The following is a 576,716-nucleotide window of genomic DNA, read 5'->3' on the forward strand; positions in this document are numbered from 1 at the left end:
GAATGCATTATTTGTCCCCAACAATGGCACTAAACTATTTTTTTTTTCTGTCTCTTCTCCAAAGAGATCCATCAAAGGAGAAAAAGAAGACATCTTGGGTGCTCCAAAATAAGACACCATTTTGAAAACCTTTAGGAAAAAAAACAGCAATAAATAAATACAAATGAAGTAGAAAATGTCATAATATTTAGGAAGATGGATTTGGAAGCACAATTAAAAGGGAGAGAGAGACGAGTCTTCCTGGGCACACCAATTACTATTCCTTATTTTTAGATACCCCATGCATTTAACAATATAGGTCTGATGGACTCCCACAAAAGGCAGGAATTATGGTCGCTGCTCCTATGTGCATCCCAGTGGCTATCCTGCTTACTCAGCATGGGCTACAAGATCTCTCTTTCACTTGGGATCTGATTCTCAATCTCAAGAGCATCTCTGGGATCCTACTAGGAATCAGAGACAGAGCAATTGTTCAGGCAGATTCAGCATCTCAACAAAATAGGTGATTTCCTGGATACTTGAGTAAAGTGGCACATAGTGTTTCTAAAAGAGGCTTTCCATAGCTACTCTCATCTTTTAAAATAGCAAAAGTGCAAGTCCTAGTTTACCACTGGCACACATTACTCACATGGGCACAACTGGGGTGGACATGTTGGACACCTATTACTTAGGGGTAAGGGTGGTATCCCTGGAGCCAAACTATCTGGGTTTACTTCTAGGGTCACCAGTTTTCAGTTGAATCTTACACACATTAGATAAGTTCTTTGTTTCACGATTTTCTTATTATACTATGGTAATGAGGATGGTAATAATAATCTGCTTCATAAGGCTGTTGAGAGGATTAAATTAGGACTCTCAAATAAATGTTGACCATTATCATTGGGATAAGTGGTTCAAATTTTAGCAACACACATTTTAAATAAAGGTTTGAGACCATTATCTGCTCCAAAATAAGAACAAGACATTGTGAGGGAAATCAGTCTACTTTAATCTCGGAGTTCTGAAAAATACTGGATTGAGAAATTTTACCAACACTGAAAGAAAGTACATTGTGAGAAAAGACCCTGATGATCAGAAATAGATGCCTCAGAGCTTGGTGGAGTGCTCACCCTGTTTTCACACGAAAGAGGAAGTTCTGAAGCACACGCTGACAGCAGCAAAATTAGTTTTGTATAAGCTTAGGTAATAAGGATGTCTCTTGGTCATGTGATTTATCTGATTCTGAGTTTCACTGGTGAAATTCTCTCAGGATAAAAACAGAAAAAGCAGAAATCTTCTTGTTTTAATTGTTAGAGGATTTCACTACTGAAACTCGGAATCAGATAAAGCACATGATCAAAGGCTTGGATTTTTTTTCTTTTCTTTTCTTTTTTTTTTTTTTGAGACGGAGGAGTCTCGCTCTGTCGCCTAGGCTGGAGTGCAGTGGCGCGATCTCCGCTCACTGCAAGCTCCGCCTCCCGGGTTTGAGTGATTCTCCTGCCTCAGCCTTACGAGTAGCTGGGACTACTCACCATGCCCGGCTAAATTTTTGTATTTTTGGTAGAGACGGAGTTTCACTGTGTTAGCCAGGGTGGTCTCGATCTCTTGACCTTGTGATCCACCTGCCTCGGCCTCCCAAAGTGCTGGGATTATAGGTGTGAGCCAACGCGCCCGGCCCAAGGCTTGGAATTTTTAATTGCTAGGAACAGTCACAAAAGCAGATGATGGGCTGGGCGCAATGACTCATGGCTGTAATCCCAGCACTTTGGAAGGTTGATGCGGGAGGATCGTTAGAGCCCAGGAGTTCAAGGCCAGCCTGGACAAAAATGGTGAAACCCCATGTCTACTATATACATATATATTAGCTGGGCATGGTGGCTTGTGCTTATAGTGCCATCTACTCAGGAGGCTGAGGCAGGAGAATCATTTGAGCCTGGGAGGCAGAGGTTGCAGTGAGCTGAGATGGTGCCATTGCACTCCAGCCTGGGCAACACCAGACCCTGTCTCAAAAAAAAAAAAAAAAAAAAAAAAAAAAAAGCAGATGATGTTGTGTCCTATTTATATTGCCGTTGCAATTGCTAATAGGTTCCTGAGACAGTCTTCAACAAACACTCAAGGTAACATTAATTGACTTTTTGATTGTTCACAGCAATTAAAAACTCCAAGCCCTGGGCTGTCTTCCCCTGTCTCCCTACTCTTGTTTCTTGTCTACTCTTACCCTCTCACCTGGATGCCCAGGAAGTGTGTGTTCAAGGAGACTACACTATAGTTCAGTCAGGTTCAATTCAACTCAAATGATTTTTAAGCACCTATTATGTGCAAAGGACAGTATCAGATGCTAAGGACTAAGAAGAAAAAATCGAGGAACAAAAATACAGAGGCAAATATAATCATTGTGGAAGTTCATTTCCTGATGGTTTCTAATTGCTTATTAAAATGAAAAGCAAGGCCATTACTTGAGAATGAAGAAAATTGAAGTGGTATTAGAAATGTGAGGTGAATAAAAGTATAAAATAATCGACTAGGACAGTAGGAGAGTGAATTAAGAAGGGAAATAAAATTGGATTGCTAGAAAGTTCTAAGGACTCACTTGTTTGGTGGTCAAGGATTTAAAGAGTGACAAACATAGTTGTGTTTTGTCCAGCCACGCAAGATACAAGTCAATGTGGGAACTTAGAGATTTATTCATTATTGTGGTTTTGTAAGGCATAAACAAGGGAAGGTGAGACAGAGAAGAGAGTTGTGGTTTATACGGAAGAGTGGTTATTATCATGGGCCATAGCCTTCTGGGTGGGAATGTCAGTGGGCAGCGAAGACATGAGGAGGGGAGTTTTGGCTTAAAGGTGGTGGCCAATGGAGTGTCAAAGTAGGCCCTAAGAATTTTGGAAGAAGGTCTAGTAAAGGAAGTAGAGTGCTTGAAATTGACATTATGGAGGACTGCAGATAATGCTAAGCGCTAGTGTATTAGGTTGGTGCAAAAGTAATTGCGGTTTTTGACATTAAAAGACCACAATTACTTTTGCACCAACCTAAAATAACCATGGGAGTGGACGAATGAAGTAAAATAGAGTATGTGATATCTGGAGCATGGAAGATTAGGAACAAAGAATCCAGTGTAGAGAGGATTATGTACCTCTGCAATTCTCAATCCTGCCTGCTCATTAAAATTACCTGGAAAGCTTTTCATAAAAAGATACCAGAGTCTCGGCACCATGTCAGACAAATTAAAACAGAATTTCTGAGAGTGGGATCTATAATCACTTTTTAAAAGCTCCTTATGAGATTCAATTTGCCATGAAGGTTGATAACCACTGATAGATATGGATAGAAAATCATGATGGGGAAAGAGAAAGTGAACCAGGAGCTAAATAATCTTTAAAAAATGGGGTAGGGGAGGTGATTTCTAGGGTGTCTGTAAATGAGACCGTTGTGTATATTTGTAAAATAGTAATAAGACATAAATGTGAAGTGTCTTGATTTGGTCTACTTGAATGCTTGAGGAGTGTTTAGACTCTCAGGCCCCTGGAAATATCTAGTTTTTGAAATGAAGAAAGAGTCTGCATCCTTGGTTTGTCTTACAGAATCTTTCTGGTACTCTGGTATTTCTTTTGCAAGTATCATCTATGAAAATTCTGCATTGTGTCGCTTCAGACACCAATGTTTTCTATAAAACACATAAAAAAGGAAAGAACAGTGAAAATTAAAATAAACAGATATTTCTAATAGAGGATTTAAATGTTCAGGAAGACCCTTGCTTCCAACAAAACCTAGATTCGTTTACATTATAAACAGATCCAGTAGTTAACACTCACCTTGTATACTCTACTTTAATTATGCAGAATGTTCAGCTGGTGTTATGGCCTGCTAAGGCAGAGTGTCCCACAAGTTTTATATTAAAAGATGTTAAATCATTCTTTACTGGGTTGAAATTTACATTTTATTTTGCCGTTGCTATCTCTCTTGAATCAATTTTGCGATTTTCAGCAAAGACTAGTGTTGCTGCCAGAACTTTTTACAAATTATTATCATGGGTATTTTATCCAGTCCCTGGTCTTACATCATATGTTGAAAGGTAGAGGATAAACCTATCCTCTGCTTGTCTGTCTTCATGATTGTGCCTTGTTATTGTATATACATTTTTAAGGGCATTGAATGAAATCATGCATCTTTATAAAACAGCATAGAAGTAAACTTTTTTTATATATGTGTGTGTGTGTGTCTCTGTGTGTGTGTGTGTGTGTATATGTAAAACTGTGGTGGACAGGGATGAGAGTTATGAAGACAGTTGTCCTATTTTACCTTCACAGTCTAGGGAAGCTGGGCACTGGCCATGCAGTTGCATTCCACAATTCCTGCTAAGTACAATAGGAAGGGTCGGCTTTATGAGTAAGCAGGAAGGCAGAGCTCTGTACTGTATAAGGGCCTTGTCGTGTTTTTGTCACACTGCCAGGAAGCTACATTCTACATAAAAATTTTGGGTTTTGAATTTTTTTTTAAGTGCTCCCAATTCAAATGCCAGTAACATTAGGAATCCATATCACATGACTCTGGAGTGGGGAATGCCTTATTTAGACAAATACAAAGATGTACAGAAAGAAGATATAGTCTCTTTCTGGTAGGAAGTCAGAGCCAATGGGGGATGCAGAAGGGGAAAATGGAGAAAAATCAAGTAGGAGCACAGAAAAGGAGTGATGCTTGCCCTACCATTATTGTGGAGTTCTACCTTTTGCCACACTTGCCCATAGGCCCAGTGGCAGCATGGTGCAGAGTGAAGGACTCAGAAGACCATATTTATTTGCTAAGTTTTTATGTGTGTTCAGGTGTGGGTGCTGATGTGGGGCCATGAGTTCATATAATAAACAAATTTCTACAAAGAAATGTCTGATATGAAGAACTCAGTGAGTCATCGAGAAGCAAAATTAGTTTCTTTTTAATAAAATGTCAAATGCAGGTGAAATTACCAAAGATGGAATGTTATAAGAATCTGAAACCTTTTTCAAAATCAATCTTTAATAAAATAGAATCTCAATAATGAATAAGAACTTCACTTTAGAAGTGATTTAACAAAGAGACATCAGGAAAGGTTGATAATAAACCTTTCCTGGCAGTCATACTCTTGGAATTCTACTTTATATGCTTATACTGTAGTGGAGAAAAATGAAGAAAGTAAAGAACTATAATATGAGATCTTTTGACCTCTGTTTTAATTTAATGGATTCTTACTGGCAGAAATGCATCCTAGTGCCTACATTATTGTAATGGAACCACTACTTAATATTTTCATGCTTATTTGGAATTTTAGCATTAGTTTATTCATTTCTCCACAGGACAATTTTATTTATAAAATATGAATATGATATTTCAAAATAAAAAACAAGAATCTGATCTTACACATATACACATATGTGTGCACATACATACTCTATCTGTATACACAAATACATATATATATGTATATAGACACATGTATGCACACACACACAATCAGGGAGCTTAAAGCTTGAGGAGAGATTAGGCATGTGAGATCCTGTAAACAATCCCTTACCCTCAAGATAATTCCTTGAGTGAGCTGAATGCATAGAGACTTTTGTTCATTTCACTGAAGGTAGAGGAAGGATTCTGATGCAAGGGCAACTGGGTCAGAGAAAAAGAATGGAGGAGAAAAGAATATTGGAGGAATAACATGGTGGCTTCATATTGGGTTAGGTAAGTGGAAACTGTATTTCCCAGAATTCCCTTCCTGTATGGTTCAGAGTTAGACTTGGACACAAGAGAAATTTGAGAGCGACATGGAAGTTGGTGGTAAATCAGTGGCTACTACATTCTAAAAGTTGGTGTAAGACAACAGGTGCCTTGTTCACATATTTTGGGGGCCGTCTGCTGCTCCACCTTAGAGCCTCAGCAGAGGCTGTGGTTCTTCTGGCTCTTCAGGGGCTGCTCCTTCAGCTTCTCCAAGTCCTGGGTCAAGTGCCCGTGCATATCAGGGATGAAGGGTGCCAACTTCTGCAGACCACCAATGCCATCAAGATTAGAGACAGTGGCAGACACAGAACTCAGTCTGTCTTTGTGTATTCTTGTGGGTTCCAGTTTGTCACGACTCTTCCACACTTAACATTCACTTTTTCTCCCAACTGCCAGTCAGGCCCACCCATACAACTTCAGGCCCGACACCAGATGTGGAATCAACTGTGTTAATGTGCCTAAAGAAGGCAACACTTTGGGTGACCAAGTAGCTGCTAGCATAGACCACTTAGGAAAAAAATAAGGAATATGATGGAATTTCACTGGTTGCTTTTAAGTGCACTGGAGAACTTGTGGAAAGAAAATTTATGAGCTTAAGCTTTTAAATTCCCAGCTCAAAGTGGGTTAGAGACCAGAACACTTCCATGACTTCCTTAAAAGAAACTTTTGTAGTGTACAGGTGTGATGTATGTGTCTGTTGTGTATATGTATTGTTGCTATGTTACTGAGTTTTCTGAAAATCAAGTTGAAAGTCTAATTAAAAGTTGTTCTATAATGCAAATTAGATTCCTAAACTTGGACCAGGTGTGGTGGCTCACGCCTGTAATCCCAGCACTTTGGAAGGCTGAGGTGAGTGGATCACCTGAGGTCAGGAGTTTGAGACCAGCCTGACCAACATCGTGAAACCATGTGTCTACTAAAAATACAAAAATTAGCCGGACATGGTGGTACATGCCTGTAATCCCAGCTACTCAGGAGGCTGAGGCAGGAGAATCACTTGAACCTTGGAGGTAGAGGTTGCAGTGAGCCGAGATCGCACCACTGCATGCCAGCCTGGGCAACAGAGCGAGACTCTGTCTCAAAAAAATAAAATAAAATAAAATAAAATAATAAATAAATAAATAAATAAATTCCTAAACTTGAAAGCTCTTTTATGTAAAAGTTAGAGCATTGTTTGGGAAGGAGTGTGATCCTGAAAACTGGGATAAAGACATAGATAGATTCTGAGAAAGCTGAAGACCTTGAACCATGTATTCCATCAAGCCGCTTTGTTAGTAGAAGCAGCCCTTCTTCCCCTGTCTGAAGAGATTAGTCTCCTCTTTCTTTTCTTTTCCCTCCCTCCCCTCTCTCTCTCTCTCTCTCTCTCTCTCTCTCTTTCTTTCTTTCTTTCTTTCTTTCTTTCTTTCTTTCTTTCTTTCTTTCTTTCTTTCTTTCTTTCTTTCTTTCTTTCTTTCTTTCTTTCTTTCTTTCTTTCTTTTCTTTGATGGAGTCTTGCTCTGTTGCCCAGGCGAAAGTACAGTGGTGCAATCTTGGCTCACTGCAACCTCCGCCTCCCAAGTTCAAGCAACTCTCCTGCCTCAGCCTCCTGAGTAGCTGGGATTATAGGCGGGTGCCACGACACCCAGCTAATTTTTGTATTTTTTGTAGAGATGCAGTTTCACCATGTTGGCCAGGCTGCTCTCGAACTCCTGACCTCAAGTAATCTGCCCACCTTGGCCTCCCAAAGTGTTGAGATTATAGGCATGAGCCACTGTGCCTGTCCTCTTTCTTTTTTTTTTTAAATTTATTTTTATACATTTAGTTGGTACAAATGCAGGATTCTTACATGCATATATTGCACAGCCGTGAAGCCTGGGCTTTTAGTGTACTCATCACCCAAATAGTGAACACTGTACCCAATAGATAGTTTTTCAGCCCTCTCCCCCACCATCTCTTTGTAGTCACAGTGTCTATTATTCCAGTCTCTATGTCCGTGTTTATCCATTGTTTAGCTTCCACTTGCAAGTGAGAACATGTGGTATTTGCTTTTCTGTTTCTGAGTTATCTCACCAAGTCTCCTCTTTCTTGAAGTACTTGTAACAGCCTTCCCTGGGGTAGCTACTTTGTGGGAGATTGCTGATCCTCCTCAAGACCTCTCCTTGACATCTGTTATGCTTCTAGAACTATACCCAGATTTAAGTTTCAAAAGACCCCAGGGGTAAGGCATAGCATGTGAACCATGAGCAGTTAAACATACATGAAAAGAATTGCAAAATTTTGCCAATTTGTAATGATGATGGAAATTTGGAGAATATATATCAAAACATATTTTCAGGAATTATGTCAGTATTGATTTCATTCATGTTGATGCATTGAGCAGAGATTTGGATTCAACGTGTTAATGTGAGCAGCTGAGAGTGACTGTAACAGTGTTTTAAAAATTATAATTGGTTCACTGAAGCCTGAATCCAAGATGCCCTACACTAAACGAAGTTAAAATATCAGAACTTCTGTGGAATACTGAAGAGAAAGGTATTCGAAGGCTTAGAAAAATTGGAATGCTAGAGTGAATTTATCATGTAAGACATACTTACCCGTCCCCTAATTATGTTCAGACAGTCCAGAGGACACTGACTTTACCAAGGTTGTGAGAAATCCTTTCATGAAGGACCCCTCAGCATCACGGTGGAAGGGCTCTGTGGTCTATTCTCTACAGGTCAAAAATGACAGTGCTAACTGCTGCCATCAGAATGAGCTCCCTTGTTCAATGAGACAATGGGGTTTTAGGTGGCAGGGACTAAGTGTGGCATTTAATCAGCAGAGGCAATCGAGATATTGTTACTGTAAAGCACAAAGAAGCCAAATAGTTACCAGAATAGTCTGATTTTCAGATAAATTTAGACTTCACTAATTGATCATGGAGTCCTTAGAATGAAAATAAATGGTATTCTCCCTCACTTTCCCACAAACTGCTGTGGTCCTTTGACCTAAAATTGGCCCTCTGAGGGCTTACTGCTGTTAACAGCTTCACTAGAGCTGGAAAGTGGTGTGTAAGTGTGTGTGTCTGTTGTGTGTATATGCGTGCATGTCTCTTGTGACTATGTTGCTGAGTTTTTGAAAATGAAACTCAAAGTTTAGTTATAGATTGTTTTATAATGCAAATTGAAATCCTAAGCTTGGAGATTTTTCATGAGCCTTCATGGAAACGACAGAGCAGGGCTATTGCTCACCCGGGACACTGTGACGGCAGGGAAAGGCCTGAGGGACCTCTCTGAAGTTGTTGGTGGGGAGGAGACCCTCACTATAGTGAATATAAAGGCCCTGACAGTGATATCTTTTGTCTTTAATGTTGAGCATGGTTCCTTTATTGAGTATTTTCACACTCCACAATTATTTCTTCCACCTTCTTTTTCTAATAATCATCTGAAAGGCTCAAATGCATCACCAGAAAGTGCTTGGTAAGAGAGGAAAATAGATAGTAAAGTGAATAAAAATTTACTTTCATGTAATTTATATCAGTTGATTCTACTTTGGACTTTTGAAGAATTTGAGACTAGATCTAATCCTCTCTCACAAGTTTTCCCTGAGAAACAGCATTGCTGCTTCCTCAGCAGTTCCTCATATGGCCTGATAAACAGACCTTTCCCCTGTCTGGCTGCCTCATTAGGAATTTCCCCTGGTGGTGTGTAATGGATTTCATGGTGCCCCACCCCCTCCTCAAAATCAGACGGTGACATCCTAAGCCCCACTATTTCATAATGTGAACTTATTTGGAATTAAGGGTTTTTACAGAGGTAATCAATCAAGTTAAAGTGAGGTCATCAGATTAGGCCCTAATCCAGTATGACTGGTGTCTTCATAAAAAGGGAAAATTTGGAGACAGAGACACATGCAGGGAAGACGATGTGAAGAGATATGGGGAAAAGATGGCTGTCTAAAGCCAAGGAGGGAGGCCTGGAGCAGATTCTCCCTCACAGGCCTCAAAAAGAACCAACTCTGAGAATACCTTGATTTTAGACTTCCAGCCTCTGGAAATGTGAGAGAAATTTCTGTTGTTTAAGCCACCCAATCTGTGGTACTTGGTTATTGTAGCCCTGGCAAACTAATCAGAGATTGACCTCTGTATTGGACTCAACATTACATGAGAGTGGTGTATGGAAAGAAAACTAAAATTAGGTTAAAAAGGCTTGCTTATTTATGTATTTGTTTTTCCACTTTCCAATTAGATGACTTTTGTCAAGTCCTCTACCCTTGCAGATGAAGTATTTCCTCATTTTTGCAATCCTTTGTTCTCTCTCTTTTTTTTTTTAGAGATGGAATCTCACTCTGTCACCCAGGCTGGAGTGCAGTGGCATGATCTCTGCTCACTGCAAGCTCTGCCTCCCAGGTTCAAGCGATTCTCCTGCCTCAGCCTCCCGAATAGCTGGGACTACAGGCACGTGCCACCACACCTGGCTAATTTTTTGTACTTTTAGTAGAGACGGTGTTTCACTGTGTTAGCCAGGATGGTCTCGATCTCCTGACCTCGTTATCTGCCCGCCTCCGCCTCCCAATGTGTTGGTATTACAGGTGTGAGCCACCACACCCAGCCAATCCTTTGTTCTTAGGAACTGGTGACTAGTGTTCTAGTCAGCTCTAATCAAAATGCTTGTGGGTGATACTATTGGCCTTCTATCAGTAGGATGACCATAAGTCCCAAGGTGAGTGAGACAGTACCTGTTTATGTCTATTATAGTGGTAGAATTCTTAATAGGGCACTTTTTAAAATTTTTGTTTAAAAAATTTTTTATTGCCATGGGATTTTGGGGAACAGGTGGTATTTGGTTACATGAGTAAGTTCTTTAGTGGTGATTTATGAGATTGTGGTGCAACCATCATCCAAGCAGTATACACTAAATCTAATTTGTAGTCTTTTATCCCTTACCCCCTTCCCACCCTTTCCCACTGAGTCCCCAAAGTCCATTGTGTCATTCTCATGCCTTTGCATCCTCATATCTTAGCTCCCACTTACAAGTGAGAACATACGATGTTTGGTTTTCCATTCCTGAGTTACTTAACTTAGAGTAATAGTCTCCAATCCCATCTAAGTTGCTGCAAATGCCATTAATTCATTCCTTTTTATGGCTGAGCAGTATTCCATTGTATATATTGATACCGCAGTTTCTTTATCCACTCATTGATTGATGGACACTTGGGTTGGTTTTACATTTTTGCAATTATGAATTGTGCTGCTATAAACATGCATGAGCAAGTATCTTTTTCATATAGTGACTTCTCTCATTCTTAGTCGTGTTCCAGTTGAACGATAAATTAGATATATGGTCTCCTTATCCTTTGCCATCTCCTTAATGCCAACTTTGCCCAGGTATTCCTCAGCTTTAGGAGTGGGTCCTGATTAGGGAATGGCAATTATGTTAATTTCACTCTTGTTTGAAATTGGTTCAGCAACAGTTGCTCAAGTCAATTAGAGCATAGGATTCCTGGATTGTGATTGGTCCAGGAGTGAGTAAAGGTCCTAATCTGGCCAAATGAGATTAAAAAGCAGGACAATGACTAAAAGGATAGTTTTTTTTTTTTTTTTTTTTTTTTTTTTTTTTTTTTTTTTTTTTTTTTTTTCAGTGAATGACATAATCTATTGTCCCACTGTTACTGGTAGTCATCTGATGAGCCTTACACAAGCAAGCTCAGGAATACAATTGCACACAGAGTGGGCATAACACAGAGAATTGGAAAGAAACTCGAATCTTCATTGTACCACACCTAAACCAGCCTTAACTCCACACTTCTTGATATGTGAAAAGAGACATTTTCTTATTGCTTCAGTAGATTTGAGTCCAGGGTTTTTATTACTTTCAGCTAAATGCGTCCTAAATGAGATAATGTTTATTCATTTGCTGTGGTTGCTGGAACAACTTATCACACTTATCACAACTTGGTGGCTTAAAAGAACAAAAATTTATTCTCTGATGGTTCTGGAGTCCAGAAGTCTGCAATCAGTTTCACTGGGCTAAAGTCACGATGTTGGCCAGGCTAGCTCCTTCTGGAGGCTCTAGGGGAGATGCATTTTCTTGCATTTTCTAGGTTCTGAAGGGCTCCTGCATTTCTTGGCTCAGGGTCCCTTCCTTGAACTCCTCTAATCTCTTGCTTCTGTTTTGACATCTCCTACTTCTAAAATCTAATATTCACCCCTGCCTCTCTCTTATAATGATATTTGTGATTACATTTAAGACTCACCAGATAATGCAAGATGAGCTTCCCATCTCAGGGTCCTCAATTCAGTCACATTTGCAAAGTCCCTTTTGTCATTTAAGGTAACATATTCATGGTTTCTGAAGATTAGGCTGTGGATATCTTTAGTGATTATTTTTCAGTCTACTACACAATGCTTTTGACTTTAATGCAGAATGACAAAGATTGTATAATGGTAAGATAGGTGATATAGGATGTAGACTGGAACTTTTTTCTAATGTCTTAGAATGTGAACTGAGTCATAAACCTGAGAATTGTAGGCGGTAAGTACACATATATTATAAAGAAAGACGTTAAACATATTTATGGCCGAATTACAGAGAGAGAGAAGAATCTCTCTAGGGACTATTAATCCAACTACCAATTTATATTTTATATAAGAACAGGTACTTTAAAGTGTGATTGGAGAGAGAATAGTTATAATAGGTGTGTCTCTGTTGTAATTAAGAGTACCGTGGAAATTCTCCCCAACCAAGGGAGTAGAGACTGAGATGCCAACAGTCATCTCAAGTCATTTGATGGGTCTCCAAGAATTTAAGTTTTAAAATCTGGAGATGCCAGGAAAGGAGAATAAACTGGAATCTTGTTTTCTGACTGGATGATTATGTAGCTACAGAAATGTTTAAGCTTGCCTAATCTCACCAGAAGGGGGTTTTGTGGGAAAATTCTTTAGAGGCCTTGATAAATCCAGTAGAGCAGAGACATACATAAACGCACTGATGCCTGCTTCCTGCCTGTTTCTAGTAGGGAGAATTTTTTTTTTTTTGATATATAGTCTTGCTCTGCCACCCAGGCTGGAGTGCAGTGGCGCAATCTCGGCTCACTGCAACCTCCACCTCCTGGGTTCAAGTGATTTTTGTGTCTTAACCCCTTGAGTAGCTGGGATTACAGGTGCCCGCCACCATGCCTGGCTAATTTTTGTATTTTTAGTAGAGGTGAGGCTTCACCATGTTGGCTTGGCTGGTCTTGAACTCCTGGACTCAAGTGATCCATCCACCTCTGCCTCTGGAAGTGCTAGTGTGAGCCACAGGTGTGAACCACCATGCCCAACCTTTAGTATGGAGAATTCTCAAACCATGAAGCTGACTGGAACAACCTGCAATGGCAGGACAAGAAAAGGGCAAAGGGGAACCACCAAAGAGTACACAATGTGACCTATGAGAGAACTAACATTTGGGCATCTGCATTTGGGCATCTGCTATGGCAAATTATAATACATCTGTCATATAAGATGTCCCTATTTTCCTAATCTACCCTATTTGCTATCTTGACTCTGGGAAAACTTGTAGCAAAGGTAATGTAGATGGAGAAAGGAAGGTGAGAAACAGACTAAGGCTACTTCATTATTGCAGCTATTGCATCCAAAGATCAAGTTTCAGTCCTGGGGAAGAGTGAATATTTGGAATGGAAGTTAGATTGAACTTCTAATTTAGTCTGGATTTTTTTTTAATTTTTTAGCATCTGTGAGTGAATTATAGTTACTGAAATGAAATTGTTCTTGTCACTGAAAGAGACCAAAAGGGCATGGGATACGGCTGAAATATTATTTTAGAATAGCAAAAGAAGTTTGCAACACAGAGTATATTAGAAAGGCTGGAGAAAAAAGTGAAGAAGTTTACTTCTTTTGCTAAACTCCCATATAGGTAAGAATGTGTTAAAGAATAGAGAAGAATAAAAGTGTGAATATGGCAGCAATATAAAGTAGTAGATGTATAGCTAAGTATTAATATATTTTAGAGCTAAGAAAGTACCCAATATTAGAACTAATCTTTAGGTCTCTTAAAAAATGAAGCATAACAATAACAACAACAAAATAAACCAAACTACGACCTATTTGACCAAATGTTATTTTTCATTGAAAATAGAATAACTTAGTTACTGACAATTTATAGTTTCAAGTTTTCCAAAATTGCATTGCTTTTTTCATTTTGATTATTTTGCAATTATTCTTCAAATATAAGATGACATTTCTGATTTGAGATAAGTAAAGTATCCTATTCTACTCTTTTTTCTTTACCTCAATACATGACTCACATGAAGAGGAGGCACTCATGGAAACAAGAGAAGGAATACTGAAAGAATACTGTACATGGTATTTTTCTGTTCATTTTATCTAATAGAAATTTTAAAATAAATCTTTCATGTGACAGATTAGGTAACAGCAAGCGTGAAGATCTTTCTTCACAGCTTGCTTTTACTGTGCCATTTCCTTTCATTTCCTGTAAGTGTGTTTGGCCCACAGACCTCCCATTAGTTTTAAAGGGATTCAGTGTCCAAATATACACTAGGACATGAAAATCTGTCCTAGTAAGGAAAAACCTCTATTGTCTAATGCAATAGTGCTCCAGGGGAATCCTTCTGAAAGATTAGATTAATTCTACTTCCTGCCACTGCCAATGATTAGACAAGGAAATAAGGTGACTTTAAAATGAACCAACTGCACAGAGGACATTCATTAAACCAACAGCTGTAGAAAATAATGTAATTTTTTTTTAAATCTAAGTGTGAAGGATCAAAGTGCAGGAGGAGGCTTTGTTGAAATGTCTAGATAAAGCAGAGTCAGTCTTTAAATGCTAAAGACTTTACATTTGTTAAAAATATGAATGTGTATATTAACTGATTCAGCTGATAATTTTTGAGCTCCAAATATTTGCAAGCCACAGTTGTAGATGCTGGGAATACAATAATAAGCAAAATATACAAAACATCATGTATTCGTGCAGTTTACATTCTAGAGTGCAGAAATAGGTAGTAAATATAACAAATTTTATGTATTTGTATTGATGTGCATTGTATATATATGTACATCTATATATGTACAAATGGACATAACCATCTCTATATATTTATCTATATTCATATTCATATAGTGATAAGTTCTATAAAGCTCTTATCTCCAAGGAAGTGGAAGAAAGGAAGAGGAAGTCATTTTAAATAGAGTGGTCCTGGAATCCCTCATTAGTTAAGCCACTGAGTAAATATCTGAAGAAAGTGAGAGAGTTAGACATACTAATTTCTGGTGAAAGAGGTTTCTAGGTAAAGGAAGAAGCAAGTGCACATTATGCTTGGTGAATAGAAAAGAGGTCAGAGCTGGGTGCGATGTTCTATGCTTGTAGTCCCAGCTACTCAGGAGGCTGAGGCAGGAGGATTGCTTGAGTCCAGGAGTTCAAGGCTAGCCTGGGCTACATAGTGAGACTTCACTTCTAAAAAAAAAAAAAAAAGAAAGAAAAGAAAAGAGGCAAGTATGACATGGCTGAGAGAGAGGGAGAGAGGACAATGGTGATAGATGAGGACAGAGAGGTCACAGTGATGCAGATGCATACATGGAACCTCATAGGTCATGGTAAGGCATGAGGCTTTTTCTCTGAGAGGGATAAAGCCATTGAGGGGTTTGAGTAGAGAGTGATAAGAGCTTGATCATAGTTTGGAAGGGTCACTTTGGTTTCTGAGTTGAGAATAAATTGCCTAAGTGACAGAAAACTGGCTAGGAGTCCATGGCATTATAATAATCTGGGGAAAAGATGATGATGGTTCTGAGCAGGGTGGGAGTGGTTGGGGTGGTGAGAACTGGGTATATTTTGAAGAAAGCTCTAATAAGATTTTCTAATTAATTGGACATGGAATATGAGAAAAAGAGAAGATTCAAGAATGGCTCCAAGGTTTTTGGTCTGAGGAATTGGCAGGATGGAAGAAGTATTCTTTACTGAAATGTGGTAGGGAGTGGGAGGGGCAGGCTAAAAGGAAGTTCTGCCTTGAACGTGTTAAGTTTAAGTAGTCTTTTAGAAAATCATGTGGATAAATCTAAATAAAATCTAGAAAGTGAGCATGGATAAAGATTGCATCCTAAGAGAGTCTATTTAGACTTGGGAAGTGTGCATGAGGCAGCAAAGAAGATACGAAATGGACAGTGAATCTGGAGGAAAATCAAGACAGTGTATTATTTAGAAATTAAATGAGGGGTGTTTTCCAAGGGACCATGGCTGACCGGTCAACTCCTGGACCGCTAAGCCATGCTTCCTTGGAAAACTTCCCTCAATGAGTTGGCAAGTGATTTGGTCAAAGAGGCGTTCATTGGTATCCTTGATAAGAGGAGTTTTAAGTGAAATGGTGATGGAGAATGAAAGCCTTATTATATTACAGAGAGCTTAAGAAAATATGAGGATAAGTTGGAGGTAGTCATTTTAAAGGAGCTTTGCAACAAAAAGGAGCAGATATGTGGAGGATAACTGGAAGGGGATATGAGGTCAAGGAGAGGTTTTTTCATGTTTTGTAGATGGTAGAAATTGTAGCAGTTTTTATTTGTACACTGATGGGAATGTCACACTGCAAAGTGGAAAATTAATAACGGAAGATAGATGACAGAATAACTTAACTGATGTGTTTGTGTAGGCAAGAGACAATGGGATTTAGTGCACAAGAGGGATTGCCTTTAGACAGGAGCAGGTACAATCCATCTGAAGTAATTGGTGGGAAGGCAGACTATGTGGGTGCAGATGCTAGTTTGTGAATGAATGTAGTGTGGGCACCACTGGAAATTCTTTTGTTATTTTCTGAAATGGAAATACATTATTCGGCTGAGAGTGAGGATGTGGGGAAAGATATTGGAGATTAGAGGAGGGAGATAGCTTTTTAAGAGGCTTCAAAAGTTAGCGAACTAGTAAAACATAGAAGGATAACTGGTCTGCACTAAGGGCAAATTACTTGCTTATTGTTTCCTAACCTGTTACCTGTAAGTCCTGTTTTACCATTTCTATTAGATAACTTATAGTACTCCAGCTTACATTAAGTACCTGGGAACAGACATGGCATAGGCAAAAATATGGCTATTATCAGTTTTTCTGAAGTTTGGGGTCTTGCCAATTAAGTGTGATGAAGTGAGAGAGGAATGAGAGAGAAGTATAAGAGAGCGTGTATAAGCGAGTGAGGCTACAATGATGGGCTACTGAATTTAAGAAGGGCAAGTAGGGAAGTGAGGACAGGAAGGTGAGGGGCAGTACAAGATGTATTTGATTCATGAATTTTAGATCTTGGTGAAATCAGCAATTGTTGGAGTGAGAGCACTAGAGGAAATATAGGCATGATGGTCTAAGATTATCTTGGATGCTTAGTACTGGCTATGACAAGGTATAGACTGTAAGCGGGACAGTGGGAGAGAATGACTGAGCTAGGAAGATATGGTCATCATAGGAGAGGAGGATGGAGGAACTGAGAAGCAGTTACATAATTTTCAGCTTTTTTTTCTCTTCTTATGCCAGTACCTATTATCTTAATAACTGTACCTTTATAATAAAACCTAATATTCAGTGGGGCAAATTCTTTTGTTTTATTTATTTATTTATTTATTTTTATTTATTTTTATTTTTTGAGATTGAGTCTTGCTCTGTCGCCCAGGCTGGAGTGCACTGGTGCGATCTCGGCTCTCTACAAGCTCCGCCTCCCGGGTTCATGCCATTCTCCTGTCTCAGCCTCCGGAGTAGCTGGGACTACAGGCGCCCACCACCACGCCCCGCTAATTTTTGTACTTTTAGTAGAGACGGGGTTTCACCGTGTTAGCCAGGATGGTCAGGATCTCCTAACCTCGTGATCCACCCGCCTCTGCCTCCCAAAGTGCTGGGATTACAAGGCGTCAGCCACCGCGCGGACCAAAGTTGCTAACTTAATATATTTTCAAGTTTTATCTGTATGGTTTTGGTTTTCTACATATGCAAACATATTTTCTGTGAGTGACCGTTTTCCCCCATTCCTTTCCAGATATTATATAGTCATCCCTCAGTATATGCTGGGAATTGGTTGGTTCCAGGACCAAAATTCTCGTGTACTTAAAGTTCTGCAGCGTCCATCCTTAACGTGAGTTTCGCATGCTGTAAGTACTGTATTTTCCCTCTGTGTCTGCTGGAAAAAATCCACCTAGAAGGGAATCCTTGCAGTTAAAACCCATGTTGTTCAAGGGTAAACTGTGTGCTTTATTTCTTTATTTTTCCTTATTGAAAAGTCTAGACCGGGCGCGGTGGCTCACGCCTGTAATCCAGCACTTTGGGAGGCCGAGGTGGGCAGATCACGAGGTCAGGAGATAGAGACCATCCTGGCTAACACGGTGAACCCTGTCTCTACTAAGAATACAAAAAAAATTAGCCAGGCGTGGTGGCGGGCGCCTGTAGTCCCAGCTACTCGGGAAGCTGAGTCAGGAGAATGGAGTGAACCCAGGAGGCCACTGCACTCCAGCCTGGGCAACAGAGCGAGACTCCGTCTCAAAAAAAAAAAAAGAAAGAAAAGAAAAGTCTAGGATCTTCTTTCGTATATTTTGATAGACCTGGTATTAATGGGACTCTTTATCTCATTTTGAACTCTATGGAAGCTTGCAACATATCAATATTAAATAAGGTTTGATGTAGATTTTTTTTTCAATAGTCTGTTGGATTAAGCATTCTCAAGGAAGGATTACTTCTTTTTGTCCCTAGTGTGTAGGATATTTTTTCATGAATGGGTATTAAATACTATGAAATATTTTTCCTGCATTTGTTGAAATCATCATCATATAGTCTTCCTTTATTCTCTTAATGTAATGAAGTATGTCATTAATTTTCAAATGTTAACACAAGCTTGTATTCCTGAGGAATAACCCAAATTAATGATTTTGCATAATCTTTTTTGTATAAAAATGGATTTGTTGACTAATTTTTTGCTTAGCATTTTCTAATCTGTGTCCACGAGTGAGATTGGCTTATACTTTTCCTTATCATCACATTGCTTTATTTTAGTAATAAGGTTATGTTGGCTCCCAAAAGAAAACTGCAGACATTCCTCTTTGTGCTAGTCATCTAATCCTGTGCAACAACAAAATTTAGTGTTTTAAAACAATATTTATAATCTCATGGTTTCTGTGGGTCAGGAAAGGCTTAGTTGGATCTTTTGGCTTTCACAAGTCTGCAGTCATCTCAAGGCTCCAGTAAGATCCCCCTCAGCCTCACTCACAAGGTTGTTGGTGATGCGCAGTTTGTCAGTGGCCTTTAGATTAAGACCTCAGTGTCTCATGAGCTGTTGGCACAAGGACAATCTCGGTTCCTGGCCCTGTGAGCTGCTCCTTAGGGCAGTTTACAACAAGAGAGCTTGCTTTATCTAAGTGAGTGAGGAGAGAAAGCCTGCTCGCACGACAGAAGTCATGGTCTTTTGCAACTTAATCTTGGAATTGATCTCCCGTCATTTTGCTGTCTTTTATTCATTAGAATCAAGTCACCAGGTCCAGTCCACACTCAAGGAGAGGGGGTTACACAATAGCATCAATCCCAGGAGGTGGGGATCATTGAGAGTCACTTCGGAAGCTTCCAAACAAACCTCTTTTTCCATTCTCTGGAACATTTTGTGCAATATTGGTGCTATTTCTTCCTATGTATTTCAAGTTATCTGGTACAAGATAATTTAATTCAAAATTTTTAAAATCATAACAAGATTTTTGACTCCATTTCTTAGTAGTGAAAGAAATACTATGGTCGAGTGCGGTGGCTCATGCCTGTAATCCCAGCACTTTGGGAGGCCGAGGCGCATGGATGACTTGTCAGGGGTTTGAGACTAGCCTGAACAACAAGGTGAAGCCCCATCAAAATAAAAAAATTAGCCGGGCATGGTGGTGTGCACCAGTAATCCCAGCTACTCGGGAAGCTCAGGCAGGAGAATTGCTTGAACCCATGAGGCGGAAGTTGCAGTGAGCCGAGATCGCGCCATTGCACTACAGCCCGGGCGACAGTGCAAGATTCCATCTTAAAAAAAAAAAAAAAAGAAATATTAGATTTCTTCTTTGGTCAGTATTGTTAAATGCTGCTTTTCAAAGATCTTGACATTTCCATCTACAGGTTTGAATCTATTAGCCTACAGCTGTTTATAATATATTCTTTTGATACTGATTGCCAGATATGTAGTGATGTCCACTTTTTTATTTCTGACACTGATTATTCATGCTTTCTTTCATTTTTCCTTAATCAATCCTGCCAAAAGTTTATGAGTTTTATTATTCTTTTCTAAGAATCAGTTATTGGCTACATTGGTCTTTAGTTTCATTTTTAAATTTTCTTTTTAAATTTGTGCCTTTTTGGTATTTGTATAAAATATCTTTTTTTAAATCCTTTTACGTTTCAAGCTCCTATATAATTATGTTTTAGATATATCTTTTGCAAAGTTTAGATTTACTTTATTTTAATATTTGAGACGAGTTCTCACTCTGGTTGTCCAGGCTGGAGTGCGGTGGTGTGGTTATGGCTCTCTGCAGCTTCACCTTCCCAAACTCAGGTGATTCTCCCACATTAACCTCCCAGGTAGCTGGGACTACAGGCACTGTGCCACCATACCCAGCATAGTTTTTTGTATTTTTTTTTTTTTTTACTAGAAATGGAGTTTTGCCACGTGGCTCAGGCTGGTAAAAGTTTAGGTTTAAATATACAACTTATTAATTTCTGACTCGTGCTGTTTTTACTTGCCTTTGTTTGGTATGAAATATTTTTTAAGTCAGGTTTAAAGAGACCTAAGCTGTATATGACAAAATTATATAACTTAATGTATAATTTGGTGCATTTTTAGAAATAAATATATTCATGTAACCACCACGACTACCATAACTATGACATAAAACATTTCCATTGCCCCTAAGATACTCCTTGTGCCCCAATGGAGTCAATCCCTTTTCAGTCCCCCAGACTGTGGTAATGTTTGCCTGATTTCTGTCCCTAAGACTTTGTATTTTTCTGAACTCCATATAAAGGGAAACTGTAGTATGTAGGTTTTTCATTCTGGCTTCCTTCATTTACCATAATGCTTTCAAACATGTTATTTTTTACAAGAGCAAGTTTTTTTTTTTTTTGGTTTGTTTTTGAGTAGTATTAGATTGTATGAACACACCACCAGATTTTTATCATTTCTCCAATTGACGGATGTTTGGCTACTTTTCAGTTTGGGCTATTATGAATATAGCTGCCGTAACATTAGCATACAGGTCTTTTGTTGGCACGTGTTTTAATTAATCCTAGGTGAATACCCATGAGCAGGGCTTTTGCATCATTTAATAAAGATAGATTTAATTCCAAAAGTAACTGTCAAACTGTTTTCCAAAAACAATAGCATTCTGTACTCCTACCAGCAGTGTGCGAGAATTCTAGTTCCTTTGCATTCTTGGTGCCATTTGATATTGATGAGAATTTTAAAATTTTTTAAATTTTCATCAATCTAGTAGGGGTAGAGTGGTATCTCATTGTGGTTTAAATTTGTATTTCTCTAGTCCAAGAACCTTTCACAGTGAATTCCCTTGAAAAGGGAACAGTGCCTGGTGAGTGTGACTAGTCTTCACTGTTTACCACTTAGCTGTGCTATGCAGCTAATCACCACAGAGCCCCAGGATGATAAGATGGGACCTCAGACATGCAGGAGGATGCCTACAGGAGCTCCCGGAGCTAGAATAATGGGGACACAGACAACACTACTATGTCTGTATTATTTCATTTAATTCTTCAATGAGATAAGTATCTCTATATTACAGTTGAGGAAATCGAGGCTTAGCATGTTTATGTAATTTTCCCCAACCCACACAGCTGGTAAGCAGAGGTGCCAGAATTTAAGTTTAAGTTTTTGTGATTCCAAAGGAGTTTACTCTGAAATTTACCACTGACAAAAATGCTCTCAGGATCCTTTTTTACAGACTGAATAACATTTTCTTTCTCTCTCTCTCTCTCACACACACCCTCTTCCCTCTCTCCCACCCTCTCTCCCTCTCTCCCTCTCTCTCTCCCCTCTCTCTCCTCTCTCTCTTCTTTCTTTCTTTCTCTCCCTTCCCTTCCCTTCCCTTCCCTTCCCTTCCCTTCCCTTCCCTTCCCTTCCCTTCCCTTCCCCTCCCTCCCCTCCCCTCCCCTCCCCTCCCCTCCCCTCCCCCCCTCCCCTCCCCTCCCCTCCCCTCCCCTCCCCTCCCCTCCCCTCCCCTCCTTCTTGATGAAGTTTCGCTTTGTGACCCAGGCTGGAATGCAGTGGCAGGATCTCAGCTCACAGCAACCTCCCCCTCCCGGGTTCACGCCCTTCTCTGCCTCAGCCTCCCGAGTAGCTGGGATTACAGGTGCCCACCACCAAGCCCAGTTAAGTTTTTGTATTTTTAGTAGAGACAGGGTTTCATCATCTTGGCCAGGCTGATCTTGAACTCCTGACCTCGTGATCCACCTGCCTCAGCTTCCCAAAGTGGTGGGATTACAGGCGTGAGCCACAGTGCCTGGCCCATTTCTTTTTAAATCCTTATTTTCCAAGCCTTTGATGAATTTGTGGGTTTCCTGATTCTTCTCCCACCCTAACCCCCACCTTCTGTGCTCCTTGTTTCTATATATAGTATTGAATAAAGAAATCCAAATTTGCTCCATAGTGACAATTACTGTCACCATTATGTCAAGCTATTCTGATTGGGCCTATTGACTGAGTAAATGGAACATGAGACTGGTGGTTGTATCAGCACAGACTGTTATGATGTAGCTTAATGCACCCTGAGGATTCATGGATGGGTAAACTGCCCTGAAGTAGGCCAACTACATTTTATGGCCAGTCTCTTCCAAAGGAGATGAGGAAAGTGCTTTACTTCAATAATGCATATTCTGTAATAATTTAACATTTAGCAGTCACACATTGCCATTCAACCTTCAGCATTCTAAACAAACATGACTCGGGTTTGAGGTTGTTATTATATAATAAATGTAGTTAATCAAGGCTACTGTAAATTAATAGTGGTGGTCAATATATGGTGATGTTCACTGCTCATTACAATTTACTCTTGCGTTTTAGCTTACATGACAGATTTGGGAATTTTGTACTGTTTCTTTTTGAGTTATTATTATAAGCAATTAGACTTACTTCTTTTAGCAAAAGTTTAATTATCATAGTATATGATAATCTGTTGAGATCTTTTGCTATTCTTTGATAACTTATTTTGAATAGGTCCTTTAACAAAACATTTAATTATACTGAGACAATATTTTGGGAAAAAAGCAAGAGGTAATTTCTAATATATGCAATGATGAAGTTGCAGTTTGCTAAATTTTAAACTGGAGGGCATGTTACACAAATGTTAAACTGGGTAGGGCAGAAAAATTTGGACACAATGTTGATTATTTGGTCAGCTCTTAATATGTAGAGAGAAAAACTGGGACTATAAATGAAAGAGAGCAACTTTTAACATTTCTAATGTGTTATTCTCTTTTACCTTCCCACGATCTGTGACTCAATTTATCTAGGAATCTAACTACCTGGAGGATTGGGGTGTGTAGGTGGGCAAAGATTATAATATGTTCAAGAAGGAAGACCAAGAATAGACAAAGAAAATATTTAGGCTCCATGATTCCATCATCAGATCGTGTAACAGGATCATAGTGCTAGGATTCTGTCTTGAGAGAGACTTTTCCAATTTACTTGATCTCCTTCTTCAGCATACCCACAACCAAGGGCAGAGAGCGTAACTTATTGGGCTCTCCTATGGCATAGAGGAGACGTAGCAGTCTGCCATTAAGGACTGGCTGGAGTCCAGAAGAGGTTATCTGTAAGAAAGAAAAACTTTTCCCTTTTCTATCTCAAGACATTTGTGAGCAAGAAAAGAAAAAGAGTTAACATATTGAAGACCTTCTCCACATTATGACTTAGGTGTACACAAGTACATATGAGTACTTGTATGTATCAGCTCATTCAGTCCTCACAAAGACACTGTGAGTTATTTTATTCTTATTTTACAGTTGAGGAAACTGGGACACAGAGCCCCTAAATGACTCATTGGAGATCATGCATCTAATGAACAGCAGAGCTGAATTAGGTTGTTTAGCTCGACCAGCTCTAAAAAAGATGAGTTAGTGAGGATAACGTGGATGGCAAAGAGAGCAGGCAGCTTTTCTCCCTGTTACCTATTCAGGATTAAGAAATCCTCTCTGAGCCTCATCTGGCACCAGCCTCAGGCACAGCCGTAGCAACGTAGCTGTACAGTGAGGTCAGAAGAGGGCGATCTTACAGGATGACTTTCTTGAGCTGCTTGCAGGGGCCTCCAGTGAGAAGCTAGATCTGGAAGAGTGGGCCCACCTGGTGATGTTCCCGGGCCTGGAGTGAGGGTTGGTGGACCCCCGCAGGCCCACGGACTGAAAGGAGGTTTTAGTTGTTATTCAGAGATCTGTGGCTAGTAGGAACAGGAATGAGCCAGAGTTAACCAGGATATACTATCAACGGCTGACAAAGCCAAGAGACACCAACACATGAGTGCCACTGACATAGAGTGAAGCTATGCAGCCTAGCAGCAGGGCAAACAGCTCCCAGGAGCCATGGGCGTTGTCATGGAGACCTGGGGAAACAGAGTACATTGCACTGAAAGCTGGCTCTTTCGTTTTCCCCGGGGACTCAAAAGCCTCATTTCCACCCCTTACCACAAGGCACCATATGCCACCTTAGGGAGAAGTGCAGTGCAGGGGAGCAAGGGTAGCTTTGGGACGAAATGGTTTTTTTTTTTTTTTTTTTTGAGAGACAAAGTCAGCACTATTGGATGAGATTTAAAAACTTCATATATTTATTTTCCAGTTAACTAGTGGGGATGAGACTAAGACAGAGGGACAGATTGAGTACATAACTATAAAGAACTTTCATTTTCTCTTTATATCTGAGTTATAATGGGAGTTAAATTTTATAAACCTGTTACAAAATATGGCTAATCAGAAGAAAAAAAAGCACGAGCAAAAAAAAAAAAAAAAAAAAAAAAAAAAGTTGCCAACCATCAACCGTGTAGGCAATGAAAAAAAGGGACACATGAAATAACCCGAACATTTAAGGGAGGAGATAGAATTACTGAAAGAGGACAGCAGGATAATAATAACCTTATTGATGGTAGCCAATTACATTAGAATCGAATTTAACAAAGAATCGAATTTAACAAAGAAGAATTTACAAGGCATTTAATGTCAGTGTTCCCTAGCTGTTACAGAAATGTATATGGTAGTAAAAAACAAAACAAATACATAAATACTGTGACTAGGATAGAAATAATGAAAATTACAGAGAAATAATAACAATTTCAGTATCTCAGTAGGTTGTTCCAGGGCCACCCACACCTTTGTTTGTTAGACTGTACTGTTTCTCCTCCTCATTGCACTTCTGGGTCTGGGTCAGAGATTGGTGGGTGGAGGGAGAATAGTCTCTGGTTGCATTCTCCTCCTCAGCTCTCAACTACCCAATCACATTTCACCCTGGCCTGTCTGCACTCACTGCCTAACTTCGTTCAGGCCTTCATTTGCTCTTACTCGAGTCATTGTGAAGGCTTCCTAACTGATCTTGCCTCCTACAATCTCTCCCTACTCTAATATATTCTATACTACTTTTCCAGATTCATTTTACTGAAGCATGGCTTTCATTGCATCAGTCTCCTGCACGGAATCTACAGAAATTCCTTCAAATGGCTCTCTTTTAGCTACTGAATTGGGTAAAAACCTTCTCACTGATATGCAGCATGCTTCACAATGAAGCAATAGCAACTCTGCTACTGAAGGTCACAGTATTTTACTTTTAGAAGCTTTGCAGTTACTATAGGGCTTGTTTCTTTTCTCCCAGAGCATCTACAGTTTTGATCATTCAATAATCATAGGCATATAGATAATCAAATAAATAGAAGAAAATAAAACGGAAGAAAGTAACCATGTGAAAAGGTTACGTGGAAGCAAGTGAGACCTCAGAAGAAGAATCATCTTATTAGAGAAGATGTCTCTTGGGGTTTCTCAAAGAGGCCCAATAGGTAACTCCAGCTCATCTGAAGGGTCACAGAAAAACACGAGGAGCTAGTGAAATGGAGGATATCCTCTTGGGTCTCAACTTCTGGTGATACAAATGAGAATATTGGGTTATAAGAGCTGCAAACTCACACCTCCCACACCTCTGATATACTTGATCACCATTTTTTTGTGGCCATACCAGGGAATGATTGATCTCAATATTTCTTCTCTCTCTTCCTCTTAATATTAGAGGAATAGTACAATGAGTTTAACAAATGTATTCAACCGTGTACCCACCAGCACAAACATGGCAGAATATTTAAATCAACCCCCAAATAGCTGTCCTGTGCCTTTGTAGCTAACCTCAACTCTGATCCCTCTCCTGCAAGGACTAATCTGCCTTCTATCATTCTAGTTTTGCCTTTTCTAGAATTATATATGTAGAATCATGCTGTATACATTTATTTATGTTTGGCTTCTTTAACTTAGCATAATTCATTTGAGATCATGGAACATGTTTTTTACATAAGTTAGTAGCAGCTGGAACTAGGGCTGTTAAAGAACAGGGGAACTAGGCGTAAAAAGCAATGAATTTGATTTTCAGATTTGTCACTATCTGTGTAGCTATGGGCAACTTTGAGCATTGATCTCTTAGCCATTAAAATGGGGACAAAAATATTGACTTCAGAAGGTTATGAATATCAACTAAATAAGTAAAAAGCTGAGTGACTGCTATATAACTGACACATTTTTTGGCCTTGAAACACAGTAGCCGGTATTATTAACAGTGGCAGACTGGTTGTTATACTTTAGTATCTGCTTTCCCCAGGGTGACCTTATGTTCCAGTTTTCATATGTCATCCTGGACTAATTATTGATGGTGCTCTCTGATAACTCAATAGTGTCTTAATTTGGAAGATAAATTACATGGTCACCCTCTCCTCCCCTTGTTATTCAACAATGGAATAACATTACTCAATAATGGAATAAGCCTAACTATGGATTAGGCTTGTGGCCAACCAGACTAAAGACTCTTCTGTAACTTCTTTGCAGCCAGATGTTCATTTTGTCCAGTAAGATGTAAAAGAAACTGTTGGGAACTTTGGGGAATATTATTGTCTTGGTTCATTTTCTGCTGCTGTAGCAGAATACCACAGACTGGGTAAATTATAAACAATAGAAATTTATTTGGCTCCTGATTTCAGAGGCTGGGAAGTCCAAGAGGATGGCACTGGTATCTGGTGAGGGTCGTCTGATGGTGGAAGGCAGAAAGGGCAAGTGAGCACACAAGACAGAGAAAACTGGGCCAAACTTCGTCCTTTTATCAGGAGCCCACTCATGTGATAACTGCCCACATCCATGACAATGACATTCATCCATAAATTAGAGCAAAGACTAAGCATCCCACCTTTTATTAGACCCCATCTCCCAACACTGTTGTATTAGGGATTAAGTTCCAATACATGAACTTTTAGAGCACACATTCAAACCATAGTATTCCTCCTCTGCACCCCCAAATTTACCTCCTTCTCACAATGCAAAATACATTGATTTCATCCCAATGGTTCCAAAACCTTAACTCCCTCAGCATCAACTCAAAAGTCCAAAGTCCGAAGTCTCATCTAAATAGGATGTGGGTGAGACTCTAAGGCATGATTCACCTTGAGGCAAATACCTTCCAACTGTGAGTCTGTGAAATTAAACAAGTTATCTATTTCCAAAATACAGTGGTAGGACAGGCATGGGGTAAGCATTTTCATTCCAAAAGAGAAAGGAGTTAAAAGCCTCAAGTCCAAAACCTAACAGTGAAAAAACAACATTAAGTCTTAAAGCTGGAGAGTAATCTTTGACTCCACGTACTGCACCCTGGGCACACTAGGCCAGAAGTTGGTCCCCCAAGACCTCAAGTAACTCGGCTTTCATGGCATTGCTGGGCTCAGCCCATGCTTTAGATCTTCCAGGTTAGTGTCTTGTGCCTGCATCTCTCTCAGGCTAGCATTGCACACTGGTAGCTCTACAGTTCTGAGGTCTCAGGGATGGCCTTGTTCCCATGGCTCCACTAGGCATTGCCTCAGTGGGGGTTCTCTGTGGCAACTCTGACTCCACATTTCTGTTTGGCATTGCCCTCGTGGGGACCCTCTGCTGTGAGGACCCTCTGCTGTTAGACTTCGCCCCTGCAGCAAATCTCTGCTTGGGCCCCAAGGCTATCTGCAACATGGACATTGGTTTGAAATCTATGTGGACGCCACCACATGGTTACAGCTAGGTATGTTAAGCTAGGTATGTTAAACTATACCTGGTTACAGCTAGGTATGTTAAGCTACACCTGGAGTTGTTCGAGCCATGGCTGGGGTGGCTGAGGAGTGCTGTACTATCATGCAGGGGGCAGAATCTCGAGGTAGCTCTGGGAAGTGAGCCTTTGGAGGGTGCCCTGGCCCACCCCATGAAACCATTTGCCCTGCTGGAGCTCTAGGGCTGTAAGGGGAGGGGCAGCCTGGAATAACTCTGAAATGCCTTCCGGGTCTTTCTCCTGTTGTCTTGGTGAATAGCACCTGACTCCCTCCTAGCCATGTGAATCTTTTTAGCAAATGGTTGCAAAGCCATCCATCCTCTTAGTATTTTCTCCCATGCGTTTTGGTTCCTTACATGGCCAGGGTACCAATTTTCCAAACATTTCTGCTCTACTTTCCTTTTAATTATAAATTCCATCTTTAATTCATTCCTTTGTTGTTGGGTCTCAACATATGCAGTTGGAAGTAACCACACAGCAGCCTGAATGCTTTGCTGCTTAGATATTATATTTCCTCTGCAAGATATCCTAGTTCATCACTCCTAAGTTCCACATTCCATAAAGTCCTAGGACACAAACACGATTCAGGCAGCCTTTGCTACTTTATAATAAAGATGGCCTTTACTCTAGTTTCTAATACCTTGTTACTAATTTCTGTCTGAGTCCTCATCAGAATGACCTCTAATGTCCATATTTCTATCAACAATCGGGTTATGACCACTTAAGTAATCTCTAAGAAGTTCCAGACTTTCCCTTTCTCTGAGTCCTCATAAGAATCATCCTTGGCTGGCTGGGCGCGGTGGCTCACGCCTGTAATCCCAGCACTTTGGGAGGCCGAGGTGGGTGGATCACAAGGTCAGGAGATTGAGACCATCCTGGCTAACATGGTGAAATCTTGTCTCTACTAAAAATACAAAAATTAGCCGGGTGTGGTGGCAGGCACCTATAGTTCCAGCTACTCGGGAGGCTGAGGCAGAAGAATGGTGTGAACCTGGGAGGCGGAGCTTGCAGTAAGCTGATATTGTGCCACTGCACTCCAGCCTGGGTGACAGAGAGAGACTCCATCTCAAAAAAAAAAAGAAAAAAAAAAAATCATCCTTAACACTTAATTTATGGCAATACAGGCTGTTTCTAGCCCAATCTTCAAAAGTCTTCCATCCTCTACCCATTACCCAGTTCCAAAGTGTCTTCCACATTATCACATATTTGTTATAGTAACAACCCCATTTCTCAGTATAAATGTTCTGCTTTAGTCTGATTTCTGCTGCTATAACAGAATACCACAGACTGGGTAAATTATAAACAATAGAAGTTTATTCAGCTCACAGTTCTGGAGAGTGGAAAGTCCAAGATCATGGCACTGGCACCTGTCAAGGGTCGTACCATGGTGGGAGGTGGAAGTGAATAGTAAAACTTTGTTCAACAAGTTATGAAGGCTCACTAAGAATCTTGCCCATGTCTTCCTGGGCCTTGAAGCATGACAAGATAACAAAAGAATGCTCACGCTCCTCATACCAGGACCCATTGAAGATTAAACAAGTTTTATTCTGAAGACAGAAAGAAGAAATCAAGACAAACTTTTTCTTTTTATTAGGAGCCCACTCCTGTCATAACAAACCCCCCTCCTGTGATAACAGCACACATGCATTCATGAGGGCAGAGGTCATGTAATCTAGTTGTGGCAGGCCAGGTCTCACAAAAGCTGAACAGGCAGGCCTCCATAACAACTGTTTCACACTGACTAAATAGTTAGGTTAAATATTAAAGGCTGAGAGAACCAGTGCCCTTACACAAGGCTGGAACGAGCGATAAGAGCCCACCAAGAGTTTTGCCCAGGCCTTCCTGAGCCTTGAAGCATGACAAGATAACAAAGGAATGCTCACACTCCTCATACCAGGACCCATTTAGGATTAAACAAAGTTTATTAGGGGTTGAAAGGAACTCCCAAACCTTCATAACTTAGCAGAAGATAAGATAAGGGTAATCGCCTTTGGCATCTGGACCCATCTAGTTTAAGTAAATTTACTGAGGCTTTGGAGGAAGTTTCCCAAGACTCAGACCTTAGTTACAGATTATAAGGAATTAATCACTTACATCTTTAGATGAGGGCACACTTACACGTAGACATACAGCTTAGATGGTATATAAGCCCTGAAGAACTTCATAATTTTGAGTTGGTCTGGCGATAATTTCTCAGACTTTTCCCTGTACCTGGTTATAGAAATAAACCCTTTTGTTTCTCAGTTCATCTGCATCTCATTATTGGACCATGAGAATAAGCAACCTGACCCTTGGTTCAGTCCGGGAACATAGTCACCTCTTAAAGATCCCAACTCTTATTAGGCCCTGCCTCTTCACTTTGTTGCATTGGGTAATTATGTTTCCAACACATAAACTTTTTTGGAGACATTCAAATCATAGCAGTCTTTGTGGGTAGGGATATATATTTTACCTTCTTTTTTCTTACCCTGCTGGCTGGATTGGGGACTTGCTGGCTGGAGCTGGAGTAGCGATCTTGGACCATGAGGTAAATTTGACAGTGGAAACCATGCCAGGTGGGCCATAAAACAGAAGGATTCTATTGGATTTTACCTGAGAGAGAAATAACCTTCGATTTGTTTTTAAAGTTAATATTTTTAAATTTTTTTTGTCATTCACAGACAAACATATGTATAATTAATATATTAATCCTTTATTACATGACCCTCTCAAGCCTTGAAGCCCTAACTTGCCAAGGGAAAAGTGCTCCCAAATTAAGTGCTAGTGGAAGATAATCCCCTTTTATTGTCTGTGAAATATAGTCAAAGGTAAATAACATTTATCGTATTTAGGCTTTTCATCTAGGGGACATGTTTATATTCTGTTTACATTTTATGAATAACTGAGGATATGTCTAGGCTAATGAGTTTGTAATTTGAAGGCTTGAGAAACTTGGTCATAAAATAAAGCGAGATAAACTATTCTTCTCATATAAATGCTTTTAACACACAGCTAATTCTTTATCTACATCTGTAGATAAAAGTTCCTTCATGTATTCTAAGAGATGTTCTGAGATCCCTTGATATAAGGAAAGTACCCCAACAAAGCCATATTTTTTGAACCTTAGAAAGAAGATGGTTCACATTTGGTTCAGGTGTTCGTTTACTAGGGTAGGAGGTTCTTCTTGTTTTTTGTTAGTATTGGAATCTTTTTTTTCAAACTCTTGCTGTCCCTCATCAGGAAAATAATACCAGTATTAAAGGTATAATAGGTCAGCTTTACTGATTCTTGATTTGGAGCAGCCAAAGGAGTTGGTCGTGCAGTGTTCTATAAGCTACTCAACTTGTGTGCCTTACCACTGACTCTTAAGCCAAGTCACCTTTCCAAACACTACTTTCATCCATCTTAATCCATTCACTGTACATGTCTTCTTTCATCCATAAATGAGAACTATACACATAGACTATATTAAAAATCACTAAGGAATTCCATAAGACCTTCCAGTGTTTTGAGTGTTTGACTATGTGACTTGAAGCTTAATCCTTGTCCTTGGTTCATCTGAACTTTATGCCTTTTACTCTCTCTTAATATTTAAACCATTACTTCCTTTATGCATTTTTGTACATCTCTTAGCTTTACCCAAGACTTCATATAAGAGCTCTCTACCTTAGACTTGCCCTAAAAAATAAATCCCCACCCCTAGTGGCTAGGAGGTCATTGGTCTTGAAAGGATCTGATCACCCAGTGAATGATTGAACCAGATAAAATCTGTAAGCTATTATGAGAGTTTCTTTGAGACATTCAGTCCCTTTTTCTTCTGTAACATATACTTTTTTTCAGTTTCACCTCTGCAGTCACAATACCAAGCCAATCAAATCCTGTGGTATATGCTTGCCTGTCTCAATGGTTCTGCATATGCTTAATATCTTATAATAATTTTCTCTCTATGTAAGGGGAGAGTACAAGATTTGCCTTAAATAGTGTGTCTTAGTCTGTTCAGGTTTTCATAACAAAAATACCATCCGCTGGGTAGCTTATAAATAACAGAAGTTTACTTCTCAGTTTCTGGAGGCTAGGAAATCCAAGATCAAGGTACACACAAATGAATGTCTAGTGACAGCCTGCTCTCTGGTTCCTAGTTGGCTGTCTTCTCATTGTCTTCACTTGGTGGAAAGGAAAAGAAAGCTCTCTCAGGTTTCTTTTATAGAGGTGCTAATCTCATTTATGATAGCTCTGCACTCACAACCTAATCACTTTCTAAAGTCCCCCACACTCAAATACATTAGGGATGAGGTTTTAAGATACGAGTTTTGGGGTGGGGGGAATGACCATTCAGTCTAACAGGGAGAAATCAAAAGATGCATATCTATGTGGATGAGAATCTTATGTAAATATTTCAGCGGCCCTTTCCTGAATCTGTAGCCTATGGTTTTTGCATTATTTCTGCTTTCCCTTCTTACTGTTTTGGAATCAGATGAGCTTCTTTGAGGAACTTTCTTTTATTTAGTATGTGCTTCTTTTCTCTTCAGTGTCGATCAACTGAATTTCTACCTCTCTCTACATTCCTTCTGATGTTTTTTAATGTCCTGTGCTCTTTCCTGAACATTTCTGCTCTTAGAGGGCTTTTAGTAATTTACAAGCCTTTGCCCATCTATTCTCAATAGAATTTGGGTTATTTTTATAACTACCTTACCCATTATAGTTTTTTGATGCATAATTTATTTCCCAGATTTGGGCAATTATATTCATATCTGTGGGATCCACCTGGTTGAATTAATAAGCAAGAAGACTCCAAAAACCTTTTGACACTCAGAGAAATCATCTAATGAGGAGATTGGGATTGAATAGTGAGGATCTTTTCACTAAGGAAGCCTCAGAGCCAATTTGTCTTCTTTTATTTGCACAATTGCTCTCTCATATTTTTGGCTGACCATCCAGTTTTTTGGCCAAGGTTATTGTCTCTCAAACATAAGGTTATTTTCCCTCTTTATGTTCTATTTACCAAAGGCTGTATTGTAAGGATCAGTATGTTTATTTTGATATCTTTGGGCCTTAGACTTTTAGAGCTAGATGTTGGCAGTCATCTGGATCAAAGACTTATTGCACACATGCTTTGTATTTCCTTTTTTGCTATTTCTTACAACCAAAGATTCTTCATGCCTGTAATAACTGGTCAGTTTGGCACAAGATAGCTAAAAAAAATTGTTTTAATGATCAAACTATGATTTACAAAAAAGTAAATAGTAAGTAGAAAAAATAATTAAGAGCATTATAAAAGTGAAACCTTCATTCAGAAGATACTTCATCAACATGCTCCTCTAAAGTTAGTGATGAGTCAAGTATAATCTGATAATTGGGGAGGTACAGTGATTGAATATATAGTTTGCATTTAATTATAGAGGACACATTAATCTCTATCAAAATAAGTGTTTAAGCTTCATAAACATGCAGAGAAAGAAACTCTTTCCCAATGGCCCATAACTATAATTTTAAATATAAATGCCTACCTTCTTGTATGCAGGCAGGTTCTCACTCTTTATAAAATGTAAGTAGTATAATTAAAAGATCAGAATTGTGTAACAGAGACACAGCCTCCCAAGCATTTATATGCTCACAGAAAAGTATTCATTCATTAATTCAAATAATGTTCATAAGGATTTTGAATTTGCTGTCTTTTCCCAGGCCAAATAGAGATACTCTCCTGATTTTCTCACCTGTCAGAGACTGAGATCGAGAATGAATTGTTGCTTTTTTCTTTCTCTTTTCTGAGAAAGGTCTCACTATGTTGCCCAGGTTCATCTTGAACTTCTGGCCTCAAGCAATCTTCACACCTCAAGCTCTTGAGTAGCTAGAACTACAGGAGCCTGCCACTGTGTGCCTCACTTATGGCTACAATTTTAAACCAGTTGGAATTTCATAGTCGAAGAGGTTGTTTTTGTATAGTTTTGAGAGAGTCCATTAAGTAATGGCCCTTTTTATTAGTTTCAACTAATTCAGAAGGGTTGATGAATTAGAAGCAGGAATGAAAGAAAGGAATAAAGACTGTTTTTCATATTAGATTGGTGCAGAAGTAACTGTGGTTTTTGCAACACCTAAAAAAATAGCAAAAACCACAATTACTTGTGCACCAACCGAATACTAACATCTACTGATTTTACCATGAAAACTGGTCTTTCCAAATTAAAGGACCTTTAGAAAAACATTTCTAGCAACTGCATGCTTTATTTATTCTGTCTCTTAGAATTGATGTTTGTCTTTAAGATGCGTGTGTGTGTGTTTACTTATGCTCATTTTAAGTTCAAATTGATTTTTATTGAAAATGCATAGAATAAGCAGTCCCTATAACTTGTGGTGCTGGAATATCAGGAAGGAAAGTAGATTTAAATTGTCCATAGCATTCTTTGACCACCATTTTCCAGAATTTGGAATGTCAAAGGATAAAATTCCATCTTATGGAAGCACCTGCTCCCACCCCCCTGGGTGTTAATCTGAGCCTGTCGTTCTTAAACTTGTGAATATGCATCAAAATCACCTAGAAGGGCTGGGCGCGGTGGCTCACGCCTGTAATCCCAGCACTTTGGGAGGCCGAGGCGGGCGGATCACAAGGTCAGGAGATCGAGACCACGGTGAAACCCCGTCTCTACTAAAAATACAAAAAAAAAAAAAAAAAAAATTAGCCGGGCGCGGTTGTGGGCGCCTGTAGTCCCAGCTACTCGGGAGGCTGAGGCAGGAGAATGGCGTGAACCCGGGAGGCGGAGCTTGCAGTGAGCCGAGATCGCGCCACTGCACTCCAGCCTGGGCGACAGAGCGAGACTCCGTCTCAAAAAAAAAAAAAAAAAAAAAAAAAAAAAAAAAAAAAAAAAAATCACCTAGAAATCTTGTTACACAAATTACTTGGATCTCCTTCCAGAGAAGTTCCCAGGTGATGCTGATACTGCTTGTGTGGGGATCACACATTGAGAACCACTGATCTTGCCTAAATAATTCACATATGATGAAATGATTTGCTAGAGAGAGAGAAAGCTCTATTCTAAGAAAAAAAAATCCCTCTTGATAGTGGAAAAGACTTTCTGAAAGACAGCTGGATGTTTTAAAAATGTATCATGTAAGTCAGAGGTCCCAACACCCTGGCTGCTGACCGGCACCTGTCCATGGCCTGTGAAGAACTGGGCTGCACATCAGGAAGTGAGTGGTGGGTGAACAAACATTAATGCCTGAGCTCCACCTTCTGTCAGATCAGAGGTGCATTAGATTCTCACTGGAACATGAACCCTGTTGTGAACTGTGCATGCAAGGGGTTTAGATTGCGTGTTTCTTATGAGAATGTAATGCCTGGTGATCAGAGGTAGAACAGTTTCATCCCACTGCCATCTAGCACCCCCCAAGCATGGAAGAATAGTCTTTCACAAAACTGGTCCCAGGTGCCAAAAGATTGGGAGCCGCTGATCTAAGCAACTGTTTAATTCTATGGTTGAAGTTTCAGAAGGGTTGCGTGACTTTTTTTTTTTTCTTTCTTTTTTCTTTTTTTCTTTTGAGATGGAGTCTCGTTTTGTCACCCAGGCTGGAGTGCAGTGGCGCAATTATTGGCTCACCACAACCTCTGCCTCCCGAGTTAAAGCGATTCTCCTGCCTCAGCCTCCTGAGTAGCTGGGACTACTGACGCCTGCCACCACACCCGGCTAATTTTTTTTTTTTTTTTTTTTTTTTTTTGTATTTTTAGTAGAGACGGAGTTTCACCGTGTTAGCCAGGATGATCTCGATCTCCTGACCTCATGATCTGCCCATCTTGGCCTCCCAAAGTGCTGGGATTACAGGCGTGAGCCACCGTGCCTGGCCCGGTGGCATGACTTTCTATGTCGTCCTAAATAAACATACTGGAGAAGTTATTCATTCTCGAAGGACAGAGTTTGACAAAAGGACATTTATATGATTCTAGATTTTTATGCTTGAACATAATGACACAGGATAGGCAGTGTAGATCTGTTGCTCTGCTGTTGGAGACTCAGATGCTGATTTGACCAGCACTATCAGATATAGCCTGGTGAGATTAAAAAAAAAAAAAAATAGAGATCGTGTCTTTGTCTGTTCAGGCTGCTATAACAAAATACCATTGAACTAGGTGGTGTGTAAACAACATAAATTTATTTCTTACCATTCTGGAGGCTAATAAATCCAAGTCCCAGCAGATTCTGTGACTAGTGAGGGCCTGTTTCTGGTTCATAGATCTGAACTTTCTAGATGTGTCTTCACATAGTGGAAGGGACAAATGAGCTCTTTGGGGACTTTTTTTTTTTAATAGGGACACTAATCCCATTCATGAGGGACTTGTCCTTATGACTTAATCACCTCTCAAAGGCCCCACCTCCTATATCATTACCTTGGGGTTTTAGATTATAAATTTTGGGGGGAACATAAATATTCATTTCATTACAGATGGCCAGGCTTTATTCCCAGTTATTCTAACTCAGTATGTTTGGAATGGAGCCAAATCAGTTGTTTAAAAGATTCTTAGATGATTTTGATGAACAGAACTGTAAAGTACTGAATTAGTGTAACCTCCCACTCCGTGTATCCAAACTCATCCAAATATCATCTACATGGGGGGAAAATCTACAAACTCATCTACATGGCGGGAAAATAAGTTCTCTCTAGGATCATCTGTTTTATTATTGGAATAGCTGTAATTCCCAGAAGTTCATAGTTATATTGAATCAAATTTTAAACTTAAGGCTGATATTCTTATGACCATCTTTTGGTTCTAGTCTAGCTTTCTATGTAGTAAAGTAAAATAAATCCATGTATTCTTCTTCATGGTAATTCTTTGTCATTTCTCCTAGACTTTTTTCTGAAGGATGCCTATCCATCGTGTAGTCATGTGTTCATTTAAAACATGATTTACAGACCATTCATGTCATACTCCAATTTGTCAAAGATTCATTTTAAATCTGGAATTTAGAATTAAAAATGGTAATCTATTTCAGTTTATAAATCTAACCATTGGTTATTTTTAAATACAAACTGAGATTGTATTAGCCTTTTAAAAATACATATCATAGGGCCGGGCACGGTGGCTCATGCCTGTAATTCCAGCACTTTGGGAGGCTGAGGTGGGCGGATCACAAGGTTAGGAGATTGAAACCATCCTGGCTAACGTGGTGAAACCCCGTCTCTATTAAAAATACAAAAAATTAGCTGGACATGGTGGCGGGCGCCTGTAGTCCCAGCTACTTGGGAGGCTGATGCAGGAGAATGGCGTGAACCCGGGAGGCAGAGCTTGCAGGGAGCCGAGATCGTGCCATTGTACTCCAGCCTGGGCAACAGAGAGAGATTCTGTCTCAAAAAAAATATATATTTTTTTATATTAAAAATATATATTTTATATATAATATATATATTTTATATATAATATATATATTTTATATATAATATATATATTTTATATATATGTAAAGAGAGAGTCTCTCTGTTGCCCAATTTATGTGTGTGTGTGTGTGTGTATATATATATATATTTTTTTTTTTTTTTGAGAAGGATTCTCTCTCTATTACCCAGGCTGGAGTGCAGTGATATTATATATCATACAATACATATTATATATAACATTATATATAATGTTATATAACATATATAATATATATGTATCATACTGTTGAATCATACAAAACTTTTAATTAACTTATTTTCCCAAATCCCTTGTGTGTGTGTGTGTGTGTGTGTGTGTATGTGTGTGTGTGCCAGTAAGGCAAGGCAAGTTGCCCCCAATTTCCCAGGGAAAGGTATAATGAGACTTGCTTTTCCTCTGTGGCTAAATACAGCATCTGCTCCCAATATCCTTGGTATGTATAGCTCTGTAGAGGAGTTTTAAAAATTTGCATGAGGACCAAGAAGCCACCTGGAGAGCAAAGGGATGATCTTTTTTTTTTTTTTTGAAACGGGGTCTCGTTCTGTCCTCCAGGCTGGAGTGCAGTGGTGCTATCCCGGCTCACTGCAAGCTCCGCTTCCCAGGTCCACGCCATCCTCCTGCCTCAGCCTCCCAAGTAGCTGGGACTACAGGCGCCCGCCACCACACCCGGCTAATTTTTTTGTATTTTTAGTAGAGATGGGGTTTCACCATGTTAGCCAGGATGGTCTCGATCTCCTGACCTCGTGATCCACCCGCCTCGGCCTCCCAAAGTGGTGGGATTACAGGCATGAGCCACCGTTCCTGGCCGAGATGAAGCTCTTAATCCCTTTCTTTCATGGTTAAAAAATTAAGAAAATATCCAGTGGAAGAAATAGTTCTGATTGAAGTTTATTGATAAAAATAGTCATTGAGAGTACCTAAAGAGATATGAACAGTATTTCCAGATTGCTAAATCCACCGGTGAGTTCTCAGTACAATTTGTGAAATTTATGCACCTCACCTGATTCTTATGGCTCCACTGTCAACACTAAGCCTTGGCGGCTCCCTTAATGGAGAGCCCTAGCTATTTCTGCTTATGTTTTAACACCACTGGTAGTCTTCTCATTCCCTAGACCAAAGTCTGGATTCTTCATGGTCTCCATTGTGTCCATCGTGGTAAGAAGCATAGTATTTCCTGTGTCCAGGTATGTCCTGGATAGAACCACAGAAGGGCTGCATGCTATGTCTAAACTCAGATGAAGTGCTACCTAATGGTACTTGGGGCCAGGTAAAAACTAGGTAGTTCCGGGGAATCAGTGCCCTCTGGGGCAAACTTTGATCAATGAGAGAGAAGAGATAGAAAGGAGCCAGCAGATACATTCCTCCTCTTAACTTATATAGCAATGAACTCTTTGAAAGGTACTAACTCCATATGCTGTCTTCAGACATCCCTTATGATTGAGCAATGGCCATGCAAAGTTCTGTTAGGCTCAGTTATGCACCACCTTATCGTGTGTTCTCTACTCCCATTGTCACATTCTTTCTCACTTTTGATGCCTTGGTTTTGTACCCCTCAACAGAGAATTTGCCTCATAGTCCATTTTCCAGGGAACCTGACAAATGTCAGTATCATTTTACAGAGGGGATCACTCTTCTTCAAAACACATTATTTGCTTGGCTTTCAAAACCAATACTCCACATTTTTTCCTATATCACTGCTTTTCAGTCCATTGCTAGTTCTCTATCAACTTGACCTTTTAATGTTGCAAGAACCAAGAGTTCAGTCCTTTGACCTTTATTCTTGGGTTTTTTTGTTTGTTTGTTTGTTTGTTTGTTTTTTGAGCTGGAGTCTCGCCCTATCACCCAGGCTGGAGTGCAATGGCTTGATCTTGGCTCACTGCAACCTCCACCTCCTGGGTTCAAGGGATTCTCCTGCCTCAGCCTTCCAAGTAGCTGGGATTCCAGGTGCGCGCCACCACACCTGGCTAATTTTTTTGTATCTTTAGTAGAGATGGGGTTTCACCATGTTGGCCAGGCTGGTCTCGAACTCCTGACCTCATGATCCGCCCACCTCAGCCTTCCAAAGTTCTGGGATTACAGGCGTGAGCCACCGCGCCTGGCCTCTTTATTCTATCTGTATACACGTACGTGCACATTTTCTAGGTGTTTTCATCCATTTCAAGCATTAATTATCAACTGTTTACTGAAAATCTCAAATTTATATCAGACCAAATTTAACTCACCTTCCACATTGGAAGTTTCCTGAATTTAACATAACTTTTTTCTCCTATTTTTAAAATGTTGGCTTTCTTTTATATGGAAAGAAAGTGAAAAGAAAATACACTCTCAGGGTGTATGAAATAAATCTGAAGAGAAAGCAAGTAAAAAGTTACAACTGTATAACCTATAACCATGAATTTAGGAGACAGGAAAGAAAATAAGATAGTTTTCACTGTTTGAGAGGAGTCTTTGTTTTGTACAGAAATTTTGTCATTCAGATTAAAATGTTAGTGCTCACAAAGCATTAAGGAGAAATGTGGGGCCTGCCAAAGAAGAGAAGACGACGGGGGATGGTGGCTGTGATGAGTTTCCTTTCTGTTCTGTACCAAATACACTCAGTGAAGAAGATCTGACTTTTCAACTTGTCAGAATAAATTCGTGGTGTTTTATCCGTAAGGGAAAATCTGTCATAAATAAGAATATGTGGTGGATAAAGTCACATAAATGTAGTGTAAACATTACGTGAATGACCATCTTGCCCAGCTCCAGTGGAAGCAGTGGGAGTCCAGTGTCCTGGCCAAGGCCAGAAAGTAGAGTCAATTACTTGTAATTCCATTACCAATAAATTTTACTGAGAACCTTACGTACCAGTTCTCTATCATCACTTCATTGCACCCTTCATGTTTATTTTCTGTATTCTTTTCAGACACAAGCATATTTTAGTATGTGTTATTTTTCTTTTATCATATCACCATAAGGAATAGTTTCTTTTAGGGATTCCAAATATATATAAGCACAAATTATTCCTTCTCTGTGTAAGTCAACTATTCTGGTGTTTTGTGGGCTTCATGTTTGTTGTTTGAAGTTGGGTGTTGGTACCACTTAAAAAGAAAGAAGCAAATCAACAAATAAGGTGTATACACCATTTACACTTGTTGAAATGCCTTGTGAATTAATTTAAAGAGGTAATATTGTATAGTGGAAAGACTGATAACCCTAGAGTCAGAAAGAGCTGGTTAATATTTTAACTTCCCATTTAATAGCTTGTGACATTGGGCAAGTTTAATTTCTGAATTGCACTTGTTTTGATGCACTGTTGTGAAAAATTAAATAAGTATACTTAGTGTAGAGAAGGCACTGAGTAATATATAGTTATCTTTAAAGTCCATGTCGTTAACACATGTAACATGTGTAACAGTAACACATGTAACACTTTTCCTGTGTGACTTCCCCAGGGGGTATCAACCTAGAGTGTAATTGAAAGGATGTTTACATGCTTATACATGTTTCCAGCACTTATGTATTTATATTCACATGTGTATGTATTCTTCATTTATTTGCCAAGGCATAACTTGAAATTTTTGTTAGAAAAGTGACATTTTCTATTTCTTTATGGTCTTGCCATTATGTGTTACATGATGTTGTTATTACAGCGGCACTTAATGTTTTCCACTTATTGAATTCTAAATAAATTCGTTGAATCTATGATGCTGGCGATGTCTTTATAGCCTCAACTTCACATTAGAATAAAGACATTCTACGTGGAGTTTTGCTTCAGACTTTTTTTCTTCAATCTGCCCTGTCCTCTACAATTTGTAGAGTAGATTTGGGGTAGATTGTGGAAAGCTGAGACTTCTTCCAGGCTGTTTGTTTGTGCCTTCCTAACTGCACCCATCTTCTTGCTTTCTGCTTGCGTCATGCTTCTTACTCTATTGGCTGCTATTTTTAATGTCGAAATGTTCTTAAAAAGATTTTTGAATAAGTTTTTATTAAGACCCTTAGTATTATTAATTTTTAATCTCTTTCAGCCTTAACTGTTAACTTCAGGGTCTAAAAGTAACTTCTGAGCTTATTAAACTATTAAATCCTTTGCTAGAAAGTAAATCTTACTGCGCTAGTTGTTACAGCAACCATAGATTTAGAAAATGTTCTTTCTTTTACAAAGCCATTGTCTTTGGCCAAAGTTCCTTCCCAGATATTTTTATCTACATTTCTGATTTATTACTTATAATTTTGTATTCCTGCCTAAAATTTCCTCAATTGCTCTTTTTTGGTGAGGGCTTTCCTGTTGATGAAGTCTACAGTGTTATTCATGTGGCAACTAGAGCTGCTCAAAATCTGTTGCAGAGAAATATGGAACAATGTTAATTCAGGAGAAATAAGACAGGAGTGTTACCAATCAGAGGAAGCACAGAGCTTATATGAGCAGAGCTGTTGATGCCCTTTGTTATCTCAGTTGTGGCTGTAATTACAGCAAGGCAGCCTTTGATTTTAGGCAAAGCCCTAATTCAAACCCTCTCCTCTTGAGCTGGGAGTATCTGCAGGAGTTTGTTTATTTATGTTGGTACCTGCTTCAAAGGATTTGGGACTATATAGAGCTTAATAAAATCTGATATTAAAACCATAGGAAAATAAGGTTGAATGCAACCTGATGATTTTGTATGTGAAAAGCCAGAAGAATAGCTCCATGCTGGGCTCTTTTATTCCATGAATCAGTGCAGTAATGGGAGAATGACAAGTAGCTTTCAAAACTCCCCACTCTGTAAACCCTCTTTACACATGTAAAAAGGCACAGTTGCCTCAATTACTTGTTTGTGTTGCAGTCAAAAACAAATTGTAATAATTTAATTCTTTTGGGGAACATCTTTCATCCTGGAGTATTAGATCATGGAGTGAAAACTAAAGAGAGGTGTGTGTGGTGGTTGCCTACAAGATATCTATAATTTATTTTGATTAAAATGAGGAAAACGATACTGAGACATTTATCATTTATTCATACTATTTATTTATTTATTTTTATTTTTTTGAGACGGAGTCTCTCTCTGTCACCCAAGATGGGGTGTAGTGGTGTGATCTTGGCTCACTGCAACCTCTGCCTCCTGGGTTCAAGTGATTCTTCTGCCTCCATCTCTTGAGTAGCTGGGATTACAGGTGTGTGCCACCACACCTGACTAGTTTTTGTATTTTTTGTAGAGGCGAGGTTTCACCACGTTGGCCAGGCTGGCCTTGAACTCCTGATCTCAGGTGATCTGCCAGCCTCGACCTCCCAAAGTGTTGGAATTACAGGCGTGAGCCACTGCACCTGGCCCATACCATATAATCTATATGAAAATTGGTGATTAATATCTCTTGAGAAAGCTCTAGTAATGTGAAATGTAAATGACGTTAAAAAGATCTGAAAGGGTGGGAAATTTACCTTACAGCTTTAACATAAGCTGTTGTACTGAGCAAATGACCCTGGCTGGGAGTGTACTGCAGTGGACTCATCTGAGTTGGAGGCAGCAGCATAGTGAGAAGGGGGAGTGACTTGCTATAACCTAGTCCCAATTTTATCACTGTCCAGCTATGTGATCTTAGGCACAACACTTATATCTATGTGTCTCAAGGTTTGAATTATAAAATAATGTCTGTAGGTTTAGATTATACCTAACCTAACTTCTTTCATAGAGATAGTGTTGTAGGAGGAAGTTGCCAAATGCAGATACCCTACCTAAAATAGAAGCTGGATTAAAGAGAGTACTTCAGAAAATTCACAGGGATTTCCCAGTTTTTATACTAATAAAGAGATGCACCACCTTTGACTGGGAAAAAAAACACCCAAAAACTGATGTGGACCACATCCAGCTCATATCAAAGATTTGAAGGTTGATTAGAAAGGATGATATTCTTCCAGCCACTAACAGACTAACTTAAAGTATGCCTTAAATAACAATTTCATAAATTCAAAAGAAAGCTGTGATGACTCAGTCTGCACTTATAATGTACTGGAATTGTGGGCAGAAGGATTAGACTGTAGAGATATCATAAATGGAAGAGAGTGTAGGGCATGAATTCAACTATGGTTGTTAATTATTAATGTGTTTCTTACTTAGCCTAAATCAACCTATTGATGGATTCACTCAATACAAATGTTATTAAGCACCTACTATGAGTCAGGCACTTACATTGTTTTGGTTTTCGAGCCAAGAACATGTCTCTATTTCATATCTTCTCATGACTAGTTTTATATGTTGTATTTTCATTTGTAAATGTGTTGTATCCTTTCTAAGACTTCAACTGTAAAATGAATACCCTTTTCCTAGTGAGCAGGTGGTTCTTTATAGGCATCTTTGGCAGATTTTCTAGTTCTTCAGTTGTTTTGTTTATTAAAGCTCTGTCCAGTCCCATAGCACATACCTCGATTCAGACTTCCCCCCTCCCATGTTTGTTGCAGCACTGTTCACAATAATCAATATTTGGAAGCAACCTAAGTGTCCCTCAACAGATGAATGGATAAAGAAAATGTGGTACATATACACAATGGAGTAATATTTGGCCATAAAAAAGAATGAGATCCTGTCATTTGCAACAATATGGATGGAACTGAGGTCATTATGCTAAATGAAATAAGCCAGACACAGAAACACAAACATCACAGGTTCTCACTTATTTGTAGGATCTGAAAATTGAAACAATTGAACTCGTGGACATAGGATGGTTACCAGAGGCTGGGAAGGGTAGTGGGAGAGTGGTGGGGAGGTAGGGGGTGGTCGCTGGGTACAATAAAATAGTTAAAGAATGAAAAAGACCCAATATTTGATAGCATAACAAAGTGACTATAGTCAATAATAATTTAATTGTGTAATTTAAAATATCTAAAAGACAATAATTGGATTGCTTGTAAAACAAAAGAAAAATACTTAAGGGGATGGATACCCCATTTTACATGATGTGTTTATTAGGCATTACATGCCTGTATCAAAATATCTCATGTACCCCATAAATTTATACACCTACTATGTACCCACAAACATTAAAATTAATTTTCTTTTAAAGTAAACTTCTGTACTTCTGCCCCTTTTAGGCTTCCTGTATTGTGCTGGAGTGGGAGGAAGAGAGAGGAAGCAGGCAAAGTATCTTGTTATTCAGCTTCCGTAGCTTGCACACTTCTCCTGGTTGGTTGTCAGTATTCCTATGATTAACACTGTCCAAGCTTCAGTGCCTTTGGTGGGGCAAGGATTCAAAGGCGGGCTCACTCATGGGAATAGGTGTGGGCTTTTGGAGGATCCTGCAGGTTTTTTCCTATGCACAGTTCCTGGGGAATCCAATTCTAGTCAACCTCTTCCATCCTGTCTTAATTCCTGGTGTCAACGGTCCACCCTAAGCCTCTTTCTGCTGAGGTCACCTCCCTGCGTAGGGAGACATCTTGGGCAAAGAACCAGCAAGACTTTTTATGATGGGCTACTTTTTTCAGAATAGAGATGGTGGTGTCGCAGGCTGCTCTGATGTTGCCTTGCTCTGCAACTATCCTTTCTTTTGCTGGGGTAGATTCAGGGACAGATCAGTGAGTCTTAGTACCTTTGCAGATAGCCAACAGAGGAATGAGATGACAATTTTACTCTAATGGATCACTCACAGTCTTTACAGTTTTGGCTTTAGGGAGGAGAAGATAATTCTCAGGGAAGGAAGGGAATTGTTTCTCACCATGCAACAGAATTTGCAGGCCTCTGTGGATCCCAACACACTTTTCTCTTTTCCGGCCCTCTGGTTTTATAGACCTGAGTGTGGAGGGCTCAGATGTTGGGTAATCATACTCAGCAGTTTGCTACCACTTAGAAAGCCCTGAGGGGAGTTCCCTAGTCCCCCTTTTTGATGGTTCTCTTTAGAAAATATATGTAGTACCTATATATTTTCAGTACTAGGACTTGGCTGCAATTCAAGGACAAAATGGAAAAGTTCCAGTCTACATCCTGCTACAACAGTTGTATTAAAACAATCCAGCTACATTTAGGGTGGGTTTCTTCAGATGTTTACAGTGCATATAGAATGTCACTCAGAATATAGTTTTTGCTGTCAAAGATATGCGCACGCTAGTAGTATGGAGCACATTACTTTCTTCTTAGAAACTTTAAGTTGATACCTTAGAGTTATTTTACATCTTTGGTCTCTATGGTACTTTGAAGCTTTCCATACTATATGTCATGGAGAAAGAAAGAATACATTGTCATTTTGTTAGAGTATTTAAAAATAAATGTTGTATTGTAGATTCATGTAATTCGTATGTGTTTAGAAGAAAACAGTCTCCTATTAAAAATTATTTCAATAGCTTTAGGAGTACGAGTGGTTTTTGGTTGCATGGATGAATTGTATAGTGGTGAAGTTTGGGCTTTTAGTGCAACTATCACTTGAGTAGAGGACATTATACCCAATAAGTAATTTTCCATCCTGACCCCCATCCCACCCTCCTTGTTTTGAAATCTCCAATGTTCATATACCACTCTGTGTGCCTTTCTGTACACATAGCTTAAGTCCTGCTTATAAGCAAGAAAATGCGGTATTTGGTTTTCCATTCCTGAGTTACTTCACTTAGGATAATGGCCTACAATTCCATCCAAGTTGCTGCAAAAGACATTATTTTGTTCTTTTTTATGGCTGAGTAGCGTTCCATGATATGTATATGCCATGTTTTCTTTATTCACTCATCAGTTGATGTGTACTTAGGTTGATTACATAACTTTGCAATTGTGAATTTTGCTGGGATAAATATGTGCATGCAATTTGATATAGTGACCACTTTTCCTTTGGGTATATACCCAGTACTGAGATTGTTGGATTGAATGGTAGGCCTGTTTTTAATTCTTTGAAAAATCTCCATACTGTTTTCCATAGAGGTTGAACTAATTTACATCCCCACCAGCAGTGTATAAGCACTCCCTTTTCACCACATCCCACACCAACATCTATTGTTTTTTGACTTTTTAGTAATGGCCATTATGGCTGGGGTAAAATGGTATCAAAATCATCCCACACACTCTATATCCATTTCTCTGTTTTATTTTGTTTTGTTAGAAATTATTACAGTCTAGAATACTATATCTTTTACTTATGTATCTTGTTATTTTCTGTCTTTACCAGCTAGAATGTAGGCTTCATAAGGCCAGGGAATCTCTCTGTTTTGTTGACTGCTATACCCTATACTTAGACTAGTGTATGGCATTTAAAAGAGATTAAAAAGTATTTATTAATTAAGACATGAGTGAATGAATAATATATTTTTTAGAAATCCACAATTCTACATGTCCACAAACATACCTATGTTCTTATTGTCAAATCCAAGAGGCACATCAGAGCATTTTAGCCAAAAGACTGTGTTAGATTATTTTAAAAATAGAATACTTTGGATTATTTTAAAAATAGAATACTTTGATATCAGAAAAAAAATGTAAATGTGGGATTTCACCATTGTTTTTCTGTGCTTATAATCTAGGCCTTTAAACATCTTCCAGAGTTTCATGGAAACTGAGACAGGAATTAAATAGCTTGCCTTTCAGTTCTTAATGATGTCAGCAGTGAAGGTGAAAGTATGAAACTGTTTCATTGAAAAGAGGCTGTATCCTTGGTGTTTCCAGAGGCAGGAACAGTGTGGTATTGTCTAAATCATCATTTTCTGGCACTCAGGAATCTGAGCTAAGAGACATGAAGAGAGTCTGAAAGTTAGTGGGGTGCTGGCCTGTGCAGCCATAATAGGGCATGTATACTGAAATGATCTGAGAATCAGCCAAGTGAGGGGGCAGAGGAAGCTGACCACTAGCTAGAGGGAACCAGGGCAGAAGTGCAGCCTGAAGCAAAGACCTCAGTGAAGGGTCCACAGGTCAGGGATAGTTTGAGGTTTTGTGAGATCTGAAGTAGATTAACTTTAGAGCCCTCTCAAGAATATGAAAATACCTTATGCAAATCTTTGAAAAATATACAATGATGGGAACATACTGCTGGTGCCCTTCCCTAGGTTTTATAAGAGCTCGTGTAACTGAGAGGCACTGTAGTTTAAATGTCATTAGCTTTTTAGTAAGGATTTATCTGCATCTAGTGGCATTGGAGTGGGGGCACAGAGAAAGAGAGAGATTGAGAAAGAGAGAATGCCATTCAGCCAAGAGCCATCTTGCTTCCTGGAGGATTTTGGTATCTACATGTTTCCCTACAATAATACCCTATGTTCATAAAATCACCAGATTATTTTTCTTTTCCATGCTAATACACATATTCTGACTATTTTTATATGAGAGATGTCGCCAAATATCATCACAGCATAGCAGTTAAGAGAGTACTTTTGGAGTCAAAATGGTTGTTTTGACATTGAGCTGTGTTTATTTATGGGCTTTGTGTCCCTGATCATAATGCTAACTTCTCTGTGTTTCTTTGTCTGTAAAATGAGAATAATATAAATAGTCTACCTCGTACATTTAATGATTAAATGAATAGAAAAAGAACTTGAAATTGCTTCCAGCCCATAAGAATCATCTAAATGTCAGCAATTACTGTTATCACTGCCCTACCTCCCATGTTGTTAATACCATGTGACAGTCCTAGGCAAATTATGGGGATAAATGAGAAACAAAATCTGCCTTATAGGGAGGGAAGAGTGGGACTAGCATCTATGATACCTCACATACCTTTATGAGATGCTTTAGACCAAGTATGAGGAGAAGCAGAAATGCTTCTTTTTGTTCTAGCAACTCTGTTTAGATCAAGTCTATGCAACCTAAAAACAATACTGTATTTGGATGAGAGTCAATGTATTGGGCTCAGCAACATCTTCATTTAAAAAACCCCAAAGATAACCTAGAAAATACCATTTTGGACATTGGTCTTGGCAAAGAATTTATGACTAGGTCCCAAAAAGCAATTGAAACAAAAACAAAAATTGACAAGTGGGACCTAATTAAACCAAAGAGCTTCTGCACGGTGAAACTATCGACAGAGTAAGCAGATAACCTAGAGAATGGGAGAAAAGATTCACAAACTATGACTCCAACAAAGATCTAATATCCAGAATCTATAAAGAACTTAAACAATTCGATGAACAGAAAACAAATAATTATATTAAAAAATGGGCACTTCTCCAAAGAAGACACACATGTGGCCAACAAATATATGAAAAAATTATCATCATCACTAATCAGTAGAGAAGTGCAAATCAAAACCACAATGAGATATCATCTCACACCAGTCAGAACGGCTATTATTATAAAGTAAAAAAACAACAGATGTTGGTGAGGTTGTGGCGAAATGGGAATGCTTATACACTGCTGATAGGAATGTAAATTAGTTCAGCCACTATGAAAAAGAGTGTAGAGATTCCTCAAAGAATTTAAAACAGAAATACCATTTGCCTCAGCAATGCCATTACTGGGTATATATACAAGGAATATGAATTTTTCTACCATAAAGACACATGAACTTGTATGTTCATTATGGTACTATTCACAATAGCAAAGACACGGAATCAACTAGATGTCCATCAATAGTGCACTGGATAAAGACAATGTGGTACCATGGAATACTATGCAGCCATAAAAAAGAATGAAATCACATCTTTGCAGCAACATGGATGCAGCTGAAGGCCATTATCCTAAGCAAATTAAGGCAGGAACAGGAAACCAAATATCACATGTTCTCACCTATAAGCAGGAGCTAACCACTGAATACACATAGACATGAAGATGGGAAAAAAAACACTAGAGACTCCTGGAGGGGGTGGGTTAGAAGGAAGACATGGGTTAAAAACCAACCTATTGGGTACTATGCTCACTACCTGCGTGATGGGATCACTCATACATCAAACCTCAGTGATAGGCACACAGTTTACCTGTGTAACAAACTGGCACATGTAGCCCCTGAACCTAAAATAAGTCAAGAGAAAAAAAATACAGGAGAAGAACAATTGATTATGTTCAGTGATATTGACTGGGGAGAATTCTTATTTTTTTAGTAATTGTTATTTGGTAACTGATCATGGCCATTTCTGAATCCTGATAGAGAGTGAAATGCTGGTAGCTGTTATAATTTTTTTTTTTTTTTTTTTTTTTTACTGGATGACATTGCTTTCTCTGCTCTTAGGAATAGTTCTTCAGCACTGCAACACCTAATCTTGATTTCTATACTCACAACGTACGATTAACAAAATCTGGAGTTGCACTATTCAGAAATTCAGCATCAACTACTGGTTGTTCTGTAGTTCTCAGTTATTGATTGTTTATATACAGATTACAGTCAATGAATGATAGTTTGTGGATGGTAAAGTGTTCTTGTATTGGGATTCCTGATGACCCAGGCACAACAAGAAAGAATTTAACTCGATAGAGACTTGCGCCCATGTGTTGCTAAAAGAATAGTACACTTTCCTTTATATTGCAGCTTTTGTGTAAACACTTCTGAATCAGAAAAATTATACATCAAAATACCATTATGTGAATGGGGACATATTCAATTTACCTAAATAATCCTTCTTTCTCTAATTCGGTCACTCTTGGCTTGCTTACTTCTAATTTGTTCTGTTTGTTGTTTTCACATATTTTCAGATTCTAGTTGCCTGGAGTTTACTTGTGTTTGAGACTGAGTAAAAAATGTATATAACCGTTTTCCATTCCCTGTCTGAAAGGTGAAATCATAGAGTCATTAAGGTCTTTCCTGTGCCTCCTCACCTCTTCCCTCATTGTCTGCTCAGCCGGCCCTTTGACTCAGTCCCAGAGAACCACTTAGGGTTTGGTCTCCAGGGGATAAAAGCCTATTATTTTTTAAAACTTGAAGAGAGTTTCCTCCACTTGTTTTATATCTGATTAGTTATAGAATTATGATTAATAAGAAAAAAATCACATAAAGACTTGGTATTTTACTATTCCCTTAAGGATAATATAATGGAATCTTTATAAAATTTTTATTTCTGTGGTTGGCAGGATGAATTGGTACATTGGATATGAGGGTTAGAATTAGAAATAACTGAGTTTTAATCTTGGGTGTACTTCTTACTAGCTTTCTAGGTTGCTTCACTGTTCTAAGCCCTAGTTTCCTCATCTGAAAAACAAGTGCTGTCAGTTACTTAAGAGTGTGGGCTCTGACCTCGGATTCAATGACCTGCATTCATATCCCAGCTTTGCCACTTAGCTGAACAACACTGGGCAAGTTACTTAGTTTTTCTGTGATGCAGTTTTATTAGTTGTAAAATGGGATGATAATAATAGAACTACTGCATAGAGTTGTGGAAACTAAATGACTGTTAAATGACTTAATGACTACAAGCACGTAAAACAGTCACATGGCAGCCCGGCGCGGTGGCTCACGCCTGTAATCCCAGCATTTTGGGAGGCTGAGGTGGGCGGATCACGAGGTCAGGAGATCAAGACCATCCTGGCTAACACGGTGAAACCCCTTCTCTACTAAAAATGCAAAAGAATTTGCCAGGCGTGGTGGCGGGTGCCTGTAGTCCCAGCTACGCCGGAAGCTGAGGCAGGAGAACGGCATGAATCCTGGAGGCGGAGCTTGCAGCCAGCAGAGGTTGTGCCACTGCACTCCAGTCTGGGCTACAGAGCTATACTCCATCTCAAAAACAAAACAACACAACACAACACAAAACAAACAAACAAAAGCGGTCACACGGCATATAGTAAGCTCCCAGTAAATGTTAGCTATTTTTACTCATAAGACAAATGCAAGGATTAAATGAGATAATTTGCATGAAATTCCTGAAGGTATTTAACAATCATCAGTTCTTTTTCTTCATTTTTTAATGCTTATCACAATATTTTCTGCATTTAAATCTTTTCCCCCCTTTTAGTGCAGATACTTGCTAGCTTTATTTCTATATCATAAGCTATTGGCACCTACAATTTGGTCTATACTCGACTCGTAACTGTTATACTATGGCAACATTCTTACTATGGTATTCCAGAGTTGGATGGCTGACTTTTGCAGAGAGTAAATTTTTCTTTTATTGCCACTAAATGGCATGCATTGTAATAAAACCTAAAATGTCCTAAGCAGTCTGTGCCCTCAAGAGCTTTCTCTTTATTTAAGTAATTACACATTGAGCAGTGCTGACCTACTGTTTGGTGAGCAGCAAAACTCAGAAAGAGAAAGAAACTAAAAAATGAATTGACTGGAAGACAAATGGACAAGGGAAACAAAAGAGAGCTCAGAGAGGTAAAAATTTAGTTTAAGGATGGCAAATATGTTACTGTAGCCCTTCCCCCCAGTCCATGGCAATCACTTCTAGGCCCAGATACACCCTAATAATCCTTTCCAACCCAATTCTCTATGTATCTACAACCATCACTTGGCATTCCAAGTTTCCACACATGTGTTAGTTGGAGATAAAATGGTAAAGTCAGTTTTGCTCATCTGGATTTGATGAATGTCACCTTTGGGAACAATGATTAGCTCTTTAAGTATCCCCAGTTCTTTCTGAACATGGGAAAAACCTGATGATTTTATTTTCAAATCCCAATGATGATGTTTTTAGATTGAAGGCTTACTTTCTCTAGGAAAATTTTAAAGATTTTGTGTACATGCAAAAGAATGATTTAGGCAAATGATATGTCACAAATGAGTCAATAAACTCATTATACCTGTATGTTCTGTTGCCATAAAAAGCTATCAAATAATCTTGTTTTTATTTATTTTATTTAGAAATAAATGATTTTACCATTATTTTCAGATAATTTTGTTTTAGAAACTTGGAGTGGATAGCCATCATGGACACGATGGAGTTATTTTCTGCTTTATAACCCATCTTACTATTTTTGCCAAAGATTTGGCAGGACAAAAGTTACATGTAATCGTTGAATTGTGTTTTCAAAATTTTATTATATTTTAAGTCTTTTCCTAAGAAATCTTTCTAGGTTTAATGTCACCTCTGTGCCAATGTTCCATTGGTAACCTGGGGGAAGAAAAGACAGATTGCTCTACTTACCACCAAGCACACAAAGGTCATCTAGAGTTCTAGGTGTCCCTTGACTTGGATGGCTTTGTCTATCAATTACTTTCATTTTAGACAATTTAGGAGTTGCTGGCCAGAGAATAAGCACAAATGTAATGGGAGGCTTGCATACAAATGCAGGAACTGACATAGGTAGAAGCTGAGGTATAAGGAATGTCATAGGAGAGACTATTTCATGCAAGTGTCAGAGTTAAGCAGTTCGTTCCCAGTGCAAGTTCTGTCTGTATTATTGTACTGTGGGGCTATCTAGCCTTGCACTTTCTAACAGTCACTACAGACAATGTACTGTCCAGAAACTTTTCTTTTAGAAAACTGAGTTAAATTATTCTTTAACTTTGTACTTCTATCATTCACCTGTTCCCTACCCCCACTACTCTTACCATAACCACTCCCAGCATTTCAGAAAATAATATTTTTACAGAGAAACTTGACACACATGACCAAAAATTAAGGCTTAATCCAACCTTCACATACTAGACTCACCATCTTCAGATCCCTCAATGTAGTCTGCTCTCTCTGGTCTTTGCACATCCCATGTCCACTGTCTACAATTCAGTTTTCTCTTTATTTGCTTGGCAGACTCCTGATCATCTTCAAGATTCAACTCATGGCACCTCCTTTAACAATCCTTCCCTAAACTTCCGTTCATACCCTGGGAGAAATAAGTTCCATGATTTTGGCTGCTAAAGTAACTTCTGCATAATACAACTGTTTTCTGGTAGACAAATAAAGGTCTATCTCCCTCACTGGATGCAAAGTCACCTTTGCAATCCTAGAACTAGGCAATGTTTAGTACAAAGTTCTTTCTAAATTAAATTTGTTGAGTGGATATTATTTACATAACTGCCAACTCTACATGGAAATACAAACACTTTTCTAGAGACATGAGGGAGACAGGGTTGTAAAGTCAACTGTTGTAGAATTGCACACTGCAATAACTGATAAACTTGCTTTGGGAAGCATCAACCCTTCTGCTTTGTTATAGTAATATCTTTGTAGTTTGCCCTGTATTTCCTACCATAGTGCTCTTGGTAATAACATTGGCATAATGCTGCAGGCAGGTGTGGTTGGTAATGGAAAGCATTGGATTTGGAGCTGTCTCAAAGATTTACTTCAGATCCTCTCTGGCGCTTCAAGCTCTTAATTTTGGCAAACCTGTCATTTGCTAGTTGTCAAATGGGTTGAGTCATTTGTCTGGCCTTTTCATCTGGGAACCTCAAATGATTGATATGTCCCTGTTACACTCCCCATTGGGATGACTAAGTGTCCACTCAGCTCTACCTACCTAGTTTTATAAAAAGTAAAAACAATTATGCCATTACTATGTCTATCTGTGAAAGCAGCCAGCTGGGAAAAGGTAGTTGAACAAGATGTTTACCCTCTAATATTTACTTCCTAAATAGGGAAAAGTTCCTGCTGGCAAAATCAAACCTTGCAATTCTTGTCTGGCTAACAAAAGAATCTCTTCCATTTGTCTGCTCTGCATCATGGTTTTTGTATACATTTTCCTTTCCTCTTCACAACAACCCTATGGAGTAGAATGGGTTATTATCTTAATTTTGCAGTAAATATTATAAAACTGAGAAATTATTTTAGGGTCATATTCAGTTCCTCTAGTATATTAATCTCCTTCCATCCCATGCTATCAGACATCCTGTTTTACAAAAGGATGTTTGAATATTGTATCTACCTCCGTGTCATTCTCCCATCCAGGATCTGTATCTGAAATATATATGTGTGCCAAAATATGGGGATCTCTTAGTGAAACTATAGGGAAGGGAAGAAGGCAAGACTGGGCCATCCCAACCCAGAGTAGAGAGCTTGTCTCCAAAGTGGTGCAACCCACAGCAGTCTAAATTGCAGAGTCACATGGAAAGCAATAACTCAATCCCAGAATTGATGAGAAATCTGTGAGACATTCCCCGTTTGTCTGTGCAAATGGTTCCTTTCAAAGGCAAGGTGCTTATTGTCTTCAATATAATGTGGCTTTTGGATGTTATCCAGTCAGCAAAGTAGAAACTCATATTTGGCAGGGCAAACCCAGCCGTGGTTTCCTGATGTGCTGAATCAATAGGAAATGACTTTGGAAAAACACAGCAACAACAGCAACAAATGGCTTTGAACTTTTTCAACCAAATACCATATAATAAGAATTGCCAAGAGTTTCCTGCGTGATATCCCTTTTTAGATGATGACATACAACTTCAGACTTTTGCTCCTTATATACTATATGCCCTTCATTCTTCCTATTTGATTGGACTAAAATTCTTTCTGGAGCTGAGTGTTTGTGCCTACATGGACCTTTAATTTTCTCTATTTTTGCATGACCAGGTCCCTTCTCCCTAAGATGTGGACAACTTCTCAGCTCCTATCCCCATCATTATCTCTTCTCAATGATTCTGTTTGTTTTTCTTTCTTCCTTTTCTGTTTTAAATATAGAGGTAAATCTCAAAAGCTAGTTACCATATCATTCCTCACTCATATGGACAGCCAGACTCTCAGGGAGGAGGAGTGGGTGGGATGGTGGGAGGATGAATGACTGATGGAACAGACTCTAAAGCATCAGCATTTGGGGGAAATGGTGTGTGAAATGGAGAGCTGACCAGGAGGAACTGTGGGGGCTGGAACATCATTCTGTGGAAATTGATGGTAGGGAAGAGAAGCAGTCAATTTATTGTTGTTGTTGGTTTCCTTTTCCATTTGTTTTATATTTCATGCTTTTATGACTATATAAAACACCTTGAATTTGAAAAAATAGACAATTCTTAGCAATGTGCTGGAATTTGCTCTCATGCACATGCAAACTGGTATTACTAAGTATCAGCTTTCGTCTTGTTTAGTGTTGTTTGGACGCTTCTAGACAATTCTAGAAGAGGCCTCTATGGCACAAACAAACTGATGGGCTCCATTTTGTTTTTAGATGATAAAGGTTAAGGTGTCAGCCAAAATGATAAAGTAGATAAATCAAGATCTAGATACTCTCATACTTTCTCTCCTTTTGTCTCCTCTATCAGCAAAATTAATATGAGTATTTTAAACATAGACTAGATTCAGCTAAATATGAGTAACATCAAAGTGTCTCACCAATAAAGATTTTCTCAATGTTGATGATGATCATGATGACAGGGAATATTGAGAACTTACTATCTGGCAAGTGCAAAGGCAGTCTATTTCACACATGTATTATATACATTATTTAATTTACTGCTTTCAACAATCTGGGGGATAATGATTACTTCCAAGTTAAAGATGAAAACTTAAAATTTAGAAAGATTAATCTGCTTAAAATGGTGCTCAGCAATTTGTCAGTGGAGTTAGGATTTGGGCATTGGCTTGTCATTTCAAAACTCATAGTCCTATTCTGTGTGCTATATTACATGACATGTTTTCTCTATTGATTTTTTTTCCTGAGGGAGTTACCAGTAAAATTATGTTCAACAAAAAAGAAAATTATAAATTCATTGAGCAGTTGTATACAAACTGTAGGCTGGGCAGCTGAAAGTGTGCAAAGCAGGTCTTCTAGAGTTGAGATTATGGTCCATTTCTATGCAAGCCTTAAATAAATACTTCAATTACCAAATATAATCTAGTCTAACCTTTGTGCCTTTTATTTTATTTCAAGGTTGCCCATTTCAGCTAATTTGGATGTTCATAATTGCACATCCGTAACTATTAATATGCTTTATTTGCCTATTTGGATGGTTTAGAAATGAGGCCCAGAAGGTCCATGATCAATTCTTGATATCTGAAAGAATCAGAACAAAAACAGTATCACATACTGAGCATCTGCTATACCAGATACTGCACTGATTGCTTTACATACCAGATCACTTGAGTCCTTATTGAGAAGCTATAGAGTGGATGCTATTATTTTAATTTTACCCATAAAGGAATAGAGGCTCAGAGAAGTTGAGTACCTTGACAAGGCCTTGGGCAAGTTGCTGAGTCAGGTGGTTTAGAACAAGATCAATCAATACAACTAATTTCAGGTCAATCTCATAAATGTTCATTGAGCACCAGGCTCTGTGCCAGGCACTGTGATGTGAATGGGGATTCAGCAGGGCACAAGGCAAACATGGCTTCATGGTTCTAAACAGTCAGGATGGTTCAGCTCTCCTGTGTACTGAACACCTATGGCAATGAGGACAAACCACTGTATATTGGTATATGTGCATATACCATATACTGATCAGCAAACTTGTTCTTGAAAAGTATATTTCTATTCCTTGAACATCAACAGAAAAAGATCGTAAGTCAGGTAATTGCTCTAATGGGCAGGAAATGCTATGAAAATTCCACTTTGACCTCCTGTGAGGCTGTCATTTTAAATTGCTGTTTTTGTTACATACTTCTATCCATTTCTAAACTTTAGCTTAAATTCTAGTCCAATAAACTGCTAGTTTTATCACATGATAAAGTCCTAAACCCTGAAAAAAAAATCTGAAGATTTCTGGTACTGTAAGCATTGAGATACACTTCAAATTCTGGATATTTTTGTTTCTCTAAAATGATTCTGTTCATTTAGTCACCCCATGTGTACTCCTCATTTTATGTGTTTTTTTCTAAATCAGACTCCTTGTAGTTTTTTGTTATTGATTGAAATGAATATAGATTGTTCTTATGAAATTAAGCATAAACCTGCTGAATGAACTCACTTAAGAAAAATTTTAAGCAGGCCTATGCATTTATAATAACCTCTGCAATTTGGGACTCAAATGAACACTGATTATAATGCAGGGAAATACACTTAAACCAATTTTAGCTATCTTTAATGATATTATCAAAATGACTGCTACTTACTATACCATGTGTCAACCACCATTAAGTTGCTAAATGCTTCCCATATTTCGCCTTCTAATAATGCCCACCACAGTCTGTACATCATCTCTATTTATGCCCCAGTTTACAGAAAAGGTGACTATCTTGACACACAAATTTTAATGTCAAAGTGAGAATGAAAGGACAGATTTATCTAATTCCAGAACCTGAGCTAGCCTTCTTCTGTTAACAATGTTCAACCATTATTTACTGAGCATTTACTATGTATAAGATGGTGAGAAGATACACTAGGAATAATAACTCCATACTAGAGCTCTTAGAGCATACAGATAACCTGGGGAAGAGGGGATCATGTGAATAGAATAACAAAGAGTGATGGGTACTATGTAAGGATGTAGCACCGGCAGCCACTGAACTTCATGAAAAGACTGCTCATGGCAGATAGACAAGTGTCAGGAAAGGCTCCCCAGAGGCTACTGTTTGAGACCAAAACAATTAGTAGAAGTTGGCCAGAAAATGGAAGTATTAGGAAACAGAGTGAGAAGGGAAAATCCAAGCAGAAATCAGAAGAAGCACAGAGACACAGACATAAGAGAAATGCAGGGGGCTTTGTGTGGCTGGGGCTGAAGAGGACCAGTGGGGTCTACATCAAGAAGACCTTCACTTGCTCTGCTGAGGAGTCAGGGCAACCTTGAGGTCAAGGAAGATTTTCCTGGCTACCAAGTGGCCTTTGTGCCTGTATTACTGGGATCATTTGCATCACTGGATCTCCTCATCCTCCCAATTAATAGAATTGCCCAAGAAAAGGCTAATGCTCCATCCTCCATTTAAAAACATTGACTTTTAGTTGCTGTCCTTCTGCCCCTTGCTTGCGCTACTTTTTGTCATCATGTGCTTCTCTTGGTTATCACCTGTTTGTTACAAGAGCTAAAAATGGGAACAATTGACCCTGAGAACCTTTAATGCCCAATATTAGTGCTTCTTGAGTGTCAATATCAGTGTTAACAGCGATGTAAAGTCTTGGCACTGCCCTCTTGTACACTTTTCAGTGCCTGCTTCTACCCCCTGCCACCATTGTCTAATTACACATTTTATGAAAACTCAGGAAACATGATGAAATATAGGCTGTTAAGGAAATCACTAAACAAGATCTAGTTGAATTATATTGCTTAATTGCCATGATGCCTGGTGGCTATTCAAATAAGTACAGTTTTCTTCACAATGTTTGCTTTTTAGCAGATGGGACCCACTCGTTTCAATATAATTTATATTTTTAAGAGGCATACTCGATTTTCGCCTAGGAGAATCTGCAAAAAAGAGAAAAGCAGTTACTTTAAGCATTAGTAGCTACAGGTAGAAAGGATCAAGTTTACCAATGAGAGGAGAACAAAAATACATAATTTTTTCATGTTGCTTGCTTGTGGTGGTATTCTTCGATATACGGATGATAACTTTTTAATATGCAACACATTTAACCCCAGAGAGCACTGGGAATTCTGTCAGACTTTTATTCCACCACCATTTGCCTATGTTTTGAAATAAGCATTTATAGCACCATCTTCATCAATCTGTTCAATAGTTGGCCAGGAATGCAAGAATTATTATTCCCATTTTATAGTAGGGAAAACAAAAAACAGAAGGCAAGTAACTTGTTATAAATACTTAAGTAAGATATTAGGCCTTAAGATTTCCAGTTTATTAGTAAGCTTATTGAATTTTCCTATTGACTGAGTTTTACTGTCTCTAAATAAGCATACCAAATTCTGAAACAGCAGTTTAGAGTTTCAGTTACAATATTTCTGCCATAGATCATCCAATCCCAGTAAAGCCCTCTATTTGCAAGCTTTGTTTATTTTGGTTTTTACTTTTATTGGAGATTATATTCTAGGGGATGGAAAAGAGTATGATACCTCTGACTCTACTTTCCTTATCTTAAATAAGTGAGGAGAGATAACTCCTTTTCTTCTGCTTTTACAAATTATAAAAATGAACAAACCAACAAACATGACTCATTTAAAGGCTATTCATTACAGGGGAACAAAATGAAAAATACCTAATGTTCTTGCTATAGAAGTTCTAGTGTTGCAAGATATACAAATAACTACCTATTAATATAATACTAGCAGCAATAACAATAGCTTACACTTATTGAGTTCCCACTACATTTCAGGCACTTTACATACATTATTTCATTTAATTCTCACAATAGTCCCTTGAGGAAGGTAATATTTTCACCCCCACCATGTATATGAGAAGAGCAAGATTTAAGGAGGTTAAACAATTTTTCAGAAGCCATAACCAGGAAGGCAGAGTCACCTCTTAAAATCTTATGGTCTGACTGTCAAACACGTGAGTCCTCCTTACTTGCTCTTCCTTTTCAAGGACATTTATTCTTCACCAAAATTCCAGAATCAATTTATGAATTTGTACAAAATATCCAGCTGGAATTTTGATTTGCAATGCAATGCCTTACAGATTAATTTGAGTAATATGATATCTTAACAACAATGTTTCTTCTTAGATTAAGGGAGTAGCTCTTCATTTATGTAGATGTCCTTTTATATTGCTTAATAATGATATTTGCTTTTTCTTCGTAAAAGTCATATGTATTCTTTACCAGGTTAAATTTCTGGTTAGTTTATACTTTTTGCTATTTGAATGGTGTTTCATTCTGGTTTTATTTTCTGTTTTCTTATTGGTGGTGTAAAATACATTGGTTTTAACATTTGACGTGTATACCTAATAAGCTTATTGATCAATATGAACTACATATAGTAGACTCTGCTGTCTGTGGTAGATGATTATATAATCTGCAAATAGTGACAGTGTTTTCTCTTGTTTCCCAATTTAAATACTTCTTTTTACTTTTTCTCTATACCAATATTGAACGGTAGAGGTAATAGTAAACATTCGTATCTTGTGTTCTGATCTTAAAGAAAATAAATCTAGAAGAGATATTTTATGTAATTTTTTCATACAGGATTAATCAAGTTAAGGATCTATTCCCAGTTTTATATATTTGTTTTTTTTTTGAAATAATAACATTTCTGACTTATTAAGTTAATTATATATATTTTATCTTTTTGGAGATGTAACGACTCCACTAATATATTTTCTGTTGTTAAATTATATTTACATATGACTTATTATGTAGATGGAAATGAAGGGGTTTGGGATAAACCCAATTTGATGAAAGAACTTTTTCTTGAATTTGGACATGTGTAGATAATATTTTATCTAGAAATGTTAATATCAATGTTAATAAGTGATTTGGATTATATTTCTTTTCTTATATAGGCTCTCTATAGAATCAGGGTTGAACTAGCCTTGCAAATGAATGGGCAGGGTTTTTTTTTTCTTTTCCTGTTTCTTGGAACAACTTGGATGGGAATGCTCTAGTTCCTTCTTGAATTCTTCGAAATATCACCAGAAAATCTGTTTGTTTGAACTTACTGCCGCAAGAGAGAATGCCATTTTCACAGAGACTTAGTGTCAGAAGGAGAAGTCAGAAGTAGGATATTTATAGGCCCCCAGGGTCTGGGCTAGAGTGGTTTAAGATTGGTCATTCAGTGAGGGAAACTGATAGGGACTGGGCTGGTTTGTAATATAGTTTAGGTTTGGTGGATACAGCAAAGCAAGGATCTTGAAGTGACTCTTGATAAGTAAACTGTTGTCTGATGAACAAATTATTTATTCAGGTGGGTACAATGTTTTTTTTTGTTTTTTTTCCCAGATGGAGTCTTGCACTGTTGCCCAGGCTGGAGTGCAGTGGCTTGATCTCAGCTCACTGCAATCTCCACCTCCCGGATTCATGCCATTCTCCAGCCTCAGCCTCCCAAGTAGCTGGGACTACAGGCGCCTGCCACCACGCCAGGCTAATTTTTTTGTATTTTTTTAGAGATGGGGTTTCACCATGTTAACCAGGATGGTCTCGATCTCCTGACCTTGTGATCCACCTGCTTTGGCCTCCCAAAGTGCTGGGATTACAGGCATGAGCCACCACGCCCAGCTGGTGAGTGCAATGTTTATTCCAATAAATTGACCCATAGGAATTTCCTGAAGCAAACTGCACTCACGGATATATGGAATTTGAGCAAACACCAGAAGAAAGTAAAAATGAGTGAATGTCTAGTAGAAAATTATTTCTGGCAGAGGGAACAGCAGGTGCAAAGGCCCTGAGGCAGAAGGGGTATGTATAGAATAGCAGGAGGCCAGTGTGGTAATAGTCAATACCAGAGGAGAAATTGGAGACTGAATTAGAGAGAACATTTTAAGAATTTTGGGGTTTACTCTCAGAGATGTAGGAACCCATTGGAAAGTTTTGATGAAAAGAGTCACATAATCTAACTTAAATTTTATAAGGCTTCAGTGGCTATTGTGATGAGAATAGATTGTAAGGAATCACTTAGGATGCTATTTCAATACTTTAGTTGAGAAGTGATAGGATGGTTTCTTGGATGGGGGTGGGAGTCATTAAAGTAGTAAATGTGGGTGGATTCAGTATATATTTTGAAGGAAAGGCAAACCATTTTTTGCTGATATATTGAATGAGTGTTTGAGGGAAAGAGAAGGGTTAAGGAAGCGAGAAAGAGTTTTGGCCTGAACAATGGAAGAATAGAATTGATATTTACTGGGAAGGAAAAGAATCTTGGAGAATCAGATGTTGTAGCTGTAAGTCAGGAGTTTGATTTTGGGCATGTTAATGTGAGGTACGTTTTAGATATGCAAGTATAGATGTCATATAGGAATTCAGATACATGAGCCTGGAGCTCCAGGAAGATATCTGAGGTAGAAATAGGAATTTGAAGATTTTAGCAAGTCGGTGGTATTTAAAGTCATGAAACTAGTGTGAATAGGGTTAGTGGTGTCTTGGAAGCCAGGTGACATAATTGTTTCAAGGGGGAAAGAGTGATCAACTTTGGCCAAATATGAAAATTCACAATGGATCACCTACCTTAGCACTGTGGAAGTAATTGGGGCCCTTTTGAAAAACAGTCTTGGTAGAATGCTGGAGGTGAAAACCTGATTGGAGAGGGTTCAAGAGAGAAGAAAAGAAGAGGATGGGAGGCAGAGAATATAGACCACCCTTTTGAGGACGTTTGCTGTAAATGGGAGAAGAGAGGAGAGGTAACTAAAGCAGGAAAATGGCATCAAAAAACAGTTTTAATGTGAATGATTCAGTAGCCAGAAAATAAATAATTTATTTATTTATTTATTTATTTATTTATTATTTATTGAGATGGAGTCTCACTCTGTGCCCCAGGATGGACTGCAGTGGCAGAGTCTTGGCTGACTGCAGCCTCCACCTCCTGGGTTCAAGTGATTCTCATGCCTCAGCCTCGGGAGTAGCTGGGATTATAGGTGCTTGCCACCATGCCTGGCTAATTTTTGTATTTTTAGTAGAGATGGGGTTTCTTTATGTTGGCCAAGTGGGTCTTGAACTCCTGACCTGAAGTGATCTGCCTGCCTTGGCCTCCCAAAGTGCTGGGATTACAGGCTGAGCCACTGTGCCTGGCAGTAAATTATAAGGTTAGAAAGAGGATGCAAGGATTGATGTTGATTAGTCTGTTTTTTCTCATAATTCTGTCTGCTTTTGCTCTATTTTATACATGCACACACACATGTCTATAACCATTTTATACTTTTCTATCTATATATGAGTCTGCTTATGTTACTATAAAGGAATACCTGAGCCCGGATAATTTGTAAAGAAGAGATTTAGTTGGCTTACAGTCCTACAGGGTATAAAGGAAGTGTACGGTCAACCTCTGCTTCTGGTGAGGGCCTACAGAAGCTTACAATCATGGTGGAAGGCGAAGGGGAAGCAGGAACATCACATGGTGAGTGTGGGAGCAAGAGAGCAGGGTTGGGCGAGGTCCCAAACTCCTGAGCAACCAACTCTTGTGTGGACTAACTTAAGTGAGAATTCACTTATTACCAATGGGATGGTGCTATGCCATTCATGAGGGGTCTTCCACCTCCCACAAGGCCCCACTTCCAACATTGGAATCACATTTCAACATGAGATTTGGAAGGCACAAACATTCAAAGTATATCATTTTGCCCCTGGCCTCTTAAATCTCATGTCCTTCTCACATAGCAAAATACAATAGTCACCTGCCAATAGACTGCAGCATTTTGACTTATTCCAGCATCAAGTCTAAAGTCCTAACTCTCATCTGAGACTTATCTCCTTTCACCTGTGAGCCTGTAGAATCAAAACAAGTTATTTACTTCCAAGATACAATGGTAGTACAGGCATTAGGTAAACATTACCATTCCAAAAGGGAGAAATTGACCAGAAGGAAGAGGCAATAGGCCCCGTGCGTGTCTGAAATACATCAGGGCAGCTATTAAATCTTAAAGCTCCAAAATAATCTCCTTTAACTCCATGTCCTGCATCTAGGGCACACTGGTGCAAGGGGTGAGCTCCCAAGGCCTTGGTAGCTCCATCCTTGTGCCTTTGTAGGATCCAGGCCTCATGGCTACTGTCATAGGTTGCAGTTGCCTGTTTGCAACTTTTTCAGGAAAAGGGTGCAAGCTTCTGGTAACTTTATCTTTCTCAGATCTGGAGGGTAGCAGATCCATTCTCACAGCACCATTAAGCAGTGCCACTGTGAGAACTTTGTGTGGAGGTTCCAATGCCACATTTCCCCTTGGCATTGTCCTAGTAGAGTTTCTCTGTGGCGGCTCTGCCCCCATGGTAGTCTTCTGCCTGGGCACTCAGTCTTTCTCATACATCTTTTGGAATCTAGGTGGGAGCTGCCAAGCCTCCTTAAATCTTGCATTCTGAGCATATGCAGACTTAATGCCACATGGAAGCTGCCAAGGCTTATGGTATGTGCTCTCTTGGGTGGTGGTGTGAGCTGTTCCTGGGCCCCTCTGATCTGAGACTGTAACTGGAGAAGCAAGGATGTGAGAAACAGTTTCCTGGGATGGCACAAGTCAGGGAGATCTGGGCTTGGCTCCCTAAACCATTCTTTTCTCCTAGGTCTCCAGGCCTGTGCTGAGAGGAGCTGCCACATAGATCTCTGAAATGGCTTCAAGGCCTTTTCCCCATTGTCTTGGATATCAGTACTTGGCTCCCAGTTAGTTGTGGAAATCTCTGTAGCAAGTGGTTGCTCTGTAGCCCTCTTGGATTCTTCCCCTGCAAAAGGGTTTTTCTTTTCTACCACATGGCTAGCTGCAAAATTTCCAAACTTTTATGCTCTCCTTCCCTTTTAAATGTAAGTTCCAAATTTAAGTCATTTATCTGCTTTTGCATCTGAGCATAGACTGTTAGAAGCAGCCAAGCTACATTTGGAATGCTTTGCTTCACAATAGCAAAGACTTGAAACCAACCCAAATGTCTATCAATGACAGACTGGATTAAGAAAACGTGGCACATATACACGATGGAATACTATGCAGCCATAAAAGAGGATGAGTTCATGTCCGTTTGTAGGGACATGGATGCAGCTGGAAACCATCATTCTCAGCAAAATATCACAAGAACAGAAAACCAAACACTGCATGTTTGAAGAAGTCAAATTGTCCCTGTTTGCAGATGACATGATTGTATATTTAGAAAACCCCATCACCTCAACCCAAAATCTCTTTAAGCTGATAAGCAACTTCAACAAAGTCTCAGGATACAAAATCAATGTGCAAAAATCACAAGCATTCTTATACACCAGTAACAGACAAACAGAGAGCCAAATCATGAATGAACTCTCATTCACAATTGCTTCAAAGAGAATAAAATACCTAGGAATCCAACTTACAAGGGATGTAAAGGACCTCTTCAAGGAGAACTACAAACCACTGCTCAGTGACATAAAAGAGGACACACAACAAATGGAAGAACATACCATGCTCATGGATAGGAAGAATCAATATTGTGAAAATGGCCATACTGCCCAAGGTAATTTATAGATTCAATGCCATCCTCTTTAAGCTACCAATGACTTTTTTCACAGAATTGGAAAAAGCTGCTTTAAAGTTCATATGGAACCACAAAAGAGCCTGCTTTGCCAAGACAATGCTAAGCCAAAAGAACAAAGCTGGAGGTATCACGCTACCGGACTTCAAACTACACTACAAGGCTACAGTAACCAAAACAGCATGGTATGGGTACCAAAACAGAGATATAGACCAATGGAACAGAACAGAGTCCTCAGAAATAATACCACACATCTACAGCCATCTGATCTATGACAAACCTGACAAAAAAAAAGAAATGGGGAAAGGATTCCCTATTTAATAAATGGTGCTGGGAAAATTGGCTAGTCATAAGTAGAAAGCTGAAACTGGATCCTTTCCTTACTCCTTACATGAAAATTAATTCAAGATGGATTAGAGACTTAAATGTTAGACTTAAAACCATAAAAACCCTAGAAGAAAACCTAGGTAATACCATTTGGGACATAGGCATGGGCAAGGACTTCATGTCTAAAACACCAAAAGCAATGGCAACAAAGGTCAAAATTGACAAATGGGATCTAATTAAACTAAAGAGCTTCTGCACAGCAAAAGAAACTACCATCAGAGTGAACAGGCAACCTACAGAATGGGAGAAAATTTTTGCAATCTACTCATCAGACAAAGGGCTAATATCTAGAACCTACAAAGAACTCAAACAAATTTACAAGAAAAAAACAAACAACCCCATCAAAAAGTGGGCAAAGAATATGAACAGATAGTTCTCAAAAGAAGACATTCATACAGCCCACAGATGGATGAAAATGTGCTCATCATCACTCGCCATCAGAGAAATGCACATCAAAACCACAATGAGATACCATCTCACACCAGTTAGAATGGCAATCATTAAAAAATCAGGAAACAACAGGTTCTGGAGAGGATGTGGAGAAATAGGAACACCTTTACAATGTTGGCGGGACTGTAAACTAGTTCAACCATTGTGGAAAACAGTGTGGCGATTCCTCAAGGATCTAGAACTAGAAATACCATTTGACCCAGCCATCCCATTACTGGGGATATACCCAAAGGATTATAAGTCATGCTGCTATAAAGACACATGCACACATGTTTATTGCAGCACTATTCACAATAGCAAAGACTTGGAATCAACCCAAATGTCCATCAGTGACAGACTGGATTAAGAAAATGTGGCACATATACACCATGGAATACTATGCAGCCATTAAAAAGGATGAGTTCGTGTCCTTTGTAGGGACATGGGTGCAGCTGGAAACCATCATTCTCAGCAAACTATCGCAAGAACAGAAAACCAAACACCACATGTTCTCACTCATAGGTGGGAATTGAACAATGAGATCACTTGGACACAGGAAGGGGAACATCACACATCGGGACCTACTGTGGGGAGAGAGTAGGGGGGAGGGATTGCATTAGAAGATATACCTAATGTAAATGACGAGTTGATGGGTGCAGCACACCAACATGGCACATGTATACATATGTAACAAACCTGCACGTTATGCACATGTACCCTAGAACTTAAAGTATTAAAAAAAAAAAAAAAGAACATTTATCACAACCAAGTAGGATTTATCCTTGGGATGCAAGGAAGGTTTAACATATGCAGATCAATCAATGTGATGCATCATATCAATAGAATGAAGGGCAAAAACCATACAATCATTTCATTTGATGCAAAAAAATTGCGAATATTCAACATCCCTTCATGATAAAAACCCTAAAAAAACTGGATATTGAAGGAGCATATCTTAACACATTAAAGCCATATATGATAGATCCAATAGTTAGTATCACACTGAATAGGGAAAAACTAAAATCCTTTCCTCTAAGATCTGGAACATGACAAGGTTGCCAACTTTCACCACTCTTACTCAGCATAATACTGAAAGTCTTAGGTAGAACAATCAGATAAAAGAAAGAAGTAAAGGCATCCAAATTGGAAAGGAAGAAGCCAAATTATCTTTGTTTGCATATAATTTTATATTTAGAAAAATCTAAAGACCACTGAAAAGCTATTAGAATTTATAAACAAATTCAGTAAAGTTGCGGTATACAAAATCAACTTACAAAAAGCAGTGGCACCTTCATATGCCAACAGTGAAAAATCTGAAAAAGGAGTAAGGAATGTAATCCCATTTACAATCGCTACAAATAAAGTAAAATTCCTAGTAATTAACCAAAGAAGAGAAAGATCTCTACAATGAAAACTAGAAAACATTGATGCAGGAAATTGAAGAGGACACACAAAAAAACTGGAAATATGTTCCACCTTGTGGACTGGAAGAATTAATATTGTTAAAATGTCCATGCTACTCCAATAAATCTACAGATTCAGTGCCATCCCTATCAAAATATCAATGATATACTTCACAGAAATAGAAAAAAAATCTGCAAATTCATATGGAACCACACAAGACCCAGAATAGTCAAACTATCCTGAGCAAAAAGAAAAAAAACTGAATTAATCATATTACCTAAATTCAAGTTACACTACAGAGCTTTATTAACTAAAACAGCATGGTACTGGCATAAAAACAGACAAATAGACTAATGAAACAGAATAGAGAATCTAGAAACAAATCTATACATCTACAGTGAACTCATTTTGAGAAAGGTGCCAAGACCAGACATTGAGGAAAAGACAGTCTCTTCAATAAACGGTACTGGGAAAACTGGATATCCATATGCAGAAGAATGAAACTGGATCTCTATCTCTTGCCATATATAAAAATCAAATCAAAATGGATTAAATTCTTAAATATAAGATCTCTCACTATGAAACTGCTAAAAGACAACATTGGGGAAAATCTCCAGGACATTATTCTTGCCAAAAATTTCTTGAGTAATATCCCAGAAGCACAGGCAATCAAAGCAAAAAATGGACAAATGGGATCATTTCAAGTTTAAAAGCTTCTGAACAACAAGGGAAACAATCAACAAAGTGAAGAGGCAACCCATATAATGGGAGGAAATATTTGCAAACTGCACATCTGGCAAGGGATTAATGAGCAGAATATATAAGGGTTTCAAACAACTCATCAGGAAAAAAAAAATCGAACCATCTGATTTCAATATGGACAAAAGATCTGAATAGGCATGTCTCAAAAGAAGATGTGCAAATGGTAAAGAGGTATGTGAAAAGATGGTCAACATCATTGATTATCACAGACATGCAAATTGAAACGAAAATGAGATATCATCTCACCCTAGTTAAAATGGTTTTAATCCAAAAGACAGGCAGTAACAAATGCTGATAAGGATGTGAAGAAAATGGAACACTCATACACTATTGGTGGGAATGTAATTTAGTACAATCACTACAGGTAACTTTTTGAAAGTTCCTCAAAATACTAAAAATAGAACTACTATATGATCCAGTAATCCTGCTGCTGGGTATATGCCCCAAAGAAAGGAGATGAGTACATCAAATACATATCTGAAGTCTCATGTTTATTGCAGTAGTATTCATAATAGCCAATAGTTTCCAAGATCTGGAAGCAAACTACGTGTCCATAGTCAGATGAATGGATAAAGGAAATGTGGTACATACACACAACAGAATACTATTCAACCATTAAAAAGAATGAGATCCAGTCATTTGCAACAACATGGATGGAAGTGGAGGTCATTATACTAAGTGAAATAAGCTAAGCACAGAAAGACAAACTTCTTATATTCTCACTTATTTGTGGTAAAAATTAAAACAATTAAACCCATGAAGATAGAGATAGAATGATGGCTATCAAAGGCTGGGAAGGGTAGTGGGTGGGGGCTGGGGAGTGAGGATGGTTAATGCATACAATAAAATAGAAAGAATAAGATCTAGTATTTGACAGTGCAACAGTGTGACTATAGTCAACAATAATTTATTATACATTTAAAAATAGCTAAAAGAGTATAACTGGATTCTTTATAACACAAAGGATAAATACCCAAGGTGATGGATAGTCCATTTACTCTGATGTGATTATTATGCATTGTATGTCTGTATCAAAATATCTCATGTACTGCATAAATATGTACAGGTACTTTGTACCCACATAAATGAAAAATTTTAAAAAGTTAAAAAATAATTAAATGCTGATCAGCCTCCCCTGAGTTGTATAATGTAATGGATTGTGCAGCATTGTAATTCCCTCTTTTCCTGTCTCCCTAGGTATTTGTGGAGAGAAGAGGATATTTTTTGTTGTTAGAGTATCACATAGCACAATGACTGACACCCAGGGGCTCAATAAACACTTGTGTAATGTTGCATGAGCAAGAATCAAGAAAGTAAGATGAATATAGAATTCTTGCAGATGATAGAATACAGTGAATATTTGGACAGTATAGATAAAATAGTCATTTTCTTATGGAACAATAGATCAGTGTTTCAATGTATAAGAGATGACAGTTGTCCAGACTCCAAGCCCTAAAGCCACCTGTCACCAGGAAATAAGAAGGAGCCACAGCTTAATAGCAATGTCAAGTTCAGTTGATTCTGATTTGAAATGGGAGGCTGTCAAGTCACAGTGGAACATTTTGCTTCCGGTTGAATGAATCTTTGAAAAGAAAATATCTTTTTTTTTCAAGGTATTTTAATTTGTTTTCTTTTCTAGACCAAAGTTAGGAATAAAATTAGAGAGTGATTGGAAAGTCACCTAAAGAAGTTTTCATCTTTTGGGTTATGACAAAGCCATAAGGGAATCATTTATGACTATGAAAAATAAAGCAATGATTTAGGTTACAGCAAAATACAATATGGTACTGATATGTCTTTTCACATTTTATATGTTTAGTAAGCATTTTATATATAAATAGAGAATGAGTTACAATAGTGTTTGCAATAGCAAAGCAAATGAGTGTGTGTGTGTGTGTGTGTGTGTGTGTGTGGTTGTCAAAGCTAATGAGCTATGGAATCACAAGATTCCTTCTGGGAGAGTAGAAGAGAGCTGAACTTAGGATTTAGGTTGACATTTCTCTCACTTATGATTTACCACGTATTTCTTTGCAGGCAATTTTTCATATGATCACTTGGAAAAAAAGATATCTAAAATTCGGATTGTGTAATTAATATAAAAGGCAGGTGACTTTTGTTGTTGTTATTCTATGGATTGTTTTCTCAGTGGTTAAGTCATTCCATGGTTGTTACAACTCACTTTCCTCTTTGCCCAGTACTGCATCTGCTGATGCATGCTCCATGTCTGTGGCATACCCTGGAGTTGTTTTTCTACTGAGTGGAAGGTTTTTATGCATCTGCTCGTACCCTCTCATCTGGTCATCATTGTTTTCTGGGAAAGCATTTTTTATTTAGCAAGCTATAGCTATAGAATAGAAGGAGGACATCTGATCCCAACATAGATTAGACTTGATTTCTAATCTTGATTTCATTAACTGGATGCTCTCGACAATTGAGACATGAGAGGAATAGGTGAAGTCATATCCTTAGGTTTTGATGATATAAACTTTGCTTGTGAGTGAAGCCTGGGAGTAGCCGGGGATAAGAACATAAGTGATAGTGTTTTGGTATGGTCTCCAGCAATCCTGAAGATAGATATTGAGACTGGGAAGGCATTGGCTTCAGGTTTCCTTAAGTAATAGGCAATTCCCCAAAATAGCACCACAGAAGAAAGAGAGAGAAAACTCCAAGGTAATTAATCTACCAGAGCAATTTTTAAAAATTGCTTATGATTGTACTGTTTTACTCATCTAAATAGCCTATCTTTCTATCTAAGTCATTTACAGCTTTATGGAATTTAAAGAAAATAAATCTACTTATACTGTAGGAACACTGTTTAATGTCACACTGAGGAGAAACAAGTGCTCAGGATTAGACATGTTAGAGTAGTAAGGCAGCATTTATTGTATAATTTTATTCTTCCTATTCCTTCATACACTTTTTTCCTTTTCTTTGCTAAAATAAATAAGGCTTTTCTTACAATCTGACCCTACCTGTCAGTTGTATAAAATAAGACTTTGCATCAAATTTAGCTCTCTGGCAGTTAAGTCAAATAAAGGCTGGAACATGGCATGTCCTGCTATCCTACACATAGTAGGAAATCTTCTGCATTAGTAATGTTGGGAGCTTAACAAAATAAAATACATATTTTCCCTTTGTTTTAATAGAATACAGTAGTAATCTGTGAGTTGGAATGAATACATCAAACTGCTGAGCTATAAAAAAATAATCTAAAGAAGAATTCTAGATTTCTGAAACCAATTTAAGAAAGTTTTGGCCACTAGCCTGATTTAGTGTGACAGAGATGGACAAGAGAACAGTTTCTCTCCTGAACTTGGCAATGCACAAGACATTCTCTTCTTATGGGGGCAGCATTATTGAGAGATCCAAGTGTGTCCTGAGGATGTTAGCTGAGATTGACTCTGGCAGGCAGCCCCAGAAAACTTAGGCAGAATGCTGTCATTCAGAAAGGACCTTAAAGCATTTGTGACATGGGTGGAATGTTAAACTCCGTCATAGACGAGGAGATCTGGTAGTAGTGACTATTTAAAACCTTCACAGTCACACTCAGGTAGATGCCTTTCTAGATCGGGTAATTTCAATTCTCCTGACAGGTGTGAAGTGGTACTGGCCACTCTCAGAATGGCACTGACATCCTACTTTAAACCAGGGAGCCATTTATGGACTCATTTTAATTCAGTTTTGTGATTACTTTGCTCTAATATATTTAAATCCATACATTTTGATAGTGAAAGAGTTAAGGTGTAGGTGCAAAGAAGCCTGAACATAATAGGTTAATGACACCAGCTCTGAGGTACAAAATCAGTTGCTTGAGAGTGCAAGTCTTTAAACCATTAATTCTAATTCTGCAGTCCATTCTAATTCTACAGTCAACCATTCTACAGACCATTCTACAGAATTCTACAGAAACCATTCTAATTCTACAGTCAACCTTGGGAGCTGCTGTGAGGCTCTTTGGGTAAAGCCAATCACTTTTTCAATCACCAAAAGGATTTTTCAGGTACCTTGATAGGTTTGGTGTTCTGCATGAATGGTAAAACTAATTTTTTAAATGTGATTTAAAAGAAAAAAAAATGGCCCTTTAGTGAAATACTCTTAGAGGTATGTCATAGCTGAGAGATTTCCTTTATTGAGTTCCGAGCAATTTCTGCTAAGTACCTTTAGGAATCCATTCACTTTGAGCCCTTCTCTTTGGTCTTGGCAGTTGTCCGCATAGGTATGTTAAAAATTATGTTACCTGGCCGGGCGCTGTGGCTCAATGCCTGTAATCCTAGCCCTTTGGGAGGCCGAGGCTGGTGGATCACGAGGTCAGGAGATCAAGTACATCCTGGCTAACACGGTGAAACTCTGTCTCTACTAAAAATGCAAAAAATTAGCCGGGTGTGGTGGTGGGCACCTATAGTCCCAGCTACTCAGGAGGCTGAGGCAGAAGAATCGCTTGAACTGGGGAGGCGGAGGTTACAGTGAGCTGAGATCGCGCCACTGCACTCCAGCCTGGGCAACAGAGCAAGACTCCATCTAAAAAAACAAAACAAAACAAAACAAATCAAAAACAAAAAGACAAAAACAAAAAAACAAATTTGTGTTGGCTATTCTGGGTCTTTTGACTCTCCATATGAACTTCAGAATAAATTTGTTGATATCTACAAAAGAACTTGCTAAAATTTTGATTGGGCTAGCATTGAATCTATAGATCCAGCGGGAAGAACTAACATCTTGACAATATTGAATCTGCCTACCCATGTATGTGGAATATCTCTCCATTAATTTAGTTATTTGATTTTGTTCATGAGGGTTTTGTAGTTTTCCTTATACAGATCTTGTACACAGTTTGTTAGATTTATGCCTGTTTGATAATGTAACCAGTATTTTTACTTAATTTTTAGTTTTTAATAATTATTTGATTTTTAATTTTGTTTGTTGTTGTTTCTTGTGGTTGTACATCTATGTCTTAGTGCTGAAAGATAACTTATTCCATTCTTCGCTGTCTGGCTTGTTTTGTTTTGTATTGGTTATGTTTGTTTAGAGAGTCTTCATAATTTCCTGTTGAACTTCTTGTATTTTTTTCCACTGGGTTACTGTCTGCTTTCCAGCATTGCATTGAGCCTAAAGTCCAGATTTGCCTCACCTCTAGCAAACACAGTGCTGACTATCCAGAATCGGGGAGGTCCCAAAGGGGATATACTGGCAGTGTGGAACGACTGTCCAGGGGTTCCTGGCCAGGTGCACTGTGGAATGTACCTCCTAAGATGTGGTGCTTCCGAACAGCCACTCTGATTTGGTGTCTCCTTTGGTTGAGTTACAGACAAGAGTTTTCAGGGCTGGGGATGATAGTCCCACCTTCCATCTCTGTTTCTGGCTGTCCTCAGGGTTATGTTTCCCTTTAGGCACTCGTAATATTTCCTGTGGGTATGAGCATGCACAGGTCTTCTGCCAAAGAACCCAAGATGGTGGGAAAACTGGTTGTCTACCTTGATCTCACTTTTTGCAGTGTAGAAGCTGAGTTGAAGGAAATTTTCTGTATGCTTGGTGCCAGGGGGATTGGACAGAGGGGCATCACAGATATGAAAATCCCATTCTCTTATCATCTGCTTAGAGGTTTTTTTTTAATTCTCTGTGGCCCTGGGAACTGACTCATCATATTTGAGTTGTGGAGGTATTGCCAGTGATAATCTCAGTGCTGTATATTTATTTTCTGTGAGGGGGAATGAAGCCTGCTTGTTTCTACAGTGCCATTTTGGAAGTGGAAGTCAATACGTCAGTATTGTATTTTTAACTTCAAATTCCACTTGTTCGTTGCTGGTATATAAGAAAGTGATTTACTTTTGTATGTTAACTTTGTATGCTGCAAACTTGCTACAATCATTTATGAGTTCCAGGAGATTTTTGTTGAATATTTCAAGAAAGTTTTATTTCTTTTTTCCTAATCTGTTTACCTTTTCTTTCCTTTCCTGTCTTATCGCATTGGCTAGGACTTCTAGTACAATGTTGAAAAACAGTGATGAAAGGGAATATTTTTGCTATGTTCCTCATCTTAGTGGAAACACTTCACGTTTGTCACTATTAAGTATGGTGTTAGCTGTAGGATTTTTTATAGATGCTCTTTATCAAATTGGAGAAGTTCTCTTTATTCCTAGTTTACTGAAAGTTTTGAAAACATTTGAAAAATTCTCACACTTGTCAGCCCTGAGCGTCCAGCAATTTGTCAATTACTCAATGAGTGACTTTGTTAGTTAGAACATGATTTCTGTGTTTTTTTTTCATGGTGGCATTCTCTATCAAAACTTTGTTGCATTGAATCACAGAAATTCATTTCAGAATGACTTAAATACAAATTAAATAAAAGCAACACTCTTATAGTAGTTTATGGAATACAAAGAAATATTGAAATATAAGGCCACAGTAATATTTCATTAGTCCAAGGATGCTCTTGGATTTTCATTCTAATACTGGGCTCATCTCCCAATTCCCAACTTTAAAATGCTGTCTCATTTTAAAGATCTAAACAGATTCCCACTGGCTTCTGACAAGCCAATAAATTATCTCTTTGGTCAGGTTATAACTTGGTCCAGTAATATATGACCAGAGATGGAGCAGAGTCGTACAGTACAAACATGCATAACTTAAGCAACCGCTGTCTGTGGGAGAGCAAACCTTCTCATGATAAATATGTGGCAAGGAGGAGTACCTTATATTTGTGGCAAGCTGACATTGCTGCCTTGTGACTGTAACTAGGGCCCACTTAGCCTGACATGAATACATCCTGATTCAGTATGCCTACAATAGAGTAGCTGCTTTCATTAGCTCTTACTATCACTTGTGCATTAGGGACTTAGTTTGGAGACAGCATTCTCCAAAAAAAAAAAAAAAAAATCACATTATTAAAGAGGTTTGATATTTATACTGGGTAACTGGCAAACACTCATTGTTAGCAGATGAAAGTTCTTTTTAACTGATGTGCTTGCTTTCTGTATCAGATAGGAAAATTAGTGGCCTTAGACTTCTCTTTCAAATTTAATATACAGAGTGCTTGATGTATGGAACAAGTTCTTATTTTCCACAAGCAAAAGCCTGTATTTTATGTAAAACCTCATTTTAAATGAGGTTCTGCAATCAGTGGTGAAATGTCTTGTTGTAGTTCATGTTCAATTAATGTTGTTACAGAAGCACTCTAGAACATATAAATGAGGGAAAAAGACTTCGTGATTCAAATTGGATTGAAGAGATGTCACCCCTACAGAAGAAATGACCAGAGCTTGAGAGGTATTGTAAGGAACCACACTTTCTTCTCCCTTATTCAAAGACTAGATTCTAAATCATCATATTAATTTATCATGTAAGCAGGATATTTTAGCACACTTTCAGCTTTAACCAGCATTGTAATTCCTGTCACCGTTATGATGTGGTTCTCTATGATGTATAGAAATGGATATCAAATAGGAACACAGAGCGAATGGTTTCAACCTATGCTGACTGGATTACATAACTCTGTTGAGGGAGAGGACCAGGTTGTTGGCTTAGTTGAAAGGCCCTGGAGGGCCTGATGTCAGTAAGACCAGATTCTAGAGTGTAAAGCAAATACATCTTACGAGAAATACCTTTCCTAACAACGAGATAGATTATTTTCCAGAGCAGTGAGGGAAGTGTGTTCTACCACGAGTCCAAATGTATTTCCTCTCCTAACTTTTCCCTTCTGCTTCTCTGTCTTCCTTGCTATAGCTTGTCACAAATATTAAGAGCCAAAAGTCAACTTTTAAAGTGTGAGGACTTTTGGATCACGGTAGCAGCTGAAGATCCTCACAGAAATTTACTTTGTGTGGCTTTCTTCTGAAATATATAGCCTTAGTTATTACCCTATGTCATATATCATGGCTTTTAAGGACTAAATGATTTGTCCTTTCAGTACTTTTCTGACATTTCTACTCTCTCCCTCACTCACCCCACTTCAAGCATGTTCATCAAACATCTCAAGTACATTCCCAACTCAGGGCCAGTGGACTTACTATTTCCTGGCCTAGAAAGTTCTTCATGTAATTGAAAGACTTGGCCCCTCATTCTGTTCAGCTTTTTAGCATCCTGCCAAGACCACAATATATAAAATGGCAGCCCTGTCATTTCTATTCTCTTCCTCTGGTTGTTTTTCTTTATTTTTTATTTCAAGAACATTTTAAATTTATTTTTTATTTTGTGGAGCAGCATCTTGCTCTGTAATCAGGCTGAAGTGCAGTGGGGTGATCAAAGCTCACTGTAATCTCAAACTCTTGGCCTCAAGTGATCCTCTCACCTCAGCCTCCCAAGTACCTGGGACTGTGGGTGTGTGCAATCATGCCCAGCTAATTAAATATTTTTTTTGTAGAGATGGAGTCTCACTGTGTTGACCAGACTGGTCTCAAATTCCTGGCCTCAAGCTATCTTTCTGCCATGGCCTTCTAAAGTGCTGGGAATAAAAGTGTAAGCCACTGTGCCTGGCCCATAAAGTTATTAAATATTTATTTTTGTAGTTGTCTATCTCCCATTAGGAAAATATAAGGACCTATAAGGGCAAAGGATTTGTCAGTTTGGTCCAGTATTACATGCCCAGTCCTAGAACAATGCCTGGCACATGGTAGCTTCTCAATAAATACACATTGAATAAATGAATACATAGGCAAAATAAAATTATGAACATATTTTCACTTGTATCAGAAAATGCATTACATTTTCATTAGGTAGTGTAAGACATTACCTGTGTAATAAATTTTATTCACAGGTGTAAGATACTAGATTGTACCGCATTTAAATGGAATTACTTAATGAGTAGAGTAACTTAATGTTGTCCTTCATTAGGTATCTATTTGCAAAATCTGCCAATATTATTTTCTGCAATTTTTCACTTTGGATTGTAGCAAGGATTCCAAACTCAATATATCACCTTATTCTATGAATGTATCACAATTTTTATTTTGTTTTCAGGTCATTAATTAAGTAAACAAAAGAGGAGGGGACAAAGTACATTCTGTTCTCACATGCAAAGTTGCAATTTTATTTGAAACCAATGATAAGGACATTTTACTTTTCAATTTAGAGTCCCCTTAAAAATGATAGAGAACACAAAGTAGTTCTATATAAGCCACTCTCAGAAAATTATACTTTAAGCACTTGAATTTAAAACAGATGATGAGTGTGAATGATTTGCTATAGAAGAAAAATTAGTGAGAAATGTGAAGTAGGCATGGTTGTCTTTATGACTGTCCCTATATTTAGGTTTTTCCCATGTGTAGGACGCCACATTTCTGATGGTTTATTTCTCGATGTTTACAGTTGCCACATCACTCCCATACCCACCTTTTTTGATATTTCCTTTCGCTGGAACTTCATTCTTTTAGAATCTAGAGAACTTATAATAATAAAATACAAGTACTGACATTAATAACATTGTAAAAATAATTCAGATAATTATTAACTCATATCTGTTCAGATAGTTCAGATGATTAATAATTACTTTGATAAACCTTTTTTTTTTTTTGCTGCTAAACTAATGTACTAATGAGACAAGACTTAAAGTCTGCAATCTAGTTCTGCTGGTGGTCTGTCTTTGCATTACTGGTACTCAGAAGTATTTACTGAGTGATTAATAATGACTATTGTGGCATTAGCTATCCAGTCATAGTAAGGATGTAATCATAACATACACCTAAGGAGGCTTTGGTCAGGTAATAGATATTGGGAAGAATTAGGACTTATGAAACCAGTAGGAAGGCACCATATGACAGATCAAATAACATTTCTACTTCTTTCAAATGAAAAATGATCATTTACTGTGTTACCATGCATTCTTTTTCAGAAAGGAAATCAATTTATTATTGTCTGGCATAGAATCGAGTTTAGGTAAGGGGATAGTTTTCAGTTCTGATTCATCAATATTCAGGGGAAAAGTTGAACAATAGCAGTGATAATTTTTATAGAGCTTTTAGCTTTACATCAATATTCATCTCTGTACTGTCTTAAGTCTCAAGGATTTTAGCTGAGGAGTAACTGTATCCACTGCTGATGTCCAGATGGAGCTAATGAATAGAAAGGGCAGCTACTAGAATAAATTTACACATAGGGCAAAATTGCCCCATTAGTGAAGTAGTATATGATTGTCATTAATGTTTGTCTCCTTGTTCAGTCTTCCTATGGCTATGACTAAGTCCAACAAGAGCTAGCTTCATATCTTCTGCTGATTCAGAATACATACTTGGACATTGATTTTATTTCTGAACTTCTTCTTGCTTCTTACTCCTCAAGATAAAGGTAGTATCTTTTTGGTATATTTTAGCCTTCTTCTGAAGAAATAAAAATTAAGTAGCATAATGATCAAAACAAGGGTAATTTGATTAAAAATTTAAATTCACAGATAAATTTAAGTCATATATTATTACATAGAATGGGAAAATCCTTTTATAAATAGTGTAGTTAGTTGACATGATCTAAATGTGTTTTTATGTCATTTTAGAAGTAGAAAACAAACATGGATTTTACATACACTAGTGTGGGATATTAAGTATCCCTAACATCAAATTGATGTGTTAGCAGTGCTATGGTTAGAAATCATAATCCAATTCTATTGCACTGGCTCCATAGTTTGTAGAATTTTAACAGTGGAAGATGATGATATGGGAGATCTGTAATGTATTACATCAAGATGCTCAACTGGGACAGCCCCTAAAACAGTGATTGATGACAATAAGGGTTTTGTAATATTAGTTTAAAAAACTTTTTATTATAATTAATATTTCAATGTTTTTCATCATTCTTTCAACCATAATTTTCAGTGTGAATAATAATCTATCAATTAGATGCCCATTTATTTACTAAACACTCTTCTTTTAAGAAATATTAAGTTCCTGCCAACATTTTAAATCTATCTTATTGGTACATTTGCCCATTTCCTATTAGATTTGGGAGCAGTTGCTTATATTTTAAAGATGTTAATAACTCTGTGTCACATTGTAAATGCACTTTCAGTTTTAATTGTTCACAAAAGTTTTTGCCTTTAATCTTTATGTAGTTAAATGTATCCTCTTTCGTTTTCTTTCTTCTTTATAAATTTAGGGTTTGACAATATGATTTTTAAAAGTCTTTTCCATCTCAATATATTTTTAAAAAGTTTAAATTTATTTTTTATTCCTTTTTAAACATTGAAATATTTTTATTTGGGTTAGCAATCATATTATTATTTTGAACTCCATGTATGTAAAATAAGCCATTTTCCATATATTAACTTTTCTGATATTAACATTATATTTTATTTTTTTCTGATATTGATATGACAGCAAGGATTTTGGTTTTTTTCTCTGACAAACTTCTTTTGTAGTTTTTACTCATTCTACTAATTATTTCTAGGGTTTGTTTAAAATGAACTTTCTGGTATATGTTCTTTATTTTCATGTTTATTTTGAGCCAACTTAATGTCTTTGACATTAAGAAAGCTATCTGGCAAGTTAATACGAATTTTTGTAACTATTTAGTCTTACCATTTTTATGTTGTTATATGCTTTCTGTTTTGGGGAGGTTAGCTGTCACCGTTTTTTTTATTCTGTATATTTATATTAATATATTTTCTCTGTACTTTTTCTTCTTTAGTGTTTGGATATGTATTCCCTATTTTTAATTCCGTTGGTGCTGACTGATGGCGCATATGTGCCAGACTGATGGCACATCGCTCAATCTGTTATGCAAACACATTTGGTTTGGATTCCACATACTGACTTGCAGAAAACTTTAATTCATGGTTAGATTAAGAGCTTTAACATCCAAAATCTAAACTTATTAATTCTCAAGAAATTGGAAAGATGACAAAACTGGGCCTGCATCCTGCACATCAGCAATCCACGGGAGCTGATCCCATGCTCTGAGCATATACACTTTCCACATTGTCAAGGTTTTAACAACTCTTCATTGTCACTGTGGTTAAGTCAATTGCCATGTACCATCACACTCGGACTGTTCCTTTTCTTGCTTATTTCACCCATTTCAGTTATTGTCCTGGCCCGTTGAGGTATTTAAATTGATGATGCCTAGACTAGAAGTTTATGTTTTCAATCTTTATTCCTCTATTTATCAGAGTCCAAAGTAAAGCATTATCTTCTTATGCCTAAGTCTTTGGGACAAAACGAGTAATAGAAGCTATTATTTTTGGATGCAAATATGACCCAGTGCATGTACTCCTATGTGTTTCACAGCAGCTTCCCAGCAAGCTTATCGTTCTTTTATTTTTCATATGAAGCATTGAGGTGTAATGCATCTTTAAGATTTATTCATTTAAGTGTACAGTTTGATGATGACTGTTAAATGTATACAATCACATAACTGTCACAATCAAGGTATAGACAATTCTACCTTCTAAAAAAGTTATCTAATGCCCCTATGGAGTCAATCTGTTCTGCCTACCCCTAGTCAATGGCAACTATTGATGTGCTTTCTGTTCCTTTAGTTTTGCTTTTTCTAGAAGGTCATATAATCCCAATATGATAGTGCATATTTTTGTTTGTCTTTCATCATTTAGCATTGTGTGACTCATCCATGTTGTTACATGTATCAGCGGTTTATTCCTTTTTACTGCTGAATAGCATTCCATTGTATGAAACAAACACTTAGTTTATCCCTTCATCAGAGGAACATTTGGATTGTTTTGAATTTTGACCATTAGGAATTAAACTGCTCTGAACATTCATATAGCAATCTTTGTGTGGACGTATGTTCTCATTTTTCTTAGGCAAATATCTAAGAACAAAATTGCTGGGTCATAGCTTTATAGGAAATTGTAAAAATGTGTTTTTTAAAGTGGCTTATCATGTTGCATTCTTATCAACAGTTTATGAGATTTTTCATTGCTCTAGTGGGTATGAAGTGGTGTCTCATGGTGATTTTTATTGGCATTACCCTGATGACTAATGATAATGAGCACTCTTTGATGTGGGAATTGGTCATCTGCATATCTTTTTTGGTGAAGAGTGTTCATTTTTATTATGGGTTTTTTGTTAATGCTCTTGCTATGTATTTTGTAAATACTTTCTCCCCCTCAGTCTGTCACTTATCTTTTCATTTTCTAAGACAGTGTCTTTTGCAGAGAAGAAGTTCTAATGAAGTCCAATTCATCGATGTTTCTCTTTTATGATTTTTGCTTATCGTGCTCTAAGAAGTTTATGATTACCCCAAGAAACCAAAGACGTTTTATATTTCCTTCTAGAAGTTTTGTAGATTTAGCTTTTATAATTAGCACTATGTTTTATTTCACATTAATATTTGTTTGTATTATGAAGTAGGATTGAAATCCATTTCCTTTTCATATGGGTATTTGGATTTTCCTGCATAATTATTAAAGAGAATGTATTTTTCTCTACTAAATGCTTGGCATCATTGTCAAATACTGATTGTACTAGTCACAGTTCTCCACAGGGACAGAACCAATGGGATATATGTATATATTAAAGGGAGATTATTAGTGAGAATTGGCTCATGTGATTACAAGGCGAAGTCCCATAATTGACTGTCTGCAAGTTGGGGAAAGAAAAGAGTGGCTCACTCCAAGTCCAAATGCCTCAAAACCAGGGAAGCCAACAGCACAACCTTTAGTCTGCTGCTGAAGGCCCAAGAGCCTAGGGAAGCCACCAGTGCAAGTCGCAGAGTCCAAAGACTGAAGAACCTGGAGTCTGATGTTCAAGGGCAGGAGAAGTGGAAGCAAGCATCCACCATGGGAAAAGGAAGGAAGCCAGGAGACTTGGCAAGCAATACTATCCCATCTTCTTCCACCTGCTCTGTTCTAGCTGGCTGGCGACCCATTGGATGATGCCCACCCACGTTGAGGGTGGGTCTTCTTCTCCCAGTCCACCACCTCAAATGTCAATATTCTCTGGCAATGGTCTCACAGACACACCCAGAAACAACACATTGCCAACCATCTAGGCATCCCTCAGTTCAATCAAGTTGACACTTAATATTAAACATCACACCAATTTACCTGATATTTGTAAGCCTACTTTTTGGAATACTTATTTTGTTCTCTTGAGCTATGTAATTATTTTTAAGCCAACACCTCATTATTTTGATATCTGAAACTTTATAGTAAATAAAATCAGTTAATATAAGGCCTGATATCTTTGTTTTCTTTTTGAAATATCATATCATTTTGGCTATTCCAGGTTGTTTGCTTTTCTAAATTAATTTTTAGATTTAGCTTTTCAACTTTTATTTATTCAGAAACTGCTACTTTCTTGATGAGGATGACTTTGAATCTGCAGATAAATTTTGGAGAATTGGCATATTAACAATATTGAATCTCTTGACCATAAACGTGATTATATCTCCATTATTTTAGGTCTTTCTTAACTTTTTTCAGCTTATTTTATAGTTTTTAGTATTCTATGGCGGTTTCGTAAAGGCTATATTATCTTGTGCTCATTCGAATACTTATCTAATATTACTCTCCACTTACAGTCAATATTTTCCAAAGAAAACACTGTTTCTCTGATTCTTTTAAATATTGTGATTTTTTGGGGGGGTCCATGGGAAGGAGTTAACACCCCTATGGGCAGGGGATGGTGATGAGAAAAGGCATGATGTAGAAGACATGTTGAAAATAGTGCTGATAAGATTTAGTGATGGATAGGGTCTATAAATTAGCAAAGAATAAAGATTTTGTTTTAAGGAACTGTTCATTGTTTACTGAGATGGATGCCTTTTATATGCCAGTCAGGCTGTTGTAACAGATAAACTTTTCTAGCTATTTTAAAACATGAACTGATTTGAAACGGGGAAGTGGGTGCTTGTGGGCTGCAGGCTAAGCTTTGGGGATTGACTCTTTTGAACTCTGTGCTACAGCAGGAATTAGAGAAGCCACTGTCCCCACTGCTGGCTCTGTTTTCAGGATTACCCCACCTTAGCTTAATCTGAATGTCAGAAAATTTGTGCCAAAACTGTCAACTCTGGGGACATACTGTGCCTGCTAGATTTGCACCAACAAAACGTGAGAAGTCTGCCATAGCCTTTTCCCCTGGTTAACTCAGTTTTCAATTCATGACTTGTGCAAGAATTACTGAGTGTCACTACTTATACCACTCCCAGAACCCTATCTCAGGGCAGTCTGGGAAATGCAGCTTTTAACTTAAAAACTTTTGCACTATAAGCTTACATATTACACTGTCTTCAAAAGAGATTTAGCTGGTGTCTTAGTCTGTTTGTGTGGCTATAAAGGAGTACCTGAGGCTGAGTAACTTACAAAGAAAAGAGCTTTATTCGGCTCATGGTTCTGCAGGCTGTACAGGAAGCATAGGACCAACATCTGCTTCTGATGAGGGTCTGAAGCTACTTCCACTCATAGTAGAAGGCGAAGGGGACCAGTGTGTGGAGATCACATTGGGAGAGAAGCAGCAGAGAGGGTGGGTGAGGTGCCAGGCTGTTTTTAACAACCATCTCTCACAGGAGCTAATAGAGCGAGAACGTACTCTTTACTGCAAGGATGGCAGGATGCCATTCGTGAGAGATCCAAGACCCCCATGACCCAAAAATCTCCCATTAGGCCCCACCTTCAACACTGAGGATCACATTTTAAAATGAGATTTTGGGGGATCAAAAAAACCATATCCAAACTGCACAGCAGCTGGGCTCCAAGTGGGAGAAGTCAGTATGCATAGAATTTGCTAAACTGCTTCACATCAACTTTGATACCAGAAAAATTCTTCACTGATATGTGAAGACAGTTTGTCTAGTAGCAGAATTCCTGGAAATAAAATGCCATTGAATTTTTTGAGTGTAATCCCATCCTCCAAATACCTAGTTATTGCAGAGAGCTCTTCTGGATCAAGAAAATGAGATTAATGTGGTGTCCCAGTTGGTATTGACTCATTTACTAAGCTTAGTGAAGTTTAACTCACCTGGGGCAAATGTCAAGGCCATTTCATTTGAGAAGCCTTTTGAAAGGCCTTTTGAGTTGAGGGAATTATATTTTTTTCAGAAATGAGCTGTTTATTATTCCAAATCTGTCAATACAATGGATCCTATGAATTACTATTAGAACATGCCCATTTCTTATTTCTTGCTAAACTTATAAGAAATTTTTCAACATTCACACCTTTCAAAATTACTGCTTTTTAAATGGACAATGGATGCTTTTTCTATTCTTTTAAATCTTTCAGTTCTGCCATGATCTAGGTGTTTATGTTTGGGAAAGTTATTTTTTCTCTTTCAGTCTTGTTTTCCTCATGGAAGAAGCACCATCCATCTCATAGGATAATTGCAAGAACTAAGTGAGATGTTATATAAACAATGTACACAATAAGTGTTTGTTTCCTATTCCTTTCTCTCTCCATTTCTTGCTTTTCCTCTCCTCCCGACTTCTTCTATAAATTTTGATCAGGCTTTTCCTGTATCTGCTAGTGCTATCTTTCCTCTTTAGAATCAGGAGGAATGGGATTTCTTATACTGAGTCCAGACAGCATCTTTTCTCCTTTCTTAAAGGATAGAGAAGGTGCCCTGCTCCCTAATATCTGATTTAAGATGCTGATCTGCAAAGAAACTCTGAAAAAGCAATTTCAATTTCTTATGCTGAGTTTCAGAGGTTGGTTGCATGCCTATTTTTGTTAGTTTGTAAAAGGAGGTAAGACTCTGAACAGATTGAGAATTAGAGGTTCTGAAGGCTTTAAAAAGGAAAAAAACTCTTATTTTTGTAGGGGAGTTAAAAGCTGATTTTAAAACTTAAAATAAGCCTCATATTTCTGGGGGCTCATTCTGCATCTTTTGATGACCAATATGTGCAGTCTTAAAGTGTGTGCCACATTTATCTCAGCCTTTGTGTTCTCACAGCTATCAGTGGCACTGTGTGTGGGCTGATCTGTGGGCATGATGCTCTCGGGTAGGCACTGTCTGTGCCCTTAAATGCAGGTGGCACTCAGGGGATGAAGCAGGCACTTGCTGTTTCTCTTTCTTCCCACCCTTCCCTCTAATAAAAATTCATTCTCAGTATCTACAACATCATGGGAAGGTTAATTATACTGTGCCTCCATTCTCTTCCTTTACAAAGAAAATAAACATTTATATGGAGGTGATGCGAGTAAATAATTTAGAGTCACAAACCATGCAGGAAAGGAAGCTTGATGAAGTACACAAACCTGGAATGAATTGAAGCTTGAAAAATCATTGGTAAAGAAGAATGGAAATGCCTCTGAAAGGCCTTTTGAAGAGCAAATTCACAATCCTGGATGTTTTCTAATGCAGACTTTATTTGAGAGTTGTTTCTATGGTTTGAATGTCCCCTTCAAAACTCACATAGAAATTTAATTGCCATTGTAACATTGTTGAGAACTGGAGCCTTTTAGAGCTGATTAGGTCATGAGGGCTCCACCCTCATGAATGTATTAATGTCATTATGGAGGGACTGTGTTAGCTATAGCAGGAGTGGGCTTTTGATTATTAGTTCGTTCTCTCCATAGTTAACATTCACTTAGACTTTCAGCATTATTTTATCTCCCAGGGAGATGAGCCAGAATTACATTGATTTATATATTTGTTGGTAGCAGTTTAGGTCCTTCAGGAAGTGAACACCATGATGGCATTAGAAGTGAAAGAGACTTATTGGAGGACACACCTGTGAATGACAATGGGTGGGGGGAGCAGGGACAGGCAAGGAGAGGCTTTACATTGCAGTGCATGTCTCACACCTGTGGAAAGAGAGGGAGACAGAAGACTGATTTGGTTTGAAGAGCTGAAGACTGCAGTGTTCCTTGGGAAAGACTTGGTGAAGCTAATGGGATGTTCAAAGCAAAGGTTGTCTATTGAAGGAATCCTGCATTGGGCAGGCATGGCCTGGCTCCAGTACCCACTCTGTGCTCAGGTGTTGGCCAGGGGAAGTCCGGGAACAGTGCTGAAGTTGATCTTGAAGATGGTGGATCTGGAACTGTTGGCTCACCACGCTCTGTAGCAGGTCCTCTCTTGGCCAAGCTGGGCAGTGCACATCTGTGGCTACCACACTATTATTATATGTTGGCCACTGTGTTAGTTAAGCTGCTATAACAAAAACTGGGTAGTTTATAAACAACAGAAGTCTATTTCTCATAGCCGTATAGGCTGAGAAGTGCAAGATCAAGGCTGATTCAGTGTCTGGTGAGGGCCTACTTTTTGGCTCTTAGACAATGCCTGCTTGCTGTGTCCTCACCTGTCGGAAGGAACAAAGGATGTCTCTCGGGCTGCTTTTATAAGGGCACTGATCCATTCATGAAGGCTCTCCCCACATGACCTAATCACCTTCCCCAAACTTAGCCTCCTAAACCATCACTTGGGGGTTAGGAGTCTAACATATAATGTCTGGGGAGGACACAAATATTCAGATCACAGCAACCACTATTTGAATTCTGGCAACGTTGTCCCTTTCTTAAGCATTTTCGAAGTAGTCTTTTTGTTCCTGTATCAAGGTCTGGAAGTTTTAGAAAATATTTCTTAAACCGCATGCATTTATTGCTCTGTAACTGGCGTCTATATTCAGATGACTCTGCTCATTTGGGCTGACTGTTTCCATGAGATGTGGGACTTAAAGAAATTTGTCTGAGAGTCGTGACTGATCTCTGTTCTATGGCTGAGTCTGTGCAAAATATGTACTATTTCTGATACTTTTTCGCTAGTGTTTTTCTTTTTTCTTTTCTTTTTTTGTTTGAGATGGAGTCTCACTCTGTCGCCCAGGCTGGAGCGTAGTGGTGCGATATTGGCTCACTGCAAGTCCCTTCCCAGGTTCACACCATTCTCCTGCCTCAGCCTCCCGAGTAGCTGGGACTACAGGTACCTGCCACCACGCCTGGCTAATTTTTTTGTAATTTTAGTAGAGACAGGGTTTCACCATGTTAGCCAGGATGGTCTCCATCTCTTGACCTCATGATCTGCCCGCCTCGGCCTCCCAAAGTGCTGGGATTACAGGTGTGAGCCACTGCGCCTGGCCTTGCTAGCGATTTCTTAAACGTCTTCCTCAAAATGTGTCACACATGGTTCATCAAGTTTATCCTTTTCCCTAAGGTAAAGGCAAGTTGTTAGGAAGTGCACCCTCTATCTACCTTGAGCCTATTTGGGAGGAGGTGTACTGGGGCAAGGAGGGAATGTTGGCTATGAGTGGAAGGAAGATCGATGGTTTTTCTATTTACAAGCCCAGTCACCTCCCCAAGATGATGATAGCAGCATTACAGTTCTAACATAATTCCATTGGGAAGAAGTGTCTAAAACCTTACAGACACAGCTCTAAATCCAAGCACCCATCGGGCCTGCATGTCTGAGGGAGATGCTTAACCTGCAGACAATTATAGCATTTCACCAGCTTCTAAAATACAATCCATCAGTCAATCCAGACAGCAAGGCAGAAACAAGTTGCCCTGGAGTAACTCTGGGGCTTTGCTTACTTCTTCTTCCAAGGACTCATCAGAACAGGATATTTTCACTCTGAGGGGGAAGAACTGTGAAGAAGCTTTAGGAAGGCAATTGTTAACATTGACATGATACGTTTCTGGATTAAAAATAAGATATGTACTGTGGGTAGTTGGAAGAAAAGGAATTAGAGAAACTGACTTTGGTGTGACTGCTTTTAAGGAGCTCCCCCTGAGCCCAACGTTTAGGATTTAGTCTCATATCTCATCCATACTTATCCCAGAGTCAAATCTGACTGTGCTTATTTGTGTGGACCTTTTGCTAAGGGTTTTCAACAAATGACTTGACCATTCCCTTCTGCAGAGGTAAGGATGCTTTCCAAAGATGAAAATGCTTGGGTTAAAATAAATCACTGTGAGCCTCAGGATGACTCGTGTCCTTACAATTGGTATTCGGAAGGAGTACTGCTAATAAAAAATACTGATTCCAAAATGCTGTTTCAGAATGCAGAATCAGAAAATTAGTTGCTGCCACTACCAGTTTTTATCCATATTATTCCTTAAATTAGGCAACCACTGAGTCTATTAGGCAGGAGTCATACTGAAAACTACTTGTCAAAGAATTGTGTCAGGTTGGTGCCCAGGGCAAATGTTTACTGTTGTAACAATTCTGTCAAGAGCAAATTTGGGGCTGGACAGCACATTCGCCGAAAAATTGTTGGTGCTCGATACTGGGCTGTGAGTATGGGTCTGTGTACTTAGGTTTACTCAGACATTCAGCTAATAGGAAGAAACTCGATGTAGTGCTATTTTCATCAGTGGCAGTGCTTGGGAGTTCATGTTCTGGTTATGATCCCAGGCAGTCACTTAGCCTGCTTCTTAGTTGTCCATTTGGCATTGAAAATACACTACATCTATTATTTAACAAGGGAGATTCTTTTTAAAATTTTTTTAAATTAAATTAATTAATTAATTAATTAATTTTGAGATGGAGTCTCGCTCTGTCACCCAGGCTGGAGTGCAGTGGCATGATCTCGGCTCACTGCAACCTCTGCCTCCCAGGTTCAAGCAATTCTCTGCCTCAGCCTCCAGAGTAGCTGGGATTACAGGCGCCCACAACCATGTCCAGCTAATTTTTGTATTTTTAGTAGAGACGGGGTTTCACTATCTTCCCCAGCGTGGTCTTGAACTCCTGATCTTGTGATCCACCCGCCTCTGCCTCCCAAAGTGCTGGGATTACAGACATGTAATCTGTAATCTGTAACCGTGCCTGGCTGGGGAGATTATTTAGTGGAAAAGATTGAATATTTTTGGCACTCAGTAGCTTTGACACCAGAAGTATTTAAATTGTATTAATTGTTCAATAGATCTAGGTAAATATAGGATTTACTTGAAATTATATTCCCTAATAAAGTTAAAGAAATTATAATGCTTGAGAAATTAAGTTGATTCTTTGCTCTAGGATGTATAAAAGTAAGTAGGTCTTCTTGTTACTTTCTTACCAAATTTCTAAACTGGGGCCATATTTTTTTTTTGTTTAGTTTGCTATTCTCCTTTTGGCACTTTGGTGGAATAGTACATATTTAAAGACTGGTATTTTGGAACTGTGCAAACCACATAAGTGTTTTTGCTAGGAGAAGTTATTTCTGCTAGTTGCCTTCTTTCCTTGCAAGTTGACTGTAAATGTCATGAAGTTTATGCCCTATATAAATTGCTTTAATTATGTTAGGTTTATGTAACTTCTTCGTGTTTGTATAGGCTAAATGTACGCACAAAATTTTTCTATAAACTCTAAAAGCTTGTTGAATATCATAGTAAATAAATACAACCATATTTAAATGAAAGTGTTTATTCTTACTGGTTTTACTTAAGTCTAGATCACCAAGACCATTGTCTTTGCATCATGATATTTGATTTTGGTAATTAAGTGGGAAGAACAGGCCAGTATTCTTGTCAAAACAATCCCAGATGGCAAGTGTAATTCTTAGACTTCCAGTTTACCAACATAAGAATACTTCCTACCCTCTCCTCTGTCCTACAGAAACAAACATGGCCCAGATGCCGCGATAAATGTGTGGGATTCATCCTATATTCTTGCAGAAACATTTGTCATGGCCAACTCTAATTTAAGACCAAGAAATGCTTTCAGCTGTTTCTATCCAGTTGCTAAATCAAAAGACAGTACCAGAAAGAAATTTGAGGAATTTTGAAATAACTGAAAAGCTAATATATAATGAAAGTTCCTGCAGAAAATAAAAATGCCAACATAATACCTGTAACACATATTTTGGTTTGCCCACTACTCTGCAGTCAAATATGACTTTGTTAAATAAAATATAACAAAACGTTAAGGCAGTTAAAATATCTAACCACAGCCCATGTTAACTGCATTGATTTATGTCTGGTCGACTGATAAGGCAGTTGCACACAGTGTTTAAGCACCTTCTGGATAGTCTCCTTTTGATATGTATCTCAATGTCCTTTCTGTTTTAATTCTCTTCCACGTTACCTGTCTTAATCATTCACAGTACATTGAATATAAATATAAAAGAAATGTCATAATCTGCTCTCCTTATTTACGTATCTTCCAGGGTTCTAATAATGTTGTCGTGGTGAAACTCCAAAAAATCTTATGCTACTATATGATATCTAATTCTTGGTTTGTCAAGGACTAGATTTATTTTGATAAACATTTATAGAGTATTCAGAAAGTGGCCTGGTTGGCGATAGAAGGAACATTGGGTTCATGAGTAGATAACAAAATAAGTGAAGTATTGAGGAGATGAGAATTAATTGGAAAACAAATAACTTCTTAGTGTAATCCCACCCTGAACTATGCTTTCTGTTCATTTGCATACTTAAATGTACTGAGTTCTTATTTTTATGCCTACTATATGCAAAACTTTGGTTTGGGTGGGTGAAAAAAATCTTATGACCAGTTATCTAGGAAAGATTTCCATGTTACAGATACATAATTAATTTCTTAAGCAAATAATATGACTAATGGTTATAATTGTCTTTAACAATAGTTCAGATATTTCCTAGGGCTGCCATAACAAAGTGGCTTAAAACAACAGACTTTGTCTTTCATGGTTCTGGGAGCTAGAAGTCTGAGGTGTTTCCAAGGCCATGCTGTTTGTGGACCCTTTTGAGGGGATCCTTTCCTGGTTTCTAACTTCTGGTGTTTTGTTAGCAATCCTTGTGTATTAGTCCGTTTTCATGCTACTGATAAAGTCACACCTGAGACTGGGCAATTTACAAAAGATACCATCTCACGCCAGTTAGAATGGCGATCATTAAAAAGTCAGGAAACAACAGGTGCTGGAGAGGATGTGGAGAAATAGGAACACTTTTACACTGTTGGTGGGATTGTAAACTAGTTCAACCATTATGGAAAACAGTATGGCCATTCCTCAAGGATCTAGAACTAGATGTACCATATGACCCAGCCATCCCATTACTGGGTATATACCCAAAGGATTATAAATTATGCTGCTATAAAGACACATGCACACGTATGTTTATTGCAGCACTATTCACAATAGCAAAGACTTGGAATCAACCCAAATGTCCATCAGTGACAGATTGGATTAAGAAAATGTGGCACATATACACCATGGAATACTATGCAGCCATCAAAAAGGATGAGTTTGTGTCCTTTGTAGGGACATGGATGCAGCTGGAAACCATCATTCTTAGCAAACTATCACAAGAACAGAAAACCAAACACCGCATGTTCTCACTCATAGGTGGGAACTGAACAATGAGATCACTTGGACTCAGGAAGGGGAACATCACACACCGGTGCCTATCATGGGGAGGGGGGAGGGGGGGGCGGGGGGGAGGGATTGCATTGGGAGTTATACCTGATGTAAATGACGAGTTGATGGGTGCAGCACACCAACATGGCACAAGTATACATATGTAACAAACCTGCACGTTATGCACATGTACCCTACAACTTAAAGTATAATAATAAAAAAAAAAGAGATCAGCAATGATGACTAATAATAAAATGTATGAACCCAGAAAAAAAAAAAAAAAAAGAAAGAAGTTTAATGGACTCACAGTTCCATGTGGCTGGGAAGGCCTCACAATCATGATGGAAGGCAGGTCTCATATGGTGGCAGACAAGAGAAGAGAACTTATGTAGGGAAACTCCCCTTTATAAAACCATTGGATCTTGTGAGACTTATTCACTATCGTGAGAACAGCATGAGAAAAACCCATCCCCATGATTCAATTACCTTCTACTGGGTCCCTCCCGTGACATGTGGGAATTGTGGGAGCTTCAATTCAAGATAAACTTTGGATGAGGACACAGAAAACCATATCACCTCAGCTTTTGGCTTATGCAGCACTTCAATGACACTCTTTCCTCTATGTTTGGGCTTCACATGGCATTCTCCTCCCTGTGTTCCTCTCCCTCTTCTTCCTATAAGGACCCCAGTCATATTGGATTAAGGGCCCACTCTACTCCAGTGTGACCTCATCTTATGCTGGTTATGTCTGCAGAGACTTTGTTTCCAAAAAGAAGGTTACATTCACAGGTACTGGGGATTAGGACTTTGGCTATCTTTTTTAGGGGACACAATTCAACTCATAACATATATGTTTTGATTTCTCATTGGTCATTTTAGTTTGGTACCATAGACATTATCTTGGCTATAAGAACAGAAACAACCCTGGCTATCTTAGCCAAAGGAAATTTGTCATGACGATATTTGGGGTTGACATAATAGATGGGATTCTGGAGGATGGAATTAGGAGATTAGATGAGAACAAGGGATCCTCTGGGGCATGGGCAGGCAAAATTGACCCCCATTCTGACTTCTATTCTGACTTCCACCTCATGATTAATCTGCTCTCAACTGTTGAATCAGCATCCCAGGAATGAGTGTCTCATTGATTGAGTTTAGGAATCTACATGTGCCAAGGGTGGGTGGAAGAAGAATCTGCCACCCTTGGCTTGATACAGTGGGAGTCCGTCAGCTGGAATTCCTTTCTTGTCAAAACTATTAATCAATGACAAATTTGTCAAAATCATGATGGCAATGCCACTAGGAAAGGCAAGAGGGATTCAGACAGTGGGTGGCCAAATATGACAAATGTCTGCTGCAGGAAGATAATGTCTATGGCATCAAACTAAAATGACCAATTTCTCTGGGTTTAAGAATATTCTCAAGTTCATAAATAAGTTAGATTGGGCTTTGCCATCTTCTTAGTTAATCATTGGTCACCAGTACTAGAAGGCATACCAGTAACAAACACTTAATATTTTGAACCTGTTTCTATATCGATAAAGCCATCCATCTAAGATTATTGTGAAGATAAGGATATATAAAGTAGCTTTTACAATGACTGTGAAAAAAGAAGACAACCTCCAAGTGATAGTTATTAGTTGTTTCAAAGCAGGATGGTATTTCACTTTTACACAGAGAATTTTAATTTGTGTAGTTCTTGAAAAAATAATTGAAGTTTTCCAAAATGAATGACAGAGCAAATTTGGCTTTAAAATATAGAATTCAGGCATAATAAATTACCTCAACTGTAAATGAATGGTAGATTATTTTAGTAGAATGTTTTTTATTTTGGATAGGAATGAATGTTTTTATGCCCACCAGAAAAATCTAGATAACTCAGAGAATTTGTTGAAACAAAAAGTGGAGCAAATGATATCGTTGGTTTTCTGGAAAAGGATGTCCAAAATGCCAAAGTTTCAGCCTACCTCCCAACTATTTTGTATGCAGATAAGAGGCTTGTCCAAAAGACAGTGTGAACAGTATGCTCCAGAAGTTCTAAACTTTAGGTTTTCTTGTTCAAGTTGCTTTTCTTTTTTTCCATGTTGCTTTTTTTAATGGAGAAGTGCAACGATAAAGAATTTAAAAATTAAACATTTCCAGTTTTATTACCTAACCTAATTATTATTTCTTTGTTTTTCCAATTCATGTTACCATGACTATATATTTCTATATAGCTATTAAAATGTTCACTATATAATGTTGTGTTGTATTTCACACATTGAATTATAAACACTTTTCTACATAGACCGCATAATAATAAGGTGACATTGAGTACACCGTTCCCTCACTCTTTAAACTTTCCTCATTTTCCTTTTCCCAGCATTTATCATTGCCTGACATTATAGTATATAATGTCTTTAATGGTTATTTCTCTCACTAGAATAAATTCAGTGTAGAAAGGCAAATAGAGTGCCTAGCACATAGTGAGCACTCAAAAAACATTTGTTGAATAAATGGATTAACAGATGGTTAAAGCCCTGTTATTAGATGTTTAGATGGGTTTTGCTCTTCTACTATTATAGTTAATGCACTTATGAACATCTTACGGGATGTATGCTTTTACTTCTTTTGAATTTTTTCTTTATGATTATACTGATAAAGAGAATATATATTTCTGTTCACTCTTTTTATTTAGCCATCTATTTACTCACTTATTCACTGATTTACCAAGTATGTAAGCATCTGTGTTAGCCATTGTTTTATGTCTGGAGACAAAGTGGTGAAAATGGTGAATGAAGTTCTTGTCTTTATTGAGTTTTTATTCTAGTGAGGGAGACCTACAAGAAATAAACAAATTTTTTTTGAATCTAAAACAACATATCTAGCCATTTTTAAATTTTACTTTAAGTTTTGGGATACGTGTGCAGAATGTGCAGGCTTGCTACATAGGTATACACGTGCCATAGTGATTTGCAAAGGATATGAACAGACACTTCTCAAAAGAAGACATTTATGCAGTCAACAAACATATGAACAAAAGCCCATCATCACAATTAAATTTATAATAGATGATCAGATAGTAATAGATGCTATGGAGAAAAATTAAAAGGTGAGAGAAAGGTACACTATTTTAGATAGGGATGTCAGGGGAGGCCTTTTGGAGAAGATAACTCTTGAGAGAATTTTTAAATGAAGTAAGGAGTTGAGGCATATGAATAGATGAAGTAGACAGAACAGCAAGAGCAAAATTATGTTGCAATAAATATTTTCTGTATGTTGCCATATTATGTCCCAATGGAATTGTATCTCATTCATTTTATTTGCACTTGTTTGAAACTTTCATTTTTCTGCTAATTTATTAAGTGCAAATTCTATGTTAGGTTAGCTTTAATTGTGTCACAAATGAAGATAGACATTTGTTTCATGTACTTGTTCACTTCTTATATTTCTTCTTAAAGAAACATTGTTTCCTGTCCTTTGGGAATTTACCACTGGAATCTTTTTTTTTTTCTTATAAATTTGAACATGATCCTTATATGTTAGAAGTGCAAATATGTCTCTCAATGTGCCATTACCATTTTAATTTTGAGTTTGCTACTTTTTATTATATAGCTTTTCTTTGTGGTTTTGTATGCATTTTAATGGATGAACTAACATCAAGAAGTGTCTGTGTTTGATTGCATTGAGATCTGAATTTTCACCCCTCCCTGTATCCACATCCTTTGCCATGTGCTTTTTTATTCTCTCCCACACTGAATGTGGGTCAGCCATGTGACTTATTTTGGGTGGTGACATGTCCAAAATCAATATGACAACTGTAGAGCCTGGAAAATTACTTGTGCAATTGCCATGCCTCTATTGTTCTTTGTAGTCGCCAAGAGACTGTGCCTGGGCTCCACTGCTGGTAGAAGGGGGACACATTGTGCAGAGCCAGGTTGTAAAGCCCTGGCCCAGGCCATCCTAGATCAGCACAGCTAGCTGACTACCAGTAATATCAGCAAAATCATGCCCTTTCCCCTGCAGATATCAGCCCATGGTACTCAGTGACAATCAAGTAACTAGTCTCATTTCAGGAAGAGCTTAATGGCTGGGCATGGTGGCTCATGCCTGTAATCCCAGCACTTTGGGAGGTTGAGGTGGGGGGATCACCTGAGGTCAGGAGTTTAAGACCAGCCTGACCAACATCATGAAACTTTGTCTCTACTAAAAATACAAAAATTAGCTGGGCGTGGTGGCGGGTGCCTGTAATCCTGGATACTCAGGAGGCTGAGGCGCAAGAATCACTTGAACCTGGGAGGCGAGGGTTGTAGTGAGCTGGCATCGTGCCACGGCACTCCAGCCTGGGTGAGAGAGTGAGGCTTTGTCTCAAAAAAAAAAAAAAAAAAAAAAAAAAAAGAGCTTAATTCCAGCTGTCCATGGTTTCTTAATCAAACCTGTAATGGCCCCCTGATCTTAAGAAAAACTTGGTATCTAGTGCTGAGGTAAATAAAATGGATTAGAAGACTATATTACATTTCTTGAATGGACTATCACACTCCAAAAGATAAGATTCTGCTTGAAGTACTTAGTGACAGGAATGCTTTACTGCTCAGACTCATAGTCTAGGAAGGAAGTAAAATAGACTTCAGCAAATGATATTATTACTCAAACTAATTAGGGCCACCCATTAGTGTTCAATTAGTCATTTTTTTTCCTTGGCAGATCCACTATATTTTAAAACTGAGAATGTTATAATACAGCCACAAACTTGATAAATGTTTCATTTGGTGTCAGGTTTTCTAAAATTTGTTTTACTGTGACCTGGACCCTCAAAGCATGGTTTAAGTCAGATTATAAGGTTATTAATAATGAGGGTCTAAACATATTTTAAGAGGAAATAATCATACTCATCACAGTCTAAAATTTTTATGTCAAGAACAGAGCAAACAAAAAAGAACCCATCAATGAATAATTTAATAATGATGCCTTGATTACAGATGAAAGTGAAATTCTTCCTGAACTTGTGATTTGCTATTTTTAGATTTTGATGAAAAATGAGTTTAATGAAGGTCATTTGATTTGATGAAATATCCTTAGAAAAATGACTTAAGCAGAATCTAGATTCCACAACTAGGTAGTCAATGAATAAAATTTTAGTTCTACCTGTGGTAATACAGTACTAGCATTTAAATTTTCCACTTAAGGTGTAAGCTATTACATACATTATGTAAAGTTCAAGAGGATTTCAAATTGATTATGAACATCTGAATAATTTGATGAATATTGTCTTAGATTGATATGAAATTTGTACTTAGGAGGAATAAGTTATTTACTTTATGAATCAGGTAACCCAGAAGATAACCTGATAACATGTATTCATTTAATAAACATCAAGTAAGCATCTGTTTTGGTGGAAGTGCCTGAAATAAGAATTGAGTAGCAGGGTAAAAAGATTGGAAATTTTAGATAACAAAAACGTTATCAGATAAAATTCTAATCAGTGAAAATCTGAGTTAAATTTACTATAGTGGTATGACTCAGTGTGCCAGTCAGAGTTCCGTCAAGGAAACAGAAACCACTGTAGATATTTTAATCAAAATGGAACTTAATAAAGTGAATTAAGAGTTTATGAAATCTTTTAAAGACCTAGAGGAGTTGGTTCAGGTTAATACTAGCAGCTAAGATCCAGAGGTCAGGAAGCAGCTGCGGCCATTGCCACCATCAATGCCATTACAACTGCCTTAAACCCATGAAACTGGTGACAAGATGCTCAAATGTGGATTTCATTGGCTACAGGCACCAACCTGGGTCTGACCTAGCCAGCTACTGTGGCAGTGGGGAGGTGCTCCCTGTCTCACCTCCATTTTTCATATCTCCCATAAGACTATCTCATGGGTGGGCTGTGTACCATATTGAACCCTTACCTGCTGGAGAGCCTCAGAAATGGATACATTATCCTTTTAGCCCCTTTAATACAAGGGGTTTCATAGAAGGGGGTGGAAATGGATTCTGAGTCCGCATCCAGAAGACAGTCTATTTTGGAGACCCATGATAGCCTCCTGCCTATTTTTAGAGAGATGAACAAAAATATCAGAAAACCTTCCTCCAAATACTGTACATCCAGCAGGCCACTTCATAAATGGTCAAAGTTTAACTTTTTTAGACATATAGTCCAAAATTAATTTTCAAATACAATTTGAAAATTTTAGTATCTATGTTTAGTACAAAGATAAATATTATCACCTCAATTGTAAAGTCCCTGATAACACTGAATCTGGCTTTACCTAATTGTTCATTGTATTTTAAGATATGCAGTGAGTAATAATGATGACGTTGAAATAATAGTAATCCAGTGTTGACTGAGCATTAGCCATGTTTCAGGTATTTCATCAGCATTACTTGTTTTATCTTCACAACTACCCGATGAAACTGCACTATTATTAGATCCATTTTGCTCATGAGCAAATGGAGAATCAAATTAATTGACTTGGCCAATGTCATACAACTCACCCAGGCTTACTATCCTTTATTCTCCATTGTAGTAAATGATGCCATCATCCACCAAATTGATTAAGTCAAGAAATTCAACCATTATCCATACTCTTTTTTCTTACCCCTACATCAAACCTATCAGCAAGTCCTGTTGACTATATTACCAAAATATGTTTAAAATATACTTCCTCTCTCTATAATTTCTTATATCACTTTGGTCCAACCTGCCATTATCTCTCGAATACCACACTTGTTCCTGACTGGTCACTTGCCCCTACTCCTGACTCTACAATCCATTCTCCATTCTACAACAAGTTTTATTTTTTCTGGTTAAAACCAGTCAATGGTTTCTCACTGGTCCTAGAAAAATATCCAAACTTCTTACAAAACGTTGCTATTACTCACCATTCTAAACTCATTTCATCTGTCATTCTAATCCACTACATTCCAGTCACATTCGTTGTAGTGGTTTGCTAGGGCTGCCATAACAATAACAGAGTCGTGCAAACTGGATGCCTTAAACAACAGAAGTTAATTTTCTCAGTTCTGAAGACTAGAAATCGGATACCAAGATGTCAGCAGTGTTAGTTTCCTCTGAGGGTCTTGAGGAAAAGATCTGTTTGAGACCTTTCTTCTTGGCTCGTAGACGGCCATGATCTGCCTGTGTTTTCACATCACCTTTTCTCGGTATGTGCCCATGTCCAAATTTCCTTTTCTTATAAAAACACCAGTCATGTTATGTTAGGATGCACCGGAATAATGCCACATTGACTTATGTCCCTCTTTAAAGGCCCTGTCTCCAAATATGGCCACATTCTGAGGTACTATGGGTTAGGACGTCAACATGAATTTTTCAGGAGACACAATTCAGACCATAAAATTGATTTTTCAGTTTGCAGAAAATGTTCAGCTCATTTCCCACCTTGTAGCCTTTGCACTAGCTGTATCCTCTAACTTTCCTCCAACTTTAATGCTATTCTCACTTCTCATGGTTGCTGGTATCTCAGATAGATGTCTCTCCTTCTTCTTTTTTTTTTTTTAGATGGAGTCTCACTCTGTCATCCAGACTGGAGTGCAGTAGAGTGATCCCAGCTCACTGCAACCTCCGCCTCCCAGGTTCAAGCAATTCTCTGCCTCAGCCTCCCGAGTAGCTGGGTTACAGGTGCCCACCACCACACCCAGCTAACTTTTATATTTTTAGTAGGGACGGGGTTTCACCATTTTGGCCAGCCTGGTCTTGAGCTCCTGACCTTGTGATCCACCCAGCTCTGCCTCCCAAAGTGCTGGGATTACAGGTGTGCATCACATGCCTGGCTAATTTTTGCATTTTTGTGGAGACAGCCTTGGCCAATGTTGGCCAGGCTCCTGACCTCAAGTGATCTGCCTGCCTCATCCTCCCAAAGTGCTAGGATTATAAGCATGAGCCACTGCACCCAGTCAGATGTCTCTTCTTAAAGAGATCTTCTCTGGTCACCTAAACTGAAGTAGCCACTGAATTACTTTCTTTCTTGTCAATAAATTTTACATTTTTGAATAGCACTTATCATTTTCTGATATTTTCTATTTGTTCCTTTGTATGTTGCTTATTATCTATTCTTCCTGAACTTCACTAGAATATAAGCTATGTGAGGGCAGATATATTGACTGTCTTGTTCACTGTTTTTTTTTTTTTTCCCCCAGCACCTAAAACAGTGCCTGACGTGGCACAGGGGAAGGAAAATGAGATAATTAACGACATAGAGAGAGGAGGAGATGGAGGGAGGGCAGGAGGGAAGAGAGATTCAAATCTAGATCTACCTCCTACATTTTCACCAGTGGGCTCCTGCCAAAAAATAAAAATAAAAAATGTGCTCCAAGTATTAAATAGAACTTAAAGCACCACTTTATCAGGGACGTAATCAGTGATTTAAAATTCAGAAAGTAAAATTTGATTTTCTGGAGTTTTTTGTTGTTTTCTTGATATCATTGCTACTAGTGTTAGATTTCATGATGAGTCTTCATAATTTTGAGAAGAACCCCAACTTAGCAAATGTAATGCAGCCTGCCAAGTTCAAGAAAGTCATACAAAGAGCTTATTATTTGAGCCATTTATTTTAGGGTTGGTTTGTGTGATGGTTAATATTGGGTGTCAACTTGATTGGATTGAAGGATGCAAAGTATTGATCCTGGGTGTGTCTGTGAGGGTGTTGCCAAAGGAGATTAACATTTGAGTCAGTGGACTGGGAAAGGGAGACCCACCCTCAATCTGGGTGAGCACAATCTACTCAGCTGCCAGCATGGCCAGAATAAAAGCAGGCAGAAAAACGTAGAAAGATTAGACTGGTTTAGTCTTCTGGCCCTCATCTTTTTGTATGCTGTATGCTACCTGCCCTCAAACATCGGACTCCAAGTTCTTGAGCTCTGGGACTTGGACTGACTTCCTTGCTCCTCAGCTTGCAGATGGCCTAATGTGGGACCTCACCTTGCGATCTTGTGAGTCAACACTCCTTAATAAATTCCTCTTTACATATACATCTATTCTGTTAGTTCTGTCCCTCTAGAGAACCCTGACTAATACAATTTGTTTGTGTTTTCAGAGACAGAGTGTTGCTCTGTCACTCAGGCTGGAGTGCAGTGGCACAATCATAGCTGACTATGGCCTCAAACTCCTGGGCTCAAGGGATCTTCCAGCCTCAGCCTATCAAGTAGCTGAAACTACAGGCATTTGCCACCATACCTGGCTAAATTTTAAAAAAGATTATAGAGATAGGGTCTAGCTATCATGGCCAGACGGGTCTTGAACTCCTGGCCTCAAGCAATTCTCCTGCCTCAGCCTCATAAAGTGCTGGGATTATATGCATAAGCCACCACACGTGGCCTAAAGCAATTTATTTTTTGTTTCTTCTTTTTTTCCTTCCTTCCTTCCTTCCTTCCTTCCTTCCTTCCTTCCTTTCTTTCTTTCTTTCTTTCTTTCTTTCTTTCTTTCTTTCTTTCTTTCTTTCTTTCTTTCTTTCTTTCTTTCTTTCTTTCTCTTTCTTTCTTTCTTTCTCTTTCTTTTCTTTTCTTCTTTCTTTCTTTCTTTCTTTTCTTTCTTTCTTTTCTTTTCTTCTTTCTTCCTTCTTCTTTCTTTCTTTCTTCCTTTCCTTCTTTCTCTTTCTTTCTTCCTTCCTTCCTTCCTTCCTTCCTTCCTTCCTTCCTTCCTTCCTCTCTTTCCGTATCTTCTTTTTTTTCTTTCTTCTCTTCATTTCTTCTTTCTTCCTTTCTTCTTCTTGCTTGTCAAAAAGAGATCTATGCTGAGCAAGTTGTGGTGTCGAAGAAAACCACTTAGCTCAACACAAATGGAAAAGCAGATGCAGGTAGAAATACAACCAGAAAATACTGGAGGAGATATGCCAAATTACAGTACTGAAAAATAGCAAAGGATTAAAGAGTATTCACATTTCTTGGTAAACACTGTAAGAAACTAAGTTGATTGGTAGTATGGAGAGGGCATTATGAAGATCTCAAAGAAAGGTGCCTGCCTTCTCTTAGCAATATTTTCATTAACATGTAAAAATAAGATCTGTGGCCAGGCATGGTGGCTCACGCCAGTAATCACACACTTTGGGAGGACAAGGCGGGCGGATCACAAGGTCCGAGACCATCCTGGCTAATACGGTGAAACCCTGTCTCTACTAAAAATACAAAAAAAGCTGGGCGTGATGGCGGGCATCTGTAGTCCCAGCTACTCGGGAGACTGAGGCAGGAATATCGTTTGAACCTGGTTTTTGGAGGTTGCAGTGAGCCGAGATAGCGCCACTGAACTCCAGCATGGGCGACAGAGGGAGACTCCGTCTCAAAAAAAAAAAAAAAAAAAAAAAAAAAAAGATCTGTGTGGGAAGGTCCCACTGGTACCTAGAACCTATTTTCAAAAGGTTGTAATATAAAATTTAAGTGTTTTATAGTAAAATAGGCAAAATTCTGAGGTGGCACTCATGATTCATGCTCCCTGGTATTTATCCCCTTGTACACTCTCTCCCTTGGGTGTGGGTGGGACCTTTGTCTTGCTTCTAGATGACAGAGTATCTAGGGATTTTTCAGATGTAATTAAGGTTCCAAATTAGTTGATTCTAGAATAATAAAAAGGAATATAACTGTGGGCAGGCCTGGGCCTCTTCCTGTGAGTTTCATGAAGTAAGCAGCCATACTGAGCAGCCTACATGGGTGGGAGGTAATTCCACAAGGTCTCTAGGACCTGAGGATGGTTTCAAGCCAGGAAAAACCTGGAACCCTCAGTCCTAAGGCCACATAAAAAAATAAATTCTGTCAACCCGAATAAGCTTGAAAGATGGTTATTCCCCAGTTGAGCTACCAGATGAAAATCTAGCCAGGTCAACACCCTGATTGCAGCCTGTGAAACCCTGGGCAGAGGATCTGCATAAGCCATGCCCAGACACATGACCCATGGTACTTTGAGATAGTAAATGTGTAACATTAAGCTGCTAACTTTGTGACAATTTTTTTGTGCAGCATAGAAAACTAATATGCATAGCTTCAAAATTAAGAGGCCTTGTACTTGGACAATTGATTCTTATCTGGTTTGCTACATCCTCTCCACTTCGTTTTGCCTAGTGCAGCTGGAGTGTTCATTTTTTAAGAATGCAAATATGACATATGCTTTCCTTAAAACTCATTTATTATTTCCAGAGAAAACAGAATCGTCAATACTGCCCTGCATCGTTTGTCCTTACACTCTATGTTTCCCTTTGCTTTCTGTGCTCTAGTCATACCAGGCTTATTTTAGGTTCTCAGATGTTCTTTATTTTCTTCTGCCACAAGGCCTTGGTACTTGCTGTTCTCTCTGCCTGCAACATTCTTTTCTATGCCTTCGCTCAATTAATTATCATTTAATCTTCTCATCCTTTCTTCATACCTCATCTCCACTGTCTTTTCCTCAGGAGATTATTATCCTGAATTTCCTAATTAGGTCAATCCCCACTTCCATAACTCTCACAGCACCATGTACTCTTCTTCATGGCTATTCATACAACTAAAATTTTACATTCATTATTGTGCTTATTGTTTTTCATATTCCCATGAAAGCAAGCAACTGTTTCTATTTTGGTTTACCATTTTATTCCTGTACCCCTAGCACCTAGTGTTTTGCCCTGCAATGATTAATAAAATATTCAAATAGTTATGGTAATAAATGGCATTCATTGAGAACCATATCAACCCACTTTAATCACATAAAATCTATAAGAAAGATAGAGATTAATATACTATTAATATTTGGAGTTTAGAAACTGGAATAGAAAGAGAATAAGTCAATTTTCTTTTTAATTTATTATTATTGTACTTTAAGTTCTAGGGTACATATGCATAATGTGCAGGTTTGTAACATATGCATACTTGTGCCATGTTGGTGTGCTGCACCCATCAACTCGTCAGCACCCATCAACTCGTCATTTACATCAGGTATCACTCCCAATGCAGTCCCTCCCCCCGACCGCCTCCCCATAATAGGCCCCGGTGTGTAATGTTCCCCTTTCTGAGTCCAAGTGATCTCATTGTTCAGTTCCCACCTATGAGTGAGAACATGCAGTGTTTAGTTTTCTGTTCTTGTGATAGTTTGCTGAGGATGATGGTTTCCAGCTGCATCCATGTCCCTACAAAGGACAGGTACTCATCCTTCTTTATGGCTGCATAGTATTCCATGGTGTATATGTGCCACATTTTCTTAATCCAGTCTGTCACTGATGGACATTTGGGTTGATTCTAAGTCTTTGCTATTGTGAATAGTGCAGCAATGAACATATGTGTGCATGTGTCTTTATAGCAGCATGATTTATAATCCTTTGGGTATATACCCAGCAATGGGATGGCTGGGTCATATGCTACTTCTAGTTCTAGATCCTTGAGGAATCACCATACTGTTTTCCATAATGGTTGAACTAGTTTACAATCCCACCAACAGTGTAAAAGTGTTCCTATTTCTCCACATCCTCTCCAGCACCTGTTGTTTCCTGACTTTTTAATGATTGCCATTCTAACTGATGTGAGATGGTATCTCATTGTGGTTTTGATTTGCATTTCTCTGATGGCCAGTGATGACGAGCATTTTTTCATGTGTCTGTAGGCTGTATGCATGTCTTCTTTTGAGAAACGTCTGTTCATATCCTTTGCCGACTTTTTGATGGGGTTGTTTGGTTTTTTCTTGTAAATTTGATTGAATTCTTTGTAGGTTCTGGATAGTAGCCCTTTGTCAGATGAGTAGATTGCAAAAATTTTCTCCCATTCTGTAGGTTGCCTGTTCACTCTGATAGTAGTTTCTTTTGCTGTGCAGAAGCTCTTTAGTTTAATTAGATCCCATTTGTCAATTTTGGCTTTTGTTGCCATTGCTTTTGGTGTTTTAGACATGAAGTCAGAAAGTTAACAAGGATATCCAGAAATTGAACTCATCTCTGCACCAAGCGGACCTAATACACAGCTACAGAACTCTTCACCCCAAATCAACAGAATATACATTCTTCTCAGCACCACATCACACTTATTCCAAAATTGAGCACATAACTGGAAATAAAGAACTCCTCAGCAAATGTACAAGAACAGAAATTATAACTGTCTCTCAGACACAGTGCAATCAAACTAGAACTCAGGACTAAGAAACTCACTTAAAACCACTCAACTACATGGAAATTGAACAACCTGCTCCTGAATGACTACTGGGTACATAACAAAATGAAGGCAGAAAGAAAGATGTTCTTTGAAACCAATGAGAACAAACACACAACATACCAGAATCTCTGGGACACATTTAAAGCAGTGTGTAGAGCGAAATTTATAGCACTAAATGCCTGCAAGAGAGAGCTGGAAAGATCTAAAATTGACACCCTAACATCACAATTAAAAGAACTAGAGGAGCAAGAGCAAACACATTCAAAAGCTAGCAGAAGGCAAGAAATAACTAAGGTCAGAGCAGAACTGAAGGAGATAGAGACACAAAAACTTTCAAAAAATCCATCAATCCAGGAGCTGGTGTTTTGGAAAGATCAACAAAATTGATAGACCGCTAGCATGACTAATAAAGAAGAAAAGAGAGAAGAATCAAATAGACGCAATAAAAAATGACACAGGGGATATCACCAACGACCCCACAGAAATACAAACTACCATCAGAGACTACTATAAACACCTCTATGCAAATTAACTAGAAAATTTAGAAGAAATGGATAAATTCCTGGACACATACACTCTTCCAAGACTAAACCAGGAAGAAGTTGAATCCCTGAATAGACCAATAGCAGGCTCTGAAATTGAGGCTATAATTAATAGCCTACCAACCAAAAAAAATGTCCAGGACTAGACGGATTCACAGCCAAATTCTACCAGAGGTACAAGGAGGAGCTGGTACCATTCCTTCTGAAACTATTTCAATGAATAGAAAAAGAGAGAATTCTCCCTAACTCATTTTATGAGCCCAACATCATCCTGATACCAAAGCCTGTCAGAGACACAACAAAAAAGAGAATTTTAGACCAATATCCCTGATGAACATCGATGTAAAAATCCTCAATAAAATACTGGCAAACCGAATCCAGCAGCACATCAAAAAGCTTATACACCATGATGAAGTGGGCTTCATCCCTGGGATGCAAGGTGGTTCAACAGATGCAAATCAATAAACGTAATCCAGCATATAAACAGAACCAAAGACAAAAACCACATGATTATCTCAATAGATGCAGAAAAGGCCTTTGACAAAATTCAACAGCCCTTCATGCTAAAAACTCTCAATAAATTCGATATTGATGGAACATATCTCAAAATAGTAAGAGTTATTTATGACAAACCCACAGCCAATATCATACTGAATGGGCAAAAACTGGAAGCATTCCCTTTGAAAACTGGCACAAGACAGGGATGCCCTCTCTCCCCACTCCTATTCAACATAGTGTTGGAAGTTCTGGCTAGGGCAATCAGGCAAGAGAAAGAAATAAAGGGTATTTAGTTAGGAAAAGAAGAAGTCATATTGTCCCTGTTTGCAGATGACATGATTGTATATTTAGAAAACCCCATCACCTCAGCCCAAAATCTCATTAAGCTGATAAGCAACTTCAGCAAAGTCTCAGGATGCAAAATTAATGTGCAAAAATCACAAGCATTCTTATACACCAGTAACAGACAAGCAGAGAGCCAAATCATGAATGAAATCCCATTCACAATTGCTTCAAAGAGAATAAAATACCTAGGAATCCAACTTACAAGGTATGTAAAGGACCTCTTCAAGGAGAACTACAAACCACTGCTCAGTGAAATAAAAGAGGACACAAACAAATGGAAGAACATACCATGTTCATGGATAGGAAGAATCAATATTGTGAAAATGGCCATACTGCCCAAGGTAATTTATAGATTCAATGCCATTCCCATCAAGCTACCAATGACTTTCTTCACTGAATTGGAAAAAACTGCTTTAAAGTTCATATGGAACCAAAAAAGAGCCTGCATTGCCAAGACAATCCTAAGTCAAAAGAACAAAGTTGGAGGTATCACGCTACCTGACTTCAAACTATACTACAAAGCTACAGTAACCAAAACAGCATGGTACTGTTACCAAAACAGAGATATAGACCAATGGAACACAACAGAGTCCTCAGAAATAATACCACACATCTACAGCCATTGGATCTTTGACAAACCTGAGAAAAACAAGAAATGAGGAAAAGATTCCCTATTTAATAAATAGTGCTGGGAAAATTGGCTAGCCATAAGTAGAAAGCTGAAACTGGATCCTTTCCTTACTCCTTATATGAAAGTTAATTCAAGATGGATTAGAGAGTTAAATGTTAGACCAAATACCATAAAAACCCTAGAAGAAAACCTAGGTAATACCATTCAGGACATAGCATGGGCAAGGACTTCATGTCTAAAACACGAGAATAAGTCAATTTTCTAAGGTCACACAACCAGTAAGTATTAGAGTTGGGATCTGAGTGCAGGCATTTGCAGCTCACATCATTAAACATGTTAACTAAGGATTTAGCAGTACTGCATGCTTTCTCCTATGGAAGGTGATCCATACATATATATTAAGTGGAAATGAATGCACGGTGTGTTCATGGAGGTGATTTGTTGTCTGTTTACTTCCATGGCAACTTGATGAGCACAGTTGCCTGAGACATGTGGACGTTACCCTTCTATTGAGTGGAAGAATGTATTATATGTAGATATATAGTTTGTATTAATATATTTATATATATATTTATTGGAAGTTCACTTTTATATATGTTTACAATAAATGTAAATAATAGAAGTAGCACCATTGTTCCTAGAAATAAACATGTTCTGTATATATTATTCTCTCTCTATATCCTATAGAGTACTATCTATATCTCTCTTTTTTCTAGGACCAGTGGTGTTACTTCCATCATTTTTCATGGTTTTAACTGTTTTTCAAATAAATGTTCTGCCATATTCCAAATAAGGTTGCTCTTTCTTCCGTTCTCATTTTAGAGGCTAAAATTTCACAAATGTTGTCTTTTCTGGCTGCAGAAGTGGCTTGTTTTCAGGAAAGCATAATGCTTGCATATATGTTACCTTTTTCAAAAAGGTGAGGAAGCAGATAGTTTTTATAGTCATAGATGGATTGTTTGCCATTTTTTGGCATGGTTCTTTATGTTAAACACAAAGAGATCACCCATGATTAATATTCAAATGTGAAGGTGTACAAATATCTCTGTCAAGGTAACACAGTTTATAGAAGCTAGAGTGAGAAGCACAAATGGAGATCATAAGTAAGGTTCTTATGCCCTTCCATGTCACTGTTAATGGCAGGTCATCTGCCAGGATTCCCCTAGTTAGCTGATGCAGAAGATCTGGTAGGTACAGGAAATGACTTGCCACATCTGAATTACTGAACACCTCATTTTACATTATGACAAATGCCAATGTCTTGCAAGAGAGCTCAGGGGTCCCTAGCAGATACTTTCATTTTAGTGCCAGGCTGAATGCCAAGACATCAGTTCACACTTCCCTGAATCCCTCATCTTTCTTTTGCTTGAACGAAGACAAGAGAAAACACTAGGGGCAACACTGAGGCACCTTTATCATCATTCATATGACATGTCCATCCCCATCTTAGAAAATGAAAGAGACCATCTTTCAGAAATTGTTGGTTGATTTGACAATGGAGAATACCTCTCTCTGAGGGTCACCTATTGCTATAAAGGGCAAAAAGGCAGTCTGAACAAAGCAACTATGACACCAGATTCCATGGAGTGGGAAATTGCTTCAGTGTTTGATGAACACTGGAAGAACATTGTGTTCTACATTTCAGTGTAGAGCATTTCTTCATGGTCTCACACCAAGTTTGAGTGGAACCAAGCTTGATGTTGAAGACATAATAAAAGGATCGTATAGCAGAAATTATAGCGTTTTATCTAGAAACATGTTTACTAATTGATTTGTTTGAAGATAAAAGATACCTATCAGCTTCATTTTATTGAGAGAACCTAACCTTAATATTTGCAAAATTCAGAACTTAATCTTTACTTTATGTTAACCAGGTGCAAATCTTGAATGCCAAATAAATGTCATGCATGCCACCATTCCTCCCACCCTCCACACTATTATCCATGGCAGACATCACTAGTTGATCATGACACAGATTCCCACTGAACCCACTGCATTTCGACACATCATCCCAGTCACCCCTCAGCCAGTCTTTCTTTTCTCACTCAGTGGAAAATGAGGCCAACTTACATATATGTAAAATGTAAGCCAGTGTTTATCAAACTTAATGGGTTTATTTCAGGATTATTTCATTTTCAATACTTTGATACACATATAATATGCTATTTATAATGAAATAAAATACTTAGTACTTCAATAACCCACATGATCACAGAATCTCATTTTAATACAATACTGGCCACCCACTGTGCCCATGAATTCCTTGGAACACAACTTGGAAGATATTGCTAGAATACCTTACCAGTCCTGGAGTTATCTACTTGTGGCTTCTGATGTTTATTGGTGATCCAGGTGGTCATTCAATATTTTGTAATCATTATTTTTTTTTGTAATGGTATAGATTTGAATCAAATGCTGTAAGGCTATGTATAAGAGCCACTCAGAAAACAAGCCAGCTTAAAATGTCCCACCGTACTAACATTTCAAAGAGGATTACTTCTTTTTTTATTTTATTTATTTATTTATTTTTTTTTTACCATTTTTAAAAATTATACTTTAAGTTCTAGGGTACATGTGCATAACGTGCAGGTTTGTTACATATGTATACTTGTGCCATGTTGGTGTGCTGCACCCATCAACTCGTCAGCACCCATCAACTCATCATTTACATCAGGCATAACACCCAGTGCAATCCCTCCTCCCTACCCCCTCCGCATAATAGGCCCCGGTGTGTGATGTTCCCCTTCCTGAGTCCAAGTGATCTCATTGTTCAATTCCCACCTATGAGTGAGAACATGCAGTGTTTGGTTTTCTGTTCTTGCGATAGTTTGCTGAGGATAATGGTTTCCAGCTGCATCCATGTCCCTACAAAGGACAGGTACTCATCCTTCTTTATGGCTGCATAGTATTCCATGGTGTATATGTGCCACATTTTCTTAATCCAGTCTGTCACTGATGGACATTTGGGTTGATTCCAAGTCTTTGCTATTGTGAATAGTGCAGCAATAAACATATGTGTGCATGTGTCTTTATAGCAGCATGATTTATAATCCTTTGGGTATATACCCAGTAATGGGATGGCTGGGTCATATGGTATTTCTAGTTCCAGATCCTTAAGGAATCACTATAGTGTTTTCCACAATGGTTGAACCAGCTTACAATCCCACCAACAGTGTAAAAGTGTTCCTATTTCTCCACATCCTCTCCAGCACCTGTTGTTTCCTGACTTTTTAATGATTGCCATTCTAACTGGTGTGAGATGGTATCTCACTGTGGTTTTGATTTGCATTTCTCTGATGGCCAGTGATGATGAGCATTTTTTGCGTGTGTCGGCTGTATGAATGTCTTCTTTTGAGAAATGTCTGTTCATATCCTTTGCCCACTTTTGGATGGGGTTGTTTGCTTTTTCCGTGTAAATTTGTATGAGTTCTTTGTAGGTTCTGGATAGTAGCCCTTTGTCAGATGAGTAGATTGCAAAAATTTTCTCCCATTCTGTAGGTTGCCGGTTCACTCTGATGGTAGTTTCTTTTGCTGTGCAGAAGCTCTTTAGTTTAATTAGATCCCATTTGTCAATTCTGGCTTTTGTTGCCGTTGCTTTTGGTGTTTTAGACATGAAGTCCTTACCCATGCCTAGGTCCTGAATGGTATTACCTAGGTTTTCTTCTAGGGTTTTTATGGCTTTAGGTCTAATATTTAAGTCTCTAATGCATCTTGAATTAATTTTCATATAAAGAGTAAGGAAAGGATCCAGTTTCAGCTTTCTACTTATGGCTAGCCAATTTTCCCAGCACCATTTATTAAATAGGGAATCCTTTCCTCATTTCTTGTTTTTCTCTCAGGTTTGTCAAAGATCAGATGGCTGTAGATGTGTGGTATTATTTCTGAGGACTCTGTTGTGTTCCATTGGTCTATATCTCTGTTTTGGTACCAGTACCATGCTGTTTTGGTTCCTGTAGCTTTGTAGTATAGTTTGAAGTCAGGTAGTGTGATGCCTCCAACTTTGTTCTTTTGACTTAGGATTGTCTTGGCAATGCAGGCTCTTTTTGTGGTGCCATATGAACTTTAAAGCAGTTTTTTTTTTTTTTTTTAAATTCTGTGAAGAAAGTCATTGGTAGCTTGGTGGGAATGGCATTGAATCTATAAATTACCTTGGGCAGTATGGCCATTTTCACGATATTGATTCTTCCTACTGTTCTTCCATTTGTTTGTGTCCTCTTTTATTTCACTGAGCAGTGGTTTGTAGTTCTCCTTGAAGAGGTCCTTTACATACCTTGTAAGTCGGATTTCTAGGTATTTTATTCTCTTTGAAGTAATTATGAATGGGATTTCATTCATGATTTGGCTCTCTGTTTGTCCTTACTGGTGTATAGGAAAGCTTGTGATTTTTGCACATTAATTTTGTATCCTGAGACTTTGCTGAAGTTGCTTATCAGCTTAATGAGATTTTGGGCTGAGGTGATGGGGTTTTCTAAATATACAATCATGTCATCTGCAAACAGGGACAATTTGACTTCTTCTTTTCCTAACTGAATACCCTTTATTTCTTTCTCTTGCCTGATTGCCCTAGCCAGAACTTCCAACACTATGTTGAATAGGAGTGGGGAGAAAGGGCATCCCTGTCTTGTGCCAGTTTTCAAAGGGAATGCTTCCAGTTTTTGCCCATTCAGTATGATATTGGCTGTGGGTTTGTCATAAATAGCTCTTACTATTTTGAGATATGTTCCATCAATATCGAATTTATTGAGAGTTTTTAGCATGAAGGGCTGTTGAATTTTGTCAAAGGCCTTTTCTGCATCTATTGAGATAATCATGTGGTTTTTGTCTTTGGTTCTGTTTATATGCTGGATTACGTTTATTGATTCACGTCTGTTGAACCAGCCTTGCATCCCAGGGATGAAACTCACTTGATCATGGTGGATAAGCTTTTTGATGTGCTGCTGGATTCGGTTTGCCAGTATTTTATTGAGGATTTTTGCATTGATGTTCATCAGGGATATTGGTCTAAAATTCTCTTTTTTGTTGTGTCTCTGCCAGGCTTTGGTATCAGGATGATGTTGGGCTCATAAAATGAGTTAGGGAGGATTCCCTCTTTTTCTATTGATTCGAATAATTTTAGAAGGATTGGTAACAGCTCCTCCTTGTACCTCCAGTAGAATTCGGCTGTGAATCCGTCTGGTCCTGGACTTTTTTTGGTTGGTAGGCTATTAATTATTGTCTCAATTTGAGAGCCTGCTATTGGTCTATTAAGGGATTCAAATTCTTCCTGGCTTTAGTGTTGGGAGACTGTAAGTGTCCAGGAAATTATCCATTTCTTCTAGGTTTTCTAGTTTATTTGAATAGAGGTGTTCATTGTATTCTCTGATGGTAGTTTGTATTTCTGTGGGGTCAGTGGTGATATCCCTTGTATCATTTTTTATTGCATCTATTTGATTCTTCTCTCTTTTCTTCTTTATTAGTCATGCTAGCGGTCTATCAATTTTGTTGATCTTTTCAGAAAACCAGATCCTGGATTCATTGATTTTTTTGGAGAGTTTTTTGTGTCTCTATCTCCTTCAGTTCTGCTCTGACCTTAGTTATTTCTTGCCTTCTGCTAGCTTTTGAATGTGTTTGCTCTTGCTTCTCTAGTTCTTTTAATTGTAATGTTAGGGTGTCAATTTTAGATCGTTCCTGCTTTCTCTTGCGTACATTTAGTGCTATAAATTTCCCTCTACACACTGCTTTAAATGTGTCCCAGAGATTCTGGTATTTTGTGTCTTTGTTCTCATTGGTTTCAAAGAACATCTTTCTTTCTGCCTTCATTTCATTATGTACCCAGTAGCCATTCAGGAGCAGGTTGTTCAGTTTCCATGTAGTTGAGTGGTTTTGATTGATTTTCTTAGTGTTGAGTTCTAGTTTGATTGCACTGTGGTCTGAGAGGCGGTTTGTTATAATTTCTGCTCTTGTACATTTGCTGAGGAGTGCTTTACTTCCAACTATGTGGTCAATTTTGGAATAAGTGCAATGTGGTGTTGAGAAGAATGTATATTCTGTTTATTTGGGGTGGAGAGTTCTGTAGATGTCTATTAGGTCTGCTTGGTGCAGAGTTGAGTTCAATTCCTGGATATTCTTGTTAAGTTTCTGTCTTGTGATCTGTGTAATGTTGACAGTGGGGTGTTGAAGTTTCCCATTATTATTGTATGGGAGTCTATGTCTCTTTGTAAGTCTCTAAGGACTTGCTTTATGAATCTGGGTGCTCCTGTATTGGGCGCATATATATTTAGGATAGTTAGCTCTTCCTGATGAAATAATCCCTTTACCATTATGTAATGGCCTTCTTTGTCTCTTTTGATCTTTGACTTTGTTTACCTCCTTAAGCCTCAGCAATGGTGGGTGCCCCTCCCCTAGCCTTGCTGCCACCTTGCAGTTAGATCTCAGACTGCTGTGGTAGCAATGAGGGAGGCTCTGTGGGCATGGGACCCTCTGGGCCAGGTGTGGGATATAATATCCTGGTGTGCCATTTGTAAGACACTTGGTAAAGCACAGTATTAGGGTGGGAGTTACCCGATTTTCCAGGTGTTGTGTGTCTCAGTTTCCCTTGGCTAGGAAAAGGGACTCCTTTCCCCCTTGTGCTTCGCAGGTGAGGTGGTGTCTCGCCCTGCTTCAGCTCTCACTGTTCAGGCTGCACCAGCTGACCAGCACTGATTGTCCGGCACTCCCCAGTGAGATGAACCTGGTACCTCAGTTGAAAATGCAGAAATCACCCGTCCTCTGTGTCACTCGCACTGGGAGCTGGAGGCTGGAGCTGTTCCTATTCGGCCATTTTGCTCCCGACTTCGAGGATTATTTCTTGCAAACTATCTTCCTTGACCATTTACGCTAAGCCAAAGTTCTAAGAACTTACATCACATTTAAGTAGAGTGATCAGGCATCTCTGTTTATGCCTGAGGCAGTTCCAGTTTATGCCTGGTTTTTCATTGTAATCATTAATAGTACTCCATTTTATGATCCGAAGTGTCCTCCTTGGATGATAAATTAATTACATGTCCTCCCTACCTTTAACTCTCAAACAATTTGTACCAATGTTGGTATTATTACTCCCATTTTATCAATGATAAAATAGGGCTCAGGATATGGAAAAACTCTTTGTTCACACAGCTAGTGCATAGCTGAGACAAGATTCAAACTAGCTTGGTTTTACTTCAAAGTTCATGCTCTTGAATGTAGTAGTACACTGCTCATTTAAACACATAATGTCACTAAATACCCACAAAATTATGTAAGGAACATTATCATCTGCATTGTGAAGATGAGAATATTGATGAAATGATACACTATCATTTATAAATTTGAGGTCTAAGGTATTGAGAATCTTACCCTTTGCGTTCTTTTATGTGGTTGCCCTATTTTTAAGATTGAACTCCACAAAATAAGCAGGCTAACAAGTATAGCTGGTAGGTATAGCTACAGAGAAGGCTGTGAATAGGGGCTCATATCAGCTTTGTGCTAATCAGCTGGGATTCACTAAATTAGGCTTATGATGCAGAGCTCTCTTCTAAATATTTGTCCTTTAGAAAAGCAGTATGAAGTGAAAATTCAGGTAAGTCCCAGTTATTAAAATCAGACACCCTGAGCATTAGAGAAAACAAGAAGGAACTCAGATGAGCAAATACTTTGTGCACAAATAGAATATAATGACTCAGATTACAAGGCCATTGTCATGAAAAAATACAGAGTAGTCTCATTTTCTAAAAATTAGAGGTTCCATTGACAGAATACTTGTAATGTTGATTCATGAAAATATATTAGACTCATCCATTTTTTGAATACTGTTTTTAGTGATCCATTTAAGCTTAAGCCATATGCACTTCAGAATAATGACGTTTACTTATTCTATCATAGGGGTTTCTACCTTCAGAAAATTCTGTATAAAGTTAACTGATTTTATTTTAGCAACATAGCTTTAAGGATGAGTCCCATTTTACTTTATAGTCTAAATCAAGGTTTCCCAGTCTCAAAACTCTTGACAGTTTGGACTGGATAACTCTTTTTCTTGCATATTATAGGATGTTTATCAGCATTCCTGGTCTATACATACTAGATGCCAGAAGCACCTCTTCCTCAGTCATGAAAATAATAAATGTCTCCAGATATTGCCAAATGTCCGGAGCAGCCTAATTATCTCACTTAAGAATCTACCAGTTTAAATGCTTCCTCTTTGTTTTCCTAGAAAATTGACTAGGTAGAAAATAAGCAAGTTAATATTCAAAATAAAACTCTTTTGATAACATTCAATACCATTTCAAACTTCTCTAGAACTCAGAGTGCTGGTAAATTTAATAACCTAAGGAAGGGGATGGCTCTTGGCTTAAGTTAGGAGTAATGGCTTGGGAATATATTTAATTTGAAGAAGGGATGATGAAAAAGATAAGATATACAAACTCTGAAAATTCAGTTCAAAATCTTCAGAAGATTTTGCATTTGGGCCTTTCCTTTCTGGCAGTGGCTATGGCTCTTTTAGAAATGCTCCAAATCTCCAAGGAAATGTCTTATTTCTTTTTCTTATCTTTGGATGGGACAGCCCACAGAAATGGAGGCTTAGTGGGTGAAAGGACATACCAGTTCTTGAAAGGTTGGATGTAAAACTATGGACTGAATTTCCAAATATCATAATTAAAAGCATTTTTTTTGTTAGGGATTAATCAAGCTACTATATTATTTTTTAAAACTTGTGCTTATTTTGAGAATGTTAACAGTCATAAGAAACCCATGACAAGTGTTTCGTAACATGGCTTTAAATATATATTCATGTCACTGTTTAGAAGCTAGAAAAAAATCAATTGTGTTTACTATATGAGCCCTATACAGTGATATTAATCAAGTTTATTTATTTTAAACAATTTTTGGTAGACTTCCCCCTTTAAGCCGGTAAGCAGAAAAATTTATTGGCCAATACTCCACCTGATCTTAGCCAAAAGGTCGAGAAGTGATTTTATTGGCTAATTCTCATAAATTTACTTTAAAAACTCAGACATAGCTTTAAACATTCAATTTATTTGTGGCATTTGTACATGAAAATTATAGTATGATAAAATTGCGTTGTATTCTAAGCCAGTAAATTGTTTCTAAGAAATAGGTTGATAAAATTGCAAGTCTTAATACAAAGGTAGGTTGTGAAAATGTATATTAATTTGAGATAAGAAAAGTTTTCAAATAATAATGTTTTCAGGGTTACATGTAAATAGACACTAAGTAAGACAAGTTTCTGCAAACATGATGTCAGAACTCTGAATGTGAGAAATTCAGAAAATGAACCAGCTACTTAAAAAGCAAAAATGTGCTCAGTAAATTTGCATTTTCATGGTTATTCTAAGGAAAGGAGGAATAATCTGTTGAGGTTAGTGCCCTCAAGCAGACCCCATAACTTTGCTACACAGCATTTAACTTCTCTGTGCTGTTTTCTTTTAATTTTCAAAATGGAAATTAGCTGCTTCAGTGGTAAAGCGCATTGTAAAATGCAAGAATTTTCACGTAATGCAATTACTCTATGGTATTGTGTTTTAATATTAATATACCCATATGAAGCAGGTATAATGCCAATAAATTCTGCCAATAACAAATTCTGAAACCTGAAGGTTTGTTTCTGCTTTCATAGTATGGATTTGCTCTAAAGAGAGCAGGCAATCCAAATGCAAGCTTGCTTCACCCTGAAAGCAAAATGTCCATAGATTCTTGAGTTTCATTATAATAACCTGGAAATGAGATAATAGGAAATGTATTAGTGAATAATAGCTCATCAATTTAAATTGTTTAGTTGGCATTAAATCACCCCTATACATAAATCTTTCTACAGAGCAATAACCTTTAGCTTGAAAAATACATGTTAATCCTTTCAGGAAAAGACAATGAATATTTAAAGAATTCTGTTTTTTAGACAAATGATTCCTTTAAGTCCCTAACAACGCTGCTTTAGGTTTTCTAAAAAATATACATAGCTAATATTTTACCTTCTTCAATGATCTTTCTTGCAACAGAAACCAAATTCCTTTTCAACTTGGGGCTGAGCAGGAAGCTGAAAAAAAAAAGATACACAGCTAGCATTTCTCAATTTGTCTCTATTTTAAGGTTGAACAAAGAAATATGACAAAGTTATAGTTGCCTTTCACAGCCATGGAAAAACAGCTTTGCAGAGACAACTGGCAAGACAATCTTCCATTTTAAAAGGAAACAGAATCATTGTAAAGTTCAATTGCACCCAAGTCCTTGAATTCAAATTTTCTTTCCATTTTGAAGGAGAACAGTTTAAGCATTGGGAATGTGCATTCTTTTCCTCTTATTCAAAATCTTCTTTCCAAAATATATGCCATGTTTGTGTAGTCCTTCAGCTCTTATAGAAGAATCTTTGGTTGATATTTTCATGAGCCCTAAGGCCATAGTGCACCCCACAATTTTGCTACATTCGAATGAGTTTAATGAGTCTATAGTATATATATTATATAGTGTATACATATATACACATACACACAGCTTGGTGGTGGGCTACAGAAGAATACAGAATGCAAATACTTCAATTAGTTTTTAAGGGTGAATGATTTTATGATTACTTATGACTTATTTGAAATATACAAGGAGCTTAAAGGGTTATTAAACTTTGGAAAATTGAAATTCATTAGAAGAACTTAGCAAAGACTCTAATTTAGGATTTTAGCAAGAAATCCAGCTGCTACATGACCCTTGGTAGCAGTGCAAGTGTGTTACATCATATATGCAGATAATTGGAATAACGTTATTTTTATGAAGAAAAACTGTAGTCAGGACATTATCAGTGTTGTCTTGAATTGGTCTTGGTTTTCCGTTGCTGCTGTCTTTGCTTAGTGTCATCATTAGCTTCTCGTTAGCAGTTTATTTTCAGTTAACTCTAGGATGTGAAGTAATGCATATTTAAATCAATAATATTTGGGGGCTATATTTTCCCTACTAACGTCCTAGTGTTTAAGGACTATATACATTGTGATTCAAACACAGTAGACTCACTATATTTCTATTGTTAAAACACATGTATTGATAATTCCTCTAAGATGTTTTTGGTCTGTACATGTTGAATTTAGCCACACTTTAGCCTCAGTGGCTTTTTCCTTTGAGTTCCCTCTTTGTTTTTTTCCAAATAATTTCCTTAAATTACTGCTCATAGATTTTGTATACAAAGGCACACCTGACCTATTTTGTTCATATTTGTTAGAATGTTTAAAAGCACAGACAGGATAGAAGGCTCTCGTGTTCTTTTTTAACCAAGTTATTTCTTTGCATTTTATAGAAATCAAAATAAATACAACCTACCTTATTGCTGAAGGGTATGTTATGAAACATATTTTCATTGTGGACAGTTTCTTTACCTAGAAATACAAACTTAGTTATTACCTCTTTCTTCATTCACAAATTCGATGATTCATTTATTCAGTACTTCTTAAAAATGATTTCTACAAAGGTAGGATATGGGTGAAAAGAAGAATTACTAGAAAGATAAAAGGGGGATATTGAAAATGCACCCTTGGCATGTGCTGTTAATTTATCCTGCCCATGTGGATTGACTTGGGTAGGATACTGAGGACCCCCAGGAGTCACTTGAGTTTAGAAACAATCTTTCCAACATCTCCACTTGATTACTCCTTCCTTTTCTTTTCCACGTTCACCAGGATTGGCCAATTACAAAACACACTTCCATGAAAACCTGCGCCTTCTACTCCCTGTTCTCCTAGACTACTGCTCCTCCTGACTTTATCACTGGTATTCCATTTCTCATCCCAGCCACAGGGCTCAGTTCTATGTCTTTTTCATTCTCACAGTCAGTGCTTTGGTCCAGGCTGTGGACAGTTGCTTCTAGAATATTCAATAGCTCCCTAGCTGACCTCTAGCTCCTCCTTCCTCTCCCAGTATTCAGCACACAATCCCCCCATCACATGGAAATGAATGGAAATGAGTTACTCTTTCAAGTGTTTCTCAAATTTCATTTGCTTTATCAATAACTCCCAAGTATCAAGCATGAGATTCCATTTACATATATCATTATCAGTCTTTATAGCAATTCCCCATGGTATGATGCTTATCTACATTTTGCATATGAGAAAACCGAGGCCCACAGAGCTTAAGTGACTTGCCATAGGTCACAATTAGTAAGTTAGGAACAGCAGGATCAATCAAGAATTCCAAACTCACGGTCCTTTTATTATGTTGTGATGCCTTCAGTGTTTCTATTTTATAGTCGCTTCACATTTATTTTGGATGTCAAGTCTTTTTGCATATAAATACAAAATCTATGTGTATTTTTACACTGACTTGCCTTTACACTGACATTAGGTTTACATTAATATTGAAATTGATTTACTCTGTACTTTGTTTTAGTCTTCGATCCTTCAATAAATACCAAGCACTTACCAACTGGATGGTGCACAATGGTGAGTTTATCTAGAAGACAAAAAAAAAAAAAAAAAAAAAAAAAAGCATGTTCTACTGAGTTTTTTCAATATTTATCTTAAATTTTTTCTCGCTTCTTTTTTCATTGTTGGACTACTTCTTGTCTTTGAGGTCGCCATGAAATCTCACAATCTGATCTAAAAATATCAACCCCAAATTTCTCTACCTCCAGCCACTGTGAGTGAAACCATGCCTTTTATTAGTTTTGTCCTTTTCTCTCCCAACCTTTGTCTCAAGGTATTATGATTTTAGATATGTTTGATATTAACACAAGCTTGCTGCCCTGCCTTGATATTCCCCTAGCTTGAGCTACTTCATTCTTTTTTGAAATCAACTTTATTCAGGAATAATTACATACAATTCAACTATTTATAAGGAAAGAGGTTCATGATTTTTGAGAAATATATGTGGCCATGTACTCACCAACTTAATTAGGATAGAGACCATTTTTATCTCCATAATTTATTCCCTAATTCCCCCTTATGTCAATCTTCACTCAAATATTACTCATGGCAACCCCTGATCTGATTTTGTTGCAGTAGGTAGCTAGCCAGGCATGAGTGAGGCAGGAGAGGGCTCCACATCACCCACCAGGAATGTCAGGCGACCATCAGGTGATAGTTCGGCAGTTATCATACTGCCTTTCTAAAAATGATAATTGGCAGCCTGTGCCAGGGAGAGACAATTTGCTGATGGTCCAGAGTTGTCTCACTAAAGTGGGGAGGCAATTTGCTGATGGTCCAGAGTTGTCTCACTAAAGTCCAGAGTTGTCTCATCACAGATGCCAGGCAGAGGCAATTTCCCAATCAGATAAAAACACTTGAAATTGGTAATTAACTTCCAATAAATTCTCAGGAATTAGGTGAGTGAGCTCCAGCATGCACATTAAGACACAATATGGTGGAGTATGACCTTCCAGGGGCATTACACTGGAAAAGAAAAGAAAGCCTCAGGTGGGGATGCATACAACTTTCTGAACACACTGCGCATGCTCACCTCCCACATGTAAGGAGGACACCGTGCATGTGGGCAGCTCAATCTTAGGGAAGAATGAAGGGAAATGTGTGCAAGACGCTGGAAGTTGGCCAGCATATAAAGTCTTAGGATCAAGGTTAAACAGGGAACTTGCCTGCTTTGGTCTGTTTCAAGTGTACTTTTCTTTCCTTCCTCCTCTAAAGCTTTTTAATAAACTTCCACTCCTGCTCTGAAACTTGCCTCAGTCTCTTTTTCTGCCTTATGCCCCTCTGTCAAACTCTTTCTTCTGAGGAGACAAGAATTGAGGTTGCTGCAGACCTGTATGGATTTGCTGCTGGTAACCTGGATATTCACCACCCCTAACAATTTCTACTTCTATAATTTTGTCTAGATTAGTTTTATCTAGAATTCCAGATAGATGGAATACCACAGCATGTAGTATTCCTTTGTGTCTGATTCCCTTGTGTCTGATCCATCCTTTTTGTCTGTTATCTTTCACTCAGTATGTGTAATGTTTGTGAGATTCATTTATATTATTGTTACAATAGTAAGTATTCCTTTTTATTGCTAAATAGTATTCCACAGTATAAATGTATCACAGTATAATCATGTATTCTTCTATTGGACATTTGCATATGTTGTAATAACACCATTTAATTGTTTCCAGTTTGGATATTATGAATGAAACTGCCATGAACTTTTGTGAAAAAGTCTTCGTGTGAACACAGGCATTTATTTGTTTTGGAAAAAAACCTGGAATGGAATGACTAGATCATATGGTAAGTGCATATTTGACTTCTCCACAGTTATCACTGCACTTTATATTCCCATAAGCAATGCATACAATGCATATCCAGTTCCACATCCTAACTGACAGCCTTCTGAAATGGTAATTCATTATACTTTTTGTGTATTGGTATATCATTGTAGTTGAATTTGTTTTTGCTAATGGTTAATGATATTTAGCATCTTTTCACATGCTTATGGGCCATTTGTTTTCATAAACTAAGACGTGGGTACTAGATGTGCTCTTTGGTGCTGGGCTGTCACTGCCTCTAGGTCCTCTTAGCTGAAAGAGTTAAAGAAATATACATACTTGTACACACAACCATATTTCTGTATCTATCTCTCTGTAATTATTTGTTATACTTTTACTTCCAATTCCAGTGCAATACCATAACAGTCATTCTAGCCCTTCTTCTTTCCTTAATTATAACTGATTTCTCAGACAATAAAAAACCTGGCTCTCATTATCCATAATACATTTTTTTTTTGCCTATATTCCATTTTGCCTCCTATCTCTGCCTTGTCTTCATTTACTGAATATGCAAAATATTAACAAAGTTCTAAAAGTGAGAATTGTACAAAGAGGTATACTCAGAGGAGTGTGGAATGTTATTTTTTGAGTCAATTTTGGCAAGTTTTTTTTCAAGTAATTTGTCCTTTTTGGTCTAAGTTGTTAAATGTATTGGCAGAAAGTTAATTATATATTTTCTTAGCATTTTTTTTTTTTTTTTTTTTTTTTTTTTTGAGATGGAGTCTTGCTCTGCCAACCAGGCTGGAGTGCAGTGGAGCAATCTTGGCTCACTGCAACCTCCACCTCCTAGGTCCAAGCGATTCTCTGGCCTCAGCCTCTGGAGTAGCTGGGATTACAGGCGCATGCCACCGTGCCTTGCTAATTTTTTGTATTTTTAGTAGAGACAGGGTTTCATCATGTTGGCCAGGCTGGTCTTGAACTCTTGACCTCAGGTGATCCACCTGCCTCGGCCTCCCAAAGTGCTGGGATCACAAGCATGAGCCACCGTACCCGGCCAGAGCCACCACACCAGGCCCTTAGTATCTTTTTAATGTCTGTAGGATCTGTTGTAGTAACCCAATTTAATTTCTAATTTAGGTATCTTGTTGTCTTTTTTTTTTCCTTTATCGTTCTTCCCATGGGCTTATCAAATTTATTTATGTTTTCAAACAACTCGCTTTTGATTTTATTTTCTTTTTGTTTATCTCTTTCCTTTTTTACTGATTTCTGATCTTAATTATTTCTCTCTTCTTACCTCTTTTTCAAGGTTTGCTTTTCATTTTCTATTTTTCTAAAGTGGAAACTTAAATCATTGACTTCAAGCTTTTTGTTATTTTCTATATAATACTTATAGTAATACATTTCCCTTTAGTTAACTGTTAACTACATACTTGTTTTACCTGCATTCTACAAATTTTGATATTTTTTTTTCATTACTATTCAGGTTGAAATACTTTCTTATGATTTCTTATTTGACCCTCATATTATTTTGAATGTTATATTTAATTCCTAAATATATTGGGAGATGTTCTAGATATATAATTCCTAACTGATTTCTAATTTACTTCTGTTGTGATAAGAGAATATAAGATTCTAAAAGACTGAAATCTTTTAGAGAATATACTCTGAAGATTTCAGTCTTTAGAAGTTTACTGAAACTTTTTTGATCATCTAGCCTATGTTTCATCTTGGTGAACCTCCATGTATACCTTTAATAAATATGTATTCTGACTTAAAATTTTTTTTTTGTAAATGTCAATTGGGTCAAGTTAGCTGATAGTGTTGTTTAGGTCTTCTGTATCTTTACTGATTTTTGTCTATTTGTTCTATGAATTAGTAAGAAAGAAGTGAAAACATCTCCGAGTACTGTCAGATTTTGCTTCAGGAGTTTTAGTGAAATTCAAATATATAATATAAAATTACTTTATATTATGCAGATATTTAGAATTGCTCTATCTTTCTAGTGAACTGCCTTTTTATCTGTATGTAATATCCTTGTTTATCTTTTGTAATACTCTGTGTTTTGAAATGTATCTTGTGTTATGTTGATATATCCATGCCAGCTTTCTTATGCTTATGATTATTACTATTGTCATAGTAACATTTTACCATACTTTACTTTCAAACTATTTGTGTTTTATATCTAAAACACATGTCTTTTAGACAGCATAATATTGGATATTGCTTTCGTTTCCAGTCTGAAAATGTCTGCTTTTAAAAAGAAGCAATTAATTCAGTCACCTTTAACATAATTATGATATGGCTTAGTTAAATACTACCATCTTGTTCTTGGTTCTTCACTTATCCATTTTGTTTATATTCCTCTTTTTGTACTTTCCTGCTTTATTTTTGGTGAATCAAACAGTTTTTTTAAAAAAATCTATTTTATTTCCTCTATGGGTTTCCTAAGTGAACTTCTTATCTATTTTTTAAACTGATTTCTTTCTATTTTTAAAATAAAATATGCACCTTTAACTTAGATTTTGAGACAGTAGTATACCCCTTAGTACTTCATGCCTTATAGTTGACACATCATACTTCTTACTTTACCCTCTCCACTTCCTACTTTATAACTGAATCTTTACACTTCACCACATAACAATTTTGGAAACACATAATTCTATTTATCTGCCTCCATTGTCCTTTGCATGATTGTTTTCATATTTCCTTCTCCATATTATAGAACTTCTAACTTAAGTTTTATTATTTTTGCTTTAAACAGTTGTCTTTGAAGTAATTTATGAGAAAAAAAGGAAAACATAATATTTTATATTTACCTCCTTTCTATAATTTTCAGTATTCTTTTTCCCACAGATTCCCTTGGTGAGAATCTGAGTTTGTTTGTTAACATCCCTTCACCTTGTATGATATTTTTAAGCATTTATTCTACTGTAATTTTGCTGTGAATTATCTCATTTCATTTATCTTAAATGTCTTTATTTTATCACGTTTTTGAGGTATATTTCCTCTGGATTTAGAATTCTAAGTGGTCATTTTTTAGGACTTTAAAGATGTTATTGTCTTGTCGTCAATCCTCCATTGTTTCTAATAACAAATTATTGAATTTTTTTTTCCTTTATATGTAATGTGTGTTTCCTCTGGCTGCTTTCAAGAATTTCTTTTTACCTTGGCTTAAAGTAGCTTGAAAATAAATCGCCTGGAAGTCCTTCTTTTAACAATTATGCTAATTTTAATTTTTAAAAGTTTTTTCAACAATATGCAAGTGGTTTGCATTAAATTTGGCAAGGTTTTGGTCATCATTTTTTAAACAATGTTTTGCCTCTTTTCACTCTTTTCTCCTTCTGGGTTCTAATTACATGCATTTTAAAATGCATTATATTGTCCTAAATGCTGCTGGGACTCTGTTCATTTTTGAAGTCTTTTTATCTCTCTAAAAATCAAATTAGATAATTTCTATTGGTCTGTCTTAATTTTGTTTACTAACTCTTAATTTGTCAACTCCAATTTGATAATAAGTTCATCTGATTAATTTTTATTTATTTTATTGTACTTTTACTTTCTATGCTTTCTACTTGGTTCTTTTATATGGTTTCATTTTTTTTTTCCTGCTGAGATTCCCTATTTATTCCCTCCTTAAAACCACATTTTTCACTAATTCAGTGTTTATAAGAGGTGCTTTAAAGTCTGTTTGCTAAGATCAACAACATCTAACATCTCAGGTTCCGTCTATAGTTTCTTTTTCTTCATTAAGATGACAGTTTCCTGTTTCTTTGTATGTCTTCTTTTTTTAATTGAACACTGGACATGATAGATAATGTGTTGTATATTCCAGATTCTAGAATATTCTTCGGATGACAGTATGTTCTCATTTTAGTAGGCAGCTCAATTACTGGCAAGAACTTGTATAGACTTAATTTTATTCTTTTTCACTGTGGGCTTTTTGTGCCCAAGGTGTTTTCTTTTTAAGGTCCTGAGTTTGTAGATTCAGTCAGCCTACAAACTCTGTCTCCAGTATAGATCTTCTTGGGGCTTGGTTTGAGATTTTGCTAGGGCATATCCAGAGTAGATCTTACTCTAAATCCTGGTCCTTACTCATTACACCTTTTGGGTGTCACAGCAGAATGTCAGATATTTTAAAGAGGTGTTAAGATCTCCCTAATTTGACAGTGCCAGAACTTAAAAATTCCCAGGCTGGCTTTTCCTCAACTCTGCTCAACCTTTAGTGTCTCTCTTTTGCTCTCAATGCCCCAGAAGTTGCTGTCTTGCATGCCTTGACTGTCTTGCTTTGCACAGGTACAGCTCATCTCTCAGCCACAGACTTGTGGAGTGCTTCCCATGGACCTCTTAGGCTACCTCTCTACACAGTCACCTGCTCTCAATGGACCCACCACACACATTCTAGTAGCTTCAGCTGCCCTGAACTAGGATCTCTGCCTTCTCAGTTCAACAGAACTTCTTTGCTTTGCTCAGAGTGTAGTCAGGAAATATTCCTTTGGCAGAGAACTGGGCCATAATAAGAGGCACCTCATGAGTAATGCTTGTCTCTAGAATTATTCATAGTCTTTGGCTACCTATTGTCTGCCTCCTAATATCACTTGCTTCATATATTTGCTCAGTAATAGTGTCTTGTGCAATAGAAAGATTTGTGTAGTATTATTTATTCCAGTGTGACTGAAAGGAGAACTAATTGATTCATAATTAAGGCACCGATAATTAAGAGCATTGATTTTGAATTAAACAGAAATGGTTTCTCACTTCTTATGTGTGTCGCTTTAACTTTTTAGTTTAACAGGGCCTCAGTTTCCTTATTTGTAAATCGGAAATATTGCTCACCTCATAAAGTTATTGTAAGAAACAATAATGTATGGGAGATAATAAATGTTAGCTTTTTAATGCTCCTTGATAAAATTATTTGTATGACTTGTAATTTTATAAATCGTTAAAATTTTAATCTTATTCATATTAGAATGGAGGTGTCTGTCACCTATAAGATGGCCCTGTCTTTATGACCTTAATTATTTTAGAAAGCATATTTGTGTTTTACAAACATTTTAAGGTGCTTAAAGAATTCGCTCTAGAAAAATACATAACTCTATAATATGAAGAGAAATGAATTTCAACATGAAGGACTAGCTAAAAGCTATGTAATATTAATGAAAATGGAAGAGATGGAAGCTTTCACACTCTTTTAGTGGCCGCTAGTTTTTAATTATCTGTGCAGGGGTAGAGTCTTGGGGAAACAGTGGTCAGATAGTGATAACACAATTTATTTTTAATTTTTGAATGTGTTGTTTATTTAGCAAAATTTTATCATCTTAATAATGTTTGGCTTAACATAGAGTATTCCCTCCCCTAACCTCCACTGCTAGAGCAACTTTTAATTATTAGAAATTTTAAAATGATACACACATTGACAATTGTGAGAACTCACTGTATTAATATTTTAACTTATTCAAAAGTATGTCTCTTTAATCATTTGATTTCTTTTTTTTTTTCTTTTTTTTTTTTTTTTTTTTTTTTGAGATGGAGTCTTGCTCTGTCACCCAGGCTGGAATGTAATGGTGTGATCTTGGCTCACTGCAACCTCTGTGCCTCCCGGGGGGTTCAAGCAATTCTCCTGCCTCAGCATCCCGAGTAGTTGGGATTACAGGCATGCACTGCCATGGCTGGCTAATTTTTATATTTTTAGTAGAGACAGGGTTTCACCATTTGGCCAGGCTGGTCTTGAACTCCTATCCTCAAGTGATCCACCCACCTCGGCCTCCCAAAGTGCTGAGATTACAGGTGTGAGCCACCACACCCGGCCTTGATTTCTTGTATAATGGATTATTAAAAAATTGAACAGAGTTGTCCTATTTGCAACTTACATAGACATCAAAAGAAAGAGAGTAACAAGCATTTATTATATTTATAGCATAAAAAATACTTATAGTCTCTGGTTCATTATGAACTTTCATTATGAACCAGAGAATATGATAAGTATTTTTTATGTTAACTCACACAAGCACTCTCAGATGCATATGTAATTATAGATGTGTATTTTGCAGACAAGGAATTTCACTACCAGAGATTAAGACCCTCTCTAGGTTAGACAGCTGGGAATTGTTGAGGTTTCGATTTGAACTCAGGCCCATTCATCTCCACAGTCCCTGAATTTTCAACTTAATCACTCTATTATTTTTGAATAGCAGGCGAATCTTACTTACTATAGACATTTTCTTCTTCTGGTCTTTTTCCAATAATGCAATCTCGTAGTTGTCGTAACTTCTCCTTAATGTAGAAACAACCAGGGCATAGTTATGATTTTCAAATTTTTATGGATCAAGATGAAAACATCAACTACTATTAGCAATACCAATGCCGCTACTTGATATTATTTGCTACTTATGATGTCTCAATTGCCATCCTTGATACTTTCCATGTGTTATCTTACTTATTTCTCACAGCTTAATGAAGTGGATGTAAAATGTCGTCATTCCATTTTGTAGATATGGAAACTGAGGTACAGAGAGGTATAGTAACTTTCCCAAATCATAATTCTAAGTAGTAGAGTCAAGATTGGATCCTAGAGTGCAATTCTTTGGGAAGCTGTTTTCTCAACCCAGTGCTTGTGGGGTCTATATTTGCTATTTGTTGTCCAAAAGCAGAAGGGTTACACAGTGATGGTTTGCTGCTGCCTGAGCCCATCTCCAGCCCCTGTATGGCACATTGCTTCCCAGTGTTCTAATTCTAAAAATCAGAGACTTAAAAGCAGATGAACATACATCTGTGATCTTTCTTTAATTCCAAATATTGAACATTATCTTTTTTTTTTTTTTTTTTTTTTTTTTTTTTTTGAGACGGAGTCTCGCTCTGCCTCCCAGGCTGGAGTGCTGTGGCCGGATCTCAGCTCACTGCAAGCTCCGCCTCCCGGGTTCCCGCCATTCTCCTGCCTCAGCCTCCCGAGTAGCTGGGACTACAGGCGCCCGCCACCTCGCCCGGCTAGTTTTTTGTATTTTTTAGTAGAGACGGGGTTTCACCGTGTTAGCCAGGATGGTCTCGATCTCCTGACCTCGTGATCCACCCGTCTCGGCCTCCCAAAGTGCTGGGATTACAGGCTTGAGCCACCGCGCCCGGCCTGAACATTATCTTTTTAAGCAAAATGTAAAACAAGCTAACATTTAATAATCTTGTTTTAGAACAGAACTTGAGAGTAGCACTCTTTCCTTAGGATTTTCCTGGAAACTTAGAAACCACTTTTCCTATTTAGTTGTTTCCATTGCCTTACAGATCTCTCCTACCAGTGGTGCCAAACTCTTCTTCAGGCACTCCGTGACTGTGAGTAGGAGTGAGGAGAGTGAAGGGCAAGGTTTTCCCTTCTCCACCATTTCATCTTCAATGCCAGGGATTCAACATGATTCTTAGTTATTCTGGAAACCAGTTTCCACTATTAACTCCATGTTTGTGCCATTTTCTTTCTTAGTTTCCTAGGATAATTCCTTCATCAGTAATAATATGATTTCAGTTACCTCTGATAACTTCATTTATATTCATAGGATACAAACAAATACTTTTGCAAGCTGCAAGAAAAATATTGAAAAGTACATAGGAATGCATATTTGTTTGCATGTGTGTGTGTTGAATAAACAGGAGGAATATTCATCTTTTTGTTGTTTGGATTTTGGCCAAGTCCCTTATGTTAAGCACTGACTGATTCCTCTGACAGAATTCAGACCAAGTCATTAAACTTTGTTGCTTATGGAAAATAATCTTAGTATCTTTCAGCCTTTATTTTAAAAATATTTTTTGGCCGGGCGCGGTGGCTCAAGCCTGTAATCCCAGCACTTTGGGAGGCCGAGACGGGCGGATCACGAGGTCAGGAGATCGAGACCATCCTGGCTAACACGGTGAAACCCCGTCTCTACTAAAAAATACAAAAAACTAGCCGGGCGCGGTGGCGGGCGCCTGTAGTCCCAACTACTCGGGAGGCTGAGGCAGGAGAATGGTGTGAACCCGGGAGGCGGAGCTTGCAGTGAGCTGAGATCCGGCCACAGCACTCCAGCCTGGGCGGCAGAGCGAGACTCCGTCTCAAAAAAAAAAAAAAAAATATATATATTTTAAATAAACATGAACAATATTCATTATCCCACTATCACCTTATTATTAGGTGAGTCAGATCAATCTCTAAGTAGTGAGTATGAAGCACCTTAAATTCTTCCTAAAACAAGATTAAGTATAAATATACAATAAATATAAAAATAAGAATAACCAGAGTTTAATGAAACAACTAATGAAATATTTCCAAAATGATATTTAAGTTGGATAACTCTAAATGGAAAACGTTATTATTTAAGAGTGTCAGGAGGATGAAATACAATTGACTTAATTCAACAAAATCTATACAATCTAACATTGCTAGGAATGTGATTTGTAGGTCTGCACCTAAACACGTGTGTATTGGTGATGACATTGACATGATTGAGAAGCAATATTGTAATTCTAATCATGAACAATGAAGACTTGTAGAACTCTACAATCAGTATTCTTTAGCATTTATTTGGCAAAATAATTGCCTTTGCTTAGTGTCACAAAATCTGGATGAGGTTCAGCCAAAAACCCACAACCATAACTGCCCTTAGAGACAGCTGGTTCCTAACAAGGCACAATCTCAGATGCACTGGGAAAGTCCCCTGGCCTATATACTGTATTGTTTGAAATTTCTCTATTTTGATTCTTTTTTATTGTTTAAAAATGTTTTCCTAAGCAATGTCTTTTAAATAAAAATTATCTCTTGGGAAAGTTACAATATTAAGCTATTATCAATTATTTATACTTTGGCCTAAATTTGCTTATTAAATGTGTTTAATCAAACAGCTATCTAGAACTGGGTTTTGAAGGAATGGGATTTCCTTGATAAGAAGAAAAAATTGTTAAAATATTTTTGGAGTAAAAAGGGATGGAATATGGGACTATGACTGTGTTATCTCTCACTGAATGTGTGGTATATTTTGTTTTCATGCTCATCTCAGAACCATGTCCTCCAATCCCATCTCAGGAGGTAAATCATATTTACAGAAGACAAGCTTATTTGAACTTAATATTCTTGGTATTTCTCTACAAACTGTGACTTACACTCTTCAGTGTAAAGATGCTTTAACTTAATTTCAGCAACGAGATTCAAAAAACACTCACTATACTAAAGACAGGTATTATAAGCTGATTAGGTATTAGCTTTGGTATACTGGGTTAGAGGATTGACTTCATCAATGGCTGGTGAACATAATATCTGGATATTTTCAAACATTTAATTGATTTCTTGAAGTATTTTTCTTAGTGGCTAGTTAAAAATAAAAGAACAGTTACCTGCATTCCTTGTGAAAGTTAAACAGTAACAAACTAGGGGCTCCACAAGTTATGGAATGTCCCAGAAAACATTGGGGCCAATATTACCTGCTGAATCATTTCCAGGCCACTTTTCCCCATCTGCCAGTGTTTAAATTTCTCCAGAGCTTCATCCATAGACATTTTCCCATTCTTGACTTTCTCTTGCAGGAGGATGAGTTCTTCCTGACCATCAGTTAGACAGCCCCTGAGAGTAGAAGAGGCTGGACTCTCTATCCGAGCTCTGTCTAAAATACAAAGGGAGGGTGCATTAATAGAAACTCCGGGTGTAGACAACTGGGAACAAAAGCACTCTACAAATAAGTAATTGGAGTAGCTTCTTCTTAACTCTCTATGAGCAGCTAAAGAATAAACCAGTATATTTTTAATGAGTTTATTTCTAAGGATGGAGGTGCCTGGAACCTAGTCTTAAGGGTTACAAAATTGTGTCTCATTACTGAGAAACAGAAAGGGACAAGGAGAGAAAGGACAGTAGCAAAAGTTATATACTTTGCTAGTTGAGGGCAGTGCCAATTTTGTCTTCTTTTTCTGAGGATTATCAGAGATCATGTGCACAAAATACTTAGCATAGTGCTTGCCACACAGTAAGCTAAATAAATGTTAACATTAATATTAACAATAAATATCTTTAGAATAAACAGTCTTCCGAACTTTGGGAAAAGAGATGTCAACCAACATCCAAATGTCACAAAAGGCTTCACATCCTTTGAAAAGTTATTTCTGAAAGATTTAAAATAAATAATCAGTTATTTGGTAGTGAGATGCTTCCTTTTCTAAAGAGTTTATTTTGGAGCATGCCATGTATTATTTGCTTAGCGCAAAAGGAATAGTAGATGGCCTAGCTCGAAGCACAGTGGTAGCAAATTGGCAGACCGTGGGTGAATTCAGTGTTTCCCTTGTCCACCATGGTGTTTAAAGACATAAATGGGCCTGCATGACTTTAAGGATGCTATGTGCTCTCTAGGTTACTGCAATCCTTGCCACACCTTAGAGTTACTGGATGACTACACACGTCTGCTACCTGCCTACCTGCTGGAACTCATTTGAGTTTGTACCTTCTCATTTACATATTTCCATTAAGTGCAACATACTTTTTGTATTATTTCAGGAGGGGTAGGTAACATGTCTTAATATACTATCAAATCTAAACATGCCCACAGAGTCTGAAAGGAGAGAATAGCCAGTCCTGCCTAACTGTATACCAGTGAGCTGTCCTTGGAGGGATCTGCCCGTTTCTGGGAGTGCTTCTTCAAGAAAGAAACAGATGAATTTGACTATCCAGACAATATTAACAAGGATTTGGGAAATGAGGAGGACATTCAAATTCTATAGTAATAATAATTTGTTGATATAATTAGGATTGGTTGTTCTGGAAAAGAGGTTTCAAGTATTTGATAGCAAATGTTATATGTTTAAAGAGGACTTGAGCCTTGGGGTTGTTCTGGAATGACCTCTAACGTTTCTCTCAGTTTCGAGAAGGACTATAATAGTGAATCTTGAAACACGGACACACAGACGGTTTCTTTCCAAAAAGATTCATGTGCACATCAGATTTCTCTATGGTCAATAATTCTGATTCCCACATGTGCTTTCTTTCTTTCCTTCCCTCTCCTCTCCTCTCCTCTCCTCTCTCACTCTCTCCCTCCTCCTCCTTCTCCTTCCTTCCTTCCTTCCTTCCTTCCTTCCTTCCTTCTTTCTTTCTTTCTTTCTTTCTTTCTTTCTTTCTTTCTTTCTTTCTTTCTTTCTTTCTTTCTTTCTTTCTTTCTTTCTTCTTTCTTTCTCTCTCTCTCTTTCTTTCTCTTTCTTTCTTCTTTCTTTTCTTTCTTCCCTCCCTCCCTCTTTTCCTTCCTTTCTTCCTTCCTTCTCTCTCTCTCTCCCTCCTCCCTCTCTCTCTCTTTCTTTCTTTCTTTCTTTCTTTCTTTCTTTCTTTCTTTCTTTCTTTCTCTTTCTTTCTCTCTCTCTCTCTTTCTTTCTTTCTTTCTTTCTTTCTCTTCTTCTCTTTCTTTTCTCTTCTCTTCTTTCTTTCTTTCTTTCTTTCTTTCTTTCTTTCTTTCTTTCTTTCTCTCTCTCTTTCTCTCTCTCTCTCTCTCTCTCTCTCTCTCTCTCTCCACCCCCTTTCTTTTCTTTTCCTCTTTCTTTCTTTTTCTTTTTTTTTTTTTAACTTTTTCCCTTCTCACCATTTCCATTCAACACAGGGGCTTTCTTGACTTGTCTTTTCTTGTCTTTTCTCTTCAGAACCTATTCCTCCAGAACTAAGATGTCAACAGATTCTATACTCCAAATCTTCCTCTAAGGATGATGGAGCATGAAATCCCAGAGGAACTGGAGAAGCACAAGTTAGCCAGAGCGCTAACTTGCTCAGCAGCAAAAAGTACAGATAACAATTGAGATCTTGCTTCTTATACTGTTTGCTTTTTATAGGCCTCCACACTAAAATAGAGTTCATGAAATGCAGTTAGCAGTAGAATTCTATGTGCCATCCCTGCCAGAGGAGAGAGGTTGAGCATCACCATTTAACAGCTATGCCATTTAATTATCACCTCACTTCTGTCATCCTTTTGCCTAAGTGTGAATCCATTTTTATCTCAAGTAACCCAGGCAGCTGGATTTTCTGCTGTTCTGGAAGTTAGCTCAAGAAAAGTTTTCCCAGAAAACCGTACCAGTTTTAGTTTTGCTATATGTACAAGTTTAACTTAACAAATACTAACTCCTTTTAATAATATTTATTTCAGTTACCCTTTCTTTTTTTCTCAATCTAGCTATTAAAATATAAGTAAGATGACTTTTTGGGGGGTATGGTGTTCAGTTGTATGATTGTGCAGAAAGAACAAAAGAACAAGCTAGGAGCAGCAGAGGTCTTAGATATTGTTTTGAGAGTGAGTTGTTTACAACTAAACTAATTTTACATAAATCTGCTTTTACTTTTTTTTAAGAGTAAAGAGATTAAAGCATTTGTCTTGATAAATTAGGATTAGACATGACAAGTTACAAAGAAAAATGATTTAGGCATCTCACTACCTTTTATTCTAAGGGTATACAAGTCAAACCAAAACATGCAACCTGTAATTTTTGGTAGAGTTTATAAGATTACTTTATTGCATTTAGATAACAATTTGATGAGGAAAAGGAGGTAATGAAAGGTTTTCCGTCTTCCTAATTTTGTATTTTTTTTGGTTTACCTTCAGAAGAATTAGTATGAATTTAATATAATTTTCATTAAAAAACATTTGTCAGACAGCTAACTGTATATATGGTAGACTCCTGTCTCTTAGTGTAAAAGCTTCAAGGTAAACTACAGTTTTTACAAGTTAATTCCTTTTAAATAAATTTCTCTTTATAAGTATTTCCATTTGATCAAATATTGGTCATATAAACATCAACCAACCCATTGTAGTAAGTATATAAATATACAGATTAGGTACGAATGTAAATTGGGATTTTCATTAAAATTATTTACTAGGTGACTGGCTGAAAGGACTTTATTGAAAATTTGAAAGAAAACAACTTGATTGCCCAACAAAAAGTAATTTAAAATAGAAAATATTTACTTAATAAAAATATGTAGTCATTAAAAAAATAAAGATTGTGTCAACATAGAAAGTGCTTATTATATTATAACAAGTACAAAAGCAGGATACAAACTTATACACACATTAAAAATTTTAAGTGTCAAAGTTAAAATATACATATACATAATAAAGCATGAAAAGAAAATTTAAAAGATAATATACGTTGTTCTATTGTGATGCCATATTACATATGTAATTATTTTCTTATGATCTCCATCTTTCTATAATAATACTATATTGCTTTTACAATATAAAAAATTTCTGCCACTTTATTAATAGGCTTTCCCATGGAATGCATACCATTTCAATCCATGCCAGATATACCATGCTGTAAGTACCATGTCATACTATAAATATCATGTGATGTCACACCATACTGTACCATCATACCAAATTAGTTTGTGGCACTTGGAAAGAACTTCTCATAATAGGACTTAAATAAATAGGGTCCAGGTGCAGTGGCTGACACCTGTAATCCCGGCACTTTGGGAGGCTGAAGCAGGTGGATTAGTTGAGCCCAGGAGTTCCAGACCAGCCTGGGTAACACGGAGAGATCCCATCTCTATAAAAACCAGCCTGTAGTCCCAGCTACTCGGGAGGCTGAGGTGGGAGGATTGCTTGAGCCTGAAAGATCAAGGCTGTAGTGAGCTGAGATCGCCACTGCCTTCCAGCCTGGGTGACACAGCACACCCTGGCTTAAGAAAAAAAAAGAGAGAGAGAGAAAGAGAGAGAAAAAAAAGAGAGAGAGAGAGAAACAGAGAGAGAGAAAGAGAAAGAGAGAGAGAGAAAGGCAGACCGAGAGAGCGAGAGAACGAGAACTAGTGACCAAGATTTAAATCTTAAGTTATTTTTTGTTACTTAGTTTGGGAATTGGTAGGTATATAAGCTCAGGTCCATATGGGCAAGTCAGGATATGTTTGGTCTATTGATTTATTTGTAAGTTCCAAGTAAGGCCTCTGCATCCCCTTAATTTTAGAGTTGCATATATTCTTTGAGATTTGTTTGTTTGTTTTGTTTTGTTTCATTTTGTTTTTGTTTTCGTTTTGAGGCAGTCTCCTTCTGTTGCCCTGGCTGAAGTGCAGTGGCACCACCTTGGTTCACTGCAGTCTTCGCCTTCTGAGTTCAAGTGATTCTCCTGTCTCAACCTCTTGAGTAGCTGGGATTACAGGCACGTGCCACCACAACTGGCTAGTTTTTGTATTTTTAGTAAAGATGGGGTCTCGCAATATTGACCAGGCTGGTCTTGAACACCTGGTCTCAAGTGATCTGCCTGCCTTGCCCTCCCAAAGTGCTGGGATTACAGGTGTGGGCCACCACATCTGGCATTTGATGTTTTATTTTAATGATTGTGATTTTAGAACATGATTTTTTCCCCCACCACTTAGAAGATACAGAAGAGTACTGAAAACTGAAATAACTGCCACTCATTATTATATTCTTCAGAAACAGGTACCATAAACATCTTGGTGGTCCTTCTTAAGTATCCACTTCTTTCCTTTTTTCTGATTAGGGTTACACTGACATAGTTCCTGTTTTTTTCTCTTAGTCATGTAGCCTAAGAATCTTTCCACGACATTAAATATTCTTTGAAAAATGGTTTTTAATGGGAGCATTATATTCCAAAGTTTGTATATGCAATAAAGTATTTAATCATTCTCTTACTAAGGGATTTTTTATTGTTTCCATTTTTCTCCACAATTATATGTTTTTGGAGCTTATAAGTCTTTCATATGAATCACTGGCTGCATTATTTATTTGGTTGGCATAGACTCATAAAAATATAATTTTTGAGTGTGACCACCTTTAAAGCTATTGATGTATACTTAGTGCCAATCTCCTTTCCTGGAACGTGTTGTCGTATACACTCTCACCAGTAGGATGAGGGAGTGTTTGTACTGTTTCACTTTTGATAGTATTTTGCATTATCCAATTCAAAGAAGTACACAAACTTTATAATAATTTTATAGTCTAAAGCTTTCTTTCATTGCCAGTGATTCTTGTGTCATTATAACTCTGAGTGTGGTAGCTTAAAGCATTGAATAAGTAACAGACTTTAATATCACATATGGCCACTAGCCCGGCCTCAATTTTTTTTTCCCAAGGGATTACCTTTCACCTCTTTTTAATTATCTTCTCTATCAATTTAGAAACATTCTTTCAAACTGTCATTTCTCTCTTCCTAAAGGAAAAGTATCCTATCAAAATGATTGGGATTCCCTCACATGTATAAGTTATTATAGAAAGAGTTGAGAATATTTAATCTCCCATTAGGAAAATAGCATTATTCTATCTGTTTAATAGGTACTTTTTGTGTATGTTTTGAATTTACAGTGAATAATTTCTTTTCTTTCATGATGTTGCCAAACAAATAATTCTGGTATATAAAAAAGTGAATTATTTATTAATTATATCCAGCTAGTTAAAATAATTTTTAAGAGTCTTATAGTTGATGTTTTCAAGTCTTCTGGCATGTATGTATATCATCTAAAAATAATGGAGAAAGTATCTCCTTCCCAATAATTACACGTTTTATTTTAGATGCATGTTACTGCAGTTGCTAGAAACTTCCAGGATAATGGTAAGTAAAAATGTTAATAGCGGGTATCCTTATCTTTTCCTGTTCCTAACAGGAATACCTCTACTTCTGAACTAATCAGATATTTCTGATAATGTTAAGAAATTATTCTGTTTCTTATTGTACAAGATTTTTAAAAAATTATGAATACTTGAACAATAATTTTGTGTTTTTCATCAACTGAAATCATCATGTTTTTTAAAATAAAATAACTAGTACATTAATATTTCTACTCCATGAGATGGTTCATATAATATAAAAATTCTCTTTTCTTTAAATTTGAAATAACTTACTGGCAAAACTTATTCTGGTTAACTATTGAGTTAAAATGTATACAAACATGCCTTGGTCATTAGTCTAGTGATATTTTAAATTTTTATTTATCACTTGACATAATTTTATTAATGAGTATTTCCTTGGTGTTTTGGGGGATGTATCTTTTTAAAGCAGAGCATAGTTTTGGCTTGAGGAAGTTAAAAATATAGCACTCTGGCACATCAACTATTTAAACTGAAAAACAGCAGGTGTAAGAAAGATCATTCTGACCTTTCAGTTGTTTCCCAAAAGCAGAAGACTAAATTCCTACGGTAAAGACACTCACACTATACAAGAAGGAAAAGCAATATCCTTAGCTTCAAAGAGGAGAAGTTGAGACTACAAGGATTCTGTAGATACCTTGTTAGAATAACTCTTGTCTTTTAAGCCTCTCATTTTCTTTTTTTTTTTTTTAATTTTTTTAAATATTTATTTATTTATTTCTTTTTCAGAATTAAGAAGACTTTATTCAATTTAATAAGGAAAAAGTCACCAATCTCCATCCCAATAAGTGGGAAAGGCTTATAAATAGGTGAAAATAGGAAGGGCCAACAAGCATGAAACGGTACCTACCTCAGTAATAATCAGTGACATACACATTAAAGCAACCTAAAATACCATTTTGCACATAGCGGGTTGGCAAACAATCTACAATTTACAAATAGGGCAATGCAAATACTGCTAAGTATTCGGAGACATGAGAACTTGCATTTACTCTGATTGGGTATGTAAATATGAAGAAACATTTGAAAATTTTTAATAAACTTGAAGATGACTTGCTTGGGATTTAGCAATTCCATTAGAGAAATCCTCACACATGTGCAAAAGAAGGCATGCATTATCCATTCCAGCTTTTTATAAAAGTGAAAAACTAGAAACAACCCAATGCTCATAAATAAGATGCTGGATATACATAATTATGTTGTAGTCATATAATGGAATTCAGTAGTGTAAACAAGCATGCTAGTGTTACATAAATCAACATGAATACATTGCTGAAACATTCAGTAAAAATGTACATTGCAGAAGTACATATGGAGCAAGATATTACAATATTTACTTTTTTTTTTTTTTTTTTGAGATGGAGTGTTGCTCTTGTCACCCAGGCTGGAGTACAGTGGCACCATCTTGGCTCACTGCAACCTCTGCCTTCCGGGTTCAAGCAATCCTCCTGCCTCAGCCTCCTGAGTAGCTTGGATTACAAATGCCTGCCACCATGCCCGGCTATTTTTTGTACTTTTAGTAGAGATGGGGTTTTGCCATGTTTTCCAGGCTAGTCTCAAACTCCTGACCTCAGGTGATCCACCCAGCTCAGCCTCCCAAAGTGCTGGGATTACAGGCGTGAGTCACCATGCCCGGCCTACATAAATTTTTTTAACACCTGAAAAATCATGCTGTATTTTGTGTGGACATATTCAAATGTTTACACTATGGGAATAGACGCTTAGATGAGGATGATAAACACAAAATCTAGTATTCTGTGGAGAAAGGATTTAAGATGGAGAAGGTATCACAGAGTTTCAATGATATAGTATGTAATTTCATAGAACTTCATGATGAGTTGAAGGCTGTTCATCACAATGTTTATTCTAGTTTTCTCTATGTCTGAAATATCCCAAACTAAAATTTTTTTTTGTTTGTTTTTATTTTTATTTTTTTTATTATTATTATACTTTGAGTTCTAGGGTACATGTGCATAACGTGCAGGTTTGTTACATATGTATACTTGTGCCATGTTGGTGTGCTGCAACCATCAACTCATCAGCACCCATCAACTCGTCATTTACATCAGGTATAACTCCCAATGCAATCCCTCCCCCCTCCCCACTCCCTATGATAGGCCCCGGTGTGTGATGTTCCCCTTCCCGAGTCCAAGTGATCTCATTGTTCAGTTCCCACCTATGAGTGAGAACATGCGGTGTTTGGTTTTCTGTTCTTGTGATAGTTTGCTAAGAATGATGGTTTCCAGCTGCATCCATGTCCTTACAAAGGACACAAACTCATCCTTTTTTATGGCTGCATAGTATTCCATGGTGTATATGTGCCACATTTTCTTAATCCAGTCTGTCACTGATGGACATTTGGGTTGATTCCAAGTCTTTGCTATTGTGAATAGTGCCGCAATAAACATACGTGTGCATGTGTCTTTATAGCAGCATGATTTATAATCCTTTGGGTATATACCCAGTAATGGGACGGCTGGGTCATATGATACTTCTAGTTCTAGATCCTTGAGGAATCGCTATACTGTTTTCCATAATGGTTGAACTAGTTTACAATCCCACCAACAGTGTAAAAGTGTTCCTATTTCTCCACATCCTCTCCAGCACCTGTTGTTTCCTGACTTTTCAATGATCGCCATTCTAACTGGTGTGAGATGGTATCTCATTGTGGTTTTGATTTGCATTTCTCTGATGGCCAGTGATGCTGAGCATTTTTTCATGTGTCTATTGGCTGTATGAATGTCTTCTTTTGAGAAATGTCTGTTCATATCCTTTGCCCACTTTTTGATGGGGTTGTTTGTTTTTTTCTTGTAAATTTGTTTGAGTTCTTTGTAGGTTCTGGATATTAGCTCTTTGTCAGATGAGTAGATTGCAAAAATTTTCTCCCATTCTGTAGGTTGCCTGTTCACTCTGATGGTAGTTTCTTTTGCTGTGCAGAAGCTCTTTAGTTTAATTAGATCCCATTTGTCAATTCTGGCTTTTGCTACTGTTGCTTTTGGTGTTTTAGACATGAAGTCTTTGCCCATGCCTATGTCCTGAATGGTACTACCTAGGTTTTCCTCTAGGATTTTTATGGCATTAGGTCTAACATTTAAGTCTCTAATTCATCTTGAATTAATTTTCATATAAGGAGTAAGGAAAGGATCCAGTTTCAGCTTTCTACTTATGGCTAGCCAATTTTCCCAGCACCATTTATTAAATAGGGAATCCTTTCCCCATTTCCTGTTTCTCTCAGGTTTGTCAAAGATCAGATGGCTGTAGATATGTGGTATTATTTCTGAGGACTCTGTTCTGTTCCATTGGTCTATATCTCTGTTTTGGTACCAGTACCATGCTGTTTTGGTTACTGTAGCCTTGTAGTATAGTTTGAAGTCAGGTAGCGTGATGCCTCTAGCTTTGTTCTTTTGACTTAGGATTGTCTTGGAGATGCGGGCTCTTTTTTTTTGGTTCCATATGAACTTTAAAGCAGTTTTTTCCAATTCTGTGAAGAAACTCATTGGTAGCTTGATGGGGATGGCATTGAATCTATAAATTACCTTGGGCAGTATGGCCATTTTCACGATATTGATTCTTCCTATCCATGAGCATGGTATGTTCTTCCATTTGTTTGTGTCCTCTTTTATTTCACTGAGCAGTGGTTTGTAGTTCTCCTTGAAGAGGTCCTTTACATCCCTTGTAAGTTGGATTCCTACGTATTTTATTCTCTTTGAAGCAATTGTGAATGGAAGTTCATTCATGATTTGGCTCTCTGTTTGTCTGTTACTGGTGTATAAGAATGCTTGTATTTTTGCACATTGATTTTGTATCCTGAGACTTTGCTGAAGTTGCTTATCAGCTTAAGGAGATTTTGGGCTAAGACAATGGGGTTTTCTAAATATACAATCATGTCATCTGCAAAGAGGGACAATTTGACTTCTTCTTTCCCTAACTAAAGAACCTTTATTTCTTTCTCTTGCTGATTGCCCTAGCCAGAACTTCCAACACTATGTTGAATAGGAGTGGTGAGAGAGGGCATCCCTGTCTTGTGCCAGTTTTCAAAGGGAATTTTTCCAGTTTTTGCCCATTCAGTATGATATTGGCTGTGGGTTTGTCATAAATAGCTCTTATTATTTTGAGGTACGTTCCATCAATACCGAATTTATTGAGCGTTTTTAGCATGAAGGGCTGTTGAATTTTGTCAAAAGCCTTTTCTGCATCTATTGAGATAATCATGTGGTTCTTGTCTTTGGTTCTGTTTATATGCTGGATTATGTTTATTGATTTGTGAATGTTGAACCAGCCTTGCATCCCAGGGATGAAGCCCACTTGATCATGGTGGATAAGCTTTTTGATGTGTTGCTGAATCCGGTTTGCCAGTATTTTATTGAGGATTTTTGCATCGATGTTCATCAGGGATTGGTCTAAAATTCTCTTTTTTTGTTGTGTCTCTGCCAGGCTTTGGTATCAGGATGATGTTGGCCTCATAAAATGAGTTAGGGAGGATTCCCTCTTTTTCTATTGATTGGAATAGTTTCAGAAGGAATGGTACCAGCTCCTCCTTGTACCTCTGGTAGAATTTAGCTGTGAATTCATCTGGTCCTGGACTTTTTTTGGTTGGTAGGCTATTAATTATTGTGTCAATTTCAGAGTCTGCTATTGGTCTATTCAGGGATTCAACTTCTTCCTGGTTTAGTCTTGGAAGAGTGTAAGTATCCAGGAAATTATCCATTTCTTCTAGATTTTCCAGTTTATTTGCATAGAGGTGTTTATAGTATTCTCTGATGGTAGTTTGTATTTCTGTGGGGTCGGTGGTGATATCCCCTTTATCATTTTTTATTGCGTCAATTTGATTCTTCTCTCTTTTCTTCTTTATTAGTCTTGCTAGCGGTCTGTGAATTTTGTTGATCTTTTCAAAAAACCAACTCCTGGATTCATTGATTTTTTGGAGGGTTTTTTGTGTCTCTATCTCCTTCAGTTCTGCTCTGATCTTAGTTATATTTCTTGCCTTCTGCTAGCTTTTGAATGTGTTTGCTCTCGCTTCTCTAGTTCTTTTAATTGCAATGTTAGAGTGTCAATTTTAGATCTTTCCTGCTTTCTCTTGTGGGCATTTAGTGCTATAAATTTCCCTCTACACACTGCTATAAATGTGTCCCAGAGATTCTGGTATGTTGTATCTTTGTTCTCATTGGTTTCAAAGAACATCTTTATTTCTGCCTTCATTTCGTTATGTACCCAGTAGTCATTCAGGAGCAGGTTGTTCAGTTTCCATGTAGTTGAGCGGTTTTGATTGAGGTTCTTAGTCCTGAGTTCTAGTTTGATTGCACTGTGGTCTGAGAGACAGTTTGTTATAATTTCTGTTCTTGTACATTTGCTGAGGAGTGCTTTACTTCCAATTACATGGTCAATTTTGGAGTAAGTACGATGTGGTGCTGAGAAGAATGTATATTCTGTTGATTTTGGGTGGAGAGTTCTATAGATGTCTATTAGGTCTGCTTGCTGCAGAGATGAGTTCAATTCCTGGATATCCTTGTTAACTTTCTGTCTCGTTGATCTGTCTAATGTTGACAGTGGAGTGTTGAAGTCTCCCATTATTTTTGTATGGGAGTCTATGTCTCTTTGTAAGTCTCTAAGGACTTGCTTTATGAATCTGGGTGCTCCTGTATTGGGTGCATATATATTTAGGATAGTTAGCTCTTCCTGTTGAATTGATCCCTTTACCATTATGTAATGGCCTTCTTTGTCTCTTTTGATCTTTGATGGTTTAAAGTCTGTTTTATCAGAGACTAGTATAGCAACCCCTGCTTTTTTTTTTTCTCCATTTGCTTGGTACATTTTCCTCCATCCCTTTATTTTGAGCCTATGTATGTCTCTGCATGTGAGATGTGTCTCCTGAATACAGCAGACTGATGGGTCTTGACTCTTTATCCAGTTTTCCAGTCTGTGTCTTTTAATTGGAGCATTTAGTCCATTTACATTTAAGGTTAATATTGTTATGTGTGAACTTGATCCTGCCATTATGATATTAACTGGTTATTTTGCTCGTTAGTTGATGCAGTTTCTTCCTAGCCTCGATGGTCTTTACATTTTGGCATGTTTTTGCAATGGCTGGTACCGGCTGTTCCTTTCCACGTTTAGTGCTTCCTTCAGGGTTTCTTGTAAGGCAGGCCTAGTGGTGACAAAATCTCTAAGCATTTGCTTATCTGTAAAGGATTTTATTTCTCCTTCACTTATGAAACTTAGTTTGGCTGGATATGAAATTCTGGGTTTAAAATTCTTTTCTTTAAGAATGTTGAATATTGGACCCCACTCTCTTCTGGCTTGGAGAGTTTCTGCCGAGAGATCTGCTGTTAGTCTGATGGGCTTCCCTTTGTGGGTAACCCGACCTTTCTCTCTGGCTGCCCTTAAGATTTTTTCCTTCATTTCAACTTTGGTGAATCTGGCAATTATGTGTCTTGGAGTTGCTCTTCTTGAGGAGTATCTTTGTGGCGTTCTCTGTATTTCCTGAATTTGAATGTTGGCCTGCCCTACTAGGTTGGGGAAGTTCTCCTGGATGATATCCTGAAGAGTGTTTTCCAACTTGGTTCCATCTTCCCCCTCACTTTCAGGTACCCAATCAGACGTAGATTTGGTCTTTTTTCATAATCCCATACTTCTTGCAGGCTTTGTTCATTTCTTTTTCTTCTTTTTTCTTTTGGTTTCTCTTCTTGCTTCATTTCATTCATTTGATCCTCAATCGCAGATACTCTTTCTTCCAGTTGATCGAGTCGGTTACTGAAGCTTGTGCATTTGTCACATATTTCTGGTGTCATGGTTTTCATCTCTTTCATTTCGTTTATGACCTTCTCTGCATTAATTACTCTAGCCATGAAAAATTCTTCCACTTTTTTTTCAAGATTTTTAGTTTCTTTGCGCTGGGTACGTAATTCCTCCTTTAGCTCTGAGAAGTTTGATGGACTGAAGCCTTCTTCTCTCATCTCGTCAAAGTCATTCTCCGTCCAGCTTTGATCCGTTGCTGGCGATGAGCTGCGCTCCTTTGCCGGGGGAGATGCGCTCTTATTTTTTGAATTTCCAGCTTTTCTGCCCTGCTTTTTCCCCATCTTTGTGGTTTTATCTGCCTCTGGTCTTTGATGATGGTGATGTACTGATGGGGTTTTGGTGTAGGTGTCCTTCCTGTTTGATAGTTTTCCTTCTAACAGTCAGGACCCTCAGCTGTAGGTCTGTTGGAGATTGCTTGAGGTCCACTCCAGACCCTGTTTGTCTGGGTATCAGCAGCAGAGGCTGCAGAAGATAGAATATTGCTGAACAGTGAGTGTACCTGTCTGATTTTGCTTTGGAGGCTTCTTCTCAGGGGGTACTCCACCCTGTGAGGTGTGGGGTGTCAGACTGCCCCTAGTGGGAGATGTCTCCCAGTTAGGCTACTCAGGGGTCAGGGACCCACTTGAGCAGGCAGTCTGTCCCTTCTCAGATCTCAACCTCTGTGTTGGGAGATCCACTGCTCTCTTCAAAGCTGTCAGACAGAGTCATTTGCGTCTGCAGAGGTTTCTGCTGCGTTTGTTATTGTTTACTGTGCCCTGTCCCCAGAGGTGGAGTCTACAGAGACAGGCAAGTTTCCTTGAGCTGCTGTGAGCTCCACCCAGTTTGAGCTTCCCAGCAGCTTTGTTTACCTACTTAAGCCTCAGCAATGGCGGGCGCCCCTCCCCCAGCCTCGCTGCTGCCTTGCCGGTAGATCACAGACTGCTGTGCTAGCAATGAGGGAAGCTCCGTGGGCGTGGGACCCTCCCGGCCAGGTGTGGGATATAATCTCCTGGTGTGCCTGTTTGCTTAAAGCGCAGTATTGGGGTGGGAGTTACCCAATTTTCCAGGTGTTGTGTGTCTCAGTTCCCCTGGCTAGGAAAAGGGATTCCCTTCCCCCTTGCGCTTCCCAGGTGAGGCGATGCCTCGCCCTGCTTCAGCTCTCGCTGGTCGGGCTGCAGCAGCTGACCAGCACTGATTGTCTGGCACTCCCCAGTGAGATGAACCCAGTACCTCAGTTGAAAATGCAGAAATCACCGGCCTTCTGTGTCGCTCGTGCTGGGAGTTGGAGACTGGAGCTGTTCCTATTCGGCCATCTTGCTCCACCCCAGGTGGGGGGGGGGGGGGGGGGGGGGGGGGGGGGGGGGGTGGGAGGGGGGGGGTGGGGGGGGGGGGGGGGGGGGGGGGGGGGGGGGTGGGGGGGGGGGGGGGGGGGGCCCCCCCAAGCCTCTCATTTTCACAGTTTACTATTCTTTGTCTAATTCAGTAGCTAAGTAACTGGCTAACTGCTTTTTTGAGTCTTCATTTTCTTTGAGGGCTCCAGTGCCATGTGAAACTATTAAGCTTTTCTCTTGTTAATCTATTTTACATCAATTTAATTCTCAGTCCTGGCTTGTACCCTAAGAAGATGGAGGTGGAGTGTTTTTGCCACTACAGTCTTTTGCCCACATTTCAGTGTGTATCTTTTTATGAGGGAGATTATATAACATGGTATTTGGAGCCAGGTAGATGAGGGCTTAAAGCTCTTTCTCATTTCATTTTTGTAAACTCCAGTTTCTTTGTCTATAAATGAAGGTAAATAATCCCCTTGTAACAGAGTTGTTGCAAGAGTTGAAGGAGCTAATATGTGTAATGTGCTTTGTTGTGTTTCAGGCTTCTGTTAAAGCTCAGGAAAGTTGTAGTGAGAGTTGTTAAAATGATTACCTGAAATAGTACAGAAGGTGATTACAAGTTCGGCCTCCAGAGTATAACAGAATTGAGTTCAAATTTCACCTCTACCATTTCTTAGCTCTGTGTCCTTGGTTACAAATAATCAATCCATTTTAGAAAGGAAAATAATATCTATCTCATATCTTTGAGGTTTTAATGAACGATTGCTATGCAGATGATTAACACATTTGTCCTCAATGACTGTTCCTGCTCTGTGAGAATGTTTTAACTGATATGAATTTATTGTGATGACTGCTGTTATACATAATCTTGTTTTGTATGTGGTTATAAAGACTATACATATATATGTATTTGTATATACATATATATGAAGGAATTTGAAAGCAGTTACTTTTTAAAATGCAGATTTTAAAATCTTTTTTTATTAATAAAGTAATGAATGAAAAAACATTTTCTTTCTAGTTCCTAGGTATTTTTATATTTTTTGGTCATTGTAACCAGATTATTGCTACTCAATTAGCAATAATTATGTTACATTACATATTTTTTATCACCAATACTTTACATTCATATCTTATAAAGAAATTTACAATAATTATTTAAGTTTACTTCAGTAGTTTTAATACTGTAATTTCTTTTTAAGCTTTTTATTTTGTTTAATTCCTCATTAGTTAGCATATGTTTTGGTTGATACTTTCATAATGACAGAATGGCTATCTTTTCTAAAATTTTGGATATCCAAAAATTATTTTATATTCTTCTTACATGAACAAAATACCTGACTAAATATAAACTTCTTAAGTTGCAGTTTTTTTTCTCAAATAGACTTGGTATTCCATTATCTCAAGTTTCTGTAACACAGATTCTCTAATTTTTTAATGGATTTTGTTAATTTAGTAGAAAATCTAAGTTAAAATACTTGCTCAATACTTTAAGATTGTTTCTTTTTCCTTAGAATCAAAAAGATTTGCTAGGGTGCTTTTAAACACAAACAACGCTCCTGACTTTTTCGTGTCTCATAGTGAGCCCACTCGATCTGCATTATTCATCCTCCAACTTCCCACTTCTCCAAAGATTAGCTTAATAAAGTCATTGATTGTATTTTCTATTCTAGTTTTAAAAAACCTGTCATACTTGAGTTGTATCTCTGTTCTCCACATCTTATTAGTTTTCAGTCTTTCCATGTACTGAGAACAAATCCTTCTTTAATATGTTCTCTAATTCACTGATTTATTTTCATCTAGTGTGAGTCCCTTTTGTTGTGACCGATGTGGATTTTAATTTGCTGTTGAAACTTTAGCTTCTTATTTTATTTTATTTTTATCATACTTCCTCTTGTCAATACCTTTTCTTCATGTCACATGTTTAATCTCATTCTGGTATCTCATCTCAAATGTCTTTCACATATTTTGCTTTCATCTCAGTCTAACCTTGGCCCTTGACTTTCTGCTGCTATTTCCTCTCCATATTTTCCATTTTTTTAATGAGTTCAAACTTTCCTGACATTTTCTTTTTTGGCCCTTGCATTTTGTCACCAACTGCCTAGTACTGAACCTGAAAGTGGGATATTTCAGTTGAAATTAACACATACTGCCTTAGAACTTTTGAAAAAGTTAAAATATTTATAAAAAGCTTCATATTTAAGCAGTTATGCATTGGTAGCTGAAAAGTGCTGTGTGTGTGTGTGTGTGTTTGTGTGTGTGTGTATTTCCCATTTTTTCCATGTTGATAGCTTGGTGCTTTTGATACGATATCTGACAACCTTCCTCATTAATAAATAAATCACTAACAGAAGTATAATTATTCTGAGTCTTTACAAAAAAAAATTATCCTTCCTTTCTTCTGGAGTAGTTTTAGTTGATGAACTTTTTGTTTGTTCTCATCTTTAATACTTCTGGCGTGGTGGCTCATGCCTGTAATCCCAGCATTTTGGGAGGCCAAGGTAGGTGGATCACGAGGTCAAGAGATCAAGACTATCCTGGCCAACATGGTGAAACTCTGTCTCTACTAAAAATACAAAAATTAGCTGGGCATGGTGGTGCACGCCTGTAGTCCTAGCTACTCAGGAGGCTGAGGCAGGAGAATCGGATGAACCCGGAGGCAAAGCCTGCAGTGAGCCGAGATCATGCCACTCTACTCCAGCCTGGCGACAAAGCGAGACTCTGTCAAAAAAAAAAAAACCCAAAAAACCAAAAAAACAAAAACACATCTATGGAATCATTGTTCACCAAGGCTCTTGGTGTTTATATGTCCTTTGGTTCTTTCCCTGTGTTCAGGGATGGACTGCAGAAATCTTTAATAGGTGCAGTTCACAACTCAAGATCCCAGGAGTTAGCAGGTTTTTGTCTAATGCAGCTGCCACGATAGAGGTGGGACATGATTCCCTGGCACTATGTATCTAAGTCTGTGCATAAATTTCTAACAGACTTCTTCACCTTCCCATCCCTCCATTGTAGAGCTTTACTTTAGAGTCCCAGGACCAGCCAAGTGTAGCATTACCCTCCTACACCCCACTTTCAACTGGAAGGAATATTTTATGCATGTACATGGAAAGATCAGAGCTGGGACACAGAGTACTTGTAAAAATTAACATTTATGTAGCAGAGAGGTAGCTGGGGTCAGGAGGTAAGGGAGGGATTAAATATCTTTCCACCTTCTATTATGAGCAAAGGACTGATTTGTTTCATAGACAGTAGGGGTAGACTACTGATTTTTAAATTTGTCTCAATTAACTTTTCTCAACCTTAGAATTAATTGGAATTAGTTCTAGATGCCAGTAAGCTTATTTTCCAGTCTTTGTTCTCCCTGTTATTAAGAATTTCATCTTTTTTGTGTGTGCTTTGACTACATTTCTGAGATACAACACTGTGAGTTGCTAACATATTGCTATTTCAGACAAAACTGAGCTATTACACAAAATTTTCAAGGTATGACTTTAACAACAACAAAAAACTTTTGTGAGCAATATGACAAATGGAAATGTAAGTATACTGGAAAAGAGAAAAGAGGCCATTATTCTTTTATGGAGTACAAATGACCACATTTTGACAATTTTCCCTCTTTTCTGTTTAATATATCCAGTACTGGCAAAAACAGCCCGATGAAAATACCTCAGAGATCAGCATTCTCTTTTTCCCATGTAAGGGTAATATCTTCCCCATTTCTCCAGGTCTCCTGCTTCTAGACAATTTTATTATTTAACATTTATCAAAGCGCTACAGCAACATACACTTATAGAACACAGAAAGGATATGTTGCCTGACTACCTCTTTCCCATCAGTATGCACACTCCTGCCCTACAAAAGACCAGCCAATAATGGTTTTGTAGTCTGGAGTGAGGACTTGGTGCGCAGGGACTATACTAGGGATTACAAGCTCATAAGTCTATAGGGACCATGCAGATAAAATTACTGAGCAAATAAGATTTAGTACTTACTTGTTAAATACATTTGAATAGTTTTCATTAGCAAAAATAAATATGTTCCTTCATTTTTTTCATAAACTGACTCTCTTGATATCTCTTTTATTTTCTCACTTTTGATAGAATTATGACTTTAGAGAAATGTGTTCCAAATATAAGAAGACAACACGGAAAGCATGATAACAAATGATAATAGTCATTTGTTGCAATTCGTACATTTATATAATAGGGAGTGGTTGGAAATTTGAATATTTCAGGAAACATGGTCTTAAATGCTGGCAAAAGTTTTAAATTATATTGTGTGGGTTATTGTTAAAATATAATTTACTTAGGGGCTAAGTTTGACCACACGTAGTCTCTGAAACATAGTTTCTTTTGGTGGGAATTTTTTAATGTTGATTTTGAGATTTTTGCTGATTACTATCTCATCTATTCGACTTTTAGTTCATATCTAAGGTAGGGCTAGGCAACCAAAGTTTAAAAGCTCTGCAAATAATTCTTATGCTCATCTGAGTTGGAAGTGACTGGTATAGGCAGTTGGTTAGGGTGGATGTGCTCCTTCTACCCACAGAACCTTACCCTTCAAAGAAATGGGTTTTTTTAGCAGCAGCCAATCCGTACAGATTGGCAGCAACCTGATTCTTGCGTGTTTGGAGGCAAGAATTCGGCTGAGGGGCATAAGGCACAGGAGAGACCAAGGCAAGTTTTAGATAGAGTAGTATTGAAAGTTTATTAAAAGGTTTTAGAGCAGGAATGAAAGGAAGTAAGGTACACTTGAAAGAGGGCCAAGTGGGCAACCTGAGAGATCCAAGTGCCCTTGACATGGGGTTTTAAACATTGGTATGGTTCTGGGGTTAGTGTCTCTCCTCCTTTGATTTTTCCTTGGGGCAGGCTATCTGCAAACGCAGTGCCCTGCCAGCACCTGGGAGGAGCCGCATGTGCAGTATGTTTACTGAAGTTGTGCATATGCTCATTTAGGTGTTTTTCCCTTACCAGTTGAGCGTTCCTAGAGAAAAGTCATATGCCAGTTAAACCCCACCATTTTGCCTCTTAGTGCACATGCTTGCGCCCACTTGTCCAACTCCTGAGATCTTATTGGGAAGCTGCTGATCTCCAGCTTCAGGTGTTTTCTGTCTATTGAGAGACTGCCTTTCGCTGGCACTGGCTGTGACCAATTATGGTTTTAGAGAGACAGTTTAACAACTACCTAACCATAACCTGGTGGTCGTATGATATTCCTGGGTGGGTAGCCCTCTTCTGCCGTGCTCGTGTCTGCCTAGCTGCCTACACTAACAGTTTGCCCTCTAAGAGTGAGAGCAACAACACACCCTTGATAAGGTTCATTTGCCTATATGGCTGAGGACATCTGTGGATGTAATCCATGATCACAGGGAGGCAGCTTGTTCAGAATGCTTGAACCTCGTCAGTTGCCACATGTCATATCCAAGGTAAGACTATGCTAGTAAGATGGGGATGATCTTGACATAGATAGAAAAGGCCCTTCTGTACAGTCCAAGATGTGAACAAACTTGACCCTAGACTATATATGATTTTGTAAAATAAGGAAAATAGGCCAGATATTTCCATCTTTGAACAAGGAGCCCTTAAATTCTTTCAACATTTTTGACTTGATCATGTTCACTTAGAAATCTTCTAATGACTAAGTATATTTTATAGAAACTTTATTATCTGGCAGAGACCAAATAATGCAAGCAATCTAGTCACTGGAAAGCCATCTTCCTTTATTATAGGTTTAATGACTGGAATTGGGGGTATGAATCAGTCTTCTGTGAGCTTCGATAACATAACCCAGACTTCAAGATCCTGATCAGCTCCAAAGACACTGGCAAAATGCAGTTCTCTGTCTTCCAGCATTGAAGAACAAACCCTTGATGGCTCTATAAAGCTCAGTTTTGGGAAGGAGGATGGAAGTGCGCTTGTTCATCTATGATAGCACTCCTTAGCATTTTCTAATTTCAAATCCAAATTGGGAAAATTGACTTTTAAACTGTTTTGATGGAAAATTTTATCTGTGATCCAAAGTCTTCAGCATTTTTCCTTACATTTTTTCAAGATGTGAAAACTGAGTTGAAGAAATCTGTTGAGTTTCCATGGAAATGGTGCCAATTAATTATTTTTTTCTTCCTTAGGAAAATTCCTTGACTTAGCAATAATGTAACTTCCTGGCAATCCCTTGCCAGTCTTAAACTTAGTGCACTTGAAATGCTTATACTTTCAATGGGAAAATAGTTGAATCTCATAATCCCTTTTCCCTCCAGCATATAGAGGAAGAATTAAATAATAATTCCTGTTTACCTTCTTTAGAGAACTTGTCTAGTCCCTTTAGAAAATCTTGCCTCTGAAAAACATTATATAAAAGGCCCTTTTTATTGTTTTCTACCAAATAAAGAGATTATCACTAGTGAAGTATGTACTGCTTTTCCTAGTACACCATGAAATCCCAGGATATTTGAAGAATATTCATTAATTAGGTAATAAGCAGTTTTCATTGCCTAGTATGTTACATGGACTGAATGGTCATAATATCTGCAACAGTTTAGAGAAATACGGTTGGATGAAATCAGCCTTTTTAGGTATTTAAGTACTTAATTCTTTTATTTCTAAATATTCCAAAGTATTCCTAATTATCTTTTTTTCATGCTAACTGCTGATTTCCTGTACACTATAGTCATCAGGGAGGTTTTTAGAGAAACATTTGGTAAGGATTGATGTTCCCTTAGTCCTTACAAATAAAACAATATTCTGTTCAATTCTGGTACATTACTGATATCCAGAAATAAAGGAATGTAAGGAAACTGCTCTAAGATGACTAATCAAAAATATCATCAATAAGTTGGACTTAAGTATGTACAGAGAAAAAATATTACAGATAAAATATGATTAAAATGTTAGTATCTGAGTCCCCACAGAATTTAAAAAAATCTAGTGGTAATTGACCTTGATTATGCAAATTAGGTAACAAGATATAGACAGACAGTAATCAATACAATATTCCATAATTAGGTCCTCGTTTCCCTTTGCCACACTCTCCTCCCCTTTTTCTGTGTGCAGATGGGTACTAGTTGTCTATACAAGGTAGAATAATGATAGGGCTGTACTAAGCTTAACAGATACTAGCAGCCCTTCCAGGCATTGCTCTCTGTGGGATGGCCAGAAGGATAATTGATATAATCAAACATTCAAAGGATCTCTTCATTACACTTGATACTCGTCACTTCCCTTCATCTCCTGTGGCCCTCTTCGCATTTTCCCCTTACTTCTAACATAATTTAATTAAAAATATGGTAATTGAATAACTTATAAGAAAAACACTTCAGGGATTTTTCTCCCAAAAAGCTCAAAGCATCTCCTCTCTTCATTCTTTCCAAAGCTCTGTGAGGTACGTAGGGGAAGCCAGGTAGAAATAATCTCATCTACTTCGTTTAATTCTTTAGTAGCTCTTCTGATCCTAATTGTACAATGATCTCACATGGAGCTTTGCATTTATTTCTTGAGAGAGCTGAAGGCACAGTGGGATGATAATAGTAGACTTAAAAAGGATCTATCTTCCTCCTTAAATATGAAATCACTAAAAATGGAAAACTGTCAAATAAAGAGTTTTTCGCATGTAAATTTACAAGCAGTGTATTCAAGTGTTTCATGAGAGAATAAAAGTTCAGCTTCATCATGTGTTGCAATCAAACACCATGTATTAATTGGAAGAATGATCTAAGTACCACCTTGCTGTTGTAAAATAATGCCACTTGAAGTGATGGGTGAGGATTACCCATTTAAGAATGAACCTTTGTTTGAAGGATGATTCATAATGCCCTAGGAGCAGGTCCATTGAGGGTCTGTATTTAATAGTTCAGTGGGTGTTAGAATTTGGTGCAATCCATTCCCAGCCATCTTTACAATTGCAAAAAAGGAGCCTGACTTAGTAGTTGCTGTGAAATAATTTCCTGGTTTTATTCCAGTGTCCCTCTCAACAATTTAGTGGCACCAATTTCAAGGAAATATTAATTTGGACTGAAGTTATTTCAAAGATGGGCCTGTATATACGCATTCGTTATCATAGGCAGCTAATGTTACCCCCTACCTCTGCCACCTTTAATGTTTTTCATTTTTGAACGTTGAATAAAGCCTTATTGTCAGATTAAAAAAATCATAATAAAAATTCTGCTAGAGTCTCTCTTTTCAGTAGAAGACAAACATTTCAGGGAAAACTGGAGGCAGAAAATATTCTGTCTGTGGAAGATGTTTCTGTGGCTATAGTTTTCAGCTTTTCTCTGCATAACAAATAATTGTTCAACAAATGTTAGATCAAGTGCTGAAGGCAAGAGAACAGTTGAAAAGGATGCAATGTTTGGTTGGCATTCAGTGCAAACCATAGAAAAGTCACGCTAACCCCTTTCTTTGGAGGAATCAAATCATTTGCCACTCCTACCAAGTTAGGTTCCAGAGGGTTCCCTTACAGGTCTATGAAAACATGGCCTCTGATGCATCTTAGAGAAGTTTTCTTACTTGATCTTCCTGGAACCCTCATGATAACATTGACAACACTACCACAAACATTCTGACAAGGCCATTTCATGCCTTTGTTAATTAAAATAATTTTCTTGTATTAACTGTATTATGGCAAAATTATATTGTGTGAGATTAAGAGTAAAATTTATAAAGCACACAATTACATACTTCTGTCCTAGGAGGCTTTATTCAGTATTCATATGATTTCTTGATATTTTACTTAGAGATTACTAAATAGACTGAAGTTAGAGTTAGTGTTAGTACCTTGTTTCTTAGGAAGACCACGGAACTTGTCATCATCAGATTGTCTTCTGGCTGTCTTTTGTTGAAACACTGTAAAAAATAAAGAACATATTATTTACTGAACATAAATGTTCAAAATATCCATACTGTAGAAGTCTCCAGGAAGCCAGAATGCAATATGTCATTTTCCTGAGTATCAGTTCCTGCATTGTATTATTTTTGAGTAGGAAGATTATCAAATTTACAATTCTCTCATTTGTGCAGCTTATCAGTCATTTCAGAAAGCATTTTCATTGAGTAGAGTAGTATAATGCTGATGGAATGCCTCATTGAACTATTTAAATCAAGATATGATTCCATTTTGATATCAGGTAAGAATAAAAGCTGCATTATGTTAAAAGCGATAAATGTTAAAATCATATGAAAAATTTCATTTGCACAGAAATTACCCATGCTGACTTTTTGATGATATGCAAGGATAATGACTGTTTTTCTTAAACAGGTAAAAAGACTCTTGTATTTCACAGATGTAATAATAAAAAAGATACTTTATTCTTGCCTCATCTATCTAGACCACAGACCTATTAAAACAGCTTATTTGAATTACTTCATTATCTGAAAAGTGCTTTGTTCTCATTTATTATTTCTCACACGAAATTCTGGGAGACAAGTCAGCATTACTCACCCCATTTTGCAGATGAAAGATAAAATTGATTGTTTAATACTTATTGAGCACCCACAAAGTTCCATATAGCTTCTGGCATTTGTTAATAAAAAAGTCCAGACTCTTTACAACTTTACTTTAGAAAATGAACATCTCAGAGTTACATTTATTTTTTGTGGGCAGTGTGAATTACAGGGTTTGGGAACTGGAAAAAGCTCTGGAGATTTAGTCCAACCTCATATGTTTATAGATGAGGGAGATGGAAGTAACTAGCTTGTAAAAAGGCTAAGCAATTTTGCAATGATCTCAGAGTAGCAGAGATGTGATTTAAACCCACAAGCCTTGAACTTCCATCTATTGCTTGGTTCCTTATAGCACTGCAGCCTCTTCCCTTCCATAACTATTCTCTTATAAAGATAAATAAGGAGATAGAGGGAGAGGATTAAAAGGGAACTCAGAACATTTCCAACACAGTTGTATCTCTTGTTCCTTTTAGCAGTTCTACAGAATTTCCTGGGGTAATTGAACTGAGGCCTGTGGGAGTGAATGTGTTTTGGCTGGATGGTGCTGGACCACTGTGATTGGCAGAAACATCCCAACAGTTACCCTAGATTTCTGTCTTTGGTTTTCATATTCTTTTTTTTTTTTTTTTTTTGCTGATCTATTTATTTATTTATTTATTATTAATATACTTTAAGTTCTAGGGTACATGTGCATAACGTGCAGGTTTGTTACATATGTATACTTGTGCCATGTTGGTGTGCTGCACCCATCAACTCGTCAGCACCCATCAACTCGTCATTTACATCAGGTATCACTCCCAATGCAATCCCTCCCCCCTCCCCCCTCCCCATGATAGGCCCCGGTGTGTGATGTTCCCCTTCCCGAGTCCAAGTGATCTCATTGTTCAGTTCCCACCTATGAGTGAGAACATGCGGTGTTTGGTTTTGTGTTCTTGTGATAGTTTGCTAAGAATGATGGTTTCCAGCTGCATCCATGTCCCTACAAAGGACACAAACTCATCCTTTTTAATGGCTGCATAGTATTCCATGGTGTATATGTGCCACTTTTTCTTAATCCAATCTGTCACTGATGGACATTTGGGTTGATTCCAAGTCTTTGCTATTGTGAATAGTGCCGCAATAAACATACGTGTGCATGTGTCTTTATAGCAGCATGATTTATAATCCTTTGGGTATATATCCAGTAATGGGATGGCTGGGTCATATGGTACATCTAGTTCTAGATCCTTGAGGAATCGCCATACTGTTTTCCATAATGGTTGAACTAGTTTACAATCCCACCAACAGTGTAAAAGTGTTCCTATTTCTCCACATCCTCTCCAGCACCTGTTGTTTCCTGACTTTTTAATGATCGCCATTCTAACTGGTGTGAGATGGTATCTCATTGTGGTTTTGATTTGCATTTCTCTGATGGCCAGTGATGATGAGCATTTTTTCATGTGTCTGTTAGCTGTATGAATGTCTTCTTTTGAGAAATGTCTGTTCATATCCTTTGCCCACTTTTTGATGGGGTTGTTTGTTTTTTTCTTGTAAACTTGTTTGAGTTCTTTGTAGGTTCTGGATATTAGCCCTTTGTCAGATGAGTAGATTGCAAAAATTTTCTCCCATTCTGTAGGTTGCCTGTTCGCTCTGATGGTAGTTTCTTTTGTTGTGCAGAAGCTCTTTAGCTTAATTAGATCCCATTTGTCAATTTTGGCTTTTGCTGCCGTTGCTTTTGGTGTTTTAGACATGAAGTCTTTGCCCATGCCTATGTCCTGAATGGTACTACCTAGGTTTTCCTCTAGGATTTTTATGGTATTAGGTCTAACATTTAAGTCTCTAATCCATCTTGAATTAATTTTTGTATAAGGAGTAAGGAAAGGATCCAGTTTCAGCTTTCTACTTATGGCTAGCCAATTTTCCCAGCACCATATATTAAATAGGGAATCCTTTCCCCATTTCTTGTTTCTCTCAGGTTTGTCAAAGATCAGTTGGCTGTAGATGTGTGGTATTATTTCTGAGGACTCTGTTCTGTTCCATTGGTCTATATCTCTGTTTTGGTACCAGTACCATGCTGTTTTGGTTACTGTAGCCTTGTAGTATAGTTTGAAGTCAGGTAGCGTGATGCCTCCAGCTTCGTTCTTTTGACTTAGGATTGTCTTGGAGATGCGGGCTCTTTTTTGGTTCCATATGAACTTTAAAGCAGTTTTTTCCAATTCTGTGAAGAAACTCATTGGTAGCTTGATGGGGATGGCATTGAATCTATAAATTACCTTGGGCAGTATGGCCATTTTCACGATATTGATTCTTCCTATCCATGAGCATGGTATATTCTTCCATTTATTTGTGTCCTCTTTTATTTCACTGAGCAGTGGTTTGTAGTTCTCCTTGAAGAGGTCCTTTACATCCCTTGTAAGTTGGATTCCTACGTATTTTATTCTCTTTGAAGCAATTGTGAATGGAAGTTCATTCATGATTTGGCTCTCTGTTTGTCTGTTACTGGTGTATAAGAATGCTTGTGATTTTTGCACATTAATTTTGTATCCTGAGACTTTGCTGAAGTTGCTTATCAGCTTAAGGAGATTTTGGGCTGAGACAATGGGGTTTTCTAAATATACAATCATGTCATCTGCAAACAGGGACAATTTGATTTCTTCTTTTCCTAACTGAATACCCTTGATTTCTTTCTCTTGCCTAATTGCCCTAGCCAGAACTTCCAATACTATGTTGAATAGGAGTGGTGAGAGAGGGCATCCCTGTCTTGTGCCAGTTTTCAAAGGGAATTTTTCCAGTTTTTGCCCATTCAGTATGATATTGGCTGTGGGTTTGTCATAAATAGCTCTTATTATTTTGAGGTACGTTCCATCAATACCGAATTTATTGAGCGTTTTTAGCATGAAGGGCTGTTGAATTTTGTCAAAAGCCTTTTCTGCATCTATTGAGATAATCATGTGGTTCTTGTCTTTGGTTCTGTTTATATGCTGGATGATGTTTATTGATTTGCGAATGTTGAACCAGCCTTGCATCCCAGGGATGAAGCCCACTTGATCATGGTGGATAAGCTTTTTGATGTGTTGCTGAATCCGGTTTGCCAGTATTTTATTGAGGATTTTTGCATCGATGTTCATCAGGGATATTGGTCTAAAATTCTCTTTTTTGGTTGTGTCTCTGCCAGGCTTTGGTATCAGGATGATGTTGGCCTCATAAAATGAGTTAGGGAGGATTCCCTCTTTTTCTATTGATTGGAATAGTTTCAGAAGGAATGGTACCAACTCCTCCTTGTACCTCTGGTAGAATTTAGCTGTGACTCCATCTGGTCCTGGACTTTTTTTGGTTGGTAGGATATTAATTATTGCCTCAATTTCAGAGCCTGCTATTGGTCTATTCAGGGATTCAACTTCTTCCTGGTTTAGTCTTGGAAGAGTGTAAGTGTCCAGGAAATTATCCATTTCTTCTAGATTTTCCAGTTTATTTGCATAGAGGTGTTTATAGTATTCTCTGATGGTAGTTTGTATTTCTGTGGGGTCGGTGGTGATATCCCCTTTATCATTTTTAATTGCGTCGATTTGATTCTTCTCTCTTTTCTTCTTTATTAGTCTTGCTAATGGTCTATCAATTTTGTTGATCTTTTCAAAAAACCAACTCCTGGATTCATTGATTTTTTGGAGGGTTTTTTGTGTCTCTATCTCCTTCAGTTCTGCTCTGATCTTAGTTATATTTCTTGCCGTCTGCTAGCTTTCGAATGTGTTTGCTCTCGCTTCTCTAGTTCTTTTAATTGCGATGTTAGAGTGTCAATTTTAGATCTTTCCTGCTTTCTCTTGTGGGCATTTAGTGCTATAAATTTCCCTCTACACACTGCTTTAAATGTGTCCCAGAGATTCTGGTATGTTGTATCTTTGTTCTCATTGGTTTCAAAGAACATCTTTATTTCTGCCTTCATTTCGTTATGTACCCAGTAGTCATTCAGGAGCAGGTTGTTCAGTTTCCATGTAGTTGAGCGGTTTTGATTGAGGTTCTTAGTCCTGAGTTCTAGTTTGATTGCACTGTGGTCTGAGAGACAGTTTGTTATAATTTCTGTTCTTGTACATTTGCTGAGGAGTGCTTTACTTCCAATTACATGGTCAATTTTGGAGTAAGTACGATGTGGTGCTGAGAAGAATGTATATTCTGTTGATTTTGGGTGGAGAGTTCTATAGATGTCTATTAGGTCTGCTTGTTGCAGAGATGAGTTCAATTCCTGGATATCCTTGTTAATTTCTGTCTCGTTGATCTGTCTAATGTTGACAGTGGAGTGTTGAAGTCTCCCATTATTTTTGTATGGGAGTCTAAGTCTCTTTGTAAGTCTCTAAGGACTTGCTTTATGAATCTGGGTGCTCCTGTATTGGGTGCATATATATTTAGGATAGTTAGCTCTTCCTGTTGAATTGATCCCTTTACCATTATGTAATGGCCTTCTTTGTCTCTTTTGATCTTTGATGGTTTAAAGTCTGTTTTATCAGAGACTAGTATTGCAACCCCTGCTTTTTTTTGTTCTCCAATTGCTTGGTAAATCTTCCTCCATCCCTTTATTTTGAGCCTATGTATGTCTCTGCGTGTGAGATGGGTCTCCTGAATACAGCAGACTGATGGGTCTTGACTCTTTATCCAGTTTTCCAGTCTGTGTCTTTTAATTGGAGCATTTAGTCCATTTACATTTAAGGTTAATATTGTTATGTGTGAACTTGATCCTGCCATTATGATATTAACTGGTTATTTTGCTCGTTAGTTGATGCAGTTTCTTCATAGCCTCGATGGTCTTTACATTTTGGCATGTTTTTGCAATGGCTGGTACCGGTTGTTCCTTTCCATGTTTAGTGCTTCCTTCAGGGTCTCTTGTAAGGCAGGCCTAGTGGTGACAAAATCTCTAAGCATTTGCTTATCTGTAAAGGAATTTATTTCTCCTTCACTTATGAAACTTAGTTTGGCTGGATATGAAATTCTGGGTTTAAAATTCTTTTCTTTAAGAATGTTGAATATTGGCCCCCACTCTCTTCTGGCTTGTAGAGTTTCTGCCGAGAGATCTGCTGTTAGTCTGATGGGCTTCCCTTTGTGGGTAACCCGACCTTTCTCTCTGGCTGCCCTTAAGATGTTTTCCTTCATTTCAACTTTGGTGAATCTGGCAATTATGTGTCTTGGAGTTGCTCTTCTCGAGGAGTATCTTTGTGGCGTTCTCTGTATTTCCTGGATTTGAATGTTGGCCTGCCCTACTAGGTTGGGGAAGTTCTCCTGGATGATATCCTGAAGAGTGTTTTCTAACTTGGTTCCATCTTCCCCCTCACTTTCAGGTACCCCAATCAGACGTAGATTTGGTCTTTTTACATAATCCCATACTTCCTGCAGGCTTTGTTCATTTCTTTTTCTTCTTTTTTCTTTTGGTTTCTCTTCTCGCTTCATTTCATTCATTTGATCCTCAATCCCTGATACTCTTTCTTCCAGTTGATCGAGTCGGTTACTGAAGCTTGTGCATTTGTCACGTATTTCTGGTGTCATGGTTTTCATCTCTTTCATTTCGTTTATGACCTTCTCTGCATTAATTACTCTAGCCATCAATTCTTCCACTTTTTTTTCAAGATTTTTAGTTTCTTTGCGCTGGGTACGTAATTCCTCCTTTAGCTCTGAGAAGTTTGATGGACTGAAGCCTTCTTCTCTCATCTCGTCAAAGTCATTCTCCGTCCAGCTTTGATCCGTTGCTGGCGATGAGCTGCACTCCTTTGCCGGGGGAGATGTGCTCTTATTTTTTGAATTTCCAGCTTTTCTGCCCTGCTTTTTCCCCATCTTTGTGGTTTTATCTGCCTCTGGTCTTTGATGATGGTGATGTACTGATGGGGTTTTGGTGTAGGTGTCCTTCCTGTTTGATAGTTTTTCTTCTAACAGTCAGGACCCTCAGCTGTAGGTCTGTTGGAGATTGCTTGAGGTCCACTCCAGACCCTGTTTGCCTCAGTTGAAAATGCAGAAATCACAGGTCTTCTGTGTCGCTCGCGCTGGGAGTTGGAGACTGGAGCTGTTCCTATTCGGCCATCTTGCTCCGCCCCCCCGGTTTTCATATTCTTTAAACCAATATAAGATCAAAGACATACCTGTGATTAACCCCAGAGACTTTTTTTTAAATGAAATTTCCCCCTCATCTGATCAACAATTAGTTGTTAAACACGTATAATTTGCCAGATGCTGTCAAGACAAAGAGTACTCCCTTCAACTGTGCTCTTTTAAACAGAAGAGACAAAATATGTTTCAAAGTTTAATGTGTTTGAGAAAAAGTATACACATAAAATAATGTTTTTGGTTGAAAATCAGTTTTCTACTCCAAGTTAGTACATGGAAAACATGCTAAATATAACTAACTGGCAAGTTCTGGGTTTGCGGCTTACCTACATTTTTCCTAAAATAAAATATAGTGAGGAATATATAGCATATGAATATATGTTAGGATATTAAAATAAGTGTTATAAGAGGTACTTGATTTTTCTATTTGCTAGTTTTAAAAGTCTTTAAAATGCAATGCTTTAAAAATTTTAATAACATGCAGTTTCTGTGCCTTTCTGCCAATATTGTTAAGATATAACTGAGAATGTTTAAGACGAAAAAGCTGGCATCATTAATATGGGAAATGACCTGAATCCAAAGATCCATGCAGACAATAAATTCTTCAAATAAAAATTACATTAGTTGATAAGTTTTTAAAATTCTGCTGAGGTTTGAAGCTACAAAGTACTTGGAAATGAAATTATTTTTTCAGCTTTTTGGCATTAATTTGTTACAAATCACTTTACACCCTATATGTTACTGGAATCCTTTTTGCTGATAACAAATGCTCAGCTTGTGTGAAACAACAGTAAATGTTAAACAAATAAATGCTCTCTTTCAGTTACTAGATTAAGAAGTTACAAGGAGTGTATGTTTTATCGTTGCGATTTCACCAGGGCTTATATTCGGAACAGCTGGGTACAAGGGCAGAATATTGGGATGAGACAGCAGGATACTTTCTACTGAGTGGGGTGATTGTGAAAATGCTGATAATAGGACTCTTTAAAAGCAGACGTGTAGTAGGTCATGCCCACAGTTTAAAGGTTCCCTCTACCTGTTTTACCCACCTCTGAGTTCTCTTTTAATTCACCTGCAGCTGCACCCATACCTCCAGGTTCCCTTTCTCCCACCTACAGATGAGTCTCACTTTCTAAAAAGAAAACAACTAGCAATTAGCATATTGCCAAACACACTGTCTTCCCATCGCTTTCAGTTGGGGAGGTATTTTTAAATATGAGGCAACCTTGGGAAAAGACCTATTCTGTCTTATTTTCTGAAGAAAGCAGTAGCCCATCAAAATTATCACTGAAGCAAACACACCTGTCAAGGACACATATTCCATTAGCCTTATGAAAATAATAGATACAGGTAAAATTTCAGAATCTGTTCATCTCTCTATTTTTACAGTTCCTAATAACTGAAACACTTAAAATTGCTTCAACTAGCAAAACCTTTGTTCTAAAAAACTTTATGTACTTTATATTTACCATGTTCAGCCACCCCACACCACCTTTACAAGAGGTAGATATAAAATCCATAACAGGGTGAGAACTGAGTGTAGGGTTATAGGTCACTCCAATTTATATACAAAAGTACATTATTTTGTAAAGCAAGAGTTGTGGTGAGTTAGACAAGAATTTGTTTTAAACGTATTGTAACCAAAAAGTTGTATACCAGAACACTAGCCAATTTGGCACAGAAGATGGGCTATGGTTTTCTCTTCGTATCAACCACATGAGTGACATGGAAAAAAGGCATTTCCCTCTTTCTCCCCAACTCCCTTCCGGCCTTTATTTTCTTGTCAATAAAGTTAGGGCTTAGATGTGATGATCTCTAATGTTTCACTCAGCTCTAATATTCTGAGATGTTACCATCTTGTTTCCCAAGACACTCCAGGTCCAATGATGCTGGAAAAAATTATTAAGTGAGTATGAATTTAAGTAGAATGCTATGTTTTGAGGAAAACATTATTTATAACCTGGGGGCATAGACTAACATAAAGACGAGGGAGTTTTAAATCACAGGCCAGTGCTAATGTTTTATCATATATTGAGACAATCCTTTCCCTGTGTGTTTGAATTCTTAAAAAATTTACCTCATAAATGTTCAAAACATGCTATCAAAGTAATTACGATATATGTCAACTTTGCTGACTCTCTCCCCAGTGAAATCTTATTTTTCTCCTCCTACCTAAAACTGAAATTTGAGAAGAAAGAAATATGAATGCATTATTAGTTGTTGACACTACCTTTAAACATAAAAAGTCCAGACAAAACAAAACAATTTTTGAGGTTGAAAATAATCCCAAAGAATACAAATTTCCCAAATAACACCCTTTTTTATTTTAAATATTGGTGGAATGACTTCTGTAAAATTTTCTCTAGGATATGACATTGAATGGAAAAAATTAGCATATCATTAAATATTCAAAATGTTAAGCAAAGCAGAACTAGCAGAAGAGCAGAGGAGGAGGAGAAGGTGAAATTTAATGAGTTCACTTGCACTATTCATCTTTCCAGGCTGCATCTGCGAGAATATTCTTCATGTCAACCTCATTTGTGGTCTATTTCAAGAAAAGGGACCCTTCCATAGCTGCCCTTCTTAGAAAATCTGATAATGCTTATTTTGAATTATTTCATAAGTGGCTATAGTGATTAAAACCTGTGCAATTAACAACAGCATTCATTTTGTGAATGATAAACCACAAACCCCTTGATGGTTGTCTATTAGATGTGAAAAGTGAAATGTTATTTAGAGCTGTACAGCTATTATTGATGATAATGCTTGAAACTAGAGATTTTATATAAAATAAAATACGTAGATATGTGTTGTGCTCTGGGCTTTCAGGGAATGATACAGTACAGGGTGGTAGCAGTGTGTTTATTTTTCACCAAAACACCTTTCATTAGGTTGCTAACTACACAGCCAAGTCCTGAGGGTGCAAAGGTAAATAAGACACAGTCATAGTTTTCATATTGTCCTCTATTTTGGTGTATTCATTTAAGTAAAGGTCAAATGTGCCATTAGTGCCTAATGATAAGAGGGAATAGGGATGAGGAACCATCAGGAAGGGCCAGAATCGTAACTCAATCCTTGTAACTTTCTATTCTCCCTGACTTGTTTCCCCAATTTCCCAATTTATACTGTTTAAATCTGATCACAAAAGACACAATAAAGTAAAAAACAAACAATCAAGCAACCACAGTGTAAACAACCCCTTTGTCTAGCCAGCAAATACAGGAAACAGAATGTTTTTACCCTATAAGCAGTCACATTGACTAATCTGAAGCTTAGAGGAAAGATGTGTGTGGGTAGCCTCTTTGCAAATCAGCAAGAGAGACTGAGTGCTCCAGTCAGTTCAAAGCCACCATTTAATTGTGCTAGCAGTATTTATAGGTTATTAACTTGAGAAACCTTATCAAATACAGGCCATTACACTTCAATGGGTACATTCAAGAAGGTGTGGACACAAATAGACAGCCACATCAGCCACATAGTATAAAAATCTTTTACCTGAAAGTAGTTTACCGCATGGCAGACATATGTAGGTGGAGTTGTGGCATTATTTTTTTAAGAAGAAACTGTAAATGGTCAGCCAGAATATATGAGATCACTGACATGGGTTACAGTTTACTATTCAGATAAGCAGAGATGGAAAGTTGGAAAACACATTGCCGCATGAAGGAAAGTGGCGTAAAAATTATAATTCGGTGGTGGTATTAATAAATGCTTTAGTTTCCAAAGGAGAAAACATTAATTTTCCTTTCAAGTTGTAACAAAAACTTTGTTTGATAGAAGTGTTATCATTGAAAACTTCTCCTGAAGGAAGATTTGGGAAATCCCACTATAATTTTTTTTCTACTACTAAGGGACCTAATTTTTACCAGAGTAGAACACAAATTGTTCTCATTTGCATATGTCATCTTTCAATACAAACACAAATATTTACATTCTAGAAATGTTTATAATCCAGGAAGGTGAGTCATTCTGAGCAATGACAATTGGTTTGTGGACCTTGTTCTAATTATAGCTTGAGATCATGGCAATGAGTTTCTTAGTGAAGCCTCCAGTCACCACTGGGTGGGCAGTCTTCCTCCCTCCTGTTAGCAGGAGGCGGCATGTATTGAACAACTATTGCTTGTATAGCACTGAACTGGGGGTTAGTCTCTTCCCATGAGACTTCATTTGGGATCATCTGTTTAATTCTCTTGCTACCTGTTTGTATTCAATAAGGAAATGGTATCAGTATGGACATAACTCTAGTAACATTTCCAGCAATTTTCTTTTGTTTCAAAGAGAAGTAGTTTGGGCAGCCAGTGGAAGACTCTGCAAACTATAATGAGTTTACTTTTTGGTACATGCTCAGTGATTATCAAAAGTAACTTCCCTTCCTCTCCCCTTAATCAAGAAATGTTGCTATCCCAAGAAGCAGCAGTGGGATCATGATTTGCACTGTTATATTTCACAGGATGATAAGACTTGGTACTCTAATATTTTTTTCTCCCCTAAATTTAAAGATAAGCTATTTGATTATGCTCACTTTGAACAAACATTAGAGTTTAATTCTGCTAACAAAACTCAAATTATATAAATGCAGATTGAAAATTCCAAAAGGATAGGGCTGGCCCCTTTGTTCTAGATAGTATTCAATAGTGGAAGTTAATAAATACTTTGAAAAAGACATGCAAGATGAAATGTTAGCATATGAAACCTATGCAAAAGGCATCTTAACTGGGGTGATATGCCAGGTCTACCTCCACCTCTGCATCTACAGAATACCTTCCATCACAGGAACTACCATTTCCTACATGCTACCCTGTGCAGGCCACTGTACATATACAATTTTAGTTCTCATGAAAACCCTGTGAAATAGATATTAACATTTCTTTAAAACCAAAACCAAAACCAAGTGAAGCAAGGTTATGTAATTTGCACAAAGTTACACAACTTTAAGTGTCAGTCTTAAGTCAAATTCCATTCCATCTGGCTTCATAATCCTCATGAATTTCACTACACCGTGCTGCTGGTCCATTAGGGAAGACTCTTTTCGATTGTCCAACCTCAGGAAGCATCTTATTTTTCTCAAATAGCTACTTATTTAGATTACAAAGAATCACATGTTAAAAGTCCTGGTGGAAAATATTGTGAATTCAAGAAATCTAAAGTGACTAAAAAGACAGTAGTAGGTGTGGATAGCTGTCTAATATGGTTGTTTGATGCACCTGTGATTTCATATTTAAATAATCATTCCCTAAAGTATTTGTTTACTCTGGCTTAACAATGGAAATAATCCAGGTAAGAGTCTCTTAACAGTGTTACTGTTGACACTTTAGACTGGATAATTCTTTGTTATGTGGCTATCCAGTGCATTGTAGGAGGTTTAGCAGCATTCTTGGTCTCTGCCTAGTAGATGTCACTAGTACTGTTCTTAGTCTTGACAACCAAAATGTCTCCAGACATTGCTAAATGTCTTATGAGAAGCAAATCACTACCAGTTAAGAACTACTTTTATAGGTCAATTAAACTTCTTCCTACAGATGCTTTTAACAAATAGTTTAGTAACATCATATGTTAAGTGGAAAAAGACCAGAATTTATTCTGCTGTCGAATGAAAATCTAAGTGCTTGATAATATTTGCGTTCATTGTCTTGTGTAATGAAAATCTTTTAATGTCAGTTCACACTAGAGCTGATTATTGCCTCCTTTCCACTTCACTAATATAAAGGAATTGAATTCTTGGAAGATGAGGCTGGAAAAGTTCATCATCATTATGTCAACATGCTAACAGATGGTCTGCAAAGCACTTCTCAGGTTTCATTCAGTATTTCTGTGAAGAAGCCAGGGGATCATGATGTTCCACTGTGAGAATGACAGAAAGAGCAAACAAGAACACCTGCATTACACAGGCTGACTTGCTCCTCTTCAATGGACAGTATGAATACAGGTCAGAACAATTTCTCCTTTGCAGAGCTACACCAGCACTCTCTCATGGAAAAGAATGAGGCAGAGAGTCAAGGAGGAAAACAGGAACACGAGGCTTACAAATAATGATACATACGTCACTATTCTGAGAGCACCTGTGATATACATACTATGTCCTTAAGCTAAATGGTTTGGACAAGGTCACCTAGTCAGGGAGTAGGATCCAAGGCACTTGATCTAAGACCTACTTCAATCCACTTGACCATATTTTACAAATGAGGACTGAGAACATTATTCTCTGTCACATTTACAAGGATATGAATAAATTTCCCTAACAGTTTCTACTAGGTCTTTTTTCTCTTTTTGCATGTCAATTGCATTGTGTGTGATCAATTTCAAGTACAAGTGAATTGCAAGTGGAAAATTTCTGAGAGCAACTGAGTTGCACTTGACATTTTGGGGTCCCTGTAGCTGAGTAGCTCTCAAAAAGGTCATATACAACTTTGTTGCACTGCAAAATGCCAAGGGCAACTCAGTAGCAATTGGAAATTGAAAGGGAAATTATATTCTACCCGAAATCAGTCACATGGATTCTGAAGAAGGATCTTTGTTCTATTAATTGTGTGACAGGAAAATAGAAAATTGCCCATTGATGCTGAAAAATTTTACCCAATAGGCATTCATCTCTTTGTATGATTTATGGACGTAGTTTTACTACCAATGTGTCTATGCCATGCCAAGAGCTCATTTTCTTTCCCTGATTTGACTTAAATCAAGAATTCTGTCACTAAAGACTATAAATCTGTGTTAATTCCTCTGTATTCTTCAAGCTTAATGAACCTGATCCTCTTCAATATTACAGGGATAAAAAAAAGTAGAGGAAAATATATCTGAAAACAGGAGGACTTCAAAAAATTTTACTTATGAAAAATGAGTTATTCCTGTGATTGCTAACCTAAGATAGGTTTAGTACAACAGCAATGTGATAAAAAATCAGAAACATATCTCTTGATAAAATGAATCAACATGGGTTCAGTTTTGCATTAATAAGTTATGTCTCTGGGGTAAGGGGATTGATGATGGTGAAACAGAGCTTCAATGTCACATGTTTTAAGCTTTGTGAAAGCAGTTAGAGTGCTTAGCTGTATATGAATAACACAGAGCTTTGTCCAATTCTATGTGGGCTCTTCCCTTCAAATGGTAGTGTTTTGGACATAAGATGGTTTAAAGCAGGAAAAATTTAGGAATTAGAGACTGATGTAGTCTTCTGATTACCTTCCAGAGTGTTAATAAAGTCTTCTGTTCTAGCCACATTGATATGGATCTTGTCATTTCTATCATTTCATTCAGTTAATATTCACCAATTATTCATAGTTTCTACAGTGAATTCAGCACTGATCTTGGCACCAGAGATACAATGGGGAAAAAAGATTAGTTTGGTCTCTTCCTTCATGGATCTTATAGGTTAGAAGGAAGAAATAAATATTAACAAACAATCCAGGAATACATATATCAGTGATGGAAATTTGTGGTGCCATGTGCTCAGGCATTAGATCCAGATAAATCTGGGTCCAAATCCCTCCTCTTCCTCTTCCTGATTTTATCACCTTGGGCAAGACACTGACACTTACTGAGCATTAGTTTCTTTATCTCTAAAATGAGGTTATTAATGCCAACTATGCAGGGTTATTGCATGAATCAGAAATTATCATGAAAGCTGCCTAATAATAATTATTATAAGAAGATGACTAAGCCAACTTGTTCTGTTAGAATACGGGGTCTTCCTTCCCTGACACATTCCAACACTATTGTTTTCCCTAACTTCTGATTCCACCAGAATCCAAGAAACAGACACTAAACTGAGAAAATTAAAAGTAGAATTGTTTTAATTATAATGCACTGAACATATACCACATATCAACTATTGTGTTGGGTATTTTCTAATTTTATCTCATTTAGAGATTAACAGTCTTTGAAATATATATCATTTGTATCCCCAGCTTACGGTGAGGAAATTCAGTCTCAGAAATGTGAATTTGCTTGCTTGGGTAACATCAGCTAAATTTGAATACAAGTCTTTCTGCAAAGCCAGCATGATTTTCCTTTGCCTAGTTCCTTTGCCATTACTTCTTCAGTGTCTGAAATAGTAAGCTGGGATTCTGCATTCCTGTATTTTTCCTCTATCTCCTATTCCAAATCCTTCAATTCTGGCTATGTTAACACACCCTGAAGATACCAATATACTGATACCATTTTTGGACTCTGGCAAGCAATGGGGCTAGAAATTAATCTTCTAATTGAGTGGATGGTTTTCTGGGAAATGGTGGCAATTTGACTTAATAGATCTGCCCAAGCTAGGGGGAAAAAAAAGGAAAGATGTGAGAAAAGGCTCTTACTCTGTGAAATGCAAAGAACATCAAGAATGAATTAGCTGATGAGGTAATCTCTTTCTAATGTGGGAACACAATGATCAACAATCAATTGCATAAAAGAAAAAGGCAGGCAAGTATATCCCAGTGAAAGAGAAAAGGAATAAAAAATGGAAGAGGATTTTGGTGACCTTATTTGTAGTCCAGTTTTTGCTACTTATTTGGGATACAGTAAATAACCATACCTATTTTATATACTTAATTGCAAAAAAAAAAAAAATTATAGCACTAGTTTTCATCTCCATGTAATACAAATATAATGAGAGTAAATTATATTGTATTAGGACTAGAAAGACATCTTATAAATATTGAAGGGTGCCAGTCTTGGGATGGGTGAGATAAGTAACCTTTAAAATTTATTAGAAACTCAAGATATTTAAGATTCTTTAATGTTTCTATGTGTGCACATACCTACAGGACAAATTGCAACACTGCACGTTCAGAATTTACATACTTAGTACACAGATTTTATCATTGGCACTCAATCAATGTTTATGTAACTGATAAATAAATCAATGAGAGGAAAACCATCCAAATGCACTTATTTAACTTGGGGATGGGTTGAAAGCCTAAACCAGTCATAGCCCCAAATTCTTTCTCCAGTCCTGTAAAATGAAGCACTCATCCCTAATAGGAGGTTTCTTCATTAGAGGAATTGAACAGAAGTAGCTCTGGACATGGGACACAAGGCACACTGGGTGGCAGGAATTACAAACTAGACTGAAAACAGGGAGAACAAGTTAAATTGTGCATTCTGAATGGTGAAATTTCCCAGTCTTCTTCTGGCATTCTAATCTCAGCGTTCTGGGAACTGGATATGTAAATGCAGACTACAGTTAGTTGAAGGGTATTCTAGAAAAAGTTAAAAGCATAGGCAAATAGAGTCACATAAATAATATTCTGGGGCCATCCAATGAAAAAGCTGGTTACCTACTTCCTAATTACCCTACAATGCCGTCCATAAGTTAACAACTAGAGTTTCCAGTGAGGCATTTGGTGCTTCATTCTTTTTTTTTTGATGGAGTCTTGCTCTGTTGCTCAGGCTGGAGTGGAGTGGCACGATCTTGGCTCACTACAACCTCCGACTCCTGGGTTCAAGCGATTCTCCTGCCTCAGCCTCCCGAGTAGCTGGGATTACAGGCACCTGCCACCATGCCCGGATAACTTTTTTTGTGTTTTTAGTAGAGATGGGGTTTCACCATGTTGGCCAGGCTGGTCTCGAACTCCTGGCCTCAGGTGATCCACCCGCCTTGGCCTCCCAAAGTGTTGGGATTACAGACACGACCCACCGCGCCAGCCGGTGCTTCATTGTTAAACATTAAAACGTAGTTAAGAATAGCCATATTTGATGGAAGTATCAAATGCTACAGGCAGAACAAACAACAAGTAAAGACAACAGAGAAAATATGAGAGCAGAAGGAAAAAAGTAAGAACAAAAGAAATTTAAAAACAAATCAAAACAAAATGAAACAAAATCAGTAACAAAGATATTGAATTATATCTCTATGTATCCATGCCACCTAAAAGAGAAAGTAATCCTGTAAAAAAGAACAACAGAGAACAAGAAAGAGATCTTGAAAAACAAGAATATAACCACCAATAGAAGGATGGGAAGATAATGGCCAAACAGTACACGAACACAACATGGGATTCCATTCTTGTCTGGAGAAACTCCCTCAGCATTGGAGTATAGAAGATGAGGTATCTCTTCAAAAATTTCTAGAGTACAACTAACTTTTTGTATCAAGCTATATCTACTTTCTCTTTTAAAAGTATTTACTGGTATTTAGCAACTATGTCAAGGAGATAGTAATACCCTAGAGATACTAAACTATGAGAGACAACCTGAGAATTTCTAACAGACGTTCATTCCTTGACTTTGTAATCTAGACAACTGTTACAATTCATGTTTTATTTCAGCTGAAACAGTTGATTAATTTGCTACAGTTTCCTAATTTGTTATAGTTTCTTGAACAATATCAAGAGTAGATCATCATTAAATAAGTGTGTTTTATACTGATAAATACTTCATACATGCTTGCTAATTTTCTTATATGAATCTCTCAATATATACATGAAGCGTAAGGAATAGAATGGTTTCTTTTGAAAATGTTAAGTATGTATGAGTAATTATGTTTCTCTTAGGTAGATCTGTAGTATATATTTAAATGTTTTTGTGTTGCATATTATTTATAGGAGTTGAGCTTCTCTCTTATAGAATTAGGAAGGAAGTATCAAGGAGAATTTCTACATATATGCTATGGTTTCATGTTCCCTGAAAGACTTGTCATTATCCTTCTTAATGAGGAAGTAGAAACCAGAACCCAATCCATCATTCTTATTTTCTTTACTTACTATCTTTCTAAATTTAAAAATGAGCCAGTACATAGGCAAAGACTTCATGTGTAAAACACCAAAAGCAATGGCAACAAAAGACAAAATTGACAAATGGGATCTAATTAAACTAAAGAGCTTCTGCACAGCAAAAGAAACTATCATCAGAGTGAATAGGCAACAGAATGGCAGAAAATTTTGGCAACCTATCCATCTGACAAAGGGTTAATATCCAGAATCTACAAAGAACTTAAACAAATTTACAAGAAGAAAATAATCCCATCAAAAAAGTGGGCAAAGGATATAAACAGACTCTTCTCAAAAGAAGACATTTATGCAGCCAATAGACACATGAAAAAGTGCTCATCATCACTGGTCATTAGAGAAATGCAAATCAAAATCACAGTGAGATACCATCACATACCAGTTAGAATGGCAACCATTAAAAAGTCAGGAAACAACAGATGCTGGTGAGGATGTGGAGAAACAGGGATGCTTTTACACTGTTGGTGGGAGTGTAAATTAGTCAATCATTGTGGAAGACAGTGTGGCGATTCCTCAAGGATCTAGAACTAGAAATACCATTTGACCCAGCAATCCCATTACTGGGTATATACCCAGAGGATTATAAATCATTCTACTATAAAGACACATGCACATGTACATTTACTGAGACACTATTCACAATAGCAAAGACTTGGAACCAACCCAAATGTCCATCAATAGTAGACTGGATAAAGAAAATGTGGCACATACACACCATGGAATACTATGCAGTCATAAAAAAGGATGAGTTCATGTCCTTTGCAGGGACATGGATGAAGTTGGAAACCATCATTCTCAGCAAACTATCACAAGAACAGAAAACCAAACACCGCATGTTCTCACTCATAAGTGGGAGTTGAACGATGAGAACACATGGACACAGGGAGGGGAATATCATACACTGGGGCCTGTTGTGGGGTGGAGGGCTAGGGGAGGAATAACATTAGGAGAAATACCTAATGTAGGTGACGGGCTGATGGGTACAGTAAACCACCATGGCACGTGTATACCTATGCAACAAAACTGCATGTTCTGCACATGTATCCCAGAACTTAAAGTATAATAATAATAATAGAAAAACTCTTAGTGAAAAAAAATGAGCCAGTATAGCTTACCTGTGACTTGAAAAAAAAATGTTTAATCTTTGCAGTTTTAGAGCACTAATTGCATCACCTTATCCCCTCCTCCCATCCTCAAAATTTTGTACAAAAAAAATTAACAAGTAAACAACCAACAATGATAAAACATTACCTTGAGCTATGTAAGGTGTAGTTTCCTCTTTTGGAGGTATATTTGTGGGTCGGGGTGTGGGGGCAGGAGGTCTGTTTATAATGAAAGACCGACTCCCAGTTTTTTTCTTTATACTCAGATTGGCCAATATCATGTCATATTCACTGTCATCAATCTCAGCGAAAGTATATGGGTCTTCCTCCTCCTCTTCCTGCTCTTTTTCATCTTCTTTCTTATCTTTTTCTCCTTTGAGCTCATCTCCTTTTTCTTGTCTAACACCAGGATCACCCCAGTTTTGACTTCTTTCCATCTGGACTTCCACCATTGTCCCTGTTTATGAAATATTTACATTGTGTTTATTCTTCTGTTATATGCAATATTATTGGTGTCCATCTGTCACGTCTTTGAGCTTCCCAAGGTGGCTTAGTCAAGTGCCATAGGAAACAATATTAGAGAAGAGCTCCTGACTCCAGGAGAATAATTTATATGTTACCCCCTAAATGCAGAAAAAGTGAGCTGTGTAACTTACTAATAAATCATCCTGCAGTTTGTAATTTAAATTGTATTAAGGAAAACACTTTGCTTAAGGCATGGATTTTTAAAAAAACATTTAAATGCTTTTCATATTATTCTGTGTAGAGAGATATATATATATATGAAATATTTAATGTATAAAATATAATTATATGTTATATATTATATATTAAATACACATTTACATATTATTTTATATATTATATATACTTTTACATAAAAGAATGATTTCATATCATGAAATTGAGTTATAAATCTATGTCTCAAACTCCACAACTTTGAAAACTTGTGTTTTTCAAGCATAATACTCTTAGATTTTTTTTTTTCATTTGAAGTCGTTTCATGTTTCATATTGCTTGCACTGGATATTTCACCTAAAATTTAATTTCTCTGAAAATGACAGGGAGAAATAGCCAAAGGCACCATTAGTTGGTTTCATAGCAGTCGGTCTTTGACTATGACAAACTGACCTTCAAAAATGCAGCTCTTGTTTTCTACAAGTCAACAGACCTTATTCATAGATAAAGGACTCTGACCAGGCTCGGTGGCTTCTGTGCCTAATCACAATGCTTTGGGAGGCTGAGGTGAGAGGATAGCTGGAGGCCAGGAATTTGAGAGCAGCGTAGTGAGACCTAGTATCTACAAAAATAAAAGAATTAGCCAGGCGGCCAATACTCCTAGCTACTCCAGAAACTGAGGAGAGAGGATTGCTTTAGCCCAAGAGTTGGAGGCTATAGTGAGCTATAAGCATGCCATTGCACTCCAGGCTGAGCAATAGAGCGAGATCCTGCCTCAAAAATAAAACCAAAAAAAAAAATAAACAAATAAAAAACATAGATGACAGACACTGAAAGTAGAGTTCATGACATAAAAGACAGCATGGATGATCAATGGTGTGAGAATGAATTCACATGAAAAGAATAAAATTATAGGTTTCAGAGTTTTTGATGGTTTTTACATTCAGTAATATCTTGACATATTTTTATAAGAATATGTTAAAATATTTTTGTAGCAGTTATTAATAAGACAAAGATATAATATGCTTTGATTGCTTTGATTAACAAGTAAATTAAAAAGAATTTTAATGGCTCTCTACCAGGCCAATGAGGGCTTTTTCTTTCATTTCCATTCTTTTTTGAATTTGCCCTTTGTTTGGTGAGAACCTGATACTCCCCAAATTAGTTTACTTATGAAGATTTTAGTGGAAAAACTTAAAAGGGGAAAGACAAGTAGCAGAGCAGAATAAAAGAATATTATTATAGAAAGATTCAGCAATTGTCTTGGGCAGGTTTATGAGGCGAGATTAAGATAATCTCCCAACAGAGTCTTAACTCTCATAGTTTCATTTAGTTTAACTTAAGAAGTATTACCAATGTGCCTAGCGCTAACTTTCAATTCACCACGACTTGCCTTTTATCCTTTGAATAATCAGTTTTAAGATTTTGATTTTATGACTTCTGGTTCACTGACAGCAACACAGGTGAAACCGGATTAAGTGTGTGGGAACCACTTTTTCAGTGTTTCATTTTTAGCGGAATGTGTCAACCATCTTACGTTTATGAACCAATTTCCTGAGCTCTTAACTCTCTTTGTTTCCCCACCCACCTCTCTTCCCAACTATTTCTAAAGTTGGGCTTGTACTAGAAATAATACATTTTACTTTTTACTTTCCAAAGTATCAGATTATCCTTTTCAGTTAAGAGTGAGACCTAAGCTTTCTCAATTCAGGTGGTATATATCAATAAAGATGAAAACAAATCACTTCTATAATTCCAACTTTTGAAGTAATTGGGGCAAGACTGTATAAAGAACAGAAAAATCCTACTAGCCTAGGAGACCTGTTAATAGAAGTAACTGACACATTCTAATTATAGCACTGCTTGGAACTGAGTCAAGGAGGGATCTGAGGATTCTTGGGAAGTTAAAAAGAAACAATGGGTTCTTTATAAACTGTAAAGTGCTCTATAGTATTATATGTTATTAGTTTCTCTAATGAAGAAGTTCCTAAATCCATCGTGAGGAATTTGATGCCTACAGCACTGAGGAGATGGCTTTTTTTTTTTTTTCCTTCAGAAAGTTGATGGTAGATGGAAGCTACTCAGAAAGAACAACTCCTGAAGGTATAACTAGCCAAAGTCAAAGACATACAAAGTCTCTGGCAAAAAAAATAAGTGATAGTGTACAGCCTTGCATTTAAAGATGAATAAAAAAATTTTAAGAAAAAATACCGGCATTTTATTATCCACTTCTAACATCAGTGCTATGAAAAGATAAGATAAAAGTAACACTGAATATAAAATGTAAAAACAGAGCTTTTAAACTAAATAAGTGAGTTTTTGTTTTATTTTGCTTTTTATATTTGCTAGTTTTCAGGAGATATATTAGCCAAGATTACATTTCTGATCTTAGATATCTCATTAAGACCCTGGGTAGAGTCGTTTTAGACCTGCTAACCAACAGACGATATATAGAAATTTACATTAGGAAAAATATGATTTAATATTAGCACTTTTAAGAGAAATAATCTGACACAAGACAAGTTTGTCTTCTTGACAATTAATTTTGTTATAACAAATTATTAAGATCTGAAAAATGAGAAAAATATGCAAGAATTTTATAGTCAGTGTATTACCAACTTATGATGTTTTCTCCCCTCACCATTAAATATTAATAGATCTACTTCATGGATAAATGTTAGGGGTCCACAAGAGCTTGAAATACAGTAGGTAATAAATATCTGTTGAATGAATGAATGAATCAGAGCAATATCCATTAGGCTTCAGAGCTTTCAATTAAGTAGTATTTTCCACCTCTAAACACAGTGCATAAGCTTAATAAAGCTTATGTTGGTAAACTGGGGTCTTCATAGAGAGCCTTCAAGGACACAAATGCTAAATTCCTTTTTTTTTTTTTTTTTTTTGAGATGGAGTTTCGCTCTTGTTGTCCAGGCTGGGCTACAGTGGCATGATCTTGGCTCACTGCAACCTCCACCTCCCGGGCTCAAGTGATTCTCCTGCCTCAGCCTCCCCAGTAGCTGGGATTACAGGCGCAAGCACAGCTAACTTTTGTATTTTTAGTAGAGATGGGGTTTCACCATGTTGGCCAGGCTGGTCTCAAACTCCTGACCTCAGGTGATCCGCCTACCTCAGCCTCCCAAAGTGTTGGGATTATAGGCGTGAGCCACTGCGCCCAGCCCAAATACTAAATTTCATTGCTTAAAAATTTACTTTTTGAAACAAGGCCATGTTTTTATACTTTATAGCCTTCTAGGATCCAACAACTAAATTGTAGTGAAAATGGGGTTTTGATAAGGATATTTTTTTAACTAAATTGCCTTCTTAAGAACATTGTATTTGGAAAATAAATATAAATTTGGGAAGTACATATGAAATAATGATCAAAAAGTAGATGATAATTTGTGACTGTAAGAGTGAGCCTGGAGCTGGGAGTTTGTCAGGCTGTTGAACACTCCAGGCAGATAAACCTAATGTGGAAGCTCCTCTTCATGCCCTCCACAAGGACAGATTCCCCACACCCACTTTCCACACCCCAATTCCTGCATCTGGGAACAAATGCCAGTGACAGCTACGTTGACTCTTCTTCCACTTGGATAGTGTATAGAGTGTTTCTTTGGTGTCAGTGCAGTGTGCGACAAACCCTTTAACACTTCATTCTCCCACAGCTACCAAGTGACTGAAGTGCCCAAGTTCATCTGAAAATTGTGGATCATCAGCATTTCACTTTTTTTTTCTGAAGACTGAGAGCATGTTTTAAAAGCAATGTTGTATTTCCTTTTCCACAAAATGCCTGAGGTTCATTTTACATGAAGAACTATAGACTCCTTCCAAGTTTTATTTTCTTAAAGCTTTGTAATGAGACAGGGAAGAAGGAAAGAGAGAGAGAAAAAGTGAGAGAAGGAAGGAAGAAAGCAAAGGAGGGAGGGTGGAAAGAGGAAGAAAGGAAGGAAGGAAGGAAGGAAGGAAGGAAGGAAGGAAAAAAGAAAGAAAAGAACGAGGTAGAGGTAGTTATCTCTTGCCTCATTTCCCAGGCCTTAGTTTTTAAAGAATAGGAGGAATGCTGCTCTTGGTTTCAGAAGCTGATCTGCTCTGTATAGATTTGCCATTGCACTATTTGCTATGTAAGCCTGTCAAAGGTTTGTCTTTGTTTTGCTTTGTTTTTTCTAACCTTAAACTTACCTGGTAAGGTGAAGTGAGGTCTTTCCAGTTGGAAGGCAGTAGCTATGGGTCGCGGAGGAGGGAGAGGAGGTCTGCTGCTCATGAGTGGCTCTTGTGAATTATTTTCTGGATCGGCACCAGGAATGAACACATACAAGTCATCATACTGGTCCTCAGAACTCTCACTGCCAACCTCTAGTGGGCTGTGCTTGGCCTCCATGTCTGATCCATTCTCTTTTCCTTCCCCTTCCATTTCACTTGCCTCAGCAACATCTGCACTCTGCCTGTAGGTCTTCCTGCTTTCATGATGACATGCTGGGTTCTGTGTGGCTGTTTACAATGAAGATTGCATTATTTCATTTAATCACACCATCTGGAGGCATTTCATATTTTGTAAATTTGTACAGAAATAGTAGTACTGCTAATAAAACTTTTATGACCTGATATAGTGAAAAGCTGTCAAATGTATAACTTTTAGTGAACAGTCATTTATTTCTGGGCTTTTAAAATACTTACCAAATGAACAGTCAAAGCTCCATTATGTCTTGCTATCTGTGTATATGACACACTCATGCAGATAATGATATTCTGATTCTTTAGAGTTGTTGTTTTAACAAGTTCATATATTTGATAGCATCCTTGCATTTTTATTAGAAAACAATATAACTGACCCAATAAAATAATAAATGATGGAAAAGGTAAAGAAAAGGGAAAAGACACAAACCTTTACTTGCTTGTAAATAATAAATACAAATGAATCTGTGACTCTTATTTAGTTATTTAATATATATTGATCTTTACAGATAACTATAATATTTTATAATTCCTTATAATAAATCATTTACAGATACTATATTAATTTTGGAACTATTACTTGGTAAAAGTTAATTTTTTTTGGTGGGGAAGGCATGTAAATCACCAACAGTAGGTAAATCTTTCTGAGGATCAGTTCTTCACCTATAAATGCATTCTACCCTGAAATTTAACCAAATGATCCAAATTCCCTCTACTCTGACAACCATACCATTATTTGTTTTTATGTTATATACAGTAAGTGCTCTTTAAATACTCAGGAAGAAAACAGAAAAAAAGAAATTATAATACAATGACTTTAAATCTTCAGAAAAAAACTTTTATCAAATTTTCTTTATAAAAATCTTCTCTAAATAAAGGATTCGAAAAATTTAAAACAGTCTTTTGGAATTTCTAAACAGACTTTGGAACCTCTGTAACAGACCTTTGAATTTGTGAATTCTTGTCCTTGTCAAGGCAAGAAATTGCTGTATTAAAATGTTGTTAAGCTAAAATATAGCTTAAAATCCCAAACAGCAGAATGTAGAGAAGAAAGACTCCTTTAAAATGAAGAATTACACCATAGAAATTTTTCTCCCATGGAGAAAAATTAGTCATGTAGAAAAATCATGCCCATGATGGTAGCCCATATTACTCTATGGAATTTTCTTTTTTGTTTTTCTATTCTTTCATGTGAGAAAGAAGAAAGATACAGTTTCCAATATTAGAACTAAACCAAGATTCTTTAATTACCAGCCTGGGCAGAGTGGATAGTTATTTGTTTCTGTATGATCTATCTGCACAGATCTCATTCATCTTTTTATCCTTAACACAAAACACTAAGCCTGAAATAAAGTAGTCTCTAGAAATGCTGATGGAGTAGATGATGGAATGGATGGAAAACAATTATTGCTCAGGCTAGCAAAGGGACTTTATTATTTCTATATGGGCAAATCAGTCATCAGCTCAGAATTACATTCATGCTATAGGAAATTACTCTTAGCCACATTTCTGTTTATATATTCAGTGTTTCTTAATACCGAATAAGCAACAGAATCTGTATGGTACTTGTCATCAAATATGCCGAAACTTGAGTTTCAGCCCTGGAAAGTCAGATTTAACGAGTTAGTGTGTTTTAGCATGCTTTGTTGTAATGGTAATACCAATGGGAACCCGCTGAGCTAGAGTTCTGTGCTTCCCCCTCTCACTCATGAAAGAGACTGGCTTGAGCCCAGTCACACGCAGTTTCATATACAAGAGAGTTTGTAGTTCCAAACTGCAAAAGTGAAATTTTTCTTTATAAATAATTGAAATAATATTTTATTATTACAGTCAATTCTTCTGAAAATTAAATGTCATGATAAACATATGGTAATTTTCAATGGTGGCCTGATTATAAATCACTTTTATTATAATTTAAATGATAAGATATATAACTTCAAAGCTTGGTGCATTAATCCATTAATTTAATATTTAGCATTTTTTGTGTCCTGCAATAATTTGAAGAGTTTACTAATTTTGCCAAAGTATGCTAGTGAAGGCATTTAATTGCATTTAACTTTATTTGATTTGCAGTTCCCCATCATTTGAAAAACTTTTGGTCAATAATGTGTCATTGGGTATAGACTATGTTCTGTTACAGGTACTGGGGATACAATAAAAACAGTGAATAAGAAGCCCTAATCCCTTTGAGCATGTGTTTTAGAAAGAGAATACAGGCAATAAACAACAACCAGATAAATGATATATTATGTTAAGTGTTGATAAATGCAATGAAGAAAAGGAGCAGGTAAAGTGAAATGAAGAGGAGGGTGTCATAATACAAAGAAAGAAGTGATGGAGCAAGCCTTGGGCATATAAGGAGAAAGTGTACAGAAGGAATAGAAAGTGCAAATGCCCTGAGGCAGGAGCATTATTGGTATGTGAACAAGCAAGAGAATGGTGAGAGATGGGAACACAAAGATTAGGGTCTTGTAGGGGATGAGAAAGATTATGAGTACAATAGGGAAGTATTGGAGGATTTGGTGAAGAAAAGTGTTTAATCCTTCATGAAAGGTGTTTAGTCTTTCCATGAAGCGAAGAATATCAGAGGCAGCAAATGTGAAAGTTGCAATGAAGGCTTTCTATACATTATTTAGTAGCATTCCTTCTATCTCTACCCAATAAATACCAGTAGTAATCCTCCCTCCTGAGTCATAACAATAGAAACATTTCTGTTCATTGCCAAACTTGCAATATGGGAAGTGACATTGGCCCTCCATTTCTCCACTGTGTTACTGCAGTAAACAAAGGGAGAACTGATGATGGTGTGGACTAGGATAATGAAAGGGGAGAGAAATGGCTGAATGCTGGGAATATTTTGAAGGTAGAGTCAACAGTATTGTATAACTGATTGCGTATGGGATAGGAGAGAAAGTAAAAATGCCAAGGATGACTTTCAAGGATTTTTTAACTGACTTGAACAAAGGAGGGAAGGAGTTTTCACTTACTGAGATAGGGAAGTCATCAGATGGAGAGGTTTGGCAATGGCAGGAATCAGAATTTTCAAAAATGTTGGGTGTGAGATTCCTATCCAACATGCTGGTGAAGCCGTTGAGCTGTATGCCAATAAAACCTGGCATAATGGGTAGAGTTTACATACACATATAAACATGTATATATACATGTGTGTATATCTATATATACACATATATATAAGTGTGTATATAAATTTATACGTTTATATACATGTAGGAACATCATGAATTATTTCTTCAGACTTTAGAATGTAGAATCACAGATATAGAGCCAGGGAGGACCTTAGAGAGTATTCTAGTTCAATGTTCTCATTTCATAACTGAGAAAACTAAGGTCTGCAAAGAACGTGGTTTTGTGTTTTTAAAAAACTTTAAAAATGTAGTTACCAAATAGTCCAAATAGTCATAACAGAGTTATTTGTGTATTCCCTCTGGGTAGGAAAAATCAGTATTTGATTACTAAAACTTGAACGTATTAAAAGCATTTAAATTAGCAATATGATGTAGTAGTGTCTCTATTACAAATTAAAAGCCAGTTAATTAAATACCTTGCCACATTCTCTTCAGTCTTGCTTTTTCAGTTACATCTTCCATAAGTCACATATATATGTGGTATATATATGGATATGACATATGTATATATAAAACATAGAAAAACTTACAAGGAATATATGTGGAAAATGAGGCAATATCCTCTTCATAATCATTTTCTTGCTCATTATTTGTGTCAATTTCTTGGATCTGTAAAAATAAATGTAATTTTTAATAATATGCATTAATCTTAATAAATATGCACTGGATGCCTCTGCAAATAAGAAACAGCTTTTGCTGGGTTCCAAGATGGCTGAAAAGGAACAGCTCCAGTCTATAGCTTCCAGCGTGAGCAACGCAGAAGACGGCTGACTTCTGCATTTCCAACTGAGGTACCGGGTTCATCTTACTGGTCCGTGTCAGACAGTGGGTGCAGGACAGTGGGTGGAGCCCACCAAGACAGAACCAAAGCAGGGCAAGGCATCGCCTCACCTGGGAAGCAAACGTGGTCAGGGAATTCCCTTTCCTAGCCAAGGGAAGCCATGACAGACATCACCTGGAAAATTGGGTCACTCCCACCCTAAGACTGAGCTTTTCCAAGAGTCTTAGCAAATGGCACACCAGGAGACTATATCCCGCACCTGGCTTGGAGGGTCCCACAGCCACAGAGCCTCGCTCATTGCTAGCACAGCAGTCTGAGATGGAACTGCAGGGTGACAGTGAGGCTGGAGGAGGGACGCCCACCATTGCTGAGGCTTGAGTAGGTAAACAAAGCAGGTGGGAAGTTCAAACTGGGTGGAGCCCACTGCAGCTCAAGGAGGCCTGCCTGCCTTTGTGGACTCCACCTCTGGGGGCAAGGCATAGCTGAACAAAAGGCAGCAGAAACTTCTGCAGATTTAAATGTCCCTGTCTGATAGCTTTGAAGAGAGTAGTGGTTCTCCCATCAGAGTTTGAGATCTGAGAACGGACAGACTGCCTCCTCAAGTGGGTCCCTGACCCCTGAGTAGCCTAACTGGGAGGCACACTCCAGTAGGGGCAGACTGACACCTCACATGGCCAGGTACCCCTCTGAGACGAAGCTTCCAGAGGAACGATCAGGCAGCAACATTTACTGTTCAACAATATTCACTGTTCCGCAGCCTCTGCTGCTGATACCCAGGAAAACAGGTCTGGAGTGGATCTCCAGTAAACTCCAAAAGACCTGCAGCTGAGGGTCCTGATTGTTAGAAGGAAAACTAACATAGAGAAAGGACATCCACACCAAAACCCCATCTGTACGTCACCATCATCAAAGACCAAAGGTAGATAAAACCACAAAGATGGAGAGAAACAAAGGAGAAAAGCTGAAAATTCTAAAAATTAGAGTGCCTCTTCTCCTCCAAAGGAACGCAGCTCCTTGCCAGCAATGGAACAAAGCTAGAAGGAGAGTGACTTTGACAAGTTGAGAGAAGAAGGCTTCAGACGATCAAACTTCTCCGAGCTAAAGGAGGAAGTGTGAACCCATCACAAAGAAGCTAAAAACCTTGCAAAAAGATTAGATGAATGGATAACTAGAATAACCAGGGTAGAGAAGTCCTTAAATGACCTGATGGAGTTGAAAACCATGGCATGAGAACTATGTGACACATGAACAAGGTTCAGTAACCAATTCAATCAACTGGAAGAAAGGGTACCAGTGATTAAAGATCAAATGAATGAAATGAAGCGAGAAGAGAAGTTTAGAGAAAAGAGTAAAAATAAATGAACAAAGCCTCCAAGAAATACGGGACTATGTGAAAAGACCAAATCCACATCTGACTGGTGTACCTGAAAGTGACATGGAGAATGGAACCAAGTTTGGAAATATTCTGCAGGATATTATCTAGGAGAACTTACTCAACCTAGCAAGGCAGGCTGACATTCAAATTCAGGAAAACCAGAGAACGCCACAGAGATACTCCTTCGGAAGAGTAACCCCAAGACAAACAACTGTCAGATTCACCAAGGTTGAAATGAAGGAAAAAATGTAAAGGGCAGCCAGAGAGAAAGATCGGGTTACCCACAAAAGGAAGCCCATCCGACTAACAGTGGATCTCTCAGCAGAAACTCTACATGCTAGAAGAGAGTGGGGGCCAATATTCAACATTCTTAAAGTAAAGAATTTTCAACCCAGAATTTCATATCCAGACAAACTAAGTTTCATAAGTCAAGGAGAAATAAAATCCTTTACAGACAAGCAAATGCTTAGAGATTTTGTCACCACCAGGCCTGCCCGACAAGAGCTCCTGAAGGAAGCCCTAAACATGGAAAGGAACAACCAGTACCAGCCACTGCAAAAACATGCCAAAATGGAAAGACCATAGATGCTAGGAAGAAACTGCATCAACTAATGAGCAAACAGCCAGCTAACATCATAATGACAGGATCAAATTCACACATAACAATATTAACCTTAAATGTAAATGGGCTAAATGGTCCAATTAAAAGACAAAGACTGGCAAATTGGATAAAGAGTCAAGACCCATCAGTGTGCTGTATTCAGGAGACCCATCTCAAGTGCAGAGATACACATAGGCTGAAAATAAAGGGATGGAGGAAGATCTACCAAGCAAATGGAAAACAAAAAAAGGCAGGGGTTTCAATCCTAGTCTCTGATAAAACAGACTTTAAACCAACAAAGATCAAAAGAGACAAAGAAGGCCATTACATAATGGTAAAGGGATCAATTCAACAAGAAGAGCTAACTATCCTAAATATATATGCACCCAATACAGGAAAACCCAGATTCATAAAGCACGTCCTTAGAGACTTACAAAGAGACTTAGACTCCCACACAATAGTAATGGGAGACTTCAACACTCCACTGTCAACATTAGACAGATCAACGAGACAGAAAGTTAACAAGGACATGCAGGAATTGAACTCAGCTCTGCACCAAGCAGACCTAATAGACATCTACATAACTCTCCACCCCAAATCAACAGAATAAACATTCTTCTCAGCACCACATCGCACTTATTCCACAATTGACCACATAGTTGGAAGTAAAGCACTCCTCAGCAAATGTACAAGAACAGAAATTATAACAAACTGTCTCTCAGACCACAGTGCAATCAAACTAGAACTCAGGACTAAGAAACTCAGTCAAAACCACTCAACTACATGGAAACTGAACAACCTGCTCCTGAATGACTACTGGGTACACAACGAAATGAGGACAGAAAGAAAGATGTTCTTTGAAACCAATGAGAACATAGATACAACTTACCAGAATCTCTGGGACACATTTAAAGCAGTGTGTAGAGGGAAATTTATAGCACTGAATGCCCACAAGAGAAAGCAGGAAATATCTAAAATTGACACCCTAACATCACAATTAAAAGAACTAGAGAAGCAAGAGCAAACACATTCAAAAGCTAGCAGAAGGCAAGAAACAACTAAGATGGAAGCAAACTGAAGGAGATAGGGACACAAAAATCCTTTCAAAAAAATCCATGAATCCAGGAGCTGGTGTTTTGAAAAGATCAACAAAATTGATAGAACGCTAGCAAAACTAGAAAGAGGAAAAGAGAGAAGAATCAAATAGGTGCAATAAAACACGATAAAAAGGATATCACCAATGACCCCAAAGAAATGCAAACTACGATCAGAGAATACTATAAACACCTCTATGCAAATAAACTAGAAAATCTAGAAGAAATGGATAAATTCCTGGTAACATACACTCTCCCAAGACTAAATCAGGAAGAAGTTGAATCCCTGAATAGACCAATAACAGGTTCTGAAATTGAGGCAATAATTAATAGCCTACCAACCAAAAACAGTCCAGGACCAGACGGATTCACAGTCGAATTCTACCAGAGGTACAAGGAGGAGCTGGCACCATTCCTTCTGAAACTATTCCAATCAATAGAAAAAGAGGGAATCCACCCTAACTCATTTATGAGGCCAGCATAATCCTGATACCAAAGCCTGGCAGAGACACAACAAAAAAACAGAATTTTAGACCAATATCCCTGATGAACATCGATGCAAAAATCCTCAATAAAATAATGGCAAACCAAATCCAGCAGCACATCAAAAAGCTTATCCACCATGACAAAGTGGGTTTTATCCCTGGGAAGCAAGGCTGGTTCAACATATGCAAATCAATAAACGTAATCCAGCATATAACGAGAACCAAAGACAAAAACCACATGATTATCTCAATAGATGCAGAAAAGGCTTTTGACAAAATTCAACAGCCCTTCATGCTAAAAACTCTCAATAAATTTGGTATTGATGGGACGTATCTCAAAATAATAAGAGCTATTTATGACAAACACACAGCCAATATCATACTGAATGGGCAACAAGTGGAAGCATTCCCTTTGAAAACTGGCACAAGACAGGGATGCCCTCTCTCACCACTCCTATTCAACATAGTGTTGGAAGTTCTGGCTAGGGCAATCAGGCAAGAGAAAGAAATAAAGGGTATTCAATTAGGAAATGAAGAAGTCAAATTGTCCCTGTTTGCAGATGACATGATTGTATATTTTGAAAACCCCATAGTCTCAGCCCAAAATCTCCTTAAGCTGATAAGCAAATTCAGCAAAGTCTCAGTATACAAAATCAATGTGCAAAAATCACAAGCATTCTTATACACCAGTAACAGACAAACAGAGAGCCAAATCATGAGTGAACTCCATTCACAATTGCTTCAAAGAGAATAAAATACCTAGGAGAATCTAACTTACAAGGGTTGTGAAGGACCTCTTCAAGGAGAACTGCAAACCACTGCTCAATGAAATAAAAGAGGACATCAACAAATGGAAAAACATTTCTTGCTCATGGATCGGAAGAATCAATGTCGTGAAAATGGCCATACTGCCCAAGGTAATTTGTAGATTCGATGCCATCCCCATCAAGCTACCAATGACTTCTTCACAGAATTGGAAAAAACTACTTTAAAGTTCTTATGGAACCAAAAAAGAGCCCGCACAGCCGAGAAAATCCTTAGCTAAAAGAATAAAGCTGGAGGCATCACGCTACCTGACTTCAAACTATACTACAAGGGTACAGGAACCAAAACAGCATGGTACTGGTACCAAAAAAGAGATATAGACCAATGGTCTCTGTTGGTCTATATCAGAACAGAGCCCTCAGAAATAATCCCACACATCTACAGCCATCTGATCTTTGACAAACCTGACAAAAACAAGAAATGGGGAAAGATTTCCCTATTTAATAAATGGTGCTGGGAAAACTGGCTAGCCATATGTAGAAAGCTGAAACTGGATCCCTTCCTTACACCTTATACAAAAATTAATTCAAGATGGATTAAAGACTTAAATGTTAGACCTAAAACCATAAAAACCCTAGAAGAAAACCTAGGTAATATTATTTAGGACATAGGTATGGGCAACGACTTCATGTCTAAAACACCAAAAGCAATGGCAACAAAAGCCAAAATTGACAAATGGGATCTAATTAAACAAAAGAGCTTCTGCACAGCAAAATAAACTACCATCAGAGTGAACAGGCAACCTACAGAATGGGAGAACATTTTTGCAATCTACTCATCTGACAAAGGGCTAACACCCAGAACCTATAAAGAACTCAAACAAATTTACAAGAAAAAACCAAACAACCCCATCAAAAAGTGGGCAAAGGATATGAACAGACACTTCTCAAAGGAAGACATTTATGCAGCCAACAGACACATGAAAAATGCTCATCATCACTCGCCATCAGAGAAACGCACATCAAAACCACAATGAGATACCATCTCACACCAGTTAGAATGGCAATCATTAAAAAGTCAGAAAAAAACAGGTGCTGGAGAGGATGTGGAGAAATAGGAACACTTTTACACTGTTGGTGGGACTGTAAACTAATTCAACCATTGTGGAAAACAGTGTGGCGATTCCTCAAGGATCTAGAACTAGAAATACCATTTGACCCAGCCATCCCATTACTGGGGATATACCCAAAGGATTATAAATCATGCTGCTATAAAGACACATGCACACGTATGTTTGTTGCGGCTCTATTCACAATAGCAAAGACTTGGAATCATCCCAAATGTCCATCAGTGGCACACTGGATTAAGAAAATGTGGCACATACACACGATGGAATACTATGCAGCTATAAAAAAGGATGAGTTCGTGTCCTTTGTAGGGACATGGATGCAGCTGGAAACCATCATTCTCAACAAACTATCGCAAGAACAGAAAACCAAACACCGCATATTCTCACTCATAGGTGAGAATTGAACAATGAGATCACTTGGACACAGCAAGGGGAACATCACACATCGGGGCCTGTTTTGGGGGGTATTGGGTGGAGGGATAGCATTAGGAGATATACCTAATGTAAATGACGAGTTAATGGGTGCAGCACACCAACATGGCACATGTGTACATATGTAACAAACCTGCACGTTGTGCACATGTACTCTAGAACTTAAAGTATAATAAAAAAATAAAATAAAAATAAAAATAAAAATCCATAGTACTCCCAAAACCATTTCAAGGATTTTCTTTACTAATTTTTTAGTAGTAATGGTTTACAAAGATTTTGGGGATTATGCAAAAATGTCAATATATTTTTCAGAAGCTAGGGCATTATGAGCTCAAAATCACTGTGAATTAATAAACTGACATTAGGCACGTATGTGGATGGATGTGTATGTACTGAGGTTGAAACCTAATGGAATTGTTTTTTGTGTCATAACTGAAGGCATGTGACATTTGTACAAAAAGCCAAACACCCTGAACCCAATAATGTCTCAAAAGAATCTACCTCTAAATTAAAAAAAATCTAGGTTGATTTGAAAACTTTCATAAATAATATGTACAATTGATATTTTATATAATCAGACTATGCACGGAGTAATTGTTTTCTCCAGAATAAAATGCTCTGCAGAAATATTTATGCTAAAAACCCAATGCTTCTTACTTGGGTTCCCTACACTTACAATCGTATTTATTTTGAAAAACATGCTGGATCTAATAATATATTAATAATTCTTCAATAAAATCAATGACGGCTTCAGAGTTGAGTCTCATGGCATTCTGACATCTAATACTTTAATCCTTGGCTGTGTGGTGGAGTAGACAGAACATAGACTATGGAGTCAATTTAAGTACAAATCACATCTCTATCATATACTACCTGTGCGACATTAGGCCAGACACTTAACTCTAAGCCTCAATATTATATCCTGCAAAATGTGGATAGTAATATCTATGCCATCAGTTTGATGGGAGAATTAAATCAGAATAATGTAAGCAAGACACATATCACATCTACCACATAGTAACTGCTGAGTAAATGTAATCTGCATATTTGATCTTCCTTCATCTAAGATATACATCTACTTTTAAGCAAGCATGGTTTCCTTCATTCATTTGTCAAATATTTTTGTAGGCCTACTATCTGCTAAATACTCTGTTAACTACTGGGGAAGGTAAGTTGAAAATAGAAAAAGTGATATATTTCCCATTTTAAAAAATAACCACATTTGTAATGGAAGAGGAAGACAAACAAAAAGTTATTAGAATACAATATTTTATTTATTTCACAACAACAAACTCAGTCCTTAGAGTTGAAATAGAGTATTAAGAAATAGATGATCAAAGCAGGCTGGGCACGGTGGATTACCTGAGGTCAAGAGTTCAAGACCAGCCTGGCCAACATGGTGGAATCCTGTCTCTACTAAACATACAAAAAGTAGCCGGGCCTGGTGGCACACCCCTGTAATCCCAGCTACTTGGGAGGCTGAGGCAGGAGAACTGCTTGAGCCCAGGACGCAGAGGTTGCAGTGAGCCGAGATGGTGCCACTGCACTCCAGCCTGGCCAACGGAGTGAGACTCTGTCAAAAGAAAAGAAAAGAAAAGAAAAGAAAAGAAAAGAAAAGAAAAGAAAAGAAAAGAAAAGAAAAGAAAAGAGAAGAAAAGAAAAGAAAAGAAAAGAAAAGAAAGAAAGAAAGGGAAAGGAAGGAAGGAAGGAAGGGAAAGAAAGAAAGAAGGAAAGAAAAGAAAGAAAAGAAAGAAAGAAAGAAAAGAAAGAAAGAAAAGAAAGAAAGGGAGAGAGAAAGAAAGAAGAAAGAAAGGAAGGAAGGAAAGAAAGAGATGATCAAAGCAAAAGTTTTATTCATTTGCTTTTGGGTTTGGAGATTGGATTAAAAAATTATCTTGACAGTTACATTGATTCCCACTTCTCTAAATGAAAGATTAAATGAGAGAATCTATTCGTTGAACATGCTTAATGTAATATTCCAACCCACAGATAGTCCTTGTAGAACAGAATGTTTAATGTAATAAAATTAAAATCATTCATTATCAAAGATAAACTAAAAAGAGAATGTCTTGTTGACTGAGGTATATGAGGCTCCACATGGCTTTGACATCTGGTCCTGTACAAATTGATCATAATATTCTGATTTTGAGGAAGTGAATAAAAACAATCTTCATAGGACAGTTGGTTTCCAAATCATTTTATGAGATTCTGAAGATATTGTAATTGCCTCAACTCTTGCACAACTTTCCACAGTGTTGATTATGAGTGATTTTTACCAGGTTTTATAAAGCACATCACAGCCCATGGGATAACTACAATTATGAATATCAGACTTGAGGACCTGCCCTTTTAAAAGATATTCTAGCCCTATTTTAATACTCTGTTTCAAACCCACCATAGTTGTGGCTGTATCTGTGAGGTGTCAGCACCTTTATTGGGTCAAATGCCTGATTTGCCTCTGACCATCTCTGTCACTAAAATGGAATAAAATTAAAATCCAGTTCTTTGTTAAGACTGTAACTATAAATATGAAAAATAACTATCTTCATTTAAAATGATGGAACCCCAAGTCTGAAAAGAACCTGTAGATAACAACTCATTTATTCTGTTTTTCATACACTGATAGAATATTAAAACAATGTGTCACACTAACACTTGTAATAATTTGAGTATTTTCCCAGGAAAAAGTTGTTTTTAAATGTAGTCTATGGTCTGCACTGGCCAACTATCTTCATAAATTTCCTTTTCCTGGGTTCATCTTTGTCCCCCTCTTTATACAGAATGCACTCTCCCTGTATCCATTCTTATCCACAGTGGATAAGAGTCATCTTATCCACTCTGCTGCCCTTAATTTATATCTCTATCCTTATTATTCGTGGGCATGTCTTTAGCTCCAAGCTTTTCTGAGGTCTAGATTCTAGGATCCAGAAAAGGATATTAGAAGAAAACAGTTACATAAGCAAAGGGAAAAACCTGAAGAGAGATATGTCTGAAAAATCAGAAGAGAGGGTTTTAAGTAAATCACAAATGTTAAATGCATCAACAAGTGTGAAAAAGAAAAGTCCTGAAAATAGTTAATCAGGTGTTCCAGTCCAAGTCACTGGTGACCCTGGTGATGGAAATTACAATGGAATTGGGTGAATTCATACTGGATTGATGAAGCTTAAAAACGTTAAATGAGGGTGCTAAATCCAATGCATCATGTATAGAGTGTCTTTTCAGGAGCCGTATGTGAAGAGGGGATATAGGACAATTTTGCTTCAGATTTGATTTTTCAAAAATGAATAAAAAATGTTGGAGAGCGCTTCATTACAAGTAAGGGCTATGGAGATGGAAGGTGATAACATCCGGAGTTCACATGCACAAAACACTATATCAGGAAATACAGGATACCTAAATATGAAGGTTTCATGATCCCCAACTTCCAATATTTTATAATTAGCGGGAAAGACAAATAATACAGATTAGTTAGGCAAAATGAAACATACATTTAAAATATGCATATGCTTGCAAAATACTGTAAGATAGAAACATGCAACCATTTCCAGTGAGTGGGCGGGATAGAAAATTTCACAGAATAGATGATATTAATTCTGAGTCTTAAAATATAAGTGAGTTTTACTCTGCAAAGAAAAGGATGAAATATTAGTGGCCAATGGGAGACCATGAACAAAACAGCAAGAAGACTTGGTGGATGGTTTCAGTTGGTTTGGTTAAGTTTCATGGAAGGATATATTTGAGTGTGAAGATGTGTTGGTGCATTAAGGTTTTATTTTATGAAGTTTGAACGACTTTGGAGTATGTAATTGTTTCTTAAGAAGTGGAAAGTAGCATGTTCCTGCCTGTATTTTAGAATAATAATTCTAGTAACAGTGGGTAATAGGGAGAAGGGCTATACTGATAGTCAAAGCAAAGGGTAATGAGGATTAGTGGAAGAAAATATTTACTGGAGAACGCAAATATAAGAAATATCCAGGAGAGAGTATGCACACGATTTTTCACAGCTTCGATGCCAAAGGCTGGAGGAAAGGGGTCAAACATGGCATGTAAGTTTCTGCTCAGTTCACTGTCTGGTAACCAGTACTAATGTTAATAAATGTCTTTTCCAGGACACTCCTCCAAAGAACTTTTGTTATTTAGAGATAAAGACACTGATTAAAATCACATTTTCTATGTAATTTGAGATGAGAATTTTGAGGTCAATTTAATCTACATGTTAAGTCTTCTTTGCATTGCTTTCTGGAATATTTGAAATTAAATTTGGAGCGGGAATGTAACTATAAAATGGTGACTCTTTCAATTTCTTTATGAAGTTATGGTACTTACCAATTTGGAAGGCAGAAGGTAGGTAGTTGTACAGTGATCAAGTAAACTATTAATTTCATCAGTAAGAATTAAATTGCAGAATAACGAAGTACAAAGTCAAAATTAAGTCAAAAAGACACCAAGAAATTGCATAGATAGAAGCTACTGAATTTCAATCTATAAATTATATTTATTCAAATATGACTATATTCCTTTATAAAAATTAAAAAAATTTAAGTAAGCCTGCCATGGAATTAAACTAATTAATTGGGTATTAGACACTCCTAAACAATACACTAAAATCAAACAAAAGCCACATAGTTATGTCTACCATTTAGAAATGAAGTTGGATGGTGAGAAGATAGGAAAAAGAAGGAATTTAGTAAAAAAGAAAACAAGAAATGCAGAAAAATGTCAGAGATAGTCAGAAAGATAATATAATTATATAAGTCAAAGGTCAAAGCTAAAAGACAGGCTCATCCTGAATTTGCCTTCCTTGATTTCAGAATGGTATTCAGAACTCAGATAAAACACCTGGAATAAGATATTAAGAATGAATTTCTGGTGCAGATAGCTTTACCAAAACATGCAAAAACTGAGCCCCGGGAAATTCTTAGTATGTACTTCAGACATGCCATCTAACATTTTTAGGCATGAGAACACCAATGCTGCTAAATTAGTCAAAAATACCTTGTAAATGTTTTCTGTGTGTATAATACTATAATACTAGGCAAGTTTCCAGGGATATACAAGAGATGTGAAATACTCCCAGGATGCTGAATATTTAGCTGGGAAAATCAAAGTGACAACCATGAAGTAATTATAGTCCTTTAATTTTAACTAAATTTGACTAGTTTTACAATAGAGAGTAAAGTTGTAATAATTCTACTTGGAATAATTAGGCCTGAGTTTAGAAGGATGAGTAGAATCTAAGAGATAAATTTTGAATATGGTTCCAGTAGCTAATGCATGTTTATTTTTCTAATGGATGAATAGACAGTACATGAGTTGGTGGAGGAGGGAACGATGTGGGTTTTCTTGGTAAGGAGAATGGAGCAAGCAAAAGCAAAGTTGAGCAGGACATATGCAAAAGGCAAAGAACAAAGTTACCTAATCAAAGAAGCAGGTAGATTTTGGGAGAAGATGTACATTTTGACAGGAAGAGTGAAGTCAACATTTTTTACTATACCCTAGTTATGGAGTATTAGACGTATCTCAATTATGATGATGATGATAATCATAACTGATACTGCTATTAAATATCCCATTTAAACATCTTTAGGTTATACAGGTTAAGAGTTTGAGATTAGGGATATTGTCAGACAGATTTGGATTCAAATCTTACTCTTTGCCCTATTAATTACATGAACTTAAGGACATTCTTCTCTCTTCGTCTCTCTGGATGTGAAAATCACCATAAATGTACCTTATCTCACAGATTTTTTGTGAAAATTAAATAGGACATACCAAGTGCTTAGCACAGAGCTTGGTACATAGAAAGCACTAGAAAATTATCTCTATTATCTGCCTTAAAATTCTCATTTTGCTAACAAATAATTTTTATGTTGCCCTTTTTTTAGTATTACCAAATTGTGTTTATGTAAAATTTTGTATTCAATTATAATGTTAAGATCAGATGTGTTCAAATTGGAATATAAAGATTAAAAATGAAGACCTCCAAATCTTAAAAAGATTAAAAATAAAGACCTCCTCCTTTTCATAGCTTACTATGATTTTTTTTTTTTTTTAAATCTCTATTTTCAGGTGTGAGAAATCACATGACAGATGTGATGACAGGTCAATAGTGGACCATTTGAACTAGTAGAAATTAAGCAGGGAAGTACATGGAAATTTTCCTGGGGCCACCATTCCTACAGACTATGACATGAAAGGTACTCTAAGAGCTGAACATCAGCAGGGTTGGGGACAGAAGACTCTCACATGATTCTACAAGGGGTTTAAACCCCAAATAGCTTACATTTGATTTTATAATGTTGATATTATAACAAGAAATTCTTTAGGCTAACATTAAGACTAGTTTGCCTTCTCTCAGCATAAACTGATGTAAGAGACGACCAGTGCTGACTCAGAAGGGTGTTTCATTCCAGGAGCACCAAGCATAGGGAAAAAGAAATTGGGTATGGATGAGTTACAGAGTATACAAGAGAAGAGCGAATAATTGATTAAGGAACTTGGCTCAATACACGAATCCACAATTGCTGCATTCAGAACGTAACTCAGGTTTTCTATTCCTACAACAACAGGGTATATCAGACAGTAGCAAAAAACTTTGCTTTTGAGCATTCTAAAATCTTGAAATCAGTTTTAGTTTCAAAATCACATGTTAATAAAAGTCTGTAGAGGAAATACAAAGTAACACTATGTCCACAGTACAAATCATCTTGCTACTTTGAATATCTCAATATAATTGTTCAAAAAGTTGCTTTAATTTGGAAAAAAAAAAAAAAAAAAAAACTACATAGAAACTAAATAATGAATGAATTTACGTGTTTCCAGGTTGGCAGATTGAAGTTAGTGAAGAGGAACCCAGGTTTACATTTATGTTGACTATTACTAAGAGGCAACTTTTCTTGGTTCTTTCTTCCAAATCTTTGATAATTTGAGTACGGGTCAAAGAAAACCAAATCATAAAACAAACAAACAAAAACAAGCTGAGTAATAAAAGACTAGAATTGTCATCGTCACAAGTTGTTGGACATTGCATTTATCTAAACACAGAGGAGCAAGTGACTTCTAAAATCCAAGCTAGCAGCAAACATATAACACTACTTGAACACCTAGCAATTTCCCACACAGATTATACTCTTTAGTTGTTAGATAAGTGTTATTTGACAAATGAAACCAAAGACCTTTTAAGTTTCTATTATTACTATCAGAAAATAAGTGTTATTTGACAAATTAAACAGAGTCTTAAAGTTTATATTGTTGCAAATCTATTTCCAGTAGGTGTTCCTATGCCTGGAATAATCCCTCCCTTCCAAGTACAGAATTAAGACAGTTGATTTTTTATTGACCAAAGTGTTTAAAACATAAAAGACCTAAAAATGGAAAATGTGAATTGTAAATTCAATGAAAACATGGTGGGAAAATAAAATTTTTAGCCTGAAGCCTTCAACTTAAGGGCCAGTAATATCCAGCGGAGGTTGTTCCTGTGGAGTAAGTTAAGATAGATAAAAGTATGCAAATGTACCTTCACAAGGGTATTCAATATTATATTTGATACAATGCAACACACCATAGTACCCTAAGTATTTCTTTTCCCTTTACAATTTTACATTTAAATTATGAAATTTAACTTGTAAGAATGCATGTATCATTGAGCAGAGAAGTGTCTCATGTTTAAAAAAATAAAGAAAACTAGAAGACACACATACATATCCTTAATGAATAATTTTCCTTATTAAAAGCCATCATATTCATCTCTTCTCAGTTTGCCAGATTCCATTCATATCAGTTATCAGAAGGCCTTTATGTTTCACTGAACTTTGATGAGTTTATCAGCAGGAAGTACACAATTAGATCTTACCTAAATACAGACCTATTAAAAATTTATTTCTAGACAAGAAACACATTTCATGAACCCAAACCAGCAAAAATCTATAGTAGAATAAATGTGATAAGTTGATAAAAAATGAACCTCTTAAAATATAAATTTGCAGTATATTTAAGGTGAAATAAAATGGAAAATTTTTCTGGTAGAAGAAACAATATTGTTATTAAAGAAACATATTTCCCCCCACACCTGCATGTAAAATCAAAATAGAAGGGAATCAATAAAATTAACAAGCTCACGTTGGAAGGTAAACTTCCTTTTCTCCATCCCAGAAATCCAAAAGTTTTTAATCTATGATATGAAATTTTATTTTGTGAGGCCCTACCCAAGGCACGAGGGGTGTTGCTGTTCATATTCTATCAGTGCTGCACAATGAGCCTCATCTGACTTCATTCTGTCCCTGAGAACTGCATTCCACTATCAGGGGAACCAGCCCCCAATATTTCAACATAGGTTCTTTTTTATTTTCCCTAAGTGTCAGCTGGTCTGAGAAATAAAGAGAAAGAGTATAAAAGAGAGAAACTTTACAGCTGGGTCTCTGGGGGTGACATCACCTAGTGGTAGGTTCTGTGATGCCCCCGAGCCACAAAACCAGCAAGTTTTTATTAGGGATTTCAAAAGGGGAGGAGTGTACGAATAGGGAGTGGGTCACAGAGATTACATGCTTCAAATGGCAATAAAAGATCACAAGGGCAGAAGGGCAGAGTAAGGTCACAAGGCCAGGGCGAAATTAGAATTACTAATGAGGTTCCATGTCCCACTGTGCACACATTGTCATTGGTAAACATCTTAACAGGAAACAGGGTTCAAGAGCAGAGAACCGGTCTGACTACAATTTGCCAGGCTGGAATTTCCTAATCCTAGCAAGCCTGAGGGTGCTGCAGGAGACCAGGGTGCATTTCACCCCTTATCTTCAACTGCATAAGGCAGACACCCTCAGAGCAGCTGTCCATAGTCTCCCCCTGGGAATGCATTCCCTTCCCAGGGTAATTCCTTACTGGGAAAATAATTCAGCCATATTTCTCTTACTCTTTTTCTGCAATAAGAAAAATATGGCTCTGTTTTGCCTGGCTCTGCAGGCAGTCAGACCTTATGGTTACCTCCCTTGTTCCCTGAACCTCGCTGTTATTCTGTTCTTTTTCAGGGTGCCTAGATTTCATCTTGTTCAAACACACATGTTTTACAAACAATTTGTGCAGTTAACGCAATCATCACAGGGTCCTGAGGTGACATACATCCTCAGCTTACAAAGATGATGGGATTAAGAGATTAAAGCAAAGACAGGCATAGGAAACTATAAGAATATTGATTGGGGAAGTGATAAATGTCCATGAAATCTTCACAATTTATGTTCAGAGATTGCAGTAAAGACAGGAGTAAGAAATCACAAAATTATTAATTTGGGGAACTAATAAATGTCCATGAAATTTTCACAGTTTATATTCTGCCGTGGCTTCAGCCGGTCCCTCTGTTTGGGGTCCCTGACTTCCCGCAATATACCTCCTTATTGTGAAGTGATAGCTTAGCATTTAAAACTTCAAGTGATTTACTAGGTAGATTTCAGTCACTTGTGAAAAAATAATTTCTAATCTTCATAGCCATTGCCTAAAAGAAATCAGGACTAGTCAAATTGAAATCAGGGAGTGTCTAATATTAATTTTAATTTAGAAGCAACTCCTGTGAATGCCTTAAGCAAAGTTTGAATAAATCTGTTTACTACAGTATACCTTCAGCTTTAGCGTTACATATCTTTGGGGGGATTTTCCTTGTTCCAAATGTAGAAAGCTATTCATTTCCAGAAGGTAAGGTGGAGGCATTGGATGGAAGGATGATTTCATAGTAAGATATGTGTAAGTTTAAAACAATTTCTTTAAATTAAAAACAAAACTCCTAAGAGAGGATTTCATGCTATTTATTTTGTTTGAAAGTGCTTCTGAAACTATTTAAGGTAAAATTGCACATATAAACATAATATTGAAACTCTGAGTTCTCTAGTTTCTTATCATGCTCTATTAACATTTTGTTTAGATATTTGAACAATTTTACATTGTTACAAATCATGTAATTAAAACAGTAAAGATTTAGTTACTTTATCTGGAATTTGCATTTATTAACTAAGTGAATGAATAACGTGAATTAAGTGATAAACTAAGTGAATGAATAAAAAAGTAATTATTATGCCCCGTATTTGTAGACATATTGGTTTTATAATGATTTGTTTTACACTAAAAAGTTGCTAGGCATGTTGGCTCATGCCTGTAATCCCAGCACTTTGGGAGGCCAAGGTGGGTGGATCACCTGAGGTCAGGAGTTCGAGACCAGCCTGGCCAATGTGGTGAAACCCCGTCTCTACTAAAAACACAAAAATTAGCCAGGCATGATGGCGGGCACCTTTAATCTCAGCTACTGGGGCGGCTGAGGCAGGAGAATTGCTGGAACCCAGGAGGCGGAGGTTGCAGTGAGCCCAGATGGCGCCATTGCACTCCAGCCTGGCTGACAAAAGCAAAACTCCATTCCAAAAAAAAAAAAAAAAAAAAAAAAAGAAATTCATCCAGCTAAAGCAATGTCAACTTTGTTCAGGCAAAGCTCAATCTCTTGAGAATTGAAGGAATGGAAAAAGAACAATTGGTTTGTTTGTTTGTTTTTGAGACAGAGTCTTGCTCTGTTGCCCAGGCTGGAGCGCAGAGGTGCGATCTAGGCTCACTGCAAGCTTCATCTCCCAGGTTCACGCCATTCTCCTGCCTCAGCCTCCTGAGTAGCTGGGACTACAGTCACCCACCACCATGCCTGGCTAATTTTTTGTATTTTTAGTAGAGACGGGGTTTCACTGTGTTAGCCAGGATGGTCTAGATCTCCTGACTTCGTGATCCACCTGCCTGGCCTCCCAAAGTGCTGGGATTACAGGGGTGAGCCACCGTGCCCAGTCAAGGACTTCAATTTTTAATTTACTTATTCAAAAGCATTTATTCAGAATCTACTAAATATCAGAGAGTAGGTTAGGCAAATGAGAATATAAGGAAGGATAAGTTAAGTTTCTCTTAGAAAACACAGACATGCACATCCATATGTATAATTCATATGATATACATAATAATATTATAAAAACAATAACTCACATAACATTTACTGTATACCAGTCACTGGTCTAAGTTCTGTACTTATACTAACATTTAATTTTAAAACAATTTTATGAGGTAGGTTTACTATTTTTAATCCTCATTTAATGAATGAAAAAAAAGGCACAATGGGGTTAAATCACTTTTCCAAGGTTACACAACTAGTATCTTTCAGTGGAGTGGCCAAACAATAAGGAAAATAAGTAAGCAAGCATTTACAAGGAGGAATGTGGCAAGTCATCTAACAGTTAGTATAAATCAAGAATCATGTTCATAAGAGAGACAGCTGACAACATTTTGCAAGAATGTGCAAGCCTCAGGGTGGCAGCATTTGAGACATCTTTGAAAGACAATAAAATATTCAAAAGTATAAGTAGAGGCAGAGGCAGGGCATCTGGGCAGTCAAAGCAACATAATTAAAATAATCAAGGTGTGGATATGGGAGAGTATAGGCCATGCCCAGTTGGGAAACAAGTCGGCCACATTGACTAGAGGGTAGGGGAAACAGATACCTGCCAGTGGGGCACGGCAAAAGCCCAGTTGTATAGTTCTTTCCTCACCACTTTCCAACACCCAAGTCAGGCAGCAGGAGCCAGGCTGTCTGTCAAAGCTGCCCACGCAGCACCCATGGGGATAAGTACGGCATTGACTGTTGTCTGAATTATGAAAAAAACAGAAGGCCTTCTCTCAATCCCCAAAGAAGAGATGGGCAACAGCAATACTGGCATTTGAAAGCACAAGTAAGATGTTATAAAACCATATCATATGGATGCCAATAGAGGAGTGCTGATGGAGGTACTGGAGCCAGGGGCCAGATTAAACAGGTGAACTTTAGGGAACATGACTTCAGGCATCCCTGTTCATTTTTCTCTGCTGAACCTGCCTGCTCAGGAGCTACGTGTTTTTTGAGAGACAGGAGACAGCTACATTTTGACATCTGGCTTGGATACAAATGTGGTAAAAGTATCTCAGAAATGTTTCTTTTGTTCTGAGAAATAAAAAATGGGGTGAATGGAGACATATTATAATCAGAGAATGTTGCTTTAGGCCCAGTCTTTCAAAAAAAATGTTGTAAGCTGAAAATGTTACAAGTAAGAAAATATAAGTTTCACAGTAATATAGTTTGATAACTTAATGGGCTGTTTCTCCTTGGTAGGATAGAACTAAAATGTGTCTGGCTATTCCTTCTAAATCTACCTGAAGCAATATTACCTTTTACTATACTCATATCACAAATGGGATGACAGAGAAATGATTTGTTCATGGTCACTAGATGAACTGAGTTTCTTGTAATTACAATTTTATTTACAACTCCTTTCTAAGATATATGTGATACCCAGCTAGCAACAGTACTCTCTGTTTTGCTTTTAAATAAGGAGAGATGCAGATTCATGATGTAAGACCTTGTTACAGTTCTGTTAATTTATAAAACAATTCATGTTTTTCAAAGGAGTTTCATCTATATCGTGATCCTCATAGGAATCCAGCAAGGCAGGCACGGAGGGTCCTACAGGTGAAGCCATTAAGATGAAGAGATGTTGGCTTGTCTATAGTTTACAGCATGTAAAGCAGAGATTCGAATCTAGGATAATTTAGGGCATTGGGATTCACATGTCTCTAATCTAAGTCCACGTCTCTTTGTATGACAACATGGTGCTATCTTTCCCTGTCAAAACCATCTGCACTGTGGGCAGATGACACATAAGAGACATAAAAGATAATAGATATTGGGAAACGAAACTTCTTACTCAATGAAGAAATCATATTTGACTACAGTTTAAAGTTCTTCTACTCTATAAATGAAAATGAAAGTTTAAAAATTTATGTTGGTGGTAAAAGTGTATTTGAAATTCATACCCTCTAGCTTTGACTAATAGTGTTATATTCTACAGAGTTGGAATAAGTGAGAAAATTATGGAATTAATTCAACAAAATTTAGTAATCATTTAAAATCATGTGATACAGTTCAGGATGAAGGATGACCACTATGACTTCAAGGACATTAAAATATGATTCTGAATATTCCTGATCAATAGAAATACAGAAAAGTCTTTATATCACTGTCTTTATTTATAGCAGTTGCATTTTCTAGAACATGTTACCCTTTTCAGAGGAGAAACATTTTTCGTCAGGTAGATTTTAGCTATTTTCTTACAGATGTACTAAAAAGGGAAAAGTAAAATTCCACACATTAGTTTTACATTTGTCTAAGTTTTGTGACAGAAAAGTTAAAACTCATTTTAATTTGTGGCTTCAGATTACCTTGTTTCCCTGGCCCCCCATTACCACAGCAAATTTTATATCCTTGTTTTCTTTCTTATTTTCTGAATTTTTAGCCAACATTTCAAAAATGGCCAAAGAACTTAGACTTCTAGCACTGATTTGTCTCTTGAACATAATACCCAATTGCTGTTTGACAAACTTTTGTAATCAGTATAACTCTTCTAGCACAAAGCCTACTAATGCTCATTTGCTAAAACAGAGTTGTTGATCTGTGCTTGTTTTATCTAATTCTTTTTACCTCATCAAAAAAAAGCTGCCCAGGTATGCATTTTCATTTTTTTTAGGTACCGACCACATTGTGATCCAGATGTCAGGAATTCTATTTTAGGGACTCTATCTCTCTCTCTATATATATACACACATATATACCATTAAAATAGTATTATTTTTCAGACTTGCCCACTAGCTAAATGTTTCCTTTCTTTTTCTTTTACTTTTAAAAAGAAATAAATACAGGCCACAGAAAAGATGTTCTTTTGCATAACAAGTTGACAAATCTTCATTGCCATCCAGACTGTAGATTAATGAGACACATGTGGCGTGATTCAGGTGACCCCTATGTTATGCTTTTGTGAATCAGAACTGCACTAGCTAAACAAGTGTGGGCAGGTTTACTAAAGATAAAATTACAGTAACGGCCATCAAATTAAATAGATCATATCTTGTGAAAGATTGTCTGTCATGAAGGTGAGAAAAAAATGGAATTAAAAATTATGAAATCCTACCCAGAACTATCTAATTGTTTGTGAATGCGTAAAGAAAGCCATTTCACATTTAACATCCATGCCTTGTGTCTTAAAACCCATATAAGAAAACATGTAAGGTTTCCAATCACATAAGTTTCCTGTTCATACCTTATGCCATCCTGGAAAGAATAATCTAGATTGTGGTGTTTTAGGAGGCTGATACCAAAGACAATTTTAAGATGAGGAACAGCATCAGACAGTGTAGTGGTTCTTTGCCCTGAATGCACATTAAATTTGTGTGGGGAGATTTTATGAACTACCTATTCCCAAGCCCCACTCAAAACCAATTAAGTTAGAATCTCTAGAGGTGAGACGCATTCAATGGCATTTATTAATAGTCTGCTGGGAATTCTATTGTGCATCCATGAGGGAGAAACATGAGAACAGAGATTAAAAATAAAGACTTAGTTAGAGATCCTAAATTCAAAGTGGCTCCTGATGATTGATGATGAACAAGTTATTTAACCTTTCTCGGAACTAGTTTTCATCTGCTTCTTTGGTTGTTTCAAGGATTAGATGAACTAGTTCTTGGCATAGATTAGACATAATTAGCATTATACAATGAGGGAAAAGCCATTTCATGTCCAGGTAAAGTGTAGTAGTGTATGCCAATCTCTGAAACTGCATTGTAGCTCTTGTGCCCCAATACCTGATGGCATTCCAGATTTCCATTATTATATTCTCGATTAAAACTTACATTTTTTCTTTATAGGCAATGTTGTGCTTTTTTGAAGAAATACAAGTGTGGTTGAGAGAATGAATTCTGGAGCCAATAGCCAAGTTTAATTCCTGACTGCGCCATTGTTTAATTCTGTGACACTGGGCAAACACTTACATTTTCTGTCCCTCAGTTTGCTTATCTGTAAAATGGGGTATTAACAGTACCTGCCTCAAAAGAATGTTTTGATGAGTAAATGCATTAATATATATAAAGCACTTAATATGTTCCTTGCTCATTGTAAATGCTCAATAAATATTTTCTATCATAATGCAAATAATAATAACGGTGTTAGTGAACTCATTTACTGACGTTTCAACCAAAGATGTCTATTTTCCACGAATGAAAAAAACTAACAATGTGCTAACCAGTTCTTTCCATCCTTCTTAGCTATTCTCTCACACCAGGCCCACTAGAACCAGCTGCGAAGTATAAAGTTTTCAAGGGCAAGGTTTACATCTCTCTTATCTGCTACTTCACAGAACTTTTGGAATTAATGATTCATATCCATAACCACTTCTTAAAAATGGATTGAAAAATCAAGTCCTATTGATGGTTAACAAGTAGCATCTTCTTTGTTCATGCATTTATTACATAATTTTTAAATCATTTATCATATGCTTATATGTGATCACAGATGGATGTTGATAACAGAAAAAAATTTAGAGAATTCATAGATTATTGTCATGTTGCAATTCTTATACAAAAGCTTCTTTTCAAGACTTCAATGGAAATATACTTGGCTGGGCGCAGTGGCTCACGCCTTTAATCCCAGCACTTTCGGAGGCCGAAGACGGGCGGATCCCGAGTTCAGGAGATAGTGACCATCCTGGCTAACACGGTGAAACCCGTCTCTACTAAAAATACAAAAAATTAGCCTGGTGTGGTGGTGGGCATCTGAAGTCCCAGCTACTCCGGGAGGCTGAGGAGGGGGATTGGTGTGAACCCGGGAGGCAGAGCTTGCAGTGAGCCGAGCCGCGATCGCGCCACTGAACTCCAGCCAGAGCGACAGAGCGAGACTCTGTCTCAAAAAAAAAAAAAAAGAAATATTCTTGATAACATTTTAATTATAGAGAAGTTTGTTTTTCCCCAGATGGCATCGAATATCTATTTTAGCATTTAATATTATTCTTTTGTCTTCTGTAATCAAAAGTTAAGATTTTTAAAATGCCGTACCACAGAAACATTGTGTAATTCATGACTTTTCTAATTTTTGTACTCCCACTCTAGCTATTAGGTAGTGTTTTATCAGAGCCAAAATGATGTCTATGGAGGAGATCACATATTAGTGTCAAGCATCTGACTGAATATTACACTTAGTATTCAATATAAGGTGTTTACAACTAAAGCAGTGGAGGTACTTGTCATAGGGATTCATATAATATATCTCATACCTGACAAAAGGCACATAATAATCTTTGATTGCTTTCTATGCTTTGAGGGCTTTAATTTTCTAAAACCACACAAGGTCTTTTCTCATGATTTTTACTTGACCCTTAACGTGCCAAAAGATATTCGTGAGTAACAACTCTCATACTTTCTGAAATAAATGCTTTTATGAGCTACTGAAACCACCTTAAGGCAAAGCAGGCAACTTATTAACTATGACTTTATGAGGCTTCACAGATTCCGTCTTGTGAAAGGCAAATAAAATCCTTACATCTGGCACTGAGTTTTTCATAATACTTCACAGCTGCCATCCAAAAATTCTCTCTGCCAAAGATTCTAGCAAAGGCTGGTCGATGAAAACATAAATAAACTGCAGAAGTAAAGTGGTTACAGAAGTTACATTTTTGATGTGATTGGAAATGCAGGTGTCAGGAGTCTCAATGACATTCATTGTCATCTGCAAATTGTGCTATGTATGGAAGAGAGTGTCATGAACCCCTCATTTACCTGATGCCTCAGAGTCTAGCCTGAGAGCCAGCATTTATGCTGGTGAATTTATAGTCCTAGATATTATAGGTTGTATCTATTCACGCATGCATTCATTCATTCAACAAATAAATTGGGCACCTACTATGTGCCAGGCCATGCTCTGGGTAATAAGGATATAGCAGTATATAAAATATGATGAAGTTCCTGCCTCTGTGGTAATTCATTCTAGTGCAGGTCAGATAGATGATTAACAAATAAATATATAATAGGCCAGGTGATTATAGTCGCTGTGGGAAAAAAAAAAAGGAACAGGCAGTGCCAGACTGGGGTTGTCATTTTACATAGCTCAAATAGGTTATATATACATACATGTACATACATATGTATATGTACATATATGTATACATACATATATACATACATATACATATGTGAACATGAAATATATTTAAATATGAAATAGGCACATATAAATACAGAAGTAAATATATATGCAAGTGAAATATATATTTACATATTTATATCTGTGTGTATGCATATTTATATCTGTGTGTGTGCATATGTATATTTCCCATCCCCTCTACTTCTCCTTCCACATGCTCTTCCAGAGCCTTGCTACTTCCCACCAATAGCAAATATTTATGTTCTCTCTCCTTGAGAAGGCGTGGACCTTTGTGATCACCTTGACTAAACACAAAGGGCACGATTGTCTCTATATGACTTCTGCAACTAAGTCATAGAAATGATACAATTTTGGCTGCTCTCCCTCTCTCTGAATGTTCACCCTTAGAACCCAGCCACCATGCTGTGAGGTAGTCCAGGAAACATGTATAGCCTCACCACATGGAGAGAAACAGAGTCCCCAGTTCATAGTCCCAGCTGAGCTCAGCCCAGACCTCCAATTGCCAGAAATGAGAATAATCCATTTTTAAAGTGTAATCCTCCAATTCTCTTTTGAGCTGACCTAACTGAAGTCATCTGGAGCAAAGATGAGCCTCCCTTGCTAAGCCCTGCTCAAATTGCATGATTATGAGTAAAAATCAATCACTGTCATGATTTTAATCCACTGAGTTTTAGGATGGCTTTTTACACAACAATATATAGCCTGGGCAATACATATAACTAGGCATAACTGGTTTGGTTAGACCTCTACTGAGCGTATGCCTTCCAATATTCAGGATGAGATGACAAATAAACAACTTGAAACTAACTTGGGTGTCTTGAAAAAGGGACCACTGTGCTGCCAACCTTAGCTACTAAGAACACCAGCAGGCTGGGCATGGTAGCTCATGCCTGTAATCCCAGCACTTTGGGAGGCTGAGGTGGGCGGATCACTTGAGGTCAGGAGTTCGGGACCAGTGTGGTCCCCATCTCTACAAAAAATACCAAAATTAGCCGGGCATGGTGGCACATGCCTATAATCCCAGCTACTTGGGAAGTTGGACACGAGAATCACTTGAACCTAGGAGGCAGAGGCTGCAGTTAGCCAAGACTGCACCACTGCACTCTAGTATAGCCCATTTTACTAGAGTTACATGCTTTGATGGCTCTATCAGATTGAATCCTGACAGATGGTCTGAATAGCTTTCCTGAATTTGAGTTCTCTGTCCAGGTTTGTCCAGTGAGACACTGACTCTGAGGCCAAAAGCTGTGTATTGAAGCTCTGTGAGTTACAGATGTACATCTTGAGCAAGTCATTTTACCTTCAAAAGTCTTTTTTATATGAGTAGGTATATATATGTGTATGTGTGTGTATTTGTTTTTTTTTTTTTCCTATTTTATTTTATTTTATTTTTATTTTTTTAAAAATTTATTTATTATTATTATACTTTAAGTTGTAGGGTACATGTGCATAACGTGCAGGTTTGTTACATATGTATACTTGTGCCATGTTGGTGTGCTGCACCCATCAACTCGTCATTTACATCAGGTATAACTCCCAGTGCAATCCCTCCCCCCTCCCCCCTCCCCATGATAGGCCCCGGTGTGTGATGTTCCCCTTCCTGAGTCCAAGTGATCTCATTGTTCAGTTCCCACCTATGAGTGAGAACATGCGGTGTTTGGTTTTCTGTTCTTGTGATAGTTTGCTAAGAATGATGGTTTCCAGCTGCATCCATGTCCCTACAAAGGACACAAACTCATCCTTTTTGATGGCTGCATAGTATTCCATGGTGTATATGTGCCACATTTTCTTAATCCAATCTGTCACTGATGGACATTTGGGTTGATTCCAAGTCTTTGCTATTGTGAATAGTGCCGCAATAAACATACGTGTGCATGTGTCTTTATAGCAGCATAATTTATAATCCTTTGGGTATATACCCAGTAATGGGATGGCTGGGTCATATGGTACATCTAGTTCTAGATCCTTGAGGAATGGCCATACTGTTTTCCATAATGGTTGAACTAGTTTACAATCCCACCAACAGTGTAAAAGTGTTCCTATTTCTCCACATCCTCTCCAGCACCTGTTGTTTCCTGACTTTTTAATGATCGCCATTCTAACTGGTGTGAGATGGTATCTCACTGTGGTTTTGATTTGCATTTCTCTGATGGCCAGTGATGATGAGCATTTTTTCATGTGTCGGCTGTATGAATGTCTTCTTTTGAGAAATGTCTGTTCATATCCTTTGCCCACTTTTGGATGGGGTTGTTTGCTTTTTCCGTGTAAATTTGTATGAGTTCTTTGTAGGTTCTGGATATTAGCCCTTTGTCAGATGAGTAGATTGCAAAACTTTTCTCCCATTCTGTAGGTTGCCGGTTCACTCTGATGGTAGTTTCTTTTGCTGTGCAGAAGCTCTTTAGTTTAATTAGATCCCATTTGTCAATTCTGGCTTTTGTTGCCGTTGCTTTTGGTGTTTTAGACATGAAGTCCTTGCCCATGCCTATGTCCTGAATGGTATTACCTAGGTTTTCCTCTAGGATTTTTATGGTATTAGGTCTAACATTTAAGTCTCTAATCCATCTTGAATTAATTTTCGTATAAGGAGTAAGGAAAGGATCCATTTTCAGCTTTCTACTTATGGCTAGCCAATTTTCCCAGCACCATTTATTAAATAGGGAATCCTTTCCCCATTTCTTGTTTCTCTTAGGTTTGTCAAAGATCAGATGGCTGTAGATGTGTGGCATTATTTCTGAGGACTCTGTTCTGTTCCATTGGTCTATATCTCTGTTTTGGTACCAGTACCATGCTGTTTTGGTTACTGTACCCTTGTAGTATAGTTTGAAGTCAGGTAGCATGATGCCTCCAGCTTTGTTCTTTTGACATAGGATTGTCTTGGAGATGCAGGCTCTTTTTTTTTGGTTCCATATGAACTTTAAAGCAGTTTTTTCCAATTCTGTGAAGAAACTCATTGGTAGCTTGATGGGGATGGCATTGAATGTATAAATAACCTTGGGCAGTATGGCCATTTTCACGATATTGATTCTTCCTATCCATGAGCATGGTATGTTCTTCCATTTGTTTGTGTCCTCTTTTATTTCACTGAGCAGTGGTTTGTAGTTCTCCTTGAAGAGGTCCTTTACATCCCTTCTAAGTTGGATTCCTAGGTATTTTATTCTCTTTGAAGCAATTGTGAATGGAAGTTCATTCATGATTTGGCTCTCTGTTTGTCTGTTACTGGTGTATAAGAATGCTTGTGATTTTTGCACATTAATTTTGTATCCTGAGACTTTGCTGAAGTTGCTTATCAGCTTAAGGAGGTTTTGGGCTGAGACAATGGGGTTTTCTAAATATATAATCATGTCATCTGCAAACAGGGACAATTTGACTTCTTCTTTTCCTAACTGAATACCCTTGATTTCTTTCTCTTGCCTAATTGCCCTAGCCAGAACTTCCAACCCTATGTTGAATAGGAGTGGTGAGAGAGGGCATCCCTGTCTTGTGCCAGTTTTCAAAGGGAATTTTTCCAGTTTTTGCCCATTCAGTATGATATTGGCTGTGGGTTTGTCATAAATAGTTCTTATTATTTTGAGGTACGTTCCATCAATACCGAATTTATTGAGCGTTTTTAGCATGAAGGGCTGTTGAATTTTGTCAAAAGCCTTTTCTGCATCTATTGAGATAATCATGTGGTTCTTGTCTTTGGTTCTGTTTATATGCTGGATGATGTTTATTGATTTGCGAATGTTGAACCAGCCTTGCATCCCAGGGATGAAGCCCACTTGATCATGGTGGATAAGCTTTTTGATGTGTTGCTGAATCCGGTTTGCCAGTATTTTATTGAGGATTTTTGCATCGATGCTCATCAGGGATATTGGTCTAAAATTCTCTTTTTTTGTTGTCTCTCTGCCAGGCTTTGGTATCAGGATGATGTTGGCCTCATAAAATGAGTTAGGGAGGATTCCCTCTTTTTCTATTGATTGGAATAGTTTCAGAAGGAATGGTACCAACTCCTCCTTGTACCTCTGGTAGAATTCAGCTGTGAATCCATCTGGTCCTGGACTTTTTTTGGTTGGTAGGCTATTAATTATTGCCTCAATTTCAGAGCCTGCTATTGGTCTATTCAGGGATTCAACTTCTTCCTGGTTTAGTCTTGGAAGAGTGTAAGTGTCCAGGAAATTATCCATTTCTTCCAGATTTTCCAGTTTATTTGCATAGAGGTGTTTATAGTATTCTCTGATGGTAGTTTGTATTTCTGTGGGGTCGGTGGTGATATCCCCTTTATCATTTTTAATTGCGTCAATTTGATTCTTCTCTCTTTTCTTCTTTATTAGTCTTGCTAGTGTATTTGTATTAATATTGTCTGCCATAATAGTTGTGAGGCTTAATAATAGTAATAATAATGATTACTAATATTTTGGAGTGCAAAATATGTGGTAGGCACTGCACTATGTGCTTTTCACACGTTTTTTTTTCTTCAAAACGACACACTTTCTTCGGTACTATTGTTACCTCTTTTTTTTTTTTTTTTTCCACAAAGGAAGAAATTGACTTACAAAGAGATTGAGTAACTTGCCCAAGATGAGACATGAAATATTGGAGTGGGATTCAAAAACGAAGTCTTTCTGCTAGCAGAGGCAGGTCTCATAACCACTATGTCTCACATCCAATAAGATCATATGTGTGAAAGAGGTAAAGTGCTGAAAACATGGAAACAGACAAGGCAGCAGGATAAGATGGTACGTATAGGAGGAGCAGTCGTGTTACAGGAAATGAAGTGAGAATTTGGAAAGGCTGGGTGCTGCAGGCACTGCCAGTACTACGTTTATATGGCATGAAGCCAAAACCATGGAGGTGTTGGGAGACAGTCTGCCCCAATGCAGTCTTCTTGCTCTGAAGAGTAGGGATTCAGAGATGAGTTGGAGAACAAACAAAGAATGAAGTGCAGCGTTCCTATCTTGGTTTTACCACACCATATGAATTACTTAAGTAACAATGTTAAGCTTCCGAATTCTGTTTCCTTGGCTTTGGGCTGGTATCAGCCTGTGGCACCCTATCACCTAGACTGATTTCACGATGAATGCTGCCCAGTTTTTTTGTCCCTGCTGGCTCCTATTTTACCCCTGCAGGTCCTGGCTTCTGAGGCAATCTGGCCACAATTCTCTGTTTATGATTTTTAACTCTGTATTGTCTGCCCCAACCTCATTGGAGGCTCATGATGACCATCTGTGGTTGACTGTGCCTTTCACTCTAATTTTTAATTTTTTTTCATTGTTAAGGTTTCTTGAAACTTGTTCTGTTATCTACACCTCTATATTATCTGTGCCAGGCTGGAGTGCAGTGGCACGATCTCAGCTCATTGCAACCTCCACCTCCTGGGTTCAAGCGATTTTCCCGAGCAGCTGGAATTACAGGTGTGTGCCACCATGCCCAGTTAATTTTTGTATTCTTAGTAGAGATGGGGTTTCACCATGTTGACCAGGATGGTCTAGATCCATGACCTTGTGATCTGCCCGTCTCAGCCTCCCAAAGTGCTGGGATTACAGGTGTGGGCCACTGCACCCAGCCCAGGGGTCTTTAACTTTTAAGAGAGGAAGTGGTAACAGAATAAAACACTTTGGGCTTTCTTAAGGGACTTCAGTATAAGTTGTCTAAGATTTTGCTCAAATTACCTGAAGTGCCTTTATGCCAGATAAATGAATGTACAGCTTTTATTCACATAGACTTCAGTGTTGCTCCTTTGATATTCTAGAAACCCGCCTGTGACCACACATGCTGCTGCTGCTGCTGCATGCCCTTATTTTTAGTGTTCTTTATGGGCTTTGCAGTCCACTAATTGGATTTGGTCTTTGTCTTTCCCATTCTAGCACTGACTGTAGCCATTCACTGTGACAGCTCAGATCATTTAGAGCTTAGTTTTATACTTTACTTTGGAACAACAACAGAAAAAACTCCACTACCCTGGCCCTCAAAAAACCTATAAATAAAACACAGTGTAGGTCACTTATAAGCAACATCATCAGGGGATGCTCCATTGTGTGTTGGATCCTATAGTCCAATCAATTTGCACAAGGTGAAAACATGGACACTGTGCTTGGTGTTTGCAACTTAGTTCTTCACTATACTCAATCAGCACATCTTATTAATTCTATTTCCTAAATATGTATAGAGTTCATCAACTTTTTGCCACCTCCATTACTACATTGCTAGTTTAGAAGAAGCCTAATTGCTTACTGAATTATTGCAACACATGTATCTCTTTCCTTTTCTCTTTTTCTCCTTTTGCATACCCACTTCCCAACCTGCAAGCAATCCATACCAGAGCAAGAATAATCTTTGTTAAATGAATGTCTAACTATGTCACCTTCCCACCCTCTTGCTGAAGATCTTTCCATCTTCCTCAGTGTCTTCAACAGGATAAAGAAAAGATTTACATGGTTTATAAGCAGGGTGGTCATATGTCTTGGCTTGCCTAGGAGAGTCCCAATTTGTTTACCTATGTGACAATTATTAATATCATCTCTTTCACTTTTTTTTTATTTTGAAACAGAGTTTCGCTTTGTCACCCAGGCTAGAGTGCAATGGCATAATGTTGGCTCACTGCAACCTCTGCTTCCCAGGTTCAAGTGATTCTACTACCTCAGCCTCCTGAGTAGCTGGGATTACAGGCGTGAGCCACCAAGCCTAGCTAATTTTGTAATTTTAGTAGTGACGGGCGTTCACCATGTTGGTCAGGCTAGTCTCGAACTCCTGACCTCAGATGACCCACCTGCCTTCGCCTCCCAAAGTGCTGGGATTACAGGCATGAGCCTCTGTGTCCAGGTATCTCTTTCATTTTCAAAAGTGTATAGGTTAGGTAGTACATTCTATGGTCACCCAATTTATAAGGTCCTTCATTACTTTGCCTCCCCAGACTCATCTCTATCTGTACTTGTCTAAGTCTCAGAGATTACATGAGTAATTTCTCTGAAAATACTGTACATTCTTTCACTTCAGGGTCTTTGCACATGCTATACCGATAGCTTTTCCTGTTCTTTGTTTGGATGAGTCCTACTTATTCTTCAGGTGTCCCAGGTCACTTAGAAATCTTCTTTTTCCCCCCAAGACTGAGCTATTTCCTTTGTTTTGCATTCTATACTTAGCTCTACAGAAGTATTCGTTATATATGGCAAGTTCTTGTATATTGGTTTGTTTCACCTATTTGACTGTAAGCTGCTTTAAAAGTTCAAACAATGTCATGCTCACTATTATATTCCAGTGCCTACGGCAGTCCCTAAGGCAAAGTAGTTTCTTAGAAAATGTTTTTTAAATGATTGAGTGATGAGTAAATGAATAAATCTAAACTCTAGTAGAGAAGAGAGGTATTCTGGAAGACTAGATATACATCTAGGGAGTTTAAAACTATTTGCTGATGCATCAATGCTTTATTGACATCCATTTTCATTGAAAGAAGGAGACCTCACTTAATATTAGTACTAGGGCAGAAGCAGAGAGAAATTTGGAAGTGCTACAATGCTAGCTTTGAAGGTGGAGAAAAACGAAAAAGCCAAAGAATGGAGGAGTAGAGGCAGCTTCTAGAAGTTGGAAAAGGCAAGGAATTTTCACAAAATAATTCATCAAAATATGCCCAAACTGGATGGCATGAGCTTTAATATTGAGAGTATTCAACTGAGTGTCCAGTAAAAGTGACTTGTAAAGATACAAACCACAGCATTTCACAGTGAAATCTGGAAGACCACTGGAAGGTAGAAGACAATGGGGAAAATGTCACAAAATTTCTAGGCGAAAAAGATTTCCAAACTAGATTTTTATGTTCAGCCAAACTATCAAGCAAGGATGAGCTCAGAATGTAGTTATTTTCAGTCCTATGTTTTTCAGAATATTCTATGTTTTTTGCGTCCTTTATCAGGATGTTAACAAAGAATGCGGACATCCAAATACAAAAGTACACTAGGAAGCAGTAGTACATGGGACCCAGGAAACAGAGAATTCAAACACCAGAGAGATAACTAATAATCAAAGGCCAATGGTATAAAATATTTACCACTGTGAAAGCAAAGAGCAAAAGAACAGCTAAAGAATTGAATGTGCGTGCTTTTTTGGCATCACAATATAAGTAAACAGTAGACAAAGAGAGGATTCTCTGATAAAACAGACTTTAGACCAACAAAGATCAAAAAAGACAAAGAAGGGCACTACATAATGGTAAAGGAATCAATGCAACAAGAAGAACTAACTATCCTAAATATACACGCACCCACTACAGGAGCACCCAGATACATAAAACAAGTTCTTAGAGACCTACAAAGACACTTAAATTCCCACACAAAAATAGTGGGAAACTTTAATACTCCACTGTCAATATTAGACAGATCAATGAGACAGAAAATTAACAAGGATATTCAGGACTTGAGGGCTCTGGACCAAGCAGAACTAATAGACATCTACAGAACTCTCCACCAGAAATCAATAGAATATACATTCTTCTCAGCACCACATCACACTTATTCTAAAATTGACCACATAATTGGAAGTAAAAAACTTCTCAGCAAATGAAAAAGAACAGAAATCATAACAAACTGTCTCTCAGAAAATAGTGCAGTCAAATTAGAACTCAGGATTAAGAAACTCACTCAAAACCGCAAAACTACATGGAAACTGAACAACCTGCTCCTGAATGACTACTGGGTAAATAACAAAATTAAGGCATAAATAAATGAATTATTTGAAACCAATAGGAACAAAGACACAATGTAGCAGAATCTCTGGGACACAGGTAAAGCAGTGTTTAGAGGGACATTTATAGCACTAAAGGCCCACAGGAGAAAGTGGGAAAGATCTAAAATTGACACCCTTACATCACAATTAACAGAACTAGAGAAGCAAGAGCAAACAAATTCAAAAGCTAGCAGAAGGCAATAACCAAGATCAGAGCAGAAATGAAGGAGATAGAGGCACAAAAAAACTTTCAAAAAATCAGTGAATCCAGGAGATGGTTTTTTGAAAAAATTAACAAAATAGACTGCTAGCCAGAATAATTAAGAAGAAAAGAGAGAAGAATCAAATAGACACAATAAAAAAGACAAAGGGGATATTACCACTGATCCCAAAGAAATACAAACTACCATCAGAGAATACTATAAACACCTCTATGCAAATAAGCTAGAAAATCTAGAAGAAATTGATAAATTCCTGGACACATACACCATCCCAAGACTAAACCAGGAAAAAGTAGAATCCCTGAATAGATCAATAACAAGTTCTGAAATTGAGGCAGTAATTAATAGCCTAACAACCAAAAAAAGCCTAGAACCAGATGGATTCACAGCTAAATTCTACCAGAGATGCAAAGAGGAGCTGGTACCATTCCTTCTGAAACTATTACAAACAATAGAAAAAGAGGGAGTCCTCCCTAACTCATTTTATGAGGCCAACATCATCCTGATACCAAAACCTGGCAGAGACACAACAAAACAAGAAAATTTCAGGCCAATATCCCTGATGAACATCAATGCGAGAATTCTCAATAAAATACTGGCAAACTGAATTCAGCAGTACATCAAAAAGCTTATCCACCACAAACAAGTCAGCTTCATCACTGGGATGCAAGGCTGGTTCAATATACGTAAATCAATAAATGTAATCCATCACACAGACAGAACCAATGACAAAAAACACTTGATTATCTCAATAGATGCAGAAAAGACCTTCAACAAAATTCAACACCCTTTTACGGTTAAAACTATCTAAAAACTAGGTATTGACGGAAAGTATCTCAAAATAATAAGAGCTATTTATGACAAACACACAGCCATTATCATACTGAATGGGCAAAAGCTGAAAGCATTCCTTTGAAAACAGGCACAAGACAAGGATGCCCTCTCTCACCACTCCTATTCAATATAGTATTGGAAGTTCTGGCCAGGGCAATCAGGTAAGAGAAAGAAATAAAGGGTATTCAAATAGGAAAAGAGGAAGTCAAATTGTCTCTGTTTGCAGATGACATGATTGTACATTTAGAAAACTCCATTGTCTCAGCCCAGAATTTCCTTAAGCTGATAAGCAACTTTAGCAAAGTCTCAGGATACAAAATCAATGTGCAGAAATCACAAGCATTCCCATACACCAAGAACAAACAGAGAGCCAAATCATGAGTGAATTCCCATTCACAATTGCTACAGAGAGAATAAAATACCTAGGAATACAACTTACAAGGGATGTGAAGGACCTCTCTTCAAGGAGAACTACAAAACACTGCTCAAGGAAATAAGGGAGGACACAAACAAATGGAAAAACATTCCACGCTCATAGATAGGAAGAATCAATATCATGAAGATGACCATACTGCCAAAAGTAATTTATAGATCCAATGCTATCCCTATCAAGCTACCACTGACTTTCTTTACAGAATTAGAAAAACACTAATTTAAATTTCATGTGAAATCAAAAAAGAGCCCATATAGCCAAGATAATCCTAAGCAAAAAGAACAAAGCTGGAGGCATCATGCTACCTGACTTCAAAGTATAGTACAAGACTACAGTAACCAAAACAGCATGGTACTGGTACCAAAACAGATATATAGACCAATGGAACAAAACAGAGGCCTCAGAAATAACGCCACACATCTACAACCATCTGATCTTTGACAAACCTCAAAAAAATAAGCAATGGGGAAAGGATTTCCTGTTTAATAAATGGTGTTGGGAAAACTGGCTAGCCATATGCAGAAAACTGAAACTGGACCCTTTCCTTACATCTTATACAAAAATTAAATCAAGATGGATTAAGGACTTAAATGTAAGACCTAAAACCATAAAAACCCCAGAAGAAAGCCTAGGCAATACCATTCAGGATATAGGCATGGGCGAAGACTTCATGACTGAAACACCAAAAGCAATGGCAACAAAAGCCAAAATTGACAAATGGGATCTAATTAAACTAAAGATCCAATTAAACTAAACTTCTGCACAGCAAAAAAACTATCATTAGAGTGAACAGGCAACCTACAGAATGGGAGAAAATTTTCGTAATCTATCCATCGGACAAAGGGCTAATATCCAGAATCTACAAAGAACTTAAACAAATTTACAAGAATGAAACAAACAACCACATCAAAAAGTAGGTGAAGGATATGAACAGACACTTCACAATAGAAGGCATTTATGTGGCCAACAAACATGTAAAAAAACTCATCATCACTGCTCATTAGAGAAATGTAAACCAAAACCACAATTAGATACCATCTCATGCCAGTTAGAATCACCATCATTAAAAAATCAGGAAACAACAGATGCTGGTGAGGATGTGGAGAAATAAGAACACCTTTACACTGTTGGTGGGAATGTAAATTAGTTCAACCTTTGTGAAAAACAGTGTGATGATCCCTCAAGGATCTAGAACCAGAAGTAGCATTTGACCCAGCAATCCCATTACTGGGTATATACCCAAAGGATTATAAATCATTCTACTATAAAGACACATACACATGTATGTTTATTGCAGCACTATTTACAATAGCAAAGATTTGGAACCAACCCGAATGACCATTAATGACAGACTGGATAAAGAAAATGTGACACATATGTAACATGGAATACTATGCAGCCATAAAAAAGAATAGTTTATGTCCTTTGCAGGAACATGGATGAAGCTGGAAACCATCATTCTCAGCAAACTAACATAGGAAGATAAAACCAAATAACACATGTTCTCACTCATAAGAGGGAGCTGAATCAGAATACATGGACACAGAGAGGGGAACATCACACACCAGGGCCTGTTGGGGGGTGGGAGGCTAGGGGAGGGATAGCATTAGGAGAAATATCTAATGTAGATGATGGGTTGATGGGTGCAGCAATCCACTATGGCACATGTATAGCTATGTAACAAACCTGCATGTTCTGCACATGTTTTCCAGAACTTAAAGTATAATTTTAAAAAAGAGGCAATATAAAAATGTAAATTATGACAATAAAAATTCAAAAGTTGGTATACAAAGATGAGACAACTGTTTTTGTTGTTACAAACCTTGTAAAATGATTGGCTTCTCAGCTGTGACCCCATGAAACTTCTCTGTGCAATAAAGTGATTTTTCTAGCTTCACTCTCATTTTGAAATTGAAGAATTTTAAATATTACAAGAAATGTACTACCATGAATGAGAAAGATATGATAGGAACCAAAAGATACAGGTTTCCTGCTTTGCTAATAATGAGATGAGTGTTTTTCCTCATCTACAAAATGAGGGAGTTGGAATAATTGAACTCTAAGGCCCCTGTCAGCCCTAACACACTGTTTCTCTGATTCCGTTTTCATGCACCATGTACAACAGCATGTAGCCACATCCTTTTTCTGAAATTGACATGATGCAATTATTTTTTTAAAAAACAGATTCTATCAATTAATTAGGAAAACAAATAATTGCTAACATTAGACAGATGGTGAAACTCTCTCAAAGTAGGGCAGACAAAATAATGTACGACCCTGTCCAAAAGCAAAAGGGTCATTTATGAGTGAATCCTCGCCTTTGCAGAAATCCTCCAGATGTTTTCTTTCCACCAGGAATAGTCTGTGAACACAATAAGCATTTCTGCAGCATCCATCACAATAGCTCCTGGGCTCTACATACTGTACGCTGCAAACTGAAGACTGGATCAAATAACTCATTCTTTAGTTGGAATTTAACAAAACTTCGAAATATTCCTTTTGTTAAAATCTCTGAAAAAAATACCTCATACTTATTTTTCCTCAACTTTTAATCCAAAATGAATCATAAAATATTAAGCCTGGAGGAGACCTTAGTCCAAATGCTCCATCTAAAGAAACAGAAGCCCAATGTGATGAGGTGCTATGCCCAGAGTCACAGACTGAAGGATTAGCAGTACTGCCAGGGTCAGGGCCTAGGCCTCTGACTGTATGGCACCATGTAGACAAAGACAACAATACTTAATATAGCTAGTGTGAGCTTGTTATTAAAGTAAAAATAAATCAGGAGAAGCCAGGCAAATATAAAAATGGTAGGATAAGTTTAAACTGCAAATTCTTGGTAGATCTTTTGGAAAATGGAATCTGGAAGGCATTTAACCAAAAGCTTTACATCATCTACTGTGTTGTGCCAGCTTTTTAATTTGGCAGAAATAGAGGAATATTCTCTGTAATCAAACACCCTGTCCAGGATTCTGGGCTATAATAAATTAATGAAGTGAGTTTCTCCTCTCTATTAGATTATCAGTGGCTACCATTTTTCAAGACAGAGATAATAAAATATCATACCATAAAGTGCTCTATCAGCATGCATTTCTTCGGTGCCAAGTAATTATTAATGCTGGAAAGGAAATACGCTTGGTCAGCTTTGGCAATGTATTTTAAAACGTCAGGCCCTGAATGTCTGTATACCTCCATGCCCCAGTTTACCACATTTAGTCCCTCAGCTATACTTCCCTCTTGCTATTGCTTTCTGTAACAGAGCATTCTAGAATCAGAAAAATGAACGGGTTTCATAGAGAGTCACTAGGCTAGTAGTTCGGGAGAGAAGAAAGTAAATTGCCTGAAAAAAAAGCTACTGATCATTGCTACAGCTGGTGAAAGCCTAACCAGAAAGTATTAGAAAACTATGTACAGCTCTTTCCAGTTGTTTTAGGCCTCCTGTTTCAGAATTACTTCCCATTTCTTTCAAAACCAGAGCATGCAGACATGCATACTTATAGTCACTCATTTAGACAGATCCAGTACAGAATCAATGACTAGATTCACAGTTAATAGATTTCTTAAAATTCTGACCCAGAAAGGTGGAAAATAACTTACGGTCTCCATGAGAACCAACTGTGCTGTTAAGAGTGGTCTGGATTAGCTGTCCAGAGGATCAACAACAGTTCCTGCGGGGCTTGTGAACCTACACATTTAGGATGACTGTAGGGTGATCAACCTGAGACTGTCTAAATTTTAGCTCTGAAAGTCCTGAATCCTAGGAAACCCCTCAGTTCTGGGTGACAGGGACAGTTGGTTCACCACTGTGGTGGTGGTGCTTCTTAAGTACCTTTTTAGATATCCGAGTATTTGAGGAATCATATGATATTTTGACACAAAATAAAAACATGCTTGAAGCTTAAGTAATAGATATTTACTTCCATTATCTTTTGATATTTAGCAGATCATCTAGTATATGTTATGAACTTTGGGAAATGTATCATCTCGTTCTTTATTTGCAATTTAAATGAAGCCAGGTGGGGAGAAGTAATGTGCAGAATTAGTCACACTCCAAAGAGATATGTAAAAAGAAAAGTCCTGAATAATGCTTCTATGTGCTTTTCTAATACGGTTTCTATGAACTGCTGCACACATCACGCTTATGTCTAAACACAAGCTGTACAAAAAGACTGATAAGATAATGGTAAAAAAATTTTTGAATTTAAACTTATGTAATCCAAGATATTCTTAACTGAACAAAAAGATATTATTGTGCCCATATTTCCTATGCCATCATTTTGTGATTTTGGTTGGGAGGATTTACTTACAAATATCACATTATTTTGTAGCCCTTCTTTTAAAAATTATATTAATAGTTGATTTTTTTGAGAAATCCATTGGTCATCAACACATGATTTCACAAACTTTCTTGTTGATTTATAGTTTTAAAAGTCATTGCTCTTTGTTTTTCCCATTGAACTAAAATGGCAACATGGTTCAGCATGACAATCTACCAGCCAAATAATTTTTAACAAGCCTCTAAACATCCCTGAGCCTCCTATTTTTTATCTGCAAATTGAAGGGTTTCCATAACATGGGTTGAAAGCATTTCCTATATCCTACATACCTACATGAACCAAAAGGCAGTGGTTCATTTGCTCTCAGGCTTCAGACAGAATTTTACGTGTTCATAGGTGGTGGTGAGTATTTTATTCTGTATATCCCTTAAAGACTAGGTCTGCGATGAGAAAGAGATGATCCAACCAGACATGCACATATATGTGCAAATACACACATATGTGTACACACACAAACATACACATAGACAAATGTATAGTTTCTGTTCATCTTTGAAAAGTCCTACCTACTGGTTCTTCCCTGCTCCCACTGCCCCCAGATTTACATAGAATTGGTTTGTGTAAGGCACGTGTGGAATGCTTGGAAAGGGTGACAGGGCCTTATGGCATGAGGTTTGTATGAATTAGATACAGTTCCACAAGGTCACTTGCCCATAGGTTAATTAAGCCATTTCCTGGGTTCATTTTTAAAGTCAGAGTGTCAAAAAAAAAAAAAAGATAATCCTATGGAATGTAGCAGAATACATTTTCACCTTCTCTCTATATCTTTTTAACCCTTGCACAATTAAATCTACTCATGTAAAAAATAAAAAACAAACAAAACAAAAATAAAAACAACTTATCCACCCAGGAATATAAAGAGCTTATTTGAGACAGTGTGCGCAAACTTGCTAGTAGTATTTGTCTTGCAAGTTATTCATACTTTCAGTTGTAATCCACTACAGTTTTAAAAGCTACTGTAATCAACTCTAGGTTTGTTTCCTTTGAAGACGCTAATGAGAAGGGTTCTTATGGGTTCACACCCTAAGGAAGGCAAGTATAGCATAGGGCTTAAGAGGATTGACTTTGGAATCTCAGAGAACAGGATTCAAATCCCAACTCAGTCCCTCACCAGCTGTGTGGGGTTTGACGAGTTACATGACTATTCTAAGCCTTCATTTTCTCATAGACGAAACAGGGATAATACTTTTTAACTAATGGTTGTAATAACAATAAATAGCCTAATATATGAAAACTCCCAGCATGGTACCTTACATTGAGGAAGTCTTTAATATATGGAAGCTATTATTAGAGACAGCATTTTTAGTTAATTTTATTGAATACCTACTGCATGCCACATACTGTTAAAGCACTTTACGTGATTTAATTCATCATCCTCACAAAACGGTATGAGTTAAATGCCATCATCATCTCAATTTTATGTATGAAAAAATGGAGGCAAAGATAAAAAACTTGCCTAAATTTTCTTGCATAAAGAACTTATATTTTGATGATGTTGAATGTTTCAAAATATATTGCATTCTGTAGTCTACTTTGTAAAGGCTGATAGAGGTGTAACAGCAGTTTGTAGGAAGTAAGGCCAAGATGCAAACGTGGGATGTTAGGGTACATACCTTCCTTGCTTTACCACAGGTAGACTGCTTCTGCAGCTCCTAAAATTCTCCTAAGGAAAAGATTTATATGGAAAAATGTATTCCATCTTTCACATGTCAAAACAGTTTGCAAATGACAATTCGTTTTCCAGAAAGTTTGCAAATGAAAATGCTTGTTCTGTGAAGAATACATGGCAGTAAGTTTTAACATAAACACAGTGAAAATTAAGGGAGGTATCTTGGAAGTCAGAGGCGAAAGGCTTCTTGTTTATTAGATTTGCAGAGTAACCACAGAATGCAATATATTTTGAAGCATTTAGGGACATCAAAACAAAAATTCTTTACACGAGAAAAATGTATAATCATGAAGTCATTCATGCTAATTCACAGTTAGAGCCAAAAAGTATTGCTTTTGGTTGCTGTTTTGCTTGTTTTGTTTTTTATGAGCTGAACAAGGAAAATAATTAGATTTGTCTTGTATATGCAAATAGTACCTCGTATGCTTTTTGATTATATGCCAGTATTCTCTAAAGTCATAGTCAAACATTTTGCTTTTTCACTAATGCAGTCATTAATTATTATAGTCTGGGGCTAAAGAGTATATGGATCTGTTGTGGAAACTTTCCTAAGGATGTGTTATTACAAAACCCTGTAGATAGAACTTTAGGAAAGTGGTAAGTAGGGGTGTCATGCCTTTGGATCCTCTGCTGGTTTTGCCAATTAAAGCAATCAGTCTGTGGATGGAGTTAATTTGGAGGAGGCAGGATGAGGATGGAGCGTTCAGTCAATAACCACATTATACTAAAATCTGATAATAATTTGTTTAGCCACGTTCCTTGCGCCCCTCTCTGCCTGTCCCTCATCTTCATCTCTGAAATTTCATTTGCAAACTGTATCTTCCTATCTTCTTTCAACTCTTTTCCTCTGTCTGGGCTGAACTTTAACCTCATTTAAATGTCTAATCCCTCAACTATCCTTTCTTCTCCATCCATTTTATCACTTATGATGATTTATCTCACAAACATCAAACAATCCAGATCTCAGAGCCAATGACTTCTGCCTGCCTTTCTCAGCACTCTCAAAGGAGGTCTCCTTTTGTTCCCCTGTGCCTAGGCAGCCATTTGGCCATTTACTGCCAATCTGATCATTTGCCCTTGCCGACTTTGGCAGATCATGTCTTTACTGTAGGTGAAGGCGAACCTCCAGGTGTAAACCCAGAGATGAAACTCTTCTTAAACAAGTTATGTCATGGAGGAAGACATCTGGTGAAGTCACCTGCCTCCATTTCCAAAATTGGCCTATCAACATTAAACTGAGATGATATGTCTTGATCTACTTCTAATGCTTGTACAGATTAGATGTGACACCTAGTTCTGGATTAACCTGTGCCCTACCAAACACACACACTCTTAATCGTGTTTTTGTTTTTCCAGTAAAATTTTTGCATCCTACCCATGTGCTCTCAGAAGTTAACCTTATTCCACCTAAGATTTTAACTTCTCACACATCTTAATTCACAGCCTAAAGTCATCTTGCTCCCATTAAATTAAATAGGATGGCTTCGCATAGATGGATCATCACTCAAAGGAAAACTGAATAAATGTGGGAATGTGAGAATCAGTGGCTACATATGTGAGACAGACTTTAGGCAGGTCTGAAGCCTGTGTTTGCTAAGGGATGTTGTGCCTATGAAATTTACCTTTGATTCATCCAATCTCACAATTAAAAACTCAGAGATGTACTGGGGTTGCTTTACTGTAGGGCATATGCAGGAATTTAACCAGTCTTCCCAATGGCCAATTACAATTAGATGGAGGACTGGGTAAGAAGTCACTGAAACTCCATGGCAAATATGGAAAAGACGAACTTCTTTAACTTGTAGAATCCTTAGTCTGTGTAGGTGTTTTCATCAGCAAGTTTTGTTCTTATGAGGATGTGGAGAATTGGTTACTATCTCATTGTCTCCTATTTGTGTAAATTTTATGTTCAAGTTTCCACATCATTTTTATTAAATAAATTATATAGCTTTCCTTGTGTTTCTGGTATTCTTCGGTCCATCCCATCACCATTCTGTTTTGTTGCAAGCACACAACATATTTTTAGATTCCAAACTGAGAAGTTCAAAGCTTCAGAACACTTTGTTTTTAAGATGAAGTCTCACTCTGTTGCCCAGGCGTGATCTTGGCTCACTGCAACCTCTGCCTCCTGGGTTCAAGCGATTCTCCTGCCTCAGCCTCCTGAGTAGCTGGGATTACAGGCACACACCACCATTCCTGGCTAATTTTTGTATTTTTAGTAGAGACGGGTTTCACCATGTTAGCCAGGCTGGTCTCAAACTCCTGACCTCGTGATCCACCCACCTCAGCCTCCCAAAGTGCTGGGTTTACAGGCATGAACCACTGCACCCGGCCACTTTTTTTTTTTTTTAAACTATTGTTGGCTCCATCTTCCACTGCCACTACTGTCAGCTCCCTGATGTCTCCTAGCTCTGCTCTTTAATAGTCTGGATAACTCTAATTTGCCTTTATTATTACATTATATTAGTGGGTTTTGTTTATGTGTCTGTTCTATTAGAAGATGGCTTATCAAGAGAGAGCCTTACTTTGCTTAGCCTTCTCACTCTAGAGCCTAGTGTATAATTAAATGTGTAATACATTGTTGAGTGTTTCATTCAATCTTCCTGTTTGCATTAGGCCTATTTTGCATAGCAAAATACCATAGACTGCATGCCATCTTAAACAACACACCCGCATGTCTCACAGTTCTGGAAGCTGGGACGTCTAAAATGGAGGTGCCAGCAGATCTGGTTTCTGGAGAGGTCTCCCTCCCTGGCTTGCAGATGGTCATCTTCTTGCTGTCGCTTCACATAGTGGAGAGAGAGAGCGCCCTTGTATTTCTTTCTCTTCTTATAAGGACACAGATCCCATCGTGCAGGCCCCACCCTCATGACCCCACCTTCATAACTAAACCTAATTACTTCCCAAAGGCCTCAGCTCCAAATATCATCACATCGGAGGTTAGGACTTCAACGTATAAATTTAGGGTGGGGGACATAACATTCATTCAGTTTATAGAATTATTTTAATGCTATCTATTTAGTAGTTTTGGAAAGTAATTCATCATATATATAGATATCATATATATAGCTTTGTCATTTGTAGGACTTCAACAGAATCACATAAGTCATATTTAGTAGACAGTAAATTAGCATCATATGTAATTAGTGGAGTCACACGCTATGTTCAGAAGACTTTCTATACATAACATAGCTAACAAACATGGTCAAAGATGCAGAGTGATGGCATGCAAATCACATCGAGCTTGAAATCAGAGGATCATGTTCCAGTCCAGTTCACAGGTTGTATAACTTCAGCAAAGAGTCATTTTAATTACCTGTGCCTCAGCTTCCCTATCTGCAAAATAAGGGAATGCTCCGTTGCTTCTAATTCCGTTAATGTTCTGATTTGCTCATACTCACAGAAAATGCTCTTTGTACTGCATTTCTTCTAGTTCCACAATTTCCCTTCCCAGTGCAAACACCAAATCCTGATCACTTACCCCATGTGCTATTATCAGTCTTTATTCTGAACCAATTTTGAAAGCCATCTGTATTAGTCAGTTTGGGCTGCTATAACACAATACTTAAGACTGGATAATTTAAAAACAACAGAAATTTATTGCTCACGGTTCTTAAGTCTGGGAAGTCCAAGACCAACGCCTAGCACATTCAATGTCTGGTGAAGGCTTGGCTTTCTTCTTCAAAGATGGCAACTTCTATGCACCCTCACAGGGTGGAAGGGACAGACAGCCTCCTTCAGGTCTTTATTATATGGGAATGAATCCCATTCATGATGGTAGAGCCCTGATGACCTAATCACCATCTAAAGGAATCTTTAAGGGAGGGCAAGTTATATATATCTGAACTCTTCTTATGTATTTCAAATATCTCCTGCTAATCACAATTTTATTAAAAGCGTCGATGCTTGATGAGTTAATTACGTTTGATTTTTGAATTGTATAATTTAATTTCTAGACAATGAAGTTAACCAAATTTTGTTATCCATAAAAATTCATAGGTTTCTCATGTGAATAGAATTGCTAATTTTCTTTTTTTAAGATGGGCTAAGTAGTCTTGCATCAGTATTTAAGTTTCCAAAATAATCCAGAATGTAAAATATCAAATTTTACTTGCCTACAAACTTAGTGTCTCCAACCTCCATTGAGTTAGAAAAAAATTCTTTCACTGCTAAAATGTATGTACAAAATTCATGATAATTTTAGTTTTTTCTGCCACCATCTTATTCTGGCTATGTATCTATATAAAACACTTATAGTCTGTCCAGGATTCAGCTTCCTTATCTTTAAAAAGGGGGGAAAGTTTTAACTCACATGGGAGCTAGGAGGATTAAGCAAGATATTAAGTATGAGAGTGCTATATAAAACACTAAGCAGGAAGTAAATATAATTCATTATTAGTTTTAAATATTTAAGTCAAAACTTTCACATTTTAATACTTTTTTAGCTCAAAATAATATGTTAAGACATAGTTACTAAAATGGAATTATTTAGAGGAAGAAGGCAGGCAAATTTTAGTCACTGTGCTCAAAATCCACTCGCTGTTTTATTCCCTTATTAATTAGGCAGAGTGAGCTTTAAGCTCAGGATCTCACATGAAGACTAATACAATTGTCAACTCCTCCATCCGTCTCCCACTCCTTGCCCATGATGCTGAGTACAAGAGAGTGCTCCAGCCCATTCTGGTCCCTGTAGGCATTCTTCGACATCATGCTTCCTGGCTGCAAAGCACATGACTTTTCTTCTTGTCAGACTGTATTCTAGCTGCAGTCAGCTTAAGTGCCATTAATTGCTCATTTTCTGAGGGGTGTGAGATCACTGCTCTGGCCTCTGTGAACCTTGGATTGAGCTCAGTCACACTCAGGTTATCCAAGTATAAAATCTGAATCTTTCATCTTGCACTGCCAAATGTATATTGGATTCTAAGTGATTCCGCTTTCAAGGTACTTTCTTTAAATTATTCAAGAATTGAAGATTGGTTTGAGACCAAGTATGTACTGCTTTAGTAGAAAAGGAAAATCTAAGGAAAACAGTATTTAAGTAGATACAAGGAATTTACAGTGAATTTCTGCATCGCACAGCATGTAATTCTATAATTACATGCTGTAATTACATTCATGTAATTCCTTCATGTAATTCTGTTTGTTAATGAAATAAGTAGAATTATATGTAATTCTAAATTTATTCTGAAAGCTTTAAGGTCCAGAATGGAACAAAATACAATGATACCTTCTTTCATTCTTTACTATATGGCTGCTTTTGGGAATGGGATATATTTAGGACCAAAATTTTAAGAAGGTATTAAATGTGTCCTTTGGCAAAATTACCCAGGACAACTTTTCGAAGAACATATTAATGTAGACTTTTCCTATGAAATGGAGTCTTTTATTCAGACTAAGTCATTATTCTGAAAAATACAAAATGGGTTGGAGAATTAATACTGGGCATCCATCAGCTTAATTAGTGTCTCTCTAATTTTCTACTATCACCACTTCACATGATATTTGGGAAGGAGGGAAAAAAAGAAAGGTGGGAGAGAAGGCATGTGAAACCATTTAAAAATATCTTTGGTTGAATAAGAACAACTCTGTAGTGGAGAAATCTAGAAGACAGTATGTTGTTTTACTGATCAAAGTTCACATCAACAGTAATGAGATATAACAACATCATGTCTCTTGATATAACACACTTAGAAAGGCACAACATCACTTCTCTGGCATTCCTATAAAAAATACATAACCTGGATTTAATCATGAGGAAAATGTCAGACAGCCCCAAATGGAGAGGCTCTCTATACAGAGCGACTATTTTCAAAAGTGTCAGTCATGAGGAAAAAAAAAAAAGCTGTCTAGATGAAAGGAAACTCAGGAGACACGACAGCTAAATGTATTCTGTCCAGTTTGAATCTTGGCCCCCCAAAAGTATATTAGTAGGAATTGACAAAATTGAAATAAGTTCTTTGGATTAATTAATAATAGTGTATCAATATTACTTTTCTGTTTTTTAAATTTAAGAAAAGGTTTTTTTGTTTTTTGTTTTTTGTTTTTTTTTTTGAGATGGAGTCTTGCTCTTGTCCCCCAGGCTGGAGTGCAATGGCACGATCTCGGCTCACTACAACCTCCGCCTCCTGGGTTCAAGCGATTCTCCTGCCTCAGCCTCTTGAGTAGCTGGGATTACAGGCACTCACCACATTTTTGTATTTTTAGTAAAGATGGGGTTTTGCCATGTTGACCAGGCTGGTCGCGAACTCCTGACCCTGTAGTCTGCCCACCTCGACCTCCCAAATTGCTGGGATTACAGGCATGAGCCACAGTGCCTGGCCAAGAAAAGCTTTATGAGAAACAGGGGGTTCTTGCTATGTTGGCCCAGGCTGGCTCAAGCAGTCCTTCTGCCTCAGTCTCCTGGACAGCTGGAACTTCAGGTGGGTGCCATTGTGGCCAGCTACTTTCTTGGTTTTGGAAACTGTAGGGATGTTATATAAGATGTTAACCTTTCAGTAAAGCTAGGTGAGGGTATATGGTAATTTCTTAGTATAGTTTTGTAACTTTCTGTAAGTCAGAAATGTAAGATGCTTCCTTAATAAAATGTTACATAATTTTCAAAGCCAAATATTAATATGTTGGATCAGTTCTGGCTTTGAATTTATGTACCATGCTGTTTCCTTCTGTGAGTTTGAATAATCAAGGGCTTGATCATTATAATAATGAAATTCAGGAATAATCCAAGCTAGAATGATTCAAAGACTAATACAGTCCTTGGAAAAGTTTCCTAAGGACTTGTCAAAATACAGTTATTTAGAGACTGTGATGAACACATACACATATTAGCTGTAACCTCTATACTGAACAGCTAGTATAATAGTGGAAAGGAAATGTTGTAGTTGAAAACTTAATGAAGAGTTGTATTAAAATATTTTCAAAAATACTTTGTTGAGGCACCCTATGTCCAGTAGTCTACAAACAAAAGAGAAGAGTGAACAAAACATTCACAACAACTCAAAGCAACAATAACAAAAACAGAACATTAATGACACCTACCATATGTGTAATTATGAATAACTTCAAATTTCTCAGGGAGCATCCATACAAGTGAAATTATAGTCAATTTCAGCGCTAATTAGAACTCTAAAAGCTCTTTTAACACCTAGGAAATGTTTCGTGCTTTACATTAATAGACAACATATGTTGTGAAAACTCACAAAGCATAAAATTTGAGTCAAGCAATACCATGGGATTTGAGAACTATTCTAAAATTAAACTATTTTTGTTAAACATAAACCATATAAAGGATCTCTAATGACAACTGATCCTTGAAAGACACAGAAACAGCTCAGTTTTGGTAGCAACCACAAATATCTCAGGGGCTTAACTCAAGAAGTATTTATTCCTTGCTCACTCAATGTGTCACTATGATGTGCCACCAGGCCTCTACTCTTCATGGTTAATCTGGAACTCAGGCTTTAGATCAACCAGTGCTTCTATGATCACTTCTGCAGTCGGAAGGGGCCGTGAAGAATCTTGCACTGGCTTTTCATGAGTTCTCCCACAGGCAACGCACATGACTGCTATGCACATTTCATTGCCCAAACCAACCCTGGTGCCCATACCAACATCAGGATGCAGGAGGTACAATGAAACCATAGGCTCAGAAAGAGGATTGGACATTTTTGATAAAGATATCTAATGACTCCCACAAACCTGTATCAGATGCAAATGAAACTAAGATAACAGGGGTAGAATATTATTTCTGCTCTGTTTTTAGTATTTGTCATGAACAGAGGAGCTTCTTTGCACTTAGAAAGTTCTGAGAATTACTTGAACAAGTGGCATGGACTGATCATACAAAGATACACTCATGCCAAGGTTGTTGAGGAAGAACAATTCCCAATGAGATAAGCTTAACTGGTAATTGGTATGGAATATTTTAGTATTTATATACTTTAAATGAGTGTATCAAAAGATATGAAAAATAAGAGGGAGTATAAGGGGTGGTTAAAACCATCAAGGCTGGGTTTGAATCCTGGTTCTGCCACTCATTATCAGGAAGACCTTGAAAAAGTAAAATAACCTCTCTGTGACTCAGTTTCCTTACTTATAAATGAGGGTATGGTATTAATGTCCACCTCACTTATGAGATTCTTTGAAGATTGAATGAGTACACACATAAAACAGTTAGTAATCCCTAGTAAATATTATAATAAGTGTTTTCTGTAATTAATTGGACTGATTACCCATTTGGCTAATTCCTTACAAGGACTGGGAAAGTGAAGGACTGAGGATAAATTTTGTTTGTAAAGATAAGCAGCCAGCTTTCCTAAGAGACAACAGCATGTATACTAAGCATCAGGAAGCCCAGCTCCAGCCTCACACTTCTGTCTCTAATTGGTTGGGCAACTTTTGGTAGATCACAATATTTTCTTGACATAGCTTTTCTTTCCTTTTTTTTTTCTTTCTTTCTTTCTAGACTAGTTGGGGTTACTTAACTTAAAAAACATATTTACAGGCAAGCCTACTATATATAATTTAAAACATTCCTATGTAGCAGAGGATCAATCATATTAGAAGAAAGAGTGAGAAATAAGTTTGACATGAAATATAGACTTCAAAAGCAGAAATAGTTTTATTAGGTGGTTAGTGATAGGGTAGCCCAGTTCAGAGTATGGCATGAGAGCATCTAAATAATAATAATAACTACCAATTACTGAATGCTTAAAAATGCCAAGTACATTTGTTCTTACAATTTCTTGTCATCGAAAAATTCAGAGAGATAAGTTATCATCCACATTTTTAAAGTAAGGAAATGGAAGCTCAGCAAGATCCATGTAATTTGAATCCTATTTTGTCTGACCCCAGAAGGCAGTGAGTTTTTTCATTTATGTTACTTTATGAAGAGGGAGTAAAGTAAGGAGTAAGACAGAAACAGTGAGCAACCTGGTTTGCTTGAGTCATTTGGTATCTAGGGAGTTAGCAGGAATGTAATTAAGAAGGTCTATTCTATGCATTAAATCTATATGTTTCTGTTGTCTAATACTTAAGCTCTATTTTAAGAATGTGTGTGTCTTGAATGCCTAAAATACCTGTCTCAAAGGTCCCATAGCACTTTATATGCACATTTATTGGTGTCTTTCTCACATACCTTAGCCCTTACACAAATATTTATTGGAGCACTTTAAATTACTTGTTTATGTATCAGTAAGAGAGTTTTGAGTTTCTCCAAAGGAAGAACTATGCTTTATTCACCTTCATATCCCTAAGATCCCATTACAATGATTGGTAGACATTAAATAAAAATTTTCTGAATGGAGTAAGTGAATTAATGCTTTCAGAATGCAGTTCTCTTTTATCCTTAAATGTTTCTTTGACTCTTAGCTTACTAAGGACTCTCTCAAATTCTTTGAAATCTGACAAAATATAAATCTTCAATAAATACATAAAGTTTACAAAGACTCATTTTGCTAGAGGTAGATGTTATTTATAATTAATGTCAGAAATCTGACACTGGAAATCTGTTAGATGTTGAATGTAGATTTTTATTTTTTAAAATTTCATGTTATTTTCATTTTGGAAGAATTTTTACACTGATTATAATAGACATAAATGGAAACACATGATTGAACATGCAATATTTTTACATGCATCAATTTGAAAAATGTATTTGAGGTATAAAGCAAGTCAATGAATACTGCAGCAATTAAATAGTAACATTAGCAAGTAGCACTCATTTCCAGATCACAAGTTAAAATTTAACACCGTTTATCCAATATTATGAAATCCTACTATGGGGATTTAATAACTATTAAGTAGTAATACATTTTGAAAACTAAATTAAAAAAAAAAAAACAGATTTGGTGATTGTTAATTTTATGTATCAACTTGCCTAAGCTACATGGTGCCCAGATAGTTGGTTAACATTATTTCTGGATGTATCTGTGAGGACGTTTTTGGATGAAATTAACATTTGAATTGGTAAACTGAGTAAAGCAAATTACCCTCCTCCAATGTGTGTGAATCACATCCAATCTGTTGAGACCTGAATAGAATAAAAGGCTGAACAAGAAAGTATTCTTTCTCTCGCCTGTCTGTTTCTGATCAGGGATGTTGATCTTCTCTTTAAACTTGGATTCAAATTGGAACTTACACCATTGGCTCTTCTGATTCTCAGACCTTCAGATTTGGACTGGAACTATACTAGCAACTCTCCTGGGTCTCTAGCTTGCTGACTGCATCCTTCATAATAATGTGAGCCAATTCCTCATAGTAAATCAATCTCTCTCGCTCTCTCTTTTTGAAATCTCCTATTGGTTCTGTTTGTCTGGAGAACCTAATCTAATACAGATTGTATACATGGTTAAATATCCTGCTCCACTCTTCATAGAATCAATGATTGTTATAGGCTTTTATCTTTTCCTAGTAGTTATCACTTCAGGTCGCATTCATGATTACATTATCTCAGAACTGCTAAAAAGACTCAAAGGATTTTGTTCTACCCGTCCCCTTTTCCTTATGCAGATAGCTATTTTAAATAACCAAGAATGATGGTTTTCTTTTTGTTTTGAAGGGTCTCTGAGAATGAAGACGGCATTTATTCCTCCCCATAGAATCTCATTTTCACATTTATCACAGTGATAATCAGCAAGTTTGTTCTTGGACCTAATTGAAATTCTGTCTTTAATTAAGTTGGTTCCCTAAGAATTACTGTTATTCTATAACACTATCAATGACAGCAGTGATAATATCCCTTAGTGCTTTTACTTCAAAACTACTTAGCACTTTTATTGCCAATTGCGTGTTATGTGTATAATAATTCTGAGAGATCAATGGTAAATGAGATAATATCCTTATTTTCTGTATAGAAAATCTTCATCAAAATAAAAAGCTTTTCCTGGTAAGTTAGTGGTCTTAAAGCTGAAGCTAGCTATCTTTTCTATAAAGAGAATAACTAGTTAGTGCTATTTTCACAAAATCGCACCATATTCTAAAAGGGAGGATGATATTGATCTTGGCTTCTACTTTTTAGGTTAACTACCCTAATCCTTAACTTTCTTCCTAGGGCTTCTTTACTAAAGGTTTCTTAACTTTTCATTCCTCTTTTTCAAGCTTTCTTAGGTCTGTTATGTCCTTTTGGAAGTGTGGTAACTTAAGTCTTACACAGTATTTTAGTAAAATTACGACTAATAAATGCTTAGTTTTTTGTAATATGAATGAAATTCTCTGCTCATCTACACTAGATGCATTTCATATCTGATATCAGCATGTCTTGAGCTAGTTATACATTCCCCTCTCTTATCTATGTGATTTAATACAGTGAGAACATCTTATGATTGGCTCTGGAACTTTTTTTCTCATGCACTTCAGGCTTTTATATTATCCTTTGAGAACTATTCTTTGCTATTATGCCTTTACCAAAACATTAATGCTGCCCAATATGTTATTTGGATTACTTTTTGACAAATTAATTAAAATAATATTGAAAGTAAATAAGCTAATTTGGGGAGGCTTTGAAGCACTGACAAATCTAATGCTTTCGGCTAAATAATTTTGCTCTGTGTTAAATATCTGGAACATCTTTTCTCCCTTCTTCCAAAAACTTCTTTGTGATGAGAAATCTTTAATCAGGTCCATTTATTTCTTTTAATCTTATGGTTAGCTTTTAAATATCTCTGAAGACTATGCTACATTTCAAATAGGTCAGTTATTCATAATCTGGTCTTCCAACAGTTTTCTGAAGGCGCTGTACTGAAATTATAATGGCTACCAGGCATTGTTGTAAGAACTTTATTATATTAACTCACTTTATCCTCACAACAGTTTGTTTTGAACAAATTGTGGAAGAGGCTATTTTATGGACGAGGAAATTAAGGAGCAGAATTTTAATAATTTGCTTAAAGTCACAACAGCTATTAAGTGGTAGAGACAAGATTTAAGTCCAGGTAGTATGATTCCAGAGTCTGATCTTTTGAATACTGCACTAAATTGCTAATAACTTCTAAAATTTGATTTCCACACATTTTCCTCTAGCATATAATATGGCTAAATGTCAGTACCGTATTTGAGAGTAAGTGGTAAATGTGCATTTTAAAAATTAAATATTAACTTCATTTTATCCATAACTTGGCTTTGCGTGGCTTTGCACTTTACATACAGAAATTTTAAAGATGGATATTTCCTTTACCTGTTAGGCATAAGAAGAAAATCCAACCTAAAACTAAACTTGAAGCCTAACCAAACTACAATTTGTTAGGGAATAGTTGTATTGTGCCTTGAGAAAAGATAGCATAAAAATAAAGTAAAATAAATCTTTAAAATTGCTATCAGAAAATTCTTCAATGACAAATTTTCATTACTTAAAGAGATTAAATTTTAGGGAATTTAGGGAAAGCTTCTACATAATCTTGGTGAAATTCCATGCATATATATAGCCTTAGAATAAAATTATTAAGTATGTAAAACTGGTCTAACTTGATGCATTGGTTGGGTGGCATTTTAAAATTATACTTAATGATTATATTCATTGAATATATTTGTCAATGGAATGAAACATGATACAACTGCTTCTCTCTTTACATAGTAATGATGTATTCTTGAAATATCAGAAACAAATCAGATATAGTAAAATATATGATAATCCAAAGGTGTGATAGGAGCTGTATATTTTACAAGTGTTATAGTAAGCACTATAGTAAGTACTTTTGCCGAATAAAGAATTGCTTTACAAAGTTATTGATTGCCTACAATTTGTGTTAAAGAGAATCTAATATTTAAATAAATCATATTTGCTTATTGTCAAATAAATGCATATATACGTGGCTGAACTATTCCTTAGGTATAATAAATAGCACAATAAATAGGAAAAAAATTCTCCACTAAACTTCACAATGATAGGAGCTTCAGGCCACTAACAGTCCTAATACTTTTTATTTCTACAAAAAGATTGACCAATGTCAGAGTCATAGATCATCAATGCCAATTCATATGGGTTGTTAAAGTTCTATTTTTAAAATATTATTATTAAAATATCTTTTTATTATATATATTAAAATATCTTTAAAATATTTAAAATATTGTTACTGCAACTAGAAGAAAGACACCATAAAATATAAAAGGTTGCCAAAAGCTACTAATTCATTATAGGAGCCATCAGAAGGAAAATGAGGGAAGCTTAGAAGAGATCCCTGCAAAGAGAGTGCAGCTGCAGCAGACCCTAGGGAGGAAGAGCACAAGTACACTTCTTTATGGCGAGGGGCCCATCCAGGGGGTTAAAGCCTTGTTGGTAATACGAGATCCATGGGGGAACTGAGTGGGAGCAGAACCACAATGCCTACCCGCACGCACCCTACCACATACCTACTTTAGCTTCAAAAAGTAGACGGGGGCAGGGTTACAAGAGGTATGCCAAGCAGCAGTGCTTTTGGGAAGCCTTCTTATTTTGTGGGAGCCAAAACTTGGTGAACCTGTAAAACAACCTGGCTCCTTTGACAGTAGATGAATACCTTCAAATTTCACTCACTGAATATCAAGTATTAATGAAAGAACTAGTATAGTAGCTTAGAAAAGGTATAGAAAGAGAAAATGATGAAGAAAGCAGAACATTTTAACCGATGAGGGAACTCCCACCAGGACCCTCTGCCATAGATCAGGATAATTATATTTAAATATATAATTCCAGTGTTACTAAAAAGTGCCAAGGCATATAAAAAAGTGTATCCAAATTCTATTTGAACCATGTATAGCAATAATCATCAATGATTTCAGAAAAACATATGCTACAGAACATTTTAACTCATGCACTTCAATGTTAAAATAATAAAATTTATTAATCAGAAGCCATCAGCATATTACAAGAAAAATATATCATGACCAAGGGGAATTTATTCCTAGAACACAAAAGCAGATCAATATTATTAAATCTATTAAATTATTTTATTATATTAATTAGTCTAAAGAGAAAAAGAATATTCCTCCCTCCATTGATACTAAAATGGTATTTGACCAAATTCAACATGCATTCTTGACAAGTAAAAATTAATTCTCAGAACAGTAATCAATGAAAATTTATATAACCTGATAAACACATCTATTTCAGTCCCAGAAAGAGTATCAGGCTCAATGGGACAGTAACAGAGGCATTTTCACTAAAGTTGGAAACAAGGCAAGGATGCCCACTATCAACTATTAAATAACACTTCACTGAGTGAATAGTTACAATTTGCAAGAGGACAGAATTAGAGATATTAAAATTGGAAAGAAGAGGGGAAACTATCACTATATTTGCAGATGATGTCTCATATGCTTGGGAAGCTCATGGAAATCAAGTGCAAATATAATGCAACCATCAAAGTTATTTAGTAAGATGCCAGTATCAACACACATAAATTAATAGCCTTAATTACATGTAAACAATAATCTGTTATAAGATACTGATGAAGACCAATTCATGATAGCAACAAATAATCAAATGCAGAGCAATAAACTTAACAAAAATGTGCAAAGAAAGAAAAAAGAAAGGAGAATGTAAAACTGTCTTTACAAACATGAAAGAAGATGAAGATAATTGGGATGACATACTGTGTTTTTGGAGAGGAAGAATCAACATTACAAGGACATAAACTGTTTCAATTTAATTTATTAATAAAAGCAATCCCAGTAATATTTTACTTTTCATAAATACACAAGGTTTTTCTAAAGTTTGAATGTCAAGAAAATATAAATAAGAATATCCAAAAAAGTTCTGAAAAAGAAGAGCAATGGGAGGAGGGGAGCAGCCTTACCAGATTAAAACACACTATCATGACTCATTCATGAACAGAAAAAGAGAACAACAGAACAGAACAAGAGAAAGTAAAGAAAATTAACTCAAATACATATGGCATTTTATTATGTAAAAATAATGACACAGAAAATCACTGGGAAAAAATAAAACTAGCAATTGTTGGGACAAATGATACTCAGGAAAAAAATAAAATCCAATCCTCACTTACTCAACCAAGATAAATTCAAAATGGATAAATGATTTAAATGTTAAAAATGAAAACAAAATTATGAAAAACCTAGCAGAATTCTTTACAGTCTCTTGAGTAATTTTCTAACATTGACACAAAAATCTATAAACCACAAGAAATGGTTAATGAACTTGGCAACACAAAAATGACAAATTTCTTCACAGGAAAAAACAATGCAGTCAAACTCAAAAGAAAAATAAGAAAAAAGCTTTTGCCACTTATAAACTGGTAATCTCCCTAAAATCTAGTGGATTTTTCAAAATGAAGAAGGACTAACAAGTCAAGAAAACAACCACAAAATTGGGCAAGGAATATCGAGTGTTTATAGAAAAAGTAATACAAATAGTTTGAAAAAATAGGAAAAGATGTTTCTTCTCACTAATACTAAGAGAAGTCAGACACCACTTTACTTCTATAAAAAAAAATGGCAAAATTCTATGTTTGACAATTCATAGCCAAAAAACTGGGCACTATTCTTCATTAATTTGTAGAGCTGTGAATTGGTTCACCACCTAGGAGGGCAACTTGGCAGTCCCTATCAAAATATACATATTTATTTATATACTCACATAAATCTATATTTCTTACATATACACATATGTAAATATATGTTAGTAGTTTTTAAGAATGTGAGAATCAAAATCATACATATAGAGAGATATACATAGTTGAGATTTTGTTTTAGTGATCTAAGTAAAACAGCAAATTTCATACAATTTGTTAAGCCTTTATGATTTTCTCTCAGTTTATATGTCTTTCTGAAAACAACTTATTCTCAAAAAAATGTTGAATATTGACTCAATGAAAGGAAACATTTAATAGTATTGTGAATCATTTGCAACATTTCAGTAAGAACCAGGGAGTTTTTCTACTCAGAAAAATAACACGTTGTTTACTGTTCTTTCTCTTTCTGGATTATATTCACAGCTTTATTGGTTTCCACTGGAATCATTTATACAAATTAATTTTTTATGGTCAAAAACTAACGTTATACAATTTTAAACACTACCAGAGGCAGTCTTTTTTTTTTTTTTTTTCTTAAGAAAGCCTTTGCTGCAGTGAAATATAACAATGCTACCATTCTTTTCAGAGAATAGAATATTACATCAGGTATTATCTTGCAAACATTACCTTAAATTTATTTATTCTCATCCTATATTTCACAAGTATATTGGATTTTTATTTTATAAAATGGATAGTGCCTAACATTTGCATTACTGCTTCTTTATGCATGTCCTATACTCTTTAACAATTTATAATAAAGATAATAAGAGACAAAAGGCATGTCTTATTCCAAATCTAATTATCAGCCAGCCTCTTTGGCAAATGACATCTACCAATTTTAAATATAAGTAGGAAAGCTAAATATTAAAGGATGTATCATTACACGGATAAAAACAAAAGTCACAGTATCTTAATTTTTAAAATTTGGTGATGTTACTTACATGTGACATAAATTTGGTGTTTCTAAGGAATATAAAGTATTTAAGTCTGCATTTCAATGGGAAAGCTATTTTAGGTGAAAATCTGTGGCATTAAATAAGAAAATTAATGAAAACTATTATTGTGGTCAAGCCACAATTTTTTTTTTAATAGAAAGAAACTATGACAAATTATGGTCACTGATATCTAAGTTTTCCCAACATATTTCAGAAACACAACAATAAAGTTTTCTAAGTGTCTTGAAAAGCTCTATAGATCTGGAACTATTTGATCAAGAGCTAAATGTATATATTAAGAATGCCTGGTAATTAAATATTGGGAGAAAAGTTGGAATAGGGGATTACCTTCAAAAGATAACCATAATAATAGCAACTTATATTTATTGAGTACTTACTACCTTCCAGGTACATCATATATATTATTGTAATTACATTGTTTAATATCTCCCTCTATAGAATTTAATATTATAAAGACAAGAATTTAGTCTATCTGTTTATTAGTATATTTCTCAGGTTTCAGTTTCCCCATTTATAAAATGATCAGGTTGAGTTGTATGGTCTTTGAAGAACTGCTTTAAGATACTGTGATTCTAAAAATAAAGTTCATCATTTTCTGATCTAGAATTACAAAATAAAGTAAATGAAATCATTAGAGTTTAATTGTTTTACTTTTTTTTTTAAGTACCTACATTTTATTATTACTTTCAAAAATGTTTTGGAAAATAATTACAGCTACACAGAAGACTGAGGCAGGAGAATTGCTTGAACCTGGGAGGCAGAGGTTGCAGTGAGTCAAGATCAGGCCACTGCACTCCAGCTTAGGAGACAGGCGAGACTCCGTCTCAAAAAAAAAAAAAAAGAAAAAAATAAACCTAAATTTTAAAACATTTAATACTAATTGTCATTGGGACATTGGGATTTGTGGAAATTTGAGAAAGAAATATTTGATTTTTGGTGAGAATACACCTTCATGCACACTAAATGGAATCGGGTATTTTTAAAACAGGAATTCTTATAATAGTTCTATCATTTATTCCTTAAGAACCATGGAGAAATAATATAAGTGACTCAACTTTGTTAAAGATGGGATTTTTAGCTGGAATGACCATGGGTCTCACTCAGGATGGTAATTCGTGTGATCTTATTGATATAAGGTCAGAAAATACATGAAAGAAAGAAATTAGAAGAACTCAGATACTACATTTGTCTGGAAATAATTGTATTCTTAAGAATTGCCGAAGATGGCCGAATAGGAACAGCTCCAGTCTCCAACTCCCAGCGCGAACGACACAAAAGACTGGTGATTTCTGCATTTTCAACTGAGGTACTGGGTTCATCTCACTGGGGAGTGCCGGACTATCGGTGCTGGTCAGCTGCTGCAGCCCGACCAGCGAGAGCTGAAGCAGGGCCAGGCATTGCCTCACCTGGGAAGCGCAAGGGGGAAGGGAATCCCTTTTCCTAGCCAGGGGAACTGAGACATACAACACCTGGAAAATCGGGTAACTCCCACCCCAATACTGCGCTTTAAGCAAACAGGCACACCAGGAGATCATATCCCACACCTGGCCGGGAGGGTCCCACGCCCACGGAGCCTCCCTCATTGCTAGCACAGCAGTCTGTGATCTACCAGCAAGGCAGCAGCGAGGCTGTGGGAGGGGCGCCCGCCATTGCTGAGGCTTAAGTAGGTAAACAAAGCCTCTGGGAAGCTCGAACTGGGTGGAGCTCACAGCAGCTCAAGGAAATCTGCCTGTCTCTGTAGACTCCACCTCTGGGGACAGGGCACAGTGAACAATAACAAACACAGCAGAAGCCTCTGCAGACACAAACGACTCTGTCTGACAGCTTTGAAGAGAGCAGTGGATCTCCCAACACGGAGGTTGAGATCTGAGAAGGGACAGACTCCCTGCTCAAGTGGGTCCCTGACCCCTGAGTAGCCTAACTGGGAGACATCCCCCACTAGGGGAGTCTGACACCCCACACCTCACAGGGTGGAGTACACCCCTGAGAGGAAGCTTCCAAAGCAAGAATCAGACAGGTACACTCGCTGTTCAGAAATATTCTATCTTCTGCAGCCTCTGCTGCTGATACCCAGGCAAACAGGGTCTGGAGTGGACCTCAAGCAATATCCAACAGACCTACAGCTGAGGGTCCTGACTGTTAGAAGGAAAACTATCAAACAGGAAGGACACCTACACCAAAACCCCATCAGTACATCACCATCATCAAAGACCAGAGGCAGATAAAACCACAAAGATGGGGAAAAAGCAGGGCAGAAAAGCTGGAAATTCAAAAAATAAGAGTGCATCTCCCCCGGCAAAGGAGCGCAGCTCATTGCCAGCAATGGATCAAAGCTGGACGGAGAATGACTTTGACGAGATGAGAGAAGAAGGCTTCAGTCCATCAAATTTCTCAGAGCTAAAGGAGGAATTATGTACCCAGCGCAAAGAAACTAAAAATCTTGAAAAAAAAGTGGAAGAATTGATGGCTAGAGTAATTAATGCAGAGAAGGTCATAAACGAAATGAAAGAGATGAAAACCATGACACCAGAAATACGTGACAAACGCACAAGCTTCCATAACCGACTCGATCAACTGGAAGAAAGAGTATCAGTGATTGAGGATCAAATGAATGAAATGAAGCGAGAACAGAAACCAAAAGAAAAAAGAAGAAAAAGAAATGAACAAAGCCTGCAAGAAGTATGGGATTATGTAAAAAGACCAAATCTACGTCTGATTGGGGTGCCTGAAAGTGAGGGGGAAAATGGAACCAAGTTGGAAAACACTCTTCAGGATATCATCCAGGAGAACTTCCCCAACCTAGTAGGGCAGGCCAACATTCAAATCCAGGAAATACAGAGAACGCCACAAAGATACTCCTCGAGAAGAGCAACTCCAAGACACATAATTGCCAGATTCACCAAAGTTGAAATGAAGGAAAAAATCTTAAGGGCAGCCAGAGAGAAAGGTCGGGTTACCCACAAAGGGAAGCCCATCAGACTAACAGCAGATCTCTCGGCAGAAACTCTCCAAGCCAGAAGAGAGTGGGGGCCAATATTCAACATTCTTATAGAAAAGAATTTTAAACCCAGAATTTCATATCCAGCCAAACTAAGTTTCATAAGTGAAGGAGAAATAAAATCCTTTACAGATAAGCAAATGCTTAGAGATTTTGTCACCACTAGGCCTGCCTTACAAGAGACCCTGAAGGAAGCACTAAACATGGAAAGGAACAACCGGTACCAGCCATTGCAAAAACATGCCAAAATGTAAAGACCATCGAGGCTAGGAAGAAACTGCATCAACTAATGAGCAAAATAACCAGTTAAGATCATAATGGCAGGATCAAGTTCACACATAACAATCTTAACCTTAAATGTAAATGGACTAAATGCTCCAATTAAAAGACACAGACTGGCAAACTGGATCAAGAGTCAAGACCCATCAGTCTGCTGTATTCAGGAGACCCATGTCACACGCAGAGACATACATAGGCTCAAAATAAAGGGATGGAGGAAGATTTACCAAGCAAATGGGGAACAAAAAAAAGCGGGGGTTGCAATACTAGTCTCTGATAAAACAGACTTTAAACCATCAAAGATCAAAAGAGACAAAGAAGGCCATTACATAATGGTAAAGGGATCAATTCAACAGGAAGAGCTAACTATCCTAAATATATATGCACCCAATACAGGAGCACCCAGATTCATAAAGCAAGTCCTTAGAGACTTACAAAGAGACTTAGACTCCCATACGATAATAATGGGAGACTTCAACACTCCACTGTCAACATTAGACAGATCAACGAGACAGAAAGTTAACAAGGATATCCAGGAATTGAACTCATCTCTGCAGCAAGCAGACCAAATAGACATCTATAGAACTCTCCACCCCAAATCAACAGAATATACATTCTTCTCAGCACCACATCGTACTTACTCCAAAATCGACCACGTAATTGGAAGTAAAGCACTCCTCAGCAAATGTACAAGAACAGAAATTATAACAAACTGTCTCTCAGACCACAGTGCAATCAAACTAGAACTCAGGACTAAGAAACTCAATCAAAACCGCTCAACTACATGGAAACTGAACAACCTGCTCCTGAATGACTACTGGGTACATAACGAAATGAAGGCAGAAATAAAGATGTTCTTTGAAACCAATGAGAACAAAGATACAACATACCAGAATCTCTGGGACACATTTAAAGCAGTGTGTAGAGGGAAATTTATAGCACTAAATGCCCACAAGAGAAAGCAGGAAAGATCTAAAATTGACACTCTAACATCGCAATTAAAAGAACTAGAGAAGCAAGAGTAAACACATTCGAAAGCTAGCAGAAGGCAAGAAATAACTAAGATCAGAGCAGAACTGAAGGAGATAGAGATACAAAACCCTCCAAAAAATCAATGAATCCAGGAGTTGGTTTTTTGAAAAGATCAACAAAATTGACAGACCACTAGCCAGACTAATAAAGAAGAAAAGAGAGAAGAATCAAATCGACGCAATTAAAAATGATAAAGGGGATATCACCACCGACCCCACAGAAATACAAACTACCATCAGAGAATACTATAAACACCTCTACGCAAATAAACTGGAAAATCTAGAAGAAATGGATAATTTCCTGGACACTTACACTCTTCCAAGACTAAACCAGGAAGAAGTTGAATCCCTGAATAGACCAATAGCAGGCTCTGAAATTGACGCAATAATTAATAGCCTACCAACCAAAAAAAGTCCAGGACCAGATGGATTCACAGCTGAATTCTACCAGAGGTACAAGGAGGAGTTGGTACCATTCCTTCTGAAACTATTCCAATCAATAGAAAAAGAGGGAATCCTCCCTAACTCATTTTATGAGGCCAACATCATCCTGATACCAAAGCCTGGCAGAGACACAACTAAAAAAGAGAATTTTAGACCAATATCCCTGATGAACATCGATGCAAAAATCCTCAATAAAATACTGGCAAACCGGATTCAGCAACACATCAAAAAGCTTATCCATCATGATCAAGTGGGCTTCATCCCTGGGATGCAAGGCTGGTTCAACATTCGCAAATCAATAAACATAATCCAGCATATAAACAGAACCAAAGACAAGAACCACATGATTATCTCAATAGATGAAGAAAAGGCTTTTGACAAAATTCAACAGCCCTTCATGCTAAAAACGCTCAATAAATTCGGTATTGATGGAACGTACCTCAAAATAATAAGAGCTATTTATGACAAACCCACAGCCAATATCATACTGAATGGGCAAAAACTGGAAAAATTCCCTTTGAAAACTGGCACAAGACAGGGATGCCCTCTCTCACCACTCCTATTCAACATAGTGTTGGAAGTTCTGGCTAGGGCAATTAGGCAAGAGAAAGAAATCAAGGGTATTCAGTTAGGAAAAGAAGAAGTCAAACTGTCCCTGTTTGCAGATGACATGATTGTATATTTAGAAAACCCCATTGTCTCAGCCCAAAATCTCCTTAAGCTGATAAGCAACTTCAGCAAAGTCTCAGGATACAAAATTAATGTGCAAAAATCACAAGCATTCTTATACACCAGTTCCAGACAAACAAAGAGCCTAATCAGGAATGAACTTCCATTCACAATTGCTTCAAAGAGAATAAAATACCTAGGAATCCAACTTACAAGGGATGTAAAGGACCTCTACAAGGAGAACTACAAACCACTGCTCAGTGAAATAAAAGAGGACACAAACAAATGGAAGAACATACCATGCTCATGGATAGGAAGAATCAATATCGTGAAAATGGCCATACTGCCCAAGGTAATTTATAGATTCAATGCCATCCCCATCAAGCTACCAATGAGTTTCTTCACAGAATTGGAAAAAACTGCTTTAAAGTTCATATGGAACCAAAAAAGAGCCCGCATCTCCAAGACAATCCTAAGTCAAAAGAACAAAGCTGGAGGCATCACGCTACCTGACTTCAAACTATACTACAAGGCTACAGTAACCAAAACAGCATGGTACTGGTACCAAAACAGAGATATAGACCAATGGAACAGAACAGAGTCCTCAGAAATAATACCACACATCTACAGCCATCTGATCTTTGACAAACCTGAGAGAAACAAGAAATGGGGAAAGGATTCCCTATTTAATAAATGGTGCTGGGAAAATTGGCTAGCCATAAGTAGAAAGCTGAAAATGGATCCTTTCCTTACTCCTTATACGAAAATTAATTCAAGATGGATTAGAGACTTAAATGTTAGACCTAATACCATAAAAATCCTAGAGGAAAACCTAGGTAGTACCATTCAGGACATAGGCATGGGCAAAGACTTCATGTCTAAAACACCAAAAGCAACAGCAGCAAAAGCCAAAATTGACAAATGGGATCTAATTAAACTAAAGAGCTTCTGCACAGCAAAAGAAACTACCATCAGAGTGAACAGGCAACCTACAGAATGGGAGAAAATTTTTGCAATCTACTCATCTGACAAAGGGCTAATATCCAGAACCTACAAAGAACTCAAACAAATTTACAAGAAAAAAACAAACAACCCCATCCAAAAGTGGGCAAAGGATATGAACAGACATTTCTCAAAAGAAGACATTCATACAGCCAACAGACACATGAAAAAATGCTCATCATCACTGGCCATCAGAGAAATGCAAATCAAAACCACAGTGAGATACCATCTCACACCAGTTAGAATGGCGATCATTAAAAAGTCAGGAAACAGCAGGTGCTGGAGAGGATGTGGAGAAATGGGAACGCTTTTACACTGTTGGTGGGATCGTAAACTAGTTCAACCATTATGGAAAACAGTATGGCGATTCCTCAAGGGTCTAGAACTAGATGTACCATATGACCCAGCCATCCCATTACTGGGTATATACCCAAAGGATTATAAATTATGCTGCTATAAAGACACATGCACACGTATGTTTATTGCGGCACTATTCACAATAGCAAAGACTTGGAATCAACCCAAATGTCCATCAGTGACAGATTGGATTAAGAAAATGTGGCACATATACACCATGGAATACTATGCAGCCATCAAAAAGGATGAGTTTGTGTCCTTTGTAGGGACATGGATGCAGCTGGAAACCATCATTCTTAGCAAACTATCACAAGAACAGAAAACCAAACACCGCATGTTCTCACTCATAGGTGGGAACTGAACAATGAGATCACTTGGACTCAGGAAGGGGAACATCACACACCGGGGCCTATCATGGGGAGGGGGGAGGGTGGAGGGATTGCATTGGGAGTTATACCTGATGTAAATGACGAGTTGATGGGTGCAGCACACCAACATGGCACAAGTATACATATGTAACAAACCTGCACGTTATGCACATGTACCCTACAACTTAAAGTATAATAATAATAAATAAATTAAAAAAAAAAAAAAAAGAATTGCCATCCTGATGCTCCAATTAAGTTAATAGCCAATAAAGTGCAAGAATGGGCCATATCACAGTCGTATCTTGATTTAATAAATAACAACACCGTTTATGATGAAAAGGATACAAATAGTCTCATTTAATGACCACAGTGACAGGAACAATTTTTGCGCTAATCTGTGTCATTAGGGCTGTTTAAAATATTTTGATGCTCCTCTTTTGGGCACATTATAAAGTTGGACTACACTTCTCTCTCCTCCTTGAGTTAGGCCTGGCCATGTGCCTGGCTTTGTCAGGAAGCTTTAAGAACCATTGCGTGATTCACCACATTCCCTTCCTTCTGCTGCAAGAAGCATGGAAATATGAGTAATGATGTAGTCTGCCAGGCTGGGTCCTTAGTGATTATGATGAGCAGAGGTACCAAGCTGAACTGCATTCAATGTGCAGTGTAAATGAGTGTCATTTTTAGCCACTGAGAATTCTGTGTTTTCTCTTATTGCGGCTAGCCTATCCTGACTGAAACAGCATTTCTTGGAATTCAGGGACTTTCTTCATCCCTGACTACATGCATCAGACTTAATTAAATGCACAAAATCTGGATGATTTTCACAACACTAAAGTAATTTTACTTTCTAATTCATAATATTTGCTGATTCATATTATTACTTTTGTTATAATAGAAATAAATTGAGTACTGCATCCTGTAAAACAATCCTACCTGAATATTCCAATAAGTAAGATTCAGGTTGCATACACAATCTCTGATACTTTTAAATCTTTTACAAGTTGCCCATATGAAATGCCTGCTTTGACTAAGTTTGCAGATGATTTATTTTCATAACACTGTTGCTCTAAAGAATAAGATTTTCAGAAGCAGCAGTTATAGAATTGAGTAAACTCAGATAAATTTTATGATATTCATAGGAAGCATATGGCATTCTAGTGATAATCAAATGAAATTTATAATTGCAAATTAAAATATGATGTTTATCTGGCATGTAAAGGGAGCAAACCTGGACTCTTTATTATCCAAAATTTCCATTTAGATATATTAATGCTCAAAGCAGAAAATTGTCAAATCAATACTTTACTCTGGCTAGAAAACTAAAGAAAATGTCAGGATGCCAATTCTACATGTACTCACTGAACTAAATATGCCATTAAAATAACTCAAACAAAATCTCTTCAGCCATCTTCTTGTGTATCATTTTTATGTATTCTTTGCCAGAATTAATCAGAATCCTGGATAGTTCAATATTTTCCCAGTTCACAGGAAAGTCTTAGACTTGGAAGATTAGTTTAGAAAACGCAGAAACCTTACCCCTACTCTCAGCGTCTTCTGTTATTACTATTGATTTTCCCTGTGGCATTGAAGTATAGATCCCGAGACAGCCAAGTTGTATTTAGAATACTGAAAAGAGGCAACAAAGAGCAATATCTCTAATTCACTGCTTATGACCGCAGGAACTTTAGATCTTTGGACAAACTGAAAACCTGAGATGTTTCTTTAAATGTCTTTCAGTGCTAGTTTATACACATACAAGGTGCTGAAAATTATTTACTGAATGAATTAATTTCTAATCAGGTTCTTCCCCTGGTTTGGGGAGGATATGTTGTACAAAAAGGTCTTTGAGAAAAGACCTTATGAAAAGAGAGTCTGAAAGAAAGAATAGCATATCTGAATGCAGAAATTCGCAGAGAGAAAGGATAGAAGTTATTAAACATTGTTAGTGGTTATAATCAATCACTGGCTCCATTCTCATTATAACAACATGAATATTCATTTATTTGTTCATTTAATAAAGAGTGATTGATCATTTGCCACATCCTTGATCTGTGCCCATTACTAAGGATAAAAAGCAGAAACAGCCCTCAAAAATATTTCAGTTTATCAGAAAATCCAGCAAATAAAACAAATGATAATAATTCCAGCTAACATTGAGTGTTATTGCTAGCCACTAATAAAACCACTTTTAATACATTAACTCATTTAGTCTTTGCAATAATCTTATGCAGGTGGTGACTTTATTATTAGCACTGCCATTTTACAGATGAGGAAATGGACACAGAGAGAACTGTCTCTGGACAAATAACTAGTAAGAGACAGAGCAAAGGCTTGAACCAAAGCAGTCTGCCTGCACATCCCATGCTCTAACCACCATATTCTACAATCTCTCTAATGAACTGTAATGGCTTCAAGACCAGAGGAAATATAAAAAAGTAGTAAGCCTTTATGATGGGCATAATTTAGATAATCTAGACTTACATGAACAACTCATCTTTAATTGGGGATCTGATGAAGTTAAATAATTTATATCATTGCTCTCAGTGTGAATAAAAGGGAAAAATACTTAGCTAAACATGTTTAATGACAATCTAAATGTTATCTCCAAATATATTTATATAATTTATTTAAAACAAGCTTAGATGAACTCTCCTATTATAGAAGAAACTACTTGTGAAGTCGGTTCTTCCTTCTAAGGATTTTGGAGAATTTTTCCACTGACATCTCTGAAAATGGCTTTAGAATAAAGCAGATTTTTCCCCCCAGTCTCTCTCTCTCTTTTGTTAAGCAATTGGGAAGCCATGTTTATCATTTTGGCTTGTGGGTTACAATGAGCACACTGCACCTAAATGTTTCCGTTTATTTATTTATTTATCTATTTATTTATTTATTTTGGGACAGAGTTTCACTCTTGTTGCCCAGGCTGCAGTGCAATGGCACCATCTTGGCTCACTGCAACCTCCGCTACCCAGGTTCAAGCGATTTTCCTGCCTCAGCCTCCCGAGTAGATGGGATTACAAGTACCTGCCACCATGCCCAGCTATTTTTTTTCTTTTGTATTTTTAATAAAGATGGGGTTTCACCATGTTGGCCAGGCTGGTCTCGAACTCCTGACCTCAGGTACAGAGCTATGTTCTCAAGATGAAACTTTCATAATGAAAAAGTCAATATCACCAAGAGTAGAGTAGAATCTCAACAAGACATAACGCAAGAGCTACAGTTTAAAGTGTATCAGATTTAGGGCCATATAACATTATTGGCAAACATCTGTTGCTGCACAACAAAGTACTGGAGACCATGGAATTATTTGTCACAGTGGAAGTTTGTTATTATCAGTCCATTGCTGGCAATCTTACATTCAATCTAAGAAGCTAGTGATGACATGAGATAAACTTTCACTGCTCTAGTGACTACATTGATGAAAAGGAGGAGGTATTATGAACATTCCAACTCATCTCTCTGCTTTTCATCCAGTGTGGTAGAAATTTTATACTATTAGGCAGGTTGTTTAGAAACGTGTTTATGATTTTGAGACGGGAATGTTTAAAGTAAAAGGAGTGAAAGGGGCTAATAGCTAAATGCTGCCTCCATAACTGAAGAATAGAAAAGTAAACAAATAGATGTTTCAGTTCAATTGTCCCCACTCAGTTATGCTTTTTGACATAAAACAGGATTATGACATGGAAAAGAAGCAGAGAAAGTATTTAAATATTTCTAAATAGGAATATTTATTATTTAAATTCATTTAATAATACATTCTTTCTCTCCATGAGACAATAAGTATTTATTGAACACCCACCCTATGCCAGGTACTGGGTTCAATTAACACGATAATAATAATAATTAATACCAGGTAAAAAGCTATGTTGTTAAAACCTTTCAGTGTTAAGTGATTAATAATAATTGGAATATCCCCTTTGAACAGAGCATTGGTCTTAAATTGAGTAGCTAGTTAGGATTAGAGAAGTCAATAAGCCCTCTGACTCAATTTTGCCATTTAAAAAAAGGACCAACTATGATATGATTGTCTTTTCTGTTTCATAGACTATGTAGAAATGTTTTATATGCAAAAGATAATATTACTTTTGTTTCCACTTATAAAACTCAGTAATATTTCATAACATTAACAACCCCGAAATGAGCTATATGATATGTGACTGGGGATTTTTTCATAATGTGAAAAAGAGCCAGGGAACTCAAAAACTTATGAAACTAATGCAAAATGACTATTTTCCACCATTAGAGGAAAATTTAGCATTTCCTGGAATTTCTACATCATAAAATAGTTTATTTACTGATCTTCTATTCCTATAAAAATACCTCAGGCAAGAAAGTTTATTGACTAAGGCTGTAGAATTTAGGGGCTCAGGAAGGAAGCTCTGGACTCAGTCATGTTTACATTTCAACTACGCAACATATTGACTGTATGGCTTTGAGCAACTTACTTCATATAAGCTGAAGTTTCCTATTCTGTAAAATAAAGATCATAAAATCTACTCTGCACATTTTTTGAAGGTTATCTGTATAAATAAAGTAAAATTCTATGATGGTTTTGGTTTTTAATTATAAATAGATAATATATAATTATGTAAATTTATAAGGCACAAAGTGGTGTTATGAATTATTAATACAACGTGGAATAATTAAATAAAACTAGTTAACATATTCATCACCTCAAATACTTAACATTAGTTTGTGGTGAGAGCATTTGAAATTTACTCTCTTAGAAAATCTGGAATGTACAATACTCTATTATATTTACCATGTTTGTAATAGAGATGAAAAAAAAAATTCCTCCTGTCTGAGATTTTGTACCTTGTGACCATCATGTGATCATCATCTGCCCTTTTTCCCAGCCCACAGCCTGCATAATCACTATTCTACTCTCTCCACATGCGAGAACATGCAGTATTTGTCTTTTGATGCTTGGCTTATTTCTGTTACCGCACAACAAACAAAACAGAAAATTATTTGTCACAGTGGAAGTTTGTAATTATCAGTCCATTGCTGGCATTCTTACTTTATGTGCATGTGAGGGGGATTCAAATTTGAGATTATTTGTTATAAGGTTAAGTTCTACTGCCTCTGTAAATTCTAGATGAGTTATGACAAGAGCTATGAATTTTAGGTGTAAAGGCATATCTGGGGGATAGACATGGGAGTAATGCTGCTGGAGATGAGAGATCTGGCAGGAATATTACTGACTGCCAACCATTTAATTGAATTGATTAGAAGGGGGATGATTTTCATTGATGATGAATAGGATTGTGAACCTAGGTTGTCCAAAGAATGCAAAGAAAATAATTCTAGTACTGTAGACAGCTTTCAGGGAGGTGGCAATGAGTTAATTAAGAGGGCTCGGGTGTTAGTATATTACATGTCTGCAGTTTCAATAATAAGGTCTTTGGAGTAAAGACTCTGTTAGAACCAATAAACAAATATAGTAAAGTTGCAGGATATAATATCAACACACAAAAATATGTAGTATTTATATACAAATATATGTATAAAATAAACTATCCTAAAAGGAACTAGCCAATGAATAAGTTTTTTCAATGAACTATCCAAAAGAGAAATCAAGGGAAAAATCCCAATTACAATAGCTATAAGAAAAGACTTAGGAATAAATTTAATAAAAAAGGTGAAAGACCTATACACTGAAAACTATAAAACCTTCACAAAAAGAATTGAGGAAAACAGAAGTAGAGATATCCCACATTCATGGGTTTAAATGATTAATATTGTTAAAATGTCTATACTATCCAAAGCAATTTACAGATTCAATACCCTTCTTATCAAAATTTATTGTCATTTTTCATAGGAGTAAAAAAACGATCCTAAAGTTAATATGGAAACACAAAGAACCCCAAATAACCAAGGCAATATTGTACAAAAAGAACAAAGTGCAAGTATCACACTACCCGATTTTAAATTATACTACAAATCTGTGATAATTAAACAGCACGGTACTGGCAAAGAAAAGGAAAGAAAGAAAAGAAAGAAGGAAAGAAAGAAAGAAAAAGAAAGAAAAAAGAAAGAAAGAAAGAAAGAAAGAAAAAAGAAAGAAAGAAAGAAAGAGAGAGAGAGAGAGAGGAGGGAGGGAGGGAGGGAGGAAGGAAGGAAGGAAGGAAGGAAGGAAGGAAGGAAGGAAGGAAGGAAGGAAGGAAGGAAGGAAGGAAAAAAGAAAGAAAAAGAAATCAACGAATGGAACAGAACAGATAGTCCAGAAGTGAACCCATGCATGTATGGTCAATTGATTTTCAACAAAGCTGCCAAGAATACATAATGAGAAAAAACAGTCATTTCAATAAATGGTGTTGGTAAAACTGGATACAGCTGCATGCAGAAGAATGAAATATCTCATACTATATACAAAAACCAACGCGAAATGGATTATAAAGACTTACATGTAAAACCAGAAACTGCAAAACTGTCAGAGGAAAACAGGGAAAACTACATGACATTGATTTGGACAATGATTTTTTTGGATTTGACCCCCAAAACACAGGCAACATAAGCAAAAATAGACAAACAGAATCACATCAAACTAAACAGGTTCTGCACAGCAAAGGAAATAATTAAGCGTGGAGAGACGACCTAGGATAGTTTTAGACGGGAAGATACTAAAACAATAAGATCGTCTTATTGTGTTTTATAAGCAGAATGATTTCTGGCTGTATCTCAAGTCTTTCCATATGTCTACGTTGTTATCAGAATTTCTACCAAATAGATTCTCACTTATTTTCCTGTTTTTGACACATTTTCTTAATAGAATATTTGGAGACACCCTTGATTAAAAGCCACAAAGTACCTCAGTATCCCCTGGAGTTTACAAATGCATCCAGTTTTCACCCTAATTATTTAATTGTCCTTCAGCATTATTTATTGCCCAGAGAGTGATCTGTATACTGAGAAAGCTCGAAATTTATCAGGTAACACCTTTAAGTTATGCTATATTTCTTGCTATTTCCTTTTCTTAATTCATAGCACAGTTCAAATAATGTTGCATGAAGAGTTCATCCCAATATTCCACCTGGTCATTCATATTTGGCAGCGCATCAGTGAAATCTCATTACACACCTGCATGCTATGGCACATGTGTGACAAACTGTGGGTCAGTTACTTAGGGCTGTATGTTTAGAATCCTGCTAAATAGAAAATGTTTAAATGATCATAGCTGAAATCCTAAGGAAATCACGTTTCCTTCTTATATCTCACTCTGGGTTGACCCTAGGGAACATAAAACCAGATTCTATTGATCTTCCCTTATCAGCTGTTTGGTTTTCTGTAAGCAAACATCTATCTGGGGAGCATGACAGGGTCATGACAGATTTGGGGATTTGTGGAGACTGGCTGGAAGACTCCTAGTAAGTGAGCTGACATCCACCGTAGCCTCTCTCATTTTCTAATTAATTATCATGCCAAGCTGTGCAGGCTCACATGACTTTCCTAAAGTGAATGTTCATCTGAAACGAGGCTAACAGTGTCTTATGTCCAAACTTGTTTGCGTTTGGTTGTTGTTGCTTCCTCTCCCCTCCAGGATAGTGGTGGTGATAGGACAAAGACAGAATAAAATGAAGGAAATTGGGGATTTCTCATTTCTGAAAGTTTTTCACAGTTACTTTAAGATTCCCACTTCTGATTCTTACAGGCAATTCCTAAATATTCAAACCATATTTCATTATGCAATTGGCAAGCCTTCTTTCCTCAACTTTCCATTTATTGTCTGCATTACTCTGAAACTCTCAATTGCTTAACTATAACAATATCCATGGTAACAGTAGCTACCTATTGAATCCCTACTATGCGCCAGCTCCTCGAATCTTCACAACAGTCCTGTGGGATAACAGTGCCTGACACCCAGAAGGAATTCAATAAAAAGTTCAACCTACAGTCAGCTGGAATGGTGGGAACTCAGAGGAGGAAACAGAGGATTAAAGAGGTGAAATAACTAACCCAAGGTCAAGCAGCTGGTAACATCCTTTAAAACTCAACACTGTCTTATTGACTTTGCAGAGGCAAAACAAATATCTTATTGATTGAAACTGTTGTAGCATTAAAAACCATTCTATACAAATAATGGGTCCTAAATACACACTCCCTACAGGAAGACTTCATTGGGAAAATAATAAATAATTTCACTGATCTCTGCTTATATTAATTTTATTTGAAAATTAGCCTGAAAAGAGGAAGTCTGAAACGGTCTCCTACCATTTGCTTTGCTGGTGTGGAGCAGGGGAACACCACTACTCCCTGCTGAGGAAAACTGGTTTCCAGTCTCTCCACAGTAACAGATAGGGTGTCCATTTCATTCATCCTATAATTCTCCAGACTTCATCTACACATGTAAGCTTAGCCCAAATACATTTGGATACCAAATTTAGTGAGAGAGTCATTTTTTATTCAAATAAATATTTTCCTCAGTAAAACCTTTTTTTTTTTTTTTAACAAAGAAACTTTTAGAGATTTGGAGATATTTTACTTTGGAATGGAAGGTAGTGTGTTGTTACAAAATTACTAAAACTTTTAATAATTAAACTAAATTTTTTCTTAGTTTGTATAACACTTATCAAGACTCTTTTGGCTACGCACATTAATCAAATAATATCCAAAACTTCACTTTTATTAAATGTTTTTCATTATGCAAACTTTTAAATTAATTCATAATTAGTTGCGTAGGCATCTTCATTAGCCAGAGACACAATTTCCTTCCCATTTCACTTATAATAGCTAGTGGTATAGTGTGAATTCCTTATGTATTTCAGATGACTTAGCTTTCTAGTTTGATTTTTTTAAAAAAAGATCTTTGCGTTTCCGTTTCTTCAAGGTCAGGTATAGAGAAAGCTATAGTTCAGGACTCTGGTCTGACCCTGTTCTCTGTGTTTTGATCTGATTCCCAGAGGAGGCACAGCATCTAATCTTTACCAAATACAAGAAGCTCCAAGTCATACTAAAGCATACTGAGAAGAGTCTGTGGTAGAGACGACTCTCCTTCCAATGAGCTCAGATCTCAGACATTATCTCACAACAGCATTCTTTGTCTGTTTTCTGAAACCTGAAACTAACAAATGTCTGGGAAAAGGGACATGGTTTCTCATCTAGACTGTATTACCACCATCACCTTTGGGTGTTCCCATTCTCAATAATATTTTAGCATCACATTACGTTCAAAATAGTCTTTCATTATTTTGCAGTCAACTTTTCTCTTTTCTTCTCATGAGTAAGGTATCTATTTGTATTTTCCTCTCTCCCCCTCCTACATAAGAATTTTTCTAACATTTGTATGAGGGAAGAATTCTTGCTGATTTTTATCCTTTTCTCTGTAGTCCCCTGCAGTTTTAAAACATTTCATTTCACATTTGAATTGGCCTCATTTCCTTCTTCAGCAGTCCCCTTGTACTTTTGTTCTTTGGGGGCAGAGCCCCACCCATCACCTTCCTACTTGTCTGCCCCTCTAACTGCAAACAGTGGGGCACTGTTACTCTCCACTCTACACCTCCCTTTGAGACCACATTTCAGACACTAGAAAAAAAAAAGTTTTCTGTACAACTCTACTTCACACCTGAATTTTTCTATGTAGACCCAAATCTATCTGAAACTTCCTTTGGACAGTCTGTAATAATAGAGTGCCATTTCAGCAGACATATCACAATGTTCTTTATATTCTGTGCCTAAATTGAATATGCCATTTTTGTCCTGTGGCTGTTTAACAGTTTCTCTGCAAATGCCTCCCAGCAATTTTGTGGCTTCCTTATATATTTATTTTAACATTTGTCATATAACATTCCCTTCCCAAAGGTTAAATCAAACTATTTCTTGCTGACAATCTAAATTACAATAAATAAATCTTTTGACGTAAGACCCAATGAGTAACTAATACCCCGCTCTCTTCCCTCTGTAGCCTCTTGTGTGGGCATTTCTTCTTATCATCTGTGGGTAACTTGCACGGATAAGAAATCATTGTTCACTTTTGTGTGCACATTTTCTTCCCTCCTTCAGAGACTCATATGCTTTCTCTCACTTACTAGAAATTCCTGTTCCTTCTATGTCAAGACTCAGTCAGTTTTCCCATCTCTTGCTTCTTCTAATTCTATGTTACTACAGTTGGTTGATTGAACACAGTTAAGTTTTATGTTGTTGAATCTTATTCTCAGTCATCCTAAAAGTCCTTCGTTTCCATATGGCTGTTTAATTTCAACATCACTTCTTCTAATACTCTTCTTCTTTTTATTTCCCATGTTACCTTTCATATTTGCTACCTCAGATTGTTCCTTTCTTGGGAGTAATAATTAAGTTAAAGTTTAATCCAAAAGAAGCACATAAGAGTGGAATTCACAAAGTCTGGGATATGAAACCTGATTCTGCTGTATATGAGCTGTGTGACCTTAAATCCTTCAAAGCATGTTTTTTTTTTTCAGTAAGAAAGCAACAAAGTTAGTATAAATTACAGAGACCTGGTGAGTTTATTGAATTGAACATAATTTTCTCTGAACTTCCCATGTATTTATTTTCACTAAATACCTATTCCACACCCCCTTTCCCAATTTGTTTAAAGCTATTATTCCCTTTTATATGCTGCTCTGTACCTTTCAAATTTTCTACACAGACATCATCCCATTGTAATTCTTTCTCTAGAGACAGAACAGACTGTGATGTTAATTCTGGAGCCATAAACTTGGGCATGAATCCTGGATCTAAATTTTTTAATATCCTTTGCAATTTTCTTGGACTCTCTATGTCTCAGTTCCCTCATCTATAAAATGAGAATTGCAATAGTACTGATGTCATATGACTATTGTTAGAATAAATTATTTGACACATGCAAAAGACAAAACAATGTCTCACACAGTAATTGCTTAGAAAACATGATTCCCATTTAACTGTGACCCCTTTGATGGCAACATTTCAGTTCCACTCATTTACTTCTCCTAAAAGCAGTACACATATTACCTTGAATACAGTAAGTGCTCAATTAATGTCTAATAAATTGGACTAACTTGAGTAAAACTATCTTGAATGCTTTCTGGTTCATTTAAGACACTTGGAAAATGTTTGTGACAACTTTGGATAATTTCCCTTCTGGATGAATGAGCACTGTTATTCTGATGTAGAGAAAGTTTGTCACAGAAAAGCTGCGTATTCAGCAGCCTCCTTGGCTAGGAGTCAGAGGTACTGAAATCCAGGTGTTACCAAGGTTAGGCTAAGATATGCTGCTTCCTGAACTTACTATGGATCTTAAGCTCACAAATCCCAAGTCTCTCATCCTGGCCAATGGTAAATATTTCTTATCCTTGAAGTTGTTTTCATGTGATTTATTGTCACTTGGGAGCCAAGGCATGAGGTGGCTGATAGTTTGAAATGTGTCTGAGAGCAGCAATAGTCAACAATAATTTGAGGTTCCAATCTGTTTATAAATCAAAGTCTAATTAATTATCTTTGAATTAAAAGGCATAAGTCCTTGATAAACAAATGGCAAACTACTTGCTTTTCTTCCTCTTTATCCTTTTAGAAGCCTGTAAAAACTCAAAAATTGCACTGAAACTACTCTCCAAGATGTCTGTCACAACCAGATTCAATAATTGATTATTATTATTATTGACAACAAATGACACACTTGTGGTCCAACTATTATTTTCATAGATAACAACCAATGCCTTGCTCCCTGGCATTGAAAGGAGGCTTAATAAAACTTTTCTAAAACCAAAATCAGGTATTTTTTAAAAGCTTCCCTAAATCTTATCCTCCATTTTGTAAAAAGGAAGAAGGAAGAGGAGGGGAAGATGGAGAAAATGTTTGTTAGAAAAAGGAAAAATAGCATAAGCCATTAAGGATATGGTTACAGACACTGTGTTTGAATAGCCTCCTTGAAGTTGTTCACAAAAAAAACATTTCTTTCTTTAAAAATCAGTAAGATTTTAAAAAAATCCATAAGCCAATCTAATAGAACAGAAGAACAAATGAGTAAGAACAGTAATCTTATGTTAAGAAAGGCTTCTGATAAAACAAATGTTCTCATGGCATTTTATGTTGTTAACTTCATTTGGGTTTGGTTAAGCAGGAAGCCACAAAGTGAACAGACATTGACCATGGAGACAAGAGGATTATCAAACCTTCCTGAATATCATAAGGCTATTAATTAGTTCAAAGTGCATAGTTTAGCATGTTTCACACTATTATCAAATGAAAATTTCTGAAGAAAGGTTATATCAGTACAACAACTGGGAATTACTGGAATATATATAACATATTGGCAAATAGAAAACTCAGTGGTACCCAAGCATTTAGGCCTACCTCAGTGGATGTACAACCAATATGAGAGCTGTGGTTTTTGCAGAGAAGTTCCATAATACTATGGTATAATAGGAACTACTTTCTGAGACTTGAGATTCACACACCATAAAGACTATTGCTTTACAGGCACTGTGTGTGCCTTCATAGAGATGTATGCCTATTTTTTTCAGTGTCTTAGCCAGGATGCTGTTTTAAGTGACAAAAGGTTAGGATAAATAAAACCAGTTTGAAATACTCTTTAGATATAAGAGAAACTTTTTTTTCTAATGGTACTGTACTCTTTAATTAAGAAGACACAGGCTTTAACATTATCCAGGGTTTATAATACTGCATGTCACATTTGCTTGAATCCAGGCCTAGTAGTTTGTATACTGGTTTTGTGTCACTATTTTTTTTATTTAGGTTGTTACAAATGTAGAAATATTGCAGCGGGGAGTGGTAAAAGGCATTTAGTTTCTTCTGGACTTCAAAGTGTCTATCATTTCAGATTAAAAATTCTTTTTTTTGGCCGGGCGCGGTGGCTCAAGCCTGTAATCCCAGCACTTTGGGAGGCCGAGGCGGGCGGATCACGAGGTCAGGAGATCGAGACCATCCTGGCTAACACGCTGAAACCCCGTCTCTACTAAAAAATACAAAAAAAACTAGCCGGGCGAGGTGGCGGGCGCCTGTAGTCCCATCTACTCCTGAGGCTGAGGCAGAAAAATGGCGGGAACCCGGGAGGCAGAGCTTGCAGTAAGCCGAGATCCTGCCACTGCACTCCAGCCTGGGCGGCAGAGCGAGACTCCGTCTCAAAAAAAAAAAAAAAAAAAAAAAAAAAAAAAAAAAAAAAAAAAAATTCTTTTTTTCTGTTTTTGAGTAAAAGTGCAGATGAAAAGGGAGAGGGATTTCAAATATTAGACATAGGACTAGGTCAGTATTTTGTGTGTCTGTTCTTTCATTAGAATACTTCTCTTTAATTTATCTTAAGTTAATCTCAGCGCTAATGGAAAAAATAGCTGAGCTTCTCCATCCCTAAGGAAGAAGAAAAAATCGTTTCAGTAAATAAGTCATTTAATAAGGAGCCTTTGTGAAAAATGACACCCTGTTATAGCTTTTAATATAAATGGATTTTGTAAGTTTCATAATTGAACTTCAAGGTACATACTAGTTAAAACTGTAATATAAAATAACATTATGTACCTATGAAATATAAAATTAAATTATAAAAATAAAATGAACACTTTTTTTCCCGAAGTAGGACATTCTAACAGCCAGAGAGAAAGCAATTACAACTCCAGTTCTATAGATCAGTTATGTTTTTTTTTCAGAATTCTGTTGTTTCTGTGGGGCTGTGGGATGGTGCATGTTTAGGGTAAAGTGGCAGTATTATTCGTCAGGAAGAAATGAAATAGCATCTTTTCTAAGGACATAAGAAGCCAATTCCCCCATGTTCCGTTGACCCCATTAGTGATGGATGGCCCATCAAACTTTAGTCCATCCACGATTAATACACAGCAATGGAATGAATAGAAAATGAAACCCCTTAGCTAAGATTCTAGGCTCCAGACTTGATGTATTCGATTGAATAAAAGCATATATATTGAGCTCTTTAACAACATACGAAGAAGCAACACTACATGCTGCAGAAGATGTAAAGATGACAAAATGATAGTTCCCACTTCCAACTCATATACAGTCTAACAGTTCACATCAAATGATTTGCACACAAAAAATGCCATTGGAGTTGTCAATGTAGGAAGAGGTTTCTGTGAAGGAAAAACTAAAATGACGTTAAGATTATCAGAAAAGTAGTTTTGGAAAAGATAGAAATTGAAGGATGGACAGATTGTTGGCAGACTGAAATGGAGAAGTGAGGGAAAGGCCTTGCAGGTGGATGGAGTGCACAGATACAGGAGGGTCAATTCAGTACCAGGTGCGAGATAACCCTCGGGTAAATGATTTGGCTTAAGATGTGTTTCTTTCAAAGAGCAAATTGTTTCTGTTGTGCTTAAGGTTTGAAAAGCATTGTATCTCAAATTAAAATAACACAGAAATCTGATAATGAAAAATATGGAAGTCTAAATGAATTAATGAATAAATAGTATACTTGGGTTGAGTAGTAGATCCACACAACCAATCTTTAATCTAAAATTAAACAGGCAATATCAAAAGCTGGCTATTAATACCCAGTTAGAAAATATAATAAAAATGGCATTTGTGTAAACAACAATGTTGTTAGAGAGGATTCTGTTAAGTGTCCAAGGACGAAATGAAGAAAATTATACATATGGTTGAGGGATGTTAAAATAATTGGAGAAATAAATATCTTGTGTCTGAATGGAGAGATTTCATTTTGTAATGATGTCCAAAATATGTAAATTTAATACAGGTAAATAAAAATGTTAATTGGTAGTTGTAAGTGCAGGAGAAGTTATACAGTCTTAGAAATGCCCAACTTTTATTGGGAGAATAGAGTGTTAGGGTAACCATAAAGCTTTTGGAAAGAAAGACTAATATGAGGGGATATGCCTAAGTGGATATCAAAGTGCTATAAAGTTCAGTAAATAAGATTGTATGGCACTGGTGAAAATCTTAGTAAAGATCAACGGAAATATACCGCAAGTCCAAAATGATTAAAAAATCATCATATATGTTGGGACACAAAATGATATTTTAAATTACCAGAGAACGTATGTATAACAAATGCACTGTTGGAACAAGGCAAATTGGTACATTTTGAGGCTTGACAGTATGTTAACAATTTAACTCTTAATACCTTTAGATGCAGCAATTTCAAATGCATATATCAATGATGACCTAATTGTAGCATTGCTTTTAATAAAACATGTCTGGAAACCATGTAATATATACCAACAAGAGATTAAAGAAAATACCATACTAGAACACTATACAACCATTAAAATATTTTAAAAATATATTGACCATATATTTAAATATAAATGAATGTATATTGCAGAATATTCCTTAGAGCATGGTTTTAATTGGTTAAGGCTAGTGTGGAAAAACACAAGAATCAAAGACATTTCAAAAGTAACCATTCAACTTCAGATGACAGGGAAAATAGCAGAACTAATAAAAGAAAGAAGGAAAGGGGAGCAAGCAGTAGCTTGAAGATGATGAACTACATTTTAAAATGTCAATAGAACAGACTGATGAATTTGTTAAGCAGGTGATTGGAAGAGAATTGTTGGTCAGTGGAGAGTTTGGGAGACATGAATATTTGGGGTCATCTACATAAAGATGAAAGTTTGATCACAGTGGAGGAGCTTCCAGTGGTAGAGAAAACAGAAAAGAAATATTGCCCAAAGGCAAAAGATTTGACAATGCCTGTGTTTAGGCAAGAAGAGAATGCCAGGAAGAGAATAAAGACTCAGAGAATCAGAGTCTATGGGGGAAAACTTGGTCTGTGTGATGCTGTGGGGCTAAGATGGAGAGTCTGAAGGGGGTGAACCCTGTCACTTGCTATGGGAAGAAGTTCATCAGAAGGAAATCTGAGCAAAGGCGATTGACATGAAGTTATTGATAATTTGTGAGAGAACAATCTCCAGGAATGTGTGATAAGAAAAGACAGATTGCAAGGGATTGGGTGATAGCACCCAATACATTTGATTTATATCTCCAACTTGCTTTGTAACCTTTCTAATTATTTCACCAGGGAGGCACCAAAAAAATGAACCGAAATTAGAAAAATGAAACAGCAATGACAGTGAAATTATCCCTGGTGACTGAACTTATATAAGTAAGCACTTATAGGCCTACCTAAACATTTTCAAATTTGTTCAGTAAACACTTCAGTACAACACTTAGCAGGGAAAATTGCTCCCCATCCTTAAGGGACTCCATTGGATAGAGCTGAGAGATAAAGGGTAAGGCAAAGGATGACAATATTTTAAAATAGCACTGCAAGGGTTGTATTTACTTTCTCTCTTTAGTAAAGAATATAAATGATACGAGATACATTCCTCTAATCTATCTGAAACCTTTGGCTGCCTTCTTCACCTAAAGCAAGCTGACTTTCAAAAGTTTTATTTATTTGCTGTAGAATTTCCTTAAAATAAACAACTTCAAAAGAATAGTTGGACAGTAAAACCAATGTGATCGCAAGAAAAACAGGGAAACTGATAATGAGGAGGATTAAGATTCTAAGAAAAGCAGAAATGTTCTCAGTTAAATGAAAGGAGAATGACCAAAACAAATATGATTTCACTCATCAGGAAATTGAATCTGTCAAGTCCTTTCCAAGTTGGCAGCTTAGTGCCAGTGGCCCTTCATGTTTGAGACTCCCTAGAGTGTCTGAGTAAGCTAGTAAGGATACACTCAATAATAGGCTCAGTCAGTAACATGAGAGTCTGGACATGGCTGACGCTAACTTTTCCTTCTCACAAGAATGATGTCACTGTCACCATTTTATTAAACACGTGTGTCCACCTAATCAAAACTTCCTTAAATATGGTATACTGATGATAGAATCTCAATATAATTCTGTTCATTATGAAATAATTTAGATTCATCTCTGGATATCTTCCACTCAATAATTTTATTTGTATTTACTGACCAATAATGCTTTTCCATGTAATCCCAAATCAGTGATCAAAAACTGGGAAAGGAGATTTTAGAAGGAACATTATTATTTCCCCCTCACATATTTTCAGCATCTGACCAATATTAACTCCTTTTCTCTTGCTTCTCAAGTCAGAAAGATGGAGGTAAGATGGTTTTTAAAAAAGGCTTCAGTGATCATCTAGTTAATTCCTTCCGTCTTGGAGAAAGTGAGAACCTGAGAGGTGACTTACCTGGAATCAGAGAACTTGTTTGTAGAAGAGGCAGAGCTAAAAATTCTCCTGCTTTACTCTCAGTCTTTGCTCCTTACGTATATGGATTAATTAAACAGTTATTTAACTTGTTGATGACTTAATGGCACATAGTTATGCTTTTAAAATTGCTTACTGATTCATGAAGTTTTGGTATGTCTGAGCAAAGCTAGATGAAACAATGAAAAGAAAGCTTTGAATTAGATGAGGAAGACAGATGCCACTAAACATCTCCATGTTCTTTCACCACAGTTAAAAACAATTTCCCTTTTCTTCTGCTTACCCCCTACTAAATTCTCTATTCCATGTTATCTCAGCTTGTAGCCACTTCAGATCTTTCTAGTTCCCCACTGCCCACTAAATAATTAGCTGCATAATTGTCAAACACTCTACTTGTGTGTTGATAACACACATCAATAAAGAATTCATTGTGACTTCTAGTATTCTTAACCAAGTGACAAAAATCTCTCAGTGGACCAATCATTCTTACTGTTTTTGTCCTTTAATCTTACCTTATCAATTTTTAACTTGTATATGACTATAAATTATCTACATCTACCTTGAGTATAGAATAAGGTCCTTAGGCAGAAGGGCCATGATGACCCAAATTTTTTCATCCATTTTCCTTACAAGTCAATATAGTGCTGTGCACCCAGGGGTCGCCTTTTTAAATGCCACTTGCATTTTTAGACTATGGTAATTTGGTGATTTCCAGTAAAAATGCCCTCCTAGTTTTTTAAATAAAAGGAATGATAAATGAGAATTGGAGGTTTTATTTTTAGATCTGCCTATAATCATTCATCTGGACTTCATGCTTTTCTTCCATAAAGTGAAGGAGTACGCTCACTTGTTTCTCAAATCCCTGTTGTTCTAACATAAATGGGTCAGTGTCAGAATCCTGATGCTTGCGGATGAGATCAGGGAAGGTAATGACCACATTTTCTAAAAATGACACTGAGTGCTACTTGGGACAGAGGATACAGAACTTTAAATTCTCTGACACCTTAAACCATAATTCATGTTTTTAAAAAAACTTGTATAGCAGTTTAGCCACGTACGATTTCTTCTTGTCAACCTAGCTCAAAGCAGATGAATCTCTGCTCCCCCAGCCTTGATCAAAGAAACCCTGGGAGAGCAGGCATCACTTCCATTCTGCAGACTGACTGACCACATTTAATTAACTCGCCAATAAGACTGCCTTTCCAATTATTGCTAAAGGTGCTTGCAGATAACACAGGTGAATATATTATAGAAATTCCTTATGATACTTTTATAATCTTTGTATGGATATTGCCACTATTTGTTAAACTTTTAGCCTTGCCTTAGCATTGTGGGCATTTTCATGCTATAGTTGATTTTTCAAATTCCAAATAAATGTCCTATCTCAATTTTCCTTGTCTGTATACATCAGAACATCAGAAATCTACTCACTAGGGCCAGGCATGGTGGCTCATGCCTGTAATCCCAGCACTTTGGGAGGGTGAGGTGGGCAGATCACAAGGTCAGGAGTTCGAGACCAGGCTGGCCAATATGGTGAAATGCCTTCTCTATAAATAATACAAAAATTAGCCAGGCGTAGTGGCGGGCACCTGTAATCCCAGATACTTGGGAGGCTGAGGCAGGAGAATCGCTTGAACCCAGGAGGTAAAGGTTGCAGTGAGCCGAGATTGCGCCATTGGACTCCAGCAGCCTGGGCGACAGAGTGAGACTCTGTCTCAAAACAACTACAACAACTACTACTACTACTCTCTAGGAAGCAGAATAATAATAGTTTTTAGCTCCGAAAGTAAACATCTTCAGCTGGAAGTAAGTTTTCCCTGGTGCATAGTGTCTGCCTTTAACTTTTCTGCCATAATCATGAATCCATATGGGAGAGCTGATTTTACAGGACAATTCACAAGTTTTTTACACCAAAGTGAAATTATCAACACACGTAAAGCTTTCACATAATCCTCTCAAAGACTTGATCATCTATATTCTCAGCTAGTTGAGGTGTTTAAGAGTTTCCCAAAATACCTGCACTGTCATTCAGTCTACCACTAGAGTTTTGGACTGCAGCCACTGTGCTAGCAGTAAAGCAGCACTTGCTGCATCAAGAACTCTGCCGAGTTGAGCATGTGTAGAGAGGATGGATGTCAGTATTCATTATCCACACAATTGCTTGGGATCCTGCTGACATCCTTATGTCCATATGCTTAGCTCATCAGAATTCAGTTTGCAGCAAGGTGGCCATAGTAGAGTGATCATTGCCAGGTGAGCACAATAAATGTTTTAAGGAAATGATGAAGTATATCTTTGAATAGAAAAGTAGTCCTATGAAATTCTGGAAAAATAGCACCAGATGGGCCAAGCTGGCATCCAGCTATCACAAACAGCAAGAAATATTTTAAGCAAAAAAAAGCATGGGGGGCAGTCTGCAAAGCAAAGACAAAAAAAAAAAAAAGTGTTTGTAACATGACAGTAAAAAGGGCATGGGTTTTAATTTCAGACTTGTTTTTAAATCCCAGCTATTTAATTTACTATTCCATTTTGGAAAACTATATAGCAACTTTGAGTTTCAGTTTAAAAAAATATCTATAAAATGGGGATGGTAGTGTCTGTCTTGCAGAATTTTTGTAAGGATTCAGTAAATCAAACACGTAGCATAGTGGCTAGCACATCAGATAATAAATAGATGGTTAAGTATAAACAAATATTGATGTCTAAATAACAAACCTAAAGATAGTTTTTACAAACACAGAGTGGAGAAAGAAGTTTGGCTTCAAAGTTTGTGTTTCCAGTTATGCTTACAGCATCAGGATCTTCAAACCAAAGTTTAATAAATTAAGTAAAATGCAAAACTTTTTCTCACTTTAAGTGGAAAATTGAAACACTGTCAAATTTTTCATATAATTTGGAAATATTCAAAAAGTGGAAGGACAGTGTCCCAATAATTTTCCCTTCTAAGTTTCCAGGATGAGTTCAACCAGTATTTTCTTGATGATATATAAACTTCCCCTAAGCTCATGAGTCTTTGTGGACTCATAGACGAGAATTCTTTCAAGAAAAGGCTGTGTGTTACCCAAATAGTGGCTTCTTCCGGGAGGGGATAGTGTCTGGTAGATCCCAAATAATCACAAGAGAGTGGTTTGCTTCTTCTTAGAAGAATAAAGCCTGTTTCAATGGTAGGTAACAGGACCTAGGGGCCATAGGAAGACAGGTAAGAAAGCTAAGTAGTAATATTCCCAGTCTATGGAATCCTGGAAGAGTGGCTATGAGACTGAAGGAGGCAAAGGATGAACAGCTGAGACCAAGGTAGCCATGCTACTTAACCTAAAGAAAGGTAAAATGCAGAGATAAGGCTTAGACAGGTTAGATGAGCAAAGGCATTTCTTGCTTTGAGCAAAATAATACAAAACTAAAGGAGATTCTGTATCTTCTCATTAGTAAGTATGTTTTCTAGTGAAAGTAAGCTTCTAACTGATAGAAGGGAATGGATTCACTTGCCATACTATCATAGGAAAAGAAAAATGGCCATAGGAGCTTAGGAAGGAGATGATGGGCATAATCTTTTTGTACTGGGCAGCAGCGAGGCCTGGGCAAGATCAAGATATGAAGAGAACTGGGTTCTGGCAAGGACCCTATTTTTTTTTTTTTTTTTTTTTTTTTGAGACGGAGTCTCACACTGTTGCCCAGGCTGGAGTGCAGTGGCGCGATCTCGGCTCACTGCAAGCTCCGCCTCCTGGGTTCACGCCATTCTCCTGCCTCAGCCTCCTGAGTAGCTAGGACTACAGGCACCCGCCACCGCGCCCGGCTAATTTTTTGTATTTTTAGTAGAGACGGGGTTTCACTGTGGTCTCGATCTCCTGACCTTGTGATCCGCCCGCCTCGGCCTCCCAAAGTGCTGGGATTACAGGCTTGAGCCACCGCGCCCGGCCAAGGACCCTATTTTTAAATTATCTGATGTTGAGTAAGTCACTTGCATTCCTTAAATTGTTAATTTTCTATCTGTACTATGAGGACCCTGAGCTTTCTCCCTTCTATATAATTCTATGCCCAAGAGGAGAAAAAAACAAACAAACAAAAGGATCAATCAGTTTCTTTACTTTTCAAGTGAGCATATTTCTTTATTCTCTTTGTTCTACATTGGCAGGAAGGCAGAGCAAGGTGGGAACTGAGGATGAGGGGTGAGTGCTGAAATGTTCTTGGTTTCCTCTCCAGATAAGCAGAGAGCTCAAGCTTCATAGTTAGCCTGGCACTTCTCCAGGTCTGGATATTATCTTCAAGTGCTACATTCTAGATTTGTTACCAGTGAGATGTGCTTTTAGAGGTTGGGGTATTACCAAGGGGACTGCCAAAACAGCCTGAAATAGATGATGTTTAGGACTTTGGATGAGCGAGGATCTTTTATTTTAACCCTCTGCTCTGAGTTTGCAAACCATAATTAAAAAGAATAAAAAACAAAACACAAAATGGGGTAGTATTAAATTGCCTGCATAGTGGGAATTTTCTGAGGGCAAAGATATGATAAGAAACAAAATGATATGCCCGGTTTCCAAGGAAATACAGGATAGAGCCTTGAGGAAGCAGAGGTCACTTAGTTCACTTTTTTTTTCCATGCAGGAGTCCAACAGGTGGCTGCCTGCCTTTGCTCAAACATTCCAGTGACAAAAAAAACATAGCCAAGAAGCAGTCTTCCTTGTTTTGAGTCCCAAATTATATTTTCTTGTATTTCCAAAAGATCACATAGAAAAGTCTATTTTAAAATAATTATACGTTTAATGAAAAGGGTAGTGCCATTTTCTAAAAAAATCTATAGGAGTTATTCTGAAAACACTTATTCTGGAAATATTTTATTTTTCTTTTTGTGTTGAAAGTTACTGAGCTGTCACTTACAAATATTGTGCTGTACATTTTACATCAATTATTTCCAATTATTTCATTTAATCTCCACAACAAGATATAAATAAACACTACACTACCGTGCCCATTTTACAGAGTAAGAAACAGAGTGCTTTGCCTCAGGAAACATTTATGGTTAATTGATGGAACTCGGATGTAAGCACAGACTCATAATCATAAAGCTAAAATTACTATGAAACAAATTTCTAGCTTATTTTTCATTAAATATAGATTTTTACACGGGACTTTTAGAGAATTTTACAACTCAAAAATATCAAGGAAATGATCATTAAAGAGAAAATTTTCCCCTGAGCAAGAAACTGAGTATAAAATTTCTGTTACATAACTATGCTGCATTATCTTTCAAGAGGTTGATGGTAGAGTAATATACAGGACATCATTTGTCTTGTTTTATATGATGGAATAACAACTTAAGTGGCATAATTCATGGCTTCAAAGGAAAAAAAAGACACTGGCTTTATGTGGCAGTATTATAGATAGAAGGCAGGGCATCTAAACTGCATTAGGAAATGAAAATCAAGTTATGTCCACAACACTGAGAGACAAGAAAGAGATCTAGTCTAAGACCTGATAAATTTCTTTTTTCTTATCTCAATCCAGAAATGAATCTTTTGAACAGTCTTATCTGAATGTGTGGTACACCAGTAAATATAATGCCAGTGCCAGAAAGATATATATTCCCGTGTTAACCATATCGTCTCTCTTAGTAATGATTTTATTGCTGTTTCTGGCTGCTCGCTTGGTCTAATGTGTTCTCTCTTGCTGCTTCATTGCTCGCATGAGCAACAGCTAATCTGTCATCCCCTTTCTACAGCACCTGTCACTGTAGCTTTTATGAGTTGTAAATGAGGACTGCACAGTTTATGCCCACAGAACTAATACATGAACATAATCCTTCGTTAAGAAAGGTTTTTTTCTTTTCATTAATTAATTTAACTCATGCCTACCTATCACTGACCTTTATATTTCTAATGTTTGCCTCCACAAACCATACCTTGCTCTCTGAGAAAAACGAACAAAAATTTGGAAACTGTTCCTATGGTGCTCAAAACTGCTGTCTCATCTAGCAGTAAAAGATTCCTTTTTAGTGAACCACAAATTTTCCTCCCTTTGTAATTTCAATGTGTGTGTAGCATTAAATAAAATACTTATGTTTCAGTAACTGCACATGGTTTTCAAAAATTCTACTTAGAAAAATGATGGCATGTTGGCAAACTGTGATAACAATCAACTTAGAACGATCCACAAAATTCCATGACTATAAGCTCCTGGGTGTATGTTTTTCCCTACTATTATATTGGTACATTTTTTTGTCAGCATGCCAGCCCTCCAAGTGCTTGTTATGTCTCTTCCCTCATCAATCCAATCACCCCACTGGCTGGCTACTTGACACAAGAGAGTTCTGGCACCATGGGGTTTACGACCACCTTTTCTAGGCCTACTAATGTTTACCAGGACTTCGTTTAGATTGGATCTTCTTGCTAAATGTGAAGAGCAAGACTCCACAAATGAACACTAACTATTCCAGAATATAAAAATCACCTTGATTATTTCTACTAAGTGGGGTTTCCTGATCAACATGTTGCAAATTGAACTGTCTTTTCCTAAAAGGTATGCTGGAGTCCTAATTCCTAGTACCTCTGAATGTGACCTTATTTGAAGATAGAGTCTTTGCAGATGGAATCAAATGAAGATGAGGTCATACCAGATGAGAAGGTGCTCAGTTCATTGACTGATATCCTTTCAAGAGAGCCTTGTGAAGACACGGACACAGAGACATACACAGGGAAAACATAATGTGAAGACCGAGGCAATGCAGCTGGAAGCCAAGGAATGTCAAGAATTACTGGTAACCACTGGAAGCTAGGAGAGAGGAAGGAATAAATTCTCCCTCAGGTTTCCAGAAAGAACAAACTTTGCAGACACACCTTAATTTCAGACTTCTAGCCTGCAGTACTATGAAAAAACAAATTTCTGTTGCTTTTAGCTACCCAGTTTGTCGTAACTTGTTACAACAGCCCTAGAAAACAAATACAGAAGGCAAGAGGTACAAGATAACTGGAGGTACAAGAAATATTAAGCACAATATGCAATATATGTACTATCTCATCATTCACAAAACATACCAAATGACAATAAAAGTTAAGCTCATGACTCAGTGGGGTTTTAGTTAAAATATCACTGAGACCATGAGATTTCCAGAAGGCAATTTCTGCATTTAAAAGAAAAGTCACAACTTACAAATTCATATGAAAATTGAACTATCAGTGAATTGAGCATCAAGTCAGGAAGTGAGGTAATTGTACCAGTAGGGAGATACTCAGTACCATAATTTTTTGTGCACTCTACTTTGAAGCACTTGATTTTTTTTTTTTTTTTACTAAATAGATCCAGAAAACAAGCAATGATGCAGTGTTGCAAGTCTGCTGCAAAATTTCCAAGTACTACAATAACTTGTTCTACATATTTCTTCAAGTCAATCTGTTCTCTCCATGCAGTTCTGCCATATATTAATTTTGATATTTACTGATCAAGAACAGAGATGTCTCAGTTGTGGGAAAATTACTTTTTGTTCACTGTTTCAACATTAAGTGTTATGTGGAAGGCATTATCTAGAAATATGACAAGAGATGGAAAAAAACATTTGGGAACATTTCAACCACTACTTACCTATTATTTATGCTATCTTTGCTCTCAGCTAAATAAACATCAAGTTTATGGATGAAAGAGCACGATCACTCCCAGGGTTCTTGCGCATGGCAAAGTTTCAGGTAATACAATTTCTCTTTTCATTTCATTTCCATTGTCTCAGCCTTGGTGTAAGAATTAACCTTGACTCACCTCCACCTTTACCATTTCACCTGTTTACATAGGTGTAGGGTGCCCTCTATTGGTGCAGATGTCGGCAAAAGCCCTTGTCTAGTTCTCACTGGCCGTTAATCATTACTGCAAGGATATTTGTTATTTTCTGTTGGTTATTATGACAGAAAAAGAGCTGGTAATGTCAAAATTACTGTTTTTTTAATTAATTGTATCCTACTATGTCCTGGCATGAATGGGGCATGGCAGTGCTGGAGTGTGGTAAGGGCACAGACTCAAGTCTTGGATTTGAAAATCCACTTTGCCATTGCTTAACTGTGAACAAGTTTATTAACAGCTCTCATGCCTCTTTTGCTAATATGCCCAGCATACGACTCCTGCCTCATGGATTTGCTGTAATCAAGGTCTGGCATTGATTTATCTGCCAAGTACTTACTAAGTACCTATTATGAGCCAATGTTTTAGGTTAAATTTCTGTCTTCTTGGAGTCTACAATATAATGGATGTTTTACCAAATTATAATCATATACCAACAACTCAATAAATAATAGTTATTTCTATTGTTATTACTATGTTCATCATAACAGTTATTGAATTACTAAAATAAATGTCCTTTTGCTTAAGTTTTATTTTCCATTGACAGCAGAGAATTTATTGCATGCATGAGGTGGTTGTTGTCTTTAGAAAACTTCACTCTTAAGATAAACACAGGTAGTCACAGTAATTAGACCATTTCTAGTACACAAAGGCCTACTTAGATTTGATTTACAATAAGTTCTCAATGGTGTCAATAGGGTCTTGGAAATTGCTACTTTAAGTGAAAAAACATATAACCAAGATATTTTGATTTTTTTCATAACAATGTTACAACAAAACAACATTGAACAAAATGACATGCTGTACATCATTTTGCTTAAAGTCATAGTTTCCAAGTACCTATCAACAACATCAAGTGAAGACTTACTCCACTCTAATACTTATTTCTGCAATTTTATTTATTTATTTATTTAATAGGTAAAAGCCATGAGTACATGACCTAGCAACCAGATAATTACTTAAAATCATCCATCAGGCACACATTTTATTATCAAGGAAAATATAGTAAAACAGCACGTGGCCATTTGCTTGCTATAGCTGAGCTCAAGGATGATTATACAAGCTTCACATTTTTCTACTTATTCTTGATTTTTTAAATTTTATAAATCTAAAAGGGTTCTGAGTATAAAAATAAAAACGAATTATTAGCATCTTACATAAATACAGTAACTTCGTAAAGCTGAACAAAGCGATCCTGATACATTACTGTTAACTAACATCCGTATTTATCCAGATTTCCTTAGTTTTTACCTAATGGCCTTTTTCTGTTCCAAGGTTCCATTCAGGATACTACATTACATTTGGTTGTCATTTCTTTTTAAGATCTTCTCATCTGTGACAGTTTCTTTGTCTTTGATGACTTTCACAGTGTTAAGGAGTGCTGGCCAGGTATTGTCTAACCAGAGAGACTTGTCTAATGTTTTTCTCATGATTAGACTGAGGTTATGAGTTTTGGGGCGGAAGACCTCAGGAGATCAATGTTACATGTTATCAACATGACTCATCATTCTTCACCTTATCTTTGATCATCTGGCTGAGGTAGTGTTTGTCAGGTTTTCCACTGTGAAGGTGATCTCCACCACTCCCTTCAAACTTTACTCTTTGAAAGGAAGTCATTATGTACAGCTTACATTTAAGAGTGGAACTCACGTTTTTTAAACTTTGTTTGTTATGAATTTTCCCAATATGAAACTGTAATTAAGTAAATTTGGAAAGATTTGGTTTTCAAAGAAAGAGCATTTGAAAATTCATGCATAAGAGAATCGTCTCCTTCCTGAGTGAAGCACTCAGCTGGGAGTGATGTTCCAAATGGTGATAGGACTCATTGGATAATTTCCATTCTCAAGAATTTTATTCATTTAGATTCTAGTTCTCTTTAAATCTGTGGAATCTCAGAAATTTACGTAGAGTTTTTATATGCATATAGTACCTCTTTACTCTTCAAACGTTTACCCACAGTGTATATTGTAACAATCATCTTTCTTAAATTTAATAGTAATTGCCGTCTTGTGTGGCTTATATATTTTAGAGCTACTAATGCAAGAAAGTAGAAACAGAATAATAGTAGAAAACCTCTACCAGCATATCCAGCCAGTCATACCTTCAGCTAACTTTATCAGTTAGCTCATATAGAGGCAAGGAGCCCGGCATTCTGAGAAGCACCAGAAATGATATTTCTTAGGGTCCCATTTGTGTAGGCACATGCACACACACACACACATACACACACCACTTACTTCCTTAAACTAAATGTAGTTTATAGGCATTCTTGCCCATAGTTAAACCAATAAGATGCTCTTAAGACAATGTGATCCTAGATAGGTTTCTCCTTGTGATCCTCAAGGCTTCTCCTGCGAGTTATATTCTTACTCTTTTCTTTTCTCTATAATGTAACTTTGATAAGTGACATGTACTTATTGATAAAGAAATTTAGGCTCAATTTCAATTAACACTGAGTGCTTATGTAATGAGAGGCACTTTGGTGGACATTTTCCTGTACGTTTATCCTGTATTTTTAAATCTAACATGCTGATCTTGTATATTTATTACTTTTTTATGTAGATAAGAAAATAGAGGCATAGTCTGTTATTTTCCCATACTAAGGGATAATTCTGTTCTCTGTTGTTCAAAATATTATTTCAGAGTTTAACATATATTTATATACACAATAAAATAATAGTTTTATTGAAAACTTACCACATGCCAGGAACTATACTAAGAGCTTTACGTAATATCTCATTAAGTCTCCCAGTAATGTTAAGTAGTGGGTTCTATTAGTACTCTCATTTTACACTTGAGGAAATCAAGGCTTAGAGAGTATCTTAGATTGACTGCATTAGGGTTCTAATTAAGGCATCCTTATATCCCTGTCTTTTGTCTTGTGACTTTGTAGTCCCCTCTCATACTGATTCTGTCCTTGTGTCTTGGTTTGGCCACAGTTCACTGGCAAAGTAGAGGTTTGAAAAAGAGCTTGTATGTCTTTGCTTTCTTTTTTGCTTCCCTGTGTTCTTCAAGATAGCATGTTCAGGTTAGCATGAGAATATGCTTGTTTAGCTTGCTGGGAAGATACAAGAGACACATGTATATGAGAGATTACATGGAGCAGAGCCACATCATCCTAGGGTCATCTTGAAACCATCCTAAACAAGCCAGCTCCCAGCTGACCTGTCAGCTGGCCACAGAAATAAGAGCAAGCCCAAATCTCAGTGACAGGACCAGGACCAAGGTGAGACAAATGAGGCACTTGCAAAATTTAAGGGGTCACCCACAAACTCAGAAATAAGAATAAACAATATTTTAAGGCAGAAATTCATAAGAATAAAAATTAATGCAATGAGTCATCCATGATTAACAAAATATCAAAATTTTAGATAAAGGCAAGGCAAATATTGCCATTTTTCCTCCTGTGTCAGATACCAATACAGTATGGCAAAGCACCATTCGGCAGGATCACCCAGTGAAGCCAAGAACTCATAAAAATAACAAATGAGTTTTGCTTTAAGCTAGCACATTTTGGGATGTTTCTTACACATTAGTAGCATACCCAGAGGGATTAAATTAAAGGTCTCCCAATCATACTTGGGGAGAAAATATTTGGATCTAAGACTCTACCTCTACTGCGACAAGGCAATATCCACAGCACCTCCCAGATTTTGAAATGCCATTTTAGATAGAAGAAAAAGGATGGGGAGAAAATATAAAAAACAGAGTCATTCAACAGAGACTTAGTTTCCTAAAATTATTGCTTTGATTTTTAGACTATATTAAGTCGCTCCCTTCTTTGCCCTTTGGGATGAAGGCATGTAAAGAAGATGAAATCCAAATCAAATGTATTATTTGCAGATGTGAGTGTCAATTAGGAAATTTTGCAATCTGTTACATGATTATGTAACCTCCTGAGAAAGGAAGTTCTAATTCACAGGAAATTTGGCTGAGGATGGTGCACAGGCCAGGGAAATAATATCTGAGCATGATACCAATAGCATCACCGTACAGATTCAGGTAGCCTTGAGTGTCAATCTGGTGGTAGCCACCCCTACAATTACTACAATTTAAAAATTATGTGATCTTCCTCTTTTGTAGGGCTAGTCTCACACTCTGCTCTTTTCCTTGCAAAATGTTGGTAAAAGGATTTCTTAAAAACCAAGTACACTGGGGGTTTTTGCATCGATGTTCATCAGGGATATTGGTCTAAAATTCTCTTTTTTTTCTGTTGTATCTCTGTCAGGCTTCAGTATCAGGACGATGTTGGCCTGGTAAAATGAGTTAGGGAGTATTCCCTTTTATTGATTGGAATACTTTCAGAAGGGATGTTACCAACTCCTCCTTGTACCTCTGGTAGAATTCAGCTGTCCAGCAGCACATCAAAAAGCTTATCCACCATGATCAAGTGGGCTTCATCCCTGAGATGCAAGGCTGGTTCAAACATATGCAAATCAATAAATGTAATCCAGCGTATAAACAGAACCAAAGACAAAAACCACATAATCTCAAAAGATGCAGAAAAGGCCTGTGACAAAATTGAACAGCCCTTCATGCTAAAAACTCTCAATAAATTCAGTATTGATGGAACGTATCTCAAAATAATAAGAGCTATTCATGACAAACCCACAGCCAATATCATACTCAATGGGCAACAACTGGAAGCATTCCTTTTGAAAACTGGCACAAAACAGGGATGCCCTCTCTCACCACTCCTATTCAATTTAGTGTTGAAAGTTCTAGCTAGGGCAATCAGGCAAGAGAAAGAAATAAAGCGTATTCAGTTAGGAAAAGAAGAAGTCAAATTTTCCCTGTTTGCAGATGACATGATTGTATACTTAGGAAACCCCATCGTCTCAGTCCAAAACCTCCTTAAGCTGATAAGCAACTTCAGCAAAGTCTCAGGATACAAAATAAATGTGCAAAAATCACAAGCATTCCTATAAACCAATAACAGACAAACAGAGAGCCAAATCATGAATGAACTCCCATTCACAATAGCTTCAAAGAGAATAAAATACCTAGGAAACCAACTCACAAAGGATGTAAAGGACCTCTTCAAGGAGAACTACAAACCACGGCTCAGTGAAATAAAAGAGGACACAAACAAGTGGAAGAACATACCACGCTCATGGACAGGAAGAATCAATATTGTGAAATGGCCATACTACCCAAGGTAATTTATAGATTCAATGCCATCCCCATTAAGCTACCAATGACTTTCTTCACAGAATTGGACAAAACTGCTTTAAAGTTCATACGGAACCAAAAAGACTCCGCATTGCCAAGACAATCCTAAGTCAAAAGAACAAAGCTGGAGGCATCATGCTACCTGACTTCAAACTATACTACAAGGCTACAGTAACCAAAACAGCGTGGTACTGGTACCAAAACAGAGATATAAACCAACGGAATAGAGCAGAGCCCTCAGAAACAATACAGCCGTCTGATCTTTGACAAACCTGAGAGAAACAAGAAATGGGGAAAGGATTCCCTATTTAATAAATGGTGCTGGGAAAATTGGTTAGCCATAAGTAGAAAGCTGAAACTGGATCCTTTCCTTACTCCTTATATGAAAATTAATTCAAGATGGATTAGAGACTTAAATGTTAGACCTAAAACCATAAAAACCCTAGAAGAAAACCTAGGTAATACCATTCAGGACATAGGCATGGGCAAGGACTTCATGTCTAAAACACCAAAAGCAATGGCAACAAAAGCCAAAATTGACAAATGGGATCTAATTAAACTAAAGACCTTCTGCACAGCAAAAGAAACTACCATCAGAGTGAACAGGCAACCTACAGAATGGGAGAAAATTTTTGCAATCTACTCATCTGACAAAGGGCTAATATCTTGAACCTATAAAGAACTCAATCAAATTTACAAGAGAAAAAACAAACAACCCCATCAAAAGGTGGGCAAAGGATATAAACAGACATTTCTCAAAAGAAGACATTCATACAGCCAACAGACACATGAAAAAATGCTCATCATCACTTGCCATCAGAGAAATGCAAATCAAAACCACAATGAGATGCCATCTCACACCAGTTAGAATGGCAATCATTAAAAAATCAGGAAACAACAGGTGCTGGAGAGGATATGGAGAGATAGGAACACTTTTACATTGTCGATGGGACTGTAAACTAGTTCAACCATTGTGGAAAACAGTGTGGCGATTCCTGAAGGATCTAGAACTAGAAATACCATTTGACCCAGCCATCTCATTACTGGGGATATATCCAAAGGATTATAAGTCATGCTGCTATAAAAACACATGCACACGTATGTTTATTGTGGCACTATTCACAATAGCAAAGACTTGAAATCAACCCAAATGTCCATCAGTGACAGACTGGATGAAGAAAATGTGGCACATATACACCATGGAATACTATGCAGCCATAAAAAAGGATGAGTACCTGCCCTTTGTAGGCACATGGATGCAGCTGGAAACCATCATTCTCAGCAAACTATTGCAAGAACAGAAAACCAAATACCACATGTTCTCACTCATAGGTGGGAACTGAACAATGACATCACTTGGACACAGGAAGGGGAACATCACACACTGGGTCCTATTGTGGGGAGGCGGGGGGTTGGGGCAGGATAACATTAGGAGATATACCTAATGTCAATGACGAGTTAATGGGTGCAGCACACCAACACGGCACATGTATACAAAGGTAACAAACCTACACGTTGTGCACATGTACCCTAGAACTTAAAGTAAAAAAAAAAAAAAAAAAACAAGTACACTTATTAAAGTAATAAATGACATACATTCATTGTTTTATTTAACATGTTAATTTGCAGTGTCAAAATTAATAATAGAATTCCAATAGTTGTGATCATTTCCAGTACCTAGCATATATTAAGGATCTATTCATGTTTAAAAAGGGATGAATAATCCTGAGAAGAAAAGCACTGTTGCTTAGAAAAAATACTGGCTGTAAATTTACATCAGTCTCAGAAGATTTTCAAAGAAAATCCCTTACAGAAAGGGAGGAATGAATTTTTCAAAAATATTTTATATGACTGACTCATTTGTTGTAATGAAGGAGAATGATAAGCGAACATGAAAAAACTTGGAATTCTTACAATTTTAGTTGGTAGGGGTAAAAGAAAATGATTTGGAGAGCAAAGGTCAGTGAGATTATTCAGAATAATAGATATTAAACATAATTATATATATTTCTTTGGGTATTCATCATTTAATCTTATGGATTATATTTTATTGGTTTATGGGCTGAATTAATGAATCATAAAGAATCAGTTTGCAAACACTGAATCTAAAGTGCACATGGAAAGATAATTTAAAATAATACCACCTGGAGATTTAGAAAATTAGAATTCAAGCTTCTATGCTTCTCCTTGAACCTATCAGACATCTTTAATAAATTCGATTAAATGATGTATTCTTCAATTAAATTATCTTGGGTGCCCATGAGAGTTTCTAGACTCATAGGCACCCAAGGTTTCATGCATTGATCAATTCAAGCCTTTACAAGATGGAGAGTGTCAGATATGATGAAGAATAGAATACATAATATATATGTGTGTGTGTGTGTGTGTATATATATATATTTACTTCTTCAAACACAACCATCTCTCACTTCTCCTGAAACCAGCCCTTAATTATTATAGATTTCTCTTTAGAGTACACCTACATTTGAGAAAATGTAAAACCCTAATGAATATTCAGAATTTACTGAGATCATAAATTTAGGACACATTTCTCCAGCAGCAAATACTCAAGCACATTGCAGGAATGCTTAGTTCTCAGGTGAGTATGGTATCTCAAATCTGTCCTGTAAGTGTTGAGCCAAATTTTCTTTCATTTACGACTTCTCTTCGCCCAAAATGTAATTGCAGAAAAAAATGGCCAACTCATAGAATGTCTACCAAACTACTAAGTTCATCATAAAAGAAAATAAAGAAAATGCATTGTTTTACATTTCTAATTTTATATAGAATGAGTTTATTGTTAAATGGCTCTTCTCTCCTAAATATTCATAAATCACATGACCTTCTAGAATTTCAGTGGGGATTGGTATTAAATTTGTTATTCCATAGGTTTAAAGCAGATCTTTCATCTGTTTTCGGGAAATCAAGATATTTATCTAACTTGGCAGCTTTCAAATGTCCATTATTTCTTGAAGATCACCAAGACTAGTCCCTTTGTTTTAATGACCAGATATGTAATATGACTGAGGCTGCAAACTTGGACTCATTTTAAAAAGTGAGATAGTCTTTAATCCATCTCGGTTTTCAAATCCTTCATGTTGCTTTGACTTTTCTAGTTTGAATATGCTTCATTTCAGGAGGGATGGAAACAAAAGGTCTCTGCATTTTGCCATCTGCTAATATTCGTGCATGACTACTTCATGCAGGATACCTGGTCATTCTTTATTATTCTAATTCTAAACATAGGTAAAGAACTTTCTCTGCTTGGCTTTAATATTTTCCCAAGTGTAGTATTAATTAATATAACAACAGAGCTTTCAAAGTATCTATTAGGTACCAACACAAGGTGGAACAAACATAGACTCACATCATGAATTTTTATTTATATTTGACCATACTGGCTTGGTCACTATTCCTGTGATCTTCTCTGCATGTTCTTTTTAAATATTATCTCATTGCATAACATCATAAAACTTTATTTCTTTATAAAAGATCTGATGTCTTCTTATTGTGTGGAAGTTAAAATTTTATTGGTTTGTGTTTATTATTGGATTATGTTTATCATTTGTTTGATTATTGTGAAGATCCAAAGTTAATAATCCAAAATTAAGTTTACTTATTCTTATTGATTCAAACTTCTGAGAGATGAATTTTCTAGAAGGTACAGTAAGACTATATCCTGTGTTACTTTTAAAGGAGGAGGTTCCCAATGATATCTGGATAAACGTAGCCCTCTTTCACTAATGTAAGTTGTATTTTTGCCAATTTTGTAATATTCACTAGAAAAGCATATTGCACATTCTTCTTCTGATTGGGTGGTATGTAGTATATGTCCTGATATGATTGGTGTTTCTATCGTCTCTTATATTCACTGAAATATGCTTCAATAGGCTTCTACTCAGCTTTCTCATTTTCATCCATTCACCTAGCAAATATGTACTGGGAGTCTACTCTGTGCCAGATGTGGTTCTAAATACTCTGGATACAACAATGAACATAAAGGAGCAGGAGTTCTGTACTTGTGGAATTTCTTTGAGTTGAATGAGAACATGTCGCCCACATGTTCAACTCCTCTAGTGTTATTTTTCTTTTCTTCTGTTGATTTATGGGTTCTATTGATTCATGGTCTACTAAGTCATTTTTTACTTGAAATAGTTAATCTTTCCAGTATAAATACTATATTATTTAAGAAAAGATGTGAGCTTTATCTGTAAAACTGAGATAATAATACCTCATCACTATTTTTTGAACAGTAACTAAAATGGCATGTGCATGGTGAATAGCATATTTCCCGGAACATAGCAAGGATGTAAGAAATGTTTGCCCCTCATGCTCCAAAGACAAATGAAAGTTTATAGTAATAACCTGAGCAATGATAGAGGAAAAAATAAATTTAATCAGTGACAGATATGGCCTTCGTATCAAGTTAAATCCATTTGTCATAATAAAAATTATGTTTAACCATGAATGAGGCAAGCCTAGTCATGATCTATCATAGTATTACATTCATTTAAAGTTTCCAAAGGGGGCATCTTTTAACTAAAACACAAAAGGTACATTGTACAAATATCAACAGCATCCAAACCCAATAGCTAGAGGAGAGGTATAATAAAGCACCCTTATAAGCACTTGGATAAACTTTCCATCTATAAGTTTGCCCCACCCTTTAGAAAACTGAAGCATCTTTTTAGAAAATATCTAGGACCTGGGTATTGCTATTCATTTGAAATGCTTTTATTTTCTGCACACGCTTGCTTCTGTTTGGTCATGCACAAGAGCTTTCCCAGCATCAGGTCTTTGGAATGCAAACACTCACTCCACATGTAAACTTTAATTACTCTTGGGGTATGTCGCGATCTCACTTCACCATAGGGTCACACAATTGCATTCAGCTCTTCAGCACATTGTCCAATATTTAAAAAGCCTGCTGTCCACTGGAATCACAGCTCAACAAAACCTGTTGGCTCTAATGAATCACTTCTACAGTCTCTGGAAAGTGTTCCTTATCTGTCCATAAGTATGTATGTCCTTCGAAGGGCTCTGCTCTTGAAAGATTTTCCTGGTCACTCTTGTTCCCACTGATTTTATTTCCTTCTCTAGACTTCTTGAATAACTATGAAAACAAAAGTGATTTGAGAGATAATAGGGTACTATGGAAAACCTAACAGGGGAGCTAATGTAATCTGGGGTCAGAGAAAGTGATATTTAAGCTGAGATATGGATGGTGGAAACTGACCAGGTGTAAAGGGTTAGCAAAAATTTTAGGAAACGGGTGAACATCCTAAGGCCCATACCCAAGAAAAGGGAGATCATGGAGATATTGGATAAGCCAAGGGAGGTCCAAATGGCTGAAGCTCAGGGAAGAATGGGAGAATGTTTTATTATTCACTATAGTTTTACATACTCTTTTTGTAGCCCTTGTAAGTGGTGAGCTTCCTGGTTACTTTGAATGTTTTATGCTCCTCATATAGCTTTTACCAGCATACCATATGCTAAAATTTCTCGACTGACACATTGACTGTAAGGAAAACTGGCTTACTGAGGAGTATTAAGTCAGTTGGATCTGTACACATACACATTCACACACACACACACTCTTTTCTATCTCTCTCTCTCTCACACACACACATACACACACACACAAAATTTGCTGGTTATCTACAAATACCAGACACTACTTAAAGCAAACTGTACATACTAATTTTTTTTAATCCTCTTAACTATGATCACCATTTCACAGAGGACACGAAAGACTAAAGATGTTAAGTATCTATCTCAAGAATAAAAACCATCAAGTAGTATTCAAACCCAGAAATTCGGGCAATATAATTTCTGAGCTTGAGCATTTCATCACAATAAATACAAAATGCAATGAAATATCTTACGGTTTTTCAAAATTAATTCTTTTAAACTGTGCTCTGTTAAGGTTCCCCTTCCATTCCTACTATCTCTACTATATCCACTATAACTCTACTTGCAGCCCAGAACTGCTTACTAGCATCTACATTTGGATATGAAATAAGTAGTTCAACTCGATCTGTCCTAAATTGGGCTCATATTTCTCCCTCAAATCTCCTCCTTCCCCTTCATTCACTGTACCAGTTAGGAGCCCCACCATTTATTTACTTGGACACTTAAGCCAGAAGCCTTCTGTCCCTTCCATCCCCACACCAATCCACCTACCAAGACCTGTTGTCCTGTCACCTTAATGCCTCTCTGGCTGGACTGCTTCCCTCCTTCCCCTCTGTCACTACCTCAGTTCAGCTCCTCAGCAGCAGCCATCTAATGGATCTCTTGCATTTGATGTTCCCTGACAACATTCTCTATCCTGCGGCTAGGATATTCTTTCTAAGTTTTGATTACTATGATGTCACTACCCTGCATAAACCCCTTTAATATTCTCCATTGCCTTGAGAACAAGGCACTAATTTGCTAATATGACTTCAAGCTTACTTCTATGACCTTATTTCTTGCAAATTATCCTGTCATATGCCACATACCTATTTAAATGCTGTTAAAGTTACTTGAAGTTTTTCAAATTCATCACATTCTCTCTCATCTTTAGCCTCTGCTCATCTTACTCTTTGTGCCTGAAATGTCCATTCTCTACTTCTCTTGGCTAATTACAATTGGCTCATTGGAATTCAGTTTAGAGGTAGAATGGAATTTCTGAGTGTTCTGATAATATTCTCTTATTAACATTACTTATCATACTTCTTACAATAATACAAGATTATCATGTCATTCAAGGCAGAGTCCATTTCATTAATGTTTGTATCCTTAAAGCATGCCATAGTACCAGCAGCCTAATTTGATATTTAATAAATATTCATTGAATTAAACATTTTATTTTTAATAGACAAACATCTTAAGTGTTTATAATGATACTTTGCTGTTTTTCCACCTTTTCTCTCATTTACCACCCACGACTTTATCTCCCCTGTCTGTGCATGGAATTTGCTACAAAGTCTGATTTTACATTGACACTGACCCTAAATTATAGAATTTTAAGCATGAGAATTGTAAATTCTTCAGGATTCCTTTTGTAAAGAGCTCAATGTTTCTCTGTACAGTGACCTAACTTTAAAATGTAACACAATTTCAGAATTCCTTAGAGCTTGTCCACTTATTTATTTTCCATAAGAGAGCATTGTCAAGATGTGTGCACTTATTCATGTTATTTTCTCAGTTCTAACTTTCTAGCTCAACTCTTAGCATAGATTCGTCTACAGAGGACTTTGGGCCTCTAGAGCTCTCTCTGAAGAACAGGTTCGAGATGCCCACTACAGGCTCTGTGCTCTGTGGTTTATTAGAGGAATTTCCCCTGTGGCGATGAAGAAGCCTGCCTGGTGGCATAGAACTTTCATAGGCATTAAAAGCTGGCTCTAAGGTTGTGAAGTGAGATAAATTTTATGGAATGACTTTGTTTGATGCAGCTGCAGAATCAATTAAGGCTGAATAGGGTCCTTAGTTGCCAATTTTAGTAATAGCCGAAAAATGCAAAATGCTGAGGCTGGTAGTCACCCAGATGTTTTAGTCCTGATGACTGGCACACCAGTGTTCATTCTTCCTGATCTCTCTTTGGTTCTTGGGCTTACCTCCTAATATAAATAGCTATTGTTCTTACTCTCTTCCATGAAGTCCAATTACTGAAGTGGCTCAAAATGGTACAATAGAAACTATGCTCTACTGTTCTATTTTCATGGTTGAGGAGTCTCAGTCTCAGTTACCCCACACAGGTGGATCATGATGAGGGCCAGTAATAAAAATAACAAAATGAAGAGGAAAGTCAATGGTGAAGAAACCCTGGGGAAGTTATAGCAGTACTCAATTGTCAAAATGAAAAATATGGAATGCAATTCAAACCTCCTAACTTTTATTAGAAAGCGTGTGTGTGTGTGTATATATACACACACATCTGAAAGCATATGTATATTTATAGTGAGTATGCATATATATGTACAGTAAGAAATCAGACTTTTCACACCATCTTTAATTAATGTAGGACCACCTATACATCTGACGAATGATGTCAGCCTCTGGGACAAAGCTCCCACATTCATTTTTCAGAACTGGCGATTCTTTATCCTCTTATAGGTTTCCACAACTGTCAACATAACTCATATAAGAAGAAAAAGTCTTTTATTCTAGACAAGGAATGTTGGAAATCCCAGTAAGCCTGAGGGTGACCTCCATCAAAACTGAATGAAAAACACGTATCTCTCTTTGACTTGTCAGCTGACAGGGTCTAGAGGTAATACCTAGTAGCAGTGAGCACCTCTAGCACCCAGATCTTAATTTCTAATATTCTCCAATTAAAGGAATCAGAGCTCCTTGAGAAATGATTGATACTAGGACAGGGGTAGAAAATACACATGTTAAATATACAAAACACAGTGTTGGAAAGTAAAGAATTATCCAACTCTACCCCCACCCCACCACACACAAAAATACAATGATGAGGTATATCAGAAGGATAAAAGAACCAACTGAAACAGCTCTCAATAGCTAAAGCTGGAATAATCTGAGCAAAAAAAAAAGTAGTTTTGGATTATAATCCAAAGTATAAATGTCCATGAGTTCATACTGATATAAATAAATGACTGCATAAAATAAACAAATGGGGGAGAGTAGGCAAGCCTCCTGTGTAGAAGGATTCTTTCCAGTCTTTGTCCTCAAGGAGGTGGAGCATAAACCCCACTCCCTACGTGTGGACTATACTTAGTGACTTCCTTCCAAAAAGTTCAGCATGAAAATGTTAGAGCAGGGGGAATATCTTTACAGTGGAGAAACCTGACAAACATTACCTCAGCCAGGTGATCGAGGGAAACATCCATCAGCAATGATGAGTTATGTTGATAGGAAATACCATGAGATGATGTGATGTGATCAGAATGGTCCTCCACCTCCATGGTCTTTCTCCCCAGAACCCATAACTTCAGTCTAATCATGAGAAAAATATTAGACAAGTCCCTCTTGGGGGACATTCTACACAATATCTGACCAGCACTCCTTAACACTGTATTAAGTCATCATACACAAGGAAAGTCTGAGAAACTGTCACAGACAAGAGCAGCATAAAGAAATAATGACAAACGAATGCAATATGGCATGCTGAATGGGATCTTGAAACAGAAAAAGGACATAGGTAAAAATGACAGAAAACTAAGCAAGATGCGTGATTTAGTTAATGGTAATGTATCGATATTGGTTCATTAATTTGGGCAAGTGTACTATAATAATGTAAGATGTTAATAACAGAAAAAATATACCTAGGGAGCATGTGGAAACTCTGTTCTATGTTTACAATTTTTTTTAAATCTAAAACTATTCTAAAATACTGAGTTGATTTTTAAAAAACTTAATGACTTTCAAATCTGTTTTTTTTCTACTTAGAAAAGTTAAGGGAAAAGTCCCCACCATTGCAATATTTAATATACAAAACATTAATCATTCTAATTATATTCATTTATCTAGAGAAATAAGTAAATATCTCATAATCATGTCCAAGGGAGAGAAACCTGAAAGAACACATCTCTTAGGAACAATAATCAAAGAAATGAATTAGAATGAGTTGACAAAAGATGAATGAGCTCTATGTAGTTTGGTTTATGGATGCATCAAATGGTCAATAGGGAAGCTAGGAGAAGAATTTGCTCTTGCTCAAGTTAATGGTGTAATTTAGAGGATATTTGAATAGCACCAGAGAAGCCAACTTGTCAGAGGAGTTCTGTTTCCATAATTTTAGTATGATATTTGAAAATTATTTTCTTACTGATGTATTTTATTTCCTTTGCTTATGCCTTCAGAATATCTGGACACATTCAAAATGTGGTTTTCATGTCAACTTTGAAGTTTGATTTATCATGTCAGTGCCCAAAGCTGATGTTCAAATTGTATGTGGCAGAGATAGTTCTCATCAAATATTCCTTATACTCCACTACATTTCTCATTCCTTGTAGCTAAGCCGGGACCATGTGGCTGGTTTAGGCCAGTGATTTGTGAAAGTGATGTTAGTCGCTTTGGGGCAGAGGCAGTTAAAAGCCCATGTCTCTCTCAACCTCTGTCTCTCTACTCCCCTGCCATTGCAACTTCAGATAACATGTTTCCAGGTAATGCTGCTGCAAGATGGGAGCACCTACTAGTCCAAGTTTCTGAGTTATTTTGTTGGGAAGACACCTCTCCTCACAACCTGCCAACCTCTGTTGAACATGTAATATATATTACATACCGTATGATGCCCTAAGTTATTGGAGTTTGTTGCTATATTTAGTGTTAGTTATTCTACAACTTGCAATGCAAATTGCATATATTTTAAGAAACAAATACTGCATTTTAGACGGTCTTATTATAGGTAGTCAGAAGTAGCTTTTGATATTACTATAAGAATTGGTTTCCACAGATCCAAAATCACAGTACTTTATCCCATTTAAAACATTTAATTTAAAAGGGACCACGTCTAGAAGTTCTGACTGGAAATAGTCCTGACGGTAGAACCCATTTGGGAAACAGATGGATTCTTGCAAAACTAGGAAAAATGACAAAAATTCAAAATATTGGAAGAATGGGGATTTTGGCAAAAGATTTCATCAGATAGCATTTCAGGAAATGCTGCATCTCAGGTAGAGGGGTGATAAATCACAGTTACTGCTTGGCCTGTGATTTTCAGGAATGTGGGGTGAAGAAACCACAGCTTTTGCAGCTTAGACCACGTTATTATTGCCTGAGATAGGGAGAGAAGAGTGTTGACCGAATGTAGTTTAAAGTACTCTGGGGACTGAGTATAATTTGCTTTACATAATTTTTATAAAATATGGGGGTATGAACAGGGAACATTCATTCACACTCTGCATGCAAAGACCTTGCAGACCAGCTTGGGATGCATTGCCGTTAGTCATTATCATTACAGTAAATAGCTTTTATGGACTGAAGTTCCCCAAGAGCTATCTTTCATTCATGTACTCAAGCTTGATATATGTGTTGTTATGGTTTTTATTTCTCCTGGTAACTTTTTTTACTTTTAATCTTTTGAGAAACACAGTAGGTATATATATTTAAGGTATACATGAAATATTTTGATATAGGCATGCATTGTATAATAATCACATCAGGGTAAATGCGGTATCCATCACCTCAAGCTAAATGCTCTTAGCTTGAGGTGATGTTCATATCATTCACCTACTTTTTGATGGGGTTATTTGTTTTTTTTATTCTTGTAAATTTGTTTAAGTTCCTTGTAGATTCTGGATATTAGACCTTTGTGGATAAATAGATTGCAAAAATTTTCTCCCATTCTATAGGTTGCCTGTTTATTTGTGTTATAAACATTCCAGTTATACTTTTTTAGTTATTTTGAAATGTACAATTATTATTGACTGTAGTCACCCTGTTATGCTATCAAATACTAGATCTTATTCATTTTATTTAACTATATCTTTTTACCCATTAATCATCCCCAGTTTCCCCCATCCTCACTACCCTTCCCAGTCTCTGGTAACCATCATTTTATTCCTATCTCTATGCATTCAATTGTTTTATTATTATTATACTTTAAATTCTGGGATACGTGTGCAGAACGTGCAGGTTTGTTACATAGGTATACATGTGCCATGGTGGTTTGCTGCACCCATCAACCTGTCATCTACATTAGGTATTTCTCCTAATGCTAATCCTCCTCTAGACCCCAAACCCCCGACAGGCTGCAGTGTGTGATGTTCCTCTCCCTGTGTCCATGTGTTCTCATTGTTCAACTATCACTTATGAGTGATAACATGCGGTGTTAGTTTTCTGTTCCTATGTTAGTTTGCTGAGAATTATGGTTTCACCCATGTCCCTGCAAAGGACATGAACTCATCCTTTTTTATGGCTGCATAGTATTCCATGCAGCCATACACATGTGGCCATGTGTATATGTGCCACAGTTTTTTATCCAGTCTATCATTGATGGGCATTTGGGTTGGTTCCAAGTCTTTGCTTTGTGAATAGCACTGCAATAAACACATGTGTGCATGTGTCTTTATAGTAAAATGATTTATAATCCTTTGGCTATATACCAGTAATGGGATTGCTGGGTCAAATGGCATTTCTGGTTCTAGATCCTTGAGGGATCACCACATTGTCTTCTACAATGGTTGAACTAATTTACACTTCCACCAACAGTATAAAAGCGTTCCTATTTCTCCACATCCTCTCCACATCTTTTGTTTCCTGACTTTTTAATGATCACCATTCTAACTGGCATGAGATGGTATCTCATTGTGGTTTTGATTTGCATTTCTCTAATGACCAGGGATGATGAGCATTTTTTCATATGTTTGTCAGCCGCATAAATGTTTTCTTTTGAGAAGTGTCTGTTCATAACCTTTGCCTACTTTTTGATGGGGTTGTTTGTCTTTTTATTCTTGTAAATTTGTTTAAGTTCCTTGTAGATTCTGGATATTGGCCCTTTGTGGATGGATAAATTGCAAAAATTTTCTCCCATTTTATAGGTTGCCTGTTCACTCTGATGATAGTTTTTTTTGCTGTGCAGAAGCTCTTTAGTTTAATTAGCTCCCACAAATGCATGAGAATATGCAAAGTTTGTTTTTCAATGCCTGGTTTCTTTCAGTAAACATAATGTCCTCCAGTTCTATCCATGGTATTGCAAACAAAAGGACTGCATTCTTTTTTATGACTGAATGGTATTCCACTGTGAATACATACCCCATTTTCTTTATCCATTTGTCTGTTGAAGGACACTTAGGTGGCTTCCAAATATTGGCTATTGTGACTAGTACTGCAATAAACATGGAAGTGCAGTTATCTCTTCAAAATACTGATTTTCTTTCTTTTGGGATCCAGTGGGATTGCTGGATCATATGGTAGCTCTATTTTTAGTTTGCTGAAGAACCTCCAAACTGTTCCCCATGGTGGTTATACTAGTCTACATTCCCACCAACAGTGTATGAGAATTCCCTTTTCTCTACATCCTTACCAGTATTTGTTATTGCCTGTCTTTTGGATATATGCCATTTTAACTGGGGTGAGATAACATCTCATTGTAGTCTTGATTTGCATTTTTCTAATGATCAGTGATGTTGAGCACCTTTTCATATGTCTGTTATTTGTATGTCTTCTTTTGAGGCATCTCTATTCAAATCTTTTGCCTATTTTTTAGGCAAAATATTATGTATAATATATGATATATATCATATATATATATCATGTATACGTATATATATTTTCTGGTTATAAGTCTCTTGTCAGATGAGTAGTTTGCAAATATTTTCTCCCATTCTGTGGGTTATCTCTTCACTTTGCTTATTGTTTCCTTTGCTATGCAGAACCTTTTAACTTGATGTGGTCCAATTTTGCTTTGTTTGCCTGTGCTTACAGGGTTTACTCAAGAAATCTTTGCCCTGACCAATGTGCTGGAGGGTTTCCCCGTGTTTTCTTTTAGTAGATTCATAGCTTGAAGTCTTAGATTTATGTCTTTAATCCATTTTGATTTGATTTTTGTATATGGTGAGAGACAGTGGTCTAGTTTCATTCTTCTGCATATGAATATCCAGTTTTTCCAGGACCATCTATTGAAGAGACTGTCTTCTCTCCGAGGTATATTCTTAGCACCTTTGTGAAAAATGAGTTCACTGTAGATGTATGGATTTATTTCTGGTAATTAAACTTCTTAACATGAATGTAGAGAGAGGATTTATTCCATGTTTCATATATTCCCTAGGGCACCCCCCAAACTAATTACTTGAGGGAAAGATGACAGATTCTATCAATTATGGTGTTACACAAAGATACGATTTTCAATAGCATTTGATGATAAATTAAATAATAAACGTGTTGAATTCAAAAAAGATTCCTTTTAACTTCCCCTCTTTCAAAAAATTCTTGATAAGTGATTTCAAAAGTTAAAAGAAATACCTTCTGAAAAAGTAGATTATGGGTCTCGGGTTAAGACATTAATGGTATATTTCTCTCCACTTAACTAATGAGTAGTCCCAGTGCCCCACTAATGAGCCAAATGTATTTTTCAGCAAGTTAACAGCCCACAGAAAGATTTACATTTCAATTTACATTCACAAGGCAATTTTCTGACACAGCTGTTTTCCTGATTGACTACTTAAGAACTTTTCTTATAACTTTTTTCATTGCTTTGCTTTCAGAATTACAGTGTGGGTGTTCAGTTTTACTATGTTAATTTGGGTAACCTGCTTTCTTCAACTATAAAAAGATTTTTAATTAAATAAAAAGAAAACAAAAATCCCTGTCCTCATGGTATTTATATTCTGGGGATGAGTTGGGGTGAGGTGAAGGTAGACAATAAAGGCTACCATGAAGTATTCTAGAAAGTGATAAGTGCTATGGCAAAAAGAAAAAGTTGAACAAAAATAAAGGGGAATTAGAATGGCAGATGAAGTGGGGGTGGGTATTGGCAATTTAAAATAGTATGGTCAGAGGAGACCTCATGAAGAAGACGACATTTCAGCAAGAGAGTTAGCCATGGCACTGCTATGAAAAGGGCAGGTAAACATGGCTCATAAAATAAGTGTGCAATGAAGAATTGTGGCATTGGTAAATATGTATGAAATTTGAAAGAAGTTCTCCCGGTAAAATTGTTTTGAAATGGCATTAGAATATCAGCGCAGTCATAATAGTGCTTGTTACAGTGCTACATAGGGAATTGTCCATTTATTTATGAATTGTTCTGATAGTTTATAGGTAAGTCAGTGGCTTTGTTTTGGCTTTTTGTTTGGTTATGTTTCAGCTATGGTCATAAGGTCACTGGCTACATTAATTAGGAAGGCTTATCAATTTTTGATTGTCTTGTTTTGACAGAAATGACACAAAGAGATCTCATCATAAATCTCAAGACAAAGGAGTAGCTCTGGTTTCTAAAATTCATTTGGGATGCATGTGATGGAGGCTCTCACTGCTCATAATTTTCTTTTATTTCCATCAAAGGGATGAAGAGTTTCTCCTTCAGTGACTACAGTCATCATTTCCCCTCCACTCCTCCCAATTGTCTGTTTCTCATTGTAGCTTCTTAGTATGTCAATGTCACATACACAATTCAGTCTACCCCCCTAGTAAACCATGGGTAGAAACATATTGAGAGGCTCATTTCAAACAAGTAAGTTGTAGGACTGCAGTCTTTTTTTTTTTTTTTTAAATTAATACTAAGCTGTTTCAAAATATTGTTAGGCTGCTAACAAGGGTTTTTATCTACTCTGGAAATTTCATCAGTTATTGCTAATACATGTTTGGCCTTCTTTCTAGTAGTAAGAGATCCTATCCTATGTACTTAATGGCTTTACCCTTATCTCTTGGCTTCATGCCCTGTGAAGCCTGCTGGTGGCACCCAGACCCTAAGCCAGAGTTCACAATATTTACATGGTTGCAATGAAATATGCATTCAGACACCAGGGTTTTGTTGTTGTTGTTGTTATTGTTGTTCATTTGCTTGGCAGCAAACCAAACGGATGAAGACTCAACTCACTCTAAAAAAGCCAGCAATAATCATGGGGTAATCAGGACTCCTAAATGACAGCGTCTCACAGAATTTATAAAACTATACACAGTCAGGGCACTATCAGTTTGGTAGCCCTTCAGCATTGTGATGAGATCTGAATAGAGCTGTTTACTGCCCTGACCACCTTCCATTAGACTGTGAGACAGAATTCTCACTCTTTCAATAAATGTTTGGCTTTCCATTGCTACACAGTTGATGCTACTTCCTTAATGCTGATTTTTACAATAATTTGTTCCTGTCTCTATATTGCATTGTGCTACCTAGCTCAACATTTTCTTTGATAGTCATCAATTTAAAATTATATATGCTAAATTATATTTTAAAATAACTTATGAATCAAATGTGATGATATACTTGTGAAGAGACTGCAACACAATAGTGAGAACCACTGCCCTGGAAAATACTCACCTTTATTAGGTTACAAACATAACAATCCTTGTGTATTGGGCAGAAGGTGCCAGTGGCACAGCCATGTAAAACCCCACACCCCTTTAACATGCTTTTCTTCCACTGACTTGTTTTTTCTGAAAAGAAATTACTGCCAGTGAATGCTCTCAAGCTTAGCTTTTTTTTTTCCCCTTTCTTACCAGATTCTCTGGTGGCCATTGAATACACTACCTGTTACTCCAACATAAATAAAACTCTAAATCTTATTTCCACTAGTTTCTCCAAATAATCTCCCTTTCTATGGTCCTATTCCTACCATGGGCCATGGTTTTTGCTAAATTTCAAAATAGCCATTTGCTAAGTATTCATGCCATTATTATGTCTAAAACTCATACTTGCATTTGAATGGGAAGAGAGTTTGCAGTGTAGGGTAATTCACACTACAAGTTGTGGAAGCAAGAATTTTTTTTTTTTTTTTTTTTTTTTGAGACAGAGTCTTGCTCTGTCGCCCAGGCTGGAGTGCAGTGGCCGGATCTCAGCTCACTGCAAGCTCCGCCTCCCGGGTTTACGCCATTCTCCTGCCTCAGCCTCCCCAGTAGCTGGGACTACAGGCGCCCGCCACCTCGCCCGGCTAGTTTTTTGTATTTTTAGTAGAGACGGGGTTTCACCATGTTAGCCAGGATGGTCTCGATCTCCTGACCTCGTGATCTGCCCGTCTTGGCCTCCCAAAGTGCTGGGATTACAGGCTTGAACCACCGCGCCCGGCCGCAAGAATATTTTTCAGTGTACATTTTCTAGGTGATAATATGGTATTGCCAAAATATAGGTAATTTCCAAACTACAGGGAAAAGACAGTAATATCAGACAGCCCTATATAAATACCTTTGCCAGATCCATTTTACAAAGCTAAAATGTAGCTACAGAGCTATACACTAAATATAAATTTTACTCTATAATTTTTACCCATACACAAAATCTATTGTTTTGTTTTTAATCTATCTGTGAGAGGTTGGTTTGTTGAAAAGAACACCTCTGTGTTCCGTCTCCTCCAGTACATGTATATAGTATATATTTTCCCAGAGGAATGAGTGGTCTCACAATATTTCTTCTTTCAGAAGTGTAAAAATATTACTCACAAGGAAGAGAAATATCTTATTTAAGTAGGAAATAGACATTTAGCAGATGACATATAATACATCAGCTACAATTTTATCTTCAGTTTTCCTTTTAGAAGCTATCTAAGCTGTGCTCTCTGGTAATAAGGTGATAGTTGTCTCTAGCAACATGGAAGTCCTCCATTTTCTGACATACTACAAATTATTAAAATTTTTATATATAAATATTTAAGGAAACAAACTTACAATAGGACAACTGAGCTGAAATTTAAAGAAAAGTCCCCTTTAAAAAGTCCAAATTTTAACATCATAGTTAGTGAAACAGAAATTTTATGTACATACACAAACATAGGCATATGTACACATATATATAAACATTATTCAAATGCTGTTTAATAGATCTGCTTGCCAAAGGGATAAGAAAATCAGGAAGAATATGGAAACAGTTTAATTCTAGGTTTATTAAGGTTAGAGTGGGATTGGCAGAAAATCTTTTGCTAGTATTTCTTAAGGAAGGATCCACTGACATTTTCGATAGGCCAGTTCTTAACAGGGAGGGATTGTCCTCCACATTATAAGGCATTTAACATCCATCTACTAACAGTCAGTAGAACTTTTCAGCTATTAAAACAGGTCCCTTTACTTTCTTAAAATACTTCCTAGGAAGTACTTGAAAATCACCACAGGATCTTAAACTACATTTTCTTGTAAAGGAATATTTTAATCATTTTTCACGTTATTTTCCTAAAACAAATTAGTTACTCACTCCTGAGTTGTTACGGATTTTTATAGCTTCGCCTGTGACCCATGTTTCTGCTGCTCTCTTTCTGCCTTCTAGGGCTCTGCATATCATCTCCAACCTCCAGCCCTCTCTCCATGTCAATATCCCACACTCAGTTTCAACTCCAACAGCAAACCGTAACAGGATATGATTAAACTAGCATTGAGATTATTTCCTTATCTTGATTTTACCATTGAAAGACTGAGGGAAGAAAATGTCATAGAGAATTAAAATCAAATCAATACTTGTATTAGTAGTCAGAGTTCACCAGAGAAACAGAATCAATAGGATGTACATATGTTATATAGAAAGAGATTAATTATAAGGAAATGACTTTTGCAATTATGGAGACTCGGAAGTGCCCAAATCTGCAACTGGCAAGCTAGAGACCCGGGAAAGCCAATGGTGTCATTTTAATCTAAGTCCAAAGGCCTGAGAACCAGGAGATCCCATAGTATAATTCTAGTCCAAAGGCTGGCAGAAGGAAATACAGAAAGAGCTGATTCTTAAGTTCGCGACCAAAGGCAGGAAAACACAGACATTCCAGTTCAAGGAAGGGTTCCAGTTATGTTCTATTCAGGCTTTCAACTCATTGGATGAAGCTCATTGATATTTGGGAAAGCAATCTGCTTTGCTCAGACTACAAATTTACATGTTAATCTCATTCAGACTATCCCCACAGAAACACCCAGAATAATGTTTGACCAAATATTTGGGCATCCTGTGGCCCAGTCAAGTAGGTACATAAAATTAACCATCACAATACTCTTGAGAGTCAATAAAACTCTGGTAATAAAGCAGTCAAAGAACAGAGCAAAGGACAGTGTTAAAAAGTTAGGTATGTGACAGCCATACCTAAATTTAACTTGACCTACAAAAACTAGAATTTGGTGTTTTCTTTGTCTGTATTCTGCATTGAGAGGTGCTTTAGTCCATCTGTATAAAACATAGGTAAAACTGAATTTGGACCCAGACTTCCATCTGAATTGAATCCTTTGTGATGTTTAGCAATAATTTTACATAGAAAGATTGTCTGTCAGAACTGTAGTGGGAAAAACTGTTAGAGAACATACTAAAAAGGATTAAGTGTGCCTTTTATAAGTATTAGATGTAATCTAGTGCCACATTAAAGCATGTAGAGCTACACTGCCTGGGTTCAAATCCCAGCTCTACTTATTACCAAATGTGTGACCTTGGGCAAGCACTTAAACACTCTGTGCTTCAGTTTCCTCATCTGTAAAACATGGATAGTAGGACTGAGCTGTTATCAAAAAGCAGCAAAAACAGATAATAGTACATAGCAAGTTCTATATAACTGTTTGCTAATTTTATTGTTTTTGGCTTTTATACTAACATGTTCTTTTTTTCCAAAGTACTTAACTACTATCTGATATTTCACTGGCTAAGGGCTATGGGGGTAAAGTTAGAATTTTGAAGAAGGACAGATAATAAAGAACACTCCCTCCCGTGTTTATCACTTTCAAATGTGAGATCATGAGACTAGTGACTTGTCTGTCTTATGTTACTGTAACTGTAACAATATTCAACAAATAGTATGTGCCCAATAATTTTAGAAAGAACTTATTCTTTTTATAAAACATAAAAGAATGAATATGTAAATGAATATATAAATGTTCATATATACACACATAAACACACACACACAAAGAGAGAACGGGGGGAGGTAGAGAGCATCTACTCAGAGATAGTCACTGCTGAGCATGGCAGATACAATGATGAACACACACTCTCACAAAATTTACAGTTCTGTGGGAGAGATATTCAACCAATATCCACATACATATAGTTACTATGGAACTATAAACTCTGATATGTTCTCATCAAATTTATAGTCTAATAAAGGAAACATTCTAGATTTGAATTTATTAATATATTAATTATTATATACTAATTACCTGATTAGAAGTGTTATGAAGATGCCATGAGAGAATGAAAAACTAATATTAAATGAATATTTTATTTATATAACGTGATACTGAGCGTGGTGTAACAAATATATCATTATTTCTTGTAACTATACTTCAATTAAATTTTTTTACTAACTAAAAAAATCGCAGCATTTATCACTGTCTGAAATTACTTTGTGTGTTTATTCATTTTCAGTCTCCCCCCAACAAACTATTAATACAATATAAGCACCAGGAAGGGTTATCAACATTAGCTGAATGTTGCTAAATGCAATCTCTGGCTACTTTAAATGATTGCAACTTAAATTTTTCTGAGAATTGAAAAACTCCATGGACATAATAAGTAGAAAACGGACAAAAACAAAGGATAGTACATATATTCGTTCCCTGAGAAAATGTTAGTTTAACCTGTTTAAGGAGAAAATTTGATAAATATTGTTTCCAACATTCGTTTTGAAAGCCATGTACAGTAGAAAAGAGAGAAAAATTCACGTGTCATATAGTTTTTTAAAATTAGAACTGACTTAAGTATTAAAATAATTCACTTTCAAAGTGTTTAAAATATTAAAATTTATTTATGGGAAGTTCTAAAATGGTGATGATAATATTAAAAATGGTGCTGAAGCTTTACAAATCCCAAAGGCCTTTCATATATATAATTTGGACCTTCCAACAATCTGATGTTTCATGAAGTAGATTTTAGAGAGGAGTCAAAGTACTAGGTTTCCTCCTTTCTCCTTCCCTCACCAACAGTTCCTAACACATCAGATGTAGACTGAGTGCTTGCTAAATATTTGGGAATTATGATGAAATTAGTATAGTGATGAGAGTGATATTTTGTTCAGAGGCATTGTATGGACATCAGGTTGGAATGTCAAGAAAAGAACAAAGAAGAAGCCAAAATTGGAAAGAATCATTTGAATCATTACAGAATTTAATAAGTGAGACCATAAAATTAGTAGGTTTTTATGAGTAGCCATCTTTTGGAGGCTATTTGTTGGCTTCACAGCTCACTAACTCTCCAACTTGTTAGCCTCAGTTTCTCAAAATGTAAACTAAGTAGAAATTCCCCAGAGGGTGGTAGAGAACATGGAATGAGAGGGTGTGCATAAAGCTTCTAACCCAATCTGGCATATAATAGGCCCTGAACAAATGTTCAGTGCCTGGTGCTGCTCCCCACTCCCACAGTGCTATTGTAGTTGCACCGTAGGCTTATTTAGTGATGTCGTCCAATACTGCAGTAATGAACCAGATTGCTTGGATAATTGGCATTCTCCCCTTCAAATCCAAGATTGATAGATTCAACATAAGTCTATGCAGTTACCTATTCTTATAATAGAGAGTTCTCATTAAGGAAATGGATTAATTGGCTTACTGATATTTTACCAAGAGCCAAATTTGAATAAGTGAACTCGGCAGTACTGAGAAAAGAAAATTAAACACTAATAAAAGGAGAGATGTTCTGGCTTAGGCTGAAATCTCAGCCACAGGCTCAAATCAGGGATCTGAGTTTACGATTTGACACTATGAATGGACATTAACGTCTGATAGATAAAAATGCTCTGATTTTTTCCCCCCTGACAGTTCACTTTCTCCACAAGACACGCATACCAGCTGGAGACTGCATGTTGTCTCCTCCTCTACATTTTCATGAGGGATTCCAAACCACACGTCAGGAAATGTGTTTCTAAAATAGCATCATGCTTCACTCTCGTTTCCACAAACAGCTAATAAGACGTATTTGGGACAAACTAAATTAGAGCAAAATATTCATCAGAATCGTCCCCAAAGTATCATAGAGCTCATGCTTCATTAGAAAATTTTATCTTAATCTCTCTCATCTCCCAATAAATCATCTTTCCAATATTTAGAAAGGCTTATTACTATGATGACTAATTTTAAGGATAAATATATAAATATGCACATACAAATATACATACACGTTGCTAAATCAAAAATTTGATTATCTGTCCTATCTTAGTTGACCTGTCAGTAGCATTTAATGTAGCTGTCCTCTACCTCATCTGTGAAAATCTTTCTTTTACTTGGCATCCAGGTCAATAGATTTCTTGATTCTCTTCCTACCTTAAATGCTGCTCACTGTTGGCCTTTTCTGTTGGTACTCCCTATAACCTCTACTTCCAAACTTTGGAACATAGTAGGCATTTCAAATTTAACGTGTCTCAAGCCAAACTCCTGATTTTTCTTAACAAAACATTTCTTCATTCAGTCTTCCTCATCTCAGTAAGTGGCAAATAATTCCATCCTCTGCTTCTACCAACATACTTGGAAATATCAGTAACTACTCACTTTCTTTTATATTCCACCTCCAAAGTCAGTAAATTCCATTTTCTATACTATAAAACAATGGCATATTTCAAACCTAACCACTTCTAGTTGTCTTTGCGGCTGTCATCCTAGTGTAAACTACCATCTTTTTATCATCTATCATCTGGATTATGGGAGTAGTTGCCAATCAGGTCTGATCTGTCCTTCTTGCCCTGTACAGTCTGTGATCAATATAGTTGTGACTCTGATCAATTTAAATCATATGATGCCTGATATGGATTGGCTCTTTGTCCCCACCCAAATCTCATCTTGAATTGTAATCCCCATAATCCCCATATGTCCAGGGTGGGACCTGGTGGGAGGTGATTGAATCATGAGGCAGTTTTCCCCCATGCTGTTCTGATGAAAGTTAATGAGTTTTCACAAGATCTGATGGTCTTATAAGTGTTTGGCAATTCCTCCTTCTCTCCTTTCACCCGCGGCCATATCAGATGTGACTGCTTTCCCTCCCGCCATGATTGTAAGTTTCCTGGGGCCTCCCCAGTCATGTGGAACTGTGAGTGAATTAAATCTCTTTTCTTCATAAATTACCCAGCCTCTGGCAGTTCTTTATAGCAGCGTGTAAACAGACCAATACAATGTCTCTCAGAATTCTCTAATGCCTTTCTCCAAAATACCAAATTCTCATCATTGCCTTTACAGCCCTACAGATCTGGCCTTACTTATCTTTCTGTGGCCATCTATTACTACGTCTTTTCTTTCTCATTTACTTTGCTTCAGTAACATTGGCCAACTGGCTCTTTTGTGCATATTCATATCCTACGAGAGCCTTTGCCCTTGTGCCATTTTCTCTTATTGGAATACCTGTCCATATAAATGCATGAATTTCTCTTTCATAGTTGTAGGTAGTTACCAAAAAGGACTCCTCAGTGAATACTTCTCTGACTACTCATTTCAAAATTGTTCCCCCTCCCATCTCCTTTCACACACCACTTTACACAATGTGGTTCCTTCTATTTCTTCCTGGTCTTAAACATTAATTTCCACTAGACACATTGTATATATTTATTTATTTATTTATAGTTTTATTTCCCATTAGGGTAGGAGTTTTGGTCTGTTCTGAATTTCAAGTGTTTAGAAAAATGCTTGGCACCTAAGAGGTAGTCAATAAGTATTTGTTGAACTCAATCAATCTATTTGTTAAACTAAAATTGGAGACTGTTTTCTGGCTCAAGTGAGGGTTGATTAATTTATGTAAAACAAACCCAAAATTTAGCTTTCAACTGGTGCCATTTATTTTCTTTTTATACTGTATTTTTTAGAGGCAGAATAAGTCAATCATAATCTTTACTTTCTCACATCTATATATATCACAAAGAGAGTGTTGCTACATAAGAAGAAATGAAAAAGAAATTATATTGTTGAGGCTCAGAGCTGTAATATTTGATGAATATTCTTGTTTTTTCATAATACAAGTCTGATTCTTTTCATATGCCTGGAGAGGCCTTTATATGAATTTAAAGTAAAATCAATTTCAAGATACTAGTACAAAAGTGTATACTCAATCTACATTGGATTATATTAAATACCCTTTTCTATTTTCAAGAATCAAGAATGATGGAAATTCAAAGCCAATTAATGGAGATGAATTTCCAAGAACAATATTTTTCCAATGAAATTATAATTCAATTGCCTTTGCATATTTTCCTTCTGAAAGGACAATGCCATGTGTTTGTTTCATGAGGGCCACGCTCTGCAGATATAGTGTCAATACCAATTGCTTTAATTACCATAAGTGATTAATTTTGCATTCTCTGAAATTGTATTTCCTTTTGACCAGCAGGCATGTAAGTGACAGCTCTAGGTTACCCTGTTCTACAGGTAAAGCTAATTGCTTTGAAAGAAGAGAGAAAAAAATGAAAGATCTGAAGTTTAGAAGGTTTCTGAGAAATCAGAACTCTAAAAATTACAAAAACTTAGGTCTCCAAGGGGTTTTAAAGACCATTTAGCCCCCATAGACAAGGATGTGACTCTTAATAGAATCCTGGAGACTGCCAGAATCTGAAGCAAATGTATAAAATATAATGAATTACCTATTTAGAATAAGATACTGTTTCAACTTTAAAAAATTATTTAATGATGTATTAAGGATCTCTATTGGAAAAGAACTGTAAGCACATGTATATTATTTCCCTCTATTACTTTCATAAATTGCCTTGTTATTTGTGGGTATTGAATTAATTTTAATGCAATGAGCATAAAAATAATTACCTACTGAGGCATAGGTAATCAAAATCATATCATCACTTGTCCTCATATACCATGATTGCATTCGCAGCAGCTATGGCATTTGGTACAATGAAGATAAAAGCAAATATATTATAAATTCTTCTGAACTATATAGCTGTTACATCTAAATTTTTCACCCCAGCTCTGTTCCATGTATTTGAGAACAGTGGGAAATGGGCTTAAAGTGCAGATAGAGGGCCTTACCCTAACTCCAAAGAATATTTTTTCAAAAGTGAGAATAAATAGATATTCAAATAAATATTACAAGGTAAATCTCATTTAGGAATAAAATTATGATATCTCCCGAAAGCGCTAAGATTCCCTTCTGCCTGGGAAAATAAGATGTGGCTTTTCAGAGTTCAGCGGTTGCTAAGACAAAGTGCCCTCTAAGGTTTATCAAAAGGGTCATTGTTTTTAGAACAATTTTTAACAGTAAGTTATTTTTTAATACTAATTATTCAATTGAGGGAAGTTATGAAATAAAGGAGTAAACAGACCTTGGAATAAAAAGGATAACAAATGTCTACATTATGAAAAATGTGTGTCTCATGTTTTTATGAGAATATAACATTTCTGATATAAAAACCCTGAATGAAGAATATAATACATTATGCTTATTCAAGAAATTGGAAACACAAATCACACACTATATTCATTTTACAAAACCTCTATTTTGTTGAACTTTAGGGCTAATTTCTCTTTTGGTGATGTAAATTGATAATGCAATAATCTGTTAATGTGTCTGATTTGTAAAAAACATTCAAGGACTATTCAGATATTTTACTCATCTTGCTTCTCCCAGTGATGCTTGCTCTCCTCCCCACCTCACCGCCAAATGATTATACTGTGTGGAGCCTAGCTGTACATCAACCTGACCCTTTCTGCTTCTGTTTCCTCCTCTGCTGAGGCAGAATAATGAATGAGAACCCAGGAAAACTTTTTAAAAACTATATTCTTTGTATATGGAAAGAGAGTGTACAGACACTGGTAGCTATTCTAGCAACTTTATGAAAACATAAATCATTTATTACATAGAAGAACAGTGAGAAAACAGTGGCTGTGACATCTGAGAATAGTTATTCCTGAGAATTACAAATGGGGTTTTTGCTTGACTCTGTTAAACCAAACTAACATGATTTCTGGGAGAAAGAGATTACTTTAAGCAGTCTCACACACTGGGCTTAGTGGACATGAGAAATGTCTTTCCTAATGAACATTCTACTGACAAATACCCTAAAGACAGTTTTCCTAAATAATATAACTCATAAAATTAATTAGGGAAAATTATTTTTACAGTTTTTTTCTATTTGAATCTAGCTATATCATACACATTGCATTAAGCATACAACCTGTGCAAAGCATGTAAATAAATAATTGAAAATCAAGTATTTTCTTATATTATGAGTAGGCAAAAAATACTACAAACAACTAGATTTTTATGTACTTACCATTAAGTTGTGTATAAGCTCTTTGGGGGCTCTACAAACATTTCTTCATATATATTTTATCAATATATTATATAAAATGTTAAGTTTTCTTTTAATAGGTGCATAGTCTTTTGTAGGTCATTATCATAAGTTAAAAAATAATATATTCTGTGAAAAAATCAATAACAAGATTTGATTTTCTGGCCTAAGAAGTCAGGGTTTACCTACTCTGCCTTCTTCACATAACCGCGCATCCCGTTTCTTTCACCATATGAATCCTTCACCTTTCCCCATTAAGTGCTTATTTAAAATCCCATTTATAATGTTTCTTCTGCTTCATACAAATTCCACATGATTTCATTTGTTCCAGTTATGATACTGCCTTTTAATCATAAGTGAAGAGAGTGCAGAAAGAACCTTTGCTGATGGGGAAGACAAGAAAGCCACAAGGGGTCAGTGGACTTTCAGAAAGAGGGCAGGGTCAAGGAAAGCAGTGTCAAAGGTTGTGCCAAAAGATGTCTGAAAGAAATCCACTGGATCTGATATATTGTTGATTAGTTATGGCCTTTGACAGAGCGGCTGTAGTAGTAAGCTAAATGCAAAGCACGTATATATAGAGAGTCTTTAAACAATGCAAAACTGTATGTCTATGTAAAGCAAGTGTGTGTGTGTGTATATATATATATATTATTGAAACATTTGTTCAGGGAAGAGTCAGTATAATGGGAGAGATTAATGATGTAAGAAAAGAAAAGGTATGATTGATGGTGAAGTCTAAATTTGATATGAATAACAATAAGCCAACAGAAAATAAGGTGAATGCAATATTTTTTGTGGGTCTTCTATATATTTAACAATTTCACATTCATTTCATCAAATCCTAAAGTGCTCTATAAAGAATTATTTTTTCCCAGGATGCAAACTTAGTTTTTGGTGAAGTTAGGTTTAAAATCCAGACCTGACTGAATCCCAGGACTCTAGGAGTAAAGGAAAATACAGCAAAGAGATTCAAGGGAGTTTACACAGCATGTTTAGAGCTGCAGAGTTAGGGCATCAAAACTGGGTCTGATGACTTGGAGAAGAGAAAAATTCTGTGATAGCCAGATTTTTGAAAGAGATTCCTAAGTAGTTTCAAGCACATAACTGACACATAAATTTATAATGCATGCATGCAGTCAAGTGCAGTTATGTGACTTATTCTAGTTTCTTCAATTCTAACAGAACAGAACATCAATATTGAATAAAGGCCAGGATTCCAAAATTCATACTAGTTGGGCCTATTAAAATATATGCTGAAGACAAGCAGTAGGGCTGTCTATGAAGTCTCTGAAACTAAACTTAAAAAAAATTCCAAGTATAGGAAATATGACCAATTATTTTATTTACTATATGGGACCTATTTAAGTATATGATTGGGAAAGTGAAATAAGACAAGTCTTTAAATTGGACACTGACCTTCTGCACCATCAATGAGAAAAATACATGCTGAGCACCTTTAGTGTACCTGATGGTGGGAGGGGAGGAGAGCCCACTATGCTTCATGAGCTTCCAGACTTATAAGAAAGAAAAAACTACATAGGCAAAGCAGGATATGCTGCCATTTAAACTAAATTATAGAACACTGATAAACACTGAATTAAATGGAACAATCTACTTGCAAAGTACTGGGAGGGCAATGCTGAGAATGAGAGAAATAAAGAGCCAAGGAGAGTGAAAGTTTACTACTAGCCTAAACACCAAATCTAACTTCTGAGTAATCGGTTCTCTATATTAGCCAGTCAATTATTGCTTTATATTAGGGATATTGTAAGTGCTTCAACACCTACCCCTCCATACATGTATTTTAAACCCAAGCCCTTGACTATCTGAAAAAGATTAGGGCCTATCAGTCAGATACTGGAGGGCAACAAAATCTCTCTGTCTCACACACACACACACACACACACACACACACACACACACACACACACGGGCCCAGTGTCCACAGGGACAAAGAGCAGTGTAGGGATAGATTAAGGAGAGCCTGATGCCACAGGAATCCCATCTCACATATGAGCCATAGAAAGATTCTCAGTCAGGAGTACTCCTGAAAAGCCAGTTAGAGAATGTGCATGGAAAGCTGATTTTCCCATTTCTTAAATTTTCTTCATGAATATTTATAATTAACAGCGTATAAATATTTAAACCAAACTACAAGTGAACACAGTGGTGGAAGAAAAAAGATATTTTCTAGATATTGTTTCTAAGATAAGTGAACACCTGCTCCAATTCCATAGCTGGCCAACAGAGGAGAATGTACTTTTCCTTGTCTATTTACACATTGATATAATCATTTTGTTAAGGGTTTTAAATTGAAGGGGATGGATGGGGTGACATATCTGAACTAATACAAGTGGATATTCTTTATATCTGTTTGGTTAAAGTACAGACTAGTCTTGTACTCTTTATCTTAAATCTCAAGGTACCTCAATCTGAGGCCAAGTTCCAGTTTGTTTTCAACTTTTCATGCACGTTTTATTTAAGAGATAAGTTTCTGAAGACTAAATAAATCATCAATGTCACTATTTACTATTTGAAATGTCCTGGGCTTTCCTTATGAATAATGCTAAGCAAATCGTTGTTCACACCCAGTTGTGAATTTAAGTACCAAATATTTTGCCCTTTTCCCACCTACTTTTCATATTAATTCTCTCAGGTGACATTGTCAGAAACTGAAAAATGAGTAGATATTTTAAAGACTTTATGGATTATAGAAATATATGATATTATCATCCAGTAATAGCACTGAAAACATAAATGAAGTACAGATGTTAATTACATAACTTTATCAAAACATGAAAGCCATTCATAATGAAGAGGCTCTGTTCATAGACTGTGTATAAATTATTAACCTCTCAAATAAAAAATGTCATGAAGCAATGTAAGAAATGTAATTTCAGACCCTCTTCTTCTCCTACTCTCCTCCTTCTCTCCTTCTTTCTCTTCCTCCCCTCCTTCCTCATTCTTTTCTTCATCTTCATCCTCTTCCTTCACATACCTAACGATAAGACATGGGTGTCACTTGGTTTATGAATGCTTGCTAATGCTTTTGTGTTTTCTCTGTATTTTTCTACAATCACAATTGGCTTTTTCCTTCTACCCACTTCATTCAGTGATGACCCAAATCACTGTATTGTAACTCCCTGTGGAATTCTAAAATGAGCAATGTTTTATTGATGGGGGATTAGGAAGTACTGAACAAATCAGTAAATTAGTTGGGAGCAAAATATGTTGGAATTTAAAAATAGATATTTCTTCAGTAGAAGTATAGTCCACTGGTAGATCGTAAACCTCAAACTTAAAAATATCTGCTCCTTTAAACTATTCTGAAACAATAGTTCATGAAAAATTTGAATGCATATGTGATGATCTCAGATTTTTCAGAATCTAGGTCATTATAACATTGAAGTGATATAGATGCTTTTAAAGCAACAGTAAAGTATTTTAGTAGCATAATGAGATTCCACTTTTCTCCATCAGGTTTACATACACTCTTTACAAGACTGAACTAACAGTATTTAGAATAGATAGTGTCAACATCTGCTTATCTGGCATACCTTCAGTAAGAAGATATGACTTCCAAATTTATTTTAAATAAAATTGATAATTAGAAGAATAATTCATGTATCATATAAATTGACAGGAAACATTTTTCCATGTGGGTCAAAATACAATACATATGTTTCATTTTCTTAACTACACATTTGCAAAAAGGCCTTCGTAGCTTGCAAAATTATTGTATATAAAATTATCCAGGGTCATGAAAACGCATTGACAGATCTGTTGGCACTTGCAACAGTTACAGTCAATTCCTTACTGACAGCAGAACATTCACAAAATAATTGATCTATCCCAACTATAATGGTAACGTTTACTGTAGACATTCAGGCAGAAATAAGAGCTTACAAAGATACTATAGAAAGTTATGTAACAAATTTCACACAATAATTATCAAGTATAACTGTCAAATTAGAATGCAGCAACTATGAAAGAGTGATTGTCACCTAGAGACAATGATAGCAATCAACTTCTATCAGCACTGTTATTGCAGGAGCAGAGGTATAAATACTGAGAGGGTGTAAGAGAAAAAAAAATTATATCCCACATCCATCAAACCTCACATCCTACCATTGTACTTACTTTCATACCTACTGTCATCATTATGTAGTATTTTGTTACTTATGGAGCACCTGAAGTGTGCATGGGGTTGCATCTGTCAAAAGGTGAGTCTTTACTGGAGAGCAAGAAGCGGAAGAATGACTTTTTGAAAATCAGGGATTAATTTAGAAAGCATCCCTAGATGATAGGACTTCTAGGGAAAATTTTAACCCAGTGTACCAGTGGCTAAAAATTAAAAAATAGAGTTGTACGGAGTTAAAGACAGGCACCTAAAATGTATTAAATAACAGTATTAATGGAAAAGATCCAAGGCTAAATTGACTTACTGACTTACCTGAGGTAGATACCATGCTGCCCTATTCAATGCTTGCATACAGTGAACAATTATGAAAATGAATGCCCTCATCAGATAAAGCATGACAACTAGTTAAAAACTAGCATATATGACAATCACTATCTAAAATCCTTCCAGAAATAAAAAGAATGGTTATTTCTGATTTGAAGGACCTAAGACTAAAAATTAGTAGTTTATTAATTTTGTCATAAAACTTCATGTTCTATATTTATTTTAAATATACTCTCCAGAAATCTCAAATACCAATGATTGTTTTTGAAGTCCAATATTAATTAGATTGGCTTAATCTGACAATCAGAATAAATGCTAAAATAACCAGAAGCTTACAGGATTTACATATTCTATATTAACTCTTCTTTGACAACAAAATTATTTGTTTTAAATACTCAAAGACAAATTTTGATAATTTACCAGCATAATCATTATCCCATTATATTTTCCAAAGAGCCATCAGGGTATAATTCACTTTCTGGAGCAAATTGTGCATATCTTTGTTACAAATAGAAAAACAATTGCTTTTCTAAACATGATTATGGAAACACAAAGTATGTTTTATGTACTGAGATAGCATCCACTCCTTCTTAAAATCTTCTTTTGATTACATTCTTACAAAACTAACACTCTTCAAAAAGTGTTCTGTAATTTGGGGCTTCAACCTACATAAGACAGAATTGGAACTTAACAGGGAAGAGGAGAAGGAATCACACAAGGAAAACAAATTTAAGCAACATAAATTCACTTTTTAGGCGGGGTGAGGTGGTTCACGCCTGTAATCCCAGCACTTTGGGAGGCCGAGCTGGGCGGATCACTTGAGGTCAGGAGTTTGAGATCATCCTGCCTAACATGGTGAAACTCCATCTCTACTAAAAATGCAAAAATTTGCCGGGCGTGGTGACGGGCACCTGTAGTCCCAGCTATTCAGGAGGCTGAGGCAGGAGAATGGCATGAACCCAGGAGGTAGAGCTCTCAGTGAGCCAAGATAGCACCACTGCACTCCAGCCTGGGCGATCCAGGAAGACTCCATCTCAAAAATAAATAAATAAATAAAATAATAAGTAAATAAATAAATAAATTTTTTATTAGGTAGACTTTTTGAATTATCATCAAATTGTTTTTCTGCAACTCACAATTATTGATCTTTTTTCATGTGCCTAATATTGCCTTATCTAGACTCTTAAACAAAATGGTAAAGGTAATAGGTTTTTTCTTCTTACAGTTTCTTCTACAATATCAAACAGAATATACAGAGATATAATTAAAAAAAAAAACTTACTGAAAAGTCTTCAAAGATTTTCTTGAGTTCTTTGTGACCATGCCTTTCAGCAATATGTGCGGGGTCTGAACCCTCCATATTTTTCATCTTAGATGCCCAGGTTGCTCCTGAACATTGAAGCAAATGAATAGCCAGGTTCTTTAAACCAAACTTTGCTGCACAGTGGAGAAGAGTTGGAAGTTCTTTGAAATGAATATCTGTAAGCATAAGAAGTAGTAGGATTTAATGTTTTGATTTTATTGGCAATCTCATTAAAAGAAACCATCAATAGTTTTAGCAATTTAGAATCTTCCCCTCACTCAATTTCCTATATTAAAATAAATATAAACTCATATTCTCACTAGCATTAATGCACCAATCTTATTTGTCAGGTAAGCTTACTTGTTTAATTTAAAAAGCCACATCAACCTCTTAAATGAAAAAAAAAGAAAGAAAAACATGCTGTAATAACTCCTTTTGAATGTACCTAGACATTAACCAAACACTACATTAAAAAAATTCTGTAAGTTCATCTATGAAATAATTTTATATTCTACCTCCCCGCCTAGTTTGCTTCCTTCCAAAGTTGAAATGAACATGAAATTCTTTGAGGGGTTATACTAGATTTCTATATAAAATTTTTCTTTCACAAACTAACTGCAACAGAAAATACAGGTGAGCGTTTTTATAAATAACTTCAGTGTGGAAATTTCCATCTGGATTTTACAACTTTTATATCAACGTCTTAAAGAGTTTGATTTTTCATAATTATTAACTATCAATTAGAAGACATTTATTAATTTTATATCACTATAAAATGATGAATGAATGTAACCTGTATCCCAATGACAAACAAAACAAAACACAAACAAATGATGGTTTGTTATTATTCTATACTTTTGCACTTAGCTGAAAAAAAAGTTATGGAAATTACTTTTTATTATGTCACATCAACATAATAGCTGTGGCATTATCAGAAGTAAGGTGAAGACTTATAGCAAAATAATCAAAGGAATCAAAACCAAAGTCAATTGTCTTCCAGTAAACTTTTAATGCAATGGAAAACAGCCATCTCATTGCTTTTTTGAAAACTGTGAATTTGCTTTAATCATCTTAGTTCATACACTATGTAGTTATTTTCTTAAATGTACACATTTGCTTTGCAAACAATTTACAGTCTTACTTGTTAGATTAAAATAATAGATTTGTTTAGGAGATACAATAAACGTTTAGAATGTGTTTAATCTACAGTGTACATTTGTTTCATTTCATGGCAATTTTCATTTAATTAATCTAGATTCACTGCCTCTGTTTTTATCACCAAGGTGTAAATAGAGAAGCCATAATTCAAACCAAGGTGTGACAAATTTACTTTTCATTTTTCTTCTAGACCAAATAAAATTTTAGTTTTCAGTTGTTTCAGCCAATGTCTTTCAAACAGTAATTTCATGAGAATAGAATAAAATGTCTGGGGGAATTTTTTAAAGAAAAGTCCAATGTCACTTGCTTTACAAATACAAATAAACAGGTGAATTGTCACATAGCAAAGCAATCAAATCATACATTTGTTTGTGCAGAGCTGCTCCTAAACTTTTTGAGGCAATCCCTACAAAAGATGGCTAATAATTAAACAGAAGTAATCAAACCAAAGCTTTCAAAAGATTAACCTAGCTCACTAGAATAATAAAATGAAAATATACTCAAGTTTGGAATATGAGCATTAAACAAGAATTTAACAGTAAGATGAGTATTGAAACTGGAAATTCATGACCATGTAATCCATTTGTTTTCATAAATCATTATTTTATCTGGAATAGTAAATACTCATTCAGAGTAGAATGACCAGGTGGCCCCTTTGGGGCAAAACAACAAAGCACACAATAAAGAGAAGATTAAAAATCAGGAAATCTGCATTCTAATCCCAGCTCAGCCACTAAATCTGTGGTTCTTAAGAATTCATCTTGTGGACCTCAGTTTCCTAATTTATAAGATGAAAGGGTTGGGGGTCAAAATTATAGAACTTCTGATATTCTTCTGGGCTTGATGCCATGCCACAAATGCTTTAAGTCAAGAAACTCTCTGGAAGGTATTTTTTCCTGGGTTTTAATCAGACACCAATTAGAATAGGGAAGGTAGCTGCAAAGGTTGAAGAAACATAATTTTTATTCCTTTCATAATAGGATTTGAAACCTGATGAAATGTTATTATTTCTGTGGATCTGTAAAAACAGAGCATTGCTGTGTTTATGAAACTTTCTGCTCTCTGACAGGAGAACCATTATGTAACATGTGAGGTGTCACTTTTCCAATTCTGTCAAAAGATTAGACATATAATTCTTTTTAGAATTTTAAGAAACAAAAAAATGCTGCCAAGGTTATCATGCTTCTAAAACCTTTATAATGTAAACAAAATGCACAAAGGAAATAGTCCATCAAAACCCTATGCTACAGTATTGTTGTTACCTCTCATATTATATAAAATATAGCAGTGGAAAATTCATAAATAGATATATACTTTACTATTAAACTCAACATTGAACCTGCCTCATTAATTGTTATAATTGAATTCTTGTTACTAAAATATTCTCTTAAATAAGAGAAAAAATTAGAATTTGCATCCACTTGGTATTTCTCTTGTTAATTATCTCAGGAAACTTCATACAAGATACTCTTTCTTTTAAATGTTTTAGTTGAATAGGTTAGGTCCTAATCTGCACTATATTCAAATGAGTCTTAATTTCTTCTTGTTAAATAAACTTCAAAATAATGCCTTTTGTTACTTAAATACCAAAATTCTAAAACTTAATATTTATTTATCATGATAAGCAATATAGTGTAGCACTTAAGCATTAGGACTTTGGAGCCAGATTGTATGGATTAAATCTATACAATTTAATTTAATTCTAGTATTTAGTCATAGTGTCATTTGCACAAGCTACTTGAACTTAGGCCTCTTAATTTTCTTAATATTCAATTGATGACCACAACATCTGCTCAGTTATTAAACCTATGTCCAATGTATTCTTCCATGCAAAAAGTACTGCTAGTCCTCATTAATAGGGAATTCTGTTCATTTACTCACTAAAATTTGTTTGTAACCCCTTAAGACACTTTTCCAGGCATTTGCAGACATATGTATATAGCAACGAAAAATTTGAGTCACCCAAAGCACACATTCCCAGCTGGGGTCAAACAAGGCAACCCTATGCCTCCTTATTTCAGCTCTCATACTATAAACAAAAGTCCTGTTTGCAGTTCATTTGGTGCCACAACTGTCCACAGCTTTTGTGGTTTATTTTGGTGAATTAGCTGTTTAAAATGGCCCCCAAGCACAGTGCTGAAGTGCTGTGTAGTATTTCTAAGCACTTGAAAGCAGTGGCGTGCCTTATGGAGAAAATACATGTATTAGATAAATTCATTCAGGCATGAGTTACAGTGTTGATGGTAAGTTCAGTTTGAATCAACAGTATATATTAAATAAGGTATTTTTAAACAGAAACACACATAAAGCAAGGTTATGTATCAATTGATTGATGAAAACATTGTGACCAGAAGCTCACAGGAACCTAATCCTATATTTCTCCTGGGAGCAAAGGTTCAGCACTGACTTATTCGATTACTTTACAGAACATAACTACTGCAAATAATGAGAATCAAATGTATTTTAAAGCAATCCAGAGGCCCCTTTTAATTTTGGAGAGGGAGTTCATAATTGGTTTCCCATTGCAGCATGGCCAGTTATTTTCTGACTTATGGTGCCTTATTTTCTTTGCTCCTCCATACAGTCAGGGAGGCTCTGAGAGAAACTACGGCCCCTGTATACTGCTCCTCAGGGTGAGGCCAGAAAAACTGTGGAGCTGCGGGAGGCAACTGTGAGCATTGAAGTCCGTGACTTATGAGATCTTCTCCCGGGCTATCTCTGTGTTCTGGGCCCACTCAGTTAAAATCCAAACCAGGAATGGTTAGAATCCACTTCCACAACCAACCTGCAAGTAGAAAGAAAGAGTAGTTCTACAGCCTTGATTCTCTGTTTTTTATTTTTATTGTCAGGCATAGACAAACAACAGGAAAAACTTTGGGTGAAGATGAATAGTTACCTGTTGTTCTCAGATAATTTCTTTGAAAGACTGTACATTTTAAATTTTTTGATGGAAATTCTGTATTTTGTTGATCTGTATGCTTAAGATTTGAAAGTTTTGTAAAATTGTAAAAATTGGGTTCTAAAATGATGATATTCTGTCATCCAAAGGATCTGCATGATGAGTTGACAAGAAGTATGAGAAATAAATGGAGCATGTGACCTCAAACCCAGAAGGGACTCATTGCTTACTGAATACCGGAGTGGATGGAATCCACCCTAAAATTAGCAGCAATAATGATAGGAGGAGGAAAAGGAAGAAGAAAACATGGTGGTTAACAAATGGAATTGGAGAGGTAGGGATTTAAGGTACTTAGTGGCAGATTGAGTAAGAGCAGATCAACAGAACAAGGATGTGGCAGGTGGTGCAAGATGCTCTGATTTCAGAAAAAGAGTCTTTGAGAACACACTATGAAGTGCCGTCTTATATGGGGCTGTGGGCTAGAATGGCCAGAGAGAAGTAGGCAATGAGTAAAACAAGGTTGAAGCAGGACTTAAGGCCACAGACGAAGAGCCTGGGAGCTTGGAGTCCATGTGTGGAGGTAATTCTAGGAAGCAAAGGGAGATGTGAAGTGTTTGTTAGAAGTTCCTAGAATTGATATCAACTAAAATTAAATCTCACAATATTTAAATACGTTTATTTTCCATTTTCCACTAGAAAACCCAGACAATGTTGAGGCAATAAAAAGAGCTGGACAGTTTCATGTTTACCCCAATCCATCCAATCTGTAGCTAAACCCTGGTTCAAGTCAGAAGCCTCTAAAAATTTTATTTCTATACAAATGTACTTGCATTCTTTTCCTCTACATTCATTAGAAAAATATTCCTCTTGAAAATTACCAACTTTGTCTCTGCTGTGTCTTAACAAGACAATAACCAAGAACCAGGAAAAGATCCAGGAAAAGTTGAACAGTAAAAGTGCATAAACCAGATGGGCTGGGTTGGGATCAGATGGTTGGGCACTCTGGTACAGAGCCATGCCTTACAGGTAAAATGCTACCTGCTGGCCTTTATTTAGATGGGTCTCACATGGACATTCAAGAAATTAGGGCCACAAAGCAGTAAATCAATATGTCTGGCAAGGAAACTGTACTTCATTAGTAAGGACTATTTCAGCATTTTAAAAGGAATACCTTTTAGTCTTGAGCATTGGAGTTGTTCTTTTAAAATGTTAAATGATTTGATAATAAAATGCACAAAGGCAAGGAGGTAAATCTCAGAAATCTTATGGGCAGTAAAAGGAGTGGGTAGAACTTAAGATGCCTTTGGAAGCACTGTCATATACGTATTATAGAGACAAAATGAAAATGGAATATGAGAATGATTAGGGAAGCCCCAAGTGCCAACCTGCTCTGCATATTTCAGACGTGCCAATATTTATATTTCATAAATATTTATTTATATATTTATAATATCTATTACATTATATTTAATAATTTAATCTATGTATTCAATACATACTTTATATATTTATATGTTATAGAGAGATTATAGATAACATATATTTCTATCAACCTATCTCTATCTATCTTTCAACACACACATATATACACACATTTTATTGATTTCTCTTGAGAACCCTGACCAGTACAGTGAGGAAGATGCTGTGGTGGCTTTGGTAAACCATAACTTACAGAAAGAAGGCATAAAAACAAGTTCTACATCTAAGTTTCTTTCCTTTTCAGAATAATACAATGTGAGTTTTCAAACCTGAACATTTTTTTAAATAACTATTTGGTAATGGCAGAATCCAGTAAGCAAATGAGTCCTTTCAGAAAGGGGAGGGAGGTGTTCTTAGGGTGGATTAATAATAGGGTGTGGTATACAGTGGTTTCTGAACCTGTCAAGAATTTCAAAGAATTTCAGACGTTTGAGGATAGTTACTGCATAACAATTGCAAAAGAAAGAGGGAGTTTCCTAAGTCGTAACTTATTCAAGACATTAATTAAAAAGCCCATTTGGCCCCACCTCCCCTCTGTGTGTGTGTGTGTGTGTGTGTGTGTGTTTCTAATTGAGGCCAACCCATGCAAACATTTTCCTAATTAAAGTAAATGGATATTAGAGAGACTATTTCCTGTTATCAGTTACTAATAGATACTATTTATGTTTCTTTTCCTAACTCTATGATATAATTATAGATGCCTATTACTGTTGACCCTGAAAAACCTACAATTTGTGTGTTGGCCCAGAGAAGACAAACATATGTGCCTTGGTACTTGAGCACAGACAGTTCAGTGCAGCATATTCAGAAGGCACACATGCCAGTTTTTCATTCTGCTAATAGCAGATGCCATGAATAAGAAGAACAAAATAAAATGAAAAAAAAAATGACAATCTAAATTAGTGCCTTAGTCCAACGAAGAAGAATCATTTTATTTGGGGAGCTCAAATATTACTAATTTGTATCTATTGATACCAGGGTTTTATTCAGTCTATGGTTCACTTGGTTACCATTAGCTAAGTAATTAATATAATAAATTTTTATTGAGCACTAGAAATTCTTCCAGGGACTGGGAATTAATCTGTGAACCACACAGGGCTTCCTCTTAAAGGGCAGTATTTACCCATAAAGACAAAATGGCTGATATGAAGGAAATCAAATACTACGAAACAAAAATTACAATGTTTCTAGGATTGTAAAAATAATGAAAAGAGTATCTGAGGTTATTTCAAACTTGTCGTTATAAGTTATTCATTATAATAGTAATTTATATAATGAGGCAGAAAAACTTGAGAACCTTCCTTTAAATTTAAGATAATCTTCCCTATAAAGTTTCCTCTGACTGTCCTCTTTCTTTTGTGCTCCCATGACACCCTGAGCTCCTGCTCACTATAGGGTACCGGGGCACAGTCGTCCAGGGACTAGCAAAGTGGCCACTGGAGCTAGGCTGCCTGGATCCAAGTCCCAGCTCTGCCACTTACCATCTGGGCAAAGTATGCAACTTCTCATCTGTAAAGTGAAGATTAAAATGGTACCTACTTCAGGATCATTGTGAAGAAGTAAATGACAGTGTAAGTAAAGTGCTTAGACCTGTTTGACAGAGTAAGCAAAACACATGTTAAGTGCTATGCGTAGGGCACACACTGTATTCAGGACACTTATTTTTGTAGTTTTGTTTTCTCATTCATTGGCTTCTGTGCCCTCTGAGAGTGTGGGCTGTGTCCTGTTTATCCCACATTCTTCTACCTTCCTTCAGTATCTAGAAGAATACCTACTATGAAGTGGAGTACATTAAACTTTTTGTAAGCATTTCTGAGTTTTTGTTTGTTTTTTTTTTTAAATAATGGTATGGGAAAACATATTTTTAGATGAACAGTCACTCTAAGACTACTTCATTCTGCATCCATGATTTTTTTTTTTTTTTGAGATGGAGTCTAGCTCTGTTGCCCAGGCTGCAGTGCAATGGCATAATCTCAGCTCACAGCAACCTCCGCCTTCCGGGTTCAAGCGATTCTCCTGTCTCAGTCTCCTGAGTAGCTGGGATTACAGGCATGCACCATCACACCAGGCTAATTTTTCTATTTTTAGTAGAGACGGGGTTTCTCCATGTTGGTCAGGCTGGTCTTGAACCCCCGACCTCAGGTGATCCACCTACCCCGGCCTCCTAAAGTGCTAGGATTACAGGCATGAGCCATCGCGCCCGGCCTCTGCACCAATGATTTTAATTCAAGGACACAGAGTGATGGAATAAAAAATCTACCTTGACTTTAATTTGATTTATGTCAATTTGATTTATGTACATAAAAATGATGCCAATCAATTACTGTTCACTCAGTGGTTCTCACTGGTGATTCACAGAGGAGTAGAATCAGCATCATATAAAAATTTGTGAGAAATGTAAATTCTTGTACCCAACCCAGACCTACTGTATCAGAAATTTGAAGAGAGATGGCAGCAATCTGAATTTTAACATATCCTTCAAGCGACTCTGAAGCCTGCTAAACATTGAGAACCATGGCATTAAATAAATGAAAGAATAGGGGCTTGGTTCTAATAATTAAACAAAAGTGGATAGACAAGAAAATTGGGGTTAACCTCACAGAGAGCTACATAAAACTGCAAAATGTACAAAGTAGTGGACTTTCTCTCCATTCCGTTCACAGTTTCTGTAAAAAACTTCCCTCTTCTGTCATGGTTTACATATTTTAAAATACATTTTCAGTAGAGTAAATGGAAAATACTACAATAGAAGTGAAAATTATGTGTATTATATTTGCCCCATATCTTTTTTACATTTTATGAAGGTATGATTGACAAATAAAAATTATACATATTCAGTGTGTACAACGAGATATTTTGATATATGTACACATTGTAAAATGATTACCACAATCAAGACAATTAACATACCCATCACCTCATACATTTATAATTTTCTGTTGTCTGTAGTGAGAACACTTGAGATCTACTCTTTTAGTACATTTCAAGATACAATACATTATTATTAGCCACAGTCACCATGCTGGACATAAGATCTCCAGTACTTATTCATCTTACAACTGAAGATTTGTGTCCTTTGACCAATATCTCCTCTTTTCTCCCATCCCTGAAGCCCCTTAATACCACCATTCTACTCTCCGTAAGTTTGACTTTTCAAAGATTCTAATATAGATGAGGTAATCATGTAGTATTTGTTTTCTGTGTCTGACTTAACTCACTTAGCACACTGCCCTTCCGGTCTGTCCATGTTGTTTCAAACAGCAGTATTTCCTTTTTTTAAAGGTGGGATAATATTCATTTGTAGATGTATACCACATTTTCTTTATTCATTCATCCATCAAAGGACAATCACATTTTTCCCATATTTTGGCTACTGTGAACAATGCTGCGATGAATATGGGGGTGCAGATATGTCTTTGAGGCAGTGATTTTATTTCCTTTGGATATGTACCCAAAAGTTGCATTGATGGAACATATTACAGTTCTATTTTTATTTTTTATGATGGGCAAACATTGGAACATTTTTTAAATTAACTTTTTATTTATAACTGACACATAATTATACATTTTTATAAGGTACAGTGTATGTTTCAATGCACACATACATTGTATAATGGTCAAATCAGGATAATCATTTCCATCACTTTTCATTTATCATTTCTTTGTGATGATATTCAAAATATTCTCTTATAGGTAGCTATAAATATACACTACATTGTTATTTGCTATAGCCACCTTACGGTGTAATTGAGCACCAAAACTTATTCTTCCTAACTGTAACTTTGTACCCATCAACCAATCACCCCTAATTTCCCTGCCCTCTCCCATCTGCAGCCCCTGGTAACCACTATCCTACTCTCTGCTTCCATGAAATCAACTTTTTAAGGTTTCACGTATGAGTGAGATCATGCTGTGTTTGTCTTTCTGTGCCTGGATTATTCCACTTAAAATAATGTCCTTCAGGTTCTTCTGTTTTTGCAAATGACAGGATGTTATTCTGTTTTATGCTTGAAGAGTATTCCATTGTGATATATAACACATTTTGTTTATCCATTCATTTGTAGTTGGGCATTTACGTTGATTCCACATCTTAGCTATTGTGAATAATACTGCAATAAACATGGAAGTACAGATATATTTTTAATATACTGATTTCATTTCCTTTGGATATATATCCAGTAATTCGATTGCTGGATTATATAGTAGTTTTATTTTAAATTTTTTGAGGAACTTCAAGACTCTTTTCCATAATAGCTGTACTAATTTATATTCTTATCCACAGTGCATCAGTTCCTCTTTTTCCACATTCTTCCCAGAATTTGTTATTTCTTATCTTTGTCATCATAGCCATTCTGATTGGAATGAGGTGGAATTTCATTGTGGTTTTGATTTGCATTTCTCTAATGATGAGTGATGTTGAACATTTTTTCATACATCTGTTGGTGATATGTAATTGCCATTTCTTCTATTTCTTTTGAAAAATGTTACATTGTCTTTTGCCCATTTTTAACTGGATTAATTCACATATATGAGTAATAATTATAATTTTCAAGTATAAGTAAACCCAATGTTGTAGTTCAGGGACAAAGCTTAACAGTATGGGTAAAATAAAACACAGACATAAACAAATATATTAAACTATATCCTCTTTACAATGAGCATATTTTAAAACACGAGGAAAGTTTGAAAGTTAATGGAGGAAAAAAGACATAACCGCGCATATAGTAGCTATATATCAAGAAAGCTGAGGTAGCTATAATAATATTTGACAAAAAAATTAAGGCAAAAACCATTACTAGAGTTAGAAGGTCATACTTTCATGATTTTTATGAGGAAGACATAGTTAAACATTTTAGGTGTCTAAAAATACAGGCTCAAAATATATAAAGCATAAAAAGGAAGTGAAGGAATATAAGGAGAAACAAAATCATTATCTTAGGGGCTAATTTTAACATACTTCTCACTGTAGTAGAATAAGGAGATTCAAAATTAATAATGCCACAGAATATTTGAATAAAGCAAGTTTAATATAAAGAAATATGTAAAACATTGTACCTGACAACTGAAGAATGACATTTTTTAATGTACATAAGAAATATTTATTTAGAAGAACTGATCATATGTTGAACTTAAAGCAAATCTCAATAAATTTCAAAGATGTAAAAAGGTATATAAATGGACAATTATAAAAGGTACCATTAGAATAACAGCACAGACCTTTGTAAATATCAGATGAAAGTAAAAAGGGAATAAACATCAGTCAAATCAGTAACTATAGATTAAATAATCTACTTTAAAAATATTTTAAAATTGCAATCCCAACTTAAGTCCACATCATGCTAACTTCCAAATAGCCTTTATACAAAACAAATTGAAAATCACATGCTAAACAATATTTATAATAATTTATTTCTTAGAGAAATATGCAATCAATAGCATTTTTAGAAAAACAGTATTGTTAGAATAATATTTCAACTAAACATTACCTATTATATTCCTACAAAAGTAATTTCCATTTGCATCTTGTAGATAATGATCACAAGCAATATAATTTCTTATAGTAAACCAGGTGTCATGGGTAGATAGAGGACATGCTTATTTTTCAGGTTTCCGTCATTGTCAAAAGTTTGTTCTGTGAGAATGTATGAATAATTCTCATCTTTCAAGGTAATCTTTTCAGCTTCCAAGATGACTCAAGTCAGAAACTGATACTTGGCCAGACAGGAATGGCGTAAAAGTGGCTGGAGATGGGCTGGGCGCGGTGGCTCACGCCTGTAATCCCAGCACTTTTGGAGGCTGAGGCGGGTAGATCACGAGATCAGGAGATTGAGACCATCCTAGCTAACATGGTGAAACCCCGTCTCTACTAAAAATAAAAATAAAAAATTAGCCGGGCGTGGTCACAGATGCCTGTAGTCCCAGCTACTGGGAGGCTAAGGCAGGAGAATGGTGTAAACTCGGAGGCGGAGCTTGCAGTGACCCCAGATAGCACCATTGCACTCCAGCCTGGGCGAGAGGGCAAGACTCCGTCTCAATTAAAAAAAAAAAAAAGTGACTGGCGATAATGCATCCAACTACTTCAGCCTTCAAGCCTTGTCTGCTCTTTATCATCTGCCTCTTGATGCTGGTGTTCTCCTACTTTTTGAGTTCTTTGCCTAAACTGTTACTTTTTTTGATGCATCTGCTATTCTGTCCTTTGTATTTCACATGGACTTGTTCACAATTTGTCCCATAGCTTCTAATCATACCTTTCCCAATATTTATGCATCTTAACTCAGTGTTATTTATCTGATACAAACTCTGGAGATGCTTAAAATAAGGAAAGGGTATACAGCAAATGAAACTGCAGTTCACTACATTGGAAGATGAGCAAAAAAGCAGTCAATTTAAATTTTACATAGACCTGTTCTACGTTTTATCTGGATAGCTCTTTTTCCTCTCCACTCATTAGCATTTTGCATTGTCTCAATCAGTCTGCATTCCCATCTGTTTGTAGATATTTTGTGGCTTGATATGTTTGGGGTACATAGTGTATCAGAATATTAATTCTTTATCTTCCCAGGCATTTGCTCTGTAAATAATACCTACTGATGCTGAGTTTCACTAGAAACCAATATATCTACATTATTTTCATGGCACAAAGAATTGGGAGTACCTAGATCCATGGGGGTACATTTCTAGCATTAATGGATGGTGTTGTGTATATCACAAGTTATTTTGTGGCTTTTTTTCACTTCTCTCTGGAGAAGGACATGACATGGTTGATCATATTCTTCTCTCAGAAACATTATCTTCAGTTGGCTTTTAAGAGACGTTCAGTGACTGCTGCTTCTCAGTCTCTTTATGGAAATTTCTCTCCTAGTCCTCTAAATACAACAGTGTGTAGGACTCAGACCTTTGCCCTGCTCTGCACTCTCTGCAGAATAATCTCATTCAGGCTATGGCTGTGAATATCACATATGAGCTCCTTCCTGGGTGTTTGACTTATATACTTAATACCAACCAATTTATTCTATTTTAATTAACATAGCCAAACTAGAACTTTTGATTACACTGTCAAAACAATGTCATCACACTGTCAAAACTATTCTTGCCATAGTACCTCTATTTCAGTTAACAGCATTGATATTTATTTTATTTATATTTTTATAAACATGTATTTAGTTACACACAGACCAGTCCTCTCTTTCACCTACAATCTATCAGCATGTCCCACAATCCTTACTTTCAAATATCTACCAAGCTCAAGCAAGTCTCATCACTTCCACTGCTACCACCCAGGTGACAGTCACCTTCAAGCCTCTCCTGCCACTACTAGGACAGTCTCCTATCTGGTGTCCCTGTTTCCATTTTTACACACCATAATCTATTCTCTGCCTAACAGCAAGAGTAATATTTTGTCTTATGTAATTAGATGATATTAAGCGATGTGTAAAATCCTCACATGGCTTTTCATCACTTACTCTCTATCCTCTTACTTTATTTTTCTCATAACCCTTATCACTATTTGCAATGGTCTTATTTTGTTGCTACTGTTTTATTACTCTGTTACTCTCAATGACTTAAATAAAAGTTTCATGAAGAAGAACTTTCCTATACAGGCCGCCTGTTCCTGGAGCACCTAGAAGAGTGGCACTTAGTTTGCACTTGTTACATAAATGAATAAATAAGATCTCTTAATAATCTTTCACATCAAGGTGCTTCTAATTGGGAGAAAATACTACGTCCACAGGCTTACCTTTTTCATCTATAATTACAGAGTCCTCTACTTTTTCAGAACATGTGTTGTTATGGTAATGGAAATGAGCTGAGAGGGGATTATAAAGGTCACTGAAAATTGGAGAAGGGCTTATCATTCCTAAATGCTTGTTCCTTAAAGCTGGACTCAGGATAGCACATTGCCTGTGATCCGCAGTGTTAGGTTGCATCCTGAGGCCAGATTTACTTGACTCTGTAACAATGTCCTGTCTTCTCTATCTATGCTTCTTGTATACTCAGGCCAGAGGTAATTCCTTGTCTACGGAGTGATTCTAGGATGAAGAAGGCCAAATTCTCATCCTGGTATCAACCTTGTTGTTTATTTTTTTTCCTTCTTTCTCTCCCTTCTTTTTTCCTTCCTGTTTTGTACTCACAGACTCCAACCACAGTATGTTGTAAACCACAGTATGTTTTCAAACTTCACATTTGGGGAAATATAGAATCTTCGAAGAAACACTGTAAGCGTGAATAACAATAGTACAATTTTGGAAAAATCTTTTTTTGCTTACTCAGGTAAAAAAAATTTGAAAGATTCAAACTGGCTGTTTTATTTTATATTATTTGATTCAAACAGAATCATCAGTTCATAAAATTAGCTTGAGAATATGCTAAAATTATTATTGGCAAGAGGTGAAAATTTGTACTTGTGGGTTGTATTAACAAAAAAAAAATGGAGTGGAAAAATCTATAATTTAACAGTCAATTTACATGCCAAATCTCTAATTTAATCACTAGAAGTTTGTATAATGTCTTATGTATACATCAATCCCCAATTTAGTGTATTTACTTAATGATGATGTGTTTGTGACTAATTTGAAATGAATTTACATGATTACATTTTTCCCTACCATCTATTACTTTTCATCCCGGAAAAAATACTCTTGCCCATTTTTTTTTTTCTTTTACATTGATTTCTTCACAGCTTCCGATTTTCTTCTCAGGTAGTTTAAAATGCAAATGGAACAGGTCACTAAAACTTCATGCTTTGCAAAATTCATATACTGGAAAAATATCTCAAAAAAGTTTCTTATAAATATCTTCTCAGCATTGATTTTATCTTTTCCTAATTTTCTTTTTAGAGAGTAGTAATTCCTCACTTGTTAAAAGTCTTCTTTCTCTGTAGAGCCATGATACATTATATAATATTTGGTTCCATCCCACAAATATCAAAGAAAGGGGCAGCCATCAATGATTTAAAAACGTAATTTTTAAATAAGATTTTTGATGTTAACAAAACCCTAAGATAATTAGGAATAAATGTAACAAAGATTGTCAAAAGTTTTATAAAATACAATATTTTTTGAAAGTTGTAAACAGACCCAAATAAAGTATCATGCTTTTTTTTTTACCATATTAATCTACATTTTTATTTCAATTTTACAGAGTTTTTCATGGAAAACTGACATACTGATCTTAAATACCATAGGACAAATAAAGGAAGTGGAACAAAAATCATGTAAAGACAAAGTAGGGTCCAGCTCTAATACATACCAAGATTTATTATAAACTTTAATCATATGCTCACATAAAATACCGTATAAAAGACAAGCCACTAATTAAGTACACATTTGCAAATGTGAAAAACTGACAAATAGTTACTATTTAAAATAGGTACACTGAAAAAGAAAAAAGCATTTTCAAACTTCAATAAGAAAAGAATAACAACTAATAGAAATAAATGAAGCCTATTAAATGGAAATTCACTAAAGAAAAATCAACTTAATAAACAGAAGATGCTCAACTATGTTTGTAATTAAAATATTATTTAAAGAGTGAGATTCTCAACAGCTGTCACATTGGCAAAAATAAATAGCTTTACATTTCTTAACGTAGAAGAGATGTGGAGCAATGTCACAATACTGCTAGTGAAATTATTAATCAGTGCAAACATTTTTGATAGAAATTTGAAAATATCTAGCACTGTACATATGTACATATCTGTTTAGAACGGAAATTTCACTGATACATAGCTCCATCCCACAGGTATCAAGGAAAGGAGCAGCCACAAATAATTTAAAAATATAATTTTTAAATAAGACTTTTGATGTTAACAAACTCATAAGATAAAGAGGAATAAGTCTAACCAGGGTTTTCAAGGTAATTGTATCGCCTGAGAAATTATTACATATATGCATAGGGTTTCATATGCAAGATTGTTCACTGTAGCATTACTTGCAATGATAAAAAAAATGTAAAAACAACACTAGTATTTATTAGTAGAACAGATACATATTATGCTGTAATCAACCAAAATAATCCTATAGAACATTTAAAATGATGACCTAGATCTACATATATACATGTATAGATAAAAAATTTATATGAATAAAAAATAATAAGTTGAAGGAAAAAGTATGATGTAATTTATATAAAATTTACAAAATTGTACAACAATATATGTTAATCATGAAAACACACATAATGAAAGGATGAAGGACTGCACAGGAATGATTGTCAAGAAATTTAATTAAAATGATGGGTTTTTTTCGAGGTATAGAATCACAAAGTGAAATAGAGAAATTCAACTAGATCCATAATGTTTTATTTGTTAAGAAAAAAAGATCTGAAGCAAAGTGTTAAAATCTGACAAAGCTACAGGGTGTTCTTTATATTATTGTCTATATTTTTCTGCATGTTTAAATTATTTAATGATATAAAAAAGACAATCCAATGGACATTTAGTTCTCTTCCACTGAATTAGTAAATGATCTATTTTCTGTGAACCTAAAGATATTACTAGTCCCAGACAAGTCTTCGAGTTACAGTTACCACCACATGATGTACTGAATATCCAGTTCATGCTCCATATTTCAAAGATATATTTGGAGATAATATTCTGAGTTAATACTTTCACAATCCTGGGTGATCATCTGCTGCCCTCTTTCAGATTAAAATATTGCTACCAATTATAAATGAATATACGCTGTGACATGCTTTTCTATAAATTGGCATGGGTTCTACTGAACCAGTTCTTTCTAAGTGAAGGTAGATATTCTGGGAAAAAATAACCTAGTTTAATTTTTCATAAATTAATTGCCACTTATGATAACTAAATCAGGAACTGTAGCCCCTTTAAAAACAAGCATTTTTTTTTTTTTTTGGTATAAATTTGAGGTACAAATGCAATTTTGTTAAATGCGTAGATTGTAAAAAGTAAAAATAAAAACAAGCTAAACTATGTGTTTTTCCTGTCCATGACAGGAGATTCTCTGCATCATCCAGGCTTTGGAAGGACTCTGAAAAGAGTTACGAAAATTCTCGGATCTGCTGCAGTGAGATTTATGAGACTCTGCAGCAGGCTTGAAACTCAGACTAGGTGAGAACTACAGAGGGGCTAAAACAATTGTGTTTGCCTAAGTGTGCTGTTCCACTTCACCATCACACCAAGTCATTTTTTTAAATGACAACTCACAGCATGTGTGTTCATATATAAATCTACCACCAAAAGAGAAGTTGCTTAAAATAATATTCATACTTCAAGTGATGTACTCTGGTATTTTCTATTCAAGTACGGTATACATCAGCTCAAAATTGCCTATCACAATCTTTTATATTGACTTCACAGTTGCTGATGATTCACACACTAGAAAGTTGTTCATGAATTAGTTCTATGACTCGCGTGTTCAAAAGTCCTGTATTGCATTAATACATCAAGCTTATTTAGAAACCTGATAACATTCTATTCCTCAAGAGAACTTCTTTGTATGGAAAATTCTTGTCAATGGAAAGCACTAATTTTAAATCAAAAATGAAGCATTACAAGGTAAGAGAACATTAAAGCAGAATGTTATTTGTTACGTATTTTCCCTCTTATTTCCGCCCACACCTATAATGCAAGAAAACATGAGTGTATTGTGTAGAGGAATAAAAAATGACTAAGACATATTGACATGGAATGGTATTTTACTTACTATAAGTGAAGTGGCAGGAAACTAAACCCAGAATTTACCAAAATAACTTTAAAGAGAAGATGGGGCAATAATAAAAATTTTGGTTGATACAGCATTTCACTCTAAACTTTTAAAGAACCATAGGTATCTGCAGGTAATTCCATGAAAAATCCTTAGGGTAGGTCAATCTCAATGTATACTTTCTCAATTCCTTATGATTATGTTCTCTCAGAGTGACTCAATTTCTCAATTTCCCATAGCTAAGATATAGAGAAATAAGTAATAACTGTTTAATAAATAAAATAGTTCACCAAATAATTAGAGACCTGTCCTCAGGGATAGATACCTGGGGTTACACCTGATTCATGGTTTGCTGAATTTACCTCTCAGAATGCCTCTAGTAGGTTCTTCAACAACCCACCATTTCTCTCTCCAATTCCCTTGATTAATATATGTATAAAGGTAACTTAAACCTTATCAGCGTGAACATTATGAAACACAGGTGGAAAGCCTTAAAGACTAGATATTCTGAAGCTGACATTGATCTGAGACTACTGGGTCAAGGAGGCAAGCAAAACCCTAGCTCAGTCATATTCATGTCTTTATTGCATATTCTTATTACATATATTATGGTATTTTGTATTTTAATTAGAAATTAGAGCTTAATATTATGGAGATTCTTTGGCTCTGTTATATATAGGTTTTATAACATCTGTCATGCAATAATACCCAGCAATAATGCTTCTGAATGAGCTATCTGGATTACAGTAAACTTTTCATTTTTAGCTTTAAAATTATTTTTAATTTTGTAATTTTTTTCAGATACAAAATTATCACTAATTATAGTGATGGTTCAAAACTTTCATATACTGTTATCTTTATAACATTTTTTTTCTGTGTCAAAATTCAATATAAGGAAGAATTATCTTGCTGGTCTGTAGTACATTGAAGCAATTAGGGGCTAGTAAATTTGACTGCCCATTAAAATCACCTGGAAAACTTTAAAAACTATTGATGGCTGGGACCTACTTCCAGATTAATAAATTGGTTTAGGGTATGGCTTGGGCATAGGATGTTTCAAAAGCTACACAGGTGATTACAATATGCGGCGAAGTTTGAGAACAATTGCTCTAAAGTCTTGGTACCTAGTGAGAGGTCTGAGGTATAGCAGCATCAGTTTCACCTGGAAGCTTCTTAAAAGGCAAACACTTAGAATGTACCCCATCCCTGCTGAACCAGATTCACATTTTCAGGGGCTCTGATATAACCCATCCAGAGTTATCCATCTATAAAAATAAGGGGCCACAATTGTCTTAGCTTTTTTAGCTCTAAAATTCATATTCCACAACCTAAACAGTATACTGAGAGGCAGTTTTAACCTTATCTAGAATTCTTTATGTGTAAAACCAAGAGACCAAAACCATGCCATCTTCTCCATCTCCACAATTTCGATTCCAAAAGCCTAAGCAAATATAATGCTGAGGAAATTTGTAAAACTGTGTCGTAATTCCATCTTCATACCGTTGTATGCACTTTCTCTTGCCTAGAATTCCTTTCTCCTTTCTCTGTCTTCATTGGTTCCTTAGCTTGAATGAAGGTTGTGATTAGGATCAAATTGCTCAAGATACAAATGATTATAGGAGATGAGAAGACGGGTCAATTAATAAAGCCATGAGGTGAGGAGCGGTTTGTGGAACAAAAGTTCCTAATTAAGACTTTTGAGATAATTTCCAAATAGAACTAACCTGTTACCCAGCTTGCTTTTTATTCAATTAAGTATACTTTGGAACATCATTCAAGCCAGCAAATACATTTCCAATAACATTAATTTCTGATGGTTGTATTAATAGATGCACCAAAATTTACATAATCAATTATCTATCTTTAGAAGATTATTTTCATTCTTTTGGAGACTATAATTATTTAAGACCTAGGTAAAATTCCACTTCCTTTTTGAAGCACACCCTGAAAAATAATGTACCATTTATCTAAAATTCTATTGTTAATATAATCACTACCACAAAGTTTATCTCATTGATTCTTTCTGTAAATACATGTCTATTATTTGTTTTTCCAATTAAACTATGTGTTGTATGTAAAGAATCATATCATGTTCCTTTTCCATTCTCATCTAGTATTTAGTTTTGTAAGTGAATTACATATTGTTAAAATATATATTGGAAACAAAAATAAAATGTCACTAATTTCACAAGAGTACTTATTCACAGCTAGCATACCATTGGCTTTTCTTCCTAATGGAACCTCACCATTATGCAGCTTCTTACATATCTAGGTGAATCACAAGAAGCTGTGCCTTAGGACTCCTACTCTTTTCTTATTGCCGTCTTGAAGCCTTCCAGGCTGATGACAAAACTGCTTTAAATAGCACAGAAACCCTACAGAAAATAAAACCTTGCTCATTAATTTTTATTATGTCAACATTAGACTTATATTCTTTAGCTTCATGTCTGTCATATTTCCCATTACATCTCTACTTTAGTGTTTCACACATAGCCGGCATATAAATGAATTATAAACAGTATGTCAACAAACTATGCAGCAACAAAAAAAAGTTCTAAAATATACCACTGAGCTCAAGATGACATCTGGAAATATAATTTTTCATGTATAGCTCCTATATATACTTTTCTTGATATCTGTATATTTTAAGCCACATATATAATACATAGTTGTTGTAGAAAATACAGATTCAATAAGATGAAACAAGATGTAATATTTGAAATTGCACAACCCAAACACAACTACCGTGAACACTAGCTGCACACCTGTCCAGACCATATGCTGTTAAATGTACATGTACTTTTTTACACAGATGATCACTCTCTCTGCTACATAGCCTGCCTTTTATTCATGTAAGTATACATGAAAACATCACCATGGCAAGCAAATAAATTTATAATAATATTAATTTCTGGTGGTTGCATTAATAGATGTATGAAAATAGGTATAATCAATTACTTGTCTTTGTAAAGTATTTCCACTTTTTGGTTATTATAAACAATTATATGATGAATAATTTTTATCATAAATGAAGTTGCCCAAACATTTCCTTAGAGTAAAAGTCAAGAAGTAGGCTTGTTAATTGCAAAAGTTATGTGCATTTTTAAGGCCTGAGATTAAAAAAAAATTACCAAACGAACATTCAGAAGTTTGTACTAATGTACCCTTTCACCAGGAGTCAGGAGTTGTCTAAATCATCTCATCGGCAGAGCAGCTACCTATATTTTTGGTTATAACATTTATTAAACAGTTACATAGAATGGAATGTGATATAAAAAATAATTGATGCAGCAGGAAAATACTCACATTTGTTTTGAGAGCAAATTTCAGTTTGAAGAGATTGGAACTCATAATATGGTATCTCATGTTTGAATATGGATGTAAGGACACCATCAAGTTCTTCAATGCCATTCTGTTTTCAAGTGAAAAACAATTTTCACTAGGTTAATTATTTACATAGAAACTCATTTTAGTGCAATTTAATGAAAATTTATTAACTGGGGTAAACAATGGCTAATCTTTAGTAACACTGATAACTTTTTAGAAAAAATAAATCAAAGCATAAGTGCCTTGCCTAAAAACCAATTATTAAGGTAACAGAAAAATGGATTCAAGAAATAAAAGTCTCTGCTTTTGGATAAGAAACTATAACTTTGCTCAAATACAAATTTTAAAAGAGAATTACAGTAGGTCAAGGATAACCATGAAATTTGTTTCAATAATAAATTTTGGTAAAATATATTTTGCAGTTTAATAAATGAAATAATAAAATGAATCTTTTTCTTTAACTTAAGGATCAAAAGTCAGATGGTCTTAAGTTACATTATTGCTGTGTCTAAGTGAGGGAAAATATTTATCTTGGCCTTTCTTTTCCCCTGCAGATACAGAGTAACTATATTCTACTTTATTTCCCTAGCTAAGCATTTTGGGAGGAGCCATCCAATATTCAAGTGTTCTACTGCCCATGATATAACCTGTTACAAAGACCAGTATTCTTTTCAAGTTGTGTTTTGTCGTGCTATGACTGGGACCAAATTGCTCAAGACACAGATGTTTATAGCTAAGGAGGTAGGCTAATCAATAAAGTCATGGGATGAGGAGGGAACGGTGGAACAAAAGTTTCTAATTAAGACTTTTGAAAGGATTTCCAAAAATAAAACCAGAAATATTATCAAGATATAGTCGCAAATTAAATAACTGGATTGAAAAAAAGACATTTTTGTTCTTTTATTTCTTAATTTTTCAGAATTCTGGGTGCAAGTAATAAAATGGTTTAGGTCTCCCTGGATTTCTTGAAAGTTGTGCTAAGAAGTGTAAAGAAGGAATGAAAAATCATTTTCTCCACTTGTATCTATGTAATGCAGAACAAAACCCAGCATTCACAAGTATCTAGTAAACACCACAGACTATGCAAAGCCCTTAGCTCTGGAATATATTTTTTAAAAAAAGAAGAAGGGAAAAATGTGACAACAAACTCTGCCTTCCAAAAATTCAGTAATGTAATCACATATGGGCAATGAAGAGTCCCTGGTACCATGTTGAAAGTCACTATGAGTTAGGTATAGTGTGGGCAAAAGGAAACTACCTCAGTTGCACAAAGAAAGAACTGGCCAGCAAAGGCTTTATGGAAGACATGCTCCAAATGGAGATGACCATACACACAAGGAGCATTCTAGACTAAACAAACAAATTGCATATAGGCATGCAGGTATCATATGCATGGCCTGGTTAAGGACACTATGTTTCATAAGAATACAGAAGAATGAGAGATAAAAAGGAAGTGGGTATTTCAGATAGGGCCTTAAACACCTGATAAGTTTGCAATTCATTTTGTACACAATGAGTGATTGTTTCAGGCCTATAATGCTTAATGTGGAAACATTTGCTATGTGAAATTAAACTTATTTAGGTTTCAGCATAATTATGATTGTTTATATGTTGAGTATTTATATTCAGTGCAACCTATCCTATAAATGAAGATGACACAATTTTATATTAGTTCGTATTACTGTTTTAATCTCTTCAGGAAGCCTTTGAAAGAAGCAGTGGGAAAAAAAAAAAAAAAAAAAAAAAAAAAAAAAAAAAAAAAAAAAAAAAAAAAAATAAAAAAAAAAAAATAAAAAAAAAAAAATAAAAAAAATAATAAAAAGCAAAAAAAATTATTGGTAATATGTTCACACTTTATACTAAAGCTAAAAAAATGTGTTTTAGTGATACAAACTGATGAGAGAAATTTTAAATATATGGAAATCATAACATTAGTTTGTAAATTTTCTTTAAAATTTGTGTCAATGGCCTTGACAGTTCTGCATAGCATATTATCTAGCCATTGACATTTTTACATAAGGAGATCCATTCACTATTTCTTCTTAAAAATATACAAAATCTAGTGGATAGAGATTGGTGTGGCATAGAGTTATTACACTCACGTATAAGTTAGGCATAAAATAGCTTCTGGGATTCCTTCCAGATCTGAGATTCTAAAACACAGATGAGAATTCAAAAGAGCAAGAGTTCCCACTAGGAATATGAAAACTACCATTTCTCATGGAGGGTACCACAGCACTTTAACATGAGAAATGCTATAGATAATATAATGAATTTAAAAAATAAAGTAGCAATGTATTCAGAATCAGAAAAAAAGGTCGCTACATAGACAAAGACAATTAGGAAAGAATACAGATAACTCTTAAAATAGTTAGTTGGATCTAATCACTTCTATTTTAATTTAATAATCATACTCATAGTATTATGCTTGCATATCAATAAGTGGTATATAACACAAAACAAAGATGTGAAACATCACAGAAATGGCTGTGAAAAATAATCCCAAGATTTCTCCCTAGAAGACAACCTAACCAAAAATATCTGACTTGAGTAGTTATGCTCCTTTTAAAACTGTGTTTCAAAGACACAATATGCAACATTTCTAAACATTGGCATTGAAATTTTAAAATGACATAAATTAGAATGTTTCTCTCCTTATAATAAATTGTACAACCCAAAGAACATTTGATGAAGCTGATACAATTGTACGAATCTTTCAAAAAGGAAGATTGAAATAAAATAGTATAAAGTTTGCTCATCAAAAATCACATTTATCCTAAGACTTTAGTTAATGAACTTGATGTTAAATTAAGAATAGAATAAAATGACGAAATTATATTAGTGTTATTATTTTGTTATAGAACAAATTAAATACATATCCATAATAAATACATATAAACATACACATATACATGCATACATGCATCTGTATTTATTGAGAATAATGGAAAAAGAAAACAGAAAACAGACTGAGAAATGAAATAGGCAAAAGTCTGGTTAAAAAACAATGCTTTATGTGTATGAAGAAAGTGTTAGACTACTCCCAAGAAAATTTTTTTGTTCCAGATGAGGGAATAAGGGATTGATGAATGTAACTTAAAAATCATTTGCATATGTATTTATAAATCACAACTCTATTTGAATCTCAAACTGTTACATAAATTTACACTTATTTCTGATAAACAAGTTTGTTATTATTAGTATTTCTTCCTAACTAGAAAATATAAATATAATAAAGATATAAATTTTATTTTAAATAATATTCAGAATTACAGACTTGACTTCTGGAAATATGTAGTAGTCCTACTTTCCTTTTTCCTCTCTCTAAATACAAATAAAATGTCCAACTTTCAGTAGAAAACACTTTTTATATGACATATCTGGAAGATTGCAAACCGATTGTAAAGAAATGACCAATAAAAATGCCAACACCAAGAGGACGAAGACGTTAGAATTATCTGTCAAAGGTTTGAAAACAGCTCTGGTAAAAAAAAATAGTTCAGCAAGCAATTATAATCATGCTTGAAACAAATAAAAAATAGAAAGCTTTATCAGGAAAACAGAAATTCTCAGCAAATAAATAGAAGATACAAAGAAGAACCAACTAGAATTTTTAGAACTGAAAATACAAAAATCAAAATTATACCTCACTGGGTAGGCTTAACAGTGACATGAAGAGAACAGAGGAAACAATCAACGAACTTGAAGACAGAACAATAAAAATTACTCAGTCTGAACAATAGGAAGAAAATACACTGAAAGAAATAAGCAGAATTTCAAGCACTTGTAAGACTATAAAGAAAGATTGAACATTCTTGTGATCAGAGTCCCAGGAAGAGATGAGAAACAGGGTGGGGATGAAAAAGTAGACAAGGAAATAATTCCTAGAAACTTTCTGAATTTGGCAAGAGGCATAAACCTATAGACAGAGCAAGCTGTGAAAAGCAAAATCAGGATAAACCCCCCAAATTCCAAGCCAAGACTAATCACAAAACTTCTGGAAACTAAATACAAAGAAAAGATTTTGAAAAAAGTGAAAAATAAATAACACTTTATCTATATGGCAAAAACAATTAGATTGCCAGAAGTAGCTATGAAGGGCAGAAAGAAGTGGCAAAATATTTCTCAAGTGTTAAAAGAAAGGAACTATCAACCCAGAATCTTATGCCCAGCAAAAATACCCTTCAGGACTGAAGAGAAAATCAAAGCATTTCTGCTTTGAAAAACTAAGGGAATCTGTTATCAGCAGATGTGTCCTAAAATAATGGAGAAAGAAAAGTGCTCTAAACCATAAGTGTATAATGAAAGAAGACCTTTTGGAACATCAGAGAGCAAGAACACAGTAAGCAAAAGTATAGGTAAGTATGATAGGCTTTCCTTCTTCTCTGTTCTAACTCATACTTGACAGTTAAAGATAAGGTATAACACTGTCTTATGTGTTCTAAATATATGTGGTCAAAATATCTAAGACATTTATATTATAAATGGGGGTTGGGTAAAAAGAAGTCAAAGGAGATAGGATTTTTATACTTCACTCAAACTGGTAAAATGAAGACAGTACTAGACTATAAGTTTTGTATACATAATATAATACCTACATCAACAACTAAAAAAGTTGTGCAAATAGTTGCACTTAAAATACCAGAGATACATCAAAGTGAATTTCTTTAAAAAGTAAATAGTACATAGGAAAGCAACAACAACAACAAAAAAACAGAAATGAAAACAGAGAGAAAATTTAAAAAAAACAGAGTGGATTTAAAAATATGATTTAACTATATGTTCTCTTTATAATAATAAATAAAATTTATTTATTTTTTATAATAAATAAAATAATAAATAAAATTATCAGGTTTTTATAGTAAATAAAACTATAATAAATACTTTTATAATATTTATAATAAGTAAAATTATCAGGTTGAAAGTAGAAGAATAAAAAAGATATAGCATGCAAAGATTACAAAGAAAAGCAAAAATGGCTATATTAATATCAATAAAATAGACATCAGAGCAAAAAATATTTACAGGAGACAGAAAGGGACATTATATAATGATACAATCAATCCATCAAGAGGACATAGTAATCCTGAATCTGTATGCACCGAAAAACAAAACTTCAAAAAAATGCAAAGGAAAAATGGACAGAACTGAAAGGAGAAACAGACAACTCCACAACGACAGTGGTGACTTACACATCTCTCTTTCTACAATTGGTAGACAGAAAATCAGGAAAAAATAAATTCAAACACAGTATCATCCAATGCTCTAACCAATCAGCATCAATCCACATATATAGACCACTCCATCCAGTAACAGCAGAATACACATTCTTTCCAAGGGTTTGAGAAACTTATACCAAGATAGATCATATCCTCAGACGTAAGACAAATATTAACAAATTTAGAATAATTTAAATCATACAGTGTCATTTCTGACCACATGGAATCAATCTAGAAATCCCTAAGAGAAAGATCATAGGAAAGCGCCCAAACAATAAGAAACCAAACAACATGCTACCTAGTAATCTGTGAGTAAAAAGAAACTGAACGGAATTTTAAAAATACATTAAACTGAATGAAAGCGAAATACAACATATCAAAATTTTTGGAACATAGCTAAAGGAGGGCTGAGAAAATTTTATAATACATTGGAAAAGAGAGAAAGTGTCACATCAATTATCCAGGTTCCTACTTCAAGAATGCATAAAAAGAACATAATAAACTCAAAGCAAGCAGAAGAGAACAATAAATATAACAGCAGAACTCAAAATTTAAAGTATGAAAACAGTGAAGAAAAATTATAGTAACAAGTGATTCTTTTAAAAGATCAAGAAAATTGACAAACTTTTGGCAAGACTTACAAAGAAAAATAGGGATTAAATGCAGATTGCAAATATCACAAATGAAACAAAACATATCAATACAAACCCTGTGGACATCAAAAGAATAAAAAGGAGTACTATGAAAAATTCTACATACATAAGTTTGATAATTTAGATGAAATGAACCAAGTCCTTGAAAAACGCAAACTACCATAACACACAGTCCTTTTCTATATAACCTACAACTATATATCAATGTACTATTATCTAAAAATTAAGTTTAATTAAATACTAACAATCCCCCTAAATATTTATTACACAAAACTGAATTCCTTGAGATATATAGATATTTACATAAAAGCATCCCTTCGAAGTTGGACTTCACTCCTCTCTTTGATGAGGGGTGTGAACACTGAGCATAATGGCATCAAGAGGCTTTCAAAGCATTTTAGGACAGTATTACATAACGTAAATAGTTGGAAAATAGTTCAGATCACTGGAGTACTGTTAAAGGATATATGTTATAGGAATAAGCATGCAATGAACAGATTCAAACAGTTTAACTAATAGTAATAACTACCACATGTGGAGCACTGCTAATGTGCTAGGCTCTATATAATCTGTCTCTAAGTTTTATAACATCTTGCAAGGTAGATTTTTCTAAATGTCTACTTTTATAGAGGTGATAATCATGGCACAAAAATCTCAGTAACACCCAAATTTGCAGAGTTAATAAGTGGTAAATAAAGATTCTAACTTAGATCTTTACATTCTAAAGACACTAAATTTAATCCTACATTCTAATCCTGGAGAGAAGAATAAAATCTGAAATAGTATTTAAGTAAAGAATAAATTATGCTCCCATGGCTTCAAGATGACCACTGCAGTTCCCAACATTACACTGATGTTTAGCCAGAAAGAGGGAGGAAAGTGATGTATGTGGGAGGTGGGGGTACTGGGAGAGGGGGCTACAGCCAACCATATCTATTCTTTTTCTTTGTTTAATCAGAAAAGTAAAAGTTCCAAAGATGTCCCCTTGTGTCTCGTTGAAAACTCTCTCACGTGACATGTCTAACTGCAAGGTTAGTTAAAAATGTTGGAATCTGGTCTTTCTAGCTTCCATAAATGGAGGTAGGCCAAGAAGTATCTAAAAGGAAAGTCAACGGTTGAGCTGAAAACAGCCTTGTTCTTCTTATAACAAATTGTTGTGCTTAAGTTTCACTAGTAAAAGAAAGGTCATCTCGTTTGTTCCTCTGTTCTTAAATGTGTGCCATGAAAGAGAGCCAAAACAGCCATTTAAAGTGAAATCTGATAAATAGTTTACATATCTTTAAAAATATCTTACTGTAGCTTATAAAGAAAATGATAGAAAAAAGAGCAAAGCAAATATTTTCTAGGGTTATGCAAAGATTTTTTTTTTTAAACTTTATACATGCTCAGCTCAAAGCAGTTAATTTAAAATAATAATGTAAATGTATAAATCTAAAAGAGACCTTTCTTTTATCAACTTAATTTTCTGTTTTGAATGAATCATTTCTTTGAATTGCAATATCTGTGGCTATAAATACAAAAACAAACATATAAAACAATGCAAATTATTGTATATGTATTATTGATTAGGTCTTCATATAGTTGTAGAATCTCTTTAAATACTTGCAAGTGGTATTATAACATGAAGAAAATGTGTTTTGAGATTCAAGGAACCTGCAATTAAATGCCTGCTCCAGGACTCATTAGCTATGAATCTCAATAATAATTAACTGACAGAATTTTTTAGAAGTTTAAATGTAAATATTAAATGTAATCTTATAAATGTAGAATGCAAAATTTCCAGTAAAAATTCTATTTTTCTCTAAATACTATTATGTGAACTCTTGGATACAAAAACTCATGAAATGTAACCATGATATAAGAAGAGCATGTAAGTCTAGCAATAAGGAGATGTGACCTCCCAAACTGGCTTTTCCACTGACAAAACATACAGTCTGTTTATTATTTCTAAATTCTTAAATTAAATAACACATAGCTTTTAAATTAGTTAGAATGCAGATTTCGCTTTTGCAATAGAGAGACCCAAAGTGATAGTGGCCTAAACAAGAAAGAAACCCTGGATTTAGGCATCCAGGCCCTTTCTGTCTAGAGTTTCACTGTTATATGTCACCTTCATGGTACAAGAAGGTTCATCCATGACTTCCTTGTTTGAATTCAAACCAGTCAAAAGAAAAAGCCAGTGAGGGAGAGAGCATGACTCCACCCATCTTTTAAGGACATGCTCATAAATTTGCACGTATTGCTTCTACTGACATATCATGCAATTGAGCAACACTTAGTTATATGGCTACACCTAGCTTCAAGGGAGGAAATGCAGTATTTCCATGTGCTCAGATGAACGTTATATTGTGCTGTAAGAAAGGAAAAAAAAATACTGGGGAATGACTAGCATCCCCATCAATCATGAAAAATACATGAACATCATAATTTATGTAAAGACAATCTGATTAAAGTTTTCTTAATACACTTCTGAAGTATTGACTGAAACTTGATTGTGCTGAGTTTTTCAACACGCTCCCCACCCCAATATATTAATTCCTAATGTCAAAAGGTCTCAAAGTTTTAACTTAGAACAGATTGTTTAACTTTGAACAGATTGTTCAACCAAACTTGAACAGATTCTATTAATGGAGATACTTAATGACATTCATAATGTAAGAGACACACCAAAGTGTTTCTATTGTAGGCATTAAATAAAGCATAAGAACCATGCCCTTTCTTACCTTTGCCTCTTTTTAGTAACCATTTTGTAACAAGGTACTGTTAAAGACAGAAGTTTTAAAACAAACATAGCAATAACATACTCAAAACAATGTCTCTCAAAAATGCTTTCTATAAATGATGCCATGATTTATTGAAAATATTTTAAAAATTTCTTTTTTAGTGTGTTTTGGGAGATAGGTTCCAAGCTATGCAACAGAATCCATCTTGCTTATATTCATTTGATTCTTTCCTTTCTGGTCCTTCCCTTCTTTGCTTTGTTGTTTCTGCTTCAGCCAGTAGTCCCATTGCCTCCTCATAAAGGGGTTGTGCCTGTGCTAGTGGCAACTGGAACAAAGGGCTCTAATAAGTGGATCACTTGAAACTGGGTAGGAAACTTAATGTATAAAATTGTTTCACCTACTATTTGCCCAACAAAGTATTTATTGAGCAGCCATGTGTCTTACAGTATCCTTGGTCCTGGAGATAAAACAGAGAACTAAATACAGCCATGTACTGCATAAGAATATTTCGGTCAATGACAGACTTCATATACAACAGCGATTCCAAATTATAAGAGCTGCCTATGAATGCACCTTTTAAAAATATTTTATATTATATTTTTATTGTATTTTCTATGTTTAGATATGTTCAGATATACAACTACTTCCTATTGTATTATAGTTGCCTACACTATTCAGTACAGTAATATTCTATACAGGTTTGTGGTCTAGAAGCAACAGGCTATACTAGGCCTAGGTGTGTAGTAGGCTATACTCCTAGCCTAGGTTTGGATAAGTACACTGAGTGATGTTTGCACGTAGTGATGTTTGCACAATGATGAAATTGCTTAACAATGCATTTCTCAGAACATGTTCCCATTGTTAGCCAAAGCACAACTGTAGATAGTATCTTTGCCCTTATTGACCGAGGTAATGAAAGGCAGGCATTAATTTGAGAAATGTCACACACATAGATGTCAAATTAGAATGTGATCAGTTTTACAAAGAGATATACAGGGAGTTGTGTAAGATGAGGGAAGGATTCACTGAGGAAGAGATACTAGAATAAAGAATTTAGAGGAGCAATTAGAATTAACTAGGTGAAAATAGTGAGAATAAAGGGGGAACTGGAAAAGTGCTTCAGTTAGATAGAGGAACACATGCAAAATTCCCTGCAGTAGACTGCGTGGCATGGTCCAGGAGCTAAGTAGACAGTGTGCCTGGAATACACAGGGAGAGGTAGAAAAGTGAGATTAAACTGGAGAGAAGGAGAAGCGACAGTCTCTGCAGGGCTACGTGGCTCATGTCAAATATTTTAATTCACCCCAAAATTGGAATCCATTGAAATGTTGGAGCAGAATTACATGCTGAGAACTTCCTTTTTAAAAGAACCTCCCAGGACGGGCGCGGTAGCTCACTCCTGTAATCATGGGAAGCCGAGGCCTGTGGATCACCTGAGATGAGGCGTTCCAGACCAGCCTGCCAACATGACGAAACCCCGTCTCTATTAAAAATACAAAAATTAGCCGGCCGTGGAGCCAGGGGCCTGTAATCCCAGCTACTCGGGAGGCTGAGGCAGGAGAATCGCTTGAACAGGAAGGGGAGAGGGCACAGAGGTTGCAGTGAGCCCAGATCGCGCCACTGCACTCCAGCCTGAGCGACAAGAGTGAAACTCCGTCTCAGAAAACAAAACAAAACAAAATAAAACAAAACAAAACAAACAAAACTCCCAGACTATGAATTTGAGATAGTAGGAGGTGTGCAAGAACTTATGGTGGAAGACCAATAAAGAGGCTATTATAATAGTTTAGGCAAAAGAAAAAGCGATGGACTAAAGTGTTAGAACTGTCAAGATACAAAGCGAAGTGGCCAATATTTAGTAAGTAACATTGATATGTATTAGTGTGGATTGAATTTGTAGAGTAAGGATGTAAGAAGGTATTAAGGAGACTCTTATGTTTGCGGTTTTTAAACTGGATTGATGATGATGCATTTCCTGAGTTAGAGAGCACTGAAAAAATGGGGTTTAAAAGGAAACCACATTTGGAATATATCTTAAGAATTAATGAGATAACATGCAGAGGGAATATTTATTAAGGAATAAAGAGAGTCAAAGAATCAAAACTTGACCAGTTAGGAACTTTATTTTGTAGGTCAGAGAATAAAGAAACTACAAAGAATACTGAAAAGGAAGCACCATGGAAGTGAAAGGAAAACCAGGAAAAAATGGCTCATGGAAGCGAAGAAAACAAAACAAAACAAAAAAATTGAATCAGGACAGTAACTTTGGTCAAAGGTGTTAATTGCTGCTGAAAACTCAAGTTAAATTGACATGAAAAACGTCCATTGCATTTGTTAGGAAAGACTTGAGCATAATTGATGCATACTTGTTTGTGTTTTGCTACCTAAGGTACCAAGGTTAACAAAATTAAATGGCTGACCTATAGGGAATTGGTGGGGAAGCATTCTTAGAAGTTACATTTTCCTTTTCAAATATTGCTTTTACTTATTTCCTATGTCTTGATTTGGTTTACTGTAAAAGCATAATTTAAGAATTCCAAAGAGAGTTCAGAGTTTTCAAATGATATATCTACTTTATTTCTTTATCTTATTATTGATACTGTACTATAACTGTTATTAGTACAGAGGACCACAAGATTGCATGGTGACTTTTAGAAAATACAAGCAACCATATTTTTGGCACAGGAATTTTTCAGTCTTCTAATTTCCAAAAAGTTATTGATGATTTGAGGTTTGTTCCTATCAGAAGCAGATCCTCTAATTTTCTCTAATTATCTCATTATGAATAGTAGTCATAAAGAAACATTATTAACTGTGTTTGACTTGTGCTTTGTGTTTCTGGATTGTTTTAAAACGTTTCTTCTGGTTAAAGACATGAGCCCTCTAAAGAAGCAGGTAGTAAAAGCAGAGCCTTCCCTTGAATGGGGTTGGTTACAGGCAGCACTCACATCAGCACACAGTCATCCTCCGCAGTGGTGATCAAAGCCAACCTCAGCCAGTGAGACAGGGCTACATAAGAAGCATGAAGATGCTTTAGTTTGGAATAAATAGAAAGTGAAGAGAGTATTTATTGCCACTGAATGAAAAGAAACTATAAATTAATAAGTCGTTAGTGAAATATATTCTTAACAGTAGCTAAATAGAAGTTAAAATATGGGGGCAATAACTATGAAAACAGACTGAGATGGCTTATAAGGTTTAAAAAATTGTAGAGAATCAATAGTAAGGGTATTAATGGCTAAGTAATTGTACTCAGAACTACATATTGTCTTATCACAACAGCTAGTATATCTGCTGTTAAAGTTAACCAATTTATTATTTTTTAATAAATGTATAAGTGTACTAAGTGGTATGTTCCTGTCTAGTTCAATGATTTGTAACTGAAGTGAATATAATCATTAAATCTGAACTACCCCAATTTGGAATTATTTTCCCTTGAATATTATTACAAGTGGAAACGCAGCACAAAAGATATGTCACTTATGTTATCAGTAAAATACAAGTTTCAATAGATATGCCTTATTCTTATTGATCCATTCTAATAAGGGACACAAATAATATGAAAAAGTGAATCCAGAATTAAATCTCCAAACTGCATTTTATTGACTGTTCTTTCTCCAGTCATCTCAAACCTTCCATCAGGAATATGGAACGAGTAATAAAAGTGATGGACAACACATGGAACTCGAATGATTTGCTTCCTCTTTGGATGAAGAGCTAAGAAGAAATGCAAATAAAAGTGAAATAAAGCATACACAGAGTGCCCACATATTTGCAAGTCAATCTTCCAGAATAGAGAGTGGTTGTAATTCCCAATCTAAGAATTTTCTTGGCATAGAATTATGGAATACTTGAGTTGAAAGTGATCTTGGTGATAATATATTCTAGCGTCTTCATTGTACACATAAGGACATTCCTTTAGCCCTAAGGAAACAGAGCTTCCATGAAGTAAGTGACTGCTGATTTTGTAAAATAATCTAATTCTTGCTCCTGCCTCATTCAGAACTAATGCACCTATGCCATGCAGCCACTTTCCATTAAAGGGAAAGGAAAAACAATATGCAGTCTTTTGAAAGAGTGGTACTATCTCAGGCCTTTTTGAATAGCAAGTATTTCCTTAAAGGTAGGACTGGAATTGTATGCTGTTAAAAGTCAGTAAAGAAATGTATTAACATGGTGTATTACTGAGGTAGAAAATGAAGAAAAGCTTACAGAATAAGTTCTTAATTTTTCTAGTATCTGACACTTATTAGAGTTCAACACTTTCTTAAGCATCAGATCATTTATTCAATTTCATAAATAAAAAACAGTATTTTAAGAGGGTAACTTTCATTTCACTTTCTATCTTTATTTTTTGTTTTGTTTTTCAACTTTTAAACTTTGATATCTGTGGGTACATAGTAGGTATATATATTTATGGGGTACATGAGATGTTTTGATACAGGTAGACAATGTGTAATAATCACATCATGTAAAATGGGGTATCCATCCCCTCAAGCATTTATCCTTTGTGTTACAAACAATCCAATGATACTTTTTTAGTTACTTTAAAATGTACAACAAAATTACTATTGACTATAATCACTCTGTTGTGTTATCAAATATTAGGTCTTATTCATTCTTCTTTTTTTTTCTTGGACGCATTAACCATCCCCACCTCCCGCACCCAAACCCCCACTAACCATTCCAGCCTCTGGTAACCATCCTGCTATTCTCAAGCTCCAAGAGTTCAATCATTTTGAATATTAAATCAATATATATAAATGAGAACATGTGATGTTTGTCTTTCTGTGCCTGATTTAATTCACTAAGCATACTGTCCTCCAGTTCTATCCATTTTGTTGCAAATGAGAGGATCTCATTCTATTCTGTGGCTGAATAGTACTCCCTTGTGTATAAGTACAACATTTTCTTTATCCATTCATTTACTGATGGACACTTAGGTTTCTTCCAAATTTTGGCTATTTTGAACAGTGTTGCAACAAACATGGGAGTGCAGATATCTCTTTGATATACTGATTTCCTTTCTTTTGGGTGTACACCCAGCAGTGTGATTACTGGATCACATGATGGCTTAACTTTTAGTTTCTTAAGGAACCTCCAAACTCCATAGTGATTGTACTAATTTCCCTTCCAACAAACAGGTTTCTTCACATCCTCACCAGCATTTGTTATTGCCTGTCTTTTGGATATAAGCTATTTTAACTGGGGTGAGATGATATTTGATTTGCACTTCTCTAATGATTAATGATGTTAAGCACTTTTCTGTATGCCTGTTTGCCATTTGTATATCTTCTTTTGAGAAATGTCTATTTAGATTTTTTGCCCTTTTTTTAAAAAAAATTGGATTACTAGATTTTTTTTTCTATAGAGTTGTTTGAGCTCCTTATATATCCTGGTTATTAATCCCTTGTTAGATAGGTTGTTTGCAAATATTTTCTCCCATACTGTGAGTAGTCTCTTCACCTTGTTGATTGTTTCCTTTGCTGTGCAGAAACTTTTTAACTCAATATTATTGTATTTGTCCATTTTTGCTTTGGTTGCCTGTGCTTGTCAGATATTTGTCAAGAAATTTTTGCACAAACCGATGTCCTGGAGAGTTGTTCCAATGTTTTCTTTCAGTAGTTTCAGAGTATGAGGTCTTTTTTGGCACCTTTGTCAAAAATGAGTTCACTGTAGGTGTTTGGATTTGTTATGGGTTCTCTATTCTGTTGCTTTGGTCTATGTACCTGTTTTAATGCCAGTATCATGCTGTTTTTGTTATTTACTATAGCTCTGTAGTATATTTGAATTCAGGTAATGTTATTTATCCAATTTCTTTTGCTTAGAGTTGCTTTGACTATTCTGAATCTTTCGTGGTGGGTGCTCCTGTATTGGGTGCATATATATTTAGGATAGTTAACTCTTCCTGAAGAATTGATCCCTTTACCATTATGTAATGGCCTTCTTTGTCTCTTTTGATCTTTGATGGTTTAAAGTCTGTTTTATCAGAGACTAGGATTGCAACCCCTGCTTTTTTTTGTTTGTTTGTTTTCCATTTCCTTGGTAGATCTTCTTCCATCCCTTTATTTTGAGCCTACGTGTATCTCTGCATGTGAGATGGGTCTCCTGAATACAGCAAACTGATGGGTCTTGACTCTTTATCCAGTTTGCCAGTCTGTGTCTTTTAATTGAACCATTTAGTCCATTTACATTTAAGGTTAATATTGTTATGTGTGAACTTGATCCTGTCATTGTGATATTACTTGGTTATTGTGCTCGTTAGTTGATGCAGTTTCTTCCTAGCATTGATGGACTTTACATGTTGGCATGTTTTTGCAATGGCTGGTACCAGTTGTTCCTTTCCATGTTTAGTGCTTCCTTCAGGATCTCTTGTAGGGCAGGCCTGGTGGTGACAAAATCTCTAAGCATTTGCTTGTCTGTAAAGGATTTTATTTTTCCTTCACTTATGAAACTTAGTTTGTCTGGATATGAAATTCTGGGTTGAAAATTCTTTTCTTGAAGAATCTTGAATATTGGCCGCCACTCTCTTCTGGCTTGGAGAGTTTCTGCCAAGAGATCTGCTGTTAGTCTGATGGGCTTTCTTTTGTGGGTAACCCGACCTTTCTCTCTGGCTGCCCTTAACATTTTTTCCTTCATTTCAACTTTGGTGAATCTGACAATTATGTGTCTCTGAGTTGCTTTTCTCAAGGAGTATCTTTGTGGCGTTCTCTGTATTTCCTGAATTTGAATGTGGGCCTGACTTACTAGGTTGGGGAAGTTCTCCTGGATGATATCCTGCAAAGTGTTTTCCAGCTTGGTTCCATTTTCGCCGTCACATTCAGGCACACCAATCAGACGTAGATTTGGTCTTTTCACATAATCACTTATTTCTTGGTGGCTTGTTCATTTCTTTTTACTCTTTTTTCTCTACTCTTCTCACTTCATTTCATTCATTTGATCTTCAATCACTGATACTCTTTCTTCCAGTTGATTGAGTTGGTTACTGAAGCTTGTGCATTTGTCATGTAGTTCTCGTGTTATGGTTTTCATCTCTATCAGTGTTATGGTTTTCATCTCTATCAGTTCTTTTAAGGACTTCTCTACATTAGGTATTCTAGTTAGCCATTCGTCAAATCTTATTTCAAAGTTTTTAGTTTCTTTGTGCTGGGTACGTAGTTCCTCCTTTAGCTCTGAGGTGTTTGATCAACCGAAGCCTTGTTCTGTCAACTTGTCAAAGTCGTTCTTTGACGTTCAGGAGACTTCCCAGTATCTCTCAGTGGGAAGAATCGCCTGAAGAATTCCTTAAGGGAGACAACTGCTAACATCTAAGCTTTAATTCAATGAAGAAATTAACCTTTCAGGCAACTATTAACAGAGAAGCACAGGGAGAAATTCCTCACAATGAGAGTTCCGTAAGTGTACCTTTCCTCATTTGAAACCCTTCTGGCTTTACATTGTATCAAATATTTGCAGGCAGCAAATCAAAGATTGAATAATACATGCAATTTAATAAAAACAGAAGTGTACCTGACATGAAGATGAAAGTAATATTTCAATATGTGTAAAGTAAAATATGCAAAAGGATAAATACATGCAAAACAAAGATACCTTTTTACTAATAAGCAATATAACCAAGAATTATTTGGTATCATTTCAAAAATCTTTTACTGATGGGTGCACCCAAGATGGCCAAATAGGAACAGCTCCAGCTTCCAGCTCCCAGCGTGAGTGACACAGAAGATGGGTGATTTCTGCATTTTCAACTGAGGTGTCGGGTTCATCTCACTGGGGCATGTTGGACATTGATGCTGGCCCTTGGGTGCACCCGACCAGTGAGAGCTGAAGCAGGGCGAGACATCGTGTCACCTGGGAAGCACAAGGGGGAAGGGAATTCCTTTTCCTAGGCAAGGGAAACTGAGACACATAACACCTGGAAAATGTGGTAACTCCCACCCTAATACTGTGCTTTACCAAGGGTCTTAGGAAACCACACACCAGGGGATTATATCCCATGCCTGGCCCAGAGGGTACCACGCCCATAGGGCCTCCCTCATTGCTAGTACAGCAGTCTGAGATCTTACTGCAAGGCAGCAGCCAGTCTGGGGGAGGGCACCCGCCATTGCTGAGGTTAAGTAGGTAAACAAAGCCACCCGGAAGCTCGTACTGGGTGGAGCCCACCACAGCTCAAGGAGGCCTGCCTGCCTCTGTGGACTCCATCTCTGGGGACAGGGCATAGCTAAAAAAAAGCAGCAGAAACCTCTGAAGATGTAAATGTCCCTGTCTGACATATTTGAAGAGAGCAGTGGTTTTCGCAGCACAGAGGTTGAGATCTGAGAACGGACAGACCGCCTGCTCAAGCAGGTCCCTGACCCCTGAGTAGCCTAACTGGGAGAGATGCCCCACTAGGTGCAGACCGACACCTCACACCTCACATGGCTGGGTACACCTCTGAGACGAAGCTTCCAGAGCAAGAATCAGACAGCAACACTTGCTGTTCAGCAATATTCTATCTTCAGCAGCCTCTGCTGCTGATACCCAGGCAAACAGAGTCTGGAGTGGACCTCAAGCAAACTCCAACAGACCTGCAGCTGAGGGTCCTGACTGTTAGAAGGAAAACTAACAAACAGAAAGGACACCCACACCAAAACCCCATCAGTATGTCACCATCATCAAACACCAAAGGCAGATAAAACCACAAAGATGGGGAAAAAGCAGTGCAGAAAACCCAGAAATTCAAAAAATAAGAGCGCATCTCCCCTTCCAAAGGAACACAGCTCATTACCTGTAACGGAACAAAGCTGGACAGGAATGACTTTGACGAGTTGACAGAACAAGGCTTCAGTCGATCAAACTTCTCAGAGCTAAAGGAGGAACTCCGTACCCAGTGCAAAGGAACTAAAAACCTTGAAACAAGAATGGAAGAATGGATAACTAGAAAAACCAATGCAGAGAAGTCCATAAACGAACTGATAGAGATGAAAACCATGACATGAAAACTATGTGACAACTGCACAAGCTTCAGTAACTGACTCGATCAAATGGAAGAAAGAGTATCAATGATTGTAGATCAAATGAATGAAATTAAGCGAGAAGAGAAGTGTAGAGAAAAAAGAGTAAAAAGAAATGAACAAAGGCCCAGATTCATGAAGTAAGTCCTTAGAGACCTACAAAGAGACTTAGACTACCATACAATAATATTGAGAGACTTTTAACACCCCACTGTCCACATTAGACAGATCGAGACAGAAAGTTAACAACGATATCCAGGAATTGAACTCAGCTCTGCACCAAGCAGACCTAATAGAGATCTATAGAACTCTCCACCCCAAATCAACAGAATATACATTCTTCTCAGCACCACATCACACTTATTGCAAAATTGACCACATAGTTGGAAGTAAATGACTTCTCAGCAAATGTAAAAGAACAGAAGTTATAACAAACTGTCTCTCAGACCACAGTGCAATTAAACTAGAACTCAGGACTAAGAAACTCACTCAAAACCACTCAACTACATGGAAATTGAACAACCTGCTCATGATAGAATACTGGGTACATAACAAAATGAAGGCAGAAAGAAAGATGTTCTTTGAAACCAATGAGAACAAACATACAACATACCAGAATCTCTGGGACAAATTGAAAGCAGTGTGTAGACAGAAATTTATAGCACTAAATGCTCACAAGAGAAATCAGGAAAGATCTAAAATTGACACCCTAACATCACAATTAAAAGAACTAGAGAAGCAAGAGCAAACACACTCAAAAGCTAGCAGAAGGCAAGAAATAACTAAGATCACAGCAGAACTGAAGGAGATAGAGACACAAAAAAAAACCCTCCAAAAAATCAATGAATCCAGGAGTTGGTTTTTTGAAAAGATCAACAAAATTGATAGACCACTAGCATGACTAATAAAGAAGAAAAGAGAGAAGAATTAAATAGACGCAATAAAAAATGATAAGGGGATATCACCACCACCCCCACAGAAATACAACCTACCATCAGAGAATACTTAAAACACCTGTATGCAAATAAACTAGAAAACCTGGAAGAAATGAATAAATTCCAGGACACATACACTCTCCCAAGACTAAACCAGGAAGAAGTTGAATCCCTGAATAGACCAATAGCAGGCTCTGAAATTGAGGCAATAATTAATAGCCTGCCAACCAAAAAAAATCCAGGAAAAGATGGATTCACAGCCAAATTCTACCAGAGGTACAAGGAGAAGCTGGTACCATTCCTTCAGAAACTATTCCAATCAATAGAAAAAGAGGGAATCCTCCCTAACTCATTTTATGAGGCTAACATCGTCCTGATACCAAAGCCTGACAGAGATACAACAAAAAAGGGAATTTTAGACCAATATGCCTGATGAAGATTGATGCAAAAACCCTCAATAAAATACTAGCCAACCGAATCCAGCAGCACATCAAATAGCTTATCCACCATGATCAAGTGAGCTTCATCCCTGGGATGCAAGGCTGGTTCAACATTCGCAAATCAATAAACATAATCCAGCATATAAACAGAACCAAAGGCAAAAACCACATGATTATCTCAATAGTTGCAGAAAAGGCCTTTGACAAAATTCAACAGCACTTCATGCTAAAAACTCTCAATAAATTCGGTATTGATGGAATGTATCTCAAAATAATAAGAGCTATTTATGATAAACCCATAGTCAATATCATATTGAATGGGCAACAAGTGGAAGCATTTTCTTTGAAAACCGGCACAAGTCAGGGATGCCCTCTCTCACCACTCCTATTCAACATAGTGTTGGAAGTTCTGGCTAGGGCAATCAGGCAAGAAAAAGAAATAAAGGGTATTCAGTTAGGAAAAGAAGAAGTCAAATTGTCCCTGTTTGCAGATGACATGATTGTATAGTTAGGAAACCCCATTGTCTCAGCCCAAAATCTCCTTAAGCTGATAAGCAACTTCAGCAAAGTCTCAGGATACAAAATTAATGTGCAAAAATCACAAGCATTCTTACACACCAACAACACACAAACAGAGAGCCAAATCATGAATGAACTCCCATTCACGGTCGCTTCAAAGAGAATAAAATACCTAGGAATCCAACTTACAAGGGACGTAAAGGACCTCTTCAAGGAGAACTACAAACCACTGCTCAGTGAAATAAAAGAGGACACAAACAAATGGAAGAACATACCATGCTCATGGAGAGGAAGAATCAATATCGTGAAAATGGCCATACTGCCCAAGGTAATTTATATATTCAATGCCATCCCCATTAAGCTACCAATGACTTTCTTCACAGAGTTGGACAAAACTGCTTTAAGGTTCATATGGAACCAAAAAAGAGCCCACTTTGCCAAGATAATTCTAAGCCAAAAGAACAAAGCTGGAAGCATCACACTACCTGACTTCAAACTATACTACATGGCTACAGTAACCAAAACAGCATGGTACTGGTACCAAAACAAAGATATAGACCAATGGAACAGAGCAGAGCCCTCAGAAATAATATCACACATCTACAGCCATCTGATCTTTGACAAACCTGACAAAAAAAAGAAATGGGGAAAGGATTCCCTATTTAATAAATGGTGCTGGGAAAATTGGCTAGCCATAAGTAGAAAACTGAAACTGGATCCTTTCCTTACTCCTTATATGAAAATTAATTCAGGATGGATTAGAGACTTAAATGTTAGATCTAAAACCATAAAATCCCTAGAAGAAAACCTAGGTAATACCATTTGGGACATAGGCATGGGCAAGGACTTCATGTCTAAAACACCAAAAGCAATGGCAACAAAAGCCAAAATTGCAAATGGGATCTAATTAAATTAAAGAGCTCTGCACAGCAAAAGAAATTACCATCAGAGTGAACAGGCAACCTATAGAATGGGAGAAAATTTTTGCAGTCTACTCATGTTACAAAGGGCTAATATCCAGAACCTACAAAGAACTCAAACAAATTTACAAGAAAAAAATGAACAACCCCATGAAAAAGTGGGCAAAGGACATGAACAGACACTTCTGAAATGAAGACATTCATACAGCCATCAGACACATGAAAAAATGCTCATCATCACTGGCCATCAGAGAAATGCAAATCAAAACCACAATGAGATACCATCTCACACCAGTTAGAATGGCAATCATTAAAAAATCAGGAAACAACAGGTGCCGGAGAGGATGTGGAGAAATAGGAACACTTTTGCACTGTTGGTGGGACTGTAAACTAGTTCAACCATTGTGGAAAACCGTGTGGCGATTCCTCAAGGATCTAGAACTAGAAATACCATTTGACCCAGCCATCCCATTACTGGGGATATACCCAAAGGATTATAAGTCATACTGCTGTAAAACACCTGCACACGTATATTTATTGTGGCATTATTCACAATAGCAGACGTGGAATCAACCCAAATGTCCATCACTGACAGATTGGATTAAGAAAATGTGGCACATATACACCATGGAATACTATGCAGCCATAAAAAAGGATGAGTTTGTGTCCTTTATAGGGACATGGATGCAGCTGGAAACCATCATTCTCAGCAAACTATCACAAGAACAGAAAACCAAACACCACATGTTCTCACTCATAGGTGGGAACTGAACAATGAGATCACTTGGACACAGGAAGGGGAACATCACACACCAGGTCCTGTTCTGGGGAGGTGGTAGAGGGGAGGGATAGCATTAGGAGATATGCTTAGTATAAATGATCAGTTAATGGGTGCAGCACACCAACATGGCACATGTATACATATGTAACAATCCTGCACGTTGTGCACATGTACCCTAGAACTTAAAGTATAATTAAAAAAAAAAATCTTTTACTAAAAGGATCCTACTACTTAAATTAATAATTAGTGTGTTCTTTTAGACTTTCGATATTATTTTGCTTTTATGTTGTTACCTAGTTACAAAGTTAATGTTATTATTTCCCCAAGACATTTTTGTAAATAGGATGAAAGTCTCAAAGGTTTTAATTACCTTAGTTCAACAGGAGTTACTAGTATTTCTAACATTAGCACTTCAATTCTAATTATCATCCGAAACTGGGCTTTGGATTTCTTTCATTTGAATCTCTCTTATATTTACTGTTTTAAGTGATGCTCTGGAAATTTCACCTTTATGAGGCTGTGTTCTGGGATTTAGTATTTATCCAACAAAGAAGAAATGATTAAAGAAGCAGATAGATAATTAAACTATTCAGGTTAGGTGTTCTAAAACCTAATAGACGTCATTAAAAATTAAATTAGAAAGCCAGATTTCTCATTATTATTTCTTTTCTCAAATTCACAGAATGCTCATTTGGCTATATGCATGGTTTCTTTTAAATGATAATACAAAGTCTCTTATTACAAACTCAACAATTGCTAAAACATAAACCCCGCAGTTTTCTCATTAGTAATTCTTTCCTCAAATTCACACAATGTTCATGTTATTACATGCCCAATAGCTTTTAAATGTTCATGAGAAAGATCTTATTGCTAAGTTTTAGGATTACTGAAATCACATCTGCCATTAAAATTTACTAAAAAACTCAGGAAAGTACTTACAATATACCATTTCAGCTAAGTAGGTAGGTTATTTTAAAAATTCAAATCTTCTGGCATATATTCCGACTTATAAAGAGTAACTATGCTAAATAAAATTACAATGTACATTGTGTTTTCAATACAGATGTTCAAAGTGAACCATGGGCAAAATATTCACATTTTGTTAATAAAATTGCAGAGTAGCCCATGGAAGAAACAATTACTGAAATGTTTAATCTGGAAAAGAAAGGTACAGCTTTCCACAAAATGCTGTTTTGTTTTGTTTTGTTTTGTTTCTTTTTACTTTCCTCTTTTTTGGTCTTTATTTTTTGAGACAGAGACTTATTCTGTCACCCAGGCTGGAGTGCTGTGGTGTGATCTCAGCTCATCGCAACCTCTGCCTCCTGGGTTCAAGCGATTATTTTGCCTCAGTCACCTGAGTAGATGGGATTACAGGCATACATCACCATGCTTGGCTAATTTTTGTATTTTTAGTAGAGATAGAGTTTTGCCATTGTCAGCCATGCTGGTCTTGAACTCCTGGCCTCAAGTGATCCACCTGCCTTGAACTCCCAAAGTACGGAGATTACAGGCGTGAGTTACCATGCCCGACCACAAAATTCGTTAAATACATAATCTATGTGGGAGCAAAAGCAAATATAGAAAGGAAAACCAAATGCCCTGAAGGAGAAGCACAGTGTGGGCTGGGACAAATCCTTCGAGGTCAAACAAACCTAAAATACACTGTGGCAATGCCTCTGCAGTTGCTTCTTCAGGGGTAGAAAGTGCTTTTCACCTCCTCAGTGAGTTCACAGATACCCTGTGTGGTCCAGACACCAGAAGATTTAGACAAATCCCATGTCATACTTAGTCCAAGATGCTTGGGAGACTCACTGAAGTGCAGTCTTTCCTTCTATCCAGCCTGTTACAGTACAGCTTGATCTGGTCTGAGATCTCAGTCTCAGATTTTGTTTTATCCAATCCCACAATACTTCTAGGTGCCCTCACGACAGTTGCAAAACCTCTAAACCTCCCTTAAATTACATAAATTAAACAGTCTCTTATTGTCTCTCCTTGCCATGCCATGGTTTGCTGCCACCAAGTTAGAGTAATTCTGTCTGTCATTACTCAGACCTCTGACTTGAAATGGCTCTTTCCTGATGGTAAAACCTGAATCATCCTGTGCCTGCCCAACATCCTCCCTTCTACAGGCCACCAGAGCTTGGTGGTAGAGAAAAATCCTTGAGAAAAGCCGTGACTCTTTCTTTCCCCTCACTTCCAATACAGAGGGTAAAAAAGAAACAGCATTTTCCTACTTATCTAAAAACTAGCAAACTCACTTTTTTTTCCACTTCAAGCTGTGAAAGAAATCATGAGTTGCATATTTATAGCATCCTGAAAAATTGTCCAGAAGTCATAAATTACGTTTATTTTTTACTATATTCAAAGATCCCCACCCACAACAGAAAGACCAACAGAAAATATGTTTGGGGACTACTTTACTTCTACACTGACTGAATAGTCACAATGCAATATATTACCTTTATTAATCTTTTTTTGTTATGAACATAATTTTTAAGTAGAGGATAAGGTGGACTTGTCACAAGGAAATGAAACAGTCCATTTTTCAAGCTATTACTTTTGTACTTGCTTTGGAATTATAATATAGACATTTTGTCAAATGTCCTCAGAGTCTCCAGTTTGACAAATGTTATTTCACTCCCTGTCCTTTTCTAAGACATGTTTACCTTTTCCTTTGTTCTAAAATATGTTGTTCATATAATACAAAAATAAAACTCTAATAGAAAAATGTGTCACATGAAATAATAACAAATCCTCCAATTCTAATCTAGTTCAAACACATAAAGCTTCATGACAACTTGTCAGCTACATTATCATTGATAGTTTTGTTAAAAATCCTATAAGTTTTTATGGTAAATTTGAAGATACTTAGACTTCCTTTCTCTACCCCCTTCTCCCTCTCACCCACACGAAAAACTGAGGCAATTAAGCAAAGTTATAATTCTAATTATCAAGTCGTTAGAAATGGCCTTTATTTCACTCTGAAAATTTGATGGAATAAGCACATATTCCTAATAAACATCACAAACAAAAAATAATTTTCACAAACAGATAACAATAATAAATGAAACTAAGGAAAACATACACTGAGCTTAGAAGTGTCCACATGAAAGTAACAATTTCTAGGTTGACACCACATGTTCCCTTTTTGGTGACATTTTGGTTTGTCTAACTCCTTAATCTCAAAGCATGAGACAGATGATTTGACTTTCATTTTACTTTATGTTATGCAGGTCTGAATAAAGAAGGAATTCATTTCTTAGGGGTTCTTTCTAATTGCTCTCTCCATCTGCTTGTAACAGCTTTAAAATGAGCCCATCACAACGGCTACCTTGTAATGAATAAGCTGTTTTCCATTGACATTATCTGGAATTTTTTTGACCTAGGCAAAGTAATTTGTCCACATTTTGGCACAACAGAGGTTGCTTCTTCCCTTCCTATTGACCGGTAGTAATTCACTGTTATTCAATCAACATTCAAACTTATACCAAAGCATGAATCTTCTTATCCTTCATTAGCTCTTCAGCTTACATTATGATTAACTTCATGGAAAGATCAACTTACCTGGCACAAACTCTCTCCTGAATCTGCCATTCTGAATAGGCATTCCTTTGCCTTTGCTTTTGGGTAGTACTTAATTTTGGTTGTGGCTTTAATGATTCCATCACAGTAGACATTGACATGGACTGAACCAGCAGGAAACTCTTATGAAAATAATAAACAAGAATTAGGGGCAGAGTATTTAATGCATATTCATACTATTACATCTTTTAGAGAATATAAAAGAAGTCTTTAAAAATTCATAACACTTTTACTAATCTCTAGCACTTAAAATCATTTTTAAAATTCTTGGTAGTTGGAAACCACAAAATGAAATGTACAATTTTAGACTTAATTGCTTAAAAAAAACTTAAAATACAAAACGTATGTTAAAATAACAATAAAAGTAAAGCACTAAATTATTTGTCCCTACTTACTTACTAATATAACTTTTCTTCGTAACATTCTATAATCTTGACAAAATTCTTTAGAATTTGGAAAAGTATAGCCATTTATCAAAAGTTAGATATTTATTATTTATCTTATGAAAACAATTTAATTAATTACAGGCAAGTTTCTCAAAATTGTAATTTGAAAGAGTAGAGCTGATTTAAATTATACAACTCGTATTCAGTTGACTACAATGAAAAACCCTGGGAAAGGCAAGGTTTAATGCCCAGATACTAAAGTAGTATTTACATCATACATTCATCTAAAGCCTTTTTGAGAACAAATTGTTCAAAATGAATGATACACTACATTGTGAACTGTGCTGTAATATATGAGCAGCATTAAAGTTATATAAGAATTTAGGACTGTCTATGAAAGAATACCAAAAAGCAATCAATAAAAAGTTATTATGTTTTAGTGTAAGAAAAGTAAACAAAATGTAATTCTTTAAATTCATTTATGGAACAAATTTTAAGAGTTTTTAATCTGTCATTGAGATACTTCCCAAGTTCTCCCAGAAAACTGTCACTCAAATATCTAGGGTTAGGAATAAGTCATTAAATATAAGAGCTTTGAATATTTAAAATTTTTAAGCTTTAAGTATTAATTTCACTTTATCTCATGAAGCTGTTAAAGGACTTCTTATAATATTGCTGAAGGAAATTTAAATGCAACGAAAGCAATCTTAAGCTTAACTAGGTCAAGGAGCTGAAATTTCTTCCTCTCATATTTCTTGACTAGATGCCTTGCCTGTATTATAATGATATATGTAGAAAAATAGGAGTTCTCTCTTCCCAAAGAAGCATTCATCCAATAGAGAATGTAAGGGAAACTACAACAAACAAAAATGAAAGTTTTAAAGCACATCTCATCAGCTAAAGCAGTATGCATATGGTAAAGGGGGTTCTAGAGTTATTGGAGTCAAATGAAATCAATTTCAGCAGATTTAATAAAGATAAATTTCAATGTAAATGTTACGATAAGTCATAAAAATTATTTTGAAAGAAGATATTAATTTTGTTTATCACAAAAGAGATTTGGAGTTTTACCGTGGAGAGTTAACCTTTTGAAAGAAAATCAGGTAATGAATCATGAGAGGTATATGGTGAGATTTGCTTGGTAGTTTTTTGATACAGAGTAGATAAATATTCTATATTTTTTTAATCTAACATGAAACTGAACTGATTTATTCTTGAGTCCTTAGTTAACTCAAAATTTTACCAGTGCATCTACTGATAATGATGTCGATTTTAGAGTAATCCTCCAAGGAGATGCCTTTTAAAGTGTTGTGTTTGCTGTATACATTCTCATATTTGTTAAATGGCAGTTATTAAATCAATACCTAATTACTAGTCCCAACTATATGTCACAGAGAATGCCTTATAGATTCATCTGGTTGGGAGGCCTCCTCAGTAATATATTATTGAACTGACCTTTACATGAGCAGTATCCTGTACTGCTTGAACATTATTTTACTTTAATTTTGGTTCACTATGATGACTGTATTTTACAGTTTCTCAGTAAAACTAAAAACCAATTAACGTAAGGACTCAAATAGAAGAGAGTAAAATTAAATGTTGTTTACCGTCTGGACGAAAGTAGTCAAGCAACACCTAACCCTGTAAGTGCACACAAATACGGGTCAAGATCTCCAAACCAAGCAAGGATATTACTGAGTCGGCCGTGAAGAGGAAAACAGGCACAGAATGGAAGGGAAAAATGGAACTCCTTGCTCCCATCATTTCAAATCTCAAATTCTGTTACATTCAAATGTCTTTGTCAACCTTCCCCTTCTCTATACTTAAGTGGTCTGTCCTTGATGAGGTACAAATTGAAGTAATTTATGAGAACTATAATCCAAAGGTATTTCTGAGTAGTTAAAATATTTCACTAATTCTATAAAAGTGGATATTTCACAAATCTATTAATTTCAGAGCTCTTTTGTCTGCGTATGTGTATTGTCTGAGAAGCTGTGTTCCTTTATGATCCCATTTTAGACTTTTCCCATATGGTAAACATTAAATGAACCCACTACTGTTTCCATGAAAATGAAATAAACATGGCTCTATTTGGATTCTAATATTATCATTAAATAAATATAGGTGGCTTCAAAACCTGGGTCATGCCTAAAAATTAATATCAATTTAAAATATGTTAAAATTGTTTCCCTGAATTACGATATTTATAAAAATATATTATCAATGGTTATTTTCTTAAGCAGGTTGAGCATAATATGTGGCATATCCTGAAGTATTTTTCATGCTCTTCTAATGAAATATAAAGTTATAATTTACATTATCCAGAGCAGAGTTTCTAAATAAAGAGATTCTAAATCTTTGTGGATACATTATGCATTCCTTTCAAATTTTAATTGGTTATCTTCCGGCTGCATTAAATTTTTTTCTCACAGTACTATAAGTACCAGAAGAATACTCTCTACGTTCTTTGTAGAAATTAAAAATTAGTTAGTATTTACAGTTTAATGGTTTCACATATATTTATTATAAGTTTTGACATAAGCTGAGATTTTAGTAACTCAAATTGCTTTAGTACAAAACAGTCCCTGTCAGTGACAAACCTATGGTTACCATTAGGAGGGTGTGGTTTCTAGAAAATAAATTAATTATAGGTGTGGCAAGTTATTGAGCTGAAGGGAAAGGGGAGATGGCAAAATTAGAAGACATTTTCTCAAATAAAAACATCAGGTTAAGATGTTTCCATGTGTCAAAAGGGAAAGATGCTACTTAGTAAAAGAACATCTTAAGATTTCACCACCTATCACCATAATTGTACTTTAAAATAATTTTTGTTTATCTCTACATTGTTACCAACTGAAAATATCTGGCACTGCTGCTGTTTTTTATGGAAGACCAATAATTAATGATTCAATTTTTTAGAGACATAGACTTCTTCAGATTATCCATTTCTCCTTGTGTGACTTTTGGTGGTTTATGTCTTTCAAGAAATTTGTCCATTTGTCTAAATTATCAAATTTGTATCCATACTCACTATTATCCTTTTAATGTTCCTCGGTCAGTAGTAATTACCCCTATCTTATTCTTGATATTAGTAATTTGTGTCTTCTCTCTTTCTTTTTTGGTTAGCCAGGCTAAAAGTGTATCAATTTGGTTGATCCTTTCAAAGAACCAGCTTTGGATTTTGTTGAATTTCTCTCTTATTTTCCATTTCATTGTTTTCTGCTCTAATTTTTATGATTTATGTTATTCTGCTTGCTTTACACTTAAATTGCTCATCTTTCTATAGTTTCTTAAGTGGAAGCATGGTTATTTATTATATATGTTTCTTCTTTTCTATTATAAGTTTTTAATGATAAAAATTTCCCTGTCCATACTTTTTATCTGCATTCCACAAACTTTGTTAAGTTGCATTTTAATTTATTTCAAATTATTTGAATTTTACCTTAGAAGTGTGTTACTCAATCTCTGAATTTGGGGGATTTTCCAACTATCTTTCTGCTGTTGATTTCTATTTCAATTCTATTGTGGTCTGATAACACAATTTGTATGATTTCTATTCTTTTATATTGAATAGAGTTTATTTTTTAAAGATGCAGCAGATGGCTTATCTTGGTGAATGTTCCAAATGAGTTTCAGAAAAATGTGCATTCTACTGTTGTTGGATGGAGTATTCTATAAATGTCAATTAAATCAAGTTGATTAACAATAGTGTTCAGTTCATTTATATACTTATTGATATTCTGTCTGCTGAGTCTATTAATTACTGAAAGACAGTGTTCAAATCTTATATAATAGTGTCTATTGCTCTTTTCAATTCTAGCAGCTTTTGCTTTACATATTTTGACACTGTTGTTAAGTGCATACATGTTTAAGAGTTTTCTGTTTTCTTGGAGAATATGTCTTTATCATTATATAATGCTTCTGTTTATTCATGATAATTTTTCTTTTTCTAAAGTCTTCTTTGTCTGAAATTAGTACAACTTTCCAGATCTACTTTGATTAGCGTTATCACGGTATTAGGTTGGTGTATCTGCGTTTTGATCTCTGCTTCATTTTCTCACTCTTCTTATATTCCAATTTCATTACATTATTTTCAATGCCATTTGCAAAACTGCAATTACTTTTGCACCAACCTCCAACCTACCTTGCTCCAACCCTTTCACTTTTCATTTTTGATTTACCCATGTCTTAATATTTAAATTGAGTTTCTTATAGACAGCATATTATTGGGTCTTGTTTGTTATCCATTCTGGCAATCTCTGTCTTTTAACTGACGTTCTTAGACTATTCACTAAACTTAAGTAGTGATTACTTGGCTTCAGTAACGTGGTTGGGTTATATCTACCATACTTGTAATTTTTTTTCCCCTACATTTTTCTTTGTTCTCCCTCTCTACCCCAACCTTTTCTGCTCTCTCTCAAAATTATTTGAGAATTTTGTAGGATTCCATTTTCTCTCTTCTTAGCCTACTATTTATAGTTTTTAAAAAATTTTTAGTAACTGTCCTAGAGTCTGAAATATACATTTTTAACAAATTTAAGTCCCTCCTGTCCCTTATGATATTGCTGTCATTACTTTCACTTATCCTTATGCTGTAATCACGCAACACATTGATAGTGTTTACTTCAGACACACATTTATCTTTTAGATCAATTAAAAATAAGAAAAATGAAGGATTTTGTTTTTACCTTCATTCATTTATTCTCTGATGCTCTTTCTTCATGTAGATTTAAGTTTCTCACCTATATTATTTCCTTTCTTTCCCAAATAACTTCTTTTAAAATTTCTTGCTGCGCAGGTCTGCTGGTAATAAACTCCTTCATTTTTCTGTCTGAAAAAGTCCTTATTTCTCCTTTGTTCCATATTCAGGATAATTTCACTGAATACAGAATTTTAGATTGGTGGGTTCCTTTTTTTCACAATACTTAAAATATTTTACTTCACTATTTTCTTGCTTGTGTGGTTTCTGAAGAGAAATTCAACATAATTCTTATACTCGTTTCTCTACAGGTAAGTTATTTGTTTTCTCTGACTTCTGACAAGATTTTCTCTTTTGTTTTCAGTTTTCTACAGTTCAAATGTAATATGAATAGGTGTCAATATTTTATATTTATCTTTCTTTGTGTTACTTGAGCTTCCTATATCTGTTTTGATCGCTGCCATTAATATGTAAACATTTATTGTTCTTCATTTTCTCATTCTTCTTGTATTCCAATTACATGTATGTTAGACCTTTTGAAATTGTCTCACATTTCTTAGATGTTTTGTCCTTTCTTTAAAAGACAAACAAACAAACAAAAACTTTTTTCTCTTTACCGTTTATGCTTGGGAAGTTTTCATTGACCGGTCTTCAAGTTCAATGATTCTTTTCTGACCTTTGTCAAGTCTACTAATGAACCTATTAAAGTTACTTTTTAATTTCTGATACAGTGGTTCTGATTTCTAGCATTTCCTGTTGATTCTCAAAATTTATCTCAGTTTACATAATCAATATGTTCTTTCATGTTGTCTACATTTTCCATAAGATCCTTTCATATCTTAATCACTTTTAAAATCCCTCTCCGAAAATTTCATCAACTGTGTCGTATCTAATTCTAGTCTAATGCATGCTTTGTCTCTTTAAATTGTGTTTATCTTGCTTTAGGAATGCTTTGCAATGTTTGGTTTTGGTTTATGACTAGATATAAGGTAAATAGTCCTGTAGTGAAAGAATTTATAGGAATCTGTTTAGGAGTTGGACTGTATTTAATGTTTGTTGTAGCTATCGGTGCTAGCGGCTTTAAATTCCTCTACCATTTTTGTTTCTGTCTCTCTTTTTGATTATGTACTTTTCTAAGTACTTTACCTAGAGAGAGTCTGGATCTTGCTGGGATTTTTCGGCTGGTTGGTTGCGCTTTTTAAACAGTAATCCACTGTCATGCTGGAATCTGCTGTGGTAACCATAAGGTGGTAAGGAAGGAAAGCATTCTATATTCTTATGATTAAGTCTTAGTCTTTTAGTGACTCTTCACTGTGACTTTACAAGTGTTTTTGCTGTGGCATAGCTTCCCTTAATCCCCCTTAAGTGAGACAGGAAGGCCAGAGGGAGCCACAGTGTAATGATGTCCTTTCCAAGCTGGAATGAGGCTCTGGTAAAGTGTTTTCTTCTGGAGAGTAGGCCTGTGCTATGGAGAACATGCTGGAAGTATTTCACCATGATTATTCTTCCTCTGACCCCACCAGGGTTCCATGGGATCTTTCTCAGATATTCATTGTACAAACCTGGTGGGATTCATGGAGGTAAATCCTACAAAAGTGTGGGGACCTCCTAAAACTACTGCCTCCAGGAGTTTCTCACTCTCAAACTAATCCATTCTCAGCTTTCAGACCTCCGTCAAAATTAACACTTAAGTGCTCCTACTAGTTTGTGGCTCCAGTGGCTTCTGCTCTAGGTAAGTAGATTTCAAGTGACACTCTCTTAATTCATCGTTTTCTCCAGCTTTTGGAATAGTGGATTGCCCTTGTCAGAGCTCAGAAGACAATACCCCACAGTATGACATCTGGGTGTGCTGCATACTTTGAACTAAAGAAGACAAAAGGGCCTCAGAAGCAAGGTCTTTCTGACCTTCCATCTTCATGTCTCCCACCCTTCTTCCTGCCCCTGATCCAGTCATAGAAGCAAGAATTCCTCTTCCCCAAGGCAGATCATAGAAACTAGAACTCCTCTTTCCCAAAGAAAACCACAAAACCAAAAAAGGTCTCCTTTCTCTCTTCTCCCTTAAAGATCCTCATTTCAGAGAAAGCCTGCTCCATACATGGGAGGAAAGAATGTCACATAGAGAAGCCAACAAAAATCCGAACAGACAGGCCTTACTGGGTCCTCCTCCCCTCAAGCTTGTTACCACTAGTTCATACTCTTTTGTTCAATCACTGTTCTACATGGCTGTTTATTCTTCGTTGAACCTAACCATAAAAATAGACAGTTTCCCCTGGGTCCTTGGGTCTTCATTTCTGAAGGCTCCTACAAATCTTTGATAAAATAAATTTGTTACGCTTTTCTGTTGTTAATCTGTCTTTTACACATGCACACGTATGTTTATTGCGGCACTATTCACAAGAGCAAAGACTTGGAATCAACCCAAATGTCCATCAGTGACAGACTGGATTAAGAAAATGTGGCACATATACACCATGGAATACTATGCAGCCATAAAAAAGGATGAGTTTGTGTCCTTTGTAGGGACATGGATGCAGCTAGAAACCATCATTCTTAGCAAACTATCACAAGAACAGAAAACCAAACACCACATGTTCTCACTCATAGGTGGGAACTGAACAATGAGATCACTTGGACTCGGGAAGGGGAACATCACACACCGGGGCCTATCATGGGGAGGGGGAAGGGGGAAGGGGGGAGGGGCGAGGGGGGAGGGATTGCATTGGGAGTTATACCTGATGTAAATGACGAGTTGATAGGTGCTGACGAGTTGATGGGTGCAGCACAGCAACATGGCACAAGTATACATATGTAACAAACCTGCACGTTATGCACATGTACCCTAGAACTTAAAGTATAATAATAATAAAAAATAAAATAAAATAAAATAAAATAAAGAAACAAAAATCTGTCTTTTATTATAGGAGTGACAGCTGTGACCCTTATGATGGTGAGAAACTAACACCTGCAACTAACACCTTCCAACTTTAATTCTCTAATGGGTTCAAGAAACGTGGTCGATTTGTAGTTGTTCAGCTTTTTCTTGTAAAAATGGGCTCTTTACTGTTGGGGCTAAAACGATTAGTCTAAATATTACTTGTAAAACTTTTGTTTTCCTTATATATCTGTGCACATGTACTAGGTCATGATGTAAAATGTAGTTCTTACTAGTTGTTCTTAGTAGGGTCCAAAACATTTCAAAATACAGTGACATGAAGCAGAGAAAATAAGGCTCTGGGCCTATTTCTGCTGAGGCATTTTCCATCCATACTCCCAAACAGGTTCAGGTAACCATCTTGAATATTGATACAAAGCAGTCAACGTTTTGGGAGAAAATTTCTCATCAATTTACAGAATATAACAGTTGAAACAAATACTTAAATAAGTTTAATTATGATAGTTGGTAAATAGTGGTTTATCTATTTATTACAGATTTGTTGTTTAACCATGGAGACAATATTATGTCTTGGTATATCTTGGAAAGCATGACGTATTCATTTTCTGCTTTTCTTATAATTAATTTGAACTTTGACATGTTTTATTCTTTATACTGTCCTAGCCAGTAGGTATACTGAGCAAAAATTTTTAAGTAATGTGAATAATTATATTTGACATCTTGATCTGCTATTCAGGAAATATTATTTAAGTGCTTCTGAATCTGCAATATTGATGTTTCTATGGTGACTTTAGTCTAACTACATTTAAATTCTGAAACTAATTAGTTAGAAAATTTTATTCATTAAACCACTTAAGAATGTGACATAATGAAGTAGGGGGCATTGAGACAAGAAAGAAAGAAAAGGAAAGAGACAGAGTTTTTCTCATTTCACTTCTACATATGCTTATCCATGACAGAAAGCAGTGTCTGAAATGTTTATAAATGTTTAGTATGGAGTTTTTCCTTCTTATAATCCAACTTCAGTCTAAGCTGTGCAAGGAAATCCATACACACGCTTTCCACACAAAGAGAAGTCTGTAAATGCTTTGTAAATAGACTGCATAATCACTATATTTTAAAAGGAATACATGTTCAAAATGTGTTTGACATGATCTTTAATTTAAAATATTTTTGCCATTTCCAAATTCATAACAAGATTGAGCATATTTTTATTTCCAAATATTTTATAAAGTTCACATTTATGAGGTTTTGTAAGATGATTTTATTCTCTGATCATGAAAAGACATCATAAATGTACAAACCAAGTAGTCTTACATTTATATTAAGATATCTGGAAATTAGTATTAGATTAATATTAGAGTTTGATTTTAGCACAATTATTGTTGCAAGTATGGTTATTCCATCTGGAATTTTAAATCTGATACAATTTATCATGCTATAAGCAAAGCTGGATAATCAAATGATTAGCTTTGTAAGTGAGATAAGGAAAAGATAAGAAGATTATATGTACAAATTGCACCATACTGATAAAATAAAGGGGAAAAAATGCTTTTCAGAGACACAAAAATATACCAGAGACTTGGGGGGAAAAAACACAGAAAGGGAAGAAAATAGAGTTTATTAATAAAACTCAAAATAAATTGCTAATCCAAATGTCACAACAAAGCACACAATTTTAGTTATATGTTTAGTAAATGCCATATATTTAAATGCTGTCTGCTGACATATTTAAAAATGTATGATGTTACTGGATGTCATTTCATTACACAGTATACAAACTAATTTCTCATAATTTACATGTTCTTACTTTTGCAAATCCAGATTAATAATAACAACCTTGGGTATGTGAAAACTAAACACAGGAAACACCTGCAGAACAATATTAGTTTTTGTAGGGAAGTGAAACCATTTATCATAAATTTATTGGAAGGAACTCAGGATGATGTTTCATACTTATTAACTCATAAACATTCTTACCTAAAGCTTTCATGCACCAGACTTTCTTACTCCAAAGGGCTGGCCGTGTTCTAATACGCTTATTATTTGATGTAAATTCAACCTCCACAGTATCACCAATTACTTCATCTCTCAAAATTATGAATATTTCACCAGGATTCTGTAAGTTGAAAATGTAACCCATTTAAGCATTTGAAAAAGTTTACATTAGTCAAAGAACCCATTACATTTCTTTATAATTAAGGTAATACACTATCATTGAATAAGTCTTCTATGGTGTTTGTATTTTCAACTGTATCTGGAAATAAAATACATAAATGTGATTCTCACTACATTTTAAATATTATCAAATTTCTTTTTATTGGATGTTCTTTTTTTCCCTCTAATGCCATGTTTTGCAACTTAAAGAAACAGTGTGAATATGGCCTCTTCCTTTTCCTCTTGCCTCTTCCTAAATATGGCTCTCTGTACCAGGGTATACGCATCATTTCACAGACCAGCAGAAGACTATAATTCAGTTGTTAACCAAATCATTTTTCCAAATCCCTTTTTTACTCCTTTGTATAACTTGGTTTCTTTATCTATAAATGATGGAATTGAAAAAGTTTAAGATCTCTTACAATTTAAATATAATGACTTTTCTTTTAAGAAGTCTAATAGTTTTATGTTTTATGTAGTAGAAGTTCAGTGGCTACTCTTTATTTATGACAAGTGTCTGCGATGTTTTTTGAGTTGACTAAAGGTTATAGATCTAAAGTTTCTAGATTTAATTAACATGGAAGAGCCAAATCTATAAGGTGAAAAAGGTTATTGAATAACTCTTTGTGAAAAAATATTGAGAAACAATACTAGGAATGAAAGATTGGGGTTAATACAGAAAAAAGAAAGGCATAAACATTTATTATCTATTTTATACTAGAAATTATACTCAGCACTTTTTATATAAATATATTTCCTCTAATCCTAACTGAAACAGATAAACACAAAGGCATACATATAGAAAGACAAACACACACACACACACACACACCCCCCAAAATAAACAGATAAGGCTATTTCTTTTTCTCTTTTAAGAAAAGGACAACTAATATATAGAATTACATTCTGAAGTCTAATCCACACTACTCCTTATATCATGCTGTCAAACCCCATGAAAAAGCTAAAATAAAACATTCTTTATATGATTATCTTAGATATCACCTTTCAAAAGCTTTCTTCAAGTCATACTAAGTTTCAATTCCATGCTAAAAAAAATAAGGATCGCACTTATATGCTCTTATAAAATCATGTTTATCAAAAAGTTACTAATTTCAAGATTCTCTTAAATGCCCCTAAGTATAAATTACTCACCAATAAAACTTACATCTTTATGCTTTATCCCAAAGAGCTTCTAACTACGTTGACGTTACAGAATCATTTCAGCTCACACAAAAATCTACTTCAGGCATTTTCCACCAGAGTCTAATACTCCCAAATATTTGTCCGCAGGTTATTTTGAACTAAATTTCTCCTCAGAATTTACAGTGCTCATCGGGAAAGTATCCTATTTCAAAGGAACTCCCACTATTCCACCTGTTGCTCTTGCCCCACACATGCAACATGCCAGAAAAGCGGGAGTGTAAGCCCTCCTATTCCTCACATCTGCAGCCTCCTCCTCACAGGCCTCGCTTCTGGCAGTTCTTTTGTTCCTTTTGTTTCTTATATCTTTAAGAGCCAAATAATGTCTTTCCATTTCACTTGGGCTCAGTTACTCAAGATCCTCTGCTTTAAAGTTCAGAGATATTTCCTGTGTGTGCATCATTCCTTGTTTAACTTTGACTTATGCCTTTCCACATCTGGCCAGTGCACATGTACTCTCCCACTGTTTTATCCACCCAACCGACTCCCCACTCATGACTGCTTCTGACACATCAGATTCCCCATTCAGGGTCAGGCGCAGTGGCTCATGCCTGTAATCCCAGTACTTTGGGAGGCCGAGGCAGGTGGATCACCTGAGGTCAGGAGTTCAAGACCAGCTTGGCCAACATGGTGAAACCCTGTTTCTACTAAACATATGAAAATTACCTGGGCATGGTGGTGCATGCCTGTAATCCCAGCTACTCAGGAGGCTGAGGCAAGAAAATTGCTTGAGTTCAGGAGGCAGAAGTTGCAGTGAGCCGAGATCACACCACAGCACTCCAGCCTGGGCGACAGAGCAAGACTCTGTCTCAAAAAAAAAAAAAAAAAAAAAAAAAAAAAAAAGGCAGGACTCCACCTTTCAACCATTTCCAGAGAAAAGCTCTAAACAAAAGACAAGCACACTGACCACCCCAAATGAGGCACTCACATCTTCATTTGTACCTAAGGCCAGCTTCATGGGCCCATGACCTTACAGTCACACAGGGCCCCACACTTAGAAGGCCCTGTATTTGGTTTAATATTCTGCTGTAATTACTTTGACATTATAATAATTTGAACATGGTACTTTGTATTTTCATTTTGCACTGTAAACTAGGCAGCCGGGCCTGCTTGAACATAATGTTGGCATGATATTTAATTCCTTTTCTCCTTCTATATCCCCATATTTATCCTCTCCAACAATGTCCAACTCAGATCTCACCAGCTCCACAAAATCCTCCTGCAACTTCAGCTCACAAGATTTAGAACTTTCAAAGGAACACTAGAGCACTGAATATCCATAACCATCATTTGACTGTTACTAAGAGTCATGCTCTCTACTCCTGATTAGTTTTTCATGTCTGTATCTTGCCTTTCTAGCTAGATTTTAAACATCCTAAGGGTGTTTCTGTTTTCTTATATTATTGTAGTACCTTTCAAAAATTATGCACATAAAAACATTCTGTATATAAATTTTTAAATTAAGATGGAGTCAGTCTGTAAAAAGATGATATTTTTAAACTGAGTATGCTCAGCTCTGTGCCATACTTCTCTCAGTACTCAAAGCTTCCTCTACTCCTGGGAGTAAGCACTGGCTCTTAATTATATGAGTACATTTAATTCAGTGGAGAAAATATTAGGAACTCCAAATGGTCATAAATTAGTTTTACCACTTATGAAGCTATTGTTTTGCTCCCAATCTTTCTGACTCCTCTGTGAATCCCTTATTTGGGTCAGAGCATTCAGGGAAACAATGGGTTGTGACAATGATCACTTCCAAACTTTAAAGCTTGGCTACATTGGTCATAAGCCTTGAGACCTAACACAAGAGGTAAAATTTGGTCTGCAATGTTGCATTTATATCCGAGTCTCTGAGGTAGGACACAGGCATTATCTTGTGTGTGTGAAAACTCCCCTAGTAGTCCCTCCCTGTATGTAGTTTAGTTTTTGATACCCACTTACTTAAAAGAAAGAGACATCTTTTGGTCACCGTAAAACTTCACCTCTGAGAAGGCATCACTTCACAATACAGACATTTCAGGCATTAATGCACACAATCATCTTTTGCTGCTTTTACTGTATTCAATTAAATCACAGGACTGGGCTTTAAGTTAAGGTTGGTTACCAAGGACTAGTTTGTGATTTGGTATCAGAAGTAAGTGGGTAGTGCTATTAACTTTTGTACACTGTTTTAAATTGTATTCAGAGTCAATGGATGAACTGGTAAAAAGGTAATCTCTGAGATTCTTCTAGCCCTTAAGACTCACATTCTTTCATGGCATCTCAATTTATCTCTGTATTTGTTTATTACATAATCCATGGTCTGTCCTATGGGCTTGAGGACTCATATTAGGGTTTTAGCCTTAAGAGTGTGACAATGAACAGGTCATATAAAATAAAGACCTTTATTAGGGAATATGGTGTGTGGTAGGATTCTGATTTTAAAAACATTCAATAAAATTAATATAGATCCAAATGCTGATAAAGCCACTTTAAAGGTCTTTTGTGGTTGCACGATGACTTTCAGAATTAAATTTTCTCAAGAAATCAATAAGTGACTCAACTGGTTTTTTAAATGTCTCTATCTTAACATCAGAATAGCAGCAGTGGGAAAATAAAATAAAAATAAAAGAATTAAGGTTGATTATACTAAAGGAAGTAAGAGATTTGGGGAGAAGGAAAGTTGAGATTGCAGCGGGCAGATTCTACCAAAAGGAAGGGAAAATGATACATTTAAAGATCTGGGTTTAAAGAAAATAAGCTCACTCTTAATTGTTCTTTAGGATGGAGCTACTGCTGAGAAAATATAGAAGTCATTTCTGAATCTGTGGCTAGAGATCACAAAAATAAGATTTAACCTTGACACTGTTGATATTTTTTGACCAAATGTGTAATTGTTGTGGGAGTTGTTGTGTGCATTACAGGAAGTTGAGCAGCTTTCAGAGTTCTACCCACTAAATGCTAGTAGCAATCCCCCAGTTATGACAATCAAAAATGTCTGCAAGCTTTGCCAAATATCTCCTGGGTAGAGAGGGTCAAAGTCACCTGCATTGGAGAGCCACTGCGTTGGGGGTTTTTGCCAGAGTAAAGGACTGCACAGGGAAGAGAAGTTACTAAAAAATAGACCAGGTCTGGTTCTGGTTTTGGTGTAATTTCAATGGAAGAGTACCTCACACATGGATTTTTCATCAGGGAGATAAAATTGGGTGATATTCATTTGAACAGTGGATGCATTGGGGAGACCTAGAACTCACATCTCTCATGGTCAATTAACCCACACAAAAAAATTAAGAGGCATATGCCAGAAAAACAAATGTCTTGGCCCATAAACAAAGAAAAGTTAAAAAAAAAATACTAAAACAAGAAAAGTGTGCCAGTCATACAGAAAGTAAAAGAAGAGGTCAAATTAAGAAGCAGATTGGAACTGCTAAAACTTGCCTAGGTATTTCTCAAAGACACAGATAATTAACTTACATAAATAGGACAATGGAGGGATATCTCATTAGTGCATGGGGAAAAAAAAGTTAAAGAAATAAAGTAGAATATTTATTCTTTAGAAATAAGTAGAATAAAAATTTTCAAGGTCTAGGAAATCTAAATTTGTGAAAAAGAGCAGTGCTAGGAAGAGTGACAAGGCAGAGGAATCAATATTCTCAAGCTCCAAGGGTCACAGGCAGTAGCAACAGCACCCATTGCCTTAATTAACGATAGACTAAAGTTAATGCTCCAGAGCAGATGAGGGCACAGAGAAGAGAATTTCTCTAGGAGGCAGGTCCATAAACCTCAGCAATTCCACAGCAAGAGCCAGCAGCAGGAATAATTTAAACTAACTCCCTTTTCATCAGGGATAATGAAAATTATGCAACTATAAAGAACTCACAGTCAACCCAGTGTTAGCATGCTGGAAACACGAAACTAAAAAGAGAAATTAACAGGGTTTGAATATACTGGGTGTAAATCAGGTACATCTTAAAGAAGACCTGGTGACTGACTGAGTTAGTATTGTAAAATTCCTAGATTTTTTAGGATGATAGGGAAACCTCAACTATCATTTCCTTAAGGCAGTAGTCTTAAGTGGTCTCTATTCACGGATTACTTGGAATACTTCTCAGAAATGAATTGGAGTTCAAAGGTTGTGCTTTCAGACAGTTGCCATAGGCTGAAAGTTGTCGTGGCAAGTCTGAAACATGATTTTCACTCAGTGGGTAAAAGTGGTCTTTTCTATGGTGGTTGGCAATAGTCTTATGAATTCAGACTGTACTAAAATCTAGGTTCTGAAAACAACAAAATCTTGTCTGGGATAACTATTTTTGGTCCAATGATTAGCTTACTTTGATGAGAATGTGGGGCTGGCAATAAAATAACTTTGTATAGCCTTTTAAATGTTTAGGATTCTTTAAAAAGTGGGGAACCTAAAAGAAATTTTATATTGAAATAATTTAAATCCAAGAGTCTGAAAGAATTATATCAATGTCAATTAAAAAAACAGTCCATGATTCTCCTACTGAAAAAACCCTTATCTAACTTGCTATCTACATAATACATCTTTGCTTAGATAGCAGTGAGGTTTGATTTTGTGACTGATTTCTTTGAAAATTTAGTAAGAGAAGGGTCTTATAGTGCTCGAATTTTACTGTTGCAAATATTTTTAAAAGCAGCTACTTAGACTCGTTGTATAACTCCTGTTGAGCTACTTTTAGTTTCAGAGGGTTTTCTTTTTTCTGCTTTGATTTCATCTACTTGAGAGTAGTGGCCATTTTTTAATTACACTTCTTTTCTGTCTTTTCCATTGTTTCTGACTCAGTAGGAGCCACGAGTTCTGACTGTTTAGCCTGATCTCCTTCCTTTAAGTTCTGAGTCCTTGTAATTTTTCTTTGCCTGATCATCTGTGTCAGTTTCTCACACCTGTATAGTTCAGTCTCCTGGGGTCTCTAAGGTAGTGTCAAAGCATTTTTTTGTTCCTCTGGAACTGAGAACAAATAGCTTAAAACAGCAATTCTTCTGCTCAGGCATGGGGTAAGGGTCTAGAGAGTGAGGGTGAGGAAACTAAACTTTACCCCTCTACACAGGATATTCCACTTCCATCAGGACCACTGATACCAGTAGGATCAGGAGACCCACCCAAAGGTCAGTGAGCCCCTGTCACTGGCTTCTATCAGAAAAACTCCTTCAGGCAACTCCCATAAGGCTCTCCTGTATATCTGCCTCTTTATACTCAAGGATGCCACAAACTGAGGCCCAGCATCTTTTTCTTGTCCTAAGATTATGTAGTAAGAGATTTGGAAAGGTTTATTTTAGTGGTTCATTCCAAGCAAGATTTAGGAGGAAGACATGCTGGGAACATACATTCCCACAGTCACCTGCCCAGAAATCATCCCCCCACATTATACTCTTACTTCCTGAAGGACCATCTCATCTAACTTTTATGGTATTTCCACTTAATGTCAGCCTTTAATACATGTTTCATCATTGAAAAATTGGTGTTTTAAAATTCTATCCAAGGGTATGTTTCCCTTTAGGAAAATAGATCCTTAACCTATTTAATGTGAATCTAAATTTATTTTAATTAGCTTGATAGCTATGGCAATTGTACATCTATTTGCAAAATGTGAAGTAACAGTTGATAAAATTAAGCTTCCATATAACCTTCACTATTTAATTTTTCAACAGTTATGTAACAAATGCCTATTAATTCAATTATCATCCAGTGTGTATCAAATGCCTACTAATTGCCTAAGTTCAGAGGATAGCCATGAACAAAGTAGACAAAAATGACAGCTATGTTGGAGTTTGCATTCTTGTGAAATACAATATCTATTAAAAAATAACAGGTGGGCTGGATGCGGTGGCTCATGACTTGTAATCCCAACGTTTTGGGAGGCTGAGGCAGGAGGATTGCTCGAGGCCAGGAGTTAAAGACCAGCCTGGGCAACATAATGAGATCCTGTCTTTACAAACAACAACAACAACAACACAATGGGGTCACTAAAATAACAAGTTATCTTTACAGACCTCACATGGAATTTCAGCAGGAAGCACCACTGCTAGTGGTATGGTGTTTCTTGAAGCTTCTGGCAGTTCTTCAATTTCTTTTCTCTCACTTATTTCCCCAGAATGTTTTACTTGTAGGTCTGTTGGAATGTTGACCTCAAGGTAGTCTTCAGAATCTAGAGAAAATTTTATGAATGTAGATTATCATATAACTAAAGCCACAGTATTTCCTCCATTGTTATAAAGACTAATTGCTGAACAACCAATTTAATATATGGGAAAACCGAACTGAGTTTAAGATAGCTGAAATAATTGAACCAATATTAATAATTAAAATAATGCTTTACAATTTAACTAGTTTTATAATCATTATGACTAAACTAAATCAATTATGTAATACTCTGTTCATCTACTAGTTAAGTGTTTTCCAAAAAATAGAATCCAGTCACCATTTATATTTTCTCTTAATATTAAAACAGTAGATCTGTAAAACATAAAACCATTTGTTTTCCGTGATGGTTATTAAGGACATTTAAGTCGGAACAATTTAAATCAGAATAGTTATTTGCCCCTTACATATTTCTAATTTTAAAAAACAGAAAGCACAATTATGGGACAATCACTAAATAAATTAAACTAGTATTTATTTCTAGGATATACTAGTTTAATAGTGAAATACTAGTACTCATCAAAATGTTAATGCATTCTATGGAAATAAGTGTCTATATCAAATAAATTGGGTTTCCTTATATCAGTATTATTAAGAACACTGAAATATGCTAATGTAAATTTCAAATCTCAAAGAAGGAGTATAGTATCTGATTTTAAAAATTTTAACAGTAATTTAGCATTTAGTTTTAATCATTAAAACATTGTTCTCTATTCGGGAAAAATGTGTTAAGAGAAATAGATAATGTTTTATTACTATTCAGTGTCTCAAAGCCCAAAATGTTTCACTAGGGCACAGAACCAATGCGGCTAAAATTAAGACTCTTGAAATGAGAAGGTCACATCTATAAACTCATGACCACCCAAAAGCAGCCCTCAAACCCCTCAAGAAGGGAACTGGAATAAAGAAAAGCAGCTCCTGACAGTTGGAAACTAACCTGGCACCACGAGAATGCCTTGGTTTTCTGGAAGGCATCCTGGCACTCAGAGGCAGAATCTGGTTTTCTACTGAGCACCAGCAACATCAAAATTAGACAAGGCCACTCTGTCACCATGATGAACCAAGAGAGGGACAAGACCACATTGTAATCATGTCAGAATCTAGACACTGCCCAAACCACAAAAATGACCAAGTCCTGGCTAGTACGAATGACTGTTTCTTTAGCAATTCCGGCCTCATCTCATTTCTCCTGCCCTCTACATGGTGTGATCCACTCCTCCTAGTTTGTCTGGGAATTTCCTGGTTTGGGCTCTGAAAATGCCTTGCCCTAGGATACCCCTCACTCTCAAGCAGACCAGAAAAGTTGGTCCCTCACTTCCAAGTAGAGTCATTAATATTCCATTAATATGTCAAATCATAAAATTACGCCTGCTTCTTGATAGCAGGCAAACTATATCCAAGCTCTACTTCCTTGAACCCTCCCTCAAATCACTTAACACAAGTCTAAATCTTCCAAGTCCTTTCTAACGCCCTTTTCCTGAGATACCCCATGGTTCTCCCTGATGTGCCTTCTCTTTATTGCAACAAGAAAAAACATCCAAACACTTCAAGTGCAGGTACCTTCCTGGTGGTCTTTGGCTAAGCAGCATTGACAGGGTAAAAAGATAGAGTCAAAGGCAGTAAGAGAAGTCACCAGCTTCACATAGGTAATTCTATCAGCAAAGCAGAGTAACAAAAGAGAGCCTCCCTTGAGAGGGAGGAGCTGTCCCCACGCTGTGTCTGAAAAGGAAAGTTTTCTTGTTTTCTTCTGTCTTATGAAAGCTGCAGAACTAAGGCACAAAAGCACCTAGGATTTCCAGCTTGCTCTCAGTACTAGTCTTGTTTGAAATGAAAAACAGTCCTTATTTCACTAACAATTTAAAACACTTTCATAAGCAATTTTTCTCTCTCTCTCTCTCTCTCTCTCTCTCTCTCTCTCCCCCCCCTCCTGTCTTATAGCCACACACATAGACATACACAAATCAAAATAGTGAAAGGTTGTATAAAACTGGCTCAATACTTTTGTGAGTTTGTAGAAAAACTAAGAAATGGATTTTATTTAATACACCTTAAAAGGAGAAGTCATTCCACCATGGCAGTATCCAGGATTTTCTGCTAATTCTTCTGATATTAGGTAAAAAAAAAAAAAAAGTTATTTTATTTACCCTGGGTACATAACAACAAATGTACAAAAAGACTTATCTCTATGAATATTCACAGAAGTCATGTTTGTAATGGAGAAAATTGGAAACAATCTAAGAAATAATGAATAAAATAAAAACGTGATAAAAGTTGTCACTAATAATTCTATCAAGGAGTATTTAACAACAAGCAACAAGTTTATGCTATAACTGAAAAAAATTCAAGTTAAAAAATTGTCAATTTAGTAGGTTTCCATTCTAGTAAAATAAAAACTGTACATATACAGAGCTGTGTGGAGGGAATTAAAGACATAGACTTGAATGAATGAGAATAGACTGGCCATATATGTGTGTATATATATATAACCCAAAAATATTGAGTGGGTTATTTCTGGCTTGTGGGTCATATGTAATTTACTAAATAGGTATAAATATATAATATTAATACCATCTAATAATACGGCATATGTAATATACATTCTGATTTTTCTACACTGAAAATGTATTTATTTTACAGGTTTAAATTATGTATGTCCATTTAATTCAAGAAAGGAATGAAATGATGAAGATTGCAGACTGAGAACATGTATCTATTATCCTATTCTACAACATATAAATGCAATAATAGAAAAGATTGTTTTTAAGATAATGAATGTATTAAAGCACTAGAAATTCATAAATGGTGCAATTACATAAGAACAAATTTTGAGGAGTTTCTCAAAGATAAAAGTTAATCTGGAACTAAATGAACAGAGACATCACAACAGAGAAAACGGAGCCCAAAACACGTTTGGAAAAGACAACTTCAGATAGAAAATTCATTTTCCAAAACTAATTATTTTCCAAAACTAAATAAACCACAAACTTAAAATTCAAAGAGCAGAAGAAGGTCCTGGGACAAAGATAATGTTAATAAGTTAAAACCTAATTTGGAACAGAGATAACTGTTTTTTTGGAACAGAGATAACTGTCTTTCCTAGCTGCTACTTCTACTGAGCAAAAGGAAGTTCTGCTTTTGCCCTAAAAATAAAACTAGACTATTTTAAAACAAAATTAGCTAGTACTGGGACTAGATAAGGGAACAGAATGGAACCTGATGTACTTACCACCCTTCCCAAAGACAACAGAGAAAGAAAAACTGATAAGAGAAGGGGTAACTCCAGCATTTTTTCCCAAGGGTTAAATTTGTAAGCTTGGCTCTCTACTTTACAGGTGTTTTGACCAGGAGATTCATAGGAGCAACAACTATTAACTGACAGTGATCCTCAACTAAAAATTTAAACCGCCACCCGAGATTATCCTTCTGCTCTCCTTCTACGCTATCGCTCACCCAAATTCACTCACTCTTCCTCTGAGGCACCTTTTCTTAGCAACACCCTAGTCGAACTTCACACCTCTATATCTCTAGTGCATACAATTGTGCCTGGCACATAGTAGAGACTTAATAAATACTTGTTGCCTGCTTTAATAAGCAAATAAATCCATGCCTAGTTAGGTTTCCATAAATGACTTATGTTTCAAGGACAGTAACTTATTCTATCTACCACATGCCTTGCTCTGAAAAAGGCTTAAGGACATATTATGGCTGTTTCGATGTTCTATCCAGATCATTCAAACTTTCCCCACATCAGCAATAAAGTTATTTTGCTTTCTTATCATTTGTGTGTTCACTGGAGTAGCACTTTTAATTTTCTTCAAGAACTTTTCCTTTGCATTCACAACTTGGCTAACTGTTTGGAGAAACAATCCTAGCTTTCTGCCTATATTGGCTTTCAACATGCCTTTCTCACTAAGCTTAATCATTTCTAGCTTTTGATTTTAAGTGAGAGATGTGTGACTCCTCCTTTCACCTGAACACTTGGAGGCCATTGTAGGCTTATTAATTGGCCTAATTTCAATAGTGTTTTGTCTCAGGGAATAGGTAGGCCCAAACAGAGGGAAAGAGATGGGAGAACACCCAGTCAGTGGAGCAGTCAGAATACACAAAATATCTATTGCTTAAGCTCACTGTCTTGTATGGGTGCAGTCCACGGCACCCAAAACAATTCCAATGGTAACACCAAAGATCATTTGTCACAGATCACTACAACAGACATAATGATAATGAAAAAACTTTGAAATAGTGCAAGAACACCAAAATGTGACACAGAAACGTGAGGCAAGTGCATACTGTTGGAAAAATGGTGCCAATAGACTTGCTCAACAAAAGGTTGCCACAAACCTTCAATTTGCAAAAAATGCAGTGTCTGTGTAGCACAAAAAAGCAAAGCACAGGCCGGGCGCGGTGGCTCATGCCTGTAATACCAGCACTTTGGGAGGCCAAGGCAGGCAGATTACTTGAGATCAGGAGTTCAAGACCAGCCTGGCCAACATGGTGAAACGCCATCTCTACCAAAAAATACAAAAAAAGAAAAAAAAATTAGTTGAGTGCATGGCACACACCCGTTATCCTAGCTACTTGCGAGGCTGAGACAGGAGAATTGCTTGGGCCCAGGAAGCAGAGGTTGTGGTGAGCCTATATCATACCACTGCACTCCAGCCTGGGTGACAGAGCAAGACTCCCTCTCAAAAAAAACCCCAACCAAACAAACAAACCAAAAGACACCCAAACGCGAACGCAAAGCAGAACAAATCAAGGTATACTCATATTAAGTGCAATAATAAAAATATTTTATATTCTAATGAGTTTTTACAGTTTATCAAGACTTTTACCAACACTGTATTTCATTCTGAACACACACTTAAAAATATAATCCCTGTCCAGTGATGGATTACTGAATTTCTGTCAAACATTTAAAACTATTTGTAGACAGTTCTTAAACTCTGTGGCTCAGAAACTGTTCCTCCCCAATAAAATGTGAAGTCAAATAGAATCTTTCTCTCCTCTTCTAACACTTTTCTAAAATGTGCAGAGAATACAGTGTTTTGCATTAAACAGACATAGAAAACTAAAAAGCAGATAGAATTAACCTAGGAATAAAGTGACAGAGCCATAAGTAGTAAATTCAACAGAAAAATCCAAATTTCCCAAAGTAAATAAATGACAACGTTTTCTGGCCAGAAAATGAAACTTCACTGTTGTTTAGATAACAATTTGAGTTAATTTTCTTTTCTATAAGTTTTAAATAGTTTAGAAGGTAATTAGATAGACATAATCATATATACACACACACATAAATGTTATTGTGTATATATACACACACACAAATTTTTAATATATAGTATGTTAATACATACATTATCTATATCTCCATGTCCTAAGAATATGAGTGTTTGTATACATATGCTTATATATTTGTGTGTGTATGTGTGTGTGTGTGTGTGTGTGTATCTTCATGTCCTAACTAAAAACACCACCACCACTGTATGTTCATTGTTAAGCTAAAGACATGTATTAGGCATTCAGGTGGTTGGCCTCCTCAGAAGTGGGTCTTAAACTTAAAATGGTGAAGAGAAGAGAGAGAACATTCTAGCCATTGGACCTATATTCTCATAACTCCTTTCTCCAGTCTCCATGAGATTGAGGAAGTGACTAGCACTTAATAACTATTGGTAAAATAAATGCATTATTGTATTTCAACTGGACATACTTCAAGGAGATGAGGTTGAAAGAAGCGGATTAAGAGTACAAAAGTACCAAACCTCTCTTTGAGAAAGGCCTACCTGCAGTTGTCATGAGACTCAGGGAAGTAATAACAACTTTAATGTTTCCATTTCTGGTATTGCCTTCAGTATACTACAGGTTTTTACATGTAACTGTGGAACCTAGTGTGATAGGCTTAAGTAAAGTACAAGGGGCTAAGTGCAGGGAAGTAAGAGCAAGGCATGTATATCCAGCCCCAGTTGTCTTCGTGGCTCAGCAGATAAGGGGATAAGCCTATGAAGCAGCTAGAACTTGGGGAGTGATTGTATGGCTGAAAGGGAGAGGTGGGAGGATGCTAGAAGGGCCTGAACAAGATCCTGGAAAGAGAGACTAGGAAGAGAATGAAGGGACATCCATCTCTAATGCCTAAAAGTTAGAGACACTTGCCTTTGCAAAGAGTATGAAAAAGAGGCTGTACATTAAAATTACCTATGTTTAAGAAACAATAGAATTGTTTTGTTCTGTTTTGTTTTTACTATCACGATTGAATAGCTAAATTAAATAATAAAGCATGAAGCAATTAATAAAAGAATATTACTCTTCACTTTAAACTGCATGCCCTTGATGCTGGATTGTATTTCTCTTGTATCTCAAGTGCATGACTGTATTATCTAAGAAAATGGATCTAGTGCCTAATCTTTCCTTTCCCAATGTAGCAAGGTAAACCTTAAATTACTGTGTAGAAACTGGAGTGTTTTTAGTGATGACTTCTACCTAGCAAGTGAAATGGAAGCCATAATTAATTTATTGCCTAAAAGAAAAAAAATTAAAATATGGATTTGATCTAAAATGAATACCAGAGACCATGGCGGACAGGAGGCAGGACTAGACTGCAACTCCAAACAGAGCAGCAAGCGGGGGCTCACATTGTGAATTTTAGCTCCAGATTAACTGCAAGAACAAACCAGCAATCCCGAGAGGACCCACAGACCCTCTGAAGGAAGCAGACTGCTCCTACAGGACCCAGGAGACCCCCCAAAAAACTGTGAGTGCCCCAACTGCAGAAGTGGGAAAGGGAGACCCTCCTCTCCCTAACACACACCCCCACTGGAGAAGCTGAAGATCTGTTTGCGGGAGAAACATCCAACTTTCCCTGACTGAGTCAATTTGGAGAGCAGAGCGAAACACAAAGGTAGAGGAGGCAGCAGAAAGGCCCTGGGAGCTCACTGGGTCCCCAAGCAGCCATTCCTCGCTGGCGCCAACGGAATCCATCAGGAAGATGGCCAGAGGATCAGGGGGTAAAACTCCATTGGGAGAAGGAATTCTCTAGCTGAACTTTGTAACAATTTGAACAGGGCAAGAAGTCTCCTGGCCAGAACTCAGGGGAGGGAGCAAATCCGGCAAAATCCTGGAACCAACCCAAATGCCCATCAATCAACAAGCGGATAAAGAAACTGCGTGAGATATATATGATAGAATACCACACAGCCATAAAAATGAATGAATTAACAGGATTTGCAGTGACCTGGATGAGATTGGAGACTTTTATTCTAAGTGAAGTAAATCAAGAATGGAAAACCAAACATCTTATGTTCTCAATGATACTGGGAACTAAGCTGTGAGGAGACAAAGCATAGGAATGATGCAATGGATTTGGGGGACTTGTGGTGGTGAGGGATAGAAGACTACAAATACGGTGCAGTGTATATTGCTTGGGTGATAGGTGCACCAAAATCTCACAGATCACCACTAAAGAACTTACACATGTAACCAAATACCACCTGTACCCCAATAACTTATGGAAAAATTAAAAATAACAATAGTAAAAAACAAAAACAAAAAAGACTATAAAAAATTAAAATAAAGACCCCAAACTTCTTGTAAATATGAATAACAACTAACAACTATTGAACATTGACTATGTGCCAGTACTATTCTTAGTGCCCTGCATATAATAACTCACTATACACACACACACACACACACACACACACACACACACTCTGCCAACCCAAGAGTCAGGCAACAATATTATCCTCATTTTATGGATTTCTTTGAACAAATATTTACTAGCCAACTATGTACCAGGTGCTATTCAGGATGCAGAGGACATGGTGGTAAACCTTCCTTCATAGGACTTGCAATCTGATAGGGGGAGGCAAACAATATATGAGTAAAATCTGGAGCGCAGCAGATGCTGACAAGGAGTGTGAGGAAAAGGGATGGGGGTTGCCATTTTTAATAAGGAAAATAAGGTTCTGAGCAATAAATGAACTCTTTCAAGGCCACATGGCTAGTTATTGTTGAAGTCAGGAGAATACTTAGCTAGTCAGACTTCAGAGAACCTTGATCACTACTAGGTATGGTTTGGCTCTGTGTTCCTACACAACTCTCATCTCGAATTGTAATCCCCAGGTGTTGAGGGAGGAATCTGGTGGGAGGTGATCAGATCATGAGGGTGGTTCCCCCATGCTATTCTCATGAAAGTGAGTCAGTTCTCATAAGATCCGCTTGTTTAAAAGCGTAGCACTTTCCATGCCCTCTTTATCTCCTGCTGCCATGTAAGATATTCCTTGCTTCCCCTTCACCTTGCACCATGATTTTAAGTTTTCTGAAGCCTTTTTGGCCATGCAGAACTGTGAGTCACTTAACCTCTTTTCTTAAAAATTACCTCATCTTGAGTGTTCTTTATAGCAGTGTGAAAACAGACTAATACACTACCCTATACTGTTTCCCAACCCACGGTTTTATCCATGCATACAGCAGCCATTTTATCACAGGAATTATCTGATGGAATCAAAAATGCAAAATTTTCACAGCTGTTAAAAACAACATATGGCCCAAATCTCTAGCAAAAATGTCTAAGGCATTAATTCTTACCATAGCATAAGATTATACCTATTTGATATGCATTGATGTTTTAGTTAGGATTGCTAATTTACATAGAAGTGGCAATAATGAGTAAGTCAGTATGTTTATCAGTTCTTGTTTCTCACTGAATTATCTCACAAGGATGATTTACTTTACAAAGAATTCCCAGAGGCAGTTATATGTTGTCAATTGGTTTTCACTGCTAGAGAAAATAATTATTTTTATTGTGTCAAATGTGTAATCCTTACCAATAGGTAATAATGATTCTTCTTGGTCTAAAATGAGTTTGAAAAAGACAGGTAACTCTCTCAGTTGTTTTCCCTCAAGTAGCTTCAAATTCTTTACAATTATCTAAGAGGTACCTGAATTTTGACAGCAGGCTTTTTTTTTTTTTTGGCATGTTTTTCAGAATATTAATCAACATGTTAATCTGACATATTTAGGAATATTTTCATAAAAGTTCAGGGATGCTATACCTGAGGATTTTATTTTAACTTGTAAATTTAAAATATCTCACTGCTATATGTACATAAATAACTTGGTGATGTGGTATCTTTTTAAATTTTTTAATTTTTAACTTTTATTGTTACATAGTAGGTATATATATTGACGGGGTATGTGAGCTGTTTTGGTACAAGCATGCAGTGCATAATAATCACATCAAGGAATGGAATAGTATTTAGTTTCATATTTTCATGTGACTAGGTAAAATGATTTTGAAACTGCTTGCTTCCATATAAAGCAATCTTCTAAAAAGTATTTTAATTTCCTTTCACTTTCTCAGAAATATTATATATAAGTATGTCTGATCCTCAGCCTAAAAAAATTGTAGAAACTGAGTTTACTCACTTTTGAGACAGATATAAGTTTTGTTTATCCCCTCATTTATTCAGTAGGATATGTTAAATTTAAAAAGGACCTTTTCCAGTTAGGTCTAGGAACATTTTCCTTCAGTATCACTGTATTGATAGATAAAGCCCTAAAAGAAGCTTGTTTGGGGTTGGTGTAAAAGTAAGGTAATGGGTACTGAGTTTTGACTATGTCTGAAATGCCCTATATAGAAATTTATATCCATAATCATATTTAATCCTCACACTCATCCCAAGGGATGCAACCATTATTTTCTGAGAAGAATTACGATTTTACTGAGAATTGAGTTTTTAAAAAGTTAAATAAATTGTCATAAGTCACAAAGCTTCACTTAAACCCAGGTCTGTCTGACTCCAAACCCTCTGCTCTTGGTCACAAAGTCATACTTTGCACTGAGGGTAAAAGACCTTTGGTAGATCCACCTACATCTTGTCCTTCCTGAGCCTCACACAAGAGAAGTTCTAGCAAGTGGGCCTTGTCAGCAGACTTGCTTGTGCTCTGAGATAGGAAGGGCCCTCATGACCCACGTGGTTTGCTTCATGTGTGACCATGCTCTCCCATTCCAGCCATTCCAAACGTCTCACCAGTTCCGGAATATAACCACAATCTTTCTTGTATTCTTCCATGTATGCTCTTCTGTTTTGCCTGTTGTGCCTAACCCCATTTTTCCCTCTAATTACTTTTCAACACTCATATCAATGTTGCTTCTAGTGGAAGATCCTTTTTCACATGGCAATAGCTCTTTGGATGCACTGCACCTCATCAGAACTATTGTCACATTGCATTACATTATTTACATATTATTTACTTTCCTGTCCCTTTCATTAGATAGTGATATCTGGAGGTCCATAATCAATCATCTTTGGATCCACCTAAACGTCACAGGATTAAAGGCCTGCCACATAGTAGAAGCTCAATAAAAGTCCACCGATTTGGCTAAAACCATTATTTAGTGGATAAGCAGCCAAGCCAATGGGAAATACATGTATTCCAAAAGAATGCAATTTCTCTTGTAGCCATATATTTATTTATTTATTAATATTATCATTGTTATTTTTTGAGACCGAGTCTTGCCCTGTCACCCAGGCCGGAGTGCAATGGCGCGATCTCAGCTCCCTTCAACCTCTGCCTCCCAGATTCTAGCGATTCTCCTGCTTTAGCCTCCTGAGTAACTGGGATTACAGGTGTGAGCCACCATGCCCAGCTAATCTTTTTTTGTATGTGTGTCTCTAGTAGAGACAGGGTTTCCCCTTGTCGGCCAGGCTGGTCTCGAACTCCTGACCTTGTGATCTACCTGCCTCGGCCTCCCAAAGTGCTGGGATTACAGGCATGAGCCACCATGGCCTGCCGTAGTCATATATTTAAAAGAAAATTATGCAAAGACAATATACTAGACACAGAAAATATGAATTTTCTGGTTTATGGAAAAAGCATCATGAATATCTAAGTGGTTTCCAGGGTTATGGGAAAGCATTCCTAACATTTGAATATAATAATAAAGGAAAAAAAGATAAAATATGTAATACTAATGTTTCAATTAACAATGTGAAAATACAGCCCAGAGATCAAAAGGATAATATAAAGAAAGTGTCTGAATGCATTATGATCAGAGTAATTTGGTATGATTAATATGCTCTTGAAGAAGGCACTATGGGGCACCATTTTACATCATTGAATCAAGATTAATATAGTAGAATATTTAGCAAAAAAGTACAAAATAGGGAAGTAATATTGATAACGAAAATAAAACTAAACCTTACTATAATAAGACCAAAGAGGAAAGTTGGTGTACTAAGAAGATGGTACATTTAAAAAGTGGACACTATTTTTTGTTTGAAATTTTGAAATGTAAAGCCTAAAATGAAAGGAAATACATTTTTGTATGAAAAAGAAAATATTTCCAATAAAAAATTCAGAAAATCATTTACTTTAAAAGTTTTAAATTTTCTAAGTATTACTATACTGTTCCAGACAGAAAAACTTTCTAAAGCTCATTTAGCATGGGAAGATAATGGAAATTGGATTCAAATAAAATAAATTGCAACTTTATATGTGTAAATCAAGAAATGATGTCTAAGATATTAAATATGTTAAATTGTGACACTCTTATTAAACCTAGAATGCAGAGGTGCCAAATAAAAGCTGAGAATCTCTCATGACTGAAAATAAAGGTGATGAAGAAAGGGAAAATTCACCACCTGTGACAGGATTAGCTCAGCTGTCCATGTGTCCAGGTTTTTATATTTCAAGATGACAATATTGTCACCTCAGATTTCATCCTAGACTCTGAAATATAAAAACTCGAACACATAGATTAGACTTGAGTACGTATATATCTAAGAAATTAGAAGTGATCTAGTTCTCTCCGAGTAGCCTAAAAATTATTTTTTCAAAGTCAAACCAAAATTTGTTCAAGAGTGTAGTTGTTTGAAATGGGGATGCTGGAAGTATTTGGTCCACATTCCAGCTCTGTTATTTTGTCCTCTGTTCGTGTATTTACTTAAAAAGGAGAATAGTACTAGTGACTGCACCTAATGTTTTTGTGACAATTAAACTTTAAAATGTGTAGGAAGTTCTTATATTGGTGCTTGGCTCATAGAAATTTATTAATGAATGTTATAAATTAATTTTTAAATGGAAGGAATAAAGGAATTGATCAATCATGAACAAATAAGGGAAGAGAAATCACATACTCTCTTGTCTAAGTGCTACTGCCATTTTGGCTTAGAACTTTGGAAAGGAGAAACCAGTGTTCTGACTCAACATGGGTTCTACCAGATTCTTCCCCACTTCTAGATCATGGGTCTTGCACAAAGAATGCAAGGTGTCAGAATTTCAATTTCACAATCTGTCAAATAGCAATGTTTGAGGAGATATTATCTGAGACCACGTTTAATGCTAGAACTGGTTTAATATTTATAAGAAAGATTTTTTTAAAATCTTTCATATGAAGTACCAGAAAATTCTTCATATACATTTATAACTTCTATTTATCATAATAATTCATCTGTGAGTTGCTTATCTATAAAATTTTTGCTCCTCCCTACATCAACATATTGAACAACTCTGTGTAATTAAGATTATTACCATTTGAATCTATGCTTTCATTATTTTGAATTATTCATTCCAAACTGGAATCTTTCATTGGAGTTCAACTTTGATTTCAGTGAGATTTTCATTTCTCGTGGAACAGTTGTCAATACATCATTTCGGAGCCAAAGGCAAAATTTGAAATCCTGGCCTATCATTTCAGATTTTGTTTAATTTAAAAAAAGATTATTCACATATTCATTTAAGTTTAGTCTTATAATTTATACCTTGCTTTTTCCTCTAACATATTATGATTTTGTTTTAAAACGTTTGTATGTACATATTTGGCAAGTACTCTCTCAACTTTTAAACAGTTTATATTCTGCACAATCAGAATTATATATGGAATGAAATATGCCAAAATGTTAACAGTGATTGCCTCTGGGTATTGTCATTCTAAGTGACATTTTCTTCCTGCTTCTTTTATGTTCTCTGTACTATTCAGATTTTTTTTACAATGAATATGTATTATTCTTATAATTAGAAAAATAAAAATCTTTTAAATATACACATAATTTAATTTTAGGCTGGGCACGGTGGCTCATGACTGTAATCCCAGCACTTTGGGAGGTTGAGGCAGGTGGATCACGTAGGCCAGGAGTTTGAGGCCAGCCTGGCCAATATGGTGAAACCGTTTCTTTACTAAAAATACAAACATTAGCTGGGCATGGTGGTGCATGCTTGTAGCCCTAGCTACTTGGGAGGCTGAGATGTAAGAACTGCTTGAACCTGCAAGGTAGAAGTTGGAGTGAGCTGAGATCTCACCACTGCACTCTAGAGTGAGACCTTCTCCCAAAATACATATTTTTTCTTTAAATTTAAAAATTATTGTCCATAATTCAAAGTCAGGTGTCATATATTTATTGAGATTAAATATGCTATAAAATTAAATATTTGAAATTATATAGTAGCTATCTTGGAACGAATATGGGAAGAAAGCAATTGTGTATCTCCTTTGTCCTAGTTTCTAAAAAGTTATGAAAACCTAAGAAACAATTACACATTAGATATAAATCACACTTTCTCATATTCCAAAATAAGTTCAATGAGTTGTAATGAACTTGGCCAGTTGAACAAAAAAATAATTATTGCATATGGTGCTGGTCATTGTGAATAATGAAGCAATGATTCAGACAAATCCTCCCTGCTTAAGAATTGAAGGGATGATAAAGCATTTATTAGGGGATAGGGTAGCATAATGGGGCTGAAAAATACAGGTTCTCAATTTCCATAATGTTAGTCAAATTGAATTCCTACAAAAGTACTTGAATAGAAAGTAATGTTGAATAACAGTTAAGCTTCCTTTTATGGGAAGCTATTAAATGGATTGACGAGCATTACTCACCTCCCTAGAAATACATTTTGTAGCATTATGATACTATTAATAGTCAAAAAATTCAGATATGAGATGAGCTTTAGAGGCGCACTTGTGATGATTTCCATATATCTTAATATTTCTCTTACAATCAAAAGGAAATCATAATTGCCTCATAAAGAGCACAACCATAAACATTTAATGAATATAGTTCCTGAAGAAAACCATGTAATTTCAACACTTCTATTATGCAACTTATAAAATGGGATATTAAAATTTTCAACTCTCTCAATATATGAGAATATTAAGACACTAGTAAAAGTAATTTGAAATCAGTCGTGAAAACTTAAGGTTAAAAATACATATCCTCGATAAATGAGTGTAAGTGAATTCTCATTTGGTGATATCATAAAATGTCTGACTTTTAAAATCTTAATTTCTTAATTTAGTTTAAACTACCTATTGCGTTTCTCAGTCAAGAATAAAGTTAAAATGTACGAGTTTCTCACTCTATTCCCTGTGTGAAATACAAAAATATGGCAAAACAGTGTCAGATACATCATCTTGTATCAAGCTGTTAACTAATCTCATATGATCCTATACCTTAATTTCCAGCATAAATGTGTGTGAACAAGAAAATGTTACTGATGTTAAGAAAATAAAGTTTAAAGTGTCTGTCTTGAAAAATAATTATTGAGGTTACCAAGTGGCTGGTCACCAGCTAAGGGAGGGCATGTTCAAGTCAAACACAGCTCAAAGGTGTACTCTCCCTCCAATGGATGGCTCAATTATCACGTAAGTGTAGATATTTTTGGGCCTTGGATTAAAGGTAGACTTCAGGATACCAACTGTCTTGGCATAGATTTCAGAACAAGATAATTTATAATAAGAGACAGTAAAATTTTGTTTTTTTCATGGACTCTGTACATAGTTTCTTCCCTTTAACACTAGAGTTAATTTTCAGAAAAGCCTTGGAATCGTGCTGTTTATGCAGCAGACGATCATTTCCCATGTGGCATTGAAATGTGAAAAAAAATCAGCTTTTAGCAAAGATAAAGAGGAAATCATCTAAAGTAAGGTAAGACTTTTGGAAAGCAAAGAATAACATAAGCTAACTTCTAAGTTGTTAATAACACAATGATCCTGAGTAATATGAAATAGTGTACCTTAGTTTTTAGTTCAAAAAGGGAGGCAGTAGAACTCAGAAATAGGGTGCATACATTCATAATATGAATATGGTTAAAAGCTACCCAGAGGCCAGGCATGTTGGTTCCTGCCTGTAATCCCACCATTTTGGGAGGCCAAGGTGGGTGGATCTCTTGAAGCCAGGAGTTCGAAACCAGCCTGTCCAACATGGTGAAACCCCATCTCTACTAAAATTACAAAAAAAAAAAAAAAAAAAAAAAATTAGCTGGGCGTGGTAGTGCACAGCTGTAATCCTAGCTACTCAGGAGGCTGAGGCACGAGAATCACTTGAAATCTGGAGGTGGACGCTGCAGTGAGCCCGGGTCCCACCACTGCACTCCAGTCTGGGTGACACAGCAAGACCCTATCTCAAAAAAGAAAAGAAAAAGAAGAGAGAGGAGAGGGAGAGGGGGAGAGAGGAGAAGGAGAGAGGATAGGTAAAGGAGAGAGGGAGAGGGAGAGGAGAAAAGCTCCCCAGTCGTATATAAAATGCCATTACCAACATGCTAAAAATATCCTGATCAAATGCCTTTATCTTATTTTATTAGCAATAAACAAATTGTAATTACATTCTGGTGTCTAGGACTAATAAATTTTTACTAATCATTTTGTTGTTTGAGTTTCATTCTTCAATATATATGAGAATGACCAAACATGACATTTAAAAAAAGAAGAATTAAAAATAGAATTTAAAAAGATGAATTTATTAATACATAAAAAATTTCTTCAAAGAGAAATTGAATATGTACCATACATTGAGGGAAAAATCCTTGAAACGTTAGTCCTTACAGTTTTAGAAATAATTTGAACGACTTTATTAAATCATGCAAGCCAGAGAAACTCTTTGGGACACAATAAAACCCTTGTGTAAAGTATCAGATACCTGAACTCAATTTATAATTCAGACTTTTTGAATAATATTCTTTTCAAACAATCCATCACTTTAATTGGAATTCTGAAGTTATAATGAACTATTAGTTTCTTAGAGAAAGAAAAAAAAGTGAGTATTCAATCCCTGAGTCTTAAAGTTGGCAGCTAATAATTTTTCAAACCTTAATAAATTCTAGAAGCACAAAAACAGTTGTACCAGTCTTAGTCCTAAATATACTAAATTATCATTACACATTTACTGATAGAATTGATTATTGTCTAAATTTGTGAACAATCAAAGTAAGTGTTTTAAATCCTGCTAATTAAAAAAGTTTTTACATAATATTTTATTATGAGAGGTCTTGTCTGCTACTTTAAGGTATTTTTGACTTTATTCCATAGATGACATAGAGCCCATAATATAGTGTGTGTTTTAGAAAAATAGGGAGGGAAAAGGCCACCAGCTGGGAGGTTCTAGTAGTAGACTGTGAAATGGAAAATGAAGATCTAGGCCAATGGATGAGAAATGGGAACGAAAATACAGTTCCCACAGAAATTAATTGAATGTAGAAGATGGGGAAAGCTCTGGGATAGTGCTGAGCTGATGGCTTTGGATTACTTTATTTTGAAATAATAATTCAGCCTTTCTTTTAACCTCTTGATTTTAATAGTGTTGAAGAGTACAGAGCAATTATTTTATAGAATCTTCCTTGATTCCACAAAAATTTCCCAGTTTGATTTGTCTGATATTTCCTCATGATTAGATTGAGGTTATATATTCTTGACAAGAATCCTACAGTAAACCTTTCATCAAGAGGTTTCAACAAAGAGAAAAACTAAACTGTACCATAAACATTTATAAATTTGCACTTAGAAACACAATTTGTGCTTTCTGGGTTTGTGGGGGTTTTTTGATGTTGAGAATGCTGACATTTTTTTAAATGAAGTTTTTTTGTTTTTGTTTGTTTATTTGTTTGTTTTATTGGAGTCGGAGTCTCGCTCTGTTGCCCAGGCTGGAGTGCAGTGGCACCATCTGGGCTCACTGCAGCCTCTGTCTCCCAGATTCAAGTGATTCACCTACCTCAGCCTCCCAAGTAGCTGGGATTACAGGTGTGCACCACCACGCCCAGCTAATTTTTGTATTTTCAGTAGAGACTGGGTTTCACCATGTTGGTGAGGCTGGTCTCGACTCCTGGCTTCAAGCGATCTGCCTGCTTCAGCCTTCCAAAGTGCTTGGATTACAGGCGTCAGCCACCGCAACAGGCGTAAAAGAAAGTTAACAACATTCCATTTTTAAAGCAGCAAAAAGGAGAAGAAAAAAATGGTAAAAAATAGTTACAGAGAATATAGAATGTAACGAAAGTCATAAGTAAGCAATAATCAAAATTAATAAAATTAGATAAGGAAAATATTTTTCAAGCAGAAATGATCTGAGATGAATTTATTAATAAAGCAACTCTTCAGCTGACTTTGAAGGATGGTTGAGATTTCAACTGAAAATATGTGGAAGGATACTCCAGATGAAGAGAAAAATGAAAGAACAATGGAGTGAAGGCAAAAATGGAAAGGCTGTGTTTGTTCAATGGTGAATGATGCAATTACCCTACTATACAGTATATGCTGGTGACAGAAATGTCCTGGACACCCATGCTGGAGCCATATCTTCAAAGAGCTGAAAGACCATGCAAAAAGGAAGGACTTCATTTGAAAGGCTACAACATCTCATTGACCAGTTGTAGGAAGGTCCAGTGAGTCAGAGTTCTTAAGCAATACACAGCACAGACAGAAAGAAAGCAGAACAATGCTTCTGCATAGTTTGTTTCTGTTGTGTTGTTTGTTTTGTTTTGTCTTTCCAATAATTCTACTGTTACATTACTACTCTTCATTTTGTCCTTCTTTTAAAGAGTGTAATAAAGCTAAAAATTTGAAATCTTTGGTTTGGTAATAGAAAAACAAAATGGAAATGCTAAGGTTCTTCAAGAAAGAGTTAGAAGTTTTTTTCCTGTTAATGGACAATAAGAAAATATGAGAAAATAAGCCATGGAGAGAGCTGTTGGTAAAGGGTAGCTCAGGGGTTGCAAGCAAACCAGGGTACCTGGTCCAGAAGTGATAGGGGCAGAGTCAAGAACAAAGAACAAGGGAGGTCAGAGGTCTTGGAGAGGTGCCAGGATCCTGAAAACCAGAAGGATTCAAGTACATGTTCGTGATACTCAGAAATGGTCGTTGATTTTATAACAATTTCAGATCAGATTATTTATATCACCTATAAATGTGGAAAGACTAGAGAAGCAAATTAGGTAACAAACCAAAACTAACAAATAGAGGACAGAAAAAGGAAGAAGTGTCACACAAACGGTTATAAAACACACAGAAAAGAGGAAATACATCTGGATTTGTGTTATTCCCAATTTGGGAATTAAGAAGACAGGAAATTTGGTTTCCTTAATTCCTTTAAAGGAAATAAAATACATGGAGAAAACATAAATTATTGTATCTTTTAAAAAAACTTTTTTAATGTTAAAAACTTTTCTCTGGAGCCTTGATTAATTATAAAATAGCTTTCTCTTAAAATTTCCTCTGATTTTTCTTTGTCTTATATTAATATATTAGAACATTTAATTATTTACATGACTTTCTTGGCATTGTTATTATTCTCTTTTTCATAGCATGTTTCTGAAGAATAAGTTCCCCTTATTCTTTGTATAATTTATTTATGGAATGAGGAAAAGTAGAAAAGGGACAGTAAAAACTGCATTCCACATTCTTTGTCCTATTTCACCAATTTTTTTTTTGACTGATCTCAATTTAAATACGAGACTTTATGTCTTCAACATGAATGGCAACATAAACATAAAATAATTTAGCAGAGCACTTAAGCAAATTTATCACTGCATAGACTACAGCAAATAGAACCAATTTTTTCAAAGGACACAACCCACATATAAAAGTTATTTTATGTAGTTTGGAAATTGCTACCATTTTGTAGACTTAGAAATACAACTATATGCTTCTGGTTGCATTCTTTTTTTTTTTTTTTGAGACGGAGTCTCATGCTTTGCCCAGGCTGGAGTGCAGTGGCGCGATGGTTGCATTCTTGTACCTCAGACAAAAATACACTATATTTGAACACCCTTTTCCAGATAAGATGGTTATATTCTCCAATTGGCATATCTAAGTTACTCTAAGAAATCAGAGTCCAAAATCAATGTGGGCAGATGAGAAATAATAGTGTCTCCAAAATAGTACTGTGTTGTCTACAAGGTGTGAGTTTTTCTCTCATCAAGTATGAATAGAAATATAATTTGAAGACATAGCAGAATACCACTTTCATATCCACTCAAAAATACTCACTATAAAACAAAACAACTGAAGCAATAAAAAGATATATATCAAATATTTTTACATAACAGTGACATTATAGCTCAAGTGGCCAAAATAACATGAGTTCTTTGAATAAACAGAAATTATGGGTGTGAGGAGCCATCTAAAATTTTACTAACAATCTTCAGGGAGAAAAGTAGCATATGCTTACTTGTGCTTTATTGTGATTTAAAAAAATAATTTTCCTATTGTAACACTTTTTTCTTTTCACTCAAAAAAGTTTAATGTACTTGAGGAATACTAACAAGAGAGCAAAAGAGATCGTAAGAAACTTGAAAACTTCCAGTTTAAACATTATGGTGTATTGTGAATATTTCCCCTTTTTATTCTTGGAAATCATCCCAACACAGAGACAATGAGGAAATATTATGCAAATATCCTATTTAGAGGAAATAGGAAACAGTGAAATTCTAGACCCAAATTCAATGAACTGTTTCCTAAAACAGTGATAATAGAGCGTAAGGGTGTACAGGAGGAAACAGAGAAAAGACACTTTGAAGAAACAGTCCAGAAGCTGCAGATTTGAGCCAGCAAACATACTTCCTCTAAGGCTAAGGGCACATTATAGATATGAGGCATCAATTTGAGGGAGAAGCATCTATGGAAGCAGTTTGGTTCTAAAAAGTAGACAAAGTGAGGTTAAATGAAGAACTATACAGAAAAATCATGTTACAGAAAGCAGTCTACATCTGTGGAAGCAGAGAAGTACAGTCTTTCATGGTAAAATAACAACAACAATAGCAAAACAGAACAAACAACAAAACCCACTCTGTCTATTTCCACTGGCTGGACTGAAAAAATTCTCTTTTCTCAGCGACACATAAGAAAACCTGAGGCCGGGCGTGGTGTCTCATGCCTGTAGTCCCAGCATTTTGGGAGGCTGAGGCAGGCGGATCACCTGAGGTCGGGAGTTCGAGCCCAGCCCGACCAACGTGGAGAAACCCCATCTCTACTAAAAATACAAAATTAGCTGGGTGTGGTAGCACACGCTTGTAATCCCAGCTACTCAGGAGGCTGAGGCAGGAGAATTGCTTGAACCTGGGAGGCGGAGGTTGCAGTGAGCGGAGATCACACCATTGCACTCCAGCCTGGGCAACAAGAGTGAAACTCTGTCTTGAAAGGAGAGGACAGGTGAGGAGAGGAGAGGAGAGGAGAGGAGAGGAGAGGAGGAAAACCTGAACAAGCACATAATCTATATAAAGATACTAAAAGGGAAAAGGGAGAAAGGGAAGGAGAGAGGGGGGGAAGGAAGGGAGGAAGAGAGGGAGGAAGAAAGGAAGGGAGGGAGGAAGAAAGCAAGGAAGGGAGGGAGGAAAAGAGGAAAGGAGAAAACCAAAGGAGATGGGGAGCAAAAACTAAAAACATATTACCATAAACAAAGTTGAAAATTGTAACCAAACATTTCACCGTGAATTTTTAATGTAATGAATAGAAATCACTTTTTGAAAGCAATTATATAGTGCACATATGCAAGAAGTTAGAGAGAGGTGAGTGAATTAAGAACAGGAGATGAATTTTAAATTACAAGTGCTCAACCAAATGGTACAATGAGAAAAAGTCAAAGTACTATGAAAATGAAAGAGATTGGAAGTAATACAGAGGAAGAGAGACTCCTGGAAGCACAAAATGGTAGCAAAAGTTAAAGTGAAAATGCAAACTAAGTTAATTAGATATTAATAGACTCAAAAGGGATTAGAGAGAAATTGTAGAGTGCACTTCAGACTAAAGATATCCAAAATACATAAAAAAGGAATCCCTGAAAAATAAACCGTAAACTTACATATAAGTTAAGAAATTCTTCATGAAATAAAAGAAGAGTTGAATCTACATTTTGGGAAAAAGATAAAAACAAAAATAAGAAAGCATGTCCCTGGGAAAAATAATCCAGAATAGTCAGCACTAAAATAGTCTAGTAAAGTCACTAAACTTCAACTATAAATGAAGAATCCTTTAGTCAGCTAGGCAAATACAAATTCTGTAAATTCTGCAATGCTAGAGACAGAAGGGCAATAGCAATACTCACCTCAGACAAACTCTACCTTCAGTGTAAGACAAGAGACAAACTCTTTTAAACATGCAGGAATTCAGAAACATTGCTTCCAAGGAACCTTCCTCAGGAATGATTAGAAATGACCTTCAGCCAACCAAGGGATTATTAAAATCACAACAACAAAGGAAACTGTCAACAATGTAAGCCCTGTTAGTAGATCCTCACCCAGTGGAGCCTTCAGAGGATCTCAGTTCCGGACAGCTTGACTGCATCCTCATGACAAAGCCTGCTCCAGTACCTCCCAGCTAAACCTCTCCTAGATTCCTAAATCATAGAAACTGATATAACCATTATTTATTAAGTTGCCAAAAGTTAGAGAAACTTGCTGTGCAACAATAGACAACTAAGACAATGCTTTTAAAAACTATTGGATTTGGGCCGGGTGTGGTGGCTCACGCCTGTAATCCCAGCACTTTGGGAGGCCAAAGTGGTCTGATCACTTGAGGTTATCGAGACCAGCCTGGCCAACATGGTAAAACCCCGTTTCCATTAAAAGTACAAAAATTAGCCAGGCATGATGGTGCATGTCTGTAATACCAGCTGCTCCAGAGGCTGAGGCACAAGAATTGCTTTAGCCTGGGAGGCGGAGGTTGCCATGAGCCAAGTTCATGCCACTGCACTCCAGCCTGGGTGATAGAGTGAGACTCTGTCTCAAAACAAAACAAAACAGGCTGGGCGCGGTGGCTCAAGCCTGTAATCCCAGCACTTTGGGAGGCCGAGACAGGCGGATCATGATGTCAGGAGATCGAGACCATCCTGGCTAACAAGGTGAAATACAAAACAAACAAACAAACTAAACAATACAAAACAAACAAACAAACAAAAAACTAGCCGGATCAGGTGGCGGATGCCTGTAGTCCCAGCTGCTCCGGAGGCTGAGGCAGGAGAATGGCATAAACCCAGGAGACGGAGCTTGCAGTGAGCCGAGATCCAGCCACTGCACTCCAGCCTGGGCGACACAGGGAGAAGAAAGTTGTTTTCCACCAGGAAAGAAGCATAGTGAGAAGTGTAGAGAGAAGAGCTTCTAGCGAACCATTTGGGGTTGATATAGGTTCCCTGGATTTCCAGAATTCCCAACACTTGTGCTGGATCCAGGTTTGGAAATTACTAAACGCAAGAGACTGTTGCTGTACTGCTGCTCTGAGGGCAGGATGGTGATAGCAACTCTGGGAATGGCTTATATGCCCAGAGTTTGTCCGGAAAAAGATAAATGGAGATAAAAGAAGGTTTATCGTCAGATAGATGTGGACAAGGTAGGAGAAACACCCAGCCAGGAGATATCTCAGTGCCATTTTCATCATGAGAGACATATGAATGAGCCATAGAACTCGACAGTAAGAATCTACATGCGTTAGATAACCACAGCTATGATCTTAGAGAAGAGAGAATATTTGACTCATTAAGAAACTGCAGGAGAGACATTCCCAGCGAATAAGGGATTTCCAAAAACTCAGAAATTTACTCCAAGAAAAAGAGGCAACTTTTAATCTGATGTTGCCAAGATAAAATAATAGCTTCACTCCTTCCCTTTAAGCCATGAAACCATAGTTGGAAGACTGGGAGTTGAGAGCAAAGTACAGACTAAGAAACCCAGGGAAGCAGCTGACCACAGCACTCCTTTCACACCAAGCAGAATAAAACTATGGAAGGGAAAAGCTTTAACATTAGTAAGTTGCAGCATTTTGATTATTACATGGAAACGTAATTAATTAATTAATGGGACCTTGTATTTTATCTAAAGGTTACAAGCTTAAAATTTTAAAAGCTCTGTAATTGTAACCCAGACCTTCAAACCTTGAACTGTTACTGACTGGTAACACTACTACAGTATATTAACTCATGCCTCACCAGTTATATAAGAAACCAGTTTCCAGAACCAAACTGTCATATGGCTGAGCATACCATACTTGTTCTGCCATGGTCTCATCCAGGCTGCCCTGAAGAATATATTTATAAGCATTTTTAGAACAACGAATAAGCCTTGATTGGAATGGAGCTAAAAATTAAGAACCTTAATCTATTTTGTGGACAGTACAATATACTGTTGAATAAAAGCAGCTCTCATTTTTCTTATTTTTATCATAACATCAGTTATTGGTTCTAAAAAACTTGCAATTCTTTAACTACAAAAACCAAAAAAAATTAAACAAAGATTTGGCAACATTACCTTTGAATATGATACTCTGGATTACAGAGATGTAGTCTTCAGGTTCCTGCTCAGTTGAGATCTCCCATCTGCTTTGAGAGATATTTAATAATTCATAAAGCTGATGTGAACTCATCACTCCACAAAGCAAAGTAACTACACTTTCTGGTGAATGAAGTATCTTTTCCAGAAACTGACATTTCTTTGGAGTTAGGTCTTTAAGCAGGCTATTTGATAATATCAAAAGTTTACATTTGTAAGAGGTTAAGTTCAGCAACTCCAAATGCCGAAAAGAGAAATTCTCCAAGCGATATAACAGGATCGCTTCCCTTTGCACAACATGTAAAAATACTTCTGTCAAGTACAGAGCCCATTCCTCAGCATCCTCTTCATATATCATTATGATGTCTTTTGTATTTCCTGAAAAAGAAAAAATATTTTCTTATATTTGCAATGCTATCAGCAGGTTATTATTTTTCAAAAATTTTAATATGCTTACTAGGCAATATATTAAGTTGCTGATACCAGAGAAAAACTATATGAAAGTCCTTCATAGTATTAAAAAACCATAGATTAAAGAAAACTAGAATTCAAAGATAAGTTGATTTAAATTTTAAAAAGAATGATAAGAAAAAGTATAATAAATAAGAAAAGAAGTTGAGAGTCAAAACAATACCATTACCCAGATAATAAATAAATTAGAAAAAGAAATGAGTAGATTAGACATAGATAATGTTATAGATAATATTTTAACTTCTGGCCCAAAAGAAAAGCTTGATATTTTCATAGTAATTCAAAAAAATAAATAAATAAAGGAGGAGAACAAGGCTAACACAACTGTAGAAAATACGATACATTTAGTTGAGAGTTAAAAACAGAAAAGATTCAGTATAAGGATGATCCAAAAACCTGAAGTAGAAGAGAATAATATACACATTAAAATGTTGCAAAACATATAATTTTTAATAATTTAGAAAATCCTTGTAATAAGAAAGATAAAGGAGCCAGTTTTATGGATCAGTGTGAAACAATCAGGCTCCAACTAAAACTGTTAAAGAAAACAGATCTTGCTGGGCGCGGTGGCTCACAACTGTAATCCCAGCATTTTGGGAGGCTGAGGCGGGCGGATCACGAGGTCAGGATATCGAGACTATCCTGGCTAACACAGTGAAACCCCTTCTCTACTAAAAAGACAAAAAATTATCCGAGCGTGGTGGTGGGCACCTGTAGTCCCAACTACTTGGGAGGCTGAGACAGGAGAATGGCTTGAACCCGGGAGGTGGAGCTTGCAGTGAGCGGAGATCGTGACACTGCACTCCAGCCTAGGCAACAGAGCTAGACTCTGTCTCAAAAAAAAAAAAAAAAAAAAAAGAAAAAAGAAAAAAGAAAAAAGAAAAGAAAAGAAAAGAAAAGAAAAGAAAAGAAAAGAAATCTTGATTACATTGTCCTTGACTTAATGATAATTATAAAATTTCTTCACATATCCAGGAAGGAAAACCAAGTCACCACAATAAGAAAAATGTGAGGTTGGTGTTGATATCTTCAGAGCAATTTCCAGATGAATTATAGGAAAATTTTTATAAAACTAATTTTTACAGTATATTCATACTATAAAATATTGCATAACAATGAAAAAGAATGTAACAATGCCACATGCAACATGGATGAATCTAGAGACATAACATTGAGTGAAATAAGAAAGGGTATATATTGCATAATTGTATTTATATAAAGTTCCAAAGCAGAAAACTTGATTCACGGTGATACAGATCCGAATATTTTAGGGCAGAATTAACAAATTAAAGTAGGCATGAGAGAGCCTGCTGGAGTTCTGGATATGGTCTATATTTTGATCTAGGTGGTAGAGATTTATGGAGATATACATACATGTAACATATATATATGTAAATTCACTCATCTACATATCTTAGATATAAGTTATACTGCAATAAACCTGTAAAAGCTAGATGACTTGGGGAGGGAAAGCTATAGGAAATAAGTAAAGCATTTGTAACATTATCACATGTATTTGAAAAATTAGAGAAAATATGCTAATAATGGAGGTTTGACAGGTCTTATAGGGCATTTACAAAAAGAATTAAAGAGAGGTACATTTCAATATTTTGCACAAAAAACAAAAAAATGAAGTAAATATTAACTCCAGAAAAAAGCCCCAAAATTTACAAAAGTAAGCAGGATAATTATAGACTATTTGGATCAATAGTGTGCATGTGTTTATAGTTATAATAATGTAAAAACTAATTAATGACAAGTTGAGATTTAAATATTATGGAGAATAAGGGAAGAGTAAGACAAACAAAAGTATAAAAATATCTATCTTATTTTTTTTATCTACAGGAAGACAATAGATAATAGCTAAAATTAGTAAATCAAGAAATCGTAATATAAATGTATCTTTTTGAAATATGCAAAAGAATAAAAAAAGAAACTTTGAAAAAATTATGGCTTTTAAGGTTCTTAGAAGGGTGGAATGGTATTTGGGGAAAGGGAAAGTAAAGCACTGTCTATTTTCACTATGTTTTATCATTGTTTTACATGAAAGTGTAACTGTAATCGAAATTTAAATAATAGAGGAAAATCCAGCCAAAAAATAGCAGAACTAAAGTAAAGTAAAAGGAAATGAAAGCAAGTTTGGAAAAAGAATAGGGTGAGTTGAATACATGTACATATAGAACAACAACTAAATGCTGAGGGCATTATGATTGCACTACAAAATGCACATGTTAACTTCATGAAATAAAAGTGATTACACAGCAGGAAAAACTGAGCATTTGGAGAGGAGAAAGTAAAACATACCTCATCTTCAATAGAATGTAATCCTTTAACACTGCCTAAATTTGAAACATTAATTTAAAATAATGACTTCATTCAATATTTCTGTATCATCATTTTTCCCTAGACAATAATAAATAATCTAAAAAGCACTCAAAGAAATTTTTCTTAAAATTAATATATCATTAGTTTTACTTTAAATTAACTTTATATTTAAAGATAGCATGTAAAGTCTAATCTCATTTTTAATAAAATAGTACCTCCATGACTATTTACCTAAAATAATTCTATCATTAGCAACAATTGTTTAAGAGAGAGAGGACTTTGAGAGATACATGACTTTCTTTTTCTTCACTCTTCCATATTGCTTATATTTTTATAATAACCTTATTTTACAAAATACAATCATTTTTAAATATCAGTTTTTACAGTATTATCATGAGTACAAAGAATGAAACACCAAACTCTTGTCATCTTCTTCCTCTGAAAACAGAGCATGTATTTTCTATACCACTGATGTGGCAATGAAAACCATAATGATTCTGAGATCTTTTGTATTTTATTAAATTATTGAGTTTATGTATTTCTGTCTTTTCTCATGATATAAATATTATCTCTGAGGGCAGATAAATAAAGCTATTTTGCAATCCAATTCCTACACAATGCCAAGCACAATTTCTTGAACAGATATTCAACAATTTTTTTACATATTTATGTATGCAAGTGAGAAAAAATCTGACAGAAAACATATGGGAATCACGTGTAAGTTGTATATGAATCATCAATATAGTTCTGTAATTCTGTGTGTAGTAGTGTAGTATCTCACCCAGCCTGCATGCTAAATAAATAAACAGTTTAACAGGAATAATATGCCATAATTCAGTATTTTTATGTTTGAGGAATGGTAGAAGGAGGGTTTTCTTCATATTGCATATAGCCAGAATAAGTTGTTCTACAGTTATAAAAATAATAGGAGTATAAATAAAATTAATAATAATTAAAATTATCAAGCACTTAAAATAAATTAGGTCTCTATGTGTTTCACATATGCTGTTTCATTTAATTCTCACAATTACACTACTAAGTTAAGTATTAATGTTATCCTCATTTTACAGATGGGAAAACTGAAGTGGTATTAGAATCAGGACTCCAATGCGGGCAGTCTGCCCTGCCCTATCCCCTATACTTTTAACTTCTAACAGCAAAGGGCACAATAATATTATTTAAAAGATTACGGTAGATTATTTGCAGGGATATGAGTTAGATTAGTCAGTATCAAGCAGCCTGTGGGGTATTCTTAACTATGCACAGTATGTGAAGGCTTACTGGGAGTCTGGTTTCCTACCAAGGAGAAAGAGGAAACAGAACATATCATGCACTCCAAGAGTAGAGTAATCTATGAAGAATTTACAGAATTGACTTTTTGACTCTATAATTTAAATCAAGAAAATTGTAGAATGAGCTATGAGTATATGTTAACGTAAAGAATTAATACTCTCATGTTATTTGGCTGGGTATCACAATTGGCAGACAGCTATATGAAATCAAAACTAGAAACAATCAAAACCTGTCTTTCAAAGCCCAAGAAAATGGCACAGGTAGTCTTTCTCAATACTCTAGATGCATTTTTACTTATGTTGAAAATTGAGCCTTTTTATTTGACGTATATTTTCTCAATATCCTCATTGGACATCAAATATCATTCCTTTCTTCTCTACAGATGAAGTCATTTCAGTATTTCAATCTTTGGTTTTCTCAATTATTATTCACTGAGGCTTTCTATGTACCAGGCATGTTGCTAAGCAGTTGACATGTATAACCTCATTTAATCCTCACTGAACTGCACGGAGTTGGTCCTGTTAGTCTTATTTTACTGATGTTCTCATTGAGGCTCAGAGGGCTTAAGTTATTTATCAGAGCCACAAAGATAGTTGTTGATCTTTATGCTGACTTTCTTTCTTTTCATGCGAAACTAAGTTGTGTTGAAATATAAAAGTTAATAAAAACTCTTTTAATAAGCCATGGTTTTCTTTCCCTTTTTCTAGAAAAAAAAGTTTGTACCTGAATAATATCTAGGCCCACAGACCCCAAAATAGTTCTTTATAAATTCTCAAATGTAGCCCAGTGGCCTTGCACTGTACTTCATTTTATACACTTGAATTAAATCAACCCTAAGTAATTCTCCCCATTTAAGGAGGGTTACTGTCATTAAGATTGGTCAACTTTTATAGGCTTTGCAATGAAACAATAGATGATAAACTTGAAACATAGAAATATATAATTTCCATTCCTGGAAAGCTTCATCATAATAAAAAGACAATACTATTGAAGATGGAATCAAGATCTGCAAATAAATTATTTTAAATGTACATCTTACAGTCTTGCATCATAAAGTGACAGCATTATATAATGGTTCAGTAGGAACAAAATACAGCCATATTAATTTTTATAAATTTACCATATTCTTTCAGATTCAATAATGCCTTATTTATTTATCTTAAATATTCTATAACAAATGTTCAAACTTGAAAGAAATATTTATCAATAATTTATATCAATAATTGCTTTTCCACCAAAACCAGGTTACATTACATATTACCAAAAGAATGAGACTAAACATATATTAAAATTCTTCTTATTCCATATGCACAGCTTCAAATGGCAGATTTTCTTCTTTTTGAATAAGAGCCAATCTCATACCCATGTTTTGATTGTGCATAATGGAAAAAGATTGCATAATGCATCCTTTCAATATTACATTTTTCTAACTGGTAACCAAACGGCAGAATAAAAGAAAGCAGAAAATTACAAAAACAAAAATGAGTTTCAGCCATAATGGATTCAGCAGTAACAACAAGAACATTAATCTTAATATAATCACACACACAACATATATCATTACTTAAATTACACAGTAAGTATAACTCAATTGAGTTTACATTCCAACTTTGTACTGTTATTTCTAGTACAACATGGGAACAAAACTGGGGATTTTTCAAAGGTTTGAATGTAGTGAAACACACCATAACTAATATTTCTCCTCTGGGAAAGTGGCTAATTCCACTTATTCATAGTGGGACATTCACATATGAAGCGTTTCCTGTATAATCTGCATAAATCTGTGTAGTGGGCGCTGTGAATGCACATCTCATATCTTCCTGGACCACCAGCTACTGCTTAGTGGTCAGTTATTAAGCATATTGACCACTTCTGACCTCTGCTTTACTGCCTGAGGACTTTCTCTGCTGCTAAGAGTACTTCCTCAGTTTGTGCACCTGCCCAGCAGCTCATTAGTTCCAGGGATTTAGTGCACCAAAAATAGGGGGACAACCTCAGGCAGTGAGGATCAGTAAATGTGTAAATAACTCAGCTTATCCAACCTGCAATGGGGCAATTCTGAGGTTTGTTTTACACAGTAATCAGAAAGTCCCCATGGTATTGAATTGTAACTCCTCACTGTGTTATTCTGCTTATTAATACACACATTGTCTTTTCTCCGTTTCTTATCTTTCTCCATTCTCTCACTAGAGCTTCATGGGCTCATCATCAAATACCTGTACTCAAGTCCATTTTTCCAAATCTTCTACAGGAGTCTTCTTCTATACACTTACATTATTGAACTTAGTTCTTTCTTTCAAATGCAGGAAGGTACTAATACATAATTTTAAGATCATGCTTTTCAGCTATGGTGAAGAACAACCAGCAAAAAATTTTATGCAAATTCAGAATTTTCCACTTTCTTCTTCTAAGATGCAAACAGATACTTTTATGTCTCATACAGCAACCATGGAAGGGGTTTTTTTTCTATATAAAAAAGCATGGCACTAATTGTTACAGTATTATTTTGTGAAGTCTTCCTAACCCTGGATATATAAACTGAAAATGTTCTAATCCCATCTCTAATCACTTTTTATATCTAGTTGGGCCATTCATAAAATTGAATAAAACACAAGTACCTAATAGGGTTGTTGAAAGTACTAACTGAAAAAAATCATACAATGTGCTTATCACATGGCAAGGACAATAGAAGTCAGGAAATATTAGATCTTACCAGTAAGACTGTCTACATCTGAAAGCAGGAAGGCCATACTCAAAAGTTTCCCAAAAACCACAATAATAAGGTTTACAAAGGTAAATATATATATATGCATAAAATAAGTGATTATTTCCTAAGTTTCTATATTGTCTATATTATTTATATACATTGGAATGGGAATTAAAAGAAAATTTTTTGAAAATATATTTTTTATCAAGATATAGATATCATGGTTGAGAACATCTTGCACCTTTTGATAATTTGTATTAAAAGAAGAGAAAATGTGAGTGACGATTTGGGAAAGTTACTGTGTTAGAAATGGCTTTTAGGAAGCAATTGCAGCAAATACAAAAAAATGACAAATAGGGTCTAATTAAACTAAACAGCTTCTGCACCACAAAAGAAACTAACAACAGAGTACAAACACAACCATAAAGACACATGCACATAAATGTTCCCCACAGCACAATTTATAATAGCAAAGACATGGAATCAACCTAAATACCATCAATGATAGACTGGATAAAGAAAATGTGGTGGCCAGATGCGGTGGCTCATGTCTGTAATCCCAGAACTTTGGGAGGCCAAGGCGGGCAGATCACGAGGTCAGGAGATTGAGACCAGCCTGGCTAACATGGTGAAACCCCGCCTCTACTAAAAATACAAAAAATTAGCGGGGCGTGGTGGCGGGCGCCTGTAGTCCCATCTACTCAGGAGGCTGAGGCAGGAGAATGACATGAACCTGGGAGGCAGAGCTTGAAGTGAGGGGAGATTGCGCCACTACACTCCAGCCTGGGCGACAGAGAGGGACTCTGTCTCAAAAAAAAAAAAAAAAAAAAAAAAAAAGTATTCATTCCAAGACAGCACTGACCATAAGACCACCCATTATTTTGTTTCTTTAAGAAGAGAATGCTGTGATCAAAAACTATAATGTACCACAAATTTAAAGATAAATTTTAACTTTAGAGCATTTGAATAACAAATTGTCAGAATCAATAAAATATGGTAACTTTAGAGAATTTGAATAATAAAATAAATTGTTAGAATCAGTGAAATATGGTAACATTACTATCTCATACAGTCTCTTAAGTGCCTTTTTGTTGTTGTTGTTGTTGTTGTTGTTGTTGTTGTTGTTGACGAGGTCTCACTAAGGCTGGAGTGCAGTGGCATGATCTTGGGGCTCACTGCAACTTCCACCTCCCAGGCTCAAGCGATCCTCCCACCTCAGCCTCCTGAGTAGCTGGGACCTATTCACCATCATGCCAGGTTAAATTTTTTTGTATTTTTTTAATGGTGGAGACAAGGTTTCACCATGTTGATCAGACTGGTCTCGAACTTCTGGGCTCAAGTGAACAACCCACCTAGGCCTCCCAAAGTGCTGGGATTACAGGCATGAGCCACCACGCCTTGCCAAGTGCTTCTCATTTCTCCAATTCAACATCAAGAATGATCTCCTCAGAATCTTATTATTTTCTATGATTCCCCCAGACTGATTTCTTTCCTGGAGGCTGGCCCTTATGGATTACATCATCCAGGCTTCCATGCCTACCTTGATTGAAAGCACCATCAGAATATCAGATGAGAAGAAAGAATAATAGGGTTTTTTATTGGCCTTCCACCCACTCCTCCATTTTAGTTTGGACAGTGGCTGCTTTCTTGTGTGGCCATTTTTCTATGACTTTTTTTTCATGGATCCAGTTTTCATGCAATTCCAATAACCATCTTCCTTTCCCTTATCTCATTAGTGTAGTAAATTTTTGCTGTTAGTTTGAATGCTTCACTATCCCTCCTCAATTCAAAAAATCAAGCAAACAAACAAACAAACAAAAAACCCCAAACCAGACATATACCATATACAAAAGTCAGCTCATGATGGATTAAAGACTTAAATGTAAAACCCAAAGCTAAAAAAAAAACCCTGGAAGACAACCTAGGCAATTCCATCCTAGACATAGAAATGGGCAAAGACTTCATGACAAAGACAGCAAAAGCAATCGCAATAAAAGTGAAAATTGACAAATGGAATCTAATTAAACAAGAGCTTCTGAATAGCAAAAGAAAGTATCAACAGTGAACAGACAACCTACAGAATGGGAGAAAAATTTTGCCAACTACGCATCTGACAAAGGTCAAATATCGAGCACCTATAAGGAACTTAAACACATTTCCAAGAGAAAAAAGCAAACAACCCCATTAAAAAGTGGGCAAAGGACATGAACAGACACTTTCCAAAAGAAGGCATACATGTGGCCAACAATCACATGAAAAAAAGCTCAATATCACTGATCATTAGAGAAATGCAAATCAAAAGCCCAATGAGATACCATCTCATGTCAGTTAGAAGGGCTATTAATAAAAAGCCAAAAAATAACAGATGCTGGTGAGGTTATGGAGAAAATGGAAAACTTATGCACTGTTGGTGGGAGTGTAAATTAGTTCAACCATTGTAGAATGCAGTATGGCAATTCCTCAAAGACCTAAAGACAGAAATACCATTTGACCCACCCAGAGGAATGTAAGTCACTTTACCATAAAGACACATGCACATGAATGTTCACTGCAGCACAATTCACAATAGCAAAGAGATGGAGTCAACTTAAGTGCCCATCAATGACGGATTGGATAAAGAGAATGTGGTACATATACACCATAGAATACCATGCAACCATAAAAAGAATGAGATAATGTCTTGTGGGAACGTGAATGAAGCTGGAGGCTATTATTCTCAGCAAACTAATGCAGGAACAGAAAACCAAATACCACATGTTCTCACTTATAAGTGGGAGCTAAATGATAAGAATTTATGAACACAAAAAAGGAAACAACAGTCACTGGGGTATGCTTGAAGGTGGAGGGTGGAGGAGGGAGAGGAGCAGAAAAGGTAATTATTGGGTACTGGGCTTAATTTCTGCGTGATGAAATAATCTGTACAACAGACCCCCGTGACATGAGTTTACCTATGTAACAAACCATCATATGTAGCCTCTAACCTAAAATAAAAGTTAAAAAAAAGAACATTTTTTAAAACTTCACTTGAGACAATTGCCTTACAAGTAATGTCAACTTTTCCTAGTACAGACGCCAACATCCCTCACTGCTTGCCTCTTGAATCAGTAACTAGAGTTATAGCCCACAAAAAGGGAAGGGGAGAAAATTCCACAAAAAAACGATTTAATATTCAGAAATTGTTCGTGGATATTGCCAATATGTATCAGCATGAGTTTGGAAAGTATGTACGGAATGAATTTTAAGGGTTATTAGACTGAGAAAGATGAATCAGAAGATTGGATCTGACTGAATGTATCAATATGGTTGTATTTTAACAGCATCCAGGATTTAATGTATTATCTCAAGTACCTGTGGTAGTATTAACAGCCTATTAGAATGGTTAATTAAAACTTGGATTCCATGGTGGCCTACAGTCAATGAGGCTGCAATGCCAGAATTTCCCTGCTGTGACATAGAGGAGGGGTCAGTAGACAAACTTTCTGTAAACGGCTAGATAGTAAATACTTTAGCCTTTGCGGCACACTTGGAATCTCCTTTTCCTTCTTCTCCTCCTTATCCTTCTCCTCTTCTTTTCTATAACTTTAAACGTGTAAAAACCATTCTTAGCTCACAGGTGATACACAAACAGGACACCAGCTGGATTTCGTCTACTGACTATCATTTGCTGACCTCTACTCTAGAGTGTTCTGATGTTCCCTTTGCTAGCATTAAGAAATATATTCATGAAAAGTGCTGTGATGTCTGTCTTCTGTAGCATAGACACAATGATTAGGTTTAGACCTTTGAACTGAACTTTTGATGTCAATGGAGAATAATGAAGTCTGAGTTGGTAGAGAACAAATGGTAACACTCAATCATTAGAGACAATATAAATAATAAAAGTGTTTTTCACTGCAGGTATTCTGGTGGTATCTAATTCATCTGACGGTCCTTAGGAATGAAATATATAGTGTACATATTTGTAATACAGATTACAAATGTAATGTAAACCTAAAATATATAGCCTATGAAGGTTCTATATCATCTTTATAAACAAAACAATTCTCATTTGGGGTGCAAAAACGTACTTAAGTTGCTATAATGGAAATTCACAGACTGCTCCCTAGTTTATAGACTTAGATGACTTTGACTGAAGGGAACTCAGGTCCCTCTGAAAAAGGGATTTTCTATGATGCTAAACATGGATATCATAAATCTTCCTCCAAGCCTTCGTCAGAGTGACCTGAAGGCACGTGTACTAGGGAAAAAATAATACTCAGAATGCTCAGGAATATCTTCTAGCAATTATTAGTTACTGGTCTTAACTGATAAAAAATTCCCAAAGACTGAAAATACCACCATGGCATTTTTTGGGAATTTATAGAAGTCAGGTGTAATAGTAAATGACATTTTGCCTTGAGTATATGATAATGATTCCAATGGGCCCATGTGAGTACCACAGAGGTATCCCTGTGGGTGTTTTTTAAGCCAGAAATGTTTGGTGAAAATGCGTATATATAGCAAATGTCAGAATCCTAACAGAGAATGAGGACTATTATGGTAGGAAACGCAAAATACATGTATCTGAAACTGTCAAATCCCATCCTCACAGTAAACTAAAAAAAAAACCCAAAAATACAGTAATCTTTCTTGATCCATGGAGAATACCTTCCAAGACCCCCAGCGGATCCCAAAACTACAGATAGCATAGAACTCTATATATACTAAGCTTTTTTGCTATACATGTATGTCTATGATAAAATTTAATTTATAAATTAGGCATGGTAAGAGCATAGCAACAAAAATTATTTAAAAAATAGAACTGTAACAGTATATTATAGTAAAAGTTATGTGAATGTGGTTTCTCTTTATCTTCCTTTCAAAATATGTTACTATTTTTGGACCATGGTTGACCATGGATAACTAAAACCACAGGAAGCAAAACCACAGAGAAGGGGGACTATTGTACTACATTCCTGAAGGAATTACAGATTATTGCCACCAACAAAGACTTGGGAGATGAAGATACAATGGTGGTTATTTCTTCACAACTCTGCTTTACTCTCTAGTTTGCCAGTACAAAAGCCAAAGGGTCTTGTAAAATAACTGCTGATTTTCATAAACATAACCAAGTATTGATATTAACTGCTATTCCACAGATGATATATTCACTGCAGCAAATCAACTAGCCTATGTAAACTATAAACAGATATTTATCAAGTCATTTTCTTTATAATTGCAATGAATAAAGATAATAATCAGTTGGCAGTCACTTGGTAGAAACAGCAGCAACCTTTCACTGACTTACCTCAAGGCTATGCCCCATGTCATAATAACATCTGTATAAATACTGACCATATATATATGCCATACAGTATATAATTTTATATGTAAAATATAAAATTGATGAAATAAACTTGCTCATAGCAAAAGAGCAAATGTTCTAGTTGTCATAATATGATACATTTGTGTCAGAGTGTGAAGGATAAACCATGTTGAAGTTCAGGAACCTAAAATGTCATCAATCCTTCTAGACAGCCATTGGTGTAGCAGGGGTGTCCAATCTTTTGGCTTTCCTGGGCCACACTGGAAGAAGAATTGTCTTGGGCCACACATAAAATACATTAACACTAATGACAGCTGATGAGCTAAAAAAAATTGCAAGAAAAAAGATCTCATAATGTTTTAGGAAAGTTTACGAATCTGTGTTGGGCTACATTCAAAGCCATCCTGGTCAGGTTGGACAAGCTTCCTTTAAGGCGTATCAGGATAGCCCTATATACTGAAAGACAATTTTTTTTATTTCCAACTTTTAAGTTCAGGGGTATGTGTGCAGGATGTGCAGCTTTGTTACACAGGTAAATGTGTGCCATGGTGGTTTGCTGCATAGATCATCCAATCACCCAGGTATTAATCACCCAGCATTCATCAGTTATTCTTCCTGATCCTCTCCCTCCTCCCACCCCTCACCCTCCAACAGGCCTGGTGTGTGTTGTTCCCCTCTATGTGTCCATGTTTTCTCATCATTTAGCTCCCACTTATAAGTGAGAACATTCGGTATTTGGTTTTCTGTTCATGCATTAGTTTGCTAAGGATGATGGCCTTCAGTGCCATTCACATCCCTGCAAAGCACATAATCTCATTACTTTTTATGGCTGCACAGAATTCCATGGTGTATATGGAATTTTCTTTATCCAGTCTATCATTTTCTTTATCCAGTCTATCATTGATGGGCATTTGGGTTTATTTCATAAATTTACTATTGTGAACAGTGCTGCAATGAACATAAAATATGCATGTGTCTTTATAATAGAATAATTGACACTCCTTTGGGTATATAAATTATTGAATCTCACCTTTTGATGGGCCTCTTTGCATTTTGAAGGAAACAAACATATTTGGGCCCATTTACCAGGTAGCCAGCAACAATACCAGTTTTAAGTAGGAGCAAAAAAGGGCTCTACTATACAGTCAGGCTGCAGTGCACACTACACTGTCCTTTGAGCTTTATAACAAAGCTTTATTAAGTTTCTGGCAACTCTCAATAGGAGATCCACAACACATACCCCTGAGATTTTGGAGGAATACCATTCCTTATTCTTCCAATGACTCCTTTCTATTTGAAAATTAACTTGTGAGTTATTATTGGATCCTAATTGAGAATAATGTCTGCTTATATGATACCAAGTGTTTATGTAGTCTAACTGACCATTCATAAACTGGGTGTTATATGATCTACCAAATTATAATTTGGTTGTGAGAAATAATATTCTATTTGAAAATGAGTATGATATATATAAAACCAGACTCAGGCAATTCTGGATGGGAGAAGTAAATGCCATGAGCCTGTAGCTTAAGCTTCTATGACACCAAATCTTACCACTTTACCACTCCTCCCTCAACATAAATCTGTAGCCTCATGAGGAATGACTAAACCTGTTAACCGAGAAAAAAAAAAAAAAAGAAGAAGAAGCATGGCGTTAGTTTCCAGATCATTCTGAAAAATATGCCAGCAGCAGTCCAAAGTGAATATTACATCCATTTCTACATTACAGCCCCACTCATGGTGAAAGGAAATTCTTCCAGTTGATGTAAGTTCATGTAATATATTTGAGAGTCCACTTTGATTTAGAGAATAGATGGCTTGAGCTATGGATGAATCTACATTGAACAAAATAAGAAGAAATGGGAAAGGATATATTCATTTCATTTTGGAATTAAATATACAAACTAAATTACTAAACAAGAAAAAATAGCTAGGAAACATGAGCCTATGTCTTTTGTTACACACAAAGGAAAATTAGACTTGAATTCATGTTTCTCAGTTTTCCTTTGTGAGTAATTATACCTGCATAACAAGCCTTTGACCACATCAGTGATCAACAAATGCCCATTGAAAACTTTTAGAGATACAAATGAGGCTGCAATAGGATCAAAGTTTTGTAGGTTTTATATGTTGTAGGAAAACTCATCTTGGAAATTCTTTGTCTTGTGGCAAAGCACTTTCCACAAACACATAAAGTTCATTTCAAGGAAAAACATATAATTACATAAAAGTTAGGGTAGTTAGGGTAGATATTTTGAATGCATGGAACAGAGACATTATTATTGTGCTAAAGGACTAAATTTAAATACTTGTAATGGTCTGTAAAGTATATAAATTTCTAAAAATCCTTCAGAAGTACACTTTTAAAAGTAAATTTTATTTATGTAGATTATACCTTAATATTCTTGACTATAAAAAAAAGTGTGACAAAAATTAGTAAAAATCATAAAATTTGATTTAAAAAAACATGTCTAGAGCTCTGGTAGCAACTCCTTAACAGAGTATTTAAAACATTTAAAATATATTTTAAACTCCAATAATTTTTAAATATCTTTTTTTAACCCTAAAAATGTATAAAGTCAGAACTTGATCCATGTCTTTTACATCTATCAATAATAATTTCAGTACATCTCTGATTTGAAAATAGAATCTTCTTTCAATTACTTAGTAAATGTTGGTGTAATTTAAAAATTAAAGTTATTTCTTAAAGAAATAATTGACATTTTAACCAATAATAAATGCAGATTATAGTACTCAGACCTCAAAACGACATATGTTTAAAAATCCCAGGTGTAATACTTACACTTTTATTTTGTGATAAATTAGCAGTAGTTTCTACTTACTCCTCAATTTTTATATTTCCAGTTTTATTATATCCATATAAAAGACGGCAAATATCCTGGAGGGCCAGGATTCAGAATATGCGTGTAGTCAGTGTCCTAGTTTCTACCTGTAATTGTTTTGTTAAGCTTCTGTAGCATGAAGGCATATGTTCTGACAGCCCCTGACCTATGGTCCAGGGTCTCCTGTGGCTGGGTGGGTATATCTCTCTAATTCTAGGATTTCACATTATAAACTCCACTTTCTCACAGATATAAGCCATGTGAGCCAATTATCAACTTCATCAGTAATAAAGGCAATATTTGATTTCCCCCTTCCCTTATTCTTTGTCATATTTCTTAATACTGCTTAACAACTCAAACACTGAAGAGGGTTATTTATTGTTCAATCCTCACCCCTACACCCAGTACATGTCCCTGAACTCTTATGCTGGAAAGTGGCTTTACATTCTATTATATAATAAATGTGCCACATTTCAAAGTACACTGAATTCCATTCAATAGTAATAATATACAAAGTACATTCACATGAATATTATGGTGTGTTTTTATTATGGTGTGTTTTTATACCATTCTTAGTATTACAGTTTTAAGGAAAGAATTTTAACTCAAGTTAATGAAAAAACAAAAATTTTAAACTTGAAAAGCCACAGCTAGAAAGTTTAGGAGACTTGCCCAAGGTCACACTAATAGTAAGTCATTAAGCTGAACTTAAATTCACATCATCTACTGCCAGCTCTACTTCAAGTATCAAACCATACCACAGGCAATATTATTGACAAAATGAAATAAAACTCCAGTCCGTTTCTTGAGGTTCCCAATGGATAAAAGCATACGACCAGCCGATCAGATTAAAAAGAAAATAACTTTAGTTTCACCAGCATATCTAATTTTGCTGTCCTAGTTCCGAGAAAAAGAAAACTGTGTTGGCATTTCCCTTGTTTCCTTGTTCTTTCTCTCTCCTTAATTCACCCTCTTCTTTCCAGAACACAAGACGGTGGCAGTGGTGGAAAAAAGACAGTATGCATAATCATGCTTTGAGAGCAATGACCCAAACAGAGTACTTAAAATATTTAAAATTTGTTTTACCTGCCTGAATTCTTTTCATGGGCTAAAGGCAGATCTAACTGAACAATGAATGCTTTTTAGCCTGTATTACTAAAGTATATAAGTTAGGGATGTAATAAGTACACTCCTAACTAATTGCAATGAGATCTTGCAATTAATTATATTGGCAAGTATTTGTGTACAGTGACACTAATATCTTTCAAGGGCTTTGTTATGTACAGAATTACATAGGACGTCACACTTTGGAAACATAACTGATTGAAACATAAGCAAACCCCTCTAAATAAATTTCATCTCAAAATTTGTATCATACGTAGTAATTGTAAAATATCTTAGAAATAGCTATATACTAGAAGATATGTACATACCAAAACAAAGAATAGGTTGAATTTCTACTCATTGGATGCAAGCAAAACCAGCAAGCAAGGAGTCCCCCACCCTCTTCCTGATGTGTGCATCCTCTGCAGCCATTCTTGGCCAGAAGGGAAATCGCAGACCTAGCAAAGTGTGTCTCCTATCACCCGCAGAAGCTCCCCAAGGCCTCCTGTGGTCTATGTTCACAGTAAACGTAACTTCTGCATGGAGTTTACAAGATAGCAAGTGCTAAAAATTCTAGGTAACTCTAAAACAATCCTCAGTTATGCTGCAGCACTTGGTCACAACTACATTTCTCCTAGAGTGACAATGTCTTTTCATAATGTGGTCAAGGACGCACACCCATCAGAGCCACTTTTAGACACTTGGTCAAATCAGAATTTCCAGAATTGGGGTTCAGGAAAGGATTATCAAGTAACTAAGCATTTTGGTAATTCTTAAGTCCACTCAAGTTTGAGAATCACCATAATGTCTTTTTTATACTGACAATATTTCCAGTACCACAGTAGATGATTACAGTCACAATTTTTTTCTCTCTCACGTTTTGCTAATGTGAAAAAAGAAAATAAAGATTTTAGGTTTTTTTTCTTTGAGGAAAATACATTGAAATAGCTCAAATGTTATTTATTAAGGAACCAAACACATGTGATTTATTAAATTCACTAAAATCATTAACTTGCCCCAAATCTACCTTAATTCACCAAAGTGATTTTTGTTAGATGAGGGCCAAATCATATATGTATGGACAAAGAACACAATATTTAACATTATGTATCTAAAACTTAGATTGCAATTCTGAAGTGAATATTGTATATAAATACAAATATGATGTTTATCTAAAACTATAAAAAATAATATAGATGGTGATTTGGGGGAGTGTTTATAATACAATATGTGATTAAATAAAAGCAATTTTTAAACAGTATTTAAATTCATACTAACTTTAACTAAGATTACTTTTTTACTTTTATTAATTTCCACATTCCAGGTGTCATATTAGGAAAATTCACAGTTCAGAATTTAGGCAATAACCTGTTTACAAAAGTCAAAGTTAAAAAAAAATAATGCTCAATTATTTTTGTCCCTGGCTGACATTTTGTACAAGATTGAACACCAAACTCTTTTCTGAACTGAAATAATGAAGCATTGGAAATTCTTGGTGGGGTTGCTTTGATTAATATTTGACACTTAGAAGTATGCAATATAATAATATCTAGGCATAATTTTAATAAAAAATGTGAACCTCTAAAAATGATTTTAGAATATGAAGAACGGGAAGAAATATTCCAATTGTTTATATTTTCTTCTCTCCTATTAAAATGTATAGAACAGTATCATCAAAAACTGAAGCTCTACATCATATAAATGTTGTAAAGATAGAGCTATGTCAAGAATATATAAAAATGAATGTTTTACATTTATCCTTAAATTTTAGTAATTTATTTTATTTAATGAATCTCATTGCTTAATTATTTACCTTTAAATATAGTGTAGAGAAACAGCAATCCAAATATTAAATGTTACCCTAGATATACACTTTTTAATCTGAGTTTGTAAAAATAAGATATTATTATGATTTTAACATTTTACCACTTGAACTTGAAGATATTCCTTTATGTTAATGTACTTTATAATTGTAATCAAAGTTGAAAATCAGCAAGAGACACTTAAAAATATATATAATTAAAGATACAGTTTATTCTTTGGAACTTCTTACTAATTCTAGTCATATTTCACAGAATAATCTTCTTTGCCATTCTATGACTCTAATATTCATTACCTTAACATTTTTTAGTTCTCACTCATCACTGGAATTTCCAGACCAGGTATTTTAAAATTCAACAAGATAATTTACCATAATCATTCATAAGTATTATAATGTTGATAAAAATACCTCAATATTAATTCTCTAATCACTTAAACCTTTGTTTATATGTTTATGTAATAGTTATTTAATGATTATTATAAAGAAAAAATTTTCAGACTTTAAGAGACAAAAGATTATAAAGCCCAATTCCTGCCCTTAAAAAAACTTGCATATTATAAAAACGAAATGGACTTCTATAAATTACTTTAACACAAAGTAGTTTATTCTAATATCTCATTAAGACCTGTAGTGAAGGAATCTTCTAATCTTATATATCCTAGGGTTAGTGTAAAAGTATTGTCTTGCAAGGGAAGTGTCAATAAATCTTTAAGTATCACAAAGTGCAGAACTGAAAAATTTAGAAATCAAAAAGATCTGAATTTTATAAAATGTCCCTGTCTGACAAATGGCCCTGATTTTTCATGGTTTGGCATTTTTAAAATGTATCATCATAAATGAATGGGTTACACAATGTTGAGAATTACAAAACCATAAACACAATATGAGCTTCTTTATGTATATACACAAAAACTCATATAATTCAAGACAAATATTATCAATATTTATTTCTGAGGCTGCAGTATATTATAATATTATTCTTACGCTGTTTATTCCTTAAATATTCTAGAATGTGTATATATTATTTTTATAAGAGAGTAGCTTTTAAATTATGCCATATGGTTCCATATGATCCTATTCCAACTGAAATTTTATCACTAGGAGAAAACGGTTTCAAAAAAATTCCCTACCAGGATTAAAAATGGTTCATGTTCTAAGATATTAAAGTAAAATGAGGCCATAAAATAATATTACTGGCCTTTAAAAAAGATTAGAATAATACTTGTACATCTAACAAGTTGTCTCTCTCAGAATATTTTGTTTGGGGGCTTAGGCTGGAAGGGGGCCTTATTTAATGGAAGCACACAGCACCTGACACAAAGACTCACAGAAGTTTCACAAAACATTTCAGGAACAGTCCTGACCCTGTCATTTAAAAGTTCTTCAACTTTAGTTAGGTGACTTCCTATACTCTGAGCTTCAGTTGCTTGACCTGAAGAAATGTAGATTCTGATCCCTCATTCCTAGAGATAAAATATGAAGCCCACATGCCTGGTTTAAGACCTGGTGACCAGCAATCACTGAGATGTACAGCAGTGATAATGAAGATAATGATGATGATACCTATAATAAAGGCTACCAAAATGCAGTAAATGCCTAATATATGCGAATGAATGTTCTGATGCTTTATAAGCATTAATGTACTTTAACTTCATAACAGTCCTGTGCTCTCTGTATCCTCTTTGGCACTTGTGGAAAATGAACCACTGATAAAATAAATACGTATTTGTACTAGTAAGAATCATAATAGCAGCAGTAGCCAACAGTATTATTGACAAGAATAATTAAATTGATAAAATCACTCATTGTAAATAAACAATAATGGGACATTCTTTTTTATTTTGTTTGGCCAATAAAATATAACAGTGAATTCCCGAAAGATGTTCCAATAATGTATAAATATATATCTTGCCAAAGATGACTACCTAAGGGTAACATTGATATGTTCTTCATACTTTATAAAGGTTATTTCTTCATGGTTACACCAATTTTTTTTTTTTTTTAACTAGATGGATGGTATATAAATGCCTGATGAGGGGGTCCTATCTGCAGTATTTATGGTACTCTTTGTCTTTGCATAGCCCACATGTGTTTAGATATCTGTATGTTTCCTAACACTCCTATAAAAAAATTAATCACAAATTTAGTGGGTTTAAAGCAACACAAGCTATTATCTTGCAGTTCTGAAATTTAGGAGTTTGAAATGGGTCTCAATTTGACAAAATCAGATATTTGCAGGGCTACATTCTTTCTATAGGCCTCAGGAAGAAATATATTTACTTGCATTTTTCAGCTTCTGAAGGCTACCCACAGTTCTTGACCAATGGTCCCATTCCTCCAGCTTCAAACCAGTGATATTGGGCCAAGTCCTTCTCATGCTGCCATTTCTCTGGTGCTCACTCTTCTGCTTCCCTTTTCACTCATAAGGATCATTGTGATTAAATTGGGCCCAACTGGACAATCCATGATAATCTCCCCATCTCAAAGTCAGCTGATTAGCAATCTTAATTCTATCTGCAATCTTAATTCTTCTGTACCATATTCACAGGCCTGGGGCTTAGGACACATACACTTTTGAGGTACCATTGTTCTGCCTACCACACCATCTGAACACTGCTTTCAGCTCTAGTTCCTTCTCTTCCTTTCCTAAAGCCTTTTGGAGTAAAATGGATATATGTACAGTATACTTTCTGCTTCTCTTCACACAGTATTTGTAGAATAGCCTTGATTAAGTAGCTTATATGATCATTGTTTAGATTTCTCCATGATTCAAAGCAAATGACACATTAGAAAAATTTTCTAGGAGTCAATTAGTGGGAGCTTGAAAGTTCCTTTGAGAATGCAAAGAATTAGGGAAATGCAAATTATAATCTTTCCATTTTTTAAAGTATTCTTTATTATTGGTATTTTATAATATATATATTTTAACAGTATCCATTTTTTTATTTTTTAGATATTTTTATTTCAGTAGTTTTGGGGAAAACAGGTAGTTTTTTGTTACATGGAGAAGTTCTTTAGTGGTTTTGGTGCATCCACCACCTAAGTAGTGTACACTGTACCTAATATGTAGTCTTTCATTCCTCATTCCCCTCCAACCCTTCTGCCTGAGTCCCAAAATTCCATCATATCATTCTTATGCCTTTGCATCCTCATAGCTTAGCTCCCATTTATAAGTGAGAATATACAATATTTGTTGTTCCATTCCTGAGTTACTTCACTCAGAATAATGGCCTCCAGCTCCATCGAGGTTGCTGGAAAGGCCATTATTTCATTCCGTTTTATGAGCGAGTAGTATTCCATGGTGCATACATACCACGTTTTATTTATCCACTCATTGACTGACGGGCATTTATGTTGGTTACATATTTTTGCAATTGCAAATTGTGCTGCTATAAACATATGTGTCCATGTGTCTTTTTCATATAATGACTTCTTTTCCTTTGAGTAGATACCCAGTAGTGGGATTGCTGGATCAAATGGTAGATCTACTTTTAGTTCTTTAAGGAATCTCCATACTGGTTTCCATAGTGGTTATACTAGTTTACATTCCCACTAGCAGTGTAAAAGTGTTCACTTTTCACATGGATACCGATATCTATTTTTTTAAACTTTTTAATTATGGCCATTCTTGAAGGAGTAAGGTAGTATCTCATTGTGGTTTTAATTTGCATTTCCCTGATAATTAGTGATGTTGAGCATTTTTTCATATGTTTATTGGCTATTTGTATATCTTCTTTTGAGAATTGTCTATTCATGTCATTTGCCCACTTTTTGATGGGATTGTTTTTTTTCTTGCTGATTTGTTTGAGTTCCTTGTAGATTCTGGATATTAGTCCTTTGTCAGATGCACAGTTTGCAAATATTTTCTCCCACTCTGTGGCTTGTCTGTTTACTCTGCTGATTAATCACAAGTGTATTACAACTTTGATGATTTTAAATACCCTAATGTTGATCATTAAAGACACAATTTTTCTAGCTTACATTGTAGATATTTTGCTTTCTTTTACTTTATTCACCTCCAAGGACCTTGAAAGTAGCAAAACTCTATAAATTTTTACTTTTATCAATTGGAAATTGTGCTAGTCTGTTGTATCCCTTGGAAAGAACGTCTCCATGTTGATTTATTAGTAGGTGATAATATCGTATTTTATGTTGTATATTTTTCTGTTAAAAAAACTAGAACCTTATTTATTTAGAAAACGGAAATGTCTACATGGGAGGAAAACCTTTCTGGTATGGGCACAAATATATATTTGCAAAAGAATTAAATGAGTTTATTTCAGATAAACATATAGGGGTTAAGGGGCCAGGGTTTCAAGACAGGCTGTCTAGGATTTTATTTTTTATTTTTTAAAATTTTAATTATTTTTTTGAAAGTCTTGCTCTGTTATCCAGGCTGGAGTGCAGTGGTGTGATCTCCACTCACTGCAACCTCCGCATTCCAGGTTCAAGCAATTTTCCTGCCTCACTCTCTCGAGTAGCTGGGACTACAGGTGTGCGCCACCACAGCCAGCTAATTTTTTTTTTTGGTGTGTGTATTTTTAGTAGAGACAGGGTTTCGCCATGTTGGCCAGGCTGGTCTTGAACTCCTGACCTCAGGTGATCCACCCACCTAAGCCTCCCAAGGTGCTGGGAGATTACAGGCATGAGCTACCATGCCCAACCCTGAATTTTAAAAATCCATTTCTATTACTGACTAACTATACGGCCTGAAGCAAACAATGAACCTTGTTGTGCCTAGATTTCCCGCTTGTGACACATGGATAACATCACCTATGGAATCAGTGTTGTGAGAATTAAGTAAGATAAAGTATGTAGAGCATTTATCATAGTGCCTGACACCTGCTGCTAACAAAACTTTGTTTCAACTTTCTGGAAAATGAAATCTCATTTTGGAGAACAGTGGGAGGGATCTAATCTCCCGGAGACACAGTGGCAGGGAGTCACAGAGGGAGAAAGTCAGTTTCTTTTAGAATACTTATCCAATCCTGATGACTTCCAGGACAATGTCTTGGTTTGGAGCTCCTGGTTCCTCGTGAATCCCAACACTATCAAAGAGAGTAAACTTTATGCCCAGAGCCTGTCCTTAGCTATAATTTTTTTCAACACCATTTTATTTTCAATCTGTATGTTTGTATGTTTACCTTCTATTTATGGCAGTAATGATTTTCTTATGGTAGTGATATAAAGTGCTCCTTTAAAATATATGACATTTAAGCTAAAAAAGGAGTCAGTCTAAGAAATATTTTTCCTGTACAAGAGGACAGGTAGAATAACCAAAAATTGAGGAAGGTCTTATGAGAATAACTGAAATTTGCAAAGCAGTGTCCCAGGGGACTGTACTCATGACTGCCTTCTGAAATGACTGGTGATTTTCTGGAACAGCAGTTATGCATCAGGAGTCACCCCCGGTAGCTAAAGAAAACACTCTTAACTGTTGCTTGTCCTTGCTAACTAGTTCTCATGGCTGAATTATTCAGACTTTTGTAAACTTAGCGTTTTTGAGTCATTTGATATTGGGTTAGGGTAAAGATAAAATGAAATAGAGCTGTTCAACTTGTTCTGTTCCTATTTCACTTAAATACAATCCCTGATGGTAGTATCCACCTTTTGTGTATCCCCTGAATTGAGCACAGGAGTGCACGAATAAATGGTTGAAGAATAAATGAATGACGGATAATTATCCCTCCATAAGATTATGGGGCCTTTACTCTTTCTCAACGAAGATCCTAAATTCCAAATGCTGAACAAAAGCTATTTTCATCTTTGCAGTGCTTCTGTTCAGATCAGAGATATTAATTGCATTACTATTATGCATCATGTATTATGAACCAACTAGTCTCATGGATAATTAATGTGAGTATCAATATACATAATATTGCCTTTCCTAGGCATCAGAGAGGTTGCATAGCTGGCAAAAGGTGAAGTTCTGTTAGTGACAGAGCCAAGGCTTCATCCTGTACTTATTCAACTTCAAATCCAGTGCAACATATTTCTACGTTATTAAGAACTACTCAGTCTTTCTGTAGATTAATTAATAGGCTTATATGGAGGATGATCTATCCTATTATTCAACAAAATCATTGAGGATTTTTATTTTGTATTTTGTTTTTAAACATTGTATAATAGATTTATATGGGGCAAGAGCAAAACTAAAATATTGAAAAATGACACCTCAACAAATAGCCATGAAAATGTAACATTTTTAAAGCATGTACAAATATTAAATATATTAAAGCTACAAAACTGAAGTAAAACTAATAAAAGTAATGTATAAAAAACCTAGAAGTACATATATGACAGTTTTTTTCTAGTTTTTTTGTCTTTATGACATATTTTCAATTATGTTCATGTATTATTTTAGAAAAAGAAAAATAAAACAAAAGATATTAATATTCTAGGCACACATAGAGGACATTAAATTTTATTTGCTTTTAGACCCTAATCACACTTTTTCTCTCTACTTGCCCTAGAAGATATTGAAGATATTATAGTTCACTAAATATTCAAAGTTATATTAAAAGGTTGTAGGAATCTTAGCCAAAATAACTATACTACTTGTTATCAGATTAAAAGTTAATTTCATATTGGAAAACACCTTAAGATTTCTTTAGGTGTAAAAGCCTTCATGAATTTTAAAGATCTTTTTCATAATCAAATGAAGCTCTTCTGCAAACCAAAGAGTTTGAAAAAGATTGCCAAAACCAGAGTGTTAGTTTAAGATTGGATATAAGAATTCTGAGGCTGTTCAGACATGTGGCATTCAGAAATGGCTACAACATTATTTGTCCTTTTTCATATACTTAATTAGCTACTCTAATGTCACTCTTGGTACTAACTAGTCAGCCAGCATCTATTAATGTGCTTATGTCTACTAAACTGATGCTAGAAGTTACCCTTTTCTTTAAAGAGCATTCCATCTGAGTACTAAAGCTACTATCATATTAATGTTGTTTTCTACATGTCCTGTTAAGCTAGTCAACCTAAAAGACATACAATTCATTCTTGTCTAAATTACTTGCATTTATATAAGTTAATGTCATTTTAGGTAGAAAAATATTTCAACAATAATTTACTTGGATGATTCTTAACAGCCCATATGCTTGCTTTAAACATGTTTCATTGACAAACAGTTCTAACATGAAAAAAAAATCTGTTTGTAGCCACAGTAGTCAAATAGCTCTTGATCTTGGAACATTTTGATGTATGAAATTCCAATATTTAAATGAGATGTCACTTACATAGTTTACATGATTATTGGCATAGTGGCAGATTTATATAGTCTAACATGTGAAATACCTTCAAAATAATATGATTAGTTGAGATGCACACGTGCTATTTAACTGCACAAACACACACATTCAAAATATTCTTATACAATTGATGCTTGAACAATGCAGGGGTTGGGGCAATGACCCCTGAGCAGTTGAAAATCCCCATATAACTTTGATTCCTCAAAAACTCAACTACTGCTGACTAGAAGCTTTACCAATAACATAAACAATCTATCAACACATATTTTGTACCTTATATGTATGATATACTATATTCTTACAGTAAAGTAAGCTAGAGAAAAGAAAGTGTATTAAGAAAATCATAAGGAAGATAAAATACGTTTACAAAACTGTACTGTATTTATCAATACTGTAAGTTTACATCATCTATTTATAGGATGAATTGCCCACCATTTCAAATGGTGGGCAACTGCAGCTGCAGACCTCATTCTACAATATGTATCAGGCAAATCACCTTTTGCTTGTAATGTCATGACTTTTCTCTTCTTCTTGGGAGTACTACCAGCATCACTATTGGTACTTCCTATGAGTCCCATGGCATTATTCAAGGTTTACAAGATGAAAAACATACAAGAACCACGAGACATCTCTTTGTACTGTGATATGCAATTTATTAGACAAACTACTCACTCAGATTTGACTGTCATCACACACCATTTTAGCAGATACTCCCAACACTTGATCTCACTGCAATAGCAGCAGGAGGTGGCCATAAGATTATTACAGCAGGACGCTATGCACTACAGTTAATTGTATGAAGTTATGATTTAATACTGCATCTTTATATTTGTTTACATTCTTCTTAAATGTGTATAACAACATGTATGGTCTGTAAGTGTTTGAGTAACTATGTTTTAATAAATTTTAAGGTTTTATAATAGATTTGTATATATTTTAAGGTAGCAAATAATAAAACAGACTAGTATCGACATAATTGTATGCATTCATGACATACCTAACTTCCTTATGTTTTTATATTTCTAGGCTACCCAGTTCATCAGTGAGTTTTTTCAAATTGTTGCAAATATCCAAAAAATTTCCAATATATTTATTGAAAAAAATCCACACATAAGTAGACCCATGAAGTTCAAATCTGTGTTTTCAAGAGTCAACTGTATTTACAATTCTCTATGCACTTTCCTACTTCCATTTCATTCACACATACTTTACTTTCCCTAATAGATAACCACTTTCTCATTTTCCTCTCATTTTCACTAGCACAACCCTAACTCACCCCAACTGAATAGATGGAATTAATCTAAAGGAATTAAAGAAATAAGCAAATTGTGTGTGCTCTAGTCAACTCCCAATGCCATTTTCCCTATACTATAGCCCCTTAATTTTCTGTTCCTATTAATTCCCTCCCTCTCACTCAATGAAAATATGGCCACCAAGACTGCATCATAACTTTATTTACACTATGGTATGCATAATACTAAAGAAAATATAACTAAAAGCAGTACTACCTATTTCTGGCTGAAAGAATCATTCTCTCAAGAACTAGTTGCCATTTAACAGAGATGACAAATTTGTTCAAAAGAACTTATTTCTCTATCAATGTTGAGACAACAATGCATCCCATAGTTAAATAAATATTTGTTAAACAATGTCTAAGAGGAAATTGAAGAGACAGTGTTGCAGAATCTCTCACACATTTAAATATCCTAATATGCATATTCAGAACATTTCCCCACAGAATTTTTTCTCCAAAGGACATATAGCGTATGCTACAGAACACGGTTTGGGCAACAGAGTACTAAAGGAATAAAGCCTTGGAAGTCTGTGTCCATATATTTCAGGAATTGACTATCAGGTAAGAAAAGTATAAGTCAACTTTCATAATGTCCCACATGGCAACTCACCTACTCACCCAGCAACAGCCATAATTGTCAATCACAGAGCACCAATTTTGTTCCAAGTATACTATTTGTTTTTTTCATCTTTTCCAGAAGAAAAAACGTGAGGTATAGAGAGGTCTTATAATGAAGCTACATAGGGCCTTACAACCACTAAGTGAAGCAGCCATTAGATCATTTCTGCAACAGATCAGAATATGATTCTAAGAGGTCATTACTACATGCAAACACAAAATACATCCTTACTGAAAGCAGAAATGTAATGTGTGCTAACTGCTAACTTCTTAGCAGACTAGTCCTCATAAAAGATATAGATAAGCAGCCCCTGTTTTCTTTCCATAATTATAAATGCTTCCTAATTACCCATATGTTGCTCAGAAATAGAAATTTGCTTAATGGAAGCTTTCTATTATTATGTTGACCTTCACAGATCTAGGTGAGACATTGTATATATTTATACCCTATAGGGACTAAATTACTTCAGAAATCATTTAGGCAATTCTGAATATGTCACTAAAGCTTTATTCATAGAACTATATCAACTATTATTCTTTTACCTGTATGATGATATTAGAAACGGCTTCATCACAAAAATCATTAAGACACTGATACAGAAGGGAAGTACTGGGAAGGGTGTGGTCCCTTTAAATGATACTGAAAGTGGGAAGGGAAGTACTGGGTAGAGGAGGGTGTGGTCCCCGGCTAGGGCTCTATTCCCAGGCCTGTGCCCACGGACCTAAGTAAGGACAGGCATTTTTGTTTTCCTGCCCAAATACTGCATTTTCCAAGACCACCCTGGCTTGCCACACCCCCATCCTGTGCCTATAAAAGATCCTTAGACCCTAGCAGGTAGGTGGCTGGACTTCGAGAGGAACACACTGGTGTCTTCAGTCAAGACAAGAAACAGAAGCTATGAAAGAAAAGTATATTTGACACAATGAGTGTTAAAAAGTGTTCAACAGCAGCAAATATTACAATCAAAATTATTTAACAAATAAGTGATAAAAGAAAAATATTTGTGATGCGTAAGACAAAGTTTACATTTTAAATATGTAATGTGGTCTTACAAGTTTTTAAGACAAAAAGCACAAGAGAAATATGAATGAATGATATGAATATATAACACACAGAAGAAATCAAAATGCCAAAGAAATATATGAAAAGCACTCAATTTCAACAGAAAAATGCTAATTAAAATAATAGCAAAATATCACTATGAAAATGCTTTGTGTGATGAGCATGAATAGACAGAGGTTCCTCTAAACTGCTGGAGGAACTGTGAATTTTGCTCACATTTTTATGAGAGTAATCTCATAATACATATTCAACAATATCTCATGAGAGAGAAATAAAATTTCTAATTTATTTAATTGGAATTTTTTTTTCTGAAAGCTGAGAGCATTGCTATCCAACAGAAAATTTAATTCAAATCACAAATGCATGGCACATATGTTATTTTAATGTTTTTAGCAACCATATTGCAACAAATAAAAAGTAAATTAATTACAATAATACTGATTTTATTTCATCAAATAAATTCAAAATGGTATAATCTTAACATGTAATTAATATAAAAATTATTGAGATTTTACATTCTATTTTTTGTGCTCAGTCTTTGAAAACTGGTGTGTATTTTACATTTACAGCACATTACAATCTGAACCAGACATATTTTAAGTCCTCAACAGCCACGTGTCTAGAGGCTACAGTGTTAGGTAGCAGAGCATACAGTTTTCTGCCCATCAGAATATAGAAAACATGTAAGATCATAGCAATCTGACTTGACAGAAATATCTGCACCTTGGGAGGCCAAGGCGGGCAGATCAGCTGAAGTCAGGAGTTCAAGACCAGCCTGGTCAAAATGGTGAAACCCCGTCTCTACTAAAAATACAAAAGTTAGCCAGGTGTGTTGGCAGGTGCCTGTAATCCCAGCTATCTGAGAGGCTGAAGCAGGAGAACTGCTTGAACCCAGGAGGTGGAGGTTGCAGTGAGCTGAGATCACACCATTGTACTCCAGGCTGGGTGACAACAGCGAGAAAGTATCTCAAATAAATTTAAAAATTTAAAAACAAATCTTATATGAAACAACTATGATGTAACAAGAATTTCCTGAAGTTATATTACCAACCTGTTTTAATGTGTTTTTATCTAGCAATAGTCAGTCTCTTGGATTCAGACAGGAAGAATAGAGCTAGAAAGACTTATTCAGGAGCAGAGCTTTATCAAGTAGTTGTGACAGTAAAATAGATGGATCAAGGAGTCAAAGCAAATGCAAAGACAGGATTTTAATGAGGATGAATGGATTCCAATATAGATAAAAAGGAAGGGATGATATATAGAAAGTAAAGCTAGGGAATAATTCAACACTGTACCAAGGTTTTCACAGAAAGAAGTATCAGCTATTTATTCTCCATTAAGATCAATACCAAAAAGAAAAGGAAAAAAGGAAAGAGGAGAGGAATGGGAAGAAGAGAAGGAGGAGCTCTAGAAACATAGAAGAAGGAATGAAAAAAAAAAAAACAAGACAGAAATTCTTTTCTGTTTTCCTTTTCTTTTCTTTTTTTTTTTAAATTATACTTTAAGTTCTAGGGTACATGTGCACAACGTGCAGGTTTGTTACATATGTATACATGTGTCATGTTGATGTGCTGCACCCATTAACTCATCATTTACATTAGGTATATCTCCTAATGCTATCCCTCCCTCCTCACCCACTCCATGATGTTCCCCATTCTGTGTCCAAGTGTTCTCATTGCTCAATTCCCACCTATAAGTGAGAACATGCAGTATTTGGTTTTCTTTCCTTGCGATAGTTTGCTCAGAATGATGGTTTCCAGCTTCATCCATATCCCTACAAAGGACATGAACTCATCCTTTTTTATGGCTGCATAGTATTCCATGGTGTATATGTGCCACATTTTCTTTATTTTATTTTATTTTATTTTATTTATTTATTTTTTTGAGACACAGTCTTGCTCTGTCGCCCAGGCTGGAGTGCAGTGGCACAATCTCGGCTCACTACAAGCTCTGCCTCCCAGGTTCATGCCATTCTCCTACCTCAGCCTCCCAAGCAGCTAGGACTACAGGTGCCCACCACCACAGCCAGCTAATTTTTTGTGTTTAGTAGAGATGGGGTTTCACCGTGTTAGCCAGGATGGTCTCGATCTCCTGACCTTGTGATCCGCCCACCTTGGCCTCCCAAAGTGCTGGGATTACAGACATGAGTCACTGCACCCGGCCACCACATTTTCTTAATCTGCTCTATCATTAAGGGATATTTGGGTTGGTTCCAAGTCTTTGTCATTGTGATAGTGCCACAATAAACATATGTGTGCATGTGTCTTTATAGCAGCATAATTTATAATCTTTTGGGTATATACCCAGAGCCCGCATTGCCAAGAAAATCCTAAGCCAAAAGAACAAAGCTGGAGGCATCATGCTACCTGACTTCAAACTATACTACAAGGCAACAGGAACCAAAACAGCACGGTACTGGTACCAAAACAGAGACATCAAAATAGAAGAGAGCCCTCAGAAATAATACCACACATCTACAACCATCTGATCTTTGACCAACCTGACAAAAACAAGAAATGGGGAAAGGATTCCCTATTTAATAAATGGTGCTGGGAAAACTGGCTAGCTATATGTAGAAAGCTGAAACTGGGTCCCTTCCTTATACCTTATACAAAAACTAATTCAAGATGGATTAAAGACTTAAAGGTTGACCTAAAACCATAAAAACCCTAGAAGAAAACCTAGGCAATACCATTGAGGACACAGGCATGGGCAAGGACTTCATGACTAAAACACCAAAAGCAATGGCAACAAAAGCCAAAATTGACAAATGGGATCTAATTAAACTAAAGAGCTTCTGCACAGCAAAAGAAACTACCATCAGAGTGAACAGGCAACCTACAGAATGGGAGAAAATGTTTGCAATCTACCCATCTGACAAAGGGCTAATATCCAGAATCTACAAAGAACTTAAACAAATTTACAAGAAAAAAGTCAAACAACCCCATCAAAAAATGGGCAAAGGATATGAACAGGCACTTCGCAAAAGAACACATTTGTGCAGCCAACAGACACATGAAAAAATGCTCATCATCACTGGCCATCAGAGAAATACAAATCAAAACTACAATGAGATACCATCTCACACCAGTTACAATGGTGATCATTAAAAAGTCAGGAAACAACAGGTGCTGAAGAGGATGTGGAGAAATAGGAACACTTTTACACTGTTAGTGGAACTGTAAACTAGTTCAACCATTGTGGAAAACAGTGTGGTGATTCCTCAAGGATCTAGAACTAGAAATACTATTTGAAGAGACAGAAATTCTTAAACACATAAGAAAATCTACACATTAAAGTGTATTACTAATGGAATTCATAGAGCTATTCTCTAAAAGTTTTCATAGCAGAAACCCCCCCCTTTGGTGTGATGCCATCAGCTTTTGAGAACAATTGTTGTAGTGACACTGATCTTAAAGCAACAATGAAAGTAAAATGCTTTCCTTGATGGCACATCTTCAGCTGCTTATCAGACAGCCGTATTTCTAAAGGGCGTCTCCATGGCCTCCATCACCTTACCTTCCTCCACTCATTCTCATTCAGCTCTCATCCCCTTTACTAAAGCTACTTACTTCTCTCTCTAAGGTCATCTGTAAGTTTCATGATACTAAATCCATTGGCTAAATTTCAGGCTTCAATTCGCCTGACCTATCAAAAGAATTTAGGCCAGTTCACCATTGTACCTTCCTGAAACATTCTATGTTTTAATTCTTATCACTATATTTTTCTTTTCCTTCTTTTTTTTTTTAGCCTCCCCTCAGTCATATTGAGCAACTCCTCCTTCTGTACGAACACTGAAATGTTTGCTTTCCACAGGTCTCTATCCTGGGTCATCTTATCTATGTTATCCTATTCATTGTTATAGTTTTAAATACAATGTTTTTCTTAATTTTATATCTCCAGTCTGAGCTGCCTTTCTGACATCCAGATCCTAAAATCAAACTGCTTACTTGACATCTTAACATGACTATTTCTCAGGCTCCTCAAATGTAACGGGTTTGAAATTGAAATGACATTCTCTCATGTCCTCCCGGTGTCCTCTTGTTCCTTCATTCCTTTCCAATGGAGTAAATGACACATTCTGGATTCTCCTAAGTTTACAGACCACAACCCTAGGTGTCACTCTTCACATTTCTGTCCCCCTCAGACTCCAAATCTATTATATCACGAAAGGTATGTAAGTAATAGTTCTTAATAGATCTTAATGTTCTTAAGATGTTCTTAATACATCTGTCCACTTCTCCCTGTTTTTTTACTCCTTGCAAACCCCTAATTGTTTTACAACTTCCATCCGGTTGCCCTTTTCCAATTAATTTTATCAACAGCAGCTCATGTGATCTTCTAACACAAAATCTAATCATGCCATCCCTCATTAAAAACTCTTCAAGAGCTCCTCATTATACTTGGAGAATTTTTTACACAAATGTATGCAATGAGGTTTTGGTTTACTTTTCAGATTCTTCTCCTCACTCATTATAATAACATTGTGAGTGTAACCTTGTCGCATCTTGAAAAAATTTTGTCTTTCTGTGTCTCATTTCTTCACTGACATCATTGGACTTAATTGATCACACCTGAACTTCATTAATTTGTTCCTGTCTCTGAAGTTTAGCAAGAACACACTGAATTCTTATTTTCTAAGGTGAACATTAATAACACACTATGTATAACTTAATGGAGATACTATACTTTCTACTCCATTGCAGACAAATGGGTTGGTAAAAGACTAATCTCTAAAACACAGTACTTGTATTGCTTCATACTGATATTAATCCACTGAGATTGTATATAAAGTTTTCACAATGGCCTGTTCATGGTGCCGTATTTTTTCATATACTGGGGGGGTTGAAGATAATCCCTAGTTTTATATCTCGTCTTCCTCTTTTACTAAGTAAACACACTTTGTGACATTTACTAAGATAAATGCCCCAACCATTCTCTCACTAATGTATGCCTCAATTTAAATATATTTTTAAAACTTGCCAGAAACAGTATGCTATAAAATTTTTGGATAAATAAAAATATCCTGTTAACAAAACATGGGAAAAAGTTGTTATAAATTTATAGCTACATAATTCAAAGCTCTAAACCTTTTAATAGTGCTTAATTCTTATATTACTAACCTTTGAATGAATTATTTTCTCTCCAGTTCTAAGGATTTCAGTTTGAAAACCTAAAAATAAATGCATGGACATTCTTCAAATTTCACTAATAAAGGCAGGGCACCCGAAATATGCTCATCTGCAGGACCACCAGACTTACTCACACTTTATTCATAGTGCATGAAAGGAACAGACTTAATTATCAGATTGTTTAATTTTCAATGGAAGATACATAGAAGACATCATTTTAACAATAACAACAACTTTTGAAAAGAGAAGCTGATAGCTGGCAGTTTTTGAGAAATAAAGGTATGCTGGCCCAAACTTTTTTTTCCTCCCAAAAAGAGAAATTCACTCAAAGTAGTTCATGTAAGGAGAAGTTCATGTAAGGATACTATAAGCAATTTCATGGACAGATAAGATCAAAAAAACAAGTGCAGCTGCTCTGTCACTAGAAATCAGAAATCGAGACTACTCCCTTTGTCTTTCGGTCTCCTCAGTTCTCTCATCACAACTTCTTTCTGTTTAGCCATCTTAAACATGAGGTAACTAACTGTCATCTTATACTGTATACTGAATCTTCCACTGACAATAATCTCATCTTTTCTCAATCTTCTACTGACAAGAATCTTTATTCTTTCGTTTAATAAGACAAAAGGACTTTGTGGCTTATACAGATTATATATGTGGCTTATACTTACACAGATTCAACAAATCTATATAAGCCTGACAACACGCGGCACTGGCCATTAAGCAACCAGTTGGCTGGCTTGCATCATGTGCCTATTCTTGGCCCAAGTGACTGTTTCTGGGAATCTGAATAATTGTCCTTATTTTACTTTATTTAAATGGCTGTGGATCTATAGGACGTGATAAAGGAAAGGTCTCTGACCTACAAATAAGTACTTAAAGTAGTGAAAGTTCTAAGCTTTTACTAAGAAATTAGGAGAGAATTAAAGAAATTATCCCATTAATTGAAACCAGGGTAGATTTTGCCTCAATTTTATCTCACTTACTTTTTTTTACAATAGCGACCTAATAATTTACTAACTGTACTAAAAACCCATTCATCTCCCAATATTTTGAACTGTATCAATATATTAAATCTAAATAAAATGTAATCAATAGAAAATGTGTAATCTTAGAGATTCTTCGGACAGTAACAATAAATATTCTACAACTGCCATTTCAATGATTTTATAGAATCATGCCCTTGTGTGTTTCTCCACCCCCAATCCTAGAAAAAAAAAACATAAAAATCATGGTGAATTAAAAGTTCACCTTTAACAGTTTAGAAAAGCTTCCATAGATGAAAGAACACAGTGAATTATTAAATATTTTCATATGACTATACTGAACAATACGACTTCTTGTCCAGAGTAGACACTACTCTTCTGACACCCTCACTTATCAACTAGTATGATTCCCATTTCATATGAATTCAAAGTAGAAACACAATAAACAGAAGCTATTATAAGATGATTAAAATTTCAAGTGGTCTTGACACCACATTATTCCTCTGAAAATTAGACATGATCCTACAACTAAAAAGGAATGAGAATATTGCTCCCGACCAAAGGAGGAATTGTTCTCAGCATGTATCAGATAAAAAAAAAAATGAGGCATATAGTAAATGGAATTCCAAGTCAGAGACTGTTCTTATACTTTTCAGTGTGTCTCTATATAAAAACAAAGCAATGGGAATTAATAATATGGGAAAATGGCAGAGACACTTAGAAGAAACAAAGATATGACACATAGCATGATGAAACATAACAACATATTTTAATGAACTAGATAGAAAGGAAATCTTGTAAAAGATCACAAAGCATTGATTAATTACTCTTCATGATTACAGAGGGAAGTCATCTTTCTGGATCATTTCAGTGCAGAACACTTAGAAACAACAAAGAGATTTCAATTCAGGGGTAAATGTCTAAAAGGCTCATTATTTTTCCCTGACTAAAAACTAATTACTGGAGGGGTATAATTCCATATGATATCTGATATTTTCACCACCAGTACTAATTTCAATGTCTGCACTAAAGCTTAGATACCATTCTTTATATTTAAAACAGGAAAGAATTACAAGGCCAAATAATAACTTAATTTTTAAATAATAACTTATGAAATGTTTGCCCCTTCTATTCTTATTTCATAGCTGTCTCCAAAATTAATGCAAGATACTCTATATTCTATGAAGAAAGCAGTAAATTAGTAAGTGTAACTTAGGTGACAAAGCAACAACCATTTAAACTCTTAAAACGTGATTTATTTTTGTCAGGAATGATGTTCCTCATTTTAGTTTGGAATTTTGTTTTAACCCAGCAGTAAATATTTTGGTAAAATAGATTCTTCATCTTCCTATAAGTTGAAGTATTCCACAGTTTTTCTGTTTGATGCTTATTTTTTTCAAATATATTTATATATTATGTAAACTGAGTCACACAACTGGTACTCAGATATGAGAAAACAGAGCATGCTCTCATTTTGTCCTATTAAATTCCTTTATTCTTTCCTGCAACTGCTCTAGTTTAATGCCCTTTTAATCAGCCTATCCTTAGTTCTTCTCATTATGAATTTCTTTTTTTCTCCTCTCAGAACTATTAACCACAATATCTCCCCAAGGATACAGCAGTGTCTTTATACAAGAGGCCATACCTCCTAATATTTTTGGTATGGGAGCTTGATTGCTTCACCCATTAAGTTGTCCCTCAAGTCAGTATGAGGCAATCAGTATGAGGCAGTTTTTCGATAAGAACTCTCACTCTTATACAAGCAAATATGACACTATTGATCAATGACCTAAGAATTAATATAACAACTAGCATGTATAAAGCAGTTACTATTTGTTACGAGACCCTGAAAAGGACTTCACCTGCATTTTCCCGTTTAATCCCCCAAACAACTTTCATATAAAGGTTTTCTTCTCTCGGATTTTGTTTTTTAATAAACAAAATAAAACTGAGATAGTGACAGATTTCATTATTTATTCAAGGTCATAGGTAAGGCAGGCAATTAAACTGGGACTAGATCTGAGGCAGTATGAGTCAAAAGACCATCATAAATAGGGCATAACCACCTACAATACGATAGATATTGCAGAAAAGGTTCCTCTACTGTCCCAGGTGTAACGTTGAATATGCTGATATTTAACCCTGAAATCTTCAGCAACTGCATTTTTCAGAATTATTCCTTATTATGGTGAAGATATTCTAAAAGCACTCCTTGTCTTTAAAATCCTAGCAAAAGTGACCTTATCAGAACATTTCCAGACTGGTCTGAAGAAAGCAAGTTTTTCCAGCCACCAGCATGGAACCAGGTTATTTCCTTCGTGGAACAAATGTAGGACGTTGGCTATGTTGGAAGATTGCAGTCAAAGCAAAAAGCTTCAATCTTTAAGAACTTCAAGCTAGAGGACAGAGACCTAGACAAACCATGTTTCTCACAAGTTATGTATAAGCATCCAGCATAAGGTGAAACAGTCTAAATGCTAGTTCCACCCTTTCATGCTTTCTGTTCTTAAGCAAATCATTTATTAAAATTTCATCAGATGCATCAAATCATATCAATAAAAATTTAAAAAAAAACTATGGGGTGGAGAAAAATCTGTGATTTAATAAATAATCACTCCCTAATTAAAATAGCAGTTAATAAGTTTTTCAAATCATTAGTTTTGGAATAAAACAGGAAGAATCTCTCTTTTGGACACTGATAGCAATATCTAGTTAAATACAAACCAGAAAATACATTCTAAGTGGAATTTTCACCCATCATGCATCATTCTTACCTTGTTTTAGAACTGGGTATTCTATTTTTCTTGCTTCCATTAAAGAACTAATTGGAAACTCAACAGTTAATAAATCTCTGATGGCAGGATACACTAATGTTGTCTAGCAGCACATTCTACCTCCTGCTAGAAATATATCTTCCTAGGCATGAAACTGTGTTTACCATTTTACACTCTTCTTATTACTACATGACTCTTGTGGCGGAACAAAAGTTTATTGTTAAGTTAATGAATGGGTGACCTTCAAATAGTTACTAGTTATAAAACCATGAGCAACTCACACTCTGGATCTCAGTTCTCTCTTCTCTAAATGAAGCAGTTGGACCAACTGACCCCCAATGTGCCATATTAAGATAGTTATTGGAGAGAGAGGGAGCTCTCCATTAAAAACAAACAAACAAAAAAACCATTGGATTTATAAAAGCTAGAAGATTAGAATATTACTCATATCAAGAATATGGACATGGGATAATGTCAAAAGACAATTCGTTGTTAGAAACATTTCATTATGTTGGCCAGAAAAGGAAGCAACTGAAGCAAGTGATAAATACTGTATGGAGGACCCAAGGAGATGGGGAGGGGGGGAATGCATGGGAGGAACAAGAAAAACTGGAATGCTATAAATACTGATTCACATTACTCTTGCATTATTCACAATAGCAAATGCCTCAAAGTGTGGCTTAGTATCAAGTGAAATAAAAGCCATTTTCTGTCTAAACTGCTTAATCTAGAAGTTTGAAACAAACTGTACCCCATTCTCTAACAGAATTGTTAAACTGAAATTACAAAAGAGGTAATCTGCTCAAAGTTCGAAACACATGGTTGGTTTTATCTGCAGATGCTAGCAAAGGCTGCTCTGCTGCAGACCATCAGAGTCACAGTTTCCAAGAATGTCAATATGCAATAGTTAAAATACTAATATATTAAGACATCATGGGCTCTAAGTCCTTTCTTGTCATTTTTCATTGACACAAATATACTTCTTATTTAACTTAAAGCAATCCCTAAAGTTTATTTATGTAAAAATGCACTAGCCAACAGAAATAGCTAAAACCAAAATTACATTACCTAAAAAGTTCTAGAAAGGTATGAGAAATTTATTTCTATTCAGCAAATTAAGAGAATTTTACTCAGAATATACTTTCTTGTTGCATTTCTCACCAAGAACACTCCAGTAATATTAATACCTAAGTGAAGTTTTAATTTAAAAAACATTTTCATATCAAATAATTTGCAAATGCGTTTGAAATGCTTCAAAAAGAACTAAATAAAACTTCCTTAACGTCCATTTGAAAATGTAAATCTACTGCATTCAACCAAGTTGACTGTTTTCCTTTGACCAAGTTAGTAAAGCCAGTGGATTAGGGAGGTGGTGTTGGTAGAGCTTCTCTGCAAAGCTGCCTGCCCAAGAAGCAAGGCACTTACAGTCCGCGCTACCAATTCATCAGGCTGGGCTTTGTCAGGCCGGGCAGGTAAATGGGTGACGCTACAAATGAGCGGTTTTGCTGTGTTTACCGACTGTTGAAAATGATTACGTATAATTTTAAAACGCGCATTTCTTTAAAACAGGTTCCAAAGTGACTTTAGAAACTACAGGACCCTGACCCGGGTGCTGGGGAAAGTTCCAGCTCCTCAGAAGTTGCAGACACTGAGGGTGGCCCGCTGGCCAGAACTCCCAGCGCGCTCCCTCCTCGTGGCGTGCAGATGCCCCTCAGAGAAGTTAGGAACAGAAGAACTCTCTGGTCTGCCCGGCGGCAGGATAAAAGGATAAAAGGGAAAGCCCTATCTCAGGAACGCCCTTGCCTCAGTGCCCGAGTGCAGTTGCTGTCTAACGATGGCCCTTGGTCTCCGCAGAGCCCCGTAGCCAGGCCTCCGCGTCAAGCCCCTCCGAATGCGCAACTACCCACCTGGGGGCGCTGGGCCGCAGGCGGCCGGGTCCGGGCTTCCAAGCCCCTTGCCCGGCGCTGCAGGCAGCATTGTGGCGGCTGAAGCCGAGGGGCCTGCGCACTGCTGCCCGCCGAGCGCTGCCTGAACTCTCACAGCCAGAGACTCCTCGCGATTTTCTTTTCCTTTGGCCCTCGGCTCTCCCCAGCCCGCTTGCCACCCGGGGCGGCTGCGGCCAGGTCTCAGGAAACGCAGCCCCGGGGCTCATGCCCGCAAGGCCAGGGCTCCGCTCTGCTGGGCGCCCAGAGGAAGTGAAACTGCTCAGGGGCCTGCTCTTGCATCCCTTCTCAAAAGGCCGCTTTGGTTTCTTATAACACTTCTGCTCTTATTTCCTTCCTCACCTTTTCACCTAGGATATATTTAGGCCTCTGTTCCTGTAGCTCTCCTTGTCCCTTTCTAGGTCTTCCACACTGCCATACTACCCCCACTTCCAGGCAGACGTAAGGAAACCAGAAGTGACAATTTGCTGGAAAGACAGAATGATTAGATAAATAGATGAGTAGATACATGGATGATAGATACATAGATAGATATGGAAATGAAGCTACAGATACTGTAATTTTTAAAATATTTCATTTTACACAGACTTTCTAGGCTAGGTTCATAAATTGAAAAGCGATTTAAAAATCCCATATAAAATGTATTTCTTACTCCTGCTCCAACTCAGAAATAGACCCAGTAAAAAATTATTTATGGCTCTAAATAGCCCCTCCAAACAAAAGTTTGTTTGCTTGTTTTAAAGATGGTGATACATCAAAGCAGTTGTCCCAGAACCTTAAAGTGAATGTCTCTTCCCTCAAGCACGTCTAAACTAGTCATTTGCCTTTTGAAGTTGAAGATATTTTTTGACTATCAATTTGGTAATAATACATAGTTTAAATGTTCCTCTCCTTTTCTTATGAAAGGAAGGCTTTCTTTGAAACTTTCTCTCGGATGAAGTGGTTTTTAGGAATAGTATAAATATCAAGTATCAAAGAAAACGTTAATTTTTTCACATAAATGAACTTATTAGAACTTTCTAACAATGTAGAAAACTTGGAGAAGTATGTGAAATGTCCAAAAACCTTGAAAACAATTATAGGTTGTATTGTATTTATCTGATTTCCAGTAGTTTCTTTAACATCATTATTAATATTATGTTGATTTTCTGAACTTTATATAATGGAACAAAAGATTTATTCTGACTTATGAAATACTATTATATTGAAAAAATGGTTGTCTTCTATATAGGCCTGTTAACAGAGAGACTTCAGCATAATGGGCAAAAACAGAAATTTGGATTGCAGGGTTTGGGTGGTGGTCAGTTTTCAGAAACTCAATTCTTAGGAAAGTATGTCTTAAACAAACCCACTGGAGAAAAGAATATTCTAACTGATGCATCTGCTGACAAGAGCTACTTTAGCCAACATGAACACTCAGGATGATGCTCCCCAGTTAAGTGTCCAGATCTTCAAAGGCACCCATTTATTCACACAAAAACTTGTTAATAAAGACAGCGTTCAGATAGGAACTTACATCTGTCACATATACAGGACATCTGTCACATATACAGGACAGTCTTCTTGTATGAAGAGCCCTGGATTGGAAGTCAGAAGGTTGTGGCTGCCATCCTGACTCTGCTCCTCAACATCTGGGTGTTTGGAGAAATTCTTAATATTTCTGAGCCTTGCATATCTCATCTAATTTATTCATTATTAATGAATAAATTAAAATTATATCATTATTAATGAATAAATTAAAATTACTGTATTCGAGTTTTTGCTAGATATAAAATGTTATACTGTCTCCTAACAAAACTATAGAAAATAAGATTTATAATATGAAAATTCACTATATTTTCAGATGCTCATTTCCATTACTTATGTCAAATGATGCTAGTAAATAGAGAAAAGAAAGGAAAAACTGCTGAAAATTATGGGCTTTTTTTTTTTTTAAAAGAAGACTTTTTTCTTTTTTTTAAAAAATAAGATTGTGTTAGAAAATATTTAAAATCTTACGTTAAAATTATTCTAGCTTCATTTTTGTTTTGTATAAGAAAATAGCCATTGACTACCCGATTGACTGACTTATTTATTCTTTTGTTTTACTGTTTGCAGTCAACACTCTTTTTTTTTTTTAAGTATTCTATATGCTATGTTCTACGTAAGAATTTCACAATATTCATGTCATTTGGTTCTCAAAACAAGGAATCTTTAACCATATTTTACAAATGAAGAATCTGAGAGTTGAAAACTGTAGGTGGCAGAACTGAAATTCAATCCTAGATCTGATTTCATAGCCTGCCCTCTTAATTATAACTGTCCCCCTCCCCCCGTTCCCTTTTAAGGTCACATAAGGCCCTTGCTAAAGATTACATGAACATCATAGGATAGGTTATACATATGTAAGTGTTGAAAACATTTTTTTTTTCCCTATCCACTTTTCCACAGAGCTATAAGCCCATACAATTAAATACTAATAGCCTTAAAAATAGGTGTGAACTGTACTTATAGTTTATTACAATTTTGGTGCTATTTGGTTGAGGATATATAGATGTTCACACATGCGTGCACACATACACATACACACACACACATATACGTGATAACCTAAGTCTACATGTTTTCATACTTTGCTGGTGCATTTATAAAAATATATTTTAAAAGTTTTTTTACTCATTTTGGTCTTGTTTCTGTGTCAAACACATCTTTAATCACAGTTGACTTTATTTTTCCCCTGCTTTCTCCCTTAAGGAGATGATACCATCTGGAATGTTGGGTTATCTCTTGGTTCATACTTGTTCTCAGGGAAGAGGCACTTAGCAATTCTCACACCGAGAGGCTTTTTCAGGCAGAATGCCACCAGCAGTGTGTAATCACAGGTTTCTGATTTTACCTCTGTTACAGAGTATCAAAAAAATGCTAGCCACAGTAGGTTTCTTGTTTCTCAATATATCAAACTCTTGGATCCATTGACTTCTTCCCTTGCATTATTTTTTCTAGCAGCATATTGACAGCCTCAATATTATTACCCCACTCTGTGAAGATTATAAGAGCCTCACGCTGGCCGTGTGTTTCAATAAATGGACATCTAAAGCTGTTTGGTGTGCCCTGCAGTTGCCATGGCTGATTTCTTGTGTCCTTTGCAGACTAGATGCTGTTGTGCATGCTATTGGCTTTATTTCTGCCTTTAGATTCTGGATATGTTTAAAGAACAGAACTGCTTATTTTCTAAAGCAATAATCTATTGTAAAAGTGAAATAGTTGCTTCTTCATGGCTATTTGTTAATTGGGGAATTTTCCTCTTGACAGTCATGTCTGGATTTTTAGACACTGAATTATATCATTCCCCCAGGGTGTTACTACACTTCTTATTTACTCCCTCAAAACTAAACCAAATAGCAGGAATGTCTGAAGGAATTTTTAGCAATAATTCTTTTTGTCATTACTGGGAGGCTTTATTTTCTTTTGCTTCCTCACATTTAATTGAATTCTTTAATACTAATCTGTTTAGCAAACCCCCAAAGAGGTCCACATTCTCATCTGCAGAACCTGTGTATATATTTATTTACCTGGAAGGTGGAATTAAATTAAGGATCTTGAGATGGGAAGATTATTTTGGATTATCCAGATGGGCCAAGTGTAATCATAAGAGTCCTTATAAGATGGGGGCAGAAAAGTGAAAGTTAGAGAGGAGGTGTGATGAGAAAACAGAGATTGGAGTAATATGCTTAGAATATGGAGGAAGGGGCCACAAGCCAAGGAATACAGGTAGCCTAAGGGCAAAGAAATGAATTCTCCTGCAGAGCTCACAGAAAGAACCACTCCTGTTGATATCTTGGCTTTTAACCTAATGAGACTGATTTTGGACTTATTATCTCTGTAATTCTAAGATAATAAATTTAGGTTGTTTTAAGCCACTAAATTGTAGTAATGTGTTGCAGCAGCAGCCAGCTAACACATCAATTTATGGTGATAGGAAGCTAACACACAATTCACGGTGATGAGTTTGGGGGAAGATTCATTAATAGGGTGAATCTTTGTGCATTCTTCTAACTAAACATATGTTAAAAAACATTTAATTCCCTTCACCACTAATGTGCTAAGTCCCCATGGAGCAATATCTCATTGTTAATTGGTGATTGTGGTAGTTATTTGATATTCCTTCCTGCATGGTTGTTTGCATTATGTACTTGCTTTTGTTCTCTAGTGGTTGCATAAATGTGCTGATTCTTCTCTTTTCAATTATATTGAGTCTGACTTGTAGAAGTAAGCAGGTTTTCTGCTTATACCATAGCACACACCACCACCACTGCTCCTCCAGTCAGACCCCTGCCTGTACTAACAAGCAAAAGTTAGTTTGCTGGAAGGAACCTTGCTCTGTAGATATGACTTTTGTTTTGTTTTGTTTTGTTTTGTTTTTTGTTTTTTGTTTTTTTGAGGCGGAGTCTTGCACTGTCGCCCAGGCTGGAGGGCAGTGGTGCAATCTCGGCTCACTGCAAGCTCCGCCTCCTGGGTTCAGGCCATTCTCCTGCTTCAGCCTCCCAAGCAGCTGGGACTACAGGCGCCCACCACCACGCCCGGCTAATTTTTTGTATATTTAGTAGAGACAGGGTTTCACCATGTTAGCCAAGATGGTCTCGATCTCCTGACCTTGTGCTCCGCCCGCCTCAGCCTCTCAAAGTGCTGGGATTACAGGCGTGAGCCACTATGCCTGGCCTAGATCTGACTTTTAACAGACAATACTATAAAACACTTGAATGTCAAGAAAGCTAAAATCTCCATTTCTCTTTTTAGTTGTTTTTTGTAAACTATGGTAAGTTGCTTCCATTTTTACCCTATAATTATTGATTTTATTAGCGTTTCAGCCCCACTCTTTACCTAACATATAATAACACAGGGCTCTCCCTTCCAAACTTACTAGCTTCATTTGTCAACAGGATTGATAAAACAGCATTGCTCTTTATATTTTTATTATTCATTAATTCATTCAAAAAGAGTTTAGTAAATACCTACTATATGTTGGGCACTGAGCATACAATGATAATAAGATATAGCCCTTGCTTCCAAAAATATCTTCCTTCCAGAAATTCTGCTTCAGTTTTTGTGGAAAATTGTGTAGGGTAAAATAATACTAAATAGTTCCATGATAAATGAAAAATACTTTTGGACCATTAGAAGGATCAAGAATATTCTTGTAAGTAATGTGATTGTTAGGGCAGGTTCCATTATAAATAATTCATACTGAAGAAACATTGAAATTGGGAGTGTTTGGAACCAGAAGATAGCAACAGGAAGTGGTTGGAGAAAAATTTCAACAGGAAGAGAAACAAAGATAATGTGTTTCAGTCAATGATGTAACTAGCTACTATTGTGCTTAGGGCAGGTTCCAAGAACTGTACCTCTTGACATGATCTAAGAATTGGAAGAGAATATAGAATATCTACCTCATAATTTCATAGGGTAGTGAGTAGCCTGTTAATAGTTTAGAAGAAAAAAAATGCAGACATTTATTTGAGGCAAGTGAAGTTAGTTTCTTTTCAAATCATAGTGAAAAACAAAAGCTATTGCAGTCACTATCTGAAACACCCATTCAGAGAAGAAAACGCAGTTAGCATAATGAATGCTTTTCCAAAGCACTAAGAAAGGAACTACAAGCAGAAAGTGACATTTTTATGGTGAAAATTCTCACTGAAAACAAATTACAGAAATGTTTGAAACAAAAAACCAATGCCAAGAAAATAGCATCTCCTGCAGATCTTCTGAATGCTTCTCTTGCTCCTTTCTTGTGGCTAGTTTGGAGTGCATTCCCCACCCTCTGAGGGACCAGCTGTGTGGTAGCAGTTAGTATTTTGAGAAGGACACCTATGGAAAACTTCTGCTGCCCTAGTAGGCCATCATAAGATTTCAGGATAGAGGGCTCTCAGTGGCTCAGGCTCTACACCCTGTTGCACGACATTACGTAGAGTTCATGGATGCTGAGCCACTGAGGAATGCTAAAGGAAATCTCAGGCCATCTTTATTGGGACCAATGAAAAGTACTTCTTTGCAAAGATCTTGGTACTAGAAACATCATGTATGTGCTTGAAGGAAAGAGAAGACATTACTTACGGGTGGTGTCTTTCTGAGTCTAGGTCAAATGTGCATAGGAGAAGGATGTTTAAAATTACATTGAAGGATAAATAAGAGTTTAACTTATAAATCTAGCTACCTCTCAGGTGGTAGCTTGAATTGGTAAAAATACAGAGAAATTGAGCGGTATGGTGAATTTGGCTAATGGCAGAAATGTGAGTGGAAGAGCATTTTGAAAAATTCTGCTGAGGGATCTAGAAAATGTATTTAATTTCATGAATGCTATTGAAAATATCTTGTATAAATTGTGTTACATTTGCTTCCTGTTGAAAAATGTTGGAACAAACTAAAAACAATACTTAAAAGTAATAGAAAAGTAATTTAGAAATGTAAGATTAAGAACAAAAGTTTTTACTCTGTAAATATTTACCAAGCATCTTCTATGTGTATAATATGCTAATAATGGCATATAAAAGATGGACATTTTATGCACTAAAAGACATAATTTAAAATGAAACCTTAACACTATAATCATTAGACACAATAAAAATTCCACTTAAAAATAAATGAATCTCAATGTATAGACTCAATGAATACCTGCCATGAAATTGCACTACAATATTTTTAAAAAGTAAATATTTAAAACAATTATGAGAGATTATTATGTAGCCATTCTGGAATTAAATATTATTTACTATGTGCCATGGTTTTTATCCTTAGCGTTTTAAAAATAAGACAAAAAGAGCAATTGTAATAAAGTAATTGTAATAGAGTATTACAATATTATAATAGAGACAGGATAATATAATAGAGAAAGCACTGGATTATATAGAATACTTTGCAGGTTATGGCAGGACAAATGGAAGTTAGCCCGGTCTTAGAATGAGAGAAATGTTCCCTGTTCCTTACCGGGATACAATTTAATCTAATGAAAATATAGTCACTCAAATAGTCTCAATTCAGGAAAAGACAAGTGCCCCTTCATGCATCAAAACTCTTTTTACAAGTGAACTTTAACCTACACTAGTGTGTGTGTGTTTGTGTGTGTGTGTGAATGTGTGTGTGATAAATCGGTAAATATATTGTATAGAACACTTTTATGGCACATTATTTTTAAAATATTTGCTATATTTTGTCAATATGGTAGTACTATTAGCAAGGGGTAATTATTTCTTCGGCCTTCTTCTCTTCAAACTCTGAAGTAGAATGGACAAATACCAACTATGTTGGGAGTTTTCTTCTTTTACATCTTTCGTGCTTTGTAAAAACAGCTCTGTTTTCGGTCACTGATAGATTGCAATTTCTGTCTTGTCCGCCACTTTTTAAAATAATCAGAAATAGTACTTTAAAGGAGACAGGAAGAACTGACATATGAGATAAGCTTGTCATTTTTTTACCCTTTGCATAAGTAACTATTACTCAAGGATCAGGGTAATTCCTCCTACACAAATATAACCAGTGAGCCTCCTCTTCCCAAGAGGAGGCCTAGCTACCTGATTCTCATACAGACACAAAAGTGATCTCACTCTCTGATAGGTGTCCAGATTAACTAGAATGATAGTGTAGATAAGTTTGAGACTCGTGGACACTGTGAATCTGAAATGAACTAGTCAGATTAACCCTGATTTAAGCATTGTATTTTTATTACATTACGTTTGTCAGAAACTTAAAGGATTACCTCCATGGGTTTAACAGTGGATTTGCCTTTAAATTCAAGATTCTATGAACTGACCCCCTATTCTGGTGACTTTCCTGTCCCCTGTAATTATTAATGTTTTTATAGTAGCACCACTTATGTAGTTTATTTTTACTTGTTTAATATACTCTTCTTGTAATAAACTGTAAGCCCTTTGTGATGGTTGATTTCAGAGGTCAACTTGACTGGATTAAGGAGTACCTAGATAACTTGTAAAGCATTACTTCTAGGTATGTGTGTGAGGGTATTTCCAGAGGAGATTGGCATGTGAGTCCATGGACTGAGTGGGGAAGGTCTACTTTCAATGTGGACAGGCACCATTCATTCAACTGGGTACCCAGATAGAACCAAAAAGAAAAGAAAAAAAGAAAAGTAAAGGAGAAATAAAGGGCTTTTCCTTTCCCTCTCTTGGACCTGGGACACTCTCCTCCTCCTGCCCTTGGACATCAGAGCCGCAGGCTCTCTGGCCCTAGGACTCCAGGACTTACACCAGCAGCCCCTTCCCCCACCAGGTTCTCAGGGCTTTGGTCTCAGACTGAGAAGTACACCATCAGCTTCATCAGCTTCTCTGGTTCTGAGACTTTCAGACTTGGACTGAGTCATGTTACCAGAATTCCTGGTTCTGTAGCTTACAGATAGTCCGTTGTGGGACTTCTCAGCTTTTATGATCACAAGAACCTATTCCCCGAATAAATCTCCTCTCATTTTTCTTTCCATCTCTCTCTCTCTCTCTCTCTCTCTATCTATCTATCTATCTATCTATCTATCTATCCATCCATCTATCTCTATCTATCTATCTATCTATCTATCTATCTATCTATCTATCTATCTATCTATATTTTGTTTGTTCTATCTCTCTGAAGAACCCTGGCTAATACAGATTTTGGTACCAAAAGTGATCTAGAGGAACAGAATTTAAGAATGAGTTTCCTTTATTGGTTTCAGGGTTTCTGGAGTTGGCTCTGTAGTCTGATTAGACCTAAAAATGCTAAGGACTCTACTGTTAACAGTACAGAGAGCACTCATAGCCCATGGTATGAACTGTTTATGGAAATATAAAATATCTGCCTTTGATACTCCTAGTCAGTCACTCATAAGAGGCAAGGACTTGGTAACTATATATGATACTTTCGAATATTTGTAGAAAACCAAGGAATACAATGATTTTGGTTGGTTGATTCTAATGTTACTGGAAAAAATGATGGAAGAAAAAGATGAGCTCAGGTATTCAAATTTCTGGCTCAAGTCCCACATAAATAGCCTAAGAGCTTATTAAGTGTGCCCTGATCCAGAATCTTCTCTCCTGTAGTCATAGGGCCAAAATTGCTGAAAGTCAAATGCAAGCCCTTGTCATTTTGACTGGCTGAATTAAAATGAAAGATGGGCTCTCACTTCTCAGTGTCTACTGTTAATGTGAGGGCATTCCTTGGGGAAGAATGGGATCCTGTATGCTGGGGTGAGGATGTGTGGGAAGACCTTGATGAGACTGAGGGCATTGAGCTCCTATATTCTGGTAAGTCTATTTTGCCAGCAGAAGTGTCCTCCCTACTTCAAGTGCCAGCAGCACATCTACTCACAGTGGTATTGGCCATTCCACCTCTGAAGGGTTAACCCTGCATTGCCTGAGGAAACAGTAATGCCTCCCCTGAGTCAGTTGCCACACAAGACAATGCTGATTCTCCTCAGGATCCACCCCCACCACCCTTCTTTGCTTCTAGACTTGTAACTGGAGTCAAGTCCTAGCAGGACCCTAAGGTGAGGTACAAAGTGTGGCTCATGAGGAGCTGCACTACACTCCAAAAGAGGTACCTGAGTTTTTCAATTTATACAAACAGAAATCCAGGGAATATGTGTGTATAATAAAGTCACGGAGTAATAGTGGAAGGAACATAAAGTTGAATCAGGCCAAATTTGTTAATGTGGGCCCACTAAGCACAGAATTTGCATTCAATGTTGCAGCTTGGGAAATTATGAAAGGTGCTAACAGTTTGTTTGGTTGGCTAAGACATGGATCAAGATGGCCCACCGTGCACTAGTTGGAAATGTCCAATCTCTCTTGATTTAATGTACACGAAAGGATTCAAAGTCTTAGGAAGATTGTAATGCTAGAGTGGACATGTCACTTACATGTAGGAGAGTCCTTTCAACAGTACTTGGAGAAATAGATTTGTGAGGGGAACCACAGTATCCATGAAGAGCTCTGTGATTGCTCTTCTCTGTAAGCCAGATCTTACAGTGGGAACCACAGTCACTCAATTGGAAAACTTAGTAATTGAATCCCAGAGTGGCAGGGGCCAAATAGTAATACTCAACCCAAAGGCAAAGTGGGTGTTGTTACCATAATGGAAAGCAGAGGCAAAGCAACAATTAGAATAGTCTGACTCTCACTGTGGCGTTGGCTAGTTAGCCATGGTGCTCCTAGAAGTGAAATAGATAGAAAGCCTACTGAATTTTTGCTTAATCTGTCTGAGCAGAAAACTTTCAGGTCAAGTGAACACAAGGCAAACTTGAATCATAAAAACAGAGAATTACAGCCCCTCAATCTGTTCCAAGAATCGAGCCAGTTGGCCGGGCGCGGTGGCTCAAGCCTGTAATCCCAGTACTTTGGGAGGCCGAGGCGGGTGGATCACGAAGTCAGGAGATCGAGACCATCCTGGCTAACATGGTGAAACCCCGTCTCTACTAAAAAATACAAAAAAAACTAGCCGGGCGTGGTGGCGGGCGCCTGTAGTCCCAGCTACTCGGAGGCTGAGGCAGGAGAATGGCGTAAACCCGGGAGGCGGAGCTTGCAGTGAGCGAGATCGCGCCACTGCACTCCAGCCTGGGTGACACAGCGAGACTCCGTCTCAAAAAAAAAAAAAAAAAAAAAAAAAAAAAAAAAAAAAAAAAGAATCGAGCCAGTTTACTGACCCCAAACCCTTTGAACCCTTTGGAGGAGGCCAGGTCACCTCCAGGAAGGACCCAGTAATTACCAAAATTTGATATTGTTAATCTTTCTTCTACCCTTCCTCAGAGGGACCTACAGCCTTTTACCATGGTAACTGCATTGGGGAAATGAAAATAATCAGACGTTTTGAGGACTACTGGCTCTGAATTGACATTGATTCAGAACTGACATGTCACTGTGGCCTTCTAGTTAGAGTAGGGATATATGGAGGTCAGGTGATCTGTGGAGTTTTAGCTCAGCTTCATCTCACAGTGGGTCCCCAAACCCATCCTATGGTTATTTCCCTAGTTCCAGATGCATAACTGAAATAGACACACTTAGCAGCTGGCAGAATCCCTGCATTGATTCTCTGACCAGTTTGGTGAGGGCTATTATTCTGAAAAAGGCCAAATGGAAGACATTATAGCTGCCTCTACCTAGGAAAGCAGTAAATCAAAAATGATACCCTGTCCCTGGATGGATGGCAGAGAATTGTGCCACCGTCAGAAAGCTGAAATATGCAGGGTTGGTGATCAAACCACATCCCCGTTAAACTATCCTATTTGTCTTGTGCAGAAGAAAGATGGATCCTGGAGAATGACAGTGGTTTTTCATAAGCTTAATCAGTGGTGACTTCAGTTGCAGCTGTACCAGATGTGGTTTCTTTGCCTGAGCAAATTAACACATCTCCTGGTGCATGGAACGCAGCTATTGGTCAGGCAAATGCCCTTTTCCCCATGCTTGTCCATAAGGCCCACCAGAAACAATTTGCTTTCAGTTGTCAGGGCCAGAAATATACCTTCGCTGTCCTACCTTAGGAGTATATCAACTCTCCAGTCCTAAATCACAATTTAGTTTGCAGGGATCCTGATTGCCTTCCCCTTTCACAGATATCACACTGGTCCATTGCATTGATGACATTATGCTGATTGGGCCCAGTGAGCACGAAGTAGCAACTACTCTGGACTTATTGGTGACATTTCTGTGTTTAGTTGGAGTATAAATCCAACTAAAATGTATAGGTTTCCTGCCTCAGTGAAATTTCTAGTGGTCCAATGGTGTGGCACATGTTGAGTTATCCCATCTAAGGTAGAAGGTAAGTTGCATCAGACATCTCCTACAACCAAGAAAGAGGCACAATGCCCAGCAGGACAATTTAGATTTTTTTTTTTTAGGCAACACATTCCCCATTTCAGTTTGTTACTCCTGCCCACCTACCTAGTGACTCAAAAAGCTGCTAGTTTTGAGTAGGGTCTAGAACAAAGAATGCTCTTCAACAGGTTCAGGTTGTTGTACAAGCTTCTCTGCCACTTGGGCCGTATAATTCATCAGTTTCAATGGTACTTGAGGTGTCAGTGGCAGATAGAGATGCTGGCTGGAACCCTTGGCAGACTGTCATAGGTGAATCACAGGGAAGGTCCCTAGGATTTGGGGTACAAGGCCCTGCCATCATCTGTAGATTGCTACTTTCTTTTTGAGAGACAGTTCTTGGCCTGCTACAAGTCCTTAGTAGAAACTGAACACTTGACCATGGGTTGCTAAGATACTATGCAGTTTGAGCTGCCTATCATAAACTGGGTGTTATCTGACCCATCAATCCATAAAGTTCGCCATGCACAGCGGCACTACATCATCAAGTGGAAGTGGTATATATATGATTGGTACCAAGCAGGTCCTGAAGGCCCAGTAAGTCACATGAAGAAGTGGCCCAAATGCTCATGGTTTCTTCTGCTACACTGCCTTCTCTCTCCCAGATGGCATCTGTAGCCTCATGGAGAGTACTCTGTGATCACTTGGCAGAGAAAAAGAATAGGGCCTGATATACAGATGGCTTTATATAATATTAAGGCACCACTTGAAGGTGGAGAGCTGCAGCACTACAGCCCCTTTCTAGAACATCCCTCAAGGAGAGTGAAAAAAGGATATCTTTTCAGTGGACAGAACATTGGGCAGTACACATGCTTGTGCACTTTGCATGGAAGGAGAAATGGCCAGACATGCAATTATATCCTGATTCATGGGCAATAGCCAGTGGTTTGGCCGTATGATCAGGGACTTGGAAGGAACATGTTTGGAAGTTTGGCATCAAATAAATTTGTGGAATAGTACGTAGATAGACCTCTCTGAATTGGCATAAGATGCTAAGATATTTCTGTTCCGTGTGAACCCTAGAGGAGGACTTTCACAACCAGGTGGACAGGATAACCTGTTCTGTGGACACCAATCAGCCTCTTTTCCCAGCCACTCCTGTCATTGCCCAGTGGGCTCGTGAACAAACTGGCCATTGTGGCAGGGATGAAAGTTATGCATGGGTTCAGCCACATGAACTTTCATTCACCAAGGCCAACCTGGCTACAGCCACCTCTGAGTGCTTGATCTGCCAGCAGCAGAGACCAACAACAAATTTCCTATTTGGCATCATTCACTGGGGTGATCACCCAGCTATCTGGTGGCAGATTGATTACATTGAACTACTTCCATCAAGGAAGGGGTAGTGGTTTGTCCTTACTGGATTAGACGCTTACTCAAACTACGGATTTTCCTTTCCTGTATGCAAGGCTTCTGGGAAAACTACCATCCATGGACCTAGAGAATGCCTTCTCTACCATTGTATTCTGCACAACATTACTTCTAACAAAGGAACTCACTTCACAGCCAACAAAAAGTGTGGCATGAGCTCATGTGCATAGAATTCACTAATCTTAGCAAGTTTCCCATAATCCTGAAGCAGCTGGCTTTATAGAATGGTGGGATAGCCTTTTGAATTCACATTTAAAGTGCCAGCTAAGTAACAATACTTTGCAGGACTGGGGCAACATCCTCCAGAAAGCTGTATATTCTTTAATAAGCATCTTATGTATGGCACTGTTTGTTTCATATCCAGGATTTATGGGTCCAGGAGTCAAGGGGTGGAAATGAGAATAGTACCACTTACCCTTACCCTTAGTGACCCAAAAGCAAAATTTATGCTGCCTGTTTCTACAACTCTATGCTCTGTTGGCGTAGAAATCTTAGTTTCAGAGAGATGAATGCGGCCACCAGAAGACACAACAATGAATCTATTGTCTGAAAGTTAAGGCTGACACCTGGTCACATAGAGTTCCTCATGCATCTGAGTCAATAGGCTAAGGGAGTTACAGTATTTGTTAGGGTGATTGATCCAGATTACCCAGGGGAAATTGGACTTCTACTACAGAATGGTAAGAAAGAGTATGTTTAGAATACAGATGATCCCTTAGGGCATCTCTTAATGTTACCATACCCCATGATTAAGGTTAATAGTAAATTAAAACAACCCAATCCAGGCAGGATTATGAATGGTCCAGACACTTCAGGGATGAAGATCTGGGTTTCCCTACCAGGTGAAAAACTATGACCAGCTGAGAAGTTTGCTGAAGGCAAAGGGAATACAGAATGGGTAGTAAGAAAAAGTAGTTATAAATACCAACCATGACCATGTGACCCGTTATAGAAATAAAAACTGTGTCATGAGTAATTTCCTCCACATTTTGTTAAGAATACATTTGTATGTACATACACGTATATTAAATGTATCAGTCAGGGTTCTCTAGAGGGACAGAACTATTAGGTTAGATATATATATAAAGAGGAGTTTACTGAGGAGTAGTGACTCACACAATCACAAGGTGAGGTCCCATAATAGGCCATCTGGAAGCTGAGGAGCAAGGAAGCCAGTCCAAGTCCCAAAATGTCAAAAGTAGGGAAGTCAACAATGCAGCCTTCAGTCTGTGGTCAAAGGTCCAAGAGTCCCAAAGCTGAAGAACTTGGAGTCTGCTGTTTGAGGGCAGGAAACATCCAGCATGGAGAAAGATGTGGGCCAGAAGACTCAGCCACTCTAGTCTTTTCACATTCTACTGCCTGCTTTTATTCTGTCCACACTGGCAACTGATTACATTGTGCCCACTCAGATTGAGGGTGGGTCTGCCTCTCCCAGTCCACTGACTCAAATGTTAATCTCCTTTGGCAGATTAACTCCCTCACAGACACACACCAGGAACACCCAGTAACAATACTTTGCATCCTTCAATCCAATCAAGTTGACACTCAATATTAACCATCACATTAAGCAAATATGTTGGTTTTGTTCCTCTCATTTCTTTATCATGTAACATAAAATATGTTGACTTAATATCAGTATGTATATAATTATATGTGGCTTAAAAACTGGGATATGTTCTGAGAAATGTGTCCTTGCATGATTTTGTAATTGTGTGAACATCACAGAGTGTACTTTCATAAACCTACATGGCATAACCTACTACATACCTAGGCTTATGATATAGCCTCTTTACTCCTAGGCTACAAACTTATGCAGCATGTTACTGTACTGAATATTGCAGGGAATTATAAGAAAATGATAAATATTTGTATATGTAAACATATATAATTATAGAAATGGTATTATAATCTTACAGGATCACCATCATATATGTGATTCATCATTGGCCACAGTCTCATGTCCTATACATGACTGTACTGTTAATTTTATATCATAGTATTTAAGTTATTGCATATCAGGAGTAGAGTAAACATCACCCAGAGACCCAACCTTCTCTTCTGGGGAAAGGATTAATTTGTTTTTGTTTGTACACAAGATAGTTGTTTCATATTACCTTGTTTTTGTCTTTATTTGGAGATTAAGTATGGTTTAAAGAGACTCAGACATACCCACTCAGGGTATGGGTGCTAAGTTGACAAGGGGTGGACTTGTAATGATGAATTTTAGATGTCAACTTAACTGCATTAATGAAAATCTAGAAAACTGGTAAAGCATTACTTCTGGGTGTGTCTGTGAAGGTGTTTCTAGAGGAGATGGATGTGTGACTCAGTGAACGGAGTGGGAAAGATCCACCCTCAATGATCCACTGCATTGAGGGTGGATCTTCCCCACTCTGTTCACTGACTCACACATCTATCTCCTTTAGAGATTGATGGGGGTCCATTCAGCTGGGGGTCAAGACAGAATAAAAAGACAGAACAGGATTTCCATTCTCTCTCTCTCTCTCTCTCTCTCTCTCTCTCTCTCTCTCTCTCTCTCAGATCTTGGACATCAGAATCCCAGACTCTCTGCCTTTAGGACTCTGGATTTTTACCAGTGACCCAAAAGTTCTCAAGGCTTCTTCCTCAGACTGAGTATATACCATTGGCTTCCCTGACTCTGAAACTTTCAGACTCAAACTCAGTCATGCTACCAGCATCCTAGCTGGCAGATGGCCTGTTGTGGGACCTCTGAGCCTCCATAATCGCATGAGCCAATTCTCCTAATAAACCTAACAAACCTCCTCTTAGCTATCTATTTATCTGTCTTCTGTTGGTTCTGTCTCCTCTGGAGAATCCTGACTAATGTACCCACCAAAGGATTTTTTTCTTATCCCCAGGTCTATCATAATTTCTAGTATAGAATTATACACACACATACACACACACACACACACACACACACATACACACACACACACACACACACACACACACACATACACACACATACATAAACTGTTGGAAACCCAAAGTTGAACAAGAAAAATCCCAGGTCTCAAAAAATCTTCCAGTCTAATAAAGCAGGCAGGTATATAAATGAATAATTTAATTCACATGGAAATAAGTTCCAAATAAATGTGTAAAGCAAATTATTTAAGCTTAAAAACAGAAGAGGTGATTAAATATCATTAGGAACCTTCTGAGAGCAAAGTAGGCTTTGGAGTTTGCTGCTTTATCTTGGGGATTATTTCCACAGAGAGGCAGATTCCACAGAGAGGCAATAATAGGCAGATTATTTCCATAGAGAGATAACGGTGGGTAGAATGAGGAAACAGCTGTGAGTCACTTCTAAACTTTGGACTTTTATTATTTAAGGAGCTTCAGTTGTTGTGGGGTTGTTTAAGGTTTCATCGGAAGTCATGTTTTAGTCTGAATTTGTGTATGCACATAATAGAAAGCCATTTTGAAGTAGCTTTATAAAGTGGGGTATTTTAATAGATTTATTAGTGGGGTACATAACTAATCTATGGGAAGGGGAGTGATATACCTGGACCTTGGGGAAATAGAAATAAAAATTCTCCCTCCACTTTTTTTTTTCTTTTTCTATAACAGTTCCCTCAAAAAGTTCAAAATATGTTCAAACTGAGGCAAACTGAGTAAGATTAAGAGTTGTTTTCTCTGGTGTCAACCTTAAAAAAAATAATTAGGCAGAAATATTTGTAGCAGCATTATTTTTATAGTCAAAAAGTGGGAACAACTCAAATGTCCATCAATTGATGAATGGATAGACAAATGTGGTATAACCATACAATAAAATATTATTTGTCAATGAAGAAGACATAAGTATAGTACTGATACCTGCTATAACATGAAAATGTTACACCAAGTAAAATAAGCTAGTTATAAAATATCACATATTGTATGATTCCATTCATAAGAAATATTGAGAATAGCAAATTTTTAGAGACAGAAAGTAGATTAGTGATTGCCAGTGGTTGTGGGTTTGAGACAAATGGACAGTGATTGCTAACTACTATGGAGTAATTTTGGAGGTGATGAAATATTCTAAAATTAGATAATATTGGTGGCAGTGGTACAAGGTGAGTAAACTAATAAGCTGAATTGCACATCTTACTGTATTGCACACCTGAAAGGGATGAATTTATGGTATGCAAATTATATCTCAATAAAACCGTTATAAAAAAACTCATAGTGGTCTTGGCCAAGATGGCTACTAGAATCAGCTAGTATGTGCTGCTGTCATAGGAGAGAGAGTGGCAAGTAAATACTAGTTCTTCAAGTGGATTAACCTAGAAGCTATGTTGGAATCCATCAAGGAAACAACAGCCACCCATGGAGAGCAAAGATGAGCAAGGCAGGACAGCCAACCACCCAGGGTTTGGTATGGAGCCAGAGGACGCTCCCTACTGCAGGGAAAGGGTGAATGAGTGAGTGCTCCCTGGTACCTACACTTCTGCTATGGACCTTTGTGATCCTGGGCATGGGAGATTCCCCTGACCCCCCAGACCCTCTAGATTATCAGAGAACTGCTGGGAATCTGTACAGAGCCACTGTTCAGGCCCACATGGAGCTCCAGGGGCCTTGAATCCCTGAGCACCTCAGCACCAGCTGCCGTAGCCCCACCAACAAGGGAGGCCAGGCTTTCTCATGCACCCCCAGAATAGGGGCCATATCCATGGTGCTGAGCAGCAGACAGACCACAGACCGCACCTCCATCACACTTTGCCAGGCAAAGCTCACTGACCTGGGACCCCAGTGCAACCATCCCACTCCTGCCTGAGCACTATGGTTGGTCATGGCTCTCCATTTCTCTGGGTGGGAGCTCCCAGAGGTAACCTACAAACCTGCTGCAATTGCTGATTGGTGCTTCTGTGCTCCCTACCCCTTCTGTCCTCAGGCTGGAGAGGAAGTGAAAAGCCTTAGAACCATTCTGGGCCTCCAGTGTACCCAGCTGCCATATGGAAAAGCAGCCAGACTGTTTTCTACCTGAGTCCCTGTTCCTGCTACTCCTCACTGGGTAGGGCCACCTGGCTTGAGCCACCAGCACAACTGCCCTACCCCTACCTGATCACTTCAATTGGCATCAGTTCCGCATTTATCTGCGGTGAAGCTCTCAGAGACAACTAACAGGCCCTCTGCCATTGCCATGTCCATGATACCCACTCTTGTTCTCCACAAGCTAGGGAGGAAACGAAAGACCCTGATTCCTTTGCTTTCATTTCCAGCATACCACAGATATCCTATGGAGAGGTGGCCAGATTGTCTTCCCTGTAAGTCCTTTGTTTCCCCTGCTCTGCACCAAGCAAGACCCCTGACTTGGGCCTACACTGCAGCCACCCTACCCCCAACTGATTATCCTGAGGCAGTATCTCTGTGTCTTTCTGGAGTGGAGTTCCCAGAGGCAACTGATAGCCTTTCCTCCACTGACTGCTGTGATACCTCCCCTTGCTGCCCCCAGGTTAGGGGAAAAAAAGAGCCTCAGTGCTTTACTCATACCTCTAGCATGCCACAGCTGCCCTAGAGAGAGGAGGTCATACCAAGGGCAAAAATTTAGCTGCAAATAGAGACCCTACATAGAGCCTTGGCCCTCTGTAAACAACCAGAAATGAAGCCGACTAACTATACTCAAATTATATCACAGTTCAAGGAACATCAATCCAGATGGTAAAGGATCAGAGCAAGAACTCTGGCAAGTCAAAAAAGCCAGAGTATCCCCTTACCTACAAATGAGTTTTTTAACTCCCCAGCAACAGTTCTTAATTAGTCAGAAATGACTAAAATAAGAGACAGAATTCAGAATCTGGATGGCAATGAAACTCATTGAGATTCAGGAGAAAGTTAAAACCTAATCAAGTGTATTAGTCTGTTTTCACACTGCTGATAAAGACATACCCAACACTGGAAAGAAAAAGAGGTTTAATGGACTTAGAATTCTACATGGCCAGGGAGGCCTCATGGTCATGATGGAAGGCAAGGAGGAGCAAGTCACATCTTACATAGATGGCAGTATGCAAAGAGAGCTTGTGCAGGGAAAACTCCCCCCATTAAAACCATCGTATCTCATGATACCCACTTACCACTATGGGAACAGCACCCCCCGCCCCATTCGACCACCTCCCACCAGGTCTTACAACACATGGGAATCCAAGATGAGATTCTGATGGGGACACAGCCAAACCATATCATCAAGGAATCTAAGGACTCCAGTAGAGTGATCCAATAACTAAAGGACAAAGGAGCCATTTTAAGGAAGGACTAAACTGATCTTCTAGAGCTAAAAATCTCAACACAAGAATTTCATCACACGATTGAAAGTATTAACAGCAGAATAGACCAAGCTGAGAAAACAATCTCTGAGGTTGGAGACGAGTTCTTCAAATAAACTCAAACAAGAATACATAAAAAAAAATTTTTTTAAGTGAACAAAACCTTGGAGAAATATGAGATTATGAACAGATCAAATGACTCAATGGCATTCCTGAGAGAGAAAACGGGAGAACAAACAACTCAGAAAAATATATTTGAAAATATAGTACATGAAAATTACCCTAATTTTGCAAGAGAAGTGGACATGCAAATAAAAAAAAATACAGAGAACATCAGCAAGAGTCCTATACAAGATGACCATCCCCAAGGCACATAGTCATCAGATTCACCAAACATCAATGCAAAAGAAAAAAAAAAATCTTAAATGCAGCTAGAGGGAAGGGTCAAGTCACATCCAAAGGGAACCTCATCAGGATAGCATCAGAACTTTCAGCAGAAACCTTACCAGCCAAAAGAAATTGGGGGCCTATCCTCAGCACCCTTAAAAAGAAGAAATTCCAAGCAAGAATTTCATATCCCACCAAACCAAGCTTCATAAATGATGGAAAAATAAAATTCTTCTCAGATAAACAAATGCTGAGGGAATACATTTTATCTAGATCAGCCTTACAAGAGGTCTTTAAGGAAGTATTAAACATGGAACTGAAAAAATGACACCTGCTACCACAAAAACACACCAAAGCACATAATCCACAAGTACTATAAAGCAGTCACATAATCAAGTCTACACAATAGACAGATAATAACAAGATGACAGGATCAAAATCTTACCTATCTATATTAACCCTGAATGTAAATGTGCTAAACATCCCACTTAAAAGACTTAGAGTAGCAATCTGGATAGAAAGTCAAGACCCAGCCATCTGCTGTCTTAAAGAGACCCATCTCACATGTAATGACACCCATACACTCAAAGTAAAGGAATGAAGTAAGTTCTATTATGTAAATGAAAAACAATAAAGATCGGGGTCACTATTCTTATAAGACTTATTTTAAACAAACAAAAATTAAGATAGTATATAATGATAAATTTTACAATGCAACAAGTACACATAGTTAAGTGTAACTGTATGTGAACTAAATATATACACACTCCTAAATATATATGCACTCAACATTGGAGCACCTAGATTCATAAAACAAGTTCTTGGCCTATGGAAAACTTAGACAATTTCACAATAACAGTGGGAGACTCCAACACCCCACTGAGTGTAAGATAAATTAAGGCAGAAAACTAACAAATAAATTTGGCACTTAATACTTGATCAATTGGACCTAAAAGACATCTATAGAACATTCCACCCAACAACCCTAAAATATACATTCTTCTCATCTGCACATGGAATATATTCTAATATCAAGCACATGCTTGGTCAGAAAGCAAGTTTCAATAAATTCAAAAAATTGAAATCATACCAAGCACACTTTCAGGCAACAATGCAATAAAAATAGAAATCAATATCAAGAAAATCTCTCAAAATGATATAAATTCATGGAAATCAAATGACTTACTCCAGAATAACTCATGAGTGAACATTGAAATTATGGTGAAAATTATTTTAAAATGCTTTGAAATTAATGAAAGTTGGGACAAAAGCTACCAAAATCTTCTTGTGGGAGGCAGCTAAAGCAGTGTTAAGGGGAAGGTTTGTAGCCCTAAATGCCTTCATCAAGAACTTAGAAAGATCTCGAATTAACAGTCTAATTTTGCACCCAAAGGAACCAGATAAAAAGAACAAATCTACCCCAAAGTTAGTAGAAAAAAGGAAATAACTAAAATTAGAAATGAACTGAATGAAATTGAGCTGCAAAAATCCACATGAAAGATAAGTTAAACCAAGAGTCTGTTCTTCAGAAAAATAAGCAGCAGTGATAGACCACTAGTTAGATTAACAAAGAAAAAGAAAGAAAAAGACATGATTCAAGTAAGTACAATCAGAAATGATAAAGATGGCATTAAAACCGATCCCACAGAAATACAAAAGATCTTCAGAGAATACTATGAACTCTATGCACACGAATTAGAAAATCCAGAGGAAATGGATAAATTACTGAAAACACACAATCTCCCATGATTGAGTCAGGAAGGGTTTGAATCTCTGAATAGACAAATATCAAGTCCTGAAATTCAATCAGTAATAAAAAATCTACCAGACAAATACAGTCCTGGACTAGATTGACTCAGGTGAATTTTACCAGATGTGCAAGGATGAACTGGTACCTATCCTACTGAAACTACTATAAAAACTTAAGGAGGAGGGGCTCCTCCCTAACTCATTATATGAAGCCTGCATCAGCCTAATACCAAAATCTGGCAGAGACACAATGAAAAAAGAAAACTACAGGCTAATATTTCTGATAAACATAGATGAAAAAATCCTCAACAATGTACTAGCAAGCCAAATCCAGCAGCACACCAAAAAGATAATACACCACAATCAAGGAGGCTTTATTCCTGGGATGCAAGGCTGGTTCAACATATGTAAATTAATAAAAGCAATCCATGGCATAAATAGAATTAAAAAGAACAAATATATGATTATCTCAACAGATGTGGAAAAATTTTTCAATAAAACCCAGCAACCCTTCATAATAAAAACTCTCAACAATCTAGGTATCAAAGGAATCTCAAAATACCTCAGAAAAATAAGAGCCATCTATGACACACTGATAGCCAACACCATACTGAACAGGTGAAAGCTGGAAGCATTTTCCTTGAGAACTGGAATAAGACAAGGATGCTCACTCTATCCACTCCTATTCAACATAGTACTGGTAGTCCTACTCAGAGCAATTAGGCAAGAGAAAGAAATAAAATATATCTAAATATGAAGGAGAAAGTCTCTAAAGAATTTGGTAAAATGCCACTAGAAGTAATAAATGACTTTAATAAGGTCTCAGGGTACAAAGTCAATGTACAAAATCCAGTAGCACTTTTATACAACAATAATGTCCAGGCTAAGAACCAAATCAAGAACACAATCTCATTTACAATAGCCACAAAGAAACTGAAATATCTAGGAATACAGCTAACCAAGGAGGTGAAAGATCTCTTCAAGGAGAACTACAAAATACTGCTGCAAGAAATTGGAGATGACATAAATAAATGGGAAAATATGCCCTGCTTGTAGATTTGAAGAACCAACATAATTAAAATGGCCATACTGGGATTTATCCCAGACACGCAAGGCTAGTTCAGCATACACAAATTAATCAATGTGACACAACATATCAACAGAATGAAAGATAAAAACCATATGATTATTTCAATTGATGATGAAAAGCATTTGATAAGATTCATCATTTCATCATGATAAAAACACTAAAAAAACTTGGGTTAGAAGGAACATACCTCAATATAATAAAAGCCATGAATGACAAGCCCACAGCTAGTATCATAATGAATGGGGAAAACCTGAAAGATTTTCCTTTAAGATCCAGAGCATGACAAGGGTGGCCAATTTTACCACTACTATTCAGTGTAGTTCTGGAAGTCCTAGTTAGAGCAATCACACAAGGGAAAGAAATAAAGGGAATCAATATTGGAAAGGGAGAAGTCAAATTATCCTTGTTTGCAGATGATAAGATCCTATGTTTGGAAAAACCTAAAGACTCCACCAAAAAAAAAATCAGAGATGATAAGCAAATTCAAGAAAGTTGCAGGATACAAAATCAACATACAGAAATCAGTAGCATTCCTATATGCCGACAATGAACAATCCGAAAAAGAATCAAAAAGTAATCCCATTTACAATAGGCGCAAATAAATACCTAGGAATTAACCAAAGAAGTGAAAGATTTTTACAATAAAAACTATAAAACATTGATGAAAGAAATTGAATAGGACACTAAAAATGGAAAGATACTCCATATTCATGAACTGGAAGAACCAGTGAATTTAAAATGTTTGTATTACCCAAAGCAATCTATAGATTCAATGCATCCCTTTCAAAATACCAATGACATTCTTCACAGAAATAAAAAAAATCCTAAAATTTATATTAAACCACAAAAGACCTGGAATATCCAGAACTATTCTAAGCAAAAAGAACAAGACTGGAAGAATCACATTACCCAACTTCAAAACATACTACAGAGGTATAGTAAGCAAAACTGCATAGCACTAGCGTAAACACAGATGCAGAGAACAGTGGAATAGAATAGAGAACTCAAAATCAAATCCACATACCTGCAGTGAACTCATTTTTGACAAAGGTGTCAAGAACATACACTGGAGGGGGCGGAGCAAGATGGCCGAATAGGAACAGCTCCAGTCTCCAACTCCCAGCATGAGCGACACAGAAGACTGGTGATTTCTGCATTTTCAACTGAGGTACTGGGTTCATCTCACTACGGAGTGCCGGACAATCGGTGCTGGTCAGCTGCTGCAGCCCGACCAGCGAGAGCTGAAGCAGGGCGAGGCATCGCCTCACCTGGGAAGTGCAAGGGGGAAGGGAATCCCTTTTCCTAGCCAGGGGAACTGAGACACACAACACCTGGAAAATTGGGTAACTCCCACCCCAATACTGCGCTTTAAGGAAACGGGCACACCAGGAGATTATATCCCACACCTGGCCGGGAGGGTCCCACGCCCAGGGAGCCTCCCTCATTGCTAGCACAGCAGTCTGTGATCTACGGGCAAGGCAGCAGCGAGGCTGGGGGAGGGGCGCCCGCCATTGCTGAGGCTTAAGTAGGTAAACAAAGCTGCTGGGAAGCTCGAACTGGGTGGAGCTCACAGCAGCTCAAGGAAACCTGCCTGTCTCTGTAGACTCCACCTCTGGGGACAGGGCACAGTAAACAATAACAAACGCACCAGAAACCTCTGCAGACGCAAACGACTCTGTCTGACAGCTTTGAAGAGAGCAGTGGATCTCCCAACACGGAGGTTGAGATCTGAGAAGGGACAGACTGCCTGCTCAAGTGGGTCCCTGACCCCTGAGTAGCCTAACTGGGAGACATCCCCCACTAGGGGCAGTCTGACACCCCACACCTCACAGGGTGGAGTACCCCCCTGAGAGGAAGCCTCCAAAGGAAGAATCAGACAGGTACACTCACTGTTCAGCAATATTCTATCTTCTGCAGCCTCTGCTGCTGATACCCAGGCAAACAGGGTCTGGAGTGGACCTCAAGCAATCTCCAATAGACCTACAGGTGAGGGTCCTGACTGTTAGAAGGAAAACTATCAAACAGGAAGGACACCTACACCAAAACCCCATCAGTACGTCACCATCATCAAAGACCAGAGGCAGATAAAACCACAAAGATGGGGAAAAAGCAGGGCAGAAAAGCTGGAAATTCAAAAAATAAGAGTGCATCTCCCCCGGCAAAGGAGCGCAGCTCATCGCCAGCAACGGATCAAAGCTGGATGGAGAATGACTTTGACGAGATGAGAGAAGAAGGCTTCAGTCCATCAAACTTCTCAGAGCTAAAGGAGGAATTACGTACCCAGCGCAAAGAAACTAAAAATCTTGAAAAAAAAAGTGGAAGAATTGATGGCTAGAGTAATTAATGCAGAGAAGGTCATAAACGAAATGAAAGAGATGAAAACCATGACACGAGAAATACGTGACAAATGCACAAGCTTCAGTAAGAACATACACTGGGAAAAAGACAGCCTCTTCAAAATGGTGCTGGAAAAACAAGATATTCATATGCAGAAGATTGAAATGACACTCCTGTCTCTCACCATGTTAAAAAAATCAAATGAAAGTGGACGAAACAATTAAATCTAAGACCTGAAACATTGTGAATACTAGAAGAAAACATCCAGGAAACTCCCCAGAACATTGGTCTGGGCAATAATTTGTTGAGTAATACACCACAAACATAGGCAACCAAGGCAAAATGGACAGATGGGATCACAACAAGTTAAAAAGCTTCTCCACAGCAAAGGAAACAATCAACAAAGTGAAGAGACAGCTCACAGGATGAAAGAAAATATTTGCAAACTCCCTATCTGACAAGGGATTAATAACCAGAATATATAAGGAGCCCAATCAACACTATGGGAATAAGTCTAATAATCCAATAAGAAAATGGGCAAAAGATTTGAATAGACATTTCTCACAGGAAGACATACAAATGGAAAACAGGCATATGAAAATGTGCTCAACATCACTGATGATCAGAGAAATGCAAATCAAAACTACAATGAGATATCATCTCACCCCAGTTAAAATGGCTTATATCCAAAAGACAGGCAATAACAAATGTTGGTGAGGATGTGGAGAAAAAGGAACCCTCACTCACTGTCGGTGGGAATGTAAATTAATACAAATACCTTGTATAACAGGTTGGAAGTTCCTCAGAAAACACAGATAGAGCTACTATATGATCTAGCAATCCTACTTCTAGGCATATATCCAAAATAAAGGAAATCAGTGTATCAAAGAGATATCTGCCCTCCCATCTTTGTTGTAGCACTGATCACAATAGCCAAGATTTGGAAATAATCTACGTGTCCATCAACAGATGAATAGATAAAGAAAGTGTAGTGTGCTTATACATAATGGAGTACTATTCAGCCATAAAAAGAATGATATCTTGTCATCTACAACCACATAAGGGGAACTAGAGGTCATTATGTTAAGTAAAATAAGTCAGGTACAGAAAGGAAAAGGCACAGAAATTGTATGTTCTCATTTATTTTGGGGAGCTAAAAATCAAAACAATGGAACTCATGGAGATTGAAAGTAGAAGGATGATTACCAGAGGCTGAGAAGGGTAGCAGAGAGGATTGGGGGGAGATGGGGATAGTTAATAGGTACAAATACATAGAAGGAATGAATAAGACTTAGTATTTGATAGCCCAATAGCATGGCTATAGTCAGTAATAATCCAATTGTACATATTAAAATAACTAAAGGGTATAATTGGATCGTTTGTAACACAAAGGATAAATACTTGAGGGAATGGATACCCCATGTTACATGATGTGAATATTACACATTGCATTCCTGTACTAAAATACTTCATGTATCCCATAAGTATATACACCTATTATGTACCCCCACAAAATTTAAAAAGAATAAAAAGTTGAAAGCTAACATAGAAAAAAAAATGGCCACATTGCCCAGAGAAATTTACAGATTTAACACAATTTCTACCAAACTACCAATATCATTCTTCAGAGAATTAGGAAAAACTGTTCTAAAAGCCATATCGTACCAACAAAGAGCCCAAACAGGCAAACCAATCCTAAGAAAAGAAGACCAAAGCTGGAGGCATCACATTATCTGACTTCAAACTATGCTATAAGGCTATACCAACCAAAACAGCATGGTAATGATACAAAAACAGACACATAGACCAAAGGAACAGAGTAAAAAACTCAGAAATAAAGCCTCACATTTATAACACACTTATCTGATCTTTGACACAGTTGACAATAAGAAGCAATGGGAAAAGGACTTTATTCAATAAAGAGCGCTAGGATAACTGGATAGGTATGTGCAGAAGGTTGAAACTGTGCCCTTATCTTTCACCATATACAGAAGTTAACTCAAGATGGAATAGAGATTTAAATGTAAGAAAACCTAGGAAATACTTTTCTTGACATCATCCTTGGCAAATAATTTTTGGGAAAGTTCCCAAAAGCAATTGCAACAAAAACAAAAGTTGACAAGTGGGACTAATTGAACCGAAGAGCTTCTGCACAGCAAGAAAGAATATCAATAAACAGACAATCTATTTACAGAACAGAATAAAATATTTGCAAACTATACATCTGGTAAACATCTACTATCCAGAATCTATAAAGAGCTTAAACTAATCAACAAGAAAAAAGCAACCCCATAAAAATGGGCAAAGGACATGAACAGACACTTCTCAAAAGAAGACATACAATTGGCCAAAAAACATATGAAAAAAGGTTCATCACCACTAATCATTACAGAAGAGCAAATCAAAATCACAGTGAGGTACCATCCCACACCAGTCAGAATGTTTATTATTAAAAAGTCAAAAATCAACAGATGCTGGTGAGGTTGCAGAGAAAAGGGAATGCATTTACACTGTTAGTGGGAATGTAAATTAGCTCAGCAACCGTGGAAAGCAGTTTGGAGATTTCTGAAATAACTTAGACCAGAGCTATCACTCAACTCAGCAATCCCATTACTGAGTACGTATCAAAAGGAAAATAGATCATGATACCAAAAAGACACATGGACTTGTATGTTCATTGTCATGCTATTCACAATAGCAGACATGGAATCAAGAGCCTATGATGGTGGATTGGATAAAGAAACTGTGGTACATATATACCATGGAATACTATCCAGCCATAAAAAAAGAATGTAATCTTGTCCTTTGCAGCAAAATAGATGGATCTGGAGGCCATAATCCCAAGTGAATTAACACAGGAACAGAAAACCAAATACTGGAAGTTCTCTCTTATAAGTGGGAGCTAACCATTGAGAACCCATGGGCATAAACATGAGAACAACAGACACTGTGGACTACTATAGGGGAAGAGAGGGAAGGGGAAATTGGTTGGAAAACTACCTATTAGGTACTATGCTCACTACCTGAGTGCAATACACCAATATACCCATGTAACAAGTGGGACATGTACCCCGTGAATCTAAAATAAAAGTTGAAAAAAATTCATGAGGAAAGGCTTTAATTGATCTAGATGAATTAAAAAAAAAACAATATTTTCAGTTGGAAGAGGAGATGTGAAGCATGCTGATTTATCTTGCTGGGTCGAAGTTTCATCTTTGGGTCCACCAACAATGATTGTATTGGAGGGATAAGATATATAGGAAGATGGCCTCACAAATGCAGAGCACAGAGTTAAATTAGTAGAAAAACATTTTTCCAGGAAAAAAACATGGTGGTTATAAACAGAAAAAAGAGAGAAGAGGTGTTGGTAGATTTAAAAATATATGTGCAGTATAAGAGGTCAACTAGAAAATCCCACACATGACTCCAGCAGTTGGTTCAAGGAATTCATACTGTGGTATGCTGCATAGACACGTCTTCAGTTCTATTACTCAACTCTAGCTCCTGGGAATCTTGGCTAGTGACATCTCACAACTGCATTCTTTTCAGGAATTGCCCTTGATCAAAAGAAGCTGCCTTGCTCAGGGTTACTTACTTTCCAATGAGGCAATCTGCATCCAATAAGTTGTTAATATGAGAGGACAACTGCTAGGTCCCTTACCCAATTGAGACAATTCTGAAAGGTCATCTAGTCTAAGAACCCTCCAAATTATGGCCTGTGGTCTCTATTGCAACTGCTTCTTTGTTTGACTTTTCCCCTGCCCAGTGCTACTTCCTTTACCCTTTACATGTGTTGTTCCTGAGAATATTTCTCAAAATATTTCCTGCATGTAAATATCAGAATTTGTTTCCCAGGGAACTTGCAACAGTTGGTAGCAGGTGTGGTATTAGGAAGCAGACTCTATAATAAGATTTGGAGCTGCATCCCACTCCAGTCAGTTGGCCTTCAAGACATCATTGCTGGCACTGATAGCTCCTGGCATATGGTTTCAGTGTCATTGATACAACTTTTTACAGTGGAAAAGTAGGATGGGATGCCACATAGAAAGAAATGAATTGACAGATCCAGTAACTCAGGCATATGAGAGGTTTGGGAAAAAATAGTAATTATAAGGAGCATGGGACTGAATGGCAATGGCAAGGGCCATTGCTTCATGGAGGAATAAAACAAATGGCTAAGGGTGAGTAATCATCAGTGTGAAACAAATTGTGAAAGAGAGCCTCCTGGAAGCATATAAAAAATAAAGAGGTTCTCCCTTCCTGTAGCTGGAGTTCAGAAAAGGCTAAAGATCAGGGTCAAGACTTAATTTTATGAGTATCAGAGCTCTAGAGAAGTTCAAATTCTCAACTCCAATGAGCCTGCTATGCCAAGTTCAGGGCCCTAATTGGAAGAGAATAGATTCAGAAACTTGGGATGGTGATGATGCTGGGTCTCTGGGTCTACGCACCTGAAAATTTTTGTGCCCAGATTTCTCCAAATTCTGTGCCTGGAGAAGGACACCTCTTCTCTGTGTGAAATGCTAGCACTTCCTCCTTGTTTAACACCAATGCACAAGCTTATGCCTTACCAGACTAAATATATCTTCCCCCCTCAGTTCATTTCCTCTCTCCCCTCTTGGCCATCAGATTAATAATTCACTACCAACTACGTGACCAGGTAAAGAAACAGTTGGGTCTCCTAAAGGTAAAAAGATTCTATAAATCATAAAAGTAGAAATATCTAGTCAACATGTCCTACAAGATTTGGAAAAGTGTAAATGGGACTGGATCCTGAAGGAGATGAATCAATTCAAGTGAAACATAAAGTTGAATAACATAGGGTTTATCAAATGGGATCAGTTTTCTGTGATATAGGATTTAACATTCTGACAATGTCTCAGGAGAGAGACACAGTGCTCATATACTGCTTAGTCGGCACTTTGAAGCTTGGAAAAATTTATGACCCCTACTCCATAAAGTAGAACTGCTAAGGCAAATGGCAGAGCAAGGAGATTAAAATTTCAGATAGAAGAGATATTACAGAAAACAGAAAACTCAGGAGATGACTACATTTTATGAGGATACCCAGAGTATGCTCTGCTTATCAAAGTGGTAAAAAATGCCCTACTGAGAAGGAAACCAGAATTCTTAAGTAGCTTTGTAGCTACAGTTGACTGTATACCAGGGCTTTTGCATAACAAGAATCCCAAACATCAAAGGGGATGATAGGATCCCAAAATAATCAATTCTCCACATTAGTCATCAGAAACCAAATGGGCACAATAATTGTGATTAGCAGAAAGGTTAGAGCTTAATCTGCAGATAACCATGGAGATTGTTAACAGAACATAGAGTTTTTGAAACAAGATAGCTATGTAGCTGACAAAGGTATTGCTCAATCTATTGATTGCTCCAACTATATTAAAGAAAAATAATATTTAGAACTGAGCCATTTAACAACTTTGGAACCGTCTAGCTGAAAGAGACCCCCGAGAGAGAATCCTGCATCACCATATCAAGTTTTCATAGTAGAAGGAGCTGGGGGAAAACGGCAGATACGAGGCAGGACTGACTGACAGCTCCCACTCGGATAGACAGAGCAGTGTGTGGAGACTCACATCATGAACTTTTGCTCCACGAACTACCACAGCAGCGTACCAAGAAAGCCAAGAGAATCTGCAGACTTCTTGAAGGAAGCAGTTTGCCACTGCAGGCTCCAGAAAATGGCTGAAAACCTGTGAGTGCCCTAAGTGTGAGAGGGGGAACGTCCACAACTGAACACACATCTTCACTGGGGAGCCTGAAGTTCCATATCATGAGAGAAGGAATTGATTTTTCTTGGAGCCGAGATGAATTTAGGGCACTGGGCGAAATATAGAAGTAGAGGAAGCAGCAGAAGAGCCGTGCCAGCACTCTCGGTCCCCAGGGAAGCCATTTCTGACTTAGTCTCACAGGGGTCCTTGCGGGGGGCTGCCAGTGGAATTGGGAAAGACCACAGGGAGAAGGAAACTTCCAGCTGAACCTTGTAACAATTTCAACCAAATGTGAAGTTTCCTGGGCAGAATCCAGGGAAGGGGTGAACAGGGAATGCAGATACATGCACAGAAGCCACAGCGGGTAGGGAGGCACAAAACCTGAAAGCCCTGCTTGCTTTCTTCCCAGGGAGGCTTGTAGCCTGGGGAAAATTCTCAGCCCTGCTCACCAGCTGCCTGGAAAGGAAGTTGGTGCTGTTGCAGGAGGCATGGTCCAAGCCAGAGCAGCCTTTCAGGCTGGGTGGTAACTGAGTTAGGCCTGAAGCAAAATAACTTCGTGTGAACATTTTGAGAGCAGGTTAGTTGTGCAAGAATTAAAACTCCATTAGCAAGATGATAAGATTTTATTAGCCAAAGAAGTAGGATAAGGAGGAGAAATAACTCTGAATCTGTTATAAATAGGGCATAGTTACAGATAAAAATAAAATGGAATCATAGAAAAAGAAATAATTCATTTTCATATTCCAATAATTTAACACACATAAGCATCAGTCATTAAAAAAACAGTAAAAAACATTTTACTCGGGGTAGAAACAAAAATAAAGTGACCTATGTAGTTTTTACTATAAAATAAAGTCACTGATGTTTATGTTGTTGAGTGGGGGGACTCAAGAACATAAACTGTGGCTGTTTTGCTTTTTTCTTTAATTTTTGTGGCCTTAGTACCTTAGTGTTATGTATTAATGTTAATTACCTTGGTGTTATTGAAGTACATACAGCAAGATGTGTTAGCTCTGACATATACCTCTTCTTGTTCAATCAGAAACTAGTCTCGGGCAATGTGGTTGCTCAAGATTACTTTTACTAGGAATTTCAATGAGTCCTGTTGTTTTTGCATTGCATCAGCTGTAGTGGTAGCCACAGCTGTCATACTTAGAGACAGATTCTGCACCACAGTCTCCAAGGTATAGGAACCTATCCTGGGTATGAAAATGCAGTGGAATGTAAAAGGCTATTTGTTTGGCCCCCAGGGAGGTGGAACCTGCAGTACACCCAGTGGGTAAGTAGGGTAGGCCTCGTTCACCAATAGATGTTATTGTGTACAACACCTTGGGTAACCAAACCTCTACAAAACAGGCTTCCTCCTCTCGGGGGAAGCACTCTGTGGCCAATATATTCTGCAAAGAAACACATAGCAAAAGGAGCTCATATTACCCTGATAAAAGAGCAGTTGTTATAAATAATACTAATCCAGTTGTAGAGGCACTCATCCATACATAGGTGGGCATTAAAAAGTTCTGAAGAGTGTTGGTCTTCCCCAAGTGTCAACGATGGTTAAAGTCTTCTTTAGCATTATGTCCTACTTCAAAATGGTATTAATACATAGGATACCGGGTGGTTATTAAATGTGGATGCAAAGTAGGAGTATCACACATTGCTCAAAGCTGTTGATGGCAGAGGAGACACCAATGATGTTGACAATTGGCTATTACAGCACAGTGGGAAGGTTGGCAGCACCCACTGGATCCAAAGGTGACAAACCCGATACCTCCTCAGAATGCCTCCTGGGCTACTGCCTGGCTAATGTTAACCATTGCATTTTCCCACCATGACTAATCCAAGGGAACCTGGAGGAAAAAGGATGTGGAAGGTTAGTTATTCCCCCTACACACACACACACACACACACACACACATGCACACACACACACACACACACACTTCTTGAGGTCTCAGGTGTTTTCAGTCCAACAATATGGAGATTTCCCAGCTGATCTGCACAATCTATTTTATTTGGCTCTATCTGGGAGTGACGACTTCACTGGGTTCCCAGCATTTGACCATGAATACCCACACCTTACATCCATGATCCTAAGGCCCACCAGGTGGTTAACATTGCTAACCACCTCAATGTAACCCATAACTGCACCTGCAGTGCCATTCCCTTCAGTGGGCCTGGTGAGGAATGCCTTCCTCCCTGTGACATTTCATAGATCCCTCCTTGGGATGTGGAGGGTACAGAGCAAAGAAGTGCCCTCAGGTAGCATGAGTTCTAGGTTGGCTGTGACTTGGCTATCTTTCAGGGTTGCCACTAGGACCACCTATTACCCATCTGTTTCTATTCAATTTCAAAGGGTAAAAGGAAAAAGTAGGGATACTGAGTGTAGGTGACAGAACTCACATACAGACAGGACCTGGTCTCTCCTCTCTACTCCTACTCTCACTACCAAGCAAGTCATTTATTGCTGTGGTTCCCTTCTGCGGTATGGTTGTATTCAGAGAGTGCACTCTGGTGTTTCCCATCGCAGCTGCTGTTATATTGTTCTATCAGGCAGGTGGCTTGAGGGTGTTGTGGGGTGTGAAGAATCCACCTAATGATGTGGGATGCTGTCCATGGTTGCATGACCTTCACTGTGAAGGTTGTTTCTTGGTCTCTTTACGTAATGTCAAAATAGCTTACATGGCAAAAAAGTTTCTTGATGGCCAAGATCATGGTTCCTGAGTCTACAAAGTAGACCAAGACCGCAGCACAAAGCTTGAAATAGGTACTTACCATTATAAGAGCACTTAAAGCCCCAACTAAAGGGCATCAGATGGGCATGGCCCATTTGCTAGACCTGTATTGGGGCTAGTCTACAACAAATGTGACCCAGTTCACTTTTTTTAATTGAACTTTTTTGCATGAATACCATGTTACTATAGTATCTTCAGCTTCCTCTAGGGGAAGGAAATGGGCATGTACCCAGTTCACTGGTAAATCCATTGGGTTATTGTGGCTATCATTCTGGTGCAGGCTGTGTCTACTTGCTTATCCAAGTCATTCCCTGTTTGATAAAAGCCTTTCTTATGCCTATCCACATATGTGATGAATATTGTAATTTCCCATTAAGCTAATATCTCATTGCTCTTGTATGCACACTGGGGTGCTTTAATGTCTGGTTTGTTGCCTGCCCTTGCCCTCATCAGTGGACTAGGCTGTTGGCTATAGCCTAGGAGTCTGTGAAGACATAACACAATGATGTTTGGGAGTATCCTACATGCCTAACCATATAGGTGCCAGTTCTGCCCATTGAGCCAACCTGCCTCACCCTTGGTGAGTGATGATGTATTCACCGTAGGGACAGATGGCAATTACTTCCCAGTGGACTCCATTGTCTTTCCATTTGGCAAACCCATCTGTGAACAAAGTCACAATACCTCTAGGGGTACTTTGTAAAGACAGCAGCCCTGGTGTGCTGTCAGAGACACTGGGGCCTCTGCAGCATCCAGTGGAGTACTCCCGGGGGTGTGAGCCATGAGTTTGTCTAACCAGGTGACTCCATGGGGGTCCTGGTCATTCTCTATCTTAAATATATGTTTTCTATTTGATGATGGAGTTTCATTGTGCTTGCCATACTTTATTTGTTGGGATGGTGCTAACTCAGTTCAGAATTAATAGATAAGGCCTCAGTAACACAGTAGATTCAAGGATAATTTGTTCCATCTTTATTAGTGCCTACTAGTGTGCCAACAGCTGCTGTTCAGAGGCATAATGTCTGAATGCTGCTCTGGTTCAGAATACAATTGCTTACCAAATGCAGGTTTCCACTTCTTTTTTCCATAGGCTCTAGTTGCTTGGGTGAGTGTTGCTGAGACTTGTTACTCAAAAGAACTGGGACCCAGATGTAGGACTTGTGCAACTGCACATTGCTCTTTTTCCAGGACATGCTTCTGTTCAGGATCCCACTCAAAGCTGGAACTTTCATCAGTGACCTTCACCAAGGGAAACTGCAAAATTCCCAAATGTCAAGTGTGCTGTCTCCAGCACCTAAACAGCCCCATTAATCATTGGGATTCTTTCTTTGAATTCAGGGGTGTTGTAGGCAGAAATGTCTCCTTAATCTTGGTGGTAATGTTTAATTGGGCCTTGGCCCAAATCACACCTAGAAAGGTGACTTATTGGGCCATCCCTAGATTTTATCAGTGTCAGTAGTCCAGTCATCTGAGATGATTGCCTGAATTGCATTGTCCAGGGCCCTTTTAATTATGCTTTTATCTGGTCCAACTGGAGTAATGTCGTCAATGTAATATAGGCAGAGAACTGAGGTTTGCAGTTCAGACTTTTGTAAATCCAGCCCCATCTATAGACGGCAAACAGCAGTAGAATGGAGATATCCCTGAGGAAGGAAAGTAAAGGTATATTGCATCCCCAGCTACGTAAAGGCAACTTGGTCTGGTTCTCTTCCTCATCAAAATGGGGAAAAACATTTTGACCAGGTTAACAATAGCATACCAAATGCTGTCATGTTTTGTCAGTTGCTCCATGACTGAAATAATGTCCAGTACAGATAGGGCAAAAGATGCTAACTGGCAGTTGAACTGGTGGTAGTATATCTTGAGTCACTATATGTTAAATGTCTTCTTTATAGGCCAAACTGGCCTATTGTATTGGGAAATGGTAGATCTCAAAATTCTAGCATCCATTAATTCTTAAATCAGGGCTATTTTTTCCTTTTCTCCACCCTGGATAAATATTGTTTTATTTAGACCACTCTTTGTGATGTGCATAGCTTAAGGGAGTCTCAGGAGGCAATGTGCTCCACTGTAATTGTCTGAATTAGGTGGAGTGTAACTTCAAAGTCAATGATAGATGCCTTGTACACAGTAGCTATACATATATACCTATTATTCATTCAGTAGTGAAAACCACCATCACTGGCATGCAAAAAGGGTCAAAGAAGTCAATAGCTAAGCACATGGTGACTTCTTTTCCATATGTGACAATATTAGTTCTTAAAGTCCCAGGGACATCTGCTGTTTCCACCCATGGTAGGGGCCAGGAATTATGGTTACCTGGGCCCTGTCTCTAAGATATGCATAAAAGTACTCATGCCACCCTTTTCTTCTTCTAGTTTTACTGAGGAATAGGGTTGTTTTCCCTTGTGAGCCCCAGAAACCTTGGCTTCATGCCAATCTGTTTTCTTGAAGGAGGTCAAATCAAGGTAAAATGATGTAAGGTATAGTTCCCTTTTTCCACTAAGGACTCTTCTTTGATGGTGCCCATCATTTCTGCCTTAATATCTCTTATTTCATCAGCAGGGATGTGCAGAGTGGAAAACAGCTAGATAAGGTTGTCCCAATCAAGTACACCTTCCTCTGCCTCTTCCAGTGCATGATTAGAGATTGCTGAGAACAGAAAACCTGCATACCAGACTCAAGGGGTATAGAGTTTACTTACAGAAAGAGGAGAGAGTACACGAGGTCCAGCCCCTTGCAATGCATCAATAACCCATGGCTAGCAGATTAGATCCACAGTCAATGTGTGGGTGGTGTGGTTATATGCATTCCACTTTGTGCTGCAGTAGAAGGACTTACCCCATGAGATCTGAAATATAGAAAGCTGGGTGTGTGTCTGAGGGTCATGAATGCACACATAAGTAGGCAGTTCTGAAAAGAGTTTACCTGTGCAGCTTGCAGAGGGAACAAGAATGTACTGGTTGTGCTCTGAGGTCTTTGCATACAATACAATTTATGAGCTTGACAGAATGTTTTGTGTTGAGCACAAGGTTTTTCTTGTTAACACAGGAAAGGCATTGAGTTGTTCTTGGAACACTTCCTTACACTGTTAATCCATAACAGCAGTCACAATTCTAGAATGATCAATCATATATGTCATCTGTGTGTGGGCACGTACACACACACACACACACACATACACACACACAATATTCCTTTTTATGTATTATCCTTCCATTTAAAACTGATTCCTCAGGGCTCCCTTGGTGAAACAAAAGCCTAGAGTTGTTAAGTCACATGGAATCTTTTATCTTAATCTTAGTTACTTGTATTTTATTTACTTATTTTGCCATATAATGTAGAATAGTGCTTCACTTACAGCTCTGGGCAGTGATCTGTCTAAGAAATGTCTTGAAAGGGTCCAAGTATAAAGGCTTCTTAGTTTGTCTGCCTCCTTTTAGATATCCCCATTCCAATTACCAAGAAACTAATATTTGTAAATCAGTACATTAACTTAAACCAAGAAAAGTGGCCATCAGGGAATTCAACCTAGCATACTCTATTGACAGGCTCAGTATTAGTTTTTGAAATCATGTCATAACAGAAAATAATATGTAGGTGCAATATATAGTTTAGACAATATTAATATAGAGTTGTAAAATGTTAACTAATAGTTTCAAAATATTGAAGGATGGCTTATAAGATGTTTTATTTCAAATAAAATGACAGAGTAACTCAATAACTACTATTAAGGAATTATATGTTTAAAAACCACAATAATAGTTCTGCATATCTATAACACAAGGTGATATGAAAGAGTTTAAAAAGAGTTAAATAATTTTCATCTCAGATTATACTTCTTGTACTTTATGGTAGAAAAAATAATTACATGTTTGTAATATTTTGTATGATTTAATAATTGGGAATTGTCATTATCAATCACGAGAATTTTAAGATGGTTTTAAATTAACATGAAGAGAACATACACAAAAGAATGAAATTGGAAGCTAGACAAACAGATGATCATTCTACCACTATATATCATCTCATTGAAATCATAAAAAATTTACAATAGACTATTAAAAAGTAATTTTGCTTATATGCTCATTAATTATGGCTAAAGTTCAAAGCGGAGAATTAGCAAAAGTAATAAATTCAAAGAACTTTGAACAGTTGAGGGCAACTCCATCACCTAGCTGGGCTTTCTGAGATGTACTTGGGCAGAATATGGTCCCACCATCCCCAATCATCCTCATCCCCCACCCCACTCCCACTCCAAACAATATAGGAGAACTGAGAGGGAGAACAGTATTTCCTCTCTTATTTTTTTTCCTATGGGGCTCTTTCTTACCTGAAATTATGTGAAAACCTCAATCACTTCCATCCTCTACGAGGTTAAGGAGAGTAGTTATCTTCCCTCTGACATGTGGCACATCAGTCAACCTGCAGAGTGACTAATGCTACTGGGATAAGGCATAAGAAGAGGCAGAGTCAAAAAGAGGTGACAAGGAAGCATCCTGAGTTCCATCTGTTGATTATACAAGCAAAATTTTGCAAAAGTTGAGAGGATGTCAAGGATCTGAGTGGAGCTGGAACCATTGTTCCATTACCCTTCAAGAAAGTTGCCCACTAGGTGATAGAATCCAATAACGAATGGCTATAGGTGGACCACTTGTAACTGAAGCTGGGAGTGAGAGCTTGTGGAAGAGTTCAAGCCAGAGCCAAATTTCTCTCATCAAGGAACTGTACTGTTGGTAGACCTCACATAAGGGTTTCCAAAGTGTCCACACAAGTACCCCAATAGAAAGCCAGTAATTGAATGCTGGACACATTGGCAACCAGACCATTTGGGCTGGAAGGAACAGCAATAATCAAAAGAAGCTTACCATGCTATCCAGTCAAAGAAACATTTTTCCTTATCTATCTCCATTATTTTTGGAACTGCACATTTGAAATTTAAACACTTCTACCTTGTGACACTTTATGTATTTTTTTACATTTTGCACTGTTCTTTAATTTTAATAAACTTACGTGTATCAATGTGTTTTGCATTTTTCAATTTCCCCCAATATATCAAAACCACATAAAGATGTTAATCTTTCTTTGTCTTCCTGTTATCATGTTCCAAAGAAAACTCTGTATTAGCCCCCAACAAAAATATTGTTTCCTTGTTTCTCATTCAGAATTTTCTATCTTGGAGAATTGAACTATCATGACCACAGTTCCTTGGGCTAACTCACAATACACATCTGATCCTTCTGTCAACATTCAGCATATCTGAAGAAGCCAAAAACACATTGAAGGATTGATTTTAATAACCTATTAGATAAATTTTCCAATAATATGGTGAGTAGTGTTTCCTTCAACTTCTAGGGAATTCTGCAAGTGGCAAACTTCTGAATTTTAAAGTCACTCCTCAAGTGAAATTCTTCAAATATTTAAACAGGAAAAATCATGTCATGTAAAGCTGAATCGGTACAAAATATTAAGAGAAAAAAAGGAGGAAAGAACTAGAAAGCAAGACAGATGGCAAACACTCATTAGAAAAATATTGCCATGGAAAAAATGAAAATTGAAACCAGATATCTTGTCATTAATATTCCAGACACCTAACATCTCCCTTATATATTAAGAGTACAATGAATGGATACAAAACCCCAGAAAAGAGATATTAAGATATGAGGGAAAGATAAAATGAGGTTGTTCATGCTAAGAAAAGAGGTAGGAGGAAAATGACAAATCATAATGGAAATAAAAGTAAAATTGAAAGCAATAAAACAAAATAGAATCTGGGGTGGGTGCAGTGGCTCACGCCTGTAATACCAACACTTTGGAAGGCCAACACAGGAGGATCACTTGAAGCTAGGAGTTCAAGACCAGCCTGGGCAGCAAAGCCAGACCCTGTCTCTACCAAAAAAAAAAAAAAAAAATGTAACTTAGCCAGGCAGGCATGGTGGCACATGCCTTTAGTCCCAGCTACTTGGGAGGTTGAGGAGGGAGGGTTGCTTGAACCAAGGAGTTCGAGGCTGCAAGGGAGCTATGATCACACCACTGTACTCCAGCCTGGGTGACAGTGGGACAGCAAGACCGTGTCTTAAAAATAAAAGAAAAAGAGAAATTGCTTAAGATATATAAGAAACATCTAGGACTGAATTAAGAAAAATAAAATGAACAGAATGGAAATAAAGAGTCAAAATGTGAAAGAAAATATTTAGCTAGGGAAGCTACAAAAAAATTCAAATATAGGCATAAGAGGAGTTTCAAAGGAATAAAGTCAAAGTAAATTAACAAATAAGTACTTTAAAAAAATTTCTGGGCCAGATTCAGTGGATCATGCCTATAATCCCAGCACTTTGGGAGGCCAAGGCAGATGGATCACTTGAGGCCAAGAATTCGAGACCAGCCTGGCCAAAATGGTGAAACCTTGTCTCTACTAAAAGTGCAAAAATTAGCTGGGCATGGTGGTGCATGCCTGTAACCCCAACTTCTCAGGAGGCTGATGCATGAGAATTGCTTAAGTCTGGGAGGCAGAGGGTGCGGTGAGCTGAGATCAGGCCACTGCACTCCAGCCCTGGCAACAGAGCAGGACTCTGTCTCAAGAAACAAAACAAAAAAACGTATTTCAAAGAAGTGTTGAAGCTACATGTTTAAATAGCATACCATGTCTTAGACTGATAAAAATTAATTCTATGGTAATAAAATTTAAAAATTTTTAAACTTCAAGGATAAATTTCTTTAAAGACTGATACACATAAAAAGGGATGGAAAATATCAGGCTGCCCTCATACCTTTCCTCAGCAATATTAAACACAAGACAACAAAGCTATGCATTTAATTTTGACTCAAAAATGTCAATACAGCCAAACCATTCTTAATATAAAGGCAACAAATACATATTTGTCCAAATGAGAGCACTTGGGTAGTATTGCTGCACTGATACCTGCTTGAAGAAACTAGTTGCATGTTAACTCTAGCCTACTAAGAGATAAATGAAATATTAAAGTGGTAAGCATTGCCTCTGTTTGTAGCTGTCGGTCTAAGACTAAGATAAAAGTGAGTAACATGCCCAACAATGCAGAAATGATATAACTAACAGAAGTTTAGAGGTACAGGAAGAGAGAAAGTAAATCTTAAATTGAATTACTCAAAAAGCAGACTCTCAGATAAAGATTTGAGTGTCTTAAATCCTTAAGAAAAATTTTTAAATTTTCTACAGATATTTTCCTATATGTCAAAGTATTTTTATACTTGTGGAAAAATCTAAATGTCATAAATGGAAGAATACTTACCGATGTAGGAAAATATTTGAGATAGCTAAGTAAAGAGGGAAAAAGAAGGCAAGCTCTAGAAGCAGTTTGAAATTCTACATGGTATTTAATATATATATATATATTAAAAATTGTATATCCCAAAAAAAAGAGTGATAGAAAAAAAGAAAACATGCCAAAACTCTAACAATGCATATGAAAGGCATTACAGAGTTTTCTCCTCATCTTTGTGCTTTTCACTGTATTTCAAATTTTCTGATTTGAGCACATGTTGCTTCAGTAATTACGAAGAAATGTTATTTTGATTGAATAATTTAAATACAGGTTACAATCTTCTTGAAGAAAGAAATGTCACAAATTTTAGACATAAAGGTATTTTTTAATACATTTTCCCAGTATGAAACATCACAGGGCTGACTCACTCTCTGGAATGGAAAAATAGAAATTAAAGTGCATTTGTGAAAAAACTATATTTTGTTAAGTGCCATTTGGGGCTTCTTCAACATCTCAAAGAGTTAATTAACAACTGATCCATTAGGTCCTAAAATAATTAATGACATCATTTGATATGGCTTGGGTCTGTGTCCCTACTGAAATCTCATGTCAAATTGTAACCCCCAGTGTTGGAGGAGGGGTCTGGTGGGAGGTGACTGAATCATAGGGGTTGTTTGTACCTCCACCTTCTCTCTCTCTCTCTCTCTCTCTCTCTCTCTCTCTCTCTCCTGCTGACCATGTGAAGATATGCCTCCTTCCCCTTCGCCTTCTGCCATGATTGTACATTTCCTGAGGCCTTCCCAGAAGCAGAATCTTGTGCAGGCCACAGACTGTGAGCCAATTAAACATCTTTCCTTTATAAATTACTCAGTCTTAGGTATATCTTTGTAGCAGTGTAAGAATGAACTAATACACTGTTCTTGTATTTGATTTGAATCTGTAAGAAACTCTGAATAACTGACCGAATGAACCCATTTTTAATTTGGTATTTGGTGTTGTAGAGACTGTGTTAAAGAAGAGCTTACTCATTGGAAGTGTCTCAATCCAAGTAATGCTTCCTCTCAATTCAATACGGGAAATGTAATATGTTTATTATAACACTTTCTGAAAAGCCATTGTTTAATAAGCTTTTAAAAATAAACTACAATAATCACAAAGACACTCCACGTTTTCCTATTACCCATATCAGAACAAAACTTGAATTTATTTTTTATTATTAATGTAGAAATTCCAATCATATCAAATATAGAATGAAAATGCTGAGACGGTTGATTTTTTCAAGGATGTACTTTGAGTGACTAGAACAGTAACCTGCCTATAGTAGGGTTAAATAAATGTTGTTGAATAAATGAAGTAGCTTCAATGGTATAAAGGTGAGTACTTACCAAGTTGTTCTTCTCTCTCAGCATCTTTTCCCCATTGTTTCCCTCCAGTTTTATGTTTGTTTCAAATTTAATTTACCCTTCAATGTTTCTGAGTTTTTCTTAGAAAAGAAATTAATAATAATATGACTTGATTTTTGTTTAAAAGAAAGGAAAGTTATATAAATTATTGAAGAGCCTGGCAGAGGCTTTATTTGTGTATTGACAAAGTTGAGTAAATCATTTTATATTTTAAGTGTTAGTGAACACAATTTGAACCAAATTTTCATAGAATGTCTTGCTAAGACATTTGTACAAGTGTACAGTGCTTGGGTAACCATATTAGTTTTCACTGGAGGAGTACACAAATAAGTTAGGAAAATAACTTTTTAAAAACGATCTCCATTTTTTCTTAATTTAATTTTTGTTTCTACCTCTAAGTTGACACATGAAACATCTGCTTATCTTTAAATAAAAATCTTTAACATGAAGTAGAAAGTCTCTGTGAAAGTTCAGTCTGGACCATTTAATTTCTGTCAACTAACAGTATGCTGGGCATGTATATATTTGAGGAAATTGTGAATTTCAGCATACCTATTTTCCTTTGCAGGGTGTATGATAACATCTTAATGTATTTTCTACTGGAAACTAACTTCAAATAAGAGAAATTTTCTGACTGAATATGTAATACAAGAATGACTCTTTGAAAGAGATATATAAATGATGGAGCAGCTTTCAGATATTGCTGGCATGTATTATTAATTAAAAAATAAATATCAGATCTATATTGAAAAATTCATCATAGTATCTAGGCTGCAATGTATCTTAACAGTGGGGATTAAATGTTATAGGCAATGAAGTGGTGTTTTTTCACATTCATGATAGCTCAAGGCCTATTCCATTTCTTTTCAGTAATACATCTCTTTAAAGATTGATCTCAAAACTCACTTTTTCTGGTAACATTCACCTCGCTCTTTCTGCTACCGTCTCTGGAATAAGTCTCACCCAAATTTGAACACAGTGTTTTCAATAATACTGTACCCCATTTTCATTATATTTCTGAACTAGAGAAGTTTCCATGATGAAATCAAATCAAGATCTTCTATTTAAGCAAAATCCTACATTTTAAATACTGAAGACTCTCCTGATTCCAGTCCTCTGAATTTCATCTTTATCTTGAGCATCTTACAGTGATCATTGCTGTTCCCAGTACCTAGAGTCCTATGGTGTGTGACACTCCCTATACATCTCTAGCCTAAGCATTAATGAATTCCTCTTATATTCAGCACATCTTAAAAATTATGAAATTTTCTAATTAGTTCTATAACATCCAAGGGGTTACCAAAGGAAAAAACGCAACCAATAGAAATCAGACTTACAAACTACCAGCTATGACACTAACAAAGTTTAATTTCTTCTAAAATTTATATGCACTTTCTTTTCTTTTCTTTTCTCTTCTCTTTTTTTCTTTTCTTTCTTTTTTTTTTTTTTTTTTTTTTTTTTTTGAGATGGAGTCTCGCTGTTGTCCTCCAGGCTGGAGTGCAATCTCAGCTCACTGCAACCTCCCCCGCAAGGGTTGCAGCAATTCTCCTGCTTCAGCCTCCCAAGTAGCTGAGATTACAGGAGCCTGTCACCATGCCCAGGTAATTTTTGTAATTTTTGTAGAGATGGGGGTTTACCATCTCTAATTTTAGTAGAGATGGGGGTTGACCAGGCTGGCCTCCCAAAGTGTTCGTATTACAGGCGTGAGCCACCGTACCCAGCCTGTGCTTTCTTATTCTACACACGGTCTCAAGCATCCCTAAAGTCTTGGCGAAATTTCACAAGGCCAAACCTATCTCTTTCACTGCTATATCCTCAGGTGTTATTTCCTTTTCATGTCTCATGAGGCTGGGCCCTGCTTAGGTACTGGAGACAGTCTTACTATTCATCATTGCATGTTTTAATTGACTGCAATTCCTTGTTTGATATGGGGGGCAAACTACTATGCCAAAAAAAAAAAAAAAAAAAATCTGACCATGGAATTTTATGTCTAATTTGCTTATTTAATCAATGGGAAAAAGAGAAAAAAGATCTTTTCCAAAATCAATACATACATATTAGGTAGTTTTACTTCATCTCTTATCACCTTATAAGAAGTATTAATAGTAGCTAACATCACAGTATGTAAGTTATAGGAAGAATGAATATTAGTCAAGGAGTTTGCATCCTCTATGGGGGAAAGAGTCAATGAATCTTTACTTGTAAGCAGGGTAGTCATATCATGTTAGGTGGAAGTGTGACTTTGTTATTGTCTTTATTTGGAGATTGCAAATGGTTTAAGGACAAGCTGATGGGTATCAAGTTAACACTAATGTAGGCATTGCTATGAAAGTATTCTGTAGACGCATTAAAAAAATCTATACTCAGTTGACTTTATATAAAGGAAATTACCCTCAATAATATGGGTGCACCTCATCCAATCAACTTTTTTTTTTTTTTTTTTTTTTTTTTTTTTTGAGACAGAGTCTCGCTCTGTCGCCCAGGCTGGAGTACAGTGGTGTGATCTCAGCTCACTGCAAGCTCTGCCTCCCGGGTTCATGCCATTCTCCTGCCTCAGCCTCCGAAGTAGCTGGGACAACAGGCACCCACCACTACGCCCAGCTAATTTTTTTGTATGTTTAGTAGAGACAGGGTTTCACTGAGTTAGTCAGGATGGTCTTGATCTCCTGACCTCGTGATCCTCCTGCCTCAGCCTCCCAAAGTGCTGGGATTACAGGTCATCCAATTAATTTTTAAAACCAAAAACAGAAGTTTCTCAGAGAAGAAAAAAATTTGCCTCAAATTTGAAGGGTCAGCTGCTACTTGAGAGCTTCTAGCCTGCTGGGCTGCCCAGTGGATTCCAGACTTGCTAGCACTCACAATTGCATGAGCCAACTCCTTCCAATCTTTCTCCCTCTCTCATATACATATATACATGAGAGATACACAAACATATACACATAGTCATACACACATACACATTCATACATAGAATTAATCACTAATTTATGTGAATTAAAACTACCAAATATTTCTTTACTTGAACCACTTCTCTAACTCGCTCTTGCAACATTCTAGGCCAATTCAACACCACCTCTTACCCCTCTTACCTGGGTAATTGTAATAAGCCACTATTCTTTACCAAACAATGGGAGAACTTTTATGAAGCCACAGGAACATGAAATCGACTGAATTTATCATTAATGGTCACAGCACATTTTGCCATAAGAAATGAAAGAAGCTTCCTTCCCGATACAGAAATGTGTCACCCTTGACCTCTTGTGAACTGCATGATCACTTCCTTAGCAGCTCACTCTCCTCCATCCATGAGTATTGCAAACACTCTATAAGTTAGTTTCCTTCATCAGAAATTTCAGAAAAAAAATCTCTCCTAGCACGAATTCAAGTTTGCCTTTTTAAAGTTACTTGCTTCAGTTTTGTCATCTCAATTACAAACTCTGCATTTCTCTTCTTGACTCCTTGCGTATTTTTAGACAAGAACGTTTGCTTCAATCCACCTTTCTTCCACATCTTTCAGGTGCAAATTAATCCTATTACAAATGTATCTTATGACAGATTCACAGATAGGCTTATTTCTCAGAATCCAGCCACAAAAAATGGGGTAGGAGTCCCTCTTACTTGGAGGCTGCTCTTTAAAGTGTTCAAAGACTATCCTCCCTGTGTGCCAAGTCCGTGACTCCATTCCTATGCTATTTAGCTAACAATAACATCCAAAATTTAATACAGTAGGGCAATAAATAATTCTATAAATTTCATTGTTACAATGAGTCCTTTATATATTTAATTTTTGAAAATTTTGAATGAGTCATTTAGCTGTATATATGAAATTGCTAATAACATATGACAGTACACAACTAGTACACCTAAAAATGCTCTAAAATTTTCCTTTTAGAGTAATTAATTACATTACATTAATGTGTAATGTACATTAGAAATTAATTACATTACATTACGATAGAGATGTGTAAGCAAAATAATTTTGATTCAATATCACAAAACCAATAATAAAAGCTCTACACACAGAAATATTAGAACATGATGGAGATGGTGGAGACACTACTTCAACCTGAGTGGCACTTGAATTAGGCCTTGAAAGATGGCAAGGATTTCAAGAGGGGGCAGTGATGGTGGCGAGAATATTCCAGACAGAAGGATGGCCATGTTCAAAGGCACCAAGATATGAAAGTGTGTACTCAGAAGGTGATTTGGTTAGAGTATAATGATACGTGTGGGGTAGGACATTATGCTTAGCACTGGATTGTGAGGAAACTCAGTTGTTACAGAGAATTTAGATTTTATCCTGCAAGTATGAAACCATCAGAGGTTTCAGCACAGGAAATATGTGATTTTAAAAAATAAATGTAAGAAATGTGATTTAGAAAGGTAATACAAGACTAGCAGAGGTAACACTAAATAGGAAGTCACATTCTAAATAAGAGGTAAGCCAGTATCCACCCAGTTCCCCAAACCAGAAACCTGCATCATCCTCAACTTCTTCCTCACCCTCACTGAAACCATCACCAAGTTCTGTCAATGTAACATCCTAAACAGAAGTTGAATCCATTCTTTCTTTTTCACACCTGCTATCACTTCACTGGAATATAGTGAAAAGCCAGAGTCAGCTCCTGCCTAAGAATCTTGAGCATGTTGGAAAGCCAAAACAGTTACAATTTTGAATCCCATTTTTCCTCTATCTGAAGCCTGGTGTTCTCTCATGGTCATAGGCTAAATCCAGTGTGATCTCAAGGCGCTAGTATGTGCATTGCCAGTAGATGGGAAGGGAGTTTTAATAGGATTAGTATATTAGTCCGTTTTCACACTGCTATAAAGAGCTACATGAGACTGGATACTTTATAAATAAAAGAGGTTTAATTAACTCACAGTTCTTCACGGCTGGGGAGACCTCAGGAAACTTACAATCATGGCAGAAGGGGAAGGGGAAGCAAGCACTTCCTTCAAGAGCCAGCAGGAGAGAGAGAGGGAGGAAGTACCACATTTTTTAGCCATCAGATCTCCTGAGAACTCACTATCACGAGAAGAGCATGGGGGAAGCCATCCACATGATCCAATCACCTCCCACCAGGTCCCTCCCTAACATGTGGGGATTACGATTTGAGATGAGATTTGGGTGGGGACACAGAGTCATACGATATCATGTAGAGATAATGGTGAGGAGCAGAATATTTGCAGAGTCTGGGTGGAGATAATGGGTAATTATCTAAGGAGTAATGGAGGCAATGACATAGAGGACATATGGCAACAAAAAGAAGCCTCAGGGAAAGCCTGGAGAAAGCAAGATAGGACCAAATTTTGAAAATAAAAGGATATAAGCAGGTTATAAAGGTCCAGAATCATGTACAAGGGGAATAAGGTAGAAATTCAGTCTGTAGACTTGGGATTTTTTTCAAGCCTATGATCACAGAATTAATGTATTATGGAAACCCTATTGTTGAATTGGAGGATAAATTTATAAAAAGAAATAGTAAAGTTGTCTTAATACTGACTCACTGGACTATTGATAAAGGCACTTTAAGTGCCCACTACGGAAAATTAGAGCTGGTACAAGCATTGGATATTTAGACAAAAGGTACAGAAAAAAAATGGAAACCTCCCAATATTTAAGAAAACAACGTAATAATGAAACAACTTTATTAGGAGCACATGCAGACTTTAGAAGAATGAATCTTTATGTTTTATAGAAAGCAAGAGACGATATATCAAGTAATTTTGTAGATATTGCTTTTAGCCATCTGATATGTATAAAATGTCACCAACATTATATTGATTTTGTGTGTTATCTTTTTAATGATTATAAATAATACTTTAAGACTCTAAAAGCTTTCATTTATGATGTCTAATCCCTTATTGATTTTTTTTCATCATAAATTCTTATATTCTCACCTATGTTTTCCTACTATAGGATATTGTCAGGAATCTGGCCATTCCAATTGGGAAAGAAATAACTATAATTTCAACCAGCATCATTGTCATCCAAAGTCTGAATTTCATTTATGAAAACAAGAAAATTAATTTATCTGTGATAACTGTTATTTTTCAAGCCGTCATTTTCCAATTTAATCTTTTGCTAGGATTTGTCCAAAAATGTAATATTTAAAACCAAAGAGACAAGGAATGAACCTAGTCAGTAATGGCAAAGGAAGCAGACAAGCAAAGAAATTGGCAGAAAAGTGCCAAGTCCACAACTGGAAGTCCAGTGATCAAAACAGAAATGATCATCCTGGCTAACACGGTGAAACGCCGTCTCTACTAAAAATACAAAAAATTAGCTGGGCATGGTGGCGGGCACCTGTAGTCCCAGCTACTCAGGAGGCTGAGGCAGGAGAATGACACGAACTTGGGAGGCGGAGCTCGGCAGTGAGCCAAGATCGCGCCACCGCCCTCTAGGCTGGATGACAGAACGAGACTCCATCTCAAAACAAAACAAAACAAAACAACACAACACAACAACAACAACAACAAGGTCCAGCATTTGGATAAACACTATGAGGCAGAGTAGTATGGAAGGTCTAAATCGCCTGTGTGTTTTATAGCCATGAAGACCCAGCAGCAAAAGGAAAAGCAAGGAAGAAAGTCAAGTTGTAGCCATTTGGGAAAGAGGAATCAAAAGGAAGAGAAAGCCCAGGCTGATGCCACCAGATATCACAATAAAGACACTGAGTCCGGTAGAGAAAAGCAGAGTGATGATGAAGAGACTTTAGTTAAAATAATAAACTTCTCTAAGGAGTTCACCCACACCAGAACAGGTTAAGTGACTACACGTGCCTAGGAAATGCAATGCAATGCAGTGCGTAAGAGAACGAAAATCTTGAAAAAAGTGGATGGATTTGGGTTTCATGTCATTTATTTGCTTGTGGACAGAGGTCAGTAAAGAAAAGAGGAAGTTAGGCACACTCTTAAGAATCTAGAAATCTAACAGTTCCCAAATGATTCAAATGACATAGCTATAATTTGCCTGTTTTTCCTGATACCTTGTTTATTATAGTTTTTCATACATCTTATTTAATGAGAAATACAAAATTTCTTTTAAAACATGATTAAAAGTAGTAAAAGTTGAGGGAAAAGTAATTTTCAGAAAAGAAATACACCATTTTTTAAATAAAAGAATTTTTTTAGTGATATACTTTATTAGATCTGAACTAAAAGTTTTATTAAAATTGTTACACTTTTTCTAATAAAAAAGACTGAGTAAAATATCTTAATAGATTAAATATTGTGCAAGTCTAAGTGAGGTAATCAGAGTTCCAAAGTATATTATATAATCTAATTATTTGTTAACCACTGCATAACAAAAGAATTTAAAATTTTTCTCTCAACTTCCAAGTCTCTTGCCTATTATCAATATATTTGGTATTCTACTTTTTAATACCAGTTTGGAGAAAATTATATATTAAATCTTCATAACTAGCAAAATAAATTTTCTCTACTTTGGGACTGTTTGGCTTAAGGATTATAATAAACCATAAAATTATGGATAATGGAAATATTATAGAACCAGAAAAATCCAAAACAGTTGAAATAGATCTTTAATGAAGTGTACCTAATCTGAATATAAATCAAATTGGAAATTCAATACAAATTTTATTTTAGTAATCTAATAAAGATTGTTAGTTTTATGCCTTTAGAGATAGGGTTTCATCTGGAATTATCAGTTAACATTTTTAATCAATGTCAATTTAGAGGAAACACTGGGACAAGAATGTAAAGAGGGAAAACTAAATGCAATCCTAGACACAACAATTCTCAAGAACAGTTAATGTGGCTTTATCATATTAGTTCCCATATTAAATCCTAGGGACATAAATATGGCCTTACTAAAAGTACACAACTCGCAGAAACTGTTTTCCCTAACATCAATAATCATTAATTCATCAATGAATTATTTCACCTCTCCTCTCAAATTGGCATATCTGATCATTTAAGATGAGAAATTATAGCAATGAGCCATCATCTTAGGGGCAGTGGCTTTAGGCTTAAACATCCTAGCTTTGAATGACAGCTCTACCACTTATATAAGTGTGATTTCTTAGACTTATTATAGAATTTAGTTGAGCTTCTACTTCTCATGCATAAAATAGGTATGTATAAAAATATAGTGAGTATTTTATAGAGCTCTGAAAGTTGAGATAAAAATGCATTTAAATCAATGCGTGGTGCATGTCTTAAGTAATCACTCTATACATGTTAGCTGTTACTCTTTATGAAAAGTCAGAACTCAGGTAAAAAAGGATGACCCAATAATAGGTCATTTATTCTCTACATCTACATCTATATCTTTAGAAATCATCTTACTTTCTAATAGCTAGAGTGTCCTTGTTCTCCAAATTTCAAAGCTGAAGCTTTATGTGCTGGCTCTATGTTTTCATCCAGCCACTACTTTATAAGCATAAGACTATTCCTAACTTTTAAAAAATATCCCTATTCGATTAAAATATATTTTACAGCTATCACTGTAAATTTCATTCTTGTATATACAAAGTTCATACAAAGTATATCTGAAACTTCAATATCTGTTCTTAGAATCAAATGAAGACTGAGCTAACTTGATAGATATTGCTAAATAGTTCTCCATACAACAATCTGCATTAATGTATTAAAGTGTTTGTTTTCCCATATTATGATATTGCTATTTATTGTTAAACCTTTTATTACCAATCTAAGATGTAAATAATACTGTTACAGTGCCTATGTCAAATTAAATGAATTGGGGCATAATTAGCATGCAATTAAATGAACTCAGTTTAAGTGCAAAGTTTGACAAGTTTTAACAGAGAATACACTTGTGTAACTCTCACCAAAATTATCCTAAAAGATTTTATGTGCTCCTTGCCAATCAATCCCTTCTTCTGGACTCAGCTAACCACTGATATGTTCTTTATTATGAAAAATAGTTTTGCCTTCCTGTAAGTTTCATTTAAATTGAACTATATGTGTTCTTTTGTGTCTGGCTCAGCATTCGATTTTTGAGATTTATCTATGTTATTGTATATGTTAAAAATTTCTCTTTGTTATGGATTATTAAAATTCGATTACGGTTTATTTATTCACTTGTTGATGAACATTTGAGTCACTTCCAGCACTTGACTATGATGAATAAGGTAGCACAAATACTAATGTAAAACCTTCGTATGGACATATGCTGTAATTGCTATTGGGAAGAACCTAGGAGTAGAATTGTGGAGTTGCATGGTGACTTGCAAGAAACTGCCAACTGTATCTAGAGACTGTGTCATTTTATATTACCATACAAAATGTTTGAATAGTAGAATTGTTGAACATCTTCGTCAAACCTTGTTATTGTCAAGTTTAATTTTAGCTGTTCTAATGGGCATACCGTGGCCTCTCACTTTTGGCTTTAATTTTAATTTATGTGAGTAATGATGTTAGTGCTTTTTCATGCTTTTTGGCCTCTTGTGTATTTTTAAAAAGTATTTGTTTAAATTTTCATCCATTTTCTAAAAATCTGGGTTGTTTGTACTTTTTTATATATTCCAGAAACAAGTTATTTAATATAAAATGTACATATTATAAATATTTTCTCTTTGTCTGTGGCTTGACTCATTTTCTTCATGGTGGGCTTTCAAAGGGCAGGAGGTTTTTTGTATGTTTTTTAGGAGAAGTGTAGATTACCAAAAATTTCTATTTGTAACAGAAAATTTTAATAGATCAATGATTGTCAAAGATCTTCTATCTATAATCAAAATATATATAAGAAGTAACACTCAAGTGGATTTATGAAAAAGTTTTACTAAATTCTAAAGGAAGTCATAATCCTTACCTTCATATTAGCACAGTGAACCTAAAACTTTCACTGTTATTTATTTTTTTAATTATTTAATTTAAAAGCAGACTGTTCAGAGTTACCACATACACTCTTACCCCACACATACATAGTTTGTCCTAATGTTAATATCTTACGTTAGTGAGGCACATTTATTACAATTAATAAACCAATATTGATATATTATCGCTACCTAAAGCCAATAGTTAATATTAAGGTTTGCTCTTTGTGTTGTACAGTTCTACATCGTTTAACAAATGCATATTATTTATCTATCACCATCGTATCATACAGATTAATTTTACCACTCTAAACATTCCCTGGGATTCTTTAATACTCATCCCTAGATCACCACTACTGCCCTGACACCCATATATCTTTGTACTTTTCCTATAGTTTTGCCTTTTTGGGAATATTAGATATATAGATGGAGTGATATAGTGTGTAGCCTTTTCAGATTGATTTTATGTCATTTAGCAATATGCATTTAAGATTCCTCCATGTTTTTTCATGGCTTGATAATGCATTTCTGTTTTTTAATCACTGAATAATATTCCATTCTACGAATACACCACAGTTTGTTGATTGCTTCATTTATTGAAAAATATCTCACTGACTACCAGGTTTGGGAAACTAAACAAAGCTGCTATAAACATTTGTGAGTAGATTTTTATGTGGAGATAAATTTTCAACAAAAAAAAACCTACGAGTATTTTGGGAGGCCGAGGCGGGTGGATTACTTGAGGTCAGGAGTTCAAGACCATCCTGGCCAACATGGTGAAACCCCATCTCTACTAAAAATACAAATATTAGCTGGATTGTGTGGCACACGCCTGTAATCCCCGCTACTTGGGAGGCTGAGGCACGAGAATCGCTTGAATACGGGAGGCAGAAGTTGCAGCGAAACGAGATTGCGCCTCTGCACTCCAGCCTGGGCCAAGAGCGAGACTCTGTCTATAAGAAAACAAAACAAATAAACAAACAAACAAACAAACAATCTACGAATACAATTTCTGGATTAATGGTAAGACTATATTAGACTTTGTAAGAACTTCAAGAAATAGAATTTTAGGTTAACAGTGTATTTCAGTGCTTGAATGATAGTATTATGTCTTCTGGCTTGCATGTTTTATGATGTGAAGTCTATGATTGTTATTTTCTTTGTAATGTACTTTTTTTCCTCTAAATGCTTTTATTATTTTCTTTTTATCACTAAAAGGTAAACTGATAAAGATGTTGTGATAAATTTGATTACATTATATTCGGTATGCTATTTGTTCTGCTTGTTCTTGATATTTATTCTACTTCTTGGATCTGTGGGCTTATAGTTTTAACAAAATTTGGAAAATTTTCAGCTGTTCATTGTTTCTACAAATAAACTTTTCTGACTCCCTTTCTCCCACTCTTTATTTCACACATGGAACTTAAATTTCATACATGGTAGACCACTTGAGACTCCATTCTCAATTTTTGTTATATTTCTCTTTGTGCTTGATTTTTGTTAGTTTTTACATTGCAAAGTTTTCAGAAGTCCCATTGTTCCACTTCCTCTGGGTAGTACCCAGGACAAGACAACAACTATGAATTTCTATCTGGAGCTTTTCCATATCTACCTACCTTACCTACCTCTTTTAGCTAAAACAAAAAACAAAAAAGAACAACAACAAAAAAACAAAACAAAAAACCCCACAACTAACTCAAATGTAGGAAAGACAAATAGAAGGAGGGAAAGCTAATTCTTACATTACAGAGAAAATTGTACAAGATTTTTATTTTACGAACAGAGAAAAAACATTTACATGTGACACATGGTCCCTGTGCTGCCCTGATTGACTGCATTATGATTTATTACTTGTTTGTAACTTCTGTACTGTGTTTGTTGGTGATAGAGGAAGAAAAAACATTTCCTTCTACTTTTATTTCTGATGCTTTCTCTTTAACAGAAAAGAATAAAGGTGGTCATTTGCTTCAATAATTGAGTTTTTTTATGTCATTAAAGGAATGCATTTTACTGACTTCAAATAAAAAGGTCATGAGAAATTTTTAAGCTTTTTTTTGAAAGAGCGTTTCATAATCTTTTCTTCCTTCCTAAACATCAGCATAATCATCAAAAATTTGAGGTATTAAGGTTATTGTCAATGAAGTTTGTTTAAACCAAAAAATGAAATTTCCTGAAGAATAATATTTCAAAGTATGAGGACAGCATATCATGCTTTTAACACACACAATTTTTAAAATATTTCGTAGGTGCTAGATCCCATTGTAACTCTTTTAACCATGTCATAGTAGAGAAAGAAATCCAGAACAACTTTCCTTTAGTAAAGAAGCAAATAATTCAAAAATTAAGGCTTGTGAAGCTTGAGAAAAATTGAATACAGAAAATTTGATAAGACCAGCTCAGTTTAAGATAATGAGTTACATGCTTTTTTAAAGCATTATCTTTATTTCTTCTACCGCAAAATTAGTAAGCTATTTAGTAATTTCAGGAACACTCGATGCACTCTCTAAAGTAAAGCTGATAAACTTCCTTTTCTCAGTATAGCAACATGAATCACAAGTAATTGAACATAACATAAATCAGGTTAGTCCAAAGTTTCCTGGAAAATTGACAGAAATTAGAAAAGATTTGGTCATTATCCAGTACCAAAGTGGGAGGGAGGGTAGTTCCTCATGTGTGAGAAGAATTACATCTTGGAGAATGTGAACACTGGCTCCCAAGGGCTATCCTTGTCACACTCCCACAGCAGGGAAGTGCGTAAAATTTCAACACACACACAAGCTTCAGTGAATTGCCAATCATTACTTATTCTGAATAGCATGCCCTGATCAATAATATGTGTCTAACACCCACTTGGAAAATAAAATTATGGTCTAAGAACAGGCAATGTAACACCATATAATCATTATTAAAAGTCATCTCTTCAACATTTACATATAATTTTTCTTAAATAAACAGCATATCAGTTATTTTATATTATTATTTGGTGTTTTCTATGTTCTGGGAAACTTAAAAGTTTATGTCATATATATATGCTTTTAAGAATTTAAACTCTTGGCCAGGCGCGGTGGCTCACACTTGTAAACCCAGCACCTATTTTAATTCAGGTGGGCGGATCACCTGAAGTCGGGAGTTCCAGACCAGCCTGACCAACATGGAGAAACCCTGTCTCTACAAAAAATACAAAATTAGCTGGGTGTGGTGGTGCATGCCTGTAATCCCAGCTACTCGGGAGGCTGAGGGAGGAGAATCGCTTGAACCCAGGAGGTGGAGGTTGCGGTGAGCCAAGACCACGCCATTGCACTCCAGCCTGGGCAATAAGAGCAAAACTCCCTCTCAAAAAAAATAAATAAATAAATAAATAATAAATAATTTAAACTCTTAGTACATAGTTTCTTCCTCTAAATTGTTCTGTTTAAGACAGGGGTAAACAGTGTCATGGTAAAAGTATGCTGCTGATTGTCCAAAGCTCTGCTAATTATGAAGATTAAATTTGGATAATAAACTATTAATAGATTTCAAAAGGCTATGATCATGGGCATAAAATGTCAAGTAATCTTTAATACTGTATAGCTTATAAGATAGTCTATCTGAGAAACATTGGAAAGAACCAATGCCTCTATAGTACCTTGTAAGAGCTAAGCACTTTGTATATACTGGCAGTTAGACCCCCCAATTGTTGAGGATTTAGACATTTTAATTACACTTACAAGTAAAGAAATTTAGGTTCACAGAGACTACTTCATCCAGGATTATTTAGATAGAACATGGTAATGTGGTAAAGCTGATCATAAGCCCAAGCATATCTGAATCTAAAGTCTCAATACCAGTATGGTTTCCATTCCCTCATGACTTCTCACTAAAAAAAAAGAAGAAATAAGTCACATTATAAGATAATGTGCTCCTAGCTAATTTATTTGAGGAAGGGGATTAAGGAGTCTTTGTTTCTAACATTTACTTAGGCATCAGATGCCTTCTATGCCTATTTCTATTTTGTGCTATTTTGTCTGTCTTCTCACCTCCACAAGATTGAGAGTTATTTTAATTCAGAGATTGTGTCTCATTTTTCTGTCACCACAGGATACAGTACGTTCATTCACTCATTCACAAATATTTGTAAAGTACCTACTATGTGCCAGGAATTATATCAGGTCTTCAGGAAAAAGCAAGAAAGATTAGTTTCCTATGGAGTAGAATAACTTCTACTTGAATAAATACACTAAGAATATTTTCAAAGGAAGACATACTTAAAATGCAAGGATTTTCTCATCTATTTACCATATTTCTAGTTGCCTCATTATAAGAAAGGTGATGATGAAGGTTAATTAAAAACAAAACATGCATCAGAACACCTAGCATAGAGTCATGATTTTGCAGCATATATGTTAGACATGTCAATTAACCTCTTTAAACCTTACTTTCTTTTATGTAAGTCAAAGATGAAATCTGTGATATGCAAAAAGCAAATATTTTATTATTCTTAAAATACACAGAACTACAGTAAACAATAAAACCATTGTCTTTGGTTCTGTTTATATGCTGGATGATGTTTATTGATTTGTGAATGTTGAACCAGCCTTGCATCCCAGGGATGAAGCCCACTTGATCATGGTGGATAAGCTTTTTGATGTGTTGCTGAATCCGGTTTGCCAGTATTTTATTGAGGATTTTTGCATCGATGTTCATCAGGGATATTGGTCTAAAATTCTCTTTTTTTGTTGTGTCTCTGCCAGGCTTTGGTATCAGGATGATGTTGGCCTCATAAAATGAGTTAGGGAGGATTCCCTCTTTTTCTATTGATTGGAATAGTTTCAGAAGGAATGGTACCAACTCCTCCTTGTACCTCTGGTAGAATTCAGCTGTGAATCCATCTGGTCCTGGACTTTTTTTGGTTGGTAGGCTATTAATTGTTGCCTCAATTTCAGAGCCTGCTATTGGTCTATTCAGGGATTCAACTTCTTCCTGGTTTAGTCTTGGAAGAGTGTAAGTGTCCAGGAAATTATCCATTTCTTCTAGATTTTCCAGTTTATTTGCGTAGAGGTGTTTATAGTATTCTCTGATGGTAGTTTGTATTTCTGTGGGGTCGGTGGTGGTGATATCCCCTTTATCATTTTTAATTGCGTCGATTTGATTCTTCTCTCTTTTCTTCTTTATTAGTCTGGCTAGTGGGCTGTCAATTTTGTTGATCTTTTCAAAAAAAAAACCAACTCCTGGATTCATTGATTTTTTGGAGGGTTTTTTGTGTCTCTATCTCCTTCAGTTCTGCTCTGATCTTAGTTATTTCTTGCCTTCTGCTAGCTTTCGAATGTGTTTGCTCTTGCTTCTCTAGTTCTTTTAATTGCGATGTTAGAGTGTCAATTTTTGATCTTTCCTGCTTTCTCTTGTGGGCATTTAGTGCTATAAATTTCCCTCTACACACTGCTTTAAATGTGTCCCAGAGATTCTGGTATGTTGTATCTTTGTTCTCATTGGTTTCAAAGAACATCTTTATTTCTGCCTTCATTTCGTTATGTACCCAGTAGTCATTCAGGAGCAGGTTGTTCAGTTTCCATGTAGTTGAGCGGTTTTTAGTGAGTTTCTTAGTCCTGAGTTCTAGTTTGATTGCACTGTGGTCTGAGAGACAGTTTGTTATAATTTCTGTTCTTGTACATTTGCTGAGGAGTGCTTTACTTCCAATTACGTGGTCAATTTTGGAGTAAGTATGATGTGGTGCTGAGAAGAATGTATATTCTGTTGATTTGGGGTGGAGAGTTCTATAGATGTCTATTAGGTCTGCTTGCTGCAGAGATGAGTTCAATTCCTGGATATCCTTGTTAACTTTCTGTCTCGTTGATCTGTCTAATGTTGACAGTGGAGTGTTGAAGTCTCCCATTATTATTGTATGGGAGTCTAAGTCTCTTTGTAAGTCTCTAAGGACTTGCTTTATGAATCTGGGTGCTCCTGTATTGGGTGCATATATATTTAGGAGAGTTAGCTCTTCCTGTTGAATTGATCCCTTTACCATTATGTAATGGCCTTCTTTGTCTCTTTTGATCTTTGATAGTTTAAAGTCTGTTTTATCAGAGACTAGTATTGCAACCCCTGCTTTTTTTTGTTCTCCATTTGCTTGGTAAATCTTCCTCCATCCCTTTATTTTGAGCCTATGTATGTCTGCGTGTGAGATGGGTCTCCTGAATACAGCAGACTGATGGGTCTTGACTCTTTATCCAGTTTGCCAGTCTGTGTCTTTTAATTGGAGCATTTAGTCCATTTACATTTAAGGTTAATAATGTTATGTGTGAACTTGATCCTGCCATTATGATATTAACTGGTTACTTTGCTCGTTAGTTGATGCAGTTTCTTCCTAGCCTCAATGGTCTTTACATTTTGGCATGTTTTTGCAATGGCTGGTACCGGTTGTTCCTTTCCATGTTGAGTGCTTCCTTCAGGGTCTCTTGTAAGGCAGGCCTAGTGGTGACAAAATCTCTAAGCATTTGCTTATCTGTAAAGGATTTTATTTCTCCTTCACTTATGAAACTTAGTTTGGCTGGATATGAAATTCTGGGTTTAAAATTCTTTTCTTTAAGAACGTTGAATATTGGCCCCCACTCTCTTCTGGCTTGTAGAGTTTCTGCTGAGAGATCTGCTGTTAGTCTGATGGGCTTCCCTTTGTGGGTAACCCGACCTTTCTCTCTGGCTGCCCTTAAGATTTTTTCCTTCATTTCAACTTTGGTGAATCTGGCAATTATGTGTCTTGGAGTTGCTCTTCTCGAGGAGTATCTTTGTGGCGTTCTCTGTATTTCCTGGATTTGAATGTTGGCCTGCCCTACTAGGTTGGGGAAGTTCTCCTGGATGATATCCTGAAGAGTGTTTTCCAACTTGGTTCCATTTTCCCCCTCACTTTCAGGCACCCCAATCAGACGTAGATTTGGTCTTTTTACATAATCCCATACTTCTTGCAGGCTTTGTTCATTTCTTTTTCTTCTTTTTTCTTTTGGTTTCTCTTCTCGCTTCATTTCATTCATTTGATCCTCAATCGCTGATACTCTTTCTTCCAGTTGATCGAGTCGGTTACTGAAGCTTGTGCATTTGTCACGTATTTCTCGTGTCATGGTTTTCATCTCTTTCATTTCGTTTAGGACCTTCTCTGCATTAATTACTCTAGCCATCAATTCTTCCACTTTTTTTTCAAGATTTTTAGTTTCTTTGCGCTGGGTACGTAATTCCTCCTTTAGCTCTGAGAAATTTGATGGACTGAAGCCTTCTTCTCTCATCTCGTCAAAGTCATTCTCCGTCCAGCTTTGATCCGTTGCTGGCGATGAGCTGCGCTCCTTTGCCGGGGGAGATGCGCTCTTATTTTTTGAATTTCCAGCTTTTCTGCCCTGCTTTTTCCCCATCTTTGTGGTTTTATCTGCCTCTGGTCTTTGATGATGGTGGTGTACTGATGGGGTTTTGGTGTAGGTGTCCTTCCTGTTTGATAGTTTTCCTTCTAACAGTCAGGACCCTCAGCTGTAGGTCTGTTGGAGATTGCTTGAGGTCCACTCCAGACCCTGTTTGCCTGGGTATCAGCAGCAGAGGCTGCAGAAGATAGAATATTTCTGAACAGCGAGTGTACCTGTCTGATTCTTGCTTTGGAAGCTTCCTCTCAGGGGTGTACTCCACCCTGTGAGGTGTGGGGTGTCAGACTGCCCCTAGTGGGGGATGTCTCCCAGTTAGGCTACTCAGGGGTCAGGGACCCACTTGAGCAGGGAGTCTGTCCCTTCTCAGATCTCAACCTCCGTGTTGGGAGATTCACTGCTCTCTTCAAAGCTGTCAGACAGAGTCTTTTGCGTCTGCAGATGTCTGCTGCGTTTGTTTAGTTTACTGTGCCCTGTCTCCAGAGGTGGAGTCTACAGAGACAGGCAGGTTTCCTTGAGCTGCTGTGAGCTCCACCCAGTTCGAGCTTCCCAGCGGCTTTGTTTACCTACTTAAGCCTCAGCAATGGCGGGCGCCCCTCCCCCAGCCTCGCTGCTGCCTTGCCGGTAGATCACAGACTGCTGTGCTAGCAATGAGGGAGGCTCCGTGGGTGTGGGACCCTCCCGGCCAGGTGTGGGATATGATCTCCAGGTGTGCCTGTTTGCTTAAAGCGCAGTATTGGGGTAGGAGTTACCCGATTTTCCAGGTGTTGTGTGTCTCAGTTCCCCTGGCTAGGAAAAGGGACTCCCTTCCCCCTTGCGCTTCCCAGGTGAGGCAATGCCTCGCCCTGCTTCAGCTCTCGCTGGTTGGGCTGCAGCAGCTGACCAGCACCGATCGTCCGGCACTCCCCAGTGAGATGAACCCAGTACCTCAGTTGAAAATGCAGAAATCACCGGTCTTCTGTGTCGCTCGCGCTGGGAGTTGGAGACTGGAGCTGCTCCTATTCGGCCATCTTGCTCCGCCCCCTTTGCTTTTATGTAGATTTCTGAGTTATTTAAAAATGTATTATAATGAACACATATTAAAATATAGATGTTAATTCACGCCTATCTCAGAGGGTTTTGGTATACATCAAATAAAACAGAATTTATGCAATGTAAGAGTAACATACAAATGTAACTCATTTAAATTGTGAGCTAGAATACAAGCCAAACAATCTTGAAACTTGAGTTCCACTAAAACATAACACATAATAAGCTTAGGTAAGAAATTTGTATTCAATAGGGAAAGCTAAACAGTTTTAATCAACAGAACTATTTTGTTAGCTAAAAGAAAGGAAAAAAAATGTATAGTATTTCTTTTTTGTCACAGTCCCCAGATCGGCGGTAGAGGTTCCCAGTCTGTAGCAGCTCTGCTTAATGATAGAGGTTCTACCATTTTCAACAAGTAGTTTTCAAATTCACCCTGGGATTTTTCTCTATCCAGATCAACCAGAAGAGAGAAAGAGCAGGACAAGTGCATGTAGGAAGTCATAGGTCAGGCCAGCAGGTGGCATGCCTGACATCTGTTCATATCCCATAGGGTGGGAACTTAGTCACAAGGCTACATGGCCAGGGATGCTGGGAAGGGCCAATTCACTGTATGCTCAAGAAGATAAATGAGAGATTTTAGTGGACAGCTAGCAGTCTTTGCCAGAGCTCAAGCCAACAGAATCTATGCATGCTTTTCTTGCTTAATTTAGAACATGTCTGTCACTCTGTCCTGAAGAGCCACCCCATCCAGCCCAATGTTCAGATATCTTTGAAATCATCACTGCTCTGCATCAGGTCCAGGAACGGATCCCTACATTCTGATAATGAGGGAGTATGTGAAGAATAAACACAATGAAGGTTCCCCAAGGGAAGAATGAACCATACCCGTTGGTCACATCCATCTGCTGAGTAGGTATTGTGAAGACTCCCTGCTCTACCCCAACATGATCATTTGGCAGGAAAGTGGAAATGGAACCTTTGTTATCTATATTTAATGGCTTTTAACGTCATCTTGTTATTGGTATCACTGTCTGCTACAGGAAGAAAGAACATGGAGAAGGGCATATGGAAAGCCTAGAGGTTGTACAAATTGCTTCAGCTCATGTTAGAGGGGCTAGAACTTAGTCACAAGGCTATAACTAACTACTAGGGGGATGGCTGGCAACTTAAGTCTAGCTATGGACAGAAGAGAAAAGTAAAAAAAAAGATTTTGATGTTGAGTAGTTTTCTTAACATCCAAAAACCATTAAGAAAAACCAAAAGAGAGAAAAGTTACTTCAATTCCTTGTGCTTTTTATTATTATTATTATTATTATTATTATTATTATTATTTTGTTTTGAGCTCACAGCTATTTGTTCTTAATCTATGGAAATCTCTAGAGTTGAAATTGGAAATGCTTTTCTGCAAGATGACTTGAATTTGCTTTTATTTATAGCCAGAGGACACTGCTTTTCTGGGACCACTTTTCTTTATGTGAAGATCAGACTCAATGAGAGTCTGAGGCTGAGTTCCTTACCTTGCTTTTGCTCAAGTGCTTAGCTAAGGTCAACCCTGCCTTTTCTGTTGGCTCATTGGCCTGAGATCACAGCTCTGTTTTCTACTCACTACAATATTTTGGGGGTGAGCTTAGAGATTTCCCTTTCTTTTTGTAACCTTAACAAGGTACTAAGAAGTATATTTTATTCAGAATGTAGGGGTTTGTAGTGAGAGGGACTTACAGTTAAACTAATCTACCATATAGCTGAAAGGGTAGCTCTAAGGGAAGAATTTTGTTTTAACAACCCTAATTAAAGACTTAAAAATTGACAAATAAAAATTTTGTATATTTATGGTATACAGTGTGATGTTTTTATATATGTATACATTGCAGAATGGCTAAATCAAGCTATTTAACATGCATTACCTCATCTGCTTGCTGTTCTTCTTGTGGTGAAAACACTTAAAATGTACTCTCTTAGCAATTTTCAAGTATACAATATATTGTTTTTATCCTTGATGTAAAATATATCTATTGAACTTATTCCTCCTATGAATTTTGTGTCTTTGACCAACATCTCCCCAATTCCCCCAACTCCCAGCCTCTGATAACCATAATTTTACTCTGTGTCTATGTATTTGACGTTTTTAGATTCCACATGTAAGTGAGACTATGCAGTAATGTCTTTCCGTTTCTGGCTTATTATAACCAAGATGTAGAATCAATCTAAATGTCCATCAACAGATGAATGGATGAAGAAAATGTATGTATACACAACAAAATACTATTCAGCCCTTAAAAGAGGGAAATGCTGTCAATTGTAACAATGTAGATGAACCTGGAGAACACAGGTTCTTTTTGACCTACTTCTTCCTTACCTTATCAAATAATTCTAAAGTTGTTTTTTTCTCAGATAATTTTTTTTTTTTGAAACAAAGTTTCGTGGTCGCCCAGGCTGGAGTGCAATCTCGGCTCACTACAACCTCCACCTCTTGAGTTCAAGCGATCCTCCTGCTTCAGCCTCCCAAGTAGCTGGGATTACAGGCGCCTGCCACCATGCACCTGTATTTTTAGTAGAGACAGGATTTCACCATGTTGGCCAGGATGGTCTCAAACTCCTGACCTCAGGTAATCTGCCTGCCTCGGCCTCCCAAAGTGCTGGAGATGATTTTTTTTAAAGCATGTTTTCATCTCTTAAATGGGAAGAAAAACTATAATCTTTATAGTTTAGATCATTAAATATATTTTTTGTAAAACTTAGTACTTGATACAGAAATGAACTCAAATTTGAAAATTGATATCAAAAAAATACTCAATTCACCAGCCACCTCTGTGTTTGATAAAACTTCCAGAAGTTCCTGATGATGTACGTTTTAAAGTCATTTTAAAATAAACTAGTTAATTATTTTATTGCTGAATAATATTCCATTGTATACATGTATAACACATTTTCTTTATCAATTTTACCCACTGTCGGACTCTTAGATTGATTTCTTTTCTTGGTTATTTTAAATAGTGCTGCAATAAACATAGGAGTACAAATATGTCTTCAACATACTGATTTCATTTGCTTAATACATATACCCAGTAGTAGGACTACTGGATCATATAGTTCTATTTTTAATTTTTTGAGGGACCTCTGTACTGTTTTCCATGATTGTAATCATTTACATCCTACCAGCAATGTGTAAAGCTTCCTTTGTCTTCACATTCTCACTGACATTTGTTATTATTTAACATTTGTTAAATATTGTACTGCTTTTAATGGCAAAAACTGCAGTTACTTTTGCACCAACCTTCTTTTCCTCTTTTTAATAAAAGCCATTCTATGTGGAGTAAGGTGATATCTCATTGTGGTTTTGATTTTAATTTTCATGATGATTAGAATGAAATCTTGTCATTTGGAACAACATGAATGAACCTAGAGGAAATTATGTTATGCAAAATGGAACAGGCACAAAAAGACATACACTACATGTTCTCACTCATATGTGAAATCCTAAAATGTTGATCTCATAGAAATAGTGAATGGAACAGTGGTTACCAGACTGAAGAGGGTGGGTGAAAGGGAGCTTGGGGAGTATAGTCAAGAAATACAAAGTTACAATTAGAAAAGAAGAATAGATGCTGGTGCCCTATTGCATAGTAGAGTGACCAAAGTCAACAACAAGATATTGCGTATCTCAAAATAGCTAGAAGAGAAGATTGTGTATGTTCTCACCACAAAGCAACGGTAAATGTTTGAAGTGATGAATATGCTAATTACCCTGATTCCTTCATTACATACTGTATACATATATCAAAGTATCACATTGTACCCCATAAATATGTACAATTATTATGTGTCAATTAAAATTTTAAAAATAGAATGAAATAAAGTACTTAAAGTCCTGAAGATTATGACTTTTCTTAGCTTACAAATGTTTTGAAATTTTTTCAGTCTATTCAAGATGAAACAATATTCTACAAGGTAGTAATGGGACTATTTCAGGCTATTTCAATAATAATGGGAGTATTTCAGGATTTTTTCACTTCTCATCAAAACAATGGTTTTCAAATTGTCTAATGGAGATCATCTCTCACTGGAAATATTAATAAGTATCCAGTGGTGAAATGATTCTATGGTCAAATAAATGTGGAAAAATTCTTTCCACTGTGCCTATTTTTCAGAGATTAATAATGTGTGTTAGCATACTAAAGTCTTACTGTATTTTTCTTTACTCTCTGGAGAAATATAAATGTTGAAATCTTTTTGAAGCAATTTGGTATAATCCTTTGAGTCACTAACAAAATTTTATAAATTTTGGTGAAAATTACCACATCACTTTTTGCCACAATTTAAAAATAATGATGTTTAAAAAGAAGGCAATCAAAATTGAGCATAGCAGCAATATTAGATAACTAGAGCAGAAAAGTAGATTTGTCCACCAAACAATGATGTAAAGCTGGATAGGTCACAATATGAACCAACAAAATTTGCAATCTGGAGGGGAAGACACCAGCATGGTATAGATTATTACATGGATGAAATGTCCTAGGTTGAATGTTGTTAAATTGTACTTTGCTTTGATTTTTCCTTTCCTGATGAAAAAATGTGGCTTAAATCACATAGTACATGTAGCTGATTTCAGTATTTGCAGCTGATTTTAATAGTTTTAGTATTAGAGTTGCAAATAACTTTAGGAGGGGAATGGAGGGGGCACAGTATTGCTTATATATATCTAATAAGATAAATTATTGACAATAATGGGAGCTAACAATTTCGAAACACACACACACACAAAACCAAGTCAGAAATACAGATTTAGAGTGCACATTCAAATACTATTCAAATAACAGGGCACTTTAGCCCAAGAACTCAACAAGCAAGCCCTAATGGGAAATGAATCCCTACTGTGCAGGGGGATGCACCTCTTGCTGCCTTGTACCAGGGTTTGTTAGCTTCAGCACTATCGACATTTTAGATGGGATATTTCTTTGTTATTGGGGGCTGTCCTATGTGTTGCAGAATACTTAATAGCATTCCAGGCGTCTACCTAGTATATGTCAGTAGCAATCCCCTGTCCTAGTTGTAACAATCTAAACTGCCTTTAGACATTGTCAAATGTTCCCTAGGAGGCAAATTCTCCCCAGCTTGAGAACCATTGCCTTATACCAGTCACTAAGGAGTTGAATCAACCATCTAAACAATGGCTCTGTTTTTGTGCTTACTGAGACGTCTACTAAATTACCATTGAAGAGTGGGTAAAAGCAGATTAGCTGGGTTCACAATCTAACTGTGCCATTTATTAGTTATATGGCCATGGTCAAGTTCTTGACTTCTCTGTGCTTCCGCTATTCTTATTTATAATGTGGTGAGAATGACATCTACTTTATAGGTGTTTGTTGAGAAGATTTGATGACAACTTTTATAAAGCACAGCAATAAAGACCTGGTACATAATGTTTTATTAAAATTTGGAATTAACAATAATATGATTACTAATTTCACTTACCTCATACTCTGTGACAGACCAATGATTCCTTCCACTTGACTTGATATTTATGTTTCTGTTTATTAACTAATACATTGACGTTCAGCTTTCTCTTGAGTCTTCTGTGATTTTGGTAGGTGTAACCAAGAAGCCCTGAATTTAGTCAACTCTTTGACCCTTGCAGCACTGAGATTCTGCAAAGCTAACAAGACTCTGTATTGCCATTAATTAATTAAAAATATATATGTCGGGTATGAGACAGGTCTCTGGTTAGCCATTCCATCAACCTTCCCTGATAACATCTAATTTTGTCTCTGCCTTCTTTCAATTTCAGTAAGTTACTGTTTAACTACATATGCCTTGTGATGTTGCTGCTAATAATAATAATAACCATTCCCCTCCCCTCTTATGTAACCATGTGGTCATATGCATACCAATTCACCTTATCTGTAAAATAAGAGTGTGGAGCTAAAGAGTATCTAAATTTTCTCCAGCAGTAATAGAACCATATTTATTAATAATTATTTCGACAGATTAGTGTATGTAGAAGACACAGGGGCTCTGGGAATTGAAAAATGGTAGAGGTCACTTGATAGGTGAGATATAAGCTCGAATAGGGCTTTGCAAGGAAGAACACTGGAACGCACAGCATTAAGAACGTGAGAACATTGTACTGAAAATGAACTTGTAATTCACAACTTTGTGCAGGGCTCTCTCTGTTCACAGCCATCTCTTTACAGCTGTCTCATAGCCATTCAGAGTGAAGAAAGAGCCAAGCCCTCATTACTGACATCACACCTTACTGACATTTAGAATGTGAAGAAATCACTTCCTGAAAGACAGGTGAGAGTTAAGCTTTCATTTTCTAAGGCAGCTGATAGTGTTTGAGACAACTCCTCAACTGACAGCTCAGTTTTACTGACAAGGCTGCATCCATGATCCTCCCTCTACCCTGTGATCAATGCCTTGACTTTGACAGCCCTGTTGCCACTCTGCACAACTTCAGAAAAAGGAAGAGGAATTGATGTGCACTGTCCCAGTCCAGTTGTAGTTCTGCTACCACCTAGCATACTCCCTCCATTATCTTTGATATCTGCAGCCTAGATTGTGTCACTTCATCCATGGCCCCAGTTACATGGCTGCAATGCACTCTGTTTTTTTATAATTTTATATTTTACTTTAAAAATATGGAGCATGTCCTCCTTGTACAGGGGCCATGCTAATCTTTTCTGTATTGTTCCAATTTTCATTGCTGTCTGAATAACAGCAAGCTACAATAAAACTTCTCAGAATAAAGTAACAGATAAACAACTAACACCGTTATGAAGAGAAATCTTTTTCTGCAGATCTATGGACACTTTCCTTTATTAAATTAATTCTTATATATGGGGCACTTTAAGGGGCAAAGGGCATTTACAAATGTAAATAGGAAACATTGTTTGAAGCACTGATTCTAGCTACTCATTACAAAGTTAGCATTTAAGGAATAATTATCTTCTACCTACACTATCTGCTTTCAGCAAAGGTTAGAAGGAATCATGAGCTGCCTCTGATATGTGTAACAAAATCAATTTTAGTTCTTGGACCAGCAGGCATTGTTTGATCTGGGATTAAAGTGGCACTCAAAGGATTTGGTGTTTTCAATTTTTAACTATGGATAACTCTTAAATTTGTTCCTACAAGCTACTTTAAGACAAACCATTGGACTTTAAGTTTCCGAAATTCAAGGTTAAACTCATTTGAGAATAATCGTGTTCCACATTTTATTTCCTTTATTTCTAAATGAAAATAGGAGGTTTACATTTCCATGGATGCCTTCAACTTTACTGATAAAAAAGTGTTAATTATTACTGTTAGTCTGATATAGGAAAAGCTTTTCTTTTTCTTTTTCTTTTTTTTAACCTGTGGACTCTGAAGAAACAAGTAGTAGTACATGCAGTATACAGTATCAGGCAGGACTTATGATAAAATGTGTTCAACATTTCATTTTTCTCTCAGTATTAAATAGGGAAAATCACGAAAGAAGTAAAGCAATGAAGTCTAACCTACTTTCAATGGAAAATAGATTATTTTATAAATTGTAACATATTCCTGGCACATAGTATCTGCTCATATATCCATAGCATTTGTGATCAATAATTTATTGAACAACCTGGAATTTGTTCTTTATTAAATTATTCTTCATTTTATTTAGGAAGAAAAACAATGATTTCATCCTCTGATAAGCTAAGTTCACAAAACAATAGTAAACAAAAATAGAAAAATCTTAATGATGAACTGTTCGTAAATTTTAAAATTGCTTTATTATTAAGCTCCTTTGGTTGCCTAATGATGGCAAATCTCTCAACACTACTTCTCTCTGCTGCTGCCCCAAACTCTGTATATAATTTTGCATTAAGAAAATTACAAACTGTATTTCTTGAAAACGGAGTTTAATTAATGGCTGACCTTTCATTAAGAGAGAACTTCAACCTGTGCTAATGGGGATGACAAGCCAGCAGGTGCAGGAGTATGTTGGGGAGGTGAGTTAGAAGTACAGTGAGATGATGAAGGTACAGTGGACTTATGGGCTGTGGTAAAGGATACACACACACACACACACACACACACACACACACACATACACTTTCAAGGGAACAGATGAATAGAGTTTAAATTGCGGAGAACTTTGAAAGTTGGGCTGAGGATCATTAACTTGGTTTTGCATGGAATAGACTGCTATTGTCACATGGGAGCAGAAAATGTTATATATAGGTTCCTATAATCTCTACAAATCCATTCACCATTAGTGCAAAGTCTACATAATTAGCATTTTTTTACAGTGGTATAAATGGCAAGGAATGCTATGAGTTCCATTTTACCATTACCCTTCAGTTTAAAATTTTTCACTTAAAATTGTTTACGTGAAATCTGCCTAAGTGATTTTGCCTAATGGAATATGCAACTCTGATTATCTGGTGTAGCCCTTAACCTCAAGTAAGACTTCAGGAAATCCCTAAAACTGATCATGACCCAGAAAAAGCCCATGTGCATTGCAACATTCTTGGAGAGAAAGAAAAGTCCTAATTACAATATTAAATGTATCTAGTCTTATCCAAATATTTCAAGACTGTGAATTTAAAAAAACAATCTCCAATATTTTGCTGCCATTAAGTTTTCAAGAAAATTTTTCTTTAAAATGTAATAAGCAATAAAATCTTCCTCTTTGTTTGAAATTTTATTTCTTACATTAAATGCTTTAATGTTTATTAAAAATGCTTTTCAGACTTATGACTGTATCAGTATACCAGATGCAATAAGTTCCTAAGTAAATAGCTTATGCAAATTTTAAACCTGTCACGTATCTGACTTGGTCAGGCCTTGCATTTCATTTTTCCCTACACATAGTATAAAACATAGAGTTATTTTGTTATTTTGTGTTATTTAGAATGCAACTGACTCCAAAAAGCAAAAGACCCAAGAAAATACGATAGTACCCACCTTATGCCAGGTGGATACTGTTCAAGACTTCCAATGGATGCCTGAAACCATGGATAGTACTGAACTCTATACATGCAGACATATGATGAAGTTTAACTTTAACTTAGGCACAGCAAGGTATTAACAACAATAACTACTAGTAAAATGGAACAATTGTAACAATCTACTCTAAATAAGTTACGTAAATGTGGTCGCTCTATCTTTCTCAAAATCTGTTATTGTATAGCACTCACCTATTTTCAGATGGCAGTTGACCATGGGTAACTAAATCAGCAGAAAGTGAAACTGGATAAGCAGGGACTACTGTACATAAACAAAAAAAGCATAACACAACCTAAACATAACAGGAAGTCCAGAAGGTAAGACAATGGGAAAACTCAATAATGCAATGACTCCACAATGTCATCATTTGACCTCTCTGCTCTGCTGTCTGAGATTAAATAGCTAATTCTTATGTGGTTGCAGGAAGGCTGCAGAAATTTAAGGCATCAGTTCACTGCACAGTAATTTCTCAAGGCTAGAAGGCAGTGAATACTTTGTTTTAGTCTCTTTTTAAGAGTAAAGAAAACCTCCTAGAAGCCTCTCACCAAACTTCTCTTTAGATTCCAGTGGGCATAATTGCATTCCATTCGCTGTCCTCCACCTAAACCAGACACTGGGAAAGAGGAAAGGATTATTGTGGAATTGTTTTGATTGTTAGACTAATGTAGATCCACATCCCATTTGCTCCAATTCAGGAACAAATTTGGGATTTTGTGAGCAAAGATGGGGTTTGAAGGAATAAAAGGTGACATTCTGTACAACACAGGAGTTGAAAAGTGACAAGATATTCATCCATACATGCACATTTTAAAATCTACTGGAGTATTTGCCACAAAGATGAAGATTCTTCTGTTTAAATGTGATCAATGTTGGCCCCAGAGTTAAAGATCTCAAGTTCAGACTGTTTGAAGGAATTTAACATTATATATGTTTATAAGAAAGCTGGGTTTTATACTAACTCCCATATTCCCAGTTTTTATAAAATCTGGCTTTCAAACAAAGTTGTCATCTGTTTCCCCAGCAGTTCAGAGACATATAATATCACATGTAAGCACTAAATGTCACTGAAAACACCGCTCTCACTTTCCTAGGTCCTGGTTTGAAAAGGTTTCTTGAGTCATTTAAAGCAAAAGCACAAGCAAACAAAAACTTCAGTATGGTTCCATTTGAAACAAAAATCAGTAGTAATTGCTTCAGACTTTATAGATTTCAATTGTAAATTTATCTGTTTCTCAAAAGAGAAACAAAAACTTTAATATTCTCGTATCATGTGGTTATACGGCAGCAACCAAATAATTAGGCAGTAAAAGCAGATTTGGGGTCATAGTGACACAAAACACAAATCTAGTGAGTGAAATGGTAGTCTGCGGCCGTTGAAATCTGATAGGCTTAGCACTCCAGCCTCTGTATCCCAAAGCAATCAGGCACCATTTTTGTAAAGTTCCATCTGCTTTTAATAAGAGCTCCTCATGCTATGCAATTGATATTAAAAATTTTTGAATAAGCAACCAAGGAAAGATATTTCCTCCCCAAACTAATTTAGTATCATTTTAAATATTAGAATCTACTGAATGCTAATACATGTTAATTTCTGATTACTTTTTAGGCATGGATCCACCTTACTGGACCCAAAGCATAATTAATTACAAAAAACGTTAGTTATTGTCATACAGAATCTAATAAGTAAAATGTTCACAGTAGTCAGAAATCATTAAAAATTTCTCCAGAAAAGTAAAGGGATACATACTCATACTTATGATGAGCTATCTATGAACAGATCATGCAGTTTCTAAATATTTAGTCACTTTATTTTCACAAGAATTTTCTGAGGTGTGAACTACTATTCTTTTTAAAAAATACTATTTTTAATCAACACATAATAATTGTACATAATTATAGGGCACGGTGTGATATGTTGATACATGTGTACAACAGGCAATAATCAAATGAAGATAATTAGAAAATCCATCACTTCAAACATTTATCACTTCTTTGTGTTGGGAGCATTCAAAACCTTGGCTTTAGCTATTTGAAAATATACAATAAATTGTTAGCTATAATCACTCACAGTGCTATAGAACACTAGAACTTATTCCCCCTATTTAGCTATAATCTTGTATCCTTTAACCAACCCTCTCTTTATATCTCCTTTAACCCTACCCTTCCTAGCCTCTAGTAACCACTTGCCTCTCTACTTATATAAGATCAACTTTTTTAACTTCCACGTGTAAGGAGAACATGCAGTATTCATTTTTCTGTGCCAGAGTTATTTCACTTAATATAATGTGCTCCAGGATCATTGATGTTGCTGCAAATAACTGGATTTCATTCTGTTTTATGGCTAAGTAGTATTCCATTGTGTACATATACCACATTTTATTTTTTCATTCATCTGTTGATGGACACATAGGTTGATCCCATGTCTTGGCTATTGTAAATAATCCTGCAATAAACATGGAAGTACAGATGTCTCTTTAACACCCTGATTTTCTTTTTTAAGATATATATCGAGTATTGGGATTCGTGGATCACAGGATAGTTCTAATTTTAGGTTTTTGAGGAACCTCCATACTGTTTTCTGTAATGGCTACACTAATTTGCATTCTCACCAATAGCATATGAGTTCCCCTTTCTCTGCATCCTTGACAGCATTTGTTATTTTATTTTATTTTTTTGTCCTTTTGATAATAGCCATTCTAACCAGGGTGAGATGATATCTCCTTGTTGTTTTAGTTTGCATTTCTCTGACAATTAGTGATGTTGAGTATTTTTTAATATGCTTATTGGTCATTTGTATATCTTCTTTTAAGAAATGTCTACTCAATCATGCTATGGTTAACGTTTGTCATCAGCAAAACTCAGGTTGGAATTTGATTTCCAATGTGACAGCATTGGGATGTGGGGCCTAATGGGAGGTTTTTGAGTCATAGGAGTGGATACCTCATGAATGGCTTGTGATATTCTTGTGGTAGCGAGTGAATTCTCTCTTGCGCTCACTCTCTCTCAATTCAATTTGTTCTCTTGGGAATGTTTCTATGAGAGTTGGTTGTAATAAAGTCAAGATGCCCCTTGGGTTTTGTTTCTTCATGAGTGTCTGCTTCCCCTTTGACCTTCTCTAGCAAATTATGACATAGCATGAAAGCCCTCTCTAGAAGCCAAGGACATGCCTTTGAATTTCCCAGCCAGTAGAACTATGAGCTAAATAAACCTCTTTTCTTTATAAATTACCTAGTCTCAAGCATTCTTTACAGCAACAGAAAATGGACTAAGATAATTTTCCCATTTTTAATTGGATTGTTTGTAATTTTTGTTTGTTTGTTTGTTTGTTTATTGCTGCTCAGTTGTTTGACTACTTTGTATATTCTGGGTATTAATTTATTGTCAGATGAACAGGTTACAGTATTTTCTCCTGTTCTGAAGGTTATCTCTTCACTCTGTTGATTGTTCCCTTTGCTATGCAGTACCATTTTGGTTTTATAAGGTCCAATTTGTCTATTTTGTATTAAGTTGTCTGTGTTTTGAGGTCTTGTCTATAAAATATTTGCCCAGACCAATATCCTGAAGCATTTCCTCTGTTTTTTTCCTAGTCATTTCAGAGTTTCTGGTATTACATTTAAGTCTGTATCCATTTTGGGTTGATTTTTGTATATGGTGAGAGATGGGGGCTCTAGTTTCATTCTTCTGCATATGGATATCCAGTTTTCCCAGCATCAGTTATTGAAGAAACTGTCCTTTCCTCAATGAATGCTCTTAGTATCTTTGTCAAAAATTAGTTGGCTGTAAATATGTGGATTTATTTCTGGGTTATCTATTCGATTACATTGGTCTATGTGTCTGATTTTATGCCAACACCATGCTGTTTTGGTTACTACAGCTTTGTAGTATATTTTAAGGTCAGGTAGAATGATGCCTCCAGCTCTGCACTTTTGCTCTGAATGGCTTTGACTATTTGAGTCTTTTGTGGTTCTATGCAAATTTTAAGATTGTTTTTCTATTTCTGTGAAAATTTTAAGATTGTTTTTTCTATTTCTGCATATTATTAGGGATTGCCTTGAATCTGTAGATCTCTTTGGGTAGTATGTTCATTTTAACAGTATTATTCCTTCCAATTTATGAACATAGAATATCTTTTCATTTGGGGAGCTTGGGTTGTTCTTGTTTTTATACTCTCCTCTTAGCACTGCTTTTGCTGTATTCCATAGGTTTTGGTATGTCATGTTATATTTCCATTTGTTTCAATACATGTTTGTATTGCCTTCCCAGTTTGTCATTCAGGACTATATTATCTAAATTCTATTATTTATATAATTAAAAAATTGCTTTTATATTAATCTCTAGTTTTAGAATATTCTAACTGTGGTTAGAAAAGATACTTGATATGGTTTGAATTTTTGAAAATTTGTTGAGACTTGTTTTGTGGTTTAACATGCAGTCAATCCTGCAGAATATTTCATGTGCTGATAAAAATAATCTATATTCAGCAGCTGTTGGATCAAATGTTCTTTAAAGTCTGTTAAATCCATTTGTTCTATGGTGCAGTTTAAACTAATGTATCTTTATTCAGTTTCTGTCTAGATGATCTGACCAAAGCTTAAAGTAGGATGTTGAAGTCCCCACCTAAAATTGTGTAGAAATCTCTCTCTCCCTTTAGGTCTAATGACATTTGCTTTATTTATCTGGTGTTCCATTGCTGAGTGCATATATATTTACAATTGTTATATCTTCTTGCTTAATTGATTCCTTTCTCATTACATAATGACCTTATTTGTCAGTTTTTACAGTTTTGACTTAAAGTTTGCTTTATCTGATATAAGTGTAGCTACTCCTGCTTGCTTTTGGTTTCTGTTTGTGTGGAATATCTTTTCTATCCCTTCACTTTCAGACTGCTTGTTTCTTTTCAGGTGAAGTGAGTTTCTTATAGAAAGCATATAGTTGGGTCTTGCTTTTTTATCTAGGTAATATTTTTCACTTAGGAATTTAATCTATTTATATTCAAGTTTTAGGTTTTATTGTTGTTTGTTTGAGACAGCATGTCACCTCATTGCCCAGGCTGGAGTGCAGTGGTACAATCATGGCTCTTTGCAGCCTTGATGATCTCATCAGCTCAAGCAATTCTCCCACCTTGGCCTCCTGAGTAGCTGGGACTATAAACAAGCACCACCACATCTGGCTATTTTTTTTTTTGATGAGGTCTCATTATGCTGCACAGGCTGGCTGGTCTTGAACTCCTTGGCTCAGCAATCCTGTGACCTGAGCCTCCCAAAGTGTTTGATAGGAGTAAGTCTTCACCTATCAAATATAACCTTGAATCTGGCTCGTAGCCACAATGTCTGGCCAAATTCAAGGTTATTTTTGATAGATGAGGACTTACTCCTATCATATCTGGTTATGCTGTATATCCTTTGTTTCTTTCTTCTTCTTTTATTGTTTGTTGTGGTTTGGTGGTTTTCTGTAGTGACAATGCATGATTCCTTTCTCTTTTTCATTTGTGCATTTGCTCTACCATTGAATTTTATACTTTTTGTGTGTTTTCATGGTGGTAGTTACAGTTCTTTTTCTTCAACATGTAAGACTCCCTTAACCATTTCTTGTAAAGCAAATCTAGTGGTGATAAATATCTTCAATTTTTGCTGATCTGGGAAACATTTTATATCTTCATTTTTGAAAGACAGCTTGGCTGGGTATAGTATCCTTGGCTAGCAGGTTTTTTCCTTTTATCATTTTGAATATATCATCCCAATTATTGGTCTGTAAATTTTCTGCTGTGAAATCTGCTCTAAGTTGAAAGGGGATTCCCCTATATGTGACTGGACACTTTTCTCTTCCTATTGTGCACATTTCTCTTTGCCTTTGACTTTTGACAATTTGACTATAATGTTCCTCAGAGGGAACATTTTTAGGTTGATTCTATTTGGGGTTCCTGGATCTGGGTATCCATATCTCTCCCAAAACATAGGGAGTTTTCAGCTATTATTTTATCAAGTAGGTTTTCTACATTTTTTCCTGCTATTCTTCTGGAACTTTCATAATAATGCAAATATTTGTTCATTTAATGGTGTCCCACAATCCCTGTAGGCTTTCTTCGGGTTTTCTAAAAATTATTTTTTCTTTCTTTTTTTTTGAGACGGACTTTCATTATTGTTGCCCAGGCTGGAGTGCAATGGCATGAGCTCAGCTCACCACAACCTCCGCCTCCTGGGTTCAAGCAATTCCCCTGCCTGAGCCTCCCAAGTAGCTTGGATTACAGGCTTGTGCCACTATGCCCAGCCAATTTTGTATTTTTAGTAGAGGCGAGGTTCCTCCGTGTTGGTCAGGCTGGTCTCAAACTCCCGACCTCAGCTGATCCACCCACCTCGGCCTCCCAAAGTACTGGGATTATAGGCATGAGTCACCATGCCCAGCCTGCCTGAGTTATTTCAAAAGACCTCTCTTCAAGTTCAGAAATTCTTTTTTCCACTTGAGACCCTTGACTTTATTTTTCATTTCACTTATTGAATTCTTCAGCTCCATGATTTCTGGAGTTCTTTTAATGATATGTATGCCATTCAGATCATTAATTGTTTTCCTAATTTTGTTGAATTATCTATATCTATTCTATGGTATCTTACTGAGTTTCCTTAATATCATTATTTTGAATTCCTTTTTGTCATTTTGTAAATTTCCTTTGGGGGTGTTACTAATTCTGTTACTAAAGAATTATTGTGTTCTTGTAGAGGTATCACATTTTCTTGCTTTTTCATGTTTCTTGTGCCCCTACATTGATATCTGTGCATCTGGTGAAACAGCCATCTCTTCCAATTTTATGGAGTAGCTTTCATAGAGAAAGACTTATTCCTGTAGATATGTCCTATGCTCTGGTTGGGTAGGGTGGATTGGCTATGTTTCTAGATGCATATAGTAATGTGTTCTCTGTGTAGCTTCTTCAGTTGTAACCTATACTAGCTATATTTATGAGTGCCTCAGCGGCCAAGGTTTTGGGAGTTTTGGGCAATGGTGGCACATCTTTGCCAGGGGTGGGTTTGTCATGCTGATTCTCAGGCCAGTGATACATACATGCATATGGTGAGTCTTTGGGGACTGGCTTACAGAGTGAGGCCACTAGGCTGTTTCTCTGGTTCAGGGCTTGGGCACACAGCTATTTGTCTACTTATGAGTGGGTCTGCTGGGGCATGTCTTTTGACCTGTTTCTCTGGCCATGGATGTGGTCTCATAGTGGATTATCAGACTGGGAATTCAGAGAAATGTTATTCATAATAGCTAGAAACTAGAAATAATTCAAACATCTATTGTCATAAAAATGAAAAAAATATTGTGATATATTCTTATTGTGAAATATTGCTCATCAATAACAATACATTATTGATACCTGCAATAAGATAGATGAATCTCACAGGATTATATGGAATTAAAGAGACCGTATGCTGTATTTAAAAAGCCTTATTGTATGCATCTTTTGTATGGACAATAGGACACATTGGCCATAAGGGATATGTATTTTCACATTCAGCAAAACTAACTTATAATAACAGTCACCTAGAATTGTAGAGTCAGTAATTAACTGTCCTTGAGAATGAGAACGATATAAAGACATTTTTAGACAAAGGATATAAATCTGTGTAGTTAGGGAGAATTAAATGAAAATTTGAAAGTTAAAGTGTACTTTAACTGAAAAGTGAAATTGATGATGGCACATGCTAGCCATCATCAATTTCATTATCATTATAATTATAATCTTATGTATAAATATATATCTTTTTAGCAACTTCTATACCCTGAAAGTTTATATTAATTTCATTCTGTACTCCTTAGCAAAATAAGTAACAAATCTCAAAGTTAAATAAGAAAAATATGCAACTATAACAAGGATAAAACTTAAATTACCCAAACATCTTTTATCTAATATGTCTGACTATACGTATGTGCATACTATCTGTGTAGAGCCCATCAGGTATAGAGCCCATCAAGTGAGAAAATATAAAATGTCTTTGAGAAGTCATATTGATGCACAAATCTCATGTTGTTGTTACAAGAGAGCCTCTTCCATAGTCTTTTAGATCCTCTTAATCCAGTTTGTATGGTTTTTAAAAGATTGCCATTGATTTCCCAGTTAATAAGAGCTAAAGGGTGACTCATATGACAGTAGTAAAAAATGGGACAACAGCCTTACAGTAGACAAAGGACACAAAATTTCAGCTTTCTGGGACAACAAAGGCAGGTGCTTTGGGGTATCTGTGGGTGGTAGATGCATAGATATACATCGATATGTACAGGCATATGTGCATGCACATATAGATAAATATAGTCTTCAAAATCACAATATTGTACTGTATATCCCCAGCACAGTACTTGGATTATAGTAGGGGATCAAAGTTTTGTTACATGAAAAGAATAAACAACAGAGTAGCTCCTCATTTTGAATTTTCTAAAAATTACAATTTTAAGCTCACTGCCCTTTTATATTTGTTCAAAATTTATCTGTGAATGAAACAAATTCACGATAAATTATATGCAGGGCACAAGCCATTCACTCTTTCAGATATCCTAAAATACGTCTTTATGTTAAGCCAGTTACCTAGATTGCAATTGCTTCTTTTGCCCTTTTCAGTATCCTTCAGCGGATAAGCAAGACTTAGACTTGCCCTTGCCTTTCCATGTACAGAAGTATGTTTATTGAGTTACCCCTTAAAATAATTCAAGAAACCTGTTTAGAAAAATTCTATAAAGCTCTTGCTACTGCATCTATTTTAAGAAATCCATTGAGGATGCTGTTTATTATTTCTAACAGTGTTCTCTTTATGAAGAACTTCAAGAGAAGTCTTTGCGAGCTCTTATACCAAGAACAGATATTCAGTACTATCCCTGAGCAAATGATATTGTATTGTATAACCAACAGGGTCTCCTTTTGCATGTAAGCTTCAGAAAATTTGAGGCATACATATAGGTTATTTGTAGGCTGCTAAAGTCTTCATCAAAGTCTTCTTCTTGCTTTCTCTTTTTCTCCATTTTCTTGTTTGTTTTTAAATATCTTTCATTAAGTTCCAATATAGGCTCTTCAGTCATATTTCATGCATCACTGTAAAGTACAGCCCTATTCTGGAAGAAGGTTGGTAATACATAAATATTTCCTTATTTTCATAATATTATTTAAAGAAATAGTTGATGGGTCCCCAGTTTGTTGTAGGAGGTGTGATATGTACAATACTATTTCACCCACTAAAATTCTGCTGTAATTTACGTACTATATATTTTATAGTAAACAAATTGTCAGAGATGTGAAATTCACCTGTGGAACAGACCTTTATCCTCAGTGGGCAGAACTGCAAAGTCCCATGCTTTTGTCATTAAATCCATCAACAGCTGTCTTCGGAATTAACTCAGATTCATTTTACATCTACATAGTAAAATTGAGGCTTATTACAAGAAGACTTTACTTATGTTTTGAAGATCTTTTATATTATGGGTAATTTGACATCTACTACTCTGGTATCTTAGTCACAATGATCATAACCCCTGGTGCTTGATGGCTCTCCAAATGCCAAGTAGCATGATTAAAATCATATTTAATCCACATTTCAGTGTTCAGTATGTTTTTATGCCTATTCCTCCATATTTTCTTTACATTTCCTTGAATAAAGTCAAGCAGGTGTTATCCCACCAGGAAGCCCATATGTCAAAAGGATGGTAACTATACAATATCCAATTTAATCCATACCAACTGTCCCTGTATTACTAAGCTGCAAAGAAGCAACTCATAATGAACTCACTAATGTAGTGAATTTAAAATTCTCCCACTCTTTTAATCACTAAACCTGTCATGTCTTTATTCATTTATGCCTATTCTGCAAATTAGAAATAGAAAATAGGGACTATCTCTAGTTTCATAAATGATGGCATTGCTGAACATGACTCATATTTAACACAAACAGCAGGTGGCCACCATCTGCTATTATTGTAAATCAAATTATTTTGTTTTATATATTTGCTGATTTTCCCCTATTATATGTACTTTGTGTGCAACATTAAATCTTTGAAAATAATGTTAAACATAAAAATAAACTTATCTTTAAACAATTTCTTTAAAATATGAATACATTTTAAGTTGCACTTTTTTTTTCTTTTTGTCCATGGAGTAAAATGATCAAGTCTGAAGAGTTTGTGTCACATTAAACTTAGAAACATAATCCTAAGCAAATTAATGCAGCAACAGAAAGCCAAATACTACATGTTCTCACTTATAAGTGGGAGCTAAATATTGAACAGATGTGGATACAAACGTGGGAACAATAGACACTGGGTACTACTGGAGGAGTGAGGAAGAGAAAGAGAGGGGAACATCAATTGAAAAAATTACCTATTGGGTACCATGGCCACTATCTGGGTCAAATATATCCATGTAACAATCCTATAAATGTACCTCCTGTATGTAAAATAAAAACTGAAATTTAAAAAAAAACTTCAAAGCGGTAAATAGTGTGTTTTAGGGAATGAACTCAAATGCTGAAATAGGTGCAAATCATTAAAAGCACAGGACAAAAATGTGCTCAGATTAAAGACATCCTCTATATTGCAGGTCAGCTTTTCTAGGAGGCATATTCTGAATTGCTAAGATTTGTGTTTTGAAAAGTGCCATGAGGGAACAGTGAAAGTAGGATTGGGCAAAGGGAGAAATTGAGCTGAAATTCTTTTGCAACAGCAGACTTTGTCAATGTCACACAGAGCTCTGAAGCTGAGATGACCCTTCGGAGATTGCCCTAAATTTAAACTTTCTAAACCTTAATGCTGAAGTGTTTGTTTATTCAGGAAAAGGATATAGATATTTATAGACTTTAGATTTGGGTAGATAAACATAAATTTAAATATTTCTGTCACAAAAGTTTGGGATGATACTAGAAGAATAAAAATATTATGTATAATTTCTCAACTAGAAGAGGAGAAATAAAGAGAATAAAACAAGAAGAAGAAATGAAATGTAACAAATATAAAGCATAAAATAAAATTAGAGGGATAAGCCTCAGTGTGTTAACAATATTAAATGCATATAGGTGAAAATTTCCAATTAAAAGATGGAACTTCTAAAGCTAAATAAAAAGATAAATCCAGCTTTGGCTATTTGTAGGAGACACATAAGGGAGAGGGAAATGTATATTTTGTAATGTATAAAATATATCTTTTCTGGGAAACATATATTTCCATATATATGTATATTGATGTATAGATAAAGGGAGAAGGAAATACATATATATTATATATATATGCAGCAACAGCATAATTTGCCTCTAGCAATATTTTTTTATATTTTTAATATATGAGGAAATATTGCCCATATACACATTCATACAATAATACCAACATAATAAATACAAAACAACTTCAGTTGAGTAACCTTTAAAAGGAGATGGAGGGATCTTTCATAATATCAATAAAGGGGACAATCGATCAAGAATTTGTGGAAAACATAAAGGTTCATGATTCCCAATTACATAATCTGGGAATATAAAATAAGCAAATAAACAAAGGCTGGGCGTGGTGGCTCACGTCTGTAATCCCAGCACTTTGGGAGGCCAATGCAGGTGGAGCACCTGAGGTCAGGAGTTCAAGATCAGCTTGAACAACATGGTGAAACCCTGTCTCTACTAAAAATACAAAAATTAGCTGGGCACAGTGGTGTGTGCCTGTAATCTCAGCTACGCGGGAGGTTGAGACAGGAGAATTGCTTGAGCCCAGGAGGCGGAGGTTGTAGAGAGCTGAGACTGCGCCACTGCACTCCAGCTTGCGCAACAGAGCGAGACTCAGTCTCAAAAAAAAAAAAAAAAAAAAAAAAAAAAAAAAAAGAAAAGAAAAAAGAAAAGAATAGAAACAGAAAGTATGGGCAAAGCTATAATCAATCACAGTAACAATTTAACACTTTGCTTTTGTTTTGAGACTGAATCTCACTCTGTCCCCTAGGCTGGAGTACAGTGGTGTGATCTTGGCAAACTGCAACCTCTGCCTCCCAGGTTCAAGCAATTCTCGTGCCTCAACCACCCAAGTAGCTGGGATTAGAGGTATGTACCACATACTTGACAATTTTTTTTTGCATTTTTAGTAGAGATGGAGTTTCGTCATGTTGTCCAGGCTGATCTCAAACCCCTGGCCTCAAGTGATCTGCCCACTTCAGCCTCTCAAAGTGCTGGGATTACAGGCCTGAGCCACCACGCCTAGCCAACACTTTGTTTCTAAAATAAATCATTTTAGCCAATGAGAAAACAGAAAATTAATAACACTGGAAGAGGAAAATGCTTGATCTAAGAGCTATATAATGAATCTTTCACTCAACAAAGATAAAGTTTTTTCTATAATACATAAAACTTTTACAAAATTTGACCATGCATTAGGCTACAAGAGAATAAATTCCAAAGAATTAAGGTAATGTAGAATGCATTCTCTGATTGCTATACTATAGAACTGAAAATAAATCATAATAATATACTTATTAATGTATATGTCTGGAAATTTAAATAAAAGAAAAAAACACTTAAATCATAGACTAATGGGAAAATAAATAGACTCCTGAGAATAGATTTTCTGGATCGTTGGCTATGCAAATATTTAGTTTTAATGTATGCTATTAATGAAATTTTCCAAAGAAGTTATGCCTTTGCTCTCCCATCACAGTATATAAGAGTCTATTCTCAATAACATTTGGTACTCTATTTTATCATTTTAGCCAATCTCATGAATCCATAGTAGTATCAGATTACAGTTTTAAATTGTATTTCCTCGATGACTAATGCAGTTGAGCATAGTTTATATGTTTATTATCCATACAGCTCTCCAATTCTTATTTTAAGTTCTAGTGTTTTCTCTTTGTGTCTTCCCTCTCTCCTTTCCCCTATTTTGTTCAGTTTTGCTAGACTAAATTCTGAATCTTTTCAAGCAGTGCACGCTGGTTTTATTTTTTATCCCTGTCATATTCATAGTATCCTTTATCTACTTTATGTAGATATACTATACCTTTTATAGTTTTTAAGTAACAGCTATATTGAGAGATAACTCACATAACATACAATTCACCCACTTTAATTACACAATTCATAGGTTTTTAATATATTTGGAATTGTGCAACGATCACCACAATCAATCTCAGAACATTCTTGTCACCACAAAAGCAAACCTATGAGCAGTCATTCTCCATTCCCTTCAACCTCTACCAGCCCTAGGTAACCACCATCTACTTTCTGTCTCTATAGATTTCTGATTCTAGACTTCCATATAAATAGAATCATACAATGCATGGTCCTTGAATATAACCTCTGTCACTTGTCATATATTTTTAAGGTTAATTAATGTTGTAGCATGTATCAATACTTCACTTCTTTTTATTGCCAAATAACATTGTATTATATGGATAAGCCACATTTTAATTATCTATTTATCAGTTGATGGTCATTTGGGTTTGTTCTACTTTTTGGTTACTATGAATAATACTGACCAGAACACATGTACAGTTTTCTATATGGACACATGTTTTCATTATTTTTGAGTTTATAGATTATTACCTAAATGCTTAATTCATTTGCTTGCCTAAGAAATACTTCTTATAAATTCTTATTTAGCTGCTATCTACAAGTTATAATATGTAATGTATTCATTGTTGTTCACTCCCAAATATTTTCTGTTTTAATTATCAAGTTTTCTTTTTTGGCACAAGAACTGAATTTTCTACAACCTTGAAATTAGATGTGGACATGTGACTTGCTTAAGCTAATGAAATGTGAACAGAAGCCATATATATACTTCCAGTTGGTTTTTTGAGAGAAAACATATGACTCTTGATGTTCTATTTCTCTCTGCCACAGAGCTCAAAGCTATTTCAGATTGTGATTACCCTTTTTACTCAGGTCTCAGTGAGAATAATGCCAAAGACAGCTCCTCAAAGTGGAAATGTAGCTTGAGTGAACAATATCTTTTTGCTGTTTTAAGTCACTGAAATTTTGTAGTTATTTGTTACTGCACAGTAAACTAGGCTACTGTGTTGGTCACAAGGAATATACAGTTTGCAAAAGAGGAAGCAAAATCATTATCCATTCTCATCAATCAACTTATATAACTAGAAAATCTAAATGACTCTAAACAACAAAAATAGAACTCTAAAGAATATGGTAATACAAATGTATATAAAATACGTTTATAAGGAGTTACAGCTTTAATTTACTCTTTCAATAGCCAGTCAAAAAATAATAAATAAATAAAGATCACTTCCACAATAGCAATAAAATACTAAATATATTAAAATTAAAATATATTTATCAAGAGAAAAATCATGCAAATTAAGGACATAAAGCATGACCTGAAAAAATCCATAAAATGACATTATTTTTCATAAAAATATCAAAAATTAAGAAAAATAATATACACACAACATTGTATTAAATACAATTCTATATTTTTAATTAGTCAAAGTTAACTTTTTATAAGTATATGTGAATCTCAAGAAAATCTTGAAAAAGAATGTGACCTAACATATTTTAAAATACTCTATGAAGCTATCCTAATAAACACATTACTAGAATACGATCAAACAAATAACTCATTTTAGCAGGGAATATATTATTTCATAAATGTGGCAAGTTGAATTAGTGAAGAAATTTGGATTATTCCATATAGGTGTTACTGAAACACCAGGGGTTACCTTTGGGTCCTGCTGCTTGCTGAACAGAAAGCCAATCACTGAGACAACAAGTATTGCCAAGGAAGAAGGTTTTAATCAGGTGCAGCAGCCAAGAAGATGAGAGATCAATCTCAAATCTATCTTGCTGACTGACTAAAATTAGGGGTTTATATAGCAGGGAAGAAATGTAACTATGTGTGGGAAAACAGGAACTACAGAGGGGTAAAGAAGCAATCATGATGATTGGGGAATCTGGCATCTCATTGTCTGGATGTGCTGATACGGAGAGTTTCATTATTTGATAGTTTTTGAAAGATCTGAAGGTTATTTCCTGAGGAAGGAACTCAGGTAAAACATATGTGAGTTTCAAATTTCAAGACCAGAAGGGTCCATTTCTATGTTTATCCAAAAATATGTCTATAGGGCTATTGGGCTGGTTTCTTATGTTATTGAGACAGCTGGATAATTGATTTGAAGATTGGAAGAAGTTAAACCTCTACCTGATACTGTTTTTTAAAAAAATCCTTTCACAATATAAAAGGTTAAATTCCAGATAAATTAAAGTTCCAAATTTTAAAAATAAAACTAAAAATATATTTGAATGAAATACAGGAGAAGAGTTATGTAAGTTCTGAGTAGATGTGACCTCAAATAAAACAGAAAATCCAAATACTATTCAAGAGGGAAAAATAGCTTGATTATGTCAGTCACAAGAAAGTATCTATAAAGAACAACATAAAGAATGTTTAAGGCAACAAAAAGTCCTCGAGAATCGTATTTTGCAAAAGATGGAAAAGTGTTGGTATTTGTACTTTATAAAGTACTTCCACAAATTAATTTTTTTAATGAAAGGGGAATGTTCTGATAAAGAAACTAGAAATGCAAGAAAGAGGAGGACATGGAACAAGAGCACGAGCAGAAAAAAATTGAAAATATGGTGGGCCTGAGTAGTAAACAGGAAAATGCTAATAAAAATAAAGATGAGACATCTTTTTCCACTTATCAGATTGGCAGGGGATAAAAAGTTTCACAGCATCAAGTGCTTTCAGGGTGGTAGGTCCTCTAATATACTATTAGTAAGGATGCAAATTAATACAATATTTTGAAATAGTGTAATTAAATGTTAACATTTAAAATTTACATATTATTTCACTGAGCAGCTTTCCTTTTATAAGTCTATTCTCATTAGAGAGATATATGTTTAAGGGTGTTTACACAGTATAACAGTATATTCTGTTCATCTGTGAGAGAAAAAATACATTTTGCTGCAACTACAATATTAGAATGCTGTGCAGTCATTAAAAGGAAACTTCTGGATCTGTTGGTGCTAAGCTTGAAATATTATAAAATAATATCAAATGAAACCATAAATAGCACCATCATAAGTTTTCTTTAAAATATGTGTGTATGTTAGAGTATGTATAACTCGTAGACATACTGTTATGCAAACATGAGGAAACTAAAAAGCTACATTCCAAACTCTTGCCGTAATTACTCTGGTTGGGTAGCATTTAGCTTTTTGCCTCTTTTTAAAAAAAAAACTCTTTATTGAATTATGATTGACATATTAAAAGCTGTATATATTTAATGTATGCAACTTGATGAGTTTGGAGAGAACTACGCACCTGTGGAGCCATCATAACAGTCTATGCCATAAACCTAGCTATCACCTCCAAAAGTTTCTCCTGCTCTCTCGTACTATTATTATTTCTGTGTTGGCCTTTTGCTTATCATTTTATTAAAATGTTGTGTAATTATGGGTGGTTTCCCCCTTATGTTTGTGGAGAGATGTTATTCATTTTCAAGCGTAAATGATGTTTGGATAGAAATGTAATATGCTAGTGGAAAAGAGGAAGGAATGGACAGTTTAGAAGTACAGTCATGCACTACATAACAGCATTTTGGTCAACAACATACTGCATAAACAATGGTGGCCCCATAAGATTATAATGAGGTTGGAAAATTCCTATTGCCTAATGATATCATAGGCATCCTAATGTTACAGCACAAGGCATTACACACATGTTCCTGGTGATGCTTATGTAAACAAACCTACTGTATAAAAGTATAGCACATATATTTATGTATAATACAAAATTCTTGATAGTGATAATAAATGGTTATGTTACTGGTTTATGTATCGAATATACTATACATTTATCATTATTTTAGAGCATAATCCTTCTACTTATATATCTTTTTTAAAAGCTAACTGTAAAACAACCTCAGGCAGGTCCTACAGGAGGCATCCAGAAGAAGAAATTGTTACCACAGAAGATGACAGCTCCATGCAAGTTATTGCCCCTGAAGACCTTGCAGTGAGATAAGATGTGGAGGTGGAAGACAGGGATACTGATGATCCTGACCCTGTGTAGGCCTAGGCTAATGTGTGTTGGTGCCTTAGTTTTTAACAAAAAAAGTGTTAAAAGAAAAAAAAATTGAAATAGAAAAAAAGTTTGTAGAATACGGATATAAATAATTTTCGTTTATGTTTTAAATTAAATGTTATTACAAAAGAGTCAAAAAGATTAAAAAATTTAAATTAATAAATTACAAAATTTATAGTAAGCTCAGTAAGCTAAAGCTAATTTATTATTGAAGAAAAATAGTGTTATAAATTTAACGTAGTCTAAGTATATAGTAATTATAAAGTCTACAGGAGAGTACGGTAACGTCCTAGGCCTTCGTATTCAGTCACCACTCACTCACTGACACCCAGAGCAACTTCCAGTCCTGCAAGCTCCATTCAAGGTAAGTGCCCTGTGCATGTGTACCACAATTTTTTTTAGCATTTATACTGTATTTTACTGTACCTTTTCTATGTTTAGATACACAAATACTATTGTGTTACAATTGTCTACAATATTCAGTACAGAAATTTGCTGTATAGGTTTGTGGCCTAGGAGCAATAAGCTGTACCATATAGCCTTGGTTAGTAGTAGGTTATTCCATCTAGGTTTGTGGAAGTACACTCTATGATGTTCTCAAGTTATATAAATCACCTAAGGTTACATTTCTCAGAACATATCCTTACCACTAAGGGATGCATGACAGTAGCAGTAACAATTGTAAAAACTATTTGGATGATAGATCCAAAATTTACTATCAAATTCTCCAGGCCAGATGTCTTTTAGAACTCAGATTTTTTCAATTTTATAAAGATAGCAGAGTGTGCTTACCTCAGTGGCTTACATGAAGTTTAAGTAGTCAAATATATCCGTATTTCTGCAGGAATAGTGTCTGACTATTTATGCTTAGTGAGATAAATAAGGATGAAAAATAGACACATCAGTTTAGTTTTGCTCCAAAACCATTTTTTTTGAAAATTATTTTAGTTTTCAGTTTTTCAGTTTTAGAATTTTGAAAAAGGAAGGAAATTTTTCTAAATAAAAGGCAGTGTAATGACCATATTACATGAAAGAAAGAAGGCAAGACATAGTCTGAGTGAAAAATAACAGAAAAAGGGAAGGGCAAGGAAAAAAGGAGGAGAGAAGAGGAAAGAGGAAAAGGAGTGAGAAAGATGAACAGTGAAGAAAAAGAAAGTGGACAGGGAGGAGAGGAAGAGGAGTTTAATACAAAGGTGAGCCCTTGTGTATGATGCCATTATTCTTTGAAAGTAAATGGTGATCCTCAATTGAGAAATAGCTCTCATAAATGTGGAATAATCTGGTAGAATCCTGCAAAATGCACTAGAAACACCAGAAATTAAAGGTAGGTATAACCACTAGGATGTCTATAGTGATGTATATGTGGAATTACCAGAAACTAAACTAAGGTGGTGGCATTGGAAGTTGATAGAAAATTGTGAATTTATAGAAATTCAATATATGCTTCAAGATATCATTGTATTAAAGTAATATTGCTATGTTGCCTAGCAATTTTGATTTATAATGAAGCTAATAATATTTTCTGATCTTTCCATGGCTCTATTTCAATATGGCAGTTTCACATCTTTAATTAGCCTCTGAGCTGAAGACGACTCGGCAGAAACTTGCCCAGGAGGTCTGTGGGCAAACCACACACATCTATGCATCCCAGAGGATGCTACTTACAGATGGTCAATTTCCTCCACAAATGTAATTATGTCAATCATCAGTGAATTAAGCCCAGAGATTTTTTCTTCCCCCACAAAAACTTTTGTCCTGAAGTAACTTGCTCAGGAACACACAGTAAGTACAAGATCCGTTAATTGAAACTTCAGCTCTTGGCTTAGTTGACCCCTTTCACCAAGGACAACCCTTTTTTCCTAAATGGGAATATGAATGATGGGAAAAGCTCTCTAACATACCTCACTGAGTTCTAAGAGTTCTTTTTAAAAAATTCCCTTTCTCAGTATTTTATTTTGTCTTGGCATGTAGTCTGACCTTTTTGACAAGATCTCTTCTGAGTCAACAGTATAAAAGCAAATCAATACTATGCAGCTATCATTGACTTAGAAGTCACTGGCCAAAGATATGGAAGATTACTGCATGTAGAGATAGGCACCTAGTATTCATAAGGGCAACTGAGCATAAAATATGAGCTACACACATAAAAGAAAGAAAATAAACAGAGCTGACACTTTAGTACAATGTCTCCAAACTCAGTTTTTGGCTCAATATTGGTTAGAGAGGTGACTTGGTATTTAAGAGTGTTTTGGAAAAAGATTAGAGGCTGATTAAACAATTCAAATGGAAATGGCAATGCAGACAACACTTCATGTATTACTCACTCTTTTATAGTCTAAGTATTTTCAGATTCCTAGAACATTCTGTAATTTTTTGTGTCCTGCAGTGCAGAAAATCTGAAAAACATTTACAGAATCATGGTTACAGATAAAGTTTGCATTCAATCCTACAAATATTATTTTGTTAGTTTAAGCCAATCTTTTAAGAACCATATATTTTAGTTTGGTATTTTTCTTTTGTTTCAAGTTTTGAGTAAACAAATGTATTACACACATAAGAGATGACTAGACAGAAGTCATTATGCTTTAGTTGTGCCTTGAGACAATTCCACCATTCAGACTCCTGCCTATTTAATTCCACAGGGGGTCCTAAAAACCTATTAACCTATTCCTGCTTGACATGCTCTCTTTCAAAATCTTATAAAGAGTGAAGTAGAGAAAAAAAATAACCACTTTGCTGAGAATTTAAATTGTGCTGTAATTTAGACTGAAGGCTCAAGGCTTTGTTTTCTCTTCAAGCTTTTCCTATGCCTTTGTCAGGGAATGGCACCACAGTGTGTCATATTCATAGTCATGGTAACAAAGGCATCTTAAAGGTCTTTCTAAAGAGATAATTAGTATGAACTCTAGTTGCAAGTTACAAAACCAACTTGAGATTGCTTTAGTTTAAAAGAAAGTGGAAATGTGTAACAAAATAGAAGGGTCTCATGAAAACTTATTACAGAAATGGCCAAAAATGTGAATAGGAAATTCGTTAGACACTTTTTTTGTCTCTGGGTTTCTCTAAACATTTTTGTCTTTTCCTTCCTGCAAATCTTTTTCTTTTCTGGTTTCTCATTCCATGTGACAGAGGATGATCAAGTCATAATTCCCAAGTTTATGGCATCTCTCAGAGCAATACTGAACTAGAGTTTCGTAGTTTGAAGTCAAAATCTATTGGCCAGAATTTCACCAGCCTGGTTTTGGTCAGGTATCTGCCCATCATTCAATCAACTACGGTCAGAGAAGAATTAATATCAGAAACTCACCACTAACGATGGAAAGTGAGGGAGAAAAAGCCCACTTAGAACATTTTTCAATATGTACTCGAGGATGTGTTGACTAAAGCATCTTCCTAGAAATTTCATAGGCAAGCACATCCTCCTTCCTGTACATGTAATTTGGATGCCTTTACCTAATGTTGTAGGCAGACTTCTAAGATGGATCCCAATGATTCCCATCTCCTGCTGTTCATGACCTTGTATAATCTTTCTTTTTGAGTGTAAGCTGAATTTAGTAATTGTTTCTAACCCATAGACTACAACAAAGGTAATGGAATGATGTTTCCGTAATTAGATTACAAAAGATTGTGACTTTCATCTTGCCAAGAGATTCTCTCTATCTTCTTGGTTTGCATGTTTCGATATAGCAAGTTGCCATATTATTAGCAAGTCCCAGATTCATAACCCACAAAAGTATGTGATAAGAAATGTTTGTTAAGTTGCTAAGTTTTAGGGCAACTTGTTATGTAGCAATAGATAACTAACGTAGAAACTAATGTAGATAACATGATCATGATTTACCATTTTCATATACTACTACAACTGTGCTCATCCTCAACTTTGTAAGGCAATTATCTAAAGTCATGAGCTGATTCATCCAAAAGAAATATCTTTAAGCCCCTTTGCTACCAGCTTATAAATTCTGGGTGACATCTATTCTTCCTCTTATTTGATCTTTACTTAGTCCAAGGTGACTTCTCTCTAAATAATAACTCATTTAACAAATATGTTTTGAGAACCTATTACTTGCCAAGCATTATTCTAAGCATCTGGGGTATATACTAGTGGATTAAAAAAACAACAACAAAGATCTTGGCCATTATGGACTTACATTCTGGCATAGAGAAATGGAGAAAAAATGAGACATAATAAATGTGCATTTCATTAAGTCCGAGATGAATTTTTTTCATATTTTAACATCTATAGAATCTAGGTTTATCTCTACATTGATGGAATATCATGGTTTCATAGGCAGTTTTTCTTCTGCCTTAGTTGTACATAAAATAAAAATATGTCTTAAAATTGTTGATTCTTAGATCTGCTAAAATACTACAAATAAATTATATAGTATATTAAAGTCATTAATGGTACAAAAAAAGTTGAGTAAGGTAAGGGGATGAAGGCTGAAGACAGAAGGGGCAACTTGTAGTGGTGATTTGGGTCTTTTTAAATAAGGCTTACCCTTACTTTTTAAAAAACTGACATGTGAGCAAAGCCTTGAAGATGTGCAGGAGTAGACAAACAGATACCTGGGGAAGATAATTCAGCCAGTTAGAGCAGCTAGGGGAAAGGCACTCAGGCAAAAACCCATTTGGCATTTTCGAGACAGCAACAAACTCAACACTGTAGCTGGAGAACATTAAAGAAGAAAGAGAGAAAGGGAAGAAGGTGGAGAAGTAATGGGAAGCCAATAACATGGGGCCTGATAGGTAGATGTAAGGACTTTGGATATAGCCAGAAAAGCCACTAAGGGATTTGAGAAGAAGAGGAGTGAGAAGATCTGACTTAAATTTTAAAAGAAGCACTGTGGCCATTGTGCTGTGATTAGGCTAGATTTGAGCAAGGTGTCTCCCGTTATTTTACGATTTGCACTGAAAACTAAAAATGTTGTAAACTGAGTTCCTCTTTCTTTTGGTTATCTCATGCCAATGTTGCTCGGAAATTTTAAGTTATGTTTCCTATTCATGGTTGATGTAACTACACCTACATTTTTACTTTGATTATATATGGTTTATTGAAAATGAATTAAAGATATTGAGCTTTTATCCTTTTATTATTTTACTGAAGACTTACTGGATGTGAAGGTTAAAACCCAGTATGTTTTCTTTCCTGAGCATATTTTATTGTGAATCAAAGAGTTATGTAACATATTTATGTAACATGAATTGCATATTGTAACCAGCTTCTCTTTGGTTGCACACTATCTATACACAGTATTATTCATCAATTGTTCTACATGGAAGTATACAATTTAATGAGTTCATTCTTCTTAGAGTCTGATCTTTATTTCTGCCCCCATACTTCTCATGATTCTTACAACTGAACTCATATATCACCATTTATATGCTTAGCACTCATCAAACAATCTCCTAAATCCAGATTCACGTTTCACGTGCCCACTAAGGATCTCCACCAGTAAGTTTCACATGAACCACAAACACACTTCATTTAGAACTAAATTTAGCACCTTCCACTCCCAATTCTCTTCCATTCTTATTCCTAAATACAACCTCTTCTCCCTCCCTAATTCCAATTCACCAGGTCACTTAATAGATCCTAGTAATGAATGACTCTGTACACTGCTATAAAAAAATACATGTACATTTCTGTGTATAATTTGTATTGATATTTATTTACATGTATTTACATGTATGTATGTATATCTTTCTTTCCATCTTCACTATTATTACTTAGTTTAGATCATCAATTTTCCTTCAGTAGATAAACTTAAGTGCTCTCTCGAAGAGATCTTGATTCCCAGCTCTCCCTCATATCTATTTAAAAAAAACAAAACAAATTTTTGGCCTGTTTCCTCATCTGCAAAATAGGGATAAAATAGCAACTTTATAGAGATTTTTCTGAAAGCAACTTTCATTGTGTTTTGCAACTAGTAAGAGCTCAACAAATAGTTGCATAATAATTATTAATTATATTTTAAATAAAAGTAGATTTGAAGCAGTTGCCTTTGTATTATAGGATTTTTTAACTTTATAAAATACTTGTATCACTTTTTTAGTCAAAATTTAAAGTGATCTTTTAGAAATTCCAATTAAATCATTACTTGCCTTCATTTTTAATATTATTAAGTTCTTAATCAGCAAAAAGAATAGTTGACTAGTAAAATACTTGCTTCCTTAAATAATCATCACATTAAGCATTCTCCTTTTAATTTTTATCACAATAATTTTCTCTTCTGCAAATATAACTATTAACATATGTTAAAAATGGTCAGCCGCTTGATAAAACATTAAATAGTAAGTATCGATCACACAGTCTCTGCTATCCTATGTTGATACTGTTGAATATATTGGTATTTTCTATCCTTTAAGTTTTTCTTTGGAATTACTTTGGGCACTGGAGCTGACATAAGGAGTAGTAGTCCTCATATTTGTGGTACATTGAGCTAAAGAAACAGAGAATACCATCCAGGGGTCAGTATAGTGTAGTGGCTAAAAGTTTACACTCCTGAGTAACCCTAGGTTAAACATCACAGCTTTACCATTTACCAGCAGGGTCACCCCAGGCAAGTTAATCAACCCCTGTGCCTGTGATGACATAATCTAATCATAAAACTGTAGTGAATAGTAAATGAAATAACTCTCTTAAAACCCTTAGAACAGTGCCTTTATAAACAGTCAACAAATGTTAAATAGTAACACGGAGAACATTAACCTAATGAATACTGTGATTTAAAATATATATATACATGGTATTCTAATGTGTTCATCTCAGTGTTTATCAAAATTGCTTCATTATCCTTTTTCAACAATACCTTAAACATGCCAAGTAAATGTTGTTCCTCGGATTAAATATGTAAATGTTGCTGTGTTAAAAAAATGACATTTGGAGTCCAGAAAGACTGGATAACAAATCCTAGAATGACTACTTATACTTGGACCTCTTGGCAAGTTGAACTTTTCTTCTTATCTGTTGAAACGTATTAAATAAAATAATCCACAGAACTGATGTGAATTTTAAGTGGTAAAATATGTACAACTTCTTGGCACACAGCTTACTACATAGTATTCATTAGTCAATGTTCTTTTCCTTCCGTCTTTTCATTCGTCATTCACTCTTCATGAGGTATTCAAGGAATAATGATAACCACCTTGCCAGAATGGAGTGAAAGGGATTCAAGCATTTAATAAATTAGACTACCTTCCAGGGTCCCTTCCAACTCCGACATACTGTGAACCTATGCTTCTAATTCCAGAAGTAAGTAGGTGGAAGAGTGATCCACAGGCCCCCACACCAGATGCTAGCCAGTGCTAGAGATTTTATGCAAACTTAGCCTATGGTAAAACAAAGTTGATGGCAGAAGATTTTGATAACCACTAATTGGTATCTTGCTGATCACATCTTGTACTCCAGTAGTCCTTAGGGGAGAGAGATTGAGGATCTTCCTGCTTCTTGCCCTGAGGATAATCATGGTTAGATGCCAAGAACATTTTGTTGACCAAAGTACTATACCTATAACGAAGCCTGTGTGAAGACAATTGTTTCTGGCTCTCGGAATGCTCTCCTCTCCAGCAGGGTAGAGCTTCAGTGCCTTACAAAGAAGTCACACCTGAGACAAGTCCTAGCATCTGTCCCAGCTCCTTTGCATTTCTTTGCGGTTCTCTCTTGCTACCAGTATTTTTTCTTTCTAGACCAGCTTTTCCTCACAGTTGGAATGTGAAGAGTTGAGATTCAGAGTGAGCTTAAAAGAAATACAAAGTACTCCACGTGAAAAAAAATTGGATTTAGGTAAAAAGCATCTCTACCAAAGCAAAAAGGGGTTTCCACATGGTCCAGAATAGCTTTTGGGAAACTTAATTGGGACTTAGGGTAATGCCCCACCTAACAATGAAGCATCGTGTTACTCTTGTCTTTTTTGTGTGTGTACATAATAGTTTGAGACTGCACAACGTGGTACGTGGCTAGCCAAGGATAGAAACCCGATATTCTGTTATTCTGTATCTCACGTCCTGTGTTCCTCTCTCTCTAGATTTTCAATATACTTCTACTGAGGAAAAGACATTTCAGGAGTTATGTAACCTTCTCCACTAATGACGATATTGAGAATTGTGCTGTCTTGCTTCCTCAATACAGGAAATTGAAATCAGAAATATGACAATGGAGGAAATAATAATCAAATTTCAGAATTCTTTGGTTTCATTCTACTGCTAGATTTGCATTCTCCTGAACCTGTTCGGATGTCAGCTCTGCGGTGAGATATCTGTCTAACACAAGGCTTTAGAGAACAGATGCAAAAGAGATTAAATTTTGCCTTAAAACAACTTTCCATTTGCATTTGGTGATTGAACAGGGGAGGATTAAACAGTGGTATCAGCCTGTGTAATACCCATTTGGTTTCTCTTGAGATTTCCATTTGTTCCCTCTAGTGCAATACTATCTTTACTGCTTCAATAAATGGTTAATCTCATTGTCTATTAGGGTGAATCCTGTTTGGAGCACACTATAATACATTTGCCAATGATGATAATGCTTAAATAAAGCAAACACTAGCTTTTGTCATTACAAAGCCCTCCAATGAACTGATTAATTTCAGAATCGCATTATGTGGATTCTCTCTATTCTATATAGGTACAGATTTATTTTGATACGTCATGGTCCACATATTCTCTGAAAACTTAGTGGAAGTATTTTAGTTGTCCAAATTCCTATATAGAAAACTGGAGTAGAAATAACATAAAATAGGCTCTATGACTCATCATTATTTTATAACCAAAGCCCTGAAAACTTCAACTGAAGTATAGGAGTAATTGAAGGAGAACAAGTAAATGTGCCCCATGAATAATACCATTTATTGAAAATAAATGTAAATAGAGTTTATGATTATAATAAAATTATACTACAACTAAGTTGATAGTGTGCATGTTAAATAATCCAGTATCCTCACTCTGCTTTCAGCAGGCCAACCTTGAAATTGTCACTTGTTACTATTGACCCTCATTTTCTTTATCTGTAAACTGAGTAAGAGGCTTAGTTGATCCACAAGGTCCCTTTTAGATCTGGAAGTATGATTCTCAATACACATGTTCTATTATAATTAGATACAAAGTATAAAAGTTATTATAAATATCTATATTTAATATTATTTTTGTATAACTACTCTAGATTAAAGGTTTTTTCTAGCATCTGCAGTTACTTTGAACATTAGTAATTAATTATCATTACCATCCTTATATTGACATTCTGTGATAGTAAAATGCAAAAGCGTAGCCATAGTGAAATAGCTCCAACTCCTGCCAATTTGCCCCGATTCACCCCTCCTAGGAAGTTGTATGTGCTGTTTCACTCTTCAGGATCTTTCTGACCATGGCCCCTCAATTCTCTACCCCCTTTTCTTGCTAGCTTTAACTGATGCTACATGACTCATATCAAGTCAGCTCCCATAGCTCTCTGAATTTACTCCTATAGTTGTATAAGACATTGTAAATACCTATTTATGTGTCTGTCTTCCATTATATTGTCAATTTTATGGGGGGGGGAGGGTTGGACCAAATTTTCTTTTTTGTCCTTATAACTGCCAATGTCAGCACAGTACCTGAAGCAAGGTCCTAGTAAGTAAATGCTGCTAGATATCTGGCACAGAAAAATGAGAGAAAAAAAAAGAGAGTAAGTAGGTGCATATAAGGGTATACGGATTTAAAGAGACAATAGAAAGTCAAGGCCCAGTCAAAATACTCTGAGACTAGATGCTAACATATATTCCTGCGTATCCATCAGCTCTTGGGAAAGGGATCATAAACAGTCACATATGAGGTTTATCATTCCTTGGGAAGTAGTTTCTGGGTCAGGAGCAGGGAGGGGCTCAGAGAACATTACTCGCCCCGTACGGTTTCCTAAGAAACCAAGGCAAAAATGGCAGGGTGCGGTGGCTCACGCCTGAAATCCCTTTGGGAGGCCAAGGTGGGTGGATCTCGTCAGGTCAGGAGTTCAAGACCAGCCTAATCAATATGGTGATGCCCCATCTCTACTAAAAATACAAAAAAATTAGCCAGGCGTGGTGGCGTGTGCCTGTAATCCCAGCAACTCAGGAGGCTGAGACAGGAGAATTGCTTGAACCCAGGAGGCGGAGGTTGCAGTGAGCAGAGGTCGCACCACTGCACGCCAGCCTGGGCAAGGAGCAGGACTCTGTCTCAAAAAAAAAAAAAAAAAAGAAAGAAAAAAGAAACCAAGGCAAAAACAATTAGGGTGGATTTTCCCACAAACTACCCAAATACTTGGATGTTTGAGTTTCTGAGAAAAAGGAAAGCAGCAGAAAGGAAGAAATATTTACTTGAGTGGCTATAGTTTGCTAGCTTCTGAAAACTTATTTTCAGAAGTATTACCTTTTTTAAATGGAGATAAACTATTTCCTCATCATCTCACTGATAAAGGGGTGTGAAAGGATCAGTGACAAAGCAGCTAGTGAAGTGAAGTTTTTCTGGTCCTGAAAAGTAAACATTTAAATTAAGGCAAATACCTTGGGGGGAATTGTATTGTATGGTGTGAAGGTATGAGGACCAAGGTGTAAATGTTCCTGTTTTATTAGGGGGAATGGATTGGCAGAAGGTAGTCAGAAGAGGGTGGGTGGGTGTGCCACAGATGAGTCAAAGCAGGAAGAAAGTAGATAAATATCAACTCCTTCACAGTTTTAACAGGAACCTGCTGGTTTGTCTAAATAGTCATCTGTGCAAAAACAAATAGATGCTGTGAGCAAAAATATCCCCCCTGCCTGACTGGTCATGCAAGCCTATTAACAGGAATAATAAAGGAAGGGAGGTGTGATGAAGATAGCAGAATGGGGCTTTGGCTTTGCAAGTAGCCACCTGCCCGTGGTGAACAGCTACTCCTATTTAGTGATAACTGAAGAAGGCTGATCTCATTTGTTTTTAATTCTGTCTGCCTCTGGCTATTTGAGGCAGATACATTAAAAATCTGGGCTGCTAAAGGCTGAAAATAGTGATTTGTTTCATGAGAAGACACCACAGTCAACAACTATCTATTCTTTTCAGGTGTTTGATATATCTTATTAGATGTATCAAGTATTCTCCTAAGGATTTGACAGAAATAGCATTGTTACCATCTGGTCAGTTAACTGAACTAATTTAAAACAAAGCATGGTAAATTTTAAATTAATGAGTGTAGTATATAAATATGCAAATATATAATTACATAGCATTTTCATAATCATTTATCATTTCCTAAAATTTAGTAATAGGAAGCATGTATTTATAGGGAAGACTATTCTGGTCTTATGCCAAAGAATGGGTTACCTTTATGGAGTATAATTTTTTGAGACAGACTATATTGTAAAATAAAACGTAAATAATATTGCAAAGCTTAAATCTTTATAGGCTCATTCAGTAATCCAGTGTTAAATATGGGTTCCCCAGCGAGATTTTAGGAATCTCACCAGCGAGTGTCTCAGTTGACCATTGATATTTCATAAACAATGTGTATATTTAAAGTTCGTGCTCAGGGAAGTTATTATTTTCCTCAGCTTCTTCTGGAACTAAGGCCCAATTTTCTGAATCACAGAGAAGAAAAAAGAAAAATATTAGGCAAAGAAATCTGGCTGTGGTTCTTTAAAACCTATCTCATAGTGGACTCTATGTGCTAAATAAAACTGATATACAGTAAAAGTAGTGTCCTTGGCAACAATAGCTACCAAATTAATTTTCAAACTTGGAAAACTGTGCATTTTACACTGTAGTTATCAGTGGTACCAGTAACACAATCAAGAATAAAACGATGAAGGAAATAAAGGAAGACTCAAGCCCCTAAATGTGGACAGTTTGGTTAAGGTGGAGCAAACTGGAAGTAGAATAATAGGTCATATGTTACAAAAAAAAAGCTAAAATGGGGAAGAAATTAGTCATTTTGTTTGGCCCAAGGGAATAGGTCCAGATATGAAATTCAGAAAAGAAAATATAGACTGTCAGGACAAATATCTCAAAGAGACAAAAAGTGAGTTAGTAGTTAGGTTACTAATTCCAGAATACTCTTGAAAAGAAGTCAGGCAAAATTCCATCCTCCAGCACAATGGAAAAGTGATTCATTACAAAACTTTAGAGGCAATATTAGACCAAGCTTTACTATTCCCAAAAACATTTGAAGATTTACTTTCTTCCAGCTTCAACCTGTTACAATTTCTTGGCTCATATGATTTGTAATTTTTTATAGAAAAGATTGAAAAATGCAACTGTAACAGAATTCACAGGCTCTCTCTAAAAGGAAAGAAAATAATGAGCTGAGTTTTCATTCTTAAAAACAAAATAAATAGGCTTGTGAAGATGTTTAAAAGTATATTTTCTGGGTTTATTAAAGTGCTAAAGAGCTTAGTTACCGTTAATAGGATCTCCTCTGAGTTAAACAGGGCTCTAGCATCCTGTTTGGAAACATGGCTGGGCCAGATGTGGCTTTAAGCGGAAATTGCAGGTTAAGCATCTCCATAAATCCTTACGTACCTCTGAGAATGTCTCAGGAGTCACAGGGCCACTTACTCCAGTTAAGAGTGTCTTCATTTATACTAAATGCCTGATTAAACTATAGACATAGAGTCCCAAGGCAGGTCTCTACATACTCTCAGGGAAGAGGGAAAATCTGTTTCTATGCACCTTTAGTTCAATAGTCTCTAACTTCCCAATAAATATAGAAATACGATTGCCGATAACAGGAACTATCACCTACAGATTGAGTTACAATAACAGCTTTTGTGTTTCAAGTGCTTGCAGTATATTTTCTTCAATCTTCCTAACAATGCTATTTGCCCAGATCTGTCAATCAGAAAACTGACTGCAGCTCAGGACAGCTCCTCTCTGTTTCTCTCTTCTTTGTGTTGCCTAAGCTTAAAGAGAGAGAGATTAAACCAGGACTCATACTCAGCTACACATATCTCTAGTCCTCTACTTCTAAAGTTTATTCCCTGGTATTTAAGGTGTTTCGCAATCTGATCCCAATGCTTATTTTTTATTCTTTCTTTTCTTATTGATTGACTGAATATGATGGAGAATCATTAATGATATCCAGTTTTTGACTTGGGCAACTGGCAAGTGTTTCCATTCACTGAGATGGGAAAAATAGAGAAATAGTGATTACATGAATGATTCTGGAACTCAGTGAAGTTATCATCTGGAGGTAAAGGGTTGAGAATAACTAACAAATAGATAATAGTAGAAATGGTGAAAGAAGATATTTCCTCTATAGCCTTTGGCCCAGGAAGAGCTCCAAAACACATTAAATTTCCAAGGAATGGTAAAGGAAGAAGAGCTACAAGGGAAACACAGAAGGTGTCCAGATAAGAAGAATGAAAATCCAAAAAGAAACTTGCTCCAGAAATAAGGAAAAAGAGCATTTCCAAAGAAGGAAAAAGTAAAAAAATAAAACACACAACAACATGATAGTAATAAGAATAGTAGCAACAGACTGAGTGCCATGGCTCATGGCTATAATCCCAGTATTTTGAGTAGCTGAGGCAGGAGGATTGCTTGAGCCCAGGAGTTCTAGAACAGTCTAGGAAACATGGTGATACCCCATCTCTATAAAAACATTTTAAAAATTTAGCTGGGCATGGTGATGCACACCTGTAGTCCAAACTCCTCTGGAGGCTAAGGCGGGAGGATCACTTGAGCCCTGGAGTTCAAGGTTGCAGTAAGCTATGATCATTCCACTACACTCCAGCCTGGGTGACAAGAGCGAGACCCTATCTCAAAAATAACAAAAAAGGGCAGTAGTAGTGAGTGTCAATTGAAAACAAAGTGCATACTATTTGAAGCTCACACAGACCCTGTGAATTCAGTTCTATTATTATCCCCATGATAAGATGAGAATAATGGTACCTAACTCACAGAATTGTTGTTAGTTTCTATTGCAAATGCAACCATTCCTATAAGAATGATTCCAGTAGAATGGGGTAGAAACCAGGTTGCAGCGAACTGAGAAGTATAACAGAGGAGAGGAGTTGGTTAAGGCAGAAAGTAGAAGTATTCAGGGTAGTTTTAGGATTCAGGACATCAGTTCACCGCAAAAGAGGGACTTATGAAGGGAAAGACTTGGAGGAGAAAGGAAAGCAGGTTGGGGCAAACCAGGAAGGAGAACTGCAGAAGACAAAGGGCCTGAGAGAGGGGCAGTGATGGACAAATAAGGGTGCTCCAAGGATAAAGATGTGAGATATAGTGTTTTAAGAACAACAATGGATTATCAAAAACATTAGTTCCAAGTTGGAATGAGGGTTGAGGACCACCCTGGGTCACTTTACCTTTTGAGAAAGTCCCAGAACTGATAAGCCAGTCAGGATGGGATCAGCTCACTTCATCTGCAGAACTCTCCTCACTTATTGGAAAAAGTACATGAATGAATTATGGTTTACCTTCACTGCCTTTCTGGGCCGGAAGTGCAGTGTTGTGAATTAAAACATGTCACTTACACACTTAGGTCTCCAGTTTTTTGTCTTCAGAAAAATAGATAGAACCTTGCAACCTGTAGGCAGAAATAACTTTTACTATTGTTGTTTAGATGCTATCCATGGGTCCACTGGCTCCCTATGGCCTGGTTAAACTTAGCTTGCCTTCTAATTCGTTGGTCTTCCTTCCATGGAAAGGTCAAAAGCTTGGCTTGTGATTTTTGTGAGTTCTCAGTCACTAACTTCCTCATGGTTCTAACTCATATTTTTGAGTGGGTGGAGACATGATGCCTCAGATCACCAACATTAGAGTAAGTGCAGGATCTATGTCTTAATCCTAAAACTTCAGGATTTTGTGAATTTAGTAACCTGATTCAGCAAGTGAGGGAAGGACCAAGGCATCATGTAGACGTTCCTCATTTTCTATCTTACTAGCTCCACTCCCACATTTCGCAATTTTTCCCTTCTTTCTTCTAGTATAACAAGCAAATCATTCACCTGAACTCAAGCAAAAGAGTTTAGCTCATGTTAAAAGCCTGGCAGTTCAGCTTCTACCCCTGAGACAGGCTTAGTAAAGCATATTCTCAATGATGTTGTGATTTCAACAATATTCTCTTATATTTTCCACTGGTAAAATATTTTTTCTCCATCTTCACAAGATGTTAACAATCAAATATTTAGAAGATTAAATTGTATTCAAACACAATTCTACCTTTATAAATTCTAGATCTCCTCACATTCTCCATGAATCTCAATAATCTTTATCAATATTAACCACATCCACCCTCACAAAGGACTTACCTTCTGCACCTAATACTATTCTTCCTATATCTCTAGGATGAGCCTGTCTTAACACCTTGACAAAGCCCATTCAACAGACTAGTTGACTGAATCAGCTCTCAGTTACCAAATAGGAAGGTCAATTTTTGGCTCACCTAAGGAGGAAAGAAAGGATATTATTTCAGCTACAGTGCCAGAGTGGAAAATCCTGAGGGTTGAAAGTACACCTAAAAATACTGGTATTCCAGGGTAAACAAGCCAAATAGAAATAGTGATTGAAGGCACTGGTCATAAATTGAATTAGCCTTAAAGAGCTCTTACGACTGACTTTGTCCCTGATAAATACAATATCCTGGTTCTATTAAAACAAAATAAAAATAGAAAATTGAGAAAATGCAGAATTGGTAATAAATTATTCACCGGGCTTGCTTTCCAATTCTGATCAGAACAATATTCCAACAAAACAAAAGATTAATTCAATCTTTTTCTACTTTCATTTTATTTAACAACATAGGCCAATTCTTACTTTCATAATTATAGACTCTAATGTTTATGTAGTAATTTCTAAGTCAAAAAGTTCTGATATACACTACTTTGTTAAAAACAATTGCATGAATGCTAAGTATACAGAGAAAGAAACTGAATTTCAGAGAGAGTAGAAATGTGTCTGTGGTTTTGGAGATGGTTAAGAAGCACACTGGGTCTAAAACGCCTTCTAAACGTAAATCACTTTTCTATTTGTTATTAATTGAAAAATAATAACTATATATGATGAAGTAATTTTTCTCAGGAGAATGTACATTTTCACTACCATATGTATTTACCAACCAGGATCAGGCTTAAAGAAATGTAAGTTTAAAACTTGTATAGAAATAAAGATTCTGTCTATTAATATTCAGTCTTTAAAGCCATGGAAATGAATCATGGAAAACTGTGCCCAAAAAAAGTGGGAGGGTAAAAAAAATAACATCCCAAGTACCAGAACCTTACTCCAGAGAAATTGAGACTGAGTCTATTTTTAAACAATGAACCTTCTACTTATGAGCCTGAGGAACTCCATAACCACAGTGAGAAAGTCTGGAAATGTATTTTATGATGAATTATTTTTTAATTTTGACAAAACGAATGCCCATATTGGTAAATTTTATACGTGGAATAATCAAAATATAATAATAAGATAAAGAAGGCAATGAGTTAGTTATATACCTACCACGTGTTAGAACTTAAGTTTTAAATTAGTATCTCATTTAATTTTTGTGATGTACATGGGAGAAGGATTATTCCCTTACCTCCTTCTGCAGGTAAGAGAACTGTGGATCCTAGCACACACCCTCTGGCATATATTCCAGCTTGCATAGTATTTTAAAACAGATCTTCTAACTACTCATTTAATCACTGAACCCTGCTTCCATTTGTGTAGAAGAAAAGAGACAACTCAGCATGCCTATAGAAGATGTTGGTAAGCTTCAGAATGCCAGGTGTAGTACGCCAACAGATAAAGAATTTGGCTACTTGCACTAAAAACCCTCCTGCTTATTCTTCACTGGGAAATCACTGTCTGAAAACTCTGAGTCAATTACAGGCTTGCTGACTTGTAGCATGGACATTTATTATGGTCAATAAGTTGACAGGAAGATTTAAGATGCCTGACCAAACAAAAATCACACTGTAATTACTATGTGTTCAATACTTCAATTTAGAAATAAAATTGAAAATGAAAAGCCACTATTAAAATATGAACCATAATTTTTGGTATACAACATATACAGATACATGAAAGGAATTAAATGGAAAATAAATCCCAGAATTTCCAACAGAAGAAAAAGAGATAGACACCAAAAACCACCATCATTCATGTGTTTGGGCTGCCTAAACTGGGCATTGATGCCTGCCTGAGAGAGCAAGTGCAGTACTGAAGGAGAGGATCTATAATAGTTTAATCATCATGTCACCCTGGAGAAATGTAGCAAGAATCTTAGGCTCTCCCACAAGGCAGAGGACTAGCCAGGTTTGCACCTTTGGTAGCAATTTCATAGCTGCAGCTATTTGTCTTTGAGAGATAAGATCTTTTCTCATATATCTTGGTATTGCGACTAACTAGTACTTGGCATACATAGGGCTCGAGCACTTATTCAATTGAATAATACATTGCTCAAGGGCAGGGATCACTCCTCTTTTTGATTACTATAACACTCAGAACAGTGCCTTATACTTAGTAGGCAACCAACAAATATTTGTTGAATTAAACTGAAGCACTAGATTTTACTACAATTTTGTATTTCCTACTTCTTTTCTCTCCTCACAGCATGGAATCAGAACTCCAACTAATATGAAGCCCCAATCATTCTACTCTTTCAATGTTATCTCTCTAAGGACTATTAATATTTTCTTCACTGATTTGTATTAGCTTTTACAAATAGACTGTTAACTGAATCAAATCTGCTCCCAATGAGGTCTTAGGGTTTCTCCTAAGGGTAGCTATGTCCTTAGAGATTCGTATGAGGTTAAAGATCATTTATTCATTTCAACGGAGATCCATTTAATAAAGAATTTACCATATCATGTTAATACTGAAGGTGTTACATGTAATGACCCCCGCCACACACATGCTAATACATACATACAGAATTTTTCTCCAAATTGCCACATGTGCCTCCCTTACCCACATCATAATTACATATTATGTATCATTATATAATATATATGATATAATATGCCATTCTTGTGTCTTAACAGAGCATCGTAATGTATGACAAAATAAATGGTTAAATAAAGGAAACATAACATATGTGAAATGAGACACATAACTGTAAAAGCCAAAGCATTATTTGTTCTGCACGAAAGTGAAAAAAATCTCAATATTTTGCCAACATAGAAACTGAAAGTAATTCGGAGTGCTATCTTTTATTAGTAAGTGTGCTTAGTTAAAAAATCGAAATTGACTAGGAAGTGGAATTTATTGACAGAATAGGCTTCAAAAGTCATCTGCATGGCTAGAGAAGCAGATTTGAAGAATATGTGGCAGATCGAGGGGAGGCCACAATAGTAGGAAACAATAGCTGACTTCCAACAACAGGAACCATGTTGTCCTGTTGTTTGTCACTGGAAGTTCCAGCCGGCACTGTACTACCCCTGCAAATAAATCTCTCCCAGCAAGACGCTGAGGGTGAAGAAGTTCCCAGCATGAACAAGAGAATCAAATGCCAAGCACGCAAACAAGCAAAACATAAAACAAATAAAACAAAGTGAATAAAAATGTCTGCCCCACCTGTACATAGTTACAAAATCATATTGTTTCCCACACACGCCCTCCACAATTTCATTTGAGGTTTGTTCTAATGTTAACTGTAGGCTGGAAAGAATATGATATATACTGACAGATCAGAATAATTAAATTCAATAAATAATTGTTGTGCTTAACAAAGAATATTCGCATAAAAATACTTAATCCATATGCTTAAAACTCATCTCAGAATAAAATATCACAATATAGCAAAAAGCAAACAGAATGAACTAGATTTCAACTTGCTTTAATAAGCACTCTAAAAAATAAACTAATTGTATCTGAAATTTGGTGCATTTTAAGACTTGTATAACGCCTCAGTATAAAATACATTATCTCATTTGTTCTCAATTTGTCTACATTTGTCAATTTTTCTTTCTGTATTTGTTTAAAGTACTTCATGTTTTACTACTTGGTATTAGCCAGGGTGGTCTAGGTTACGCTGCAGTTACAAACAACTTCAAATAATTGTTCTGTTACATGACAAAAGTATAATTATTTCCCAGGCAAAGGTGCAGATCTGGGTAACTCCCAGAGTGGCTATGCTGTGTTGGTTCAGAATTCTGGGTTGTACCCATCTCATGGTAGTTGGGTATCATCCTACATTCCTACCAGCATCATTTGACAGGGGAGACAGAGCACAAGCAACTAAACATTTCTGCCTGGAAGTGACATAACTCATTCCTGTGCACATTTTACTGTCCCAGGCAAGTCATCCTGTCCCGTATAAATTTGAGAGGGCGAGGAAGCGAAGTCTTCCAATGCCAGGAAATAGCAGAGAAATTGACATTTGCAAATGCTTACCACACTATCAAATACTGGGTAGTCAATGTAATGGCTTTTCTAAAAATATGTGCAAAATACAGATTTTTCAAAATGAGACGTCACTAAGCTTGCCTGCATTGAAAATAATTTCTAAAAATATAATCTATTTTAAAATATTCTTTGATAGTTCTTTATCACATATGTTAAAGTATACTTAATGGACTTTAAGGAAAGTTTCTGCTGTTTTTCAGTTGTATTTCCATGCAAATTGTACTGATTGCTTCTACATTAATCAGGGTTAAATTATCCCTGTCCCTTTTAAATGCTGCTATCTTGTATTATTGCTTCTATAATAAATATACACAGATTTCCTATCACATACATCAAATTCTACAATCAACAAACTAATCAAGGCAAAAAAAAAAAAAGAAAACTAAATATTGCATTTCTATATTTTAAACTTAATTTATTTAAATGTTGGAGGCACAAGAATATTCCAAATCCATTGTTTTTACTGTGTGCAAAAAACTATTCTTAGCTCCACAGTTAAACATGTAAAATGTGTACTTAACACATAAAGTTTTTCAATAAGTATCTAAATTTTGCAGTAGGGATTTTAGGGCATGAAAGCCAAAGTACTGTTCAATACGTATGCAGGTCAAAAAGTCAAGTCTATTCAGTTCTAGTAATAGAAGTACTTTTAATCAGTGAGAAAAAAAATATGCATTCACATGTGCGCGTGTGCGTGTGTGTGTGTGTGTGTATGTTGGAAAAAAAAAAGCAATCACTTAAGCACATAGAGAGTTAAGGAGAAGGAAATCCAAAATACCTCTAAAACTATTGGTAAATAGGGAGTTACTCTGTTTAAATACCTGCTTTATAGAATGATTTATTCTTTACTATATAAAAAATAAATACCCAAGCTCAAAATTAAATTTTCAAGTGTTCTTTTCAAGTTAAATATGCCAGTATATATATGAAAAACATTGTCACTATAATAGATCTAAAATTGGTGTACAAAATATTTTTAAACTATTTTTAGTCTATATCAAAACTATATCTCTAACAGAAAATGAAGAAAATTAATTCTCAAAGGCCAAAAATGAAATAACATTATGAATCGGAGAGGAAAGCAGGCTTTAAATCCAGCAGCAGCTGCCATGTGGCATCTGCCAATCTCCAGCAACACAGAGTTGTAATTTCAAAAGCCACATGAGAGACAAAAGAAAAGACATTTGGAGTGTTCTATTGGGGACTCAGCCATAAGTCTAGAAGCCCTAATGTGCTACATCCTCTGTGAAATGATAAACTAGAAAAAAACTGCCTCAGGAGAGAATTCAGCAGGGAATCTTGTCTATGGTAATTTCAGCTCTGGGTACGTGAGGTGAAAAGATGGAGTAGTTGAGGAACTCTCTGAAACTTTATGAATATCAGTCAGTCATTATATAGTAATTGTAGGTCTGAAATTACAGTATCTGCATGACTCTCCCCCCCGCCAAAAAAAAACACCAAGGAAAGAAATTAAAGTGGCCCAAATGTGAAAGGAATCTATGTTGCCGGTAGAGGTTAAAAGCAAATCATCTCTGCAGGAACATACACTCAATAAAAGTCTCGAAAATCCTCATAAATAAAGTTCCAATAAACATAGGTTTGCAATGAGAGGTTTTCTTTAAGACATAAGATGACAAGAGTACATGAGCAAGGATACTAGATTAAGTAAATAGAGGTGTCCATAAACATTTCAGATCTTCCAAAATGTTAAATTTTGAAAGCAAAATTAGCATGCTTATGATGTCTAACAAAATAATAAGGCAATAAAAATGTAATAAGAATTGAGCAGGAAACTTTTGAAAAGGAACAAACAGAAATTATAGAAATAAAAAATATATGTGAAACTTAAAATTCACTGGATGGAGAGAACTTCAGGCTTCCAGGCTCCAGTCCACCATGTAGAAGCTTGGAAGTTGTCTCTCCTCTGAACAAGTAAAATGCTGAAGAAACTGAAAAATAAACTCTCCTTAGGTCCATCAGAGAAGTCATATATCACAGGGCAAGCCACTACCCTGATTGGAAGGGCAGACAAGTGAACGTACAGAGAACCATAATTTACAGAAGCAGAACATACTCCTCCACCCCACCAGGAGCCACCACATCAACCCTCCAGCGGAAATATCCTTTGGAGCCAATGCCAGGGTAGGGTTGCATGAACTGTAATTAACTGCTAGAGGTTCAATGTGGACAAGATTGAGAGATAAAAGTCATTGGATATCCCCACAGTTTTGTGAGTTTTACCTCCAGGAACTCAACCAAGCCGTCATAGTGAATAGTGAAGAAAAGTCCTCTCCTGCATCTATCAGGAGGAAAGAAATGGAAGCTACTTTGAAATACACCAGAAAACTCTATTCTTCATAACAAGGCCTCCCTTAGTGGCAAAATACTTACCACGCTTAAACTGCTTAAACTACTGGGGTTTTATCAGAGCCTAACAAATCTGGAGGAAGGGAAACACCCAGTTTTTTGTTTTTTGTTTTTTGGGTTTTTTTTGAGACAGAGTCTCACTCTGTCACCAGACTGGAGTGCAATGGCATGATCTCAGCTCACTGCAACCTCCTTCTCCTGGGTTCAAGCGATTATTGTGCCTCAGCCTTCTGAGTAGCTGGGACTACAGGAATGCACCACCACACCCAGCTAGTTTTTGTATTTTTAGTAGAGACCGGGTTTTGCTATGTTGGCCAGGCTAGTCTCGAACTCCTGGCTTCAGATGATCCACCCGCCTCAGCCTCCCAAAGTGCTGGGATTACAGGCATGAGCCACCACACACGACTGACCAAACAAAACATTCTTACCATACAATTCAGCAATTGTACTCCTTGGTATTTACCTGAACAAATTGAAAATCTTGACCACACAAAACCCAGCACACAAGTGTTCACAGAAGCTTTATTCATTCTTGCCAAAACTTGGAAGCAACCAAGATGTCTTTCAGTAGGAGAATGGATAAATAAACTTTGGACAGCAAGACAATGGAATATTGTTCAGCATGCAAAAGACATGAGCTATCAAGCCATGAAAAGACATAGAACATTAAATGCATATTACTAAGTAAAACAAATCAATCTGAAAGGCCGTATACTGTTAGATTCACTGCTTATTACTATGTGACATTCTGGAAAAGATTAAACTATGGAGGCAGTAAAAAGATCAGTGGCTTCCAGGGATCAGGGAGAAGGGAGGGATCAATAGGCAGAGCACACAGAATTTTTTTAATAGACTTTAATTTTAGAGCAATTTTTGGTTCACAGCAAAAGTAAGAGGAAGGTACAGAGATTTTCCATATACTCCCTACCCATAAGCATGCCTAGTCTTCCCCATTATCAACATTCCCACCAGAGGCACAGAGAATTTTTAGGGCAGAGAAACTATCTTGTTATGATACTATAATGGTGGATATATGTCATGACATATCTGTAAAAATCCATACAATGCACAACACCAAGAATGAATGCCAAGGGAACTATGAACTTTCAGTGATAATTATGTTTCAATGTAGGTTCATCTAACATAACAAATGTACTACCCTGGTGGAGGATATTGATAATGGGGGAGGCTGTGCATATGTAGGCATAGAGAGTATATGGGAAATCTCTGTACCTTGTGCTCAAGTTTGTTGTGAACATAAAACTGCTCTAAAAAATAAGGTCTATTTAAAAACCATCAGTGGATGGGATAATTTATTGAAATGAATGTAAATAATTGGTATTTTCCTTGAATATGTGTATTACTTCAATAAAATCTTAAATATCTGATTAAACATATCTGAAAAATAATAAGAAAACATGAAATTCAATTTCAAAAAATAACCCAGAATTTAAAACAGCAACAATAGTAATTATGGAAGGGAGATTAAGTGATGCAGGAAAAGTATATAAAATGATGTAACAAACCTCTGCCTGGGGATCTGGAAAATGATAATGCAGAAAATAGAAAAATGGCAATATTTGAGAGGATATTAGTAATTTTCCATAATTGATTAAAGAATAATTGTTTAAATTTAGAGGACAGAAAATTCCCAGCAAGTGTATGTATATATATATGTATAAATAAATATATATAAAAATATATATAATATATAATATATATTTTTTAAATCTTCACCTAGACATAACATAGTATGCATTCCAATACACAAATAACAATTTAAGGGGTTATTTCTGATTTAATTTTAATTTCTATTTTTATAGAGACGAGGTATTACTATGTTGCCCAGGCTGGTCTTGAACTCCTGAACTCAAGTGATTCTCACTCCTCAGACTCCCTAGGATTACAGGCTTGAGCCACTGCACCCGGCCAGTAAAGAGTTTTACAAGCAGCCAGAAGGAAAAGACAAGATTACCTACAACAAATCAAAATTTGAATGACAGCTGATTTCTTAACTGCATGAAAACTAGGAAACAATGCAAACATTTCTTTAAAGTATTGGGAAAAAAATAACTGTCAATCTAAAATCATATGTACAACAAAAGATATTTGTAAACAATAAGAAAAGCAATATAAAATGTGAGTGTTTACCACCAAAAGCCATTTAATATAATTTATAAGAAATATACTTTATGAAGAAGGAATATGATCCCAGGACATAGGTTTGTAATGCAAGAAGAAATTGTGAATTAAAAAAAAATATGGATATTGTTAAATCTAAAACAACGTACAAGAATAGTAAGGTCAGGGGTTCAAGACCAGTCTGACCAACATGGAGAATCCCCATCTCTACTTAAAAATACAAAATTAGCCGGGCGTAGTGGCACATGCCTGTAATCCCAGCTACTTGGGAGGCTGAGGCAGGAGAATTGTTTGAACCTGGGAGGCGGAGGTTGCAGTGAGCCGAGATTGCGCCATTGCGCTCCAGCCTGGGCAACAAGAGTGAAATTCTGTCTCAAAAAAAAGAATAGTAATAATAAAAAACATATGGGTATTAAAAAATAGAACTGAATTAAAAAACTGTAGCTTAGAAGTCTAGATAGGTTATTTGTATCTAAAGCACTCTAGAAAAAAAGGGCAAATACATTTATTAAATTTAAGTTCACAGTTACCTATGAAACATTATAATTTCTAGCATAACCCATAAAAATATTTAAGATACTGTATAACTTTCAAACAAATAGAAGGAAAAAATGTAATGATAGGAGGGCAATGTTAGTGCAAAATAATCTTTGCAAGAAAAAAAATGAGAAAAAATAAAACAGGCAAGACAAACAGAAAGCATACAATAAGATGACAGAAATAAGTCCAAACATACCAGAGAATACAATGAAATGTGAATATTTTGGTAAGGATTTAAGATTCTCAGATATTTTACATCAACTGTAAGAATCAGCCAAGTGATATTTATAGCACATACATGTAACACAGGTCATGGGGAAAATTAATGAAATGGAAAGCAAATACAAAATACATTAAATAAAATAAATTACAACATCAAATGAATCAAAAGTTGTTTTTTAGAGAAAAAATATTAAAGTTGTTAAACAGCCAAAATTTGGTGAGTAAATTGAAGATATAATTGCAAATGCAGCAGATATTTTTTTAAAAATTAGTTTAAGTCAATTGATTTGAAAATTAGTATAATATGAACAGATGCCTAGAAAAATAGGATTTAATAAAAAATAGTGGAAAATAAATAGAAAACCTGAGTAATACTATAACCTTTAAAGATATTTCATCAATATTTTAAAATATTTCCATAATGGAAACACCAGGCCCAAATGTCTTTTCAAATATATTCTACCACACATTCAAGGAAGAAATAATTCCAATTTTACACCAATTACTCTCAGAACTAGAAAGAGAAGGGAAATAGTTCACTTATTTGGTTAGGCTAACATAACTTTGATTCAAAAACTAGAGGACAGTAAAAGAAAAAAATTATAAACCAATATTGTAAACATATGAACAAAACAGACTGTTAAAAGAAAAACTTCAGCTGAATAAAATTTAAAAGAGTTTAATTGAGCAAAGAATGATTCACAAATTGGGCAGCCTCTGGACACAGAGTAGACTCAGAGACTCCAGCACAGCCACGTGGTGGAAGATTTATGGACAGAAAATGGAAGTGACATACAGAAACGGCTGGATTGGTTATAGCTCAGTGTTTATTTGAACATGGTTCAAACAGTTGGCCGCATTGGATTGGCCAAAACTTAGTGACTGGCATGAGTAGACTACAGTCTGTTTACACTTCCATTTAGGCTATGGTTCACTATGTACAGAAAAACCTTTAGGATGAACTCAAAATATGTAAGAGGCGGCTTCAGGCTAAACTTGATTTAACAATTCCCTCCTTATGGTCATCCTCTCAAAATTGACTCAAGTTAATTATTGGCATCATAAAAGTACTTATTCAGTCTTGACACCCAATGGGAAACAGAAGAACAGTGGGTTTTTGCAAGCTGGGAGCACTTCAGGTTATTTTTTTAAGGGTTATAGTAGAGAGTACCTCCTGATGCTGGAACATCCTGTTTACAGGAAAAAAACAAAACAAAACCCAGTTTGTTCTAGGATCTAGGAGTTTCCTTAAAGTCTTACTTTGATTATGTCACATTTAGCACGAGTGACTCCATTTTGGTTTGGTCTGGTCTTTTGGGACCTAGTACATAAGCTCAGTTCCAAACAATGGCCTCCCATAATTTTGTTTAAAAATTTCCCCCTTTTTGTCAGGTTCTCATTTAGGTGATAGTGTGACCAAAACTTAGGGCCTCAGTGCCATCCTCAGTCACCATCATTTTTTATTTCCAGTCATTCATAGGTTATGGTGGCCTCATGGTCACACATTCTTTCAGCTCTTGTCATTCCAATTGAAGAGAGACCATTGGACATTCTAGAGATGGCTGCATGCAAACATTTAAAAACTTTGAAAGAATACAGAGCACCAAGGAGACTACTATTATTACTGTTAGTTACCATTACTATTATTACTGTTATTTTTATTATTAGTACCATATACTACTGTTATTGGGGAGGATAATGTCAAGAGTTTGGAGTATGTGTCTTACTCAGGGTCCCCATAAACCAAACCACCTAAAATCAAATGTATCAAAGAATGAACTAAAAACTCTACTCACTTAACAGTCTCTTCATTAATATCTTACAATTGAATCCCTATAATACCGGATGTGATGTATTTTTCCATAGGCCACAAGTGCCAGCAGCTGAATGGATACTTCTGTGTTTAGCCAGTAAGTAATCTAGAGAAATTCTGTTACTTAGCATAACTTTCACAAGAGAATTTAAAGTCTCTTGTGTATCCATAGCCCTCACAGTAGAATCTACTATGGAGCCTATCATGAGGGATACATTTCTAATCGTTGCCTCTTTTTCTCCAAACAATGGAAAAAATGGAAACAATGACCTAATAAATGATGCCCTTCTAGAAGAGAACACTGCCTCCTGGCTCACGCCTGTAATCCCAACACTTTGGGAGGCCAAGGCAGGTGGATCACCTGAGGTCAGGAGTTCAAGACCAGCCCGGCCAATATGGCAAAACCCCCTCTCTACTAAAAATACAAAAATGAGCCGGCCATGGTGGCAGGCACCTGTAATCCCAGCTACTCGGGAGGCTGAGGCAGGAGAATCACCTGATCCCAGGAGGCGGAGGTTACAGTGAGCCGAGATCGTGCCATTGCACTCCAGCCTAGGTGACAAGAATGAAACTTCATCTTAAAAAAAGTAAAAAAAAAAAAAAAAAAAAGAGGAGAGAGCCAATGTTCTGTTTTTGACTGACTATGAGGCAACATATGCACCATTAAAATTTCTCATCTACATTGGGCCTTCATCTTCCATCTATCGAGGTGTAAGGTTATCTATGTATAAGGCTGGCTACAAAATCCTTCACAAATAAAAGTACACCCCATGAGTGCACACAACAGACCCCCTTTCCACTTTTATGGTTCATAGAGGCATAGCCAAGGGAAAAATTCAAAGATAAGCATCTCATGATGGTAGAGAAGTCTTGATCTGTAGTCTTGGGAAAAAGCTGTTCGCATCAAGGATGCCATCTTTTTCTGAAGAAAAACTCCTCTGGTTAGCTTTAGCTTAAGAGTTCCAATGGGTGTACACTTCCAATGTGGAGGGGCCCTTCTCAGTTGTGAGATTATGAACCCAAGGTTCAAGGTCCCAAAGTTTTGCTGTGGTGTGGATGGCAACGGCAGTTTTTCTCTGATGTTCTCAGAAGAGCCAAAATTTGTGTTCTAGACTGTGAAGGGGTTGATTGATTATATTCAGTCACTGAACCATAAAAAGCTTTCTTTACCTGGTGAAAATACACTGTGGCATAATAATCTGTTATAACATCAGCCCTCTCGCATGGGAAAGCTTTCACACAATCAGAAAACATGCATTGCAAATGACAATTGAATGAAATCCCACTATAAATGTTTAAATGGCCCATCAGGTAGCAGAATATACTTGAAGCTTTGATTGTCTTCCCAGGAATATGGGTTTGACAAACCAAGCCTTGGTCATAAACTATTTTAGCAGTTTAGAAGCCACCACACCAATATGTATTTAATTTGGATTATTTTATCTCTTCCATGATGAGTCATGGAATGCAGAACTTTTAATAACAAAAGCTTTAAATACTTAGGAAGGACAAGGCGGATGTTCAGGTTCTCCATGAGTCTACGATTAACACTGGACTTGTGTCCTCTTGGAAAGAATACCAGTTGTCTCTCCAATTTAGGTGCATAGCACTGAAACCGATGGGTTATCATAGGTTATTTGCCTTAGATCATGGAGGTCTTTCAAATGGTATATCTAAACCATTTCAGTACTGGCTGGAATGGTTTACATTTAGCATGAAAATCTGGCAAAATACTTTCTTGGTATTCAATTAATTTTTGTTCTACTTGGGTTAGCAGTTTTATAAAACAGTCAGTTTTTTCATTAAAGTTCTAGGAATTCTTACTCAGTCCAAATGATATGATCCTAAAGTTATCAGAAACCTGTATTCAAGAGTGCTTTTCAGGATCCTTTCCATCCATTCAGGAACCTCCTAAAATATAACGTATTCTAGGATTTTGTGTGCTTTGAAGTTTTCAGAAACTGCATCAGAATTAAGCAATTAACTATAGAAATGACTTTAAATAGTCATAGCTAAAGACACATCTGACAAGGAAATTTGGTTATTTCTGTAGTCTACAATAACATAATAAACATAATTATGATTGATAGCATACACTCAGACATATTAGTATTTTAGAAATCTCATACAATTTTGGAACATGTATTAATAACATTCACTAAAATACAAACTAGGTTGGGTGTAATGGCTCATGCCTGTAATCCCAGCACTTTGGGAGACTGAGGCAGGTGCATTGCTTGAGGTCAGGAGTTTGAGACCAGTCTGACCAACACAGCAAAACCCTGTCTCTACTAAAAAAGTACAAAAATTTTCCAGGTGTGGTAGTGAGCTCCTGTAATCCCACCAATTAGGGAGGCTGAGGCTTGAGAATCACTTGAATCTGGAAGGTGGAGGTTGCAGTGAGCTGAGATCATGCCACTGCACTTCATCCTGGGTGACAGACCAAGACTCTGTCTCAAAAAAAAACCAAAAAAATTATACATACACACACACACACACACACACACACACACACACACACACAGACAGAAGTTTTTCTTTCTTTTTTTTTCTTCTTTTTGAGACAGAGTCTTGCTCTGTCACCCATGCTGGAGTGCAGTGGCACAATCTTGGCTCACTGCAACTTCTGCCTCCTGGGTTCAAGGAATTCTCTGCCTCAGCCTCCCGAGTAGCTGGAATTACAGGTGCTCACCACCACGCCCAACTAATTTTTGTATTTTTAGGAGAGATGGGTTTTCACCATCCTGTCCAGGCTGGCCTTGAATTCCTGACCTCATGATCCACCTGCCTCGGCTTCCCAAAGTGCTGGGATTACAGGCATGAGCCACCATGCCCAGCCAACTGTTATTTCTTATTTTGGCAATGCTTCCCGTGGAACTCAACATGTCAAATAATACTGTTTATCTCTCTTTTGGATGCTTCAGGGGCCCTCTGTAGCATCCCAGGGATGGTCAAAAAAGACTTAATGTTGAAGCTAAAATTTGATTATGGGAAGCCTGTCAAATATGTTAAAGGTTTAAAACACTTGATAATATAAAATAGAATTCCAGGTCACCATAAGTCATTCATTTAGCCAAAATGATAACTCAAAAATTTCAAAAAGTCAAAAACCTTTATTCATTGACAGAGGGAAGACTTCACTTTGCAAACAATATCTCTTGTCTTTCTTTCCTAATTCCTATAGTTTATTCAAAAGGCAAACAAAAATATTTCATTATCCTTGAATATGAGATGAAAATCTTGTTCAAGAGAGAAAGTCAAATTTTACCCTTGGATTAATGTACTTTTAATTTCAATCCCAATTTGTAATAAAACATTATAGACAAATCTATCCAATTTTAATCAGTTTGACCATGAGGTAAGATTCTAATAAACCTTTTATAACTCTTTACAATTTTCTGTTAAAAAGCAAAACAATGCTCTAAGAAAACCCTGTCATTCAGAAAAGTAGGCCGTGATTCGAGCCTTGCATCAGTGTGTTTTTATTTTAATGTTCAATTTATGGGAAAACTGAATAATACCCCTTTAACTTTAAGTAATCTGTTCACACACAGAACTTCTTTTACAAGATTAATCTTTCACAAATTTGCACAACCTGCTCAAACCTTCAGCTTAATTCTGTCTAACTTAAAATAATCCTTTAACCCTTTAGGCAATAAAAATCCATGTTCCCAGGCCTTCTTAGTCTTTTACCAAAAGCACATTTCACTTTCCTCACACACCTTGCTTGTAAAATTGTTACTCTAGTAGTCTCAATTACATATTACAATGTTCATTGTTGGCAATTTTTATTTTTGTTGAAAAACCTGGTAAGTAAATAATTTTAATGTATAGTAGGTGTGGAGCCCAGAACACCAGAGAGAAATGCAGGTAAGGTTTGACTCTTTACAGCATAGCCAGGGGGCATGGTTAACTCCACATGTCCCCAGGTCTTACCTAGAATCTAATGCTCCAAAGCAGGTAAAGTTGAAGTCAAAGAGGCAGTTTATGACCTATAAGCGTTTAGGAAACCTAGTATCTGACCTGCCTAATTTAGACCAAATGTCTTTATTTTACCAGTAATCTTTAAAACAATTTCCCAAAGCTTATTAAAGTCATGTGAACTTAAAGGCAGTACAGTTTTTATTTTTCTGACAAAATATTTGATTTAATTGCTTATTACTTTTAAGCCAATTAATCAGACCTTTTTCATATAAACATCACATGCACGACACATATAAATACACATACAGGAGAAGATCCAGTATTTCTAAGGGTTTTGTTTTGTTTTTTTGAGACTCTGTCGCCCAGGCTGGAGTGTAGTGGCGCAATCTCGGCTGACTGTAAGCTCCACTCCCGAGTTCACATCGTTCTCCTGCCTCAGCCTCCCGAGTAGCTGGGACTACAGGCGCCCGCCACCACGCCCGGCTAATTTTTTGTATTTTTAGTAGAGACGAGGTTTCACTGTGTTAGCCAGGATGGTCTCAATCTCCTGACCTCGTGATCCACTCACCTCGGCCTCCCAGAGTGCTGGGATTCCAGGCATGAGCCACTGCGCCTGGCAGAGTTTTTATTTGCCAGTTTTTAAACTTCTTAATTGGATTACTGGCTTCAGGGTGGGGTCCTTTGAGAAACAGAACGAGGAAAACATGCAGTCTCTAGGGCCTAATAGGCATGCATAGATGCAAGGCAAAATAGATCCCCCCAAATTCAGGGTCCTACTTTTACACCAGATCCTGGATCCCCAAAAGAGAAATGCTATGGAACAAGACAGTGCAATGATTTTACTGTGCATTTCATTGCAAAGCATCTGAAAGCCAATCAGTGCACTCTGTGATCAGTCCACGTCCCTTTGCAGTCTTATCTCTCAGTGGGGAATGGGGATGGGGACATTTCAACAGGTGGCCAAGAGCATGCTTCCCTGATCCAAACTAGCAAAGAGCCGAGTATCCTCCAATCACCGACATTTGTCATCCCCAAAAGTATATTTAGCTTTAGACTGTGAGACAGATTTATCTGCTTTCAATTCCTGGGGTTTCATGAGGAAAACAGGTTTTCCCCAAAATGGGGGCCGTGGTGCCTCCTTTGTTTTTCCCAAGGAGTCCCAGAGTGTGAGAAATTATCCTAGGTCCTCTTATGTGTGCATTAAGAGTGGCAAAAAGGCAAAATGGAGAAAAGCATTCAAATAACTGAAAAGAAACAAACTATATTTTTCCCCAGAAAAACAAGATCTAAGAAGAGAAAAAACCATAAAGCACTTTTAAATATATTTATAGGTTGAACGCCTGTTTTTAATTAAGCTGAGTTTTAAACCAAATATCTTATCACCAGACTTTAGCCAGAACAAGCAGCAAATATTTCTTGCTTTTGACCTTTACCAAAGGTAACCTCCCAGGTGCTCAGAGAAAGGAAAAATTCAAGACAAGAAGTCAGAAGTTGTTCATGGTGGGGAAGAGAATCAATAAGTGGCAAAGGTCACAAAGATATCAAACCAAAAAGGACTTATTCCTTAAGCCAGGAATTGAACCTTGACTGTCACTGGGAAAAGACAAAGCCTTGGGGCCTAAGCTACAGCACTGGGCAGTTTCCATTGCTCTTCTCAGAAGGAGTCTAGAGCAGTCAATTTTGATCTTGCAATGGATTTTAACTGCTCAAGATAATTTTTAGAGCTAACTATGACATGAACCCCAAAATTCCTGTTCCCTGGATGGAGGAGACCAAGAGAAAGTACTGCCATATGGTTACAAGGTCAAGCTCCCAAGGATATAAAACAAGACGTCCAGTTTTATTTTTGTTTCAGAGACTTGCCACAATGTTTGTAACTGACCAGTTTGCCAGGCTGGCTTAAACAAGAAGCTTATGGGGGTCCTAGGCCCACATTCTATCCCGTGGTACCCATTTTTTATGACAGAACAACACAGAAAGACAAACTTACAGCACAAAGTATACCAGATACACTACACCTTAAGACTAGCCTCATAAATCCTTTTTCTCATTAATTTAAACTTTGCAGAGGAGATAGTAATTTTTACCATTCCTACAATTTTACCATTCCTGCAATTGCACAAAGGGAGAGAGGCCAGAAGTCTGACTAGTAAGAAATTCTTACCCTTTTGTCAATCTGCCAGGTTTCTGGGTTCTCTTATCCTGATTGGCCCTAGTGACCCTGCCTTCTGCACCACAGCTCTGGGAGTCAAGCTGCAACACAAAGGAAAATCATCCTTTTTTGTTTTGTGGAACCACAGGCAAAGCCTCTCAATTTTGTAAGATGCTGCCCAAGGGATGGCATGGAGTAACCAAATTAATATTTTCCATTCTGGCCACAGCAAAATGCATCTGGCAAAACAGACATTAGCCTCTGCCCATTGAACTGGCAAGGCTCAAACTTGCCCCTGGTTGGGCTCTGTCATCTTTAATCCATTTAGAGTGGGATGGAATGACCTGCAGCCAGGAGTTTCAACATGTGGTCTCTGGGCAAGATTGTTGCCCTGAGTAACGGAAAAGATGGGAAAGGGAAAGGAGAGAAATGAAGAAAGAAAAGCATTCTCTGTGGTGTGGTGGGGGAGGTAAAGAGTTCAGGGAGGCCAGAGAAAGATCCACCCATGGCAGCAACACTGAAACAAAATTACAGGCAACTGTTTGTCTGTCAAGAAGGGAGGGATCATTTTAAGCAGTCCCATCAGCTCTCAGGATCTCCCCCATTGGGGAGAAAGAGGTTTCCCTTGTCCCATGATCCTGTACTTGCCTAATCCTGTCATCCACTGCCATCAGCGAAGAACGCAAGGCAGATTAATCCAAAGAGAATAGTGGTTAACATCCCATAATGTCAAATCCATTTTTAACCAACAGAGGCTTTACTGAGGGGAGGGCCCTCTAATCCCTGCTATGTGTTAGGAGGGACTCTAAATCTTTCCAATTTGGGCCTCTGATCCAGTCCCATCCTTTACCTGGGTAACATGTACCCCTCCACTTTCCCAAAGTCAGCCAATTGGTGCTGCAGTCTATTTCTTTGGCTCAGGATAGTAACCAGGTCAAAAGTTTACCAGATTTAATTTTTTTAAAAATCAATTAGTTGTTTAAGATTTTCATTTGTCTTTTTTTTTTTTTTTTTTTTTTTTTTTTGAGACGGAGTCTCGCTCTGTCGCCCAGGCTGGAGTGCAGTGGCGCGATCTCGGCTCACTGCAAGCTCCGCCTCCCGGGTTCACGCCATTCTCCTGCCTCAGCCTCCCGAGTAGCTGGGACTACAGGCGCCCACAACTGCGCCCGGCTAATTTTTTGTATTTTTAGTAGAGACGGGGTTTCACCGTGGTCTCGATCTCCTGACCTTGTGATCCGCCCGCCTCGGCCTCCCAAAGTGCTGGGATTACAGGCGTGAGCCACCGCGCCCGGCCTTCATTTGTCTTTTGTAAATAGAAATTTAAGTCGAAATTTTAAATAGAAATACTGAAATCTTTTTAGAAGTTTCTGCATATCAATAGGCATCCCTAGATGAGACTAATTTGGGAGAACTCATTTTTAAATGCACTTCAGTGCAGTGTTGTTCATTTGGAACATTCCACTGTAAGTTATCTTTAGTAAGATTTCACCATTTCTGTAAGACTTTGCTACTTCCAGAGCCTAACACTTATGCATGTATTAGCAAAAAGGAAATTAGTTCTTCAGCAATTAAGGATCCCATTTTTAGCTAAGATACTGGTTTTGCTCTCAGGTTCCCTTGATCAATTTAGCCAACGATGTTTTTTCTACCTAAGTACACACGAAAAATGAAACAAAGGGATAGAACACAAAAATTATTGCAAATTTCCAAAAGCCAAATTTTACTCCCCATGCAATATTACCATATACAACCAGTTTCTTTCTGACCCAGTTAGATGTAAGAGGCCTCTAACCGGATCCAAGTCAGTTAATTACTGGATCCAATCCAATCCTAGACCTAGTCCGGTGTCTGTCATGACTTCCAAACCAGTTTGGATTAGAAATTTGCTCAAAGAAATTTGGAGAGCTCAAAACACAAATCCATAGAGCTCTGGAATCTGAGAGAGAACTTACCACAATCCCCAGCTGCTCTGAGAGAGCAATGGACACAATAGGCCTGGCAGGTACGTCGCTTGGTCACTCAGTGCTTCTGGGGGTCATTACAAGCTCTACTTCTGATCTCACTCCTGACACCATCTGTTAAAAGAAAAACTTCAGCTGAATTAACTTTAAAAGTGTTTAACTGAGCAATGAACAATTCACAAATCAGGCAGCCTCTGGAGCCAGAGTAGGCTCAGAGATTCCAGCACAGTCACTTGGTGAAAGAAAATTCATGAACAGAAAAAGGAAAGTGATGTACAGAAAACGGAAGTGACATACAGAAACAGCTGGATTGGTTATAGCTCAGTGTTTGCCTTATTTGAATATGGTTCAAATAGTTGATCACATTTGATTGGTCAAAACTTGGTGATTGGCACAAGCATAGACTACTGTCTGTTTACACTTCCATTTAGGCTATATTTCATCATGTACAGAGAAACCTTTAAGCCAAACTTAAAATATATAAGGAGGCAGCTTTAGGTTAAACTTGATTTAACAAGACTCAGCAATATATATAACATATAGACAATGTCATGACCAAATTAATTTTATTCAAGGAATGAAGGGTGGAGTCAACATTATAAAAACATCTGTTAATGTAATTCACCACATTTACAAATTAAAGGAGGAAACCTATGCCATCACTTGAATAGATGTAGTAAAAGCATTTAATAAAATTTGTCAACTATGCAGAGAGTCTAAAATAGAAATAGAAATATGTATCAAATATTTAAATTGATATAAATAAAAACAAAAATCATACAGCAAATATACTAAATAGTGAAAGATTAAATTCACTTTCTTTAAATTCATGAATAAGAAAGAGGTCTACTATTTTACTACTGCTCAACATTGTACTGGAGGGCCCCTTGATGATAAGAAAAAAGAGAAAGAAATGAACATTATAAATATTGGAAAGGAGTTTTAAAAATCTGGTCATTAACCTTGGATGACATAAGTTTCTGACCAGAAAAGCTAAATGACCATATAGATAAATTATTAGAATTAATCATGAATTTTAAGAAAATTATTGGATAAAAATCAGTATGAAACTTAATTGTATTTCCATATGACAACTACAAACATTTAATAACTTTAAAAAGATACTTTGTAAAATAGAGATACAATATAAGGTAATCAGGAAAAAAATATTTTAAGATAAAAGGTGCAAGAGTTTGATTAAGTAAATTATAAAACTTTATGAAGAGGTATTAAATAAAATATAAACAACACAAAAAGATGATTCTTCTGGATAGTGTAAAAATGTTACAAAGTTGTCCCAGATTTCCAAATACATTCATAGATCCAATGTGTATCTGGGTTTTTAAGGAATTTGACTTACTGTCAATTAAGCTGCATATGAAAAATGAAGGATCAACTGTAGCTAACATATCCTGAAATAAGAAGAAAGGAAGACTTGCCCTACCAGATAGAAAGACTTACTAAAAAGCTATAGGAATTATGACAATGTGGTATTGGCACATGTATAGACAACACATTGCGGAAATAAGATAACATTGTATATCAGTGGGGGATGCATGAACACTTGTGTGGAGACAATTATGGTATTCATGTAAAAATATAAATAAATTTGAGTCTTATTTCACACAAACACAAAATAAATTCAATTCCATGTTGTTGGTAAACGTTAATGCATAATCTTGATAACTTTGGGACAGAAAAGATGTTTGTGAACCACATGCAAAGAACATATTTATGACTTTGGAAGAATTCCAAAAACTAAATTTAAACAACACAAAAAGTGTGCAAACCCTCAGGGAAAAGAATGATAAATTCAACCATATTAAATTAAGGACTTCTGTCCATTAGTTCTGAGTTAGTCTGCTTTTGCTATAATATTGCGGTGTAACAAAGCACATCAAAATCGAATGACTTATAACCACAAGCATTATTTTTCCTGTTCACGGGCCTGTAGCCTCAATCCATGGGCCAGGCTCCAAGTAAGCTGGGCTTGGTTCCAGACTCAGGACTTGGTTGAGGCTGCTCCATGTGTCCTCCTTGGACCAGTGGCTAACCAGGGCCTGTTGTTATGGAAAATGGTAGGAAAACAAGATGTCAAGCTGAACCTTATATGCAAATTTAATGTCCCTACTTGTGTCACATCTTTTAAATCTCATTAGTCAAAGCAAGATTTTGACCGAGTCAACATTAATGTGGAAGAACATCGTACTCTCACTACTCTAGAGGTGGGTACACAGTTACAAGGGAAAGGATATGACTGTATTACAGGAGAGTGATGAATTGGCACCAATATTCTTATCAACCACACACACCTCAAACCATATGAAAAGCAAGCCAAAATTTGGATGAAGATATTTGCCACATATAACAGTGAATTAGTCCGCCAAATATCTTTTTAAAAACCTTATTTTTACAAATTGATAAAGAAACAATATGATTTTAAATGGGCAAAAAATAGGCATTTTAAAGAAAAGAAAATACGCAAGTGATTTTTTTTTTAAAAAAGGTCAAATTTATTGCAGAGAAACCAAAATAAGACTGCATATCACATCTTCATGTTTGCAAAACTTAAAAAGTCTCACAATACTAAGTGTTAAGAACGTAGAGAAATTGAAACTCACTACTTAGTGGTGGGAGTGTAAATTAGTGTATTTACACTGTGTATTAGTCTGTTTTCACACCTGATAAAGACATGCATGAGACTGGGAAGAAAAAGAGGTTTAATTGGACTTACAGTTCCACATGGCTGGGGAGGCCTCAGAATTATGGTGGGAGGTAAAAGGCACTTCTCACATGGCAGCAGCAAGAGAAAAAGAGAAAGAAGCAAAAGTGGAAACCCCTGATAAACCCATCAGAGCTTATGAGACTTATTCACTGTCATGAGAATAGCACAGGAAAGACCGGCCCCCATGTTTCAATTATCTCCCCCGGGTCCCTCCCACAACACGTGGGGATTCTGGGAGACACAATTCAAGCTGAGATTTGGGTGGGGACATAGCTAAACCATATCACACTGGAAAACAATTGACACTATCTTGTACCCAAAAAGATGTATATTCTTTGACCCAGCAGTTTCACTCCTAAACCACTTGCTCATGTGTCCCCAAAAATATGTAAGGTATTTTTGTGAAAACACATGACTGGAAAAGCTCCATATGTCCATCAAATTGTGAACAGATACATAAGAAGTAGTATAGTCACAAAATAAAATATTTATAGCAGTAATAATGAATGAATGACATCTCTACATACCCAAATGGATGAGTGTCAAAAATATAAATTTAGTTTTTAAATAAAGGCAGGTCTCAGAAAAACGCATAGAGCAGATACCATTATACAAAGTTCAAATAAACTACAATGAAGCAATTAAGTCACTTATGGGTTACTAATATATTGTAAATTTATAAAGAAAAGCAACAGAATGTTAAGCACAAAATTCAGTGAGGAACACATGGGGTCTTGAACTACAATGCTATACATTATTTTTTAAAACTGTATTATGAGGCTGGGCACGGTGGCTAATGCCTTTAATCCCAGCACTTTGGGAGGCTGAAGCGGGCAGATCACCTGAAGGTCAGGGATTTGAGACCAGCCTGACAACATGGTGAAACCTCTTCTCTACTAAAAACACAAAAATTAGCCAGGCGTGGTGGGCACCTGTAACACAGGAGACTGAGGCAGGAGAATCACTTGAAGGCAGAGGTTGCAGTGAGCAGAGATCACACCATTGCATTCCAGCCTGGGCGACAGAGTGAGAATCTGCCTCAAAAATCAAAAACAAAAACAACAACAAAAAAAGAAAGTATTATGAGAACATGGGTGCTGCTGGTTTTACAAGTCTTTGTACCTTATATATACCATTAATATATTTACATATATATACACACATACCTATATATATATATTTTCAATTATCTAAATAAGTAGTAGAATAATTCTTTTTCTTAAGCTTCTGTTATTTCTTCACAAACTGGTATTTGGTCAAACCAAAGTTTGGTTTGTATTCCAAACTTTAATTACTGTTGATTCTGTAAATTTCAATATTTTCTGTTTGGACATTTTTACCTCAGGAGTGTTCTCTACTCTTTCCAGTTAAGAAGAGAAACACTAAGTATATATTCGTTTAGTGGAGAATGCTGGGACCTTTAGCTGTGATTAAATTTAGATAAGTATCAAGATCAGCTGGATAGCGAGAATCAAGAATTTTAAAAATAGCAAAACACAAACAACATTTTACAACATTTTCTCTATGTTATCCACTGTTATAAGTAATTCACCCTGAAATAACTCAGGTAATGCCCACAACAGCCCTGTGGACTAGGTTGTATTAGCAGCCTCATTTTGCAGATGAAAGACTTAAGACAAAGTTATATGCAATTTTCCCAGTGTCACACAGCTATTAAGTAGTGATGATACTGCTTTACGCTCCACTCTTATCCACTATTCCAAACAAAATTGAATGTTAAAACAAGTTCACGGAGCAACTATCTTTGTTGCTGATGCACAGAACCCTGAAGGCAGAGGTTGCAGTGAGCCAAGATTGCACCATTGCACTCCAGCTGGGTGACAGAGTCAGACTCCATCTCAACAACAACAAAAAAAAAAAAGGGAGAAAACCTGGGTCTTTGACGTTGTCACTAAGCTGCTGAATTAATCAACTTTGGAAATGCCATGTCCCTAAATTTCCTTATCATAAGAGACTTTCCTTATCATTTTCTCATTGCTACATGGATTTTCTGTTACTTGCAGCCTAAAGCAACCTAATAAATTTCCTATGAACCACTCTGTCTCTTGAAGAAAGAAATTTGGAATACTTGATATTAGTTTTCTTAGGATTGTAGAATTCAAGTGAACTGATTGGGAGGTTGGTACAGGCTGAAGCTCAGCCAAGATTCCGAGAGACACCCAGTGTTATAACACCAGCATCCACCCACTCACAACCCCTGACATGTCTCACTGGAAAACACCTAGGAAATTTGCTTCTGTCCTGGACTGCATAGATATCTCCCTAGTGTGTAGGGTTGTCTACATTGGCAAATTTCTTTAAGAACCCCAACCCTATTGATGACATAAGAACCACATAAATGGAACCCTTGAGAAAATGACAAAAAATAACATAAATAGCTCATAAACTTTTCTAGATCTCTTTGTTTCTTTCTTTTACCTCTGCTGTCATCCTGCTGACTTCACTCATGGTGTGCTTCAACACAAGCCTAGGAATAATGGTGAAACCATGCTACCAAATTTCCTCCAGTTAAATACACCATCTAATTACCTCAACATCATCTGTTCTCCATGGCCATTCAGGAAACTCCATAATGGCACAATTGTAAGATCTCCAACAACTCTGTGATATTCTCAACCCAGGGCCAGTATCAAATCTCAGAGAGAGGTTTCACCATATTTTGAAATTGCAGAAATCCTGTCAGACACAAGTCCCCAATGTTAAATTCATTGTTAAAGCAATTTCATTTTGATTTATTAAGCAAATATATTTATGAAGAATGGATATGCAATACCATTAAAATCAGCTAAAACTATTTAATAAAAAATATTTATTCTTTTGTTTTTAGAGCAAAACTTTATTTGAAAAAGAAGTCTAAGAGGAGGACTTGGTAACCATTATCATCTTTGCAAATACTGTTTTCCAGTCTCTCAGATATAATTTTATTTTGTTTTCAACCTATGAATTATAGATGAGATTCCTGGCATTGTTCTTTGCATGACCCTAAAATCACCAGTATTTACATTCTTCAGTTCTTCAGGGAAGATGATTACAGAGTAGTTATCACTGAATTTTGCTGTTTGAAACCATCTTGTGTTTTTTTTTTTTTTTTGGAGATGGTGTCTCACTCTGTCGCCCAGGTTAAAGTGCAGTGGCATCATCTTGGCTCTCCGCCTCCCGAGTTCAAGTGATTCTGCTGCCTTCGGCTCCCGAGTAGCTGGGATTACAGGTGTGTGCCACTACGTCCAGCTAACTTTTTGTATTTTTAGCAGAGATGGGGTTTCACCATGTTGGCCAGGCTGGTCTCAAACTCCTGACCTCAGGTGATATACCCATTTTGGCATTCCAAAGTGCTGGCATGATCCACCACACCTGGCCTAAACCCATCTTCTTAATCCTAGTTTACTGATATATCAAGGACATGATTAAGGTCTCAATGGGGAAAAGCAAAAGTTGAGAAATTTTACTCAGTAATTTGTTAATTTCTGAAGATATTAGAGCTGATTAAACTGCTCCTTCTCCCACTAACTAATAAAATTAGAACTTTTCTTCTGTTTCTAAGGGTAGGTTCCCTAGAAAAATTCCACATTACATCTGATCTTGCTTTAAAGAAACATCATTAACCAAGCAAACATTTCCACTTTGCTGAACAATTAAATCTGTCATATTACAACTGACATTCTGAAACATGCTGGAAGATGCTGCTCAGTTCATTCAAGGAACTCTTGGCACACATCTTCTGAGCCTTTTGAAAAGCAGAAAATAAATACCTGTTTTATTAATGGGTCTATAATAGCAGTAATTTCAAGGAAAGGGCAGAACAGCATTACATTACTTGGCATTACATTACAGCTACAGCATCCCTTGGGATTTGCAGGAATGAATAAGAAGCTATTGCTATTGCAAACTTGACTTTTACAAGTATCTGTGCTAGTCATTTGCCCACGTACCATGCGTAGTGTAGTTAGAACATTGTGGTAATTGATATTCTTATTTTTACTGTGTTGAATTCACATTTTCAGGGCATTATAAATATATGCAAGTATACTGATAGAATACAACTGCAATATCTAGAAACAAACCTTCCAATTAAATTAAATTGTATAAAAGGTCATTAAATATGTCCTAAATGGGTCCAGTCTCATACACTTGAATGAGTAAGCACAGGTAATTTTTATCTTTGACAGATGTTCAAAGATAAAGTCAATCTTTAAGACTATTGGAACATTATTTATCATTGATACTGGAATTAGAGGAGAAGGGTTGAAGGATCTCTGATTATTTATGTGCTTATTAAGTCTCTGAATGGTCAGTGACTTGAAAGGGAAATAGACATTGAAGGCAGACTTGTGGCTTTCATTTCTTCACTTTGAACATTTGAACATTAAGTTCAAAGAATATTCTGATTTGTGTGCAGAGCTTGACTGATTGGCCCACTTGCGAATTTTGTTTTTGTTTTTTGTTTTGAGACATAGTCTCGCTCAGGCTGGAGTGCAATGGCATGATCTCAGCTCACTGCAGCCTCCACCTCCTGGGTTCAAGTGATTCTCCTGCCTCAACCTCCTGAGTAGCTGGGACTACAGGCACACGCCATCACACCTGGCTAATTTTTGTATTTTTAGTAGAGATCGGGTTTCACCATGTTGGCCAGGATGGTCTCAATCTCCTGACCTCGTGATCTGCCTGCTTTGGCCTCCCAAAGTGCTGGGATTACAGGTGTGAGCCATTCTACCTGGCCCCCACTTGCAAATGTTTTATGGAATTTGGCGATGAACTAGAAAATTCCTTCTAGTATTTTCTATACGTAGGTGTTAAAATTTGGGTTAAGGGGAAAACTGTATATACTATTTGAGTGTCCCGTTTGCATTTTTTAAAGGATATGATTTTCATAGTTACGTGGAAATGCTATTCTTTCTAGGTGCATATTTACACTATAAACCCATAGTCTTACATTTAGACAACCAGACGTAAGTATGATTATCAAAAGTTAAGGACTACTTATCAGCACTTCGTGTCAGGAAACACATTTAGTGCAGGCTCACTCATGAGAGTTCAGAGTACCCCCTAAAACAAGACCATCATTAGAGAATCCGAGCAAAGGGAAAACCAAGTGGAGGAGGAGGGATGTGCTCTTCGTTTTTGAGGATGGGCAAGGAAATCTGTGTGACCGTAATACAGGAGACAAAGGGAGACCTGTAGGAGGAATTCATAAGCTGTGGAAAAAGTATAAATTTTATTCTGGGTGGAATGGTAAGTCATCAGAGGATTTTGGGAAGAGTAAGATAATCTGACTTGAAATGTATTAAAGATAGCAAATGTTCAAAACGATCATCAATTATCAGCTACCTGAGTGAAAAATTTATAAGCTTTTCTCTCTCTGAAATCACTTACTTACACAATAAAAACTAAAATTTGATAGTTGAAGAATTACTGATATTCAAATGAAGAGAGGGTTTCAAGTCATACAAAAAATTGTTCAGAAGCACAGCTATGAAAGGCTAGACCTTAGCAATTGTCTGGTTTGGGGTTTTCCCAATTGCTCTTGATGAGCTTCCCATGGACTCTTCAGGCACGGGGTGTTTCCTAGGATGTTTTTGGAAGCTTTACATATGATCATATTTGTCTCTTGCTTTTTTATGTTTATCTTCACAGATAAACACACATGCATGAGGATCTAAAACTGTTACTCTTCCACGTTAATCAAGGCAAGGTGAATGTTGGGGACAAGCAATATTGTAAAGAAGATCCAAGGAAGAATCACAAAATGAAGCCAACATCACTATCTCTGTGCTAAACTCTAATCTCCAAACTAACCCTCTCTTTTATGTAAAAAGATGACTACATATGTATAATAACCATTGTTAGAATAGAGTAGAAAGTCTTGCTTGTATCTTTGTCCTAATTCTCTCTTTGTATGATATTAGACGGTTATCTCTGTCTCATACTCCCACCTGGAAAAGAGGATAAAAGTTATCATCTGTTTCACTGAGGTGATTAGAGAAATGAATTAATTCATATGGATGAAGTATTTTGAAGACGAAATGTACTGAATAAATGCTATACATTAGCAGGTGAGTACACATTTAAAATAATTATTGTAACAAATAATAAAAAGCTGTTCTATGGTACTTCACTATCAATTACTCCCTTTTGTGTGACTTTACACGCTGGATTTAAAGTAATAATGCATGATTATTCAAAATAGGAATAAGTTGTTAGGTACTTGCAATTACATATGTTGTCAACTGTTCAAAAGGCTTATTCTTGTCAAACCAGGTAAAATGTTCAAAGTGCTGTAATTCCAATGAGCTTAAGTAGCTTCAATGAATTCTTATTGATAAAATAAAATAATAGTATTAAATACCAGTGTTATGAATAATAGAACTTTAATCATATATACTAATAGGTATCTTAATTTTTGCTTATAATTTTATATTTTTCTATTACATTTGGGAATAAAGAAAAATTGCTCTATAAGAATAGATTGCAGATTTCAGAAATGGACTTTCATGCCGGGCGCAGTAATCCTCACACCTGCAATCCCAGCATTTTGGGAGGCCGAGGCAGGCAGATCACAAGGTGAGGAGATCGAGGCCATCCTGGCTAACACGGTGAAATCCCGTTTCTACTAAAAAAAAATACAAAAAAATTAGCCGGGAGTGGTGGCGGGCATCTGTAGTCCCAGCTACTGGGAAGGCTGAGGCAGGAGAATGGCGTGAACCCGGGAGGCAGATCTTGCAGTGAGCCGAGATCGCGCCACAGCACTCCAGCCTGGGTGACAGAGCGAGATTCCGTCTCAAAAAAAAAAAAAAAAAAAAAAAAAAGAAAAAAAAGAAATGGACTTTTATTCAGGAGAATACTTGCTGGCTGCTTTGTATGGTATAAAAGATGCCTTTCATGAATTTGCCCACTCTTCTTGAAGACGAACACAGAACAAAAGGAGGATGAGGGCTGGGTGCAGGTGGCTCACGCCTGTACCCCAACACTTTGGGAGGCTGAGGTGGGAGGATTGCTTGAAGTCAGGAGTTCAAGACCAGGCTGAGTAACATATTGAGACCCTGTCTCTACAAAAAAATTAAAAATTAACCAGGCATGGTGACATGGCCTGTAGTCCCAGCCACTTGGGAGGCTGAGGAAAGAAGATCATCTGAGCCCAGGAGTTTGAGGCTGCAGTGAGCTAGGATCATGCCACTGTACTCCAACCTCGGCAACAGAGCAAGGCCCTATCTCTTAAAAATAAAAAGGAGGATGAACATAGGGAGAAGGGAGGCTTAAAGAGTCAAGAAGAACACAGGAATAGTCACGATAGGAGAGGCAGAAGGGAGAGGGTCTATGATGAGTAGCTGGAAAGGAAATTGGCCTGGCAACATGCAGGCTGCAGTCAATGGATCCCTTAGTAGTAGGAATCCCTGGAGAACATTTTAAGAAAACTCTTAAATTTAAGTTTTTTCTCAGCTATGTGATGGTATCTAACCTCTCCAGTTTGCACCTGTCCCCCTTGCCTTCCAAATCACATCCAGAAAAATCCATACTGTATACTCTTTCTCCTGTATACTTTGGAAAAATCACAGCAGAGGGCTCATGGTCCATGTCTGTGCTGATCTGGGATGGAGAGATCAACACAAGCCACAGAAGGACATGCTGGTCAGACTGAGGTGGGGACTGGCAATTGTAATGGGGCACACAAATCCCTGAAAACATCCAGAAATTAGAGGAAAGATAGTGGCCTTCCAAATGAGATATGGAGTAGGACCATGAGTCAGATTTTTGCAAATATTTAAGAATAAATTAATCTCTGACAATGCAAAACTTAACCTGGTCAGAGAACTCTATTACATATATGAGGGAGAAATTATTTTGAAGCCATTATTTTTATGGAAATTGTATATAAAAATGAATGTCATTTATTCAAGTAAATACTAAACTTAAAAAAAATTACTAGAAATAGCTTGTTTATTTATAATCTAATAGACTTACTTTTTTGAGTGTAGGAAGTTCTTTGTAGTATGCTTTTCTCTTTAATTTTTGAAATTCAAGAGTTACCAGCTGGGCGCAGTGGCTCACACCTATAATCCCAGCACTTTGGGAGGTGGAGGTGGGTGGATTGCCTGAGCACAGGAGTTCGAGACCAGCCTGGGCAATACGGTGAAACCCTGTCTCTACTAAAATACAAAATATTAGCTGGGCATGGTTGCCCATGCCTGTAGTCCCAACTACTTGAGAGGCTGAAGCGGGAGAATTGCTTGAACCTGGGAGGTAGAGGTTGCAGTGAACTGAGACTGCGCCACCTGTATTCCAGCCTGGACTCCATTTCCAAAAAAAAAAAAAAAAAAAAAGCATTACTTTATTCTAATCTTTCTGGGTCTCATTTTCTTATTTCTTCAATTCTCAATTTTTCACTTCCATTATCAAACTCATAAGCCAAAAGAATAAGTAGGGCAGCCTACTTGCCCCATCAGCCCTGCAGGGTGACTCATGTATCGCTAAAACTGCAGAAACCAATCCTCTGCCACAAAGGTCATCTGATGAGCAGAAAGGGCAGACATCCCAAGTAGTTAAAGAAGTAAATGTTTTATCTATGCCAAGTTATAAATTATTTATGAGGTGACTAAGTGTCACAGAGTAGCATGCAGATTGACCTCCTGACCTAGTGCTCTGTCACAGTGTAGCGTGCTTCCCTGGGCTGTGCTGCATAATCAGACCTTCTCCAGGCCCATGTTTCCATAAAGTATACTCCATCTCAGGAAGCAGTGAAGAGCTCTTTTGCTTAGATACACACGACAATGTAGGTTTTCCTTCATAGTGGACATTCCTGCACATAACTCTGTGTCACTCTTCTGGAAACTGGTATTTTAAGGAAGCATGTGTCTCTCAGTGTAACTAAGTAATACCAAATAGATAAGAAATATAATTCTTTAAAGACTTTGTTTCATCATGTTAAATGCAGAAATGCGGCACATGCAGTTGTCAAATTCATCTTTCTAAACGATCTGTGTGCACCATAATATGGTTCGGACAAAATACCTGTCTGCAGTAGCTAGGCTCCATGATGTCTCCTGATAATCCTCGCCTCCTGGTGTTCACACTGGTGTGCAGTCTCCTCTTATTCCATACCAGGCTTGATCTATGTGACCCACAGAATAAGGCAGAGTGGTGGTATGTAAATTCTAAAATTCGATTATAAAAGATATTGTGGCTTCCATCTTCATGACTTCTCTTGGTGCTTTTCCTCTCATTCATTTGTTTTGGGAGAAGTCACAAATCAGCAGCCCTATGGAGAGGCTCACATAGCAAGGTACTGAAAGTCCTGCCAATAGACCCTTGAATGAACTTGGAAGCAGATCCTCCAGTCCTGGTCAGGTCTCCAGAGACAGCAGGCAACACCAGCAGCTTGAGGGACCACAGCCATAACCACCAGGGTAAGTAAGGTATCACCAGATTCCTGTCCCTCAGAAATTGGTGACATAATATTTGTTGTTTCCAACTGCTAAGCCTTGGGGTAATTTGTTACATAGCAAAAATAATAAATATACTTTCTTATCTCCTTCCTTTGGCAAGTACATGCTAGGACAAAATAAGGCTTTGACTGGTGTGCAGCATCTTATAGGCCTGGGCCAGATGCAGAAGTATGACATTGCTAACCTGTGGTGACCAGAAGTAGTTTCAAGAAGCAGTATCTTAAGGAAGTTGCAGAAGACAAAGTAGACAATTTGAAGTTAACATGCTGTTTTCATATGGACAAAACAGAGAGATTGACAAAGGAGAAAAATTTAAAGTGACGTAGGTGGGGAGAATAAAGATTTGAATACCTCTGAGAATATGGGATTGTCCTATCTGGTTTATGTGTTCTTGAAGAGGTCATGCTAGAAGTATTTTAAAAGGTTGCTCTTAGCAAATATTAATCTGACATTCAAGGGCTGCCATCTTTGGAATCAATCTTACTATCTCTCTTTACCACTAATTCCATTTTTGAATTTCAAAGAAATGTAGAACTTTTTAATCTCTTTTTAAATAAAAGTCATTACATCCAGCAGGAATTCCCTGTCTCCTACTCACATGTCTTCTTGGACTGGACCTATCTTTCAAGTTTAATCTGATTCATTTTCCCCTTTGAAATTTCCCCTAACAACCCAACTCTTAGAGATTGCTCCCTCCTCTTATGAAGAAATAAGTATCCATGACACTCACGTAATGCCTTCAATTATCATGCCTAACTCCACAATACATAAGCAATTTCTAGAAGGCAGGAAGTTTACTTAATGCATTATTATTATTATTATTATTATTATTATTATCATTTTTGAGATGGAGTCTCGCTATGTCCCCCAGGCTGGAGTGCAGTGGCGTGATCTCGGCTCACTACAACTTCCACTCCTGGGTTCAGGCCATTCTCCTGCCTCAACCTCCCGAACAGCTGGAACTACAGGTGCCTGCCACCATGCCCAGCTAATTTTTTGTATTTTTAGTAGAGATGGGGTTTCACCGTGTTAGCCAGGATGGTCTAGATCTCCTGACCTCGTGATCTGCCAGCCTTGGCCTCCCAAAGTGCTGGGGTTACAGGTGTGAGCCACCACGCCCAGCCCCTACCTAATTCATTATTGTATCATCTATTAAAATTCTAGCACAATACCATTTATTTGGTAGCCATATGATAAATATTGGTTGATTGACTTCTACAGTATTTCTTATTACAAAATTGGGGCCTGTTTACTGTGGACAGTTTTAGCAAGTCAATCAAAAAGAGAAAAAAAATCAATTCACCACCCAGCAATAACCACTCAGTATTTCTCCTGCCTCAGACTCCCGAATAGCTAGGACTACAGGCGCCCACCACCATGCCCAGCTAAGTTTTTTGTATTTTTGGTAGAGACAGGGTTGTGCCATGTTGGCCAGACTGGTCTCGAACTCCTAACCTCATGATCTGCCCGCCTCAGCCTGCCAAAGTGCAGGATTACAGGCATGAGTCACCATACCCAGTCACCACTCAGTATTTTTGATGCTGTAGTCTTTTTCACAGATATACACACACAGAGGCACAAACACACATAGACACGTGTATACGTGTGTGTGTTATATGTTAAATGGAATAAATACTATATATTTATTATGTATATGCTTGCTTGTCTGACAACAAACAACAAAACATATTCACTGAATACCACGTTTACAGACTTGGAGCCAAGACTTGGGATACAATTTCTTGATTTAGCACTACATTAATACAAGATGTTTTTTCTTTTTTCTGAAAGCAATATTTCACTTATTTCAGAGCCTTATAGGATATTTCTATCAAAAGCAACATTATAATTATGGGCCACATTCTTAGTTGGTATGGATTAATGTCATGTCATAAGCAATATCATCTATCACAAAAGAAATAAAACAACTATTGAACTATTTCAGTGGCATTTAAATAAAATGGATAAGGAAGTCAACTTGAAACTCAAAAGCCATGTAGAACTTACTTAGTTTTTCAATATTGACCATGAGATGGGCTACTGCTTCTAGAAAATCTCTTGTCTTTCTTTTTCTCATGATTAGAATTGGCTCTGAAAGACAGAAAATTATAGTTTCTTCTCTCTTTCCCTTCTAATTTCTCTTGGTTTTATCTCCCCTTTCCTATAATTAAAAAAAATACTCATACAACTTAACATTCACTTTGATAATCTATGAAATGGGAATAATAATAATACTTACCTGTAGTGATAATCTAAGAATTTAATGAGAAAAGCTCTTAAAACAATGCCTTGCAAATGGTAAGCATTTAAAATGTTACTACATATTACTTCTGTCTTGTTTTCTCATCCTAATGCCCACACTTTTGAGTATGTATATGTGTGTTTACATAGACCTGAATACACGCTCAGTTTCTTTAAACCAAGGAACACAACTCTTACAGGCTCCTTGGTGCATGAGCTCTCCCCATGTCTCATTCTTGATTACTTCAAACAAGGGCCAGTTACATCATTAATTAAGCAGGTAAGTATGAATTTCTCTCTCTCTCTCTCTCTCTCTCTTTCTTTTTTTTCTAAGATGGAGTCTCGCTCTGTCGCCAGGCTGGAGTGCAGTGGCATCATCTTGGCTCAATGCAACCTCTGCCTTCCGGGTTCAAGCAATTTTCCTGCCCCAGCCTGTCCTGAGTAGCTGGGACTACAGGCACCCCCCCACACCCAGTTAATTTTTGTATTTTTGGTAGAAACATGGTTTCACCATGTTGGCAAGGATGGTCTCCATCCCTTGACCTCATGATCTGCCTGCCTTGGCCTCCCAAAGTGCTGGGATTACAGGTGTGAGCCACTGCGCCTGGCCCTAAGTATGAATTTCTTGCAAGTAAACCCAACAGATTGTTTCTGTTCAACAGAAAATGTTCATTTAATTTTTTTAAAAAGTACAGACTAATGATTACCAGAAGGAAGCAATTTGGATTGCTTGGAGGCTGGTTAATAATGCAGTCAAAAACTTGTAATTTAGATTAAAGATTTTTTTTCTGTTATCAAGAGCGAAAGGTTGGAATCTATATATTCACAATCTACAGCAAGAACAAACAAACAAACAAAATCATATTAAAAGTCCTGACATTTGATCTTCATATTCTACTACTACTCTCTTAATAGCTGTTAAATGTGCCATGAGCCTGGCTGTGTATTATGACTACTAAATCTCATATGAGAATGCAAGGTCCTAATCCCTAAACAGACTCACTATTGGCTCAGGAATCTCACGGACCACATGGCAGCTTGGATATGATTGCCCTCATCCACTGTCACAGCTGCAGCCAAACCTGAATTCCTGGACCATGCTTTCAACAACTGAATATTGTGGCAGCCACTTGAGCAGTCCCAACTGCCCCTCAGTCCTGACACTCACCCTTAGACAGCAGGGTCAGCTCTGGGCAGGCCTCAGCAAGTGGCACTTTGGTCATCTCTCCTTTCTTTGCCACTTTTTCCCTTCAACAAGCCGTCTCCAAAACCCCCCTTCCCCTTCAGAATTCTCATGCCGTCTTTCATCTCCCTGACCAAAACTTAATGGCTAGAAAGTATCCAGTAATCTTTTTTGGCTGGGTGCGGTGGCTCACGCCTGTAATCCCAGAACGGGAGGCCGAGGGGGGCGGATCACAAGGTCAGGAGATCAAGACCATCCTGGCCAAGATGGTGAAACTCCATCTCTACTAAAAATATAAAAATTAGCTGGGTGTGGTGGCACACACCTGTACGCAAGACTTCATCTCACAAAAAATTAAAAATTAAAAAAATTTCCGGTTATCTTTTTTAAGCTCAGATACAAATAACCAAGATTCCTTGAAGTATTATTTCTCTAGGTATTTGCATTTATTGAGGACCAAACCTTAAAAATGGAATGTATCTATAGAGGTCTAAATTTAAGCATCACTATTAAATTACTGATAGGCAGTTGAGGCGCCAACATTCTTTGAAATGATGTCACCTGAATTAGGCCATCCTATTGGCCAGTGTTGGATTTGAGAAGACAGTGATAATATTTGCTATTCTGTTTAGCATCAGCTGAACAACCCTGACATTTTAGCAATGCTCAGATCTGCTTTTCTATTACCAGAGAATGACTATAAAATGAATAGGTAGGGAAAACTTCAGATAGGGAAAAATTGGAAGTTATGAAGAAGATAGAGTGTTTTAATAACAACTGCATCTAACCAATCGGTTTTTAAGAACATACTCATTTTATAAATGTAACATTGAAGAGAATACTGAATAATTTTATCAACTCAAATAATTGTTATTTATGTACATTAAGAATTCACTCATCAATATTTATTGACATCCTTCTATGTCCCAGGCGACCTGTCATGCTTTCTTCTACTGCTTGTCCTTATCCATGCAGAATTTTAAATAGTTGTAATCATGGCATAATTTTTCTTGTGCTTACTATATCATAAGCAATTTTATATGCCATTATTTAGATATGTGACTTACATTCAATATATTTTCAGAAAAAAAAATGTTTTTAAAATTAGTCAAGTGAGAGGTGGCTGTGAAATGAGAAGTTCCCAGAATTAATGGGCGGCATTATTGATGCCATGAGAGTCCTTTCCATAATTCTAAACTATTTTACCTGGAAAATTTCCAGGGAACATCATCACTTGTGCCTAGTGCAAGAATGAGGCAGCTTTGATTGGATTGGAGACAAGCTAACAGCCCTCTGAGAATGTATTAGGTATAATTTATTTACATACTAAACATTATTAGTATGTACTCACGAGGCATTTTGCAGAATGCTCTTCATAAAACAGCAACAGCTCTAGTGAAAAACTGTTTTGTTTCCAGTGAAGCTTCTAGAGGCTTTAAGTCTTCCCTGTCAAGGTTCCAGTGACTTTTGGAAACCAAATGAGAGTGATGGATTTGCCAGACCAAAGGCTTCCTCTGTGTAGTCATGAGCTGCTAAAGGCTGAGCTTCAATGTTATTTTGCCTTCAAATGAAAGCAAGCTGCATAGACTAGGACTTGGCAGGGCTGTGAAGTGAGCAGAAGAAGGGCAGGTATGAACAAGTAGGGAATGTTGGACTCCTACTAAGCTGTCTTTCTGTCTGTCTAAGATAATTGTGATTCAGGGCGGAAGTACAAAATGGTATTAAGGCTCTCTTCCTCCACTCTTAAAAATGTGGGTGAAGATAAGCTACATTTTCCCAGAATCTGCTCAAAATAAGACAAAAGCGATGTACTGGGCCATGTGAGGAAGAAAGGCAGTGCACCCCACAGACAAGAGTGCCCTGGTTGTACGGTGCTACAACATGATCTTAGTTGCCGTTAAATAAGTTTGGCGAGAAACTGAAGAATGGAAAGACGAGAGGTATGCAGATTCTGTGTATGTGATATAAATAGAAGAAAAAAGTGTGTAAATGTGAAAGGGTTTTTTCCTCTTTTCGCTCTTTTTTTTTTTTTAAATTTTTGAGAGAGGGAACTTGTTACAATAAAAGTCCATCAATGATCAATTCTACTCTCTTTGTTATTTTGCCTTGTGCTACATAGAACCCCAAATCAGTCACTACTAAAAATAAACAAACAGCATCCACCCACCTTTCTCTTCCCACAGCTTTGACTAATGCCTCTGCCTCTGCCTCTTAAAATAAGGGGGATCAGCCCCTGATATGTCATGAGTGGCACCCAGGATACTAAATATAGAACCCTCACTTCCTAGTCCTCTTCTTGGTCTCAATTCCTGCTATACAAGAGCTGGCCTTAGAAAAGCCAGCTTGACAAACTGTTAAAAATTAGTAACAATAGTTGTTTATTGAAAGCCTATTATGTACCTGCCTCAGGTCCATCCAATTCCAAAAACTCTTCTCTTGCTTTGGAACCACATATACTATTTTTGGTCAATATCTCTTTGTAGGCTATAGGTATTTTTTTAAGGCAGGGCAGCAGAAAATTTAAAAGGTTCCTTTACCCAAGGACTCCTCAAACATTTCGACTGTCTCATGCATATATGTATATACAAGAGGACAGTTGTGAGGAGGATGCTTCAAATTCCTGGGCCATGCTACTTCTCCTTTTCCTTTCCTTCCTTGTCTTTTCTTTCCTTCTCCTCCCTGCTCCTCTCCTCTTCTCCTTTTCCCTTCTCTCCCCTTCCATTTCTCCCCAGGCCTTCACAGTACTGCTCACATAGATAACATGGCAAATATATTTAAAATATAAATGTAGTCTATATAAATTTATTATACACCAAAGCTAATAACACTATATGAAATATTCCTAAGGCCTGTATTTTATGATCTTTCAATGAATTAAAACAGATAATTAGGTTTCAAAGTTCTTATAGAACAAAAAAGTATATTTAAAAAGAAAAAGTTAAGTGACCCAATGGTTTTCTTGTGTTGCAAAAACAGGTCAAATTTCTGCCATTAGAATAAGACAAAAATTGAATACAGAACTAAAGACACGAATATCTACCTTGGCATATTATAAATTCATGTTATCTTATTTCAAGGGTGCTTTCACTGGTGCTTGGCAAATTTTCATTTTTTTTCTCTTTTTTTAAATTATACTTTAAGTTCTAGGGTACATTGTACAACCTGCAGGTTTGTTACATACGTACACATGTGCCATGTTGGTGTGCTGCACCCATTAACTCGTCATTTACATTAGGTGTATCTCCTAATGCTATCCCTCCCCCATCACCCCACCCCAGGTCAGGCCCTGGTGTGTGATGCTCCCTTTCCTGTGTCCAAGTGTTCTCATTGTTCAATTCCCACCTATGAGCGAGAACATGCAGTGTTTTTTTGGCAAATTTTCTTTCCTTGTTCATTTCATAACCCATTTTCTAGAGCAGCTGTTCTGATCCTTCTGTTTTCCTTAGGTCCCTATCCTGTTTGCCCCAGGCCCCTTCTTCCCACCTCACCCCAGTTTTCAGCAGATGACCTGACTCCTGCCTCACCAGAGAGGCAGGGCGCAAGCAGCATGGATTCCCTCATTGGCCCCCGCACTCTGTTCTTACACCCCTCTATTTCCTACTCCACCTGCTCCTCCCTCATTTGGGGCGCTCTGTGCCCTCATTTTACCCTCCCCCACTAGCATCTCCAGTCTTCCCTTATCCGTGTGCTTTCTACCTTTAACAGAGTCACACCTTCTTCCACAACCTCTTTTCTCACTTCTGGGGAAAAAAAAATCAAAGTGTAAATTATAATCTATGAAACCTCTGCCTGAAGCATCCACCCAGTTTTGTTTGTTTATTTTTAGTAGCAGCTGGTTTGGGGTTCTATGTAGTAAATGTGAATAGTCAGGAAAAAGATATTTTCTATTTCCATATTTATTAGTCCTGAGGGTTAAAATGCAATCGAGTTCTACAAATGTATCACAAATTTAAGTCTGAATTTAAAAATGGAATTGTATAAGAAATTCTGTGTCTAAGTGAAGCCCTTTTACCTCAAAATAGAGGGGAAAATCTGACACTCATCCCAGCTCCATGGGATTCCTTTTTGGGGGCGGAAAGTGGGACAGGGCGGACAGGCCAGGGCAGAGCAAGCAGGAGGATCTATGTTCTGGGAGATGGGAGACATCAGACTATTAATTACCACTTTCCGAGATGCCCACCATCCTGGACCTCAGTGATTGTTCCACAAAGTCACAGATACATTCTTCCTTTTCTCTATCCAGGAGGCACAGCAGGGCTCAGAGCTCAGCAGGCCTCTCCTCACAGTCTCTCCCTCTCCCTCCGAGTGAGTTTCTGTCTCACTACCCTCCTCACTCCCTCTGTCCCTCTCCCTTTCTCACTCTCCTTCCCATCTCCTCCCTTCCTTCCTTTCTTTCTGTCTCTGTCTCTCCCTTTCTCTGGGTCTCTCCCTATTCCCACCCCCAGTCGGCCTAAACACACTGCTCAAGCCTTTCCTCTCAGGGGTCTTCTGATTTCCTTGGGCTCTATCTGGCAAAAGAGCCACCTCTTCTGCTATCACATTCCTCCCCCAATTTCTCTAGGGTTAGGTCATGTCTGCTAAATCTCAGCACACTCCTGTGGAGCAGGGAACAGCTCTCCCCTTTCTCAGATACACACACTGTGGCCCCTCTTGCTTCACCTTTGCCTCTTCTTATTCCCGCCACCACACACACACACACACACACACACACACACACACACACACACACACACACACACACACACAGACACACACACACACACACACACACACACACACACACACACACACACAGACACACACACACACACACACACACCACAGCACACACACACACACACACACACACACACACACACACACACACACACACACAGACACACACACACACACACACACACACACAGACACACACACACACACACACACACACACACAGACACACACACACACACACACACACAGACACACACACACACAGACACACACACACACACACACACACACACAGACACACACACACACACACACACACACACACACACACACACACAGACACACACACACACAAGCCTCAGGGAGCTGCAAGACTTGTTCTGACTTACCAAACACTGTCTGTGCCCTGAGGTCTCCTGGGGTACAGGGCTTTTGAAATTCCACTGAGCTTCTGCTGTAACATTCCTTTCCTAAGGCAACTGATGCTGCACATTCTAGATACCCACATTACTTGTTAATACTACAAAGTACCGTCCTGCCACAATGTCTGTTTCCATTTACTCCAAAACTAACCACACTGATACATCCAAACAGGATGGTGATCCAAGCGTCACCCACAGCCTGCGCCAGACAGTGCGCAGCCCATGGCTGCAGTCACACTGCAGGCTCTGCTCTCCCGCAAAGTCACCACCACCTGTCTGTTCCACTGCTTGCTCTCTTAACACTGCTTCAGTAGCTGTTTAGCACGGAGGCATTGCAACCACTGTTGCTCAGCATGGTCCTCCAGGACTCCAAACATCATGGCCCTCAAGAATCTAATTTTAATTCTCAATGTTTCCTATAAGTCACAGCTCTTTCGCTCAAGCAGAATAGGTTTTCCACTGACATCAAATGGTCTGACCTATAATACAATATCAGGATGCCTTGGCTATTGTGGGTGGACAATTTCTTCTATAGAAGAAACAATATCTTCCTAAGAGATCTCCCTACTTCTGCTCTTCATCCCATTATGCATCCTCCCCTAAGTCTGTTACCATATGGTAGTTAGTGGAAGACTTAAACAGATGACATCTAAGCATGATGCCCAACTACTCCTTTCGATGACTCCTCACATGATGGAGAGGAACAGCCAAATCCTTATGAGGGGTCACAAGGTCCTATGTGATCTGGTTTCCTATCATCTCTTCCAACAATCTTCCTTTTTCTTACCCTACTTATCACATTTAATATATCTCATACATTATCATATTTATTATTACTAATTATTATTGAAATAGGATCTCACTCTGTTGCCCAGGGTGAAGTGCAGTGGCGCAGTCTTGGCTCACTGCAGCTTCTGCCTCCTCGAGCTCAAGTGATTCTCCCACCTCAGCCGCCCAAGTAGCTGGGACCACAGGCGCCACTACCACACCCAGCTAATTTTTTGTATTTTTGGTAGAGACAGGGGTTTCGCTAAGTTGCCCAGGCTGATCTCAAACTCCTGTGCTGAAGTGATCCCCCTGCCTCAGCCTTCCAAAGTGCTGGGATTACAGGTGTGAGCCATGGCACTCAGCCTCATGCATTATTATTTATTTACCATGTTTATTTCTCCCTTCACTACAGTGTAAGTTTCATGAGGACAGTGATTTTTTTATCAATTGTCTTTTTACCTCTTTATTTTCCAGCACCAAGAACCATGCCTACGAGGTAGCATTCATACAACAAAGATTTGTGGACTGAATGAACGATGCATGAGTCCCTAGGAAACTGGACCAGGAGCAAAAGCTGTGTCACTCTTCCATTTGCTATCAGTAGCACTCCTTCACTTGATTTCCCCAAAGGGAAACTTATCTTTCTGTATCTCCTGTACTCAGCAGAAGTCTCTCTGTTAAATAAAGCAGTCTCTAAAATAATTCTCGAAATGTACATCTCCCTTTCTTTCTGTGAGGGATTTGGGCTGGTGTCAGGGTCCTTTCTGCCCCACAGATTTTTCAGATCTGACTTAATAAGCCCAAAGACTTCCAACGAATCAAAATCTTGATGCTCTATTAAAAACATCCTACATTTTCTAGAAAAGCATGTTCCTCTCAGAAAGCAGAGTAACAATAGAAATAAATACCTTCCACTGAGCATTTTCTCTGTCAGTTATGGCACTGGGTGCTTTATGTACATTAAATTTAATCTTAAGAAGCACCGTGTAATGTAGGTGTTATCTCCATTTTACAAAGAAACATGAGGCCAAGAGAAAGGAAATAATATTCCATAGTTTACAAAACTAAGGATCCTGTAGCTCAAACATATTTCAGAGGTTTTGTGTGCCCCTGCAACTCCCCGGAAGACATCTATTCTAAAGACAAAAAGCCTCTCGTCCTCCCTCACTCCTATGCTCTAGTGTGCTCACAGTACTGAGACCTAGGTTGTGGTTTCAGTACCTGGCAAATACCTGGTATGTATTTATTTTAAATAAATATTAAATTCAATTTAAAAAATCAAAGTCCAAACTATGGAGGAACATTATATTTTGACTGGACATAATCCTCAAAGATAATACATTAGAGATTTTAATATGTCTTGGAATGACAAGTGATTATGGAAAATTTAGACATGAATTAATCTCTGGCTAGCATATGAGGAAGAAAGATTTAAATTACTATAATTTTAGATGTGCCACTGTGCTATCAGGGATTTCCAGTGAACAAGGGCCACAAAAATCCATCATCCCCAGACCACCAGGACTATAACAATAAGAACAGTTCCCTGGAAATGGTCAATATGTCGATCTTTTGTTGTTGTTTTTTGCCAGCAGTCCCTGATAGAATTAGTTCACCCAAGGAACATGAAGAGAGATGATATTACATTGCCATAGATCCACCTGGTTTATGAGTGACCAAGCACTGATGTAGCTGTTTTTGTCATAGCATAGCCACGTCGTGCCTATGTACTATATCCCCGCACCACATCCACGCATATTAGAGATCCTAAAACATTCAATATTTCCAGAATACAACAAAATCCTGGCAAATGCCCAGCTGTATGTTTTAGTTTTACCTCTTGATTGAGTTGAATGATTTCCATCAGGGCCATCTGGAACTATGACTAGGCTTAAAATGGTTTCTAAGTAGAAACACCACACTAGCTAAAATATATTTCTAACACCAGTTTTCCATTTGTTTAGAACACAAGTGTACTCAACCTAAAAGGAAAGAGATTATTTGAGCTGCCATTTAATCCCAAACAATTTCATTGTATTATTTGCTCTTTTCCCTGTCCAACTGGAGATACTGCCTTTCTCTAGGAGAATTGTTTCTACCAGTTGTGAGACTTGGGAGGTCAGGATTCTAGAGCTACTACTGCCCCAGCATCATTAAGGAGACACAGTTTTAATGCTGGTCTCCAATTTTGTATTCCAAGCTTATTTATTTCTTTTGAGGAGATCACATCCTACTCTCAAAGAGAATCTCTTCACTCATATTTACTTTCATATAGATAGAATTCTCAAATATCTATGTGCTGATGACCTGTTTCCTTAACAAAAGCTCTATTGCGATAATAATACACATTATTAGAGAAACATCATAATGAATTAACATACTCTGATAAACTGTCAAAGTGGGAAGCAAAACACCTTATTCATCAGCTCCAAAGAACCTGACAGAGTTTGTTATTCTTTATCATACAATCATAGGAATCAAAATGAGGGAACAAAATATCTGAGCAAAACCGAGCAATTCTAGGTTGATATAGCTAGATGTGATGTTCCCAGAGATCAAATAATTTATTTTTCAACTTGTTTTTTTAATTAGATGCTTCTAGAATTGATTTCAGATGCCTAAATTTGCAGACCAAGATTAACTAGGAAAGAGATAACTACTATCTTGATCTAAAACTTTTTGAAAATTTCAAAGAATGAATGACAAATATTGCCAAGAGAATAAATTAAAAACATAATAAATTCTCCTTAAGATGCAAAACCATTAATATTATACCTCCTTATTTGTACTTGTTTACTTTTAAGAAGCCGGAGTCAATATGAACACATCCATTCCCAATCAAGTCTGTTTTGCTTGACAGTGACAGTGATGCAAACATGTTCAGACCTCACTCCAGTAAGACACTTCCGGGAGGAACACAGTCCCGACCTAAAAGAAGTCTGCAAGTTGAGAATATGAATGTAGTCCTTTCTGCTATGAGGTTTTTTTGGAAGTAGGGCATGTCACAAAACATCTTGGCATTCTACCCAAGAAGCAAGCTTTCAAACAGCATTTCTTTCTTACAGGTGTTGAAAGGTGCTACTCCCCCAAACAGTAAACAGCAGTGATTCATTAGCATAATGGCGAAGAAAAACAGAACTGTGTGAATGGATTATTCTATTGCTGGGAGTTGTGGTAATGAGTCATCATTTCTACTCAATACTCCTCCCTTCTTATTTTGAGTAGCCGCTCTTCTTGAAGGAAGACCTTATGAGGAAGACACTTTATAAACCAGAACTGGGAAATGATGTCCTTCAACTTTGACTCAGAAACTTGGCTGAGGAAATTCAGCAACACATACCAATATTTAAAAGTTGAATGGAACATTTTCGTTAACTTTGGACAATCTGATTTTTCTAATTAATTTTTACACAGACTAAAAATATCTAAAATTTCTCCCCCCAAAAATGTTTAAGGCTAGGATGAACACAGGTGCTTTCCATAAATTATTTTGCCTTTAAAAATACATTAGGATCCAAAACCCAAAGATAAATTTTGTGTGTATTTGTTCTAAATACATGGACAGGGATTTCTTTTAATTAATTATATTTCACTGGAAGAGTTTGTCCTGATCAATGATTTGAAAGGTTCTTATAGCAAAGAAAGGGGATGAAGAGAGTGAAGGCTCTAAGGGATCTTATCAGGTATAGAGACAAACTTAATGTACCAGCAGCTTTTTCAGAGCCATAGCAAACATCTATATTTGCATCCTTAAAATTCTTAATTTCTAAGTTTCTGGAAGAGCAACTGTTAGCTCTACCTTCCAGACCTACATCTTAATTTATGCTCATATCCAGCAGACAGTAGTATGAAGAGAGAAATAACGTGGGAAATAACGTTGTGAATAAAACAACACTTTTGTTTTTGCTTGTCTAGTTTTAACAAAAATGTGCCTACGCCAAATCTGGTAGTAGAATGACAGCTGGGAAACCAGCTGAGAGGCATCAGGGAATTTGTGGGAACTGCACCGGATTGAGAGTCGGTAAGGTTTGGGTCTTACCTCAGCTCCCTCACTAACTGGCTGTACAACCTTGGAAAAGCCTTAGTGCTCAGGTCCTTCTTTTCTGATCTTTAACTTGAAGGGATTTGGACAAATGAGCCAGTTCTAGTGAGTTTCCTCATCATATGTAAAATTCTAGCTAAAGAAGATAAAGCTAAAGTGAGAATACAACGTGGTCTGTTGTGTATATTCCAACAACGTTAGGGAGTCAAAAAATTTGTGTTAGGGAAGATTGTCCTAGGGTTTGTTGCCTTTAATAGCATATTTATATTCTTCAAGGCTTCTTATACACTTGGAGAAAAGTCAAAAGGAAAGCCTTGAAGTTGATTCACATGAAAATACTTCCTCTGTTAGACAGAAACACTCAGACATAGACATCTAAGTG

General features: G+C 36.6%; 1 protein-coding gene, 1 long non-coding RNA gene and 1 other non-coding gene across 5 annotated transcripts; 1 reads left to right on the forward strand and 2 right to left on the reverse strand.

Annotated features, from left to right (window-relative positions):
* Positions 1-71,918: 71,918 nt before the first annotated feature.
* On the forward strand, positions 71,919-82,049 carry LOC126955406 (uncharacterized). The gene is made up of 4 exons (XR_007725920.1): positions 71,919-71,998; positions 75,163-75,261; positions 78,149-78,273; positions 81,411-82,049. It is a non-coding gene; the product is annotated as an uncharacterized LOC126955406 (long non-coding RNA).
* A 33,186-nt stretch (positions 82,050-115,235) lies between these two features.
* Positions 115,236-430,302, reverse strand: BANK1 (B cell scaffold protein with ankyrin repeats 1). 3 transcript variants are annotated; one of them, XM_050791915.1, is made up of 17 exons: positions 429,964-430,302; positions 391,046-391,444; positions 367,396-367,550; positions 360,028-360,166; positions 350,052-350,191; positions 325,287-325,392; positions 304,755-304,951; positions 180,188-180,266; positions 176,239-176,547; positions 171,530-171,838; positions 152,841-152,909; positions 129,834-130,012; positions 126,611-126,674; positions 118,634-118,663; positions 117,539-117,594; positions 116,209-116,273; positions 115,236-115,953 (listed from the first exon to the last, which is right to left on the reverse strand). In XM_050791915.1, the coding sequence occupies exons 1-16, from the start codon at positions 430,031-430,033 to the stop codon at positions 116,214-116,216; spliced, it is 2,361 nt and encodes a 786-aa protein (XP_050647872.1). In that variant the 5' UTR covers positions 430,034-430,302; the 3' UTR covers positions 115,236-115,953; positions 116,209-116,213. The 3 variants fall into 3 exon arrangements, with proteins under 3 accessions (XP_050647872.1, XP_050647870.1, XP_050647871.1); XM_050791913.1 differs by lacking the exons at positions 115,236-115,953; positions 116,209-116,273 and having other exon boundaries at positions 116,283-117,594; XM_050791914.1 differs by lacking the exons at positions 115,236-115,953; positions 116,209-116,273; positions 429,964-430,302 and adding an exon at positions 428,057-429,038 and having other exon boundaries at positions 116,283-117,594.
* A 66,649-nt stretch (positions 430,303-496,951) lies between these two features.
* LOC126955804 (U6 spliceosomal RNA) lies at positions 496,952-497,056 on the reverse strand. The gene has a single exon (XR_007726098.1). It is a non-coding gene; the product is annotated as a U6 spliceosomal RNA (small nuclear RNA).
* Positions 497,057-576,716: the final 79,660 nt, after the last annotated feature.

The sequence above is a fragment of the Macaca thibetana genome, chromosome 5 (genome assembly GCF_024542745.1).
Source record: "Macaca thibetana thibetana isolate TM-01 chromosome 5, ASM2454274v1, whole genome shotgun sequence".
Classification (NCBI taxonomy): Eukaryota; Metazoa; Chordata; class Mammalia; order Primates; family Cercopithecidae; genus Macaca; species Macaca thibetana.

What these genes read in the sequence shown, in the direction of transcription:
- BANK1 (XM_050791913.1), bottom strand. Translation starts at nt 430,033, where the DNA reads ATGCTGCCTGCAGCGCCGGGCAAGGGGCTTGGAAGCCCGGACCCGGCC. An exon ending in GCCTGGAAATGATTCAGCAG is followed by an intron (nt 126,675 to 129,833) that starts GTAATATTGGCC and finishes TTCTACATTAAG; the next exon opens with GAGAAGTTACGACAACTACG. An exon ending in CATTGTGCACCATCCAGTTG is followed by an intron (nt 117,595 to 118,633) that starts GTAAGTGCTTGG and finishes TTGTATTTCTAG; the next exon opens with GTAAAGAAACTGTCCACAAT.